We start from the raw sequence: 560,952 nt of genomic DNA, 5'->3' as shown, positions 1-560,952 counted from the left end.
GTTTAATGGTTGAATAATTTTAAAAAATTGTCGAATTTTCTTGTGTCTCTCGTTTATTAACTTATTCATTTATTTGAAGTTAAACTCCTATAGCTACTGTTTTAATAATATTATTGCTGTCTAGTGCTTCACAATTATGAATATATTTTTATGCCTATTGTTCATGCTTCTCATTTATCAATTGCAGATTGGCTAGCTGCTTTGCTCGGTGATGAATGTGAATTGTGAATGCGAATGTGAATGTGAATACAATTGAACTTTTCATAGTTGGAAATGTTAAATAAAATTGCATGCATCAAGATTTAAAAAGTTAATTGCACTGCTCAACGCCCGAATACAATACTCAGTGCAATACACACGGATATATAACTGTGTATTTGCACTATTCACTGACCACATACACACACACACACATATATATATAACCACACACACACACACAGCTCAGCAATTTCTTTCATCACAGGAAAAAACGTAGCAACCGCATTGATACTCTTTGTATAGTGGCTCGACTGATGTTGAACAATTTTCTGCCATAATTTATTAACGATGCTTATTATTGCTGCTTAATTGCAGTTATTTGCATTCATATGCACACACACACACCATCACATACACACAGTGAGAGTAAAAGAAATCATCGCTCTCATTTCATTCGGAACTTGGCATGTGAAATGCACATTTTCTATAATTAATTAAATTTAAATGCATGCACGTTATAATCGAAGCTTAAATTCCATGCACACATGCATAGCGTCAGCCAAAAATTAATCAAGTTTCAAGGCATGCGATTTGAGGTTTCGAGGTTTCCTTTATTGCATTTTAATTGTTTTGAAAATTTAATTAATTCGATTAAGTCGCAAAATGCAATCGAAATTTAAAGCTTATGCTCATTTTTATTTTAAATTCAATTTTTATTATAATGAAAAAATGACGAGAGAAAAGCAGAGCAATCTTTGGTATGAGAAAAATTAACTTTGCCATGGCAAAGAGTGGGAAGTTGAATGAGCGAGTAGTGGAAAAACTACTCAATCAAATGGATATTAAATTATTATTATTTTCATATTAAGTGGGAAACGCATTTCAGCAATATCAGACTAATAGGAATTGACTTCAAATCAAACTATATAATATCGAGAAACTAAATCAATTCTTTTCTTAGGCAAACAAAAATTAATTATTTAATTTGATATATTTCAAAAGTAATATCGCATTTATTATCTCACAGTTGAGCACATTTAGATTTCTTACCTTTTATTATTAAAAGTGTATAAAGAAGACAATAACAACTAAATAAAAAACATGAAATCTAAAAAGACCTCAGTTGCTTTTATTGCACTTGTTAGACCAAAATTCAATTCCCAGTCGCAAAGAATTTTAAATTTATAAATATTTAAACACGTTTAGATTTAAATACTAAAACTTGATTTTAATTATTTTCGATAATATTCAAAATAAATTTCTTATTTATTTTTATTACTTTTTCAGGATTTACCTTTTATTGGTTGAAATTCTCTTTAAATGTAACTACAATATTAAATATTGCAACTGCAGATTTATTTTGTGGAACTAATAAATTCGCAATTATACAAATGATTTTCAGCTCTGGAATCTGATTATACTTTAACATTCGAAATACTTAATGTTCGTTCAATAATTAGTATTAAAACTGTGCAATTATTTTCGAAGCAATTTTAAAGAGCGTGCTTAATGTGCGCATTAAGCGTAAGCCGGGCTTTAAAATCAAAGTCCGCATTGAATAATTCCAATTAAATGACAGTTGCTGCTGTTTCTCTGCTCTTTCTGCTGTTGCTCGGGGATAAAAAGAGAATCTCTTTGGAGTCGAGGCGGCGTTAATCAACCCACTCAACCTGCTGTCTGCCTCTCTGTGACTGTCCCCAGACTGAATGCATACGAGGAGAACTGTGGGCATTGTTGGCGCATTGTCTCGCTTGATTATGCCCGACAGATTTTGATTCTGGGACCGTTTTTTTATGTGTGCCTGTGTGCTGCCTTCCCCCTCCCTCAGCCCACGAGAACGCAGACACATAAATTTCAGCAGAGTCAACTCCAACTTCATGGAGCATGAATACGCAACAATTTTGCATTTAACACTGCGAAAACAATGAACAGGAGAGAGAGAGAGAGGAACTTTTGCTTGCTGCAGTCACTTTCAACTCTCAAGTTGTTTGAGGTTTTTATCAACTGGTTCCGATCACTTGAGTAACTTTGAGTAAAATTTGACAAAAATTTTCAGAAATTTGCCGTTTGCTTTCAATGAAAACTCGACCTGAAAATGCAGAGAAATGGTCAAGTGGACATTAAAGCAAAGCAAATGAGCAGCCAAAAGTTGAACGACACACAAAGTAAATACACAAAATGAAAGAGAAAATGCCGCAATAAGTGTATGAGTGTATGTGTGTGTTTGTGTGTGTGTGCGTTAACCAACCCCAATAATTTAAGCACAATTTATGGCATTAAGCTAAAGATACGCAGCCTCTCTCACTCTCAATCCCTTTTCCCTCAATTGCCCATTGGTCAATGGCCCAGACAAAAAGCGCCAGGCAAATGTTGTGTTTGGTTTGTTGTTTTCTGTTTTTTTTGTGCTATGTTGTTCTGCTGTCTGCTTCTAATCCTTACAGAACACACACACACACACACACACAGAGATCGAAAGTCTCAGCATTCATTCAGCATAAATCAAATACCTCGCACTCTTGTTGTTTTTTGGCCTTTGCTGTTTGCGTAGTGTTAATTAGTATTTAATCTATGAACCATAAATAAATCCCCTCTTTTCGCAAAAGGACACTTAATTTCCTCTCTATGTGCTGTGTGTGTGTGTGTGGCGCCTTAATAAATTTCCAATTGTGTGTCAAACTCTCTCGTATGCGTAGCACAAGTTAAGTCAACTAATTGCAAATATTTACAGACGCAGCCCCTGCGGCAAAATCACAACTAAAATGCGTACAGCTTTTTCTTGGCTTAAACGTGTGTGTTACTCTTAGTATTAATTTGGCATTTTATTTAGCGCAAAACTAGTCGAAATTTCCGATTGGGTTTTTGTGCTTTGGCGGTGCAAAAAGTGTCAATAAACCACTTTAATTGATTGCGCGCTAAGCTGTTGCCAAACACACTTTTGCGAAAGCCAGCCGACAAACCCCCTTTCCCCCCTTTTATTCCCTATCTCTTTAGAGGGAGATAAAGAGCAGCCATGTTACAGGGCGAGCATTTTTGCGGATCTGGCGCCATCTGTCGTCGGGTGGCTGCTGTTAGCTGTTGCCACTAAAACTAATGCGTACATTTGCATTGCAAATTGCGATTTTAAAGAGCGACAATTACAGTGACAACGCAAGCTCGTATTCCACTTTCCCCATTTTCCCTTTCCAACTTCAGCTTCCTTTCCAGCATCGCCTGAACCACCCTGTGACCCACCAAAAACTGTCTTTCAAAGCAATTAGCGATTAGCGTGCAAAACTTTTAAGCGTCAACTTTACACAGACTGCCTCACACACATACATATGTACATATGTATTTGTAGTTGTGTCTGTGGGTGTTAAAGCTAAAGGGTGCCTTTTGTTGACGAATGCACATTAGTTTGATTCGTTGCAACTTCTTTTGTTAGCATTTTCTACAAAAATTACAGCTGATATTGTTTTTATTGCAATCGCTTCTGTTGCATAGCTTTACTTAATATATTAAACAACAAACAAACTGCAAACAACAAACTCGAGAAATTCGCACAAAGTATTGGGAACAGAGTTTGATTTATATTTTGTTAAGCATTTGAACAAGGTGGCAACGCTGCTCTTACGTTAAGTTAGAGATGGAAAACTATTGATTGGGGCACTTTCGATACTGTTGATACTGTCATCGATAGTTATATTTTTTTTAAGTATACAAGCAAATTATAGTTTTAATCTATAAATAAGAGAATATTAACATTTTGCTAATTCTCTATTTTATTATAGAGAACTTATAAATAGTTCTTTAGGCTTACGTTCATCCAGGGTATCAACCATTTCAGTTAAGGCTTTTAATGTAGGTTTTTCGCTTAGAATGCGACTTGTACAAGACGGCTCTTTTGAAGAAGAACGTTACAGAGTTCACAGTCGATGTACAACTGCTTCTTGTTGACAGTTGACAGTTGCTAAAGGCAGAAGCCAGGATGAAATCTTTTCAAGGGGTCGTGCAAGCTTGATTCTTTGGCGTAGTCCTTTTAAAATACTTCAAGACATGTGAAATTTAACTCTTTTTTGTAGTACTCTGCCTATCTGGTACAGAATCCTTTTCAGAGTATGTGCTGGTGCAATCGCAGTCCTGCTTGTCTGTACTTGACTTACTAAGTGTGGCTGATATTTGGCGTTTATCTTAAATTCTGCTTATTATCGATCAAAATAATTTTTTCCAATACACAAAACAAACCTTTCCTTAAAAGCGATTCATATCAATTTGTTTTATACCCGCTACCCATAGGGTAGAAGGGTATTATAACTTTGTGCCGGCAGGAAATGTATGTAACAGGTAGAAGGAGGCATCTCCGACCCTATAAAGTATATATATTCTTGATCAGCGTCAACAGCCGAGACGATATAGCCATGTCCGTCTGTCCGTCTGTGTGTCTGTGTGTCTGTGTGTCCGTCCGTCTGTCCGTATGAACACCTAGATCTCAGAGACTACGAGAGATAGAGCTATAATTTTTTCGACAGCATTTGTTATGTTTGCACGCAGATCAAGTTTGTTTCAAATTTTGCCACGCCCACTTCCGCCCCCGCAAATCAAAAAATCGAATAACAAGCGTAATTTTAAAGCTAGAGTTGCGAATTTTGGTATATATAATAATAACTATAGTAGTTATGATTCCTGAAAATTTGGTTGCGATCAGATAAAATTGTGGAAGTTATAAAAGAAATACTTTTGTATGGGCAAAACGCCTACTTATAAGGGTCTTAGTTACTTTGGCTGACAATCTGGTATATTGAGCCGTCTATGGTATATTTTGAATGTGGTACTATATTGATATACCAAACATACCATTTGGTATATTTTAGTATTTTTAAGTATTTTCGGTATATTTTCAAAATGATACCGCAATATTTTGCCTTTATTAAAATGGGTAGCTATCTCACAGTCGAGCACACTCGACTGTAACTTTCTTACTTGTTCTTAATTGCTAACGATTTTACACAGAACAAGAGCGAATTAAATTGTTTTAACGGTGTGAGACCCCAGCTATCGATAGCATCATCTGCTACTATCGATTGTGGCTCGAAAGCGCTCAACCATCGGTAGCGTCGATAGTGTCATTGATTGTTCTCCACCTCTATGTTAAATTGTGGCGGCGGCGCAATTGCGTCGTACTTAAATGAAATTCTCGAAATGTCTAATATTCTGAATTCACAAAGCATTACCGATGAGCTAAATGAATGCACAAGTCCAACAAAAAGCATATTGGTAAGTTTTACTAATTGTGTGGTAATAAAAAAAAATAAGCAATTGTAACACACGAAAGCGGCATCAACAGCAACAACAACAACAAGATGCGGCAAATGGCAACAACAGCAACGACATCAACTCCAACATCGAAGTTGACACTCACGACAATCTCACGTGCAGAATGCCCCAAAGAGCGGCAGATGATGCGGACAATGGTGACGATTCTGAATCGGATGTTATTATCGTTTCGGATACATCAGAAACTTCGTCAATTGTCAGCTACATTAATCCATCGGATTTGGATACAGATAGCGACGACAACAACGACATTTGTAAGGCTTCGACAATACCCGAAACCGAAAGCGAGAACGATTCTTACATTGATGATGATGAGGAGCTAAGTAAATTGCATACATATAAAAACAGCATAAAAACAAATGATCATTAGTCCAATCTTGTTCAGGTGATGACAGCAGTATGGAAAACTTTGTAAATGCATTTAAACTCAAATTCGAATCATTCTTGAGCAAGGCAAAGGAGACGTCGACACTCATGACAATCTTACGTGCCGAATGCACCAAAGAGCGGCAGATGATGGCAACAATGGTGACGTCTTCGACTCAGAAGCTATTATCGTTGCGGATACATCAGACAACCCCAAGGCTTCGGCAATACCCGAATCCGAAAGAGAGAACGATTCTTACATAGATGTTGAGAAGCTAAGTAAATTGCATACATATGAAAATAACATAAAAACAAATGATCATTAGTTCGATATTTTTTTAGGTGATGACAGCATGATGGAAAATTTGGAGAGTGCAGCAATTAAACTCAAAATCGAATTATTCTCCAACGGTAGCGAGAAGCCCAAGGCAACGGAGTCAGGTGACCAAGGCAAAGGAGACATTGACAGCAACATCGATGACGACACTCACGAAAATCTCACGGGCAGAATGCCCCAAAGAGCGGCAGATGATGCGGACAATGGTGACGATTCTGAATCAGATGTTATTATCGTTTCGGATACATCGGAAACTTCGTCAATTGTCAGCTACATTAATCCACCGGATTTGGATACAGATAGCGACGACAACAACGACATTTGTAAGGCTTCGACAATACCCGAAATCGAAAGCGAAAACGATTCTTATATTGATGATGATGAGGAGCAAAGTAAATTGCATACATATGAAAATAACATAAAAACAAATGATCATTAGTCCAATCTTGTTCAGGTGACGACAGCACGATGGAAAAGTTTGTGAGTGCATTTAAACTCAAATTCGAATCATTCTTGAGCGGTGGCGAGCCATGTGATCAAGGCAAAGGAGACGTCGACACTCATGACAATCTTACGTGCCGAATGCACCAAAGAGCGGCAGATGATGGCGACAATGGTGACGTCTTCGACTCAGAAGATATTATCGTTGCGGATACATCAGACATTTTCAAGGCTTCGACAATACCCGAAGCTGAAAGAGAGAACGACTCTTACATTGATGTTGAGAAGCTAAGTAAATTGCATACATATGAAAATAACATAAAAAACAAATGATCATTAGTTCGATCTTTTTTTAGGTGATGACAGCATGATGGAAAAGCTTGTGAGCGCACCAATTAGTCGCAAAATCGAAACCTTTTCCAGCGGTAGCGAGAAAACCAACGCAAGGAAGCCATGTGAGTAATCAGTCGACATACTAAACAAACTCCTTTAAATTGCTGTTTGCCCGCAGCGCTAGAACTGAGTCTTCTAAAAGAGACGCCGTTAGATGCACGCAAAGTAATAAACACGCGCAGTGGACGCGTATTGCGTCAACGCATCGATCACAAGATCGAGGTTGATGATGATGACACCGACGATGAGGATTATGTGGTAAAAGTCCGTAAGAAGCCCACACGCAAACGTCGCATCTCCGCACTGCTGAGTAGCGACTCCAACAGCAGCAGCAGCAGCATTGCCAGCTCCTGCATGAAGGACAATGCTAATGCCGTACTCATCTATGTGGATCTGCAGCAACCGGTGGCCATTGTCAGCAGCGAGCCAACTGCTGATGGTTCTGCCGTTGAATGCGATAGCGAATTGAAGATGCGTTTGGACAAGTTTTTGGGTTTACGACCGGCACAGCGGCGTCTCTTCAATCCCATGGCCAATTATGAGTTCGAGGACAATCGCATGGATGAAGATTCACCTCCAAGCTCACGCCTCTGGGCAGTACACAATGCGCCCACTGCTGTCAAAGAACCAAGAGCCCGAGTGGCGACGGCAACATCGACGCCGATAGTAAAATCCCTGGATGCGAAACTATCCAATGAGATGAAAATGCTGATTCTCGATGATATTGTGAAGCGCACGAACGCCAATTACTTTGAGAGCCAAACACCGCAGCACATCAAGGAGCCTATTGATCTGAGTGGTCTACCCAGCGAGGAGGTGCGTGCGGTCAATTGTCAGCAGCACAAGGAGATCACCAATTATCTGGAACGTTATGAGGGCTACAGCTTTGTGGATTCACTACGACGTGAGTTGACTTTTCAACCGTTTTTTTAGTCTGGAACATTTTGCAGTCTCTTAAACCTAATGTAATTCCTCTTTTCTATTTTGCAGCTGAGACGCCTTTTAACATGTGTCACCCACTCGCTGTCTACTATCGCACGCGTGACTTTGAATCGACGAAAGCAGGGCTGGCCAAGACACTGTTCAATGTGCTCAATCACAGCATCTTCCATTGCGGTCTGCGTCGCATAATCACATGGAAGAGTTGCATGAACACACCGAGCGCAATTGTGCATTCCATTAAAGCTGATGGCCAGCGCACTTCACGCATCGTTCTTTGGAAGCAGATGAAGCAGCCGATTATGCTGGTGAAGGTGCTGCTACACGAGATGTGTCATGCTGCTGCCTTTGTATATCACGGCGAGACAGGTCATGGCGATCACTGTCGCAAGTGGTAAGTGGGAGGCATTAAACAATCCTAAGCAGTATTTAGCACGCTTTAATTTTACTGCAGGGCTTATCGTGCCAAATCGGTGATTCCGGAGCTGCCACAGATTGATGATTGCAATGCCAAGTTCAAGTACACCTGTCTTCTGTGCCGTCGACGCTCGCATGGCATCATCAAATTCGAAGATGAAGAGCAACAGCTGCGTTGCCACTATTGTCAATTCGAGGTGAATGTGGAGAAGTTTAATGCGGAGGAGGTGCATGCTTTATCCTTTATCGATCATCTGGTTACGCCCTACAAGCAGTTTGTGCGTGAGAATTACTTAAAGTGTGCCGAGAGCACGCACAGCTTGAAGATGCAGTCGCTGAATAGCCAGTATAAGGATCAACTGCAACAGTACTAGCAAGCCAGCTAAAGCAACGTTTTACAAGTTGAAAAAAAATATATTCAAAATAATATATATCATACAAATATTGAACATAATATACAAAATTAATATTTTTGAAAATAAGCATCGCATGTTGTTTGCTGCGCTTTGAATGGCGCTTGTAAAATAACCGATGTAATCGGTTTGTTATCGATGATTGCCATCGAGCTGGCGCCATCTGTCGTCGGGTGTCTGCTGTTAGTTGTTGCTACTCGAACTAATGCGTACATTTGCATTGCAAATTGTGATTTTAAAGAGGGACAATTACAGTGACAACGCAAGCTGGCACTCCTCCTCTCCCCCTTTTCCCCTTCTCCATCAGCTTCCTTTCCAGCATCGCCTGAACCACCCTGTGACCCACCAAACACTGTCTTTCAAAGCAATTAGCGATTAGCGTGCAAAACTTTTAAGCGTCAACTTTACACAGACTCCCGCACACACATATGTAGTTAGTTGTGTGTGTGTGGGTGTCAAGGGGGAAGCCGAAGGGTGTCTTGTTGACAAATGCACATTAGTTTGATTCGTTGCAACTTCTTTTATTTGCATTTTCTACAACATTTACAGCTGATGTTTTATTGCTGTCGGTTCTGTTTGTAGCCGTTGTTGCCGTTGTTGTTGTTGTTGTCACCGCAATTTGCAATTTGCCATTGCTCATTGATTTCGCTCATTCGCTTTTCTGATTTTCTCGGCGAATTTTAAATGCATTGAATGCAATTTCCTGACTTGCTTTTTTAATTGCGTGCATTAAACTCGGCTTAGTGATGCATTTTTAATTCAAATTAAAATAAAATAAGGAGAAGCGCTAAAGTCGAAACTACTCGACTGTAACATACTGTTTGAGTCATTATATGGTATTGATTAAACTTCTTCTCATAAAATTATTATTCTTTATAATATGATTGATTAAAATGTGATTATAATTATTGCCAGACAAAAAGAACAGTCTGATGAAACTTATGAATCTAAATAGAATGATTTTACTACTAACACCGTTAATAAAAATCCAATATGTTATTTTCAAATTATTTTTCTTACTTTGTATACATTACTTTATACTATGTGTATGCCTTCTTTTCCAATCCGAACTGGGTATAAAAATTGCGCTTATGGCAAGTGGTAAGTACGCCAGACGGACAGCAAGTTGATCATCATGGCAAATGAGGCAGCTAAAGAGATAAAGGGTTAATCGACGGCTTATTAAATAGGTTTGTTTGCAATTCGCTTCCATTTAACGTTAAGTGTTCAAGACAACTTGAAACAACTGTCAAAAACAAGTTCTTTCTTTTAACATGAAATACTTCACATAATGAAACTACAACAAAAACAATACATAACAACATAAACACAATAAAAATAAAATAAAACATAAACTTAAAATACAAACATTTACACAAGACAATGGAAGACTTTAATCACCCGGAATCCAATGAAAATTTCCTCAAGGAACCCTCAAAAATTGTGGATCTGTTGCAATTTATGGACTTGATGGTCAATGCCAATAAAATGGAGGAGTAAGTGCTTAAAAAAGTAATTACTATGCTATTAATTATGATTCATTAGCAAACGCGAAGGCAAAAAGATTGTGCAGCAACCTGTTGTTGATCCTAGCGACAATGTCACCGATGATAACTTTTATATCTCATCACGTGGTGGACAAAGGATGGGACGCAGATCGACCAGAAAAACTAGATCAAAAATACAGTCAGCCACAAACACAAATCAATTCACGTTCATGCGGCAAATTGAACAAACCCAAGAGCAGCGAGTCGTGGCACGAAAGGAACGCGAACGTGTTGCAATGAATTTTCGGAGGTGAAATTATTTAAAAATATAAATTATAATATATCAATTGATTTTCTTTAAGATTGGGCAACGTTTCTTATCGCAAGGATCAGTTTAATCATGCCATCGAGATGTATACCAGAGGTCTGGAATATATTAAAGATACGCCAGTTCTCTACATCAATCGGGCTTGCTGCTATATCAAGTGAGTGGGAAATTAAATGAAATTAAGAATTCAATTCAATCAACATATTGTCTGCAGACTACGCAACTTTAAAATGGCAATCATCGAATGCAATCATATTCTAACTAAACTAGATCCGAGGTATCTGCGCGCTTTTCTTTACAGAGCTCTCGCTTATAAGCGCATGGGTGATGAAAATAACTTTGAGCAAAGCATCAACGAAGCAAAACAAGTCAATACTCGCAGTTTAGAATTCATTGACAGCTTTTTGGATAAGATGCGCACAGCATACTAAGTTAGTGTGCAGCTAAATCATTATAATGTAATAAGAAATTTCAGATGTATTCAACTCTTAGACTTTAACTGAATGGTCATTTTAACAAACGCTTAGTAAACAAACAGACATAATTTTATTGGATATAAACTGAAAGAACATATCAATAAAACCTTACAAAACAATTCTAATGATTTTTGTTTAATCATGAGTGATAAATGAAATAAGTAAGAAAGCTTAAGTCGACTGTTCTCGATTGTGAGATACCCGTTACACACTTTCAATAAAATCATTGTATTCATTTTAAAATACTAATTAAATGTTCCAACAGCTATATTTGGTATATTAATATAGTTCTATATTCTATACAAATTCAAAATCTCTAGGCATTATCCAATTTCCTAATATCAACTTATATTTCATATTTTTTATATATTGAATTATTATTGTGTTTATTATACTATAAACTTAGTACAATTAACTAATATGCACAAACTTTTTATTATTTTTACTGCATCATTCAAATATGTTAGTATTCAATGAATTTAAATACCACACATCTTTAAAATAATATTTAAATTTTTACCTTCAGGCTCTGTCATACGTTATGCGTATACTTGATTTAACTGCGAGAGCTTTAAGCAGACTCCCATTAGTTTGGCTGCTCACGCTTTAACACTCGGTTTAATCTATTATTGGGCGGATGTGGAGTCTAGTTAACCCTTTTTGGCCATACACAAAAGCCATCATCGAGGCAATCATTTAAGATTAACCCCCATCCCCCTTCTCCCTTTCTGCTTCCCATTCTATTCCACTGCGATGTCTGTCTACGCCTGAGTTTTCTTTTCTTTTCTTCACGCTTTTTTCTTTTTCTCATTTCCGTTACAATATGGTGTAGCTGGCTTATCGACGCCGCCATCGTCAGCTACTTGACAGCCAGACAACACCTTTGCTCTGGCAATTGGACGCTGAAGTTTGGAGTTTGAGGCGGTTGAGCAACTTTCAGTTGATTAGCCGAGGCACTTTCAATCTCTAATTAACTGCAAGTAACTCGCTCATAAAAGTCCAAGGGAAAAGAAACGAAGGCAATTGATTTTTATGGCTTGCAAGTTCTGTCAAAAACGAAAAAAAAAAAACGATGGGAGACAAGAAAAGCGCAATTGAAAAATTAATTGAAAAGCATTTTGGGCACTTCCGCTTTGAGGCTTAAAACGTGAGTTTCCAATTTCTAACCAGCAGGTCATTGGGGAGAATCTCAGTATGTAATATACTTCATGTATGTGTGTGTTATATATTTGTGCAATTGCAGCCGAGTCTCAAGTTGTGTGTCGTCTCGCCGTTTGGCCTCTTTTAGTCTATTTGAAATTTTTAATTAAATTTATTATTGCAAACGGCATAAAATTTTATGTGGTTTAGTTCATTTCTGGGTCACATTGCTAATGACTCTCTCCCGAGATTGTCGAAGGAAATTGCAGACCAACTGGGCAGCCCAGCTGGGCCTGCTGTGTCCTCAATCCTGAATCCTGAATCCTTCAGAGTCTGACAGTAATCTGTTGCTAATGCCTTTTACTTCCAGTCTCTTCGGCCTCTTGTTGTTGTCGTTGTTGTTGTTGTTGTTGTTGTTGTTGTTGTTGCTGCTGCTGATGTTATTTGCAGAGTGCGGTTGTTTATTCAATTATTTTTTATGAAAATTGTGTTTTTCATTTGGTTGCCTTTCGGTTTTCATGCAATTTGTACGCACAAGAGAGAAGAGCTGAGTGTGTGCAGCCTGTAATACATATAATATAATATATTTTCACTTGTCTTTTTCGTAAACTTTTCGGCTGTGATTTACAATTTAATATTCAATTTTGACCTGTGGTTGGCCTCAAATAAAATAAAGAGCTTAGCATTAGCATTGGTAAACAATGGAAAAACATGTTTTCATATTACATTACATTAAACTTTAATTCACTCATCGATTTTATTAAAGCAAGTCAAAGTCTGGATATTGCAATTTAATTATTGTTGTGCTTAATTTGTGCATTTAATTTCTTTAATCAACATCTCGTTTAATGACGAAACATTTTCAAGCCACAAAATTAATTTCAACTTGACCACAAAGCTGCTCGCATAAAATCGCGATGCGAGTCGCGAGTATTTTCGCAAAGTTATATTGTGCTTTTAATAAATTTCCAATATGTGCGGCACACCTGATCCACGCAGAAATACATTCAGCTCTAAGAGCTCTAAAGCTTTGCTCCCAAATGGACATGAAATAAAATGAAAATGTAATTTATTGTTCAGCATTGGATCGGTGGAGGAGGAGGGAGACGGGTCAAAAAGGGCAAGGCATGGTGAAGAGGGACAGTTTGTTAATACCCAGGGTCATATCTCGCTTAAACAGTGTAAAGAATACACGGATTCACCGAATAGTCGCCATTTGTGAGACTCACGACGAGTTTAGCACATTGCGTATACGCAGCATGTGCCGGCCGTAAACATTTTGGAGCACTCGCATCGCTCTCGCATAAAATGTGTTTAATTGCAAAAAATGTAATTTATATACGTGAGTGCTGCCCCAGATGGAAATGCCAAGGGTGTTAAGAATATGAGAAGATGATGCAAGCAGGAAGTGGGAGGAGGAAGGAGAACGAAGGAGGGGTAATTGAAGTCCACAAGTTGAGTTTGGACTGCAGGAGACAGACACGTAGCAAAAGTAGCAGCTTTCCATTGTTAGTTCAATCGCATGGAATAATTTATTAATTAACTACAATTCGAATGAATGAATGAACGATTACTCAAGCCAGCAGCCAGCAGCGAAGAAGAGGCTGCCACAGTCGAGTCGAATCGAGGCGAGTCGAGTGGCAGCCACAAGGACGACAATTTGCCCATTGCACGTAACACACAAAAATCAATTAAAAGCGCTTTATGTACGCGACAGTCTTTGGGGTTGGCGGCGACTGCTGGAACAAGTTTAGCGCCTTGCCAAGTGGAACTTTGTTAGTTTCTAATTAATTGTAACAGTTACACAGACCAAGCAGACAAAGACAGTGAGAAACAGAGAGGAAGAGAGAGAATGAGAAAGAGAGTTTTTCCCCCCTCAGTTGTAGCAGCAGCTGTGTCAAGCAGCTGGAGCATAGCTCGTTCAGCCATCGTTAGTTATTTATGTCGAACGCTCAACATTATTTATGTTGCATATTTGGCGCATTGTAGTCGCAGTAAATTAACCACAAATGTCCCCGTCCAAAAACTTCAATATCTGAACGTAGGTAAAAGCACACAGCACACAGCACAGCTGCCAATTTTGCTATTTTCTTCTTTATTGCAAATGCCACAATAAGTTTGCAGTTATGACATTTTCATGGACTCTTTGCGCAACTAATGAAAACGTGCGCCGCTCTAATGTTATTTTATTTGGTTTATTTGGCTTAATCAATTTGTTTGCTTTCAAATGGCTATCAGCAGAATCAATCAGGAATTAGAGTCATAAAATGTTAGCTTTATGGCAGACAGATAATAGCAGAAGATTATTTCTCTTTCTTTGAAAATTCAAGTTTAATAAACTAGTTTATAATTCAAGAATAAAGCATGATATTTAAGGTTATCTAAGTTCCAACCTAAAGGCAAAGTATTCGAGAGTCGTCTAACATTTCTGTTGCATACTTCTGGGCTGAGCGTCATATTGAGTGCCTCTAACATAAAGCACTCGAAACTTAGGTTTGAATAGTAAACTAAAATGTAAACACATGCTTCAACTTCAAACTGACGCTTACTTCTGCTCCATTAAATATTTACAAAAAGGGGGCGACAAATCAAAGTGTGACATTCACACACAGCATGAAGCATGACTATAACTGAGGCCCCTCGAGGCACTTTTACTGATTTTCGCTTTTCACAATATTTGCATACCATTGACTCAATGACAGCGAGTTCGAGAGAATCGACTGCGATGTTGTGGGTGAAGATGACAAAACAGCTCTTCACGTGAAAGAGTTTCTCTCATTCCCTCTGCCAAGTTGGCACTTAGGCACGATTTGCATTACTTATGGCCATCGATAAAACGGCGAGATTCTCCCGAATAGAACCAGAAATCCATTTCATTTTCATCACTCTCGCTCTCGCTCTCGCTCTTTCTCTCTTTTTTTTATGTTGGCCAAGTAGCTACAGTAAAGTGTCTCCAGTTGGACGCCCATCCATTATTTCGTAATTATTTAAGTGCCTTTAGGGAGGAAAGCAAAAAAAAAAAAAAACCGAAAGAAAAGTCGGCCTCAATGCCTCGTCATTCTCCAACCCTCGTCGGTCGTGGCCAATAAGTGAAAAAATCAAAAAGCCATAAAAACTTTACACAATCGAAACGTGCAAAAGTTGCTTTTTGCCAACGCCAGCAGCACCAACAATAACAACTACAACAATAACAACAACAACACGAGTAACAACACAAAAAAAATGTCAGACAACAAAATCAAAGTGCGGCCGGCATGTGAACTTTTCTTTTTCCATTTTTCCCTTTTCCTCTTTCATTTCTTCTCGTTCTTTTTTTTTTTGGCAAGATTCTTTGAGGCGGGACACTAAGCGAAAATCGAGTCTCATAAAAAAAAGGGAACGTTGCAAATAAAAAGAGCAAAAAATCGCAAGAAAATTACTTTCCGCTCTACAAATTTTTGCAGAGCCGCTCGCTCACTCGCTCCTACTCGAGTCAAGCGTGTAAAGTAAGTAAAGTTGCGAATAAAAACCTTTTCCGCCTTTTCGGCTTCGATGAGGTCCTTTGAGGCATTATGTACTGACAATTTTCATGATTATGCCGCTTATGCTCGTACAGCGATTGTCCAGCTAACTTTGCTCCCTTGGATCTCTTCCCACTTTTATTCTGCCTCCATCTTGGCCTTACTTCAGTCACTCTTTCCCCTCGGGGCGGCCATCTAAGCGCAGCTGTTAAGCCTTTTTCCGTTTCCTGTTGGCCATTTTTATGTGTGCAGCTTACTTGGACTTGGCGCCTAGAGGGTCGCCTTCAATTGATAGCATTGACAGCACAGTTCAAAATCCACACACAATGTGGCTGGCTGAGGGAAATGAACATTAAGGATTTTCCATTCAATGCTTTCTATGTATGTGTGTGTGTGTATGTGTACTTTTCAAAGGTGTGTGTTGCTGTTGACTATTTTGCTGGCAGCTCGGCAATTTTCTGGTAATTACAGATAACCGAATGGTGTCTATGCAGACATTTGTCTAAGTATGTGTGAGAGTATCTGTCTCTTTATGTTATTTGCTGAAAGGGCCGCCAATAAAAATAAATATACTTTTAGACCCTCTGAATGAGGTTAAAAACCGATTAAAATGAGGAAATCAACTGAGCTTAACACTAGAACCTTCCCAAAATTCGACTTTAAGCATATGAAGCCAAACCTTGAGTATATTAAAGTTGTTAAATATGAAATTGTACTTTCTAATAAGTTTAAAACCTAATTAAAATGAATAAACCAAATATGCCTAATCCTTAAACTCCAAATCGACTTTAAGACGCATTAAATATTACAAATATTCCAAAAATAAAATTTCGTTATTAAACTTATTTCAATTCTAATTGGTTTAAGAGCGGAGTTAACAGTAGAAGTTATTAAGGCAATACTTTGAATGGGAAAAACTATGCTTTCAATGACAATGTGGTATATTTTGTACTCTATTGCATATCAATATACCAAATATAGTTATAGGGTTATTTTAGTATTTCTTATATATTATATTATAAAAATAATATCGCACTGCTTTGTCTTTATTGAAAATGGGTAGCTGGTATTTTACAGTCGATCGCAGCTTTCCTACTTGTTATGTTATAAAAAATAATTTATTTTGATTCGAATGAGATTCAAATATATTAAATTAACTAAATCAACTTCAATGCTAATATTGATTACAGTGAACATATGTACGTATATGAAATAAAAGTTAAGTTGTTTAATAAATTAAAACCATATGAAATCCTTGAAATTATTTACAAATTGAAATCAATAAAAAACCTCCTTTGATTTTGTGTAAAAACTTTAAATTTTCTTTTCAAGCAATTAAACTCAATTTGAATTAATTAAAAAACTGTATAAAAGAGCTGTCAGTTTCACAAATGGATTTATGCACGCATTGGATAAGCTTACTAATTGAGTTTTAGTTAATAATCAGAATGTGTCTATATTTTTTTGTCGAAAAAAGCAACGTTGATAACTCAAAAGCTTGATTATCATTTTTTGTGAACATGTGTTTAATAAAAATCAAATTTTTTATTCTAACAATTTGTTTGTCGCTTGCACTTTTCGTGGCAAAATAAATTGAAACTTGCAATATTATAATATTTTTGTTGGTATCAATCGCAATCGCAATCGAAAGCGCATTTCCCTCGAGCTGTATCCAACAAGTTTACATAACACACAAATAACATTTATTGATAACGAATTTTCAAGTGTTGCAAACAGCCGCTGCCACGCCCACTGCCGCCCATTCAACTGTTATCTGAGCGAACGATGAAAAAGTTCATCAATGCAAATGCGCGTAATGAAAAATATTGAGAGAGAGAGAGAAAAAAAGCAAGAAATATATTTAAAATTTATTGCAAACGCCTCCGTTGTGCTGGTAAAGTTTTTGTTTTGTAACGTAACGCGTAATAAATAAAATTAAATTATTTGCCGAATGCATAAAAAACAATGATCAATTTAAAAAATAAACACGTTTGTAAGCATTTTGCACAAACATGAATAAAAAGTTGCATATAAACAAATAAAAAATGGAAATAAATACATTTTGTAGATTGCAATGCGATTGAAATAAAGTCGGATTCTCATTCCCAATACCCTGTAAATTTCAAAATTACTAATCTAAGCAATTTATGCTAACTTTCTAATTCGTCAAAGTGAAACAATTTTTTTGTAATCAATCATTGGGCATAAAAGTTTTATTGTTAAAGGGTATCAACTAGTTGCACCTTTAGTTTATTTAGCCTTTTTTTATTTACTGATATGAGAAATGTTTTACATTTTCCACAATAAAGGACAGTAAATATTTTAAGTGTTGCTGCTTTTTTGCGCTATCATTTATATATTTCAATTTTAATTTATATGCTCCGGAATACTTGTATTTTGTATCGAGTGCGGCCTCAACTTCCTCCACATCTCTCCTCCCACTCAGATTGATTAAAAAAGTGAATAAGTTAAATGTGTGCCGCTTTGGGGCATGTGCCTGACGGCGTCTACAGACAAAAGTGAATTTGTGTTAAATGAAAATTCGATTGTTTATCGTCATTCACTTGCAAAAAACCAACTCGCTTTTTGGTCTATTAGAGTTTTACTGAAATATAAAGGCAAGCGAAAGGAAATAAATAAATATATGTATACTGATTATATAGAAACTAAAAATTTAATTTAAAGAATTCCCTTTTATATGGAACAGATTAAATAAGAATATAAAATGGGATGGAGCTTGGGATTGTTGCATTTTCAATAATTACTTTTTATTCAGCCAAAAATCAAAGAACTTGTTGAAGTCATTGTGTCTTTCTTTATTTGCTCATGATTATAATGTTGTCTCTCCATCCTCATCTATTTATCTGTTTCTCCAACTTTCTATCTACATCTCCATTGCCAACGCATTTGCTCCCTTCCCTGTTTTTTAGTCTGTTTTGTGGTTAACAAAAGTCTTGTGGTCGCTGCGCTTTGATTTAGCGATTGCGAATGCGGCCAGCAATATTTTAGCATATTAAATTAAAGCAAATGGCGGCAAATGGAAATGGGAATCTGAGAACCAAAGTCGGAGGGTTGAGCTCAGAACTCAGAACTGCGAACTGAGATTGTTGGTTGAGTGACAAATTTAAGTGCGACATCTAAATAAGTAATGGACGAACAAGTCTCCCGCTCTCGACCCTAGAGCCTGCTGAAGCCTCTTGCCTCTTGCCCCTTTGCACTCTGAACATTTTCATTCTTAAAAGGAAAGAATAATGCTAAAGTCCAAGCCGCGACTTAGCTGTTGAATAAACAACTTTTGCATTTGCTTTCATGAACTCAACTGGAAATCGGCTTAGACGTCCAACAGCAGCAGCAGCAGCAGCGACATTGTCGCTGTCATTATACTTACACTAACAAATGGCATATTCGCTTTTTTATTTAATGGAAGCAAATGGCAAGTGCACAAATAAGTTCTCATTCTTGTTGCGACTTTTGTGTAAGTCTGTGGTATTTGCTTAAAAATTAAACTTTAATTCACTGAAATATTCTTTTATGGATTTGGAAAATGGTGATTATCACTTAATGACTTTTTGCTAAATAAATCAATTGGCTTATCCCACAGATAATCAGTCACATCCACAAAGCTCAAAATTAAAAACTTGGAAATTATTTAAGCAATAACCAGCTCTAGCTTAATCACTTGTATTGGCCATCTGGTATATTTTGTATTCTACGGTATATTTTGAATATAGTAGTATATCAATACATTGAATATGTATAGCAAAAATTTAAGTATTTTTGTATATTAATTTGGTATATTTAAACGATAATACCATACTGTTTATTGAATTGTTTTTATTAAAAAAATGTATATTAATAAATGAATTTTGTATGTAACTGGGTTTCCAAACCAATTTAACTTTACAGACTTAAAGAGCATAGACACTTCGCTGCCGAACTATTTGACAAGAAATGTGAACTTTATTCATTGATATCCGATTTCCCAGCTGCTAAAAGCCACATGAACATCTGCAAGAAACAGAGCTTTAAGTTTGATAGAAAATATCTATAAATAGTTGGTCAAGTCGGGAATATGGTTAGTACTGAAAATTAACATGAATCAGTTGCTACACTGGCTAATTGACTTACTTTGCCTGCTTTATGTGTTGGATGGAAGCGAATTGAATTCAAGTGTGTACTGTGAAGTGGGTCCTTGTTATAGTTTCAACCTGGCCTGCGATAATACAGGAGTGAGTATGAATACTGACCGATATAGTACTATATAAATAGATAAATCACATTGCAGAAAGTCAAGAAATGCTTTAAAAGAGCCAAGCTGCTGAGAGAGCATGAATATAGAAGTATTGTGGATGATGTCCTTAATGAGCTGCGTCACAACGTTGCAGGGGGAGAAATTTATAGAAATTTTCCAGCTGCAGCACGCATGGGAAAAATGTATTGGAACAAGGAGTTGGCCTACTTTGCCCGACTGGACGTGAGCCGATGTGCAGTTGTACCCAGACCTTGTATGAGTTCAAAGAACTTTTATCAGATTGGCCATTTAGCTGGACTAACGAATTTTGTAAATAGTAACTCCACAACTTATATGATAAATGCCATAAAGAGCATTGCTCAAGATTGGTCCAAGGATATTAGTAGAATAACAAGATTTGACACGCTCAGATTGAAAGTGGGGGAAAAAGAAAGGTAATTAAATAATAGAAAATATCCTACGATTAGCTATAATTATTATATTTCAGTGGTGTTTTGAATACTGCTTTGCTGCTATTGGAGAATAATACAAAGTTTGGCTGCGCCGTCTTGCATTACAGAGACGATATATTCAATTACGTTATACTCAGTTGTGCCTTTAACAGAGCTATTCAGGAGGATGAAAGGATCTACGAATGGGGCAGAAAGCCGGGAGTAAAATGCCGTAGAAAAGACATGGAATACACAAATCTATGCAACAGTGATGAAAAGTACGTTTACCATAAACCCAAACTACACTTGGCTCGAATGTGGCAAGAATAGTCATAAAATAGGATGAAAGTCCTGCACATACCTTTAAAGCTTATGAATAACGAATTGATTTGACAGACAATAAATTTAAGTATCTTTCGCTTGGACTGTCATCACTTTTTGGAGGCAAGAAATTGCGAAATTGTGCGATAGCCAAAGTTAAATATAACCAACTATTCAAGCACTTATTTAGTGCTTCGTGCCTTCGCCTTGTCGCTGATCCTTTAACAGGAACTCAGCCAGGCTCGTGGTTGCCTTAAATATTTCATGAAATAACGAATCGCCAATGAGACGAGCAGAGAAACACACAGAAAGGAGATAGAGTGGGAGAGATAAAGTAGCGAGGCAAAGTGTATGGCTTATAAATAATGTAAAAAGTGTGAAATGCGCCTAATGGTGTGCCAAAAGGACGAAAAGGATGACAGTTTCTTTTTTTTTGGTGTCGTCTTCCCGTTTTCGTTTGCCTTCTCGCTGACAGGCGTTGCATGAAATGGCGCATAAAATGACAATTGGCAGCTGATGCTTTGCGACTTTTCCATACATTTTGATTGCAACCGAGAACTGAGACTGAGAGCTGTATCTATGTAACATTTCGTTTACTGTTCGTCTAGAAAAACTATGAAAAATGGAGATATATAGTAACCGTTTTTCCCGACAAACAAACAATACGCCCAAAATTTCTCACGCCTAAAGCAAAGTTCAATTCGTATTCGCATCTAGTTTTATCGATTGCACTGCAGTCGCAGAAAGAGTTCTTCACTTGGTTTACATTTTGCAAGGCATGTCCTGTAATTCTTGTCCACCATTTGGTGGCTATAAGTTCCCTTCCTGCTTTGAACGCTATGGCGGCATATCGAACACCAAGAATCCTGGGAATGTCCAATCGCTGCATAGTCTGGCCCACAATGTGATGCCCAAGTTCTACGATGGCATCGAGCTGGACTATTATCATCGATTGGCACCGAACAAGTTCATCTCAGCCGAATGGGTTCTCAGCCATGTGCGAGCTGCTGGCTTTCGTTTTGGCGGCGTCTACACATTTCGAGTGGAGGACGATTTCATGGCAAGTCTGCAATTAAAACTTTCATTATTAATTATGCTACATTAAATTGTATTTTCATTCAGCTTACTCCAACTATTATTGGCAACGTGCATCCCACAACTTTGGCGGCCAATTTGAGAATGATTTACTATCCCTTCAAGCCTCTTCGCATGGAGGCCGTGCTGCAAAAGCATGCCGAGGATGTGCCAGTCGAGACACAGTATACAATTGAGTGGACGCGACCCAGCGACACGTGGACTGCAAATTTCTACAATGTTCGCAATGAGAATGGACGTTGCACGCTCTCGGCCATGCGCTCGATCAGTCCACATTGGGCTATTGGCGGTGAACTGCTTCTGGAATGGAACGAGCCCAAAAGACTAATGACAGACTTGGCTTTTGCAGCGCGGTGAGTAATCAGGATTTTACAGTCAATTGCTGCTATCAGTTTTATCAATCATGGTGTAAACAGATGCGTTGACTACAGAACATCAACACAGTTTAGTGTGTTAAACATCCTTCAATCTATTGAATAAGTTCGTTCGTTCATTTTTGATCATCGAACTAGATGGTTCCATTTGTTCTTTCGATTTTATCCAACATTATTAATCGATTATTGATTATCCGTTAGATTTCCTTAAGGGTTTTATTTCGTCTGTCGTTTCATTACCTTTATCGTTTGATATACATATGTATATAAATTTTTCAATATTGAGCAATTACCAAAGTTCAGAACATTTGTTATCTTAATGTGTCGGAATTTTGTGATTGCCATATAAGTTCAATAGACTTATTTGAATATTTAAACATTAACGAACTAAAGATCAAATTCAACTACTACAAACTAAATATAAAGTGTGATCCGCTCAAAAGAAGGACGATGATTATGAACTTATTCATTTCGTTCTCTTTGCTGAATGTCTTATTATTTTTGTTCTTTCGTTCGTGAAGGACTCAGTACGGATTTGAATGTAAGAATTTCCTAACAAATCCTTTTCCCTATCTTCAGCTACTCGCATCACAATTATTCGTTTGCGGCAACAGCTTCACGCCAGGGCTTGGATGTAAGCTATTGGCAGCGTGTTCATCCTCAGATTCAGATGGCCAACTTACTAGCCTGGAATCGCAGCACAAGAAAAACTATTGCCACGATATGCTATCAATGGAACTTCTGGAATTGTGCTGTTCACGGCATGATCGATTCGGATGCTCTTGTGGGCTTCATGTGGACTCGGTTTGTCCCCATTTCACTTGTGATAAATATGTTTTATATACATTCATTTTCCTTGCAGATATTTGACATATTTACCACTCCAAATGGGATTTAGTGTGGTCATGAGTTTGCCCACAAATCGCTTTGCCTTTGGAATGCGATTTACACTAGATCCTAGTGGCTTGAGACGCGGCGATTGAGAGACGCTGAGAGATGTTCTTGTGATGTTTGAATTATATTTTTTTACCAAATTATCAGATAGATGTAGAAGGGTTAAAACAATTTTTGGTTTTACAGCATAACTAGTAGTTTATTAATTAATAAGATTGAGTAGCGATAATGAAATGAAGTCAGATTAAAGGTGTGAGTGGAATAATCCAATGATGCGTTCTTCTATAAATATGTTCGACGGCTCGAATTACACTTAATGTTAAACCCATGACTAAACTAATTGCCATTTCCTGTTTTGCTTTGCACTCACTTATAAATTCATTTGCGATACTTTGCAGTATAAATCCAACTAAAACTTGACACAAAAACATATAAATTAAATTCTCAAAAATCCAACAAACACTAGCACACAAGGTCTTTGCACATTTTGCCACTTTCGTAGAACTTGACGCCACATACGCTTCACATTAAGTATACGCAATCCAGGGACACACTCATGCAACTACATTATGGCTACCATTTTATTTATTTTTGTATTTGGATACCCTGTTGTGAATGTAATGAAGATAGTATTTAAAAGTGAGAATTTATTATATCATATAAAACATAGTTGATTTTATTTCTATGGTTATTTCACTTCTTTTATTTCATCTGAGTAACAAAACTTGATTATCTTAAAACTCAGTTTTTTATTGCAGGATATTTTCAAGTGCAGCATAATAAACCTTTAGCAACACTCTTGTTTTCCTTGCTTCAGTTTTTTTTATGACCGAAAACTGCAGTAGCCGAGTCTTTGGCCGTTGCATTTGATTTATGCGGAACAAAGTCTAGACACAGTAAATATTTTTTTAATGCCGCACGCTTGAAACCGAACAGAGATTTCGTATAAGAGCAAAAATATAAATCTAAAAATAAATGAAATTTACACAATACGCATTGCAAAATATGCGTTGCGAGCGAACTCAGATGCATAATTTACAACATAATGGATGTTAATCCTCTTACATATACTATAAACTATATGTTATATATGTATATACATGCGACCGCATTCTGAGACCCAGATGCTTCATCAATTGAGGAGGCGGAGCCCATTGCGTTGACCCACTGAAAAAAGGAGCACAAAATAGTGGCAGAAACTTTGAATTGATTTTGTTTCTGATTTTAGACTGTGCTAACTTTTTTGGTCCATTGAATTCCTTGGGCAAACATTTGTGTCATGCGTTGGTGGGACATGAAAACTTAAGGGTGCCGCCAAAAAAGCAGCCTAACATGCTCGACGTAACAGGAGGGAAAACTTTGGATGCAAAAGTTTTCAATAATTCCAAAAGCACACGCAATCGCATTTCCAATCGCAATCGCAATCATATGGATGGGCTGGGATAAAAAGCAAATATTAATATTTGAATAAATGCGGAAAATCCTTTCACACTTTTCCCGACACAAACAACGCAACAGAAAACAACAACAACAACAGTTTTTGTTGCTGCTTATTCTTGGCGCCAGAGGGCGCTCTGCGCTTATCGGCGACTTTACAAATCATTAGATTTTCATATCCGATGAATTTTACAACAATTTTTAAAACATTTACCAAACAGTAGCAAAAAGATCCCACTTCGCTTCCGCACACATTCTGTTTGCATTTTCGGCATCGGCATGTCAATTTGTTTGTTTTTCATATGGCAACTGTGCGTGTATGAGAGTGTATCTGTGTATGTATGTGTGTGAGGGAGTGGAAGCGTGTCAAAGTGTGTGTAAGGTATAAATTTTATATATGCTGCATATGCAGACGTCGTAGCTGTTGCCTTATTCATGCGCGTGTCGTCATTTTATGTTTATTTAAACTTCCTTGTAGGCAAACAAAATGAACGAGACAACGAACGAGAACTGTGAATTGAGAGTGCGAGAGTGGGAGAGATTGAGTGAGAAGGAGAGCCGGAGGAGAAGCGTTGAGAAGTGCGAAAAGCAACCCAACAATGGCTACTGTGAATCGAAGCTGGCGACACCGAAAAATAATAAAGAAATTCATAATAAATTATTATCAATGGAGACAGAACACAGTGCAGAGTTGCGATGTGCTGAAAGCCTTTCAGCACATTTTCAGACCCAGACAGAGCCACTGAATACAATGTATTAAAATGGAATAAAAGCAAAATATATATGTATTTAATAATCAAATTAATAATGAAGATTGTATGCAGCTGATAATGGAAATGAAGCGTTGAAAATTAAATTAAAAAAAGTAACATGCAAATGATTTTCACATTGAGAGGATTCACCATCCACAATCTATGGCCAGTTATAATTAAAAATTATTTTATTTGTTTTGAAAGGCAGCCTTTAACGTATCAAAAAAGATTTAGTCATCAGCACAAAGGTCACTAATTAAAATCTCCTCTTTTCTGCTCTTAGCTATTTAAGAAATAGTTTAGAAACAACAACGTTCCTCCAGCATTTAGTTCACTAGGCAAAAGCACCTCGGAAAGCAGCAAAACAAATTGTTTGTTTGCCACACCAGACCGACATAAATGTTTATGTAAAACAAAAGGAAAACCAAAATACAAACACTCTCTACATCTCTGAGCACAACACACACAAAGCTACGCCCACAGTTTTGTTATTTTTGCTTTTGCTGTTTATATTCTCCATTTTTTTTGTTGCTTTCTTTTCGTTTCGTTTTGGGTTCGCCAAGTGGAAAACATATTTAATTAAAGCTATCCGCATATTAAAAACTTTTTTTTTAGCTTGTTTTGTTTGCTGTGTGCTTAAATTTTACACTCGGCTAGAGGATTTCGTTGCATACTTTTCGGGGGCAGCAGACTTAAGCTGCCACATTACGTGGCATAAACAAGAGAATTTGCTGCTGCTGCTGTTGATTTTGCTGTTGCTGTTGCTGTTCTTGTTGTTATTGTGAGAACAGGCGAACTTTAAAGGCCGAAATTGCCCCAAGGCGCGTCGCGGGTCACTCAAGTTTTAAAAATATGCAAAATTTTAATGAATTTTTGTTTGTGCCACACCCTCAAACTTCCACAATACAAATACCCCAGCGCCCCTCTTTAGCCTCTCTGATTGCTCTCACATACAGACAGAGAAAGAGAGAGGGAGCAGAGAACATTCCATTGCCTTTTCTCCGGAGGGTTGGCGACCACTTAAGCAGCTTTAAATGCAGGTCAACTTTCCGAGCAGCTTTTCATTTGCGATAAGAGGTTGGAAGTAAACAAAAGCTTCAAGAAACGGTAAATGAATGTTTATTAAGCTCTTGATGCTGCTGCTAAGCTGAGCTTCTTACCTGGAATTTTATATCTATTACTACAATTATTAACTCTCGCTGAAAAGTCGTACTTAAGACTGGAGTCTAGATTAAAATTTATTCATGTTCCTGTAGCCATCCAAACACCCAAAAATAAATTTCAGAAATAATTCATAATACTCAGAAATACTTTATTTCTATAATTAAGAATTAATGCCAAACAGGATTTTTGTAAAAAACCAACCAAATAAAAAGTAAGTTAGTGTTTTTAGTCATAGCCTAATTCAAATTATATTTCTAAAAAACAGTTTGTTATTCAGATAGAAGCTAACGATGTACAAGTTACAAATTTTAAACTTAAAAGAGAAGGCAATACATAAATGAATGTCAAATTAAATCGACTCTACCTTTTTTTATAAAAACATATATATTTTTACACATATCCTTTAGACCCTTCTACATAATGTAGTTAATCCATTTAGCAGCAAAAATAATCTCCTAATTGTTTTACCATTGGGTTAAAAATAACATTTGATACAAATAATCCTATTACGAACTTATTCTCTCTCTCTCTCTTTGAAATGATTTGTTGAACTAACACCTCACCTTTTCTCTGATTGCGAGTCATAAAATTGAAATAAAATTGCAAAGTTTTAATTTAATTGCCAGTTCGCTTTTCACTTGAACTTTTTAATTTAATTTGAAGAGCGCGCGCCCGCAAAAGCTGTTTGACTTGGCAACGCATTAAATGGGCCACGGCATTAACATAATCAGCTCGCACATGTGTTGGCCAGCGGGTTGGTGGCAAGCCAGCAAAGAGGGAACTTAAGCCGCTTCTGGTGGGTGGAAGCAACAAGTGGCAACCAGTAGCAGCAGCAGCAGCTGCTGACCGGCAATTTCTGAACTGAATTTCAAGTAAGTAGCTGAAGCAAAGTGAAGCAAAGTAAATGCTCTTAAACGCATTAAAAGGTAGCAAAGCGTTTTGACCAACTGACCGGTAAGAAATGGCTACGTCCAAGAGGGAGATAGATGAACGGAGAGAGATGGAGAGGGTTATGTGGTACTAATACCCTCAGCTAAGTGCTCGACTAATGTGCTGCTTAGCTTTGGCTTTTGCCAGTGATATGTGTTCACGTAAAAAGCTTGGCGATTAGATTGAAGTTAGCAGCAGGTGCAAAGTGTTTGCATATTAAGTTCATTTCAATTGCACCCAAAAGTGTTCAAAAATTGATCATCTAATAGAAAGCACAAACAATAGAGAGAGAGAAAGTAAATCGAAGTTCAGAATTTCAAGGATAGCTAAAGATACTCCCAATGGGCTGACCACAATTGTCTGCCTTTTTTATGATAGCGCCTATCACCAGCAGCAGCAGCAACAGCTACAACAGCTGTTCACATAACAACAGGAAACGGAAATTGTCCATAGAGGTCGGAGCAAAGTGCGTTTCATGTCCGTTTCACTCGCGCGCAAAGCAAAGGAAAAAAGTTTTCTTTTATTTTTTCTTGAATTGGCCAGTGAGTGCCTCAAGAGGCATACAGTTGGACAGTTTAAGTGACGACTGTATAGGTCGCTTGTCTTATTATTATTATTTGAGAGGGCAAGTAGACAGAGAACAAAATAAATAGAAAGAGAAACAAAGAAGAACTTACTAGACAGGTCGGCGTACGATTCAATCAATTCAAGAAATATTTTAATGCTCGTTTTCATCTTGTTCTTGCTTTTTACTTATATACATATGTATGTGATACAATATTATGATGACTATCGATATTTCTCCGCCTCGACTGCTTTATTTCTTATCTGCTTCATATGACATACACTCTTTTCGGTAACATCTAAATATCGATAGATCGATAAAGTTCTAGACTAAATACAAATTTATATATAATTTTATTACTGACTTATTTTCATAATTTTGAGTCTCTCATACAGTTTCATTTTAATGAAAAGGATTTATTAATCAACAGGTTTTGGTTAATATCATTTCTATGCATATATGTTACTTTTTTTTTGTTGATATTATTAATTTAATTTTACAACACGTATATAAAAAGGGAAATATCAATATCAGACTTTATATTCTATTTCTGCAGTTCACTGTCAAGTGCATTCAATTTAGTTTTGATTTACCGCAGAAATCACTTTTATAAAATAATTAAACTGTCATGAAAGCTGTCAATAGCACACGCAACTGCAGTCTAGCAAGTCCTGGCAGGATCTCACACTCAACTGAAAAGTGCATTGAAATGCATTCAATATATATTTTTTTATTTGAATGCAAATTTCACAGTCATACACGAGTTGCGTTCGCTCTCTTTATTATTTAAATTTACGTTACATCTCTCGCTTTTTTCCATCTAAAATCGCAAATTAAACCGCATGCAAATTTCTAGTTGGATTTATTGGTAGCACAGAGTGTTTAGTAGCCGAGCATTCTCATCTCAGGTGCACTCAATTGATTCGTTTCGCATAGATACGATATGACATTCCGATTCAATTTGGATTTGACAGTCTATACGACGTTAAAGATTTGTATATTTCCAATATGTATTTCAGCATTTTAGTTTATCGACATAAATTATATTATATATTTTTTATCTATTATCTATCATTTGACCCACGCCCCATAGGTTAAAGGGGTATTATAAGGCTAAAGGAGACATTGACCGTATGAAGTATATATGGATATTTTTGATCAACGCTCTTCACCTGTCTGTCTATCTGTTCGTATGAACAGATCTCTTTTCTATAAGATAATGATTATAATTTTAAAGAAAGTGTAGATTTTCGGTATAACAAATAATATTCTTAGAAGTTATTCACGAAATTATTTATTATGCCAAAAATAAAACGTCCGTTGCTGCAATTTGGTACATAAAATATATTTTGTGTGTTGTAGTATATAGATATAACAAATATATATGTATAATAAATAATAAGGTATATTAATTTGGTATATTTTAACGATAATACCTTGTTATTTTGCTGTTATTGAATTTGGGTAGCGAATATCTCACAGAAGAGCACACTTAACTTTAGCTTTCTTAGTTGTTAAACTTAACAGTAAATAACGTACTAAAGCCAAAATGTAGGGTATCGAACTTTTGAGACTTCTCAAGACCGCTAATAAGTGGAACCTGAATCGAATTTGATGCTAACAAAGCTAGCAACAAATTTTAAGAGTAATTTCAGTATGTGATTGAACTATAGAAGATGAACGCTCGACTCACGGTGCTATTATTCATATTTTCACACTTAGATGAACTCTATGGAATTCCCCGATGGGATAACGTAATGTTCAAGACGAAAGTGTTATTTTACAAAATGCGAGGAGAACTTCGTACGCCAATGCCACCTACTGATTATTGCCAAAAAGGACTTTGCCCGCCGAAGGTAACCCACATTGCATGTGATAAACCATTTGTAAGTATTGCAATCCGTACCAATCTAAATCAATCATTTGACACAATTCCCACCCAAGTGGGGACCCCAATGCACCAAACCCCGTGAAGGCGTCAACATGGAAAAGTTCAAAATGAAATTAGAGGATCTTCATAATAATGCCCGGGGAAGATTGTCAAGCACGAAATGGAAGAATTTACCCCTGGCCAAGCCATTGCCCGATATTCATTGGGATGACGAGCTCTCGATTCTGGCGATGCGAATCACAAATTTCTGCAACGATAAAGTTGCCAGTGAGTGTGTGAATACGCCACGTTTCTTAAATGTGGCCAAATCGAGCTCAACATCTCGAAGGGCTAGAAGCTATCCGGAAGGAGTAATGGTGCATGAATTCAGAAATAATTGGAGTTACGCAGAAAACAAGTACGATGAGTCGTTTGTCACGAGTTTCCCAGCAAATGCAACGCAAAAAGAAAATGCTTTTGCCAACATAGTTAATAAGCGAGTTCATCGCTTCGGCTGCGGCATGTTAATAAAACAAGATGGCAATGAAAAGATACATTATTTTACGTGTCTCTATAATGAGAAAGCAAAGGCTGGACAAGCGCTGTACGATTTACAATAGTGTGAGAAAATATTCTATATTTCAAAATCAAATGGAGAAAATGTGTAATACGTGTATGTATGTAAATACAGCTTGACATTGATATGCATTACTTGCAATTTAAATTATTACATTCATGAGTTTCTATTATGTATGTCATATGCAATTAGAAACAAGTAAGAAATTTACAGTCGAATGTGCTCGACTGTGAGATACCCGCTACCCATTTTAAATAAAAGCAAAATATTGCGGTTTTTTTTTCGAAATATACCGAAAATACAAATATACTAAAAATATATCAAACGGTATATTTGTTATATCGATGTAGTACCACATTCAAAATATACCACAGACGGTACAATATACCAGATTGTCGGACAAAGCAACTAAGACTCCTAGTAAGTAGGCGTTTTTGCCCATACAAAAGTATTTCTTTAATAACTTTCACAATTTTATCTGGTCGCAATCAAATTTTCAGAAATCATAAATACTATAGTTATTATTGTATACACCAAAATTCGCAGCTGTAGCTTTAAAATTACGCTGGTTATTCGATTTTATTGATTTGCGGGGGCGGAAGTGGGCGTGGCAAAAATTTGAAACAAACTTGATCTGCTCTATCTCTTATAGTCTCTGAGTTCTAGGTGTTCATACGGACAGACACACAGACACACAGACTCACATGGCCAGATCGTTTCGGCTGTTGATGCTGATCAAGAATATACATATTTTATAGGGTCGGAGATGCCTCCTTCTACCTGTTACATACATTTCCTGCCGGCACAAAGTTATAATACCCTTCTACCCTATGGGTTACGGGTATAAAAATGTGTAAGACATCGTCAAACGTTGCCTGAAAACAAATTTGACTTGCACAATCGAGCTAGAGACAATTTCATATTTATAACTTTAACTAGGCAAAAAATACAGGAATTAAATTTAAAAATTATACATTTTTATAATTCGTATAATACCTTTTAAAAATAACGTTCGTATTTCTATCGTTTTTTGTTAAATAATAATAAATTTACTTATTTAACAAATTCTCTCTCAAAGTGATGTAATCTTTATGGTTCTACTTAAATCTGCGAAATGTATTTTACCTTTTGCGTATACGCAATATGACTTAGAGGTATCAAAACTTTGAGCACTCGACGCAAGTTTTCAATTGCCCAAATGAAACCGAAGCTGAACTAAGATGAACTGAACTCTCGAAGCTGCAGCAGCTCCACCCAGTTAACTTTTGAGCACTTAACCACTTGTTTATTTAACGCTCCGCTTCGTTGCTCTCAGCGCTCAGCGCTCAAGTCTCCGTTTGCAGTTTGCAGTTCTTCGCTCTTAGCTCTCCTCTCTTCACGCTCTCTGTTCTACGCTATTCAGCTCTCAGCTGGCATCTCGCTCACCCAGCATCTCTCATCATCAGATGCGGTTGCAGCTCATAAACGTTTCGCACTACATTAAATTTTATTTAGCGCAATGTTCCTCCTCTCTTTTTTTCCTCTCGCCGTCTCCTCTTTGCGTGCCCTCTGCTGTCTCTTGCGCCCGCATTCATATTCATTTGTGTTAAACGCAGCGTATCACACACAGATACACACACTCGCACACACACACACACGTACACACCCATTTAATATCCTGTTCCCTCTGTGCTGATGTTGCTTCTGATGCTGTTGCTGCTGCTGCTGCATGAGCCTTGAACTTTTTATATAGCCAAAGCACTGCAAAGTTTGGCTTTTGGGCTTTGAAGCCTAGCACAACAAAAAAACTTAAAGTTTAACCTAACTTTAATATTCTTCAGTTACAGAAGTAACGTTGCATCAAATCTGACTTTGATTACAGTTGCCACTAAGTATGATGCTTGCTTTCAGTTTGCTTCTATTGTCAATTTGAGTTCACTGCAAAACTTAAAGTTTCCTTTCTCTGATGTTGATATGAATTCATGTGTGTTTAACATACAAATTTCACGCAGACGAAATTACTTTTTTGAAACTTTTCGAAACACTTTGTAAAAAATAAAACATTTCGTATTACGATTGAGCACCAAATAAATTAACAATTAAACTAATTGAGATATAATTCAAATCAAAACAAGTATGAAACAACTAAAAAAGCTACAGTCGAGTGTGCGCGATTGTGAAATGCCCTCTATCCATTGAGAATAAGATCAAAATAGTGCGGTATTAATTTTAAAACAAACAAACATAATATAGCACAAAAAATATTTTGTATATTTATATAGTACTACATTCAAAATATACCATTTAGTGCAAAATATACCAGATTGTCAGTTAAAGCAATCAAGACCCCATAGAAAAATTCAAAATATACAATTTAGTGCAAAATATACCAGATTGTCAGTTAAAGCAATCAAGACCCCATAGCAAAATTCAAAATATACCATTTAGTGCAAAATATACCAGATTGTCAGCTATTGTAGTCTCCAACCCCATTGTAGTAGCAGTTTCAATTTTCTTCAATTCAATTTCAATCTGATCGCAATCAAATTTTCAGGAATCCTTATTACTATAGTTATTATTTGTCAAAAAATCATCGATCTAGGCGGACGGATGTTGATGCTGATCGAAAATATATACCTCATGGGGTCAGAGATTACTCCTTCTTTCTTCTTTATCCTACTGGTACCGGGTATAATAATAAACAATTTGGTACTACATTTCTACACATAAATTTAATAGTTCATAAATGAATATTGAACTATAACTAAATTAACAATTAAATTAATTTGAATATAAGCTTAACAAAGGAATATTTGTAGGCTTTAATATTAGTTTGTATCTAATTCATCAAGTTGCCATAACTTGCTGCCTTGCTGAACTAAGGTCTTTGCTCAAGAAGTCGCAACATAAAGGCAGCTTATGTGCGCATAAAATATCAATAGAAATGAACGATACATACTTGATATGTTGCTTAAATAAACGCCCCATCAGTTGTGCTTCTTCAAGCACGCACATCAAATGAACATTACGCATACGCCATGTCGCATTTTCGCCACGACATAGCGCAATAACAGCAACAATAACAACAACAACAACAATAACAAGAGTTGGCGCAGCAGCCAAACGAAACACAATAAGCACACATGCAACAAAGGTTGCCATTTAAGTCAATTGCCAAAAGCTAACGATCAACACACACACTCTCTTCTACATATATACACATTCGTATTTATCTATATATTGTGTGCGTGTCTGAGTGTGTGTGTGTGTGTATCTGGATATGGTTTACCCATGTGCCCACTCATTCTATAGATATAGTCAACAACTCATGCAATTGCGTGCAAATTACCGAATTAGCCAACGCTCACCTCAACGCCCAACGCTTTCGCTCTGCTATTTTGCTTTCAATTAAAGCTCTCTTCTCGACCCTCGTCCCTAGCGCCCGCCTCCTCACTCTCTCTTTCAGTCACATATCGTATCGTATATCCTCGAATTCCTCCTATCCATCTGCTTGTGCTCCCTCAATAAAAGCAGCGAATGACAACAACGTGCGACTCTATAGAAAATTAACTTGACCAGACCTGAAATAGCAGCCATCATTTTTCCCGCACGTACTTGACGTCAACTGTTTCATTGCTTAGTCGAGTGTCATATTCTAGGCGACAATTTCGCCACAATTTCACCAAGTTCATGAGTGTTTGGTATTTGGTATTCATGGTGGAAATTACACTGCTGAAATGTGTGAATCTTCTTCTTAAGAAAGAGTACTTATTTTTCGTCTTCTGCTATTTAGTTAATTTCCAACAATGAAAACGTAACAATTAATAAATCAAATTTAAATATAATGTAGAATAAATTAAATTAAAAAACATTTCAATAAAATGTGGATTAAAAAATAATTTAAAATGATAAAAATACTCCGAAATAATAAACCATGAAATCATCTGAATTAATTAGTTTAACTCTTGACTTAATTGCAAGTAGCATACTCAGCTAATATACATAAATGCAATATTTTTATCAGTCAAAGTGTCGACTATAAAACCTGTAGCAGCCATACATTATTATATTAAATTCATGAAAATTGTTTTATTTTGAATATTAATTTTTATTCAATTCAAATAAAACTCACAAATATTTGTATAATAACTCTATGTTTAATTTAAATAAAACTCAAAAATCGATTTCAAATTTTGCATTTTTAAAGCAATTTCGTTTCGCTCAAAATTTAAAATTTGACACTACATTTTTTAGGATTTCTTGTGCCTTACAAATTGTTCAAATATTGAAATTGTAATTCAAAAGCTAAAGCTAATGAATATATTAACAATTTATATGCTTATATTTAAATATTTAAATAACACATCACGAAGAGTATTCCAAAATATGATATTCTTTCCGGTTATCGTTTTTCTATTGCTTGTGACTGTGAACCTTATGCGACATGTCGCGCACGTTTCAGGTGAAATGTCATTAAAAGCATGCTTGGTTCGCAGTGCGACCATTTGGCATTAAGTTGTCTTTTCAGCTTTCCCATTTAGCAATATCAATTTTCATAAATTTTGCAATGCGCCAGTTGCATATGACTGCTGCTCCATCGTTCTACATGGGCTATATAGCTATAGTTAAAGTCCAAGTCCAGGTCCAATCACCTCTTCTCTGAATGTCGTGCTGCTCTTTTCACCTTTGTCACGAAGTTTTCTGATTTCTTTTTTTTTGTGCACTGCTTCTCTCGATGCTCTTTTTTTGGTTGTAGAAAAGTTCGAGGCATTGGCAAAGTTTTTGGCAAACGTGGCGCATTTTTAAATGGTCACGTTTTGCAGTTTAAGCGCGAGGCATGAAGGCAGCAGGTTGGCAACTCGAACTCAAACGCGAACGCGAACGCCAGCAAATACATCAAAGCAGCGAAAGCAATGCGAAAGTGTAAACAGGCGCGTGAGCTCTGCTGCAGAAGGGGCGTGGCATGGCAGCCACACAAAGTTGCACGCGGTGTGAAAAAATGAATTTGCAGCATAGCAAAGCTAGCGAGAAAAAAAAGAAAGGAAACAAAATGAAAACATACCCAAAACTTGGCAAAGTTTGTAAACTTTTTAAACGCGTATTACACGCGCTAAGCTTGTTGAAGTCTTATGGCTTAGCAACACCTCGAAGGGGGAAAGAGCTGGAAAAACTGCAGAAATTGTAACTGAAATTGGCAAACGCAATACGACGCTGCGTATACTTGATATATTGGCAACTAAGATGACAAATGGCAAACCTTAAACTATATTTAAAACTATAATAAATGTGCTGTGAGTTCAATGTACAATTTTAATACTAACGACAAACTTTAGCATTCATAAAAGATCTACACAAAGCCACAGCAAAGCGCCCGCTTTATACATCCAGTTTGCCATAACTTGGCCAACGTGTCACCTGTTCAACATTTACCCAGAGACTGTAAAGATGAAAAATAAAATAAAAATGAAGGGAAAACACCCGATGGCAGCGTCATTTGGTGCAACCACTTAAATGGCAACAGTAATTAGCATCATGGCCGCATGGCAGATGCTATTAAACAGTCCACACACACACACACAGAGTGACTCACACACCGAGAGAGGGGAACGTAAACTGCTGTGGGCAACACGGCGCATACGCAACGCCATCGCCTGTTGTCGTAAACTCTGCTAAACTGTTTGCCACTTTGTCGCGCAAAATGGTAAACTTTGTCGACAGCGATGAACTCAAACTGGAAACTCAAATTCTGCAAACTCTCTACGCTCTACTCTCTACTCTACTCTGCAGCGGGCCAGCGACCACAAGTTACGTCGAATGGTGGCACGAACTCACAGTGTTCCACCATCAGCACCATCAGACGCAGCCATCATCAAAAGGCTTAAGCAGCTTCGTTCGCTGGTTCTGGCCACGACCAACAAAAATAATAAAAAGTGGGCGCTGGCGCAACGCAAACTTTACGAAATAATTTTGCATAAATTTTTGGGGAAAATTTGCTCTTGGCTTTTCTGGTTTTTCCACCCCTTTTCCCCCATTTACCGCTGCTCACCAACGAAACTCGCAACTTGCCTGACCCGCTGTTGACGTTACTGCATTGGAGACACCGGCAGCTGCGGCTTATTTACAAGTTGCCATAATATTTTGCGTGTCTCGTGCCGTGTCCATAACCCTTTCACTGCCCCTCAGCCCCTTTCCCGCTGTGCCGCCTGTTGTCGACAGCATTTTCACGCTTGAACAAATCACAAGCTGCTTAGTTTCATAATTAGAAGCGTCACATTTTCGGTACGCTGCAGACATAAAACTCCTTGTGCATTACACCAAACAGCAGCAGCAGCAATGGAAGCAACAGCAACATCAGCGGCAACGACATCAGGAGTTCAAAGAAGTTGCTCGCCTTCTGTGCAATGCATAAAGTTAACTTTGATAATGCGCAGAGCAGTAGCAATATATTAATGACGACATATTCTTCAGGGGGTGATGCGCCAAAGCAACTCAGCAACTCAATCTAATTAATATATTCTACTGGCTTTTGCTTAAAAAGATTTCAGACAACATGTTTTCAATGTCAAGTAAGTCACATAAAAATTTTACGATTTTAGATATTGTTTGCAATAAATTACTTTTAATATAATAAAATAAAATAGGGGTTTTCCTGTAGAGTTGTGAAATTAAAAATAAAACAATTTCTTCTTTTTACCTTTTGTTAAAAAATAATCAATTATTTCTAAATAAACTTCGATAGAGCTATAATATCATTGCGACAGCACTTGTAATGTTTACAAGCATATTAACTTTGTTTTAAAATGGCGTCACGTTCTGACCCCGAAAATCGAAAAAATTTGCAATAACAATCTGGTATATTTTGTCCTCTATGGTATATTTCGAAAGTACTTCATCTATGTACCATAAATTATGTATATGTGGTCTATAGTATATTTGAGTATTTTATGCTAAGAATAGTTCCGCACTGTTCTACTTTTACTCAAAATAGGTAGCGGGTATCTCACATTCGAGCATACTCGACTGCTTTCATAGTTATTACTATATATATAATTTAGTTATCTCTAATGTAATAAAGGTTAAATTGGTATGTAATATTAATCATTTTTTTAGTTGCACTTTTTTAAACTAAGAATAACATATTTCATCTCTATTTGTATAAAATTATACTTAAATATTTTTGAAGCATTATAAATTGGACTTAATCATCTACATCTCTCATTGTGTTTCTTTGCATTCGATCTATGAATAATATTTAAAATGCAATTTGATTAAAGTGCGTTGTTCTATAGTACACAAATTGTTCGTAATTATAAAATTATGTAAACTCTGTTTAGAATTAAACATGTATTTTTTATATGCATCGTAAAATCGGTTGTTTAACTGACATTTAAATTTAAAATAATTACTTAATTAACCTATTGCTGGTTTTAAATTTAACTACGCCCCTGAAGTTCAACAGAATGTCATCTACAGAACAACCACAGCAACAGGAACATGAAAATATAGACGTAAGAGCAGCTGGCTGGCAGTTTGTCAAAGTTGCCGCTGCTCGCACAAAACCAGTTGCCAGTGAGCCAGTGAAACAGCCAGACAGCCAGTCAGGCAGGCTGGCAGGCAGTGGCTTGTCATTATTTTAATAAAGTTATTTACCTGAAAGTATGCAACAACATTTGTTTGCCAGCCAAAGTAAAGCATGAAATTAGGCGCAATTGTAACAGAGTTGCCAACTTGCCATAAACACAACAGCCACACACACACACACCCTTACACATACACAATGACACAAGACAAACTTGGTCCTTGGTGGCTACAAAATGAAAGAAAAAATATTATAGAGTCTATAGAGAGATGAAGAGAAAGAGAGAGAGAATCTGAGGCTCAGTGTAACTTTTACTTATTTATGTTGATTTTCTAGGCAGCAACAGCAGTTGGAGCTGGAGTTGGACTTGGACTCGGTCTCGGTCTCGGAAATGGCAAACATAAATTAAAAGACTTTTTTGACAACCCCTTGAAATTATGATACTTATTATTATTAAGCAAAAAGCCTTCCAAGGAGCTGGGCACAAAAGTTTTCAATGCAAACTTTGTGGATTCCTCTTTGCAGGTTGAATAGCATTTCTTTTGGTCAAAATGCAAGTGCATAAATTGCCAGCACCAAAGCTGGCGACAAAAAAGATTCTCAGCTCGAGCCACAGTTGGCCCACATTTACAGTTGGCTTTATGCTTCCCTGTCCCAGTTTCTCCCTTCATTTCCCCTCCTACCCCAGCTTTATCTCTATCCCCGCACATTTGCATGTCATCCACCTAATCACAAACGGATAATGTCGAATTCGTTGCGAGAGTTGAATTTGGCTTCCCTCGCTCGTTTCCCTCGCTCTGCGCTGGCAAAATGCATTTTCTTAGCTTTGTGCCAAAATTCTTGGGCTCAACGCGCTGGCTGCAGTCGGTAAATCTTAAAGTAAAATTAGCTCTTGGCTTTAAGGCTTAACTTTGGCAAGGCAAACGAAATCCTTTTCAGCTGTCAGCACACCACTTGCCAAACAAGAGACCAAGGCAGCCCCCAACTAAGACACCCATTACCCGCCTTGCCTCTCTCTCTCTCTCTGTCTCTTTCTCTCTCTGTCTCTGTCTCTCTCTGTGCTTCTAAGCATCCAGTTCCCAGCTGCAGTAAGTAAAAGTGGTTGCCTGGCGTGTGAATCCCTTTCAAAACCCATTCCCCTCTCTCTCTCTCTCTCTCTTTCTCACTCTTCTTTCCTCTCGCCAACAAGCCTCTAAGTCAGCATAATGCGCTAACAAACACTTGCTATGTTACTATCTCTGTGCGAGCTTCTACACTGAGCGAAATGTTAGTAGACTCCTAAACTATTGTGTTTAAAATTTTGTTGTCAACATCATCAACTATTTAATGCCTAAATAAGTCATTTATGGTATATTGTTCGCCAACCGAAAAACTAAAAGGCAAAGCTTTTTTTGTTATTTAATTATTTATCATATTAAATCACGAATTGTATCATGATCCCGACGACTGAAAATGTGTCTATAACTATCACATATTCAATTTACTTATATTCAAAAATTATATATTTTTAATATATTTTCCTCAACGGATATTTGTGATAATGAAAACATTTTGCAATAGTTAAAAAAAGCTTCGTTTATGGGTAATATAAATATGTATTAATAAATAATTAATAATACAAATTTTCTAAATTGTTATTATGCCACAGTATTAATTGAAAATAAATTATATATTCATTTTAAAAATGAAATATATAATTGTTTGCACTTATTGACATTAAATCAAAATTTAGTTATAAGCGCTTAAGACGCGATGGAAAGTTAGCTTAAAAAAAAAAAACAGGAAACTAATTTTCTAATTTTTTTCTTGGCTTTTATTCGAAGATGCCAAACAAAAGCAAACTAAATGCGCCAAAAAATCCTCCTAAAATTGTCAAAAAAAAAAAAGTTTATGGTTTTGGCATTTGTCCAAAAGGTGTGCAGGAAATCGCGAATGTTAGCTGAATTGTAAAATTGCCATCAGCTAAGCGACATAATGTAATTGGGTCAATTCTTGTTTTTGTAAGAGTTGTTTTATATACCCGCTACCCATAGGTTAGTGGGGTATTATAGCTTTGTGTTTGCAAGAAATGCATGTAAAAAAATATATATGTATGTATATTCTTAATCAGCGTCAACAGCTGAGACGATATAACTGTCTGTCCGTCCGTCCATATAAACACCTAGATCTCAGAGGCTATATAAGATAGAGATATAATTTTTGTTCGACAATACTTGTTATGCTTGAACGCAAGTCAAGTTTCAATAATAGCTACAGTATTTATTATTATTATTTGGCTTGGTTGCGTTTGAAGTGTGATTGTAAAAGTTATTTAAGAAACACTTTTGTTTGGTAAAAAAACCCCCTACCACAATCGGTTCTTAGTTACTTTGGCTGACAATCTGGTATATTTTATAATCTATGGTATATTTTTTAAACAGTACGGTATTGATGTAACAAATAACCAAGGCTTTATTTGTATTTTTCCGGTATAGTTTTGGTATAATTTCAGAATATGGTTTTATTGAAACTGCAAAGCGGGTATCTAATTGTCGAGCACACTCGACTGTAGCTTTCTTGGTTTTTTATGTAAATATGCATACGCCAATGTGCAGTAGATCGTCACGTGTGTGCATGTGTGGGAATGTCTGAGTGTGATGACCACAAGGCGTATACAATTATTTTGCCAACAATTTTGAGCAACAGCAGCGCCAGCCAAAGAGCCAAACAACCAACCAACCAACGAGCCAACGAAGCAGACAAAGTTGCCAACCGCCAGCAGCCACAGACCCAAAGACTTCGGTCTTGAGCCAAAGTTTTGGTTCAGTTTGCATGGAAGTTAGCGGTGGTCTTTCATGCAGCTGCGCCCTGCGACAGCCGAAAACATAGATACACGCACACACACTTACACACTTGTGCACACACACACAAACGGCTGCAGTCATAAGCAGGCTAAGATGTTGAGACTTCGACGAGGCATTAGAAATCTATAAAGTTTACTTTGTGTTGCCCTCTCAACGGGCCAAAACGAAAACTGTCTAAGGATCTCTCCACAAGTTGTACAATGGGCAAAACTACCGATTTACTTAGCATAACATGAAATGATAAATCAGGAAACTGAAAATCGCTCTAAGCAGAGACTGAGCGAGGCTTTTGATTAAAATTATTTATATTAAAAATGTAAACAAATTTTTCATAATAAAGCATAATAAAGATAATGTTTATTTTTTTATATTTTTTGAAAATTGTTTCCTGAAGCTACAAATACTCTTGCTCGTAATACGATAAATAAATAAATATTATTAAATAATATATATATACAAATATATTTTTAATATTCCAGATATACGGGTATATGTATATGTAGGTTTATCTGATATTTGGAATATCATAATATCGTATGTAATAACAAACATATGCGTCGTTAATAGGATTAACTAATAATGTTATAAATACTCTATTTTATTAAAATAAAATTATCAGTGGTTTAGTGATAAAAGGGTTGCTTTTTCCATTTTTGATCAATTCAACTTTAAATATTATATAACTTATTTACAAGTTATTTGCAAAAAAAGATAAAGTTTATGAATAATTGGAAAACAAGTTATAATCTAAACATAGTAAATTTCAAAAATCTGTGAAAAATATATTCCATTTATCAATTCTGTATTGTTCTGTTCTGTTCTGTACTGACACAAATTGCTCAATTTTTTGATATTTTATTCTACAGTAATCTAACTAGGCGTATAGCTTAGTTGCCAATAGTTTCCTTGCAGTTGATGCCCCTAAAGGCAGCCCAAGCCCGAATACGGTATAATAGAGGCATCCTTCTGCACCTTTCGAGTTGTGGTAGCTGCAGACAAAGTTCGCTGTCGTTGACACTGACAGCAGCTGATTTTACTTGCATTTCGCCCAAAAGGCATTTTACTTGTTGCCTCGTCTGCTATTTCATGACTGTTTGCTGATTAGTTTGGTTTATAGCTATTTGAGTTTAAGGTTGTTGTAATAAGTCTAATTAAATAATTGATTGCTGCAAGTGATTTATCAATAAATTGGCTGTCAATTTAATATAACACGTGACTAAATCGTTTTTTCCCACTTTAAGCAATTTTACACTTTTTTGTCGTATTAAATTGCTTAGCACTTTTTTTTAACCACAAACAAATCTCATACATGACTGCATACATTTCAACAAAGATCAGAGGGTTGAATTCTTTTTTTGTTATCTTTTTTAATAACAACTCTTATGAAAAATGCATTGCGAGAGGCCTCATAGACAAATGCACAAATGAATGCTACAAAATTTATAACTCAATGCACATAGAAAATGGAAAATAGAATAGAATTGCGGCAGAAGAATATACGGACAAAGAGATGCAGTCAAAAATCATTTTATTTTTGCACCCTATACTTCTAAGACCTGACAAATGGGGTGTGATAATCAATAAATAAGGTTCAAATAAGAATCAGTTTATCTTAAAAATAAGATTAACAATTTAATGAAACTATTACTAAACATTAAGTAAAAAAAAGTAGCAGTAATAAAAACGTTTATTCGAAAGCTTGAAGATCATTTTAATAAAGTGTATTTACTGATTACTTACATATTACATAGATTTAGGTTAAATATTACATAGTAAGCACTTAATTTTATTTACAGGGTATTTAACGAATGGGTCTACTTTTACTTTAGTAGCTCTTGCAGTTAAGTCGCCACAAAAAAGCAAAAATACAAAAAATAAAAAGCCAAAGGAAAATGTGTTCAAGTGAAATAAATTACTTCACACAACGGCAACAAAAAGTAACAACAAAAAATGTGCTGTGAAAAAAATGCGCCACAAAGCAAAAACCCTGAGAAGAAAAAAAACAATAAACAAATATAAATAAACAAACAAACGGCGCTTGGCAAATGAAAAACGCGTAAAATAAATAAATAAAAATGCAAACTGATTATGCATGGCGGAAAAATCCGATTTTTACAATACGAACACAGCAACGGAAAAAAGGCTGCAGTCCCCGCCCAGTATGTATGCCGACAACATGCCACGCCCACAACTAAACTGTGAAAACGATGGCACAGCGCAAGCACAATCCGCACACAAATCACAATACAAAAAAAAAAACATAAAGCAAAACGAAAATGAGAAAAAAAAAGAAAAAGCAGCAACAGAAATTTGCATTTTAATGCGCTTCACTTGTTTTGCCGAACCCAGACCAAAAACCCAACCCGACAACTTCTCCACTTTTACTTCTCTAAATGTAAAGAAAGCAGCGAGACACACAATGCACAGCGTATGGAGATATATACACATACATACACAAGTGTGTGTGTGTTTGGGAACAATACATGCGTGTTAGAATATTTTACTTACAGTTTAAATCTATGATGAAGCTTAAGGCGACAGCCACAGATGCTGCCCACAAAAGTATGCAACATAAAAATTCAGTCATTTCTCATCGCTTCGAACATAATACCTAACACAATTGTGAAGTAGCGAGATCTTCTGAAACTGTCTGCCGACAATTTAATTCTCTTTACGATTCAGTCGAGTCAAAATTTTCTATAGAGTTGCACATTGAAATACTTCTAAGGTATCTTCAAAAAGATATCATTCGCTGCTCTACAAGAAGTCATTTAGAAACCTTCAAAGAGAAACTCTGCTCAGTTCTACAATACCAAAACAAAAACACCAACCATCTTTTAATTAATTGCATTTTATACCTCAAATTTAACTAACTATAACGCAAAGGTATGAAAACTTTTCAAATCTATGCAAAACTTTTCGCAGTTGCATCGCTCTATTATATTCAAATTTTACATTCCACTTCTGTTCTTTTTTTTTGCTACTTTTTCTAACAAATATTATTTGGAACTTATTTATAATATGCCGCATACATTTCACAAATGAAAATGACCATCAATTTGTATAATATTATGTTGAAGTGCAAAACTTTGCTTATACTCGTTTTATGCACAAAAAACTTTTCACATACTCCCATAAAAAATCGACAACAACAAAAAAACGAAGAAAATTATATGAATCGGAGTGAAAAAGTTGCGGTCCGTTGGCTTTCAGGTGGTTGCCATTGAGACCAAAACCCAACTCGTTGCTCCTTTCAAGCCAATTGCTGACCATTGTGCGGGAAGGGGAGAATCATCAAATGGAGGCAGAGGGTTCATTTCGAGTATACAATAATCAAAAATCATGGCAACAGACATTGAAATGACACCTGTCTCACCGCCCTCAGGCATTCGTCTGTCTCTCTGTCTGTCTGTCTGCCTGTCTGTCTGTGCCGCCTCGGTTGATTTGCCATGAAAAGTTTTTGGCCATGCTATTGAATTTACATATTTCAGCAGCGAGAACTTTACACCTCCCAATGTTCTCCGACACTCTCGCCGCAACAGTTTCGTGTTGCCATTGTTTGAAATTTGAGCGACGGCAAAATAGAAAGACGTTTCCTTATATTATTTACAGCTGAAGCAAAAGGAATGTGTCACATTGCTGCAATCGAAGCAAGGTAAATCTACTTTACAGTCATCTGTGGAAATTATTTGCTGCATTCAAATGAATTTATTGATTGGCTTTTAAGGATAAAAGTTAACATGCATTCACACAAAACTGCTTTTTGATTGAACACTGCAAGAAATATAGAGCTGAAAGAAATAGATTGAAATATTTTAAAAATATTAGATTGAGTTGGTAATTTTTTTTTTAGAATTGATTTTTAATTCCAAAAAAAGAAGAAGAGACAAATTTATTATTCGAAGTTATGGGAAGTATTTCAGGGAATTGATTTGCAAACTTAAAAATCAATGTTAGTTTAGAGAAAAATTGAATATGATCTAATTATTTCGAGTGCTGATTTCGAAGTCCTGCATGTTCCAATCGATTGTGTTGAGATTTTCGCTTGCGAATAATAAACTTTTTAACAGTCAAATGAAAAGCTCATTGAATAATCTCACAGCAAAAGTCAGAAACAGCAGCAGCAGCAGCAATAACAACAACGACAATGGAAACTATAACGATAACAAGAGCAACAACAACAACAACAACGACAACATCGAGTCATATGCAACACTGGCTATGTGTGTAGTATTGTCAGCCAGAGTTGCCAGGGGTCGCAAACGATGAACGAAATGGAAGCTATTGACGTTTAACAAATGGTATGAGGCAAATTTCCTTTCATTCTTTCTTCTAGTTGTTTTTTATTTATTTCTTTTTTTGGGATGGGATTCGGGCGGTAAAAGACTGAAACAATGCGAATGCATTGCTGAAAAGTTGAACATTTCTTTTTGTGCTCTATGTGGCTTTATCAGCGCCAAACGCTGCTGTCATAAAAGTGTGGAAAATTTTCCAAGCTACGTCATCATCAACAGAGCAAGAGTAAGAGGGAGAGAGAGAGAGCTATGGCAACCCACACGGCCCTCATATCTTGTCAGTTTTTGCTTTTGTCTTTGGCGAGGTGATGTGAAGGAAGGAGCATGTTTAGAGTCTATAATCTTCAAATAATGGAAAAACTTTTGCTGTTAAGCAAGAGGAATGCCAAAGCTTAGATTCTTTTTTGCAACCACACTTTCGAGTTCGACTCGTTATATTCTTCTTACAGTATTTTTTTCTCCCTCTCTCGCTCTCTCTCTCACTCTCTCTCTCTCTTCATGCAGTTGACAACCCATGCCACTGTTTCTTGTTGCTTGCTGCTCACTCGATTTTCAATTTATTTCGTTTTGTGTGAGGTTTTTCTCGTTCCCCCGTTTGCTTTGAAAAACTTCATCAACTGTTCGTTGGCGTTCTACCTGTGGCTTAAAGTCCGCCTCAGTCCCAACTGCGCAATCAAGCAACAGTTTTTTTTTCCTCCCAACATATTTGTACCCTTTTAAATTATAAGTTAAATGTGATTGCTTGACTTTACCCCAAAACAGGTTTTAAAGCTTAATTCACAAACTTGTTAAAATAAATTAAGTCTACTTCTCTGCATAGTGTTTGATACCTCAATTTAAATTTAATCTTACAACTGAAAAATTGAAATTATTATTATAATGGAAATATGTTTTAACAATATATATATTTTCTTTACTATATAGTACAATAATATTTAGTTATTTAGTATGAATCTTTTTTCGCAGAGGGTATCTTTGACTTTTATATTCCCCACTGAAGTATCCTCACTTGTTTTTTGTGGCCGTTTTGCTTCAAATTAAGTTTGTGTCAGAAGGAGAAAAAGCTGAAGCTGAGACAGCAACAGCATCAGCATCAGCAACGTTTATGCTTTTTATGACGCCTTTGTGCAAAGTTAATTTCGATTTTATTGCCAAGTGATTGAGATTTGAATGGAGCTCGAAGCGTTCGCAACGCCACTTGAAATTAATTCACAAGGCACAAAAAAAAAATAAGAAAAACGAGAAAATTGTATAAAAAAGTAAAAAGTGTCGCCAATAAGCCATTGACATTGCCATAAGCTGTGGCTTATTAATTTCTCGACGTTTTTCTGACTTCCAATTGAAAAGCCGTCCATACAAATGTCGGCGACAAATACAAATTACTCGCACACAGTTCTCTCTTTTTTTTGTGCAATAATAAAAAGTAAAAGGCACAACGAGCAGAGCTTAGAGATGGCAGAAAGTAGAGCACGACTTGGCAGAAATAATTTATTTTTAGAATACAAATTTAATAAAGTCAGAATTGAAGTTGCTTTAAACTTCTGCTATAAAGTGCAAAGCAACAAAATATTTGTAAGCAGATTCACTCACAGTCACATCTCTAGCAGAAAATGCGATATAAAATCAAAAATCAACTTGGACACAATTGAAAATGGTCGACACAACCACAACAAAAACAGCAAACAGCAACATCAACAGCAACAAAAAACTTTGCCGCACAATAAAATGTCAACGAGGCGCAACGCCCTTAGGCTAACAACCCCGCTGCCCCCGATGCCCCCGATGCCGCCCTCGCCATGCGATTAAAAATAGAATTATAAAGTAAAAAATGAAATGCGAATGAAAATGAAAATGAAAAATATCCATTCGGCGTGGCAAAATATATTTTATGTCATTCTCATTTTGGAGGTCACACTGTGCACAGTGAGTTCGCAGGCGTCGCCGTTGCAGTCAAAGGTCAACAAGCGGCCAATTGAGTGCAGCCTTCAAGGCAAGCTCAAAAATTTGCAAATGCGAGTGCAAATGAATAAACTGAAAAACTGTGATCTTAAATCTATAACCAAACAAACAGCTTAATTGTGTTAACATAAGAAAATACCACATAAATTTCGCATAACAATTTGTTTTTTCGGGTTTTTGTTTGGCATTGGCCCAAAACCGAGCACAAAGCCAAAAAACCAAAACCACAACAATTATAAAAGGCAACCAAACAATTTGGCAACTTTTCGCATTTTGGCGCATTAATTTCGCATTACAAGAGTGTCAATAAGCCAACAAAAATAATGCACTCATCTATTTATTAGCATGATATTTTTTCCAATACTCTCTAGATATTGAAAGTAATTAATAAAAAAATGTATTCCTTTTTATATATCAGATTTCATAATAGCAGTATAAGACAATTTTCCAAAGCTATTAGAAAAATAATAATAATATTTATTTTTAGCATTCTACTTTCTTTGATTATTTGTAATCTAGGAATTTAAATTATTGATATTATTTTATGTGAAACTTATTTATTTTATTTGTCAATACAAAAACTAAGAAAATGTATATTTCAAAATAACATTTTTCTTACCACTTTCGAATTTTTTATAAAGTATTTTATTCTTATTACTTCATTCATTTTTCTTAGCAATTACAACAAAATTTAATAATGTATACAAAAGTTAATAAAGTCATTATTTCTAAATATAATTTTTTCTTACTACTTTTCTATTATTGAACTTTAATATTATTTTGTTTTTCTTAAAGATTTTTTTTTATTTTCCCTTTATAGAAATTGTACTATATTAATGATGCCATTATCGACATTATTATTTGAGTTACGTACTCAAGCCCAAAAATATTTTCTATCAACTAAAAGAGTATCTTAAAGTCAGCATTCAATCTAGTTTTTTTAAACATTTTTTCAAACCTGAAATTAAATAAACCGAGGAGAGGAAAGAGCGATGAGGGAAGAGAAGCAAGAAATGGTCACAGGGGAAAGAGGATAGGGCGATAAAAACTGCAAATGCAATTTGTGTGTGATGGCGTGGGTCACCAAATCATTCCCAGCTGCACTTGGCTGCAATTTTATTGGCCTGACCGCGACGCTGGCCAAGCCACATGTCCGGGCCAAACTGGCATGTGGAAATGGCAAACGTTGACACAGAGATGCGACTGCTGAATCGGTGAATCGTCGAGTCTGCTGCAGATTGCACCTGCATATGCATATCCATTGCAGCAGCAGCACCTCCTCCACTTCGACGTGGTCATCATCGACGTGGTGGCATTGCATCGTTGCATATTCATATGGCACCAGGCACAACAAACGCATTGTTGCAGCTGATGTGAAGATGTGGGTGCTGCTGCTGCTGCTGCTGCCACAGGGCCACAGGAGAGCTGATTTTATGTGGCTGCGACCATGTCAGATCGGTCGGTTCGTTTGGCCATTTGCAGTGTTTTTGGTTTTTATGGCTGCAGCTTGGGCTAACAAAGAAAAGGAAATAAACCAAGCATCAACACTTCGAAGCAAATCAATTGACTATTCAAATGCCCTCACGGCAAAGCACTCTCAAATATTATCTGACACTTGTGTATCACACAAAATCTATACAACGCACGTCATATCGCAGCTCAGCCTTTTGAATATTCATAGCAAGGTTGCAACTATATGGACGTTAAAGCCTCTGAGGAATAGTTGGGACTATGGTGCAAATCTTTTTAAGACAAAAAAAAACAATTTTTAAACAATTTTTAAATATATATTTTCGGGAATAAAGTTAATTTTAGTTACATATTTTGTCATATGAAGATAACAATATTCAATCTTATTATCTTTTCATTTGTATTTACAATCTTAAAACAACAAATAATTTTATACCCACATCTTGTGATATTCAAACCAAAATATTTTAGTAAGTAAGAAAATGGTTTGAACTGTAATAAGGATATACTTAAAATATGTGAATGTTATGGTAATATGAAGCAAGTAAGTCGTGTCTGCTCGACTGTATGATACCCGCTAAAAGCAAACCAGTATGGTATTATTCTTAAAATATACCACAAAAATACTATAACGTACCGAGTGCTATATTTGGTATATCAATAAATAACTACAATAAAAATATACCATAGAGTGCAAAATATGCCATATTGTCAGCCAAAACAGCTTAGATCCGATTGCGAAATTTGTCATCAAAAAGTATTTCCTAAATAACTTCTACAATTTTTATCCGATCGCAAATAAGTTTTTTACGAATAAAAAATTTCTATAGTTATCATTGTCTGTACTAAGTTGGCGAGTATAATTTTGAACTTTATTTTAATTAAAATCGTGTTAATATACAACTATGAAATATTGATGTGACTATAGTTTTATTCTTATATTGGTTTGATTATTACAATAATTAAAAAATGCAGATTGTTAATAAAACTTCTCTCAGGAAAGTTTCACAAAAATGTTTGCAAAATTTTCGTAGTAAGTTTTGTAAGATATCAAGTATAAGATGAAATTCATTTTCAATGATGAACTTTTCTCGCCTTATGATGCATTTCCAGTGAGAACTTCAATATACCTTTGCTAGTCGCTTACCCTTTCAGAGGACATAAAAAGTGCGCTCCATTTGCGAGATATCATAGCGAGCCCGTTGGTTTTGGCCAACACGTTGAGTGGTTTGATGGAGGGGAGGAGCCTGGGTGTGTTGGGTGGTTCTCATGGTCGAACGGTCTGTTGTATGTCAGGTTTAAAATATGCGCATTTTTGCAAATGACATTTCAGTCGCACCGCACTATCACTAATTGATATCATATGATGGAACTTATGCACAGACGACAACGATGACGACGACGACGACCAGTAAAAGGCAATGGCCAGGCCTTAACTGTATTGGTAATCGGCACTTTTCGTGTTTGAGCCCAGTTCTCTTTTGTAGTTGTTATCGCAGTCGTTGTCGTTATTCGCTGCTGCTGCCGTTGTTGTTGTTTTTATTGCGGGGCGCATTGTGCGGTTTGTCGACGCGTCATGGCCATCGTGTTTGTCGAGTGTCCTCTGTTGTCTGTTGCTATCCGAGGTTGCCCACTTTGCGGTATCCAACTGTGCTTCGATCATTCATTTGTCAAGTTGTCAAGTTTCGTTGTGCGCCGACGGCAGAGGGCAAAGGGTAAAGGGCAAAGGGTTGACGACTCGTATTTCAGGCTGGCCTTGCAAAACCAATTCCTATAAATTTCACAGTTTTAAGCATGAATTTCTTAAATTTGTTGCCTGACCTGTGCGATTGATGACAGGCATTTCAGATAGCTTTACTTCATAAACCAACAGTAAGCCTATAGCAACCATAGCCATAGTCTAACTTGCCAACACTTCATTACAAAACACAAAGTTTAAGAAAATGTTAAATACATTTAACAGATAACAAGAGACAGCATTTCAGAAAAGTTATTTAAAAATCGTTTCACAAATTTTGTTAATTTGCACTTAGCAAAAATAGACAAAGATGCCTAGCACATTATATCTTCATTAAAGTTATCATATAACTTGCATTTCTAGATTTTTTACTGAATTTTTTTAGCGGAAAATTTTTGAAATTTTTGAAAGGTGTTAAGCCTTTAAAATTTGTAGGAATTACAAATAAGCATTTATTTTATTTAATTTTCATTTCCCAAGTTTTGAATTCATAACAAGAACTTATGATTTATTAAATTACACCTTTTTGCAAATCAAATTGATTTCACAATAAAACTTAATAATGATTTTACCATTACTACACACTTTATATGAGAACTTTAATCTCTCTATGTGTCGTCTGATTCATATTCATCATATTCTTTTTAAAACTACTCAACGATATCTATCGATAAGCTGTGGTAAGCAGAGGACAATAGAAATAGACCGGCTTTTGCAATAGTTGATACCTTTCGGTAATCAAGGGTACCTTACCCTTTTCTAATATCCTTAATCCTACCTGTATATTTTAAAACCCATATAGGTCACAATTCTGTTTTATATATTTTTTTAATCCTACCGAAAGTCAGCTGTCGTGCATATAAAATTAATTCTTTTTCCCGTGTTCAATTTATTTGTTTTCGAAAAAGATATCTCATTTTTATTTTGAATGATGTTTTTCTGACTTAAAATTTATTAACTATTATTTATTTAATTCTTTTATAGCTAAGATTGTTAATTGAACGTTATTTATAAGCAACAAATTGTAGCCTTAGTTGTATAATTCTGAGAAATATAATCAGAAAATAACAAGTGAAACTGTTAAGTTTAGTGCTCAACCAAAAAACAATAATGCAAGAGAAGTTGCAAATCGAAATTGCAAATAATCTTTATTTGTCTGTCAGTTTTAATCGTATTGGTCATGTTATTGAATCAGTAGCATATCTTTTGGCAATCAGTCTGCTAAACTGCATGCTGTTGATCGAATTATCATGTTTGTCGAATCATTTATTGTCACATACTTTGCACATTTCGATAAGAATGTCGCATATCGTACTCACCCACACCCCTTAACCAAAACACACACGCACACACACAACGGCCCGCATGAACATTGTTGAAAGCCATTTAAGGCCTAAACGAGCTCACACACACAGAGGCAGAGATGGGAGAATAGCCATGTTTATGTTCTGACAGCAGCAGCAACAAAAATGGCAACTGTAACATGGCTGGCTTTAACCTCTCTCTCTCACTCTTTCAGTCGCTCTCTCTCTCTTCTCTTTCGCACCTTCGTTCTTTCAGCATGTTGTTGCTTGTCCGCTGACCGTGACGTTTCGTTTCGCTGTCGCGAATGCGGACTTTTGCTGCAGGTTTGCCGGTTGCACGTTGCCAGTTGCCAGTTGCGAGTTGCTAGTTGCCGCCAGCCGGTTGCTAGCTGCTGGTTTGCTGCTTGCTGCACGTTGAACGTTGCTGTTTGTGTTGCCCCAATGGCATTTTGGGGTACGTGCCACAGCCGGCGTCGTCTGCTGCTGCTGCTGCTGCTACCTGACGCTTGACTTTCTTTCTCTAATGAAATGCGGTTACAAATGCAATTTTACATTTTTCAAAAAAGCATTTTATCTGTCGACGACAGGCACAGCCGAGCACAGCCGCAGACACTGACACAGACACAAACATAGACACAGACACAGACCAGACCCGGCAGCACGTGACATGCAACCGTGTGTGTGTGAGTGTGTGTGTATGCTAGTATGTGTGCGTGCCCCATTGTATGCTCCATTCTCTTGCACATCCCCAGACTCGGAACGACAGCTTGTTTGCACCTTGTCGAAATTAGTGTTTGTACCCAAAATGAACACGATTTGTTTGACCAGCAGGTGTTGAAAATACACTGTGCACCATGGCTGAGACCACATGCGAGTCCTCATTGCCACCTCCTCGACGGGCCTTTCTTTTGGTTTTTGTGTATATCTTTGCTGCCATGTTTTCTATGTCGCACACATGGCGTATGGGTAATGTTTTTCAAATTGTTGTCCTCGTTTGCGGTCAATCGCATTGTTTTGTATTGTATGTGGCCAGCGGTTTTGAATGGATTGCTTGTTCTATGAGCAGTTGGTTTTCGGAATCATTCAGCATGTTTTCATGTTGCCAGCAAACATCTATTCTGCCACAAAATTTGCAAAGGGGCACAAGTTTTGCTCCCATTGCCAAGTCCATTGTCGAATCATAACTAAATTAATAAAAACTTAAACGGCTGTTGAAGTAGCGCACTAAGCTATCAGTAATCTAACGAAGGTGTCGAAGATTTACAGAAATTAAGTAAATATATATAAATTAAATATATTTTTTTCAATATTATTCTAAATGAATTTAAAGCAAATACAATGTCTAGCTCTTTTGAAAAGCATTTACATTATTTTCTTTTTAGATACTCGACAACGTACGTTAAGTACGTAGCAAGGTTTGTTTACAGAAATACAAAAAATTTCAACAACAAAACAAACACTGCAAAGCACATCGAAAATACATTTATTTTTTGTCACTCGTACGCTACTTAATATTTAATTTTTTATTTCTTATTTAAGTCTACAGTCTAAGTTATTATGTATGAAAATGCTATAAAATAATGAAAACATTTTAAATAGATCATAGATCTAGCGCAGCGTATAAAGGCTAAAAATAATATATTTAATAATACCGATGTCGTACCTTTACTATGATTTACAAATGATTTATTTATTTACTATATAAAAAAATAAATAAAATAAACATGTAAGAAAGCTAGAGTCAAGCTTACTCGACTGTGAGATACCCGCTGCCCATTTTCAACAAACACCCATATTCCAAAAAAATATATCAGAAAAATACTAAAATATACCGAAGGCTAGATTGATGTAGTACTACAATCAAATATATAATATAGAGTACAAAATAAACTAGATTGTCGTACTTCAGAAGTACGTTTGCTATTCGATTAGCGAAGGTGGAAGTGGGCGTGGCAAAAACTTTTAACTAACTTGAGCTACGTGCTAACAGAACAAGTGCTACTGAAAAAATTAGTGCTCTATCTCTTATAATCTCTGGCATCCAGTAATTCATAGGGCCAGACGGCCATACATGGCTCATTATACCCGCTACCCATAGGGTAGAAGGGTATTATAACTTTGTGCCGGCAGGAAATGTATGTAACAGGTAGAAGGAGGCATCTCCGACCCTATAAAGTATATATATTCTTGATCAGCGTCAACAGACGAGACGATCTAGCCATGTCCGTCTGTCTGTCTGTCCGTCTGTCTGTCTGTCCGTCTGTCCGTCTGTCCGTCTGTGTGTCTGTCCGTCTGTCCGTATGAACACCTAGATCTCAGAGACTACAAGAGATAGAGCTTTATTTTTTTTCGACAGCATTTGTAATGTTTGCACGCAGATCAAGTTTGTTTCAAATTTTTGCCACGCCCACTTCCGCCCCCGCAAATCAAAAAAGTCTAATAACAACCGTAATTTTACAGATAGAGCTGTTTTGGTATATACAATAACAACTATAGTAGTTGTGATTCCTGAAAATTTGATTGCGATCAGATAAAAATTGTGGAAGGTATTAAATAAATACTTTTGTATGGGCAAAAACGCTTTCTTACTGGGGGTCTTAGTTGCTTTGGCCGACAATCTGGTATATTGTGCCGTCTATGGTATATTTTGAATGTGGTACCATATCGATATACCAAATATATCACTCGGTATATTTGTAGAATTAATGTAGTATTTTCGGTATATTTTAAAAATAATACCGCAATATTTTGCTTTCATTCAAAATGGGTAGTGGGTATCTCACAGTCAAGCACACTCGACTGTAACTTTCTTACTTGTTTTTTTTGTCACTCGTACTTTACTTAATATTTAATTTTTGTATTTCTTAAGTCTCCATTATTATGTATATGCTATAAAATAATGAAAGCATTATAAATAGATCATCGATATTCGAAAGCGCAGCGTATAAATATAGGCTAAAAATAATATATTTATTTTACTTTATTAAACCAATTTAATAATACCGATGTCGTACCTTTACTTCGATTTACAAATGATTTATTTGTTTACTATATAAAAAAATAAATAAAATAAACATGTATGAAAGCTAGAGTCAAGCCTACTCGACTGCGAGATACCCGCTGCTCATTTTCAACACACACCCATATTCCACAAAAATATATCAGAAAAATACTAAAATGTACCGAAGGCTAGATTGACGTAGTACTACAATCAAATATATAATATAGAGTACAAAATAAACTAGATTGTCGTACTTCAGATGTACGTTTGCTATTCGATTAGCGAAGGCGGAAGTGGGCGTGGCAAAAACTTTCAACTAACGTGCTAACAGAACAAGTGCTACTGAAAAAATTAGTGCTCTATCTCTTATAATCTCTGGGATCCAGTAATTCATAGGGCCAGACGGCCAGACGTGGCTCATTATACCCGATACCCATAGGGTAGAAGGGTATTATAACTTTGTGCCGGCAGGAAATGTATGTAACAGGTAGAAGGAGGCATCTCCGACCCTATAAAATATATATATTCTTGATCAGCGTCAACAGCCGAGACGATATAGCCATGTCCGTCTGTCCGTCCGTCCGTCTGTCCGTATGAACACCTAGATCTCAGAGACTATAAGAGATAGAGCTATAATTTTTTTTCGACAGCATTTGTTATGTTTGCACGCAGATCAAGTATTTCATTTTTTGCAGCCCACTCCCGCTCCCACAAATCAAAAAAATCGAATCACAAGCGTAATTTTAAGGCTAGAGTTGCGAATTCTAGTGTATACTACAATTACTATAGTAGTTATGATTTCTGAAAATTTGGTTGCGATCAGATAAAAATTGTGGAAGTTATTAAAGAAATACTTTTGTATGTGCAAAAACGCCTACTTACTAGGGCTCTTAGTTGCTTTGGCCGACAATCTGGTACATTGTGCCGTCTATGGTATATTTTGAATGGTGTGCTGTATCGATATACCAAACATACCATTTGGTATATTTTTTTAGTATTTTCGGTATATTTTGAAAACAATACCGCAATATTTTGCCCTTATTAAAAATGGGTAGCGGGTATCTCACAGTCGAGCACACTCGACTGTAACTTTCTTACTTGTTTTTCTATTTTGACGAATCTTTATAGGCGTCATCAGCCTTATTTTGTAGAGATTACATTGTCTAGCATACGTTATATTTATTTTAATTTATATTTATTTAGATTAAATGCCATTAATAACAGTCATTAACAGTCATAACTTACTTAAAGCTATTTCACTTCATTTCTAACTAAAACCAGCTAACACGCGTTTTTAACTTTTACTAAAACCCAAAAGCAATGTTTAAAACTTGCAGCAACATCGATAAAGTGTTTTATGAATGGCCAAAGGCGATGTGCGAGTCGAGTAGATTATTCATATTAAGCTGAACCTAGACTCTATTACGTTTACGCTCAGCAAGTAATGCCGCATTTTAGCAGTAGCAACAACAACAAGAGGAACAACTAGAACAGTAATGGACACCACATACATCAAGTGCTTGCAACAACAGCGTCGGCAGCTGACAAGTGTCCGTTGCGGTTGATGTTGTGCCTTCTTCCCTTTGGCCCACAACTGGCAACTGGCAACTGGCAGCTGGCAAACTGGCAGACATAAATGCTGCTCGAGGCCTGCTGCCTGCTGCCAGCTTCGACCAGACTCTGCTGACAAGTGACGTCACATTTGAAAAGTATCTGTGAACAGGAACAGAAAAAAAGCAAACAAAACGAAACAAGAGGAAAATCTGCGGCATCGACTGAACCGCGACACTGTCGAAAATTTCAAGTTTGGCAGCTTAATAGAATGACAGCCGCAGGCCAATGGGCAAAAATTGAGGGCGTGGCAATATGGGCAATGCCAATGCCAATGCCAAAGCCAGACATAAATAACAATTTATGACAAATGCCAGACGACCAGGCAAACAAATAAACATCTCCACTAAGCTTTTTTTCCACGCAACACACAGACATCAAATATTTAATATCAGATGTTTTCAAAAATGCTTTCGCCATAATTCCATGATATTCACAAACATAACAACATAAAAGATTTTCATCAGCAAGCTTAAGTTCATAATTTAATATACGTTCTATTTTAAACATTTGAGTATGCTTTGCCCTTTTTGGAAGACTGTCTGCTGAAAGCAGTCAAAATCTGTCAAACAGCAATCACAAATTGCAGACAGAACTGACAAATGTGAATAAGCAGTCAGTTAGTTATCCAACAGACAGTCTGAGTGTCAGCTGTCAGGCATTGCAGCAACAACATTAGGCCTTCATGACAGAGCATGAAGAGCAGTTACGAATTGGTTATGGCTTGCCAAGGAGCTTCCACCAGGTTCGACGCCAAGCAAACTCATTAACAAGTTGGCACATAAAAGCCCAAAAACTCAACTGTCGCTGTTGCTCTTGTACTTGTTATTGCTGTCGATGCCTGGCGACAACTTGCTGCCGCAGCATCAACAGCATCAGCAACAGCAACAGCAGCAGCCGCAACTAATGGCTGGCTGCCAGTTTAATAGTTGGCCTCGGCAAAAGCAGCTCAATTCCTGTTGCGAATCAGACCCTTCTACGATTACTTCGCGTGGAAGCTGCGCAAAGTTTTATTAAAAAACCAACAGTCTGCGACATAAGTTCGTGTACTCGCACTCTACTCGTCGTAGTCTTAGTCGACTGACAGTCGAGACTGTCAAAGCGGAAGCGCCAGACACGGGCTGATAAATGCAGACAAATTATTGTGGCTAAGGCCAAGTACAGTCATAACTCGCTAACCAAGAAGTGAGCATTAGAATCTATGAAATTAATTGCGAATAAAAATTTAATTCACTTGAAAAAAAGACATACGATAAAAATAAAAAAGATATGCGAATTCAATATAAGTGTCTTAAATAACTAATAAAGAGGAACCAGAACGAATGACTAAAAATCAGAGATAAATAACAAAATGTTCATAGAGTGATAACAAAAATTTAAATTGAATGGTCTTTAAAATTTAAATAAAAAAAAAGCAGAAAAAAAATTGTATTTTTATATACAACAAATTTAGGCCGATCAAGCTATTCAAAAAATAAAACAGATAAAAACTAACAGTTATGTAAAGAATGTTGGCAGATATATTTAGTATATCTACAGATATGCAAAAATTTCAATTTTTTTTAACTTTTTCAAGGAACGGACAAGTTTGTATTTATTTACTTATTATAATTGCATCTTAGAATTAAATTCTATATTATAAAAATATACAAATATAACAATAATTATGTTACTATTCGACAATGACTTTCATCTGCTGTTACAAGTCGAAATTTTCGACGTCGATTACCGATATCTTCTTTTCTTATATGTATCGATAAAGCAGCTTTAAGGAACTATATTGTCCCTGTTTACATGTCGCTAGAGCAACTTTGGTCACACTATTTGAGTTCATACTAAACATTATACTTTTGAATTGTTGATTATTATTTTACAGATTACTTTCGATTTAATCGATTCATTTTAATGAATATCACGCCGAATAATAAATCCTAACTAATTACAACTAATCTTAAAAAAAATTAATTTCAAATGGCTTCTAGTTTCTACTGTAGATGCAATTCAAACGCAACTACCGCGAAAATTATGGGGCCACATGTGCCATGGCAGTCGAAATGGCAACTGGAAGTGGGAAATTTCTTAGTAGTTCTTTGATAGTAGCACCAGCTGAAGCCAGACATCGCAGTCAGTCAGGAAGTTAAAGTTTGTGTAACATATTTTTCGCTTAACGCTAGTTTAATTTTTCTAGCGACTCCTCGGCCTCGTCTATTTGAAGAATATTCTGAATCTGCGTCTGCTTCTTTCCACTGACATCGCAAGATTTATCCTTAGATGAACAAGTACATTCACCCTTTACACAATCACATTGACGCACCAGAGTTGTTGTATAGGGGAACGTAATGATCTTCCATACACCGCCAATTTCCAAAGTCTCCATGTGATAGCCATCATGGAGCAGAGCTCGACTCTGCCGCATGCCATAGTATGGTAAAATGGGCATCGTACAAACATCAAAACAATTCACATAGAACTGCACACAATTGACGATTGCGGCCAGAGCATAGACACTCGTGATGCTCTCATCAAAGATGTGCACGGCACTAAAGGGCGGCGTCTCGGCGCCGAATATGCCCTGAGCCTCTCTAATCGTATTGAAACCTTTCAGTGTGACCACACCCGAGGGACTGCTGCTGAAGAACAAATGCGTCACATTGTCCGTCACGAGTATGGGACTGGCGAATGGCGGAGCATTCTCCTCGTCGGCAACCACATATTTCACTCCGCCCAGCTTTAGTTCGTTGAGGCTGCGCTCAAAATTTGGATGCAACGCCACATGCGGTTTCACCTGATGAAAGCGACTTCGCAGACGCTCAATGAAATCATCCTTTACCGAATTATGCACGGCCACACTGGCAAAGGGAAACGGCTGAAAGGGTTCGTGCATTCGCTCAGCCAAATAGTGTGCAGCCAAATTGAGATCGCCTCGCTCAAAGATGAACATGAAACGTGAATGCGTCCATATCTTGCTCACCGTATGATGTATGCTCTAAGCAACAATGTTGCTCTTAACTGTATTATTTTTATTGTATTAACCACATGCTTACCAGATCAAATTTTGGCTTATTGCATCGCGGATGACGCACGAGATCGGCCGTTAAAAAGTTGTCAGGTATTTGACACATTCTAATATGAATTAAACGATTTCCAAATAAATAATTTAGACAAGAACTAAATGCATATATATCAAGTTCATAAAACTACATTCAGCTATAAATATAACAAAAGCTTACTAGATAACAAAAATAAATGTAAAATATACATATTTATGATGAAATACAATAAACAGATACAATATAAACAGATTTAATTTGATGACATGAATTCAATACACTATTTGATCTCTTATTTCATAAAGTTTATCAATAATTCTTTTTCAATTAAGTGCAATAACTAGAAGAAAATGTAAGTCTTAGAACTCTTCTAATAAAATAAATTCTTTTTCTTAAAAATTCTTGAAACAAGGTTTTATCGGTGGCAGAAAATTTATTTTATTGCAGTGTTCTAGTTCTATAAACTAGAATAAAAATCTTGACTTGGAAAACTTAAAACAAGATTTTAATTTTTTAAAACATTTCTTGAAACAAAATTTCAATCAGTATTTTGAGGTTAAAAAATCTTGCTTCAATTTTAAATCCTTTAGTATTAAAATGTTCTTACCAAATAAAAATCGATGAATTATATAAAAAACAGCAAAAAATTAATTTAAAAAAAATCATGATAGCAAAGTATATTTAAAAATAATAATCACGAATTAATAATCAATGATATTTATAATTTAAGTTCTGAATAATAAAACAAACATTATTTTGTAGCCAAGTGTTATATTAGTATTTTAAAAATGTAATTTTTGCTTTAACAATAATTAATTAGTTGTGTTATTATTACCATGGATTCTCAACTGCTATCAACAATGAATAAATATATGTAAATGTCACCTTTCAAGAGCTAGTCATCAAAAAAATCACATATTAATACAATAAAATGCCGCACAACATTATTATTATTCGCCATATCGTCTTAAGACACATTATGGACTCTCGCTTGCAATAGATTAAAGATATATGCCGTTGGTTTTTGGGGACAAAGTTGGGCCACAATGTTGTTTTCATAGACAATAAGAAAACAAGCAACTACATGAGACAGATATGTAATTTCCACTGTGTACTCAGAGGCGCATAAACAAGACACAAGAGCCGAGGATCTAGGAAGCAGGACACAAAGCACACAAATCAAGCGCAGCGGCCGCTCGCCTAGTGAAAAGGCAAGGAAAACATTTCGTCTCTCCCGGCTGTGTTCTGATAAGAATGAGTCTCAGGCTTACAAGGGAGCAGCAAAAGCAGAAGCAGCAACAACAACAAAGCAACTACAAGAAAAATAAGTATCCTGGCAAGAAGGAGACAAGACAATGCTAATGCCATTTGCTCAAGTGCCATCAACTGGAGTGTTATATAAAGTCTAAACAAAGGTAATAAATAAGTTTTTTTAGGGCGCCCCGGTGGAGCGAGTTTCCAAGGTGCTGGTGATGGTGGAGGTGGGCGTAAAGTGTCTAAAGTGGGTGTGGCACTGCTTAGCTCTTAAGCCCATAAAGCGGCTAGACTTGATGACCTCGGGCAGGCAGGCATGTGGCATGTGGCATCATCTGGCGCTGTGCCACATTTGCGACCACACATTAAAAATAAGAATGAAATTCCGTTGAAATTGCGGCCACAAAACGTATACAAATTAATATAAATAAATTATTGTTACCTGTTTGAAATCACAATCATTTCGGTAACCGTTTGCGGTCGTTTTGTTTTTCGCAATGCAAAAAAAAGCCATTTAAAATTATAAATCAACTAATTTGATTGTAGCGACAAAAATACCTATCAAATGTATTTTTCACCTTGATGTTAAGGCACTGAAAATTCTTAACATTTAAACTTAAATTGGATGTGAAAGGGAATTATCTGGTTGAATCGAAATTCATGTCAGTATGTTGTGAGCACTATTTCAAACAGTTAGCCAGAATTGTCAGCTCGTGTCCTGAAACATTTCAATTTGATAACAGACATTGACAAAAATGAACTAAAAGAGCAGTCAAACTGTTTGCAACTATTGCATTCAATTATTCATTTTGCATGCAATTTGAAATTAGAATTTGAAATTTCACTCTGGCAACATTTTAATTAAATTTTTCGACCACACACATACACTGACACAGCCTTACACACACATACACGCACGCATGAGGAGAGTCTGTCGCAGTGAAACCGCAAAAATTACGTATACGCAATGTATTTGATATTAAATTAAAAAAAGTTGACGGCGCGAAAAGTTTGACTTAGTTCGTTTCGGTCAGTTAGTTTTCCACCATTTAGCCATAGTATATAGTTTATACACTTTTGTGTTGTTAGTAAATTGAATTTTGAAGTGTAAATGTAATTTGCTAAGCTGCTACTGCTGATAAAAGTGACAAACTGCTCGCCGTGATTTCGATTTCACCACATTTGCGTCAAATGTAATTCGTATTTAAACGCATTGTAACTCTTTCATGCCACTTGGGTCAACTGTAATAACACGCTGTAAGCATTAACTGAGCAGCACCAGCAATCGACCCCCTCTCTCTCTCTCTCTCTGGGCACTTGAAAGATATGCCATGGCACTTATCGTGCGAATTGTGTTCGTATTTGACTGGGGCGAAAGGCAAATAAAATATGAAAATGGCTGGTGCCAAGCGTTAAACGCAATGAAAATGCTAGCCAAATGTATGGTGCGTTCGTCTGTGAAAATGTGTGTATGTGTTGTGTGTGTGTGTGGAGGCAATGGGCGTGGCAAGCGCCGGAAGTGCAAATAACTGTTGCCAAACATTTTCGAGTCGAAAAATGTGCGCGTTGCATACAACATTTGAGCAGCAGCAGCGGGAGAGCGGCAGCATAAAACGGAGGAATGCCAATGGGAATGGCTAGAAGAGGAGTTTGGTAGGAGAAGGGGGAATGGCAGGGGAGATAGTGTACTCCATGACTATCGGCTGCTCGGTGCCTCTCAAGCTCTGTCGTTGTCGTCGTCGTCGTTGTCGGTGGGTTCAACATGCCGCTTGTTGCAATGCATGCAAACAAGATTTAACGATAAAATTTTAATTAGTGCATAAATGGGCGCTTGATTGTGTGGGCGTGGCATAGCATAGCGCAAGACACATATACCAACACACCAACATCAACACTCACACACGCAAACACACACACATGCACATTGCGGCTTTGGCGCATTTTGCTTTTATTTGTTTTCGCCTGCAGGCTACGCCAACTCAGTGGCAAAAGGGGAAGGTGAATGGGGGGATGTGCATGAAATTAAGCAATTTTGAGTGGCACAGCGCATACCCAATGTGTGCATGTATGTATGTATGTGTGTGTGTGCGAATGAGTGTATGAGATTGCACAATATTTGGCAGCAAAAGCATTTGGATTCGATGCGTGCTTTGTTTAAGACTCCCCCGATCAGCGATTCATGGAATGCGAGTGCGATTCCAAGAGTATAAATTGTGCTGAGTGCTGTGCATTTTACCGCCTTCCTTTCGCTTTACAGGTGTTGATGACTATTATCGGAAATATACGAATTATTCAATTTCAACATCAAACATTCTTGCGGGCCTTTTTTGATTTGGCCGCTGGATATTCGAGTACACTTCACAAAAGTTAAATTTCAGTTTTGAGTTTTAGTTTGGAAGATATTGTTTGAAATGACAAATTTAGATTTTTTAAAATTTTTTTTGTTTGACATTATTGCCTCAAAAAGTTTACATATTATTAATAAAATGCGAAGTTTTATCGTCACGCATCACAAAATTAAATTTTGTATTTTAACAAATTGGAGAATATCGATCACTTTATTATTCGGATTTTATAGCACAGATGAGTCGAATAGCATGTTATTGTACACAGATAAACAAAAAGCAAGTAAGAAAGCTACAGTAGAGTTTGCTCAACTTCGAGATACCTTTTACTTATTTTGAATAAGAGCAAAACAGTGCGGTAATATTCTTTAAATATACAACATAAAATATATCAATGGCTTTATTTGGGAATATGTAAGCATACGCTCTGTTGTTGTTTTTGTGTGTGCAGAAAGCTTATTCGAAGAGAGCGATACCCATATCGTCATCCTTAGACTCGGATTCCTCCTTCTTCTCCTCCTTCTTGGCTTCCCTTGGCACACAGTTATAATACCCTTCATTCCTATGTGTACCTGTATCTTTTATATCACCATCCCAGTAATATTACCCAATAAACATTAGCCAATGGATGTAGTTATTTCAACACAGAATAAATTAATAATAATTCAATCATATCATTAATAGAATGCACAAATTACAATTGTTAAACAAATTCAATTTAAAAACTTAATTCGCCAAAACTGCCAATTTTAAAAAGTTAATCAATATTAATTAATTTACAAATATTAATTAAAATAATGTGAATAATAATTCCAATTAGCTTAAATTTTACTACCGACGAGTAATTCATTGCATACATTACAATCTGCTGTTATTATTTATCACAGCTATTATAGCATAAATTTATCAGACGAAGAGAAAGATTATAAAATTTTTCGTCGGAAAATATCTCACTAATTTATTAGTTGATTTATTTACCATTATTCGTTAAAATAATTAATAATAAATTGATTTATAAAATTATTGTTAAAAATAATTAAAATATTCAGCTTTTCTATATTACGTAACGAGTGATTCACTGTCGAGCACACTTCACTGCAGTCTTTACTTGATTTCAATCCAGTATAAAATACATTGTTGCATTCAACTCTGACTATTCAGTTGTAACACACATATGTACGTACATATGTATTTCAATAGATTTTTTACTTTACAGCCAGAAGCCAGAAAAAGACGTGGCGAAATGTTCGCAGCAAAATGTTTGCATATTTGCGTTTATATTAGAAATCACACTCATACACACACACACACACACACACACACATCGTTCGCACACAAATACAAACACTGTGTAGTTGGTTACTATTTCATGCATGATTCTATGGGTGCTTTGGGTGTGAATACCGTTGACTGCTTTGCACCGTCGGGCCTGGCAAAATACCCGTAGTAAAAGTATCTTCAACTACGAGGATAGACTATGTAGAGAAATGTGCGATGCATGCAGTAAGCATACGATGGAACACAACAGCTCGACAGGTACTAACTTTATTCAATATTGCTACATTTCTTTTTTTTTGCCAACCTTCTGAGTATACCCTGTTATCAGCAAGCTATATAGAGGGTATAACGAATCAATGAATATTTAAATAAGAAGCAAATGGCTTTTACAAATTGTTCTTTAATTCAATCTAAAATTAAATGATTAAATTATATTTTCAGCGTTTCTTTACAGGGTATCTACTGAATGAATACCCTTGTCACTGTTACATTTTCTTGGTTTCCGCCTTTTGCTGGATGTCTACTTTTATTTATTTTAATTCTCCAGCTCGGGTTCTCGTCTCGGTTTTTTTACAGCTCGCCTCGATTGCTGCTCGACATGCACTTTGCATACATTTTGCTTTTACGATCTTGATGCTGCGTTTAAATATTTAGTAGATAGTAAACTATGTCTGTCTACTTCTCCGAGGCGTGTGTGTTGCGTGTCTGTTAAAATATTTATTAAAATAACCAAAGGTCCGCAAGCATGTGGCAAAGGTTACCATCGAAACTCAGCTTAAGCAGCAAGTCAAATATGATGGAATTTTCTTATATAAAATGCCTAATGCCTACAATTCAATTTGCAATAAAAAAACAAAGCAATTACAATACAATTTAATAATATTTATTAATCTATAAATCATCAACTAAATGCCGCGTAAATCTCAACAATACACAAACTCCTGCAATTGAATATTTTAAACATTTTGCGCTTGATTTTGTTTAGCAATTTTGGATTTTGCTTTTGATTCCGATTCTGATTCTGATTTTAATTTTAAGCCTGGGCTTAAAATGCTAAATTTGTGTTTTAATTAAAATATGCAAATACGGCAAATCGTACAAAATACACAAATTAGAGGGCTTGCTGCGAAAACCATTCGAAATATTTCACACATTTGCCAAAAACATTTTACCAATAAATGCAATTGCCCAAAATCTACACAACGTCAGCGTGTGAGTGTTTTACCGAGTGTGTGTGCGTATGTAGTTGTGTGTGTGCTCGTTTATTACACAATTTTGAAAATGGCTCGCATTAGACCAACGCGAACGCACCGCGCAACAATTTAGTTTATTTGCGTCTAATTGCAAACAACAGGCTCAAATTTACTGACCTCAGGCCCTCAACCCCTTTTGCTGCCCCATTCCATTAGCTCCCTTTTGGCCCAAAAGCTGTTGCGGCACCACTCGTAGTGAAAGTGCTGAACAGTGTTTTTTCCAGGTAGGTGGTTTAAATGCGTTTAAAACTTAACTGAGATTCGAATTTATTAAATAACACTTTTCATTTAAACACGTTAAAGCTTCTGATGATTCACACGCTTTGAAAGCACATTTAAGCTCATGCTGATTTTTATCTTTATAATCCTTAATCATATATTATTGTATAACACTTACTTTTAAAGCTTTTAAAGCATATTAAAGCTTATGTGATTCTGTATCTTTATAACCCTTAATTTGAGCTGGTTTAAAAGAGTTTATGACTCAACAAGATTCCTTCTCTTGAAGCACGCTAAAGCGTCAAAGCGCAAGATTTGAAACACATTTAAGCTCATGTTATTCTTCTTCTTTAAACCCCTTGATAACACATGAGAAAATCTGATTCAAGACTAATTAATGTGCTTCAAATTCTTTTAAAACTTAAGTTAGTTTTAAAACTATTGAGCTTTAGAATGACAATAAAATTTATTAAACCTTTGATAACACATTAAAAAAATGACTAATTGATGTGTTTTAAATTCATTACAAACTAAGTCAGTTTTTATAACTATTGAGCTTTATAATGACAATAAAATTCATGTTATTTTGTATTTTTATAATCCATAATAATACAATAGAAAAACTCATGGGATCTATTTTAGCTGGTTTAATGAGAGTCAACTCAGATCAGATTTTGTTGGTAACCTTTTTGTTTAACCGCTAATGCTTCTGCAATTTATGAGATTTGAGAATAAGATCTCAAGACTAATTTAAGTGCTTTACATTCTATTAAAACTAAAATTAGTTTTTATATAATAAATCATATTCAAGCTGTTGCAAACAATTGAGCTTTGAAATTACATTAAATCCTATGCTATCCTATATCTTTAAAGTTTGATATACAGAACCATTTAAAGACCATTGAAAGACCAATCTTATCGTTGAATTATTGTTAGTTTGAAAAATATAAATCTTACTATACTCACATCTTTTTGAAAGTCTTTTAAATCAAGCTTATTCAGTGGAAGCATAAGCAAATATTTGTCTTGGGTTTATTTTTGTTTCTTTTATGTGCACAAAAATATTATGTTCGTTTAACCCGATAGTTTCAGCAAGTTTTGCAGTATTTTGATATACATTTTATTTCCTTCACTGTCCAGTTATTATGCATGCTTCAGTGGCATGCAACATTCGAGCTTAACGTCGTACAGTGCCTACAATGCAACAACATCATCATCATCATCATCGTCATCGTCATGTACAATAAATCGCCAAGATGTCCATTCTTATTTATTTTCGCATTTCAAGTGTTTAGTTTTCGCTTGAGAAAATCGCCATTTTCTTCAACTTTATTTGGAGAATGATACGAGAAGAAAAGGCAACTAAAAAATAAGAAAAGATACGATAGTATGATAGTATGAAAGTGCAGGGCAAGTGGGTTAAGCAGAACATGTGCACAAGATGGCCGAGTTGAACTGAACTGAACTAAACTGAAGGCAGGCAGGAAAGGCACTAAGTTAAGGCCAAATACAAAGTGAGTGTCAGAAGTGGATGAAGAAGGGAATTCAACTCTGTCATTGCCATTTCAATTTCCGTTTGAATTTTGCACTTCATTTCGCAAGTTCGCAATTTTCATGTGATTTTTTCTTCTCAAAAATAAAAGAAAACGTAAACCGGCAAAGCAAAAATTCAAAGAAATGGCAACAAAATGTAAGAACTAAAGCAAAGCAAAACAAGTTGGCCCAAGTGCCAGATGAAAACAGAATGAGGCAATGCAAATACTCAAATATAGAAACAACAGTACACAAAACAAAAGCAAGCATTGTCGTATATAGAATACTCTAACAATAATTTAATCATTATTATTTTTATTTAAAATGTCTGAAAGCTAATATTTCAAATATCAAAAAAAAAGAAAACTCCAACTTAAAATCGTCACTAATTAATAAAATTCCGCTTTCAATATGGAAAAGATAAATAAAAATGTTTTTATTGCTTTGTTGCTGAAATAAAATTAAAAGTTTCAATTCAGTTTATATATTTATAGCGAAGAAAGTAAATAAATCTCTTAAAGTAATTTCAAAATTATAAAAATTTAAATGTAATACTTCTTTTATTTTTAAATTTTGAATAAATAAAAAATAAGAATTAAAATAACTATTCTTCACTATTCAATAAAATCCCTCATATTTATTATGAAAAAAGTTAAAGAATCTTTCTATATCTGATTTTATTAATAATAAGAGTTTAAAATTCCAACCTAATTTAAATATATTTCAATCGAAGAACATAAAAAATCTCTTACAGTAAATTTAATACACATATGTATGTAAATATTAAAAAAAAAAAAACAAAAATTTCCCAACTCTCAAATCTATGAAAAATTAGTTTATAGATTGGCGCACAATTCATGGCAAAATTATGATGCCCAGAGGAGGGAAGGAAGTAACAGCAAAACAAGCGTGAATTGAAACGAAAGCAAAGAAGAGATGACAATAAATTGTCACTTGGTGCCTGCTTGAAGTCCTACTATAGAACTTGCTCTGCTCTTGTCTCCTCTCCAGTTCAGTTTCGCCAGCTTCTTCACCTTCTTCTTATGCTTTTCCCTTTTGGCCTTTCCCTTCGCTTCAGTATCGGGGAATCTGTATATGGAAGCAGCTCTAAAAAAAACAGCAGAGAAAAAAATGTAAACACGAGCGCAATGATAATGATAGAAAATCATGGCCGAGTCGAGACAATTGCACGTAGCATTCGGCTGTCACGCCTCCAAAGAGCGCAGCATCACAGCACGTGCCACCGCCTGCCCCCTGCGAAGCAGCAACCCCCCTTTCGGGCTTGCTCCCTTTGCTTGCTTGCTGTTTATTTGTTTGACAAATAACGAGCACCATAATGAAGGAGGTGCAAATGATGTTGGCATTGTTTATTCGACTGCGAAATGTAATAGGCGCGCGGTGTCACGGGCCCGACTTGCTTTTTATGGCTGATTTGACAGGAAACGGAAACGCGAAATTGCAAAAGCGCAATAAAGTGTAGCATAAACAAAGGCGCGCCCTGAATACACAACAACAACACACACTCACCGTCTTAAGAGAGAGAGAGAGAGAGAGAGAGAGAGAGAGAGTGAGAGAGGGAGATACTTTCCTCGACAGTAAGACAGACAACTAAAATGATTCAAGTACTCGTTACCGTTGCACAGCACTTGAAAATAAATTTGTTTCCACAATACCCGCATTTTGTATTATATCCAATATGATTCTTATTCTTATTCTTGCTGTTGTTTTTGTTGTATCTTGTAGGCAGCAAACAGATTGTTTTTTTTATTTTTATCTAGACTTTTATATTCACTTCACTGGATGGCATTCTTGTTTTTTATATCTTTGCGGTTTTCGAAAGTTTTACCTTAAAATGCTTTTGCTCTAATGAGAATAAATTAGTGTTAGATAACAATTTTAAATCATTATGCTGTTTAAACTTTAAAGTAATTTATTGATAGAATTTATAAACTTGCAATCATTTTAATAATTTCAAAATAATTGATTACAATTATTGTACCCTTAATTAATTAACATACAAATAATAGAATGACTTCAATTTTATTAGCGTCAAGAAAGATGCGAAATAATTTAAATAATAATTCCGTCCCAATTTTATTAATTTTTGACTTACTACATGTAATCGTAAAAATAATTATGCATTGTTCGATTTTCGATCATTTTATATATATTAAAAGTAAATCTTAACATATAGTTCTTTAAAATACGAATGTTATTATTATATTATTGAATATTAACTTTCAATATCTGGTAACCCTAGAAATTGATTTCCGAAAACCACATATACCATTTGGTATATTTAAGTTTTGAAAATAGGTAATTTAAACTGTTTTCTTTATTTTACCAAAATAATTTATTTTATGAGTTATTCAAAGGTAGTTCTTATGATAAAAATATGTAACTTAAATTTATAATGTACAAAAATTTGCAGATTTTAATATTTGCTATTAAATAAAATAAATTTTTTTAATTGACTAATAATAATTGCTTGATTGAAACATACACAATTTAATATTTTTATATTTAATTCGTTAAATAATAAAGCCAAGTTTAACTAAGTATTTTAAGCCAAAAGTGCGTAAAATAATTTTTGTTTTCTAGTTTAGAAGCATCTCTTTCTTAACACCGCATAAACGAGTATTTCAAGGTACTGCGAACACTCACATTGTTATTCGATTTTACACCTGTTTTGCAAGCTGAAAGTGATCAGAGCTCACAAACGTGTCTATCAACAAATGTATGCGAATCGCATTAAGCACGCTGCGATGTCAGCAGGATAAAACACAGCACAAAAATGCAAGAAAAAGAGAATTATTGTGTGTATGAAAATTGTAACAGCTTTGCAAAAGCTTAGTCGGATAGCTCAGAAAATAAAATAGTAAGAGAAAGTCGGGGAAGGAAGGGGGGAAGGCATTGTGTCGAGTGATGCACGCATTTTTCTTGTAGCCCGACTGCATATTTATGAGTTTTGTGCTACGCCTTATAAATAAGGCAAGTGTGTCAACAATGCATTCCACCACCTGCACTTTAGGTGGCTGATGTCACCTTAAGTGGAATCCAAGTAAAATCTCATAATGGAATGTGAAAACTAGAGAAATCCATTTACTTTAGTAGCACTTATTTTGTACCCTCAATATTGTTTGATTGTATTTTAAAACTAAAGTTAATATTGAATAAATAATACAACAAATACAAATGTATAATAATAATCAATATAATTAAAGGGTTCTATGTTAATCAAATGTTAGCTGTTTATTCTGTAATAAAATAACATACAAAATTTAACATTTATTTTACTAGCATGTTGTTATGTATAGTTAATGTTATCTATAAATAATGTTAATATCGCTGTTGAGCTTACTTTGTTGTTGAAATGTGAATTAGATTTACTACTAACAATAGTTTTACAAATCAAATGACATTTGATGAATCTGTTAAGTATAATAATGTATGAAATTTGTGTAATATTACAAACTAAAAACAATTCTCATTGCACATACGTTACAAGTAAGGTTAGACTTGTAATATGACTTTATCGCACCCATTACTAATATGCCTGCTTTTCTATTGAGTTACAAAGAAAATATAATAGTGAACTGCTTTATACGTTTACAGAGTATGCACATAACGCATTTGACGCATCAGCAGAAATATGTAGAATACAAGATGGAAAAAATAACAAAAACTAGAGAAGAGAAGCAGAAGCAGAAGTTGAATGTAACATTTGCATGGGGTGTTTCACATGAAGGAGCAACAGTTGGTTTGGCTCTGGGGTGCAGTCAGCCATGGGAACTGCTTTATCGACGCTATGTTAGTTGCCAAGCAACCATAACCGTAATCGTAACGGTAACCAAGCGCCTGAAGAAGGCACAACACAACACAACGCAAGACGGAGAAAAAAGACAAACGGCAAAAGGCGAAAGAAAACAAAGTTTACAAACGCAAAAAGCGAAAGGAAAATGGTAAGAATTGCAGCACAGATACTTGAGATACTTCGGATAGTTGTGCTTAAGCTTGGGCTACATGCTTCGCATTTTAGATACTTTCACGTGGCAAGACAGATTCGGCCAGCTCGCGGCATGTGGCCAGCGGTGGTAGCATGCAACAGCAGCGTAAGCCAGCGGCGCCCGCAACTCTCGAGGATTTCATCATCAAACGGGACTACACTGGAGCTCGGGCATTTCTCGAGGCAAGCACACAAAATTCTTGCAGCATTTGCATAAATTAATCCTCCCACTCTCTGCCCCAAACTAGTATGCACACGATGAGCCCGAGGACGAAGAGGAGGGCAAGAAGCAGGACAATGAACAGCAGCAACGACAAATCGATCAATGGATTGCCTATTGCAATTTCCATTTGGGAGACTATCAACAGGCACTCACCCAATACCAGGACATCAAACAGCATCAGGAGCCGCATGTGGAGTCGCATCTGCAGCTCAACGTCGCCGTCTGCATGTTCTACTTGGGCTTGTACGAGGAGGCCAAACAACTCATCGAGAGCACACCGAATACGCCGCTAAAGCAACGACTGCTCTTTCATCTCGCCCACAAGCTGGGCGACGATCAACAATGGGCCCAACTGCTGGAGGAGCTGCTCAGTGCGCCCAGCGTGGAGCAGCAGTTGAGTTTGGCCTCGATGCATTATATGCGTGCCCACTACCAGGAGGCCATCGATGTGTATAAGCGTGTGCTGGTCGACAACAAGGACTTCATGGCCATCAATGTGTATCTGGCGTTGTGCTTCTACAAACTCGACTACTACGACATGTCACAGGAGGTGCTCGAGGTGTATTTGAGTCAGCATGGCGACAGCACCATTGCCATCAATCTGAAGGCCTGTAATCGCTTTCGGCTCTTTAGCGGACGCGTCGCTGAGCAGGAGATTAAGAACATATCCGACAACGATACTTTTGGTGCGGATCTAATACGACACAATCTGGTTGTGTTTCGCAATGGCGAGGGGAGCGCTGCGTGTGCTGCCTGGCCTGCTCAATATTGTGCCCGAGGCGCGTCTAAATCTGGCCATTTACCATCTGAAGCAGGGCGACATTCAAGAGGCGCACGCCCTGATGAAGGAACTGCAACCCACATCGCCACACGAGTACATACTCAAGGGTGTGGTGCATGCAGCGCTGGGGCAACAGCTTGGATCGGTAAGCGAAACAAAAACTATATAAACTATTAAGAACGGTAGTATTATAGAAGTACACGAAAATTACATACCAAAAAATTTTAGAATATACTAATAACTATATTTGGTATATATAAATACTACCCCATTCAAAATATGTCAAAAGCTAGATTTGGTATATCTAAATACTACCACATTCAAAATATACCGTATACTACAAAAGATACCAGATCGACAAGCAAAGCTATTTAGATCCGTTTTTCGTCAGTATACGAAATTAATATAACAAAAAATAGTAAAATATACTAAAATATACTAAGAACTTTATTTGGTATATCGATATAATACTACATTCAAAATATACAGAAAGATATATTTGGTATATATAAATTCTACCACATTCAAAATATACCATATACTACAAAACATACCAGATTGACAAGCAAAAGCAATTTAGATCCGTTTTTCATTAGTATACGAAATTAATATAACAAAAAAATGCTAAAATACACTAAGAACTTTATTTGGTATATCAATACACTACTACATTTAAAATATACCAAATGCTATATTTGGGTTATATAAATACTACCACATTCAAAATTCAAAAAGCAATTTAAACCCGATTTTCGTCAAATATAAATATTATCTTATCATAACGTAATTTTCTCGAATCTACCCGTAATTGTTTTTGTATGACTCAAGCTTTGATGGTAGTCGGATGTTGTAGAAATTCTTAAACAAGCTTGTCAAAAGAAATTGTAGCTCTACATATGTGTCTCTTAGAGTCTCATAGATCTATGTGTTCAGACAGATAAACAGAAAAGCTTAGTTATATCGTATATATTTATACTTTACGGGATCGAAAATGCCTTCTTTAGCCTGTTTAATATGTACATATACTATAATAATGAGACCTTACTCTTTTTCATCACTTACAGAAAGAGCACATCAAGACAGCTCAACAAAATCTGCATTTGGTTGGCAGCTCAGCCACCGAATGCGACACGATCCCAGGACGTCAGAGCATGGCCTCCGCTTTCTTTCTCTACGAACAGTTCGAGGAGGTGCTCGTCTATATGAATTCCATACGCAGCTATTTCGTCAACGACGATGTCTTTAACTACAACTTCGCCCAGGCCAAATGCGCCACAGGCTATTACAAGGAGGCCGAAGAGCTGCTGATGCAGATTAGCGATATGGACATTAAGAATCAGCACACTTACTGCATGATACTGGCCAAGTGTCACATTCATTGCGCGCATCCGGAGTTGGCCTGGAACGTGTTCATCACCAGGGACACGAATGCGGAGGCTTTTCTGCTGCTGCAGCTGATTGCGAACGAATGCTACAGGTGTGAGGAATTCTGGGTGGCAGCAAAGGCATTCGATATGCTCGAGAAGTGAGTAGAATTCATTTGCAATCATCGTTGCGAATCTCACGGTATATTTACCCAACAGACTTGATCCCAGTCCCGAGAACTGGGAGGGCAAACGTGGCGCCTGTGCCGGAGTCCTGTTTGCCTTGGCTACGAAGGCGCATCGAGGACGTCCTGGAGGTGGCATCTCCGAGGTCATTGGACTATTGCGTGAATCGTCGAATTCACAGGCAGAGTCGATGATTAAGACTGTTAGAAAGCACATAAGCAGTTTCAAGTAGAAGCACACGAAGTGTCTATAGTATAATTAATCTAAATAAATTCAAGCAGTACTTATTTATCTTGCGGGCAATAACAAATCGACATTTTCGACTAATTAATTCAATGGGAATTTGTCAAAACTTCGTCCGAGTCGATGGCACTTACTAATAAAGCTGGCATAATAATTTTCAAAAACTAATTGATAATTAATGAAATAAAATGCCATCTTGTGTTAATTTTGCTGCTGCGTTCAATTTAATTCCCCAGTGAGGCAATTATGCTTGCTAAAATGTTGCTCTCCATTTTCCGCTCTCTCTGTCTCTGTCTCTCTTTTCACTCTGTGTTTAGCTGTCCTTATCTTTGCCTGCAGTTTGCCTTTGTTCAATTTGTTGGCCATTTGCCTGCAGCACAACCAAGGCCCAGCAGCAACTAAAAGCGTCGCATAATTAATGCGATTAGCAAATGCGAAAGTGTGTCGGTAATAACAACAAGGACAATGCTTGAATGTCCAACAATCAAAAACGCTACACAGACTTTTGAATACCCCTCGGTAACACATGGTATTTTATTTAATTTGAATTTCGATTCGTTGAGCTTGGAACGATTAAATATCGAATTAAGAAATTAATAAAAATTGAAATAATATAAGACTAAATTTATTAATGTAACAAAATAAAATAAACCAAAATAAAGTAAACTAAAATTAAATATATAAATAATTAAAAATAAATAAATAAAAAATATAACATAATTAAAATATCAAAAAAAGGTAAGTAGACTAATTTAATAACACGAAGAGAAATATAACTTTCTCAACATTAATGAAGTAGTATATAATTTTGTTTACTTTATAAAATAATCATTAAATTTTCTTTTAATAAATATTTAACATAATTTATTTGTAAGAAAACGTGTATAAATAAAACTACAGACGACTTTGACATTTTTTACTTAATGAGTCGAAAAACTATGATAGGAACCTAATATGATTGATTTTTTGTTGACTTATCAAAACAAGCTATAGTACACCTTAATTCAAATGAATTTAAATGTATTGATAACTCTATTTTTTTTAATTTTTAAGTCAACTACATATCTATCTAACGCTCTACTCAATTTTATACAATTGAATTTCTTATTATTCCCATATAAAATTCTACCTTTAACGGTTTTTTAGAAATATTTCAAATATTGATAATGCGAAATATTGTCTTTTCATCTGGCCATTTAAATATTAGCATCTATTTAAGTTCGTGCCACAAAATGAACATCTGCTCAATTGTCTTTTACTCGACAACCTTTGCAGAGTTGTTGTGATGCCCCGCATCCAAAAGGCATCCAAGGACCCACTTGTAGGCAACGCATGAGGCTCAGTCAGAGAGAGACTTAGTTGGGTCCAACCAGCGGAAATGTGTCGCAGCCATTTTGTCTAATTGGCTTTGCTACAAAAGAGAGATAAACCGGAAATAGCGCAGCATTTTGCCAGTACTCGCATTACTTTGTGCTTGCTTACAGCCGCTTCCTCTTCTTGGCCATCGTTTTTGGCAACACTTTTGCTAATTAGTTGAACAAATATTTAAACAGCACTTGCATTAAACTTAAAGGCAGCTGTGGCTCTTTGATCATATTCTTTATTTTACTTTGTGCACTTTTTTTTCGCTTTTAAACTTTGGCCTGGCTATAAATCAGCTTTCTTCAAGTGCTCTTAACAATTCCATTACAGTATAAAAACTCAAAGAACACTTTTTGCACCCAAAAAAAAAAGGAGTACCATTAAAAATAGTTATTAGTTATTTCTTTGGCTCAATTGCTTGGCCAACTCTTTGGCTGCACCTACAAAACCAGCACCAACACTAACTTAACAGAACAGACAGAAAGTTGGAGAAATTTTCTTTTTCCATGGAAAAGTTTTGTATATTTTTCTGCTCGATGCGTGTGCAAAGTCCTTGTGCAACTATTAATTTGCATGATTATCGTTTAAGCATAAATTCATTTAAACTCCAGACATAGGGACACACACACACACTTACACAGTCATGCAACGGGATGGCAAAATGGCGGCATTCAAGTTGCCTAAGTAAACAAACTTTTAAATTCCATTAAGTGCAATAAATTTTGCAACTGATACAAGGCAAAAAAGGCAACGGCAGCGACAATGCCGTAAAGGCTAACGGCATTTAGCAGCGCACTCTGTCGGCCGTTATCGGTAACTTTTCTTCTTTTCTTTTTTTGGCTAGACAACATCTTGGCGCACCTGGTAGAGTTTGAACAGTGTGCCCAAAGTTTAATTAGGCACAGCATCTCATTAGGGTGCTTAAAATGCTTATTTCCTCTCAAGAAAATGGCGCACAAGCTTAGCTAAAGATTGAGATCATTATGTACGAAGTTTTCAATGGATTTTAGATATTAAATTTGAATTTAAAATTTCATAAAATATGTTTACTTAAGAAACATAGACTTACTATATAAACGTATTGAGACGCCAATAAACACAGAACAGTACAAAAATTGCTGGATCGTTAAAATATACCAAAGAAATATACCAAAGATAAACTAAATAATATCAAATTAGTATAATTATGTACCACTACACTATTTAAAAATATACAATAGTGTAGACTTACTATATGAATTTCTTGAGATGCAAGGTAAATCAACTCAGACTCATTTCCAATAAACACAAAACAATGCAAAAACAACTTGATCGTTAAAATAAACCAAATAAATATACAAACGATAAACTAAATAATATCAAAATGGTATAATTATATACCATTTCATTCAAAATGTACAAAAGTGTAGACATAATGAAATGCAAGGTAATTTAGCTCATTTTCAATAAACACAAATCAAAAACGGCTTGATCGTTAAATTATACCAAATAAATATACCAAGCTTAAACTAAACAAAATAACAAAATGTATATTTGATATGTCGGTATACTTTGAAAATATACAATAATATATAAAATATATCAGATAATCAATAAAAGAAAGAATAATTAAAATAATTTTATAAATAATTCTCAAATTTTTCAACTGATTGCAACGATATTAAATAGATAAAATCAATTTTATTAAACAGTAGAATGACAAAGTAAAAACCGACTCTTTAAACTTTTATCTTAAATATTCAATCGATCTTTTCACTCAATTTTCATAGCCATCTTTGATGCACTTGCCTCACCCACTTGACACTTTAAAAAGTTGGCAACGGCGTGAAAACTTGAGCTAATGGCTAATATATGCAGGCACCAACTCAAGGTTATCTACATGATTAACGAGCGGCTGGGAATGTGAGTTCGACCAAAAAAATAAAAAACTTTCTAGACACTGGAAAAAGAATAAAAACAAAAAGTAACAAGAACTGAGTAAACATTTTTTTAAAAGTAGCATAAGTGAACTAAAAAATCATTAGCAAACAGATTCAACCCGTAAACACACTCAAATTCATTGTAGTTTTTCATTTCAAATTTAAATTACAAACTAATCTTATTGAAAATGGAAGATAACTCGTACTTGCAGCTAGTTGAAGAGGGCATCAAGTTGCACTTTGAGCGGAATGGAACATTGGACGAGATGCGAAGCGGACTGCATGCGAAGGTCCTAAGAATGCTGCATGGTGAGAAGAATCTTCGCAAGGATGAACCACTCTGTGGTGGAGAATTGGAGCAACGAGGTTTGTCGCATTTGCTCAACCAGTTAATTGTCGACTACTTTGAGTGGTACGGCTACAAACATACCCTGGAAACATTTGCCCTCGAAACGGGGAATAAATCGAACAAATCGCGTGAAAAACTTCGACGGGAACTAAATGGAACTTTCACTCACACAGAATTGCCCATTCTCTTGGAAATGGTGATGAAACACACCAATATTGATAACAACCAACAAAAAGTAAAAGATTCAGTTCCACAAAATCAAATAAAAGTCGAGAAAGCATCGAGTAAATTTAAGAAAGTGCCAACTAAAGAATTGCGAAAACCTGAATGGAATAACTCTCCAATTATTGATGCATCTAACAAGGTAGACAAGTTTCTTGCTCCCAGAAATTTCAGCAAGGCGCCACAAGCTAAGGTGAATATCCGCCAACGTATGATAGATCCTGAAAGCAGAGCCCCGAAACAACCCAAGAGAGAAATAACGAAGACAATTTACAAACCAAAGAAAACCAAGAACTTCGATACGGAACGTTCAACAGAATCGCCAAAGACTTCCTCAGAGAATAACGATGACGATAGTTCTAGTGAAACTTTTGCCGATATTCCCAATAGATACTACTATCGCGAGCAGGAACCAGCTGAGCAATCCTATCCATGTGGCTATGGCGAAGAAGGTCCTTACGAAGGTCAGCATCTACAAAAGTCAATTAAACCATTACCTTCGAATAAATCCAACAACAAAGATAAAATGCCAAAAGCTAGCGGGAAGTTCACACTGAAAGCAACGAATGCCAAAGTTAAGTCTTTAGATCAAAGCACTACGAAACGTGGCAAATTTGCATATCAATCGAATCGAAGAATTCATTCGTCCGATGACGATCGAAATATGCCAGTTTGTAAACCAAGGTGTCCAGACACAATGATCAGTTCCATTGAAATGGACAGTGCTGAGGACACTGATGAGAATGAGGGCAGCGGTTCCTATATATGAGAAGTGCATTCAAATTCCAGTTGCCCATCTTGGAATCGAACACAACACTTGACTATTTTAATGTTTGTCTAGGTAATTTTTGGGTGCTATTTAAAGTGTTAATAAAAGTAAATATTATATATTGACAAATGTATTTGGTGGCAAAAGTTTCATTTATTTTAAAGCGTATTAGAAATAAATTTCATAGTAATATAAAATATATAAAAATAAAATTTCGAATCAAAGCAATTCCAAATAATCTCAAAGCGCAATTTAAGAAAATCTCTTTTTTGAAAATAACTAAATAAGAAAAATAAATATCCTAACATTATGTTTGATACTATAATAAATTTGACACTATTGTAAAATATTTTTTTATTTTTTAATTTCTAAAATTCAAATTAAATTAATTAATTTAAAATAACCAATTAAGAAAAATAAATATCCTAACATTATTTTTGATACTATAATAAATTTGACACAAATATGTTTTTTATTTTTTAATTTCTAAAATTCTACAATTCTGTTCGATAAATTCAATAACTTTTTGCTTCTGCTCTTCACTAGCAACTTAAAAGCCATGGGTTAAGTATTAACTTGTTCTGATGATCTGAAATCTGCAGAAAATCAATTAAATATCTGTGAAATGTGCAACGTAAGCTGCTCTAATTAATTGATTGAGGATGGATGAGGATGTTGAATGTTGAATGTTGAATGTTGTCCAAGCTGTGCTGTGTTGTGGCATCAAGGCTCAGGTCAGGCTCAGTTGCAAGTTGCAAGAGGCAGTTCACTGTCATAATATTGACTCATTGGCCATGTAATTAATGGTGTTAAGACTCGCACGCCATATTAATGCCATTCAATTGACAGACAACATCCGTTTGACATTTGCCGCATTTTCCGTTCAGACAGTTCTACGCATTCGCATTCGAATATTGATTTCAATCATAATGAAACTTCATTAAACCCTCCTCCCAGAACGAAGGACATCTCCTAATTGCTGGCACATTGGTTGAGTTTTGTGTTGCGCATATTAAAAAGTTATGAATGGACAGCAAATAAATAAAAGGAAATGTATCAAAGAAATCAAATTGAAAAAATACGTTATTATCACTGTAAAATGAAATACATTTCAATAATTTATACTTGCCATCTTAACTTAAATTTTAAATATTTAAAAGTTACTTTGGATTCGTATATTTAAAGAGCTTTGTAATATTATTAATTAGTATCTCAGCTAATCTTGCAATCATTCAGCTTTTTACACAGGCATGCGAATGGCTTTGACTTGAATATACGAATGTTTAATGGAACAAATGCATTCGAAATGCATTTCTCCAAGTTTATCGGTAAAAAAATACATTTTTACATTTTGACCTACCAATTTCCCGTTTTATTGAATCCTTGAATAGCTAAATTGTTTAAACAACTACATTATGTTCGTATATTCGGAAGGTTTCTCAACACTCTTCATTAGCATCATACACGAATCAGTTAGCTTCTTACACAGATCTCCGGCCTGCATGACAAAAGCTAATGCTCAGTAGACTGAATGCCAATGCATTGGCAATGTAGTAGATTACATATATTATTAAAGCAGGCCATCCACAGGCGAGCATGTTTGCGAATATGCTCGCCAACTTGTATTTCATTTGCCCACCAACTAGGGCCAACATGTTCGCGAACATCATTTGTCGCAAATTTTCAAGCAGTCAACATGTCAACGGATAACGACATATATGAAAAACTGTTAAATTTAGTAATGGCCAAAGTTATGAAGACCTGAAATTCTTAACAGGAATTTTCTCCCCAGGGCGCATAATAATTGAAATATAATAATATAATAATTGATTTTGCAGACAAAAAATGAATTTTGCTCATTTTGCGCTGCGCAAATACATGCTCTCTCTACAAAACGATTGCGCAAATGATGTTCGTGCAAACGTTGCCATCCATTGGCGAACATGTTCGTGCAAACACAGACAAAATAGAATAATCTCATGCGAACATTTTGACGAACACGAAATTTGACGACGAACGCGAACGAGAAAAATTTCGTCGAGCACAACATATTCGCGAACATGCTCGCCCGTGGATGGCCTGCTTAACACAAATGCAATTTAATTGAGAATTTAAATCCAAAAAAAAATATTCAATTTAATTGCAAACTTTTTAATAACCAATTTATATTTTTAGAGTGTACAATTTACAAACAGAATTAAATTCTCATTATTAAATGTTCTTGTTTTGATATAAATAACTTTTTAAGATAAAATTGTTGAAAAATCCATTTCATCTAGTATATGAACTTCAAATATTTAGTGCACCAGAGATGAGGTAAATTAACAAACAATTTCTCTCTTTATTATTTATATACAGTTTTAATTTTTCTATATCTTATCTACACACAATGTTTGACGCAACCCTTTAAGCTTTATGAACTGAAAACTGAGAAATGAGAACTGAGAACTGTGGCAAACTGTTGCAATAATCTTTGGCTGTGGCCACTCGTGGTAATCATCATTTGTGGAATCCCAATAAGAAATCACGTTCGGCGGTGCTGAAATGTCAACTGGTTGACTCCGCTGAACATCACCCATCATATCCGCTGTGTTTCGTTTCATTCTGCTCACCATCGCAGTCGAATATTGCCACATTGCCACGCATGCCACTAATGAGGCTCGTTAGCGTGGTCGGTTTGTCCAGAGAAAGGAGAGAGCAGAGAGGAGAGAGTGTATGGATGGGTTCGTAATGTATGCAATACGCCAAATTGTACAAACGTACTGGGCAAATCGATAAAGTAATTTGGGCAATGCAAAACAAACGACTGCCAGCAGCCATTCAGCTGAGTTGAGCTGAGCTCAGTCTCTGTGCTCTGGTCTCTGTGCTCTGGTCTCGGGTCTCTTGCTGCCCTCTGCACCTGCCCCACAGCAGTTGGCCGCGAAATGCGCCAACAGCAAAATGTTGGCCACATAATTTTGTTTGGCTGAAGCTGCACGTAACACGTGCATTGACTGACTGACAGACAGACTGAATGAGTGACTGACTGACTGACTGACAGATTGACAATCAGACTGAGCGTGTTGGCTGGAACTGTTGCGAGTTGCGAGTTGCCTAATTGCAGCACCATCTTGCGGTTATGCGTTCTACGTGCGTTTGTCGCACGTTTGGCTAATTAAAATTGCATTTCCCGTCTGTCCATCGGTTATTGATATCCCAGCTGCGGCACCATATGATATCATCTACGTGGACGACAGCTTCAGACCAGAGTCATGACCCTGGTCAACAGTTCTCCTAGCTGCTGCTGTGGCCAATTACAGGCACTCTTAAACAATAAAAAATATTGATACTGAAATTGTCTCTTGTAATGCATTTAAAACGTTTTAAATTAAATTTTCCTATTTTCCTAAACCAAAAAAAAACAACAGAGATCGAATTTAAATAAATGAATATTGAACAGACTGACGCATATTAGAGAATAAACTTTAAATAAGAAAGTGCAAGAGCAACAGCAAAATAAATTTGTACTTGATCCACATGAAGCCCACATGGCGTATGCTTGACATTTTGTGGGTTGCCTTTTTGGCCAACACACAAAAACAGCACAGTATGATGTAGATGGCCAATGATTTGCGGTTTTGTCGATTGTACAGGAAGCTTATAAAATTATTGCTGAGTTTTCATATTGTTTACAGCAATTGTGTTGTGGTCAAGTTTTGTTTGAAGTGTTCTACACTCGAGTTTGCCTGGATTTTATAAGATGTGGATCGGACAGTGGCTTTAATCGAATCAACTGCTTAGCCTACTTGATGAATACCCTAATGCAAATGCAATCAACTAGTTTATTTGTGGATAAGATGTGGAAAGTAGTTACGTTTACTTATTTTTAGTTTATATTTGTATACTATAACCATTATAATTCTGTTGTTAACAATAGAGCAGGCGTAAGTAAAAAGAAATCTACCTAACCAAACGCAAACTAAAGAAAAAACATTACAAATAAAAATTAAAATTAAAACCTCTTTCTCTAGGAAAGTAAAAAGAAATCTACATAATCAAACGCATAATCAAGAAAAAACATTACAAATAAAAATTAAAACTAAAACCTCTTTCTCTCCAAATTTTTATTGTTCGCATCAATTAACACAGTCTATAATTGATGAAAATTAAAAAAAAAATACACATATGCTCCAGCAAAAACATTAAAAATTACAATTAAAAACTGTATTTCTATTATTTCTTTATTTGTTTTTAAAATGTTCGAAATCGTTTTTATAAACTAACAGAGTAAAAATAAATTCACAATAACAAAGAACAAAAGTATACAAACCAAAAATTGATTGATTAAAAATTTTTACAATTATGTTTTTCTTTTAATACTTTACAATTTATTTTATTCAATTTCATCATTGAATCCTTGTGTTAACTTGTTGCTAATCTCTTTTGAATAAAGAAATGCAGTAAATATTTTATGTATATATTCAAACATCTGAGAATAAAATTTGACAATGAATCTTAATGGTTTATTTTTTCAAAGCTAAAGAGAATCAGTAAATATTTTTAAGTGAACAATAATTCAATTTAATATGATTATTACAATTACAATGGATTACATTATATACACTATTTAAAAGCCTTTAATAAACAATTTAGCATTGTTAATCACATTACTATAATTTTACATTAATATTTACTATTTATAAGCATAAATATTTAAACATTTGAGAAATAAATAAATCAAAAAACGTCGACAAAGAATTTCAATTGTTATTTTTGGCAAACCAAAATAAAATCAATATATTTTTAAAGTAAATAATAATTCAATTTAAGGTGAACATTAAAATTAAAATGGATTACATTATAAAGACTATTTTAAGGCTCTTAACTAACAATTTAGCATTGTTAATCAAATTACTTACAGGGTATTGCGCAGTTGAGCTGCAGAGTTCAAAGCTATTGTCATTTAACTGGTTAAATTTATGTTTTTGATATGTCTAACTTTTAGCAAACAGCAAAGCTGTTGCAGGCAGCGCTGATGAGTTGACAAAAGCTTAATGACACTTAACGTAAACAAACAGGCAACACACACACACACACAAACACACACACACTCACTAATACGCAGACGCGATTTTTGGTAAGCTGCGATGCGAAAAACGTATTTTAGTGATTTTTAATGCGAAAGCAATTTGAAAAGTTTGTTTTCCGAAAGTTGTAATGATAGAGACATGTTCGGGGTGCTGTTCGATGCCAGCAACTCTCGTCTTGTGGGTGGCTGATTAGGCATCTAATGCACACACACCCACACACAAAAACACACACACATTTTTGAGGCTGTGTGCGACACTTGCGACACACTTGATTGAAATAATTGCTTATGTGTTTGCTCTTGTTGTTGTTGTATTTGCTTTGCTTTTGCTGCTCGAGTGTTTTGTACGCATTCCATGGATGGCAGCCTCTAAGTAGTCGTGTAAATTTCCGAATGTGTAAATTAGTTACGCCTCGGTATGGGAAAGCACAAGTTTTTGACAGGTTAAAGAAAAAAAGAATGCCATCAACAGCAGTTAATTGCAGAAGTTGGCAGCGAAACGACACTGAAATTCAAATAGAAGACAAAAAAAAACAAATACTTTAGTACCTTATAGTAAACAAGATAATTACAACACCTCTGAAATTGTCAGCCGCGACCATAAAAATTAATTAAATTGGTTAACACACATGCTTGGTACTCAATTTACGCAAAACCTACTCTAAGAAAATATAAAACAAGTAAGAAAGCTACTGAGAAGCTAAATACCCGCTACACATTCTGAATAAAAGCAAGAGAGTGCGTTAGTTTTCTTAAAATATACCAAATAAATATATTCAAAAATGCTGAAAAATATCGAGAGATGTATATGGTATAGCACAAAATTCAACATATACTATAAAAAATATTTTAGATTGTCAGCTAAAGCAAATAAGATCCGAATGCGTTGGGTGTTTTGCCAAACACTGCAGTGTCCGTAATATTCCATTTTTCCGATTTTTGTTGGCGGTAGAGGTGTTGACACGCCTACTTTTCTATGAAACGTTCCTTGGGCATATAGTAACATAATACCGAAAACCGCAGTAAATAATCTCTTATGGTTTACTCGTAATCTTAAATGCCAGCTAAAATGGAAAATGCCCCATAGTGCACTGTTTAACATTTTGTGTTATTTAATTTCATTTTGTTTTTATTCTTTAATAATCCAAATGCAAAGTACGATATGAACAATAGAAAACTTTGCGATATTCATTCGGCATTATGGAGATCATTGAAAAGTGTACAAATGATGGTAAAGCGAAAATCTGACTAGATCAACAATGCATCAGCGCAGCAAAGAAACTTAAGCCGACGAATTATATTGTTTTCTTATTTACAATACTTTCAACACTTATATGTTACATAAGCAATGCAATTATAACTTTATAATTGTAGTTAACTCACAGGCTCAATCCTAAATGCATTGTCTATAACTGATGAAAGAAATATTAAAACCGAACAATAAATATTACCAATTTTGAATTCAGCAAACTAAATCTATTACATTTCAATAAAATTTCCTACTTCTCAAAACTAAAGAAATTTTCGAACTGAGAATCGTTGTTTTTTTATTTTAATATCTTTACAGTCGCTTAGCTGCGATTAATTACCGACTCGACCGTAGGCTAAACTAAAGTCTAAGCAGATATTATCGCTACTCGCTACTCGCATGCTACTTATTGCAGGATTTTAATGGAAACTTAACCTAACTGGCTTAAAGAAAATTAACTGCTTTGCTGGATACTTGCGATTATCGAAGAAACACTTGAAGCAAATTTCATGTTTGGTATTTTTTTCCGACTTTTTTGTTGTCGTTGTTGTTGGTGGAGGAACAAAGTGCTGTCTAGTCTATTAAGTTTTCCATTATAGATGATAGCGATCAATGCTTTGCACTAAACTCAAGAAAACTGTTACGCCCCAAATACACAGCACACACACATGCATGCACACACAGGAACGTACACACACACATACTCATACACATACTAAACAAATTTGCGCAACTTGAAACGTAAATCGAATAAAAGGCCCAAAGTAAAAGCAGTTACCAATATGGAAGAAGACTTCGCATCTCTTCGGAGCGAGCATCTCGAGCATCCTGCAGATGATTCTATTTTTGGTGTCGACAACGAAGAACAACAGCAACAGCAACAGCGACAGCCAACAGCAAGTGGGCGGAGAGGCGTGGCACTGCAATGTGGGAGAGAGCGTCATGACAACAATGGCATTTTGATACTTTTGTATGAGATTTAATGAAATTTGAATCCTTTTGTTGAGTGGAATGACGCCAGTGACTGAGCAAGAGTGGGGAGAGGAAGTGTGTGTGGAAGGCGTAAGGGGAAAGCTGCAGGCAAGTTTCCTTGTCTGCCAATGCGATGTCATGTAGTTAAGGTATTTTCACTGTATGCGTGTATGTGTGTGTGTGTGTATTATAACAATAGTAAAACAATCTTCTTAATGCACACTTTGGCCTAAAGGAATTTTTCACTTGTAAGATGAAACTTGTAAACACAGACGCAGTCCAAGGAGCGCCAAATAGAGAGAGAGAGAGAGAAGGAGAGATTGAGAGAGATGGAGAGTGGCTTCCACTTGCCTATCAGCGCCAGTTAAGCATAATGTAAATGTCCTTATATGTGCGGGTGTGTGTGTGTGTGTGTGTATCTTTACTATATATATATTGACAAAGAAACATGTTAATAAACAGCTGGAAGTTTGCTTTATTGTCATCAGAACACACTCACACACAGCAACAAGGCAGGCTCAACAGCAGGCAGCAGACACTCTCGACATCAGGGAATTGCCAAAAAGGGTTCCCTTGTCTGTCCCAAAAAGCGTTTCTATGTGTGTGTGTGTGTGTGTGTGTGTGTGTGTGTGTGAGTGTGCTTGTGCTTCAACGGAAGCTGAGGTATCAATAACATTGTATAGCAGACAACAACAAGATGCTGGAGAACAAGAAGAACGAGCTCCTTTATTAGTTGCTTGTGGGAAAAGGCAAAAAAGATGTCCTTTGCCACACACACACCCACACACTCACATACACACACACATTTAGGCCATTCTAGATAAACTCCATGACCTATAAGGCTTGTCTGTGTGTGCTCGTATCTTTGTTAAAGCTGCCTTTGACCCCAAACGCATCGTGCGGTTCGCCTTGCCAACCTTTTTTGTGCACAGTTAAAACAATTTTGACTGTGAATAAGTTGCTTCTCAAGTGTGAGTGTAACACATGCTGTGAATACATTCAGAGCGTATTCATTTTTGCCAAATCAAACTACTTGCTCAATTTCAATGCTAAAGCCACTTCTATACATTTTTATTGCATACTTTTGGGCTGCATAAAGATGAAATCTGCAAGTAGAGAATAAAATTATTGAATGTGTAAGAGGAAGCCTAAGTAATGTGGGTAGCTGAAGTAAATTATAGTACAACAAATAGAAAATAATCTTTTGCTTTGTATTCTGTGCATATTTGTATGACGCATTGAATTTAAAGCAACTTTCTTTTCAAAACTCATAAATTTTGTTATTCGATTTTTTGATTTGCGCCTGCGCTATTTATAAATAATGTAGCTAAGATATAAATAAATATAGAATACATACATTTCCTGCCGCCAACAAAAATATTTCTTAAATAAATAACTAAATTCTTGAATTATTTTGCTTCTAATAATAATAAATAAAAGTAATAATAATAATAATATTTTAATTTTATTATAGTTCTTACACCGCTTTCCTTTAAGCTTCACTTGCTCGTTAATTATTATGCATTAAATAATTATTAAATATGATTGCTTTCCCTTACGTTCTTGGAATAATATTTGTTGTTGTAATTACCAATGTATTGAATGCAATTTGAGCATATTTTAGCAGAAATTCGATGATGTAATTCATCGTTAACAATTGAACTTTGCACAAAGATTTGAGCCCAAAACAACTCAACTAACTAAATTGATGATAAAATTGCATTTCAGTTGAATGCAAGTGAGAGAATATTGTTGTGTGACTGCTGCTGGCAATATTGCATTTAATTTTTGCCACCAGACACTGAACATGCAATTATTTGCCCTAAGTGAAGTGGGCGTATCTCTAAATCTAGCCACACCTAAGTGTATAGATATTTGTATGTGTGTGTGACTTTCTCTATGCTTCTCTCGACTGAGTCAAATTTGCATTTAAGGAAATTGCATCAAGTGCTTTAAATTGATATTGCCACAGCAAGTGGCAGCGGATGCCCAAAATTACCACATCATTTCTTGCATAGTTCTCAGTGACAGAATACTTGCCACTCACACACATGGCGTATACTTAATTTTTGTCTTGCGTCCCCTTTATATATTGGCGGTGAATGTTGAACGCAGCAATGTAAATGTTTCTATTTGCTTCAGCTACCTCTCTCTCTCTCTCTACCTCTCACCTGTCACTCGATGCTATGCTATTACAAATTTTAATTAAAAAATTAATCATACGACGTGGTGGCCGTAAAGAATGAATACCAGCAGCAGCAGCAAATATCCGACTAGTTGCGTTGCTCGTTTTTTTTTGTTGGCTCAAAGATAAATTTTGGCTATACGCATTTTATGGCAGCCTTCTTGACGAAATATGCGTGTGGTTGTCTTCCTCTTCCACTCGCTCTCTGTTTTGCCTAAAAGTATGCAGCAAGTTTATGAAAATTCTTTGTTCATCCCAAGGTGAGTGTGTGTGTGTGTGTGTGTGTGTGTGTGCTAGGTAAATTGTCTTGGTTTGTTAATTTTGCGTTTGCTTGTCAAATTTATATGCTGGTTGTTAGCAGTGAACAAACTTTTGTCTTACGACCGAATTCAGTTTTGTGTTTGTTTCTAATTTATGAACACACACACACACACACACATCATTTTTAGACACATTCCTCTATAAAATCCGATTATTTATTGTGTCTGAAAGAGTTTTGTTTTGTGCATTTCAACACCTTCTAAATGTTTTGAAATTCAAGTATTTTTTTTCATTAAATTTAATACACACAAATTCTAAATTGCATTTCTATGTTAAACCATTTATTGCTTCAAACACAAAATCAAATGTAATTGCAAAAATGTTTGTAAAATATGAAATTTATGGAATTATTTCGCTATGAAAACTAAAATATACATATAGCACAATAATTTATTTTCGAGTTTATTATAGATTATTACAAACTTGAAATTAGTCCTATATATACTCTTATAGTATTGTAGTTGATTTCAAAAAAAAATGTTTATTCTGTAATCTCAAAATCTTAATACTCAAATTAAACTTACATACTTTGTCTCCTTATATTTATATTATTTTGTTTTAGTTATAATAAAAAGAGAACTATTTAAAGCAAATTTCTTTTATTTTCTTTTAATTAAGCCCATACCTGCATTTTTGTAATTTTAATTTGCTAAAGTCTGGTAAATTGAAAATGCAGAAATTTTTATATAGAGTGGCAAAAACATAAATGTTAATCAACCCATAAACCACACCAAACAACACTGTGACATTCTTTGAGTAATTTTTTTTTTCCACATTCTACTTGCATACATATATTTTCAATTCAAACAAATTAGAAAACAATTGCTATCTCGTTTGCACACACGCACACGAACACGCACACTCTAGTATGAAGACAGGTCCATAACAAAAATGAAGATTTGCATAGAAAACATTTGCACAAGGCAGACACAAAGCAACGAGGGCAGAACAACACGCACACAAGCATCATCAACACACGCACACACAAACACACATAAGTGCCTATGTCTGTATGAGTGTACACATGCATATGCTATTCTAATGCCTAAATATTTCACAAACTAATATCAATTCAATTTGTATGCATTGGGCATCAAATTGTCTCTCTTTCTCTGTGTGTGTGTGTGTAGATAGGTGTGTGGGTGAAAATGCCAAGGCATCGAAGTGGAAGCCCAACTAGAGCATTCCGACGCACAGGTGACACAAGTTTCTCCAATAATTTATGTATTTCTAATAACAGCAACAGTCGTCCTACCTTGAAACTGCTGTTCGTCTTGTTGTTGTTGTGGGTGTTGCTGCTCTAGTTATTTGGTGACAACTCAATTTGGGGTTTGGTCGTCGCAGCCTACAATGTGGCTTGTAATTGCGCCTGGCTAAGTTACATTCGAACATTTCATTAAGGACTGTCAAAATTTAACTCAAATTTACTGAGTCACAAATTTCAAATTTTCGCGCCAGACGTGTTAAAAGCGCAAACAGCTCTGTTAACTTACAGTGGTATTTTATCTAAGCTTGGCACTAATTTTTGCCGCACTTAAGCTTCTCATAATATACTCATGAGTAAATAAACGTAAAACGCAATATTAGTTTTAATGAAATCTTTAAATATTTAAGCTAGTTAGTATCTCATTAAAATCATTATAAATTATCTACAAAATGAGATATGGACAAAAGGAAAAACAAAATAGTTTCAGGGCTGCACAAAATAAAACAGCTGTTGTGTGTACTGTATGTGTATGGGACCACAACAGCTGTGTACGTGAATACATTTTATTTTAGTGTGTTAAAATTGTGTAGCGTGACACGTCACGGACAAAACTCGAAATAATGGCAACAAAACCCGATAAAAAGGATGAAGACGCCAATGATTGGCAGCAGAGCGATGAGGACGATAACTGGGATGACTGGGGAGATGGCGACGACGACGATGAGAAGTTTGTGCATGTGGAGCAACAGCAGCAGCAACCACAACAACAACAGCAGCTAAGCAACAAAAACAACAACGCAAAAGCAACAGAAACCGTGTCGCAAACTGCGGCGCCACCAAAAGCATCTCCACCAGAAACAGCTCCAACGCCATCCTCCTCATCCTCTGGCTGGGGCTTATGGGGCGGCAAATTGAGCTCAGTGCTGAGCACGGCCAGCGAGGGATTGGGCAACATAACGACACATGTGAATCAGGGCCTGAATCAAATTATTGGCGTGCCAGATCCCGAGGAAATGGCACGCATCAATGCAGCGGAGGAGGCAGCTAAGCCAGCTTCAACGCCGACAGAAGAGCAGCATACGAGCGATGGAGGAGAAGAACAAAAACAGGATGCAGCTGCGCCAGCATTTAATTTGGGCATTGTGACCACATTGGGCACCAAAGTGCTCAACACTGGGCTCGATACGCTGGAGGGGATTGGCAAGAAGACGATGACTATACTGCAGGACAATGATCCTAAGCTGATGAACAAACGCAAGCTGCTTGGCCTCGAGGCCAACAAACCCAACCTGAGCGCTGTGCTGCTTGAGGCCAAAAAGGATGCGGATCAAATGGAACAATCGCTGCAGCAGCTGCAGTTGGAGAAGCGCAAGGCGCAGTTGCGTTTCGATGTCCTCTTCGAGAACTATTGTGGCCTGGTGCACTACGAAGCCCTCGAAATTCTGTCCAAGGAATCACGTCTCAAGCTGGACACGCTGCTCGATGCGGTCAGTGGCAATGCTTTGAGCGAATTGCAGGTGAGAAGCGTAATAATTTAATGATTCCTTTCGAGTTTAGACATTTTTAGCATTTTTTTTTTCATTCTATTAAACACTTATTTTTATTATTTTCGACTTTCATAATTTTTTTGATTTGACGATATTTTCTTGACTTTCGTAATTTGATCAATTTTAATTGAATTCCTTCTCAGGAAACTATCAGCGAGGTGCAGGAGCTTCTGGAGCTAGAGGACTTGGAATGCGATAGCGAGGGCGACTACGAAGCTGTTGAGCTAAACGAGCGTCTTTTGGCCACAATTGCCGATGCGGACATTGGCATTAAATTCGACGATGTAGCTAGGTGAGAGCTAAATATATAAATCAATAAAAAATTGCCACTAATTTGACACTTTTTCCAGCCACTGGACACAGTGTCTAAGTTGGCTAAACTCAATCGAAGCCATTGAAGCGGACCTCGAAGTGTCCTACGAAAAGAGCATTAATGCGTTGAGTGAAGCCTGCGCCTTGGAAATGTGCAAACTGCACAAAATTGCCGAATTGCTGCTGGTGAAGCAGCATCATAGCACAGCTAACGAAGTCGATGGCATTGTGCAGCTCAGCAAGCAATTCAACGCACATCTTCAGGGTCTAACCCAACGCTATGCAGCGCTGTTGAGCAGCAAGAAGTCTGCTGATCAGGAAGAGGAATGCAAGAAACAAGTCAACACACTCTTCGCCGAAATGTTGTCGGGTGTTAAATACATCGAACAGGCCTACAAACTCTTTACGCCTATTTTGCAAATGGGCGCAGTTTAGCAGCAGATTACATATACATATATTAGTTTTATCCTTATTATATATCCGTGTATTTATCTGGCTTGTATAAATATATGAAATGAATTCTTTGCGATATTTGAAATGTGATACACAAGAAAAAGAAAGTAAACCATTCCCAGTTAATTACGCGTTCTCACGACACAACTTTTGTCTCGTCTTATAACTTTTGTTGTTGTTTATTATCACTAATTATACAATGTATATCTGCTTAACTCTCTTGTCTCATAGTTTATATTGTACATATTGAACAAACTGTTTAGCTTTGACTTGTGGTTCGTCCGCCCTGCATGATGTTCTAGGATGCCCTCAAACTGTAAACTCTCGGGATATATATATATATAAACAATGCTGATGTGTGCAGCCAACTCAGAACCTCAAATCGGGTTTATACTTCAACATATATCTAGAAGATGGAAAGAGAAACAATTTGTTATTCAACTGTATACGATTTGGTAAAGTGTATTGCTCACTTGTCAAGTGTCTCCCAGAATTTGCTCAGCACAGCGCGATCCAAATGCCGCTTGTTTTGTGACAGACGCAACAGCGTTACCGACCAACGTTCCACATTCGCATCCAGTTTCAGTTCGCTAAAGCACAAATGAAACGCGCAAACTGCCAAAAAGAAAAGGATTTTAATATATAACAACTTCATTGAAATTTAAACTTACTCTTTGAGAATATTTCAACGGGATTTCCATCCCAGGGCCAGCCTTTAAATTGCCACTGTGGACCCATGACAAAAACGGCAACAACTCGCTGCCAATCCTGCTGGGTTAGCTTAATGGGATTGTCCACAACGCGATATGAGACCGTCTGATTATTTCGCTTGCGCTACAAATGCAAATTTCAATTATTAACTTCAACTAAAGTGCAAGTTAATAAATTTTTACCTGTAGCAGCACTTCGCTTTCTCGCTGACACCCGCTTTGCTTCTTTTCCGTCGTCGACATGAAGCGCAACTCTTGCAATATATCCTTGACGTTAAGCATCGTGATAAGGCTTGTATTGGCAGACGGTATGATGATAATAGGCGTGCGCGAAGGTCGCTTCTGTGGTCCATTTGCACCTGATACTTGACGCGCCTGTGCCGCAGGCAGCAGCTCCTTTTGGACAGCCGCCGCTGCAGCGCGTGCTCCTCCAGCTGTGGCTCCCGTAACCCCAGCACCATGTGGCATATTCGCCTGTGCCTTGCGCTGGGCCAACGAACCCTCAGTCACCGATTTGAGGGACATGCCGTGATACGTACCAAGCGTATCAATTTTGAAGCCCTCGGTCTCCTCTTTCTGGCGATTGAAACGCTCCTGATCGTAACGATTGTACTGCGACAACTGTGGCTGCGGTTTTGCAATGCGTTGCGGTTCCGGCATCTTGATGGGATTGGGCACCAGCGGCCTTTGGCGTCCCTCCTCGCGCGCCTTTATGCCCTGTAGCATGGCGAAGATGTTCTTCGCAAAGATTTTGCCGGTACTTTGCAGCACCGAGGTGCGTGTGCGCCACTGGCGCTCGCGACTAATAATATCCTTGGTGGAGTCCACATCGTAGTCAAGAATGGCACGCAAATCGGTGCCCATGGCTTCCTCATTGTCGGTGCGCTTGATTGTGGTACGTTTGTTGGCCAAACGTTTCGCTTTGATGGCCGCAATCTTCTCTACCGACATCGTCTCGGACAGTGACTTGATGTTGTCCATGTTGACAGCCGTCTCTTTTTGATTCACATCCCAACGTGCCGCTAGTTGTTCGCGCACCTTCTGCACCTGTGTCTCCTCGAAGCGTGCCTTTTTGGCCGCCGTCTCTCCACTTGCCGCATCTCCGTCCGCTGTACGCTTCACTTGTGTTGGAATCTCCAGCGGAGCACTTTTGTCAATGCTGGCGCACGTTGGCGTCTCACCATTGAGATAGGCGAGCAATTCCTTACGATCAGGACGATTGACGGCAGGTATATCCTCGGCAGCACACTGACGCACATACACTGAGTGCTGCAGCATAACATTCTTGAGCAGGTACAGCAGGCACTCCAGCGTGTAGTATTCACGTGGAGCGCCCTTTTTTGCCAGAACTGCAAAAAGTGAATGTATGTTGGCAAATTTAGTTGCAAATCGTTACAACTATATAACCAACAACTGTACTTACCCATATTTGAGATAGTTGGTCTTCACATTTTTCGGCCAGGAGAATTCGCCGAATATAATTTGATTATCACGCTCGATGATCTCCTTTTTGTTTATATTGTATTGCCGCAAAAGACTTAGTGGATCCGCCATTTTTGCGTTGCGTTTGTTTTACGGCCCACGCGTTGTTATCCTTGAATAGTTTGGCCCGCTGGTGTACACTGCGTGATTTTAACAATATGTTTAGCAACTTGAAACCACTTATAAACTATAAAATACGAGTCGAAATCAGCTTATGCGCATATTTTTCTTTTCTCACATCGCGTATTATGTTTGCCGCTTCTTCTTACACCACGAAGCTGTCAGGCAAAAGTACTCGATGCCTGCCGCGCGTTACCAGACTACACAATATGGATATCGTTATCGATGTCCTTGTTATCTGTGTAGTATCGAATTGGCCCAGTGTTACCATTTATTACACAAAGACTGAACTGTTTGTTTTGAAAATCTACAGATACAATTGTCAATGAATTTGTTTCTACTTTAATTATTTTTACATTAAACTTTTTCACGAAATGCTTATTTTTTTTGTAAATAGGTGTAACCGTTTTAGTATTTTCTAGGCATAAAATAGTCCATTGTGAAGTGCAACTCGCGGTCACGCTGCTGCCGGCAGTCAACTAAATAAGAAATGTGGACATAAATGAAAAAACAACAAACAACAACAAGAGGTGGAGCTTGGCAATGTTTTAATATTCATACAAAATGTGCCACATTACACCTGCATATATTGTCAATTTAAATATTTGGAAATCGAGTGTCTTTTGGGGTGCGAGAGAAGGAATCTAATATTGATGGTGAAAGTGAATAATAAGTATGCCAAATAATCGAAAATAAGTGTATTAAATAAAGCTCCACCATGGGTCAGTCGGCGGGTAAAATCGGTAAGTTAAAGTCTAAAAATCAAAAGAACAATTTTCTTTGTTCGTTTTAAATTTACGCAGTGGGGATTGGTCATTTGTTAGCCTTCTATCGGCGATCAGCGATCAAATGATTATGCTTCAACTGGCCCACCAAGCAGTATTGAATATAAATAAATGAAATGTGCATTATATATGTATGTATGTTTGCATGTGTGTGCCTCTAAGGCACATTTGGCAATATAAAGGCTGCCGCATTCCAATAAGGTTTGTGACCTTCCCCCGACACGCGTATTGAATCAGCTGTTTGCGTTAGAGATGTCCGGGATGGCCGTATTTTCGAATGCCAAATATACCAATTTTCAAATACCATGTATGTTTTTCCATTTAAGATGTTTCAAAACTTTTGTCTTTAAAAGATTCAGACATTGCATTTTGCTTTTCATATTTTATATAATTAAAAATGTTTTTAAAATGCTTAACAACAATCATGCAGAAAAACTTTTTAAATATACCACAAGAATACAGTATATACTAAATTCAATCCCCCTGGCGGATGAATTTCGAAGCTGCGCCATTACGATAGTTTTGAAAAGTAGTCGAAGGAAAAAGCCGTTACATTTTTAAACAATTTAACAATGAAAGTGTCTGTAAACCAAATAAGCTGTCATTTTAAAAATTCTTATTTGAGTGTTAGGAATTTATGTAAGCAAACTGAATGTTATGGATTTTATCTAATATATATTAATGGTATGAAACAATGAGATTCTTGCAATTACTTAATAGATCATGTGCATCTTTTATCAAAGGAGTGTCCGAATACAATAAAATCAGGCCCCTTTTTATTGTTTTCAATGCAGAGACTTCAAGTGTCACTGTCACATATTATAGTTCAATATTATACTCTTTAAATATAATTTATAGTCCGCATTTTGGAAAATTTAAGTCGACATGAGGTGAAAATTTATGAGGTTAAGAATTATATTTAAATCTTCTAAGTAAAGATTTTCAAAACTTAATGCAGAAAATATGACTTTAGTATATCTTAGATTCTTACCTAACAAGCCCTTCGTTTCTATCCGTATTCAGACAATTCTGATCCTTTCAATGAGGACATCAAACCCGTAAGCAGCTTAGATCTTCAGAAAGTCAAATACTGAAGTGCTTGGCAAAGGAGTGGAAAAACTCTCACACAACTATGAAAACAGCTCAAGCATGGGATTTAATCAATAGATGGGCGCGAACTTTGACGTAATCTCTTTGGGTTACAGGTGCTACAAAGAGACTAAGTCCAGTAACCTTTTACCTGTTACAATTTTATAAAGATTCTTAATTTCAATGCAGCTGGAAAACAATAAATTATACAGTTTATAGCAATGATTTCTTATAAAACCGAGGAATCCAAGGAAAAAAGAAGAACTACGAAGGATAATGGAAAACCCAATAAGTGAAAATGCGGAGCACACATTTGGCAGGTCACAGGTAGAAATAACGTACAGCACACTGACCATGACCGAAACAAAGGACCAAGACAAAGGACGAACGCAGCAGGACCAGGACAAGGACAATACCAGTTAACATTCCCTTGCCAAATCCTCGAAACTCAATGCCAGACGCAGTTTTTCCAATATTTACCCATGTTGGCGAGGGGAAAAAACTGCGATCAGTTTTTCAATAACTAACGGGGCATATATCTACTACTAGATACTGTTTGCGATCCCACATATGTTGATTTCATTTGAGTTTTTGGCGGGTATTTCGGAAATGCGCAGGACGCGCATGATATTTGATTAGCGTATGCGGATGTGAAAGGAAGTGGCAGCATGCAAGCCCCGAAAAACGCTAGATTTCGATCGGTTTCACCCTCAACGATCGAACGGCAACAACTGCTGCTCGCAGGTATCCAGGAACCAAAGGATCTCGTCTCTATATATAGACAGACTGTTTCCACACACAAGTAAGTACACACACACACACATAGAGAACTGCCTGCTGGTGTCCTGTCTCAAGTGCTTGCATAATTTCTTTCATTTCTGTTTCTTTCTTAAGTCTTGGGATTAGTTTTTCTATATTTATATACAATCCATACATAGAGACACACACCGTTCAGTTTCCAGTTTGCATATGTCGTTTTCTAATTAAACAAGCCACGAAGAAGAAAGCATTTCATGCACATTTGTTACAGTTTGGTTTTTGTGTTAATTTTATTGATCAGTTCGCATCGATAGCCGAAAGAATTCCAACCTGGAGCAGCTGAAGTCCTCCTGTCCTCCTGTCAATATGTTAACTCAGCTGCCAGCGATAAGAGTATCATATATGAATGTATATTTGAATTTCCACAATGAGTCGTATTTATAAACAATATTTGTCAGTTCTTAAATTCATATAATTAGTTAAATTAAAAGAACCTCATACATAGCATATCTATTGTCATTCACTTATCGCGAACCCCAAACCTTTGCCTATAATAAATATTCAATTAAAATTGATTCTCAGTCTGGCAATTTGTTGATAATTGATTTAATTTAGTCTTCAAACCTGGCCATCATCAAGGTTAAGTCATAAACCATTTCCCACATTCTGATAACGCGACTTGATATCTAGTTAATAGTGATTTGTGGATCGTTTGATATGACGACACCTAATGCTTCTGATAAAATACCTCTGTTATGGCGCATAATTTAACAATTTAATAGGGTGCAGTCGAAAGACTTTTTTGATAAGAAAGTATTATGGAATAAAACTGAATGAATGAAAGAATACAAAAAAACAGCTTATATTTTATAATAATTACATTTTATTAAATTCAGAATATACAAGGTTAAATGTGTATTGAGTGGAACTGGAATTGAATGAAAGCAAAACTCATATTTTATAGTAAATCTGTTGAAATCTGATAAACCAAGAAATTAAAAATATTCGAGAAATAACGTATTTATTCAGGTTTGCATGAATAAATTATAGAAAAACTCATATTTTATTATAACTTAGTTATGTTCCTAAATAATTTGAAATATTTAACTTACTGATTTCCAAATACATATCATTCTTAAAGTCAAGTAAAATATGTTTTAATTGTATTGTTTATTTACTAGAAAAGCAAATTTTCAAATCATTACAAACGTTGCTTCTCAAAAAAAGAGGCTTTCAAAGTTTCCCAAACCTTTTGCAAATAAGAATTAATGAGCTTTTGTATTAAGACAGGATGATCTGATCTGCTGATCATGGGGACACGTGATCTTGTGGCTTTTTGTTGATTGCGTGGACAACTGTTGTCGTTGTCTGAGTCTGAGTCTGAGCCAACCAAGAAGAGGCTCTATGATGAAGGACAATAATTGCTTTGGCCATCGGTATGTCTGTCTTTGCGATGCTTTTGCTCTTGCTTATGGTTGATAGCAGATGCAACTGCCAACCAGCCAGAGGACCAGATCGGAAGGGATCAACTCGACACGAAGACGGACAGACTGAAAAAGCATTTAAATTTTGATATTAAAGTGGAAATGCATATTCAGCATCCTGGCAGCAGGCGCGCGTCCGTCTAAATGTGAGGAAATACAGCTGCTGTCGCTGATCCTGGCGAAAAAAAGAAAGGAACAAAAAAAATACAGAATGTGCAGCAACAACAAATACAAGTAAAAAGGACGTTGGCAAAAACAGGAACCAACGCAGTGTAGTAGATGTAGTGCAAAAACTCGAAACCTACCCCCAGAAAGTAAAGTAAAGTCGCATCTGTGGTTGCATTTATATGACTGAAAGGGTTTTCAGGTTAGTTCGCTGGCTGGGCCCTGGCTTGGACTATTCACTGTTTGTTTGCTTTTTGCCATTTCCAGGTGTAAATTTTTGCTTGTATTTCATTCACTCTTTTGTGCTCATATACATATCGTATATCGACGGGTTCGGGCTCGGGATCGGGATTGTGAAGTTGGGATAGGATTGTGTATTGTGGCAAATAGTTAAACACGTGGCGAACGTGCGCCAGTTGTCTGCTGATAAGACACCGCCATCCCTCCATAAATACTCGATATTTATATACCAGACCTTACTTTACATTCATATTTTGTTTTTGCCAGCTCCTTCTTTAGGGTCTCTGAGGCGCCCCCCAAATGCAGCTGTCGCACTTTTGTCTGCCTGGGGGAGATAATTCTGTCGTCTTTGCGCTTCTGTTTGTCTTGTCTTTGCCATATTTCTTAAATTTTGTTGTATATTTAAATTTAGAATTCGTATGTGGCCCCATTTGCGAAATAAAATCGCTCTCCATAGGAGTTGCCCCGACTCTCCCACGAGCATTGCAAACATCTGCTGGCTGTATAAAGTTCCGTTCCCTTACCTCTCATCTTCTTCAGGCTCGGTTGCCTCGGTCTTTGGCTATTCCATTGCCTTTGCCTGTTCTTCTTCTATTGCCCATTTGTCTTGGCCCTGACAATTGTCATTGGGTTGAAGCGAACCGTTTTGGGTTCAAGGCTCTATTGTCTTCAAATGTCACATAGGCCAAGATCAACATTTTCTATACTCCCTAAGCGTAGCAATCCATGGGCATTTAAATCAATGCCTGTAGCAAATGGTATTGGCCAAGCGTTTAATGAAAATGCCAAGCGAAAATATTTTCTTTGCTTTGACGATGTTGATGATCTTATAACAAAATATTTTCTGATGTCTACTCTGAAGCCTAGCCTATTATGATATAGGGAAGATTTCGTATCAACTTTGGTAATACAGTTGTAGGTATTCCCTATAAATATGTCGGAGTCTGTTCTACCGAAGTCTGAATGATGCAATGTAACATGCACACTCTTAATTACGCAGTGTCAATGTGCCGAAACGCACAAACAACTACGCAAAGCCAAAGTGCACCTACAACTACGCAGCAATGTCCTGAGACGCACGCACAGCTGCGCAGTGACGTCAGTGTGTCGAATCTGCATTACTTACTCCGACATATATATATAATATATTAAAATTTAAAAATTTGAAGTACTGAAAGTGTATGAATAAAAACCAATTCCATGAATCACACACAAATCGAGTGCTTTATCAAATGAATTTATGGTTTATTCCCTAATTGACTTCCACTTCATAAATTACTGTGGCGATAAGAACTCGTAACTAGCGATTTTTACAATGATTCGAATAGAGAATTTGTTTTCATTTTATCATCGGGGATTTTAAGTAAAAAATCCCTTTTCAACTTGTAGAAAGTTGCGAAATTCAGAAGGGCAAAATACTTGTAAAACAGATAAAATCTATGCCGAACTTTATGCCAGCATCATCTATCGTTACATATAGTATTATAGCTAAACTTTCCCCCCAGTTTTCATGTGAGTTGCCTGACGAGTTCATAGCCCAAAGCCATTAAAACAATTTACATAGTTTCCCAGTTAATTTTCGCGTATTAACACTCAACTTCAGCCGGCCCCTTTAAAAAAACCAAAAAGCAAGCTCAAAAAATGTCTTGAACTTTGCTGAACTGTGGCCAAAAGTGCCGCAAAACAGTTAGCAGAGAGAATCTAAGTGCAAAGAGCAGCAGCTTGGTCAAAAAGCAAACCTGGCCTAGAACAGCCGAAAAACGCCAGCAGCAGTTGCCAACAACAATAACAAGAAAAAGCAGCGGTGTTCAAGGTGCACACCATGATCAACAACAACAACTTTGAAAAATTATAAGGGAGGCTCAATGCACGCGAAAAGTGAGCACAAAAGGAAACCATAGTAAATAAGAAACAGCTGCAAGCTGTGCTGCGTTGGTGTTGCCTGCTGGTCTTTCGCTCTCTCCGTCTCTGTAGTCTCTCTCTCCCTCTCGAACATCCTCTCGACCAGAGATGTGAGCTGCACTCACGCGGCGTCAAGCAAGTTAAAATACGAACACAGATAACACGAACACTGACTGCGCGATACGAAAGCGTTTCGTGGCTGTTCGTGTCACGAACTCACCACCACTCAGCTGCTCTGCCTGCTGCTGGCGCTGGGCAAAGTCAGTGAGGGAGCGTTTTTCTTTGCCGTTGCCGCTGCAAAGAAGTTTCAGTTATAAAATTGACGCTGAAGTGTTTGGTTCGCAGCTCGCTCGCTCGTCCGTTCGTTTGTTTGTTCGTTTCGCTTCCCCGTTCGCGTTGTGGGCACCAAAAATAAAACACATTGAAAATAGCCAAAATGTATTAATATCAAACACTTATTTAATGCCAACATTTGTTTGTTTGCAACGTTTTTAAGTTACGCTCTCGGTAAGGCGTGTGTGTGTTAAATTTGTTCGTCCGTTAAATTTGAAATTGCACAAGTGTTAGAAAACGTATCATGGGTCTATCGGATATACCAGCCAACTACATGCAACAACAGCCCAGCCAAATGCTGCAGCATCATCTACAGCAGCAGCAACATCATCACAATGCTGCCGCCGCGGCAGCTGCAGCAGCGGCTCATGTTCTGGCCATGGAGAATAATGAGCTGATGATGAGTCCCAAGGACAAAATGTCCAGCAAAAAGAAAATGCATTTGCTGAAAAAGATCAAGAAACGCTTTGGACTCGGTTAGTACAACAAACAATCAAACAACAATTTCCCAGCCCCTAAATTACAGCGTGCGAAAATTCAACTTGAACTACATAAATAATTCATGTAAAAAAAAACACAAAAAAGCTACTTGAATTAATTTTGCATTTCTTGAAAGCAATTCCCACATATTATTAACATACGCTCGAACCACCGTTTTTCATTCATTCTCAGTTGGCTTAATTAATGCGGCGAAGATAAATAAATACATTAAAGCGTTAAACAACAACAATAACAATAGCAACAGCTGCGACTTTATGAATACATTAGCGTTTTGCTGACTACAAATGAAAGATCAGCCGTAAATACGCAACAAAAAAACCACTTGAGATTGTTTAAACAAAAAGTGTGTGTGTTTTTGTTTGTTGGGCGAGGTTAAAATGATTTCAACTTGGCTGGAAAGCAATAGAGGGATTTGCAAACGTAATATGCCAATCAAACATTTCTTCCAACAAATGAAATCAGAAATAAAGCAAGTCAACAACCCTTTAATATGTTGTAAAAATGCTGTGAACTTAGAAAACAAAGGTTAATTGCAATTAAACTAAAGATAAAACAACCTCTTTAAAATACTGACAACTCTGGAAGTGGTAGTTATTCCAAATACAAACATTCCAGAGAGACCTTCCAACAGACAAAAGATCACATAAAAAAAAAAGAAATTGTTGAAAAATAATCGCAAGTCGGGAAGCGATAGTTATTTGCAATCCAAACATTCCAGTCAAACATTCTTTCCAGCAGATGTTTTTCAGTAATTCCAACGAATTGACCGGAAGTCGCTGTTGATCTTTTTTGGCTGTGAAAACACCGAGATTACAATTTGCCAAAACATTCATAAGAAACGTACAAATTGACCAAACCAACTTCCAGATATGAGAATGTGTAGTATGTGTTTATTTTCGATGCATACCACAAACAAAACTTCCAACAGAAGACAAGACAAGCGGCGCGATCGAGCGAGCGATTATGTTTATCATAGCGATTACTTTTTGGCTTCGACTCTTTCGCTTTTTTTGGTTTTTGTTTTGATTGCATTCAGCTGGAAAAGCTTCTCTCGCATTCTCGCCCAGAAGGTAAAAACAGAGAGAAAAAATGTACCCAGCCCAAAGCCAAGTCAAGTCAATGACGCATACATTACTCCGCATGGCTTGATCGCACTGTAGCCCCTCCTCCTCTTGCTGCGCCCCCGCAACAGTCCCGCCAAGTCTAGCCAAATGCCCCATTCAGCAGTTGATGTTGTTCACGATGCTGTTGTTGTTGTTGTTTGGATTTGTACGCGAAGCGCCGTTGCCGCCGTCGGCAAAGCAAAGCAAAGAAGAGAATAACAACAAAAAAAGTAGGCAGAAGACAAGCTTGAAAAGTCACGTCTATTGGAGTGAAAGAGAGACAGAGCGAGACAGGGAGTCTAACTGAAGTTGTTGTGTGCACTGTGCTTTGGGCTTCACCTTCCAATGGCCATTCTCCTTCCAATCCCCGCTCTTGCCATCACTAACCATACCATTCCCAATTCCATTCCATTTGACTTTGTACGTGCGGCATTTGTGCTGCGTATCGGTAATCAATGAAATTACATTGTTTTTGTTATTGTTGCAGTTGCCTGGAATCAGCTGCTTTAGCTTTTGTTTTTTCTCTATTACATTTCGAGTTGTTGTTGTTGTTGTTGTGACGTCGTCTTCCTCTTCTTCGTCTTCGCCTGCTGGCATGCAGACATTGCTTTGGCTTTGGCTAAAGTTTATCTGCTTTTACTTGAGCGCTTCTCACGGTTTACTTTTGGTGAAGACGACGCTGCCAACTTCTCTCAAATTTCAAATGCATTGTGCGGGCTTCACAGTTGAGCTCAGTTTTGTGGACTCTTTCGATTGTTGTTACGCGCGGGCAAATATTTGCTCAGTGCAAATAAGCGACACAAACAGAGCTTCACAACACTCCCCCACTGCACACACATACACTTGCATCATGAGTTCTTGTATGTGTGCGTGTGCGATAAACGAAACCGCACAACTTTCTGTTGATGGTTCGTTTTATTCGTTCATTCGCTCGTTTATAGTTTGCCTATGAGCTCATGAGAGCGAGCGAATATGCGTCATCCTTGAGAGCTTTCAGTCAAAGTATTCTATAGTATAGTATATATAGATATTTGTATATACACAATTGTTATTTCTAATTGTGGTCAAGCTGATAGCGTTACTTAGTTAGTCTTTCTTTTTCCTTTCCTTTGATAAGTGTCTAGGGCACAAATATCAAAAGCTAGTTAAACTGCTTTCTGCGTCTAACTTTTCGACCGCATCTCGAACACTCGATCATTCAGATGCGACATGCGATATCTATTTTATCATAGTTTATCATAACGACCTACATTTTGTTACATGTTTTTTTTCTCGTTTCCCTGTTTATCAGTTAATGAACCAGCTGAGCACGTGTAGAAAAAAACGAAAAATAATATTAATAGTTTGCCAAGCGAATAGATAATACTCGTTGCACTGTTGCACCCCATAGTTGGGAGATAAAATAGTTTTGTGCGCCTTGCTGCGACTTGGGTGTCGCAAGAACAGCTGTAAAACAAAGGCAGGTAGCAACAGGTAAGACAAGGCTTAGATGCGGGTCAAGACAGCTGCCTTTGGGCAAAGATACTCGGCAATTAAGCAACTCTCTGGTATTCGAAGGCATCTCGGGCCAATTATATACGCCCAGAGTCAGAGAGCCGATAAATTGTTTCTACTACCTACGGGTCTACAACAAAATACATATGTATGTACATAACACAAGAATAAACCAAGTCCCAAAAAAAGAATCAGAACAAACTTCAGCTGTTCATCGATCGGGTTTCTTGTTCTTGTTTCACAGTCTTCTGGAGGTCGGCATTTAAATAAAGCTTAGCTATACATTTAACACATATGCACCTATATATCTTTTATGGGCTAAACTAGATTTTTTGTGTATTATTTTTGCGTATGCCGCAAAAGCGACGAAATTTTGACGCAGCTGTGCGTTTAAATTATGCAAAAAAAGAATGTCAAACGCTTGTCCAAAAATATATGCAAAGTTTTACAAGCTCGTTGGACTCTATTCATTATTTGAACGATATTAATTTGGACTTCAAATGGAATGCGAAAATGAGAAGGAAAAAAAGATTTGGAGAGCAGCTTCTAACAAGAGGGGAAACAATTTCGTAGCAATAAATACGCGATAAAACAATAAAACATGCCACTTGAATTATCGACTTAAATGCATTGTAATAATGTTATAATGATGTGTAAGCTCTTCAGCTTGTTTTCCTCCCTCAGCCCACTCGTCTATTATACACGTGCTTCTTCTTCATAAGTGCAATTCAACTCAAGCAGCAAGCCGCTCAACGCTCGAGTGATTTAATTACACAAAGCCGCCATGAACAAGAAGTAGATGAAAAGCAAAATGAGGAGCAGAAGGTGGAAGGTGGAAGGGGAGCCAAAGATGTGCAGTCAAGTGCGCCGACTTCTCTCGCTGCTCTTATGTGTGTGAGGAAATGCAATACATACACAATAGTTTATGCAGCTGTATTGTTGTAACTCTTCTCACTAGCCCTTTTAATATAGCAACAATTGCAACGCTTCGATAAACACACGCACACAACAATAACGGAAGAAAGCCAAGTCGCCATCTTATCTTTATTTATAAGTGTATGATGCTATATGTATATATACAATATGCTACATCAAAATAGGTTTATGTTTATGTACCTTAGGCTGCCGTTCGCTATTTTGAGGCCTCTTCGCTTCTCTTGGCTGGGGTCGCATGCTTCAGCGCGCATATGGGCCTCCCTCTCTCTCAACACTCCTACATCGCGAGTGATGGGAAGCGAGATGGCGGAGGAGGTGGGGGTGTCGTAAACAACGATGGAACTTGTAAAAAATAACCATGTAAATTTGATTTGGCCACCCTAGCGTCAGCTAATTATATGAGCTCTACACAATTTGTGCGTTTGACGGGAAAAGCTGAAAATTGATAGATGAGCAGGGAAATATTATGACTTTAAGAGTCATTGAACCTCCGCGCTAAAGGTGCGATCAATAATTATTAGGCGAGAGCTTCAAGGGCTGCCACCCTAACTAACTGTACAGTGCTGTTACTTAACAGTGACTCATACTCGTTGTATGTAATGCATCCCTGGCAATGTCATCAGATTACGCTTAATCGCATGAAAAGTGCAATGTACGAAAGTAGCAGTAGCAGCAGCAACTATGAACAGTCATAGTCGACAACTACAACATTCAATATATTTGACCTCTCGCCGGCCCTCGATGATAGTCGGCCGTTTGTTTGTTGTGCAATTATTTCTCTCGTTTGTCAGTATTTTATTTGCGCATTTCTTTCGCTGCCATCATTTCTGTTATTGTCGTTGTGCTTTTACTCGTTTAGCTAACTGCTTCTAAAGTTGGATTGTCAAAGTGTTGGACAGCGTGAGAGTGAGGTTGCATATGCATGTATATATGTATGTATTTGAGTAATTGGTTGATGCTTTTGCGGTTTCCGCTGCTGCTGAGCGGAAGCGGTTTTGCATGCATTGAAAGTAAGTAGAAGAACAGCAACAAGTTGCGGAGTTCAGTCAGCCTTGTGCTGCCCTCTCGCTCACTCACATGCACTTTTCATAGAAAGTTTAACAATTTTAAGGTTGACGTCAGCTTCTTGCCTACGCATCGTACCGGTTTGAGGTTATAGGTCACGTGCCGCTTTAGCAATACGTTATTGTTGCCCACGTGCAACACGACGAGTGTTGTTTGAACCGAACGTGTGGCAACAATTAAAGCGAAGGCCTCTTAATTATGCCGGAAATGCTTGATAATTAAAAAAATGGTGGGGGAGAGAAAAAAGACAGCGCGTGTGCATAGATCGATTACAACGTGTATCAATTGGTCGGCCCACGTTGCCACTGCGGTCAAAAATTGACAGTTGAGTTGAGTGGGTGCATCGATCTCTCTCCTTCTCACTCGGTCACTTACTAACATGCGCTTGAGCTTTCGATTAGCTTCGTAAGCTTAGGCTTTAAGTTTGAGGCTTGTCCAAAGCAAAAATCAAAAGCCCACATATTAACTCTCATTTTAGTCACCAGCGGCAACCTACACACAATTTATTAGTGGGAAATTAGTTAGTTGACATACTATGACAACAACAACAACAACAACGACGACACAAGAGAGGCGTGGGCCGTGGGGCATAACTCAATTTGTGGGCAGACTTGTCTGGCGTTGCCACTTGTCACAAAACGATTCTCACACCCATAAAGCGAGAAAGACACTTGCACAATGCAACTCACTCGTATGTTAAATTCTTGGGAACGTGACAATCAAGCGTTAATCAATGCTAATTAATTGCCCACAATGGCGCCAATTAACCTGTAATAAATATGCGTAATAGCTGAAAATTGTGACAAAGCAAAAAAGCCTTGAATATTGAACTACATATATATATTGTAAACATTTCAACTCTCTTTTAAGGAAGCTTTTCTTTCTTCTCACTTTTATGACATCTTTTCCTTGATTTCCGTTGCTTTTAACATTTGACATGCCATTAAAAATGTCCCAAATTATTCCCAACGATCAGTTTACGCTCTTCGCTTTATGTGAACTGAACGTTAGCCCAGTTAACAATGGACCAAATGACCAATTTCGATAGCTTCTTCGGACATTTTTATGACACCTGCATGATTTTCACATCTTCTCCACTTGCATCGTTTTTTATTTGGTTTTGTTTGCCACCCGCAACTGATGCAGCTGCCTCATCGTTGTCGTTGTTGTTATTGCTGCAGTTGCAATTGCAATTATTGTTGCTTGTTACAGGTTTTTGTGTTGTTGTTTTTTGCCATCCACTTTATATAGTATAACTCACTGTATATATACAAATTTGGAGTCGTGGGAATAATGTTGTTGTTGCATTTGATTTTTTTTGCTCACGGCCAGCGTGGGAAATGTTTGCTTGCCGCACAGACGCGTCTTTGCAACAAAACGGTAAATCAGGTTTTTCCTTCAGCCCCAAAAAAAAAAAAACCAAAAAAAATCTACGAAAATTTGCCTGCTGATCGTTTGGCAGATCGTTGCTCGTTTGGCGGTTCGCTTCGGCCCTCAATGCGGGACACGTTTGTCGATGATGTTCGTGTTGATGTTGCTGCTTGTCGGCGAAACTCCAAAAAGCGTGAACTCCAATTTTACAGTCCAAAACTTATGTGCAACTGCAAACGCAACATGTAGTTTGGGCCAATTTGCGTCTTAACAATGATAATAACCGATCTTCGAAGCGGACAAGCTAATTGAAATTAAGCGAAATTTGTTAATAAAATTTGAGATGTTTCTTCTTCATGGAAAAAAAGATAAATATATCTTATAACTTCACTATTTTTAATGTCAACAAATCCCAATCAATTTACTATAAATTAAATTAGTTTGCAGTTCTCCTCAATTTGCTTTCTCTATGCACTTATCAACGATCATTTCTCAACCCTCCTTGAAATTACAACTCTCCCCCATTGGAGCTCATTAGATGAGTTAACCCTGCTGCTATTGGCCAGGCTAATTAATTGTGGCTGTGCTTGTCAACAGCTAATTGAAATGATGGTCGCGTCGCGCGTTAACCGTTTGATTTAAGCGTTGGGAAAGAAAACAAAACACGCGCATGATATTACGAGTATTTCATTCATGTCGAAGTCGATGCCGATGGCGATGTCTTTTGTAATTCATTGACAACGTCGTCTGGACTATTGAGGTCTGCGTCTCTGTCTCTGTCTGCGTCTGGGGCAAAAAGTAGGCGTCGCCAGTCGCAGTCAGGCGACAACATCCTGCAGCTAATAAGCCCAATACACGTACAACACAACACAGCAGCAGCAGATGGAGAGGAGGAGGAGAAGGAAAAGTGGAGCCGCGAAAAACGTGATTTCCGACTTCCTCGTTCCTCGTTCGTTGCGGGGCATTTCATAAATATTGATGGCTCCGCTTGATGTTGGCATTCTACAGGCCACAATATGTATTTGAGTTTGAGTTGACCATCTTCTCGCTCTTTGTCGCTTTCTTGCCTGATCTCTAATGGGAGCTACCGGAAGCAGAGCTGCTGCTTCTCCTGTCGCTGCTCCGCTTCCTTTTTGGGAAGACTCGCAGACTTCCTGGATGGGCCGGAAGCGCACTTAGCATATGAGTTTGATTTTGCTTCTTGAATTGCAATCGCACAGAGATTTTCTTATGCAGACCTCTCTTCTTACACTTCTTTCGGTTGTCTGGCTATGCTATCTCCTTATATCACTGGGGCATTGAACGCATTGAATTTCAACCCCTAAGCCAAGCCTGAGTCTCGAGTCTCGAGTCTTTGCAGTGCTAAAGATACTTTTGTGCCTCGACCTCGTCCCTTTTTCTTGTAACGTCATCTATGTATCTCGGTTCCAAATTTTCTTTTTCGAAATTTAAACATCTGCCGCTTTTTTTTTGTGCTGTGTTTTGTTTGCCTTCCCTTTGCTATACATATTGTTTCGCTTGCAACAACCCCTGTTGATCGGCGTTGCAACAACCCTCGCTTAGTTTTGTTTTAAGGGTTGTTTTACCTGTCGCTGCTCTTGTTCTCTCTCTTTCTCTTTCGCTGCGCAGCTGCCTCAAAAAAGCAAAAGCAACGCCTCGCAAGAGGCAAAGGCAGCTGCCACATGCTGCATGCCGCATGCCGCCTGACCAAATAATGAGCAGAGACCGATCTTAAAGACGTTGCGACCGCCTGTTGCGAGACGCCTGCCACGCGCCGCATATCAACATGGTAATCAACCTTGTCTGTCTGTCTGTCTGTCCTCTGTGTCTTATTCGTCCTGCTGTCGCAAGTTTTCTGTTTGATCGTCTGCCACATTTTGCAACTGTTGGCATGCCGCCTCAGTCTTCGATCTTCACATCTCAACATTCTCCATATGCCCCGGAAAAAACAAAAAACTGAGAAAAAACCTGTCGCCAGATCGTAATTATAATCGAAGGAAGCCACCTCAAAAGTAATTGTTGGACAGCTGCTACTATTTTATAGGGGCTGCGAACGCTCAAGGTGCAATAATCATTATAATAAAAACATTCAACTTATTCGATTTCCCATTTAAATAAATGCAAACTTCTTGCTGGCATTCCGTAGAAAGAAAGAAACTGAAAAAAAAACAACTGTTGAATAGCTAGAGTTACACATGGTTGAGTCAAGCCATCGCTCTTTAAGCAGGTAGAGAAATCCAAGACTCCGCCTAACCATGTGCTAGATCTCAAATTACAACAGAAGCCCCAGCCCAAGTCCCCGACCCAAGTCCATTAACCCCCCAAAAAAAAAAACCCTATTTGAACAGCACGTGACTTTGATGCGCAGATTATTGAACTCTTCCAAAGATTTTTGATGTGAGGAATTGATTCAAAGGCGTTCGATATGCTTGAAAAAATGTATTACAGCTGTTGGTCACTTAATTCCTGGAACAATTCAAGTGCTAAGGACAAAGTTCCAAGGAAAGCAGAGAGTTTAAAAGAAATGCGAGCAAGCGCTTAAGGGAGAGTTTACGGGAAAGGGAGAAAGCAAAGAATGATGAGCTAAAGTAATATTTGAGGTTATGCTAAGTGCTTAAGGAACTTTTAGACAAAGCTTTAAAAGCAATGGTAGCTTAATCTTGATTTAAAGAACTTTTAAGTGTAACTTAGCTAATTCTTTTATATTGTTTTCTTATCTTCTTTCGTATTACTATTGAATGTTGCTTTCCCCTTAGCTCGGCAATCAGTTCTCCAATGAAGCTCTATAATCGTAGCTTTATGTTGATGTGAAATAAATCATAGAATACCATTTACTAAGTTCAATCTCTTCTTCAATTGCAGTTCGCCGCTCGCCCTCCTCCTGCCCGGGTCCCAACAATCTGCCGCCTCTGCAATTCCATCAGGTGCATGGCGACAACATCCGGATCTCGAGGGATGGCACGCTGGCACGTCGCTTCGAGAGCTTCTGTCGGGCCATCACATTCTCAGCTCGTCCGGTGCGGATCAATGAGCGCATCTGCGTGAAGTTCGCGGAGATCTCGAACAATTGGAATGGCGGCATACGCTTCGGTTTCACCAGCAACGATCCCGCAACGCTGGAGGGTGCACTGCCCAAATATGCCTGCCCCGATCTGACGAATCGTCCCGGCTTCTGGGCCAAGGCGCTGCACGAACAGTACTGCGAGAAGGACAACATTTTGTACTACTTTGTGAACAGTGCTGGCGATGTCATCTATGGCATCAACAACGAGGAGAAGGGCGTCATTCTCTCAGGCATCGATACGCGTGCTCTGCTCTGGACTGTGATCGACATCTATGGCAATTGCACCGGCATCGAGTTTCTCGACTCACGCATTTACATGTACCAACAGCAGCAGCAACAGTTGCCCGCTCCTCAGCAGCAGCAGTTGGCATTGCAGCAGATGCCATTGCAACAGTTGCCTCCCCAGCAGCAGCAACAACAGCAGCAGCATCTGCCACAGCAACCACTGTCGGCTCATCATCCGCTGCAGCAATCGCGTCGCTCGCTGCCCGGTGGTGTTGTTGTCGACCACGAGCTGGAGCGTCATGTGATGCCATCACTGCAGTCGCTGCACTTGGCGGGCACAGCAGCCGGAGCAGGCGCAGCGGGAATTGCCGAGCATGATCTGGCTAACGGTTTACCGCCTTTGCGCTACAATGCCAATGGCCGCCTCATCCCCGTGCCCTTCCACATTACCAAGGGACGCAATGTGCGTCTGTCGCACGATCGCTTTGTGGCCTCGCGCACCGAGTCGGACTTCTGCCAGGGTTACGTGTTCACGGCGCGTCCCATTCGCATTGGCGAGAAGCTGATTGTCCAGGTGCTGAAGACGGAACAGATGTATGTGGGCGCCTTGGCGCTGGGTTTGACGTCATGCAATCCGGCTGTGCTGCAGCCGAATGATTTGCCCAACGATTCGGACTTTCTGCTCGATCGCCCGGAGTATTGGGTGGTCAGCAAGGATATTGCTGCGGCGCCGCAGCGTGGCGACGAGATTGCCTTCTTTGTGGCCCCCAACGGTGAGGTGAGCATCAGCAAGAACAATGGACCCGCTGTCGTTGTGATGCATGTGGATCAATCGCTGCAATTATGGGCATTCCTCGATGTCTATGGCTCGACGCAATCGCTGCGCATGTTCCGCCAGCAATTGCCCAACATGGTCGCCTATCCCTCGCAGCCGCAGATTAACGCTGGCGCCGCAGCAGCTGGCGTTGGAGTTGCTTCAGCAGCTGGTCCGTCCGCAAGTGGTTCACGTATGCTGCCCATGGCCGAGTCGCTGAACAGCTTGAATGCCGCCCAGCTGGGCAAAATGCAGCTGAATGTGACGCAATCGAATGGCACCTTGGCCTCGGCAGCTGGCAACGGCAGCCGCATGATCAGCATGCCCTCCAATGGCGACATCCTGCAGATACAGCCTAATGGCGGCGGCACCGTTCTCGTCGTCAATCTGCCGCCAGCGAGCAGCTCGCATGATCTCAATGGCCAGCTGAATGGCAGGCAGACAAACTCGACGGCCGCAGCGACGGTGACGAGCAGTGGAATCCTGGCAGGAGCCTGTTCCAGCGGCACCTTGATCAGCACCACCAGCAGTCAGCAATACATTGAGGTGAGTCCTGGAATATATACAACTGAAATGCAAGGCAAAAACTAACTCGTAATTCTCTTTTCCTAACAGCCCATTGCACAGAGCACGAGCACGTTGAACGGCAGCAAGTGGAAGGACAGCTTGAGCGATCAGCAGAGCACTGACTCGAGTGCCGAGTGCACCATTTGCTACGAGAATCCCATTGATTCGGTGCTCTACATGTGCGGACACATGTGCATGTGCTACGACTGTGCCATCGAGCAGTGGCGTGGTGTTGGCGGTGGTCAGTGTCCGCTTTGCCGAGCCGTTATCCGCGATGTCATTCGCACCTACACCACATAAATGTGGCAAACCTAAAACCGGGAACAAATCAAAACTCCCACTAACTCGTACTCCCAACTTCGCAATCGAATTAAGCAATGGAATTAACACAGGAGGAGAGAAGAGAAGCGCGCAAAGAAAAACATCACAAGAGTACTCGTAGTATTAGCAACTATGTGTAGTTGAACCTGAAGACAATTAACTGATAGTTGATATCAATATTTTTGCAAAGAAAGAATGAAAGACACACACACAAGAATACACACACAGACACACACTATGACTTGATTTTAAGCATTTAGCTCATAGTAATACTATATAGTATATAGATATATATTTAATTTTTTTGTGATTTTATTGCTAAGTGCTGCGGCGACAAAGCCAAAACAAAAACAAAAGGAAATTATCAACAAATTTTATTCAAAAATATTTGACATTTTTTTGATCAATGCAGTTAATCGAACTTTATGTAGTTAGAAACCAAAGTATTTGTTTAGCTTGTAATTTGCATTTACATTTTTTCATTTTTCAAGAAAGTTGTTGCAATTTTGCTTAGTTTTTCGTTAAAATTATGTCCAAAAAGATTTCAAATGAACTCAATCAACCATTATCATTATTATTATTATTATTGTGAAGATTTTTTATTATATTCTTGATTTTTTTGGCGTATTTAAATCATTTTGGTGCTAAATGTTTTATCCAAAATACACTAATTGAAATTGTTACAAAGATATATGGAAAAATTTTGTTTAAGCTTGCAGCAACTATGTGACTTGCACTATGAATAAAATATGTGAATGCTTGAATGATCAATTATAACTGTAAGCATTGGAATAGAGTTATTTATTAGCATGTAGATAAAACCAAAACTCTGCCGATTCAACTATTCACACCAAACAAAACAAATAACTAATTAATGTATAAGCACAAACAAACAACAAATGGAAATTGTTCAGCTATTTACTTTTGCACCAAAACCAGATAAACATGTATTTAAATATAAGTATCATTTGTAACTATTTAAGTTAATTTCTAGTCAACGAACTACACTGAAGTTTATAGAAAATTTCACTCAAAGCCTAAACTAAACTAAAACCCTAAACAACAACAAAAAAAAAAACAAACGAAAAAAAACAAAACTATAATATAATTAACGCACGCTATGCAATTTTAAAGAAAACGCATTTTACAATATTTAAGAACTAAGTAGTGCACAGTTTTAAACAAAATAGAACAAAAGACTTTGCTTGAAAAACAAATATTGAAAATGGAAATGGAAAACCATCAAAAACACACAAAAGACAACATGCAGTTAGAGAATTGCCAATAATTAATTAACAAACAAATAACACACAACCAGAACAAATAAAAACTTTACCTAAGATTGTATTAAAACACAGACAACTTATTGATGTATAACAAAGGAATGCAATCGCATAATTATTTTTGTTAACGTAAATGGAAGCGAGATATGAAGTCAGAAGAAAACGGACACATACACAATACTAATGTATTTGTTATTGCCACTATGAATAACTAATTTTATTTTTTTTAAATGAAGACTAGCTCTTATCAAAACAAAAATAAAACGAAAACAAAAAACAAAAAGAAACAAATGCCTAGTTATGAATAAAAATGTAAATGTATTTATGGATATTATATACGATATATATATAAGACAACGCAATGCTGTAATACCATTTAATACTAAACCAGAACATCAAAATTATATTGCATTTTTCAATTGGGTTTGGGGTAGATATTTCTGAAGAACTATAGGATCTATGATGACGATTGACATTCTATTTACAAAAATTAAGCCTTTCATTTTGTGCGATTACTGTGGTGATAGCGATTCAAAACTCTATGGGTTTCCTATATCTTTTTTTCATAAAGCTCAATAAGATCTCCGCAATTGTACGCGGAAAACAAAAAATTTTTAAAAACCCCCCTTATAACGTATTTTTTAAAGCCCAAAAGGTTGGCAACGCTTGATAGTTTGCTTAGGTATCGACGCCTAAAATGGTACTCGAAGATTTGGCATTGCACAAGTGTGTTTGGTTACATACATACATATATAAAAATCCCAAGCCCACTTTACCATTCACTAAACTGCACTAAATAAATTTAAACATGTAACTCCGGAAGAAATTATTACCTATTCCACAATTAATGAAGAATAGCATTTCTCAATTAAATGTTTATCTATTCAAATCATAAAACTTAAATAAAATAAGATAGTGTAATTGTTGTCCATGCACGTTAGACTATTTTTTATTGTTGTTTGAGAACAGCATAGTTTATACAATGTACAATTGCATTTTCAAATGCTTAGCTTAAATTAGGCACTGGATAATTAACATTTTTCTATATACATCATTTAAAAAAAATAAAAATCCCGCACAATATAGTGCAGCCAGGCTAGAATTGGACGCAATGGTATATTTTGGTATAATTTTCAGTGTAAGCAAGAGTGTTTTGAAAATTGGAAGCTGTGGTCACACTGCTGTGCACACAGTAAACAGTTTCAGATTTTTATCGTGTGTGTGCGCAATTCGTGGAAGAAAATTTGGTAAAATTACGAGAAAAATTGTTGAAAACTCGAATGAAAAGCGCTTATATGTGGTGAAAAAAACAAAAACAATATGGCAAACTTGTGGTTCATAAACGACGATATAAAAACGATTGTGTAGAATTGTATACAGTTTCTGTACGAGTTCTTCAAAAAGGCTCTCTTCAACACTTGTGTGTGTGTGTGTACACACGCACACAGAGACAAACACAACGTAGACAAAATACTAAAACCTCCCTCACACACACAATAGTCGACGTTTTTTCAGAGCAGCAGCAGCGCAGCGAGCGACCCAAATAAAGAAAGCGAACAGCAAAGCAAAGCAGAATTAGAGAAGTGCTCGCAACACATACACACTCTCACATACATAACGAGTCTTTCTCCGAAGAAGCAGCAGCAAGTTCATTAAGTATTCCGATCATGGACGAGGCCAACATACAGGACAAGGAACGCTTTGCGAGCCGCGAGAATCACTGTGAAATCGAGCGACGTCGCCGCAACAAAATGACCGCCTACATTACCGAGCTCTCTGACATGGTCCCCACTTGCAGCGCCTTGGCGCGCAAACCCGACAAACTCACCATACTACGTATGGCCGTTGCCCACATGAAGAATCTGCGTGGCACCGGCAACACAAGCAGTGATGGCACCTATAAACCTTCATTCTTGACCGATCAAGAGCTAAAACACTTGATACTGGAGGCAGCCGATGGCTTCTTGTTTGTGGTCAGCTGCGATACTGGGAGAGTGATATACGTTTCGGATTCAGTGACTCCCGTGCTGAATTACACCCAAAGCGATTGGTATGGCACCAGTTTGTATGAGCACATTCATCCCGACGATAGAGACAAGATACGGGAACAGCTGTCGACGCAGGAATCACAGAATGCCGGACGCATACTCGACCTCAAGTCCGGCACCGTCAAGAAGGAGGGACATCAGTCGAGCATGCGCCTCAGTATGGGCGCCCGGCGTGGTTTCATCTGTCGCATGCGTGTAGGCAACGTCAATCCCGATGCCATGGTCTCGGGTCACCTGAATCGCCTCAAGCAACGCAATTCCCTCGGTCCGTCTCGAGATGGTTCTAACTATGCTGTGGTGCATTGCACCGGTTACATTAAGAACTGGCCACCCACCGACATGTTTCCCAATGTGCACATGGAACGTGATGTGGATGACATGGCCTCGCATTGCTGCCTGGTGGCCATTGGGCGACTGCAGGTGACTTCGACGGCGGCCAACGATATGACGGGCAGCAATAATCAGAGCGAGTTCATCACACGTCATGCTCTCGATGGCAAGTTCACCTTTGTGGATCAGCGTGTGCTACACATTTTGGGCTATACGCCTACCGAGCTACTGGGAAAAATCTGCTATGATTTCTTTCATCCGGAGGATCAGAGTCACATGAAAGAGAGTTTCGATCAGGTGCTCAAGCAGAAGGGACAAATGTTTTCGTTGCTGTATCGAGCTAGAGCCAAGAGTTCGGAATTTGTTTGGCTGCGTACTCAAGCGTACGCTTTCCTCAATCCCTACACCGATGAGGTGGAGTACATTGTGTGCACCAATAGCTCTGGCAAGACGTTGCACGGCGCCACGCCTGAGCAGCAGCAGCAACAGGCAGATCAGCAACAACAGCAGCAGCAGCAACAACAACAGCAGCAGCAACATGTCTATGTGCAAGCTCCGGGCGTGGATTACACGCTGCAGCCGCCGCGTCGCGAGATTACGCCAACGGGCAGCGATCCTGCCGGCATCTATCAGATGCATATGCAGGCGCCTCATCCACCACGTCCAGGTTCGGCGCAGAATACGCCGGTGGCATACAGTTATGATGCAACCCATTCACCATATGGCGCCACAGCAGCTGGAGGCGGTCCATCGCCGCTAGCCAAGATACCCAAATCGGGCACATCACCCACGCCTAATGCTTGGGGTGCACTGCGTCCCGCTTCACAACAGCAGCCACAAGCAACAGCTAGCGAGGCTTATCCGGCATATCAACAGAGCAGCCCGGCACGTTCGCCCAGCGGTCCAACTTACACCCAACTAAGTGCTGGAAACGGACAACAGCAGCAACAACAACAGCGTCAGCAGCAGCAACAACAGCAGGCGAGCGCTTATCAGGCGGCACCAGCTGCAGCGCAGTGGGGAGATTGGCAGAATGCTGCAGCCGCACATCCTGCGGCTCATCCGCATCCACATCCGCATCCTCATGCCCATCACCCACACCCGCATCCCGTGGTGGCAGCGGGCGGACAACAACCGCAGGGTCACGAGTTCTCCGATGTGCTGCAGATGCTCGACCACAGCGGCACGACAACATTTGAGGATCTAAACATCAACATGTTTACCACACCATTTGAGTAATGCAATCTCTCTCCCACTCCCACTATTTCCGTCTACTTGACTCTCTATTTGCATCTTGCTCTCACTCTTTGAGACGTTATTCGAGATGAGCGCTTGCTTATCGATTACAGCATTCCTGAACTATCGCGTATCACGCGCTCATCTCACTCGCTACTATTCTCAGTTTTATAATTTACATTTTCAAGTGCAATCCATAAAAACAAAACAATACAAAATTGTTGAAATATTCGAACAAGCGAAATACTGTGTATGCAGTCAGATATAAAGTATAAATTGCAATCTCAATAAATAGGCACTTAAAGTACATAATGGTAGTCACGTACCATGCACGTTCTCGATATCGATATCAATTCTTCACATATGCAAGAAAGCCGCTAATCCACACACACTCAGAGAGACCAGACTTTGGTCTCCCCATCCCCCTCTCTCTGCCAAGCAGAGCTGCGCAAAACGCAAAGTATTTTTTCAAATTATAATTCGTCCCTCAAAATTGATCATAATGCTAATTTCAAAGTTCATAAACGAACAAAAGAACACAAATTTTATATACATATGTATGTATACATAATTTAAAATACTTTTACATGTGTAATTCCTAGACTAATAAACAACAATTGTATTTCTAAGCACTTGCAAACACAAACGCATACAGATACATACACCCACAACAATTCATTGGCCGCGTGCTCAATCACCCTTCCCACCCACCACGCCTTTCTCTTCCCTCTTCCATTCATATTCGCTCTCTGTCAGCTAGCGCAACATTGACACCATTTTGTTTGTTATTGTTGCATTTTGCATGCGGAAAAAGCAGTTCAAGTGCAAATACTGAAAAAAAAACAATTATTGCTTAATATTATTTTCTACAAAAAAAAAACCGCAACGAGAAACCAACAACTAAAAGCTTCATTTTAACGGGCTGCTTACAATTTACTGTCGCGGCTTAAATAACGTTGGCAGCTACAAACGTCGTATTATAAACACACATACACACACATCGAGAACATTGCTAGTTGTAACATCGAGTTTAGTAAATTAAGCGAATAGCAAAGAAACAAATCTTTTTACACTAACTGAAAAAAAAAAAACAATTTAAATCAATTTTTTATATGCTAAGCCTTTGTAATTAAGCAAATTCAACGCTATATATACATACATGCTATAATATCATAGAATTTTGGGTAATGAGAAACAATACTTTTGGTTTTAAATGCAAAATAAACTTTAAATACTATAAAACAACTGTTTTAATTCGAAAATCAACTTTCGGTGGGCTCCAACTTAATCTGAGGTTCGCTTTTAAGCGCTGGAGGCGCTATTTCGATTGGTGCGCAACGCGTCCGCTTGGCGGCGCTTTCAGCTGCAGTTGGAGAAATCTCATCGACACTGCGTTTAGCGGTCTCTTCCTTAATAACTACTTCATCGTTTGTTGGTTTGTTTTGATGCAGCTTCTGCTTATTGCCTGTTAACCAAGCCAACATCCCTTTGGGTTTTTCAGGCTTGGAAGCTGCCTCAAAAGGCTTGTTGCACTCGTCGCTTTTGTTGCGCGAATTATTCACTAATTTGCCAACACGATGCCATTGTAAGCCAGTCGCCGGACGAAGTGCTGCCAAAGCTTTCGAATCGCTTACATGCTTAAAGTGCAGCCAATCCTAAATGAAAGTTGAGGAGCAAACATAAAATAATAATATATTTAATAAATTGGTCTAAATTGAATGAAAAGTAATATGAATAATGAAGTAAATTGATCTGGATTACTCACATTCATTTGCTGTTCCGTTTCGAGTATAGCCGGCATACGATAATGCATCCAGGACATTATTTTGGTGGATTCAAAGGTTATGATGCTATAGCTATACATTTTGTCGCCATTCTCGTCCTGCCATACATCAAACAAGGCTGCCATTCGCAGAAGTTTTACATTTGATGGCGACCAAGTGCTTTTGTCGTGAATTTTTACATCTGCCTCCTGTGGCACATAGAGCAAGTAAGCCTCCCGATCGGATGGTTTTGCCTGCTTTGTAGTCTGCCACTCGTAGAAACCCTCGCAAACAACGACACAACGTTGGCCACGTTTAAAGGGTCCGCGATACAGTTTGGAGTCCATTAAATGCTCCAGCCGACAATTGTTCGTGGTTAGTCCATGCTTGCGGTAGTCTCCTTTGTGCCACGGTGGAATCATGCCCCACATCATGGGCATAACAATGCGATGTGTACCTTCTTGATCCTCTGCGCCTTCTGCGAAGTGCGCAGCTGACACGCTGGAAATACATTGTTAGTTTAATTGTAATAATACTAAGAGCTATCTACATACATCACCGGTGTTATGTCGGTGGGCGCAATATTATAGGAGGCTTGATATCGGCGGCCCAAATTGAACTCTGCGCGCCATTCTGGAGTTGCGTATTCCTGCTGCTTGGCGTCATCTTGGAGCTTCTCATTTGGATACTTGCACGCACACAGCACTTGTTCAGGATCGAGTGTTCTAAACCAATACACGATATACGTTAATCTAAATAAAAAACAATTAGAATAACTCACAGGCAAGTGCGTCCACACATTTTAAGCGGTTTTAATAGCTATTGTTACAACCCTGGTATGTAAACGGTTAATCAGCTGATCTTGTTATCCAGGGTAAGGAATTAAAATAAAGTATTTCTAACAATTTATATTACGGTCACATTGATAGTCACCACCAAAACATAAACTCGCTTTATCAATCCACTGTGAAATAAAAAAATATATTTTTAACTAAAATGGGTGAACGCTATAACATACACAGTCAATTGGAGCATCTGCAGAGCAAGTACATTGGCACAGGACACGCAGATACTACAAAATTCGAGTGGTTAACCAATCAACACCGCGACTCATTGGCCAGCTACATGGGGCACTACGACATGTTGAATTACTTCGCCATAGCTGAGAATGAATCGAAGGCTCGAGTGCGATTTAATCTAATGGAACGCATGCTGCAACCTTGTGGACCGCCACCAGAAAAACTAGAAGATTAATAACGAAAAATATTAAAAAAAATTTACATACAAAATGCTGTTTATTTTCTTAGAGATGGGATGACAGAGTTCGGCTTTTACGATGATTTTGGTATTTTTTTATTATTGGCGTATATATTGCGACCTAAACTAGTTGTTTTTAAAACTCGATTAGTGGTCACATTGCTTGTGGCTCTGCCGAGTGCAGTCGGGGAAAGCTTTTAAACTCGATATAACTTATTTTCGTTTTAATTATATATTAATTTGAGCACTAGTGATTTATTTAAATATTAAATAATAAATCAAATGCTGAAGCACAACCAATAACATGTACGTGTTCCAAGAATTCCGCTGTGTGGTAATAAAAAGTTTTATCGGAACTTGCCTGTAAAATAACGTGCAAAGAAAAAGTACATATGTACATACATGCGTCAATATGTATTGCGATTTTGCTATAAAAAGTGCAATAAGAGGAACAAAAAAAAAACTAAGCATCTTATTTTTATTTGGTCATGAAGAAAATTGATGGCGAACAAAGATTTCAGCTGAAATCGCTTTCAAATGCGTAGATTGTGTATATATATGTATGTACATTCTACATACAACTGTGATACATACACTCATTTACATATAAAGATGAATGTGCCATAATTACGCGCCGATGAATGCAGCACAAAACTCAAAAAGCTTCAAAATAGTGTCATGTAATTAACAATGATTTTCCCCACGGCCTAAACAATTAAACCAAAAACCTAATGCGTGTTTGTAAACTACATTGTTGTTCAATAAACCATTTCAGCAAAAATAAAAATTGCACATGCACCAATAATGCATTAGAGCCCACCACCCCCTGCCATAAATGTAAATGTGGTGCACACACATTGCAAGTCATCCGAATAGGTGAAGTGCTTTTATCAGCTGCAAATCAGCTTGTCAGCCCTATCCGCCTTTAGTTCACAATACCTATTTTAGTGACCAGCACTGTGTGCGAGAGCAATTGCAAAAAAAGCTTTGGCCATTTAGATTTAGCGTTGCCATCTGATAGTAATATGTGTGGCAACGCCGGAATGAAAGGCTGATTCCATAGCACACATATTTCGCATCGAATCAAATAAATACGTATAAAAAAAAGTGAAGTGTGAAGTGTACAAATTGTTTATAAACATTTAGTTTATATAAGCCGCATGGTAGCATCTGGTGTATAACAAGTATGTGCATTTATATTTTATTATTGCAAATCTTTTTGGCAAGTATGGCAGCACTTCGCATCGAATTGGTTATTGAGTAAGACGAGGATGGTGGGGAACGGAGACAGACATACAAAAGCACACGACGACGACAGCGACGACGACGGACGGGTCGAATGAGTTGAAAATTTTCGCGAAACGAAAAAGTTAAAAATAAATGGTTACTGTGCTTGCATAAAATATGTAATATATTGTGCTATTATAATATTGTTGTGCACTGTGTTTATGCATTTTGCATTTAATACTCACCATTTTCCCATTGCATTGCATTGAAAAAAAATATTCTTTGCTCTGCTTCTGCTCTCAAAATCAAGCTTGTGTTGGTGTGTGCGCTGTCAATAAAAGGCGCAAGCATAAGGAGGAGGTGGTGGGGAAGTGTGTGTGTGTGTGTGCGATTTATACCTTTTGCCTGTTTCTATTCATTTCACATTTTCGGACGACAAACGCGAAAGGTAACACCAAAGAGAAAGAACCGTAATCGTTTCGTTGTCTTCTGTGGTGAGCTTTGGCAAAGAAAGAAAAGCGAAAAGAAAAAGACAATAAAAAAAACGTTGCATCTGCGAGGGCGGGCTGCGCTTGGGAGTGTGTGTGTAGATTTATAAATTTGTGTGTTTGTGTGTATGTGTGTTAGGTTTGTTACTTAATTTCGCCGTTTTCTTCTTTGTTGTCATCTGTTTACACTCGTTGACAGTGAATATCTTTCTTATTTTTTTTTTTTAACCCAGCTCTCGTTTTGGATTATACAAATGTGTACATAAAAAAGTAATTCTCTCAACTATACAAATCGAATAAATACCGTGAAAAGCTCAGCCCCGAAAGTTTATTGAAAATCAACAATAAAAATCCAAAAGGAAAAAAACGAAGAAAAAGAAATCATCATCAACCAACAGCAGCGTCGTCGACGGCAGATAGATTGCTCCTGAAGAAGAAGAAGAAGAGGGGAAACGGAGCCTATCGAGTGGACGTGAAGACGTAGCTGCTGCCTCTGCTGCTGCTTCTGCCGCTGCCGCTGTCGCTGCTGCTAAATAATGAGTCGTCATGAAGGTAATTAACAATTTCCAATTACATATCTGCCCTATATATACATTTATATATATATATTTATATAATAAGGTGTGAGCTGCGATTCATGTCTAAAAAAGCAACTTCAATGGACGGCGATACAAGTGCTTAATCTGCTATGATTATGATCTATGCGCCGATTGCTATGAGGATGGCGTCACATCCACTCGACATCTGGTCGAGCATCCCATGCAATGCATTCTCACCCGTTCCGATATCGAATTGTATTTTGGCGGCGAAATGCTAACAACGGATCAGCCGCAATCCTTTACGTGTCCTTATTGCAAAAAGATGGGCTTCAGCGATGCCACATTGCTGGAGCATGTGTCCGCTGAGCACACGGAGACCAGTCTTGAGGTCGTCTGTCCTGTGTGCGCCGGTTTGCCAGGCGGGGAGCCGAATCTAGTCACAGATGACTTTGCCGGTCATCTCACATTGGAGCATCGGCAACCACGCGAGTTAATATCCTTTTTGATATCCTTTCTGAAACACATCGATCAAACGAACATTTAATTTCTATTTCATTTTAATTTTAATACCAAGAATTCGTAATTCATTCATCATTAACATTCATTAGGGAAAAAAATAATTATTTCTCGAATTGAATTTGAATAGTAATTTGACAACCGAAATCGAACTGTTTTACACAGAATTGAGTTTTTAAACAGAGTTCATAAAAATATTTATTAAGAATTCATGTCGATTAAGAATATGAATAATGCTTTCTAAATTCATGACAAATCAAACTGAATCTAAATATTATGAATTTCTGTTGACTATATCTAGAATTCGACTGATCAACAGATTGTAAATTATTTCAGTAAGCTTGGAAAAGCTTTTACAAAATGCTCTGCTCTTTTTACCTTATATTATTAGTGAAGTTTTCTTTAAAATTATCTGAAATTGATTTTTTAATTATTTTCAATTTTCGTATTTTTGCATAATTTGTAATTGATTTCAGAGAATATTTATTTCGTTTGATTTGATCATTTAATCATTTATTTACTTGGTATTTGATGCACAAATTACCTTAATCTTTCTCTCTCGAGTACTTGCAATTATTTTCGTTACTGTGAAGCTTTGCAAGCACAGAGAGAGTAGATCAAGCTTTTTGACGATTGAGAGCGTGTTGCACGTTAACAAAAACAAAATGCCTATTTCGGGTGTATGGATTGCCTTAACCTTTAGACAATACGATGAGCCGTCGGCTATACGACATGGCGGTGGAGTGCGTCGCATTCCAGGACGCACATTGGGCGGACCGCGGACACGGCGATCCAATATGCACTTTAGCTCATCGAGCGGACTGTCGGCCTTGTCGCCGTCGGGTCGCGAATCTGTCGATCCCATTGCGGAGCTGCTCTCACAGCTGTCCGGCGTCAGACGTGGCGGACCCCCAACATCGCAATTGCAACAATTGCAGATGCAAATGCAAATGGATCGACAGCAGGCAACGGTAAGCAAAGCGATAATTGTTTGTTTTTATGATCTTGTCTATATATATCTACACGTGTATGCATATGTGTGTTGCGCTCTGTGTATATAAGGGAACGATTTTACAATTTGTATTTAACGCTTTCATTATTTTAGGCATCGCGCCAAATTGATCGGCTGCCAAGACGCACGCATCCCATAGTCTCAACATCGAATTCTAATGCCACCATGGCCGAGGTGATCAGCGGAAGCGGCAGCGGTGCAGTTGGCAATGGCGCAGGTAGCGGTGCCAGTGGTGTGAGCGGACATCCCAACCTGCGCACCAGCGAATGGCCGGTGGGCACAAGCTTTGCATCGACCAGCAGCCATCAGCAGACGCAGTCGAGCAGCCTGGCCGCCAATACACTCAACGCCAGAGAAGTAGCTTATACAAATTTCCAACCTATTTTAGAATTTATTAATCATCATGCATTTCACATTGTACAGGCGGTGGGCAACAGTTGCATCAGCAGTGGCAGCGGTGGCAGCAGCAATGCTTTGGGCATTAGTGTCGGCACTGGCGGCACCTCAACGGTCAATGGCAGCGGCAACAGCGGTGCCATGGCTAGCCAAGCTGTTGGCCAAGCTGCAGCTGGCGAGTCATCGCAGTCCCAGTACTTGCTGGCCAAATTTATGCAGCCCACGCTGACAGATGCCGAGTGGGCGGATGTTGAGCGCAAACGCGCCGATCGGTAGGAAACAGAATTTACCTTCTCATTGATTGATCTAATATCTAATTGATGTACTTTGTGTTGTTCGATAGCTCCACGTTTGTGCAGTCGCTGCTTCTATCGCTGCTTTGCACGGAGGAGTTGGACTTGAATGCGGTCAGCGATGATGGCGATTGTTTGGCCAAGAGTGATAATGTAAATAAGGAGCAAAATAATGGCGACAGCCAAAAGCAACATCAGCAGCAGCAGGAGGAACAGGATACGCTGCTCAATAACAATGCTGACGAACAGCAGCAACAGCAACAACAGCCGCAGCAGCAGCAGCAACGTGCTGTGGTACGACAGGTGAATCAAATGCAACAGACCTCGCCGGAGGATTTCGTATGCGACGAATATCGCTACAAAAACAAAAAGGCCAACAATACAGCAGCAACAACACAAACGAGCGCTGGCACAGCAGCAACTGGCGGTGGCGGTGGCGTCGGAGGAGGGGGAGGTGTTGGTGGAGGCATTGCAGCGGCAGCAGCCAGTGCAGCTGGTGCTGGCGGCAGGCCAACAGCAGCTGATCGAGGTGGCATCGAAAGACGAGGCCGAGCACAGCCAGCAGAGACTGCCACGGGTTCACAGCAGCAGCAACTGCAGCAGCAGCAGCAGCAACAAAAATACAAACAAAATGCAAATGCGGCGTCAAACACAAATCAAATACCCGATACTAGGTAGTGTCTCTGTGACTATACAGCGGCAACATTAATCACAGCAACCACATCAACAATAACAAGAACAACAGCAAGACGTAGATGCTGCAAACTAAAGAGCGAAGCAGAAATATGTCGAACACAATCAACAACAGCAAAAGGAACACAACACCAACCACGACAACAACAACAACAACTACAATATCATATTATCCACCAATGTCAGAATAGCAGCATCAACAACAACAACCAACAACAACACAGCCGTAAGAATAACAACAAGAACCACAACATCAACAAAAGTAGCAGCAGCCGCCAATCGCAGCAGCAGCAGCAGCCGCAATTTCGTCAAAAACTATATTATATGTATCGTTTATTAAATATATTAAAATTTATATAATTATAAAAAAACAAAACAAAAAAAAAACATGAACAGAGAAATGTGCAGAAAGCAAAATTTATTGTAATCATTGAATTAATTATAATTTAAACAAACAAAAAATGATAAATAATCGCTAGTGTTCAATTGATGTAGCTCAAGCAATTCGAATCCAATTAATTTATTTCTGTCCGCACACACGCATACAGATCGGCATGAATTATTAAACTATATATATTTTAATTCTACTTAATGTGAGAGCAACTCTTAAGAGATCATAATCTTTGAATCGTTAGTCGATTCTTTGATATACTTAAATAGTGTATTGCTTTTTCATTATCATTCATTTCAATACTTTTCAATAAGGTACACAAGATAATTGAATATTTTGTAGGGGTTAAAAAAAATCTGCAAAAGTTTTATGTGCTTTTCAACTCTCGAATCGTTCCACGAACACTGACGGCAATAACTCCAAGTCCATCTCGCATTGAACTCCTCTGGGCTGAATGCAAAACAATTGTTCAACGGCCTGCTTCACTTGACGCTCACTGCTATAAGGATTGATCAGGACAATATTATTGGCCAGCATTTTAGCCAACTTCTTGAACAGAAATCTATTGGCTATTAGACCCTCTTGCAGTGGACGCATTAAATGATGCACGATCCATGGGCGTATTCGCAATATACAGCTGGCCAGCAGGACTTCATCGACCAGATCAATGCTTGGACTAGATATCTCGGTGGCAAACTCATCATCGCTATCCTCGCCAAACAACATATGAAACTTGTAGCGCAATGCATCCTCGCAGCGCCAATCCGCGTCCAGCAGTCGCACCAAGCACGCATTGAGGCGACGTCGTTGTGCATACAATTCACATGGCCAGCGACTGTGCCGCAAGTCCACTTGCTGGTTATTGATGTGTGCTGGCAGTGGCAACGTATAATCCGGCGATGTTGTTGGCTTCTCTTGGGGTGTTGCCGCCTCCTTGAACTCCTTGAGTTCATCTGTATTCGCTTCTATTTCAATGCCAAACAAAGCATTCAAATCCGTTGGTTCGTCATCAAAGAGTTTGGCTAGCTCCTGAGAAACTGTATCCTCGATGCTGGACGCTGGCGATGCCATCGGTTGCTGTCCATTGACTTGCAACTCTGATTGCTGCTGCTGTTGTTTTGTTTCGTGCTCGGCAAGTCGACTCTGAAACAAATCGATTTTTTGGCACAGCGTGTAGCTTGTATAAATGTCATCTTCATTGTGCTCGCCATCGCCATTTGGCATGCCCTCGATTAATGCTGCTGTCTGCGTTGATTTGTCCACAAACTGTTCACGACTCTTCATTGCCGCATCCTTCACATCTTCGTCGTTGTCTTGCTCAATTTGTTGTCGCTGCATGTGCTCGAAGAGCGCATCCGCCAAGCGACATTCCTGTGTATTGCGCCGCACAGCGGCTATCTGAAAATAAAGTATGCTGATTAGACTTGCCTCTGCCATTAGTTCAACTTTTCTTACCATCTTGACCATGGCGCGTTGATAGAGTTGCGCTGCTTGACAGGCTTTAATGGCGCGAGTTTCCAGTGTCTTTAGGCTGTGTTCGATGCAGGACCAAGCAGAGGACTTGTGATGATTCCTGGAGGCGGAGGACCACACACACACATTCTCTTCCAACTGACGCTCCAGATATCGCACATATTGATCGCGCACCTGGGCCAAAATTATAATTTATTTAAATTCGCATTTTTTTTTTTGAGTGCCTTACCACATCGGTGAGCAAAACAATGTCGCTGTTGTTGCTGCCGATTGCCGTTGTCATTCTCTTAGCTTTTTATTTTACTAATCGCTTTGCTAGAGCATTTTATTAGAGTTTTTAAACAATTAAGTTAACTTAAAAGTTGCGCCTTTTGCACAAAACAACAACGCTACGCGCTGTCAATGAAAAAAGTGTTATTGCGGCGTTGCCACACAGTTGCAATTGCTCACATTCGTCGTTGTACGATTTACATACCATAAAGTCACCCTTTTGTACCATTTCTTACTTCAAAATATTTTGTACATCTGCTAAACTTGAATTAAAAGCAAAACTAATTATTGATTTGATTTATTAAATAATGTTGATAATAGTATTGTTTTTTTTTTATGTTTCAATGCCACGAAACCGTGTTTTATAAAATAGTTTTATAACTAGCATCTAGTTGCAAATTTGTTTCATATGTTAGTTTATAATTATTTGCATACAAAACAATTTGTTGTTTTTCAATTAAGCGCAATTACAATACATGTTTCCCTATTTCAAATTTGTAGTACAATAAATAGAATTGAAGTTATTTTATACAGACATACTTTTTATAATATCATATAATCGTATTATTACGCTTACAAAAGTTTCTTTTGTTTTTTTTTTTATTGAAGAGCAAAATGAAATTGCAACAATTTATAAATATTGTTTACCAGCCCTTTGGGTGTGAAGAACAACAACAAAAGAAAAGCGTGACTACATTTTATAGTATTTTTTTTTTTTTTGTGTTATGTTAAATTTGATAAATATTTTCGCGTTCGCTTATAATTTTGAATATCAGAAGAAGCGATCAAATGATACGCTTCAAGTCCATCCGTTTGTCCAATGTCCTCAATTAGTCCAAAAACATATTGTCATCATCAAAGGTGAACACGTTGTTGCGAGAAGTGTTTGCTGTTGTTGAATCTGACGATTGTTGTGTCGACGACTGTGTTGTCTGTGCTGTTTGACTAGATGCATTATTGGCTGTTGCCGTTCGCGGTGTGTTGCCAGCGCCTCCAGCTCCAGAGGCATTTTCGTTAACAAAACGATTGAGCAGCACAAAATCCTCGTCGACATCAACATCGTCGTTGTCATCGTCGTTGGCCAAAGATTTGCGGCAGATGGGGCAAGTGCTGTGTAGATTCAGCCATGGCACAATACAATTCTCATGATACAGATGCGAGCATGGCAGTTTGCGCACAGTCTCATCCAGCTTGAAATCATCCCAGCACACGGAGCATTGCATTTTGCGTTCCACTTCCTCTGCGCTTATCTTAACATTCGGTATTTCGTTGATGCGCTGCGATGAGAGCGGAGGCGGTCCCGATGTCTCCATTTGATTGAGCATCTGTGTCACGATCGTATCGAGTCCCTCGCGTCCCCACGCATAATCCCCCGGATTGCCCATGAAGAACATGTGCGAATTGCCACCGCCGCCAACGCTAACACCACCACCGCCTCCCGGACCAGTCACTATCTCTGCTGTGGCGCCGGCCAGTGGCAAACTCTGCAGAAAGTCGAACAGCACATTGTCTAAACGATCCAAATTCGCTGGCCGCACACGTCCTCCTGCAATGTTGCCGCCAGCTATATTTGGGGCGCCGCCCATACTGCCAACGCCTCCGGCGCCCGGGCCACCCAAGTGCATGACACTGGTGTGACGACGATTTGGCTCAATGGTTATTTCCAAATTAGGCACATTTCGCATGCTTAGCAGCGATACAATATCATTCCGCAACGACTCCACATTAATCAAGCCGCTGCCACCGGCGCCGCCACTGTTGTTGCCCGAAGAACTGGAGCCGGTCTCGTTACTGGTTGACGCATTGCTGCTAGACGCTGTCAACTCGGGTGCATTTGCGGGCAACTCCTCTACGAAACCATTGGAGCACAAGGGACAAGTGAAGTCGGTGTTGGGAATGTTGATCTCCACATTACACATGTGACAGAAGAAACGTTTGGGCGCTGTGGGGCGCTCTTCAACAACCATTGCCTCGGCCATTTTGTCACAGTTGTTGTTGTGTGTCACTTGGATCTGCGGTTCTTTATGCACTTTGCAAATTTCACAAATTCTTATTTGTTGTTGTGCAAGCTTTTTATTTTGAGTAATGAGTCGGCTTACCTATCGCTCGCTCAAATAATGTTCTGTTGTTGTCCAAGTTGTAAGTGTTTGTTTGCAGCTCGACTATTGGGATTTAGTTGTGCACATCAATGGTTTATTCGAACATTGGGTAGTGTTTTTAATGTAGAATTTTAGCAATTTTAAGAGGACATCGTGCTGCTTGCTGCTGCTGCTATTGATACTCGATTGACAGTCGCCGATATATTTCGATAACAGTTCGTCACGATAACAGCAGTTCCAAAACGAACATTTTATTTTAAAAATTTTCAAATTATTTATATTAAATTAAACTAAGTCTAATATTTTGTAGAATACTACTGTTACACGTAATTTAAATAATTAGGGTGAAAGTATTGTAAAATACAAAAATTTCAAATGAAATATTTAGAGCACTTAACAGAATAAAATTGAAAAACTATTGTTTGTTTCGATGTGTGGCTTAATTTTCAGTTCTACTGTTGTCAAAAATTAGAAAAATTGAACAATATCAAAAAATATACATTTCTCGATAGCTTTTGCACTGTGTGACCGTTTGGTTATAAAATTATTCGTTTAGCATACTTTGTCAACGAGCTATCTGGCAACTCTGACTGATTCTGGCAGAAACAAAAAGTCATCATCGCAGCGGCGTTTAGCATTTATTTTTGCAACTCTCATTCACTTAAAAGTAAACTTAATAAAACAATTTCAGAATGTCGATTTTGGCATATAACGGTGGTTGCGTCGTCGCCATGCGCGGCAAGGACTGTGTGGCTATTGCAACGGATCATCGCTTCGGTGTTCAAGCACAAACCATCTCCACAGACTTCAAGAAAGTGTTTCACATTGCACCTCGTATGTTTTTGGGATTAACTGGACTGCAGACCGATATATTGACAGTACGCGATCGACTGATGTTCCGAAAGAACATCTATGAGACCAAGGAAAACCGCGAGATGGCACCCAAACCCTTCTCCGCGATGTTGTCCAATTTCCTCTACGAGCATCGCTTTGGTCCGTACTTCATTGAGCCGGTTGTGGCGGGTTTGGATCCCAAGACCCTGAAGCCGTTCATCTGCAACATGGATCTGATTGGCTGCCCCAATGAGCCTGATGATTTTGTGGTCGCTGGCACCTGTGCCGAGCAGTTGTATGGAATGTGCGAGACTCTGTGGCGCCCAGATCTGGAGCCGGATCAGCTGTTCGAAGTCATAGCTCAGTCGATGGTCAATGCCTTTGATAGGGATGCCATGAGCGGTTGGGGAGCTACTGTTTACATTATTGAGGCGGATAAGATTACGGAGCGTGCGCTTAAAACACGCATGGATTAAGCAGTTTTTGTAATTAACTAATTAGAAGGCAAATAAAATTTGTAAACGAGGGATTTATTTGCATTTTTATATTTTAATTCTCGACGAACTCTATGCTTTTGGTGGCCATGGCCAAGGCAGCCTCTTGGGTCTTGGCACCGCCAATGAAGCCTGTGTGATGCACAAATACCAGATCTTTAATTCCCGCCAGCTCAGACAATTCGTCGTCGCGAAGACCACGCCATGGTGTGGGCAAAAACTTGCGACCCACAAAGCTGCTGGGTGTCAGAGGCACCCCCGCAACACGCCAACTTGAGCCATCATTGAATACAACCAACTTGGGCACGCCTTCAACTTGATATTCCTTCTCCAGATCGACCAAATGCGCCTTCCAGGGGCAGAACTTATCCAGCAATAGAATTTCACCGCTGGGATACACAGTTTTTGCCTGTTCCAGTGCAGCTCGCACATGATCGCGTGCTGCAATCCAGGAGCAGGCCACTTCTAGCACATTCTCCACCAGCTCCTTACCCGCCACGGCCATTGCTTGGTGGAAACGTTGATCTTGATCGGCGCTGCGATTTGATTCCTGCCACGATGGATTCAGTTTACCAACGCGGGCCGAGAGGTGAGTGGAGATCTTGTAGCGTGGTTCACCGCCCTCAAACATGGGGACACCATTGTCAATGGCATCCAGTTCGCTGATGAAATTGCGATAGATTTGCAGAAAGGCGAGTTTCAGATTTTGTGGCGATAACTGCAGGTTACGCTCACGTTGCAAAATGCTTTGAATCACACGCTCGCCATAGTAGCAATAAACGAGACCAGCGCTGCTCAGTCTGTAAGTCATTAAATTAGTATTAGCAACCATTCATTAAAGACCATAAAAATGTGCTTACCTAATATCGAATTTCTCTTCGAACTCGGGTCGCAATGTGCTGAATGTATCCTTGAATGTTAGCTGGTGATGATCGTACCATTTCTTGCCGTGATCGAATTCACTGCCTACATCCACAATGATCTCACATTTCTCTCGCAATGCTTTGTCGTCACGACTACGAAAGATCTCAGAGTTCTCATATTCCGGCAATTGTTTCAGCATAAAACAGGCAACCACCTCGTCGCAGTGAAATGTGCCGTTGTGAGTGCCAATTGTGGGTGGTGTGCTGCGTTTTGCGGGCGTTGATTCTTCACTTACTTCACTCATATTGCTCTGATATTGTCTAAGTTGATTAACTCTTAGGAACTCTTTGTGTAGTTTTGGTAAAAAACGCGGCAAAAACCGTGTTACCATTTCTCAGTGCTTACACACTTGTAACGTGCAGTGTGTTCAGTGTGACCACATGGAATACGTTTTAAATTTAATTAATTAATTTATCAAAGAAACTTGGGTTACAAAAAGTTTAAAAACAATGCAAAAATTCTATTTTAAAACAAAAACTATGTTACCAGTGTTTATACTCCTTCAACGTGCAGTAGGATTCAGGGTTACCACATACATAAGTTGCGTGTAGGCGCGAACGTTTAAAAATTTGGTGTATATTGTTGTGTATTAAGTTGTTATAGTTTGGTTATCTAAATTAAAAAAAAAAATAAAATGTTGCGAGTCCGAAAAAGGCAAGGCACATGAATGTTGTGTTGGTATGTGTGTGTTGGTATAAATTCTAGTTTATCTTTTTGAAAAATCATCAATTATATTGAAGTTAAATTGGACTTCAAAACTGTACAGTTGGATGTGTACACGAGCCTTCGTCTCTTTTGCAACACTGCAAGCTGTGTGTACATACGCGTTAAAACAATATTGTATGTTTTTTAATAAGGAGACACTGTATGGCGCCAAATATAAAACCGCATTCAAATATTGAACTGTCTTTGTATTTAGATTTAAAATAGCATGATCTATGAACATGCTTTTGTAAATTACCTCTAAGAAAATGTGTCACGCTAAACGACGTCACAAAACACCCTCTCGACGACGCAATACGTGCGTTTGTATTGGCCAGTGTAATTAACAGTTTGTGTCTAATTGGTTATACACAAACTTTATTGGTTCGCTTAATGCGATTTTTGGACTGATCAATGCCTTGGTGCAGAAAGTCGGCTATTCAGTGCGCCGGTGTAGTTCAAGAGTAACGCATGGATTTTCATTATTTCTAACGGATGAACATATTCTAATCCAAAAAATAAAATGGCGGAAGCTCGTTTACGCAGAAATATAAGTCGACAAGCACCTACGATGTACGTAAATTAGTACGGATATATACAAAGGTTACATCACTGCATGAATAAACTGAAAGTCATGCCAAAATTGTTTATTGGCAATTAAGTACTTACCTACATCGCATCAAGCTGCGTGTACTTGCTTACATAAGCGACTGTGATGCCTTAAATTATTTAAATTTCGCATTTCCGTTAATTGTCCAGTGGGAAAATTGATCACTTTCAGAGTGCCTAACAATTAAAAAATCCCCACCAGACACTTGTTGCTAATGCATAAACATAAATCACTGCAAATAATCACGTGTGCGGCGCATCACAAACAAAAAAAACCGTTTATTTGGAATTACATAGACCGATTTTTTATTTTTGTGTCTCCCATGACCTTCGCTTCGCATGCCAGTTTTGGAAATTGACAGCGAAACGATATTTTGTATTGAAAATGTGCTTGAATGTTTGTAAGTTGCAACCGAAATAATAACATGATGCATCTGGCTTGCAACAGAAACCCGTTTCGAACACTTTTTCTAATTGCAAACGAAACGCGATGTCAAATTATAGTAAACATCTTTCTGAGTTTCGAATGTAACGATGCGGTGCAATTATAATGACGTTACGTACTTTAAATAGGGCTCCGTCCGATCGATAATCGGTGTGATTTCCTCATTCGATTTGCCAACCATGTGTCAAAACCAATAATTGTACTAGGCACATTAAACTATTTAAAGCTATGCCTACATTTGTATATTTATCACAACTTGGCTAATGGGCTACGAAAAACAAAAAGTGCTTGAGATAATTAGTCAAAGTAAATGTGTCAATAATGTAGATGGGCTTTAGCTATTTACAACTGAAATGTTAATCACCCCTAATAAAAGTTGAAAATGAAGTTAAGAGTTAACTGCAGCTTTTAAAAATTAGTTTAAATCCGGTTTTAATTTCGCACGTTCACGCTCTCTTTCTCTCTCCCTCACTCTCACTTTGACACAATTGAATTCTTAAAATGACGTTTTTTTTTTGTACTGTGGATAATTGGACATTTTGCTGTATGCTAGTTTTACGTCAGTCTGGCAGCATTGTCGGCGGTTCCGTTGCTTTGTTCCACTACAACAATATGTACTTATGTGCATGTGGCTGTGTCTGAATGTCTGAATATTGTGTTGTAATCGCAGCTTTAATTGATTTTATTTTTTGTTTCTATGTTCAAATAGGATAACTATGTTATATAGTAGATACCGGTTTCTGTCTATGCATTGACATTTTGCACTTTGTGTGCAAGTTTTCCGTACTTTTATGTGCATAGCTTGTTCTTTTATACACAGATGAACAACAAGTTGCTTTAACTAGCGTAGTCTGTCTTACTAGCGATCAAGGTGAATTAAATCAGAGTCTTTTGTCGTTAATGCACAATTCACAACAAAAGCTTTTCCAGTGATAGCATTCACAATCAGGCATTTAATACAAGTGAATTGAATGTGATGTGTAGACTCAGCTCTTCTTCTCTCCACTGTATGATAATATTTATAAAGTGTATAACTGAACTTGTTTGCTGCACGAGTTTCGTTAAGCCGTTCGTTCACTTCGGCAGCTGGACGACTGCACTCGGCGGCAGAGCAGAGTGAACGAAACTGTGGAATTGTTTTTGTTTTGTAAGCTGCGTTTCTAACAAACATATTTGTTTTGATTTTTGTTGTTGTTGCTGCTGCTACTGCTGCTGCTGTCTTTCATTAATTGTATTTTGCCATTTCGTTTTCGCGGCAACTGACGAGCCGAGCTTGGGGCTCGTTTTTTTGGTTTTAGGTTTCCGTTTTCAGTTTGTTTTAACCGCGCGACGCGCAAAGATGTTGGCCTAAAGCGAAGCGCACAATATACCGACGAAAATACACATACATACATATGTACATAGCGTAAAATCAAGAATTTAGCGGCATATTAATAGCAAGTGCAAAATCAGTGCAGTGTGTTACACCAATTGGAAAAGCTAATAATCAATTAAAAATCAACGTGTAACAGTAAACCAAAATAAATAATTATTGTAGTTGTACAATATCAAATCTGAGGTGTCAGATTTCGCGATGTTTATAGTAGCAATCTTCTTAAATTTGCCATAATAAATAAACTGACCGTTAATACGATATTTTATTTTTATTTACAAAACTTGAAAATAAAACAAATTTTCGCTTTATAAAATATAGTCAACAAATTGCTTACAAAATCTACAAAAATTTACGCGGAATTCTTCAATGCATAGGAGTTTGTACTTTTACTGATTGCTAAAATGTACCCACAAACAGTAATTGTACCTGGATTGCAAGAAATGTACCAAATGTGGCAACTGTGTTCGTTGTGTTTGCGCGTTGTGGGCCAAAGTTAGAGACCTCTAGGTTTCTTTCTTGTTGTTCAGGTTGCGGTTTATGACATTTGCATTAACAATTCACACTGCATTCTCGATTGCTTACATACAAATATGTATAATTGTACATATATAAAAGTGGGCACATACCTGAGTGTGTGCTTATTATGTCCCGATTGTGTTGTGTACTTTTTTTCATTGGCCTTCACTTCAAAGTGGAAGTTAAAAAAATTACCGACTTTTCCTTCATGCGTTATTCATGCAAATTTTAGTAAACAAATTCTGATTAGTTACAAACCAGTTTGAATGTTATGCAAAAGTGATATTTATTTTTATAAATAAAACTCTTCATTCGATCACTTGTGATATTGCCAACACCTGAGAGAGTTCGTCGTGCCAGCTGGTGCAAAGTACCACAAATAGCTATCAAAATAACCAACAGCAAAGCTAACACAGACCTTTCCAAGAAAAACAAACTAACTGTTGTGGCACGACGACGATTACATACGCTTTGAATACTCACAGAGTAAACATTAATATTGGACTGATTGTTTTTAGTACAGCTAAAGGGTGATAATAAGAATTATATTAACTGAAAACTTTAATAATGCTCGAATTTACACTACACATAATGAATGGAATGAGTAAAATGTATAGCCAAAACATGTCTTTAAAAATATGGTATAACCCGAAGCTAGCGTATGGAAGAAACAACAAGCACAACTTCAATTATAGCCGGCGGGTTAAATGAAAGAAGACGACACAACAGCAATAAATGCAAAATACTTTGTACGCGTGAGATACTCGTAATAGGTGAAGGGTTCCCCATTCCAGGTATAATAATAAAGCTTGAATAGGTGCGGCGGGGAAAGATGAGTACTACTAAATGTTGTCTTTACTATGAGATGCTTTCTCGTTGACCCACAAAATACTCGTATGAGATGGAAAGGATAGAAAAGTTCCGTTACAGGTGCAGCTTGTTTACGAACCTGAAATTTGTGTGTCTTCAGTGCGTCGAACTTTTTTGTAACTCGGAACTGGTTTGGTGTAATTAACAAAAACTTAATCCCCTGGGGTTTGTTCACATATTTTGTTTATATGCAAATAACTTTCGTCTTCATAAACAAGTTGGCGGAGCTTAATGATGAGCAGTTTGAACTTCCAGAGTATATAAAGTTTCCATAAATTTATTTCAACCGTTTGTTAATTAATTAATACACAACAATCATTAACGCCTACAAGTCGAAAGATCATCAAATTTTGTGGAAATAATTCAAGACAATTTGCGCATATTAACACGTACTCGATGCAATATTTTTTTTGTGTCAAACAATTTGACAGTCTCCCCACGCATGCCAAACCTACGAACACTATGAAAAAGAAAGCCAACAACAATAATAAAAGTAACGAAGCTTATTGAATGTTGAGTAATTAACTGTTAAAAAAGTGGTCGATTCGGTAATTCGTAATGAACATCGGCAGTCGGTATAAAAAGTCTCGTTAGGTCTCTCGATAAAAGCTGATCTTGAAAAATGTTTAAAATAAAGATGAACTTACATTTAATATCGTTTTTTAGTTCGCCGCATTCATTACAAAAAAGCACAAACATAAAGTAGAAATATTAAGCAATTAAGAATAATAATCAAGTATACGCCACGATGATCAATGGCAAGGCTGCTGCGTCGCCTGAGAAAAATGGGTAAAACAAAGCAAAGCTTAACAAACAATACCGAATCATTATACTTACAAGCAGCTGATAGATTAAATACAAAACAAAAAAATGTTTTAATTCACTTTGTTTGCTTGTTTTTTTTCTCTGTTTGATAGCGCGCTCAACGATCGTCCATTATTTATGCAAAATGGCGGCAATCGACGCATTTCCGGGGTGAACGATGTGGAAGTGAGCAACTTTCGACGGGCCCTGCCACAGTTTCTAGCTGTTAGTATTAAGAACATATTGCTATTCGGTAAATAACATGTAATACTCGAACTTTTCAATCTAATACAATTTTCTATATGCTAAATTATATAAGCCAGGAATGAAGTTGATGATGATGACTTAACGAACTGTGAATTATTCAAATTTTAATTTGTCTAGCGGCTGCTTCATTCCTTGGCTCGATTAACTCAAAACTCTATTTACAAGTTACGAAACATATGGTAATATTTTGTTAATTTCAGGCTATGGCATGACATTGGGTTTTCCCACAATTGTAATACCCGCCATACAAGGTGGCGAGGGACGCAGCGACGGTCGCAACGGCGAAATTATACTTAACAAAGATGAAATCTCGTGGTTTAGTGAGTGTCAATCGATCAAGGAAATGCATCAGAGCATATGCTAAAAATAACTATTGCAGGTTCTATCAATTTGATCTGTGTGCCCCTCGGTTGTCTCTTCTCGGGCATGTTAACCCAACCGCTGGGCAAACGTCGAGCAATGCAGGTGCGTATCCACTTGGATCATCATCCATCCGAGTATCACATAGCAAACCACAGCGACACTAACATTGACACACTGAACCAGAAATCGAAATAAAACCACGTGACTCGCGTTGAGTTGCGCAACAATTATGCTGATGCGCTAAACCGCGTGATCTCACGCAAATCTCTTGTTTTTATACCCGCTACCCATAGGGTAGAAGGGTATTATAGCTTTGTGACAGCAGGAAATTTATGTAACAGGCATCTCCGACCCCATAAAGTATATGTTTTCTTGATCAGCGTCAACAGGCGAGAAGATCTAGCCATGTCCGTCTGTCTGTCTGTCCGTATGTCTATCTGTCCGTCTGTCTGTATGAACACCTAGATCTCAGAGACTATAAGTGATAGAGCTATAAATTTTTTTCAACAGCATTTATTATGTTTCCACTCAGATCAAGTTTGTTTCAAATTCTTGCCACGCCCATTTCCGCCCCCATAAAGCGACAAAACTCAAATAGCCAGCGTAATTTGAAAGCTAGTGAATTCTGGTATATACAATAATTACTTTAGTCTTTGTGATTCCCTAAAATTTTGGTTGCAATCAGATAAAATTGTCGAAATTATTAAAGAAATACTTTTGTATGGGCTAAAACGCCTACTTACTAGGGGTCTTAGTTGCTGTGGCTGATAATCTAGTATATTTTGCACTCTATAGTATATCTTGAATGTAGTACCATATCATTTGATATATTTTTTAAATGTATTTTTGTGTATTTTTGGAATAATATTGAAATATTTTGCTTTTAAAATGGGTAGCGGGTATCTCATAGTCGAGCACACTCGACTGTATTTTTCTTACCTTTTCATTATGTATCTGCAAATGTAAATGTAAACGTTAATGTATCTGTATCGTTTTTGTATCGCTTTCAGTTTGTCAACCTGCCCATACTGGCTGCCTGGCTAATGTTTCACTTTTCAACGCGTACCGAGCATCTGTATGCAGCTTTATGCTTGGCTGGCCTCGGTGGCGGTTTGATGGAAGCACCTGTAAGTACAGATCACGAACCAACTAACAACAAATAATTGCATTTTTGTAGTGGCATCTTCGAGTGTCGACCTTGCCGAGTGCAATGTATCCGATTTGTCACTCTTCCCCCTCTCTCAGTTTGCCTATTTCAAATTCACTCGTCTAATGGTTACATAGTTGCAATTATTCAGTTGAGCTGATAAGCAATAATTCAAGTAATAAAGTTTCCTAGCTAGCTTTTTGGGAATTTACGGGAACAGTCTTCAGATTCATATTATAAAGCTTGCTAAATCCTTACAAGAAATTTTCGTATAGCATTTTAATTAACTGTAAGCCCATCCATATTTTTCATCAAAATATTACATTTATTTATATGAAATATGTGGTATTGGTATCACGAAATTCTCTATTCATTGATCGATTTCAATCATTAAAGAATTGTTTCTTATTTTTAAATACTTTGGTTAGAATAACTGTTCCTTCCACCGCCTCATTTCACAATTATTTCAAATGAATTTAATAACGTTCGATGATTTGCAATTCTTTAAAACAAAGCAAATTAATGAAGGAAAAAACGGGAAATGAAAAGACACTTTATAAAATGTTTGACGCAAAGCACTGAGGGAATTAAATTGATCACTTGGTACAGGAATATGATCGTTTCAGAACAAGTTTCTTAATAAAAATAAGTATACTGAATTAATGAGAAATAAATTAAATGTATACGAACATATACTTTTTAGAACCGCATTATTAGTTAAATTGCTCAATTTCGGCTGATTTGTTTTTATTACCTTTGATAAACATTTCATCTTAAATAGTTTTGTGCTGACTAAGTTTGTTTAATTTTGCACTTCAAGTAGCTTTCTGAATGATGTATTATGAAAACGCCCACTTCCGCCCTCAAATAAAAATTGAATAACAAGCTGTATTATGAAATATAGTTCATCTCCTAAATAGTTTTGTGCAAACACAGATCGATTTACTGAATAAGATTGATCGTTAATTTTTATCTGGATCGCTAATTTTACTTGATCGACTAATTTTACTTGATCGAAAACACAGCAGAAAACTTATATTTATTTGAGATAACAAACATTTTATTTCTGTCGTGAAATATGTAATCAAATTAAACTTTAAAAATCATACAATTTTTGGCCAGGCTTTACATCCGTGTCATATAAACAGGTGATATAGTACCAAGGTAATCTACCGGGTTTTCGTGTCATCATGCCGCATCCCACTTCGTTCGCTCTTTGATTAATTATATTTGCGAATGCATAATCCCAATTCGAGGCATCCGATGGAAAACTCTCAACAAAACTTGCATTTACCCTAAGGAAGTTGCCACCTATATATTTAATTGCCAAAATTAGAAAATCCTCTGGTTTCATATTACTGTTCTGAGGAGGAATTTGCCAATCCGTTGAAGACCGACCTACATGCAGGAAACGTGGTGTATTTACACAGTCCATGCCAGTTGCATTGTTGCAATAGTTTGTGATCCTCATGGCCAGAACGGAAAGATCTTGGTTCCATTTCAACTTAGGCAAGCCCTTAGCTATGGGCAGATTTTGCCAACTGACTTTCGACATATTCTCACGTATGTTATTATGAACGTCGATGATGTCTGTCTCGATTTTTTCCACGTTGACACCTGATCGGGGCTTTTCACAATGTGATCCCCACTTTAAAGTTTTGGTTTAGCTTATCGGACTGATCACTGATATTGATTGAAACACTTACAAATGGATTGCCGCAGGCGATGTGTTTCACATTCTCTGGACATAGACCTTTGCGGCAATAGTTTTCTGGAGGAGTTGGGGAAACCAGTTTACCACGCAACTTGTATTTGTTTACTTTGGTCTTAAAGATTGGGGGTTCAAAAAAGCGAATCGAATATAGCTGATCTATGACAGCAGTGCAAAGGATAAACATTGCTAACTGAATGTGCATTCTAAATAGTTCACTCAATGACTGAAGTTTTGAGAACTTGGACAGTGTTTAGATATATTGAATATGATGCAATTCGTTTCATATTCTATAAATTAGCAACAGTAATTACATTATTGTGAGACTTGCAGCAACTTAAGTGTTACTTTGTTGTGCACTTTATTTTCTACACACTATTGAAGACGTTCACTAACGATAAAATTTAAAGTCATATATTTATATTTTTAAGCTTATTTATTTGCAGATATCTTCTTAACTAAACTTAGACTGATCGTTGATCAGACATATTAAATAAAACCATTGTTTTGAGCCCTATTTTATTTTTCAATATCATTATTATTGCGCGATGTATTTGATGGGGATTTTAAAACAAATATATAAATTAATCACATAAAGCATTACTCTTGTCTTCATTTCGAAACAATTTTCTACCATGTGATACATTAAACAGTAGTTTATTTTCCAATAACCTTTGCTAAAATCAATACTTCCTAATAACTTAAATGATATCTTAATATTTTGTTTAAACCAAAAAAAATAAAAAATTTTCTTGACAACATTTTTTTAAGTTTAACCGGTTTTTGAGAGAAACATGTTTGCTTTTAGTACTTTTGTTTAATATTTCCCAAATCTGGTAAATAAGAATTTTAAAAGTGTGCAAAAATTAAACAACTGATATTGTTAGGTATATTTAATAAAAAGATATCTAAAATGTAATTCGTTCCATGGGAAAATCAATAGGTAACGTCAATTAATAGTATCCTCCATCCATTTAGGGAAAAGTAACGGAAGGTTCAGGATTCTGTAAAATTTTCTCTAAGTATACCGTTTATAACAAAAAATATATTTCATACGTCTCATGAAATTTTCCTGCATTTTTTTGAACTGATAAATAAAGAAAGATTACAAATAATATGTTCGTTGATATGCTAAAATTAATATTGCATTCATTTAGTATTTTGTATATACTGTATATACAATATGTATATAAATTGTGCTACTTTCCATGTCACATTATCACGAATTTTTTGCTCCGTTTATTTATTTGTTTTACATTTTATTATATGGTACCAGAGCTTAAATAAATGTATAAACAAGAAATTAATCGTACAATTTTTGCCCAGGCTTAACCTTATCGTTATAAAGACAAGTGACATAGTAAAATGGAGATAAACCAGGATTTCGTATCAACATGCCACAACCCACAAAGCGAACCTTTTGATTAATAATGTTTGCAAATTCAAGTTCATCCTCCAAAGCATCAGGGGGAAACTTTTCAACATGGTTCGGGTCGAAACATTTATAATAGTCCCCCCAATATTTAATCGTTTCAAGAATAAAGTTCTCTGGAGATATATTCTTAGAACTGTTTGTAGTTTCGTGGTAAAAGGAATTCCGGGCCACATGAAGAAAATGTGGCGTATTCACGCACTTACTAGCCTCTTCATCATTGCAAAAGTTTGTGATCCTCATCGCCAGTATGGAGAGCTCTTCATTCCAATGGATTTTCGGCAAACCTTTAGCCAGGGGTAATTTACCCAAACCTGATACCGATAATTTTGCCCGGTAATTATTATGAAGGTCTTCGATTTTTGTCTTTATTTTGTCCATGTTGACTCCTGCCCGAGGTTTTGTACACTCTGGTCCCCACTTTAATGTATATTGTTAAATGTTCGATCTGATATTTACATTGAGTGAAACACTTACAAACGGATTGTCACAAGCGATGTGTTGCACATTCGGCGGACATAGATCTTTGCGGCAATAGTTCTCGGGTGGAGTTGGCGAAGATAGTTTCCTTCGCGTCCTATAAACTGACACTTTCGTTTTAAACAATGGGACGCTCCAAAAATGAGGCGAACTTAGCAGCTGATCTACGAACGAAGTGCAAAACACTAAAACTGCTAACCTAATGTGCATCTTTAATAATTCACTCACTGACTGTTGTTCTTACAAATACTTTATATACCTAAAACGATATGTGATCTGTACTCAATCAATTATCAACGCCAGTAACATTCCAAGATATAAATATGAAGGAATGCTACAGTCGACTCGACCGTGAGATACCTGTTAAACATTTTCAATATGAAAGAAATTTAAAGTCGACTCGATCGTGCGATACCTGTTAAACATTTTCAATAAAAACGAAATAGTAATATAACCATTACATTCAAAATATACCATAGAGTACAAAATATACTAGATTGTCTAAGAAAGCATTGAAGCTCATGTACGTGCAAGCTTTTGTTTGTCATTTTAATTTATTTTCTTAAGTTGATTAGTATTTTTACTTTTTAGAATTAAATTAATTGTTGTATCGTGACTCAAAACGGTTTACAAAATAGGTTTTTAATCTTTGTACATAAATATACAAAAGTTTTGAATATCAATTGATCTTTAGCCATTCCTTTAAAGTGTTCACAATATGTCATATAATTTTTCTCCAGGCTTGGGTTTATCGTTATATAGACATGTAATATGATAAGTTGGATATAAGGTTGCTCCTTGAATCAACATACCGCATCCCACGTGGCGAACTCTTTGATTAAATAAGTTTGCTAATTCACATTCAAAAGTCTCTGGATTTTGTGGAAAGTGTGTAACAACCTCCGGTTTGATATAAGCACAATGACTACTCCAAAATTTGATCACATTAATTATAAAGTCATAAGCAGTAAAATTTGGAAAGTGTCGTATAGCTGTAACCGAACTCCGGGCCACATTCGGGAAATCTGGCGTATTAAAACAATCGTTGCCAGTCGCATTATTGCAATAATTTGTGATCCTCATCGCCAGGACGGAGAGTTCTTGGCTCCAATGCACTTTTGGCAATTTTTTAGCAACGGGCAAATTACCCAAGGGTTTTAGGCTTAATTGTGTGCGCATATTGTTATGAAGATCAACGATCTCTGCCCGGTATTTTTCCATGTTGACACCTGCACGAGGTTTTGGGCAATGTGGTCCCCACTTTAATGTAAAGTAATGGAGTGAATCTTGACTAATTTCGTTTTGTTAATTTTAATGAAAACACTTACAAATTGATAGTTGCAGGCGATGTGTTTCTCATTTGCTGGGCACAGATCGTTACGACACAAGTCTTGTGGAGGAGTTGGTAAAATTATTTGACCACGCGTCTTGTATTGTGATATTTTGGTTTTAAATATTGGATGATCAAAAAAGCGAGCGGAGCTCAACCTATCTGTGATAAAAGTGCACAAGAATAACAGTGCTAACTGAATGTGCATCGTTAAAAAAAACTCACTTACTAAAATGCTTTAACATTAACATTTGTAGATATTTAAAATGCAATTCAATCCATTTAAAATTAATTGGCAATACTAATTTCATCTACCGTTAAGAGTAGAAGCGAGTTGAGACTTCTTTAGACCATATACATAGCTGTCTAAAACCTGCATGCAATACCTTGTAATATAATAATAGTCAAAATATTTCTGGTAACGAAGATACCAAATACTTTAACACAACAAGTCAATAAATAGTTGGGGTGAACAAAGCTGATTACGTAATAGAATATTTATTATTGTGTCACAACCACTTTTTACAATTTTCTGATAATAATTTTAATTGTTCTACATAGCTGTAGAATGTTGTCACGTTTGGTATTTGGTGCTGTTTTGCTTAGACTACAATAAAAATTGGCATTTGACTTGTTTCGATTTATCTAGCTATGAGAAATATATGTAGTACTATTTAAGTAGTTATAACTTCGCCAATTTATGCCTAACTGTGAGATATCCACTACCCGTAAAAATAAAAATCAATTCTAAAAACATACCAATTTAATCTACTAAAAATACTGAAAATATACATCGATATAGTACTATCTTCAAAACATACCATACACTACAAAATATACTAGATTGTCAGTCTAATCAACTAAGATCCTTTTGCAGTAGACGCTTTTTGCCATACAAAAGTATTTTCTGAATAACTTCTACAAATTTCTCTGGTCACAATATAATTTTCAGGAATCTTAAATTCTGTAGTTATTATTACGACTTTTGCTTCAGAATTGCGATTGGCGAAAGTGGGAGTGTTTTGAGCTAAACTTGAACAAGTGTTGTCGAAAAGTTCTATCACTTTTATGTTTTTATACCCGCTACCCATAGGGTAGAAGGGTATTATAACTTTGTGCCGACAGGAAATGTATGTAACAGGTAGAAGGAGGCATCTCCGACCCTATAAAGTATATATATTCTGATCAGCGTCAACAGCCGAGACGATATAGCCATGTCCGTCTGTCCGTCTGTGTGTCTGTCCGTCTGTGTGTCTGTCCGTCTGTGTGTCTGTCCGTCTGTCCGTATGAACACCTAGATCTCAGAGACTATAAGAGATAGAGCTATAATTTTTTCGACAGCATTTGTTATGTTTGCACGCAGATCAAGTTTGTTTCAAATTTTTGTCACGCCCACTTCCGCCCCCGCAAATCAAATGGTATATACAACAATAACTGTAGTAGTTATGATTCCTGAAAATTTGAATCAGATAAAAATTGTGTTTTAAAGAAATACTTTTGTATGGGCAAAAACGCCTACTTACTAGGGGTATGAGTTGCTTTGGCTGACAATCTGGTATATTGCGCCGACTATGGTATATTTTGAATGCGGTACTACTCCGATATACCACATATACCAGTTGGTATATTTTTAGTATTTTGCAATATATTTGGTATATTTTGAGAATAATACCGCAAAATATATTGCTTTTATTTAAAATGGGTAGTGGGTAACTCACAGTCGAGTACACTCGACTGTAGCTTTTACTGTTTTTTAGGTTTTTCAATAATTTTATAAAAAAATCCTGCGTTTAAATAAATGTGATACCTCTTCTAGTTTAGCCAGTATACTGATTTAAAGTTGTTTGGTGGTGGTTAAAAAATAAGCTGTGATTCACTGTAGGCCAGACAGACAGACGGACATACAATGCTATGATCAATACGTTAAACCTTTGCGAAGCACTGGAACAATTTTTCCGATAGAAAATACCTATTGGGTTTATAGAATATATCGCAAGCTAAAAGACGCCGATTTTCGAAGTACATAATTTACATAGCAACACTTCAAGATATGCAAACACTTGTGGCATAATTCTCTTGGACTAAAAAAAGAATTCAGTAACTTGCTATTGTATGATTAATTCAAATATCTACTAAATTCAACATAAATTTATCATTATTGAGATATTTTACTATAGAAAGTATTTAATAAAAACAAAGTCGAAATATTATGTTATAGCATACATATGTACATATATACAAAAAATGTTAAAATATAGATGATAAGAATGTTGTACTATTTAGTCAAGTAAGCTTGCAATTATGTTTGAATTGTTCCATTTTTGGAAGCACTTCATGAAGTCAGCGATGTAATTTGCGTTGTCATTGTCACATGGCCACATGATCAATGTTGAGCTTGGTAGTTAGTTGCCTTGGCATGCCACTTAATGTGGCAAGTGTTGCAAATAGCAAACATAAACTGTAGTAAATGTCAGAGTGCTAAAACAATGTTCTTCACCTTTTGTTTGTTTTTTGCAGGTGCTAACATATGTGGCCGAGATCACAGAGCCAAAGTATCGCGGTATACTGTCCGCCTTGGGCACCACCTGTGTGATCACCGGCGTCTTTGTGCAATTCATACTTGGCTCGCTGATGGACTGGCGCAGTGTGGCAGCTGTGAGTGCCGCTTTTCCCGTGATCACCATTGTGATGCTCTGCTTTGTGCCCGAGAGTCCCATTTGGCTGATACGCGAGCATCGCTTCCTGGAGGCCGTCAAGTCGCTGCAATGGCTGCGCGGTTGGGTGCCGGAGCACATGATTGAGGCGGAGTTCAATCAGCTGTACGACGAGCTGATCACCCAAAAGGCCATCGAGGAGGCAGCCGAGGGAGGAGCTGCATCGCCGGGACAACGACGCACGCTGAAAATGCGTCTGCGCATGTGGCGCAAGCGAACTTTCCTGGTGCCTTTCCTACTCGTCTCCTTCACCTTCTTCACGGGTCACTTTTCCGGCAAGACACCGCTGCAGACGTATGCGGTGCAAATCTTCCACACTCTGAAGGCACCCATGAACAAATACCATGCCACCATTCTGTTGGGCGTGGCCGAGATGATCTCTACCATACTGGGCGTCATTCTCATACATTTCACGGGCAAACGTCCGCTGGTCTTGGTCTCGACGGTGGGCACCGGACTGTGCTTTTTGGGCACCGCGACCTACGCTCATTTCCTAAACGAAGTTCCCGGTTTTGGAGTGAACAATGTGGTCATCAATGCATCTGCCATCGTGCCCAAGGATAGCATTATCTCGCAGGCGAATATATCCAAAATATTTGAGAGTCAACGGCAGGATGAGCTGCAGGAGCAACAGGAGCTGACTACTCTATTGCCAGATCTGGAAATGTATACAACCGAGTCAGGAAATCGCAGCAGGCGAGAGTTGGACACCACAATGCAGCCGGAGGAGGATCTAGAGACTACTACGCTGCTGCCGGAAGATTCGAGTGTCATGCCGAGCTCCACTGAGCGCAGTGAATTGACTTCTTCGAAGCCACCCATTGCCGAGGATCTATTGCTGACTGTTCCCAAACAGAAGACCAACTATTTGGTTTGGGTGCCGCTGATTCTGTTACTGCTCTCCGCCTTCTTCTCACATCTGGGCATACGTATGATACCCTGGATTCTCATTGGCGAAGTCTTTCCCGCGGACATTCGTAACAGCGCCTCGGGATTTGCCGGTGGCGTTGGTTATGTTTTTGGCTTTTTAGCCAATAAACTGTTTCTCTTCATGTTGGCTACATTGACGCTACCAGGCACATTTGCTTTCTATGCCACAGTTGCGTTTGTTGGCACCATTGTCCTCTACTTTACACTTCCCGAGACAGAGGGTCGCACTCTGGGCGTGAGTTGAAACTAGCCGTAAAATGAATGCTTGGATTAACAACTTTATATATTTGTTATTGCAGGAAATCGAGGCACATTTCTCGAAGAAATCCGATATGAATCTGTTGCGCAAACAGCCATCGCCGAAGGAGCTTGAGAAACAACAACAGACGCAACCGTCCAATGCTATACACTTGGACAATCTGCAGAATCTACATGTGCCAATCAGTTCGCAGCAGCAGGCGAAGATTATCCACCTGCAACAAAGTGATTTTGCGCCGCAAGCAAACAGTAATCCTCTCAGAGGTGCCACCAATCACGCCTTCGAGGAGAGCAGCAATACAACACACTTGTAATTCCATAGACACATTTGTAATATTTTCCTCCTTTCACTTTCACATAAATACTTGATAATCCAGTGATATTTATAAGTAACAAAGCAATACAATACCAAAAGCTGATGTTTGATTTCATTTTGATGGCCAACTTTTCCCTATAACCCAATTTCCAGTATAAATATAATAATGTGTAGAAAGATCAGCGTTCTAGCTCTTACTATTTAGATTTAGCGTTGATAGTATCTTCAGTAAGTTTTGTATTTGCCCATCGAATTCAATTATAACATAATTGAGAGGAACTCTTTAAACTTTTCCGCATTGTCTAGATTCCAAACTACTTCAAGTTGTTCCGCTTAAAGCGTAAGCTTACAATTTGACAGCTTACATACTTAGCTTAGCGTGCGATCAATTCTGGTGTGTGTTGGATTCTCATTTAAATGACAACTTTGATTTGTTAACTAGATTTTTATGTGAACTTCCGACTTGTAACGTTTGTTTAAAGCATGCTTAAGTATAATTTTGTATAACACATTTTTCTTTTATGTATATATGTATGTATGTATATGTAGATATTAATATGCAGTTAGAGGACAGGCGTCAGAGAGTAAAATTGTTCAACTTTAAGTTTCGTCATCCTGGAGCTCCAGGAACTGCGTGCAAACATCCCGACTGCATTCGCCCTTGCTATTGAATAGGAATTTATAGTAATGTCCATCGGCACAAATTGCTAAAAATTGAATTAATAAATATAAATTATTTTATAATCATATTAAAATTGTGCATTGTGCATTGTTCTGTCGCTTACCCACAACCGAATTGGAATCGGCGCCAAAGGCACATATACAGCGAGGTCCTTGTGGTATGGAGAATTTCACAAAGCTCCATTGACTTGAGAAATACTTGGGTAAAATGGGAAGTGACGATTGCTGCGGCTTGTTGCCCTCCAAGTTAAAGACATGAATGGTGCCATGATCAGAGGCAACCACAATCATAGTGGATTGATGATTAAAATTAATGCAAAATATATTAGCATGATTGCTGCCACGCCGCAGTTCCGACACCTTTTTGCCATTCTCCGTATCAAAGATGCGAATTAGCGTGCCCTTCTCACCAGCGGTGGCCAGCCGTGTGCCCTGCAAATTGAGAGCAATACAACTTATTGCTGCCTCGTGAGCGATCACTTCCAAGGGGGCACGCTCTGTGTTGGCAAGATCAACGATCTGTACATGGCCGGTTCGTCGACCCGGGAATGCTAGTAGGCTTTTATTGCTATGCGGACAGAGCACACACAAGCCATTCGGGTTGGCGCTCGTCTCAAACACATGCAACTGTTGTGGCTGCTGTGTGAATGTGTACACCTTGATCACGCCCTCCAGCACAACAACGATGCGATCACGTCGCAGACGTACCGCACGCACCGGCTGATTAAAGTCCAATGAAATGGCCGGCGATTTCTTCAGGTCATCCCAGACGATCACTTTATTGGGTGGATATAGAGGCCTAATGCCCCCACCAACCAGTGCCAGATAATTGCAACGAAAGAGCATTTCAACATGACTAAGGCCACCTGCATGAAATGAAAACAATACAATGATTAGGGCATGGAAAGTCATACTTTCAAAGTAAAAATATTTATTTATAAAAATATTTTTTTTATTTATTTATATATTTAAGTCACTTTCTCACAACTTGCAAAGTGTATTAGTATGTGGGAAAAGTTCACATACAAATATTGTATATTTGAATATATCAGCAGTTACTTTAAAAATCGATAATTATTTGATAAACTTGATAGCAAATCCTAAGTAAATGATAAAAATAAGTTCTTAATTCCAAAGATAACAATTATCGTTTTTATTTTTATCATAACTATTAGTTTTGATAAAAATATTAAGTTATGATTACTATCGGGTTATAGGATGCGTATATATTAGTATGTATTTATTTAGTTTGTCATTTCGATAAAAGATTTTGATTGCACGAATTTTGTTATCAGCAGACAGATTTTCACACACCTCCAAACTGCTGTCTTTGTTGCAAAATAGGGCTCACTTACATTCATATATACACATACTAAATTTTTCAAAAAATATTTTATGGCAAGGCGCCATCAAAGATGCTTTGTGTCCGTTTTCAGACGTTTATTCGATCAGCAGCACGTAAATAGCGCCACACATACACACACCAACACCAACATACACTTACCTTCGGGAAAGTATTGACGTTCCTTTTCCTTCAGTGGATCACAATTGTATACCCGAAATCCGGTATCAGTGGCACAAGCAAAGCATCCTGCGGCGCAATTACAAAATTAATCATGTCAGACACATTTATAGGTGCATACATATAGTATACTTAAGCACGTTGGATTTTCATGTTCAATGAATATGTAAACAACAAACAAAGTGCATTATGATGATGTTTTTTACTCACCTTGGTCCTGGTTAAAGCCAGCATAAAGTAGGCCGTTGCCGTACGGATTCTGATCCGTCAAATTCATTGCAAATTGTTTGTATTTTCACACCCAATTCTTAGCAAGTTTTTTATATGTAAAACCTTAAATTTGTATCTGCGTGATGGGATGATTATTTATTTTTTGTACATTTGTACAGGGAACCGGTGTGACCACAAGATAAGTTTTAATGAATACTATTTCACATGGAATAATATACTAAAATATACCGATTTGTGATGAAAATTACCAGGGCTACATTAATGATGGCTGATCAGTATTGTAGGGCACTTGAATTCCAATATAATTACAAAAATCAAATATTCAATTAATTCAAAAGTGATTAATAAATAGATTTATTTTCCTAAACCTCTTTTGTGACTTTAGTATTTTTTTATATTTTTTAAAATTGAACCCAAGAATTTTAGTTATTTTCGAAGTGTTCTGAAAACTGCCACACTAAAGACAACAAACGAAAGCGTTTTGAACCTATTTGTATTACAAGACTTTTCAAATTTCTTTTGATGTATTTGGTGCGCTTGATTGTCCGCAATTTAACTGCATTAATATGGACTGTGCGGATCTGATGGCCTTCGAAGATGGCGACGAAATCGAGCCGTGTCGTGCATGCGGCATTTATTTCCTATTAAATCATTCTATTATCCAGCCCATTTTTACAAAACCTGATGCCGGTGACAACTTCAATAGCCAAATGTCTGACATTGTTCAGCAAATGAGTGATTGGAATCTACAGGTATTTGCTTACTTAGTTTATACTACGTAGTGCACATAACGAAGTCATTCTCCCACTCGTCAGGTGCTGCAGAACGATGGACGTCCTCAGTATATGTGCAAGTCGTGTATTTTGGAATTTCAAAAGGTTCTGAAGTTCAAGCGCAGCTGTCTGGAGACACAGCAGCAATTTGATACACTGGAGTATACGCGAGCGCACAATGGTGTAATCATCAAAAAGGAAATCGAAATGGAACAGACTTTCTGCGGTTTTGTTTACCTCGATACTGATGACGAAGAAGGCAGCGAAGAGGATGGCAGCACACGCGTCTGTGCCCCGTTAGATATCCCCCATGTACCCATTAAAATGGAGCATGCAGCTCGAGTGCCACTGGAAGCGCCACCCATTCAGCCACCTGCATCTAATGTTGCGAGCGATCTGCCAGAGGAGGCCACGTTCGCAAAGATTGAGCCCAAAGAACTGGCTGTTGCAAATGGCGTAAGTTCTATAATATTCGAAGCTGATGCTGCAGAGGATAACAGCCAGGAGAGTGATGATGAAATCATTAAATTCACATACGACGATCACTCCGATGAGGAAGAGTTAACAACGCTTCCAGCGCCCATCCAGGAGCCGGGAGTCTTCTGTAAACTGTGTGGACACGAGTCGCACTCACAGGCCGGGCACACAGAACACATGAGTCGCATACATATGCTCAAAGATTGCGAGTGTCACATATGTGGCAAGAGGTTTGTTAATGCCCCCCGAATCTCGCCTCAGATTTCATATGAAATGGCATAAGCTGCAGAAACATCTGAAATGTCCAATTTGTGGCTTCTTTTGTAACTCAAAGGACACTTTGAAGCAGCATAAATTGGCTGTGCATACGCGAACGAAATGTGAATACTGTGGCAAAGGTAAGGACTTTAAGGCTTCAAGTCAGCGGATTAATCAGTTATTTTCTTTTATATTTTGCAGTACTGAAGCACCAGCAACTACAAGCGCATTTAAACCGGCATATTGAAGGTAAATACTAATCAAATATATATTTCTAGATAGATACATATAAAATTCTTTTTACTGACTCATTGGCGGGATCGCACAGTCGGAACGCTAAAAGCTTTAAACTTGTAAACAATAGATTGGGCCACTCGATGGTGATTTCTTAAAATTGCAACTCTATTTAAAATTATAAATTAGAATTCTTCCCAGACAGAAGCATTCATATCATTAGCATGTATTTCAACCAGTGCTTATCGAGATTTGTTGTTTCATTGCAGCACACGAAGAGGAATTGGCCCTCAAATTGCGAGCAATGCAAGCAATAGAAACGCCAGTAAAACCTAGCCAAGAGACATGTTTGATTGGCTGCGCCTTTTGTGAAAACACATTCAGCGATGCCGAGGAACTGGAAGCGCACGTGATGAACATGCATAGAGCACCGACCACACCTGAAGAACTGGATCCTGGCGATACATCCTCAACTTATTCTCAAGAGGATACAAGCCAAGATACCGCGGCAGATGACAGTACGAATGTCAGTCAGCATTCCGACACAACTGTGGGATCAAACAAATCAATGTTCGAATGTCATATTTGTAACAAATCGTTCAACTTGACAATTAAATTAAACCGTCATCTCAAGAAACATGCAATGGCGTCCGACTGAAGTAAACGAAGAATCAATTCAACAGAAGTTCAACAACAAGCAAACGCACGCCATACCAAGAATCAACGATCATTTTCGTTCCTCTTCTCCACATAAAAATAACTTGCACATTACCCATAAATTAAATCTCGACTCATACTTAATTGTAAGCAAGGAAATTTTTTTATGTTAAACTTTTTTGCTTAGACTACTTTATATATATGTGTGTATATATATAAATGATAATGATAATGTAAAATCCAAACAAATGATAAAGTAAACAACGTAGTTAACAAGCCTCTGCCTCTGTCTCTTCTATCCTCTGTCATCAATTCACACCTAATTCGCGTGGCCTCCGCTCGCTGTTTTAATCACAGCTGTTGGCAGCAGTTTGGTGTTTAATGTTTTGCCAACCACCGCATCAACGGTTCCCGCAACATTGCTTAACTTTACACCGCTGTTGGCACTGACAACACCTCCAGCCGTCGACATGGGTATCACTTTCATGTTGGACAACGGTTTTAGATTGACACCTTGCAGTCCGGGGGAGAAGAACAATTGGCCGCCATTGCCTTGCACGGCAAATACAAGATTGTTGGCAGGTGTTGCAGTTGCTGCTGTTGTTGTCGTCGTGGTCGCAACGCTGCCGCTGCCACTACTCGCAGCCAACAACACATTCTTGCCCAGACGCAACGTTTGCGCTGCTCCAGCGCCAATGAGCAGAGTCTTGGGTGTACTCGCAATGCCGCTGGATGTGCTCGGCATGCTGTTGCTGTTGGTTGTTGTGCTGCTGCTGCCGCTGTTGCTGCTCGTAGCCAACCGCACGAGTTGGTTGCCCATGATTACCGTCTGCAGTGGCGCACCGGACGCATTGCGCGCTGGAATGGTCTGCAATGCAAATATTGAGCTATTTAATAAAGTTCACAGTATAAATATTTCAATTGAATACTTACCGCTCCCTGTATCTTCATTGTTTGACCGCCAATCACAATGCTCTGCGGCGTCGTTTTCATTGTCGTCGTTGGCGTCGCCGCCTGTGTTGTGCTCACCGCATTTGTGGTGCCCAGCTTAAGTGTCTTGGCATGCAGCAGCAGCGGCTTGCCAGGCACAACCGTTGTCTTGCCAATGATCTTGGGCACTATTCCCCCAGGGCCAGCAGTCACAATTCGCGCCGTTGCCGGCAACTGCTTGGCCGTCGTTCCCGCTATCGATTGCAACGGCGCTTGGCCACTGGGTGACATTGTGATGATGTTGCCTGGCGCTGTTGAGGTGGCCAGTTGTATGATATTGCTGCCAGCGGTCAACAGCTTGCCGGGCACTGATTTCTGCAGTAAACTATCCAGCGTAATGATGTGACCACTCTGTGTCGTTGCTGTGTTGCTGGATGTAGCACTAGAGCTTGCTGCCGACACTGGAGTTGTTCGTATAATACGCGTCGTTGTTGTTCCTGCCGCTGTTGAAGTTGCTGATGATGTTGACGACGGTGTCGATGCGGCTGCTGTTGCCAGCGGCTGCTTGAAGCTCTGAAGCACAATTCGCTGCTGCTGCGGCGAGAGATTCGCAGTGGTCAACGTTTTTGTCGTCTGACCGGGCACAGTGCTGAGTATTTTGGGCGCCGCTTTCGGTGGCGCCTGGAACACAATGTTTTTGTTTGATGAAATTGCTGTGTTGCCTGCAAAAGAAAAAGAGAATTTAATTTTAATATTTAATGGCAGTAGAATGCGTTAATCTAAATACAAGTTTTATGAATTAAAAGAATAAGTTAAAAGTTTTCTTTTGTATGATTTCCAAACCATTTGAATTACCTTATTCAATTATTTATAATTCAGTTTTGTGTTTACTGATGTTGAATAAACAATTCATATGTTGATTTAATCCGTTGTAAATTATATGTATAAATGTAATGTATAAATAGATGATGTATCCATGTTCGACTTACCGACAAGTATTCGCTGCTGTTGCTGCTGCTGGAGTTGCTGTTGTGGTTGCTGCTGCTGGCTCTGAATAGCATTGGCAGCCTTCTGCTTGAGCTGATGCTGTTGGAGTGTTGCAAATGCTTGAGGCGACATCTTCACAATGGTGCTCGTGCCTGTTGTTGCAGCATTGGTGGCAATCGAGGGTGCCGCTGGCTATGACCGACTTGTTGCTCACAATGGAGACGGCGCCAATCTTTTGCTGCAACGGACGCACTGTGGTCTGGGCGAGCATACGTGGTCCTAGGATTTGCACAGAGCCCGCGGGTTTGGTGGCCAACGTTTGAGGCTGCAGCTGGACAACAGAAGGTTTCGTTAATGCACCACTTGTTGCACCAGCTGGCAGCAGTCGTATGATGTTCTTGGGCATTGTCTGTCGCACTGGAGTCGTTGCTTTGTTGTTGCTCACGGTCAACAACTGCGGTTGCTGTTGAGATTGTTGCTGCTCGAGCGGCACGATAAAACTGCCAGTTGTGCTTGCGCCGGCTGTCGTCGCTGCTTGTGCGGGGGAATTGATAACAATGGGCTTCTTAATGGCCAGCTTCTTGCTGGGCGTGGCAGCCACATGCACCGTCTGCAACCCGGTAGGCGTGGATACCAGAATGGGCGTGGTATTGCGGGCCAATTGTTGCGGCTGCTGCTGTTGCGGTTTTGGCGACGTCTTCAGCAGTTGCACGGTTGCTGTGCCCGCAACTTGCGCCGTATTATTGGTGGTTGATCTATCTACAATGGTGACAACGCCGCTGCGTTGCGTCGTCGTCTTCAACAGCGACTTTTGTGCCGTATGTGGACTGACTGCAGCTGTTGCTGTTGCACTCACTGCTGTTGCTGTCACAGCTGCTGCTGTTGCTGGCGGCGTCGTGTTGATATTTGTGGGAGGTATGTGATACTTGAGTGGCGGCACAGGTGGACACTTGACCTGCAACGCTGCAACGGGATGCTTTTTGATCAGCGTTGTAGTTGCTGTCACATGATTCGGCATCGTTGTGGTGGCTGCCACTAGAGCAGGCAGCTCTTGGCCTTGTGCCTGTGCTTGCGTCGCCTCAAAGGGCTCGTCTCTCTTTGGCTTGTTGTTGTTGTGCTGCTTGCGTTGCTGTTGCTTCTGCTTGACCAACGTTTGATTCTGTCGATGCATGCGCTCAAAGTCCGCCTCGTTGCGATTGCGATGCAAATAGATCCAGATCTTGCGACGCGCATCGTAGCGCACACAAGGATCGACACCGCCATGCATGCGATCCAAGGCGCCACTCACAATCGTCTGCAGCACATTCTCCGCCGCCTGGCGATTGATGAACTGCGAGCACTTCAACAGCTCGGAGATTTCCGAGCGTGTTCCCTCGCCATTCGGCAGTCGAGCGGTGGCATCGCGCACCAGCGTCAGGATGGTCACAAAGGGCGGTCGATCGTCCACCATGACGGCATGGCCACGCGCTTTGTTCAGCGCCAGACTCTGCGTATAGATGCCCTTCACAGGACCAACGACGCTCTCGTAGCCGTGCATGCGATAGGTGAATGGTCGATGCGGTTGCTCGAAACGCAATCGCTCCTGCCGCTGAAATTCCAGCATCTCTGCTTGCGTGGCCACACGCACTGTCCAACTGGTGGGGCAACGAGGAGCTGGCGTTGGTGTTGCATCCACGCCAGCAGCGGGACTTAGCTGCTGGTGTTGTGGCGTTAGCTGCGCTGTTTGTGGCAACTGCTGTACCAATGCATCCTCTTTGCGTCGCTGCAGCCAGAATTGACACAACGTTTGCAGCCGTGCATCCGAATCCCGACCAGCGCCAATCCATTGGTAAATGCCCAGCTGTGTTTTGTGCTCAATGTATGGCACATATTCCGCCGGCAGTGTCACAAAGTCTCCGGCCAAGAAGTTGACGGCCGACTGCAGCATTTGCGTCCAATCGTTGGGCAGACTGCGCACCCAGTCGGGCAACCCGGTGACACAGCTCTCTGTCCGCCATTTGAGAAGCAGCGTCTGCAATTCTGTGTAGTTCAAACGATGCTGTGGTGTTGATACAAACAGATCACGAAGCAGCGAGAAATAGCAGGCAAGTGGCGCAGTCGTTGAGGACGACGATGTTGTCAGCTCCCTGGTCGGACTGCCTGTGATGTGGGCACCAGCCTTGACCATAGCTTTAGGTGAACTGCTAATTACTGAGCGAGGCGTGAACGGTTCCAGTTTAGGCAGCTCAACGTGACCAGCTGCAGGCGACGCCATTCCTGCTGTTGGTGGCGCAATGATTTGCTGCATCGCCTCTGCCTGCTGCTGCAACTCCTGCTCCAGCTCGTCCTCGTCGGGCTCGATGGCCGCTCGTCCGTACAGCTGCTGCGGCTCATCCGTGAGCAGTTCCGTTGGGGGCTCCACTTTCGATGCGTTTGCTGACGAATTGCCTCCGATGGGCACGAGCGCTGGGGGTTCATTCACATTGTGATTGAGACGCGCTGTCAACGCCTTTGGTTTGCGTCCCGGCTTGAAATTGCCCACAAACTGGGCACGGGTGCAAATATCACGCAATCGAATGTCCGCCGTCTCAAAGTCCGGCAATTGCTGCGAAAGAAAGTCAACAAATTAGTACAGTTATCAATGTTAATATACAAATAATCAAGTATTGATACTAGAAAGTTTTAATTGGAAATCAAGGTTGCCATTTGATTTAGGTCTTAAAACCAATGGGTATCAATATTAATTTTAAGTTAAAAAAATAACTGGCTTTATAATATACTTAGCAGACCTCAAATTGTACCATTCAACAAAAAATATACCCAGCTTGGTACTGTACCAAAGCGTCAACATTCGAAAATAACGATGCCGTCTCAAAAATATTGTTTGCACCCATGATTGTATCAAATCGTTTTAAATAGTTAAATACATATAACCGATACATTTCGAATCAGATGTAAAATATAGTAAAAACTATTAAATTGAACCGAAGAAGAAAAAAAGTACCAATTACACTTGGGTGCAAATGTACCAAAATATTGTGCAACAATCGAAAATCGATAATCGCAGCACTGAACTTCAAAATAACAATCAACACTCAATAACAGGCTTTGAAACAATTATAGGCTGCTCCAAAGGAAAAGTTTCATTAATATTATTTATAATCGGCCTACTCACCGGCTGCTGCTGTTTTCGTCGCTTATAGTCGCGCAAGTATTTCTTGAAGTTCTTCTCGGTGAGCGGCTGCATCTTGTCTGCCTGCATGCTACGCAATACCAGTTCATCCTCCAATTCCGGACGACGCTTGAAGAAGCTGCTGTAAATACATTTCTTATCTGCCGCATTCGAGGGTCGCGTACTCGTCTCCATCTTCAGTTGACGCTCCTCGGCAAGGATAGCCAGCTGTGTTGCCTGCTCATCCTGCTCGTCGGCACTCAACTCCCCAGGTTGCAGCTGTAGATCACGCGTCAGTTCTACAAGCTCTTGGCAATATCGTTTTCTCGCACGCTCCACACAAAACTTGTTCTCCCCTGTGCAGCGTGGGGGGTCTTTCGCTTGCGTGGACGTGACTGCAGCTTGAACGGACCATTACCTAGCCCCAGGTTACCATCAGCATCGGGTGGCGGAGCCATTACGTAGATCTGCTGCAGCATTTGCTCGCGGGAGAGAAACAGTTCCTTGGCCAAGCGGCTGAGCCGCTCGGACTGTTGGAAACGACGCTCCCGTCGCTGTGAACGTTCGATGCTGAGACGCAGCTGCAGCACATCAGGCCGTAGACTGCCTTCCTCCAGCTGCTGTTGCAGGCGTAGTAGTGGCGATTGCCCAAACCGCTGTAATCCTCCATTGAAGAGCTGCAATAACGTGCGCTGCTGCTCGGCTGCAGCCTGCGAAGGCGTTAGGATCGAGGCATAGCTTGGTAGCAGTGGCTGGAGCTGAGCCTGCATGTTGTTAGGCAACATTTGCCAGGTCTCCACGCTGAAGAACTCGTGGAATATGGCCGCACTCTCGCAGAGACCACGAGGCAAACGAAATGTGTGAGTTTTGCTTAGCTGCGCCAGCTCCAATTCATCCGATTGCGTGGTGGTGGCATCATCGGAGTCGCTGTCGCTGTGCATGTCCTGATCGGAGGCACCGTCGTCCTCATCCACATCGTCGTCGTCTTCGTCGTCGCTTGAGTTGCTGCTGCTGGAACTACTCGCCGTTTTACCGCTGTTGCTGCTGGCAGCGCTGCTGTTGCTATTGCTGCAGTCACTCAACTGGCCATGATTGTCGTTGTCGTTGATGTTGTAAGACCCGCTGAGCTCCTCCTCCTCCTCCTCGGATTCCGGGTATGGCATGCTGCTGTTGTTATTATTGCTGTTGCTGCTGCTGTTGTTGTTATTGCTCATTGCTAGTCGAGTTTTTCGTCGTTTTTACTCAATTAGTGAATGCAGCGCTGCTTCTCTTCGCACACTGGGCAAATTTTTTCTCTACACTAATTTATAATTTTTGTCTCTTCCGCTGCCTCGTTATATCAAACATATTCGCTGCTTGTTTTCCTCTTTTTATTGCTTTTTTTTAGAGGTGAAGAAGAAACATCGATGGCACCATCGACCTATCGATGTTTTTAAAATAAAATTGCTATCGATTTTCTTATCAATCAAATTAATATACATTTCTGGATATAATTCATGTATTAATAAATAAATAAAAAGTTGTATCTTTAATCTTTTCATGAAAAATACATTTCTTAACGTAACCCGCAGTGCGCTCGTAAGCAGAATCGCCGATGAAATATACCAAAACATAAAATCCGATAGTTGCCGACTCTATTGTTTTTTGCCATCGATGGTAATGAAATCGATGTTTCGATGGTTCAGTTGCATGCTTCCTCTCCATTATTACTTTTTATTTTCGGTTCGCGTTGGCAGCACCTGTCGCATAAATCAAAAACTGGCAACGCCATTCCAACAGCTGGGGGTATAGTCTACAATTTACTGATTTTGTAATATAATGTAACACATTTCACAATTCATAAAATCACTTCAAAAAAAAAACTTCAATCCTATGAAAATACGTAAATACAACAACTTCCTGACCATTGCAACAATTTCAATTTAAAAGATATAGTTAACAATTGCACTATTATTTTGCTCATCTCTAATGTCGGCACTAGAGTTGCCCTGGCCATTAACAACATCTGTGTGCTTGTGTGCTGTGTATACCAGCAAATAAATTTTTTTAGCGGCGGCGTAGGCAGCGCACTGCTTCTCGTTTTCTTAATCTACATAAATCATTTTGTCGTTAGTAATTATATTTGTTTAAACATATATTTAATGGATGCAAGGTGCAAGATCTATGCGAAATCAGAACGCAAATGAAAAATTGCAATCGGTGAGTGCCACCTCTGCCTGTGTATGTATAATACATGCGTGTGTGCGTGTGAGTATAGTGCATGTGTGTGTGGTACGCGTCTGTGCCAAAAAGCGCGGCGGCGGAATGTTGAAAATTTAATAAAATTAAGATGTTTTTTGTGTTGTTTTGTTGAATTATGAATAGCGCATAAATTAGAATTTTCTTTATGCAAGTAAATAAGCTCGGATAATTCAGTCTTAAATAATAAGCTAATAGCATTAGCTTAGAAAAAAGCCGATGAGTTTTGCAAAAAAAAAAATAAGAAAAAACTCCAAGAAAAAAGAAGAAGCAGAGCGCAACAAAAACGCCGAAAGCGGACGCTCAATAAATATGCAGCTGGAATAAACACTTTGTTGCATTGCAGATTTCAATTATATGCATATACATATATAGATGTGCAAATGTGTTAGTATCTTAATTTTCTTCGTTGTACAAATTTGTCTTTTTATAGTTTTGTTTAAAATTGGGACGCGTAGCAAGGAAGCACGAATACACCGTTACCTATGGGAGAGGAAAAGACAGATTCTCGGGAGACAATTGCTGGAACTTCTTTGATCAATCAAGCGGACGGTGACGCTGACTGCGACGGCAACAGCGACGTCAAGAGCTCGAAGAAGAAGAGCAGCAGCGGCAGCAAAAGTACAAAAAGAAGACAACCAACTGAGCAATCTGAAAAAATAGACAACAATGTCAAAGAGAATTCAAGAACAAAAACAAATGAAACAAAATCTGGTAGCAAAAAAAGTAACAGCACAATTGGTAACGGAGATGCATTAAACGAAGTTGGCAACTCTGCTGACGAACAACAAGAACAGCAAAGTACTGTAGAAGAGAAAGAAGAGAAGCCAGCATTTAAAATAAGCATTGTGCCGCTAGAGAAACTCTTGGCCCAGCCGGACAGCAGCAGCAACAACGCTCGATCAACACGCAACTCGGCGAACGTCAGAACGCCAAAAGCAAACTCAGACTCAAAGATTCTCAGTGTTCGATCGTCACGTCGCAGCCGGAACAATAACGTTTCCATTGTAGAGCTGAGCGACAGTGAAGACGACACGGACGAAGAAGACATCATAGTGCGAAATCCAATACGAGCTCGTCAAACACGCATCAATTCAACATCCTCCAGCACCAGCTCCAATAACAAGATAAAGAGCAAAGTGAGTGGAAAGAAGCCGCCGGTGAATAAGAAGAGTTTGCTCAGCAAACTGCTGATCGATAGCGACAGCAGCACTCTCAACGAGGAGCCAATTAAAAGGACGCTGCGTCGTTGTGTTGTGCGCATCCAGCGCACGAAGCTGCCTACGAAGCCGCCAGCAACATTAGCCGAAGTCGAAGGCGAACCAGAAGTCAAAGCATCCGAAAAAACAACAAACAAAGCAGCTGCAAAATCAAAGACAGTCGAAACAACAACAAGCAAGGCAGCAGCAAAAGCAAAATCAGCCGAAAAAGTAACAACAAAAGCACCGGAAGCAAAAGTCCAAGTCTCCAACGACATCGACAACGGAAAGAAATCGGATTCGAAGCGAAGGATGAGCACAGATACAGAGATGGAAAAAGCGAGCACTTCAAAACGCAATCGACGTGAGAAAAGCGCCAGTGATAGCGACAACGATTCTGATTACAAAGATGCACTAGATGATCAGGCGGAATCGGATCAAGATAGCGACGATAAACAAAACAAATCCGATGTCGAAGCTGAGGCTGAAGAGGAGGCTGCTCATAGCAGCGGCAGCGAGGTGATGCCGCAACGAAAACGTCGCACGTTTGCGGGCAAAAAGGATGCGGGTGGCTCTGCAAATGATTCATCTGATTTCGAACCCGAGGACAAGAAAAATAAAAAGAAACGGAGACGAATTAAAAAGAATTCCAGCGGCGAAAGCGATGACGATGAGAAGAACAAGAACAAGCGCAAGCACATTCGTAAAATTATCAAAACTAAAGACTTGGATCTGAGCACCAAGGAGGCGGCCAAAGAGGAGGATGATCGACGCAAACGCATCGAGGAGCGCCAAAAGCTCTATAATCGAATTTTTGAGAAATCTGAGAGTGTAGAAATCAACGAGCTAGTGCTCGATTTCGACGAGGACTCCAAGAAGGCGCTACTGCAAGTGGACAAGGGTCTGCTGAAGAAGCTGAAACCCCATCAGGTGGATGGCGTGAAGTTCATGTGGGATGCTTGCTTCGAGACGCTAAAGGAGAGCGAGAAAAACTCCGGCTCCGGTTGCATTCTGGCCCATTGCATGGGTCTGGGCAAGACCTTGCAGGTGGTTACCTTGTCGCACACGCTACTCATCAATACGCGACGCACGGGAGTGGAACGTGTGTTGGTCATCTCACCACTAAGCACTGTGAACAATTGGGCACGAGAGTTTGTGCATTGGATGGGATTTGCTCATCGACGTGACATTGAGGTCTATGACATTTCCAAATACAAGGATAAACCGACGCGCATCTTCAAGTTGCACGAATGGTTCGAGGAGGGCGGCGTCTGCATTCTGGGCTATGATATGTATCGCATTCTGGCCAACGAGAAGGCCAAAGGATTGCGCAAAAAAGCAACGCGAGCAGCTGCAGCAAGCACTCGTTGATCCGGGGCCAGATCTAGTTGTTTGTGACGAGGGGACATTTGCTGAAGAACGAGAAGACTTCGATTAGCAAAGCGGTCACCCGGATGCGCAGCAAACGGCGCATTGTTCTCACTGGCACGCCGCTCCAAAACAATCTCAAAGAATGTAAGTTGGCAACTGAATTGCTTGTTTTCCATTGAATCTAACAAATATTTTATTCTGTTCACAGACTATTGCATGATTCAGTTCGTGAAGCCCAATCTGCTGGGCACCTACAAGGAGTATATGAATCGGTTTGTCAATCCCATTAGCAATGGCCAGTACACTGATTCCACAGACCGCGATCTGCGTCTGATGAAGCATCGGTCGCATATTCTGCACAAGCTGCTCGAGGGTTGCATTCAACGGCGCGATTACTCAGTGCTGGCTCCTTATTTGCCACCCAAGCACGAATATGTGGTGTACACCACGTTGTCAGAGTTGCAGCAGCAGTTGTATGGCTACTATATGACCACGCATCGGGATCAGGCCAGCTCCGATATCTGCGGCAAGGGAGCGCGACTGTTTCAAGATTTTCAAGACTTGCGACGCATCTGGACGCATCCGATGAATTTGCGCGTGAATAGCGACAATGTTATTGCCAAGCGTCTGCTCAGCAACGATGACTCTGATGAAATGGAAGGTTTCATATGCGACGAGTCCGAGGAGGAAGACGCCGCTTCGAATTCATCGGACAGCGCCGAGTCCTTCAAGTCGGATGCTAGCTTAACGCTTGTTTCAAACGATGCCGCTGGCGGCAGCAAAGTCAAGAGTCGTAAGACCCGCAATGGTGTACGCTCTGGTATGGTGGATAGCGATTCGGATGTGGAGCTGCTGAGCGGACCAGCTGTGCAGAAGGATGATCCATCCGAGTGGTGGAAGCCATTTGTCGAGGAGAAGGAGTTGAACAACGTTAATCATTCCCCCAAGCTACTCATCCTATTGCGATTGTTGCAACAGTGCGAGGCCATTGGTGACAAGCTGTTGGTCTTCTCGCAGTCCCTGCAATCTCTCGATGTCATCGAGCATTTTCTCTCTCTGGTGGATAGCAACACCAAAAACTACGAGTTTGAGGGTGAGTTTCAAATTACGAAATTGAATCTTCACATTTGATTTCATGTTATTCTTGATGTAGGCGATGTGGGTAACTTCAAGGGCTGCTGGTCACCTGGCGAGGATTACTTTCGTCTGGACGGATCATGCAGCGTGGAACAGCGTGAAGCCATGTGTAAGAAGTTCAACAATGCAACCAACTTACGTGCACGTCTCTTTCTCATTTCGACACGTGCTGGCGGATTGGGTATTAATCTAGTGGCTGCCAATCGTGTGGTCATCTTTGATGTCTCCTGGAATCCCTCACATGACACTCAGAGCATCTTTCGTGTGTATCGCTTTGGTCAGGTGAAGCCCTGTTACATCTATCGTTTGATTGCCATGGGCACTATGGAACAGAAGGTCTACGAGCGTCAGGTGGCCAAGCAGGCAACGGCTAAGCGTGTGATCGATGAGCAGCAAATCTCTAGGCATTACAATCAAACGGATCTAATGGAATTGTACACGTATGAGCTGAAGCCAAGCGTTGAACGAGAAATGCCTCTGCTGCCCAAAGATCGTTTGTTTGCCGAACTGCTGACAGAGCATGAGAATCTGATATTTAAGTACCACGAGCACGACTCGTTGCTGGAACAGGAGGAGCACGAGAATCTGACCGAAGAGGAGCGCAAGTCCGCTTGGGCTGAGTACGAGGCAGAGAAGACGCGTGCCGTCCAAGCATCCCAGTACATGAGTTACGATCGTAATGCCTTTGGAGCGACGGTAGCCAGTCAGTTTGGTAATGCCTCTGGCAGTGTGACCTCCAATAAGATCTTTGGCTTCCGCTCCGATATTCTGCTGCAGTTGCTGAACATGAAGATATCCAAAGATCATCCGGAATTAACTCAGAATCAGGTTATACAGCTAGTGCCTAGCTATCTGCAGCAACTGTACAATGAGATGAACAATGGAGATCCGACCATGTACAAGGACCTGCTGCAGCTGCACACGCACATCGTGCATCCCAGCGGCATGTACATGAATCCATTGCTTTATGCCAATCAGCATCCATCGGCGGCGGGTTACAATCAAGGCACTGGACAAGCAGTTGATGGAGCTGCTGTTGCGCCAAACGCAGCCAATGCAACGGGCTTTGAGGCGGACAAGGTATACGAAATTGATTAGATGTCGGAAATCAGAGGAATATACAATGATGATGCGCACACTGATTGAGTTTGGATGGATAGCAAAAGCGATTACTTCATTTACACACATGTGTGGTTTTTTTTTTCGATTTCGATTTAATGTTAGTTAATGGATATCTTTTCATTGGAAACCTAAATCGAGTCGCGCGAACTCGCTTTGTTTTCTCACACAACTATACATAAATATAGCCCATATATATAATTATATATATAGTTTGTATGCCTGACTTTAAGTTAAAAACTGTCCTAATACGTTTAGAATTATATTAGATACCGATACCAATACCCAACATCAGACAAACCACAAAAGTAAACAAAAACAAAACAGACGAACATTATTATATGTATGAGTAATAATACCTAGAAATATTAGCTATTATATACGGATCTTTCATCAAAGGTCGAATCAAAATTTAACTACACACGCAGAAGAATAACAATAAATGGCACAGAATACGATAAACATAATGCTCATTTTTAATTCAAATATTAACTAAACAATTGTTTTTTATAGGTTTATTAAAATTTGACTTAGGATTAAAGTTACTAACTAATTTACTTGGGCGGCAGTTTGCCCATCATACGCAGCTGCTGCATTGCTGCGCCTGCAACAGATGCTGCTGTCCTGGCTGCATCTGCCCCACCGGCGGCATTCCACCTGGCGGCATGCCACCCATCATGCCAGGACGTGGTCCAGGACCTCCCATTGGTGGCATGCCGGTGGGACAAGGCCCTGCCATCATAGGTTGTGTGGGACGATTGTGCACGCCCTGCTGGATGTCGGATAAGCATGCCTTCCACTCCTCCAGACGATTGTAGTGCTTCTGCAGCAAGGCTTCTTTACGTTGAATTTCAATGCTGAGGTCTTGATTCTCGTCCTTGATGAGCATGTACGGCTTTAGTGTGGAAACGAGAAATCGTTTTTGCAGAAAGAAAGCTTCCATTTGGCGTGCCACATCGATGAAGCGATTTGTTGTCTTTTGCACTTCCAATTCGATCTCCTCCTTGTTGGTGCCGGAGTTTGGTTCTTGTTTTGTTAGCGAGAGCAGGCAGGCTTGAAAGGCTTCCTCGAATTCGTCCATTAAGTTCCCGCCACCGGCTTCGTTATTCGGCGTGGACATATTGCTATTTTTTTTATTGCTCTGTTTTTGAAGTATAAACACAAAAAACAATTTAAGTAATTCGCGAAATACGGCGTCCAACTAAATATTAGGGAAGGGAGACCATAAGCAAGGTGTATCGATGTTTTAAAATTATACCAATTTAGTATTTTATATCGTTGCTTATAAACATCGCCTTGCATATTTTTAAGTTATCGATTAATTGCTGTATGGAATATCATTACTGTCTCTCTATTCCGCTAAACGCAATAATTAAATAACAAGCTAAAAAATATATTTATAATGAGTGCGCGACTCATTGTTCGGAATTTCTGCACAGCTCACTGGGCGCTTCAAGCTCGAGTACCGCGTCGCGCCAATCCCGGCATAAGCTACCAGCTGCAGGAATCACAACAAAATCACGAAGCTAGCGAGGATTATGCGGACATGGAATCGGATTTTATGTCCGCCGGTCGCACATATCGACAACACGAGGCGGAACGCCATCAAAACCGCGATCGGGTGCGTCAGTTCATGATCAAGCACAAATACTTTCGAGCTGCCAAATTACCTAACTTGCTCCTCTACGCGGAAAAGGAGCAAATGCGACTCCTACATGAACGTGATTCTGAGGAATGGAATATTGCGCGCTTAGCTGAGAGTTTTCCCGCAACACCGGAAGTTGTGCAAAAGTTGCTGCGCTCCAAATGGCGACCACTAAATGTGGAACGCATTCGTTCACACGACGCCGGCGTAATGCGCAACTGGGCGCAATTGCGAGCTGGCAAATGTCCTGACGTGCCGCCAGAGCTGTTGCAGCATCTGCAGAAGTTTGCGCAACGTCGCCAGCAGGATCTAAAGCAGTTGTCACCAGAACAGTGGCCAGCACGTCCTGAACTGCCAGTGCCCCAAACAAATGAATTTCGTGCGCTGCTGGGAAATGGACAGAACACACCAAAGCAAGTGGCATTGAACAATCCTGGTCAGAGAGTCGAAAGTCCAAAGCGACCCGAAGGCGATGAGGAAACATATTTGCTAGACAAGGTGACGAACAAGCGTAAAATGCGCCTGCAAGAGCTTAAGGAACTCCAGTTGTTGCCCCAACAAAATCCCGACCTAGACAGGCCATTGCCCAATCCCAGCGGCACTGGCATCCTGCCGAACTTTGTGCAGAAGTTCGAGCCCAGTGAGGTAGTTGTAAGCGTGGCAGACCAGCGCAAGTACGAGATGAGCAGGATAAAGGACCGCATTGTAATACCACGCAAGTTATATCGCGAGGGTGCCACATATCGTGTGGAGGACGCCTACTACGATGACGATGGCGAGTTCTTGTACCGTGTGCCTGGCATGACTGGCGGAAAATCGAGATGATTTATTAAAAGAAATATTCAACATTTTTTCATTGTGTAGATAATATTTTTGTGAATAAGTTGAGGCTCAAAACACAGTATGTTTTTTAACTTAATAAACCAGTTGTTATACATTAAATTATTAAATGGATAAATTCGAAATAAAGCACAACATTTTATTATAAAAATACAAATAGTTAACCATTTCTCATATAATATTATATATTTATAATTCTTTCTCCTGACTTATTGATAAAAGTCAGTCAGTTTGTCTTGTGAATGACATGAACCAGTTTGCCGTTTCAAAGCAAGCTGGCTTGATATTATATAGATTCAATTAATCATCTATTAAATACATGATTTATGATTTCAAAATACCACATTTTATTTTTAGAATAGTTAAATAGTTGTCATGTCAGTAATAGTAGTAGATTCATGTATTCAGTGATTGAAAGCCGCTGCGATTAAATCGCTGCCAGCTAAAAGTTTATCAGATGCAACAGTTATTTGGGCATTCGTCAGCTTGGCCACCAAGTCACAGGCGGCAATTTCTGCATAGCTTGCACCGCCTACCACAAACACAAACAAGTTTCGCAGCCGCAGAGGGAACACATCATTGGCTTCGCCTGTTGCTGTCTTGACTTGCGCCGCATAGGCTTTAGGAGTAGTTGTCTGACCACCAGGTACACACATTTGCAGGCCCTCGATCATGGCCAGTTTGGTGGCCAATTGATCGGCGTTGCTGGCATTGAGCAGAATGGAACACAGTTGTGCTATTAGAGGTACATAAGTGCCGTTGAATACAAAGCTGGGACAGGTTTTGGAAGCAGCTCGGGCTGCGGCGTCTACGCCAGCGGCAGCTGACTGCTCGGCATCTGCAGAGGAGGCTAACAGCTTAAGACGATTGGCGTTGGCCTGGAATTCCGTTTGCTGGAACTTAGGCAACGGCAAGTTCGACAGCAGTTTCGTTGAGCTCTTGCGTTCCGGCTGCAAGGCAGGCAAAAGTCCGGCCTGCGATAATTGCTGAAAGACGCAGAGCTCGCGATGCCCAAACATATTGCAATAGTTGCGGGCGAAGTGTTGCAGTTCATCGGGTGCAACTCCAACACACAAATGCAGTAGGCACAGCAGACGCAACGTGTTGTACCGTTGTCCATCTGTGGTCAGCAGCATATCAATCTCGGACAGCAGACGTTTGCGTGAAACATTGTTCAAGATGTCCTCCTCTAGTGTCTGCAGATGCCGAAAGTTGCCCAGCATTTTTATGACAACCTCGGACGCATTCAGATGCCGCAACACTTTGGCTTTTAGCTCGGTTAACTTGGGCAACTTGCGTGCCACATAATCGTGCATTTCCTCCAGCTTCAAGTCGTTTAGTTTCTGCACTTCAAGACTCAAGGCCTTGACCTGTGCTCGTACAGAGCTGCTTGCCTGGGCAAAGTGCTTGTAACGATTCTCGCCATAGAACTCATCACAGGCGCTATGAAGGCGAATGCTGCTTGGCTTGCTGCTGGACTTGGGTGGATATTCGGACTTTCCCTGGAGTAGCTGCACCTTCTGGCTGCTTATTTTATTGTTGGCATTGTCAATGCTGATTTCTCCAGCGCGCAATTGAAATACCTCGAGCAACAGGCCAGCATAAATAGCTGGCGTAAGCAGCGTCGATGCATAATCCTTATCACGATCGATGATGAGGCAAGCGCCAAAGTCTGGTGGGTTTATTGCCTGGGGCACTGGACCCAGGGCTTGCAGCTCGTGCAGCAGCTGCGCCGAGTGGCTGCCAAATGTGAGCGTTAGCGCAGGCTGTCCACAAATCATTTGCAGCAGCCTCAAACTCTGAGCCACAGCAGGCAAGGCTGAACTATTCCCTTGGAGGTAAAGGCATTCGTATAGCTGCAATTAAAAAGACACCAAGTGGATATTATAATACAATATATAGTATATCTGTTCCATAGCTTCGTCATATTCAATCATGTAAGTTTTGCACAAGTAAGATCTTGTGCCTCTCAGCTTTTACCATTTGGGGTCGTTGATTATTCAATTAGTCGCGACAATTACCTTAACAAATCCAAAGAGACTTGGCAAATAACACTAATACACTACTAAGTACCGCTAAGGAATGTCTTTAGATTATCCAAAACCTTAGTAAGTTGATGTTAAACCTCAGCCTAAATCAGACAATAATTAACCCTATATATCTTTTTACTATGTTGAATACATTTTTAAAACCTAATCCACAAAGTATTCTTAACTGAGGTCCTTATTAATTACATAAACCTAAATTATAATTTGTTTTTTAGTATAAAATGTATTTCCCCGAAGACTTATCTGAAATTGAATATTACTAACAATTCGTCACTAATTACTCACATTGGGCAACTCCAGACTCAGCACTCCATGATCCAGATAGATGAAATCCCAGTTGTAATGATGCAGCTGCACCAGACCCCAGAGGCCCGCCTGTTCAAGCAGCGCATGGAAATAGGCATAGCAGCTGGGCACACAGATTATGTGAAACATGCGCAACGCCAGATCGGGTGACTCACTGGACGACATCGATGACATGGCCAGCGGCTGTAATTGGCGTAGCAGCGTTTGATACGTGTCCAGCATGCTGCGTATCATGTAGATGTGCACTTGGTCAGCATCACGCGGCACACGTTGCTTGGCATCGAGCTTGTAAATGCGCTGAATGCCTTTCAGCCTGCAAATTGAAGACTTCGTAGCCAGTGTCCAGAATGTGTAGATCGTATTGCAAGACTTACTTTAGCCAGGAGGCGGTGCAAACATGTTCCAGCGGCTTGATAAGCTCAGGCTCCAAGATTAGTTCCTTTTTGCCCGGTATTGAGCATAGTATGGCCTGCAACTGCACAGCCACACCATCATTTTTTTTATTTGATTGATATTACTTAAATGGATGCAAACGCACCTTTTCCTGGGCAACCAGTTGAAATCCTTGCAGCTTCTTATCCAGCGTCACATCCATTTGTGGGCATCAACAAATTGTTGATTGTTGTCAACAACTGTTTTGGCAAAATGTATCGATTAGTATCTTGCACCATTTATCGTTATCGCTTACAGTAAAACGATTGTTTGATTTGTAAATGGGATTATTTAATTTGCACTATTCCAATTAAGTTGAAAAATAATAGTTAGCATAATACTTGTATTATGATGTAATTTTAATTTAAATAAATTAATTTAATTTTATATATATATATATATATATATTATAATGTATAATCATGAATCATGAATAATCATTAAACATATCATTCAACATATTTGCAAAATATTTGTTAATTTTACATAAATTACAATTATTATATTATTCCGATTAATTTTCTAACAAGATTTGTGACCTATTGCAATGTGAAATTCAGTGCTTGCAGTGTATTCAATAAAGCTTTTTTGTTTGCAAGCTTTCGAATTGTTTTGTTTGGTGAAATAACTTCATTGTGTGAAAAGCTTTGAACCATGATACAATCATGATACAATTATACAAGGTAGTCTCGTCGGAAAAAGCTGTCCGACTTTAAACATAACAATGAGTGCGAGTGAAAGAGTCTCAGCACAGCAGTGTGAGCGAGACGACAATGAAATGCGCATTAACCCTTATACGATGATATTAATATTTACATATTTTGAAGCTAATATTAATGTCTTTTTGACATATTTCTAAAATGTAAATTGTTTATGAACAATATTAATAATATATATGAGAATTCTCTAATTCTCGAAATGTTTTAATTCTATCCGTGTCTACGGCATACATTGCAAAATGTCGTTTTCCACAAGGGTTAATTGCAGAAAAATTCGTCCGCAGACAACCTCTTGCGTCGAAAAACGAATGCGTACTGACGAAAGCTTTTCCGACGAGACTACCTTGTATAATTGTATCATGGATACCATCATGATACAATTATAGAAGGTAGTCTCGTCGGCAAAAGCTTTCGTCAGTACGCATTCGTTTTTGACGCAAGAGGTTGTCTGCGGACGAATTTTTTCTGCAATTAACCCTTGTGCAAAATGACATTTTGCAATGAATGCCGTAGACACGGATAGAATTAAAACATTTAGAGAATTAGAGAATTCTCATATATATTATTAATATTGTTCATTACCAATTTATATTTTAAAAATATGTCAAGGAGACATTAATATCAGCTTCAAAATATGTAAATATTGATATCATCGTCTAAGGGTTAATGCGCATTTCATTGTCGTCTCGCTTACACTGCTGTGCTGAGACTCTTTCACTCGCACTCATTTGTATGATTATAGAGGTTGTGCTTTTTCCGACGAGACTACCTTGTATTATTGTATCATGGATACCATGATACAATTATACAAGGTAGTCTCGTCCATGATACAATTATACAAGGTAGTCTCGTCGGAAAAAGCTTTCGTCAGTACGCATTCGTTTTTCGACGCAAGAGGTTGTCTGCGGACGAATTTTTAGCGCAATTAACCCTTATGCAAAATGACTTTTTGCCATGTATGCCGTAAACACGGATAGAATAAAAACATTTAGAGAATTAGAGAATTCTCATATATATTATTAATATTGTTCATTACCAATTTATATTTTAAAAATATGTCAAGGAGACATTAATATCAGCTTCAAAATATGTAAATATTGATATCATCGTCTAAGGGTTAATGCGCATTTCATTGTCGTCTCGCTCACACTGCTGTGCTGAGACTCTTTCACTCGCACTCATTGGTATGATTATAGAGGTTGTGCTTTTTCCGACGAGACTACCTTGTATTATTGTATCATGGTCTCGTCGTGTGCCTTTTCGTTCGGCTTCGAGCCGTTATCGCTCAGTGCGCTCGTGCTTGTTGAAGGGAAAGGTTGTATGCGGACGATCTTTTCTCTAAATATTAACCCTTGCGCAAGGCAAAATGTCAGATTGCAATTATATTTTATATATATTTGAACTTTATGATAGAATTAAAAACCTGAACAAAATAATTAGTAATCAAAAACAAAAATAACGATTACTATCAATTTCTAAACTGTAAAAAATTAAATTATAAAAACATTTCAACTCTTTTTAATACAGTGGAACAATTAAACCATATGCGCCATTTAAGGGTTAATCACAAAGCTCTACTGTCGATTCTTTCGCACTCACTAGGCGCAGTCGTTTCACTCGCACTTATGTATGGGATAGATAACGGATAGCTTTTGCCGACGAGACTACCTTGTGTTATTGTATCATGATGGATACAATCATGAACAATTAAACCATATGCGCCATTTAAGGGTTAATCACAAAGCTCTACTGTGTTATTGTATCATGCTTTGAACCATGCAATTTGTGAAATTACAAGAAAAGCTTTGGCCACAATCGATAAAATGCTTTGTTTTGATCATTGTAGCACCAGTTGACTGAAAAGTTTCCATTAGTTTACATTGCTGAGAAGTCTCTTGTACATACATACTCGTAATTGTTAACACTATCTTATCAATGGCGGATCAAAACAATGAATTCACTACGGATGAGTTGGAGGCGCCTTCCTGGTTAAATACGCAGTTTTTGGAGCAGGTGCTGAGCAAACATGAGGGAGATGAACAACTGGCGGTAAAAACTATAAAAGTCTCACCGGCGACTTTGAAGGGCGATCACTATGCAAGCATAATGTTTCGAGTCGTTGTGGAATACACAAACAAGCAGGGAAATGCATCTAAGTCGCTGATCGTTAAGACGATGCCACAAGTGGAGGGCTTCAAGAAGGAGCAACTTAACGAGTCGCACATCTTTCGCACGGAGATTGGCATGTACACGGAAGTTCTTCCGAAATTCGAAGCTGTACTTCGGGAAGCTGGCGATAACACATCATTGTGTGTTCCCTGCATTTATCACAGCTTGGAACCACAACAAGTGATGATTTTTGACGATTTGGTTCCCTTGGGCTATATTGTCGTGCGTGATCGGGAGCCCACCATGGATGAAGTGCGTCTAGCTTTTTCGAAGCTGGCCAAATGGCATGCTGTGAGCTTCAAGATGATCAAGGATCAACCAGAAGTATTTCAAAAATTTAAATACAGTTTAATGGAGTTGCCAAAAATTACGGAAGATCCCTTTATGTACGGTATTGATTTTTTCATCAGAATGCTGGATGAAGTACCTGATTTAAAGGGCTATAAGCCGAGCCTTGAAAGGATCCGAGAAAATTTGGTAGAAAATTTTCGGGCGCCATTTGTCGAGCATCGTGAGAATCGTCAAGATGATGCCTATTATGTACTTTGCCATGGAGATCTTTACATCAGGAACATGATGTTCAAGCATGATAAAGTTACAAATGTTGCGGAAGATTGTATGCTTATCGATTTCCAAATGAGCAATGTGGGTCCAATGCCAAATGATATCATTTATGCAACCTATCAGATGCTGTCTCCTGATCAGAGGCAAAACCATCTTGAGGAATTGATTCGCTTTTATTTTTCTATTTTTACTGATACCTTGAAAAAAATTAATTACAAGGGAGAATCACCGCTCTTGGAAACATTCCAACAACAATATTTCCGGCAGAAGCATTTGGGTAAGATAATAGTGCGATTGAACGAAAATTTGGTATAAGTAATAATATTTACCTTTATTACAGAAATATTTCTGCTGACCACTTTCCTGCCATTAAGGTATTACATTAAGTCGGGAAAACAAAAATTCGACGACGTTACTCAATGGCGAGAAAATGATGAGTTAAGGCAAAACTTTTACCGGATTGAAGGTTACGTTGAAGAGACTAGAAATTTGTTAAAACGCTTTGCTCAACGCGGATACTTTGACTAATTGACTATGAAAAAATGCTATAAATATTATTTTTACCCCCATTGAAATTTTGCCAATAAATTTTGACTTCTACTAGGTCAGTTACTTGCTATCTTATCATCAAAGATATTTGCGATGTTCCTTATCAGAACCACATTTGATAAAATTAACATTTGGTAGATTAACAAAGTTAAGAAAATAGAAATTATGCATTACAAAGCATATTTTAAAGTAATCAATGAATAAAACACAAAATGTGGATGCTAGACGGTAAGATACCCAATGTCATGAGTTCAATATATTATTTTATCTACAGAATATCATTTGGGACTAATTTCTAAATGACAACAATCTCTTCTTAAATTTTCGTAGATCTCGGAGTTATATGCATGGCTATATTATATCGATTCTTGACGTTGATCAAGTATGTAGAATGGTGTCTAAGTTAGATGCCTTCATTTGTTTGTTATCAACAATTATTGTTGTCATAAAGAAATAACAATCTATGGGTAACTTAACTCCAAGTCATTATTAGATTGCAAAAAAAAAAAAATGTTTCGTATTATTTCACAATAATCTGAATAGTTTCTTCACATAATAAGTATTTGATAAAAGCGGCAAACATCTTATACAAATCGTATAAAACGTAGCCTCCCACAGAGCTTTGTTCACTTCTTATCACAATACCGTATTGACCACTTCGGGAAGTCCATTTCTTTCGTTAAAAAAGACGTAACTAAAATGGCATCGAAAACAAATAATAATGACTTCAATGCCGATGAACTGGTAGCGCCAGAGTGGCTAAATGCAGAGTTCTTACGGGAAGTATTAATGAAGCATTTAAAGGAACCAGAATTGAAAGTTTTGGATATTGTGATGTCTCCAGCAAGTGCTAAAGGAGATCACTATGCAAGTGTGATGTTCCGTTCAAAAGTTGTGTATGAAACCCAAAAAGGAAAATTCTCGAAATCGTTAATTATCAAGACCATGCCCGAACAGGAGGGTCATAAAAAAAGAAATGCTAAGTAATTCTCATATCTTTGAAACTGAGATTGGCATGTACACCAAAGCATTGCCCAAGTTTGAGGAGATTTTACGGCAGTCTGGAGATGAGACTAAGTTATGCACGCCTTGTTTGTATCACAGCTTGGAGCCACGACAAGTTATGATTTTCGACGATCTTGTAGAGGAGGGTTACACGGTCATAAGAGATCGAGGAGCGACTATCGAGGAGTTAAACGCAGCTTATACCAAATTGGCTAAAATCCATGCAGTAAGCTTTAAGATTCTAAATGAGGTAAGTCATGCAAAAGATCACATTTGATTGAAACATTATATAATTACTTATATATAAATGTATATCTTTCAGAATCCTGAATACCTTAAAGAATTTAAATATTCAATATCTTCTTTGCCTAATTTTTTGACTGATCCTTTCGTAACATCGGGAATTACAAATTTTCTGGGACTCATTGAATCGGTGCCAGAGTTTGCCAAATATAAGCAATTTTTTTAAAAGTATCGAGACAACATTTGTACCTCTACTTGTTGACATACTAGAAGAGTATCGATCAAATCGTCAAACCGATGGATATTACATCTTAAGTCATGGGGACTTCCATTTACGTAATATGATGTTTAAGCATAACTCATCTGGTGGCTTGGAAGATTGTATGTTGCTCGATTTTCAAATGAGTAATGTGTGTCCGCCATCTGTCGATATTCTCTATTCCGTTTATTTGCTAATGGGTCCTGATGAACGTCGAAATCATCACAAGGAACTTATTAACTTTTACTTCAACACGTTCGTCGAGACTTTAGAAAAAATTGGCTACAAAGCTGAACTTCCAAATTATGTGGACTTTTGGCGACAATTACATCGTCATAAAATTTTTGGTAAGTGATAAATGGAAATCCTTAAGTGTATAATTTTAATCCTTAATTTGTAATTTCAGATTTGTTTTATATGACACTATTACCCATGGGTTTTGCAGGCGAGAGAAACGATATCGATTTAACTGATATGATGACCAATAATGAAGTTCGCAAAAAGCTATTTTTCATAGAAAAATTTATCGATGAAGTGAAGTATTTGCTACCCAGATTCGAAAAACTGGGTTACTTTAAGTGACATGTAGAAATGTAGAATATTTAAAATAATTATCGAAATACATATGTATATTATAGATAAATCACTATTTTCTTATCAGAAAACATGTTTTGCTTATCGTCCTTTCTATCTTTACAATATTAAGCTAAGATAATGATAAAGTTGAATTGCTTTCTAAAAGATAAGATATCGCGAAAATAACGCATACTGAGCTTGTAGCTCACACAAGTTATACAAGTATGCAAATTTTATTTAATTATTTTAAAAGTGTTTATGCAAATTTTGTAATATTTTCTATATGATTTATTTTTAGAGCTGATCAAAGTAACCTAGATGAAGCATTCTTGGCAATAGATATTCCAATTCAGCTTGAAAATCTTTTTGATAGAGTAATTTGCTTCTCTGATCCTCACCCTCTAGTAACACTGCTGCATCTTCTCCTTTTCGCATAAACATTACGGTGGGCATCAGAGTGGTCATTAAAAGAAAGTCTAAGGGAAGGGAAATCAATTATTTTGTTTACTTATTATGAGAGTTCATATACCATTGTATCTTTTATCAAAGATCTGTTGTCGGAATTCGATCAAACTTGGGAGCTTTCCTTTAAAGGCAATAATTTTGAGGGTATCGACGAAGGTTTTAAAGTAATGGTAGATGAGTTCATTGCATTGGTTTCCAAGTTTATCCGTGCCGAATAGCATATAAATGGCATAAATAATATCATTAGCCATAGATCCCACATAGGACATTTGAAAGTCTAGAAGCATGCAGTCAGGGCCCTTGAACATCATGTTCCTTAGATGAAAATCGCCGTGGCAGAGCACATAGTATCCATTTTCTTGGCGATTTTCTCGATATTCTCGAATAACGTCTACCCAGCGATTAACTAATTTTCCCTCCATTAATTCAAAGTATTTTTTATAAGGTCTTAAACTTTGCACATTCTCCAGCATGTTTATGAAGACCGACAGAGCTGACGTCATGAAATCTTCTTTCAATATATTCGGCAATGTGGTCACATCGTATTGCAGCTTTTCAAATAATTCGGGCTGATCCTTTATTATCTTATGACTGACAGCATGCCACTTGCCAAGTTTTTCCAGAGCATATTTTAACTCCTCTATGGTCGCTGGTCTGTTTCTGACAACGGCGTAACCCTTTGCGACCAGATCCTCAAACACGATCACTTGACGCGGTTCCAAGCTGTGATAAACGCAGGGCGCGTAGAGTGTTGTTTTATCGCCTGCGTCTCGAAGTATCTTCTCAAACTTTGGCAGTATTTCCGTGTACATAGCAATCTCAGTTGGAAAGACATGGGAATTGTCCAACAAGTCTTTTTTGTGACCCTGCTCTTCAGGAATTGTCTTGATGATTAGATTTACAGTAGATTTTTCTGTAGTTTGCGTTGTGTAGACAATTTCAGCTCGAAACATGATACTGGCATAGTGATCGCCCTTGGCACTGGCCGGAGACAACTTGAGGTCGAGCACTTTTAACTCTGGTTTCTTTAAATAACTATTTAATATTTTCGTGAAGAATTGCACGTCTAGCCATTGCGGAGCTTCTAGCTCATCAGAGTTGCAGTTCTCGTGATTTGTTGACATATTTGCTGCTTTCGAATAGTTACTTCGTAATAAACTAAAAACATTCTGTAGGAGCTTCCCATTTATATACATTTCTATAGGTCTGAAAGCTTTTAGAATTCTCTATTTTAAAGAGCGATAGAAAAAGAGAACATCAGGCAACTTGGGATACAAGTTTTTTTTTTATCTTTATTTCACATTTACATTGACAAATCGTAAATATAAGCGAGGCATTTAATTAACAAGTAATATAGTTAGACAAGTTTTGCTAATGACATAGTAGAACAGACGATCAGACGAAAAGAGTGTCATTAATATAAAATAGACTTTAATAAAATTAACTTCTCTCTAACGCCTCTCTGAACCAAATAATCTGAGCTTTTGAATTATTTAGTCAGTGATGTTGATAACGTAAGATACTCGTTTGGAGATAATTTGACATCAAGCACATTAAACGCAGATTTAATTAAATAACCATCTAAATAACCATACAAGTTATTATTCTCTGATGATAAGATAAGAAGAGAAAAAACAAAGAGAACATAAAAACGGAGTATGTAGTCATCTCTTTATATCTCTTAATATGTTACAGTAGTCTCAAAGCCTCTTCGAAAATAAAAATCGAAGAGCGAATATTGTTTTATACCCGCTACCCATAGGTAGAAGGGTATTATAACTTTGTGCCGGCAGGAAATGTATGTAACAGGTAGAAGGAGGCATCTCCGACCCTATAAAGTATATATATTCTTGATCAGCGTCAACAGCCGAGTCGATCTAACCATGTCCGTCTGTCCGTCTGTGTGTCTGTGTGTCTGTCCGTCTGTCCGTCCGTCCGTATGAACACCTAGATCTCAGAGACTATAAGAGATAGAGCTATAATTTTTTTTCGACAACATTTGTTATGTTTGCACGCAGATCAAGTTTGTTTCAAATTTTTGCCACGCCCCCTTCCGCCCACGCAAATCAAAAAAATCGAATAACAAGCGTAATTTTAAAGCTAGAGTTACGAATTTTGGTATATACAATAAATACTATAGTAGTTATGATTCCTGAAAATTTTGTAGCGATCAGATAAAAATTGTCGATGTTATTAAAGAAATACTTTTGTATGGGCAAAAACTCCTACCTACTAGGGCTCTTAGTTAGTTTGTCTGACAATCTGGTATATTGTGCCGTCTATGGTATATTTTGAATGCGGCACTATATCGATATACCACATATACCATTTGGTATATTTTTAGTATTTTGTAGTATATTTGGTATATTTTGAGAAATATAACGCAAAATATATTGCTTTTATTCAAAATGGGTAGCGGGTATCTCACAGTCGAGTACACTCGACTGTAGCTTTCTTACTTGTTTTACTACTGGTCGAAAGCATTTTCGTATTTGAAAAGTTTTAATTGGTATTGCGCGGTATTCTGGCCAATAGTTTACATGAGTTTTTTGGTTTTACGAATCTATAAATTGGAAAACGAGACATAATGAACATAAGATTAACCCGACTGGATGGATGCAGAGACTTTCCTGGATGTGATTATTATTTTTAAGAAGGAACAAAGCTAAGGATTTTAAATTCAAAGCTCCCTAACAAATAGCATGGGGGTAATCCCCGCGATTATTTAATTATGTTTTTAATACAACAACAGCTTTTCTCTTCTACTAGGTCAGGTATTAGGAATCTTATCTCTAGAGACATTTGCGGGGTTATCAGAAACCACATTTGATATGAGGAACATGTGACAAAAAAAAACCTTTTGCAAAATAGCAGTCAAGCATTACAAGGCATATTCGAAAGTAATCAATATATAAAACAATTAAGAAAGCTGCAATCGAAAGTGTGCTAGGCTGTGCAATATCAAGTTATTTTTGAAGAATACACAAAATTGTTTGCATCAATAAAATTAGTAGATAACAACTTTAAAATATGTACTTAAGTATAGCATTTAAAGGAAGAACTTCATCCGAGTCCAAACCAATAAATACAGAAGAATTATCTACAGATTTAAATCTCGCTTTGGAGATCATTTAAACTTATTATTATTATTACATTCCCATTATATCAGCGTTATTCTTTGAATTTAGTTAGGTCCAATTTATATGAGAAATTTGCAATATTTGCTTTAAGTCTCTAAGAACATGGTGTTTCAATCGTTTGTTTATCTGCTTGTTATCTACATTTTCTATGGGTGCTAAGTAACTTAGCTAAACAGCTGGGCTATGTAATTTCACAATAATCTAAATAGTTCCCTCAGTTCAATGGTCTGTGATAAAGGTGTCACGCTTCCTATTCAATTCGTATAAAAATCAGTCTCCCACAGAGCGCTGCTCACTTCTTATCGAAGCGACGTATTGATCACTTCGTAAAATCGATTTGTTTGATTGCAACTAAAATGGCATCGACGAACAATAATAATGACTATAATGCCGATGAACTGATAGCGCCAAAGTGGCTAAGTGCAGAATTCTTCCGGGATGTGTTAAGTCAGCATTTAAAGGAACCAGAATTGAAAGTTTTGGATGTTGTGATGTCTCCAGCGAGTGCTAAAGGAGATCACTATGCAAGTGTGATGTTCCGATCGAAAGTTGTGTATGAAACCCAAAAAGGAAAATTCTCGAAATCGTTGATTATTAAAACTATGCCGGAAGAAGAAGGCCATAAGAAAGAGTTGCTGAACAATTCCAAAATCTTTGAAACAGAAATTGGCATGTACACCAAAGCGTTGCCTAAGTTTGAAGAGATTTTGCGGCAATCTGGAGATGAGACTAAGTTATGCACGCCTTGTTTGTATCACAGTTTGGAGCCACGACAAGTTATGATTTTCGACGATCTTGTAGTGGAGGGTTACACGGTCATAAGAGATCGAGGAGCGACTATCGAGGAGTTAAAGGCTGCTTATACAAAATTGGCTAAAATCCATGCAGTAAGCTTTAAGATTCTTAATGAGGTAAGACAATCAAAAGAGCATATTGATTGAATATCTATTAATGGTAATATTATATTCCAGAATCCCGATTACCTTAAAGAATTTAAAAATTCAATAACTTCCATGCCTAATATATTGACTGACCCTTTTATGACATCGGGAATTACTAATTTCCTGGGACTAATTGATTCGGTTCCGGAGTTTGCCAAGTATAAGCCCTATTTTAAAAGCATTGAGAAAGATATTGTTCAAAAATTTATTGATATAATAGAAGAATATAGATCAAATCGTCAATCAGATGGTTATTATATTTTGTGCCATGGGGACTTCCATTTACGTAATATGATGTTTAAGCATAACTCAACTGGTGGCTTGGAAGATTGTATGCTTCTGGATTATCAAATGAGTAATGTTTGTCTCCCATCCGTCGATATCCTTTACTCTATTTATTTGCTAATGGGTCCGGATGAACGTCGAAATCATCACAAGGAACTTATTAACTTTTACTTCAACACTTTCGTCGAGACTTTAGAAAAAATTGGTTTTAAGGGTGAGCTCCCGAATTATGTGGACTTTTGGCGACAATTATACCGTCATAAAATTTTTGGTAAGTATGAATAGGAAATCCCCAAATGTACAACTATATTAATTTTTATATAATTTCAGAAATGTTTTACCTTACATTGTTGCCAATGCCATTTGCAGCTGAGGCAGGAGACATCGATCTTTCTGAGATGATGACGAGCAATGAAGTTCGTAAAAAAGCTTTTTTACATCGAGAAATATGTTGAAGAAGTGAAGTATTTGCTTCCCAGATTTGAAAAGTTGGGTTACTTTAAATAGTGTTTACCAAATTTGTAAATTACTTAATAAATTACTATTTAAAAATTAATAAATACACTTATGATAAATTCTTTCTTTTTCATCTGAATATAAGTTTTGCTTATCGTTCCATTTTTCTTTCCAATGTTTAGATAGGGGAACTGAATACTTAAAGATATGTTATCTTCAAACCAACAGCTCTATGAAAAACCTTTGAATACTTAAATCGATTACAAGATACGCCTTGCCAATTGGCTTGCAATCACAATACTTATCACACACCGAAGCAGAACACTAATCTGTACACACACATATTTATTTAGAAAGACAGTTACTTAACACAAGTAAGAAAACTACTGTCGAGTGGGATTTCCGATTCCCCATTTTAAATAAAACCGTATTTGAAAAATAATAATTATATAACAAAATGTCAGGAATTACAGATACTGTTTATAAATATTATTGTATGTACCAGAAATCACGGCTTTAGCTTTAAAATTTCGGTTGCTATTTGATCATAACTCTATCTCATGTAGTCTTTGAGATCTACGGACGGACGGACGGACAGTCAGATAGACGGCTGATCAAAAATAAATTTTTTATGGGATTTGAGATGTCTCCTTTTGCCTGTTATAAAGCTATAAAAATTCGACTAATTGTGGATTATCCTAATGATCGAGGCAAAATAAAATTGATCTGCCAATTAAATGATGAAACTTTTTGTTTTTTAGTCTTTAAGAAGAAATTAGTATTTTAACACTTTAAATTTTATAAAGCTATAAATTTAAATGACGTTTCAGTTTTATATATTATATATTGTTTTAGAAACTTATTATTTTCTATATTTATTTATATATATTTTCATCAACTTAATTTTAATTTTTAATACATTGTTCCCTTTTCTATCTGTATGAGGGTGTAGCAACTGATAATAATAAGAAGACAGATCACTTTTCATTTGAAAGCGTTGTTAGTTTTCACCAACAATGATTTAATATTGAGTTAAATTTTGCAATCATAAATACATTTAGAGAACGAGCTTTCAAAAGCTTGAAAGCTTCACTGCCAAACCACTTACTATGTATATATAGCGGCCAGTGAAAGAGAGCTAATTCAGTAACCTGCCATCGGTTGAATTGTTGACCTGGCACTTCTATTAGCGAAATTGTTCTTATTGTACAACTAAAAGAAATGGATTCGTCGACGAATAATGATAATTACAATGCTGACGAGTTGGAGGCACCCGAGTGGCTTAATACGCAGTACTTCGAAGAAGTGATCAAGCAATATGAGAATGCGCCTGAAGTCAAAGTAACTGAACTAAAGATCTCACCAGCAAGTGCCAAAGGAGATCACTATGCCAGCGTTATGTTCAGAGGTAACATTTCGTATACCACTCAAAAAGGCGAGTTCTCCAAATCTCTTATCATCAAGACGATGCCTGAAGTGGAGGGCCACAAAAAAGACATGCTCGGTGACTCACACCTCTTTAAAACGGAGATAGGAATGTACACCAAAGTATTGCCGAAGTTTGAAAAGATACTTCGTGAAGTGGGCGATGAGACGAGGCTGTGTGCCCCATGCGTGTATTACAGCCTGGAACCTCGCCAAGTTATGATCTTTGAAGATCTAGTGCCACAAGGCTACACTGTCATGCGAGATCGAGATCCGACTGTAGAGGAGCTGAAGGCAGTCTTTACGAAGCTAGCTAAACTGCATGCAATTAGCTTTCACATTTTACATGAGGTACTCATAAATTATTATTCTCTTTAGCACAAATCAAGTAAGAGATATTTCTTTTTCAGAATCCTGAATATCTTCAAGAATTTAAGTATGGTCTTTTTGAAATGCCAAATATCGTAGAAGACCCCTTCATGACAGCAGGAATTTCCAATTTTATTGAAATGTTAAAAAAATTCCCTGAGTACTCAAAATATGTACCAATTTTCGAGCGTTTGAATAATGACCATTTGGATCGCTTAAAGTTAGTAATGCAAGAATATCGAGTAAACAAAAAACCTAATGGATACTATGTTCTCTGCCATGGGGACTTTCACCTGCGTAACATGATGTTTAAGCATAACCCGACTAATGGATCCTTTGAAGATATCATGCTACTGGACTACCAAATAAGCAATTTGTGCCCTATAACTGTTGATTTAATCTACTCCATTTATATGCTAATGGGAGCTGAATGTCGTAAAAATAACTACAAGGATCTGTTAAACTTTTACTTTAAAACTTTTGTCGAAACTCTACAGAAAATTGGATTTAAAGGAGAATTACCGAATTCCGCAGAGTTTTGGAAACAAATGGCACAACACAAAGCTTACGGTAAGATCCAACAATTTATTGGAAAAATTAAGTAATAACTATTTCTTTTTATGTTTTTCTAGATATTTTTCTATTTACAACATTTTTCCCAATGATATGTGCTGTTAAAAACAATACATTCGACCCCAATGAGATGATGCAAAGTAATGATTTCCGACAAAAGATGTACTTCTTAGATTTATTCTTAGGCGAGGTTAAATATTTAATAACCTAGATTTGAGGAATTAGGCTACTTGGTTTAAACAATATAGAGTTTATAATACATCAAATATATTGAACTATAAACTTTATAAGCGTTTTTTTGTGGATCTGTTATTAATAATATGAGCACAGTAAGAGCAAATGTTTTCTGAATCAATTAAAAATATGCATACACGAGATACAAGAGAGCTGTGAGAAACGAACTTTTTGAAGCTTTTTCGCCTATAAATATTGCAAAGGGGCTAGAGAACATTTTGTCAATCTAGATGTTTACATACCACTCTAATATAATATGTTATATCTATTGTCAATTTCAAATACGTGCTTGATAGCAACAACACATATGTATGTATGTATGAGCTTAAGCTACTCAAGTAGTAAAATAGCGAACGAGCTTTTGACTAGAAAGCTTATTGCTAAATCACATATATAGTGTCTGCTGGAGTAGAGGAAAGTTAGTTGAAAGTGGTTACTTCGATTGTTGACACGGAACTTTCATTAGAAGATTTGCTTGATAGTAGTAGAATATAATGGATTCCACGACAAATAATGATAATTTCAATGCTGACGAGCTGGAGGCACCTGAGTGGTTAAATACGCAGTACTTTGAGGAAGTGATCAGGCAATATGAAAAGATGCCAGAAGTCAAAGTGACCGAACTAAAGATCTCACCAGCAAGTGCCAAAGGAGATCACTATGCCAGCGTTATGTTTAGAGGTAAAATAACATATACGACCCAAAAAGGAAAGTTCTTCAAGTCGCTGATCATCAAGACAATGCCGGAAATGGAGGGTCACAAGAAAGAAGTTCTCGGTAACTCGAAAGTCTTTGAAACGGAAATTGGAATGTATACGAAAGTATTGCCTGAATTTGAGAAAGTGCTGCGTAAATTGGGTGATGAGACCAGATTATGTGTACCTTGCTTGTATTATAGTTTAGTACCTCGGAAAATTATGATCTTTGAAGATCTAGTTCCACAAGGTTACTCTGTCATACGAGATAGAGATGCAACTATACAGGAACTGAAGGCGGTGTTTACAAAACTAGCTAAGATACATGCAATTAGCTTCAAAATTTTACATGAGGTAAATAAATCATAGTTGCGTGGTTGCTTATTGCTAAGAAAAATATTTTGTATTTCAGAACCCTGAATATCTCGAGGAATTTAAGCATGGTGTATTTGAAGTGCCCAATTTTGTGAATGACCCCTTTATGTCATCTGGAATGAATAATTTTATTACAATGCTCAAAGAAACACCTGAGTTCTCAAAATATTTGACACGATTTGAGAAGTTGAGAAATGATTATATGGATCAAACGAAAGTGATATTTCAAGAATATCGAGTAAACAGAAAAAGTAATGGATACTATGTTCTCTGCCATGGCGACTTTCACCTGCGTAACATGATGTTTAAGCACAATCCGACAAATGGATCCTTTGAAGATATCATGTTACTGGACTTTCAAATGAGCAACCTGTGTCCAATTTCGATCGATTTAATCTATTCGATTTATATGTTAATGGGCCCCGAGTGTCGGAAAAACAGCTACAAGGATCTGTTAAATTTTTACTTTAAAACGTTTGTCGAAATCCTACAGAAAATTGGATTTAAAGGCGAGTTGCCGAATTCTGCAGAGTTTTGGATGCAAATGACCCAACACAAATCTTACGGTGAGCTTGAAAATGAATTGAAAGTTAAGAAATAATTTTGAAAAAATGTTTTTTCTAGATATTTTCTTATTAACAACATTTTTCCCCATGATGTGTGCTATAAAAGAAAATAAATTTGATCCCGCTGAGATAATACAAAATAACGATTTTCGCCTGAAGACGTACTTTACAGATGCTTTCCAGAATGAGATGAAATACTTGTTACCCAGACTTGATGATCTAGGTTATTTTAACTGAACAATGTACATATACAAGAATATATTCTTATCAACCGAAATTTTTTTTACGTTGTGATTTCAATAAGTGTAAATTGTAGAAATGATGAATTAGCTTTTAAAAGCTTTACGGTCGAAGCTAAGCAAAAGTTCTCCAAGCTGTTGCCTAAAAGGGAGCGTCGATAAAAACAAACGCTCTGTTACTTATGTCTCCCTATCGTAATGTCGCAAATTGACAGAATTTAAGAGAACATTTATAAGAGTGAATGCTGTGATAATAGAGACCGTAACATATTATAATATTTAAAGATGTGGAATCACCGGATTATACTTTTATATGGGATCAAGAGACAACAGTAAATAGAATTTTGTTGTACGGAAGTTGATGCATTTGCTTGAAAATATTGGTACATATATTGATGTGATTTTGCAACTACAACAATATATAATAGTACATAAATAAAAAATATATCAATGTTTTTCAAATGGAAAATGTTAGAAAATGTTATTGCCAAGATGGACTCGATGTAATTAAAATAAAAATATTGGTCCATAATGTATGTATGTGTATATATAGTATATAAAAGCTAAATATACCATAAAAATGCTTTTGGGTAGTAACATTCGATAATGTATATTTTCCAGATTCCACAAAATCATGTTTAATACATGTGGTATCTGTTAACACACAGAATGGTCATTTATAGCGGTAAACACATAAGATATTTTATAATCTGTAATACTAATTTGTATGTTTTGTTTATGGAAGCCCTCGCATTTGTTCAAATGTAGCTCAACAATTTAAGAAATCATTTACGTATCCAAAAAGCCAGACAGTTCAAACTCCTTGACAGTTCGTTGTAAAAATGCTCGATACTTGGGATTCTCAACATTTTCACGTCGGAAACGATCGCCATTCTCGGTGCGAGAATTCAAATCCTCAAGATTGTCGAAGCCAGCTTCTTCCCTGAATATGAGAGGCGTAAGGCAAGTGGCTCCAATGACACCTAGTGATTAAGTGGAAGGTTTAATAAGATAATCTCATAGTGCTTTTAGAGAAACTCACTAATTAGGCTGTTATTGATCACATCGATGTGGATCTCTTTAAGCGTTGGAATGTGTCCCTCGTATTTCAACTTTTCAAGAGTTTTCTGGAGCACTTGATGATACTCTCGAATAATATACTTGTAGTGAACCTTGCGCACATTTTCGTTGAGGGAGCCAAAGAGGAAATAGTTAAGATCGACAGCTGGCGAACCCACATATGCCAACTGGAAGTCCAACTGTAAATAATTCATCGATTAATTAATAGGAATATATGTGCAATATGCTGGGACTTACAGCAACAACATTATCGGGTTCCTTGGTCTCGTTGTTAATGTGAAACATCAGATTGTTGATCCAAATGTCTGCCATGTTAAAGACCTTGAAGCCCTTCTGCTGTTCCTCATACATGGTGACGGCACTCTGGAGCACATTTTCGGCCAGCTTAAACATCTTTTCGGTGATCTCCTCAAAGCCCTTCCAGTGGGCAATTTCCTCGGCCACACAACGAATGTTGACGGGGAAGAAGCTGAGGAAGTCACGTCGATCGGGATTGCGGGAAATTGGTGCCTCATTGAAGAACTCCAGTACTTCAGGATTCTGTTGAGCAATCACAGCACTGCAGGCATGCAACTTGGCCAACTTTTCGATGGTGGGCAACACATAGTCCAAATTGAGCAGACGTCCACGTTCAAAGTTCTCGAAGCCGCTCAGCTGCATGTCTTCCAAAATGAGGAACGGTTCCGGACTCTCCGTCGTGTAATAGCACGTGGGCGCAATTTGGGTCTTATCGCCAATGGACTCGAGCAGCGCTTGCACACGGGGCAACACCTCTTTATAGGCCAAAATTTCACGCTTGAACAGCTTGCTACGCAATGCAATGGCACCCGTCTGTCCCTTGGGATGGTCCTTGACAAACACCGAGAACTTACTCTTCACTGTGCCACGGGTGAGATTGAAGCACGCCCGATGCATTTCACTGGCAAATCCAACGACTACATCGCCCACATTGGCGCTCTTAACCAGCAAGTCACTTACTGTCAGCTGCTCCTCCTTGAAGTGTTCTTTTAGAACATCCTGTAGAAATTCCACAGTCAACCACTCGGGTGCTACATAGTTCTTTTTACCGGTGCCCATGTTTATTTCTCAATTATTTTAATATTTTTTCTCAAGTCACCTGACTTGTGTGAAATATGAACAACAACAAAGTACTCTTTGAAAATTATAGCCGAGCAGCTGAGCGTTTGCGGCTGTTGTGTTAAACAGCTAAACGGAGAGTGAGCTGAATCACTAGGCGCAGACTCGCACTTATGTATGGTATAGATAACGAGCTTTTGCCGACGAGACTACCTTGTGTTATTGTATCATGATTGTATCATGGCATGATACAATTATAGAAGGTAGTCTCGTCGGCAAAAGCTTTCGTCAGTACGCATTCGTTTTTCGACGCAAGAGGTTGTCTGCGGACGAATTTTTTTCTGCAATTAACCCTTGTGGAAAACGACATTTTGCAATGTATGCCGTAGACACGGATAGAATTAAAACATTTCGAGAATTAGAGAATTCTCATATATATTATTAATATTGTTCGTAAACAATTTACATTTTAGAAATATGTCAAAAAGACATTAATATTAGCTTCAAAATATGTAAATATTAATATCATCGTATAAGGGTTAATGCATTTCAGCGTCTCGCTCACGTGCTCTCTTTCAAGCGGACAGCTTTTTCCGTTGCATGAAAGCTCTCTCTGTTTATAGCTTTTGAGTGTAAAGCGTAACCAGCTTATCAGCTGACGGCCAGTGGATTTCAATGAGAAATGCGACAAGTTTGTTTTTTTTTGATAATAATAGAAAACTATTTAGTCGAATGATGACTATGAAATACCCTCGATTCATTCACGTGTGATTTATTTACTACTATGTATATTGGAGTCTATTCATTTTTATAGGAGTATATTTATTTAAAATCAGACCAAAGTGAGTACGTATGCTGAAGTTAACATGTAAGTACAAATATTATCAATTCCGAACATGCTTATAGAATATCTATTGGTCGAGTATCTACGACTAGAGCATGACGACTTTGCCGCAGCTAAACAAAAGATAAACATCAAGATAAACAAAGTGACTTTGCTTACTGTGGTAGGTAAGTCAACATTTTAAAATTCTAGAAGACCACGCCTATGCAGAAATGGTAATATACTAAGGGCTGCCCGAACATAAAGAGGATTCGTATATGCCTTGGCGCGAACTCGATCTCCCTCCTCGCCGGGCAGCATTAATTTCGGTAGATTAATTTCCTTGTCGACTGGCAAAAGTATGAACACCAGATGCGTGAAGGTCGTATAATAACCTATCAGATAAAAATCTAGTTCAGTTTTTTCAAATCTGATTTATGATATATGGATAGACTTACCCCAGAAACCATGTTTGATCATGCTCATATGTAGTTCCTTGAGCAGGGGCAGAGGTTTGCTGTAATTCAGCAGTTTTAGACACTGCACAAGATGTGTGTGATAGATTCGGACAAAATAATCGAATTGTTTGATTCGCAAACTGTGATGTGCGGAACAGATGATTAGTTCCCAAAGATCCTGAGCTGGACTGCCCCAGCGACAGCGTTGAAAGTCCACGAAACGCAGATCCTTGATATCACAGGCTAAGGTGGTATTCAAAAGTATATTGCCAGACCACAGATCACCATGATTAAGTACTTTAAATTCCTGTGGTTCACAGTTAAAGCAACGTGCTGCTGATTGCACAAACTGCTCCGCTGTGGGCTAAAAAAAAGAAAAGTATTCATATAATTTCAGGAAGCATTCAAATTTCTTATTTACTTACAATACGACTCGCATATTGGTCGGGATTCGTAAACCCCCACGTAGCCATTGCTTTCTTGTAGCTCTGCACTCGCACCTGATACGACATGGATCTCTGATAGTTGGCCGGCAGATAGATGCGTTGAAAGTCCTCCGGATAGGGACCATTGTGTTGATACCACACTGCGCTGGCGGCATGAAACTCAGCCAACTTCTGTAGCACGCGTTGCATTTGCTTCTGATTGAAGCCCTTAAGTCGATTGATATTGCAAAACTTTTTAGGTCGCAAATCTTCCAGCACCATCGAGATGCGGCCATTCACATTCTCCGCCAGGTGACATTTGGGTGCGAATGACACCGCTTTGCCATGCTGATGATAAAGCTGTTCCAACTGGGGTATGATTAGCTCATACATCTGTTTCTCCTTAGGGAAGATGTTCAGGGTGTTAATGAACCCAATGCCCTCGGCATTGGCCACCATTGTCTTCATAATGTATGACTTTTGTTGTGTGAATCCATCTATATATATTGAATCAGTAGCGAGACAGACGGAATGCATAAGCGCGGGATTAGGTCAGCTTCGTGAATATATATTGCCTGGTATTTACCTTTTGCTCACCTTTCATTTCGATGTCGATGATAATGCGCATTAGCAGAGACGTGGAAGTGGCTGAGGAGGTGGAGCAATCGCCGTCACTCTCGCCCGGAGGCGTCGCTGGTATTATGGAGAGATTCAGTATCTTGCGAAAATCGCTGAGCTCACGCTTGAGCAGCTTCTTGAAGTACGCCATATTGATCCATGCCGGTATTTTGATGCGTATATCATTTGAATTCGATTCACAGAATTTGTTACTATTATCGGGCATTGTGAATGCAATCGAGTCGCGACGAGATCATAAATTCAATTCGTGTTGTGTGTTATGTGTTCTACTCTGTTATACTCGTCTTTTTGTTCTGACTGTTGTTCGACTGCACGATTCTATTTCTGTTCACTTCGCTTTTTTTGTTTTGTTCTGTTCTGTTCCGATCTGTTCGTTACGAACAACGAGACGCAACTGTTTGCATTCTTATCAAGCATGATTTCAGGCCCCTGTTTCTTGATTTCGTTGCACGCATAATACGTATACTTAATATTCGGGTGGAGGTGTAGTTGGCAGTAGAAGTGCTCCCACTTGAATGCTTATCATGTATTTTTCACCGAACGAGTTATCATTCGTTCAGTTTCGCTTCGTCAAGTGCTTGCTGAATTGCTTTTGATAATAAAGAGAGGCAGAGAGAGAGAGGCACAACGCATGAGAGAGGGAGAGACACAGAGAGAGGATGCTCTCATCGTCAAGTTGTCAAGCAGTGTTGTTGCTCATTGTTTGCAGGGTAATCTATTGGCTGTATATGCAAATTGTTAGCATTAATAAATTGTGTAGACACAACTATTATTACTCAATAGAGCTGTCTTGAATTTCATAGTGAAGAGAAACTCATTCATCGACTCGCAAACGCAATATTATTTGTAAACTGTATTATTGGAAATCATCTTCAAAGTGCATTTCTCTTCAGTTTCAATTGCATTTCTCATTTCCTGGTTTCAGCAAGTTGAAACTGGTATCAATATGCTTCCAATCTGATTAATTTAAATGCTATTCACTTTTTATCAGATCTGTTGTTATAACATAACACATTATTTCACAACTTGCTAAAAGTGATAAGAGGACTTCAAAGCAACTTATCAGATAAACATTATCAATATAATTTTATTTTTTTTCATAGATATTTATCATCCAACTATAATTAGTTTTTGCTATAATCATCGAAGTTAAATAGTCCACGATTGTAATAAAATGGGTACAAATCCTTCATGACTTTGCCATACAAGGGATTTGAGAACAGGCGCAATCGTAAATTCTCAGCCTCCTCCGTTTCAGCCAGCATCGAGTGCAGATTGTTGTCCTTATCGGAAGGGAAAAGGATCAGAGGCAGATGATTCATCAAAGCAAAGAAAGCTATATCAAAATTTAAAAAGTTATTGCATAAGAAGCATAATTTCTTTTATATAATAAAACTTACCGTAGAATGAGTTATTCTTTTTGTAGAGGGAACTTTGAAGTTCTCTCAACTCTGGCAAAGGCTTTTTATATTTCAACAGTTTGAGGCACTCTGTTAAGCGTTCCCAATAGATGCAGATAAAGTTATCGAATTCTTTCAAGCGAATGTCGTTTGCTGCTGATAAGGTGATGAAGAACAACAGATCTATGGCTGGACTGCCCCATTTGCAGATTTGAAAGTCGACCAATATTAGTTGATCCACATCTCCATTGGTCAAATAGTTACACATCAAGTTGCTTGACCAGAAATCGCCATGGGTTAAAGTATTGAATTCCTCAGGATCAACGTCTAGAGTGCTCATGCATTGGGCCAAATATTGATCTTCAGTGGGCTAAGAGAATTACATATTATTCCCTGAATAAATTTAGTAGCTTTCAATTATTTCCCCTTACGAAATTCTTGATAAATTTCTCGGCATCTGGCATGCCCCATGTGGACATGGATTTTTTGAAAGTTTGTTCCTTGATCCTGAAGCCGTCTCTGAGGAATTTTTCGGCGTTAGTAGAAACAAAGCCCTCATCAAATTCACTAGAATAAGGACCGTTCCTCTCCTGATATACCGAACCAGCTGCATGAAACTCGGCCAGTTTACGCAGAGCGTGCTTCATCTGTGCCAAGTCCAGACCCTTGATACGATCGACGTTCTTAAACTTTTTCACTGCCAGATCCTCGAAGATGAAGTGAATGTTTCCCTCACGGGTCTCGGTATGCAGACACTGGGGCGCCAACTGGATATCCTCACCAGCCTCTTTATAGAGTGCCTCGAAGGCTGGCAGATACTTGCTATACATGATCTGTTCCTTGGGGAACAGGCCATATAAGTCGATTTCTTCGCCACCTCTATCGCTGGCCAGCACGGTCTTGAAGATGTATGTCTTTGGTTTGGTACTGCCATCTATGTAGAGGAAAATGTTTAATCAGTATTGGCCTGATAAGAACTCTTTGATTTAAACATGCCTTTCATCTCCAAGTCGATATGTATCCGCAGCATTATCGAGGTAAAATTCTCTCCTGGAGGAATCGCCGCCACAGGTGTAAACTTGAGCACTTTAACATGGTCAGGTTCGTCTTTGTCGAGCACTTCCTTGAAATACTTTTCGGTTATCCAATCGGGTATGATTAGATGTTCGTTGGGGTTCACTATCTCGTTCTTTGAGTCGGACATTCTCACAAAACACAACTGATTTTGACAGCGTCTACTTTGGCACTGGCCTCACCTATATAAACGAATCGACTCTAAAAAACTTTTTGCACAACTGATTAGGCTTTTTTTATCAACGCTTTCAATTACTCGCTTAATTGGGGAAACACATCACCACATACATACGTACATATTATATTTTCATATTCTTTATTATGAAATCAAAACGAGTCCAGTTGGGTGTTTAACTGATAGTGTTTACCATGCGCTCATGAAATATATTAATTGTATCGTAAGTTTTTCGTGATCTAGGTGTTAATCGGCTTTATAGCTGTGCTGTGCATGACATTGCTAGATTTCTAACTATCTTCCTGCAATTCTTATTTTATTTTGTTTAAAGTTAATAAACATTAAGAGTATACCCCTCGAAAGTCATCCAATTGTAAGATTTGAATCTCATTTCTTGTTAGCATTCTGAGCATTCATTCAAACAAAAATACTAATGGTGACTCTGCACTTTAAATTGTTGAATAATGCTTGATATAAAAACACAAAAACTCACTGTCTAATTGTCATTGTCATAATAAGTATAGATTAATGTAGGGTAGTTCCTCAATCGATTACGCACGACTTTGGCAGTCTTTATTGTTTCACAAGTCATCGGGTACAAAATAGCATTCGGCAATGTTGTCGTCGTGAGATTTAATTGATTAATACTGTTTACCTTTTTTCATTGATTATTCAAAGTCAGTAAACTGAAAGATACCGCGGTTGGCCAAAAAGGGGTAAAGATCCTTCATGATAGCTGCATATGCTGGGTTAGTAAACAGTCTCCACCGGAATTTCTCGCCCTCCTCAGATTCATCTCTTAAAGAATGCAGACTAGTTTGCTCATCGCTTGGAAATTGTATAACGGGCAGATGATTGAATATGGCAAAAAATGCTGCAAGTCAAAAGAAAATCATATTAGCAAAATATACAATCTAATTGAGTTTATAAATTGACTTACGATAAAAGGTGTTACTTTCATGGTACATGGATTTTTGTAATTCCCTCAAAGTTGGCAGTGGCTTTTGGTACTTTAACAGCTTCAGACAGTCAACAAGGCGTTCCCAATATATTCTGACGAAGTGATCAAATTCCTTCAGGCGAATGTCGTTGGCAGCAGATATGGTAATAATGAAGAGCAAATCTAATGCAGGACTTCCATATTTGCATAGCTGATAGTCCAGCATGATCATTTGATCGATGGATCCATCGGCTTGATATTTAAATAGCAAATTACTGCTCCACAGATCTCCATGTGTGAGAGTGTTGAAACTCTGAGTATCTAATTCCAGATTCCGTAAACACATCTTCGAAAACTGCTCAGCAGTGGGCTAAACAAATAAACTAAATCATATAATGCTTTTCAATTTCAAACTTTGATACTACTTACAAAACTCTTCGTGTATAGCTCAGAATTCTCCATACCCCAAGCCGCCATAGATTTCACAAAGGATTCACGTTTCAACTTGAAGGCAGAGTCTTGCATCTCTTGGTACTTTCGGGTCATGAAACCTTCATCGAACTCTTTGGGAAATGGTCCATTTCGCTCAACATAAACTGCAGCGACCGCATGGAACTCAGCTAATTTGTAAAGAAGCGTCTTCATATGTTCCATATCCAATCCTTTTATGCGATCGACATTCTGAAATTGCAATTCTCCCAGATCTTCAAAGATAAAGTGTATTCCATCGTCACGTTCTTCGGTTTGCAAACACTTTGGCGCCAATTGTATCTCTTCTCCCGCATCTTTATAGATCGCTTCGAATTGCGGGAGATACTTCTGGTACATTTGCAACTCCTTATCAAAAATGCCGACCTCCTTAACCTGTTTGCCTCCCCGATCTTCAGGCAGCATCGTTTTCACTACATAGGTTTTGTGCTTGGTACTTCCATCTGTTGGGAACACAATAGAATTAGAGCAATGAATATGGAAAGCTCAAAGTCTGCTTTGCTATATACCATTCATAGACAAATCCAAATGTATGCGTAACATTACAGAGGTAAAGTTCTCGCCGGGTGGTATGGCTGCAACCGGTGTAAACTTAACAATTTTCACACAGTTTGGTTCATCTTTCTGGAGCACTGCTTCGAAATATTCTTGATTTATCCATTTGGGTATCTCCAAACTTTTATTGGGATTCACAATAGAGTTATTATCTGACATTTTGGTCCGGCAGAGACGGAGTTGACGTGCTAGGCTTTAATTTAGAACTGAATGCAGAGCGAAAAGTGCAGCGCTTAATATCCAAGAGCACAAAGCTTTTGCTCAGCATGTAAGAGCACTAAAAGCACAAAGCTTACGATTGGATCAGTAAATATTTTCACAACGAAACGTAAACTTTATGTGAGCTTAAAGCTTAACATTGCCGGCTTTTAAGAGTAACCATTTTTTATTTCGTGAATGCAAAACAAATTAATTTCTCTTAACTCTACGTATGTATGTACATATGTGTATGTTGCTTACTTTATCGCGCTTTTACTAACTATTTTAACTCTCCCAAATACAGTGTATAATATTATTAAGCTACTAAGCAACAAGTTGCTGGCCTCGCTAAGTAATTACACGTCCTCGGTATATCGCAAGTGGAAATAAAATATAATTATAGAATGATAATTACATTTAATTCAGATACTTCTCAATGCTAGTCAATTTCCTTAATTACTTTCTACGTTGTTCGTTTCTTTTTGTGTCAGAAATTTGTAAAAACATCAATTAATTTGCATCAATTTGTTAGGAATAAATTATACTTAATTAAGTAACAACTTAAGAGTGATAGGCTGTAAAATACCTAGTAGTAAGATCTTTCTGACACATTTCGTTTTTGTTTGATTAATTATTGGCTTAAAGTAATACATCGAGAACATAATAATAATAGCATATGTTAACAACCGAATGAGGATTTTCTAGAGAGAGTCAGTCAAGTATTTATAACATAATTGGTTGTTACTAACGTTAGTAGTACTCTTATACCCCATTCTTATCGGGTATTTGCCAAGCAAATTCAAACCTTTTGACGTCACATTCTTGGTGTACTTGAATTTTAATCAATTTCAGTCACACGCTAGCAGAAACCCATTGATAATGAGCCTAGGCTATGCGAATTTCTATTCACTGTGACTCAAAGCATAATAATCAAGCACACTTCGGGCCACAAATTTTTTTTTGCAAGTCATTCTTATTATTGATTTTTAACAGGTTTGTTTATTTTTATTTTTATTTTTATAATCAACTGGTTTATATACATAGAGTATTTTGTTTGAAGAATTGAGGAATATAAACCGTTTCTCCCTCTCTATAGAAGGCCCTTATTCTTAAGGAACGGATAGAGTTGGACCATGGCCTTTTCATAACGAGGATTCGTAAATATCTTATAGCGGAAAGCATCTCCTTCAGGTCCTGGCATCATCATTGTATTAATACTGGCGTCTTTATCAGATGGCAAGACCACAATCACCAAGACTCCGTTCGCTGTTGACATAGCTAAAAAAAAGAATAAAGATTGTTTTATTCAAACTTATTGAGGTTGACGTACGATTAACTTACCCCAATTGCCATGTTTGATCATCATGATGTGCAATTCCCTCAAGGTTGGAATGGGCTTTGAGTATTTTAACAATTTAAGGCATTCGACCAAGCGAGTGTGATAGATTTCGATAAAATGATCAAATTCCTTAACCTTGATGTCCAACGAGGCAGATGACGTAATCAAATACCAAAGATCTTGAGCTGGACTTCCCCATTTTGCAATTTGCAAGTCCACAAATAGAGTGCGATCTCCGGAGAACATTATGTTGTTGCACCACAGATCACCATGATTAAGGACATTGAATTCACTTTCATCAACTTGGTTTAGGTTGATTCCGCTATCGAAGAACTCTCTTGGAGTGGGAATCAACTTAATATATTCCTCCACATCAGGCAAGTTCCATTGGCGCATTGCTTCAACATATTGAACCATTCGCATAGCTGACATTCCTTCGAACATTGGGCGATTTGTCTCATTGAACAAAGACTGATAGAACATATCGGCATATTGTCCATTCCGTTCATGGTTAACTACAGATGCAGCATGGAGCTCTGCAACTTTACGGAGTACTCTAGTCATGTGCTCCATATCGAATCCCTGCAGGCGATCAATATTTTCGAAATTCTGCTGTTTCAGATCCTCCATGACGAGGGTTATGCCCTCTGGAGTTTCATCAATATGCACGCATTTGGGGGCCAGTTCAATGTCCACTCCCGCCTCCTTATAGAGTTTAATGTAGTTGGGAATCTGAACCTGATACATTTCTTTTTCTTTGGGAAAAAAATTCATGCCAGCAACCAAATCTCCTCCCTTATCTGATTCCAGTGTGGTTTTCAGAATATAGCGAAGGTTCTTTTCACTGCCATCTAAGCGAAACAGGATTCAATTGAATTTTAGTTCCAGCAGGTTGAATTTCTCAACTTACCTTTGGTTTCTATATCCACGATCACACGCACCATTACCGATGTGAAGTTTTCACCTGGTGGTGTTGCTGCGATGACTGTAAACTTTTTTATGCTCACAAAGTCATCAACTTCTTTCTCGAGAATGGGACGGAAGTACTCCTCATTTATCCATTTGGGAATAACGAGGTATTCGTTGGGATTCTCGGACACATTTGAATCACTATTATTGTTGGGAGCCATTTTCTAAAGGAAACATACATTTTAGAAGGTCACAGCGTAAACTCATGAATTATTATTCTTACTTAGTTTAGATTAAATAAGTTAGCAACTCAAACGATCAATTTACCGTTCTCTTCAATTGCTCAACAAACACTAAACACTTGCGCTAAATTTCCGAGTATTATACGAACCTGTTCCACACTGCTTCGTTTATAAAGCGTGCCGATAATAGCTGAAAGTATGGGTATTACGAAGAGGCGTGTCCGAATGTCATCAGCTACAAACCTGATAGTACAAATCTTTCACGAGTAAACCTATTTCCCTAGTGTTCCTGTATAAAAAAAAAAAAAAACAATCAATTGATATGAATACTCATAACAAACTCGTAAAAAACTTTGCCATATTTAATACTCATTATGCGTTTGCAGCTATAATAACATTTGCTTTTTTTTTTTTGCAGAACAGACGCGTGTCCATAAGTTTGCCTTCAGTCGTTCCACAATATTGGGACTATCTTTATTCAATTTGTTTATATTTGATTTGATTAAAATGGATTGGATTATTGTATCATAAAAAAGTGTAGTGAAGTGAGTCTCCGATTTCGAGCAGATAAAGATTGTTTTCTAATTTCGACTCAAATCAATAAAGCAAATGGTTAATTTTAGCCGATTTATGATTTATTTAAAGACTACCGCAAACCAACCATAGGAAAGCGTCTGCATCATAAGTTTCTAAGCTGATATGATTTATACTATGAGATAAGTATAAATAAATGTATTGTGAAGAGACATACTATATGTATCTTCCGATATTACGGCATTTTAGACGACCTGATATTAGATCTTTGAAAATAGAATGGAATGTTTTCTATTTCACGTAATTATATATACACAGTATAGTTATATTAACCTCATATAGCATCAAGGGCAGGAAACCACTCGTGGGAGAGCTGTTTAGTAATTTCTGTGGTCTGCGGCTTATTTGTTCATCATCTCGAATTGTATTTGAATTGTCTACCTGCTAGTTGGAGAATTATTGAAATTGACAGATAAACACGAAATATGTAAGATAAGAATATAAATATTTAACGTCATTGCCATAGTTAAGTACTGAGGGGTCATTAGTTGGCATTCTATATTGTTCGGACTAAAGTTTACGCCATATAGATATGTCGGTTATTAATTGATTACTTCGAATGTGTGCTATTAGCAATATGAATATTATTCACAATGAATTTTAATACGACATGATACGAGTATTTCCGTCTAAAGTCGTATATAGTTTCGCGCTTCGATTGACCATATAAACTATTATTATCTTTGCAGCGACAATTATAAAAAAAATTAGACCCCAGCTTGGTCGATTTGCCATCTATTGCAAGTCATCATTACTATTGATTTCGATCGATTTGTTTGTATATAAAATTAGCCAGACGTCTTTATTTATAAAATGTTTATATTTTATTTGACTTGGATGACATAATATCACATCAATATGCACAATTTAAACTAAATGAAAACACGTTTTATGTACACACAGTTAACAATATTTAAAGACCTTTGTTCTTAAAGAAAGGTTTCAGCTGAAGCATCGCTTTGACATAGTAAGGATTTACAAACGTCTTATATCGAAAGGCGTCACCCTCAGGACCCGGAGCCATCATCATATCTATATTAGCATCCTTATCTGAAGGCATTATAACAGCCACCAATACGCCAGCTGCCGTTATTGGCCCTGAAAGTAAATATTTGTGAGTCTTTAATAAATATAAATCTTGTAGTATTCATATCTCACCCCAATCGCCGTGCTTGAGCATCAGAGTGTGCAGTTCCCTCAAGGTCGGAATGGGTTTAGAATATTTCAGCAGCTTCAGGCATTCCGCCAAGCGCGTGTGATAGATATGAATGAAATGATCGAACTCCTTAACTTTGATGTCAAGCGAGGGTGAAGTCGTTATCAAGTACCAAAGATCCTGAGCGGGAGATCCCCAACGTCCAACTTGCAAGTCAACAAATATAGTCCGATCGCCGGAGAACATTATATTGTTGCACCACAAATCACCATGATTAAGGACATTGAATTCGTTTTCGTCGACAACGTTCAGCGCTAATCCGATATCAAAGAACTCGCTTGGTGTAGGAAGCTCTGCAATATATTGCTCCACATTTGGCAGTTGCCATTCCCGCATTGCATTGATGTATGTTTGTTCGCGCATTTTGCCCATTGCCTCGAATAAAGGGCGAGACTTTTCGTTATACATGGAAGTTCTATAGATCTCATCATAGGGTCCATTTTGCTCGAAAGTAACTGCCGAAGCTGCATGGAGCTCTGCAACTTTGCGCAGCACACGAGTCATGTGCTCCATATCGAATCCTTTCAGACGATCCACATTCTCAAAATTCTGTCGTTTTAAGTCTTCCATAACCAGGGTTATGCCTTCTGGAGTTTCGTCAATGTGCACGCATTTGGGCGCAAGTTCAATGTCCACACCGGCTTCCTTATAAAGCCTTGTGAAGTTTGGAATATGGACCTGGTACATTTGTTTTTCCTTGGGGAACAAATTCATGGCAGCCACAACGCCACCGCCCTTGTCCATGGCCAACATTGTCTTCAGTATGTAGGAGATTTGCTGCTCAGTTCCATCTAAGAAACGTTTTGATTAGTTACGTATTTATTATTTTCGGTGAAAGTTGTTGGACCGACCTTTGAGCTCTATGTCAACCAGCACTCGCACCATAATCGATGTGTAGTTTTCACCAGGTTGTGTTGCTGCAATAGGCGTTAAGTTTTTTATGGCAGCAAAGTCTTTTACATCTTTTTCGATGATCGGCCGAAAGTAATCTTCATTAATCCACTTTGGAATGGGGAGAAGTTCGTTGGGATTCTTAGTTGCACTAGACTTGTTGCTATTGTTGGGAGCCATTTTCTACAGGAAACAAACTGACGTTAGATGTTAATAATTGAATTTGATTTAATTGTTTCATGAATGCGACACTTTAAGCATTATATAGTATAGATTGTTTTTCTGTCTTTCACTATTTTATTTTCGTTCACTTACAGCCAATTTGTTGTTTTTTAATTGTTTGAGACTATAATTAAAACAGTTCCGACTAATGCGCGCGATAAACAAATGTCCGGCGTTTTCGAACGCTAGACAAATACTGAGCGATCGCGGCAGTCGTCAGTTTATATGTATGGAGAATAGTACGGCCGAGACTCGCTTTATAGAGGAAACTGGTTATGTGCCTAACAAACGATGAGAATGTTACGCAGAGACTTGTATGAACAAGTGTACGGGAATGTACATATATGTATATGGGTGCATGTAGAGAAGATAACTGAACTGATAATATCAAATGCGTATATACACACATCTATTGTTAAATATCTGTCTCTTAGTAGTAGTAGTTCCCATCGTAATTCTAGCGAGAGTGCAGCTTAGTTTTGGGTGTTTGGGGGCAAGGGTGAATGTCGCCCCAGTTTATCAATTGGACGCGTGCGGAATCATTTGGGTTTGTGGTCGCGGCGTTATATTATTAATAAAATTTAATTGATGTGCACATACACATACCATATTTCATAGTTAACGTAGTTAAGCCAATATTTCTCAACTAACATATGCACTGGGCGGGTCTCAACTCAAAATTGAAGCGCACTACTATAACGATAAAGCATTTGATAGACGTACTTATATTTGGTTACATGAGCATTACGAGTAGTCTTCTGATAACTCAGTTTGGCTCAAAATTGCTTGGCAATTTGTTGAAATCACACATGATAAAATTGAAATTCGCATTCGCAACGTGATAATGAGTTGAGTGTTTGAAAAGCATATAGCAGGGTGCAAAGTGTAGCTGGCCTTAATCGTAAACGTATAGACTCTAGAGAGCAATATTGATCTGAGCTTGCTATTGCTAAGCAAGAGAAATTTCATTTTACGGAAACTTATTTCTGAATGCAATCACAAATGCTGTCATTTTAGAACATTGTTGGAGAGCATGATATTTAGTAATATAATGCACAATGGGCGATTCAACAATAGCAAATAAGTACCTATTTATTATATATAATTTAATTCAAGATTATTTATATGCTTAGAATACTTAATCAATGTCTGGCATACACAAATTGCACTTAGTTGAATGAATCAATTTATTTCCTTGATCTTGATTCTCACTGCGGCTTATGTCACAGATCAATCTGAGTTCTATTACATCAAATATAATTACAAATGTTGAGCATTGTCATTATCAAGAGCCAGACTCGTCTCACAGTGGCTCTTTTTTGAATTTTTTCCGCTAGAAAAGTAGACATTGCTTCAAATGAGATAATGAAATAAATTAGAATAAAAGACAGAGGCTTTGTAATCTTTGAAGAATTTTCTATATTCTCAAACTGAACATGCAATGATATGCAATATCGGCGCTACTGTGCATGGTTTTTATAAAAAAAAAAACTTTTCTTGTGCATATTAAGTGCACATGTCAATTTGACTAATTTGAATTTGCATTGCAACGCAAAAGTTTCCAGTGTTGTCATAATGCACTAGACAATATAAAATTATACTTGGTATTTTAAGTATTTTTTTTATTCAGTGTAGCCTATTTAAAATTCGGCAATCGTTGTTATCGATAAAGTTTTTGACTACTTTTGCCGGCACTAGCTGATAGTGATTTCCTTGTTTATTTTCTTGAAACTCGCGGTAATTTTAAGAAAGCAGCGCGAATTTTTTCTTGGCAGTTGTCGAGGACGTGATATATAATCTAACACTTATTCTATTCCACGTAGGAGCAACATTTGTGTTCCTTTTTGTTAACGTTCACTGTGTAAAACTTACAGCGTAAAAGATGGTCGGCCATCACATTGTTACCTTAACTTTCGCTGCTGCGTTCTTGTCGTTTGAAATCGTATGCTTACACATTTATTTATTTGAAGTACAGCGTTATGCTGAATTGAGTGTTCTACTAAAGTGCTAGGGAAGTGTAAATAAAGTCCGACAAAGTAATGCATAAGCTAGTCGAAGATAAAAACTTAATGGTGAAAATCATAGGAACCAGTCGGAGCATGTGCGTGTAGATCTTGTTTGTATGTATTTGTTTTTGCTATTATTTCTTCCTCTGGACCCAATTCTCAGTCGTCTAAGCTTAATATTTTATTTAAGTACATACGTACGAGAAAATCACAGAGAAACATTTTCTCAATTACAATGCAATTAATTTTTAGGTTCGTTTCAAAGTACAAAGATAATTTGTTGCCAAATGTCAAATTAGAAATGCATTAAACTCAAAATTGAAAAAAGGTAAAAGTTTCCAGTTTCCAGATTCATTCAACGGATTTGTAATTATTATATTCAACTCACGATTTACTATAAAATAATGTTGCAAGTAGAAATTTTGATAATTGATAATGGAAACAAAACATTTATTTCATAATAATACATTTGCATAGCGTGACCAGAAGCTACGTTCATTATTTAGGTCGCAATGCGTTAAAATAAACCTCATTGTCATTGTTGTTATTCGCTTTCAACGAGGGTAATTAGTAAATTACTTCCAGTCGAGTAGACCGCGATTATCCAACCATGGCAGCAATTCCGTCATCACCTGCACATATTTTGGGTTCGTGTACATGGCGGTCTTCACTTTAGAGTCGTCGTTTGGATACTTCTCGAGATCTCCGTTCTGGGTTTTGTCCAGCATCACAACTGGCAGAACCTTAGACGCAACCATGTATGCTTTAAAGAAAATTTAAATAAGTACGAAAATCATCGTGCGTGGAATATCTTAAAAACATACCTGACAAGCCATTGCGGAACAGAGCCGCATGCAGATTCTTCAATTTGGGCAATGGGCGATGATATTGCAATAGTTGAAGATTCTCAATCAGATGGTCGAAATAATAACGCACGAGATAATCAAATTGAGCCGTCTTAATATTGGGAGCAGCCGATGAAAGTATCAAATAGTAAAGATCATTGGCTGGAGAGCCATATTTTCCAACTTGAAAGTCCACAAAAAAGTGTCTCCTTGATCTTGCCAAAAGCATCGTACTGGAACATGATGTTAAAGTTCCAGCAGTCGCCATGGTTGAGCACATTGAATTCCCTCGTAGAAACCTGCTGATTTTGCAGCAGCCGATCTACCAGATATTCATCACTAGTTGCCTTCAAAATATGGTAATTAATATGGCTAACTATTAATGGTACATTTTCTGACTTACCAACTTATCATAGATCTTTTGGGCATTCTTCCACTTCTTAAGCTGCGCCAAAAATGCTCCCGAAGCATTAAATTCCTGCAACAACTGGCGATTTGCCTCACTGAAGACACCGACAGTGAAATCTTCACTGTACATGCCAAAATGCTCTACATAGCAAGCGGAGGCAGCATGGAAGGCAGCTAGTTTCTGCAGAACTTCCTGCATATGCTCCAAATCCAATCCCGCCAAGCGATTGCCGTTCTTGAAATTCTTTGGGCGCAAATCCTCCAGTAGCACATAGTCTACACCCAAATCCTGATCAATCTTATAGGCTTTGGGGGGCAAATTGAGTCGGCTTGCCAGCATCAGCAAAAAAGTTGCTCGAATTTCGGCAAAATGTTGTGGTACATTTCCTCCTCCTTCGGAAACAGTTTCAACTTGTTTAGTATCGACGCCATTACTTCATTGTTATGCTGAGCCTTCAGCACAAAAGATACGCTCTTCGTGCTGTGATCTGTGTAGAATATTTTTATGAACTATTGATAGTCACATCGATTTTTCTACTCACCGATTAGCTCAACCTCCACAATCAGGCGAATCATCAACGTGGAGTAGTTATCTTCGGCTCCAGTGCTCTGCGGCGTAACAGAGAGAATCTTCTCGAAATCCCCAATCTGCGCTCGAACTGCATTCTCCAACGAGATTCTGGGCAGCCAGGAAGGCAGTTGAGAGTCCGTAGACTCAACATTTCCATTTGTTTGCTTAGACTCGGTCATTTTAGTTCTGAAAGAAATTCACACAATTCCCAAAGCGAAATCGAAATCAAATTAATCTATTGTCGTAAATTATTGTCTTTTCAACTTGTGACTAATAGTACTCTGGAGCGATAATCAACTTCTTCAATGTATTAACTGTTGATAGTGTGACAACATCACCAAACAAGTCGATTAATTATCAGTTCGTTTGAATCGGAATATGAAGAGAAGAGATATGTTACTCAAACACCTCTCTTTCTCGGTCTTTCTCTTTTTATCTTTTACTTATCTGTATTTATTCTTCTCTAGATAACTCCGCGGCTATGCAAATATTTCACACCCTTTTTTTATGCTAATTGTATATGATATAGAATTACACCCAATTTGGTTTTGCCAATTTGCTAACGTCAAGCAGTTTACAAGCTGCAACAATTTCTTATGGCATAGAACAATACTAGATATACTATATATTCTTATCGCATAATAACTTTCTTTCTTGGAAAATATTCTTTTCTCAATGGTCAGCGTAATAAAAATCGATCAATAATTGACTAGAGCCTTTTTAATTTGTAATTATCAATACGGAACCGATAACGTCAAACATAAAGACAATACAAACAAGTTTTATTGTAAGTAGCTTTTAGTAAAGATAATATAAGTAGAGTGCCACCACATAAAGGTACAAATCACTATTCAAAGAACTATTACAAACAGAACTAATTGACGAACTGGTAAGTGGATAATGCTCAACTCTGTATACTCTTTTTACAGGGTATTTTCTTCAATTCTGTTTTTGGGAGTATTATATAACTTTTTTTTTGAGTTTTTGGGGTTTTTATCCCCTCAAATGTCGAATGTTTCAATGTCAAATGGGTATTTCTGGACTCTCGTTGGTATAAATTGTGCTCACAAATCATCGAATATTGATTAGGTTATTATCAGCGCTGCAATCGGCACATAATTATATCGGACACAAACTTATAAATCAGGTCACATGTCAATTGTTACAACATTTTCGTCGACTTCGAGTTATATTTGCAAAAATATTAATTATACCGAAATTTCTTTATTTATATGGACTCTTTTATGTGCCATATGAGATAAAGAAATGAAATGGGATTTTTTTTCTTATAAGCACAAAGTTAATATTTGGGTTGTTAATCTCAGTTCTGTCATGAAATTATAATATTATTACACTTATTGTTCCGTTTTTATAATTATTTCGATGAAACTGACACAGAAGTCAACTATTTAATATTTCTTTTCTTTTAGATGCAAAGGTATCTCAAAATCTGAACACAAATACTTTGAAGGTGAGACATACCTTTTTCCTTAATTGACAAAAAGAGACTGAACTTCGAGTTGATTGAAATTGTGAGAGCGATTGAATGCAGTTCGGCCAGCGATTAATTTCAAATGATGGCAGGTGCCCTGTTGTTGGCCCGATTTGGTATTAGCCATAGAATTCTTATCGCTTGTGTTCAATTAAAGTTTATTTTGTAATTTTATTCGCACAAAACCGGCAAAAAGCGTCACACTCACAAAAAACCAACCTCTGCGAGAATGAGTTTTAAATAAACATATGATATGAGTATGGTCGCGTAGGCAATTGTTTCACTGATAAGGAAGGCAAGGCACTGCTGGTCTCTTCTCTGGCTCCCTGCATACTCGAAATACCCATTTGTTCATTATTTTGTGCTATGTGCTCTAATTATTGTGATTCTTTATTAATTGTTTTTGCTCGTGTTGCGACTGTGAATCACTCAAACATGTGATAGACAACAATGTTCTTTACTTACTTATATAGTAAAAGTAAATAGAAGAAATCATTCAATCATTCGACACTATCAAACAGTCATAGAACTTTAACGCTAGACGCTTTTTAAAATCTATATCAGTAGACTAACAACCTTATAGGGGATTGGTATTCGTATAAGAGAATAAAGAATTATTTTATAAAGAGCAAATAAATGTATGTAGGTTTGTTATTTACATTTATTGAATCTTTGTGCAGTTGCTTGCAATCAATTGGAACCGTAAAAATATTGAAACCATCGAAAGAAACATCAAATATCATAAAAAGAATATCGTCTGCCGATATCAACACAAAAATGCAGCAATTGTAAATATAATAAAAAAATAAATGCGAGAATTGCGAAGATAAAAAAGTGCATAAACATTCACAATAAATAATATTTTAGATAATAACGTTGTCGAAACTTAACAGATTTATCTTCAGGATAATGCCATATTTTCATTTAAGTATCAATTAAAATAATGATTTGAAAATTTTTTAAGTATTTTATATTTATACTTTGTTAATACACACATTTTAGAGTAGTTTAAAGTGATTTATCTTTAGTGCTACATATAAATGCACGCAGGTGCAATAATGTTAACTTTGATAGCCATGCAGAATATTGTGCGAATTATAAAATCGTTTTTTTTTTGTTGTGTAATGATTAGAATTGAAGGGATCCGCGATTTAACATCCAAGGCAGAATAGCACTGACATGCTTGCGATATCGAGCGTTGCTAAACATTTGCATTTTCAAGCCCTCTCCGTCATCTGATTCGGTGACAAAATCATTTAAATTGGCATCATCGGTACGATCAAGAAGTAGTGGTGGGCATAGCATCAGAACAACCTGATATCCTGATTAAAATAGAAAGTACAAAAACATTTAGTGAATTATAATGAAAGAATAATAATATGAAATCATTTCTTACCAACAAATCCGTGCTTAAGCAATTGCTGATGAATAGAGCGCAACGTTGGGATCTTCTCCTCCGGATATTTCAGCAATTGAAGATGCTTTTTTCAGTTGATCATGATAATTCTTAATGAAGTAGTCGAAATGACTGATCTTGAAATCAAATTGTGTAGATGCCAGCAAGAAATACAAGAGATCATATGCCACCGAGCAGTATCTAGGCAACTGGAGATCCACAAAATAAGTTTCGATAGGTTCAGGGTTGCCTTCCTTATACTGAAAGAGTATATTATTGGTCCACAAATCCCCATGGGCAAGCGCATTGAAGTCTTCTGGATCGGGGTTATTCAATCCGTACATTAAATCCACAAATCTTGGCTGAATCGCATGCTATAAATATTAATTTGATATTGTTTTTGTTCAAGCAAAATAAATACATTAGTTTATTTTACCACTGCATCGCTGTAAGACTCGTAGTCATCATATTTGGGCAAGCACTTGAGTAAATACTTTCCCAGAGTCTCTGCGGTATCTTCGATTTGAGACCGCATGCTATCCGTATAAGTCGGTGCAAAATAATGCTGCTTATAAGCGCCTTTAAACTCAATGCGAGCTGCAGAGACTGCGTGCCACTGGGCTAATTTGGTAAGGACACTAAGAACGTGGCTTTCATCAAGTCCTTTGAGGCGGTCAGCGTTCTGGAAGCCAGCGGGTCGAAGATCTTCAAGGAGTACATAATCATCGGGGGCATTAATTTCATAGGCGGTGGCTCCAAATCTAACTTGAAGTCCAGCATCTTTATACATTTGCTCCAATTCGGGTTTCACATTTAAAAAAAAACATCTCGCTCAACATCAAACATGTTGTTCTTCTTAAGAATCTCTCGGTACATTTCAAAGTCGTGAGGAGTTTTTAACATGAAGCTAATTTCCTTAATGATGTCATCTAGGTAGGTTAAAGATTTAAATAAAAGGGGTTCAAATCGAAATTGAATATTTACCTTCCAATTGAACTTCAAAGTGCAACCGCAACATAATTGTAGAATAGTTCTCGCCAGGCTTAAGTCCTGGGACAGCCTTGAAACTCTTAATGCTACGATATTTGGGAAAGAGCTTTTTCAGCAAATCCTCAAAGAGTTCTTCCTTAAGCCAAACAGGCAATGGGGCAGCACTTTCGGCTGTCATGATTAACTTATCCTTTTATTGATTTTAGGTGTTTTCTTGCAAGTGCGTATAATAATTGAGTTTTTTGTGTGTCCAACACCTACCTGAGACTAATTGTAAGTGCGGCATGGTTTCTTGATAACACTTCGAAGTGGATTTCAAAAGCTCTTAGTTTGTATATCAGCATTGTTCCGCGTCAGTTCTGTTACCATATGGTGAACTTTCCACAGCTTTTCTAACGGCTGACGAAATATTCACAAGTCTTAGCGAAATTGGAATACGCTATATTTTCGAAGTATGTACATTTGAGAAGAATTAAAGAAGAAGAAAAAGCTCATAATTCCTCTTTGTCATGTGAGTTACTGCAGAACTCATCAGCTTACAATTAATTCATGTGATTTGCTACTTCATTTTGATCTACTTGTATAAGAAAGCTGTGTATTTCATTCATGATATACGAATGATTTGATAATCAAGAACTGGTAGTACGATATTGGTATCCAATTGAGTGGGCAAAATAAAGCAGATCAAAGTTACTGCGACTTATATATGTAAAACCTGTTTAGACTGATACTACAATGAATTATAGTGATATGCAGAGATAATAGTTGACAACAAAATACAGTAGATTCCGGTTATAGCGACTTTCAAGGGACCGACGATTTTACGTCGTTATACCCGGAAAACGCACTAACCGAAAGGAGCAAAATTAATTATACCCGCTACCCATAGGGTAGAAGGGTATTATAACTTTGTGCCGGCAGGAAATGTATGTAACAGGTAGAAGGAGGCATCTCCGAACCTATAAAGTATACATATATATTCTTGATCAGCGTCAACAGCCGAGACGATATAGCCATGTCCGACAGCATTTGTTATGTTTACACGCAGATCAAGTTTGTTTCAAATTTTTGCCACGCCCACTTCCGCCCCCCGCAAATCAAAAAAAATCGAATAACAAGCCTAATTTAAAAGCTAGAGTTGGTATATTTGGTTTGGTATATACAATAATTATTGTAGAAGTTATGATTCCTGAAAATTTGGTTGCGATCACGTAAAAATTGTGGAAGTTATTAAAGAAATACTTTTGTATGGGCAAAAACGCCTATTTACTAAGGGTCTTAGTTGCTTTGGCTGACAATCTGGTATATTGAGCCGTCTATGGTATATTTTGAATGCGGTACTATATCGATATACCACATATACCACTTGGTATATTTTTAGTATTTTTGGCAGTATATTCGGTATTTTTTTGAGAATAATACCGCAAAATATATTGCTTTTATTCAAATTTGGTAGCGGGTATCTCACAGTCAAGTACACTCGACTGTAGCTTTCTTACTTGTTATTCTTTTCTTCGGCTGATGTTGTTATTGTATCTGTTGTTAGTGTTGATCTTGTTGTTGTTGTGCCTGCATTTGTTGAAGTTTCGTCCAGCTATGGCTTTTTTTCTCACTTCTGCTGACTTTAATACTTAAGGTTTTTTTTTTGAGAGTATGAACTACTCTTTTTTTCTTAAAGTACATTTATCATTAGCTGTTGTTGGCGCATTTCATTGATATTAGTGAAGTGTCAAATGAAGTTGTAAGAATTAGGGCGAAGCGAGAGCGCAATAAAGCTTTTGTTTGTTGCTCTCTGAGCGAATTCGCCTCGCTTCGCCGCTCTAGTTATATATTATTATAGCTCTATCTCTTATAGTCTCTGAGATCTAGGTGTTCATACGGACGGACGGACAGACGGACATGGCTATATCGTCTCGGCTGTTGACGCTGATCAAGAATATATATACTTTATAGGGTCGGAGATGCCTCCTTCTACCCGTTACATACATTTCCTGCCGGCACAAAGTTATAATACCCTTCTACCCTATGGGTAGTGGGTATAAAAAGAAAAGATGATTAATTTACGCGCCCATCGGTCCATGCACTCCGTCTTCATCGAGGCTCGTCCTGCATAGGACCTTTTGTCCGCACAGTTTGTTTCACAATGGCAGCCGAAACTTAATTTGATTAACTCCGAGTAGGTCTCATTGAGCATTGTCTTTCCGGCTTTCATCAGGAATACCAACCAACTTTCGCATTACCACTCCCAGTGGATAATGTTGTGGCCGGGCTGCTCATCAGCCAACGACGACTTGCTGCCTGCCACAGATATACATACATATGTGTATGCGACTTTTAAGTGTTCCACTGAGTTGGTATTTTATTTTATTTTAGTTTATTGGTCGTGGGCAAGGAAATAAACCGGATGAGCGCTGAGTGTTTATGGCGTTCGTAAATCGACATTAGTGTGCTTAAATGATGTGCTCTGTGAGGATAAATCCGCAATGAAGACAATAACAATGCCAATTGAACGTACATTTTATTGAATTTAATTAAATCTTTGAAACTTCCGTCGGACAATTATTAAAATGAATATACCAAAAAAATACTGGATCACGAATATAAGCGGAAAGATTAAATTAAATCTGACGAAATCCGTCATATTATGGATCACCGCAGTAGAGTTGAGCTGTCGAACCGCTGATCGTTGCCACTTCTCGTTATCGTTGTGGATGTTGCGCCATGCGCTGCTGAGGCAGCGCGTTTCTGATGCCGAGACTCGTTGCTACGATTTGGTGCTATGTGTTGCTGAGCCTGCGAAACTCGTCGTCGATCTCCGTCGCTTCTTAGACTGAGACTGCGGATCTTGAATCTTATGCTGCTTCTCGTTGCTGTTTCTGTCGCCTCCGATAGTGCTACTGCACTATAGCCGAGATAGCATCAATAGCCAAAAACCCATAAATCAGTTGCTCATTGAGTCTTTTCGTAAAGAGTGTGGAAAAGACACTTATTTGCTGACAACGAGAAACGGTCAACAGTTATTTGCGAGCTTTGAATAAAAATTGATCTTAATCAGAAAGGTAATGTTAATGTTATGATGAAACAATTGTGAGAATTATACTAATTAAATTAAAGATTGATTTCAGAGCTATTCTTCGAGCTGTAATCTGTTAAATCAGATGCTTACCAAGCTTGATGCGACGCTCCCTGAAGTGTTTTGCAAAAACTTTCAGCTCTAACGGATCAATGTTGGTGTCGGGATGCAGGCCAGCGGCTGCGAAAGCCGCCCTGATGACAGGATGATGTACCGCTGAATGCCCATGGTGCCCTGCATCTAGAGTATGATTTAGTTTCTTCCGAATTATTGAGTAAATTATTCCAAAGGTATCTGAGTTATTTTATAATATTATTTAAACTTCATTTCGAGTTGTCATTGAATCTAGATCTAAATGAAAACTCGATATGAAGTTTAAATAATATTGAAAACTAACTCAGATACCTTTGCAAACATAATCTTAGTAAGGTTATCTAGCCGATTGTATATTGTAGATGTATAGCCTAGAGAGTCCACAGCTCAGAGTCAGTTCAAATAAAACTACTTAAGTAAAATGCTCCTCAATTTCTCAAGTATGTCGATTTTAAATATTTTTGTAAATATTTTTTTTTTAAATATTTTATTTTTTTATTTATAGTTCTTCCCGGACAATCATCATCCAGTTGAATCGAACCCTAGTCCTAATCCGAATCGAATGACTAAAGATAATAGTCGCCCATAAGAAGAATGAACTGAAGATGTTGCTGCTGTCATAAATGACCATGAGCATCAAGAGAACCCATAAATCAGTTGCTCATTGAGTCTTTTCGTGAAGAGTCGGGAAAAGACACTTATTTGCAGACAACGAGAAACGGTCAACAGTTATTTGCGAGCTCTGATTTTGATTCATTCTGAATAAAAATTGAGCTTAATCAGAAAGGTAATGTTAATGGTATGATGAAACAATTGTGTGAATTATACTAATTAAATTGAAGATTGATTTCAGAGCTATTCTTCGAGCTGTAATCTGTTAGATCAGATGCTTACCAAGCCTGTGCCGTCGCGCTTTTAATTCTAACGCAAGCCTCTTCAGAGCTCTGGGAGAATGGTCAACTATCGTGGTGACGTTTCGTTTGGGTCTTACAAGAGTTTTTATGTCGCGTATTAGCTGCCGTAAAATTTGAAGAACTCTAGTTGATAGACTTGTCAATGTATTGGCATGCATACAGAATTCCAAAAATCACATTCCACCTTTTGAAGAGAAATTATAACTTTTGCAATTCTTTCGAAGCCGTATATTATGTCCATAGTATTAGGGTTTTATATTTATGAATAATTTGAACAACAAATAATTTTATAAATATAATAATGTCTATGAATGTCTATGAATGTGTTTCTAGAATAAACAATCGTCTTATAACCTTACTAATTATGTTTGCAAAGGTATCGGATTATTTTACAATATTATTTAAACTTCATTTCGAGTTGTTTATTGAATTTGATAGATCCAGGTGTGTATTATACCCGCTCCGACAGGATAAAGTATGTATATTCTAGATCAGCGTCAACGAGCCGAGAAAGATATATATTCATGATCCGTCTGTGAGACTGTCCGTCTGTCCGTCCGTCGGTATGAACACCTAGATCTCACAGACTATAAGAGATAGAGCTATAATTTTTTTCGAAAGCATTTGTTATGTTTGCACGCAGATCAAGTTTGTTTCAAATTTGTGCCACGCCCACTTCCACCCCAGCAAATCAAAAAAATCGAATAACAAGCGTAATTTAAAAGCTAGAGTTGCGGATTTCGGTATATAGAATAATAACTATAGTAGTTATGATTCCTGAGAATTTGATTGCGATCAGATAAAAATTTTGGAAGTTATTAAAGAAATACTTTTGGTATGGGCAAAAACGCCTATTTACTAAGGGTCTTAGTTGCTTTGGCTGACAATCTGGTATATTGAGCCGTCTATGGTATATTTTGAATGCGGTACTATATCGATATACAAAACAGCATTTGGTATATTTTTAGTATTTTTTTTAGTATTTTCGGTATATTTTGGAAATGATACCGCAATATTTTGCCTTTATTAAAATGGGTAGCATCACTCGAGCACACTCGACTGTAACTTTCTTACTTGTTTTTTTTTATGGTTGCTATGTTCGTAATAGGTTTTTAAGATAAAACAAATTAATTTTTAAACAAAACAAAAAATTTATAAAATTAATTTAATAACATGGTTTTTCCATAATAAATCGTATACCTGCATATTCCTTAGCATAAGCTAAGGCGTCAGCTAAAACTAACAGAGATTAGTGAGAATGTAAGAACCTTCCTGTCGCTTCTATGCACACAAGCAAGAGTGCCAAATTGGCACTGCCAATCACTGATAAATGCATACATTTTTGGCAGCGTCATTTAATACTTAAATTTGTTGGCATTATTTCGCTGTATTTTTTTTTTTCGTCGCAATATCCGGTTGAATTCTGAAAATTTCGTCGGTATAAGCGGTTAGTCGCTAAAAGCGGAGACGTACTAAGCGGAGGCCCTTTCATATAAGTTTGTATGGGGACCAATCAAGCCACCGAGTTTTCGTCGTAATAACCGGTCGGACACTATAAGCGTTATAACCGGATTCTACTGTATTTCAAATACAGTATAAAATTCATTTATTTTTAGTACGTCTATTAAATGCAGCGTAAGTAAAATTATTTTATTATTTCAATCTTTTAGAATGCAACCTTTAAGGTTTAATATTGCAGAGCTCCACGATTGAACAACCATGGCAGAATAGCACTGACATGTTTGCGATAACGAGCATTGCTAAACATTTGCATTTTCAAGATGTCTCCATCACCTGTTTCGGTTACAAAGTCAGTCAGATTGGCGTCATCGGTGCGGTCGAGAAGTTGTGGTGGGCATAGCATTAGAACAACCTGATATCCTGATTAAAATGGAAAGTACAAAACACATTTCCAGACTTTTAAAGAAAGAATAATAATATGAGAACTATTTCTTACCAACAAATCCGTGCTTAAGCAATTGCTGATGAATAGAGCGCAACGTTGGGATGTTCTCCTCCGGGTATTTCAGCAATTGTAGATGCTTTTTCAGTTGATCATGATAATTCTTGATGAAGTAGTCGAAATGACTGATCTTCAGATCAAATTGTGTAGAAGCCAGCAAGAAATACATGAGATCATATGCCACCGAGCAGTATCTAGGCAACTGGAGATCCACAAAATAAGTTTCGCTAGGTTCAGATTTGCCTTCCTTATATTGAAAGAGTATATTATTGGTCCACAAATCACCATGGGCAAGGGCATTAAAGTCTTCTGGATCCGGGTTATTCAAACCGTACATTAAATCCACAAATTTCGGTTGAATCGCATACTAGAAATATTAATTTAAAATAGTTTTTGTTCTAGCAGAATAATTAATTGAGTTTATTTTACCACTGCACATTGGGATGAAAGGCCTTTATTTTGGCAAAAACCTAAAAAGTTCATGTTAATATATCAATAATGTTGCAATTATTTCAAGCTTAGAAATGTCCCTAGACATCGAAAATATTTAATTTGAATTTTATTGCGCAGCCTTCGTCTTGCACCAGCTGATTAAAGTCAGCTGTTCTTGCCACGTTGTGCGTGCAAGCTTGCTGACTAGTAAAATTTCTTAATTTTGGCGTTGTCGTATTTTTAAACAGTTTGACTTATTAAAATACCTTAAATTGGAAAATGTTCTTCATGGTATGTAGAAAATATTTATATAAGTTTTTAATTATATTTGTTTTTGTGTTGTCATGTTTTTAATGAAATACGTAAGCATTAGTTTTGTTGGTTCTAACCTTAAAATATGTGTGTTTCGTGGAGCATATCTAGCAAGAAACAACAGATAACAAATAACAACTTATGTGGTAGTATGAGTTATTATGTGTATATTCAGGTAGCATTTAATTAAATTGCGGGAATTTGCGGGGGGTTAAATATTTCAATAGATACAAGCAAGGTTTCTCTTCGTCGGGGTGACTAACTAAAAATTTGGCTGGATTCAAATCGCAATGGCCTCTTTTGACTGGGTAATTCCAAATGATTTTCCGGAAAACGATTTAGAGGTGATTAAAACAAAAAAAAATAAAAATAAAACTAAAAAAAAAAATAAAAAGCGCATAAAAATAAAAAATCCGAAATTCACAAATAATATAAGCAGCAAATTCTCCAAGTTTCAACTTTCTAGCTTTAAAATTACGGTTATGGCCAAAATAAAGGCATTTCATCCCAATGTGCACTGCATCGCTGTAAGACTCGTAGTTATAATATTTGGGCAAGCACTTGAGTAAATATTTTCCCAGAGTCTCTGCTGTTTCCTCGATTTGAGGCCGCATGCTATCCATATAAGTCGGTGCAAAATAATGCTGCTTATAAGCGCCTTTAAACTCAATGCGAGCTACAGAGACTGCGTGCCACTGGGCTAATTTGGTAAGGACACTAAGAACGTGGCTTTCATCAAGTCCTTTGAGGCGGTCAGCGTTCTGGAAGCCAGCGGGTCGAAGATCTTCAAGGAGTACATAATCATCGGGGGCATTAATTTCATAGGCGGTGGCTCCAAATCTAACTTGAAGTCCAGCATCTTTATACATTTGCTCCAATTCGGGTTTCACATTTAAAAAAACATCTCGCTCAACATCAAACATGTTGTTCTTCTTAAGAATCTCTCGGTACATTTCAAAGTCGTGAGGAGTTTTTAACATGAAGCTAATTTCCTTAGTGATGTCATCTATTTAGGTTAAAGATTTAAATAAATGGGGTTCAAATCGAAATTGAGTATTTACCTTCCAATTGAACTTCAAAGTGCAACCGCAACATAATTGTAGAATAGTTCTCGCCAGGCTTAAGTCCTGGGACAGCCTTGAAACTCTTAATGCTACGATATTTGGGAAAGAGCTTTTTCAGCAAATCCTCAAAGAGTTCTTCTTTAAGCCAAACAGGCAACGGGGCAGCACTTTCGTCTATCATGATTATTGTATCCTTTTATTGATTTTGAGTCTTTCCTTGCAAGGGCGTATAATAATTGAGTTTTTTGTGTGCCCAACACCTACCTGAGACTAATTGTAAGTGCGACATGCTCTCTTGACAACACTTCGAAGTGGATTTCAAAAGCTCTCAGTTTGTATATCAGCATTGTTCCGCGTCAGTTCTGTTACCATATGGTGAACTTTCCACAGCTTTTCTAAAGGCTGACGAAATATTCACAAGTCTTAGCGAAATTGGAATACGCTATATTTTCGAAGTATGTACATTTGAAAAGAATTCAAGAAGAAGAAAAAGCTCATAATTCCTCGTTGTCATGTGAGTTACGGCAGAACTCATCAGCGTAAAATTAATTCATGTATTTTGTTCTGTAATTTTGATCTATAAAAGAGCTGTGTATTTCATTAATGATACACGAATGATTGTAATACGATATTGGTATCCAATTGACTAGCTAAAATAAAGCAGATCAAAGCTACTGCGACTTATCTAAAACCTCTTTAGATATATACTACAATGATTTATAGAGATATGCAAAGATAATAGTTGACAAAAAAAATATTTCAAATACACTATAAAATTCATTTATTGATATGTATTTGTTATTTGTATGTCTGTGAAATGTCAGTGTGAGTAAAATTATATAAGCAATAGTGTTAAATATTAAAGTTTTTTTGTCATATCGAAGTATTTCCATCTCTTAGAATACAAGCATTAAGGTTTAATATTGCAGAGCTCCACGATTGTACAACCAGGGCAGAATAGCACTGACATGTTTGCGATAACGAGCGTTGCTAAACATTTGCATTTTCAAGATGTCTCCATCATCTGTTTCGGTGACAAAGTCAGTCAGATTGGCATCATCGGTGCGGTCGAGAAGAACTGGGGGGGCACAGAATTAGGGCAACATGGTATCCTAAAGACAATAAGAAAATCTCTCGATAAATAACATTTTTAAAGAAGAAAAGACAGGGAAAAGATATCATACCAACATATCCATGCTTCAGCAACTGTTGATGTAGAGAGCGAAGAGTTGGAATCTTCTCTGCTGGGTATTTGAGCAATTTTAAGTGTTCCGCCAGTTGATCATGATAATACTTAATAAAATAATCGAAATGACTCAACTTGAGCTTAAATTGTGTGGAAGCCAACAAGAAATACATGAGATCATATGCCACCGAGCAGTATTTAGGTAATTGAAAATCTACAAAATAAGTTTCGTTTGGTTCATCGCTCTCTTCTTTGCTCTGGAACAGAATATTGTTGGTCCACAAATCACCATGGGCAAGCGCATTGAAATCTTCGGGATCGAGTTTATTTAATCCATACATTAAATCCACAATTTTTGGTTGAATTTTGTGCTGGAATAATGTAATAAAATGGATATGTCCACTTTTGTAGGGAACTTTTATTTTATAAACTTACCACAGCCTCACTGTAGGTTTCGTAGTCATCGTATTTGGGCAAACACTTTAGAAAATATTTTCCTAGAGTTTCTGCTACCTGAGCAATTTCTGGCTTCATACTATCTGCATAGGTGGGCTGAAGATAATTCTGCGTATATGCGCCTTTAAATAAGATACGTGCTGCTGAGACCGCGTGCCATTGAGCAAGCTTTTTAAGTACACCAAAAACTTGAGCTTTATTTAAACCCTCGAGACGATCGATGTTCTGGAAGCCGGCAGGTCGAAGATCTTCGAGGAGTACATATTCATCGGGTGCATTTATTGTATAGCCAGTCGCTCCAAATCTAACTTCTAGTCCAACATCTTTATACATCTGTTCCAACTCGGGTTTTACATTTAGAAAAACATCTCGTTCAATGGCAAACATGTTGTTCTTCTTAAGTATCTCTCGATACAGCTCAAAGTCGTGCGGTGTTTTCAGCATAAAGCTGATTTTCTCGATCGAATTATCTAGTTGAGTTAAGAAAATTAGATTAATTCCTACAAATGTATGTGTAAACTCACCTTCCAATTCAACTTCAAAGTGCAATCGCAACATAATTGTTGAGTAGTTCTCTCCTGGTTTGAGTCCAGCCTCTGGCTTGTAGCTCTTAATGCTGCGATATTTAGGAGAGAGTTTCTGCAGCAAATTTTCAAAGAGTTCTTGCTTCAGCCACGCAGGCACTTGGACATTGTTATCTTCAGTCATGATGAATTTCTTTGTTGCAATTTAATATTGCTGATCTAACATATAATTATTTTGAGAAGAAATATGATTTGCTTTTGCCGGCACTTTCAGCAGACTAAATTGAACATGCTATTTGTTTCTCTTCTCAAGCTTTATAGTCTGAGGGCATCACAATGCTTCACTCACGCTGAGCTTTTGAAAGCTTTTAGTTAATTTACTCTCTCTGTCTGTCTCTGCTGATATTCAATGTACATATATACAAAAGAAAGAGGCCCACGATCTCTTTTTACGCTCTGCATGTGGGAATCACCAAAGGTCTGAATGAAAACCGGCACATAAGTTAAATATTATTTTATTGCCTTTTAAGCCGAAAGAGAAAATCTTACTTCGCTGTGGGTGTCGATTACTTGTTTGCCCAGCATTATTGTTGTATTCAAAGCAAATAATTATACACTTTGTAAACTCTACAAGCATTGCTGCAAAAGCATAGAAAAAAGTTTGTGTATACAGAAGTTCAAGGCTGCGACAACAAATTAGTGTTTGTAATTTGTTTGTTTCTCATTTGGATTCGGGGAATAACAAGTTTTAATGGTTTGTGCGCTTGTGGGAAACTCAGTGAGTGGCTTTGTTAGAGAATGAATTCTTAATGATATTCAATCAGAAATTGTGCTTGTCATAATCAGCTGTAAAACTTTTAGTAGTTAATTTTAACGTGAGTTCTGATCAACAGAATATTTAAAATTTATTCAACAATAGTCAACACTGTTTAATGACAATTTTCTATTTAACTAGTCTATCTTCTTATGAATTTACTTGCTTCTTTTGCTCAGTTGTAAAGCTCCTCTATTGTGAAGAAAGGGCAAGACAATCTTCAGATGCTCTTTATATTGTTTGCCACTAAATAACAATGTTCTGAAGGCATCTCCCTCTGGCGTATCGTCAAATATATTCTCAAAGGTTGCGTTTTCCGTTGGTTCCAGGTTAGCGCCCGTCATAACACCGCCCGCCGTCGCATACCCTGTAAATGAGTAACAGATGTAAATTTTCTATTTTTATCTTGACTTTTTATGTAATCATACTCACCCCAAATGCCGTATTTCAAGAGCTGTGTGTGTATATCAATAAGCGTTGGCAGCTTTTCAGTATAATTGAGTAACTTGAGATGCTTTATCAGCTGATCGTAATAGTGCTTTACAAAATAATCAAACTTGTTGATTTTCAGTTCCAGCTTGGGCGATGATATCAGGAAATAAAGCAAGTCCACTGCGACATTGCCATATTTGCACATTTGATAGTCGACTAGATAAGCGTCCAACAATTTGTCCGTTGTCTGATCATATTGGAACATTAAATTGCTGATCCAGCAATCGCCATGGTTCAACGCATTGAACTCATTGGGATCGATAACACCCACGTCTATCACGCTTTCAAAAATGTGTCCCTCCATAGCTTTTAGATCATCGAAGTACTCCTCATGTCCTTCAAATGTTGACGCGGTCTTTTGCATGTACTTGGCCATGCCATCTGTCATTTTACTCATCATTAACTTGCTATCCTCTCCAAAAAGTCCCTGCAACAGACGTTGGGGATAAGGACCAATTGTGGCAACTCGAACTGCCGAGGCCGCGTGCCATTGCGCTAGTTTCTTGAGCAGAGAAAGACAATGTTCCTCATCGAGGCCTGAAAGTCTGTTGGTTGGTCGAACTCCTTTTGCCTTGAGATCCTCTAGCAGAACGTGATCGTATGGGACGTCTAATTTATAGCATTTGGCTCCAAACTCTACATCCAAGCCAACGTCGCTGTAAAGTTTCTTGAATTCTTGCACATATTTCGTGAACATTTCGCGTTCCAAGTCAAATATGTTGTTCTTGTTTTGACCCAATGTCTCTTGGTATGCCTCTGAGTTGTGAGCCAACTTTAACATGTATGAAATGGATTTTGTGGTGTTATCTATAAATAAAAACAACAAATTAGAAAAGTTTTCCACTGTCAATACCTAACTTTCACTTACCATTCAATTCGATCTCCAGCTCAATTCGCAGCATTAAAGTGGCGTAGTTATCACCAGGTTTTGTACCTCGACCAGCGTTGAATTTGTTTATTTTCTTGAAATTCTTAAAGGAGTCTTTAAGAACCGGTTCAAAGATTTCGGCTTTTAGCCAACTGGGCAGTGACGAGTTCGACATTTTTGCTGAAATTATCTTAAGCAAATATAAATTAAGTGTTGGCTGTGTGATAGGCGTCGCACAACTGTTAAGAGCTGAGCGTTTTTCCGATTTATATACAGATTTGCCAAAGCTTTTGTTATCAGAAAGCTTTTTCAACAAAAGGTATTTCATAAAAAGATTAAATAGGCGAAAAGGAAGGTTGTAGAAGGCACTTAAACACATTTAAATTTCAAATTATTGTTTGGGAATACTATCATTTTACTAGATCCATATGTCAATCCATTATCGCAGTATCAGCGAGTCAATCATACTCTCAATGTTTGTTTTTCGGTTTTTGTTTTGATACGTTGATTCGTGCTTTGAGAGAGAATAATTGACAAGGTTCCTTCCTCCATTTCGATACTCTCAATTTTGTTGTGCTTCTCAGAGATAAGATACACTATCATTGTGAATAGGAGAGAAAATTTCGATTATTGGACGAGAGAGTTTCTATTCTAGGAAACCAAACAGGGAAGAAAGAAGTCTGATTTTTGGACATGCAATCGATATTTTATTTTTTTATTTCCTCAATTACAAGTGTTAAATTCGTTATCACACACAACATTGACTTATCTTGAAGTGATAGCAAACAGTTTACTTCAAGGCTAAAATTGCAGTATACAAATTTAAGAAGAGAAAAGAAAGTTGCTTAGGGGTCTAGAGCACCGCGGTTCAGAAGCCAAGGAAGAACAGCTTGGATGTGCTTACGATAGCGAGGATTGGAATAGAGTAAGTTCTTGAAGTCGTTTCCCTCAGTGGTATCACTAAGAAAGTTTTCAACACTGGCAGCTTCGGTGGGATCCAATAAAATACCGCTCATCACACTCGTTGTGGTTATGTAACCTGCGATTAATGAGTTAACATGGTATAAAATATATTAGGATATTTTTTCAACTAACCCCATAGACCATTCTTGAAGAGCGATAAGTGAATATCGCGCAGAGATGGGATAGCCTTCGAATACTTGAGTAGTTTCAGATGTTCAACGAGACTTTCGTGGTAAAACTTGATATAATAATAAAATTTAGTCAGCTTGTCCTCAAATTTGGTGGAGGATAGTAAGAAATAATACAAATCCTGAGCTATAGATCCAAGTTTGGGCAATTGAAAGTCAACTAAATAGATCTCTTTGATTTTGCCAAACGAATCGTGGGATTCATTCAATCATATTATTGCTCCAGAAGTCGCCATGGTTCACATTCACGCCCAATTTCATATAAGGATAATTGTTGTTTCTTTAATTATGCAATGGCGCCATGTGAGATAAATAATATTTTAGATAACAACGTTGTCGAAACTTAACAGATTTATTTTCGAAATAATGTCATATTTTCATGTAAGTATCAATTAAAATAATGATCCGAAAATCCTTGAAGTATTTTATATTTATACTTTGTTAATACACACATTTTAGAGTAGTTTAAAGTGATTTATCTTTAGTGCTACATATAAATGCACCCATGTGCAATATTGTTAACTTTGATAGCCATGCAGAATATTGTGCGAATTATAAAATCGTTTTTATACCCGCTACCCATAGGGTAGAAGGGTATTATAACTTTGTGCCGGCAGGAAATGTATGTAACAGGTAGAAGGAGGCATCTCCGACCCTATAAAGTATATATATTCTTGATCAGCGTCAACAGCCGAGACGATATAGCCATGTCCGTCTGTCTTTCCGTCCGTATGAACACTTGATTTTAGATAGAGCTATAAGAGATAGAGCTATAATTTTTTTTTAGACAGCATTTGTTATATTTGCACGCAGATAAAGCATTAAAACAACCTGATATCCTGATTAAAATATAAAGTACAAAAAACATTTCGAAAATTATAAAGAAGAATAATAATAGGTAAACTATTTCTTACCAACAAACCCGTGTTTCAGCAATTGCTAAAGAATAGAGCGCAACGTTGGGACCTTCTCCTCCGGGTATTTCAGCAATTGAAAATGCTTTTTCAGTTGATCATGATAATTCTTGATGAAGTAGTCGAAATGACTGATCTTCAGATCAAATTGTGTAGAAGCCAGCAAGAAATACATGAGATCATATGCCACCGAGAAGTATCTAGGCAACTGGAGATCCACAAAATAAGTTTCGCTAGGTTCAGATTTGCCTTCCTTATATTGAAAGAGTATATTATTGGTCCACAAATCACCATGGGCAAGCGCATTAAAGTCTTCTGGTTCCGGGTTATTCAAACCGTACATTAAATCCACAAATTTCGTTTGAATCGCATGCTAGAAATATTAATTTGACATTGTTTTTGTTCAAGCACAATAAATAAATTAGTTGATTTTACCACTGCATCGCTGTAAAACTCGTAGTCATCGTATTTGGGCAAGCACTTGAATAAATACTTTCCCAACGTCTCTGCGGTTTCTTCGATTTGAGGCCGCATGCTATCCATATAAGTCGGTGCAAAATAATGCTGCTTATAAGCGCCTTTAAACTCAATGCGAGCTGCAGAGACTGCGTGCCACTGGGCTAATTTGGTAAGGACACTAAGAACGTGGCTTTCATCAAGTCTTTCGAGGCGGTCAAACGTTCTGAAAGCCAGCGGGTCGAAGACCTTCAAGGAGTACATAATCATCGGGTGCATTAATTTCATAGGCTGTGGCTCCAAATCTTACTTGAACTCCAGCATCTTTATACATTTGCTCCAATTAGGGTTTCACATTTAGAAAAACATCTCGTTCAACGGCAAACATGTTGTTCTTCTTAAGTATTTCTCGATACAGCTCAAAGTCGTGCGGCGTTTTCAGCATAAAGCTGATTTTCTCGATCGAATTATCTAGTTGACCTAAGAAAACAAGTAATAATAAAGGAAAAATATTGCGGTATTATTTACAAATTATACCGTAAATACTAAAAAAATACTAAAACAAGTAAGAAAGTTATAGTCGAGTGTGCTCGACTGTGAGATACCCGCAACCCATTTTGAATAAAAGCAAAATATTGCGGTATTATTTTCAAAATTTACCGAAAATACTAAAAAAAAAATACTAAAAATTACCAACTTGTACGTTTGGTATATCGATATAGTACCACATTCAAAATATACCATAGACGGCACAATGTACCAGATTGTCGGCCAAAGCAACTAAGAGCCCTAGTAAGTAGGAGTTTTTGCCCATACAAAAGTATTTCTTTAATAACTTCCACAATTTTTATCTGATCGCAACCAAATTTTCAGAAATCACAGCTACTATAGTAATTATTGTATTTATAAAAATTCGCATTTTCGAAATTCGATTTTTTTGATTTGCGGGGGCGGAAGTGGGCGTGGCAAAATTTTTAAACAAACTTGATCTGCGTGCAAACATAACAAATGTTGTCGAAAAACAATTATAGCTCTATCTCTTACAGTCTCTGAGATCCAGTGTTTTATACGGACGGACGAACAGACGGACATGTCTCGGCTGTTGACGCTGATCAAGAATATATATACTTTATAGGGTCGGAGATGCCTCCTTCTACCTGTTACATACATTTCCTGCCGGCACAAAGTTATAATACCCTTCTACCCTATGGGTAGCGGGTATAATTAGATTAATTCCTACAAATGCATGTGTAAACTCACCTTCCAATTCAACTTCAAAGTGCAATTGCAATATAATAGTAGAGTAGTTATCTCCCGATTTGAGCCCAGCCTCTGGCTTGTAGCTCTTAATGCTGCGATATTTAGGGAAGAGTTTCTTCAGTCATGATGAATTTCTTTGTTGCAATTTAATATTGCTGATCTATAATTATTTTGAGAAGAAATATGATTTGCTTTTGCCGGCACTTTCAGCAGACTAAATTGAACATGCTATTTGTTTCTCTTCTCAAGCTTTATAGTCTGAGGGCATCACAATGCTTCACTCACGCTGAGCTTTTGAAAGCTTTTAGTTAATTTACTCTCTCTGTCTGCCTCTGCTGATATTCAATGTACATATTATATATACAAAAGAAAGAGGCCCACGATCTCTTTTTACGCTCTGCATGTGGGATTCACCAAAGGTCTGAATGTAAACCGGCACATAAGTTAAATATTATTTTATTGACTTTTAAACCGAAAGAGAAAATCTTACTTTGCTGTGGGCGTCGATTACTTGTTTGCCCAGCATTATTGTTGTATTCAAAGCAAATAATTATACTCTTTGTAAACTCTACAAGCATTTCTGAAAAAGCATACAAAAAAGTTTGTGTATACAGAAGTTCAAGGCTGCGACATCAAATTAGTGTTTGTAATTTGTTTGTTTCTCATTTGGATTCGGGGAATAACAAGTTTGAATGGTTTGTGCGCTTTTGGGAAGCTCAGTAGGTGCCTTTGTTAGAGAGTGAATTCTTAATGATAATCAAACACAAATTGTGCTTATCATAATGAGTTGCAACAATTTTTAGTTAATTTTAACGTGAGTTCTGATCAACAGATTCCTTACAATTTATTTAATAATAGTCAACACTATAATGTCAATTTTCTATTTTACTAGTCTATCTTCTTATGAATTTACTTGCTTCTTTTGCTCAGTTGTAAAGCTCCTCGATTGTGAAGAAAGGGCAAGACAATCTTCAGATGCTCTTTGTATTGTTTGCCACTAAATAACAATGTTCTGAAGGCATCTCCCTCTGGCGTATCGTCAAATAAATTCTCAAAGGATGCGGTTTGCGTTGACTCCAGGTTAGCGCCCGTCATAACACCGCTCGCCGTTACATACCCTGTAAGTGAACAACAGATGTAAATTTTCTATTTTTATCTTGACTTTTTATGTAATCATACTCACCCCAAATGCCGTATTTAAAGAGCTGTGTGTGTATATCAATAAGCGTTGGCAGCTTTTCAGTATAATTGAGTAACTTGAGATGCTTTATCAGCTGATCGTGATAGTGCTTTATGAAATAATCAAACTTGTTGATTTTCAGTTCCAACTTGGGCGATGATATAAGGAAATAAAGCAAGTCCAATGCAACATTGCCATATTTGCACATTTGATAGTCGACTAGATAAGTGTCCAACAATTTGTCCGTCGTCTGATCATATTGGAACATTAAATTACTGAGCCAGCAATCGCCATGGTTCAACGCATTGAACTCATTGGGATCGATAACACCCACGTCCATCACGTTTTCACAAATGTGTCCTTCCATAGCTTTTAGATCATCGAAGTACTCCTCATGTCCTTCAAATGTTGACGCGCTCTTTTGCATGTACTTGGCCAAGCCATCTGTCATTTTAGTCATCATTAACTTGTTATCCTCTCCAAAAAGTCCCTGCAACAGACGTTGGGGATAAGGACCAATTGTGGCAACTCGAACTGCCGAGGCCGCGTGCCATTGCGCTAGTTTCTTGAGCAGAGAAAGACAATGTTCCTCATCGAGGCCTGAAAGTCTGTTGGTTGGTCGAACTCCTTTTGCCTTGAGATCCTCTAGCAGAACGTGATCGTATGGGACGTCTAATTTATAGCATTTGGCTCCAAACTCTACATCCAAGCCAACGTCGCTGTAAAGTTTCTTGAATTCTTGCACATATTTCGTGAACATTTCGCGTTCCAAGTCAAATATGTTGTTCTTGTTTTGACCCAATGTCTCTTGGTATGCCTCTGAGTTGTGAGCCAACTTTAACATGTATGAAATGGATTTTGTGGTGTTATCTATAAATAAAAACAACAAATTAGAAAAGTTTTCCACTGTCAATACCTAACTTTCACTTACCATTCAATTCGATCTCCAGCTCAATTCGCAGCATTAAAGTGGCGTAGTTATCACCAGGTTTTGTACCTCGACCAGCGTTGAATTTGTTTATTTTCTTGAAATTCTTAAAGGAGTCTTTAAGAACCGGTTCAAAGATTTCGGCTTTTAGCCAACTGGGCAGTGACGAGTTCGACATTTTTGCTGAAATTATCTTAAGCAAATATAAATTAAGTGTTGGCTGTGTGATAGGCGTCGCACAACTGTTAAGAGCTGAGCGTTTTTCCGATTTATATACAGATTTGCCAAAGCTTTTGTTATCAGAAAGCTTTTTCAACAAAAGGTATTTCATAAAAAGATTAAATAGGCGAAAAGGAAGGTTGTAGAAGGCACTTAAACACATTTAAATTTCAAATTATTGTTTGGGAATACTATCATTTTACTAGATCCATATGTCAATCCATTATCGCAGTATCAGCGAGTCAATCATACTCTCAATGTTTGTTTTTCGGTTCTTGTTTTGATACGTTGATTCGTGCTTTGAGAGAGAATAATTGACAAGGTTCCTCCTCCATTTCGATACTCTCAATTTTGTTGTGCTTCTCAGAGATAAGATACACTATCATTGTGAATAGGAGAGAAAATTTCGATTATTGGACGAGAGAGTTCTATTCTAGGAAACCAAACAGGGAAGAAAGAAGTCTGATTTTTGGACATGCAATCGATATTTTATTTTTTTATTTCCTCAATTATGAGTGTTAAATTCGTTATCACACACAACATTGACTTATCTTGAAGTGATAGCAAACAGTTTACTTCAAGGCTAAAATTGCAGTATACAAATTTAAGAAGAGAAAAGAAAGTTGCTTAGGGGTCTAGAGCACCGCGGTTCAGAAGCCAAGGAAGAACAGCTTGGATGTGCTTACGATAGCGAGGATTGGAATAGAGTAAGTTCTTGAAGTCGTTTCCCTCAGTGGTATCACTAAGAAAGTTTTCAACACTGGCAGCTTCGGTGGGATCCAATAAAATGCCGCTCATCACGCTCGTTGCGGTTATGTAACCTACGATTAATGAGTTAACATGGTATAAAATATATTAGGATATTTTTTCAACTAACCCCATAGACCATTCTTGAAGAGCGATAAGTGAATATCGCGCAGAGATGGGATAGCCTTCGAATACTTGAGTAGTTTCAGATGTTCAACGAGACTCTCGTGGTAAAACTTGATATAATAATCAAATTTAGTCAGCTTGTCTTCAAATTTGGTGGAGGATAGTAGGAAATAATACAGATCCTGAGCAATAGATCCAAATTTGGGCAATTGAAAGTCTACTAAATAAATCTCTTTGATTTTGCCAAACGAATCGTGGGAGTACATCATATTATTGCTCCAGAAGTCGCCATGGTTTAATGCATTGAACTCATTTGGATCAATTTTAACCATTTTATAAACTTCATCATGAATCCTGGGTTGCAGGGCTTTCTAATAGTAAAATTATTGTTATTATAGTTATGAAGTCGATTGAGTTTCGATCATTATATTTACCACTTGCTCGAAGTACTCCTCATTGCCATCGTATGTGGCACAGCATTGAAGAAAGTTCTGTGATAAATTCTTATTCATCTCGATCATCATGGCACGATTTTGTTCCGTGTAGAATCCAACCATTAGGTTCTCTGGATAGGCTCCTTTCGTGGCCACACGCACCGCAGAGGCTGCATGCCACTGAGACAACTTTCGCAGTGCACATTCAGTATGAACCTGATCGAGACCCTCTAGTCGATTGGTGTTCTTAAAGCCTCGGGGAGCGAGATCTTCTAGAAGTATGTAGTCAGTCTTTGCACCCTTGACTTCATAAGACTTGGCGCCGAATTTCACCTCCAAGCCAACATCACGGTACAATTGTTCCATCTCTGGAACAACCTTCTGATACATGGCTCTCTCTGCCTCGAACATATTTCTTTGCATCACCATCATAGGTATGATATCGATCTTATGCGGCACTTTTAGCATGTACGATACCGTCTTCTCTTTGCCATCTACAAGCAAAACAGAATGATTATGAATTGATCATGAAGGTGTAATAATTCAATTTACCATCTAACACGACTTCTATAATCACTCGCAGCATTACAGTCGCATAGTTCTCGCCAGCCGCCGATCCGCTGATTGCTTTGAAGCTCATTTTGGAGAATCCCCCTACGGATTCTTTTAGCACGTCAACAAAGTTTTCGGCTTGCACCCAATCGGGAATTTTGCTGGCAGTTGGATCTATTTTTGCCTCGGACGCCATAATTTTTATTTAATAATTCCTCAATTGAAATGAATTGCACTTGCGATTGCGATTGTATTAATACTTGATTGGTCGGTGCTTGATGTGGCTCTCCTGCTCACCAACTGGCTTCTCATGCGTCTATAGCTTTCGCAGTTATTTATAAAATGGAAAAAAGCTTTGCCAGTTCTCTTCGGTCATACACAATCGAGCAGTGCTCTTCCTTTATCTCTTGCATCTATCTCTTCTACCAATCTTCACGCTCTCTAATTCCATTCAAAATGGAATTAGCTACATTGGTTAAAACTAAACAAATTAAAAATGTGTATGTAGGTTGCAACTGCTGATATTAAACATTTCTGAATTTAGAAGTTTAACAAGTCTTAAAAGCTTTAATCCAATAGCACTTCAAGCTATTGATGCAAGCATACCTCAAGTGTATACTAATTAGTTTATAGTAAATCTGTTCACAATTTGGTTTCTATAGTTCCAGTGTGTGTATAATGCAATCATCGAGAAATAATTTAAGTCCCAAACCAAAGCATAACATTGATAACACTTGTAAAATGTATTCTTATCGTTTTTGTGCGCTAAAAGTCACGTTATCGACTCCAAACTTGAATACATCAGCTATGACACATCCAAATTGATAATACAAAAAAATCACTTATCGAACATTTATTCACCTTCATCAGACATACAAATATTTCTTGCGTTTAGAGATCCTCAAACACACCGCGATTTAATAGCCAAGGTAGAATAACTTTCATATGCTTCCGGTAACGAGCATTCGAATAGAGCAAAGACTTAAAGTCGGCACCCTCGCCGTCATCACTAAGAAAGTTATCAAAACTTGCTTTTTCTGTGGGATCGACCAAAACGGCTCCCATAACACCGGTCGCTGTAAAATAACCTAAAAACATTTACGAAATATTATCAAATTGTAAAAATCAAAATGAAAGTAGTCAATTTACCCCAGAAACCATTTTTGAAGAGCGTCATGTGAATTTCACGTAGAGTCGGCAGTGGCTTTGAGTACTTAAGAATTTTTAGATTTTCCACAAGATTATCATGATAAAATTTGATATAATAATCGAATTTAGACAACTTATCCTCAAACTTAGTCGACGAAATAAGGAAATAGTACAAATCCTGCGATACAGAACCATATTTTGGCATCTGGAAATCTACCAGGTATGTCTCCTTAATTTGATCAAATGAATCATGGGAAAACATCATATTGTTACTCCAAAAGTCGCCATGATTTAATACGTTCAGTCCATTGGTATCTGGTTTGGCCAGTTTAAAGCAAATATCAGTTAACTTAGGCACCAATGATTTCTACATGTAACAAACAAATTAATGAAAGTATTTTAAAATATTATATTGACTTTTATATTTACCACGATCGTTAAGTATTCCTCGCTGTCCTCGTACGTTGCAAGAGACTTCAGAAAGCTCTTTGTCAAACTGCTGTTCATTTCCTCTATAACTGGGCGACTTTCTTCCGTGAAAAATCCAGTGCTATACTTTTCGGGATATGGTCCTATATGGGCAACACGTACAACGGAGGCAGCATGCCATTGGGACAACTTCCGTAGGGCTGATTCAGTATGTGCCTGGTCCAAGCCTTCTAGACGATTCATGTTCTTGAACCCCTGAGGAGCAAGATCCTCGAGAAGGACATAGTCTGACTTGGCGTCTTTCAGATCATACGATTTCGCACCGAATTTTACTTCTACGCCCGCATCACGGTACAATTGCTCCATCTCGGGAACAATTGTTTTATACACAGTACGTTCTGCTTCGAAAATATTGTTACGTTTCATCATCGCTTGAAATATTTCCGACTGATGAGGAAGTTTCAGCATGTAGGAAACGGATTTTTCTTTGCCGTCTAAATACAAATTACATATGTATATAGTGATAAGAAAACGAATGTTAATATTATTAATTACCTTTTAGTTCCACTTCAATATTCACTCGCAGCATGATAGTTGCATAGTTTTCACCTGCTGCTGATCCGCCAGCAGCTTTAAAGCTTTTAATTTTCAAGAAGCCCTCAACAGATTCTTTTAATACATCAGTGAAGATTTCAGCCTGCACCCAATCTGGCACTTTGCTATCAGATACTCCAGTCGCCATTTTTAATGTGTTATTTTAATTGAATATTCAATTATTTACGTCGTAATAACAGATGATATGCCTATGATTGTTCACACGATTCTAATAGTTGTTTTGAGTTTACACATTTATTAATACTCAGTTAGGGGGCCCTCAAACATATCTAAAGAGCATTCAAAAGCTCTGATGGGGTTTCTCTTTAAATTGTGAAATATCGAAGCTTAACAAGCTTTTCAACTGATAAAACTTATTCGCAGAATACTATTACTGATATTAAATTAAAAAAAGTACTATTAGTCTCCTATAGATACTCTTTCACGGTAAATTTAGAAGAAAATAAAAAAAAATGACAAGCTAAATAATAACAAGATGGGTAAAATAAACGAATTTTTAAATATTTCCAATTGCGACTAACACTTTCGGTCGGATTGCTTCATATGAAAATATTTTTCTTATTTGCAGCAATTCTGTTTGAACTTATAGGACAATATCAAACGTGGATCTGTTAAAAAGAAGAAAGAGCTATGTATGATATGCTGATATTAAGAAAAAAACAACATTTTTGAATTCGCAAAAAGTAATCAAAATATAAATTTATTTATCTTAAAAAAATAAATATCTTAGTTCAATTTAACATTCCTCGAAAACACCACGATTTAATAGCCAAGGCAGAATAATTTTCATATGCTTCCGGTAACGAGGATTAGTATAGAGCAATGATTTAAAGTTTACACCCTCCTTGGTATCGCTAAGGAAGTTATCCAAACTTGCATTTTCTGTGGGATCGACTAGAACTGCACCCATAACACCCGTTGCTGTAAAATAACCTAAAAGTAAAAAAGAAAATATAACTAAACTTGTAAACAATTAAATTAAATATTCAAATTACCCCAGAAACCATTTTTGATGAGTGCGATATGAATTTCACGTAGGGTTGGCAGCGGCTTTGAATACTTGAGAATTTTCAGACTTTCCACAAGATTTTCGTGATAAAATTTGATATAATAATCAAATTTAGTCAGCTTATCCTCAAACTTAGTTGAGGAAATCAGAAAATACAAAAGATCGTGAGCTACACTTCCATACTTCGGCATCTGGAAATCTACCAGATAGGTTTCTTCAATTTTACCAGACGAATCATGGGAAAACATCATATTGTTACTCCAAAAGTCGCCATGATTTAATACATTCAGTCCACTGGTATCTGGTTTGGCCAGCTTGTAGTATATATCAGTTAACTTAGGTTGTAATGATTTCTAAATAAAAGAAACCCAAATTATTAAAATTGTTAATATTTGGGTAACGACTTACTAACTTACCACGATGTTTACATATTCTTCGTTGTCCTCGTAGGTTGCAAAGGACTCCAGAAAGCCTTTTGCCATACTGGCATTCATTTCCGTTACAATGGGGCGATTTTGTTCTGTAAAAAATCCAGTGTTATATTTTTCAGGGTATGGTCCTATTTGGGCAACACGTGCAACGGAGGCAGCATGCCATTGGGACAACTTCCGTAGGGCTGATTCAGTATGTGCCTGGTCCAAGCCTTCTAGACGATTCATGTTCTTGAACCCCTGAGGAGCAAGATCCTCGAGAAGGACATAATCAGTCTTAGCATCTTTCAGGTCGTAAGATTTGGCACCGAATTTAACTTCTACGCCCGCATCACGATACAATTGCTCCATCTCTGGAACAATTGTATTATATGCAGCACGCTCTGCTTCAAAAATATTGTTAATTTTCATCATCGCTTGGAACATTTCCGACTGATGAGGGAGTTTCAGCATGTAAGAAACGGATTTTTCTTTGCCGTCTAGTAAGTAGATTGAGTATTAGAATATTTTTGTAATGCCAGTTGACGTCATTAATTACCTATTAGTTCCACTTCTATATTCACGCGCAGCATGATAGTTGCATAGTTTTCGCCTGCTGCCGATCCTCCAGTAGCCTTGAAACTCTTGATTTTCGAAAAACCCGCAACAGATTCTTTTAATACATCAGTGAATATTTCAGCCTTCACCCAATCGGGCACTTGGCTAACAGGTGCTTCAGTCGCCATCTTATTATTGTATTGTATACACCGTAACTATAGATGTTATAGTTGTGACTGCTCACACGATTCTAATAGTAATTTAAAATTTTCACATGTATTCATACTCAATTGGTAAACCAATACCATACAAATATCACTCAAAAGCTCTGACGGTCTCTCTCATTAAATTGCGAAATATCTCAGCTCAGCAACCTTATCAATTGATAAGCCCCATTCCTAAAACACTATTGCTGATAATACTTTTAAAAAATACTGGATACTCACGATGAATTTTGAAAAAAACTGTTTCTTTTGCTTCTGTATCGATTTAGTTTGATATAAAAATGTTTTGATTTTGCAAATTTAAAAGATGTTGTGTGGATATATGATTAGGGATTAGCCCGGCGGCGTAAGAAAATGTACTAGTAACGTTTGTTTTATTAAAAAAACTTTAATTATTTAAAATGAACTTTTTTAAACCTAGTACCACAAATACTGCTTTAGACATTTAGTAGGTGACTGCAGTTTGCATGTAATCACATATACATATGTACATGTAACAACACTTTATTTATAAATAAAAACCAAATTATTAATGTATAACCATTTTTATTGAATGGGGTTTCAGAACTAAAATTTAAGGTTTAGATATACATTCGAGAGACCTTCCCTTTTGTTGTTTATATATGTATGTTTTCTTATTTTCTAACATTCTGTTATAAGTATGTTAGTTTAATAGTATTTACTATCTCTATTTTGTTTATGTTAGTTTTGGCGATTTTACCAGCTTGCTAAAAAAAGAGGTTCGAGTATGTGCTAAGTGTATTCAGACTTAAGCTTTTCGAAGTTTTCTGATAATGTGAAATGATATTTGTGCCAAATTACAACGGAAATTTAAACATAAATTTGAAATATGTCAATAAAAGTCAAATGTGATTCTTCTAAATTATGCCAAGATTTAGTAATCAAGGCCAAATTATTGTAATGTGCAGTTGATATCAGGGATACTATTAAATCAAGTCTTTATATCCTCGGAGGAATCGTTCGGTTGATGATAGCGATATATATACATATATGTATATGTTATGACTTCTCATTCTAATAAACATTTGCCACGCGTTTTTATATGTTACTACCCTTTAAGTAGCTGTTTGATCAATTCAATAAATTATGAAGTGATGAAGCTTTATAAAGCTCGGCTAACCTTTCACTAGGTTGTGAAATATTTTAGCTTAATTTGTATCTTGCAGGGTGTATAATATATAAAAGAAAATATTGGTTTGAAAATTCGAAGTAGTTATAAATAAAATATATATTTTAATTTTCAATTATTTTTTTTATTTTCAAATACTTTGTGATAGGCAAATACCTTAAGTAATGATATTAATATTCTTCAAACACCCCACGATTCAGTAGCCATGGCAATACCAATTTAACGTGCTTCTGATATCGAGGATTCGAATAGAGCGATTTTTTGAACTCGTTGCTATTGTCCGTATCGTTCAGCAAATCATCAAAGTTTGCTTTTTCTGAGGGATCTGCAAGAACAGCATTCATTATACGGGTCGCAGTAAGGTAGCCTAAAATGATAAAATATAAATTAATAACTTATAAATAAAAATTCAATCCATTCTTACCCCAGAAACCGTATTTCAAAAGCGAAATGTGAATATCACGTAGAGTTGGCAATGATTTTGTGTATTTCAGAAGTTTCAGATTTTCCACGAGATTCTCATGATAAAACTTAATGTAATAATCAAATTTAGTCAACTTATCCTCATATTTTGTTGATGACAATAGCAAATAGTATATATCTTGCGCTACTGTTCCATACTTTGGCATTTGAAAGTCTATCAGATATGTCTCTTTTACGTTACCAATAGAATCATGAGAAAACATTATATTGTTACTCCAAAAGTCGCCATGGTTAAGTACATTAAGACCTTCGCTATCTGGCTCAGATAATTTGAAAGATATATCAGTATATTTAGGACCAAAGATTTTCTGATTGAATGATAAAGAAGGTTAATAAAACGAAAATGTGATTTATTGTATAGTCTTACCACATGTTCTATGTATTCTTCGTTATCCTCAAATGTTAGCAATCCATTTAAGATGTCTTGTGATGTATTGCTATTGATGTGAGTCATAATTGCACGATTTTCTTCCCTGAAAAATCCAATACTATACTTTTCTGGATAAGGTCCAATATTAGCAACTCGGGCAGCTGAGGCTGCATGCCATTGAGAGAGCTTTCGTAGTGCTGATTCGGTGTGAACCTGGTCCAGGCCCTCTATTCTGTTCATGTTTTTAAAACCATGTGGAGCGAGATCTTCAAGCAGGACATAGTATGAGTCAACACCTCTTAGATCATATGATTTGGCACCGAATTTTACTTCTACACCCGCTTCACGATACAATTCTTCCATTTCTGGAATAATTGTGTTATACATTGTACGTTCTGCTTCGAAAAAAATTGTTTTTCTTTAATATTTCCAGATACATTTCTGACTGATGAGGAAGTTTCAACATAAAGGAAACTGATTTTTCTGAACCATCTGCAATAAAGTGTGTTTTTTGAATTATAAAAATTAAAATTACTTGCACTCAATTACCTTTCAGTTCGACTTGAATATTCACTCGCAGCATGAGAGTGGCATAATTTTCACCTGGTGCCGATCCGCTATCGGCTTTGAAGTTTGTGATTCTCACGAAACCTTCTACAGATTCATTTAGTACGTCAATGAAGATATCAGGCTTTACCCAAACGGGTACTATAGTCTTGGATGCTTCAGATGTCATAGTAAATGTTGTTATTTATTGCAAATTTGAATAAGAGATAAATGTGTACAGTAACTGTAGTTATTAGTGTCGGTTTGCTAACGCGATTCTACTGGTTGTTCTGTATATGAGCAAACGCATTTATAAGCATCAACAAACAAATTGTGAAACTCTATTTCACAAATACAAAAAGCTCGAAAAGCTCTGCTGATATCTCTTTAAATATGTAAGTTGAGCTTTTAAGATAGGTCGCATGTTAAAATTCCCTAAGAGATATTAATTTCTCTTACATTGAAACTTTAATAATGTGAATTCAAATTAGAAAGCTATTGGCGAGTAAGCTCGACTGTTAGTTGCGATACACCAAGTAATAATAACAAACAAATTTTCAGTCGTATTAAAGATTGTTTTACCAAAAAGTTATATATAAATATCAATTAAATCACAAAGTTGAATTAGGTTTATTGAAAAATTTTGTAGCTTATATAAACATGATATTTTAAATTATCGATAGCATAAGACCTAACCAATCACTTTTAACACGCCACACACCTGAATTTGAACAATTAAAACTCACTAGTTAATTACTTCTTTCGATTAAACAATTCTTTATTCTGTGAGGTCAACAACCTTTGAAAACTTTTCTCTTATCATTATTTGAAAGTAATAATCACATTAATACTGTTAAAATTGCATTACTCATCAGAATTGATAGTGCCAAGAACACTTATAAAAACTTTATTAAGGTACTTCAAAATATGAAAGTATCAACACACATATAACATACATATGTTTGATTTAATATTCTTCAAACGCTCCACGATTTAATAACCATGGCAAAACCATTTTAATGTGCTTCCGATATCGAGGATTAGTGTAGATCAATGCCTTAAAATCAGCTCCCGCATCTGAATCGCTGACAATGTTGTCAATACTCGCACTTTCTGTGGAGTCTACCAAAACAGAGCCCATAACACCAGTTGCGGTATAAAAACCTAAGTTCAATCCGAGAAATAATTTCAATCATAGGTATATATAAATTTGAGTAAGATGAAATGTTTGTTTTCTTACCCCAGAAACCATATTTGAAAAGCAAGATGTGAATTTCACGTAGAGATGGCAAGGGTTTTGCGTACTTTAGCTTTTTCAGATTTTCCACAAGATTGTCATGATAATATTTGATATAATAATCAAATTTAGTTAATTTATCCTCGTATGGAGTTGAGGACAAAAGAAAGTAGTACAGATCTCGTGCAACACTTCCGTATTTGGACAACTGAAAATCTACCATAAATGTTTCCTTAATTTTTCCAAACGAATCATGAGAAAACATAATATTGTTGCTCCAGTAGTCTCCATGATTTAAGGCATTGAAGCCAGGCAAATCGGGTTCAGCCATTTTATAGCAGTTATCAGTGAACTTGAGTCCAACAGCTTTCTGTATTGATAGTGGAGAATTGGAAAAGTTTTAAGGGCAACTCATTGAACAAACTTACCACTTGTTCTATGTATTCCTCATTGTCCTCGTATTTGACGCAGCTCTTTAGGAAGCTATTAAATATATTATTGTTGACTTCCGTCATAAGGGGACGAACATCTTCTCTGAAGAACCCTATAGTATACTTATCTGTATAAGGTCCCAAATTGGCTACCCGAGTAGCTGATGCAGCATGCCATTGGGACAATTTTTCAAGAGCTGATTCAGTATGTGCTTGATCCAAACCTTCTAGTCGATTCATGTTCTTAAAACCACGAGGAGATAGATCCTCGAGTAGAACGTAGTCCGTCTTGGCATTCTTCAAATCGTATGATTTCGGTCCGAATTTCACTTCCATACCAACATCCCGATACAATTGCTCCATCTCGGGAATAATTGTATTGTATATTGTGCGCTCTGCCTCAAAGATATTGTTAGCTTCTAACATCTTTTGGTATATTTCCGATTGATGAGGTAGTTTCAGCATATAGGAAACCGATTTCTCGGAACCGTCTACAATATATTTCGATGCATCACACAATACAAATAACTTGTTTACGCTCGGGTCAATTACCTTCCAACCCGATTTCAATATTCACTCGCAGCATGATAGTCGTGTAGTTTTCGCCAGCCGCAAGTCCGCTTTCGGCCTTGAAACTTTTGACTTTCGAGAACCCCTTAAAAGATTCTTTTAACACATCAGTGAAGATTTCGGGTTGCAGCCAAGCAGGCACTTTATTGTCAGAAACTTCAGTTGCCATTATTGTGTTCGGAATTGCGAATACGACTCTAATGGTTTTTCTGCATTTAAGCAAGGGTATTTATACCCATAGCTTCATATGCTAGAAATTCTCTTTTAACATAATATAGAAGCTCTAAAAAGCTTTGCAAAAATCTCTTTTAAATGTGCATGCGATAAGCTTCCCAACTGATATTTATTTATTGAGATTTTTAAAATTGTAACAAAGTGGTGTTGCTTGGAACATTTTTTTTATGTTAATTCTTTTTAATATGTATAATTTATAAGTAACACAGTTCCAAATTTTCCATCATTCTATATATTTGATTTTGCACCAAAAACATCAAACCTCTAAGTACCTTTAATTGGCGTCGCATCGAATTTATTTTGTTCACTAATATTGGCTTACAATTGTTTGCCTTTTGAAACAATAGTCTGATGCAATCTGTTTGGCGATGTTTCTCTTCAAATCACTAAACAAATTTGATATTGTAAATTATAAGCATATATTTCATTACTGAATACATGCGATGCAAACCTGCTACACATTTATTGATGCATTGAATACTTATCTAGCTTTTGCAGTTTGTGAAAGCTTTATAGTTCTCTCGCTATAAGCACTATTGTAGTTCTCTCTTACTGTATCTCTTTATTTACGTGCTTAATTCAAAGAGAAATTAGAAAAATACTCTAAACAAATGTTGATTTCTGCTTAAAAAAGTAGCATAAATACATTGATCCCACACGTGTGGGAATTTTTAGGGGGTTTTTGAAATCTTTACTTTTGGCAAGTCTAGTCAACTTAAAATTGATAGCATCATGTTGATGCGGGAACAAGTCGGATGGTACTTATTAATAAATCTGTTTATTACTCATATCACATTTGCGGTAGTTTGAAAGAGAATAATCGTAGTGCGCAGTTAGAAATGTGCTTTTTCAAATGCTCGAGTTCATTGGCCCCATGCAATTCATTTTCGTATTCCAAAACAAAGTAAGGTTCAATGACCCTTCAACAATTTTCCCCTATCATCATAATAAAACTTATAGTTACCTTGAAATTGTCTACGACAAATTCACTGTTTTGAAATATATTTTCACACTCCATTGCAGGTACCATTATTTTATTATTTCACAAAGTATTCATGTGTTAATATATATGGGCAATTCTTGAAAATGGTAAACCACGACCGAAAAAAAAATCTTCACATTCATCGTATTTTTTTGTATAATGTCATAAAGAAATATCCAAATTTTCATAATACAATGGATCCGTATCATATCTCCGTTGTTTTTATAAAAAATTTTCCTGCAAACTGAAAAAATTTAATTTTTCACATTTAGCTACTTTTATATGCATTTTTGATTAATTATTTCACAAGAAAAACATAAGATATGTTTGCATTTTTCTACCAAATCTCTTAATAGCAATCCAATAATAAGATAAAAATGCAAAGTGAGCGAAAAAATGTTTAATTAACTGTTAATTTTTATTTTGCTTCTTATCTATGTTCAAATCGTACGTTCGCGACCGAAAACATCATTTTATTGTAATTGCTTCGCATTAAGGGCAAGTAGGTGGATGAAATTTCGCGTGTTAAGTTATTTTGGTATATATTAAATATTTTAAATAGAAAAAATCGTAAGGGTTACTCTAACCAATCTTTTTTTATTAATTGTCAAAGTAGCGTACGTTCGCGACCTTACCTATAAGCCTATGTCGATTTTTACTAGCATGGATTTAAAAAAAAAAAAATTTTTTTTGTTTTTGTTTTTGAACTAACTATGTCGTTTGCAGTTACTTATTACTTGTTAGTTATTACTTATTACTTATTACATATTTTTCTTGCTATTAATAAATTTCAGTACATATTTCATATTTAATAAAATTTTATTTTTTTGCTTTAAATGTTATTAGACACATTAAATTGAGTTAAATCCGTTTGTTTTTATGAAATATGAAGTTATTAATCAAAAAAGGATTGGTAAAAATAAAAATTTAATAAATAACGTTCGCGACCGGAACTTAATTAAATTAAAAAGAAGTAAATGGAGATATTTTCTTGAGAATAGACTTAATAGAAAGCTATATGAATCTATTTTAAAACTAAAGTTATTTCTTTAAAATATTCCGTCTTAATTCGCAGAGTTTTGCATTTTACTGTATTAAGCCAAAGTCGACTTCCATTTTGCGTACGTTCGCGACCGCATGTTTTTTGACAATATTATGAAAATTAAAAATCGATAAGCACCATAATTTACACTAACCAAAGAGATAAACAAATGCTATCGAAGAGTAAAAAAAAAGTTTCAGGAAACGTTTGTTTTCGATTTTATTTTTTTAATTTATCTCGTACGAACGTACGTTCGCGACCCTGAGAAATGTCCATATTTAATTTAAAGATCATCAAATACACCACGATTTAATAACCAAGGTAATATAGATTTCATATGCTTCTGATATCGAGGATTGGTATAGATCATTGTTTTGAAGGCATCGCCTTCGGCTGAATCACTGAGAAAGTTATCAAAACTAGCATTTTCCGTGGGATCAACGAGAATAGCACTCATAACACCCGTCGCAGTAAGATAACCTAAAAATAATTAGAAGTGGTAATAAAATCAACCATAAAACTATTAAGATAAAGTGTCATTGGCTTACCCCAGAAACCATATTTCAAGAGGGAAATGTGGATTTCACGTAAAGTTGGCAAAGGCTTTGTGTATTTCAGTAGCTTGAGATTCTCCACGAGATTCTGGTGATAAAACTTGATATAATAATCAAATTTAGACAACTTATCCTCAAATTTAGTCGATGAGAATAGAAAATAGTACAGATCCTGAGCCACACTCCCATACTTGGGCATCTGAAAATCAACAAGATATATCTGCTCTATTTGGCCATTCGAATCGTGAGAGAACATCATGTTGTTATTCCAAAAATCTCCATGATTTAATACATTAAGCCCAGTTGTATCTGGTTCAGACATTTTGAAGCACATATCGGTGATCATCGGCTGTGCTGCTCTCTAAACGGAAGATAGAGAAAGACGATATAAGAAGGCCATTTAAAGGATTAAGGAAGTATATTAGGCACTTACCACATGCTCAATGTATTCTTCGTTATTCTCGTATGTCTCACAGCTTTTGAGGAAGTTCGTTGATAGATTATGATTCATTTCCTTAATCATTTCGAGGTTTTCTTCTTTGAAAAATCCAACAATATACTGTTTTGGATAGGGACCTTTTAAGGCAACTCGAGCAACGGAGGCAGCATGCCATTGCGATAACTTCCGCAAGGCTGATTCAGTATGAGCTTGATCCAGTCCTTGAATTCGGTTCATGTTCTTAAACCCTTGAGGAGCAAGATCCTCTAGTAAGACATACTCTGACTTTGCATTCTTCAGATCATAGGATTTCGCACCAAATTTTACATCTACACCAACATCACGATACAATTGCTCCATCTCGGGAATAATTGTTTTATACACAGTACGCTCATACTCAAAGATATTGTTGCATTCCAGCATCTTAAGGAACATTTCCGACTGATGAGGGAGCTTTAACATATAGGAAACCGATTTCTCAGAACCATCTACAATAGATTGCGATATTGTGCATCTCAATAGACAAACAATTTGTTTATTTTCAGGTCAATTACCTTCCAGCTCGACTTGAAAAGTCACTCGAAGCATGACAGTCGCGTAGTTTTCTCCAGGTGCCAAGCCGCCGTTGGCCTTGAAGCTGATGATTTTAGAAAAACCTTTGACAGATTCTCTTAACACGTCAACGAAGATGTCGGGTTGCACCCAATCGGGCACTATACTTGATGGTTTTTCAGCCGACATAGTTAATTTGTAAGTACTATAACTGTGTAAGTAATTCGAACTATCGACACAGAAATTGGAGTTGTTGTTTCCGTAATAGTCGACACAATTCTAATGAAGGTTGTGCTCTTTCAGCACATTTATATACATAACAAACAACTCTCTCCAGACAACATTTAAAAGCTTTCCAAAGCTTTGTGGGTTTCTCTTTGAATCGTGACATATTTACTGGGAACGTGATTTTCAGCTGACAAACAGAAATTTTAGAATTCTCTCAATGATCTTATGAATACATGTTAGTGTGTTAGTAATATATAAAGCTTGTTTTCATACCCTTTTGTTTTGAAGAAAAGAGTGTGCTCCCTTGACCATAGAAATACAAAAGAAAAGAAACGAACCATTTTGGATAAATATAGTAATCACACTATTCGAAGGGTAACTTCAAGTCGACTAAAGACTACGATGATTTTTACGCTACGAATTTTTACTCGCGCTCATTCACTTTCATATCGAATTTTGTTTTTTGTTTTGATAAGTAAATTCTAGTTTTGACTTTCCACTTTGTTCGTAAATACATTATTTCTCAGTATCCAAAGCTTTATTTTAGAGGGAGAGTACCATCACATGATAAACATGAATATGCTTTATTCATTCATTTAATATGGAAAGCGATTCAATAGTAACTAACTGATGTGGAATTTTGTATTTGAGTAGTTTTAGAGTTTTCGTTTAGTAGTAATACTATTTAAAAAACCTAACTAGACTTTATAAAATTTTGTGAGTACTCTTCTTTTTAATATTCATGTCAATTTTAGCTAATTATTTAACCGCCTTTCACCGTAGTTCATTCTAAACTAATTGACAAGTTCTTCGCTCTGTTGGCGATATTTGCAAAATCAACAAAATTTATGGGACGAATTCACTTGAATATATAAATGATGTGTATGGTTTTCTGGGAAATAGATTAAACAGGTTTCATTGATTATACTTGAACAATTTTCCGTTATTGATATCGACGCTAAGAGTCACGTTATCGACTCTAAAATACCTGTACTCATCGAAGTTTGTTGTGCAAAAACACCTATAACCAATTCATTTACCTTCATAGAATAATACAAATATAAGTTCAATTTAATGATCCTCAAACACACCGCGATTTAAAAGCCAAGGCAAAAGTAGTTTCATATGCTTCTGGTAACGAGGATTAGAGTGGAGCATTGACTTGAAACTGGCACCCTCTTCGGAATCGTTAAAGAAATTATCAAAACTGGCAGTTTCTATGGGATCGACCAAAACTGCACTCATGATTCCCATCGCTGTAATATAACCTAAAAATATATGGGAAATATAGTTAATTTAAAAAAAATGTATTATAAACATTAAAATTACCCCAGAATCCGTATTTGAAGAGTGCTTGGTGAATTTCACGTAATGTTGGCAGTGGTTTTGTATACTTAAGAATCTTCAAATTTTTCACAAGATTGTCGTGATAAAATTTGATATAATAATCAAATTTAGTCAACTTATCCTCAAACTTTGTTGACGAAAGCAGAAAATAATACAGATCCTGCGCTACAGTTCCATACTTAGGCATCTGGAAGTCTACCAGGTATATCTCCTTAATTTTTTCAAATGAATCATGGGTAAACATCATATTGTTACTCCAAAAGTCTCCATGATTTAATACATTAAGTCCATTGGTGTCTGGTTTGGAAATTTTAAAGCCCAAGTCAGTGATCTTTGGTTGCAATGATTTCTGAACAAAACGTGATCAAACTAATAAAAGTCTTTAATAATAGTAATTTTACTTATAAACTTACCATTAGCTTTACGTACTCATGGTTGTCCTCAAAAGTTTCACAGTACTTTATAAAACCCTTCGCCATGCTTTCATCCATTTGTGTGATCAGCGGACGATTTTCTTCCTTGTAAAATCCAGTGCTATACTTTTCGGGATATGGTCCTATATTGACAACACGTACAACGGAGGCAGCATGCCATTGGGACAACTTCCGTAGGGCTGCTTCAGTATGTGCTTGGTCCAAACCTTCACGACGGTCCATATTCTTAAAGCCCTGAGGAGCTAGATCCTCGAGTAAGACGTAATCAGTCTTCGCATCTTTCAGGTCATATGATTTTGCACCGAATTTCACTTCAACGCCAGCATCCCGATATAATTGCTCCATCTCGGGAACAATTGTGTTATATATTGTACGCTCTGCTTCAAATATATTGTTAGCTTCTAACATCTTTTGGAACATTTCTGACTGATGAGGCAGCTTTAACATATAGGAAACCGCTTTCTCAGAACCATCTACAATAGTTTATGGTGAGATCACATTAGAAAAGTCTCTTTTTTATCTTTCGGATCAATTACCTTCCAGCTCCACTTGAATATTCACTCGAAGCATGATAGTCGCGTAATTTTCGCCAGGCGCCAACGCGGCGCTGGCCTTGAAGCTCTTGGATTTGGAGAAACCTTTGACAGATTCTTTTAGCACGTCAAGGAAGATTTCTGGTTGTACCCAATCCGGCACTAAACTCTGTGGGTTCTCAGTAGACATGTTCTTTTTTGGTAGTTACACTTTAAAAAGATCTCTTCAAATTATTAACACAGAAGCTAGAGCTGTTGTTTTGGCAATTGTCGACTCAATCCTAATGCAGATTGTGTTTTTTTAGCACATTTATATACATAACAAACAACTCTCGCCAAAAGCATTTAAAAGCTTTCCAAAGCTCTCTGGGTCTCTCTTTAAATCATGTTACTGGGAACGTGATTTCCAGCTGATAAACAGAAATTTAAGAACTCTTAATGATCTGTTTAATGGTTGATGGAGTTGTTGTATCAATGGAAAATACACCACAACGGTAACCTAAAGTCGAATACAAAATTTTCACGATCATTAACTTTTATATCGAATTTGGTTTTATTTTTATAAACAAATTCTAGCTTCATGTTTTAATTGTTTGTAAATAAATACTTTATTTTTTTTTATGTATACATATAAAGGAAAGCTTTTGTTTTGAGGGGAAGTGCCATCACATGATTCCAAATACACTTTGTGCAATTAATTAATCTCCAATGCGCCACGATTCAACAGCCAGGGTAAAAGTATCTCAAGGTGCATACGATAGCGATCATTTGTTGTAATTGAGGACTTAAACTCATCAGTGCCCTTGTCATCGTTGAGAATGTTCTCAAGATTAGCATCCTCAGTAGCACAACGGACATGACGCCAACTGCAGTCAAGTACCCTAAATGAAAATGGAAAAATATGAATTTCAAAATTTGTTCATTGATTAGCATTACTTACCTTGGAAGCCGTATCTGAAGAGTGACATGTGAATTTCCCTCAAAGTTGGAATGGATTTGCTGTACTTTAGCAACTTTAAATTTTTCACAAGATTTTCGTGATAGAACTTGATATAGTAGTCGAATTTAGTCAACTTGTCTTCAAGCTTTGTGGATGAAAGTAGAAAATAGTACAGATCCTTTGCAACAGGTCCATATTGCGACATTTGAAAGTCAACTAAACAAGTGTCTCTAATTTTACCAAAAGCATCATATGAAAACATCATATTGTTGCTCCAAAAGTCGCCGTGGTTCAGCACGTTAAATCCCAATGGATCCACCTTCCCCATATTAAACATACCTTCGATTACCCTTGGCTGCAAATCTTTCTAATATGAACAGTAAACAACGTTAGTAGCTGGAGAATTAATAACGAATATTAATTGTAATTACCACTTGCTCAATGTACTCTTCGTTGCCTTTATAGGTCTTACATCCCGCTATGAACTTTTCTGACATTGACTTCTGCATTTCTACCATCATTGCACGATTCTCTTCCTTAAGGATCCCAACAATCAACTCCTTGGGGTAGTCCCCCTTTGTGGCCACACGAACGACAGAGGCGGCATGCCATTGTGCCAATCTTCGTAGAGCTGACTCGCAATGAGCCTTGTCCAGTCCCTCTAGTCGATTTGCATTTTTAAAACCCCTGGGTGTGAGATCCTCCAGAAGTATGTAATCGGTTTCAGCACCTTTCAGTACATACGATTTTGCACCGAATTTCACTTCAATGCCTACATCCCGATACAATTGCTCCATTTCGGGAACGTATATTTTATACATTTTGGACTCCGACTCAAAAATATTATTGTTCTCCAACATCTTTTTAAAGAAATCCGTCAAATGAGGCAACTTGAGCATATAAGAAACCAATTTCTCTGTGCCATCTTTAACGAATTGCATATTTGTTATATTGGGTTAATTATATAATGGAAACTATGACAATTACCTTCCAGTTCGACATCTATAAATACTCGCAGCATAATAGTTGCATAGTTTTCACCGGCCGCCGATCCATTCTTTACTCGAAAACTTTTGATTTTAGCGAATCCCTTAACAGATTCCTTCAGAACATCTTTAAAGAGTTCAGCACGCACCCAGTCAGGCACATTATTTTCAGATTTTGTTGACATTTTTCCATTTATTGCAATTTAAAAACACTTCTCTCCTTTAACTATGGATTTCTGTTGACTGTTTGCAGAATGCCGCTTTATTTATACGATTCCAGCTGAAGACGCCTCTCTATAAGTCTCTGTGATGTAGCTTTCTTGACCAAACAGCTTTCCCTTTCTCGCAAACGTGTTTCAATTATAGTTTATGACACAAAATGAGAAGTTTTCCTTCTCACTCTTTATGCTCTCTTAACACCTTATATGGCATCTGCGTTTTGTCAACAAACTGACGTATTTGCAGCTCTTCTGATCTCTTTTGTAAACAAATTTGTAAAGCTCTTCTTTTGTGCTCTCTTAACGCTTATTATCATTTTGTTGCTGTCGCTACAGTCGAAAAAACCAAAAAAAACCGATTGTGTTTCTATTTCTTTTTATCGGTTTCTCAATCATTTAATGGTAACTTATAGTATATACAATGTTTTCGCAATAGAGAAACAAACCAATGAAAATAGCTTGAACCTTATTTGGCAATCAAAGGTACACATTAGATAGTCCGGGACAAATTCATAGATTCGATATTCTAAACATTTCATTATTTATTCGCTTATTTCATTGCAATTTTGTATTTATCGTTAATTTAAGTATTGGTCAATTGTAAATAAAAAATATATTTTAAGGAGTTGTAGGTAACAGATTTCTGTAGCTCTTCAAATATGATTTTAGGTAAACTGTAAATAAATAAGATATTTTTTAAAAAGTTTTGGCAGCACATTTCTGTGTGACTTTCCCACATTATAAATTATTCATACTGTTGTTGAAAAGGACTTTAATTGTTTTTTATTACTCAACTTTTATTGTGAAATAATAAAGTATTAAATAAGATTTTCAAGATGATTGAATCTAAAAGCATAAATTTACTGGGTTTTGTCTTTTGTTCTGATTCATAATATTATTTATTTCATTGTTCTTTATCTACGACTAGACAGAAAAGGAAAGTCACTCAAGGATATGTCATGACTTTAATAAATGTTTAACACGTTTTTGAATAAAAATATATATTGTTGGCTCTCTTAATTATTATTTTGAGCGATTAATATGCAAGGTGCATGAAAAATCAAAAAAAGAACTACATTTTTTATATGATAGAGAAAAAGCTACGATTAAGTAATTCATAGATTAACAATCAAGGATTTCGGTTGTATATTATTAATTTGAAATGGTTTTTTATCCTCAGTTGGTATCACACGTAATTTTAAAAATCTTCAAGTGCGCCACGATTCAACAGCCAGGGCAGAACAGCTTGGATATGTTTGCGATAACGGGGATTAGAAAAAAGCAACATCTTGAAATCGTTTCCCTCTTTAGAGTCGCTGAGGAAGTTCTCAAACTTTGAAATTTCTGTAGCATCCAGCAACACACCGCTCATAACACCGGTTGCAGAAATGTAACCTGAAATAAAGGTAAATATAGTCACCAATAATAATATAAATAGTATTATTTCAACTTACCAAAGAATCCATACTTCAAGAGTGAAATATGAAATTCGCTTAATGTTGGTACATGCTTCGTGAATTTGAGAAGTTTTAAATTTTCTACCAAATGCTGATGATAAAAATTGATATAGTGATCAAATTTGCTGACTTTATCCTCGAACTTCGTTGATGACATCAAAAAGTAATACAAATCCTGGGCTACAGATCCATATTTGGGTAATTGAAAATCCACAAAATAAGTTTCTTTGATATTCCCAAATGAATCATGCGAAAACATCATGTTATTGCTCCAAAGGTCACCATGATTGAGGGCATTAAATTCAGTAGGATCTGGCTTTGACATCTTATAACATTGCTCAGTTACCTTAGGCACAGCCGATTTCTACAGAAAGAAAAAAATAACAGATAGTTCATAAAGCTTTGTATTAAAGATCTCAAGATTCACATTTACCACTTGCTCTATATATTCCTGGTTTCCCTCGTATGTTCCACAGCACTTAAGGAAAGCCTGTCCTAGACCATTATTCATCTCAGTAACGACAGCACGGTTCTCCTCCTTAAAAAATCCAAAAATAAACTCTTTTGGATAATCCCCTTTAGTCGCCACACGCACGGCTGAGGCAGCATGCCACTGTGATAACTTTCGTAGAGCTGCTTCTGTATGTGCCTGGTCCAATCCTTCTAGACGATTTATGTTTTTAAAGCCCCTAGGAGCCAAATCTTCAAGCAATATGTACAAGGATTTCGCACCCTTCACTTCATATGACTTTGCACCGAAATTCACTTCTACACCAGCATCACGATACAATTGCTCCATCTCGGGAACAAATGTTTTATACATATTTTGCTCAATGCCAAAGATATTATTATTTCCCAGCATCCTTTCGTGCGCTTCCTGCTGATGAGGCAGTTTTATCATGTAGCTAACAGACTTTTCCTTGCCGTCTTCGAGCTCGACTACAATATTCACTCGTACCATGATTGTTGCATAGTTTTCACCTATGGCAGATCCTGAATTGGTTTTGAAACTCTTAATTTTGGAAAATCCCTTAACTGTCTCTTTGAGAAGATCCACAAATAGTTCTTTCTGCACCCAATCGGCAGGTTTGTTTACTGCTGATTCGATTACTACTTCTGTTGTCATCATGTTTGTTTTGTTAATATTATTAATTTTTTTTTTAATATTTTACACTGATCTATTTGTGCTTGCCAATAGGTTTGAAATAATTCTGTCACTTTTTCTGCACTATTTATATACCTTTGTATGCCGGTATTTACTTGATAAAGCGTTGTTCAGTTATTCGCATTAAATATTATTTTATCAACAACCACTTTCCTTCTCTCTTTGCAAATATTCTCTGACCATATATGGTATCTGATAAGAGTATTTTGTGAACCAAAACAAAACGAGGTAACTCTTTCCGTAAGTTTTTTCAGTTATTCTCTTTTGACTCTCTCTCTCTCTATTAGTTTTCTCCACGAATCAGCAGACCAAAACAAAACAGTGTGAACCTTATATGGTGTTTGATAATAATACGTATATTGTTACTTTTATAACGTTTTCACAAACTTGCCATAATTTTAAATATATACATCATTTAATTTCTATGTATACTTTTATACTATATTTTGATTAATAGATTGTGCGAATAATATTGTCTATGTATGTATAATTGTAGTTTGTGACGCTTGTTCAGTTAATGTAGCCTCTTTCAATGAGCCAAGGTAATATTAGTTTCATCTGTTTAACATAACTGGGATTGAGAAGTATATTGCGCTGAAATTGCATCGCAGCATCCGAGTCGCCCATGAAGTTTTCTATATTGGAATCGGAGCTAGCTGGGTAAAGCGACAAGGGCAGCATTCTCTGGGCCCATACAAATGCTATAATTGTTAGAATAAGAAATTTCCATTAAAATTCAAATATATACAACAAATATGTATATAAATAAATACGTACCCCAGAGACCATTTTTGTGAAGATTTGTGTGCAGTTCTGATAGTGTTGGTATTTTGCACTCATATTTGAGTAATTTTAAATGATTGACGAGTTCTTTGTGATAATACTCTATAAAATTATCGAATTGCTCCAGTTTGATATATATGTTTGGTGCTGTCATTAGCAAACTGAATAAATCTTGAGCCGGAGTTCCATACTTGGGAAGTTGGAAGTCCACAAAACACACATCTTCAATCTCTCCGTCATTCACTTTCAAAAGAAAATTGTTACACCAAAAATCTCCGTGATTGAGTACAGAAAAATCTGTTGGAGATATACGACCAAAATCCATATACAACTCTGTCATGCGAGAGGTGTAGTTGCTCTGAAAATATATAATTTACATTTATTAAGTGTCTACATATTTAGGTTAGTTACTCTCACAATTAATAGCTGCTGGCCCGGATCGAGTTCATAGTGCTGCAAACATTCTAAGAAGGGCACGTTAGACTTGATATTCGATTGTTCGATCCATTTGAAGTGCTCCGGGTAGATGTAACTCTTCTGATAGTCTCCCTTATCTGAAACTCTGCGAGCAGAGGCAGCATGCCATTGAGCCAGTTTTTTGAGTACGGCTTTCATTTCTGTTTGTCCCAGACCAAACATACGCTCCAAATTCCTATAACCCTTGTCCTCCATCAATATGTAATCGCAACTGGGTGGATTCTCTGGGAACTTGAGGTGTCTGGGCTTAAATTTCACCGGGATCGAGGCGTGTTTCTCATATAGTTTCTCCAGCTCGGGCACTAGACGATCGTACATATCAGCTTCCGTGACAAACAGATCGTGAAAATCGTGCTCATCTCCACGATCGTTTACCAGTGGAATTTTCAATATGTAACTAATCTCTTTGTTACTCTTATCTGTTGAATTAAGCTCAAGTTATTCTCTCTCTCATAAAATGTCACTGTGTCGGACGCACCTTTCATTTGCATTTCAATTTCAATGCGCAGCACAATAGTCAGATAATTTTCGCCTCCACTGATCGCTGCAGTACATACAAATTCTTTAATTGTTTCAAAATCATTATAATTATGATTGAGTAAGCCCGTAAAGAGCTGTTTATTAACCCATTCCGGTGTGTTTGTCAACTTCATTTCGAATATCTTCGTACAATCCGTAACAAGAGACTGTGTGCGGCGTCTCCGAAGTTGTAAATGCAACTGAATGCACGCAACGACGCGAGGAATCCTGTTTGAGGACTGACCTTTTTTTTCTTAGAATCCTATATATATAGCTAACAATAGTTTCATATCTCTAGAGAGTCCTAGCGTGGAGGAACCTTATTTTATTTTTACATTTATGGGATGTAACGCATGAGCTGTCGACATCCTCGAGAACATTTTCTAGTAATTATCATGCCACAACGCAGAGTGTGTAGGATACATTTTTAGCATATTATCTTGGCTGTCTAGGGTTTTTAAGCAGCATAAACAAATGGAGGTTTTTGTGGCTGGCATGCCATGTGCGGCATGTTTTGAAGAAGTGTGACACATGCATGAAAATACAAGCAGAAAATCAGAAAACTGGGTACGAAAGGACACAAAATTCTCTGCAAAGAGCAAAGCGAAGACAACAGCAACAAGTGCATTTAGGTGAAACAAAACTAAATTAAAACGAAAAGCAAAACATAACAAGGCTGTACTTCGTAGATACAACATTCGGATGCATAATAACATAATAACGCTGTATGCAACCGGCACAAGGATATACCGCGAAAGGACAAAACAAAACGCAACGGATAATGGAATGAAGAGTGATAAAGGAGAGTTTTAAGAACTGATCACAAGGTCAGACTCACTTTAAGGTAGGTAGGTCAGTGGCAGGTAGCACAGTTGCACAGTTTCTGAATCTCTGTCTGATAAAATGTGTTAGGGGATTAAAGGAATCTTCGTTTGAATAATTATTTTTACCTACCGACCTTATAAAGTATATATATTCTTGATCAGCATCAACAGTCGAGACAATCTAGCCATGTCCGTCTGTCTGTTCCTCAAATCAATAAAATCGAACAATAAGCGTAATTTTAAATCTAGAGTGTATGCAATAATAACAATAGTAATTATGATTCCTGAGCGACCTGGTTGCGATCAGAAAAAAAATTTTTGGAAGGTTTTAAAGAAATACTTTCGTATGAGCAAAAGCGCCTACTTACTAGGGGTCTTAGTTGCTTTGGCCGACAATCCGGTATATTGTCTGTTCGTATGAAATACAGAAAAGTAGATACTATAAGATATAGACCGATAATTTGTATTCACTTGTCATGATTGGCATGCCCACTTCTGCCCTAAATACACAAAAATCGTAAATAATAATTCATCTTAAATAAGTGCGTAATTTATTTTGTTGCTATATCTTAGTAATTTTTCTGAGTTTAAAAAAATGTTGCAAGTAATACAAGTTTGTCTATGAATGATTGTAGTTTGTGACACTATTTCAGTTAATGTAGCCTCTTTCAATGAGCCAAGGTAATATTAGTTTCATCTGTTTAACATAACTGGGATTGAGAAGAATATTACGCTTGAATTGGATTGCCGCATCCGAGTCTCCCATAAAGTTCTCTATATTCGAATCGGAGCTAGCTGGGTAAAGCGACACGGGCAGCATTCGCTGAGCGCATACAAATGCTGTAGTTGTTGGAATAGGAATGATCAATCAAAATGCAAATATATACAATAAATATGTCAAACATACCCCAGAGACCATGTTTGTGAAGATTTGTGTGTTGGTATTTTACGCTCATATTTGAGTAATTTTAAATGATTGACGAGTTCTTTGTGATAATACTCTATAAAATGATCAAATTGCTCCAATTTGATGTGTATGTTTGGTGTTGTCATAAGCAAACTGAATAAATCATGGGCTGGAGTTCCATACTTAGGAAGTTGAAAGTCCACAAAACAGACGTCTTCAATCTCTCCGTCGTTCACTTTAAAAAGAAAATTGTTACACCAAAAATCTCCGTGATTTAGTACAGAAAAATCTGTTGGAGATATACGACCAAAATCCATATACAATTCTGTCATGCGAGAGGTGTAGTTGCTCTGAAAATAAATAATTTACTCTTATAATTAAGTCTCTACATATGCACGTTAGTTATTCTCACAATCAAAACCTGCTGGCCAGGGTCGAGTTCATAGTGCTGCATGCATTCCAAGAAGGGTACGTTGAATGTGATATTCGATTGCTCGATCCATTTGTAGTGCTCGGGGCAAATGTAACTCTTCTGGTAGTGCTCCTCGTAGTCTCCCTCATCTGCTACCCTGCGAGCAGAGGCAGCATGCCATTGAGCCAGTTTTTTGAGTACGGCTTTCATTTCTGTTTGTCCCAGACCAAACATACGCTCCAAATTCCTATAACCCTTGGAGCGGAGATCCTCCATCAATATGTAATCGCAACTGGGTGGATTCTCTGGGAACTTTAGATGTTTGGGCTTAAATTTCACCGGGATCGAGGCATGTTTCTCATATAGTTTCTCCAGCTCGGGCACTAGACGATCGTACATATCAGCTTCCGTGACAAACAGATCGTGAAAATCGTGCTCAACTCCACGATCGTTTACCAGTGGAATTTTCAATATGTAACTAATCTCTTTGTTACTCTTATCTGTTGAATTAAGCTCAAGTTATTCTCTCTCTCATAAAATGACACTGTGTCGGACGCACCTTTCATTTGCATTCCAATTTCAATGCGCAGCACAACAGTCAGGTAGTTTTCGCCTCCACTGATCGCCGCAGTACATACAAATTTTTTTGATTGTTTCAAAATCATTATAATTATGATTAAGTAAGCCCGTAAAGAGCTGTTGATTAACCCATTCCGGTGTGTTTGTCGACGTCATTTTGAATCTATACGTGTGTGGCGTCTCCGAGGTGGTAAATGCAACTGAGCAAAAGCTCCCTCTCGATGAGTCTGCTGCTCACAAAAGCTCATTCTGCTTGCGATACTTTTGTATTCGAATTAAGCATAAACCAACTAGTCATCTTAGAGTGTTCACGGAGTTACAGGCAAGTTATCGCTTAATGAGAGATCAAGTTGAGCTAATGAAGTACTCCAACTATCAGTTAAATAAATGCTATTTGCATGAAGATCTATCAAATGTTCAACCTTGAGCTAGTACTAAGAAAAGCCAGACGGTTATTGACCCAAGTCTACCTACATTCAAGTAACATACAATGATTTTATTCGTAGTGCTGTTAAATGAAGTTAAATCTTAGTCTAACGCCGTACGCTGTGCATGTAAACATGTCGTCTGAGCTTATCCGGGCGTGCGAAATCCTTGGCACAAAATGTACATTGATAGGGACGCTCGCCCGTATGCTTTCGACGATGAACTTTTAGCTCGTAGAAGACTGTAAAGGACATCTCGCACAGATCGCATTTATGTGGTTTTTCGCCATTGTGGCGTTGCATGTGGATTGCCAGCTTGTTGGGCGTAAGCGCCTCCAGGCCGCACAATGAGCAGAGATACTTCTTGCCAGGATTCTTTTTGGCCACGTGCATGTCGCGTATGTGTTTATCCAGGCTCGGTTGTACAACAAAAGATCGCCAGCAATGCGGACACTGGTATCTGAAGCGGCGACTTCGCTTGTTTTGAACTGGGGCCTGACTTGAGACATGAGTATGCTGGCTGTTCATATGCTGATCTAGATTTTCCTTCCACATGAATTTAAAGCCACAGCGGGAACATCTGAATTTCTTCTGCTCGTTGAGACACTGCGTTCTCAAATGATGTTGCATCATGTACTGAAATTGGGACTAGTTTAATACGATAATTTGTATAATGATTCTTCAATCGTCTAACCTTGTCGACCGTCTTGTAAATACAATGCTCACAGGAATGTGGTAGTTTGTCAAAGGTATGCAAGGAATACTGATGTTCGCTCATGTCACGACGCCGCTGGAACGTTGCTTCGCAAAGATCACACGTGTAGGTTCTGCCAGCAGAAGGGGTGGCGTTAGTAGTAGTAGTCTCATCATCGCTGTCGTCCGTCTCATCCAGATGCAACTCAAATCCTTCCTCGGTGCTAATCAAATAGTTGGATGGGTCTTCACTGTGCCCCTGCATGGAAATGTGTCGCCGCAAATCAGCTATGCTAATGAACTGCATATCACAAAGTTTACAAATGATCGACTTAGGTCCGGATGACTTTGCGGCATAGGCCAGCAATGTCTCCGCCAAGGGCAAATCCTCTCCGGTGAAGCCATGTCGTTTAACATGTTTATGCAGCAAAGCTGGACGATAAAAAGTGCGAGTGCACCAACGACAAGGAATAAGTTCGTGGCTGCCATCGTGATGCATCAGCTTATGCTTTGTCACCGCGCTTTTATCCTGAAAACTGCGTGAACACTGATCACAGGGGTAAATTTCTTGCTGAAATAATAGAAAATATAGAGTTAATCGCAAATTGCGTGTATTTTCGAAGACAAAATAAGAAAGTCGCACCTTGTTTTTGTGCTCGACGAGATGAGCACGCAAATTGCGACGCCAGAAGAAGCGTTGTGGACACTTGTCGCACATGAAACGCTTGAGGGTATTCTGGCATAATTTATTCGTATGATGATCGAGCAATTGGGCGCTGAGGAAACGCGAATCACAACGTGAACAAATGTATGGCGCCTCTAGCCAAGTGTGTTGTTGTCGATGATGTTCATGTAGCTGAAACTTGCGCGGGTAAATGGTAGCATGTGAATCGCACAGTTCGCAGGCGTAACTACGTCGCTCAACAACTCCACATTCGCCATCGCTGTCAGTGTCTGAACTGTCCAAATTCATCTCATAACGCGCCTCATTGGTAATAGAATAGTATCGGCCATACATGCCAACCTTGAGATCATTAAGAATACGCGTCTTCAAACCATCCGCAGTTGACTCCACAGCTGTGCGATAGAAGCCCTCAGCAATGCGTTCAATGGGTTCTCCGTGAGCCTCGAATGTAATGTCTTTGGGATGCGCTCTAAGGTGATTACGAAGCTCTCTCAGTTTACCAAATCTTCGCAAACAGATCATGCACTGAATCTCCTTGATTCCATTTGGTTTACAGCGATGCAAATCGAAGCCTTTCACCCGACGATCGATGCGTGTGGGTTTTGAGTTTGCAGCTGCCGTTGGATATTTGGATAATGATGCTTCGTCCTCATCATCATCGGAATCTTTGTATTCACTATGCTCCTTGTGCTTGTGCTTGATGAGACTCACAATGTATTTATAGGATTTCTCGCATTGATCGCATTTGTAATAATTATCTGAGGTGGTGCCTTCTAAGTCTTCCTCTTCAGGTGTTCTACGCAAAGACAGCAATTAATTAATTGTCAAGGATGGACTTGCGACTTTGTTAACTTACTTAACCTCCTTGATTAAGCTGTGCACCAAGGAATCAGTGCTCGGAGGCTTCAAACGCTTTCGTTGTGTGGGTCTTGTTTTGGTTGATTCCTCAGAACTAGATTTGGGTCCTGAAATTGGCATTGGTACCGCTGGTAACTGGTTGACGCCATGTACCTTGTGTTTGTGCTTAATGAGCAGCATAATGTACTTGTAGGATTTATCGCATTGATCACATTTGTAGTAGTTATCATCGTCATTGTCTAAGCTAAAAGTGAATAAGATAGAATTTAAGTATAACACTGATGAAGATTGCATTCCACTTACTCTGAGTTGGCATTACTTCGAGATACCGCAGGTCTTTTTGATACATTGTGTAGGAATTGCTGTGAATGATTTGATTTCGTTATTAACTTGTCCTGATTTTCACTCTGGTGGTCTCGCTGTTTATGTTTAAAGAGATTTGTCGCGTACTTAAAGGCTTTTCCGCATATATTGCATTTGCGGTTTATGGGCACCTTTGCTTGATTCACTTTACGCTGTTTCAATGGCACATCGTCATCATCATCTTCGCTTTCATCGTCCACAATACTCTTCTTAATAAGCGGGTCAACAGAAATGTTGGGATCGGATTGAGGCGTGTTTGCAGGTTCGGCGGGTTCTTCCATTTTAATTATCACGCCTTCAATGTCCAGCAATTGTATTGGAGTCTCACGCAGACATTCAAAAGTTGCCTTCTCCGTGTCATCGGTTGACAGCTTCTGTATCCACAGTTCGTGGGATTCGCGTGCTTGTAGTACGAAATCATAGGCATTTTCCAGGTTTTTTGCACAGACACGACACAGCCAGGGCGGAAGCTTGTCAACATGATCCAAGGCGACCTAAGAACGTTTGTCTCTTATCATTTTTGCTTTATTTCTGTTGTTTGCGGAGAAGGGGGAAGGAGAGTTAACGCACCTCAAGTCTTGTTAATTCCAATAACAGTTGATTGAATGTTTTTTCAGCGTACTTATTCACTGGCGTCTCAATCCAATAGCGCCCATCTGCCCCGCCGCAGATTCGGCATGTTCTCGTCATTATTTAATTCGATTTAATTGTAGAAAATTAAACTTTATTTGAAAATCTTATTTACCGAAAAAAATAATAGAGACTCTACTTCGACTAGAGCTTTTAAAAACATCGATATTTTTTTGCATCAATCAAGAGTATACAAAACAGTGTTTGATGTGTACACACTGTTTACATATCAGCTGTTAAACGCAGCTGTTAATACGATTATCGATAAACAAACAAACGTTATTGCGGCTGAAGATTTGTAAAACATTATTAAAAGTGGGATGCTGTGATGAAATACATATTTAACAAGTGTTCAGTAGATTTTGTAATTTAAACAATTGTTACATGCAAAGTGCACAAACGGTGCTGCCAGGGCTGCAAAATATCAATCAGCTGTTCAGTGTTTACATATATCTGCCCTTGTCGCAGCCACAACAACAGCTGTTGTTTATAGCTATACATATTTTATTTTTACCGTGCATAATATAATGTTTTTATACTGAATAAGAAAATAAAACAACATGTTGCCGACTGATATATGCCGCACATGTGCGCTGCACAATGTTAAATTGTTGGCGCTTTCAACACGCAACGCGAAATATGCGAATAAAAGTTGGTGCGACATTTTGCATGAATTAACACAAAATGATGTACGTAAAATGTCAATTTCAAAGTGCACTTGCTAACTGTGAATATTATTTTAGCCCTTAATGGAACAGCTGGATGACAATCTACCACAGTATCTATGTGACGACTGTCTACGTAAGCTGGAAGATGCTTACGCATTTGTGTTACAAGCTCGCCAGGTACACGAGCAGCTATTGCATAAACTACACAAAGAATTGCAGTGCCTCGATGAGGCTCCAATCGACATTGCAACGAATGAGATTAAGAGCGAAACAGATCTTGCTTTGGAGCAGATAGATAATGCAGCAGCAGCATTGGATGTTGCTAGTGGGGAAGCGATTGGTGCAGCTCTTAAAAAACAGCCAGAAAGCGACAGCGACTGCAATGTTGGCGAAACTGAATCAGTTGAGTAAGTATACATATATATATATACACACAACTATATATTAACTATGCCTTCTAAGTTTATTTGAAGATTGTACTATTAGGATTTCTTCGACCCTATAAAAATTATAGTATAAGTTATCTACTGTATCACAGCTATACATTAAGTTTTCCCACTAATTTATATTAATAATGCAATTGCCTTGAACTCATATTAAGCTCTTTTGAATGCAGCTTCTTGTTTACTAATTTATTTTTTGTCACTATCTGTCGACTTTCCAGAGCCAGAGGCAACGTGCTAGACTTGAAGACAACGCAGCTGAGACGCAGCAATCGTAAACCAAAACTTGCTACTGACAGCGAGAATGAAGAGACGTAAGTGGATGATAATAAAAGATTTAATAAACTAACTTATCGCCTCTCTTTAATGCAGTTCAGATTTTAAAGCAATGCCGCTAAAGCGTCGTCGCGGGCGTCCAGCGCGTGTTTCGAAAAAGGAAGCCATCAACAAAGACGGACGACACGTCTGCGATGTGTGTGGCAAGACCTTCTCGTGGCACCGCGATATGCAACGACACGCACGCGTTCATTACGAGCAGGCTGCCTACGAGTGCGATTCATGTGGCAAGCGTTTTCTACGCAAGGATAAATATACTTTCCATCTGCGATCGCATGAGAAACGCCAGGCCAAGGATGCACCAACAACTTTACCGCAGGGCGACGAGTGGCGGTTTGCAGAGCGCCTTTATAGCTCGGCGCGTTTGAAGCGAATCGAGTGCAAGTTATGCGACTTGAAGTGCCATCGAATTCAGGAGCTTCGCGAGCACCTCACGAATCACCATGTCAACATCGAGTCACTGTGCAATCTGAACAATAATAGCGATGTTATTAGGGAACATTTTGATAACCAAATGTCGAATTTGGAACAGATAAAGCAACAGGTGTGCTCAGAGATTGCCACCGGAAGCGATCAACTTGACAAGTACTGTGTGATAATAAATGCGCATGGCTACGAACTCAGTTTAAATGACTCTGATGAAGAGTTAGCTGATACAACTCCGGCATATCAATGCTTGCCCTGCAATATTTCCTTTACACGCAAACATCACCTTATTCGGCACACGCTAGAGGAGCACACTCAGACTCCTTTGCATCGTTGCAACACTTGTCAAATTGGGTTTGTGTGCGAGATTCTGCTGGAACAGCATCAACGCACCCAGTGCCAGAATCAATTGAAACGTCACAGCTGTCCAAACTGTCCAGGCAAATTCATCTGGCTGCAGAATCTAAAGCAACACGCGTGCTTAAAGAAGACGGATCAAGAACGCCAATTCCAATGTTGTCTGTGTGATGACCAACTACACAGCATGTCCGCTCTCCGGTCGCATCTACTTCAGCATGGCGATGGAGCAAGCGGCATTGACGCTAATCAAACTGCTGCCTACTTTCGTTCTAATTATCCGGATGGTGTGACTTGTAGTCAGGAGGAGCTCAGCACACGCATTGCAAGCGATTTCAAGGTACAGGATTATGGGCAATACTTTAATGCGTGCTCAGGCAGCGGTCGCGAGTTGGATTTCTTTGCATCGGACACAGAACTAAGTGATGTTGAGCAGCTAACCACATCGACGTCTACTCTACATTCATGTACGTTGTGTGGTGTAGCCACAGCTCGACTCGGTCAACTGCTGAGGCATCAAGAGGATCATCACAGCGAAGTCACGAACTATTTACCTCATGTTTGTAATAAATGTGGTTTGGGATTCGTGGCAGAGTCTTTACTGCAACAACATCTGCGACGGATTTGCGACAAACGACATGCAAACTTTCATTGTGAGCCATGTAATCTGCATTTCATCTGGCAAACGAATTATGAGCGGCATATGGCGATCAAGCACGAGGTGGACACAGAGGAGGATCAAGAGCAGACCCACAATACTAGATTGAGAAGCAAACGACAACAAGCTGCTAAACTGCAGTGCAACCAATGTGAAAAGGTTAATGAAATTATAACTGAAATATTTTATATAATAATTGTACTAATATTATTCTATAGGTCTTTATATGGCCAAAGGATCTAACGCGTCACAAGCGCATTCATCAGCCGCAGGCATCGGCACAGTTCGAGTGCAGTTTTTGTGAGCGCAAGTTTCATCGCAAGGATGGCCTAAAGTCTCATCTTCGTGTACACGGCGAACAGCAGCTAGAGGCGCCGCTCGCTCCTGTGGAGCAAATGGATGCAAGTGTGCTACAGCGAATGCCAGCAGTGTTGACCCAGCTGTGTCGTCCAAATGGCTGCAAGCAGATTCAGTGTATGATCTGTCTATCGCAACACACAAAGATCTCTGATTTGCGAGCGCATTTGATGAAGCATCAGATAAGCGTGGAGTTCGTAGGGGAGCGAGGCAAACCGGAGAGCATTTCAAGCATTAGCCGCGGTCTGTATCCGGAGCTGGCGACACCACTGGATAAGCAGCAATTGATTGAGCGCATACAGCGTGATCTGGGCAAAGGTATTGAGTTGGAGAGATTCGTTTCGATCACGAACGAGGCAGCGATTGAGCTCAGTCTTGACAGCAGTGAAACTGAAACGGATTCAGACTCTATCGAATCGCAACAAACTGATACTGGACGTCAATACAATTGTGACCTATGTCAACTGCAATTGACGCGCAAACATCAACTCTATGCCCATCAGCTGCAACAGCACACTTGGCAAGAGGCGACGCTCGTCTGTTCACATTGCCAGGCCAAGTTTGTCAATGAGCAGCTGCTGGAGCATCATTATCGCACTCTCTGTCGCAATGGTCAAAAGCGTTTTCTATGCCGCAAGTGTCCACTGCGCTTTCGCTGGCGAGACAATCTCAAGTTGCACATCGACGTGGCACATCAAGAAGTGGCTGGAGCACAGTCAAGCATTCAAGGCATTCAATTGAATACGACAAGTCTTTTGCCAATTGTGAGCTACGATTGTCAAGAGTGCAACCGCAGCTTCAAAATGCAAAAGGATCTCACTCGCCACACTCTAATGCATGCCCAGGACTCCAGCATTTATCGATGTCGGTGGTGTGCTCGCCGTTTCTATCGCGAAACCAATCTGCTGCAGCACATCGAACGCCATGGCATCAATGCCGCTCAGCTGCCTTATGCCGAAGCCCTCCTCAATGCCAGTCGCCATCCGCATGGTCAAAAGTGCATCCAATGCAAGGTGTGCGATATGCGCTTTCCAACAATTGCCTTATTGCGTACACACTTGATGTCCACGCCCAATGGTAGTCATCATGATATCGGCTCGATGCTCAACTATTCCATCACTAATCAGCTGGGCTATGAGTTGCATTTGGAAGACTCGGAAACGGATGAGGAGGCCAAGCCTCCGGGCGTACCTACGCACTACACTTGCGGCATGTGCCAGCTGCGTTGTGTGCGCAAATATGAGCTCTACCAGCACCAGCAGGCAATGCATCGACTGGAACGCATTGCCGATGGATGTGATAAATGCATCTACAAGAGTGTTTCCTCCGATCTGATTGCCTATCATCGTCGCGTGCTGTGTGATAACACAGAAAAGAAATTTAAGTGCGTTAAATGTGGCTACAAGTTCATGTGGGAGACGAACTTGTTGCAACACATCCAGCTGCAACATCCCAGCAACGACAGTCAGCAGGTGGAGGAGATACCACAATCACTGGAGTTGACTGCAGCTGAAAGTCAGGTCTTTCAGTGTGGCCAGTGTCCACGAAAATACAATCGCAAGGATCGGCTAACAGCACATGTTAAGAAGTGCCATGCACCAGGAGCCGTGAGCCAAACGGGAGGAAATGTACCCAAAGCAGCAAAGGCTGCAGCAAATGTGGCTAAACAGCACAAAAGTTTCCTCTGTGCCTTTTGCGGCAAGGCGGTCAGCTCCTCTTCGAATCTCATCATACACATACGTCGGCATACCGGCGAGAAGCCATTCAAGTGTGACTTCTGCGACATGGCGTTTCCTCGCTCCTCCGATCTGCAGTGCCATCGCCGCACTCACACTGGAGAACGGCCTCATGTTTGCACTGTGTGCCAAAAGGGATTCGCCCGCTCCTACAAGCTGCAGCAGCACATGCGTATTCACAATGGCGAACGTCCCTACAAATGTACCTATTGTGACAAGAGTTTCACTCAGTCCAATGATCTAACGTTGCATATACGACGGCACACGGGTGAGCGACCTTATCAATGTGAGACGTGCGGGGAACGCTTCATTCAGGGCACAGCACTCAAGAATCATAGATTACAGAACGGACATTTCGAAACCTCAGATTCCTTGGCTAAAAATAATTAGCTGTCACTCTAAATGTTATTAAAAAAAAATATGTAACAGACATAAAAATGAAAATATAAAAAATGATATATGAATTTAAATTATTACCGCTTTTTTATTAAAGTGTAACTCCCGATTTATTACAATGCAACCCTTGATCGATAACCATTAGTGAAAAATTATCGTTTTGTTGAATATAACCGTTGTCATGGCGACAGTTGAAAGTGCCGAACAAAGTTTGCCGGGTGTTTGTTGTCCTTGTGTGACAATTAAGCAGCAGCAAAATAAGAAAAACCATAAAAGCAAACTTAAGTTATATTAGAAATTATAGATCATCAGCAAACACCAAATACCAGTTAAATTCTAATCAGTTGAGTGCATTGTTACAAGTTTTGTTTTTAGATTTGTTTTAAATTACTGAGTTCAAATGTACAGTGCAGATAAAACAATTCAGTCCGCCATGGTTAATAAGTCCAATAACAAGCAGCAACAACAGCAGCGGCCATTGGCTGCAACAGATCGAAGCAGCATGAATCCTAGCGGCAGCTTTGTAGACAACACATTTTGTGTTGTCCTCCATGTGGTTGAAGGTGAGTCCCGACCTCTGCATTGTTATAATACCCGCTATCCATCACAGCTCTGTTACTTAGCATTTTATGTTAATTTAAGTCTTGCCACCGTCTCTTGGCTGCAATGTAAATGTTAAGAGCGATATAAATTACAGTTTTAGAGGCACTGAAGATGGGTGTCGGGTATTTTGTAGCACTTGTACATCCTATTAAATTTAGAATTCGGTTAACAGCAATAAATTTCTATGGGCGTGAGATGCGTGAAGGCGAACGAGATCAGATTGTTATGAATGCTGCACTTAATTCGGTGGACTTTGAGGTTGAGGGTACACCTTCGGTCACCACGGAAACAATCATATTCAACAGCAACTGCATTTGGGAATGCGACATGGCGGGAATCAAACGGATCAAGACCGATCATCGACCTGTAAAGGTCACTTTCTTTGCCTCCAATTCCGCCAGTTCATCCCGCAAGACAATTGGATCGCTGTTGCTTCCGGTGCGGGGAATTCCTGTGCTGGGCCTGGGTGGCAACAACAGCCCATTGCAGCTGAAAATGTTCTGGCACAAATTGATCTGCATCAGCAGCGAGTTTCGATCTCACAAGCCGGAAGTCTTGCTTATGCTGGCCATCATCAAAAAGTCATTGCTGCACACCAAAGACTTTAAGCATTTGATGGTCTTCAATAACGCAGTGAGTGGCTATCATTAACTGGCTTATGTATATCTTTAGCTTTCTAAGAATTTTCCTTTTAACAGGAGAAACAACCGCGTGGTCCACCGCTGCAGTCGCCAGGACACTCAATCACAGCTAACATGTTGCAGTCGCAGGTATATAATTGAAGCCCAGTTAACAACAAAGTAATTTATTTACATATGAAACTTTCTGCAGGCTAATGTGTATGTTCAGTCATTGGTGCAATTGGGTTTGCTGCAGGTGGGAAACAATCCTCTTGTTGACTGTGACATCATTGAAGTTGTGCTGCAATTTAAGCAACTCAAAAACCTCAACAGGTTTGTTAAATCAATATTTCAAGGCAAGGATGTGGACACAGTTCTCCTCATGTTCGACTTTGTTGGCAACGTCACCAATATTGAGTTGAAGCTAAATGAATCGGATTGCTATACACTGGACGATGTGTTGGGCTTGCGTTTTAAGTCGTCGCTAAACAGCATTCGGCTCTATTTTCAGCGTATTTTCTACTTACCTATTAACATGTATATAAAGGGAACTTCAATAGGTAAGCTAACGTTCCTTATTCCCGAATTGTATCGTTAAAATTAATTTGCTTGTAGCTAACTATCGTATGGACTTTGGTAAAATGCTGCCATCCGATTTGTACTTTTCCGATCAACGAAAGTATATGCAAAGCGGTAGCTTTGCCTTTGAGCGCTTTGGTCGGATGGGCAGCGCACGCGAGCTGAAGCCTATCATGGACTACACATTCTCAGTGGACATCCAGGAAGTGTGCTGGCGTCAGCAAGGCGGTCAATCCAATGTGCCACAGCAAGAACAGCAACAGTCCGATCAGCTTAGTTTGCATTGCGCCACCAGCAAAGCTGTCATACATGAAGTGCCCAAAGATCGGGTCATTGACAATGCTGGGGATTGGCAATCACAGGATCCGGATGGTCATTGCAAGCCCGACACTGTATCTATCAATAGCTTAAATGTTGGTGCTGAATTGTCCGACTCCGATGAACGAGAAAGCCCCGTTGAACCTGCTTTGAGTGATGCCCACGACTCAGATGATGGGGGCGGACACAAGATTCATGGGCGTCGTAAGAAGTTTACAAGACTCGTGGATGCCTTGGAAATCGAGCAACAAGATGCTGGTATACTTGATATGGCTGAGGACATTGATTCCGAAGCTGAGCTTTTAGGGCTTTATAATAATAGCAAGTTCTGTCACCAGATTACAACCGTTGAATATGAGGAGAACGTTCTTCAGAAAACGAAGGAGTGCGTGGAAGTGTCAACAAAAGTTAAACTTCAAGAGACTTCTTCTCAACAGACTAAAAGTAAAAATGAAAACAGAAAAATGCAAATGGACGAAAGTGCATGTCATAAGGAAAATAATAGGTCGGAACGAGTTAAAATTGTTGGAAACAATCCGTGGTTACAATTAGAGAAGGAATACGATCAGAAATCACAAGATACTCCCAAAGATAACCCCAATGAACAGAATATTAAAATGGTGCACAAGTTACGCAGATCTAAAATTATACCAAATGATAAGATGCACTTGGACTTTCCCGAGTCCGACGTGAAAAGTAAAGTGGCAGTCCGAAAGAATATATCAAATGATAAAGCATTAAATGTGGAACCAAATATACTCAGTCAGAGGAAAGGTCTTTTGAAAACCGATGACGAATTGGAGCAATTAGAAGTCGCTGAGATGGCCAAAATTATACATAAATCGTCTAATACGTCGAAGCCATTGTCACAGAATAGATATTTGATGTCTGACGATAGTTTTCTTAAAGCTGAGAATGATATCGAATTGGAATGCGAGTCGCAGAAATCGCAAAACTTAAGGAAGTCTAGGAAAAGATTTGTTGACGGAGACACGGTGGAGGCGGACACCACAACCGACACGGAGATTAAAGAAAAAAGTGGCACGCGAAAGACTAAATCAAAGGTATTCGTTCAAGTAGAGTCCGAAGTTTGTGAGACAGTCATAGATAGGCAACCACAGAAAATGAAACAAATGTCGACATCAAAGGCTGAGCTCAGTTTAAGAGCACGGTGGGTTGAGGTTAATAAGAATCAACGTACTATGTTAGAAGAGACTGAAAGGTTTATTGGAGAAACTATTAAAGGAGCTAACTATCTAACTGAAGAACCATTTTCAGGGAGCTCTACAAGGTCCTCACCTAAGAAATTAGATCGAAACCATGTAAAACCTCGTTCAAAAATAGATATTAAAATGCCGTTAAATGAAGAACAGAATTTAGAACATAAAACAATGAAGAAAAAAGCACCTGATAATATATGTGAGAACTCACAAGAAATGCCACCTCCCACAAATAAACTATTCCCAAAGGCCAGAAGAGGAAATGAAGCTAGAGATTTTGAAAAACTTGGCAGTACTCAAAGTTCCGCACAAAAATCAAGTCGAATTGTTAAGCAATCATTAGCCCATGCACCAGAAGAGTCAACCAGTAAGCAACCTGTCACAAATAGATACACCAAGGAATTGCCAGAGACAGAGTCTAGTGAACTTGAAATGGTTACAACCCAACGAAAGAAAATGCTGAAAAAGAAATCATCAAGAACTGCCAAGTCAGGGGACGAATGCTGCGGCAGTGCTACTTCGAAATCACAATTGGAAGTGGATACACAGTTGTCACGATTTGAGGTTACTGTTCATATGTACGATCAAACGAAGGGAGCTGAGACTACAAAGCAAGTTGTTGACGGGGATGTGAACAACATGAATGAGAGTTTACAACAGATATTGTCTGTCTCTATGGGTCTTCAACGAGAAATGCAACTAAAGGCGTTGGAGTATCTGCGGAGTCTTAGCCAACAACCGTCACAGGTTCGATTAGACAAACATTCACAGTCAACGCCTGTTAATGAGTCGAATAACATGGATGCAAACTATAATGTTAAATTCAAAGAACTAGAAGAGCACATTATCGTGCTTGAGGATCACTTGCGTCAATTTGAAAGTCGTACCTTCAAAATGCAAGAGGAAAACTCAAAATTAGCACAAGAGAAAATGCAGCTTAAGCAACGCATTTGTCACATGGAGCAGCAGATTGAAGCGCTGCGTCACGGGGCAACTAACGGTAATGATCTGAGTCAAATGCTCAACGAGTTGCGCCACCAGAATGTACGTTATAATGATCTTGCCAAGGCAAGGGATCACTACAAAAAGCAATGGAGACATGCGGCCAAGCGAATTCATGTACTTAAACTAGCCATGCATGAGAAGAATGTGCAGCACCAGTACGAGACGCTAGAATCCAAGTAAGTTATATTTTTACTCAACCCTTATTATATTCAATTACAATTTCCAACTTTTTTCATTTAAGCGTTATTAATCTAAAGAGTATTTTGACCCAGGATGCCGATGAGTTTGAGCGAGAATTTGGACGCTTTCGTAACACTACAGTTAGTTTTCCTGGTTCAAACGATTCTTCAGAGCCCTTGCTCAAAGATTATCTGCGCGGATTGTCCCCACAGACACTTGATAAACACATACCTGCAAATAGTGTTGACAGCACTCGAATGCATTAGGCAGTTTCTATCCATCGAAATTAGCGGTGTATCTGGTTATTGGGACATTTTTATCTAATTTAATTTTAACGTTTTTGTTTTGATCAGTTTTAGTTTGTAATTAAAATTGCGATAGATGCTTATTTTGTATTTCTGCTAGAGTCTGTAGTAATATTGCAATTATTATTTATTTCTGATATAACTATAATATAGATGTTATAAATGAATAAATCTTCTGTAACTCGTACCCTTTATAATTTGTTACAAATTAATATACGTGTGCTCTACATAATACTCTTAAAATCTTTAAGATATCAAATGCCATTGTCATTTATTATTAAGCTTGTAACTTATTATAGTTTAAGAATGTTTAAAATAATACTAAGCCTGTAAATTAAACCAAGGTAAAGCCCACTCGCACAAAGTAAGGCAATGTGTTTAGAGGTGCTTCATATTCCATAAGCCAAACGGGACCAGTGTAAACGAGACTGCTGTTGTTGCCGTCAGTCCATTGTCCTTCGGGAAGGTAAATGTCACGATTCGTTGCACCTTCAGTCACCACAGGCGCAGCAATAATGTCATCGCCCAGTAAAAATTCTGTAAGGTAAGGAATCGTTAAAGATTGCGACGTTTATGATTTAGATTGTTAAACATGATATTACCATCGTAGATACCCTGGGCAACTGCATCGGTTGGAGAAATCCACCAGAGCGGCGCATTAACTGGTTCGCCGGTTTCGGTGGCCCGTTTGAAGAGCGTCATGATGTATGGTGTGTAGTCAGAATGCATTTGCGTGAAGGTCTTGCTGATCTCGATGGTTTCGTTGTCAAAATTCCAAGGCACAAAAGAAAACTGCAAGCTGGGCATGAAGACATTGGCCTGCAGCCAGCGCAGGAAGAGTTCTTTGGTGGGCGGCTTCTCGTTGTAACCGTTGCCGCCGATCATGTCTGGCAGCACAAATGGATAACCATTCATATTCATCTGCAGCAGCGATGTGATCAGCGTGACCAGACCATTGTTCCAGCCCCACTCGGAATCCTTATCGACAATGCGCACAAAAATGGGCAAATCCTGAGTATTCTGTCCAGAGCGTACCTCAACCATACTTCCAAATTTAGCCACAGTCCGCACATAGTCGGTAGTGATTTGAAGTGGCGTCAGATATTCATCACCCTGAAGAACCGGATCCGTGGGCACCCAACTGGTCTCGCCCGCATCAAACTTGAAGCTATCAATGCCATCTTCCGTCTGCAGACGCGTCAATCGAGTGGCAAACCAGTCCTGCACTGCCGTCTTTGTAAAGTCGAGATAAGCTGCATCCTTTGGCTGGCTGTTCCACCACTGAGTATCCGCACTACCATCATGATCCAGGACGAGGTAACCAAGTTCCTTGGCTGTCTCATAGATGGCCGTGCAGTTGTTGTTAATGAATGGATGTATCCAAAGAGTAACTCGGAAGCCCAAGGCCTTGAGATCATCGGTTAGCTTTTTAGTGTCTGGGAATTTGTTTGCCCGGAACGTGAGAGCTCCATAGCAATCCTCCCAATCATCGTCAATCTCCAGCTGACTGTTCTCGAAGCCATTGTCGATGATCTGTTGGGCAAAATCACGTACAACCTCATCAGTCACCTCAGCCTTGTACAGCGCCCACGTAGACCAGACGGGATATTGAACCATTCTTTCGTCAGGGTAGCCAGTTGGCTTACCTAGCAGCGTCTGCACGGCGTACATATGCGCCACCTTGGCATTCTTAGCGAAGGCCAATTCGTAACTAAACTTGGCCGATGTCACACGCGTATTGTAAGGAAGCTCGCTGAGAGCGCTCATGCAGAGTTTACCCTCGTATCCAACTGAATTTTGATCAATGAAAAGTGGTGTGGTGTTGTTTACGTAGAGGAAAAAGCCGTCACTGCTCAGCCAATAGCGCTCAGCTACACCCATGTTGCCCAGCTCCTTGGGTACATATGAGAAGTTGCTATACTTCTGCCGTTCCACTGGCCAATAATGTTCCTTCTGCTCTGCGCCCCCATACCAATGTGTGCGACCTATATTGAGAGAAATGCAGTCCTTGGGTTGTGTGCCCTTGACCACTTGGTCACGGGTCACTCTGATATGGCTGATGGTAGAGTTACACTTGACCAACGAGAACTCGATGCTCGTTGTGCCATCGGTTAGCTTGTAGCTGCCAGTTGTGGTTGCCTCTAGATTACTGCTGGTCACAAAGTTGTCCAATGTGACAGTCTGCAGAGTTGTACTGCTTTTCATTACCTCATACTGAAGTTTCTCACCACGGCGCAACCTGACATAGATGTCACTGTTGTTGAACTTAAACCGCTGCTCGATGGTTGAACACGATAGTCCAATCTGTCCGAGGCAGCAAAAGGCGACTCCAGCCAGAATCAGCGCGGTACATGTGACACCCGGTTGCATTTTGAAAAGACTATTCCAGGAGCTAACCTATTGCTGCACTTATATAGGCTCTCAGTTCACAAATAAAGCCCTTGGCCATTGTCAATAATTTCCACTATAGATGTACTTAGAAACCTAACTGATAAGCAACTGATAATTCTCGACTCATCTAAGCTTACTGTTTATGTGGTCAATAGAATGTATTGACGTGCCGATGAGAGCTACTCGATTAAAGTACATTCTTCAAGTATACGCAATCGTAATTGAATAAATAACATCTAATAACATTGTTTTCAAAATGATTCAACTTACTTAATTTGCGGAAGAGATTGCCATTTTTTGGCATTAAAAAATAAAATAAATTAGCATAATGCACGATAGTAGTTCATATTTATGTAAGAGGAGAATATAAAACAAATTGCAAACAAACGGCATTTGTTTTGACCCCCGCAACGACCAAAAAGAGTTGCTTTTGTAGTTGAAATACCAATCCACTACGGGGCATTTTCCATTTTAGCTGGCATTTACAGTGGCGCCAAATGTAAAATTTGAAAGCAAACGAGAAATAGCGTGTTTTGAAAATAACGAACCAAACTGGTTTTCAAAGCAACCGCTTGCTGCTAATTAATGTTCGCCTGGTATTTCAAATATTGATTTGCCACTTTTTAGACTTTCGTGGCGGTTGCTAGAAGCCAACACCAGCAACAACAACAACTATAACATCAATAATTACAACAACAACAACTACTAATTATGATAGTGTTGTTGTTGTCTACTCGATACTGCCACAAACTGCAGAAAAGTTCCAACCCACCAGGAGAAATACCAGGCGAACATAAACCAATAGCGATCAGAAATACAGCAAGTCACTTGTTTGGCGTCTTCATAGGTGTGAGAGATTTGATGAAAACGCCGTTGTATTTTAACTTAACTTTATTGATTATATTAAAAGTATGACTGGTGAAATTGAAAGCACAAATTCAAGTGGCTTCGCCATGAAGTTGGCTGCGATCGATTAACGGGTTGCCCAACTAAACGTTTGGTGTTGCCAGCATATGGGCAATAGGTGGATGACAGAGTTGCCACAGTACTCCCCCTCTAGACACGTCTTTCATAAGTTTTTGTGCACCGAGTCTTTGTGGTTAAGGAATCCTCCGTCTCGTTGCTAGAGTCGTTGCTCTCTAAGTATGCTGGTTTCAGTCTGTCCACTGAAATAGATGTGTCCTTGTCATTCATTCGAATCACAAAAACTCGATCTGAAAGCTTGTCGATCACTTGGTATGGCCCAGAGTATGGTGGCTGCAGCGGTTGCTTCACGGCATCGGTTCTCACAAACACATGGGAACATTCGTGGATGTGCTTGTGAATGAATAGTTTAGGCTTGCTGTGATGTGCTGCCGAGATGGGCTTTAGCGCTTGCATGCTTGTTCGAAATTCACTCACAAATTCAGCTGGTCTTGGCGGCGAATTTAAATCTGCAAAATAATCATTAGGCAGATGAAGTGTACATCCATAAAGCATCTCAGCAGCTGAAGCTTGTAAGTCCTCCTTGATGCAAGTACGGAGGCCAAGGAGGGCGGTAGGAAGCACTTTTAGCCACGGTGTCTCGGAGTCGCACATCAACGCAGCCTTCAGGACCTATGCCAGCGCTCGATCATACCATTTGACTGTGGATGGTACGGAGTTGTATGGATATGATTGCTTCCAACGAGATTCGCTAATGATTTGAAAAGTGCGGATTCAAATTGCGTTCCTTGGTCTGTCGTTATGATCCTTGGACAGCCAAATCGCGCTATCCAGCAGTTCCAAAAAAGCTCTGCAGACAGTTTCCGCAGTCATGTCTCGAAGAGGGACCGCCTCCGGCCAGCGAGAGAATCTGTCAATCATTGTGAGGCAGTACCTGTATCCGTCGACCAGTGGCATAATGATAATGTCCAGATGGACATGCTCGAATCGATGATCTGGAATCGCAATCTTTTCAGGCAGCAATGAATTGTGTTTGTGGATTTTCGCCTTTTTGACATGATAAACAATTCCTTGACCATGACAGGACATCTTTACACATAGAAGGCCACACGTACTTGTGCCGGATTTGTTTAAGCGTTGCTCTGCCGCTAGGGTGTGACAATCCATGTACGTGGGAGAAAATGCGGTGTCGCAATGACTGAGGAATGTATGGACGGACGGATCCGGTCGAAACATCGCAGTACACAAAAACTTCTTTGGTGAGCTCCACAGGTTGCAGCTGCAGCGAAGTTGTTCCATTTAGAAGTGCAGATAACTCGCCGTCTGATGCTTGCGCCTCTTGAATGCTTTTGGCGTCGAGTGATGACGGCATGGATATTGCCGAACCGACATCGCGTTTAAACGCGATAATGCATCTGCAACCACGTTTTCGTCGCCACTCAAATGACAAATTGAGGTTGAAAATTGGGAAATAAAACTAAGATGACGCAATTGGCGAGGTGACGCCTTCTCCGGTCGCTGTGAAAAGGCATAAATTAGGGGCTTATGATCGGTTTTGATCACAAACACTCTTGCTTCCCAACACATGCTTGAAATGTTTTATCGCCTCGTAGATTGCCAGCAATTCGCGGTCGTAGGTGCTGTAGTTGCGTTCTGTACTATTGAGCTTTTTGGAATAAAATCCAAGAGGTTGCCAACCATGTTCAGAGCTCTGCTCCAAAATAGCTCCAATTGCTGTGTCCGATGCGTCACACACCAGGCAGAGATCAGCGCGTGGATTGGGGTAGACGAGCGTGGTTGCGTTTGCCAAGCTTTTTTTGCATTCCAGAAAAGTGTTTATAGTTTCAGGATTCCAATCAATGGGACGCCTGTCATTCTTTTTCATGTTGCGTGTTAAGTCGTTGAGGGGAGCCTGTATTCGCGAAGCGTGAGGGATGCAGCGTCGATAATAATTCAAAATTCCCAGGAATCGGCCCAATTCACAGATTGTGGCTGTGGGAAGTTCAACATCGCGCTTATTCGGTCCTGTGGTGGTTTTATGCCTTTGCTGCTAACCACATAGCCAAGGAACTGTACCTCTGCCTGGGCAAAATTGCATTTGTCTCGGTTGATGACCAATCCATGTGTCTTAAGAATGTTAAGAACATTTTGCACGTGTTGCTTATGCTGTTCTTCCGAGCTCGACATGATGAGAATGTCATCAACATAACAAAACACGTAGTCAATTTCACGGAAGATCTGGTCAATGAACCGCTGGAAGGTTTGCGTTGCATTTTTTAGTCCAAATGGCATAAAAAACAAATTCAATCAAGCCAAATGGAGTGCAAATAGCCGTCTTCTCTATGTCCTCCTGCGCCATGGGAATTTGGTAGTAAGCCTTTTCGAGATCAAGCGTTGTGAAAATTTTCTTATTGTGAAGGCGATCAGCAAAATCCTGAATGTGGAATCGGATAACGGTCTGGAACCGTTATTCCATTCAGCTTGCGGTAATCGCCACAGGCGCGCCAAGATCCATCCTTTTTAGCCACCATGTGCAAGGGACTGGCCCATGGGCTTTTGGAGTAGCGGCAAATTCCCTTATTGAGCGTATTGATTTGCGATTTGGCTTAAGCAAGTTTCTCGCCAGATAATCGTCTAGGTCGCTCAGCTACAGGTGCGCCGCTTGTTTTAATGAAGTGACAAACGTTGTGTGCATGGACTCGCTCGAGAGAAACCATTTTGTCGATCTTTTGCACATCAGCTGACAAATTCGATGACTTGAGTTCCTGCGATTTTTGTAAGTCGTGTGACGGATCAGTGGTGCCATGGTGAGTTGACTTTGAGTTGTCAAGCAATCGTTGTCCACTGACGTCGACGAGGAGATGATGAGCTGCAAGGAAGTCGGCGCCGATTATAGGTGTTTGTACATCAGCGATGATGAATGGCCATGTGAACGAGCGATACAGGGCCAGGTCGAGCTGAAGAGTACAATTTCCGTAGGTTTTGATTGTAGATTGATTAGCGGCATACAGATAAAGTCTGCCGTTGATGCGTGTGTGCGGTGCCATGCTGCGTGGGATCACTGACACCACGGATCCGGAATCAATGAGGAATGATTGGTTTGACAAGCGATCTTTGATGTGAAGACGCCGGTCCAGGCCAATTTGTTGAATGTCGTTTGGAGCTTTGCGGCTGCTGGTGGTTATTGTGCTACCGTTTACCAGCTGAGTCAACGGTAGCATCTCTAGTTTGACGACTGGTAACGTGGACATGCTGGTTGGCACTTGCGTGCATTCTCACCGAATCTAGTGTGGTAGAAACATAGTTTCGAACCGACATCATTAGAGCTATCATGTGGATGCCGTGACAATTGGGCATGTTTTGATTGGCGTAGCTCGCCCTGAAGCTTGTCGACTTTTGTAGTGAGCGCTCGTAATGCCGATGTTACTTCTGACATGCCGGTTTGCTTGCCGCTCAGAACATCAACTTGGTGCTGCTGCTCTGGTAGTGCCGTCGACTCAACAAATGCAGAACCTGGCGCGCTAGCTTCAAGCATTTTATCTGCAATCTCCGCCAATTTGTCAAGGTTGTTCTCGTCCCATACCGAAATGAGCGGTCGGATCGAGTTTGGAAGCTCCGCCAGAAACAACGATCGAATAACTGCCTCGCAGCCCGTGGTTGGTGCTAAGCGCCGCATGTGGTCAAGGATGTCTGACGGTTTCTTGCCAACAGTTTCGCCGCCACGCAAAAGTCTTTTCAGCTTTGAATCAGGTGATTCTGCGAACTTGTCGAGCACGCGCTGCTTTAAAGTGGCATATTTGTTTGTCAGCGGTGGCGATGCGATCAGATCCTCCAGTTTGGCAATGACATCCTCCTCCAAATTCACAAATATAATGTCGAATTTGTTATCGTCAGTGACATTGTTTTGTCGCATTGCGATGACAATCCAGCTGGTTGGCCATGTGACTGCAGTTGCTCGAGTTGCTGTTTCACATCCCGCAGTTGTTCTGCGAGGTTTTGATCGTGTGCCTGCATGTTTGCGTGAAAAAAATTCGTCTTCAGTGTCTTGAGCTTGGAATTGTACTGAACGTAAATTGTAGTTGTGTTTTTGCATTCGGGGTCACCACTTTGGCGTCTTCATAGGTGTGAGAGATTTGATGAAAACGCCGTTGTATTTTAACTTAACTTTATTGATTATATTAAAAGTATGACTGGTGAAATTGAAAGCACAAATTCAAGTGGCTTCGCCATGAAGTTGGCTGCGATCGATTAACGGGTTGCCCAACTAAACGTTTGGTGTTGCCAGCATATGGGCAATAGGTGGATGACAGAGTTGCCACACTTGCTTAATTAGTGGAGCCATCTATCGCAATGTAGATGTAAGCTGCTGCAACCTCAAAGTATACTGCAGAAAATTTTATATTTTTGCAAGACAGACAGACAGACCGAACAGAGTGGACAGAGCGCACTATGTTGAATTTGACCCGTTTTTGTGGCCAAAATTAAAATTTTTGAAATTAACAAGATTTTTGAATGCAGGTTTCTTGTATAATGAAGGTTATTACTATAGAAAGGTATTTTAAAAAAGTGGGCGTGTCAACGCCCACAGAAATCGAAAAAAAAAGCGAATATTTAAAGCAAAAGTTAGAGACCCCAATTTTGGAACACAGGATGAATGTCCTGTTCAAATGCGTCCTGCAAATTTGGTCCAGATCGGATAGAAAATATGGAAGTTATTCAAGAAAAAAAAATCGCAAAGGCTTGACTAAGGGCTTGTTTATCATTTTGCGAAAAGTGACGGTTTTTTCAGGGTTTAACGCAAGTAATCTTAATAGGACAGCAAGATCAACAAATTATGAAAGTGTATATGGCATTTTGTTTCTCGCAAAAGCTGCTTGCTTACGCCACACTTCTAGCAGTTCTGCAATTCTGATCAAAATGTTGCTCCCTAATAATTCAAATTATGCAAAAAGCCGCAAAAAACGCATAATGAGCTTACATATTATGAATTCAGAATTGACAGATCTACAACATGTATATGGACACTCACTGAACAAATTTGAACATTTTAGTTAAAACCTTTTGGAAAGTTCAACTTTCTTTCGAAAAGTGACAAGGGGAGAACACTTGCTAAATATACAAATTGTTAGAAAAATACGAACAAAACCCGCAACATATTAGTATCAACACATAGTAATAACTTGAAGAAGTAATATTCCTTTTGAATTTTATTATTTAATGATTTTTTGTGGAAGATATGCCAATTTGAAATTGCACTGCAAATTTAACATTTAACACTACATGTGGTGTCTGCTTGCAACAGCTTACTTTAACAGCTGTTATTTTAATATTAAACTGTTAAGTTAACATTTTAGGTATACAATATCGCGATTTGATCATTTCTTAACATGCTAACATTAAAAAAAAACGGAATTTTGAATACTTGCGAAAAATGAGTTTTGGCCACGAAAACGGGTCAAATTCAACATAGTGGAGCGGTCAGAGCGGACAGAGCGGATTTTGTTATTCACTTATTTATGTTGAAAGCTATTAATAAAAAAAGAAGTCGTGGATAATAATTTCGCATGTTTGTACTATATGTTAAATGTAAATAATTAATCAAATTGTGTGTGTTTATACTAATATTTTGTAATTTTTTAAAAGCTTTTTAAGCTGGATTTTGAAGAACAATTTTCAACTTTGGAAAGGATTTTGAAAATGAAGTTAGCATAAGTTAGCAATAACTACAACTGTATGTTGTAGTGTTATCAATTCCTAATCCATCAATAGTTGTGTTTTTCTGCATTTTTCCGCACAATTGGCGCAATTCCCATTTTTTTCAGAGAACCTCACGTTTTCCAACACCTGTTTGTGCTCTGTGGGAAATAAAGAGAAGGGCCGTCTAAAGCAATGTTTTGTGAATAACTTCCATGTTTTTGAGTCGATCGGCACAAAATTTGCATTGCACATCCGGGGTAGGATTTATATTATGTCTACCAAGAATAGGGTCTTTTTCTCTAAAATTGCTCAAAATATACAATTTTTTTCAAAACTTTGTGGGTGGAAGGGGCGGGGAAAAATTGTAATGGGCGTGTCGAATTCTGAAACGTAAGTACATATTGGTGTAAAAATTGTATAATACTAACTCCACAGATTTTTGTGAGCGGTAGAGGTGTTGCCACGCCTACTTTTCTATGATACATTTCTTGGGAATATAGTAACATAATACCAAAAACTGCAGCAAAATATCTCTTATGGTTTACTCGTAATATTAAATGCCAGCTAAAATGGAAAGTGTTCCATAATGCAAGCGAACAGAAATGAGCAGCTGGCGGAATAAGCATAAAAATCCAAAATTGTATGCCACACTTTTTCAAAATTTAACTTTTTAAGCTCTGATTGTAATAAGTTTTAATACCCTCGCCTTAAAGTATGCTGTAAGAATTTTTTTTTTTTTTTTTAAGAACTAAGAGGCCTGCTGAGTGAGCAATGCTTTTTACTTGCGGAAGGGGTGAATCCACCTGCTAATCGATCATGTTCGCCTGCTTCAAGTATCAGTTTCCAAGAGTTGTCCCAGAAATATCGACATACCTTGCTGAAGATCAAATGTAATGTTGCCTCTCTTCATATTTATATTTTTTTTTTTCATCATTGATAACTTTGGTATTTAAAAGTACAAAAATTTGGCTCCCTGTTCTCTACCCATAGGGTAGAAGGGTATTATAACTTTGTGCCGGCAGGAAATGTATGTAACAGATAGAAGGAGGCCTCTCCGACCCTATAAAGTATATATACTCTTGATCAGGGTCAACAGCCAAGTCGATCTAGCCATGTCCGTCTGTTGCGAACAGATAAAAATTGTGGAAGTTATTAAAGAAATACTTTTGTATGGGCAAAAACGCCTACTTACGAGGGCTCTTAGTTGCTTTGGCCGACAATCTGGTACATTCTGCCGTCTATGGTATATTTTGAATAGTGTACTATATCGATATACCAAACATACCGTTTGGTGTATTTTTAGTATTTCCGGTATATTTTGAAAATAATACCGCAGTATTTTGCCTTTATTAAAAATGGGTAGCGGGTATCTCACAGTCGAGCTCACTCGACTGTAACTTTCTTACTTGTTTTTTTTTGACACATTTGTGTATTTATTGGTAAGTGATTTTATTTATAATGCGAGCTAACTTACTTCTTTTGAAGCCAAAGAAAACTACAAGTAAATATTAAAAGATATAATTTTTGTAATTCTTGTTGGCTTATTACTATGATAAATATATTTAAATAATAATTTTATACATTTTAAGAAAAGCGGAATAATTTAAATGCATATCGCAAATAGATCGCAGCGAATGTTATGAAATGTCTAACGATTTTTAAATAAAAAACAAGCAATTGCAACTAATAAAAATTGAGTTGTAGCTAAATACAAAAATTGCCTATGACTAATTGTGTTATAAGGATGTTCGCATTTAAGGCACTAGGTGTGTGCTCTCTTCCTCTTCCGCCGGTTCCTCTTCCTCCTCCTCGGCCGCTTCAATTGCATCACTGGGCAGCTTCTGTGGCCACAGTTCATCGTGATATTCAATCACATCGCTTGGAAGATGTGATTTAGCTTTATATATTTCCTCGTCCTCATCGCTGTCGTCTGCAGCCATGAGCGCCACTCGTGTGTATACTTCTTCCTTGGTGGTGCGTCGATAATAAACCATAGCACCGGCCACTGTGACGCCAACTAAGGAGACGATCATGGCAATCATGAGCAATGCTGTACTCCACTGCATGAACTGAATCTTGACAGCGTGCCCTGACTGCTCATCAGCCTGTTCGATGGTGCTGCGTACAACGTAGGCGTAGCAATACGTCTCGTTGGTCTGTGGCAACTTGCGAAGTTGGCTACCCGGAGGACAGGTGCTGCACTGGGAATTGTTTGGTCCGTAGCATCGCAGGCAGCTGGCATCACAGCTGGCGCAGATTTGACTGTGACGTGGTGTCAGAGTCAAAGTGGTGGACTCACGTCGTCGTCGACGCTCCGCTGCCTGCAGAGGATCGTCCTTATCGACAAGACCATTATTATTGATATCCGCGATAGAAGATTCTGTAGAGTTCACATCGCTGTCTGCATCGATGTCATCAAATACGTTATAGTTTAGCTTGGCATACGTATGCAGTGGGCACTCATCGTAGCAGAGATCCTCATAGAAGTAACTGGAATCACGGCACTCTGTGGAGGGCGTCAGATAAGAAACAATTTTAGTTCATATGTCAAATTATATTGGGAACGAAGATAAACACTACATAGAGGAATACCCAATTACCTCCGAAAACAGTGTTGAGAATGGAGAAAAGAACATGAAATATTAATGATCAGTTAGTAGAGTAAAAAAACGATTGAAAATGAAAATTTTGACGAAAATAGAAAGAGAATTAAACAGTGTAACAAAACAAAGGCAACATACGAAATTCAGTGGGTTTGTTTACTCATATTTTCATTCATATTTTCTTTTGTTTTATGTGGTCGGAATAAAATGAAAATCTTGGATCAATAGTCAAGTCTCAACTGAAACTGAAACCGATCTATTAACAACAAAAAGTTCAAAGTATTTATGTATATTTAGGCAAAAGGCAAGCGCAGTAGTCCAAAAAACATGCTCGAATACGAAAATCAGAAAGAAAAAAAATAATTGTAATAAAATAAAATAGTCGGTGAATGTGCGTTTACTGTGCCGAAACCAGTGTTGGAAAGCAGACGATGAGCAGTGCGATGTGAGCGACATATTGAAATCGAGTGTGTGTGTGTTTTGTTAAATAAAAGATGTTACGAGAAGACCAATCAAAATGTGTTAATATCACACAGCAACCAAAATAGAGAAAAAACAAAACTAATTATGTAAGTAAGAGTATTATTTGAGACGTACGAAAAGTACTTTTGGGTTATTAAAAAGCATAATAGCAAATAATACACAAGACAATAGTAAATATTTTACTTAGAAGTTGCATAATTTGTTCAACTAAACTCACCTTTTATTTAAGATACTTATGCGAGAGATATGCTAATACTTAAGATCGTGTTCGAAATCAGATTTGGAGTTGCTTAAAATGTTTTTGGACCACATTCGACTTGCTGCTTAACTAGTTGTTGTTGCATAATAAAGTTTCAGTTCAATTTGAAAATACGTTTCCAATGCATTTATTTATTACTCATAGATAGTTTATATTGATAGATATAGATATATTATATATATATAGATATATATATAAGTATATATACACAAAACATACATAAAAAATTGCTGATTTGAAATAGCGGCCATCGAATCTCATTTACAGTTCTAAATACTTTAATTCAATTTCTTGTTCATTTTCATTTCATTTTTACATTTAAAAAGTTGTTTCGCACAAATTTAGTTCCTTGTCTCGAAATTGGTTTAATTGTTATAGTTTAATGTGTTGTTTAATTGTAATTTTTTTTAATAGCTACCCCAGGCCCTAGTACCACTTGTTCGTTTTATTGTATATATTTATATATCATTATTGTTTAGACTTAAATATTAATTTGGCTTTATTTTTAATTGTTTGTTTTTATTTATTTCGTTTAATAAAGGTTTTGAAAAATATTTAAGCATAAGTACCGCAGCCAGCACTGATAGAGTGTTAGTTTGGAAATTATAAAGATTATAGATCAGATTCAATTGAAATATTTCGATTTATTTGCCTGACTTGGAAAAAGTAGTTATTGAAATTGTTAGTTTTATCTTTTGCTGCTAATTATTGTATGGTAGTTATATGCTTGAAGATTTTTTTTTGTTTGTGGCTAAGTTGTAATTATTGTATTTATTCATTTTTGTTTAGCTTTATTTAATTGAATTTCATTTCGTTTCTTTAAACTTTTGATGTGAGTTTGCTAAGTCCAACAACAACAAATAAACAAACTAAAATATGAATAGTTCTATATGTGATTTCACATTTTACTTATGTTTTGGTTAGTTTATTGTTCGGTTACGATATGATTATTCATTTCAACAAAACAACAACAAACATTTGACCAATTCAAAATTTGTACCAAGTGAAAGCGAAATTTAAAATATAGACAAATCTATACAAAATGATATGTCACTTATTTAAAATTGGAAATTATACAATACTTGTGATTCATTATTGTTGTTGCTTATGTTGTAGTATGAGAGAATTAGAATTAATTATTGCACTCGAGTTGCCATTTGATTTCTTTTATTTAGATTTAGGTTTATTTCCACTTCACAACAGACAAATTAAAACCATATTTTTGCCATGAGTTCAATTTGATTCGGTTTTGCAAACAAGTTTCATTATTTATGCATTGTGGAAAATTGATGAACAACAAATATTTTAACAAAGATATGTGTGTGCATGAGAGTTTTCATTTATTCTGTCGTTCAATTTGAAAAGGTTCGATTTTCTCTGATATGGAAATCAATTAAAATTTATTTTGTTTGGTTTCAGTTTTTATTTATCATATATTATTTATATTTACTCATGTTATGTAAAGCGCACAAAATATGACTATGACTAGAAGCTTTTTGCTCACTTCTGGCATTTCTTTGTTCAAACCTTGTTAATATTTTGTGCACTGATTATTTATTTATAATTATTTAGTTATTGCCTAAGCTCACTAGAAAATTAGCTAATTTCACGTTCTTTATGGTTTTTTTGTTTGTTTTTTTTTTTTCTTTTATGTATCTTTGAAATGTTTATTTCGTTATTATATTGCAACTTTGTTCAAAACTGCAGGAACTTTTTCTATATAAATTGTTACATTTATTTAATTGTTAAATTAATTATATTTTTTTTTGTTTTTGTTGCTTGCCTACGTTAATACTACTCGTACTTGTACCCTACACCCTAGAATTTCATTTTCGTTTACTTTTGCTTTTATTGTTGTTGTTATTATTAATAATAATTGTTTTGTTTTTTTTGTTCAGTTACAGTTACAGTTACAGTTTAAAGTTTAAAGTTTAAAATACAAAAATTTGTTTGCTTTGCTTTGACGCCTTAACACTATGAATTTAATGCAAGTTTCTGCTCGCTAAATTTTAAATCTTTAAATTTTTGTTTTCAGTTACTCATTAAGATTTACGTTTAAATTTACGAAACAGTCTTTTACTATGAATTCTAAACTGTTGTGTTATCATCCATTTGCGAGTGTGGCATTTTAAACAAGAGATATACAATAAGAAAAAACAAATTTAACAAAAATGTAGAAAAAAGTTGCATTTAAGCAGGCAGTGCTGCTCTAACTGTGGCTACTTGGCTGGCCTGGCAAGGTAATCTGAAATGCATATAGTTTATAACATAGCAAATAAGTTTTGTGGGCACTGGGAATGTGCGTAAAGAAGCACTCAGTCAACAGAGCGCATTTCAAACCAATGCATGCAAAACTTGCAGAATAGCAATGCTATTAAAACTTTAGACGATTGATTGATTTGTCGAATTAGCAAATGTATTAACACAAGTGTGTTGAGGGCACTGCAAATGGTGCATTTCAAACTGTGCTGTGACAGTCTCCTTGCAACTGTATGCCAAGACGCAATGCATGCGAAACTAACGAAATGACTTTGGCACGGGGAATATGTAATGAAAATTCAAAGGTACTAAACAAAAAAATAAAAGAAAAACAAACGAAAACAATGAATTACACATAATAATTACAAACAAATTCAACTAAATCCTTAACAATTAAAATATACATGGATATACTAAATTATTGTTTGTTGCTTGTGCGAATCAAAAAGATGAAAATGTGCAAACATTTTCGTTAAACAACCATCATTTTGTTTTTGTATTTGATTTTGTTTTTTTTTTCTTCAGATTTGTTCGTTCTTTTCTCAGCCACGCCTATTTCTTTTGAGTGTGTGTGGGTTTTTGTGTGTATATAGCTACACTTAATACTAAATTTAACTACAAAAAGTTTTAGTATATATTTTTTGGACTTGCAGTGTTTTGTTGTTTCTTTTTTTGTTCTATTTGTTTTTATTACTTTTTTTTTGCATTTTACTTTTGTTTGCTATTGTTGTTTTTGTTGCTTACTTTGCTATTGTTCAATTGTTTTTGTTGCCAGCTTATGAAATGCTTAAGTTAAGCATTAAAATGCTTTTGTTATGTTTGTCATCAAACTTTAAATTGGAATTGAAATTTTTTTGTTTTTGCATCAGTTTAAAAAATTTTTACAGTTGTTTTCTTTATGTTGTTGACTTTTCAAAATTCGTTTTTGAATTATCTAATGATTTGGTTGTTGTTGCCATTGTTGTTGTTGTTGTTGGCGATGGCGTGTTTAAAGTTTAGATAGAAGATTTGTGTTATGAGTAGAAAGATTAAAGACAAACCTAAACATTTCTGATCATTCCACTTGAGGCATGCAGCAGCATTGCTACGATCCTGGGCAACGCCCACTTCGCCCACCTGAAACGAGATACAAAGTTTGTTAATGATTAATATGGATACCACTCGGCGTATGCGTAATATTATCATAAAAATTGTCCGGGGGCTAAAACAAGAAAAAGTTTAGTTCTTAATCGAAATCAATACTTAAATATAGTTTCACAACTAACTTCCAACAGAGATTAAGTCATTTTTGCGCTGGAAACATGCAGACATTCACAGGGAATCATTTATGTAGTGAAATGTACGATTTGCTATGCTTTAAGCATGCCTATTGCATGGCCATTTCATTGAGTCTTAGCGCCATTTTTTGTCAGTCTCTTCGCTCTCGCTCTCACTCTTTCGTAGTCTATCTTCCTCTTGCACTGAGTTTGTCTGACATCCGCTGTGGTTCATTGCATGTTGCCGCGCTGTCTGGCATTTTGGGCATAAGTACTTAAGTATGTATGGCAAGTTATCTGTGTGTCTGTGTGTGTATGTGAGAGTTTATTTATAGCTGTTCTAACCAAAAAGTGTCTGTCTATAACTTGCTGATGTGATGTTTCTCTTACCCCAACCTTATTTGCAACTCGTGTGTATCTTTCGCTCTCTTTCTAGCTTGCTCTAACAGTTGTTTCACATGCGATGACGTCGCGTGTTGCGAGTCAAGCGGCAACAGCAAAAAAAAAGATGCAGAAAAAAAATGGGGAAATGTTTGTTATGCAAAAAGTTTGCTGCCTGCCAAACGGCAAGGCGGACTAAAAAACTAAGGTCACTGCACTTTTAGTTTATTACAGAGATAGCGACGCAAAGATAGAGAGGGAAAGGGTTTGCTAGCAGAGTGGAAAAAAATCAGAGGGGCGATAAAGTGTTGCAGGCCATGCAGAGACTTTAGAGCAACAATAGGTGCCAAAAGGCGAAAGGTCGGACCATTTTAGAGCGAGCGGAAAAAAACTGTTGCCTGCCAACAGGCGCAAAAGTGCACTTGAAAAATGCCCTGGCAGCAGTTACAGCACCACTGGCTCTCAAACTGTGCGTGAATGCAAAATTAAATGGGTGCATTTAAGTAATGCACCACTCTGCCGCTGACAAGCGCAGCCAGCGAAAAAAACACGCACAAAGAGAACTCGGCAGTCTGGTCTAACCAGAGTTTGGCACATTGCCCAGTCCCAGGCCAGTCAGCGAGCTCGTTGAGTGCCAAAAATTGAATTCGGCTGCAGCAGAGTAAAGTGCAAATCGGACATTGTGTATGCTAAGTATGGGGGAAATTTATGAACAGCTTGCTGGCTGCATTAAAGCTGACTTAGTTAGTTGAACGAAATAAGAGGCAAAAAATATATAGTACATACATATAACTAAACCGAAGGAAGCATGCCAAAAACAATAACTCAACGTTCTTGCAACTCTACCTACGCCCAGCTAACAGTTTGCAAAGCACTGCCTGTTAAAGCCTCTAAGCTGCTTTGCTTGCTTGTCGTACGACTCAAGTTAGGAGGTCAATGCTCAATATATGTAGTACACAAGTAGCATATCATACAACTCAAGCCAGCCACATGCAAGCATTCGACGATGCGCCGCTATTGTGACGAAGTCCCATTTGGACACGGACACGGACACTGCTAATGTCCTCGTCATCGTCATTATCGACTTCGACTTCGCTCTCTGGCAAGCCGCTTGCGAAGCACTGCAACACCCGAAAATTACCAAAAAAAAACAAAAAGAACAAATAATAATACTAAAAGTGAAAGCACACAGTTAAGTTGTATTACTTATTAATAAAGTTGTGATCAAGCGATTGTGGTAAGCAGCATTATTCCGCAAACTTATTATGTGGCATAAGATTTCTTTCTAACCAAAGTGCTAATACTTTATAGAAATAAAGATTACATTGCTTGTTTTTGAGACATAACTTCTAACAATTTGTGAATATAATTTATTTTATTCACGGTTGGAAAGATTTGTGGGACTTCTTTCTATAATATGTTATGTCTACGTCTGCAATTGTCTCATGTCAAACTAATCTTCTTCTACACCACTTTATATTTATATTATATTTATATTTTTCTAATCGTGTAAAAAGATTCTTAAAAAAAAAAGATTGTTGAATGCCAATATTTACATTTATCAATGTACTTTTTGGTAATCTTTTCGATATCCTTATTGAAGCTTGTACTTCTTCTTAATTTGCTTAATTATTTTTCAAATTTTGTTTATCTCCCTTGAGTTGTCAATTCTCTGGAATTTATCATTATATACGTTACACATTTTGTTGCACTTTTCAGACTTACTTGTTGCATGTTGCGCCATTGACCGCTGGCGTCGTGTTCGATATCGTTGTGAGCCATCTCGTCGCCATACGAATGAAACTGTGATGGCTGCTTGGGATGTGGAGCGTCCTGTGGCTGGGCGGGTGTCTCAGTGCCATATAGAATCATGTCCCATTGTGTCACTTGCACTGCAAAAGGCACCAAAATGAGGTTAATGAAGAGTGCAAACATTTAACAATGAGCAACAAAAATGCAAAATCAAAATCAAACTGAACATTTTAAAAGGCAAAAATAAAGACAAACACAACCAAAAATGTTAACAATTTGATTTATGGTACGAGGCTAAACAAGCCAAGTGCAGAGCCAATAAATCTGCCAAAGCAGAGGCGAGACGTGAAGAGACGCGAGAAGAGAAGAGCAGAAATGAAACAAATGATGTGACAAAGAGCTAAACAAAATTTTCTACTTGAGGCACCAAACAACAAAATATAAAGAGAAAAATAACCAAAAAAAAAAAAAAAAAACAAAATTGCAGCAAGAAAATGAAAAATGTGCTGCAATATTTTTGGCTGCTGACAAACAAAAACAAGAGCAACAAGAATTTTGTGTTGCACTTTGCACTCTACATTTTGCTACAACAGTTTGCCGGTTGATTGATGAAAGACGAGCTCAGTGGCTGTCAAACTTTGCAAGGAAAATCATAAGCAAAAATGTAAAGGCCACAACACTGCACTGAATTGAATGAGTTGCGCTAATGCAATTGCTTCAATGTTGCAGTGCAGTGTTGCTGTCAGCGATGTTGCACAAATAAGCTACCATTTGGTCTGTAGCCCTGACGAAAACTGCCCGCAGCCACAAGTTCCACCTGCGCTTCCTCCTCCTCATCGTCATCAATAGCATCTGAAGCGGCAGCAGCAACATTATCGTTGTCATTATCATCAGCAAAGACATCAACTGGGGTGATGACGCCGGCGGCTGCCATTAGCAGCTGCTGTTTCTTCAGTATCCGCTGATCGGGCAGAAAGCTGCTGCCACCCGCTGGCAACACCGGCAACAATGTGGCAAGATGCGATGAAGGCGGCGGCGGCGCTGATGGTGACTTCTTGGTGTTGCCCGCTTTGCTGTTGCCAGAGCCGGAACCGGAGTTGCTGCTCGAGACGGGTTTGAAGAGTTCCACTTCAAATTGTTTTCCCTGCTTGCGCGATTGTTGCACGTTTCCGCCCGGCTTTGACTTGGGCGAGTTGCTGCTCTCGTATGGCTCCAGTTCCGGGAAGATGGCTTGAATCTTCTCGTAGCGTTCGAATAGTTTCGGAATACGTGAGTCGGAGCTGCTGCCGTTGCTTTCTTTGACCTGCTTGGCTGCCTTAATCGGAAGACGTGTCGCGTTGTTTTGGTTGTTGCCACGATTGTTGCTGTTGTTGTTGCTGTTGCTGGCGATTTCGCCAATCACTTTGCGCGTCTTCTCCTCAAAGAACTTCTCCCCCGAGCTGGCCTTAGGACGTTGCGTTTGCAAGCCATTTCCCTTCCCTTTGCCACCTCCTCCGCCTCCACCCTGCTGCGAGATGCGATAGTACTTATTCTTGTTCGTCGTCGTGCTGCTGCTGCTCGTGGTACTCTGCGTCGTTTGCTCCTTCTTGTTGGCCCTGCCATTGCCATTGCCGTTCTTATTGCCATTTTCGCCCGCCTTGTTCGACTTGTTGGCCTTGTTGTTGCCTTTGTTATTGCCCTTGCTGTTGCCATTGCCATTGCCATTGCCGTTGTTATTGTTATGGTTGCTGTTATTGCTGCTCTTGCCTAGTATGACACCGTATGTGGCCGAGATCTGTTGATATCCCTGCTTGCCAGCTGGTGCCGGGACAACAGACAGCAGCGGGTTGTTCGTCACCAGACTCGACGACTTATTCGGCTGTGTTTTGCCCAGCGGCAACTTGGCTCCACCCGATGGGGTATTGGCAAAGTTGTTTGGCGATATGCGTGGATATTGTGGTGAATAGATCTGATGCAGATTGCTGGTCGTGCTGCCCATGTTGCTGCTACTCGAGTTGGGCGTGGTTGCCTCGGCGCTGCTTGAACGCGGCACCGAAATGGGATCATTGGGATCGATGGTCAGCGTAGTGCCGTAGAATATCAACGACCACTCACGCAACAGTGCATGGCCTGTGACCCGCAGTATTCAGTATTTGGATTGAGTGATTAGTATTCAAAGGTATTCAAAGTGTGGTTTGCAACAAGGTGAATTGAATGAGTCGGAAAGTTCCACAAAAGCGCAGCATGTAAAACGTTTGATTTGTTGTTGAGTTGAAATTGCAGTAACTAGTGTGCTTAGCTTGTGATGGGCTCAGCTTAAAGAAGAGTTCAACTTACCCATGTAACGACCTTCGTTGTGTATCTCCAGCTGCCAGTTGCCGTGCGGCGACTCTCCCCAGGTGTGCACTGACATGAAGGGCCATTGATTGAATCCAGAGCGAGAGTTATCATGCACACTATGGGGAAAAGGGAGATTTAAAAGTGAAAGCGTGCCATCAATATGGTTGTTTGCTGTATAGGTTCTTATTAGAATACTTCTACAATAATTAATTCTATCTTAGCATTAGCTAAGTGTCTATTGAATTGAATTGACTATTGAATGTGCAGCGCATCGAAGCAGACACTAGGAGAGAAAACGGAGAGAAAACGCTTGAGCCCAATACTACCTTAAGCTTTGTATTTCCAAGAAGTAAATTTGCTAAGAAGTAGACCTGAGATTAGCATATTCATATAGATGTATGTAACATATTACGATGAATTTCGTTTCATTAAAACGTTGGTTGAAAAATTTAATGCGCAAATACTTTCATTTACATACAAAGTTTAGTACCAATTGTTGAAATGAAAATATGAAATATTATATTTAAGGTCAATTAATAAGCATAAAATAAAATATCAGATTTAAGATATATATAGTAAAATGTAAAAGTAAATAAGAAACGATCACATATTGTAAATTTGTGAATTGATCTGGACCTACATATACAAAAAATCTTTCAATCTTAACATTTAAAGCTTCAATGAAACTGTTTAAACGGTTATATGGTTATAGTTGTAAGAGCGCTAATTTCCATAAATAAATTATTTTGTTTAGTATTCCATTTACAAAACAATTAAATATGTATCTACCATATATTTGAGGTGAATTTAAAATCTATTTACATAAAGAAACTGGAATGTTGGAATGGTCTTCTATTTTAAAAATGTTCTCGCAAACTAAGACATCTTTGACCTTTGATAATCTTTGGCTTTCGCGAAAGTGATAGGAAATAGGATTTTGCAATATTCTTGAGCTTTGTTATTTAAAAATTGAATATAAATTTGATATGAATTGAACATGAGTTGGATGTTCTCAAGTGATTGTTTTTATTTTCCATCCATATCAACATTTTTGAGACTAAACATGAGTTGAATACACTGAAGTAATCGATATTTCATCCATGATAAATCTATTACGAATTGAGTCACTTCATCAGTTATTTCCTTAGAATGTCTTTACTTACCGCGTGGTCAGCAGGGTGACTTTGGTGTTGGCTGGTGACTTCAAGTAGAGCTGAATGTCGCCGCGACGCTGCGAGGTGAGCGTGATCTTGGCCTGCACATGCTCCAGATAGTTCACCGATAGGCAATGATTGACTGATAGCTGGAGTGTGATGTGAGTGCGAGGCGGAATGACTCTAAGGATGGCAATGATAAAGTAGTAAGTCAGATGATCAGTTGCACAGTAAAAGACAGTATAGAATGGAAGATAGGAAGGGAAGAGGAATCGCTTAGCCACACTCACTTGTCGACATGCGGGGCATTGATCTCGCATCGCTGCTGCTCGGGAACCGTCTTCCAGTTGCGGGCAACGCGCACCATCTCGGCGGCATCCATGAGACCATAGCCAAAGGAATGGCTCACACGTCGGCCCACACCGTTGCGCGACCAAGTGGAATCTTTGAGATTCGCTGGCTTTGCGGTGCGCACCACAATGTGCTGCAGGTCGCGCCAGGTGAGATTCTGATTCGACTGCAGCACCAGGGCTGCAATGCCTGCGGCGAGCGGTGCCGAGGCCGAGGTGCCCGTATGCGATGCTGTGCATGAATGATGCAAGTCTGTGGTGACCACCTGCTTCTCGCTCTGCCCGCCGCTGCTGTAGGTGGTGGCCAGCGTGGAGCTGCATTTCTCCGAATACCACGGCACATGACCCTCCTCGGTGGCACTCGATATGGACAGTGTCCATATCGAATTCGTGTAGCCATCGCAATTGCAATTGTCCATCTCGCGACCCCCGTTGCCCGATGCCCAAATGAAGATGCTCCCCTTGCCGCCACGCCCCTTCGTTGTGCCCTCGATGAAGGCGCGGGATGCCAACTCGCCGGGTCCATCAACCGTTTTACCATCGTCGTCGGGTCCCCACGACGCACTGTAGATGTCAATGTGCTGCGGATTGAGCGAGAGCGAACGCGCCTCCACAGCATCAGTCACATCCCCGTCCAGCATCCGCACCCCGCCCACACTCGCCCCGTACGCAATGCCCACCGCACAGAAGGAATTGTTCGCCGTGGCCGCCACTTCGCCGGCACAGCGAGTGCCATGTCTGTTGGAGTCGGTCATGTCGTAGTGCGGCATCGGATCATCGTCATGGCTGTTGACATCGTACGACGCTTTTGGATCCTGAGTGCAATAAAAAATGTATTGGCAATTCGGTTCTTAAAACTCATCCTTAGTCGACTTACGTAATTGTTCACTATGTCCGGGTGATCGGACTCAAGACCATCGTCCAGTATGGTCACCACGACGCCCTTGCCAGTTATGCCTTCCTTCCAAGCGGGTATCACATTCATGTCCAGGCCACCGCCGCGATTCTGTGCAACAACATTATGAATTAAGTCGTTATTAAGATGGATTTTCATAAAAGAAGAGGGTTTTCTAACAAATTCAGTATTCTTTTTTTTCTGCAGTTGTGTTGCTGAGACAAAAAAGTAAAGTGTGTTTTTTTTTAGCGACTAAATAATAAAGAACCTACATATAAAGAGATTATTTTAGTCGAATAATTTAATACTATTTAACAGCAAAATAACTTACGTTAAAAATAAATAAAGTAAAAAAGAGCAATAGTATTTATATCTTCTCTTTGTGATTATTCCTTTGTAAAAATTATATTTTGTATAAAGAATGATCATAGAGTTTTAATTTTGCTTATATTCCTAAAACTCTTTTAAGAACTTGCACCTCCTTTCCCATAGTTTATTCCACTTACCAGATACCACATCTGTGCCCATTTAGGATCGTCAAAGGATACGGCATCCACCAAGGACAAGGCACGCGATGAGGTGCGAGATGGTCGCATGCGAATAAAGTCACGCTTCGAACGCGACTTGGCTCTTTGCTGCTTGGCCCAATGGACTCGGTCGTCCAAGTCGAGGCGGGTCTGATGATGTGATGCGGGCTGCAGGGAACGCTTCGACACCTTATGATGCGCAAAGTGATAATGATCATCAAAGATCTGCAATGAAACAGAGAGGAATGGATTTTATAAATATGGTGAAACTTGTTTCGAAAAAGAAAGTCAATTTGTTAACCTTAAATTAATATTAAGGTGCATTGAACATGTTTGGCTGAAATAGTAATTCCAAGTCTTCTGATAAAGTAAAAATACGATATACATATTAACATAATTTAGTTAATCTAAAACTTAGATGATGTCTTTTTCAATTTAAAAGTAACACTTGGAAATCCCGAAAAACTCATGACTTAGAACCGTTTTGGAAAACTATAAAACTATAATAAATGTAATTTCATACTTAATCGATTTATATTACAAATTCGTTTGTGTTCAGAAAAGAAGTAATTAAACTATTGAATGCTAAAAGTATAATGTCAAGAACATGAGTAAAATACTTAAAACATTCACAAATTCCATGCCAATCAATTTACCCTGGAGAAAGCCTTTGATTACACTTAATATATCATAGATTTGAAACCCCAAAACAATTTCAAAGTTTTAGCTAGTTGAGTCAAGGAATTTAATTTGCAGAATGTCGCGGCATATGGAAAAAGTTCGTCAATTGGCCGGCAAATTGTTCACCGAATCCGAAATAAGGCGATTCAATGCGTATCGCAATAACTTTCGCAATAAGTATTTAAAATTGGATGCATACAACTTTAAGCTATCGTTAAAGAAACCCACATTGTCCAAGTGGCCGAACATGCGTTTCTTTTCTTCAGGCGATGCTCCAAGTGAGTAACTCATCTAGCACATATTCTCCCTTATACTTTCTACCAAATTCTTTAGAAACTCCCGAGGAATGTTGTCAAGAGATTCCTGATCATATGCAGCAGAAATGTGAAATTGATTGGGATGCCATTCGACCGCCGGGAGAACCTTACAAGTGGCGAGACACTCACTATTGGAATCCCGATCCAGAATTCTATCAGAACTTCGAACATGTGGTCATGTATCCTCCGGGAGATAAGTGGAAGAAGCGACCCGATGCTACTGATCGCTGCTATCCACCAGTGGATCGCACATTCCGCACAAAGTTCATCAACTTTGGACCCGCTCATCCAGCGGCTCATGGTGTGCTTCGGATGATTCTCGAGCTGGACAACGAGACTGTGCTGTCCGCGGATCCGCACATTGGACTGCTGCATCGTGGCACCGAAAAGCTGATCGAGTACAAGACCTATTTGCAGGCGTTGCCCTACTTTGATCGCCTCGACTATGTGTCGTGCATGGTCTGTGAGCAGGCCTATTGTCTGGCCGTAGAGAAGCTGCTGAATATTGAGGTGCCACCGCGTGGCAAATACATACGCACTCTCTGCTCCGAGCTGATGCGTCTGACCAATCACACCATGGCCATCTCCTCAGCGGTCCTCGATTGCGGTGCCATCACACCGCTCTTCTGGCTCTTCGAGGAGCGGGAGAAGCTCTACGAGTTCTCAGAGCGTTTGTCGGGTGCACGACTGCATGCTGCGTATATACGACCCGGTGGCGTTTCATTGGACATGCCACTCGGCTTCAGCGACGATCTGTACAATTTTCTAGTGCAGTTCAAGGAGCGCCTCGATGAAGTCGAAGATGTTGTCACCGAAAATCGCATTTGGCGCATGCGCAACATTGGCATTGGCAAGATCTCGGCCTCTGAGGCCCTCAACTGGGGTTGCACGGGTCCCGTGCTGCGTGCCACAGGCATCAAGTGGGATCTACGTAAGCAACAACCCTATGAGGCATATGCAGACATGGATTTCGATGTGGTTATTGGCTCTCAAGGCGATTGCTACGATCGATATCTGGTTCGTATGGGCGAAATGCGTCAATCGATTCGCATCATGCAGCAGTGCATCGATCGCATGCCACCTGGTCCAGTGAAGGTCGATGATCGCAAGATCTGCCCACCACGACGTGCCAAGATGAAGACCGATATGGAAGATCTGATACATCACTTCAAGCTCTATTCCCAGGGCTTCACTGTACCGCCCGGACAAACCTACACCTCAATTGAGGGGCCAAAAGGCGAGTTCGGTGTCTATTTGGTGTCCGATGGCACCTCGCGACCTTATCGCTGCAAGATTCGGCCTGCTTCCTATATCCATCTGGCACTCATGTCCAAGTTGGCGCCACAATTCCTGCTGGCCGATATTGTGGCCATCGTTGGCTCCCTTGACATTGTATTCGGAGAAATCGATCGTTAAATCTTGAAATTGTAATCGCAATTCCAATAAAAGCAGAATTACGAATGAAGTGGTTTAAAATATATACATATGTATGTACATATTTCTCTTATATGTCAAAAGATTTATTCAGTGTTGCGAAAGTTTTAAACATTGAGAACTAGGGAACTTGACTAAGAACAATTAAACAAAGAACGATATAAAGAATTGAAGAATTGCTCAATAAAGACAGAAGGAGAATTTATTTAGTTAGAAAAGCTAATATTTATTCGTTCATTTGTGAACGCAACTCAAGTAGCGAGTACTATTTTTATTATAAAGAGGTTTGGTATTTAATATTAACTTTAGTAATAAATAACAAAAATAAACAATGCAAGTGACTCTAAAGCTGTTAAACATATTCCCTCAATCACCAACTGGAATTATTTTCAAGCTGTCAGCACTTGTGCGATGTATGACTTGTCAAATGTTTAAAATGCTCTTTGACACTTGATATGCCACATTATCAACAAAAAGCGAAGCCTTAAATACAAACAATATAAGCCATAAATAATAGTAGCACAGCAGCCGAAAACAAGAACAACCGCCGCAGTCAAATCCCATAATTACAATAATGGCAACGTCATTTCAATTAAGTAAACAGGCTGAAAGCAAACGTTGGTCAACAGTATTAAATACCAAACACACACACTCACTCACTCACACACCCACACACTGACACATACGCATACAAACACGCACGCGTTTGAGTTTATAATTATATTTTGTATTTGTTTGTAATTTATGTAAAACTATTGTGATTTATTTACGCACGTGTGCATGTGTGACTCCCAAACTGTAAAACTGTGCATGTTTGTGTGTGCATGTATGCGTGTGTGTGTTGATGACTTGCTCATAATTAAATTTTATTGTGTGAAATTCTTTGGTAAATTACAATTTAAATGCTGAACTGCAACTATTTTGCAATTACTTTTCGTTATGCTCCAAGAATTTCTTGGCCTTTTGTCAACAGGAATGTCTGTGGTCAAATCATTTGTTTGCTGCGGTCTATGAGGGCAACAATAACATTGTAAATTTACAAAATACTCCATCGCCATTGCATATAACATAGAATATAGAATGTACACACATTCATGTGCATTTTTGAAGCAGTAAACTTTTAATTGCGGTTGCCAAGGGTTTTACTACATACACAATTCGACTTGGCACATTTGTTTAATATTCTATTAAAACTTTTGCTTTGCCATTACTTTTAAATTTCCATTTACTTCAGATACTATCTTTGGCTACCTTGCTGAGTTTTGTTATTGTGTGTTGACATTTTTCAAAGGCTCGCTTTGTTCGCTTGCCAAAAACGCACATGACCACCGCTTTATTGTTAGCAACAGCGAATGAAACACACACACGGACACACAGGCTGGTGAGTACACGCATCATTAGACGAGTGACCGAAAGCTCTGGCAGCGAAGCAGCAGCAGCAGGTTGAACGCATAAAAGTATGCAACACAATTTATTTATGCCCACAGCAGGATGTCGCTTTCGATTTGCAGCTCTGGCGGAAGTGGTTCCTTCACCTGTGTGCGTGTGCTTGGGTGTGTGTATTTAGCTGACAGTTGTGTTCGTGTGTGTGTTTGCAGTGAAATTTGAGCACTCGAAAAACGGACGTACGTGTCACCAACGTTACGCCTACTACAACAACTACTCTCGCTTTCCCTTATGGGTCTTGTTTGGCCTCCACTCCGCTACACTCCTCTCCTCTCTCCTTCCTTTTTCTCTCCCCAGGATGAGCACTAAAATTTTAATTGCAGCCACTCTCTGCGTACGTGTCGCCCAGTGCTGAAAGCTCGTTTAGTTTTTATGCATATGTATGTATGTAATACAACCTGCCGCTGTCGCTGTTGCTGCCCGGGCTCGGCTGCTCTATCAAGTTTATTAATTTATGCAGCACAGCATGAGGAATACAGACAACAGGATATACATACTAGTTAAAGATAGTCCCTGGCCGCATACAGTAAACAGCATATAGCATACGGTATGCGGCGTACGTTATACATATGCAATTTTTATTCAACATTTTAATTGAGTTTGGTGTCAAAGTTAAGTTTATACCCGGTCCTAAAAACCAGCTCGAGCGTGTGCCTTTCCGAAGCCATGCGAGAACCGGGCTTAGTTTTAATTGTTTTGTTGCGGTTTCAATTAAAATTGACTTACTGCCAGCCATCAAGTGGAGCTCCACTTTCTTTCTTTTCTCTCTCTCTCCCTCTCTCTTTTTCGCTGTTGCCATTTCGCTCGGCCATAAAATTTAAGTGCTAATGCGCCGGACGTTGATGGATTAATGGGTATTTCGTGTTCTGCGTATGTGTGTGTGTGCCAGGGTATACAAGCCATTTAATACTCGGGCACTCGTAAATGTAAACGAGACTTTCGAATGGCCAGAACCAAAACAATACACTTATGCAGATGCGAGTCTTTTAATCCCTTGCAATATTAGCTAAAGTATCGATAGTAATTAGTTGATTGCAACAATGGGGAGCAATTTGCTGTTTCATCATGCAAATGCTCCATCTAATTTAAGCAGCTCAAGTGTTATTATTATTACATATCATGCAGAGGAAGTGAGTGAGATAACTGTGTCGATTTGTAGTCAATACACTTGAGCAAAGGTATTTCTCGATTGCTACTTTTGTTTGCCACATTGAAACCACAAAAATGTAATTTTTCTCCCTACACCTGTTTCGAATGATTTCATTTGCTTTTATAGATGGATATTTTTTCCACACATTTTGCGGTGCTCTTTTTCATACGCAAAAGGAGCCAATTTTCTAGTGCATTTGTCACAGACAAACGAAATGGACGATACAAAAGCGAGAGAGTGGCAATAAAAACCGCAACAAATTACAACAACTTGAAGTGCGAGTGAGCAAGTAGGAGAGTAGAAACAGAGACAGGGAGAGAGAGAGAGTAATATGTTAAGCTGTGAATAATGCGAAACGTAGGAGTGCAGGAGCTGCTGTTGGCAACACGAGGAAAGCTTTTAAAATTGTCAACAATTTAATTAATCAATTCGAATGTAAGCAAGTGAGGAGAAGGAGGAGGAGAGACGAGAAGAGAGCGAGGGATTGCGGCAGCAGTTGATAAATGCCCAAGAGGCAGGGAGGTGACAGATTAGCCACTGGCTGACTCTGAATGTGGTTTTCAATAGCTCACTTGCCACTCTCAATTGCGACCACGAATGGTTAATTTTGAAGCACGCGCTGCTAGACTTGCAGACTTGACACATTGATAAACTGACAAACTGACAGACGAGGTGGCGGAGAAGTCCAATATAAATATGTGCATCGTTTAATTAGCTGCTAATTAATTTAGCTGTAAAGTAGACGCTTAGCAGCAGCAGCGTCTGATTAGTTGAGGCTGAGATGTTGCATGCAGCTTTGATTTTCAATTAAGTGGGTGGCTCAAATGCACGATTCTATGCCATTGTATAGAAGATGAGAGAACCTGCAGGGGAATGATTACTTGCGAGTCTATTCAACGCAGGCTTATTTATGCATCAATTGGTTTAGTTAATTATGATTTTCAATTTATCCGTTTCAGTTAGGGATTGTCTATTGTGCTTGCCCATAATTAATAAAGTATTTTCATTTTAATTGTTTGCTTTTAATAGAGATTATGCACCGACTATATTCATCGTTTGTTTTACAAAATACCAGCCATCCATGAGGTTGAAGGGTATTATAATATTAAGTTTACACGAAATATGTGTAAGGGACAAAAGGAGTCATCTCTGATCCCATAAAGTGTATGCATAAATGACCAGAGGGTACATTCAACGATATATCAATGTCCGGCTGTCTGTCTGTCGTTGACAATCTGGTATATTTAGTACTCTATGGTATATTTTCAATAATGTAGTATACCGATATACCAAATATAGGATTAACATTTTTTTGGTATAACTTTGTGGTTACAGGAAATATAGTAATATATTTATCTACCTAATATAGCATTTGATATTCTGTCTGTGTAGGATAATGTTGGTATATTTAAGTTATAATACAACACTTCCACTAAATATTGGTAGGTGTATTTCACAGGTGAGCACACTTGACTGTAAGTCTTCTTATTTGTTTTTATATGCTTCTAAATAAATTCCCAAACATCTGTTAACCCAAGCGTACTTCGCTTGACCTGCGACAACTTGCACAGAGAACGAAACTCGCATAGGAAAATTTTACCTTTTGGAGCAAAATTGTGTGACAGCTGCAAGGCTCCTGACGTTGGAAGAGCTGTGAAAAGTGACACAAAAGCTGCGTAAGATGTCAACTGCAGTTGACAGTTTGTAATGTTGTTGCAAATTTTATGACAGAATTCGTAAAGCGCTTTACTTTTTACGCTTTTTACACCCCAGCAAAAGCGACAAAAATACCAAAAACAAATTACGAGAACGCAACATGTTGTTATTCGGTTTTTTAAGAATTTAAATTTCCACTCTTTAACATTAATTCTCATCTATTACATGATCATGATTACATGATCTAAAAACATTCGCTTCTGTTTCATCATTTATGCCTCGCAGTGCTGCCATTTCTATAGATGTCTCCCAAAACACCAAAAATTCTCGTATTTCAATTGTGTTTTTCTTTCTTTTTTTTTAAGTCGCCTGTTGCTTTTTATGCCAATGCTATAAAACTGAAAATTGTTTGCTCTTATTGCACATTTTGCTTCTCTTTTGTGGCTATTGAAATATTTATAAAAACTGGAGACGATTTGAGGCGAACAATTGGTAGCCAGAGTTGCCAGGGTTGTCAGGGTTGCCACAGCACTCACACAATCGACCACAAGGCACAAAAAGGCGCAAAGACTTCGCTTGCATATTTATGACTTCTGGCTCTTTATTTGTTAAAAGCAAACAATAAATTGAGTTTATTTATGCCACGCCCACGCCCACGCCCACTCCTATTCCCATTTGTTTTGGTTTTTTCTTGTGTGTTGCAAATTTTCGTTTAGGATCAAATCTAGAGGCGAGTAATAAACTAATTTCTAGACCCAACTAGGACATCGTCTGGCTGGGCATAGCCTTAAGCTAGTTTTATGAAAGATAAATAAGACTTGAGTGCCAGAGCTGCGCATATGCCAGCTTTCGACATGGCAACTCCTCAGCTCAGTTCGGCTCAGCCCGAGGGGTTAGTCAGTTAGTTAGAGTAAGGAAGTAGAGGAAAATCTACCCTTAGCCCGAGTCTCAGTCTCGGTCTCAGTCTGAGTAACTTGGATACAACATAATTGTTTATATGCTGCCACGTTGGGATTGGGAATTTTTTTTGCTTTTGGTTTTGCTTTTGCTTTTTTGCAATCAGGTAGGCTGGCTGAATGGCTTACCCTCAAGACACACACGCACAGTACAACCCTTGGCACAAATGCATGTCAAACTGTCCCCTGTGGGTAGAAAGTGGAGAGCATCGCATCACGAGGGTTACACAAAGGCAAAAATTTAATAAACCAAAAGATCAGCTGCTGTAAATTTGACTTGCTTCGTTCCTTGGTTCGTTCCTTGGTCTTGGTCTGAGGTTCTGTTTTATGGCAATTGGGGAGCAATATCTTAGCAAACGTGTCTTGCATCTCTGCTGAGGGTTGCTTAGGGTTCGTTCGTTTTTGCCAAATAACGAAGCTATCTTAGAGCTTAACCTTTTTTCCTAATGCTAAGTGTGGGTTACTACGCAGCATAAAATCACGTCTCTAGCCAGAAATAACCTCTCAAACCACACACGTATCAAAGTTGGGTTTAAACAGCAACCATTTGCCTAAATTATCGGCTACAATTTGAACTTGAACGTGTATTCCATAATTTACATTTATAGTCATTATTTAGTAGTCATAATCTAAAAGCAAACACAAAGTGCAAAAATCAATTTGAACTTCAAATAGTTTGCTGTGTTTTTTTGGTTAATTTTTACCAAAAATACTAATTAAAATCCATATGCAAAATTCAATTTATAAATAGAGCGCTCCAAGCAAGCGCTGCAATTGTACAACATTATAATTGAAAATTTGTAAAAAATTAAAATTGCGTTTTAAATGTATGCAGAGAAATATGAAAAGCACGTCGAACATCGCACAACAAAGAGCAGGTGTAACTGCTTGGGTATGCTGTCCTAAAAATTACCCTGCACCCTTTTAATCGATATATAAAATTTCACAAATCAAATATTTTGCAAAACGTGTTTGCGATTTGCTTTAGTGTATAGGGTATAAAACGTGGACAATGGAGGGAAATTACTTGCCACATGTGTTGCATTTCAATTGATAACATTGAATGCGGCGACATTACCTTCAATTGCAACCACATCAATTTACAATTAACGAGCCAGCGAGGCTTCTGTGTGCATTTAAATCATTTATACCGGCCCTCAATTATGGCCCTGAATGAATTTACACATTATATATTTAATTTTTGCATGGAAATTAATATACAAAATAACACAATTGCATTTCCATGCACAATTAATTGCATTGCATTAAAATTTTCCATTATCAGCATGCAAGAAAGGTAAAGGCGCCTTTTATTGTCATATCAAATGGCTCACGAGGGAGCCATTAGTAAGTGCGACATCGTCGCATACAACTATTCAACACCAACCCTCGACTCACACAGTTCAGGTTACAGCAAATGGAAACAATTTAATGGCAAATCATTTGAATTGGGCTCAGAGCCTTGGCCCTTGGGTCGCAGTCAGAGTCAACAACTTTGACACTATTTGGACTACCAGTCGAATGTTGATGATCCTACGCCTGAAGGGGTGAGGGGCGAGGCTTTGAATCATCAAACTTACATCAGTCACTCGTCCACTGAGCAGTTGTCAAAATTGTCTAAGCCAAAGAGTCCCCAGTCTCTCGCCTTCGGTCTCTCAGCTCTCTGTCCAGAGTAGAGCGACAGCTGCGCAAAAATGATTTACGAGCACAATTTTGACAATCATTTTTTGGTAAAGCATCCTCTCAATTCATTTTAAAGTGAATTTTCATACGGCAAGCTGAGTACTGGAAGCAAATAGACTCGATCGAAAGGTTCCATATGCATACTTTATAGGCTCAAAGAGGTAGTGTTTTTTTAAGGCATAAAAATAGTTAAAAATACGACAGTTTTTTATGTTTGTTTTCTGTGGAGTGAACTGCGGGTATTTGCGAGCGTTGGTCACTCCTGGGTCAGAGCTCTTGCAATGGATTGCTCTTTGCTGCTCTTTTAAGCAGCCTGCTGGCATTCAGCTCACACACACACACACTTTGTGTGTGGCGACACCGCACGGAATGCAATTTATTGACTTTTGAAATGGCTGCACCTTTGCACAGGTTGTTTTATTATTTGACCTGAGAGTCACTGCGATTGCAAATGTCGCGGTGGTTGCGTAAAGTTCCAGCTCTTTTAAAGAGTTGCTTGAAAAAATCTTTTTTGTGCTAACCAAAATACTAATTTCTCGTATATGTAATTAAAATTTAAATTAAATTTTTTACCCATACAGCAAGTTATGTTGATTCTCTGAATAGTTTGCTGCGGAAATTTGCACAAATATTACGCATACGCAGCGTGCGGATTGCCAAGTTGCAGATTTATTGAAATTGCCAAAAGCATTTGAGCGAAAACAAAAGCTACAAAGCCAACTGAGTTAACCAAATCGAACCATGTTGCGGCACACAGAACTCTACCCAAGGGGAAGGCTCGGTTGCCACTTCACCAACAGCTGCAGCAGCTGCAAGAAAACCACTTAACAAAATACTTGCATGCGAGCTGAAAAGTATCTCGACTAGCTTTATGCATGCTTATCGATCGTGCGTATATTACGTACTTATAATAGCAATCGAGTTGTCGGATACTTCCTTTGTATAACTCGCCTCATCGTCATCAGCAGCAGCAGCAGCAGCAGCAGCATCATCATCTTCATCAGATGCATCGTTAACCGCAAGTGTATAAAGTTTGCTCTTCATTATCATCGGGATGCTCGTCATCATCATCGTTATCGGCATGAATAGTGTTGGCTTCGTTCGTCGACCATCCGAATCGGGTTGTGTTGTGCTTTGTTAAATGCCAACGCATCGTATCGCATCGCATCGCATCGGCTGCATTTTGGTGCATGCCCCTGATGCTCGGTAACTTCCATGCAAATTTCCAAATATTTTTGCATTTCAATTACCAGCATCAGCATCAGGCACGTAATTTGCACCCACAATGCAGTTGCACTTGTAGTTGCACCCAGCTATCTCTGAGGGGTCAAAGCGAAATGTGGAATGAGGTTTGGGGAATGGGGGCAGGCAGTCGAGTCGTTTGCTTCATTTTGTTGCTGGCCAAATTGATTGCACTTGTTGTCTGCCTCGAGTTGGCAAAGGCTCTGCTCTGCTCTGCTTTGCTCTGCTCTGCTCCTTCGTCCTCTTTAGTCCCGACTGGGTTTTGGGTCCTTTTGGGCCATGGGCTATGGTTCATCTCATCGATGCTGTTGTTATTGCTGCTGATGCTGCCCGCTGCTGATGATGACCCCATTTGCTTGAGTAATGATGCCACTTGCTTTTGGCTGCGAACGAAGAGAGCAGGAGAGCATAGGGGGGCTGCTCTCCTTCCTTCCTGTCTAGTCTAGTCTATGGACTTAAGTCGCTTTTCTGGGCGTTTAATGCTTGCAAGCTCAAATCGATTTCCTTTCATCACCCTCCAAAAACATTGCACTCAAATTATCTGGCATCTTTAGCTGATTTTTGGTTTTGTAATCAAATGTAAAATTTGTTGCCTGGCTTGTCGTCTCGTCTCGTCTCGTCTCGTTGTTGTCGCTTCGCTGCTTGCATTGCAATTGCAACTGGAAATTGTTGTGTTCTGCGAATTCAGCAGACAGTTCTCAGTAGTACAACGTTTTATCAGCTCTCGAGTTTCGATCTATTGTCTAACGTTCTTCGCTTTTCCATTTCTCTCTCTCTCTGTCTGTGTCTCTAGGTCTTTTGGGCACAGAGACGAAACTGATTCGTTAGGTTTGGCAATCTGTCGCTTGTTAGTCCAAATTGATTGAAATTGGGTTTAGTTTCCTTTGTTGCCGCATTTGATTTTCGTCTTGTAATTGAAGGTTGTATGCGGGTTAAGCTCATTAGAGACGCCCCCCGAAAGTAGTACTCGCTGCTGTGTTGCACTTTAAATACGAATTAGCTGCTAATTCGAGTACACTGCTGATTAGGCATACAGTATAACGATGCATAAACATGCGAAAAGCCTTTACGGCATTAAAGTTCAGCCAAGTCTTTCGCAGCTTATGTATTGCTAAGCAACGCCAGATGCGGATGGAACAGCTACAGTCTCAAAGCTCGAGTTGCTCTCAAACGTCTTAAGTTATGCAATAAAATACGCACTTGCGATGGCATCCCAGAAATGTTGCATACCTCACGGCGCACACACATGACAGCGCACACAACACATATACGATGCGATGGGAAATAGCGCACAGCGTGGAACGCGAAACACGCAACAAACAACGAGAAAGAAAACGGGAAATGTTAGCTATTATTGCACCTCAAAGTCAAAAATGCCGGAGAGAAAGCAAGAAATGGCAAGGAATATGAGAGCAGGCAGGCAGCATTGAGTAGAAGGGGTAGAGGAGGGGCAGCTGATGTATCGGGGGGCATGTCATCCATAATAGAAAAGTGTGCAAATGAAAAGCTGCCATGTCAGCACGAAAAAATTTCCAAATAATTTTCACAAAAAGTTTGCGAAACATGGATGGAGATGGCGATGATGTTGCTGTTGTTATGGCAGGCAAGCGCGGGAAATGCTCACTTCGAATATGTATGTGTGTGTTTGGGTTGCCTCAAGCAACGGAAACTTGACTCGGAAGCTGCCTATGCCGCAACTCAATGCATTTTCAATTTCCGTTTGTGGCGTTGGCCGTGTAATTGTCAGCACGTGCGAACCGAACCGAACCGAACCCCCAAGCGCGATAAGGCAACTCCCCTTTCATGTCGAATTGCCACTGGTAACTGCCACACACACCACACACGCACACACTCGGACGTACCCGCACACACGCATATGAACCTGCATTTCCTGTCGTGCTTTTAAATGGCGTCTCCAAGAAGACGACGACAACAACAACAACAGCACGCAGCTGCCATGGAAGCCATTTGATGACCCGAATGCGAATTGGCTGCAACCAGAGCAAAGAGTCAAGGAGTGTGTGCAAGTGTGTGTGTGTGGCAGTGTGTAATTTATATGTACGTGCAATAACAATAATCATAAATAAACAAAGTTTATATGAAAATGGGGACAGACGGATTACATCAGCACTTGCCCTAGTTCTTCACACGATTTGAATACTCATTTATAACGTGTTTATACCTTTTTTATTTGCTTCTAAATTCAGTATGCAAGTAAAGTCCAATCTTATACCAGCTACTCACAAATCTTCTATAGTATATTTTCAATGTAGTTGAAGTAATACCATATAATATATTTTATATTTTTGGAGTATTAATTTGGTACATTTTTATGAAAATGATGCACTGAGCTTTCTTTCTTATTTAGAGTTTTTTTAGGCAATATAAAAGAGACTTGAAAATCCAATTTAAAATATATCCAAATTTAAAATGTATTTAATTAGTTGATCTAAGATATTATCCTCATATTCATTCATTTTCATAGACATATTTATTCAACAATAATTTATCACCTAAGAGCTTAGTCTATTTTCCATCTGCTCTGAAAATTCACTTCAATTTAAGCTTATAATAATTTTCGGCACAACTTCACTACTGAAATATGAAACAAGGCTGCAGTGTTTCATTTTAATTTTACTCAAATTTTGAACAAACTTTAATGAGATTTTAAAATGTTTTCTCTACGTATTTCCTATCAGATTTCAGATTCATGTTGGAAAAAACAGCTTTGATTAAAATCTTTATACTTGCAGTGAGCGTATTGAAGCCATAATTTTGAACAATTAATTTACACTTCATTGCGTTTCATTGGATTTTTTTTATAGTGATTACAAAATTGTGAGCATTTCAATTTATGTTTTTTCCCCTGCTCAAATATTCTACATTACGAAGTTGGTAAGTTTTTAATTTGCAACACACTTTAGTCGAGCTAAAAAGAATGAAAACTCGTCAAAAGTTAAATTACTTGAAACTTATTCACGTCGAAACCAAGGCCAAAAAAAATTATATAAAGTAAACTTTTAAACAAAAGGAAATGCTCAAAGAAGGAAAATGTGAATGGCCAGAAGAGAAGCTGCTGAAATGAAATTGTTATAGTTACATAATACAAAAATTAACCTATTTTCCTTTGAGCAGATATTCCTTTTAGCAATCATGAGGTTAAATGCAATTTGGCATCGTGATTTGCGCAAAAATCAAACGTGATGCCCATGACAAATTTCGGGGTATAGTTTGAGTATTTGTTTTAATACATCGCCCGGCATATTGCAACTCATGTGGCACAGTCAACCCCGCATCACAATGGGTGCAACATTTTGCACCCCTCGACTTGTCGACCCTGAATGTTGCTCGTGGCAACATCAGCAAAAACATCAAATGAAACCATTAAAGTGCAAATGTGAAACGAATTGTGAATTGGCAGCGGAAAGATGAAAGATGCCCGAAAAGGGAGAAAGTGGAAAAGGAGGCAAGAAGTGATTTGCCACATGAAAAGGAAAAATCCAGGAATAACAACAACAACATTATTGAAATGCATTAATCAAGCATTTTCTAGGTGTGTTGTTTTTCTTTCCCTTCTCCAGGGGTAGTTTTGTGAAACCCAAAATAAAGCAATTTGGTTTTGGATTGCAATCAAAATATTACTGAGCGTAGCTGACAGTTGTGGGTGGTTGGTAAAGTTGCACTTAGGGGCTGCTGATGCTACATTTTATTTCTTAATTGCAAAATATGAAACGCAACAAATCAGCTGTAAGTTTCGGCAATTTATGTGCACTATTCGCATTTCCTTAAGACCAGCTGGAAATAACGCTTCGCTGCTATTTGCATACTCACAATTTCAATTGCCATTTCTCTAGTGAACTTTATGGGGCTCGGAGCCACATTACATAAATTCTGGCTAAATTTACAACCCACGCGGCAATCGCTTAATGCCACACAACGTGCGATAGCAAATGCTGTAGAGCAGTCGAAACAGTTAATCATGTTGCCGTGTATTAATTTGAGGCCGACTACAACGAAAATACTCGTTAGAGGCTACAAAAGGTAGCTCGAGATTTATGGGATACAAATGTATCTAATCTATGAGTATGTGTCTGGAGTGAGAGAGCTAAAAGAGGCTCACGCACACCTGAAGCTAGATTAAGGTAGATGCATGGAAAGGGACACTCAGGTTCTATATAAAGGTGTGCACACATATCACGCATATCAAATGAACTAATTTCGCGACGGGTTTTTGTCTGTCTCGGTCTCGGTTTCGGTCTCGAGCTCACGCTCGAAGCCTGCGGCGATGACAGGCGACGGGTGAGAGAGCGACAGCGACGTCTTCTGTTTTAATTTCCTAAAATAATAAAAAATTAAAATGCTGGGAAATTCAATTTGTAAAATGAAAATGGCATGCTCGTGTCAGGGGGCCAAGAAGAAACAAGGCAAGAACCATGTGCTGCTGCTGTTACTGCTGCTGTGAGTGATGGATTCGTTCCGCTTCTCGATGGCGGAAATTTAAACACAAATATCCGGCAAAGCGGAAAACTTAAAAAGCGCTTAAACGTTGCCAAACGATATGCACACAACGAATAAGAGATACCCTTTAGCCTCTACTGCAATAAATTTCAACTCTGCCTCCGAAAGGTTTCAAGATAAACTAATGACAACATGCAAATGCCAGCTAAAGTTAAAGACTTTCGACTTTGCGTTGTTGCAGCAACTACTTACAAGACCACAAGCCTTGCCCCTAGTTTCAAACTCGGCGAGTGCAAGTAAGGCAACAAATATGACACTCATGGGACTTGAAATAAAAGAAAAAGTTGAAAAAGAAAAGGGGGAGGAAAAAACAAAATTGTTGCATACTTACAGACTGTGATGCTAGACTAAACACAAGTGAAAGTTGTGCGTGCCTTGCCAGACTGCGGCAGGTTGCATGTTGCACGTTGCACATTGCTGCAAGTGTGGGCCAGAGTGTGATGTAGTTGAGAGCAACTCAGTCAGTGGGTTACTTTTGGAGGGCGTTGATAAAAGACGCAAGAGGGTGACAGAAACAGACTCGAATGGTCGGCTTAAAGCTCGAGAATGGGATTGAAGATGGCTGCTTAAATTTTGTTGTTGTCGTTACATGTCTGAGTGGAAAGGAAAGTAAAGAAGTTGCTGCCAGCCGCAAGGCACTTTCAAGAGTCATCGCACAAAGTGAGTGCGAGAGAACTGAGACCAACACTTGCGGAATTCACGTATCAAGCTCTTGGCAAATGCCAATTGAAACGAGGTTAATGCAGTTGCTTAGTTAGCAAAGAGTGAATTTTATATTCCTTAAAGACAAATGTAAGTTGTTTACTCACTTTGACATGCACTAGTCTTATGCAAAAAGTCCTTCCAGCAGTGAGATCATCAACACTCACTCTCTCTTGAGGAGCATTTGCAATTGCGATTGTCTGTGCATTGCATAGCTAAACGCTTTTCATTCACTCAAGGCTCATTTGGCCTTCCTCATTTTCCGTTTCATGAAGGTGCGAAAAACGTGAGCTGTTTAATTCAAAAGCACCTTCTCTCGCTCCCTCAACCAACACCAAAAACAACAACACGAAAAATAGTAGAAAAACAGCAGCCAAAAGCATTGGGTGAAAATATGCAACGAATATGCAATGTCAGGCAACAGCTCGACTATTGTGTGAAACGCACACTCGAATATATATCCCATATCTCTATATATATATCTAGTATATATATCCATTTATGTATAAACAGTCACGCAGTTGGTTGCACAAATTTTAGCGTTGCATATTTTGTGGCGCTTGAAATTTTTATGGCAATTTGCCAGGCGAGCGACGACTGAGCGGCAAAGGCAACGGCAACGGCAACGGCAAAGAGCGTTGTGCAGAATGTGTGGCAACGGAATTGTTGCGCTTAAATGCGGTCACAAACGCACTAAAAAGCTTCTGGGGAAGTGGAATAAGAGGAGAGCAAAGAGGGTGCTCTGGTAGCGTGTTGGGTTGCAGTCTTTTACCTGTTTCTACGAGCAGCGTGCTTGACGCTGACTTTTTGTTGCGGCTTTCGCCTTGGACACACAATTCTCACACATGAGAAGGAGCTTTTCTCCCTCTCTCTGTCTATGTTGGACCTTCTTTATTCTAAAAGCACTCACGAAAAGCCATTTCACTTGTCCCCGCCCCCTTTTTGTTGTTCAATAAATAGCTGGCTAACAGCTTGGTCTCATCTTCCTTTTCTTGGCACTCTTTCCATTTCGTTGCGTCCATAAAGATGCCTCAAAATGTTGCATAGATGTTGCGGTTACCGCTTCTTCTTCTACTTCTGTTACAGCAACTACTTTTTGGTCAAATTTGGAACGTATCAAAAATTTCATGTCGTTTTTTACGACACTTTTCACTCAGCCCTCTGACTCTCCCCATACACTGGCATAATTTGATAGCAAATCAAGTTGTGGAGCATGGCGGAGGAAGCAAGAGGGAAGGGGGGCCAAGGACAGCAGCCATGCAAAATGTTGCACATACTTTGTTGCACACATGAAGCATACTTCAACAGCCGCAGCAGACTTTTCCCCCCGCCGGCAACTCTTAGTCACTTTGCTTGGAAGTCACTGTAAAAACATGACTGAAAATAATACTACAAAGTTTATGGTTAGTGGTCAAGTGGAGAGCACATACATCACCCTCTCACTCTATCTTCCTCTCTCTCCCTATCTCAGTATTCTCTCTATCTCCCTCTCTATGTTTGGCTGGCTAAAATGAGCTCAGTGTTTTGTAGCATCAAATCTTTTAATTCACACAAATTTTTGAGCAAGACTTTAGCTGTTGCCATGAAAACTAGTCGAGCAAATGAATGCCATGATGCCATTAGATTTTAGTGGTTATTAAGTTTACACGTGGTCAAGTTTTGTGGTTTGCCCAATTACGGTTTTTGCTCTGGGATTACGCAATATAATTCTGCTTTGTGCACAAAGTTTGATTGCTACTTTTTAGTGGTCCTTAAGCCAGCAATTTGCAGTCTTGTTTTTTTAGGACTCCCTTTTGTGTGCCTTTCTTAAACGTTGTCTGTCGTATAAGTTTTCCTCTTTACAAATGTTAAGCTCTTTCTTTCTCAACTCCTTATCTTTTTATCCTTATTTTCTATATGTTGTTGCATGGCGTATAAACGTCACAAATGATTTAGTCTGCTTGTGAGCTAATACATTATTTGCTGTAAAATTCATAAACTGAACAAATATTCCATCTAACTGGCTTATATTTCCGTGCAACGTTTTAAAGTAGCTTACATGGCTTTAAGCTTCGTCCACTCTTGCCACTTGCAACCATTTCCACCATTGACATGTCCAAGTATAAAGTGCACTTTTCTCTCCATGTATTTGTATCTGCATCCTGCACCTGCAGTTCGAATGCCCAAAAGGACTTTCAGATAATTTCAACTAACTCAACAACTCTCGTCACAGTGTTTGGGGTTCGGTTGCCGCCTCTGGGGAGCAGCATTGAGTGGGTCAGCCAGCTGCAGGCCTTCTTCCTCTCCGCTCCGCATTCTCCTCTGTGATCCGCCTCCTTCCGCTCCATTCAGATTACAACGTGCAGCGGCATTTCGGTTAACCAAAAGTTACGTGTTTTTCACTTTACTTTTTCTCTGCTTTTCATTTTTGTTGTACATTTTCATTTTCATATTCTGTTGTACAATATTTTGTATTTTTTTTTCTCCTTTTTTGTTTTTGCTGCTGGCCATGAAACAATTTTGAGTGGCGCCTCGTGGGTCGCGGACGCCACAAAGTATGCAACACACATTATTTGCTTTGTATTAGCGCATGTCCTTGCGCTCCTTGCTGCCTGCCTGCCTGCCGGCCTGTCCCCGCTACGTCATATAAATTAGCGGCAATGAAGAAATTGCAAAATTTATGAGTCTCTCAGGAACAGCACGACAGCCAGAAAGAGATCGAGAGAGGTGGAGCGAGAGAGCGAGAGAGCAAGACAGATAGAGCGCAGCAGCAGACTTTTAAAGAGGCGAAGGAGGTGGAGGAAAATTGCGTGAGTTTCGTCCTTTTTGCGTTGAATGTGTTTTTTAAAAATGTCTGGCGGGCATTCAGCAAAAACTGAACTTTCTGTCTATATACATATACATATATCTATATATACATTTTTGAGTGTGTGTGTGCAGTATGGGGAAGTGAGGGGAAAGGACGAGGCCAATGTGTACCATTTTTCGCCTGTGGCCTGGCTCGTTATGGCCTGTTAAGCTTCACTGAATTGAGTTGTGTGTGTGTGCGAGAACTTGTTTACTTGTATACCTAAGAGGTGTGTGCGTACGTGTGTGTGTGTGTGTGTGTGTGTCAAGTGTTGTTGTTGCTTCTAGGTTGCGTTGCGTTGCGTGTCCGGCTACGTGTGCAAATCTCATCTTTGAGTTTGGTCTTAATTGAAAGTCAGTTTTTAACAGCTGTCACTGCTTTTTGGGCCAACGGCGGGACTTTTGAGATGAGCGGTAATCAAGAACTCACCTCTTGCCAGAGTGTTGACTAGAACATCAGCTTGGGGACACGGTTTACTTATGTATCCTTCACCACTTTTGTAAGCACACATTCTCTTTATGCGATTTATCTCCTGGGAGAGCACAACTAATTGTCGTAATAATATTAAATGTTTTATTGAAATTTCTTTGGTATTTATTACTTTCGTTGAGAGGACGACACGGTGCCGCTGTCTCTTAGTAATTTTGTCTAATGGCATTAATTTGGTTGTACTTAGTTCGGTGCTTAACTTCACATGAAAGTCAATTAAGCGACTTACAACCATGCCTAGTTACCTGAACAGTAGTCCACAAGCATTTCCCACTCCCATTTACACTACATATAAATATATTAATTTCCATTAACGCATCCCCATACTAGACGCCCTTCCGCTGAAAAAGGTTTATGATGTGAAGGTTTCGTAGCGAAGTAGCTTCTACTTCTGCATCGCAGTCTCTTTCTCTCTCTATCTCTCTCACTCTCTTTCCGAATCTCTTCATAAAACTTGACAGACACGGAGAGAAAGTTGGGCCAAGTGACCGAATAGCCGAGTGGCGAATGGCAAATCTAATTAAGCAGCCTTGTAGCTTTCTACGAAATGCTCGAGCATTAACGCCAAGGGCCATAAAATGGCGCCCAACGTACGTCGCAATGACAGCGGCGTCTGGAATGAGTTCAATTGGCTTTTTCATTAGGCTTAGACGAAAGCGAAGTTTTTATGGGCTCTCCCAACAATATGCACTTAAATGTTTCTAAATTTATGTCGACAAAGTTGCAAGCAGGCATATTAAGTATACCACATGTTGTGCTCAGCAATGTTCTCGCTCTCTCTATCTCTCTCTGTCTCTCAACAATGCAATAAAACTCACAACGCTCAGCATTTCTTTCACTTTTCTCTGTGGTGTTTTGCTTAGGTTGTGCTGTTGCTGTGTTTGTTGTGAAGCTTTGTTTGCTAGCAACCCGCTAAATGCAAAACGGAAGCAGCACAAATTTTAATTGGATTTCCGCTTTTTCCTTTATGTATTTGCTGAGTGCCGTTCTAACAATTTTTCATCTCATTATGAGTTATGAGCTGCACTGCATGTGTTTTTATATTTTCCTATTCTCAGCAGAATAAAACAGAAAAGCGTTGGCTAAATGTTTCATTCTTTACATGATTTCGATGTGGGTGCGAGGCAACAAAAAAGTTCAAATTGCTTTGGGTTCATTGCTGGTTTCATATTCAAAAATATCTCGACGAAACACGACGGGTAATTCTGATGTTAAATGAGGAACAATGCGAAAAACAGAATGAATTTTATTGCTTACAGGGAAACTTCTAGTCGTTTCCCTCATTTTGAGCTGACTAATTGTTTTTTTTTTTGTGTTTGCTCTCAGAATGTATAATTTGTAAGATTAGATTTTATGGTTTTCTCGCTCAGTTTTATTCCCTTTAGCTTCTTCCGGTTGCACATAATGAAAATGAGAATGAAAATTTCGACTATACTCTGCGTGTTATGTTTCGTGAATACATTTTGGGTTAGCATATTGTGCGTTGGTAATTAAACTCCCTCAACTGGAATTATTGTCACTCTCTCATAATGCCATTAAAAGTGGCCATCAATGTTGGCATATGTGAAGTAATTTGATTAGCTTTTTGCCAGCCAGAAAATCTACTCCCCAAAGGTTAGTGCAACAATTTTGTGGGGCTAAAACTATGTAGCCAGAACAAAAAGCAAAAGAACGTAACATAATTCAATTTATTTGGGACAAATTGACTGTCAGAGAGAGCCGGAGCAGGCCAGAAAGTTGAGTCCCCAAGTGGACTTCCAAAAAAAACGCACACACACCAAAAAATAAATGAGAAGGAGTGTGTGGGAATTCTGTGTGTAACATATGCAAATTGAGAAATCGCTTAGGAAAGTACTTTTTATGCTGGGCGCCAGAAACTGGCTTTTGAATAATATCTGCGACATGCGGGAATTGGTTGAATGCAAAGTGTCTGAATCATAAGGAAATTTGCAATATGTATGAAACATTTTACACTACATAGTCGTGTAGTGCACCAACTTAAAGATAGCAAATGAATAGTTAAAACCCCTGCTAACAGTTGACTTTACGATCCGGCAAAGTTGTGACGTGGAAATGTGGCAACAGACCGCAATCGAGGTGGAGTGCAAATGCCCACAAATCAGTTGACCTCGCACAACAATCGTGCTTAGAAGTAGGCTTGCAAAAAAAAAGCTAACAACAAAGCCAAATGCTTGCGTGTCTGTGTGCTGAATTATTTATGCGCGCACGACAACAACAACAACAGTAACAACAATAATAACAAGAAACAATAGAATCGCAACAACTCCAGCCATGATAGCAGCAGCAATATGTGGCCAAAGGGAGGAAAAGGTTAAACATGGAAATGTGCAAAGGGACAAATAAAAGCAGTAAAGCAAATTGTATGTATGAAGTGACAGATACTGCGCAATTAAAATATATGTGAATATATGTTTTTAAAGATGCACCACTCCAATGTAATTAATGAAACAATGAAAATCAAAATTAGAAATTCTTGACTATTCGCTAAATATTTTGTTGGTTATCTAAAGTGCTCTTGAAGCCAACACATTTAATTTAAGTCTATGTATAATGTATATAATTCAAACTTATGATATTCAAAGTAAAATAAATGGAAATGCTAATCCAATAAATAAATTAAATGTTTTGTTCGTCATAAAAATTCCCATTTAAAGAAAACACATTTCAGTTCAATCTGACATCATTCCATAAAGTTTGAAATAGAATATTCAAAAAAAGGATTGAAAATCTAATAAATCTAAAAGTTTTGCTCCATATAAACTGCAATTATCAGCCAAGACATTTCAGTCTAGCCAATTAATTGTTCTGTTTGGCATCTTAAATACTATTTGAAGCCAACACATTTTTTTTTTAGTCTATCACGATTTATCACACAGAAATATATGTTTTTTAAAATAAAATAATAAATAAACTATCCCACACAATTTTGTTTATCATTATAAATTCAATGTGAAGCTTGAACTGTGTAGCTGAGTCTCTCATAATTATTTAAAACAGAATCATACTGCAAATGATATACTCATCATATTGCTAGAATTAATTGCTTCATTGCCATTTCATTATTTATGTAATGAAATGTAAAATTGTTACCAAAGTTTTCTATTCTAATTCTTACCAAAAATGCCTTGGCTCTTTAATGTTTTTACAGGGTATGACCAGAGACTGAGCTCCACACACACATACGTTTGTACCACACACTTACACTTCGGTCGTTACACCCACTCACACACACACACACACACACACACACACACACACACACACGGGAACTTAGGCCTCCTGTTCACCACCAGCAGCAGCAGCAGTTAACAGGAGGCCTAAGTTCCCGTGTTAGAAGAAAATGCATGTCATAACCAAACGGGCGACAACAGGAGCAGGAGCGAGGAACCAGCAAGCAGCTCGTCGGCGGCGGTCGTTGTGTTGCCGGATCCCGATATGGCGGCCACACGTACTGTGCCTGTTGCTGGCCCAGCCAGCGAGAAGAGGTCGCTTAAAGACCTGTTGGAGCGCTTGGGCACGGAGCTGGACGGCCTTTCTGAGCAGTTTGCTCGCAGAGGCACATCAACGAAAAGATGAGGAGCAAGTTGGCAAGAATGCAGAAATTGCATCGAGCCGCAACAGAGCTGTGTAAAGAGGCAAGCGTCACAGTCACCACAGACACAGCCACTGAAGGAGCATTGGATAAAGCGGCCCCAAGAGCAGTCGTGTCAGCGGCAATCGGCATCAAGCCGTCGGCAACACCCAAGAGGCAGAGGGATACCGAGGCGGAGCCGAGAAGACTCCACCCAAGCGAAATAAAACAGTAACTCACGCCGAGTGGACTACTGTGGAGTCGAAAAGCACGGGGAGGAAGAGGACCACTACCAAGCCACGGCCTGACGCACTGGTGGTCAGTGCAAAAGGAGAGATGAGCTATAGTGACGTGCTTTCTATGGTTTCCAGACGGCAGGATGGGAAGCTGCAAAATGTCGCTGATAGCGTGATCACAGCTCGAAGAACTGCCAAGGAGATCTTCTGTTGAGCTCGGCGGCTCTGGGCTGGACAGTACTTCCAAACTGAAGGACGCAATCGAGAACGTGCTAGGGGATTGCGCAGAGGTGCGCAGCATTACCCAGCGAACTACAATTGCTATTCGTGACTTGGACGAACTCACGCGACAGGAGGAAGTGTTGGCAGCAGTGCATGCGCAAGCGGGCGTCCCTATCGATGTGTGCCAGCTGAAGAGCCTGAGAGCGGGATACGCAGGCACGCAGGTAGCAATTCTTCAGGTGCCACCACTATGGGCTCCAAAAATCCTTGAGTTGGGCAAACTCAAGGTTGGGTGGTCTCGCTGCAGAATTGTGGAGCAAGAGCAGAGGACGAGGTGCTTCAAATGCCTTGAGATCGGGCACATAGCCAGCAGATGCAAGAATCTCATTGACAGGAGTAACTGCTGTATAAGATGTGGAGTACCTGGTCACAAAGTGGCATCGTGCACCAACGCAGCGAATTGTACATTTGCAGCGCAAATGGAGGCAAACAGCTAAACCACCAGGCTGGTAGTCGCAATTGTCCATTGGCAGCAAAGAGCGCAACGAAAGCACACTCATGCAATTAGTCCAGCTCAACCTAAATCACTGTGCAGCTGCGCATGACCTTCTTCAGCAAGCAGTGCGAGATGATAGCGCTGACGTAGCTATCCTAAGCGAACCGTACAGAGCGGTAACAGGCTCAGTCTGGGCAGCGGATACTACGGGTAAGGCAGCAATCTGGGTGTGCGGCAAATCACCGTTGCAGTTCGGACACGAGCATGCTGCACGTGGATTTGTGCGAGCAAAAATCGGCGGTACATGGGTCTATAGCGTGTATCTGGCCCCCAGTCTGTCTCTGGAGGAGTACGGGCGCATTCTGGATGAACTCGCAGCAGATGCTATAGGCCGCTCCCCATTAATTGTCGGCGGCGACTTCAATGCATGGGCAATGGAATGGGGTAGTCCCTGCACAAATGCGAGAGGCTCGATTGTGACGGAAACGTTCCAAATGCTGGATCTAATCCTCTTGAACGAGGGCACGCAACAGACTTTCTGTAGAGCTGGCGTGGGGTCCATAGTCGACCTGACTTATGTGTGCAGCGCGCTGTCGCCTTCGGCACGTTGGCGCTTGAGCGACGGCTACACAGCTAGCGACCACCGTGCTATTCTGTGCGAAGTTGGCGGGCGGCGCCCCAGCAATACAGGTGACCCATCAAGATGGGTTAACTTCAACGCGGATAAGATGGACGTGCTGCGCTTCAGCGCTCGCATCCAGTGTATGGAAGCGGCAGGAAGCGCCGAGCAGATGGCTACGATAGCATTGCATGCGTTAGCGCAAGCATGCAAAGACTCGATGCCCCCCAGAAGATCTTCCACCCACCACCATCTGCCAGTGTACTGGTGGAATGAGGATATCGCCACCGCCAGGCGGGAATGCAACCGCGTGAGAAGATGCTATCAGCGATCGCGAGGCAGACCGTCCTACACATCATGGCAGCGCGAATACAAAGAGAGGCGGAAAGCTCTGAAACATGCCATCAAGGCGAGCAAACGCAAATGCTTCATCGAGCTTTGTGAGACTTTGGAGAGCGACCCATGGGGAAGGCGTACCAACTGGTCACTAAAAGATCTCGGCACACAAAGCGTCTATGCCACCGGATGATGTGATGCACTGCGTTGTCCGTGAGCTGTTTCCGACTACAGCTGGTGAGACGGTGCGAAATCTTGATGTCGCCACACCCAATAACAGCGCGGCAATTGAGTTGGTTACCAGTGCCGAGATAAGTACTATCGCTGGAAGCATGAAGCTGGGAAAGGCGCCTGGGCCGGATGGCATTCCACTGAGAGCTCTTCGGCTCGCCTGTGCTCTGAGGCCGGAAATCTTCGTTGATATGTTCAACAGGTGTCTACAGGAGGCTGTCTTTCCAGATATCTGGAAATCGCAGAGACTGGTTCTGCTCCCCAAACCAGGCAAGAATCCGGGCGAACCTGCTGCATATCGGCCAATCTGCCTCATTGACAATGCGGGAAAAATGCTGGAGAAAATCGTATGCACCCGGCTGGAGCGCGCTATTGCCGCAGGAGGTGACCTATCGCCAAATCAATTTGGCTTTCGCAAGGCCAGATCGACAGTCGACGCAGCGACTAGAGTTGTGGAGATCGCCTCGCACGCCATAGCGGGCAGCAGATGGAAGGGAGGAGCCAAGGAGTATTGCTTGATGGTCACGCTGGACATCAAGAATGCCTTTAACTCGGCTCGTTGGGACTGCATTCTCAAGGCTCTGGCAGCGTTCCAAGTGCCGAGATATCTTCTGGAAATCGTGCGTAGCTACCTATCCTGCAGGCGGCTATTGTACGAGACAAGCGCTGGTACAGAGGAGTACGTCGTGACGGCAGGTGTCCCACAAGGCTCGGTCTTGGGCCTCTTCTGTGGAATGCCATGTATGATGGCATCCTGAGACTAACCCTCCCCCCGGGCACGCACATGGTTGGCTTCGCAGACGACATCGCTGTCCTTGTCGTGAGGAAGGAGCTGATGCAGGCCGAGAGTGTGTGCAACCAAGCAATTGCGACCATCCAGCAGTGGCTTGGCTCAGTTGGGCTGGCACTTGCGCCGCATAAAACTGAAGCCGTGCTGATAAGCAGCAGAAAACATGTAGAGGTAGCGCAAATTTCGGTTGGCTGTACAACTATTTCGTCCAAAAGAGCGATCAAGTATCTGGGAGTTTGGATCGATACAAGGCTCAGCTTTCGAGAGCACCTGGAAGCGACGAGCAATAAAGCTGCAGGCATGAACCGGCTACTGTCAAGGCTCATGGCGAATGTTGGAGGCCCAAAACAATTGCGACGATCGCTAATCGCGGGTGCCATGCGATCCATCGCACTGTTCGCGGCACCAGTATGGGTTCGAGCATTGACACCAGAAGCTACTGCCAAGGGCTGGAGGCAGTGTTCAGGAAGAGTGCCATCCGCATCATTAGTGGATTCCGCACAATCTCTGAGGACGCAGCGTTCGTCATCGCTGGTGTACCTCCGTTTGTGGAAATGGCCAGAGAGCGAGCTGCTACCTATCGGCAGCTGCGATCCCGGCACCACAGCAACGCCGAAACGCGAACCGTTCGGACAGCAGGACGGCAAGAATGCCTAGAGAGGTGGCAGCGACGTTGGGATATGTCTCCAAAAGGCCGTTGGACGCATCGGCTTATCCCGAACATCGGGGAATGGACCAGCAGGAAGCACGGCCAAGTCAACTTCCACTTGACTCAGGTTCTAAGTGGCCATGGATGCTTCAGAAGCTATCTGCACCGATTTGGTCATGAAGCTTCTGGCAACTGCTCTGAGTGTGGAACACTGGAGGATGCTGAGCATACCATCTTCGCCTGCAAGCTATATGGATCACTACGCAACGACTTGGAAAGGGCACTGGGCGTATCGATTGCGGTGGGAAACTTGGTCCCGCTTATGCTGCAATCAGTGGACAACTGGGTTGCGATTTGTGAGTTTGTGTCAACTGTGATGCAGACCCAAAGAAGCATGGAGAGAGCCAGGAGAGAGTCGATGGAATAGGTGGCGCTATGTCTCTTGTGAAGCAATGCTTTACGGCCGTACCACAGGAGATCGCACTGCCCTTTACCCATCATAATTTATTTATATCATGTACCTCGTTATCATATTAACATTAGTAATAGTAGAGCAAAGTCGAAATAAAAAAAACACACACACACACACACACACACACACACAGAGAGACACGCGCACATACGCAGACATCCGTAATGGCCACATGGCGCGACTCTAACAAAAGCGAGTTTAGTTTTTGACTTTTGCCTGCCACATTTCGTTGTTGTTGCTGTTGCTTTATATACTTTCTTGCTTTTTGGATTTTCCTTGGTCCTGTGTTACCCCTTTTTTTCGCCCTGTTGGCTGCACATGTGGAGGGCGGTGGGGGGAAGGGGGTAGGCGTCAAAGGGGCGTGTCGCCGACAACGCCACGCTGTCTGGCTCGAGCTTTGCGTTTGTTACTTTTTTCGTTTTCTTTTTTCCCCACTTTTGTCTCCGGCTTGGCATTTGGGCGGCTTATAAATTATGGAACAAAATGTCGGCTTGAGCTCTCCCCCTGCTGCCCTGAGTCGAAAGTTTCACAACATAATTGCTTGTCTGAGTGTGTGTGTGAGTTTGAGTGAATGAGTAAGAGCGTGCGTGGTTGTAAATGTTAAATGTAATATCCGTGTGGAGCTGCTGCCTCTGTTGTTGTAGTTGCTTGTGGCTGCCTTGAGTGGCAAATACTTAATGTAAGCGAACATGAAGACTTCTCGATTGTCATGCCGCAGGTTAAACTCAAGTTACTGCAACTCACCTGAAACGAAAACGAAAAAAGGAAAATCACGTTAATATCAATTCAATATTCGCAACTGCCGATAAGTGTTCGACTTATTTTCTAAACTGTCAGTCGAATGTGAAACCATTGACCAACACAATCAATGTCAATTGCAGACTATCACTAGTTGAAGTAGATGAAGAAAAGCATCAATAAGTGGAATAGCCCAGCAGTGGGCAGTATAATTTCAATATTGGAATTGCATTTGTCGGCTTGCGCACTGAGCGAAATAATTTGATTTAGAATTAACATAATTGATTGAATATTACACAATTTTAAATTATATATTTACCATAGAAAATATAACTAAAATTTATAAAAAATATACCTAACATATTTTTTCAATTAGCTTTCAGCAATTAATATAAAAGAATGAGAAAAATGCAGTAAACTAATGCCTTTTTTCATAAGTATGTTTCTTTTTCCTTACTTATCAATTGTGGACGATAAATATTTGAATTTACTTAATTTCATTATTTCACAATCTTTTACAATTTACGCTCCTACTTTATAAAGTTTGTCTATCATCTATCACACACAAGTGAAGCTTTATTATTGATTACTTTTTTGAAAATGTTGTGAAGTGCATAATGATTACTTTATTTAAGTTGAGTACTGCGTAACTGTTATTTCTTTGTAGTGTTTACATTAATGTATATTAAATGAATACAATAGTATATTATTAATGTTTGAACAGCAAATCGAGTGTTTCTCTCAGTGTGTGGACACTTTTAATGCTCGATGTAGTCGATGTATGTACTGTCTGTGCGCCTCGATGTTTATCGCTAAATTCAATTTGCAATTTATAAGATTTCATGCAACAACAGAAGGCAACGCTTGTTATCGCACATATATACAAACATACATGCATATATAGAAAGATATACACACACCCACTCACATACACTTACACGCAGAGAGAACACGCACTCTTTAGTTGGCCCCTATAGATATGCTATAAATTGTGCAAGGCAAATGGGCAAATGGCAGCTGCGCGCATTCCGTCTGAGTGCAGCACAATGCGGGAATACTACAAGCTGCTGGGTTTTGGCTACCAACGGGCATCGAGGCCTGAGGATGGAGATGGGGATACGACTTTATAGCAAGCATTGTTCATTCAAATGGAAGCCATACACTTGTGTGTGTGTCTGTGTATATACTTGTGTCATGTGCTGGTTTCATGGCTTGGTCAGATGCCAAAGTCATGTCGACATGCCCACATGTCCCTTGCAAAAGGTAAGCGAATAATCAGAGCAGAAATTCAACTAACCAAACAAAATAAAAAGAGAGAAGAATATTATCTAATCTATGTGTACAAAAAATTTGCTTTTTTAGAACTAGTATAATAAGTAAATGATTTGTCATGTCAGCTGCTTTAGCGATAGTTTATGTGCAGATTTTCAATACCCAAAAGGACTGCAGACAAATAGAATTCGAATTGCAGATACTCATATGCAAAGCAAGCGGCAAAGCCAAAGGCAAAGCAAAAGCCAATACCAATACCAATGCCAATGCTAATGCATTGTGTTCACTTTTTATACTACTGTCAAGGGAAGCAAACCGAATGCCAATTTGAATACTCATACGAGAGCATTCATAGAATATTCCCATCTATAATGTAGCTCGTTTCCGTCATCCGTTTTCCGGTTGCTGCTGCTTACATTCTTTCTGACTTCTTTACATCCTTGCTTGTTATGTACTCAGCTCTATTTGCGGCAACTTTTCATTTGTTTAGATATTTTGCCTGAATTTCGGCTACGTTAGCTTTAATTTCTGAGACGCAATTGATATTGAAGAAGTTTCTATAACTCGCAATTACAACTTACGGAAAACGTTTAACTCATTTTAAATTACAGCTGTCTTGTTAAATAAATTTAATTAATAAATCTATTTTTGAAGGAGTATAAAGAGTACTTAATTTTGATATAAAGTTTAGTTTACTATTATAAAATTATTTAATAAAAGGAAATATTAAAATCTAAAATACATAAGATCATTTGAAAAAAGGTTTTTTGTTTGTAAAAATATTTTCTATAAAAAGTAATATATCAAATTGACATAATCAGGAAATTAAATGCAGTTGAACAATTAATAAAGATTCATAATGAATATAGTACATACTAGAAACTAATAAAGATTTTTTATTTAACAAATTAAAGGATATACAAAATTTTATGATTTTTAATTACAATGTTTGAAATAGAAATTGAAAAAAGTGAAGTTTTTCTAGCGCAAGTAACAAAGTAGTTTTAGTGCTAGAAATGTTCCATGTTGTGGCAGCAAAATTGCGTGTGTTGCACATGCTTGCATGCTGCATGCCGCAAACCATGAGAGTGTGTGTGTGTGTGTGTGCATTGTGCTGCGTGCTTAAGCGCTTTTACTACTTAGTTAAACAATTTGGTTAAAAGTTGAAAAACACACACCAAGACACAACACTCACTCCTCTCTGTTGCTTGCTGCTGTTGCCAGCGTGAAACGTGCGTGCAACACAAGCAGCAAAGCGAGAGAGAGGGAGAAGAACACGATGATTCCCATGGAAGCGGCAGAGACACGTACGCGAAATGTGATGCAAACTGGGCGTGGTTACCTGGTGGCAGTTGGATGTTGTGGCAACATAATTGCGTCAAAAAGCCAGTTAATAAGGTAGTGGGAAAAAACAAGCGCGAAGCGTGGCTTAAATTTAATTTGTGCAAAGAAGTTGAAAGTAATTTTCATTTTGTTGTTGGCCGAATGTTCTTTTCTCTGGCAATTAGCTGCCAAAGAGTAAATGCTACCTGTCGACACACACAAAAACACACACATACACAGGGGCAGACACATACATTAAATAACACATTTAAGCGAGTCGCCTGCTAACACTAATTAGGCACCACGCCCCCGCTTCGGAGGGGTGTGCTGCTAATTAAGCGTGAATTTATGCATACACATGTTGCGCATACGCCTCGTTTGCCCTAAACTACAGCTACAGCTACAGTTGGGAAGGCATTCGAATGCATAACTCAGCCACAACAGTCGAATTTCTATTCAGACACAGACACCGACACATACACATCTACATTTATTATTCATGCTGCCCAATTATGGGGCCTTCAACTGCAGAGAAACATTCAATTTTAATGTTGAGCGCACATTTTTAGTAACATTCTGTTACAAGCATTCACAGGAAGTGGTTGTTTCCACTCTTTCTATTCTATCTATCTTGGGATAGATACTCTTTATATATTCCACATTTCAACTTTAGGGATTTGGCATAAAATGGCAACAATTGTAGTCACAGGATATCCTAAAGTCGTGTCTTCCTAATTTAAACTTTTCCTATTTACAGCTGGGCAGTTAAGCAGATGTTTTTTTGGTCATTAAGTTTTATTTATGTGCTCGAACACAAAGCGCCTAAAAGACACCAGCGAAAAGAAGAAAAAGATTCAGATTAGCTAGAGTAAAAGAGAAAAAGATACGCTAATGCACACATAATTGCAGGCGCCATGCAACTGAGTGTGAAATGTCATATAATTTATGATCTGATTAAAAGCTTCGTTCTTCGGTCTGCTTTAAATAAACAATCCAATTATTCAAACAACAAATTTATTTGTTGCCTTCTGTCTCTGTTTTCTTTCTCATGCTGTGAGTGTCGAAATGAGCTTATTTAAGCACCAATTGCTTTCACATTTCGAACGCCATAAAAACATAATGCGTGTTTGTTTATTTGCCAAAGAGCACATTTCAACAAATAAATAAACACTTGTTTCATTTCTGAAGTTGCTTTGGGATGAAGACAATTACAAAATGAAATTAAAAGAAAAATAGTTAGATAAATTAAAAGCAAATGTTGCAAGACATTTTTTGTCTGTGCTTTTAGTATTATTTCGCAGTCAGGACAAGACAAGCCGGCTAACTAAGTAAGTAGTTCAAGTTGTGCTCTCGTTTAGCCATTGACTTTGAAGTGGATTAGGGCAAGAAAAAGTGGCATCAAATTTCATTTATAAGCTCCAGCAATTGATGCTGTTAAATCTGCAAACAATTTCCCTTCCCCCCTCCCACTCCCAACTGAAGAGCACATTTATGAAATCTGATCTTTGGCCCTGGAAACATAAAAACAACTTTAACTCTTTAAGCCAGCTGCAGCAACGCCAGGACGACGAAGGAAAGCCACAATAGAAGCCAGCTTGAAATGTGGCCAACAGCTGTTGCAAAGAGAACCAAGGCGACTTGTAAAACAATATAATTAATAATTCAAAAGCACAAAAGTTCAATAAATGTTGAACAGGACCAGACCAAAATCCTTAAAGAGCAGAAAGAGAGAGAGAGAAGGGGCAACTAAGCGCTCTTGTAAAATTTCGGGCAATAAAATCAACTTAATTATAACAATGGTTATAAACAGCAGCAGCAACGACAGCAACAACGACGAGCCAAGCATGCTACACTCAAGAGTACTCGATGATGAGAATACCCTGACTCGAGTGTCGACAGCCCATCAGCGGTTCATATAGCAACCAAATCATTAAACAACTTGTATATACCCTCTACTCATATTATTCTGATGTATTGATAAGTTGATTATACCTTTTCATAATTCATTTGGTTAGGGTATAGAAGATGCGAAGTGGTTACGAAAAACTGAAACTTTTGTGTACAGCTTTTGTTTTTCTAATGAGCTGAGGCAGCAGCCGAGAACAGCAACAAGAAGAAGCATAATAATAACAACAATAACAACATTTTCATAAACTTGCCAAAATGAATTTAGTTGAAGACACAAGAAGACACAGCACCAGAAGAAGAAGAAGAAAAGCGCCACGAGATGAGGATGAGGATGAGGATGCTGCTTCTGGGGTTAAATTGTTGCGCATATGTTGCATAACGAACGTAACGCACGTTAGCGTTTCTGCTTTTTCGGGGGCAACGTTGAAGTTAACTCGGTAAGCAGCTGCCACAGTTGCCACGGCACGACACAGCACAGCACAGCGTTGTTGCAACAATGCCAAAACAAACGACGTCGTCGCGTCGGATAACGAAACGGAAACGGAAGTTGCTTACAAGCGTTCAACTAAAATTCTAACACAGTCAGAGAGCATATATAGACAGGCGCACTCACAAACATTTATACAGTCAGATAAGAACGAACAATGCGAGAGAGAAAGAGAGAGAGAGAGAGAGCGAACGTCTTAATGGTATAAGCTTTAAAATCTGCTGCATACTTTATGGCGCTGTTAGTTGGAAATTTCTTTTGCATTTAAATAGTTGCAAGTGGAGTGGAGGAGGTCGAGTAATGCTGTGGGAGACGCCGCTTTGATTAAAACAAATAAATGCCATTTTATTCGAGCTCAAGAAATGCAAATGTAGCTGTTCAAGAATAAAATATTTAGCATATCATAGAGCTAGCTTTGAGCTGTGAGTGCTGCCTTAAGGGTGTTTACCTAATAACACGATAAAATGAAATAAATCAAATTCTATTACAGTTAAATGCTACACTTAAATATTATTACAAATATTCTTTAAAGAGTTGCTAACAATGCGCAACTTGCAATTCTTTAAATATCGATTTAAGTCTCTAGCAACTTGATTACCTTTTATCACTTGCAAATTTAAGCCTTTTTAAAGCACGACAACAAATATTTATATATGTATGTATGTATTTATTATCAGAGCAGTGTCGTCATCGCCGCCAGCTGATAAAAAATATGTGATGTTGATATTTTTTGTTTACATTTGAAAGCAGGAATTCGTGTGTATGTGTGTGTGCTTTGTGTGTGTGTCTGCATTTAATTAAGTTTCTCAACATCAAACTCACCCTCGCTGAATTTCTCTCTGTCGCTCTGCGATTATCTCTGCCTGTGTTGTCCTGGTTCATGTGCGATTACGCTGATAACTTTCATTAAACCATTTTTTTGCTGGGTTGTGCTTTATGGCCAAGTATTTTGTTGTTGTTCTGTTTTTAATGCTCGTAAAATATTTATGGCATATTCAATTGAGCGTCTGCGAATTTCTACACTCTTAAACTGGATACTTGAACTTAGAAATAAAATGTGGAACACTCTCCCATATTTACATTTCCATTATGATAACATTTGTGGGTTTGTTTAGCTTAGTACTCTATTTCAAAACCTTCTATTTATCTTCTTTTTCTCATTTCTCTATATTAACATGTTAGGGTATTCCACCTTCTGCCATGTGGAAATGCTTTATTTACAACACATTTTTTATTTTATACAATTTTTGCGTAAAAATGATAAGCTTTAAAGTATTTGGCGTTTATATGGGCGTGTATATTCACAATAAATACTGTGCAAATATTTGTTTATACACAAAAAATGCTTAAAATATGTATGAAATGTTTTTCCAAAGGACATTAAGTCCTTATAGTATTTACAAAACACACACGACGAGTATAAAATGGCTCAGCTTGTATTAACAAATTTAAAATGATGTGCATAGAAAAAAATAAATATGTCAAGATAATGCCACAAAATTCTGTATTTGTTAAATGATGCGACATAATTTATAAAAAGTTGTGGTAGTTATACACAATAATAAAACAATACGAATTGCAGCTTAGCGTCCGATTTATTCTGCTGCTCGATCAAGACTGACCGCGTAGCTTAATTATGTATAATACGAATGTGAAAAGAGAGAAATGATAAAGAGAGCCAATATCGAGAGAGAGTTCGGATAGCCGAGAGAGCATCGAGTTAAAGTATATGTATGTATGTGTGTGTAGGCACACGTCCTACTACAACTCGGCCATCCTGCGAACCAGATCTCCTGATCTTGACTTTACAAAGAATAAAAATAAATCTTAACTAATACTTTTACTATTATTTCGTACAGTAAAACATTTTTATACATTTTTACTTATTATTTAATTCTTGCCTGATTAAATCATCGAAAAGTTTCTTCCACGTAAACATGGAAGTAGCCATTTTCAAATCAAATTTTGTGAATGTTGCTGAGTTCACTAATTTGATAAATCTTTGTTGTTCTTAACTATTTTCTTCTAATAATTCCATAAAAGTTTTTTTTTTCATTTAATCTATCGCCCTTAATAAATTGATCCTCTAATAGTTGTGATTTAGCATAACAATCTCGTAACAGTTGTGAGTTAGCATGACAATCTCGTAACAGTTGTGGTTTAGCATAACAATCTCGTAACAGTTGTGGTTTAGCAAAAATATTTCCTAACAGTTTGTTTTCATTATTCGTTCTGTTATCGTTAACAGTCTGTGCCCCTAACAATTGTTACCTAACAGTTGATGTCCCTAACAGTTGTTGCCTAACAGTTGATGTCCCTAACAGTTGTTGCCCAACAATCTGTGTTCCTAACAGATGTTGCCTAATAATCTATGTTCCTAACAGTTGTTGCCTAACAGTCTGTGTTCCTAACAGATGTTGCCTTGTGATGACGCGATCTTCTCCCAAATGCGTGCACATGATTTTCCGTCGAACTCTAGCGTAGCTTCCTTTCCGAGTGCGAGCGAGACCGCTGATCCACATTTTACTTCGTTTAGCTCAATTCTTCTCTTCTCCAGTACTGCCCGTTACATTTCCAGTGCTGCCCATAGCTTGACATACAGAACTGCTGACGTTGTTGTTGTCGTTGTTGCCATCGCCCAAATTCGCGACTTCTGGCGCCGAACGCTGTGCACAAATCGAGTAAGTGTGTGTGGCGCCGTTGTTGTTTGTGTCGATCCGTTGCTGTCGTTGTTGTTGTCGCCCAAATTCGCGACTTCTGGCGCCGAACGCTTGCGCGTAAAAACTGTGTGGCGCCGTTGTTGTTGTCTATTTCTGTTGTAGACATCTGATGTGCAGCTGCGTTGTACTGAGAATTTCGCAATTCCTCTTTGCTTAAACGTAATTCTTCTTGCGACTTTTCAATGGTGTTTAGCAAATCCTGGTGAACACCCTCTCCTCTGTCAGAATTTTCGCGAACATTTTGAGTCTGATCATGACGCTCGTTGTTGTTGTGCAATTCCTTTTCTTGGCCAAACAAAATATTAGCCAAACTTAATAAATCGTTGCTTCCTGCTGGTACTCTTTTAAACTTCTCTGGTGAAACATCGAGCCACCGTTTTATTAATTTCGCTTTTCTGCCTGTCGTTAGCTCTGTTAGCCACTTTTTAACTGGGCCGTAGCGTATTTGTCAAATGTAGACGTGTTCATAATTTTTTTTTTCTTCATGCCGATCCCACTTCTGAATTTGTGGTAGTTATACACACACGTAATAAAACAATACGAATTGCAGCTTAGCGTCCGATTTATTCTGCTGCTCGATCAAGACTGACCGCGTAGCTTAATTATGTATAATACGAATGTGAAAAGAGAGAAATGATAAAGAGAGCCAATATCGAGAGAGTTCGGATAGCCGAGAGAGCATCGAGTTAAAGTATATGTATGTATGTGTGTGTAGGCACACGTCCTACTACAAAGTGAACAAATTGAAGTCCTGTATGAGGTAAATGTTAAAGGCAGCCCAAAAATAATATAGAAGATATTAATATGTTAAAGCTATGTATTAAAGGTGTGTAAAGAAATTAAGTATAGGTAGCGGGTATAAAAATTATGCTTAAATCGTGCAAGGGAAACTAAAGGGAGAAATGAATATCTTATAGTTGTTTTTATAAAATGTACATGAGGTGTAGTTCAAAGAAAGCCACAAATCTCAGTGCGCCAATAAGGAATTAGAAATAAAGATGTTTACCTAGAAGCAAAGACTTGTTTTTATACTTTTAAGTTACTTAGAGAAGAGTTTAAAATAAGCCCACAAATATCAATGGATAGTATTTCGATTTAAAATTGTCTTAAAATCTGAGATGATAGCAAAGGGGCAAAAGATTTGTTTTCTGTAAAATGGTATTACATGAGATAAAGTTTAAAGGCGACCCACAAATATAAGAAAGCAAATTCAAAATAGGAAGCAAAGAAGCTAACATAAAAGCGAAGGCATTTTAACTATACTTTAAGTGTCTCTATGAAATGTATTCAAAAGAGTTAGGAACATCTCAATCACAATAATACCAAGCGATTCCTTGTTTCCAAAGGGTGCATTGCGCTTTATTATACGTCGTAACAATAAGTAAATTAAATTATCGGTTGCTTGCTTGTGTCAATTAATCTTATTTCTTAATGCAAAATATATGTATAGGACGCCCATTATGCGGTGCATCCAATAGATATAGTTTGATTAAATATGGTTTGAGTAAATATGTTTGGATAATAGTTAGATAAATTGGTGCTCATAGTTTGAGCTTCATTTCGTCCAGCATGCGATAGACTTTGATAAACTTCTTCTCGACCAGCTCCGTGAAGGCTTTGATCTCGTTGCGCACTATGGACAGCTCGAGAGCAGCGTCTGAGCTTCCTGAGCCACCGCCATCGCACTTCTTGGAGGCCTTGTTGCTGTCGTACCAACAGGCAATCCCATCAACATAGTCATCGACCAGTTCCGGTGCAGTTACATCCTCCATGAACGAGATATCGCGCCTCTTCACAAACGAACTCATCAGCAGTTGGAGGAAATCGCAGTTCCAGTTGTTCAGCTGAAAGTAGAAATACTGCAGCGCCTTGAGGCTATCGAAGATCGTGATCTTCATCGAGTAGATGCCGTTGCCCGAGATGTCCAGCATTTGCAGCTGCGCCTGCTTCTTGAAGAGACCCTCGGCAAACTCGGGAGCATTGATCGTCGACAGATTGAGACGCAGCAGCGAAGTGAAGCGCCTGAAGGGATTCCCCTGTAAATTGCCCAAGGGATTCTGCGATAAATCCAAGCCAGTCACATTGCTGGCATGTGTGATCAGTGGAATATCCGTCAGCGAATTATTGTGCACATCCAAGTCCCAGACAAAGCCGTGAACTGTCACACGACGCAGATCGCAGCCATGGGCGACGGCCTGCTCCAACATTGAGAAATTCAACGTCAGCTCTGGCATAATGTTGCCAGAGATATCCAACAGCTGCAGATGGGGCTGAAGTTTCAACAACTCCGATTCAAAGGCCACAAATCGATTGTCCGCCAGATTAAGGCGTGTCAAATTCAAATTCCTATCGAATATGCCACGCGGCATCGCCTGCAATCGATTGCCAGCCAAATTGAGGTCCAACAATTTGCGCAGACCCGCAAAGACGCTCAGCGGCAACTGCTCCAGTTGGTTGCCGGCCAGCGAGAGTTCCTTCAGCTCCTTGAGCGCATGGAAGCTGTGATTGTGCAACCCCTTGAGCAGATTGTGCTGCAGTTGCAACGTGGCCAGATTGTCGGCACCGAGGAATATGTTCTTCGGTATGTCTTTCAAGCGATTGTAGCCCAAGTGAAGCTGCATCAGGTTGCTGGCGCCCTCGAACTGCGGCTTCTCGAACGACTCCAGCGAGCAGTTCTCCATGCGCAGCTGCTGCAGATCCGGAAAGGTGTCGAACATCAGATGCGGTATCTTGGCAATGCTCGAGTTGAGGAACGTGAGCGCCAGCTGCTTGGCAATCGGTGCCTGTGAAAAGATCACGTAATCGCTGCGAGCAATGTGCACATCGGTGCAGATGCCCGCGCTGCAGTGATCCTGCAGCCAAATGCGACGCAGCTGGCCCGCACTGGGACCCACAGAGCCGCCACTAGAGCTGCCACTGCTGTGGCAGACAATCAACGCACATGTTGCCAGCAGCGAGAGTAGCAGTCGTCGCGACTGCCACATCCCGACCCGAGGACACCAAAGCAAAAGCGGCGCGAACAACAATGCGAGGAGACGACGTTTCGAGGAGGCGACGAGCGCCCAACGACGCGCACGCCACGGCGCAACTTGCTCAACTGTTTGGAACTGGAAACTCGTCTCGTTTTAGTTGACACAAGCAAGCGAATCCAGATGCGGGCTGGCAATCATGCCACACACACAGCAGCAACAGCAGCAAAAAAAAGGGGGTGCAACCCCAACAAGCTGCAACTCATTCACCGCGTTGTTAATTCAATTCAATTATATGCTTGACATTTTTTCACTCGATTTCTTTCGGATTTTCTGCCCAGTTTCCAGTTTCTATTATTTACATATACTCGCTTATATACACTCGCATATCATTTATGCTGCTCTAAGTAGCACGAAATATTTCATCTATGCTGAACTTTCAGTTTCATAGACTCATTGACTATTTCTATTTACTATTTACTATATTCGTAATTTTGTTTATTTCTATTTCGTGTCTATCTGTCTTTTTTGTTATTTTCATTTACTTTTTGTTCATTCTTTGTTTAGTTGTCGGCTTGATGAAAATGAATGTTTTTTAAAGTAGGAAATGCCAAAATGCCGAAGGGGTGACCACTGCGGCTGTTTGATAGAATAAATATTACGAAATTCCAGCAGAAATTAAGCTGCGTAGTTATTTTTAAGTACTCAGAACTCTGCTTGGGATTTAATTAGACTAAAATTACATCCGCGGAGTTGAACTTATCTTGGGAGTATAACAAAAGCTCTTAAGGAATTTATTTTTAAATAATTTACAAGTTCGTTCTTATATCATTCGCTATTATTTATGTTTGTTTTTTTGCAGAAGTGCTTTGTAAGATGTCGTCACTGTCCCGACCTTTATTATCTTTGGATCTCTATCAACGACATAAAAAATCGATTACAAGCTCAACAGCTTCTAGTTAAGCACCACACCCGAAGATCATTAAAAAGATAAGCCAATTGCTAGTTACAGCCTTAAGTGGAACCTGTTTTTGTGGTGCTGTGTTCTGACCCAGTTAGATTAGTTAGATTTTCTGAACAGAGTTGATTGAACTTAAGACTAAACCGTTAGATTAATGGGAGCGCAAAAGCACCTTCCAGGAATCAATCAATGATTGCGATTATTATCGTTGGGGTATAAAAGTGAAGAACCTTCACACTATTGGCACAGTTAACCAAGATGATTGTCAGTGTGAAGACGCTGGGTAAGAAAACCAACTTTAAAGATAATAAACAAAGCTAACCATTTAAATTTCTAGCCTTTTTCCTGGGCATTTTTAGCCTTTCTCAGGCACAAGCGCTTCTGCCAGGACTGCGGGTGGCGGCCTTAGCTCGCAGCGCTGCATCCGATGCAGAGGTAGACAATCCCCAAATTGTTCTATATACAGCAAGTGATCAGCTCAAACGCAGTGATGAAGATGATGGGATCAATGGGCCGCAAATTGTGGAGTCAGAGTCCGAAAAGGACAGTCGTCGAGTGCCCGACTATCTTTATTCAAACACGATTCCCATGCTGAACGAACAGAATGTCAAGTACCAGGTGCCTCAACTAACAGCCCTGCCCATTGCGTATGGCCCACCGATCATCACCGGCTCCAACCGACCATCCGGCAACATTATCAGCAACAACAACAATAACAACAATGTGCCTTATGTGGTAGTTCCTCGGGTGCAATTGGGGTTCAATGTCCAAGGACAATCGAACGTCAATTGGCCGAGTTTCAATATTCTGCCCGAGAACTCCGCCACACAAAAGGAGGATACTTCGGGGGGTGCAATATGTGTACGTGGCTGGACCACCAGGAGAACCTGGACCACCTGGACAACAAGGTCTACCTGGACCTCCAGGGCCGCAAGGACCTCGCGGCTATACCGGCGCAACTGGAGCACGAGGCAGGGATGGACCTCGTGGTCCACCTGGCTACTCGTCGAGCAGTGCTCAGAGCTCGGTTCAGAGTCCCCAGGGTCTTTGGTATACGCAGAGCAACAGCAACAATAAGCCACAATATGAACATTTCACGAATGGTTATCACAACTGAGCACATTAAACACTGAACTGAAAATTGTTTGGGGGTTTATTTTTAGAAACGCGAAGGGGGCTTTGGGGAATTGAGCATTGCTTTGCCAGCAGTGTAATAGAATTCTGCGGACATTTGCACTCGTGATTCCCCAACAGTAGGTGGAAATTGTGCCCGTTGTTTAGCGCTTAATTTTTACGTCACTAGAATATCAGACAATATATGTAAGTACATTTGGATCTCCATTGAAAAACTAGCAAAACAAGGCACTTTTACAATAATGTACGAGATATATTAATCAAAGGGCGCATACATCAGATAATTCTAATTAGCAATCATGGTATCTTCACACTACGTTTCACTGCATTGCATTCAGCAGGAAATTAAATAAATTTCATACCAACAGGTATACTCTGATTACTGGTACTTATTGCTAAACATATTTAATTATGAATTTGCATCAATTAGTATTTATCATCTGATTTTCATTAGAGTTGCCAATATTTTGAAAAATTTTTGGATAAGATTAAATCAAAAGGTATAATAACATCAAAGGTTCGGAAAGTATTCTTTGATTGCTTATTTAATATAGATAGACAAGTCTAAATTATTTATTTTACAGGCAGATTATTAAAGTTCAGATTCTCATGTAATAAAGCGACAATAAAGATTAGGAAAAGCCCGGAAACGAAAGTTTAAAATGATCCTTAAAAATAAACACAGACTGATTATTATACTTAAAACCTTCCTACGAACAATCTCAGCTATTTCTTTGTTATAAGTTTATGACTTATGAATAATATTCAGAATACGACCATTTTTATTGTTTTTATAATTCTTAAGATTTCTTTTGTAATTATTAAGAATTATGATGAGATTGCAGCTGACGATTGAGAGTAAAAAAAATACTTATTTTTATTCCAAAAGCTCTTTAGCCAGATAATTCTGTAGAAACGCTATTCAATAAAGTAATACAAAAATTTATTACTAAGTCCGATTAAGCGCTGAAAAAGAAACTTGCTGCCATTCAACATAAGTAGTACTCAAGTATGCCTGACTTTTTGAATTGCCCATTCACTTATTGTCCCGCATTCTGTTCCCTGTTATATTCCCCCGCATAATTCCACAGAATCGCACTTCAATATAGCAAACGCAACACGTCTTTTTTTTGGGGGGCACGTTATGTGCATACGTGAGATTATTTAGTATAGTGCTTATTATATGAAATGTCGTACTATATGTCAAAGCGTAAAGTGTCGTCTGCAGAATGAACACTCGTGCTTGGTGTCATTTTATGGCACACACACACACAGACTCATATACAGATTCACACACGTAGACACACTAACATACTCATATTATGATGATTGTGTGTAATTTACATAGATTTTGATACCCCGCTTGACAGGAGAAGCTTTGCCTTTTTTATTGTTTTTTTCTCATTTTTTTTTTTTGTTGGCTTTGGTTTTGGTTTTTGGGGTGCCCCATTGACGGCCATTCAATTGGCGACAGTTTACGGTTCTTGTTGTTGCTATCTGAGCAGCACCTGACAACGACAGCGACAACGTTGTGTTCTCCCTCCAATCTTACCCTCTCTCTGAGCTAAACTCTGTCCTGTGTGCCACACACACGTAAATGATATCATATTTACACACTACTATACAAAATCACTAACACACACACATACACACCTACAGCAACTACACCTACACAGCGACACTCTTAGTGAGCTGTTTCTCATGTTTCAGTCGTTTGGCATTTTGGGGTCTGCGAGTGTCGCCTCGTTGATGGCAACAATCTGTGGCATAGTCTCTGATCTTATTGTTGTAGTCGTTAGTTTTTATTGCTCTTCACTACACAGCATTTACAATAGTATCACACAATGTTGCTGTTGTATTGTTGTCACTACTATTGCTAATGCTTTTGGTGTGTTGCTGCTGCTGTTGCTGCTGCTGCAGTTGTTTGTCCCGCTTTACTTAAATTGATACGCAGCACGCATTTGTTTCAATTAAATGAAAATGTTTTATGTGCTTCGTGTCGCTTTTACAACTGTAAAACACAGGAAGGGCACTTTAGACTGTGTGTGTGTGTGTATGCTGCGGGTGTGCAGGAATTATGTGTATTTAATTGTATGAAATAGTTTAAGAGTCGCAGCAAATACAGCAAACATTTTTCTTCCATTCGACATTTTCAAATCATCGCAGTACGAAAAGGCCAATCCGGTTATTTAGCTAACAGTAAGTACGATTTATTGCATTTCGTACAAAAAATCTCTGTTCAAGTTATTTATATTTTAACTTTGAATTTTTTTCGCAGAGCTTTAACCAAATAATGAACAAAAACCCATTTCGTTTAAAGTATATTTAAGACTGTTATCTACTTTATATTTTTCCCAATTTATTTTGTGTTTTAAGCATTAAGCTTATGTTACATATTATTTTCCACTGTTTCATAAAAATGTTTGTATATTCAAATATATTTGTACAGCAAAATATATTGAACAAAGTACTTTATATGAACTTATGTGTAACGCTCAATATAAAATTGTTTGCGTTTCCTAAAGAAACATTTTTATAAATGCTCTTTCATTCTAGCCACCCCAACCACAAGACCAAGGCACATATTTCTTGCCCGTTAATGTGATTCAAATACAGATAAGAATACAAGAACATATGTGAAGAGAGGCGAACATGATAAACAAAATGTGTAAACAGGCAGAAAATGGAATAAATTTATTACGAAGAAAAACTAAGCAAAATACTCAGAATTTGGAAAAAAAAAGTGCGTATAGGTGAGGCAAAAGTGAATACGAACACGAAGTGAGTTGGCAAAATATTTGAAAAGTAAATTAAAAGAATAAAGTTTGATTAATGCTTCGATTTTCAAAGATTAAATGTGAATAATATTCATCAGATACATTTTATTTATTGTCTTATTTATTGTGAATGTTAATCGACTTTCTAAATTATATTATTCACGGAGAAAAACACCAACAAACGCCACGCAAACAAATACCTAACTTGACATAAATAAATATCTTCTGACTTTGATGACAGCCAAAGAAAATGACTGTTGAGGACATTTTCTGATTGCAGTTCCAACATCAAAGAAAATCTCGACATTTCTTGTTCTTGTTGTTTTCCGTGTTTTTGTGTGCTGTATGTGTGTGTGTGTTTGTGCGACTAAGTTAAAATGTTAATAAATATGATTAACATGCCGCTTTTCTTGCTGTTGCCTTCTTGCCGTTAACATGATTATGGCAATAAATAATAAAGTGTTGCCGTTGCTTGTCCTCCTTCCCTTTGTTTTTTTGCCACATGCCATTTACACGAGCTCAGTGTTTCATTTTCGTTTTCATGGAAATTCAAGAACATCTCCAAATGCTCGCTGTACAACTTTGAAGTTAGTCTCACGCCACGTGGCGTATGCGTAATAAGAGAATCACTTAGAAGTATTCTGCGTTCGGTGTAATCAAATGTCTTCATCTTTATGCACCCTTTAAAGTCTTCGAAGTGAATAAATCATCGAGTTTACAGTTGAATAACTCATATGGTTAATTTACAAAAGTTGTTTTCCACAGCATTCGCAAAAACATTCTTAGTTAAAGAACTTGCATTAAAACGGGCGGTAAATTATTTTGTTACAAAATACAAGCAGCAGAAAATAATAACTCTGTCAGTTCGTGTTGGGCGGAGGCGAAAACAGCAACGGCATTAGAACAAAAAGTTGTCCGTAATTTGCAAGCAAGCAAGGGGCCGGCCAGCCAACAACAAGTTAGCCAAGTCAGCGAAATGAACATTGGCCGGAACTGTGCCGTTTTGCGTGGGAGCAAAAAAAAAAAAAAAAATAAAGAAAAAAGAATTTCACAAAAGGGAAAAGATGAAAAAAACAGAAAAAAAAGATAAATAATGCAGAGAAATGCTGGTGAAAGATAATAGGATAAGGCAGGCGAGAGCAGGCAACAGCCGGAGTGGACATTGCAACAGGAAACGTCGCCATTTTCATGCCAGCTTTTCTCTTCAACTTGCATATTTCATGAGGCGTTCAAACAGAGCGCGAGAAATGCTTAAAATGAGCAAACCATTGCCATTTGCCATCTGCCATTCTCCAGTTACAGCTCAGAATATGAATCAACTGCAAACTCAATACCCCTCGCATTCAATTCGTATCGAATGCAACTCAAACTACAAAAAGCACTTGGCGTTTTAATATTACTTATTCATACCACACTCTCTGTCATGCCATGTAATCCAACTTGGCACACTTTTGCCATCACATTGTAATGAGTTGAGCGCCTATTTATTAATTTTTGATGACAACAAGTTCTCTCCCAAAAAAGCATTCTCGCTCACATTTCAGGCAGCTTAAATGTTGAATGAAACTTGTTTGCTAAAGTGAGCCAAAGAACTATAGCATACTTTTTTGAGTGCACTTCTCGCAGTTCATTAACGTGATTTATGAGTCTGATGCTCGGATTACGACAGTCACTTGAAAATCTTTAAATACGATACTTACGTAGTACACTTGCAAACAAATTTGAAGGAGTGGTTGCTTACCTATAAAGAAAGGAAACATTTTGTATACATTATTAATAAATTCTTGCGCTTTAAGTGATTTTTATTGCAGTTTAAAAGCTCTGTGTCTAACCCAGTCTAATCTCACTTTATTCAGGCATACCCCTATTATATTTCGAATTATGTCCATTTAACTTATTTGTTGTCTGTTAACCAGGTTTTTTTTACCTGCTATCCTTAAGGTAGAGGGGTATTTTAACTGACTCCATAACGTTTATCAATTCTTGGATAAAGTACAAGCATAATAATTACAGTCTTAATGTTTTCTGATCACATAAAAAAACGTCGTTGTTTCATATGTCAGATGTTATACACATGTTGAATCTGGTATATTTTGTACTATACGGTATATTTGCAATGTAATAGTATTTCGATATACCAAATATAATTATATATAGCATAAATTTCAATATCTCCTAGGTTTATTATTTTTGGTATATTTCTTAAGTGGTACATTTTGAATGTAATAGTATATCGATGTATCAGTTATAGTAATCGGTATATTTTAGTATTTCATAAGTATATTATTTCGGTATATTTATATAATAGTACCGCACTGTTTTTTTTAGAATTAGGTAGCGAGTATCTTGCAGTCGAGCTTGCTCAACTGTAGCTTTCTCTCTTAATTTTCTTCTACGCCTGCCTTTCGTGGACTTAACGTTTCGCTTAGCTGCAATTATACCGTACACTAATGACTTTTAATTAACTCTCCAGATTTGTATGCCGAACGAACGCACATGCGGTATAATGCCTTCTGCTGTTCTCTTATCTCGAGCCTTGTTCATGGCTCAGGCTAATGCCTAGTTACCTTTCTATGTGCGTAAGCGTGTGTGTTTGTGTGTGTGTGTGTGATTGTGTGGGGAAAGCAGACGCTTCTGCTGCTCCATTGGACATAAAAATAGCCCAAAGCGGTGCCATTTCAAATGCAGCTACACCGTTTGCCTTAGCCAAAGCCAAAAGCTTAATTACAATACACAGACACACCGAGCATTCACACGTGTACTCACACACACACACCTCGAGAGAAGAATAGAGAGAGTGAACTGCTGTTGTTGTTGTCATGATTATTCATAACTTGGCAGACATTCGCTTTTATTTATGTGGCCATTTACACAACTGCCTCGTTGACTTTTCCTGCTTTTCCTGCCATTTCCTACCATTCTTTTCTGTTTGCATGTCTGCATGTATGTGTGTGTGTGTTGGACGCTCCTAATAGGTGTTAATGTGTTGAATTGTCTGTAAGTGTGCCACACGTAACTTGTCCACAACTCGGACTCTGGCCATGGCTAACTAACCAACGTCTAACGTCTAAGCCAGAAGACACATTTCGTTTAGCCCCCAACGTGTATAAATGAACTCGGTTTCTGCCCCGTGTTGGAAGTGTTAATGAAATTTTGTTGCTTTTCTGCCATGTGGGACTTGGCCAATTACCACAAAATGGTCAATGATAGCGATATCGATGTGAGCAGTTGTCTGCTAATTGTGTGAATGGAAATCTAATTGCGGCTACCTATAGATATTCATTTTTCTGATGTAACGAAATTAAAAAGCTTTTGTTTCGTTTGCAAAATATTGTAATAGTTGCGAAAGTAGTAAATTGTATTGAATTTAAAGACATGTTTGTAATGTAATATACAAAAGAGTCTGTATTTTTTCTGTACATTTGTACATAATAATAACAATGTTACACAGAGATATCAATAGAAATATTGGTTGAGCCTTCAGGCCATCAAATACATGTAACATAGCAACACACTTTTCATGTTTCAATAAGTCTTCATTTGAAACATATTTTGAGTTTACAAAAGTATTATTTAAACTTGGTCAATCTACTTTGAATGCGTTAATATTAAGCTTCTGTACACAAGTAAGATATATACGAAATTTGAAAGTACAGCAAGAAGAAATACATTCAACTTTATTTAAAAGAATTATATTTATTTAAAATATATGGTATACACATACTATATAGTATACAAATATATTTTATATTATATAGTTAAAAATTGTTAAATCTGACATCTGTTTAAAAAACTAAAGTAACTGGACACATCTTTTAAATTACGTATACGTGCACTTTTTGCCAAGTTGTAGATAATCTTAAATTCATACATACATACATATGTGCGTGCATTCTTGTTGTTGTCCGAAATGCGGAATATAAAACTACAGATAAGTGTCAGATGTCGCACACACTAAAACTAACCAAGTGCACTGCAATCTCTCTCTCTCTCTCTCTCTCTCTGTCTTTTGCTCGTTCTCTTGGCTATCTTTATGCATGTGTTTGTGCTTGTGGCAGCAAATGCTTTCATTACGGTTCAAGTGCAACACCGAGTGGGCCACTTGATGTTGACGTTGAACGGCTGACTTTGCTCTGATCTCACAACGACCCTGAACGAGATGCACCCGAGTGACGCAGCGCAGCGCAGCGGCTGCGGCTGTGGCAGCCGCCTAAAAATATGCAGCACTACTTTTTTCTTTCTGCTCTTTGCTCTTCTCATTTCTCCTGTAGTGCCACTAACAAGTAAATGACAAAATGACTAAGTGTCTGTGTGTGTGTATGCGAGCGTGTGTGCAAAGCAGGCTAAGGTCAACGGCTAAGTTCAATACACACACACAGACAGACAGATAGACACATACAGTCACATAATTGCAACGGTGATTGGCATCCGTTATGTGCGTCCTTTTACAGCTTTGCAGCTGTCAGGCAACTTTTCAATGTCATGCCAAACGAACAGCACGAAAAGCTTTTGTGTCGTCAACTTTTTTGAATGCCTGCCAAATCCCAAGCCTGCTTTTAGTGCCCCTCTGTGTGTGTATGTCTAAAACAATCAAATAATTCTCTGGCTGATTTATGGACACGTTTCAAGTTGATTAAAAATTGAAAAGCCATGCAGCATTGACATTTCCATCCTTTCCCGATGTAAATGAAAATTGGTAATTAAAGTTGTCAGCATTGAACTAATGTCGTGACAATCTGCCGAGGGCCGAGAGTAAATGAATTAGATTTGTTTGCACTTGCCTCGTTATTGCTTTGGATATTGGAGAAAGGGTATTGATAATGCATCATCTGGCCAAAAAAATTGACACCCAATTTGAATATCGATTTGAGTGTGCCAGCTGCAAGGGTTCATAAATCAATTTTATTGCTCAGAATGCAGTTGATGTTATTTCAATGTAATTGCAAACGTAACATTCACATTCATTTCTGCCAGCAAGCTGCGTTTCACAAGGATACTGCATATCAATCTAAAATCAGATTACAATTCAATGCTCCTGAGCGAAGCAGCAGAATGATGGATAAAATGATTTATTAGTTGTTACTGTGCTGTGCTGTTGATTGCTGGCAATGAATTTTCTTGCTTATAATTTGTGGCTTGTTGCTTGCAATTGACTGATTTATATTTTTGTGAAAGCTACATTACAAAGCAATCGATTTGAAGAATATTCAGTTTCAAGATATTCAGCTTAAATGCACAATGAAATCACATTACATTAATAATAATAATTTAAAATACATTATTGCAAACAACAGCTTGTTAGTATTCGGAATTAAGTGAGTGTTTTGTGAATGTTGCCATTTGATTTCCAGTGGCAGTTGAAATGCCAATCGAAGCTCCAAATGCCATGATATATGAATGTGCGTCTAATAATTCACTCAAATATTCCCATTCGTTGTACTTTGTGAGGAATTTCACTTGCTGAAGGTATTCAATGATTTAATGCCACATTATGCGCCTCGCTTTCAAGCCAGTTAAAGTGCTTGCTGACCAAAAAAAAAAAAACATTTTAATGGCCAGCGGACTCGCAGCTGCATCTGCTGAGCAAGTTGTGGTCAATTTATTGCAATTTAATTACGCAACAGCTTCAGTGCAAGACGAAGAACACGCACTCGGATGGAGGAAACAATAAAACAAACGGGAAACGAGAATGAGCAAAAGAGCGATCAATGTTATGGCATACACGGCGTATGCGTGCTATTATCGACACAATGTCAAGCATACGCCGCGTGTGTCCACCTTATTGGGAAATTAATGTGTGGACTCGCAACGAATGGCCATCTGCTAAGACAAATATTATCATTTCATTGAGTATCGAGCACTTTCAACTGAAGAAAATTGTGGTAACATTTAAATGGAACTGAGTGGAAATTAAGCTGAGTTGAATCATTTATTACGATTAATCAAACGAATGGTGTAAGCTGTCAGCGCTTGCACATTTATTACTAATATATTTCACAATTTTATTATTTGGTTCATCAACTTTAATTGTTTTGACTGCTTGCACATTTTGTTGGCCATCGAACAAATTTGATTCGAAATTCGACAAATATTAAACGAGTATGCACATAATTGCTAACGGTAGGTTGCGGCAAACATAACATTCCGTTAATCAAGCGTAAAGCGATGATTTGATTGCGCAATCATCGTTTCCCCTTGCTCAAACAAAAAAGAAATATATATACATACATATATATGCAATTGCTAACGATTTGTTTGGCTATGCGCAAAAAATACAATAATAAAATGGCAAACAAGTGGAAATGCTTGCACTACTGTTTGAGAATACCCTGGAATGTATTTCGGTAAAACTATTCTGTCGAAAAGCTTACCATGAAATTCAAACAAGAAGTGAAGTGTCTTTGAAGTAAATGTTTAATAACCAAAAGAGTCAGACATCCAGCAAATCTTCCTTCATTAGCTTAACAACTTAAACTACCCTTTCTACATTTATATACAGGGTATAAAAATATGCCTGGCGGCAAAAAGATGTCCAATATTTATGCAGTCAAAATATTTGCCACAAATTTCAAATTTTCACTTTGGCTTGTTGTGTGCAATAAAGCTGTCACGCTTGATTGAGCACTGCATAAATTTTCTCTTTTAGCTCGACTTTTCCCTCCATTCTTTCTTGTTTTGTTTCCTTTTTCTCACCCAGTCCAACCGGAGGGAGGGTTGGGGTTGGCTGGCAATTAAAATGGCCCTAAAATCAACTCAACTTTGACTTTGGCAAATGGTGCGATATTTTGTGCATTCACTGTAACTGTGACTCGACTGGACTTTGGGCCTTTTAATTAAAATCACAGCGCGGCAATTTACTGGCGGCGCTACTGTGACAGTACTTTTTTTTAACGGCTGAGAAAGCCTGTGGCTGGAGGGGGGATGAGAGCGGCGCGTTGGGTGAAATTGCCGTCGATTGGCAAGGCTTTGTATAAGGCTGCCTGTTGACCATTAGCAATTTTTCACTTCAATAGAGCCGACGGACGGCCTACAGCGAAAGGGAGGAGATTACCCAAAAGAGTCAACAGCAAAGCCAGGGGGCGTGGCCCAAAAGAAGAGCAAAGGAAAATTAAAAAAGAGCAAGAATGTTAAAACAACATTTGAAGAAACAACAAAACAGCCTAAATGAAGCGAGTTAAAGGAAGTTTTGCTGCAACAAATTTGCTTTGTGTGTGTGTGTGGCAAACAAATCTTAAATTAATCTTGCAACGCATCTCCGTTAAGACTCCCATTTGCTTGGCTTACACTCTGAGGCGTGTAGTAGCCATTTTATTATTTTGCCATTTTCCGTAGCAAGGCAAGAGAATGCGCAGAACATTTCCAAGAATATTAAAAAAGAAGATAAGCCAACATGATGCGATTGGGCGTTAACAAAAATGGCCATAAATAAGGTAGATATTAAGGGCAAAATGTTCTAATATACACAGCATGCAACTAGAAGAGGTTTTGTAAACAGATCTCAGCTATAAGATACACTTTTAGAGGAAACTAAATAGGCGAGCCAATATATTCCACGAGCAACTTATAATTTGTAGAAAATATTGCCTGCATTCTGTTCTCGAGCTAATGCCAACAATGCAACGTTGGAAAAATATCGGAGAAGCGCATAATTTTGCTTATGCGCATATTTTCATTTTCGCTGTCAAGTTGAGTTTCAGCTTATCAATGTCAGCACTTGCATTTTGAATTTCGCAGGAACAAAATATCTTTTCAATTCCTCGCCGGCACTTAAAAACGCTTGTTTTAGATCATCTGTCCAACATAAATAATATCTGCTCTTTACCAAAATGTTCCCCCAACAACATATTCACGAAACATAATTGGCCTCCGTTTGCCATTAAATTTGGTAAAAGGACTATTACATCCCGTTGTTGGAAATTGTGTCATCATGCTGGGAAAATTCATTTACCTTACGCGTTTTGATGGAAATGTTTTTGGGGGAATGGCAAAGAGGCAATCAAATGAATTGGATATGTTAATTGAGCACTTTTGCCCAGTGGATGTCAAACTGTAACAGTTTTTGATGTTTGCCTGCAAAGCAATTTGAAGTAAATTCTTACACCACAAAACCATTGGCAAAAGTTGAAATGAATTTTTTGAAATATTTATTAGGCAGCTGCAACTTTTGCCAATTGGTTCATGCAAAAAGTTAACCCACACACACATATCCACATAGACTCACACAGTGAAACATATTCGAAAGTATTTGTAATATATTCGACCCGCCTTGGGGGCACATTCGCTCATTCATTGATTCAGTCATTCATTTGTGCCACAAAAGTAGTAAACTTAATTTTCCAGTAAAGTAAAAAATTTCTTAGCTCTTCGATTGAATTTCATTTGTAGAAAACTTTTCCCCAGTGCAAAAATTCAGTTCAGCTTCAAACTTTCTATAATGCGTGTGTGAGTGCGAGTGTGTGTGATTCACTCATTTCACACTCAATCGCATTCCGGGTTTACATATTCAATTAGGTACAAGGCCCAACGGAACTTGCCAGCAAATTGCATTGCAAAACTTCTACTTTTGCCCCAAGTCAGGGATCAATGACAAACCAAAAAAAAAGCATACTTTTATATATACCTACTATATGTGTGATATTTCTTTGCATGACATGTGATTAAAGTTTTACAAGCTTCTACGCATTCCCAACAGCGTTTGGTAAAAGGCAGTGTAAGCAAAAATCCTTTTTGCTAGTATTTGCATAAGCAAAAGATCCAAAGTTCTCTGACAATTCTGAATGCCAGTTTACACAGCACAAAAGCCGCTCCAGACTCGGCGAAATATAAATGCCTCTCTCTGCATTTGACTAGTTTGCTGAGTGTGAGTGTGCGCTTGTCAGTTGGCGCGCGTGTTGCTTTGTTACTAAACAAAAGTTAAGTCATAAATATTTTCCGAGTTTTTGACTTGAAATTTATCAACGATATCCGCCATGAGCCCCACACGAGAGAAGCACACACACACACACACACAAGTACACAGACAGTAAGCCAGCACGCAAGGATGCTCATATGCAACTACAGCTACTAATGGCATATCTACATATATATGTATGTACATACATATATAAGTATATACATCTCTATCTATATGCTCTTAACTTTTGTTAAACTTCTCCGGCTGCGAGAAAAAAAATAGCATAGAACTGAAACAAAAGGAACTCGAAGTGATATGAAAATTGTGGCAATTTGTCGGCTCTGAATGTGACCCAAGGTAAGGGAGCTCAGTGCTGCTCAAACTGTAAAGGTCTCCAATTGATTGTAATCGTGTCTGCAGCTCGTTGTTATATTTTATACAAATGCGTACTATTATTTCAAACTTCTTTGAATTACGTAGATAGCAAATTTGTTAAAGTTTTTCACTCTCAATGTTCTGTCTCTTTAAGCATAACTAACAAAGTATTTTATAGCTTTAATTTACAATGAAATATTTTTATTTTTACTTTGATGTAGAAAATGTAGAATTTAATATTACATATAATACTTAGTTTGCTTAAGATATATCTAATATCGTAATATTATAAGTTTGACACCTTTCAAGACATTATAAACTCGTAGTACAGTTTCAAACATTTTACTTTTTTGTTGATGTTTGGCGATTATTACATACTAAATTACTGTTTTAAAATATTAAGAAATAAATTTCTCATTTTTAGTTAGCTAAAAATAAATGCAATTTTGTAATTCTGTGTAATATAGAGTACAAGTTCAACCCGTTTTTAAATAACTTGAGAAATTATTAAACCTTTCCGCTATCGGTATTTTGTCTCTTTAGGTATTTAAAAGAATTAAATTAGATTCAAATATTTTACTTTTTCTTTAATGTCTGACGATTATCACTTACTAAATTACTTTTCTGCACTTTTCTCAGTTCAATAGACATATTCATTTAGCTGTATCCAATATCTTAATATTGTTGTCAAACTGTTTAGCTTCCGCCAACACATTATAAGCTCTATTAACAAGGGTAGTTGTCGTCTTTACCTAACTCAGAAAGCAGGTGCTGCTTAAGATGTTACTTCTTTGATGCCTTCACATGCAATCCTCGTCGTTAATGAGCTGTTGACCTTTATCAACGAACCAAAAAAAGAAAAGGTAAAAGAGAGAAAAGAGAAAAGCACAGTCCTTTGCCAGGCGTAACGTAATTTATCAGGCAGCCAGCGGCAAAAGAGGGCAGAGAAAAGATGTTAAAGGCCTTTCGGTTTGTGCTTTACACATCATTGGCCGTGATTTTAATTATGCGAAATGCAATAAAAGTGAGCGAAAGGGTGCGATGACTGCAAGTTGCAGTCGTGTGGCTTGTGAGGAAAATGCCCATCAAGGACAGTAATCAATAATCGAAGAAGCGGCAAAGTTAAACCGGACGATAAGTTTAAGGACGCGACAAAGGCATAAAAAAATAATAATAAAAATGAGGAAAATTAATTAAAAAGTGAATAAAACCGAAAGAAAATTAAGAAGCAGTCGAAGTCGTCGGCAGCAGAAAAGCCAAAAGGCAAATAACAAAGAGAAAGCATCCACGACGACGACGACGGGTCCAAGAGGCTTTTCAATTAAATTGATGAGTACCGCTGAAGGTTGGTGGATGGGTGGATGGATCCAAGCAGACGACGAGGACGACGACGACTACGACAGACAACGATAACATTTATCACAACACGAACAATAGACGAGAGCGAATGGTGAGCAGAAAAGAAATGGCGGCTGTGTTATGTAAATACGTCCATACACACAAAAGCCGAGTCCAGGCAACATCCATCCACAGCAAGCGGCAGCAGGAACACAATGGCCGCCTAAAAGGAAGTTGCCGGCTTGCAGACCCTGATAAGCAATGACAAACAGCAGCTGGCTGACTAAACTCAAACTCAAGGAGCTCAGAGAGCTGAGCTGAACCTGCCTGCCTGCCTGCCTGGCTGCTTGCTTGTTGCAACTGACAGGCAATAGAAGCTCACACACAACAAGGAGGTGAATACACGCCGTTTGTATCCTGTCGGCTGTGGGGCAAATTAATGCAGCGCATAAATTGCCATTCTCTTATCGCACCGTACTCCAAAAGTTTTGCGCCAAAAATGCATTTATCAGAAGTTAGTTAAAAGCGCGGCAACAGTCTTCTTCCATGGGAGTTTCGCTTTTAATTGGCAACACAAATAATGGCATGATGACACTAGTCGATAGTGCCAGCAGATTAATCGCATTGAGAGTGTTAAGGTGCATAAATTTGAAGCAATTAATTGCTGCTCAAGCTGTAATTGTTAATTATTCAAGGGGTATTTAGATATGTCAGAGTTGCAACAATGAAATTAATTTACTTGAGATACTTTCTTCATTTATTTAAATTAGGTAATAATGTATTAGAATTTAGTATATTTTGTATGTTCTGTCTGCTTACTTTCAGTAATTTTAGTAATTAGGGTATTATGTATAATATTTTATAGTATTATATCATCTAATGCTAGTGTTGCAAACTTGATAGTGCAAGTTTAACTACTTTCCTCACTTCAATATAACTTTTAATTTTCAGTTTAGGTATCTCACAGTCAATCACAGCCAACTCACTCATGTTCTATATTTCAACTCAACTTGCAACTCTGAAAAGCCTCTAATGGTTTGCAAGTGAGTTTTGTTTATTTTCAGTATTTTTATGAATATTACTGACAAGCGGACTATAAAGTTCTGATGCCTTGTGTTATCATCATAATTGCAGCGCGAAAACTGCAAGTTGAATGTGAGTTGTGCCAACACAAGCTACATAGATAAACAGACTGCATAGTTTTCATTAAAACTTGGCGCATAACATCAGTTGACAGCAACGTGCATCCGAACGTGAGGGCGAAAGAAGAGAGTATTAATGTTGGAAAGCACCACAAGTTGCAAGTCTTATGTCACGCCCAGTGCTAAATAAGTATAACAAAAAGCAAACAAAACAAATACATATAGTATATAGCATATATATATTCGCAATGGGGAGTCGCAAATGGCAAAAAGTCGCGCTTGCAGCATGTTTATTAATTTAGTTTTGTTGTTGTTCGCTTTTGTTTTTGTTGTTGCTGTTGTTACTAGTGTTTCACTTGTAACTTGTTTGCACAGTTAGTTGGATTTTTGTTATACACAGTTTGTCAAAAGGACTTTATAGCAAAATGAAGGAAACAAGAGCAACAGAAATCGCAGCAGAAATACGAGAAATATTAGCACAACTTTTTTTTGCCTTTTTCCCTTTTCTCTTTTTATTTGTTCCTTTTCTTTTTCTTTTTATTTTATAGCTCTTGAATAGAGAAATGCGAGATTGCGCAGTCTATGGAAATTTAATATAAACGAGCTGCCATTTTGCACCTCATAAAACACTAAATTTGTCAATTTTACAGCATTATGATCAAGGAAAAGCATAACATTATCGGAACAGAAACTGCGTCTGTTAACATAACTATCACTGTTATTGTATATGTTAAACTCATGTTTGAGAGTCACTGTAAATTATTAACATTAACATTTATAACATGGAAATAACATTGTTACTTTAAAAGGTGTCTCTTAACATAACTCTGTTAATACCCTAAATAAGAAAGGTACAATTGAGTTTGCTCGATTTTCTGTTGAAAAAAAAACATATACCCAAATCTTTATTTGGTATATCGACATACTACTACTTTCAAAGAGTACAATATAAACAAAATTGTAACACAAACCAATTTAGAACCGATTAAGTAAATTGTAAGTAACAGCGTTATGTTAACGTGTACTGTAAGTAATTAGCATTAACATTAATTGCATAACATCCTTTTTTGGTAACAGAACCATGTAAATACCCAAGGAACCCAGCTCACAGTGGTTCCGCCCATAGGCCAAAAATAAAAAAAGTCATAACAACAAAAATTTACAAAAAGTAAACAAATCGTTACTAAAATGTCCAAGCTTCTTCATTGCAAACTAGATTTTTCTGTCTAACGGGACATTCTAAAATAGAATGCAAAGTGTGAACACGTCTTCAATTTTGCTGCTGCAACTGCGTTTAGTGGGCTTTTTGTCAAAACAAAAGTGAAGTTCAAAGTGGTCGGACGTTCGCAAAAATTCACCAAATTGAAATATTTAAAAAGGGTATTAAAGTTGAAGATATTTACTTTTACAAGATCTTTTACTGAAATTAATTTGAATTATTAATTATTTGTTATTATTTAATTTTAATTAATTCTAATTTTCAGTGAATTGTGATCGTCATTATCTCTGTTTAAGTAGATTTTTAGGTATGTTCCCCCCGATTCCCCCTTTATGAGTGATATCAGTGCATTTGCCAATGTTTTCAGGTAATAAAAATGTTAAGTTCAGCTGAAGATTTTGGCAGATGTGTATATACTCATTAATAAACTCAAGCTATCTTACTGTTTTCAAGGTCAAATTTGCGACGCAATCTGCTGCTCCTTCTTTGCCTTTGTGAAGTTTTTTTGTGTTTGTGGACAATTTTACATATTCTTTTTTTCGTTTATTTTTATATTATCATTTTTTATTGGCGCTTCTTATAACTACGAGCTTTTACGCATGTACATCTTTGATCTTTGGTGCACAGAAGAGGGCACGAATGCAGAAAAAACTCGATAAGTAATTAGTTTAGTAGAAGAAAGCAGAAAGGTAATTTAAATAGTCTTATACGTATCTTGGATGCTAATAATCAAATTTTAGCACTGTAACTCCACCGGAAGTATTTTGGCGCACTATCGGCATATAAGCCATACTAAGGTTGTATGGGAGCTATAGGATATAGTATTCCGATCTAGACAATTTTTTTACTATATATACAAAATATTTTTATAGAATTTTGGGCAAAATTTCGTAGCAATATAACAACTAGAAGTATTTTTGGCCGCAACTCCCATACTGGCGGAACCACTGTGCAGCCGTTACTCAACTAAAGTGTTAAAGCAACAGCATTAGAACATTGCGAACCCATTTGAAGTTAAGGTCAAGTGCTAATACATGTAGCTGAAATGTCCCATTTCCGTCGCCAGGGCAAATCGCTACAATTTTACAGCCATTTGACGTTGTCTAATTATGTAAATGTGCCATTTATTTTAGCATCCTCTCCACGTGGCGTACGAAAACGGAGGGATACACTTGAACAATGCCATTTAAAATTAATTTTCAATTAACTTGCTGCCCAGCTCAGCTGTTACAGACGCGAAAGCAACTTCAATAGTAATTCCGGTGCCCCAAAAGTAAAAAGACGTTAAATGAGTTGACCAAGCAAAAGAAAATGAATGAAAGAGAAACGACGAAAAGTTTTATCAAGTCTCACAATAAATTGAGTTTCAAGCTTAAGGTATCCAGCCAATTAATACAATGGTTCGCTCAATGGGCCTATTGTGAATGATACTAATTTCATTTTGAGTAGCCGACTTAAGCTCAACTTCCGCCCACAGTGACAATTTCGCCACCTGAGTTTCGGTTTCAATTGAAAACTCAATTGCCAACTAAGAAATGCCGCAAAACTAACTGTCACAGCGTATTTAAGTTTGAAATGGACAACTCTTTAGATCCATATAAATCTATATAAGTACAATTAGATATATCTATAGCTGTGGACGATTTGTGTGCAACTTGAAAGCTCACTTAGTGACATCGCGTCAGTGTTTCAATTGTCTGCACACAAAATGTGTATCAATTGCAGGTGGGGAGAATATGCTGAGGTTTGAAGCAAATCACTGCGCTATCGCTTGACTGAAATCAGATTAAAGTTTGTCCAAGCAGTTTGAGGCAGTCGCAACATCTGCGGCTTTCCCATCGATCTACTCTGACTTGGCCAGCATTGATAGACAAGCAGCCAAGAAATAGAAACAGCCAAGTTGCGTTTGGCAGCAGTTTCAGATACCACTTGCAAATAGTCCAACTTTGTGTGTGCTCAAACTTATGCTACCCAACATTTAACATGGTACAGGGCATGCAGAAAAAATTAAACTTTGTCCTGGTTACTTGCACATCCATATACACACAACTGCCAGACAGCCTTCGTGTGTGTTGCAGTTGGATTCCCATAACGTCAAAGTTACTCAAAATGTGCTCTGAATAGATTTGCATTCGTGTGCGTGTGCATATCTGCGTGTGTGTAACAAACTTTTAATAGTCTCGCATTTGAGTGTCCTAATGATATGCTAAACTAGCAAACGAGAGAGGTTCTGTATATGACCCCCGCTCTGCTTTCCTCCTCCACCATTCCCTCGCCGGATATGCGGGCCAAATTGTTTCGATTTCAAAAGTTTGCCCCTTCCCCCTGAATCGCTGCTGCAGCCCAAAAGCTTAACTAGTGGCAGCTGCCTGATGGCATGGTGGCCAAACTCTAAAATGACTCGGCTGAAAAGAGCTTCATTTGCCCAACTACACGTGAACGTTGGCAACGTGGCCCAACGTGTGCAGGTGTTAAATCTATCAAAAGCGTGACGCTCTTTGAGTTAGCTCTCTGCGTTGAACTCAATTTGAAACCACTTTTTTTGTTCACTTTAAGAGCTGTGGCACTTTGGCAATGTTGTTGCCAAATGTGAACCATCTATTAAATAATGTTTGCTGAATCAGAAGCTGTCAAAGCACTGCCACTTTGAGTGCTTCTTGCACTTAATAATGATGTCAATCTAAACGTATATAACTTAACACTTCAACTAAAGGAGATTCATCTGGTTTATCATGCAATTAAATGCAGTTCAGAGTAATCGGATTGGTTTAGAGTTAAAACTAACAAAGCATAAATTGAACTGAAAAGTTCTTTGTACAAAATATTAAATTAAAATTCTAAAATTAAATTATGAATATTAAAATAGTTAGTTAGTTCTAAGAACACTTTGAGAGGATGTATTAAATTTGAAAATCAATTTAAAATTATGTAAAATAATCTTAGCCAGAATATAATCGGATGACCAATTATTCTCCAATAAAAAGTTATAACAATGGGATGCAGATAGACACTTATTTGTCTTTTAAATTAATAATATTGAGCTTGGTGCAATTTTCTAAGCAATTTAATTAAAGTGCTTGTAAGAAATGACATCATATTAAAATAAAAAGAATAAGTACTGTCAATAAAGAAAGCTGCTTCTGTGTTTATAGCCAATGAAAACAGTAATTTAATTTCTGTTGATAGTTTGCAGTTAGTTAAGCTGCTTAAAGGACTTCTTAGGACTTCTTAAATCAATAACGAATGGTAGTAAATTTACAAGACATTATTTTATACTTTATATTGTTTAATTTTCCTGAACTCATTTTCTTGAACTCATTTTCCTACTTTTTATACCCGCTACCCATAGGGTAGAAGGGTATTATAACTTTGTGCCGGCAGGAAATGTATGTAACAGGTAGAAGGAGGCATCTCCGACCCTATAAAGTATATATATTCTTGATCAGCGTCAACAGCCGAGACGATATAGCCATGTCCGTCTGTCCGTCTGTGTGTCTGTCCGTCTGTCCGTCTGTCCGTCTGTCCGTATGAACACCTAGATCTCAGAGACTATAAGAGATAGAGCTATAATTTTTTTTCGACAGCATTTGTTATGTTTGCACGCAGATCAAGTTTGTTTCAAATTTTGCCACGCCCACTTCCGCCCCCGCAAATCAAAAATCGAATAACAAGCGTAATTTTAAAGCTAGAATTGCGAATTTTGGTATATACAATAACTACTATAGTAGTTATGATTCCTGAAAATTTGGTTGCGATCAGATAAAAATTGTCGAAGTTATTAAAGAAAGACTTTCTGAGTTGCTTTGGGTGACAATCTGGTATATTGTGCCGTCTATGGTATATTTTGAATGCGGTACTATGTCGATATACCAAATATACCATTTGGTATATTTTAGTATTTTGCAGTATATTCGGTATATTTTGAGAAAATACCGCAAAATATGTTTTTTTATTCAAAATGGGTAGCGGGTATCTCACAGTCGAGTACACTCGACTGTAGCTTTCTTGCTTGTTTTTTTTAATTTTCAAATTTCCATTCATATTATTTTCATAAAGGTTGTTAATTTCTGTTTTCACTCACCTTTCCCAAATTGACGAAACCATGTTCCTTGGCAACGGCATCGGCGATGCCATTGTTATCACCGTTCGGTATGTGGACCGCCCAGGTGTGCGTGTAGTGTCCAGCATCGCCGCCAGCGCCAGATGGGCGACCACCGCTGTTGGCGGTTAGCTGGGCGCCATCGCTGTTGCTGTTGCTAGCACCGCTGCCACCGCTGGATGTCTCGTAGTCGAGGACGTAGGGTGGCAGTAGGGGCGACTGGGCGTGGCCGCTTTCCACTTTGGGTGCAACACTGGCGGCCGCGAAACCGACATTAATATTACATAAAAAAACTGCGATACTAAATTGCAAAATAAGCAGCAACAATGCGCGCGTTGTCGCTGTCGATGCTCTTAAATGTCTGCTGCGATTGCACTTTGTTTTGCTTGGTTGCGTTAAAAAACTAGTTTTCAATAAATTGCAATCGAAATTGTAATTTCTTGTTATATCACATTCAATGATTGTTTGTTGCTGTTGATGCTGTTGTTGCCAGGCGCACTTTGTTGCTGCAACATTTGCGTTTGCATTTGGTTGACAAGTTCTTTTGCTGGCAACATGTTGCCTCAGTTGTGTGTTGCCCGCCGTCAACAAATTGTTCTTGTTGCTCTCGCTTTGGCTGTGATTGTGGCGGTTGTTGTTGTTGCTGTTTCTGTTGCTGTTGCTATTTGGCTGCCTGCTCCATCGCACGACGTCGTTTTTCATTGTGCGTTCGATTTGTGTGTGTTATTGTATTGAAGGCGTGGCAGTGCTGCTTCTATCTCTCTATCTATATATGTATATATGTGTGTGTGTGTTTGTGTCTGTGTAAATATTGTTGTTGAGTTGACTCCTCTCTAACTGCTGCTCTGCTGCCGTTGCCAACTTTGATCCTGACGTTGAGTAGCTGCTGTAATCGCTTTAGTGTCGCATGGGAGCTGCAAGTAGGACACATGATTGAGATTTACATTAGCATTTGACGTAATTGAATTAATGGTAATGTTAAATGCTCAACAGTTTATTTTAAAAAATATATGCAAAATATTCAATGTTTTTCCATATTTGCATATGTATAATAACTCATGAAGTAAGAGAAATATTTTATCGCCTAAAAGAATGCAATGATAAATCGTAACATTTTTTCACCATTTATTATAATCTATGGGGTTAGGTTCATTAATATGCATTTTAAATTGTGATGTTATGCTTTTATTCTCTTTCACTTAATAAAAAAAGACGAACATTAAATTTTAACGGCATGGAATTAACTTTAATTCAACATTTAGTTACTTTTTATATTTAATTTGCTTTTTCTTGTTTATATATATTTAAAAATAAATAGTTATTACACCAATAAAACATAATATTAAAAATATGGAAATAAGGCTTATGTTGCAGTAAGGCGAAAATAAAATTAATTGAAAAAAATAAGGTATAGGCAGATTAAAAATAGTAGTTATAAGTATTACTATAAGTATTCTTTAAAAGGAAAATACATAATACTTTAGCGACATAATCCTATTAAGGAACATAAATCATCAATCCGAAGCTACAATTATTATACCTTACTGTCACATTTTTTGCATATAGGGTACACAAAGTTAATTGCCTGCAAATGACACAATCAATTTGTTTGCAAATGTTCCAAAAAGAAACTCAAAGGCACCAAAACCTAAATAGCCAGCAAACAGAACAGTTTGCGCAAAACTCTCCTCATTAGCAGCTGCTGTCGCAGGGGGACGGAAAAAAATGTGAAGAAGATTGAAAAAAAAGGAGCAAACAACTTATGAAGAGTCTCGATTATATGGAATGTCAGGCATTTCAAATGACGGTGTCCGAGTGAAGCTGATGGCAAATGTTGTCAGGGGCGCTTCCGACAGATTTTTGGCATTGGCAACCATTTAGCTGGCGGGGCAAATCGCATTGATTGTCACCCGAGCAAACAAGTTGGCTTTGCAAATGAGGCAAAGAGATTGGCTAACTGGACCTACTACAGCCTGGCTTTTGACTAATGCCATTGTCAAAATATGCCCATGACTGATAATGCCCAGGGGCCAACGAGAACGACCAGCAGCAGCGCAACAACAACAACAGCAATCATCAGTGACAGCCATAGTTCCATGGTATTGATTGAGCATTTCAGGATTTGCAGTAGGCGCGTAATTAATGCCCCAAATGGAAGTCAACGGAAATGCCCAACAGCAGTCACAGTCACAGCAGCCATCAGTCTGCATAGCATTCAAAGTAGTGGGAGCAAGGGCAGAACGGAAGTTCTGGCTGTCGGTGCTGGCAGTATTGGGACAGAGTAATCAATAGCCAAGTGGATAGGAAATTGAATTTTCATACGACAATAGCTGCATACTGAGCTTAATAACAGCCTTTGACATGCAGATCTACTTAAAATATCAAATACCAGCTAAAGCCAAAGCGTTTATTGAAATCGAAGTTGAACAAGTTGCATTATTCCATGATTAAAATGAACAATGTTGTAAGTTTCTGGAATCAAGTGCTGATATAGCTTCAACAATTGGGTAGAGAACAACTTGCCAAATATTATTCAAATTACTAAATTTATACTTTGCATAGTCAAAAAGACAGAAATAAATAGATCATGTCTGAATTAATGATATTTTAATTATTAAAAACAATTATAAACTATAATACGATTAATACTTAAAAACAGTTTTAGAATTTCGTTCTAAGAGTAAAAACTTTTCTAATTTTGTTAATGCAAAATCCAATAAATATTTTTTCGAGCTTCAAGACAAAGACTTTTTAGAGTAATATTTTGTACTCGGTCTGTCTCCATTCCCAATTAAAAAAGACTATTTAGAGCAATGTGTCTGCAGTCTGTGTGATTGACTCCATTCCCAATTAAGCAATCCAGAAAGGCGACAAATCAGACTAAAATTGGTTATGTGCCCATGGGCAATAAATAAAGTTTCGTCTCTTAAAGAAGTCATTAAAAACTTGAGCTGCAAAGTTTTTTGGGGGACGCAGTCAGAGCCCAATTTCCAATGCCCTCTTATCGGCTACAGTGCACATGGATGCACATACACACACATACACTCACACACACGTTTTTAGTACGCACACATGCTCTCTTATAGAAAGGAGGGGGAACAAGTGAGACTTACGTGCTGATTGCATCTTATGCGCCTTTTGTGCGCGACTTCCGCATTGAACTCGTCGTCGTCGTCGTCATGGGCACAAAACACTAGACCAACCCACATAGAGATAGACTACCCGCTGACACAGCGACTGCGACAGAGAGAGCGACAGCGACAGGACTTTTGCTTTTGCTTCCTTCTGCAGTTGGTAAACTTTCGACTTTGACTGACGGCATTTGTCAGCGCCAGACACAAAGTAATCATTACTTGGCGAGCGCATTTCGTCTGCACTGCACATTGACAGCGCACAGTGCGCAGTGTGCGGGGGGCCAACTAAGCGTATACTTAATAATAAGAAAATAAGTGCCTGTCAAAGAGGGTGGTGCCAAACGTGCTGGAACAAGCTGCATCTCCACCTCTCTATCACCCTCTCTCTCTCTTTCTCTCTTTCACTCAGTCTCTCTCTCTCTCACATGCCAACGAAAAGTGCAAAACGGTGTCAAAGTCAACGACAAAGACACCAACAACTGCAACGGCAACAATAACAAAGCCGACAACTACAAAATTTCAGCTTCTTTGGGCTTGAGGGGGAAAGAGGAAATTGCAACTGGCGATGACGTCGTGCCGTCTGCAACACTCCAAGTGTAAAGTGTTGCAACGTTAACTTGACAACTTGAGACAAATTGAGACGTTGTTTTCCTTTTTTTGCATGAGAAGGACGCGCACTGAATTGATGTGGTGAGCTTGTATAAAGCGGAGAGACCTTCAACCACTAACCGAAAGTGGGTTGCGTCTATTTCTTCACAGCTTATCAATGGCCTTGGCTATTTTAAAATAAACTTTATCCGACTACAAGCCGAATGATGTACGACCAGTTTTAAATTCAATTTCGAAAAACAAATCATAATCAAAAATTCATTTCAATTTCTTGGAATTTAGTCGAGTGACCTTTAAAGTCAGATAACTATTGCGTGTAGCATCAATTACTCAACTATCAAGTGCAAAAGAGAAACATATCAATCAACCCAAATCCCAATTATGCCAAGAGCACTAGCCACAAGCGAGAATAAAACGCAAAAAAAGGAAAACTGCATAGAAAAAAGTGGTTAAAAGATGACAAGAAATGGAGACAGTTAGAAAAGAGTAACATGCCAGAGATGACGACGATGTAAACTAAGAGAATGCAGCACGAAGAAGAAGACTGCAGGCTGCTTTTGGTTAACACTGCCTGACACTTGGTTGCCTTTGTGGTTGCCAAGGGCCAAGAGAGCAGAGCAGCTTGTACATAGTTGTGTACTGTAGTCTTGTAAGCCAACAACAAAACACACACAACTCGGTGATGTCAAATCCAGAATGAAAAGACTTCGGTTAGTGCCTCGAGAAGATGCACTTTGAAAACCGATGCCAAAACACATTAAGCTTATGCCTTTTGAAGACGCCTCCAGCGGCAGTTAGCAGCTTAAAATGGCAACAACAGGAGTCAAAAGCCAGCAGTTGCAGAGGCTAAGAGCTTAAATGCGAACAAAGAGTACGAGAGCGGGGTTTTGCAACGCCTTTTGTTGACTTCCTCCTCCTTCATCTTGTTGTTCATGTGGTGAGTGTGTATGTAAAACTCTGTGTGGCTGCTCTTAGACGTCAGCTTCCTCCTCCTGTGGTCGTTTTACTTGTTTAATGATAGTTTCCAGTAAGCCAAATATGCAGTTTTTTTAACGCGAAAGGCGGCCGTTTTTTTGTCGGTTTGTGCCAAGCCGCAATCGCGGCTGCGGTTGCTGCTGCTTCTGCTGTTGCTGCTGCTGCTGCAACTGGAGCACAAAGTCAACAACAAACGAGCTCGGTTAACGCCCGCAGAGCAGCAGCTACCTCTTTGTTGCCACACTCTCTTTCTCTCTGGCATTCTCGCATTCCCAATGAAAAGGCAGGAAAAAACATTAAGAAGAAAAGTGCCGCTGAGGTGCAGAGTCTGGGGAAACCATCAGCATTCACACAAAGTGTCAGCACAGCAACGAAAAAACACAGAAAAAGAGAGAGAGAGAGCGAGAGAGGCAGATGCAAAAAACGGCAAACAAAACGACATTTTCTAGGCATACCCTGTGCCACATGTCGTATGCGGAATGTAGTTTTCTCTCTACGAGAATTTGTCTCTATGCTTTGCTTATGCTGGGTATATTAAAGTCGTGTTTTCTTTCTACTCTCAAACGAAAAAACAAAAGCTGTTGCATACTTTTGTGCGTGACTCTAAAAAGGCTGCAGAAAATGCCTTTTGCAAATCAGCTAATGGCAATGTTAAAGACAAGTCAAGGGTTTGAGTGAATTATTACTCAGAATTTTTAAAGAAATGTCATTTATTTACTTTATGCGCATAAAGCATAAAGCACCACAATTTTTTTAATAATTGCGCTCGTGTTAATGAATCCTTTCAATATGAAACTGCGTTAAGAATTTCATCTTTTCCAACCGAATGGGCCGCAGGAATGTAATTATTTGGTCAGGAACTTCAATCCGTTGAAATTTCGAATGAACTGCTCTGAGTATTACACCATCCCGAATAATTTCATTAAAATGGATATTTTTGCCTTCAACGCGGACCTCGTTCTTAATGTGCAAACTGGAAAAATGAATGCCAGGCAAAAAAAATGGAGAGAACTGCAACTGAAGGGTAAAAAAAAAGGGAAAAATGTAAAATCCAGCTTTCGTTGCACGCAAGAGAACTTAATTGATTTTCCATGGCCAGGCATAAAATAAATGAAAAACAACGCGCCATGTTCTACATGTGTCATAAGCGTCGGAGCGAGATCGGGGAATAATATCTGCTTTCATTTGCGAAATTAACTCAAAAGATGGCCGACTCTGGCATTCAGTAGCGCCTTGAAAAAAAGAACGCTTAATTCTTAATGCAGGCTTCTCTCTCTTTCTCTATTTGGGCTCAACAAAGACGTGCGCCTAAAAGTCTTTCCAAGTCTTTACAAAATTTATGCAAAACAAAGGCAGCTTCGGTAACAATAAGCACAATAACAGTAGCAGCAACAACAACAAGAACTGCTCCTCTTTGCCTCAAGTGCTACCTGTAAAGAGCCTCTCATCATCCATAACCCAACTTCACTTCAACTCTCGTTGCTCACATGCTCCTTCTTCTTCAACAACGGCAGCATAATTATTCCTCAAACTCCATTTTTCTCTTGTTGCAGTATTTAATACTGAAATGCAAGGATAAAAGTATCTTTTCGAGGTAAGCAGTTCCACAAATACTCTATTATTAGCATACATATTTTTGAAGATTACTTTTGAGTAGAAGATAGAAGTTCAAGTACATAAAAATATATCAATTATTGAAAGAGAAGAAATGTATCCATGAAACTCAATTGTTGGGAGCCATTGCTTTAATTTGAGGCTCTGCAAAATGTAAATTTTAAGCTTGTGCATTACTTCATACATTAATGAAACTTAATTTCAATTTTTAACAGATTAACTATGTTGAAAACTCACAAAGAATAGGTCTAAACATATTGTTAAAACATATGTAAAATTAATTAAATTTATGTTACGAAAGATACAAATTAATGCTAATTACAATCTGTTATATATTGTACTTTACAGTATATTTTAAATGTAGTCATATATTAATATACCAAATATATATTTTCGTATATTTCAGTAATTTGTCGTATATTAATTTAAATATAGTTTATTACTGATAATACAAAAAAAGAAACTGAGTGGCAGGTATTGGATCTATGTTTTTAATTGAAGTAAGTACTGAACATTAAGCAGCTGAAACTCCATTGCTTTATAGAGTAAATCTGTCGCACGAAGAAGTCACAGATAAGTACGCGATGCAAGTTGCTGGCATGGTAACGTAGATAGGAAGCAGTCACTTGCCACTTGCCACTTGATGCAGGTGACGCGTTATGGCACTTTGGGTGCATAGAGCCAATGGGGCCAAGGGGAAGCTTTCCTTCTTTTTGGTTTTTTTTGTGACATTGACGTGCCACATTAAGCGTGAGCATACACATTAAAATGTTGACAATTTCTGTTGCCATTGCTGTGGCAACAATCAAGGTTGGCACTAAAAATCTAAAACGCTGATTTTCACTCTCTACTATGCCGCACAAATCCGAACTGTTGCGGCGCTCATTTGTGGCATTATTTTTGTGAACGAAATGTAAATCAACAAATCAACAGCCGTAATATGCGCAGCAGCAACAATGGCATTAGAGAACATCAGTTGTGGGGACTAAAACCCAAACAGATGGCAGCGAAAAATAGGATATACGACGCTATTATATCCTGCAATTAGTGTCAGGAAAACTGGCTTGAATTTTGGGCTACACTCGTATTTATAGCCTTTCTAGGGTATACTACGTTTGGCAATATTGGACGTGGGACACAAAAAGTGGCATGGTTATTAGTATGCACAGCATGCTGCAAGCTAGTGGGGCAAAGAATTCGGGCCATGAGCATGGGCATGGACATGGGATGCTGCCAGTTGTTTGTATGAAATTTATGCGTGTCTATTCATTGCTTGCTCTATCCGCCATCTCCCCCACTCTCTCTCTCACTCTTTCTCTTTCTCTCGCTCTTGCGCTGCCTTTTTTCCTGGCAATTTACACCTCACACAGTTTTTGTGGCGCCGCATGTTGCCATTTCAATTAAACTTGGCGCCAAAAAGTATGCAATGCACCGTGTTCTTCGTTTCGTTTCGCCTCGTCTCGTCTCGTTCCGTTTGGATTGGTTTCATTTTGCCAGCAGTTGCGTTGCTGATTTCGCGGCGATTAATTTTTTATTATGCTGCCAAGTGGCAAATATGCTGCCAAATGGCACTAACATCACAAGAATTGTACGCAGTTCCGCTTTATGCTCTAAAAACTATAGTTAGCTTGCATTAAAACCAAATTCATGACTTCATTTAAGTTGTGATAAAGCATTTGCAAAAATTTGATTTGTTAAAATTGCTGCAAAGTTTTGATTGGTTCGGCGGTTTTCTAGTGGTACATTTTTTCCTTTTTTTGTTGTTGCAGCTCACCACAATCAAATTGTCATAAAGTTTATTTCGTTGGCTTTTCGAGTTTGGAACGTCAATAAAATTGAAACCGAAAAGCCAAAAAGCCCCGTGTAAGGCTGTGCCACAACAATATCAACACACACACACACACAGACACTGCACACAGATAGTTTAAGGTGCGGGTTTGTGTGTGAAATTTAAACAATTAGAAAGTTGACGCTGGGTCTGCTGTTTGCTTTATACTAGTTCAGATTGTTGCACAAACTTTTCGTGTTGCCTGTTGTTATATTTGCATGACAAATTGTTGTTGCTGCTGCTTTTGCTGGCACGGTTGCAACCTGTTTAGCGATGGCAACAACAACTATCGAGAAAGTTCCTCCTGTTGACATTTTGACAACGAACTCTGCCGCTCTCGCGTTTACCCTTCGCCCCGAGACTATTTGTATGCATGTGTGTGTGTTTGTGCAATGTTTAGCTGTTAATGAGTTGCATGCCCCCACACACAAACAAGCACACACACACACACACACACACACACTATACAACATATAGGCAACTCCACTTATTCAACGGCTCTTCAGTCACATATTTACACAAAGCTTCATAAGCAGCTACATTCTGCTGCTGATGCAGCACAAAGTACAACTTCTGCCCCTTCTGGGCGTTGCCATAACCCTTAAGCTCGTTCGAGTGGCAAGCTTAGCGACGCATCGCCATGTTGCAGACTCTTTCTCTGACATATCCTGTCATGCACACACAGACGCAAGCATACAACATGCGATACAGTGAATCCTCATGCATATGCAAAAAAAAATCTCAATGTTGTTTTGCTTTAAGTAACTGAAATTACACCAGTTCAGCACTTCTTTATTTGCAATTGCACTACAATCAAGTGACAGCATCACTGAGTTGAGAAAATACAAAATACCTCTACCAAATACCCTAACTAAAACTTCAATTATTCACTTCTGAATTTCAATTATAGTTTATCCAAATTGCAAACTTTTTTATTTGATTTAACTACTCAGCTTACAGGGTATCCATATTTCACACGACTTTATATCTAAACAGCTTATAGAGTATCTGAAGTTCTCACTCTCTGTCCGATTTTAAGTGCTTTTTTCTGCACTCACCAACACAATTCAAATTCTCCTTCGATTCTCCGTTTTTTTATGCATCTCTAACACATTCATTTTTTTGGTTGTCGTGCAATTTCCTGCTGACAGCAGGAAATACTAATTTTCAGTTATTAGCGGAATGTCAAAACAAATGACAATGCAGATTTTTTTACGCTATCTCTCTTTCTCTCTGTCTACTTTTTTTATGTGCTTTTTTTAATCTGCATGTTTGAGTGGCAAAGCACTTTCAAATTTACATATATGCACAATAGATTGCCTGGCAAATTTATTTACATGAGTTTGTGTAACTAACAGCAATCTGCTTTTTATAGTTTCAGCGACGAAAAAGCGAAATTAATTTAATTGTTTACACTCGACATAAAACCAATTAGCGATCATTGAGATTGTCAAATAAAATGTGAATATGTAAATTAAATATTTATCTCAGTAAATCAATTCTCAAAATAAGCTGAGCTTCTCTTACATCATTCTCTGAAATGAAATTTGCGTAGCCAGAATATTTGTGTAATTTATGGTACTGTCATAAATTCTAGATATTCAAGCAATTTGCCAAGATCCAATAACTTGCGCCTTCTTTTGCCATTTGTCAACGCGTTAAGCACAAGAATAAGGAAAAAGAAAAAAAAACAATAGCCAATAAACAAGTCAGCAAAATATTTGAAAATATATGTATACAAAAATGGGAGATGCTTCTCGTTCTTGTGCGATTATATGCAATGCGAGAAGCCACACGATACAATAACAAAATAACAGAGCAAATTACACACAATGTGCAAAGCACTCAGCGCCAAAAAGTATGCAACGACATTTGAAAGGAGCTGCAAATGCAGCAGAGCTTTAAATGAAACGAATGAAACAAATTGATATGCAAATGTGTACGCGAGTGCTGCACAAGAAAAAGAAACCCTACTAATAAAATAGTCTAAGCGACAGCCAAGGCAACACAGCCAAGTGAACCAAGACAAGAATAGCGGCATTGGGAAAGCTGCTTGGATAAGCGACTTCCACTTCCGTTCGCCATTGTGTGCGGCTCTCTCTCTCTCTCTCGTTCTTTGTGCTTCGCTCATGTTTCTTCCTTTGCGGACTGACAGCTGCAACTGGCAGACAGCAAGCAGGCAGTCAGGCAAAACAGTCGACTGCAAATCAGGTTCATAATGTTTCCGGTACAGTTGTTGCAAAAATAATATTACGTATACGCCTACAACGCTCTATCAATAATTTTACAGCAGTTTATGACTGGTCTCAATAAGATCAAAGCCAGGCGATCGACTAGCAAATACCCCTTAGTACATAAAGTATATAAAGTTCTTTACTTAATGATGTGCTTTTTTGTTAGCTAAAGTATTTAGTATTTTAGTTCATCATACGTAGCTTCTACTATGCACTTTTTTACAAGCAAAAAATGTTGAAAGCAAAGCGAACGCAAAAAGGTTCTGGCGAGAACAAAACGCGTAAAACTTTTGCACGGAATTCAATTTGGCGTAACTTTTTTTTGCCATCTTTTTATTCCATCATCAGCTGGTGGACTTCTTAGTATGCGGTACAAAGTTTTCACATTGATTGAAATGTGCAGGCAGCAGCGTTACAAACACCAACATATTTATCTAATATACTTGAGAGTGCAAATTCAGTTGTTGAACTAATGAGCAGTTGCCCTCGAGTTCAAAATGCTGGAATAAAATCATGTTTGTTCGCCTGGCAAAAAAGTCGTGACGGCGTCGCTATAAAGAAAACTTTAAATGATTTTCCGGGGTCTTCCACTCGTCAAATGTTGTGGAAGTTTTCACAAAGCATTATGCTTCAACTTTCAACTGTCCCCTGCCCTTCTTCGTTGTGCATAATGAGCCGTATCAAATGTCAGCCCGATGAGACATGAAAAAGAGAAGTTCAGTGATGTCCAGACAAAAAAGGCATTATTCGAGTTAAACTATTGCTATAAAACGTTGTCGTACTTCCACTTTTACTTAATCAAGTCAGGGCACAAATCACTATCGTAGCCACAACAGAATGATTTGTTAACTTGTCGGCACTTCGATGATTGTGGCTCAAAAAAAACGACGTCAATGAGGCGTAAATGACATCAAATGCGAGAAATTGAACTCCAAACGATTTTGTACACTCAAAAATGCACAAAAGCAATCAATGAATGCGAAGCAAAATCCAGAAGTCGAAGCGTAGCAAAGTGTAAAAGGAACAATAAGGTAAACAAGAACAGCACCTCCAAAACCAGAAGGACAGCTATAACCTTGATGATAATGATGATACCCAACTGGATGATGACGTTTAAGATATGAATGGAATGCTCTGTTTGCTCTGTGCGAAGGATCAAGCGTTGTATGCTTTAGCTCAAGCTTGTATCTTTCTTTTCTTTTTTTTGTTCTTTCTGAATGGCCTGCCATTCAGCGTCATGACTTAATAAATACGTGGCCATGTTGGACAGGTAAGCTGACGCTGGCGATGAAGATGGCAATGGAGATGGAGTGGAGCAAACGCCTGCCTCGGCTGAAACAGAGAAGCATTTGCGCTTGATTGCTCACGAAATCGACAAAAATGAAGTTGAAAATCCGCTGAAGCCTTTTGTTCCTCCACTCGAACTCGAACCCACCATCAAAAACCTTTCACACAACGAACTGATTGATGCTTCTGATTGAATGAGACGTCCAACTCGGACGTAGACAAAGGAGACACGAGCAAGCACCATCTGATTGGACTCGCACGGTTGCCTTACACCGGCGGCTGTGTTCAACAATCTTTTATCCGCACAAAAATGGGTTCGATATTTTACAGAAATACGCATAGATATCCTTCAGTCGAGCAATGTCAACTCTGCTTTTATTATAACTCATACACACACATGAAATAATAACAATGAAAGCCTTTTCCATCCTTTGTCTGGCGATTTCCGGTGCCTGTTGTCTGTCTGGCTTATTGTTGCCCCTTCCATTGGCTTGCTGCTTGTGCCATTTTAAACAGTTTGCCGCCATGCACAAACATGTCTGCGGCGACGCCATTTTTATTTGCCATTAAAACATGTCTGTGGCAACAATGGTGAAATATGTTTCTAATTGCCATCGCATCGAAAAACTCGCGCGCGCACAAAACTTTTGCACACTTTTAACATTTCCCTTTTTCATTCCACTTTTCGGAAAAGACGTGCCATGATTTTTACTGCCTGTTTGCCGACATACAGTTCTTTGTTTCTTTCCTTTTTTTCTGTTAACTTTTTGAATGGGTATAAAATATGAGTGGTAATCAAATTCGGCTGTATCTCTCATGCTATGCATATTGATAAGCTCGTGTCAGACAGATGTTGAAATTGATATGTGCATAAGGGAATTGAATTAGATGATGTTAGGTCTGGAATGATTTCTTGTTTTTAGCTTACCAATTTCATATAGAATAAGAAAAACTTTTCTTATAATTAGTAATATTTTAAAGCACCCTCTGCTTACCTAAAAAGACAAGAAGAAATTCATTAAATTAATAGAATGCCAAAACAAAATTTAAATAAAACTTTCTCAAACAATAAAAGCAACCAATTTACTCTGTAGACATTATTGCTTTGTAGTGCTCTTTGTTGACTCCGAAGACGCAATGCACAAATTGAAAATCAAGCCAAAAGTTTATGGAATTCCAATGCAAAGCGGTATTTGCATAGCAAATGACAAGACAGAAAACGGGGAGGGAATACATAAAATTATACAAATAAACCAATAAGCGAGTGGCATAAATAAAGTGAATGGCAATATATTTGCATTGGAAAGACTTACGACTATGCTAAACAGTTGTGAATGCCAAAGGACAAGCTACTAGCAGACATTGCGTATACGCCGTGTGGTGTACATTCAATTACAAGATAGCTGAAAAAGCTTCCGCAACGCCCCTTGCACAGCACACAGAACACAAAGTGAATGAGAAGCTTTATAAGTAAAAGAATGAAAATGAAAATGAGAATGAGAAAAACACTGTGAAGACGCCCTCGGCATTAGGAGGCGCAACTTTTGTCGCTCCAAAAAGATAAGTATTGATTTAGCCAGGGTTTTCGGTTCTCCTGCTGCTGCTGCTGCTACTGATGTTGTCCCTTTGCCAATGGATTTCATTTCTTAGCTAATGCTTTGTCATTGCATTGGATTTTGGCCGACCAGCCGACGCTTATTGAAATGTCAAATGTCACTGTTCCTTCTGATTTCGCTTTTTGCTTTTTTTGGGGGCGTCGTCGTATTGCCATATCATCTACATTTAGATAATGTGGAAACTCGCATGCCAAACTCGTTTGCATCACAAAGTGCTGAGCTGTCAGGCTTGAAGTCTTACAGTTCTTTCAACTTCTTCTTCTCCTTCCAAATACCCTAAGCAAAGACAGTTTGTTGAATGGGTCGATGTAATCAAGTATCATTTGCTTTCATTAAATTCTACAGGGTATTACATAGTCGGGCATGTAAAACATTCATTTGTATCGAAGCTTAGAGTGTAGAGGGTAGGAACTAGCAGCCCAATCTGGTGCACATCATTCTTATTTGTTTTCCTTTGTCTTTGCTTTGTGATGCTTTTACTCTGCCCCGAGGCCCTTTTTGAGTTTCAACTCTGTCTCCCCCCCCCACACTCTTTGCCTCTTTTCCTTTTTCTCTTTCGCTTGCTGTGTCTGTGTGTTTTCATATTGATGTTTGTCTTTTGCCGTTTGCCACTAATTCAACTGAACTTGTATGTTCTTTCCACTCCATTAATTAAACGTCCATCGTCCAATTCGTTTGAGTTCTCCTCTTCAGCCATATTGCTGCTGTTGCTGATGCTGCTGTGGTTCAGGTTGAGTTTTAATTTAGTGTTGTGTTTGTGTGTGTGTGTGTGTGTTTTTAACTCCTGCGGCATGGCATTCGGTTTTGTTTAACGTTTATTTATTTGCTGTCTTTGCAAATTGAAATTTATGAATATTTTCTCACAGTGAATAAAAGTGAATATGTGAGTTCACTTGTGGCCTGCCTTTATAATATCGCACTTAATTGAGCTGAAAAATTACCGCAACCGCACAATGATTAACTGTAGCATTACCCATGGCAGGCCTCGTCCTGTCGATCCTGGGTTGTCTCTGATGCTTCCGTTGCGAACGCAATAAATGAAAATAATTTCCTGCGAGGCAAACCGAAAATCATTTTAAATAAGGCATGAAAATGCATTAAAGCCGACACCTTTTGCCAGAAACAATAAAAAATCAGTCATCATCCACCCCCGTAAATACTCTCTCTCTCTCTCCCTCTTTCTCTCCACTTTCCGAGTTTATAATACGCACACAGCCCCAACAATAATGTCACCTCGCATTATTTACTTTGCCCCCTGCAAACTTGTTTATTTTATGTCTGAGCAAAAATTATACGAAAAAAGCAGAAAGAGAAATTATCATACAGACACTTCTGTTAAACAGGAAAAGAACAAAATTATAGACGTAATATCGCAAAGTAGAAACGAGAAAGCTTTTTACCTCCGCAACACAGATAATTAGAGGACTAATGTAGTTCGAGTACATTTCTCATTTGAATGCGACCCAATTTGTGCTGTGTCACTACTTAACTCTCTTCTAATTACAGGTCGAAATTGCGGCGAAAATATATTGCGGAACACGCAACACATCGGCAACATCGGCTGCCACACAAAGTGCTACAACAGCAGGGACACGAGACCCAATTTCAAACACACACAGACAGAGAGAGAGAGAGAGAGAGAGAGAGAGAGAGAGACATATATAAAGTGATAAGCAGCCGCAGGGTGGACGGCAATGTCGTTGTCTGTCTGGCATGCAAATAAAATTGCGTATACGCCATGTGTGCTGCCAGAGGTCTACGTTTATTTGCAGCTTTGTGTGTGTGTGTGTGTGTTTGTGGCTGTCGTCGTTTGCTTAAGTGTGCGTGCGCACGCTTCTGTATATATGTGTGTGTTTGGGCTTGTGTTTGCATACTTTTCGGCGATAATACACAAGAAATTGTATCTGGCAAAATTGTTTTTTAAAATGTTGCGTGCCTGGCGGCAGCAAAACCATGCGAAAACCAAAGTAAAAATTTATACGCGATGGTAATAAAAATGCAATATAATTCCGATATAAACGTTTCAATGCGCGACACGCTGCGGGGTCGAGCTGAGCGGAGAGATGAAGGTAATCGCAAAGTTTGGATTGCAGTAAGCCGTGCCGCAAGGGTTCGGGTTAGAAAGGAAATAAGCGTATCGCAACAAATTTCTACTGAAAACGGATGCTTTGATGCTAACGAATCTGAAACACATTTGATTCTGGCCAATATTTGTTATGAAATAGCTACAAAAAAAAATGTATGCCATTTATATTGATGTGCACAAAAGCAGCATGTAAATTTGTGCAAATGAAATATTTGGTTAATCTAATCAAAATAATAAGGATAGATATTCTGCTGTTCCCTGTTTTTCTGTCTCTTTTATACAAATTCAAAATCAATTTGAATAAATTGGAAACTCCCACATTGGAAGCACTTATTTATAAGCAAATTCTAATTTATAAATAATTCAAATTTATGCAAATAAAGAAAGCGTTCACTAAAAAATACAACATATTTATTGTTCTACATTATTTTATCCTTCTACATATTTTTACGAGTTGTTGCTTGTGTGTTCCTACTAAATAATGCAGCAAAATAAAAAGATTCTCTCCACTCAAAAACTTCAATTCAAATTTTGGGTATTGCGAACTTCAGATTAATCTAATTTGTCAGCTTCTTCTTTAATTTGAGACTTTCTGAAGTGCAGTGTATTTTAATGCGCTATCTTATTGCCCTTTCCCCTATTCTCTATATAAAACGTTTACGAGTCAAGCTGCATATGCTCGATGCTGATAAACTTGAACGACCTCTGAAGTTTCAGAGTTCTTTTCATATTTTGCGGCAGTAAAAAGCCACGCAAAACTTCGCATCGACATCGTTAAAATATTTGCGTTAAGAATATTAACTGACTGCCTCTTAATGCAGGCAGCACAAACACCCACGCACACACCCAAAACACACAGACAGAGAGTGCGTGTGTGATGACAAGCTGTTATTAATTTATTTTTATGCTTAATAACAAGCGACTCGACTCGACTCGACACAACGCGTTCAGCTGGCGCCAATGTGATAACCATAACAATATCGTCAATGGGGTTGTAAGTTATGAAAAATAACTTCGTTTTTTTGAGGCATCGCACCCACACAGTAAAGTAAATATTCCACAAATTCAAACAACGCCTGAACTTTACTCGATATTAAAGAAAACGCCGTAAACAGCAATTAAAGCTCATTGGCCCAATGCGGTTGACGTGTGTGTGCCAAATAAAGATGGTGTGGAAAGCGGATTAATGATTAACCGATCCGCATTTTCCCACAGACATTTTGCACATTTTCCTCAGCTCGAATTGTGCGCTCATTTACGAATTGCGGTTGTTTAATTAATAGCAAGCTGATTAATTAGTATTTGTGGCAAGAAATCCTCTGACGTCTGCCTTCATACAAATGTGCAGTAATCCATTAAATTATTGCGGACACTGTTCAAAGGGTTCCATTACAAATTTGCTATTGATTGAATTAGTCAAATGACAACAGCAACATTTAGCCTTTACGTTTACCAACAAACCACAAGCGCAATATTCCCGCATGTGTTGATATTTTGCGAATAGCACTTCAACGTCAATATTGATATTAAAGCCACAATACTCAAGAGACTAGAACTGCAAGAACTAGGTTATCTAATACCCATCTAAAGCAGTTAATATAAAAGTGATACTCAATATATATCAAGTAAATAATTACGAAAGATGAAGTCGCACGACTGCGAGATACCCGCTACCTATTATCAATAAAAGCAATGCGATAATATTTCTAAAATATTCAGAAACAAAATACTAAATTATACCATTTGCTGTGTAATGCGATGATATATAAATATAAATAAATAAATAAATATAAATATTTTGTAAATATATACTTATATTCATATATTAATACGGTAATATACAAAATTGCCGAAGTATACCAAAAGTCATATTTGGTATATCGATATACTACACTCGAAATATTTCATTCGGTACAAAAATTTTGCCAGTCAAAAGCAGCTAATGAAAACACTGAAATATACCAAATACTATATTTAGTATATACATATGCTATTTCACTCAAAATCTTTAATTAAGTACAAAATATAGCAACCAAAAGCAGCTAACACTCGGTTTTTGTCATATAAAATTATTTATTTCTTCAAAAACTTCAATCTCTTATAGTCGCTGAGGTCTAGTGAACTCAGACGAAGAGAGAAATAGATGGACACGGCTATATAACATAGTCTCGACTGTCGACGCTGACCAAGAATCTATGGTTTCCTTCTGCCTGTTACATTCATTTGGTGCGGGCACAAAGATAAAACACCTTTTTACCGTGTATCAAAATATTTTCCAACTTATCGTAAAGGCTTTCTTTCCACATTTATTAAATTGCTACTTATTGTGCAATAAGTTGAAAGGCATTCGCTGTAATTAAGTAATTGGTAGCATGAAATATTTGCTAAATAACTTATATTTTACTTCGACTTAGAAATTGTATCTCAATACACGTTTGTGGTGGCTAAAAAGGAAAATAATTTCGTTTATGGGAGTGCCATGCACAAGTAAACAAATTTCTCATTTATTTTAATTAATTTATCGCAGCCGAGCAGCACCAAAAAATCAATAAACGGACATCAGACGAGCCCAACAACTACCCTCAAACTACGGCAACTACCACTAAACCATAACTAGCATCGGTGCCATCACTTAATTAGACTGATACGGACCTGCAGAGGAATTGCCTTAAAATTCGAAATATTTGCCAGTAACTGTCTGGCATTCAGAAATGCCAAGCTGCAAATAACGAGGAATTTTTGAGAAATAATGCTGATTCAAAAATATACCCTTTTCTTATCATCAGAATATTTCTGGCATATGCAGACTTTGTTCTTTCATGAAAGAGGGTATTGAAATATTTTGGCAATAAGCAAAGTAGGAAAAAAATATATTAAAACAATTTCATTGTATTCATTCCATCTATTCATAACCATATTTGTGAGGTGCGCACTTGTGGAAATTGTTTTTGGAGTCCCAAACTGAACCCAACCGCATCCTCAACCTCTGTATGTCTGAAATTTACGAAAAATGTCAACGATGCAAATTGGAAAAGTGTTGGATAACCTCTGAGCTACATTCGAGTCCAGGCATATATATTTTCTCGTATGTGTATCGGGCAGAATGGTAGCATTTGAATGAAATGCAAATGAAATGTGAAACTGATAAATTTTCAATTAAATTGCTGCTTGTTACACAAAAGCCAAGTCAAGTGGCAAGTCCGAAAAGACAGACAGAAGGGTTCAGCTGGCGTGCCGAGTCAAATACGGACATCCGTTCATATTGATCATTCAATTACGAAATTAAATTCCTCAGTTGGCAAAATCCAGTAACATAACGTTAAAAAAAAAGTAGAAACTTCATATTCAAAAGCTAATTCAAAAGATGATTTGATGAATGCTAATCTAAAGAAGTTTGAAAACCTGCATCCAATAAAATGAATTTAAGACAATGTCATCAGAGTAGGTAATGTTTCTTTATTGAACCTTCACAGAAAAGCCATAAAGTTTATGCCAGAAGACAAATTCGTAAATTTGGTTTTAAATTCTTCAGCCATTCTACATTGAAATTCAAGGAAATATTCTTATTTAAAGGATGCACACCAAAATAATTGTGTTGCCAAAATAATTATCTATAAATGTACATCAGTTTTAGATAGTTTCTTCAATTAAAATGAAGCACACACAAACTAAATCATATATCAATTCAATTATTTTGCTTCTAATAAATGTTCAATATTCTTATGAAATTTCAGACAACAAATTGCAGTTCTCAACATTTATGGTTTCTTATATAAATTATAAATTATTGCGTACTTAGTTTATGCCTCTTGATAAACATAAACATAACTACGAACATTCTAACGAGCAGCCTAAAAGTAGGCCATATAAATTGTACCCTAAGCGTAGCCAAAAACCGTATTTGTGTTTCATGTTTGGATTCATTTTGTGAATCGAATTCGAAATGAATTCTAATTTATCGCACGGTTGACAGCGTTTAATTAGCAACCTGCCCGATAACTAACCGCTTTACCCTTTGCACCTTTTCGACTTTCCCGCAGGCTATCAATTTTGATTGGAAACTATAAAGCGCACAAATTTGAAAAGTCAATCATGCAACCAGAGAGTGAGAGAAAGTGAAACACAAGGTGCGAATAGGAGAAGGGAATGAGAAAGATTCCGAAACTAATTTATGATAAATTCAGTTACCTTTCGTTTCCCTTTTACAGATTCTCCGGCTCCTCCCTTCCACGTTCCACGCGTCGCTCAATTGTGCGTACAAATTATAAAATTTAATCAACGCATGGAAATTGAACCGCAAAAAGGGGTTGCACAGCAACAGGTTGAATGAGTGAAGGTGTGGGAGAGACATCGACTGCGGACTGCTGTTGGTTACCTTTTTATGTAAATTGAATCGCAACACCTTTAAAGTGTCGGAGGAGAAAGAACGAGAGAGGGAGAGAAAGAAAGAGAGCAGCTACTGCGGCAGGTGCCAGTTGACAACGTGCAACCCAACGGCAACAATTTAATTGACAATTGTGACCAGTACTTAAATGGGTATCTATCCATAAAGCACCCTTGATTGAGGGCCGTACCACAGCCATGTCATCTCCCTCCCCCCTTCCACCATCATTCACCACACAAACAAAGCTCACTCCCCGCCAAAGCAAATCACATCAATTTATGCATGGTTGCGTCAAAATTTCAAGTCACACATACGACATGGGGGGCGTGAAACATGTTAGCAATGATTATAGGCGTGTGTGGAGAGAGTAATGTACACAAAGTTTAAATCAATTGAATTAACAGCAGCACACACTGAGCATGAAGAAGAGGGCCATCAAAAGAAGGAATATCAAAAGAAGGCCCATCAGAATTAGGCAAAAGATTTACATCAAATGGTGATTATCTTTCCTAAGGTGGAAACATTGTGCGTAATGAGAAGGTAACTTGAAAATGACAGCTGGTCACTACTTTATGAACGCAGCTTGAATAATCAGAAACGTAAAAATGTTTTGGTATCAGGAAGAAAATATTTTACAAATATTGTGAATACTAACACTTATAGACGAACATCGGTTTGTGTGTTTGCAATTCTTCGTTTAAGTTTCTTAAATTGAATTCACAAAATCTATTCAAGGCTGTGTTTCATATATTTGCATAGACGTATTACAACTTTTATATTAAATATCAATGCTTATACATAATTGTATACCTTAATTGCATAAACTCACAACCTTGTTAAGAGTGAGCCAATACGTAAAAAAATCGGTATTTATTAGCTGGTTTTATACTAAATTTAATGAAAAGTATCATGTTATATACCACAAAGTGAATTTTGCTGATCCGTATTACTTGCTGAATACATTCATTACTTACCTACCTCAAGTAAACTCTATCTATCTAACTATTGATTAAGCTAACAGCATTCACAGTTAGTCGGTTGTTAATAAAAGCGCAGATGTAGGCAAGCAAAGTCTTCTTAAACCCTGTTCGCAATCAAGAATGTGAATCAGCAAAAAAGCGTTCATGTTCATCGTCTAATCGAATAAGCAAATACCTAAACGTTGCATTCGAAACTCAGAATTTACCATGCTACGCAGTTCAAACGCACACACACACACTCCCGCGTACATCGAAGAGGGGGATCTACATATCAATGTTATCGTGCACACAAACGCATTAATTACTTGCTTCAATGCGAAACACAAACTGTGCACCTCTATACACAGCACTTAAATTGCTGGTTGCTGGTAAGCGTGAGTGTGGGTGTGTGTGCAAAAGTGCTTGTAAGAGCTGTTCGATTGCAGCGAGGGGGGAACTGGGGAGGTGAGGTATGAGAATTAACGCTGACAGAGCTGCCACTTGCAACGCTGTTGGTGGCAAACAAGTGACGCAGCTATCGAGTGTCTCTTACGTTCACCGGCTGCTATTGCCAAGCCACTCACCTACAAAGCCAACACCAACACCCAACGCATCCCCCTCCCCTCCTCACCCCGCCGCACCCTTTGCATAATTGCCGCAAAACAAAGGCGGAATTTGATGGGGCCCGCAAAAGTATGCTATGAAATATGCTCGTTACGCGATTCAACGTGCAGCAGGTAAATCCAATCTCATTCCCTCTTTCTATGCTTTTTTGTTGCTATTTACTGGTGCTTAATTGAGAGCTGTGACCAGCTATTAGAGCAGTTAATTAAGCTTGGCGAAATGACATTACCTCTTAAACAACCCAAAATTGATTAATCGATTTAGTTTTTTCATAGGAAACCAAAAATCCAATCAAATTGCATCAAAAATTGGTTGCTAATTCAATTAGCAAAATTCACGGTGTTTAATAAACGAACAGGCAAATGAGCTGCGATCCAAAGCAAAGCAATCAATCATGTTTAAATAGCGTTGATTCGTTTTCCCCAAATATCTAATATTAAATGAATTTTTAATACTGCTTTAAAGATACTCGTACTAGTACATGCTCTATGAATTTTACTTTCAACTGTCTATGAAAACTGTTTAAGTTTTTTAATGAGCATTGAATTGCATTAAGAAATGAAAATGTCTGTAATAAGGGTATTCGGTAAAAAAAGATGTAGAACATTTTCTGCCAGCATGGCAGAAAAATTCCATATTATACTTCGCATTGCACTTGATACAGCGTTTTCTTCGCCTGCGGTTGCTGCAGCAAGCAGACGCAGGCTTCAAGCAAGGTTAGGCATGCTGTGGCATGCTTCATTGGGCAGCCAAATTTAGTGGCAGGCGGCTGCAATTAGACGGAAAAACGTTGCATATTCGTTGGCATTAAATTTCGTGTGCAATTAAAACAGTTGGACCAAGAAATAGTTGGCGCTGCCTCCACACGAGAAGTGAAAGGCATGGAGAGATGGCGCGATTTGAGGCACGTTAATGAGTTTGGGACTTGCTTAATGGCACAAAAAGTTTTCGCCATTTTCCATGACATTTTCTTAGTCTAAGCATAAAAATCACGTCGCTTTATGGGGCATAAAATGCAGGCAAAAAAAAGAAGAGTTGAAAATCTCAATAAAAATTAATTACCTAAAGCGAAATGAAATGAATTAAATAAAAACAATTTGTCACAGAACAGAAACACTTTCAATTAGTCAGTCACACGTTCTTAAGACTAAATTGATGAACAAATTTGTCGCACTTACCCAAAACAATTTTAATTAATTCGGTTCTGAAATGCATAAAGAGAAAGAGAAAAGTTCATTAAAAATTTACTCGTCATGTTAAAAATGCATAATGTGAACAATTTTCACGCACACACACACACACGCAAAGAAAACATATTTGTCTCAGTCATTAAATTCTGCACTCTCTGCTGCTGCCTCAACAAAGTGAAAAACAACTTAACATTTTAAGTACATTTTTTATGAATTTTTTAAGAGCATAATTACGAAACTGTTTTGCAGGGGAAGAGCAAGTAAAACCAACAGACAACTGGGTAAATGGTAAATGGTCGACCCCCAAAAATGGGCAACCATTTTATGGCTAATGGCAGTCGAATGGCACGTAAAACGGGACAGCCTCCCCTCCTCCCCTGTCCATGCTCCACGGTGAAATATGCCGCCCCTCATAAAGTAACAAAAAGTATCCCAATATCCGCGTATCTATGGCAAATGGCGTACATATTAAAAATGACAACAAGACAAAGCCAAAGGACACGAACCAGCTGAAACAAAAAGAAGGATATATTGGTTCTGTCCTGTGACGAACTTAAGATACTCTTTCAAAAACAGTTCAATTTTGAGTCATAGAAAAAAAAAGAAAAAAAAAAGGAGACAAGCAATTTATTCATTGCAAAACCATTAAACCAAAATAAATAAATAAAAAGTATGCGTTAATTCAAATTCAAAATTCAATTATAATTCATTCTATTCGAGAGTTTTGTTTTATCCCGAACTCACTTCACTTTTCTCTTCTCTTTGATTAAAAACCAATATTCCAAAAATAGATCGTAAAAGTGTCGTAGCCAATAACATTGGCTTTAGAGTATTTAAATAGGACACTCGAAAAAGCGCTGACAATCAAAGTGAAATTCATCAATGACAACGTGAAGGATGCATTGGATATGATGCTGATCTGCCATGTAGTCTCCATCGACACAACAGCGCGATGGTTGAATGATGTCAAAGTGAGAGCGAGAAAAAAAACTGAAAAGTGTCGCTACCTTTTTGTTATTGACAGATTATCCATTAATGCGAAAAAAGAGGATGAGGATGAGGAAGGATGAGAGAATGTAAGCGCAAGTACAGGATATGGCAACTGTCGTAATCGATGCTATTCATAGTCAGCTTCAGGTACAATTTTTTGTTGTTGAATATAATTGATTATACATGTTTGTGTGAAACATTACTTGTTCTTTTTTTCGAGGCTTCATTCAAATGAATATTTTTAAATATATCAGAAATAGTGGAGGCTGACAATTCTCTCAATTCATCAACTCAAGTTGAATAATCAATGTATGATTTATGTAATTAAATGGAAACCCATTCGAGCTAATTAATTATGCAAAGAACACAAATCATGTGACGCTCAAAATGCATTTAACTCGCGGGCAGCTTAATTGAAAGTCAAAGATAATTTGAAATCGGGAACTAAATGCAATAATGCAGACCCAAATATATCTATTCGCCTTTTATTAACAAACGCAGCCCACAACCCCAAATTGCTGCCCTGGTCAAAAGGGCTTTCAGAGTTGTTCTCAAAGTGCTTGTGGCGAGTTGCCGCTTTGAATTGTTATTGGCAAGGTGATGCAGCCAGCAAGCGGATAGCTAATCGGGCGGGCAATGCTCCTTTTTTTTGTGCAGCATGGAAAGATGGGGAAAAGTTAATTGGCCCTCGGCCAAAATGAGCTCAATTTAAAGTTGGCCAACTGCATAGTGCAAATCATAAATTCCAAAGGCTTTAGCTCGACGCGAACAAAAGGATTGCGGGCAATGCTACCTCTAAAAAGGTTATTCACTTGCAGCTGATGCTGCAGATGAGCAGGTGGAAGGCGCTCTTGTCTTGAGATAAACCAACAGACTTAAAATAGGCCTATTTATATTCCACCCACTACTCCGCCACCGCCCATTCATTGCGCTCAATTTGAATTGCCTTAATTTCATTAAAGCCAATTCCATTTCCATATTTCGTATTCCGTATTTCGTACCGTGCCACCCACTGGGTTAAGCAATTTGGTCTGATATTTGCGTTAATGTCACACATGCATCATAACCGCGGGGTGTATGTCACTCACCACAATTTCACTCCCTCCGGGGGGCAGGCTTTCAAATTGATGGGGCGGAGCGAGTGAGAGAGTTGTGCAGGTCGGCGGCTAAGCGCTGGCTAATTATGCATGCAAATTCATTTAAATGCCATTGTTAAAATGATATTTGCCTCAAGGTTTTGTCATGCTGATAGCACAAATGCGTGCAAGCAGGTGGCAACTAAGCAAAGGAGAGATAAATATGTACATACAAGTGTCTGTGGTTTGTTCGCAAATGATAAAACTTAATGGATTGAGTAGAGAACATAAGCACATTTAGCAAAGTGTTTTGATTAGCTGCAAGGCAACTTGCTGAGGAATACCCTAAAACATTTTTCCAATTTTCCTATTCCTTGAACACTTTGGGCAATTATTTATAATTTAATTTCTCATTATCACATTTCGGTGTTTCAAAAAACTTTCTCCTTTTTGTTCATTTTCTATTTATCTACCGGGAGGTACATAAATTGACGAAAATTTGAACCCAAGGAGAAGCTTTCGCATTTTATTCCCTTTTGTGGTACTTCTCAGAATCCTTAGACACGCGCTCACTTTCGCGAAATCCTTGGCTCATATTATTAATAAATTTTACAAAAAAAGCAAACAGAATAAAAAGGTATTCATGCAATAAATCTTCTAGTTATTGTTTCATGGCCAGCTTTCAGCCGAAATCCTTGACAATAAAAGGCTCAGTTTTGTGTTTCGTTTTTGGGAGAAATGCTCGGGGGGAGCTCAATTTCTTTCGTATGCCTTGCTTGTGAGCACACTTTAAACTTGCTCCTCAAGTACTTGGCCACTTGAAAATGTTTCAACATTTGCTCCAAAAAAGGTAACGAAGCATTAAATTGAAACCTCGAATGCCTAAAAACCCCGCTCTCCCTCCCTCTGACCTACTCTATAAGGTTCTTTCCACCAACAAAACCCAAAAAAAATGTTACCTTAGCTTAAGCTTCGCTTGTTTTTGCTGTATTATTTGCTTAAACTTTTGCTAAAGCATTATTATTATTTATTTTTGTTGGCATTGTTGTTGCCCCTCTGTTAGGGAGCTGCAGCCTTTAAATATGGCACAGGTAAAACCGGTGCGAACAACTTTAGTGAAATATACCACTTATAAAAATAAATACCATTATGACGGTCATAAAAATGTCCTTTATGCTTTACAGTACGCTTATTACAAAACACTGTTGAAATTTTAGTCTGTGTTGCCCTCTGACTGGGCGTAATTATTACAGGATATTCCCCATGAAATAAGTTACAATTTGCCAAAGTTGAAACTTGATTTTTCCGAGTCAAAAGAACTTTTTGCCAGAGTAGGAGTATTATTTTCCAAAATCCTGCTGACAGACAGCATCTCTTTCTCATATTTAAATAAATATTTATGCTTTAATTGAGCACTTGAAATGCAACACCAGAGGCTGTAAGGCTGCTCCGAAAACCAAAGGATGGCCCGTGTCTTGTGGTCCAGAGAGCAACCAATGACAAAATCGACAGCGGCAAAGCCACAAGCAATTATGCTGGGTTTTCTAGCTTCGCATCACATCGCATCGCATCTCGACCAGCACAAATAGGTTGTATAAATAATTATTTACTGTTGCCTAATTTCCAGAGGAAAAGCGCAAAAGCCACAACAAACCATTTGCCTACAACTTGATTTTGAATCCCTTCCAACCCAACCAACTGAACAAATCCGCCTTAGACCGAGTTTCAGTTTGAGTTTGAGTTTGAGGCAACGAAGAGCTTTATTAAATCTGTTTACAGTGCTTAGTTTCGACAGTGAACGACCACATTGACCAACGAACCCGAAACTGCAGCTGCCACTGCCGTCCTCCAAAAAAATAATAATAATAGTTATAATTAACTATCACAGACAGGGAGTGGGAGCGAGATGCCACTATGAAGCGAGCTAGAGAGAGACAACAATATCCAATGCCACAAAATAGTTGCAGACCAAGGCAAAAGTTGGTTGAGCGAAAGGTTTCATTGTAGCTCGTGGGTGTGTACAGATCCTACAACCAAATAGGACTAGGGTGCCACTGACTAGGAAATACCCTGGCACATTATCAATACCTAATATCAAAAATTCTGCGACAGAAGTAGAATTTATTATCTATTTTCTTCAAATTCAATTCAATTAATTTCTCTTCGATCGTATAATGGCGTGCTGACAATTTAATCTTGACGAACAGGGCTGCCAACTAAATTAAACTATCAAATGAATGTTCAAACTATCGAAATGGGTTATTTAGAATTCCTTAAACACTAAATAACTATTTTATACAACGCTACCCAACTTATTAATGGGTATCAGCTACCAACTCGAGCGTGTTTCTTAAATGTGACTTAATTAGCTGCTGTCGTTGAGGTTTTTGCAAGACAGATGAGCAAATTTGATGTTGTTTGTTTAGACAAGTACTTGAGCAACTATTTAGCATTTACAATATTAAATTAAATCTTAAAGCAGTTCTCTTGAATTGAAATCCTTATTGAATATTATTTGTTACCATTAATTTGGCATCATCTTTCTCAAAATCGAAAATCTCTAATAGAAGCACCGTTATCGAAGAAGTTGACTAAACAACTTGTTCATTAGTCTAAGACAGTGCCGGACACGTAATCCTCTCTGTAACAGACTCGGTGAGAACTGTTTGCAAAGTTCAATTAAATGCAACCTAGCAAGCGATATGTGTGGCAACTTGCATATGCCATATGGTATGTGGCATGTGGCATGCAGCAAATGCAGAGCAGAGCAGAGAAGCCAAGAGGCGAATCATAGACAGGCATAACTACTCGCAGTCAACTTAAATTTGATTATGTGCGCAGCAAACGCAACCTCAAAACGAGACGATGTGACATCAAACGTGTGCACTCACACATACAATCACACACACATACCGACACACACAAGCATGGAAATATGTTGACGGCAAGCTCAAATTGATGCTGCATAGTTACAGGCGCAGCCACAGCAGCTGCCAAGGCAATTTTCTTGCATTTTATGCAAACAAACCAACTAAACGAAGAGTTGCGTCCAACGTCCTGCGTTCTGCATCCTGCATTGCCCCCTTAACCCTTTAACGTAACCGAGAGTTAAATGTTTTCATTTTCATGCCTTCGTGGCTTCTTCTACTGCAGTAGCTCGACGCCTCTCCTCGGCTCGTCTCCTCTGCCTTCGTGTTTATGACAGGCAGCGCAAACATACAAAATTTATTTAATTAAAATGCGTGTGTGTGAGTGTGGTTGTGCCAGTGCGTGTGTGGTGCACTCGTTTTGGGGGCTATAATTGAATTGCAGGCAGTGTCGGAATGAGTAGACTAATGTGTGTCGTCTCTCCTTGTGGCATGCAGCAGCAAATGTCAGGTACTCGCGCCACAAATTATGCAATGCAAATTCCTTGCCATTTTTTAATTAAAAACTTTCGTTTTTGTTATCATGCAAACAACTGACAGCGTCTACAGTGAGCAAAAACAAAACAAGTAAGAAAGCACAGTCAAGTGTAATGACTGTGGGATACCCGCACCCATTTTAAATAAAGAGCAATATATTTTGCGGTATTATTCTCAAAATTTACCGAATGTACTGCAAAAATACTATAAAAAAATGTACCAAATGGTATATGTGGTATATCAGTGTAGTACCGCATTCAAAATTATACAATAGACGGCACAATATAATGCAATTGTCGGCCAAAACAACTAAGACACATTTAAGTAGGTGTTTTTGCCTATACAAAAGTATTTCTGTAATAACTTCGAAATTTCTATCTGATCGCAACCAAATTTTGGAATGCATAACTACTATAGTTATAGTAGCTCCATCTCTTATATCTCTGAGATCAGGTGTTCATACGGACAGACAATTACACATTTACATGGCTAGATCGTCTCGGCTGTTGACGCTGATCAAAGTGATATATATACTTTATAGGGTCGGAGATGCTTCCTTTTACCTGTTACATATATTTCCTGTCGGCAACAAAGTTATAATACCCTTCTACCCTGGGTAGCGGGTATAAAACACTTCACATAGTAATGATATGCAGTAAAATAGAAGAGTAAAAACGGAAGCAGTTAAACGCAATTTAAGAACTCACCCACAAACACAATGCAGACAATTTTATGTTATGCTGCTAGCTGTCAATTAAAAATTGTTATTGCTGCATTTAAATGCAAACGATAACACAAATGACACATTTCAATGGCAATGCAATGACAATATCAATTACAAGCATACACACTCTTTGCATGCATAACATTAATATGATATGTTTATATATTCATGCGGCGGCGCTTGGAATTTAATTAGTATTTACATGGAAACAAATACGAGCGACTAGTCAAAGTGATTGACAATTGAAAGCTATGCAGCGCAAGGTAAAGAGTGCTAAGCCAACAGTTATGTGCTCATGTCTGCAATGAAACACTTCAGATGTTTACAACCAAAAGTTATGCGCATCTAAAGAAAATTGCGTATTTTGACCAATGCTTCAGGGAAGCAAATTGCTTAAGTAAACTAAAGACCTGCACTTAAACAATACGAGGAAAATACAAATTAAATATGTAAATAATCGTATATGTCGTGGAGCAGACTATTAATATGATAAGTTCAAATTCATACGTTCATTAAATTAACAAGATATTTATATTAGAAGTTACAAATATTGCTAGTGTTGAGAAGCGATCAAATAAAGAAAACCAAACGAACGTAGTGTTGAATTTTTACAGACTGAGCGTGCCATGATTGTTTCGAAGGAATCAGTAAAATAGTAGAAGGGAACTTACTATAAAATCAATTAAGTATGGAAAACTATAATAACCATTTCCCTCCTATATACATACTAACATATACATATGTGTTTATAAGATTAAATTAATGCATTTACATATTACTAAATATATGAGCACTTAGAATTAATTAAAAACAACTGTTATGTTAACTTAAATTGTTAATATATTCTATGCAAAATAATACAAGAGAAGAACTGCCAAAAATTTCACATTTTTAAAGATGCAATATTCGTTTAACAAGTTTTTATTTTAAATACAAAAGTTATACAATTAATTCAGATCTTTTAATTGAATTGCATTGTTGTCTGCACATTTCCAAGCATGCTAAAACAATAATAAAGAAAAATCCATTCCTTGAATCACATATAAGACTATCAGGTATAAAATTCAGAAATATACAAATCCTCAGCATTTATTAAAGCTTCTCCATGTTTTGCTATACATGCAGTCCAAAAGCCTGGGCAGCCTAACCAAATAAAGGCGAACTGGTCAAAAGAGCAAAGTGGGGGGGCAGGCAGCTGTGGGCGTGGTCCAGCCGTTTAGGCAAACAAAACACTAGAGCCGCTTGTATAAAGAATTTCAATTTGTGCGGCATTCCATTGTCTGGCTTGCTTGCTTGCCATGCTCCAGCCCAACTCTTAATGCTTTCTTTCTCTGGCGTTGCATGTGCAAAAATATTGTTGCATACATTTAGGTGTTGCAAGCACGTACGCATGCACTATAGGAAATTTGACCACTTTCTCTGGCCAAAATTAATATCTCAAGAACGGAGCAAGATAATTCAAATCGGTTTTTTGCATTCGGTTAAGACAACCATTATCTATTGAAATTAAAAAAAAAATGGGTGTGGCACCGCCCTCTTTTTTTAAATTTAAGTAATTTTGCGAAAATGTTTAAAATACTATTTTAATATACAAGAAATGTTTCTATATTAATTATTTTATATATTTAGTAACATTAGTGGGCGTGGCACGCCGTAATTTAATAAAAATTACAAAAAAAAAAATTTCATGCAATTTGTTGTTTGATATTTTTCATTGTTTTTTGTGGTAAAATCGCTTTTTTCCTACTTATATGACATACTACATATAAGAGTTAACAAAAAAAATCAATTTTGTTTTTTTTTTCTCGACATTAATTTTCATTTAACCTAAAACTCTAAATTTTTGCAGTTAGATTACCTTCTAAAAATTAAAATTTAAGGGGTTTGTGATTATTTGTGATCTTTTTAACTACTCTCATTTGAACAAGAATGAAATACTCTACAACATAGAAAACATTTCATCGAAGCAATCTGGTGCAGTCACTTTTCGCAGCTTTCGAAAAATGAGACTCCATCAAAAATATCCATTTTTTAGGTTATTAACAATTTTAATCTATTCAGGGGACAACACGAATTTTTTACACATTTGACAAGCACAAACACATAATACAAACCACTGTGGATACAACTCAAAAAATTTGAACAATGTGCTTTAATTTTTAATTATTGACAATTGCATACATTTTCAGCTGTGTTTATCAGCTGATATTTCTTGAGTGGCGCCATCGTACGCATGCAGCAACGCCCTCGCCTCTAACACAGAAAACAGAAAACAGCAAATGAGAGAGAAAGACAAGGAAGTGCAACTGCAGCTGAAGTCCTGCAGATTAATGTCGAGTCACGCAGACTGCTGGCCAAACTGGCAAACCAGAGAGAAAAGCATCACACACACAGCTCGACGCATGATGTGTATTTTTATTTAATTTGCAGTCAGGCGGCTGCTCAAATGGCTTCGTTGAATTCACATTTTTCAGCAGAACTATAAGTCTTTGTTAAGTTCGCATATTAAAAGAACAGATTGCATTTCAACAGTTTCTCATTCATTTTGAAAATCAGGGTATTTGCGTGTCCTACATATTTCTCAATTTTTCCACTACTTATCTTCTCTTCTCTCTTCTTTCGCTATGTTTTATGTGCAACACGCGTGACGTCGCTGTCACGATAAAAGACACCGAGAGTAAGACAAATTGCTACAGGATAAGAATGAAATCATTAATTGCTCTGCGATTTGCTCATTACGTGCCGGGCCTTATGGAGCATGAATGTTAATAATTGCAAAGAACCAGAAGCCAACTCAACTCCCTATGAAGGATACATAAATATTGATGTAGTCAATGCGAGGAGCAAGAAAATGGTCATCACTTGCTCGTTAGCTTAGTGTGAAAATTTCAAATATAAGTGTGTTTTTTCGTGCGTGTGTGTGTGTGTGTGTGAATAATAGTGTGTTTAAAGCTTTGCAGGTGAGTGCAGCATGTTTTCAAACTGCGCCAGCAGGTGAAGCTATTTGTGAGCGAACGAGTCTGCAGTATAAAACCAGTTTTACGATGATTGTCCAGTTGGAAATAGGGTGTCCTAAAAGCAGTAACATTTTAAAGATTTTAGCTAAGCCATAACTCTTGATCAGCACATTTAGTAGACCACAGAAAATAAAATATGTGAAATTGTTTAAAGTCAAACCTATGGTGAAATATGCAAGTCTTAAAAAGAGTAATAAATAAATGTGCAAATTAGAAGATGTATCTGAATTTAGTATTTTATATTTAACTTTTACCATGTTTTTATACACTTGTTAATACCTCTGAAACTTCTTTTATAGCGAAGCTGTCAATTAGTTAAATGCTTTACGATTCCCGACCTTTTCAAAAATTAAAAGCCAAGCACCCGGTATGCCCGACAATTTCATCACGCAGATAATACGAGAGCAAGGCAGAAGGGATAAACAAAATTAAGTTCAAAGAAATAAGGTCAAAACTGATTCGCGCGCACTGACGGTAACGCGAGATGGGCTATGCAAGATAAAGGTAAATGTAAAAATATGACTAAGAGATAAGCATAAATCAGTGCACAGCGAAATTACGTGAACCGAGCAGCGTCCGTTGGCCAAGTTAACTGAGGCACGGCAAGCGAGAGCGAGAACGAACATTAATGAGACTACTCAGCAGCATATTATGATCGATAAACGGAACGAGGGGCAAAAAACAAATTGCAGCAACATTCGCTTTAATAAAATTGTGACAAATTTAAGAACAGGAGAAATGAGAACATAATGTGCATGTCAACGTTAGATAAGAGAAAGGGAGACGACGTTGCCACGAAATGGCATTAGCTTCAACATCAGAAAGACAGAAAAAACGAGGGAATGCGGTAAGTGGAATGGAATTGTTTGTTGCCTCGGGGCGACATGTCCAACAGAGAAATGAGTAAGTTATTCAATTATTTATGATTCTGCAGAGCGCAAAATGCTCGACTTACTCATTTTAATGCCACATCGCTGAGGCCTAATTGGAAATTATGGTCGGCGGCAAGGCAAGTTAAAGACAGGCGACACAACAATTCAACAATGGGCAACAAATTGTGCCGAGTTCTTAAATAAATAATCGCCTGCAAATGCGACATTAACCGGTATAAAACGTCTAAGAGTTGGCCTTTCAAAAATACATTTTAATAATATACCCACAGCACATACTCAGTATATTTTTTTTTTTGGTATATACCTATTATTGTTTACTAGGCTTTAAATGAAGTTTTTTCAATCATACTCCAATAATAAATTATATTATCAGTATATTAACATTTAGTATATTTATTTTAGTATTTAACTAATTCATTTTCATATGGGGTAAATAACATAAACGTCTGCACATTAACCGGTATAGAGCTAGCCTATCAATGGAAACTCAGTATATTATATTCAGTATTTTTAATTTATTATTTAATTACAAATTTTAATTCGCCCTTAAAAAGTACTTTTACAAATATTTCAAAAATATATACTCAGTATATATATTTGGTTTATTTATTTTAGTAATAAACTAATGTATTTTTTCTTCGACTACCCTTTCCTTGTAAATTGCTGGGTATTAATGTGCATTAATGTGCGCATAAAAAATATCTTCATTAAATGTCGCATGCAGGCTAATTGAGTGCAAAATTTACAAGTTAATTGGTTTGAAAGTTCATAAATTTATTGTTGCCCATCATCTTCATACAGTGGACACTTGCTAAATATCTCTTCGTCTCCCCCTTTTCTTCCCCCTCTTTTTGGACAAAACCACCATTGCTTCTTGTGGTTCCTTATGCCATTTACGATAGCTTTACTTAACATTTTCAGCTTGTCATGCGGTCAAGGTTCGCAGAGCAATAAAGGCTGTTCATAATTTAGCAGCTGAGTAAAGTCGAGACGAGTTGTGTGTGTGGATGGAAGCTGCTTGAGAGGATGCTTTGTTAGTTTGCTTGGGTGGGTGGATGGATGGCTTGGAGTGAAGTGGTTCAGCTGTCAAGTGTAGCGTAAAGTGCTTGCTAAGACCGCAGAGTGTTGAAGTGGGTTTGGGGTCAGCTGTGTGACATGTTATTGAAAAGGCAAATGCTTATGAATTATGCCATCGACTGAACTGTTCGAAGGACCCGTGTTTCAACTTAAGATAAAATGCAGTAAAAATAGAAAAACAAACAAAATTCTGCCGAACGAGAAACACAAAAAGGTTTTCTATTTTCAGTCTGTTTATAGACATTTCCGATATCGGAAAAACAATTCAATTCAATTTGTTGACTGAACAGAATAACGGGAAATATGCTCGCAAACGACGCCTCCCAAAAACCTGTGCAAATTGTGTTAATTTTTTCGCTCACCTCGCAAAACAAAGCACGACCATAAAAATATAATCCATCGTGGTCGGAATAAAAATGCTTCCAATAACTGAAAGTGGAGCGTGGAAGCCAGAGCAAAATATCATCGAACACATCACTGAATGACGAAGAAGATAAACAATGAATTTTTTTTTATATTGTGCCTGTGAACAGTAATAGAAATTGCGTTGAGAGATGACCAAGCTGAAGTCGAGGGCCCGAAACGCAATTTGTTAATGGAAATTCAATTGAATTGAAAAACTAAATAAATACCCGCACATTTTCCAGCTGCCACGCACACAGGTAAATAAATAAACGCCGAATGAGTCCATCAAATGAATAATGAAATATTGGATATTCTCGATATATATGTTGTAGGGTGTGGCACAAAAAAATCACTCTCTTCCTGCTTACTCTATTTTAATTGGTACACGGTGTAGCGAAATAAATAAAACAATAACTCTATCTGTATTACAGTAACTCACATAGTCGACATTTATCAATTAAGTTTTTTTTTTTTAAACCAAATATTCAAACAGCTGCGAATAGTTGCTATTTATTTTATTCATAATTGCTTGTGACACTAAAGGTGTTTCAAATGGATAACCACGGTTCGAATAACTTTAAAATAATATTACAAAAATGGGATTTTAGTTTATGCATCGGCAATCACTTGAATATTATCAACATATACAATATAGATTTTTGTTACACTGCAGAGAATTTGAATTTTTTTTTATGAATTTTTGTCAGCAAAAAATATTCAAGATTGGTATCTCGTTTCATAGTTTAAAAACTGTGTTAAATAATTTGATAATCTACATATAAATAAAAACAAATAATAGATATCCACTACCCATTTTGAAAGAGAACAAAACAGTGGGAAATTATTATTAAAATATATCAAATTAATATAACGAAAAATACTGAAATATATTTTTGGCATATCCAATTTTTATGGGTAGCGTGTAAAGGAATTGCCTGTTTGATACTTTCCATCCATTGAAGAATCAGTTGAAGCATTTATTACACCAATGTCAATTCAACATTCAATGATTCAACACATAAAACCTCTTAGGACATTGTGCACATAATGTAAACCTCTAACGCACATTCGTTAATATTCTAAAGTAAATAAATATACTTTTCACCACGAAAGACAAATAACAATAACATCCTCAACGGGAAATTTTGTGGTTGCCACTCAGTCAGTCGGGGAGTCAGTCAATCAATATAAAGAAAATATAAGGTGAAAGTAAAGAACACTGCACAATTTGGAGTGCGACTTATTGATATTGTTGTTGCCACTATTGGACCAATACTTTTCAATAAGTTTTACTACAAAACATGATGTATACACCCATACAAAATCCACAGATGTGAACATGGCAAAAACAACTACAAAAAAAACACACACTCAATCGCATAAACCTCTTTCATTCTGTATTTCGTGTTTTTTCCAACTGAAATGTTCATTGTTATTGTTATAGTTGGGGCACATAAATTGTTGTTGCGGTGCAGCACGTAGTCGTCAAAAGCGATGCTCTTAGCCACATGCGATAAGAAAAATAAGGCAATCAGTAAGCCAAGCCAAATTGTTAATACCCTTATCAATAAAATAGACAGTAAAAAAAACCTTTTCTGAATGTATTAGATAGGCGAAGATTTTAAAATTGTTTTGTTGATTAAAAGCTTTAATATTATGTTATTAGCAAGTGAACTCGATTCCGTTTTTATTGTTCAATTGATTGCCTTAAGTTGGCCTATTGCCATAGTTGGTACTTCATTTTATTTGTATATCGTTTATAGAGCCGCAACCTTCCTCGCATACTGCAATATTTTATTTATTTGCCAGCACGTTTGAACTATGAAATAACCACGAGAATGTTTGCCGTTTTCGTGGTCAATATATGGCTGACCCACATGGCAAGCGCAACAAGGTCGTCCCTCGAGGCCAGACAAAAGGAGTCGGAGGCAGTACATGTCAGTCTGCCAGGTAGTTACTACAGATATTGATTAATATATTGCACAACAAAATAGCAGCCAGAATTTGTGCTTGTTTTATCTCCGGCTTAAGCTGAGAATGTTAAATTTAAAGCACACTCATCAGAGTTATTTCAGCACCACAGGATATCAATCATATGTTAGAATCCTTAATTATTTGTGAAGCTGCACTTGCATTCCTCGCAAAATATGAAATTCCATATAAGTGATGCGCAGCAGGAGAAAATCAATCATACGATAGGCGAGTGTCAAACAAACGTCAACAAAAATGAATAACGACAGATGCAAATACAGAGGCAAGAAAATATTTTGCTTCACAATAAACCTCACTAGCTCACTGATTGACCGACTGATTGACTGAGTGACGGACTGACTGGTTGGCTGCTTGACTGGTTGACTGTGTGACAGCAGCAGAGCAGCAACGGTGAGCAACTCCATATGTCCTGCAGTATCCACGTTTTATATTTGCTGAGAAAACATTTATGTAAACTTTATTTTATTATAAAAATTGCATTGGCAAGAAGAGGATTGTTCCATGCAGTGCACCGTGCAGTCTCCATATCCTTATGTCTGAGTTTGTTTTATAACCATTTGCCAACAGACGACGACGACGACGACAACGACAACGACAACGACATTTGCCAGAGTCGTTGAGTTCTTTTTCTCAACTCAAGTTGGCCGCAAACAGTTTGCAGCAGTGCAGTCAGTCGATTGAGTTGCCTTCTCAGTCGCCAGCTGTGTCCTTTGTCATGTATAGTTCTATTTATATTTCCCCTATCATCCCATATCAAATGGTGTTTTCTTTTCATTCTGCATGGAACCTATTCTAAACTAAATAAATTTAAATAAAACTAAACCTTTGATTGCACTAAAAACACATAAAATATACGAGTCGATTAAAATTGAAGCTTAAAAACATGACTAATTATTGTTGTTGCCCTAATAAGTATGCTCTAGCTTTAGCCCATTTTATCTGTCGGCAATTATTTTCATTTTCAATTCCCATTGCTCTTCTACGTGTATTGAGTACCACACACACACAGAGAGAGACTACAAATCTCTTCTGAGCTCATTTCCATAACAGCCCACATCCGACAGCCCTTTTGCAGCTATCCAGAAAATTATTGGTCTGCTCTGTGCAAGGATTTCCATAACAAACATCAACGTGGGACACTTTTTAGCATAGGTTTGCCATTTTCATGTGCCCAAAAACTCCTGGACTGTCTAAAATATATTGATAAGCCTGATGTGCCCCAGTTGGCAATATGCAAGGCACACCACCGACACCAACCACACTCACACTTAAACACACACACACATACCACATGCCACACTGCGAACCAACAACAAATCCCCACTGCCTGATGCCAAGTTTACTTTTTTGGCCATTCCACCTGGCGGCCCTGGCTTCAACCTACAAAATATGTGGCCAATTATAGCAAAAACAGACGTTTTTACGTGCAGTTTGTTTCGCTTCGGTTCGGTTCGGTTTGGTTTGGTTTTGGTTTGGATGGCTGCTGTAAGCACGAGGTTGGGGAGAGGGGAACAAACCTACTAACCAACTAATTTATGGCTACAAACTGCTGCGGGCTCTCTTTTTGGCTAGGCTATTGTTGTTTTGTCTAATCATCTGCCATTATTCAGTTGCGATTCGCTTAATCGCCGTCGGGTTTGCCTTCTTGAAATATTACGTATACGTAACATTTGCTTTGTAAATTGTGTTTCAACTGCCACTCGTAAATAGCATAAGAACGATCTACAGCCGCGCTCTGTCGTAAAAGTTTCCTTCTTCCAGTTGCAAGGTTATCGCAAAATTATCACACATATTTTCAATTTTTTAGGTCGCGCGATAAAGTCGCTTGACACTGCATAAAATCGCAAGTTTTATTGGCATAATTGAATCCCTATAAATTTATTGGCATTCCGATAAACGAATTCGAAAAGGAGAATAATGCATTTATAATGTGACAAAGGGGATTTACACACAACGCGAATAGAGCGCGCAGAGCTTTAAAATCACCAAATAAAAGAGGAAACAAGAGCAAAAGTGACACGTGCGTGACGCTAAAAGGAAAAAGCAAAACCAAAGCCCCTAAACGACAAATACTTTAACATAGCAGTATGGTGGCTATCCATGGTTAAAAAGTGAAAAGTACTTGACTGACAGATACCCTGTAATTATTTGAACTTCAAATGAATTCCATGAATCACTTAAAACGCTAAATTTATAAGATATTGAAATTATGTATCTACATTTATGAAGTTTAATTAATATTATATTCTTAAAAATTATTCTTCATCTAGTTTGTTTTTCTATGTATTATTATTTTCCTAAGTAGAAAATACCAATGAGGCTGCACTCTTTTTGTATCTCTGACTATTATTATAATAAAGTGTTTTAATTTCGATTATAGACTGCAATTTTTAAAATCAGAATTTCATACTCATAGCTTAAAAGTGCCTTCCGATCTATTTTTACGGGGTATACAAAGACAATAACAACCGCAGTTAGAACGTTCGTGGCAAGAGAAAAACTAAAAATCGCATTTTCATGTTTTTTGTCAAACAAACGAACATCACAGACAGCTGAAAAGTGAGGAGGAGGAGGATAAAAGGGGATACAGAGGCAGAGAAACAACAAAATGTCAAATGTTGGCGTTGCTTGTCGCTGTTCGTTTCTTGGCCTTCTTGTCAACGGCATCGTTACTGTTATTGTTTCTGCTGTTGTTGCCCGTTGAAGGCAAATATTTGTGCAGCCAAAAAATAAGTATAAGCAAAATAAATTGTTGGAAAAGGGAATTTGATTTGAAATTGAAGCTGGAGCGGGAGCTGAAGCCGAAGCTGAAGCTGGTTGGCAACAGACATCCTACTCTGACATGGCCAAAATATGTACCAACTACAAAGCAGTTATAAACATATTTCGTTTGCATCTATACTGAATACATATTTAAATGTATATATAGTATATATGTATTTTTGATGATGTGTTTATCAACTGTCAGGCGACTAACAATAAGCCAAATGGCTTTGAGGCTGGCCATCGTAATACTGAAAATAGTTTACTTTATTTGCATTTTTATGTAAATATCAAGCACAAATAAGTTGATGGAGTCCCGTGCAAATCCCCCTCACACAAAAAATATAGAACACACAGAGGGAGAAAGAGAGATGGAAATGCTTGGCGTAAAAAATGTGCACATTATGCATAATGAAATGGATTTCTAAGGGCTGAAGTGATAAGGACACTTTACATTCCTCATTTTTTTATATTTGCCTCAACAAAATATATTTTCCCTTGATTCGACTACGGTTGACAGATATTCAAAGCCTCGACTCTGACAGCGTTCTAATAAAATGCAAATCAGCGTTTCGAAGATATGTTTTTGTCTGCCAGAATGTATTCTGTTAACAAAAATTAAACTAATATTACAAATAGCATATCGTTATCGTTTTTAATTTTTTTTATTTATCAGAGTCAATAAACTACTTAAGTATTTATTAATTATTTTACTATATCATTATTAAATTAGCGAATTCAGTTATTCAGTTTAATGTCAATAACTCCACTTAACTGAGTTAAAAACAAAACCAATCAAATCTGTATAAAAACTTTGAAGGAATTTCGATAGATTACATTTTATTTTATTTTAAGAATTCCGCATTTATAACGTTCATAGTTCTAAGATTTTGCTGTTAAAGTCCTTTAAGTCTTGAAATATGTATGAGAGATAATATTTGACTCCTTTTTAAACTTAAATTTAAAAGCAAAGTAAATATACAAATATATTTACCATAGAGTGAGAAATTCCTATCGAATTCCAAATCATTCAATTAAAGCCAGTTCAGAGAAAAGCGCCTGATTTAGTAATAGAAACTTTGTTGTCTACTTTGGCCTCAAACATGGTCATTAATCTCTAGTCAGCTATTTGTTTCGAGATGTCAATCAAAAGGTTTCCCCCACAAATGAACATAATTCGGCATTGGCGAATGGACAAATGCTCATTGAATAAGAAGCTGGCAAGCAGCTTTTGGCCTCATTAACACTACATATATAATATATATATATACATTTATTTGTCTGTTTATGTGTTGGGCAACGCCAAAAAGTATGCTAGGGCATAAATTAACACTCACATTTGATGTGCACACAAGCAAGAAGTTTGCAGACTCCAGAGCTCAAGAATCCAGACGCCAGACACTCGACTGACATTAACTGTAAAGATAATGGATACACATAGAAAATAAGTAAGTATATAAAAGTGTAGCGAGGAGGCTCAATTAGTTTTATTTGCTCTCTCTCTCTCTCTCTATCTGCTCTGCTCTGAGTTAGTTAGACCAAAAGGCGGCGCCAATGAGGCAATTGAGTGGGTCGAGTCGGGTCGTGTCCCTCACCCCCGCAAGAAGTTAATGTTTATTTTCATTGAGATTTGCTGAGATATTCAAGATATTTCCAGCCCAGCCAAAATTAACGCACACATTTCCAGGATCCGATTGAGTCTGAGCTGCTTGTTTGTTTGTTGGATTGTTTGCTTGCCTGTTTATTTGTTTATTGGTTTACTATCGCCTCAAAAGTCGTTTAGCACTTAATTTGTGTGCCGATTTTGGGCAAATCACAAATGTATTTGCGCCAACGGTATTCTAGTTTTATTTTCTTTTTTAAGTAAAAATCTTTTGAGCAAACTTTTAAGCGAAATGCAGCAAAGACGTGACAGAGCTCTAAGAGCATTTCGAATTTCGAGGACATGGTCTTAAAGCTGCTCCAAAAGTTCCATTCCCAAAGCAAAGCCGTTACACTCAATAAGCTGCAGTCGCTTAGAATTTAAATGCCAAACATAAACAAGCACAAATAAGAATGCTTTCTGGCGGACAGACTTCGATTTTCATATACTCTTTTCTTCAGTTACTCGAACTTTTAAAACCACTTTTCAAAATTAATAGTAACTTCAAGCAACTCTATTAAAAACGGGAAAATTTATAATTATTTAATTTCTTATTTTACATAATTTGTTTATAAATTATTAAAAACAAATTATAATTATTTTGTATTTTATTCAGTCTTCAATATTCAATAATTTTATTTCATTGAAGAACTAACAAGAATATTGATTTCAAAATCGTATTAGGGCAAAATGATTCTACGACAATATGAAAATATAATGTTTCTATTTCAGATATTTCGTAACCTATTCATCTGACTTCTCCATCAAGCTATAGAGTATACAAAAGAGCGGAAAACCAAGGCGAATTTGCGGGTAAACAACACAAAAAAATGCACAAGTTTTGCGGTGAACGATTTTATCTGCAGCATGGCAAATCCTTTTGCTCGGCAAAAAGGTGTTGCCCGCAACCGGAACGCGACAGACGAACGCCAAGAGCAGCACAGACCAGCTCACACTCTACCTCAAGTCCTCCTCCTCCATCTTCTCCTCCACCCCCACCAAGTTGAAACCCTTGCGCATTGTTGACTTGCCGTCTTCAGGCGAGGAGGGGAAAGAGGACAGCAAGTAAAGGGGATGGGAAAGGGGACAGCCTTACGATTATGTGTGTCAAGTGGACGCCGCTTGGTTGCACCCGCCCCAAAGCACTCTCGGGTTCGGTTTCCTACTTGGCAACGAGTTGCTCCTTCGTCACTCTGTCTGTGTGTCTCTCTGTCCCTCTGCCTGTCATTCATTTGGCTCAGCTTGTGGCAGGTCAAAAGCAAATCGTTAAAGTTTACGCTGTGCGTGGTTAAGTCCTCAGTGACGGTTTTAAATAAATACACACAGCCAAAGGTAGGATAGAGGGCAGACGAATTGAAAGACACACAGATAGACAGTGAAACACAGAGGAGGCATGTTTTGAATATGATTTAATTACTGCTAATTGCTGCCTATACTAATTAGTTAAACTCCAACTGCTACGCTCTTGTGTTTCCTTGTCCCCCTTTCATCGTCATTATTCATTGCTACAAATGAAATTGGGCGTGAATTGAATAGCTGATGAGGCCTGAAACCTAAGACTGAGACTGGCTTGCAATTGAAATTGAAGCAGACACAAAATCTATATGTTTGCAACTCTGATTCATGCACACGATTTCACATTTAATATATTCAATTTGAGTCAATTAGATGATATCGCTTAAATTGCTTGACTACACTTGGAAATTTATTTCAATTTTGTTCATTTATGATTTTCGTTATAAGTATTTTGAATGGAAAAACCATCTTTAGCTTGGGCCTCATTATTAGCTATTTCACATATCATTTGTGATTTCAAATGGTGCCAACTAGTCGGATGATTGATAAACTTGAAAAAAAAAAAAAGACAGGTTTGTGGCCTGATCTCTCACGCTTTTGATATTAAGCAGACAATGTCACGCAATCCAACACATATTTTGGTTAATTTACAATCCCAACAATATTCACAGAACCGACACAATACCTTATCAAAACCCTCGCGGCAATTTTGGCCAACGGTTCATAAATCACTCGTGTTGGGCTTGGCACATTAACGATAAAAATAACTATGTATATGTGGTAGATATTGTATAAGTATGATACAGGAAACCCAACGACACATGATGACAGGAAGATTGTCACCGAATGAAAATTTATCCAGGTGACAGCAACAACAATCAAATAACAAGAATAACACCAGCAACAACAACACTTTATGGCTGAACACGTGGAAAACAATAAATCTCCATTAAGTTGAGCGCCTTTCATTAACGGTTTTAGGCACTATAACGCTTCATGCATAAAAAACTACTCCGCATACGTATACGTTATATTACGTATACGTACGGCAACTGGATGTGACGAGTTGACACTAATACACATTCTCACTCATACACACACACACACATTTTCAGCGTTTCGTGCACCTGTCATAAAAATATTTGCGCAAAATATTTTAAGCCGCATTTTGATAAAGGACTTGGTCTAGTTTAACTAACAACTACCGCCCTCGCTTATCCCAGCCCTAGCAACAGCCTGTTCACAGGACATCGGGAACCTGCACATATACTCGTATACATATATATATGTACATATATGTATATATGACAACCATTGTTATTTTGGCCCCTGGAGCAGAGCTTATCTCAGTTCCAGCCGCCGACGTCTATGCTCTCTGCTGTTGTCTAAACAAATAAGTAAAGCTCGCTGCCAAAATGGATTATGCAAAAATGTTGCAACAAATGTGCCACAAACTAGTGGCGAAATATCAAAATTGTGTGTGGTTGGCTTTTAGGCACAACAACAACAGTACAAAATAGTTACAGCAACAACTACAATAGAGAAATCATAAAACTCGCAACAGCAATTGCAACAGGCGTTGTCGGCAATTTTCAATCAATTGTGTTAAATATTTATAAAGTTAAGTATGATTGGTCTAGCTTAAAAAATTGGTCATAATAATAACTAAATCATATAATTTCCGACTGGAAACTAATTGCATTTGTTGCGAGCAAAAATTGCGGATTTAATATTTTCACATATTGCAATTTATTAAAATTACTTAAAATAAACAACACTAAAAATACTCTTTAAAAATAAGTTCGAAAATGATAATGAAAATGATTTTTATTTAAAACTGCGAGACAATTTTTGATTTAACTTCATTTCACATTAAAATATAATACAGTAAATTTAAAGAAACCCACATTAAAAATAAGATTTAAAATCAAGTTTAAGATTTATATTGATGCACTAAGTATTTTTATTTTAGGGTAATCAAAATATATGTAAGTTTACAATGCCAATTGCATTTGCTGAGAGAAAAAGTTCAAGGATTTCATATTTTACAACATAACACTATAAATAAATAAATAGTAAATAGAAACTAAAGACAAGTTAAAAACAAATCATTAGATATTATTATTAGGGTAGCGTTAGTCTACAGGCCAATGTCAAAGAGTAATTATTAACGGAGTAGCGAATTGAATTTAAATCCCGAAACGAATTGAGCGTCAAGTGATGAGAGAGACGTCTCACACAAGATGAAACATATTAAACATTTGTGGTGATTATGCGAAATGGGGTATTTACTTATCTCCTCCTCCTCTCGCCTTCTCGCTCTCTATCTCTAGCTGATTCTCACGGAATAAACACACATGTCGGCGCAAAGCAATTGAGAAGCCAATTGACAATGCACTTAAATGTGACATTAACCGCAAAACATTTCAGCATTAAACTGCAGGAGCTGCGGCTATGCACAAAAAAGGGTTGCAGCCCTCGACTTTCACACATATGTAAATGTCGATTAAGGGACAGTTTTGAAAAAGGGAAAGAGCAATGCAAACAAGAGAAACGTGTCTTGAAGGGGTTGCAATTGGGGCTTAAATAGCCCGAGGCATAATTATATGGCTTATGCATGTATGTTGATTGACAAACAATTGAATTTGGCTTTAAGCCATGCAACAGATACAAATGCGCACACATCGGCTCAAGTTATGGCCACTTGATCTCGCTCAGCCAATTGCACGAAATGCAATTTCGACTCTGATTACACCAAACGGTTTGGGGTACATCGCTCTCTCACTCCCATTCTCTCTCTCTCTCTCCCTCTTTGTGTTTTCGCCCGTTTTGGGAGTGAGGTTTGTTTTGTGTTTTGGTAATTGCTTCACACAATGGAGCATATATGCTAATTTCCCAGTCTGGTGAATGAAATTTTGTGGGCTTATTCACCAGTTATCCGCTGCCCAACCGAAAGGGGTGCACTTCTTTTTTTTGGTTGGTGGGGGTTGTTGTGTTTAGGTTAAGGGTGTCAGTTAGGGGTCAGTTGACCATTGTGTAACTGCGTTGAAAATTTGCCACGCATTATTTTCATATGTCTGTCATTGGGAATGAATCTGCGGCTATTTTGTGCGCCATTTTTGGGGCTCCTCTGGTTATGTCTGTTGTGGCTTTTATGCGAAATTGCTTTTTTTTAGCCTCTCCCTCTCTCATGAGTTTATTGTGTGCGACAGTGGTTCGTATGTATGCGTGTGTGTGCGTGTGGCCTGTATGACAGCACAACAAATGGATGTGTGCACGCTGTCTGCGGCCTGAGAGCAGAGTGTGTGTAGTAACTGCTGTAACCTTATCCACAGGCAGCTATAACTCCATTTTAACCACACATAATCGCTGGGCAAGAGATGAAGTTCCATTTTGTGGTGCGTATCTTATTTACACAGACTTAATAAAGCAACACAAAAGATGCACAAAAATCCCATTTCAATTTATCTCCTTACCATAATATTGCACAATATTCCACATATGAGTTTGGAGAGTAATTCGCTTAATATCAACAAAGAATGAGAAATTGCTCTTACCATATTTGGATAATGCAACATATACTTTGCATGTCGATTTGATAAGCAACTTCGTAACATAAATTAAAAATATTTATATGGAAATTTTGGAAATAATTTGGAACATTGTTTACTTAGAATTAATTAGAGAATATGCATATATATAATTTGTTAGCGTGTATAAAACGTGCTTGTCAAGTATAGAAAAGTTTATCTTTGGAAAAAATAAGAAAAATAATTTAGTTAATAAATTAACACAAAAGGCATAAAAATGTGCTTGTTTAGAAGTTTATTTTTATAAAAATAAGGAAAATGATTTGCTAAGATCACATTTCAATAATATTGCACTATATTCCAATTATGAGTTAAAAAATTGCTGTTGCATTAATTTGGAATTATGATATACAATTTATACTAAAATAAACTAAATTCAAAATAAATTGCAAAATTTATCATCATTCGCTTCAATCACTTGCTCAACATATGAACACATATCATTTGTTAATAGTGCAAGCAAGGAATACCAGTAATTCAGGTTCGACAAAGTCTGACAACACTTCATTGACAGATGACACTCCCAAGGCTCCAATTGAACATGCTACTCGATTTCCTGCTTTAGATCGACAATTGGGAACAAGTCAAAGAGGCTGATGCTGCTGTTGCTGTTGCAGCTGCAGTGTGTGTAGTTCATTTGATTAAAAGAGTGGCAAAACTCGGACAGTATTGAACCTGGACGACTTCAAATGTGGCCACATATCATGCAAGAGAAAAGGTGAAGTAGAGATAGAGAGACAGCAAAAAAAAAATGGAAAAAAGAAAGAGAACAAGGTGAGGGCTGGCTGATGAGGGATTGTGTAAGCCAAATGTGCAAAAATCGAATTGAAATGAAAGCATCAAAGGCAAATGAAATTGAAATCAGGCACAGAATGTGCAGCAAATTGCACAAACTAACCTAAGCGTTTCTCTGTTGGCCGCATTTCCAACATGCCACATCCTCTGTCCACAAAATCTATGTGTGTGTGTGTGTGTGTGTGTGTATGGTATGCCTGATGCCACAGGCCTTGCACCCTGTGCTAAGGTGTTCATAAACTCATCTGTTATATGCATGTACTATATGCATGTGTGTCTGCCAGCCTCTTCACTCGATTGAACATCGCTGAGAACATCGGGGTACAAAGTAAAGCAGGTCATATGGAAATATCTACGATTGCTGACTCTTCGTTTGCCTCGCTTTTTTTCTATGTCGAATTCCTTTTTGCATATTTCTTGCTTAATATTTATTTTTATTACTTGTTTTAATGCATTGCTAACAGCATGATCCAGAAATTCCAATACCAATCAGCTGCATTTCCTGTGCTCAACTCACGCTGTATATTTTTAGAAGCCAACAGCTTGGGGCTTTTAATAATTTTTGGGTATAGTTAATATTTTTGGGAGTTCACATAAATTCAATATTAATTGTGACATCAATCGTCAGGTTTAGATCCGCTAAATGTAATTTCCCCTTCGAAGACCTCGAATTAATTTGAAAGTTCTGTTGTTAGTCAAATAGTCAAAGATCAAAAGCTATAAGTCGACTTTTGCTACTTAGACGCACAACTCAAAAGAGATACCGACAAGACACAATTATAATGTGCCCCAGAAACAGACACAGACAACTTCAAAAGCCAGCAAACATCTTGAGTAGCTTCAACATGCCATGAGGTTTGCTTTAATTATTTTTAAACATTTTCAAGTTACACACAATTCAATCGAGAGACAGACAAACGCGACTCTCTCAATAGCTGACCTTTCATCAAGCTCATAAAAGAGTTTCTGATACACATAAATATATACATATCTACACACTTCTGTGCTCTATAACTAGCCAAGTGGCATCAGTTTTCAGTGAGTTGTGACGTTGGCATTTGCCACTTGAGTTTTATCTACAGTTTCATTTGCATGTTCATTGACATTGAAATGCGTTTCATGGTCCGTTCACTTCATCTTCAGTGAGTTTAATTATCCATCAGTTTTCTGAGTCAGCGCTCAAATTTAATTTAAAAGTGTAGAAAAAAAAGTGAAGAGACGTACAAGAAATAACAACTATTATTTGCCAAAAATAAACTCAACAATAAGTATTTGGAGTGACAACCTTGAATTGTTCAACATTTTGCGTGGTACAAGTATTATTCATTAAAGTTTTCAATTGAATGTCAAGTGGCTCGTGTTTATAAGCGGAAGTTGTGTCTTATCTGAATCTTTGCTCTTTTCCTTCTCTGTACCAAAAATTGATTTTTGTTCATCTATTTTTGTATTTGGAATTATGACAAGTTGTTATGAAGCGGCCACTCATCAGTGTTTAAAATATTGTTGTGTATTTTTTAAATTATTTGAAATCTGTGCAAAACTTTGTCAAGGTTTTTGCTTAGTCAATAAACCAATTAAGTGAAACTTTATAATTAACAAATCTGATTTCGTCCATCAACTATTCCTTTGAAGTAATATTAAAAAAGTTCCATCATCAATTGCATTTTTTGTTTATAAAATCAGTTTATGTCGTTTTATCGCATTTAGGTCATTGAAACGGAAATGGTTCTAGGCTTTCCGAGCAAAAAATGTTCATTAACATTAAACAAAAAAAGATTATTTATATCTTCTTGATTTTTTTTTTGCTGAGCTTTGTATCGCGTTTTTTACGCATTTCTCACGTGTGTTCGGTTGTAAAATAAAATGTTCACGTAAATTAAAGTCAGCAATTTGCACATATATTTTTATTTTTATTGCATTTCTCTCCCCGCCTTAAGCGCTAATGACAGGCTTAATATACGAGTATACGAGTTAAAAATAAATACCTTTGCTATATAGCCAACCGTCTGATCGTAGAGTCAACACTCGACTGCATTTGTACATTTAATCTCTCGCTTTTTTCCCGAGCATGGGAATACCCTAATATAATAATAACAACAGCAGCTGATTTGAAATTCCTGATAATTAATGAGTATTTTAATACGATTGCCAGCACGATTGCAATTAATCCAATGTAGGGTTTTCACATAATCAGACAAAAATGAATTTAATTATATACAATAAAAATGTACGAGATTGTAGATATATAATTCGAGCAACTATAAATTATACAATAAACTTTTACAGCAACAGCTTTGCCATTTATTTATATGTTTATCTTAACTTATCTAGATAAGATAAGAAAGAAAGTAATCTCTATATCTAATACTTTTGTATTATACAATATTAAAGAAAAAACACAAATTTATTCCATTTTCATGCCCTCAACACTTAAAATCAAAATGTCAATAAATACGATTACAAATATAGCTCAATTAAGAGCAGTGTCTTGATTTTACCCTACATTTTGTAGATCATAACAAATTGTTTACACACTCTTTGGGTTGCTGAACTTTCTGTTATCGTGCAGTGAATGTTGTAATCAGTGCAATTAACAGCACAGACTGAGACGCTCGCAAAGAAGCAGAGAAAATACGTGAAATATTTACAAAGCGTTCCGGTGACCAAACACATTAGACCGATGCTAATGAAAAACACAAATTAGCGCACTGAGTCGTCGACGGGATGACTTTTGAGAAGTGCCAGGCGCAAAAAGTATCTCAGAGATACGTAAAGATTCGACGAATAGCAACATTCAATTTGCTAAATAATTTTCAATTTACGCACAAATGCCATGCTAATGAGCCATATTATGTTCAAGATTTATGGATGATTCCCATAAAAAAAAAAGCGCGTCAACTGCAGAAAGAAACAAGCTAATGAAGCTGGAAGTGTCGCGTTTTTTTTTACATTTTCAAAAACTAGAGCATTTCAATTAACAGGTGCCACGCTCATCAACAGTTAGATGCACTCAATTGAACGCTAATAGAAACTGTATTTTCCACACCCATTGAGGGCTTAATACATTTGTCATGAAATGTGTTACACACGAAAGCCCGAGACAGACTTTATTATGCATTATGTATTTTGTTAGGAGAAACAAATTGACTCTGAAAAGCGCAGAGTTCACAAACGATAAAAATATATATTCCGTGGAAAGGGCATTTAGAATTCTGTAATTATATAATCTTGACGTATCGATATTGCGCATTCATTTGTTGAATACGCCGGCAATTGATGTGCGACTCAAATATTTTGTGTGTGTGTGTGTAATTACCACTGGGGAAATTATCACCGAGTAGCTAAGTTGTTTTGCGCGTGACTTCAAAATAGTTCACTCCTAGTTGTAATCGAACACGAAGCCCTCTATAATTTCGAATTACGAAACGAACATGAAAAATGTAATATTTTAAGCGGAACATTGATTGAGTTAACGATAAAATACAAACATACATACATATTATTACTTTTGATAAGCCGAAAATGTACCATTATTTATCGAAAGCAATAAAAAAATTAAATAATGTATGAGCTTATTATTCTTGTGGAATTACGCTGTAATAGCAATAATTTCTTGAGAAATGCTATTATTAGATTTTTTTATCGACAGTACCCATTATCGTCAAAAAAAAGGAATTAGCGCGCAGAGTTTAATTTAAATATTTTCCGCCACACTTATAGCCCTTTTTTGTACCCACTAACCATACAGTAGAGGGGTATTATAACTTTGTGGCTGCAAGAAATTTATTCTTTTTTTTATATATTCATTATCAGCGTCAACAACCCAGACAATATATATAGCTAAGTCCGTCTGTCAGTCCGTATGAACACATAGAACTTAAAGACTAAAAGAGATAGAAATATATTTGTTTTCGACAATTTCCACGCTGATCAAGTTTGCTTCAAATTTTTGTAACGCCCACTTCTGCCCCCGAAAATCAAAAACAATTTAATAACAAGCGCAATTTTTAGGCTAGTCTCGTTTTTTGGCATATAAATAAAAACTACAGTTTTTATGATTTCTGAAAATTTAGTTGGGAAAAACGACTTCAAAGTTGCCTTAGTTGCCAATCTGGTATATTTTGTAATCTATAGTATATTTTGAATGTCGAATTAAAACAATATACCAAATATATACTTTTGTATATTTTAGTATTTTTGTGGTATGTTGATTGAGTATATTACGAGAAAAATACTGAACTGTTTTGCCCCTATTCAAAAGCCTTCTTAATTGCTATTATTTTCCTTTGTGTGTTGCTCTAAGTTTTACAACGCCACACATTATTTAACCTATCTAATTCTTTTTATCTTTCTTCTTGCTTATGTCTCCACTCTGAGTAATAAACACTTCCACAAATTGCAAGTAAATTATTAAAACTTCACATTACCATTTGAGCTGCAGCTGAGCAAAATTCAATTTGGCTTACCTGTAAATAAAATAAAGGTAAAATATAATTACTAATCATAGATGCAAAAATAAGAACTTAATCTCATAGAACTAAGCATTCGAGGATTTTCATTTGCACACTCGTACGTATAAATGCAATAAGTATTTTGTTGATAACTACTTCACTTCAATTATGAGCGAAATAATTCAGAATTTGCAGACAAAGACAGTGTCTTATTGAGAGATTTACATTTTCGATTCAACAATAAATATTATTAGTTACGGAAAATGCACAATTTTGCAGCGTATTGAATGAGAAAACATTGATAAGCTCGGCTAATAATGAATGCGACTGGAAGCCAAGCACTTACTTAGTGGGTTCTCTTAATTACATGCGAACCACACTCAACTGTTGTTGCGCAGTAGAAATGGAGTCAAGTCGAGGGCACAGACAGTCTGTTCTGTGTCGTTTCCAATCTCAAAATGGCAACTGCAAATGCTAATGACATGCAGCATCATCTCATGGCGCATTAGTAAAACTAAATTAGGTCTTAACATAATAATGAAAGCCGACTGCAGAATGCTCCTACATACATGCTGCAGACCTTCATATAACATAAATGCTCTATGAAAATGCAGCAATGAATTCATGCATTACCATACAAATTTTTCATCTTTCACCTTACTTTTGAGTTAGGGTATGATTATGAGTTACATTCGTAAGCAAGTTACAGCAGAAGCGAGCAGAGAGTGAGGGTTAAGTTTAGTTTGAGCTACAAGTTGGGCATGTTTTCATTTCGAAGATTTTGATGCTTGCCTTTAGACTAATTTCAATTAGTTTGAGTGCGGGCCTAGAGATGGGATTATTCTCCTCTGATAGCTGGATCTGCTTGCCGAATACTAATTACGCAATTGACTTAACGAGCCATGTCATAACGACAACGACAACAGCAATTGTGATAGTCGTTATTCACAATGCCGTTAGCCTTTTTGCCAACCAAATTTGACTGCAACCAGACCGAGGACGAGCATAGAGCACAGCCTCGTATACGTAATATCTGTGCGTTATTACGAGTACTCGCATGTTTGACATTATTATGCAGATTTCAACTACAATTTTATATATTTGATTAGATTTTTAGGCCAGGCGGCCACAACCATTTTGTATAATTGCCAAAACCTGTCGGCCTGGCCAGCCATCAATCAGACTAATTAAAAAGTCACATACAAATTAGCCAGCAAACTGTTTTTATGCTCAATGTGGGAGGCTCGCTTCGCCTTCCTTCAGTTGTCTGCATTGTTTTTAATTTTGTGCTCATTTACATTTAAATTAAATTCTTTTGTCTGCATTTATTTCTTAAATTTTTCGCTGTCGTACTTTACTTTCATGTTTCTATTAATTTATTTGCTTGGAATTTAATTACGCTTAATGTTTGTTTTCTTGCATACTATTTTTTTTTCTGCTGCCATTCTTGTATCACATTCTCTCTCTCCTTTTGCCTTTGCACTGTCTTCAATCTTTGTCAGTCGGTGCCTCAGTTGCTGTCTCAGTATCTTATTACAATTCTTGCAATTTACGCAATTTATAATACATAGTTACATTTTTGCTGCTATTGTTTTGCAAGTTGTGTTCATGTTATTTGGTTTGCGAAGTGCCTTTCATCGTTATATTTTGTTTTAAATTGCAAATTCGATTGCAAAAAAACAAGTTTCTTGAATCAATAATACTTACGACACATTTCAAGGGAATCAAAACGATAATTCAAATCACACAAATGCAAATACTATATAAACAGTAACAAGTCCACTCATATAAATTCTAGGAATAATGAATAATTAAATGTTATATATATGAGATGTTTTACTTCATCGCATGAAATCGCTTATCAAATTCGTTATAGTTTCTCTATTGCGGTTTTGTGTGTTGGTCACTGATTTGTCTTATCAACTGAACTTAGTGTCTATTCATACTAGCAAATGCCTTGACTATTAGTAAAAGTTGATTAGACCTGTGTCGACCGGTTTGTCTAAAAATAAACCTATCGATAGATAGCTAATACTTATTCATGCTTCGCGAGGAGATGAGCAACAAAGCATCGGTGGTTCAGTGGTAGAATGCTCGCCTGCCACGCGGGCGGCCCGGGTTCGATTCCCGGCCGATGCAAATTAATTTTTTTTATTTTATTTTTATATATTCTTTTATTATTTATTCTTTCATTTCTTTAATTTTTTTTATTCTTTCATTTCTTTTATTTTTTATTCCTTCATTTCTTTTATTATTTTGTATACCTTCATTTCTTTTATTATTTTTTATTCCTTCATGTCTTTTATTATTTTTTATTCCTTCATTTTTTTTATTATTTTTTTATTCCTTCATTTCTTTTATTATTTTTTATTCCTTCATTTCTTTTATTATTTTTTTTATTCATTTCTTTTATTATTTTTTTATTCATTATTTTACTTAATTTTAATCTTTCGTTTCATTTACTTTATTTAATTCTTTCATTTTTTTACTTTACTTAATCCTTTCATTTTTTTACTTTATTTAATTCTTTAATTTGTTTACTTTATTATTTTCTTTCATTTCTATTATTTTTATTATTTTATTTGTTATTCCTTTATTTTTGTTCTTTTATTTGTTCATTCTTTTATTTTTTGTATTATTTTATTTATTATCCCTTAATTTTTTTAATCCTTTATTTTGTATTCTTTAAGTTTTTTATTCTTTATTTCTTTTTATGAATATATTTTCCTTTACTCTTTTATTTATTTTTTATTTCTTTTTCTTTTCTTTAAATACTCAAACCTTTAATCTCAAGCCTATTATTTATATTTATTATTTTATAAAGCATATATCTAGAAAGACTTAAGCTAATGAAAATAAATTGCACAAATTGGATTGAGGTCTGGTTTATATTTTATGAACAGGCCCAGCTGACGCACGTCAACACATGAAAAGCGGTCACATCAAAAGTAGTTCAAGAGTTTATTACAGTTTCCAAAAAGTGGTCATAGAAGTACTAAACTTTTTGACTAAATGGGTTCTGCTAAATGGTCATAACTAATGAATGGTATGCGTTTAGCTTGCAGATGATAAAAACGGTTTGCAATTTGTTTGCAGCAAAACTGGAAAGCAGTCAAGAATCTGCCACATGAATGCAAATCATACCAACTACTAAAAAGTAGAAAGTCAAGTGGATTTGTTGTTTTTTGCTGCTGCTGCTGCTGTTGCTGATGCTGATGTCGTGGCTTATCGCTAGCCAGACTCTAATTGCTTTTGCTTCGCTGACTTGTTGTTTTCCTGTCCTTCCTCCTCCCCCGCAAACATGTTACGCAAAATACCCCAGACAAGCCCCCAGACGAATGTACCTTATACCACTGGACCCCAACAATGCGAATGAATACAGTGTAGTCCCCAGAGCAGTAGCCAGTTATGAATTCCAACGCATGTGTGAATTTTACCCCTATTACTCATTCACAAAAAAAAAAAACCCCCAAGCAAAAGGAACTCTCAAGGGTAAAATTAATTTCATGTTGTCAACAATATTTTTGCATACTCCGAAAATACCCCCAAAATGGAGCAAGGGGAAAAGGAAATGGACATGAACCTGACTCCATGTGAGGGGTTGTAACTTTTAATTAGAAACCTCTGGTTGAGTTCTGCTCTCTTTCTCTCTTTCTGTCTGTCCCTCTCTCTTATTCGTTTTTCTGTACGTGTTGTTAATTTGTGTAATCGGTATTTATACCGTTTGTATGTCTGTCTGTTTGTTTGTTTGTGGTCATTATATCATTTAAACTGATAGTTTTATGTCAGTTGTGTCGCTTAGTTGTGGGTTAAGTGTGTGTTTAAGTGCTTTTAGCGAGTCTCCAAAGGTTTTGTCAAAGTTCAAAGTTTCCAAGCAACAAAAGTTCAACTTACAATGAAAGCAGATACTTTCATATGTGTGTGTGTGTGTGTTTAGAAAATTATCATAGGGAAAGAGGTGAGAGAATTTTCGGTGTCCCTTTTCAAGAATAAACACGCAAAGAATAAGTTTGTAAAGTTTTTGAAAGGTTGCCAACTTGTTTACCTATTAAGATGGATCAATGAAACTTTGATGTCATGAAGGGTTCAAGCGATTCAGGCACTCTGGCCCCTAATGTCATTTAATTCGCGAATTTAAAAACTAAATGAAATAAAATAAAGTTTAAAAGTCGCAACTACTCTAAATCTATGCTAACAACTTCCACTTTTGGGGTGCGGGCAAAAAAAAATAGTTGGGAAAAAATAAATGTTTGATTTAGAGTGCGGCACAGAATCTATCTCCAGCCTGGCAGCCGACGGCTTTTAAAATTGGCACTGGCCGCGTTTTAATTACGAAACTTTTGTCATGGAACTTGCATATCCTCCGCAGCAGGACACACCAAAAAGGACAGTCCCAGAGGGACAGCGACCAGAAGCACAACGATGACCAAATTTACAGTGCAAGTTGTTTCGGCAGTTTGTCGTCGTATTTATTTAAGCTTCAATGCTTCGATGCTTCTTCGCCATCTCCATCTCCTTCTCCTTCTTTTGCTTGCGCGTCAGCACTCACTTTTTTATACGTTTGCACAGCCCCATTTTTCCTGACCCCTTCACCATTCATTTCCTTCTCGTTGAAGTCTACTTTGGCGCTGGGGGCACATCAAACAATCATTAGCATCAAGAGCAGACGAGAAAGTTTTCGCCATTTTCCCTTATACCCTCAAAAAATGGGTTTAGCGTATTTTTGGCATTCGCCAAGGGGTAAGTAAAGTCGAGAAGGAAGAGAGTGTTGTGTTACACTTTACGGAAGAGAAATAAAAATAAAATGACATTAAAAAAGTACACCGAACAGCGACTATAACATACTCAGTGAAATATTTTGTACTTTAAATTTTGTGATGGCAACTGAAAGCTTTTAATCACTTTGATTATCTCTATCTACAATACACCCCTTTACTTTCTCAGCTAGGGTATTCAAGTCCTTCGAAGCTTTTAAAAACTAAACTAAATATATAACTGGATGCAGCTCAAAGACTTTGTGACAATTAATTATTTTTTATTTTATTTTGATTTTCGGACACTTTTAATGAGGCACTCTCAATTAATCTTAAGTCTCAGTTGCCAGCTAAAATAAGTTTATGCTAAACTTTTAGCTAACCTCATTTTCCATTCCCATTTGTGTCCAGCTAATCAGTGAGTCGCCAGACAGCTCTGACCTTCATTCTCTAAAAATTTGCACATTTATTTTTAGACGACTCTACAGAACATATAATATGGTATATTGTATGTATGTAGATTACTGGAATCTATTGATAACCCTGACAACACCTCCGCCCGCCGCCTGTTTTCTATTGTTTATCACACTAATGACAATTAAATTTGCATTTCTGGATTTTATTGCATTCATTAGCAGCAATTAGATTCGCCATTCGTAATTCAAATAAATGAAATACGGCGCAATAATTTCTCTATGCTATTTGGACGCATTTCCAATTGTTGTAATTGTTTGCTCTGTGTCTCTGTATGATATGATATCATAGAATGTTTGCACATTCGCAGTACTATAAATAAGTTTATGGTGTTTGCAAAATGCCTGCAACTAATTGTAATTTAATATGCAAATAATTATGCCTGCAATTGCATGTTATTTATTTAACACAAATTAATTTAATATTTAAATTCAACAGTTTATTGGTCAAATCACACGAAACTAAAAGTGCGAGGTAATTTAAAATATTCATTTTTGTAATGCCAACTGCCGAAAATGTCGACAAATTTCATGAGTATCATGCTAATTTAATAGCAATTTAAATGCTAACAAATGCTTTATTACATATAATTGCCCCCAAATTAGTTGATAATAATACGAAAACATTTTACAAAGGCTGCCTAAAATAAGTTTGCAACATTCTTTTGACAATCCCTTTCTGTATCCTTTTCCTTTTCAATTGCAGGACACTTTACAGAAAGGGCAACAGGCCCATCTTTCAGGCAATTTAACAAAACGAAACTGAAACCCCGAAATGAAAACCCCGCCTTTTCATAAATCCTTATGAGCATTAATAATCATTAGTTCATACATATCACTCGCTTGTATTTTCATTCTCTACATACATATAAACACGGACATGTGTTCAAAAATAAAAAAAAAGAACGACAAAAAAAGAAGAAAATTGTCCCAAATGTTATTTCTCTCTTTGTTTGTCCGTTTGCCTTTGGCTTGTGCCATTTTACAATTTGTCAAATTCACTCAACTGTATGACCAAAACTCTCCGACTCCGCCCACAAACGCACATAAGTAAAAGGGAAGCAGCTGAAATATGAAGCCGAAAACAGAAACAGAATCCGAAACAGAAACAGAAAAGCCCAAGATGAAGGCTAAGGCTTAAACCTAGTCCAGATCCAGATCCCCGACTAGAGCTTCAGTTACAAGAGCCGTAAACCCAAATAAACACAAAAAGTAAACATGAAATTGCACATTTTTCACATTTCGCACATCATTTTTGTTATTTTTCTGTGTTTCCCAATACCCTACAATCCATTCAAATGATGGAGCATTATGAGCTATAACTTTTAAGTTATTAAATATGCAATAATCATCCTTTTTTTCTAATCTATTTAAGAACTGCTTAGCTTAGGGTATCTACTAGTTGAGTTCACTTCTTATACATACATAAATACATTCCTAGCCAGCACTAAACAACAAAATTAGGGTCATTTTTGAGGCTGTTTTCGAAGTGTGGGGTGTGTGTGAAATATGCGTATTGTGGCTTCCTATTGCTCTCGCTTTTTTTCTGTTTGGGGGGTCGGACGTTTTGCTTGTTGTTCTTAACCCTTATCAAATACATTTTTTTGCTCAACTGATTACAATATTATTTTACGTTTTTGCCCGAGTCTGAGTGTGATTTATGTTTATCAGTGTGTGTGCGCGTGTGTGTGTGTCGAGCTTTAATCTTAGCTATTTCTGCTTTTGTTCTATCATCATGTGTGAATTTATTCTATTCCTTTTTTGTCACGATTTGCAATCAATCGTAGTATATTCTTTTTTTTTGCAAATTTGCATAAAAATTTGTTTGTTATTTTCTAATTTTTTTTGAAGCAAAAACTACAAAATAAATTCCCATTTAAATACAATTTGAATGCATCTCCTTTTCTTTTTTATTGAATTTGCCTTTCTTTTGTGTGTGTGTCAAGCGAATGCTCAACAAACATTTCCTTTTGGCTCGTGGTTTATCTGCTACTCCAAAGTCACGAGTGCACTTATTTATGTCAAACTTAAAGCAAAAGTTTTTTTGCTTTCCCGTGGAGCACCTGGCGCAAAAGGATTTCTCCAACTCGTTCAACTCGACAGTTTAGCCCGCCAACTCCCACCACTCGGTTCGTTTGGTTAATTAATACCAAACCCAAAAGAAAAGGAGGATAAAACAAGCGAGATTCACGATCACTCACATTCACATTCAGTTATATCAATGCACTTTGCTGTGAACTTGCAATTGAACTGGTTAAAACTTTTAAGTTGCACTTTATCTTTATCTTTGCATAGGCTGCGCTCTGATTTACAGTCTGCAATTTGTAGAGCGCAATTATAAAGCACAACCGAAACCTTAAATTGCTTTTGAATCTATAAAAAAGTAGACTTTATTTTTATCTATATAATATTCCTACAATTTATAAGCAATCTTCCAAATCAATCTTAATATTGTCAAAAGATTTCTATATTATTCTATTTATTTTTTAATCAATAAAAAATTAAACTCATTACTATTCAAGTGTCATTAATTAATCCTCTCTCAGAAAAAAAAGCATTTTCTGATTTATTCTATCTATATATTTCAATCAATAAAATAATTAAACTTTTTACTATCTTTTTTTATATTTCTATTTAAAAAAAAGTGATCTTTAAGCCATTTCATTGCATATTTATGCCTACAATTAAATTTTATTAGACAATCTCGCTCTCATTTGTCTGACAAACGATTTTAAAAATAAGTTTCCCATATTTCTATGGTGCAATATTATGTCTGGATGTACTTCAACACTGCGTGCTCATTACAAACTAATTTCAAGTGTTAATCTATATGTTTATTGTGCATAACCTACTAAATGCAGGCTGCTAATTGAGAGAAGCTACCATAAATGTCACATGATAATGATTCTATTGAATTTGCTATCCCCCAGGCCACTAACCCAGCGCCTTCACCAAAACACAAACACAAACAACAACAGAAACAGAAACTCTGAAATCATAAGAATAAACAAACATTTCAATACGGAATGCAAACACGTACACACAACGCAACTCAACGCATTACGTATAAAGTTCACCCTATCCCAATGGAAATCCCAAGAAATACAGCAACAACATGAACAGCGTTGAGAATGAACAATAAAAAAAAAAAACGTAAAGTAAATAAATGCACAAAAGAAAATTACCGCTTTCCATTTGTGGGACAGGCAGCATTTAAAAATCTCACAATCAGTGCAACAATTTAATAAATAACGCAAGCCATGTCCAGACAGTAAGAGAGTGAGACAGAGACAGAGAAGGAGAGAGTGAGGGACAACAGAGAAACTACTGTCTGTCTGTTTATTAAGGGCGTGGGAGGTACGAACAGTTGCTGAGGCTGAATCTGAATCTGAATCTGAAGCTGAGGCTGCTACTGAAAATGACAAGTCTATGTACACAGTGTTGGCATGTGATCAACATTAATGTTGCATGGAAAGGAAGGGCATGTCATTGCGTTGCATACACACAAAGTGCTGGCAATTGCCACAACAGTTGGGCCAGGCAAATGAATGAGTTTGTAGCTCAGCAGCAACTTCCAGACTCATGTGCAACAGCTGAGAAGCCAATGACTTTAAAGCTATAAGTAATTAGAAACGATAATTTTTAATAATAAGTAAAACTAACAAAAGTACAGTTACAGTAAATATTATTAGATTGAATATGAAATAAAAATCACGATAAAAATTAATAAGGCAAAAAATCATAATATTAGAAAAGTAAATAAATAAATAATATACTAATCTATTCAGATATAATATAATTTATTTAAGAAATTATCACAACAATTATACATAACAAGTACGAATTAATAATAAGAATTATCAAAAGAAGGATTTATAACAGAGCTACGAATTATTAATTCTACCAAAAAATTATAATATTTTTGTTAAGCGAGGAATAATATGAATTGGCATAAAAATTGCCACAACAAAACTTAAAAGCTAAAAAATAATCATCACTATCAAATATATATAGAAAATAAAGAATATAAATAATAAAACAAATAAATATTATACAGATCATATAAGAAATAATTAAAATGACCATAAAAATGATCACACCACATATTTATAACATCAACTGGAACTAATAATCATAATAAAAATTAATATTAATGTGTACAATGAATGTAATTATAAAATCGAGCATATTTGGAGTCTTGAGGACTATTAACAAGTAAGAAAGTTACAGTCGAGTGTGCTCGGCTGTGAGATACCACTACCCATTTTTAATAAAAGGCAAAATATTGCGGTATCATTTTGAAAATATACCGAAAATACTTTAAAAATACTAAAAATATACCAAATGGTATGTTTGGTATATCAATATAGTACAATTCAAAATATACCATAGACGGCTCAATATACCAGATTGTCAGCCAAAGTAACTAAGACCCTCATAAGTAGGCGTTTTTGCCCATACAAAAGTATTTCTTTATAACTTCCACAATTTTTATCTGATCGCAACCAAATTTTCAGGAATCATAACTACTATAGCTATTATTATATATACCAACTCTAGCAACTCTAGCTTTAAAATTACGCTTGTTATTCGATTTTTTGATTTGCGGGGCGGAAGTGGGCGTGGCAAAATTTGAAACAAACTTGATCTGCGTGCAAACATAACAAATGCTGTCGAAAAAAAATTATAGCTCTATCTCTCGTAGTCTCTGAGATCTAGGTGTTCATACGGACAGACGGACGGACACACAGACACACAGACGGACAGACGGACATGGCTATATCGTCTCGGCTGTTGACGCTGATCAAGAATATATATATACTTTATAGGGTCGGAGATGCCTCCTTCTACCTGTTACATACATTTCCTGCCGGCACAAAGTTATAATACCCTTCTACCCTATGGGTAGCGGGTATAAAAAGGTCGATCTTCCTCCCTTTTTCACTTCCGTTTAGTATATACCTTGGAATAATGTCGAACTTACTATATGAAGTGCCTTGAAGTCATAGCTGCCATTTGATTTTATGCGCCTTTGAGTTGCATCGCAGCGGCAATCATTGAAATCACAGACAGCTCACTGCAGGGCTTATGAGAGATGCAAGCGCACACATGGATATATATGATGACTATATAGTATGTGTGCAGAGACATAAACACTAGCATCCACACTCGCACAGGCAAGGATGTTGGGCAAACAGCTGCAGCCAGCGTCAACGTCGCAACCACAGCAACAGGAGCACCAGCAGCACAAGCAGCATCAACAGCAGCATCAACAACGGCAGCAACAGCATCATTATCATCAGCTGCAACAGCAGTTGCAACATGAGCTGCATGCCCCCATCACTAGCAACATGATTACAAACATGCGCTTGGCATTATGGCTGAGGCTATGCACCCAATAGCTGATACTCCCTCCCTCCATTCCAGTGTGCCCTCCCCTGGCGTCACTACGACGCCACAGCTCCGCCACTTGTCCGACTGACATTAATAAATCGCTTTTATAGCATCAACTCAGACTCTTGTCGGTGTCTGCGAGCCGAGTAAACTGCAGCTTCAACTGGCAATAATACTCTCCTCTCTCTCTCTCTTTCGCTATCTGTGTGTGTCTATGGGAATGTGCGCATGTGTATGTGTGTGCGTGTGTGTGTTTGTATTTGTTGTTGTCACTTGTTTGTTCCTAAGGCCGAGCTCCACTCGGACTATGCTTTATTAATTCCACATCATTGCTGACGCTTGAACGCACAGTTCAATGAGTTCATCTCCCTCTTCCTCTCTTCCTCTCTATCTCTCTCGCCGACACTCTTCCGCCTTTTCTCAATGTGTCTGCTCTACTATCTTCCTCTGTCTCGCTCTCTTGTATATTTTGCTGGTGTGACCCATAAAAAAAAACACACACACACGAATGCTGCAACCGTTTCTTTGTTTACACTCACACCCACACACACATAAACAAAAGAGGTTTCTTTTTTTGGGGAGGGGTCCGTCGTAATCGCAGCAAATGTCAAATTTAAAAGTGATGACAGCACAACGGCAAATGATCATGATCTTCAGTTAATGCCCGACACGAGAGATGAAGACATTATGGATTAGGTTGCGTTATGGGTGGCCTAGCATATGACTTTAAAATAAGAATGAGATTATGAAACTTAGCAACAGCTCCAGAGCTCGAATCATCAGAGTGTAATTATATTCCATATAGAAATTGTGAAGAACACGCAATCTGACAACGATATAATGACTGCTTCAGTGGAAACTATTTAATGTCTCTTATATAGCTAGGAATGTCAAATGCAATTATCAAATGACATGAGTGAATTTAGATGAATTAATCGGAAACACGATACTTATAAAGTAGATAAATCAAATAAAACGAAAACAGTTCCAAAAAAAAAAATATAAGTCAGAAACTTAAACAAACGACATTCTATATATCACATAATATTCTAAAGAGAATACAAAAATATTAGAATTCAAGAACAAATTTAACTATATAGAATTGCAACGAAACTAATCAATGAAAGACTTGAAATACAGATGTACTCACAAATACAAAATAAATAAAAAAAGAAGTTGAACAAAAAATAATACAAATATAAAAAGAATTTAACAAATTAATATCTAATTATATGTACTATAGAGTCAGATCTTAGTATTAAGATGAACATATTTTTAATGAAAGTTACGAGTATGGATTTAATGCAAATGCAAAGTAATAATAATGGTTTTATTCCATATTTTAAAGTATATCAACGTGTAACATTAATCAATAAAGAGTACATTAAGAAACCTCAAATCAAACTAAAAAGTAAAATAATAGAAATAAGCATCAATAAAGAGAATTTAACAAATTAAGATCGAATTACAATAACAAACAAGATCTTTTTAGTGATGTTAAGAAAAACTGATTTTCAAAACCAATAAAAAGTAACGAGCTGTCTACTAAACTAAAATGTTTGACTTATATTAACAATTACCATAAATCAATACATATTTTATACGATTCGAATAATCACAATATGTTTGTGTGAAATTTATTTATGTGCATATAGAAAGGTTAACTAAGAGCAACCAGTATTTTTTGCTGTTTGAAAAACTCAGCAATAATTTAGAAATAATATCTCAACATTCCGTAGAATACGAATACGAATTTGCAAACTCACATTCGAGTTTTATTTCCAATGCAAATCGAATATTCAATTAATAAGATTAAATTTTATCTCTGCCCGATAGTGCAAACAAACCACACGATGTCATCTATCAAATAACTTCAACACGCTTATTAACATTTTATTATAATGATATGTAAATGGCATGCAACAGTCACATGCTCACTGCTTAGCCATGCTGAGCCACAACCTCAAGCTGACAAAATGCACAACACGATGATGACAACGATGATGATGATGATGATGATCACACAAGGCCGACCTCTCGAAGACACACTTGGGAGTTTTTTGGTTTTCATTAATCTGTGAGGCGACGCCGCAATGTGGAATATATTAAATTTGTGAACTCGCATTAACATTTAAATTTGTTTTCAATTTTGTCAACCAGGAATGATTATGCAGATACTAGATAGAGAGATGGCCCAACAGCATTCGACTCGTTTCAACTAAATTTGTCACCTCTAGAGACAACAAACCCATCCATGTTTCCATGTTTCCATGTTTATTATGTAAATTGGCCAAATGCCGTCAGTTCAACAGCCACCGTTTTCTTCTTCTCATCAATCTGCTGTTAACAAATTGTCAATAGACAAAGGTATTATTGTTTTGGTAGTTGGCGCCTAAACTGCGCTAAGAAGTTTTGATTGTCAAATATTATTAATATGTATAGAATTTGCTTTCTCTAAATGGGTTTATTCACACTCGAAGCGATTTCGGGGGAATTGCTTCTCATTATTAAAAAGGGCAGTTGCAGCGATTTTACATTCCATTTGGTCGACAGCTGGTGCCAATTTCCAGCACAGCTGACTCACCGCATTTTTGTTGTTGAGTTGATGAGTTGTTGAGGGTTTTTTTGTTTTCACACGTTTTTTGTTTGAAGAAGAATTGAAATTCGAACATCGCACTTATGTTAATGAAACGAACCGAATGACACACACAAATATGCAAACAAACAAATACGAAATTGACGAGTTCGGTTCTCGCTTTTGAAACTGTGTCAAGTTCATTTTGCAATTTTCTTTCTTTCTGGCGTTATCAAAATTCAAACAAGAGACCCAACATTTCTCCTCTACCCCGCTGAACGTTTGAGAATATTTTAACATCGAGCACATGTGTTGCATTTTTAATAGGAGGAAGCAATACTCGACAATCGAATTATAAAATACAAACACAACCTCGAAATTTACTTCTGTGAAAATTCTTCGAAATATTCTACATTTTACAGGGTAACGCTGAGTCGTTGACACTCGCTTAAAGTAATTGTATTTGTTTTTATTAATCAGAACAAACAACAAATTTCGTTATTTATTCAACTTGCAGTCAACGAAATTGTCATATTTGCACAATTCTTTTGCTCTTCACGTATTTGTGACGAAAATAAAAATATCACTATTTATTTGCTCAAACGGTTGAGGGGGAGGCGTGTACCCCTTGGCCCACAAAATAAAAATAAGAATGTGCTTTTAGACTTACGCATTGACAAATTGTGAATGAAGCAGAATCAACAGAACAGCGTACGTACCTGCAAATATAAAATGACAACAAATTTAGTAAATAAATTGTAATTGTTTAACAAATATTTGCTTGGAATGGGTTCAGCACAAAGAGAGGTTGAATATAATTTGAGTGTCTAAGTGATGATTATTGAAATGGAAATAGAAAATATGAATTCAATTCATATTGTTCAGTATTATTCTTTTTTCAGATTTAGCATTCCGTATTATATCTAAATGGATAACTTTAATGCTATTTACAGTCACACAGCGCCTTTACTGGTAACTGAAATAGGAATATAAAATATACGAATCATCTTTTCAAATAAATAAATAAAAAATAAAATAAAATAAAAATAAATAAAAATAAAATAAAATAAAATAAATAAAAAATAAAATAAAATAAAAAATAAATAAACAATTATACATATTAAAGCAAACAACGCTGCAGACTACTTTTAGTTCCTTATTCTTCTAATGGATCTGAGTTGTAAAAGAGATTATAATTTAAATAGAAATAGAATATAATATACATTCTAATTCACATTCTTTCAATACCCCGATTTGCAATATTTCTAAATAAGTAAATTCAATTCTCTTAACAATCAAACATTTCCATGCTATGCATATTTGAGACTTATTTAAAATTATAGAAGCGATGATAATTGAAAAGGAAATATAAAATATGCATTAAATTTATATTTCTAAATAACTTAATTTAATGCTCTGAATAATCAAACATTTTATGGCAGCCGAATTTGAGTAGTATTTAACTATTTATTCTCCAATTTAAATAGTCAAAGGCGTATAGAAAATTAAAATTGAAATAGCTATAGAATAGATTGAAATTTTATCTCCCATTACTTAGATACAGCGATTTGCAATATTTCTAAATAAAGGAAATTTAATTCATATAACAATTAAACATTTCTTGTCGAATATAGTTGAGTTAATATAAAATATGCATTAAATTCAGTACTAAAATATAAATTTAATTCATATTTTAAAACAAGGAAATGTAATTCTCTAAATAATCCAACATTACATGGCATTTTATTATTATTTTTCCATTTTAAATAATTATTGAAATGGATTTCCAAAATATTAATTTAACTCATATTTCTAAATAAGTAAATTTTATTCTCTGAATAATCAAACATTTTACGGTATTTTATTATTATTTTCCCATTTTACTAGTCCGATTTAAAGAAGAAATGATAATTGAAATGGAAGTGGAATTTAATTCTCTTAGCAATCGCACATTTCAAAACAATTAAATTTTGAATCAAAGTTATAGAAAAGATCATTATGGAAATACAATTACAAAATATTCATTTCTTAATAAGAACATATAATTTTCATTATACATTTTATAGCAAGCAAAAACAAGTAATTGTTTAAAGATTTATCACCTTATTCTCTCAGTTAATTAGCGAGAGTTGTTATTTACTTTCTGCTCTCCACTTTCGCTATTGATCAGGAATTGAAAACGCAATTAACGATTGCACAATAGACCCAGAAATTTTTAGGCAATTACAAAATGGGAAAATGCGATTTAAAGTCAAATGCAGAAAACTAATCAGCAAGTTTTGCAGCAACTGCATTGTTGTGGTGATGGCAAATCCAAGAGGTGTTGGATTTGCGATACGCTGAGCTAACGCAAAAAATCAATTAAAATGGCCAAAAAGGTGCTAGTTGGCAGCTGGCATCTGGCTGCGTGGCAAGCTGGTTAGCTGGTTGTGGCAAGTGACATAGCCACTACCTGCAATTGGCAGCCGACAAACGTGAGGCAATAAGCTTAGTGCAACAGCAGCATGAAATTGTTGAAAGGCCACTGCAGCAACAGCAGCAATAGCAGACGGGAGTGTGATGAAGGGCAAGGCTCGCAATTTGTGAATGTGCGGACTGTGGCAGTCTGTTGCAATGTCATGGATGTGTTGCTGCCGCACGTGCGTCAATGCAACTGACCAGATATCAACTTAGTGCAAGTACGAATATAAACACAAAGAAAAGGCAGCAGCATCAGCAGCGCCATTAAAACGTTGCAACAACATTTCGCGCGCAACAGTGGCAACAGTTATTAGTGCCACATGTTGCAGATGCCGCTGTTGTTGATGTTGCCGTTGCCGTTGCCGTTGCCGTTGCGCATTGTTGCCTTAAATGGCAGCTCGCAGTCAACACAGTCTGCATGCTATAAGCCGAAACATAACTGTAAAGAACCCAAGCAACAATTAAGGATTGCTGTTGCACATGCCACAACAAGTACACTGCGAACAATTTCAAGATTGGAAATTTTTATTTTACAGATGACACTTAGTCAAAGCATGATTTATTGCTAATTATCTCAAAGCAATTTAAAAAATAATTTAAAATATTTAAAAAAAATTTCCATCAATGTTTTTTTTCTTCAGTGCAACATCAAAAAGTGTCAATACACAAAGGGGAAAACCTTTTTTAAACGCTGCCAAACTGTTTTTAATTACCCATAAATGTAGCACTTGCCTCTTGAGCATGTTCAGCTTAATAACACATAAAACGTTCAACACCATAAAAACAAAAAAAATACAACGAGAATAAAAAGTGTATCTTATGCAAAGGCATTTGATTTTAGTTGATTCTGCAGCCCATTATCTTGTCGAGCAATGAAAAATCACTTAATTAAGCTTCTGAAGTGACGAGTGAAACGTAAATCTTCACATTTAGTGAGCTGTCAAATTCAACAGGGTTGATATGATAATTTCATGGCATTGCCTTAAAGCCAAATTAAATTGCTGATGTGGCACTTGGAATATATATTATAAATACCACGAGAGAGAGAGAGAGAGAGATAGGGAGAGAGCCCGCATAGCACACACATTTCGCATACATTATGCAATTAAGTAAATACTCGTACTTTAAAAGCAACCTTGCTCTGCCTACTGAAAAAAGTTAGAAACTAAGTACTTAAAATACGGGCGTTAACAAAAAATAAAACAAAAAAAGAGGAAAGGGAAAGGGAAAAAAGCTGGCTAAAAAACAAACCCGCAATGTAAACTGGGAAGGGCTGTTGTCCAACAAAGGCGCTTGGCCCAGTCTAAAACCTAGCCGAGTTACGCTCTACTAATTCTCAGTTTAATTATTTTCAATTTTGCACAAAGTAACCGCGACAGCGACAGCGACAACAGCAACAACAACAGCAAAAGCAACATCAACGTCAACAAACATGCACTTGACAAGTAGAGAAGCAAATGTGCAATTCAAGTGCAGGCAAACACGGCTACGTGACGACGTCAATGGAAGAGACAGAGAGAGAGAGAGAGCGAGAACGAGCAAAAGAGAAGGCAAATTGCATGAAATTACTAATTACGCTTTAAGTAATCACATGCAGGCTAAATAATAATAGAGTAGTTGAGTAAATGCGGCAGGAAATAATAACAGTAGCTAAAATACGGAAAACTTAATTAAATAATATGTGCGGCTGTGCATGTGTATTAGTGAGCTTTTGAAAGCTCTAGGTCGCACGTACCAAAGCTCATTACACAAGCGCATAGGTGTGATCTTTGCGTGTGAAAGCTTAAGATATTTTTAATGAAGGAATTAACAGTTGTGCTTAGAAGTATTGTAAACTAGGTTTAAATTTCCCTAGTATGATTTATAGACATAAAATAACATACTGTGCATAAGTTAACAATTGCATTAAACATGTTTAAAGAAGATTGCATTTTTAATTTTAGTGTCGCATTAAGCTTGAATAAAATTTGATTCGGAGATTCAAACAAATTTACTGTGGTTATAATTATTTTAAATTACAAATATTTTTATGCTTTATTAGTATACAATTTTATAATTTTGATTTGCCTTTAAACTTTTATTAGGCTATAGCTGCCCTTTGAATAAGTGCTATATTCGTTTGTAAATAAATATGTTTTATTGATGATGATTATTCGTAATACAAATAATTATATAGGTAAGACAATTTCAGTCTAAAATTATATTTATGGCATTGTTAGTCTAATGATAACTTCAACTATCAGGACAATAAACGCTCACCGCCTGCAACATATATGTTCTGAGCGAGTGGGGCGAGTGTGGCATGTGGCACATACACTGTTGCAGTAACAATCCAATTAGGTTTCACTGCAATGTACGCGACATTTACAAGAGGGCGCCATCAGGTGTGCGCATACACACGCCACACACACACACACACACTCAAACGAACAACAATTTGTCTGTGTGTGGCATATCGTATGTAAGCGGCGCAATAAAAACAATTTATGTAATTGTATTTGCTTTGCAACTTAAATTAATTAAAAGCAGACACGAGAAATGACCGAAAAACAATACGAGAAAAACCTACCGATAATAATAATAATAACATTTAATAATAATAAATAGAAAACGCTCATAAAATGAAGAGCTGGCAAGTGGTACAACTAGCCAATTAGCTGACAATTATCAATTCGTGTTAAATAATTAATAATGTTTAATAAACTTTACTATGGCTCTATGGCAACATCACCACGCAAACTGCAGTCTTATCAATTGGATTTTTTTGTTGTGCGTGGTGTGGTGTAGTGTGGAATCGATATAATCTTATCTTATCACTGCCAATGGCAACACAACATGTGCAATCAATTGAACAACAATGTACCTGACAGCGGCTAACTGAATGTTCTGATGACGATGATGACGATGACGATGATGACGATGATGACGATGATGACTCAGTGACGCAGACACACATAATTTCAGTTGGCGTGTCAGAAGACGCCGACAGGAACCACTTGGAAACCACTCGAGACATGCTAGACTATAAACATTGAATGGGAGGTAGGTTCGCTGTGGTTGGGTGTTTTCTTCCAAATCAACCCCTTGCCAGACATCAAGTTAATTAAGCATATGCGGGTGTGGTCAGCAGAGGGAGGGGGAGCCTACAGGTTGTTTCACTTAGCGGCAAGTGCAACTCATAAAAATCCGTTTGTTAAAAGTCGCCCTCGAAATGACAATGAATATAATGAAAATGCCAAAGAAACAACAATGGCAACAACAGTCAGCTAGCAAACACGCCAGACACGTAAGCATCATTAATCAAATGTCCAGACAAGTGTAAAGTATAAACAGCCGCACGACAACTCCCGGCGAAAAGGACCGCGACAGAGAGAGAGAGAGAGAGAGAGAGAGGACCCTCGGCTGAGAATGAAGTGCCACCTCGCAAAGAACTGCCCAGGTGGATTGTTGTTGTTGCCGGTTGCTGCACACGCAGTTTAAACGCTCAACTGGCTGGGCTGGGTTGGGATGTGGCGCCTAGGCAAGGAAACACGTACAATCTTGAAGTGGTTTGTGCCCCTAAGCTGCTCCATGGCCCACTCGACAAGCACTTGAGGCAACCACCTTTGCCTGTTGACAATAAACATTGCGATTGCCGTGAGACGTCTCCGAACACACACACACAGAGGACATTCACAGGACACGCAGAGCGCGGACTCGCCCTCTCTCTCTCTCTACATCTATCTCTCTTTAATTTTCGCTCTCGTTCTTAGACTCTCTCGTGTATGGTCCAAATCTAATATTAAGCGTCTGAAGTAACCGCATTGTTGACATGGATGACAGTGCTGACATTTTAGTTCCCAGGTGTGATTAATTTCAACCATTGTTGGCAAACGCCGCCACATGCTGTTTGCTTCTACGTTTAACGTTTTCTGCTCTGCTTTTTTTCTGTCATCTTTTGGTTTGCCACAGCAAATTGGTAATGGAATTTGTGGAGTGACTATGCACTAAAACACATGTGCTCGATTGTGATGGGAAATTAAAGTGTAGTTTAAATATACTTGAAAGTCAGCAAAACCTAAATTAGATTTCGAATGAGTAAACCAATTTCTATTTAAACTAAATTCTGACCAAAAGCTGTCAAATCAAAGAACCTCAAACCACAAATTTTTCCTTGAGCTGCATTTGATTTGCTAAAAATTTGATTATCAATCAACATAATTGAGCTGATTAAGCTGAACATTTAAAAAGAAAGAATTAATTTGTATTTTCAAGGTAAATGTTTTCGAACAAAATGAACGAAAATAAGAATTTAAATAATTCAGAATTTAAGCCAAATTTGTTTTAAACTAAACTTCAAAAAAGATCTATGAAACTAAAAGAAAAAAACACTTGGGAAATGATTAATTATTTCTTTGAGTTGCATTTAATTTGCTAAATTTTTATTTAATTGTCAATCAACAAAATTGAACTGATTTGAGCTGATTAAACTTTTTGCCTTATATAAAATGAAAGAATTAATTTTTGTTTTCTTGTTAAATCTCTTCGAGTTGACGCTAAGATAAACATAAAAACGAATTTGAATGGGTAAGGTTTCAAACCAATTTCTTTTTAAACTTAACTGTGACCAACAGCTGGCAAATCAAAAAACTCAAAGAAAATTGCCCTTTTTAATGATTCATTTAAATTAAAATTTGCTTACCCATCAACAGACTTTTGAAAGATTTCAAACTCTCAGCTTAAAATGCAATGCACAAAAATGAAATCCAATTTTCCAGTTAAAGCCAAGGTAAACGATTTTATCGCATCTGATTATAAAAGCATTCCATATTTGGACGCACCAAAATAAAACGCAAAGAAAACAAACAACAAGTGGCGCCCATAAAAACTGATAGGCACAAGTGTTAGATCAACAATGAAACTCCATTGAAAAACGCAACAAACGAAAATGTTTTTAAATATCTTATTGTGTATACATACATACATAGACAATGAAATCTATCTGTGATGTGTGGTTTATATGCAACTATTTACGGGGCAACAATCATGTCAAGGTTTCACAGACAGAGAGAAAGAGAAAGAGAAAGAGAAAGAGAGAGGGATCCAATGAATTGGTCGAAATGAATTTTGATTCACTTATCGAGTTCGAGTTCCATTCGTGTTTACACTGATAAGCAAGGCCTTCGCTTATCACTCAGAGACCCACCACATTGGGTAATTAATTCAATATTAGATAAGCAATGCTTCACTTTTCTCTCACACTCTCTTCAAATATTATATCATGTATGTGCATCTCTCTTTCAATTTTACCTGAAATGCTCAACAACGATTTAATATTATAAATAATGAATGAACGTAGTTTCAATCAAAAGAAATATGAAATACAACTTAACAAGTCAAGTGCAATTGCTGCACCTGCTGTCTGTGTATTTGTTGCGCGTAGTGCAGATAAAAATGAAAAGTCCATTTCGTTGAAAGCAGGCAACAAAAACAACAAATAAAAAAGAATACGAGATTTTGTGTAATAAGTGGAGGAAATGCGTCGAGTGCAACCAAAAAAAAAGATTAAAGTGCTCGTGCCAGTGCTGAAGAAGATTTAATTTCATAAATGCACTCGCACGTTGGGCGCCACTTTACAATTTCCTACATTTCCTACAGCACGCAGCAGCAGCAAGTAATAAAAATGTTTTGCTCCACTCAAATTAATAAGCTTTCAGCATTGGGCGGCAACTTACGTTGAGTTGAGTTGAATTCAGTTCAATAAAATCAAAGAGATTTTCACACAATTTGCTTTATTCGAGTATTGCTTTAAAAACAATCGAAGCATGTTTCCAGGCGCCTCATGCTAATACCCAATAACCAGATCCACATCCAGATCCATATCCATAAAACTTTCACTCGACAAAAAAACAAGAACACAGAGCAAAAAAAATCAAAAAGAAAATGCTGCTCATTACGCACGTCAGAATCCAATTTGTTGTCACATTTTGACGACCATAAAAACGACGAAATGAAACGCACAACTCGAAGAAATCAGAGCTCGTCGTGGGACACGCAATTTCAAAGATTAAATCCCGCACATTACATCAAATAGCTGGGGCTATCCTTATCCTTTTTATTATACCCAAACTGACGCTACTTCTTTTTTCTTTCCTTCCTTTTTTTTTTACTGAGGATATCCTCTGACCAGTTCATCTTTATCACATAACAAAATAACATGAGCTGACTTTGTTGTTGTTGCTGTTGTTGGCCAGCCAAAAACTTTCGACATAATAATAAAAATTTCATGCCTTGCAAGGCGAAGTAGCATCGAGAACAACCTCACCACTCAGCCGCCCACTAAACGACGCAGGCGAAGAAATTGGGGGAAAGAAGCAGTTGATAACATATATGTACATATATATAACATTAAAGCTGCTTAAATTCATGATAACATTATATAATATGAACTGACAATGTCAATACCAGCGGCTGCCATCTCATAAGTAAACCTTGTTGCAACCACAACAATGGTAACAGCAAGTAACCGCTGAAGACAAACCAAACAATAATAACAACAATATATAATAAGCGCGTGCCAGATGATGTGCGAAATGTTGTCAAAATAACAATGAAATTCACATACTCTAACCCCAAAATGACAAAAAAACAAAACAAGTAAAAAGGCTACACTCGAGCGTGCTCGACTCTGAGATACCCGATACCCATTTTGAATAAAAGCAAAATATTGCGGTATTATTCTTAAAATATACTGAAAGAATATTCCTCAAAAATAATAAATATGTAGAAAATGGTATATTTGGTATACTGATATAGTACTACATTAAATCAAGTAAGAAGGCTATACTCGAGTGTGCTCAACTCTGAGGTACCCGCTACCCATTTGAAATAAAAGCTAAATATACTAGAATAATATAACGCAAAAATACTAAATATATACTCGGTAGTTACTTAAGAAATACTTTTGTATGGGCGGAAACGGTCTTAGTTCTTTTAGATGACAATTTGGTATATTTTGCGCTCTATGGCAAATTTAGAATGTAGTTCTATCGATATACCATAAATAGCCCTCGTTCAGTATATTTTCGGTATATTACTTTTAATCCTATACCACACTATTTTGCTTTTATTAAAGTTAGGTAGCAGGTATCTCATAGTCGAGCAAACTCAACTGTAGCTTTCTCACTTATTTTACTTTGTTTCGGTAAACGGTTTGAGAGTCACGCGTACTTTTTGTGTTCGACAAAATGATAAACAAAATTCCGCGAATATTCCCAAAAATATTGTGAATCAGTCAATTGAGCTTGTCAGGTTTATGTGAATGCATAAATACCAGTATTATTATTAGCGGCTTTTCCGATAGCTACCCAAAAAAAATCAAAATCATTTACCCAATCAAGTTGATTATGCGTATTTCCGACTGCTAATTGAATTGATCACTTTACTATGCTCCCTACACTAATCTGCCACATGCGCAAGCAATTCCATATAAAGATAATAATCCTTTTGCAAGGCATCGGCAGCTGTTCCACGTTTAAAAATAAATGTGTAAAAAGAAAAGGAAAATAAGTAAACGAAAAACATACGATTATGAATTTAGGGACAACACAAATATTGGTTGAATATTGTCAAAGTCGCGACGTATATTAGATGGCATATATAACATGGAATACATATATAAATACAACGGGTGTATTTATTTATACGAACTGCTTTAGATCCAGTTTTTTGTATACCGCTTTTTGTTTGCCCGGTTATCGCATTTATTATGGCCTTTCAGATATTTGTTGTTATTGTCGTTGGTTGCTGCCGTTGTTTCAGTATATTTATTCACATATGAGAAAGTTAAATTGCGTAGAAATTCAAGTCGCGTCGTCATCTCCGATTCGCCCCTGACTACGACTTCGGCTACGACTACTGACAGCTAATCTTAAGTCTATATAGTTATTTTATGATTCGCATGTTGTTGATTTTTATTTTTATTATACAATACAGATACAGCTACTCGTGCCAGTCTTTCTCCTCCCAGCCACTTGGGGATAACAAGGCTGGAGTTTCTCCTTCTGTCCGTCTGTCCCCAAAGTCGTCGTCTTTGTGTCTGCTGTGAATAAATTTCATGTTTTTCCCATAAATTACGATATTCCACAGTAGTGGCCTGTTTCTTCCTCATTTTGTTTGTCGAAATTAGCCGAGATCTTTAAAAAACCAGAGTCCAAACAAATCAAAAACCAAAGTCAAGCACACTGATGAGATTGCATATCAAACAGTCTCCTCTTCGGCAAAATCTTCTTTGTTGCTTAAAGGATTTTGCAGTTGCCTTTTTCTTTATGGGTTTACAAATTAATTTTAAGCGTGATTTTGTGATTTTGCTGGGGGGTTCAAGTTATATGCTTGGAATCTTTAATGAGCAGCTCACACTAATGAAGAGTGAATCATTCTCATGCCAAGATGATTCAAGATTAAAGTAAAAGTTGAGCCTTGAGCGTTGAATAGTTTATTTTCAAGTGAATTTGAACTGTTTCCAATTATGGCAAAGGATTTGTTCCACCAACATTTTGATTCACAACCACGCATAATTAACCACAATTGGCTTCAACTACAACTGTGCATGTAATTAGCATGACAAGCAAATCACACGTTTCCTGCATGCGTGACTCAGCAATCCCTTTCCCCACAGGGATTTTCCTCCTCCCCGCCTTGACTCGAAGACTACTTTGTTCATTTGTTTCGGTTTGTTCTCAGTACTCATGACGAACTAATCAAACGGACAAGCGATTAGTAGAAGTGTCCATCAGAAGACAAAAGACAAACCCTAGCAATATCAATCCAAAAATCCACACACACACACACACACACACACACACATACCCTGATAACTGTCTGAGAGTCGCAAGTTCCGCTCTCAGTCGCCTGACAACAATTGTAGTGGCAAATTGTACGGGACTTTTCTTTTTGGCACGCAAAATCCTTAATTACATCCGTTTGCAGTCAGCGCGTGTATCCGGCATTCTTGCTGCCGCTGTCGCTGCTGCTGGTTGGAAAAGCGTTTGGAAAAACGTTGCGGGATAACCGCAGCGAACAACACGTGGACGTGGATGTGGATGTGAATGTGGATAGGCGAACCGCAGTTGGCATCTCTAGTCACGTTGCCTGCCAGACGCAGTCAGCAACCCTCACACTGTCTCATCATCATCTCCTTCCACCTTCCACCTTCCACCTCTCTCCACTCTCTATTCTCTCGACAACAATTGCGCTTGTCACCAGCTGTCCACAGTTTTTCCACATTTTCTTCTACTACATTTTTCGCACGTATTGTCCGGACTTTGAGTGGCTGCTGCTCCTCTCACGAACAGGAGAAGAGCAGAGAATCATCCACTAACGCACCCCCGCCGTCTCATCCCCCTATGCTATACATACATATAAGGCTTTTGTCACCTTGTGCACATCGTACTTGCATCGCATGGTCAGCGTTATGACTCTTGCTCCGCGTTTCAAGGGATGGGAATGTAATAAAAGCGACTAGTGGAAAGAAAGGTTAGTGCACTCTATCCCATCTATCCATCTATCCCATCCATCCGTCCATCCACATCCACTAGGGCCGTGGCCCGCTGACTTCATATGATTAAATTGCTTAATTAGAATGCATGTCCGGGACTGTGGAACTCCGGAGTCCGGACGGACATGGGGAAATTGTTTTATAGGGTTTTGCGTTCATGGCATATGCCACGCCTTTCATTAGTTTCATAAATTTCACTTTATTGTTATCAAAATCGATAGCTAATTGAATTCGCTGATAACTAAATGACATTTTGATGTATACTTCGTGTAGTTGTGTGTGTGTGTGTGTGGCGGGGGAGGAGTATTGCCTGTGTAAATGTCACAAACACGACACGTGACATCATGATCGAAAATATATCATATATATTTGCTATATCATAGCATACATAAGTAATGGTCAAATCATAGCAATTTTTACAATTACAATTAATTATTAACATTAATCTGAAATGTGTTAAGTGCACATTAATTTGCAATATGCAAATTTTGTGTCAATTATGGTTAAATTGTTTACTGTCACTGAGATTTATCCACATGCGGCCTACAAAAACAAACAATTCCAAACAAATAATAGCCACAAATAATAAATAAATATGCATATAAGTCTGTGCATCAAATCTAAATCTGTTTCGCTTTTACAATCAGAAATTCAAGTATTTCATTTGTGAAATACCCTTTACCAACTGTTTTAGGCTTAAAATTAATTAAAATTGTAGAATAAATTGTTGTCTAACGCATTGGATAGTTGATCAAACGTCACATATACCCAGTGTAATAATTTAAAAAAGCGAAATTAATTATGCAAATACAATCGATAGCACGACAATGTTCAAAACGCATTCAATTTAACAACATTTTTTAAGGCAATAAATTTGCATACCAAATTAATTGATTAATGAATAACTCTAAACAAAAACTTATAAACAGAACTTAGTGAATGGCAACCAAAAAAAAAAAAAAAAACTAGTTTTATACTTATTGTCGGCGGTCGTGTGCATGTATTTTTCAGTTGAAAATTGGCAGTTCATTAATTAAATTTAAGCAGAGGAAAAACTTTTGCAGCAAACCGAATAAAACAAACAAATAAACCAGAGAAACAAAACAGACAAACAAACAAGAAAAGCAACACAGAGAGAAACAACAACAACAAGAACAGAGAAAAAACTAACCCAAAGCCACATAAATTAAGCGACGACCCGCAATGAACCCGCTAAGCGACCCCAACGACGACCCCGTTGATATGATTTACAGGCGAGCCTGACAAGTCTGGCTGACCTCCCCCACCTCCTCTTCTATCGCTGTCTCTCTCTCTCTCTTTCTAAAACCCCAACCCTTAACCCTGAGAAATGGGTTGTTTCTGATACAGAGAACTGGCTGGTCTTCAAATGCGTTGCCAGTTTTCCAGCCGACGGCTGTTGATGTTTTCATAAAACCTAATAAAGCTTTCATTAACATTTTTGCGGCTAACTTTATTTTGACTTGTGCATATTAATAATGTGGCAAGGAAATGCGCCAGACAACCCGACGCGCTGTTGCCCCTAGATGTTGATTATAATTTATACCCTCTGATACATTATGTGCACTAATCGGGTATGCCCAACAAATTGCCAGTCAATTTGCATTTCACACTACAAATTGCATTGCATTTCAATAATAAACTTCACTTCAATTTGACAAACACTTTTTAGAATGCACTTGCGAAGAAGTATCTTAAAGTTGAGTCGAAATTTCCTGCTTCTTATGATACTAATGCTAATGATAACGATAATGATAATGATGATGCTTGCCGTTGCCGTTGCCGCTGTTGATTATGAGCGAACATCTAAAGTCCAAAACAGGAAGCAGAGTCACGTTATTCACTTTGTCTATTTGATTTTCGTGTGGCCTTTGAATACTTTTGCAACTGCCAACAAATCGCTGGCAATTAATAGCAAGCGGAAACACTAACTACACATTTTCCCTGACCAGAGTTGTCATTTTTTTTTTTTGTTGCTTTTTTTCTCATTTTAGTATTTGCTAATTTCGCTGCTTTTGGAGGCTGATAATTGCAATTGTCAAGTGCAAAAATCTTCCCATATCATTAATTTTAATGAACTGGAAAATTTGACATGCAAATTATTTTATATGTCGCACAATTTGCGTTTGCGCTTAACTAATAGTTACAATGGCCATTCAGATTTGTGGGAAATTATTAGAAATTTGTCAAAAGCGTTGATTTTAATACGAAAGAGTTTTTTTGAATGATCTTTTTAATGAGCAACTCAAAAACTAAAAAGGAAAGTACTTAAAAAATAAAAGAAAACCAAATTGTTATGTATTAATCCATATCAGATTGATTGTAGCATCTCCATCAAAATTTCCTCTATATGCAAATTGAATGGAAAGTTTTTCCCTTTTCATAATCCGCTAGAGGTTGAGCAAGTTTCCATTCATCATAACATTAATATATTATTAAGTTTCCCTTTAGTTGCAAAGCCACAAATTATGCAGACTATTTTCAGCTTTTCAGATTACCAGCAACTTTTCAAATCGCTCAAGCTTATCGCATATGCTTGTCTTATCTTCGGAGTTGATTCATTTTTTGACCTTCGCCTTGCCAAGCGTTTAGCTAAAGAGTACAAATTATTAAAACCAGCAAGTTGCCAAGTTTCAGCTACTAAATTATATGGTTCAAAATAAAGAAAAAACAGGTATTTTCGTAGCGCATTCAACTATGTCTGTGTAAAAATAAACATTATACAAAAGTCGTTTGTATTTCGCGTGATATGTTATTACTTAGCAGCCATATGCTAATTGCTACTGCCCGATCTCAAGTTGACTGGCGGCGCATATTACAAACTGACAGCCGGTAAACGTTTCGGCAAGACGATTTTAGCGTTAACAGATTGCATTATTATCTGGCCATAAGGGAGTTCAATGGCATCATTTATTTTTGACATGGGACAACAAATCAAGTGCGATATTTGACACAATCTCGCGCTCTTCTTCACACTGTCCACCTTACCTCTCGCCGCCTCTCGTGTTAATGACTCGACCAGCTCTGAGGGAAGCTCTTGATGATTATGCAGTTTCACAGATTTCTTTGCAGTTTTGCAGCGGCAAACAAATTGCTTCATTTTTTTCTTTTTTTTTTTTTGTTTGTGTTGCATAAAACATAAAGGAGAGGAAGTTGAAGTGGGTGTGCGTGTATGTGGACACACATACACACATACACAACATCTTAAACCAAGTAGAACAAATATCATTTACAGCTTTTGACCCACTTTTATTTTGCAGGCCGCCTTTCATAGGAGACCAACACAGCCAGCGGCGACGACTCTTCGCGACGTGTGCAACATTTTTGCCTATGAATATAATAGTAAAAGTGAATGAGGTTTTCTCTTCTTCACGCTCCTGCTCCTGTTGCTGATGTGTCCTCCTGCCTCCTTCCTCCTTCTACTGCTCCTTCTCCTGCTCCACCCACTGTTGTCTTTGCTGCAGGCAAAGCAGAGACTATGCCTCAGCATGAACCTCAGCCGCGAGGCTTTCTGCAACTATTTCTTTTATGACGTTCGCCTTTTGCGGCACGGCAACTGCGGCTGTCGTCGTGGCTATTAAATTTCAATTATTGTTACATTTTTCACACACTTGCAACACGACTGGCGACGACAACCATCGCGATGTGAAATGGCAATGGGAAACGCAAAAATGGTGAAAATTGTGGAAATTGTGCAAATGGGAAGTGGAGCAAGTGTCGTTTGGTTAACGCAAAGTTTAAATTCATTGATGGCTATTGCACATGATGTTGTTGTTGTTGCTCTTGCTGCTGCTCGCTGTTGTCACCATTTGACATTTGCATCTCGTTGTCGCGACATTTGTTGCATTTATTTCGCGTATGCCAACAGCGGAAAAAGAGGAAATTCCGGATGAGAGCAACTCGACTGCGTTGTATCACATTTAACAAGCCGCTAATAAAGAAAGCGGCGCGAATTTGTGAAATCGTCATGCCATGCAATTATCAATAGCGTGCAATAATCGATAATCGGGTAATTATCGAATGTGATTATCGCTTTGACTCAAGTTTCAATAACTAAACTTTGAATTGAAGAATAACTAAGATAACCATAACCTATACAAAGCGAATATGTATATATTAATCGATACTTAAGAGTACTTAAGGTGGTCAACTATCGATATCGCTATAGGTGAATTAAATGTGTGTTACAGTTGCACAAGTATTTAATTATTACTCAATATTAATGGTGGGAAACTATCGATGAATATCAGTAATTTCATTTGTAAAAAAAGATCTTTATAGTATTTCTGCTTTTCTTGTACTATTGTGTTCGTAATTAAATTTACTATCGACGACTATCGATCATTATTCATATAGCCGATGGTGCATGGTTAACAGTTTTTATTTAAACCTTACTATCGATGACTATCTTTAGATAGTTAGTGGTTAGCTATCAAGGACTATCGAAAGCGTTCGCAGCCTCTACTCAAGTTACTTATGGTGTAAACATTTCCTACCACATATTGTTATTGTTGTTATTTGTTATTATACTTATACATAACCTTTAATTACAAATAGTATCTAACAGCGTAAAAAGAAGTTAATGATTCTTAAAGCTTTACAGAAACTCGTGAGCCAACTTGGTTTTGAACACATTTAAATTATGTAGCAGAAAATGAATAATGCGCAACATTTTAAAATCAGGCAAAGACTATTACAAATTTAAATGCAGAACAGTTAAATCATTGGACTTTCTAATACAATTTGATAGATCATCGCCAGCCAAACAATGAACGGTCAAAATAAAAAAACAAAAACAAAGTTGTTCAAGCAACTTTTGTGGCTCACTGTGTCTTTGAAAGCAACATGGCCCAGACCATTAGCTCATTAAAGCCAGCTGCCAAGCAACATAGCAAAACAAAACAAAAAGCAAAACGGCAACAACAACAACAAACAGAACACCTCAATGGCATTTTAATTGCAAAACTTTAACGACAACAATAGAAACAACAACAACAACAGCAGCAACAGTTCAGTGAGCCAAGCTGACCACCAGTTTCCGTTTTGGCCAACTATTGTCTAGCTGGCTTCTGCCTCAAGTTGTGCGCCTTCTTATGCTTTTGGTCTTATTGTTGTGCTTGAAATTGATTTGCTGTGTAAAGATAAGTCAATATTTTATTGTTTTATTTGATGTAGCTGAAGTACGAAAAAGCAGAGCTTATTTCACATTTATTGTTTCGCCACTGCCTCACCTAAAGTTCTTTGTTGTTTTCCGTGTTGTTGTAAACCGATCGAGCGTAAGAAGGTGAAGTCAGCCAAAGCCAAAGCAGTTAACCTATAAAACGACATTTATACTCGTATATGTACATATCTCGTATGTATATATCTCTATATATAATAGAGTTGTTACAAAAAAGAAGCACAAGCTGCAGTCGCCTCGAAATGCGACTAAAAAGTTGCTGACATTTGGCTTAACCAATTGACGACGATGCAGTTGCCGGTTTAGCATGGATTTTCCCTCTTTATCTCTTCATTTTTTTTAGGTTTTTATTGTTTCTCCATATGGCCAGAAAATGAACACTAAAGAAGTGCAAAATTTTACGGAAACTCAAAATAAATTCATTGATTTCAGGTTTTTATATCTGACTTCTAGCAGTCATAGCTATAAAATTAAATTAACTTTACTACTCTAGGCGTTTTTTATACCTTTGTTTAAATTAAAAATCTTCAAGTTCTTTTCGAAATTAAAATATATCGAAGAAGAAAATCAAATACAATAAGCAAGCGTAAATTTTACGTAAATATTTATCCTCCAACTTTCATTCCTGATAAATCAATCAGTTTTGCAAACAATTTGTTGTTTATCATGGTCCATAATAACTCTTGTCATTGTCCCATTCAGCCAACTCTTTGATCATTATGAAAATGTACAAGAGGATAGCCACATTCATCGAGGGATGCGTTAACATTAAAGCTCAAGTTAAAGTTAAATCTGAAGTTGGAGGAACTGGCAAAAGAACCCAATAATTTGCAAGAAAAACACTTGCAAACTTCTTAGAAAGGCAAATATTTACCCAGTTAAAAAAGATGTTGCAGCTGTCCAACGAAAATTGTTTGCTCACCTGCAAAGAAAGAAAAAAAAAACGAGAATGAAAAATTTGAAAATAATGCCAGTCGTACAATTTAATAATGTGATAGAATATTGAAGTGTGGGCAAAGCCGTGATTGCCTAATAATATGTACGTAAACATGCAAGAAAACTGTGAAGGGATTTTATTCCTGGAAAACAAGAACCACAAAACCATACACAGACACTCAACTAATTAGTTTAAACAGGCAAGTCCAACTGAAAGTTGAAGTTGAAGTTGGATTGGATTGGATTGAATTGGATTCGAGTGTTCGCCGTCTGCCTGAGCTTATCGCGAACGTGTAATTTAACTAAATATGGTTGCATGAATAAATTCAATGGCATAATGAAGATAAACGCACAAATCCAGGACCACAAGACGACGCCAAAGAAGCAGCAACAAAGCGAAACCACAACCGAAAATGCTGTCAATGCCAGACTACTAAATACCCTTTAACAGCTAAAGCTTTTAGAGTTATGTCAACAAAATTGAAGCTTGTTATGATTTACAAAATTCATTTAATTCAAGATTTTGATCATTTAAAAGTAATTCATTTAACAATTCAAGTTTCAGCCACTTCAAATGGTTGTGAAGTGCGTGCATACCCATTGTTGGCTTTGGCTATTGGCAGGATAGCGAGAAGAACAATAAAGTGGCAGGCCAAAAGATTATCATGGAACGCAGACGATGAGCGTCTGAACTGGCGGCAACTTTTGGACCACGACAAGCTCATTTGAGCTGAAAATCCAAACAAAGGCATATTTAAATGTTTGGCAACATTTTGAGCGAAGGACAAGACAAGACACGCAACGCAGCAGCATGAGTCGAGGAAGAATAAGAACATCGCTAGCAGAAGCTGGCAACAGCAGGAGCAACACAACAACATCGAAAAGCGATGTGTGTGCGTATGCGTATACGTGTGTGTGTGTGTGTGTGTGTGGTTGCAGTTGCAAACTCCTTTTCGCTGTTAATTTGCCAAACAATTGGCAGATAGCCAAGGCAAGCAGGACGACCCCAAACCATAAAAAGCAAAAAGCCAAAAACAACAACTAACAAGTCAACCAAAACATTGCTAGACGGAATGACGACGCGCCCCAAGGCGCTCTCTGCTGCCTGCTGCCCCATTGTTGCAAGTTATTGTTGCCGTTTTTCTTCTTGTTGTTGCTCGTTGTGCTGTTGCTGTTGCTGCTGCTGCTGCTGCTGCTGCTGTTGCGGTTCTTGTTGCAGTTGCATATTTTGGCGTGCACGTTTTGCTTGTTGACTGTTTTTGTTGCTGTTTTTGTTGCTGTTGCAGTTGTTGGCCAACAAATATGCCAAGCAGCAGCCAAAGACAGCCTCAAGACCAAAAACGAGTTGCGCCACGTCCCGCTGAATAACAAACATAGCAGCGCCAACAACTTCCCAAAGCTGCAAACTTGATTTACAAAAACAAGAAAATTCCTCCCCAAAAACTATGCCCAAGTCGAACTTTTAATGCTCTGCTGCAAAAGTTTCTAGTTAATAATATTTAATAATCTTGGCAAAAAAGTTGACTTTCCTAGAGCATGGAGCTCGTTTAGTTTATTTTAAAATTTATATTTGCATTAGACTTTAATATAAAGCACTATCCGAATACCCTTACAATTCATTAAATGCCATCAAAGATATCACTACGATTTATTATTGTTACCCAATAGTTAAAACTTGATCCAACGATTAGACAACATTTGGCTGGCTAGAGAATTATAAGCCAAGCTTTCGACTGCATTCAGTTGTCGGTTTTTAGTCCATTGTCGGCTAATGAATTAGCTTGTCAGAGTCCTTTGTCAAGGGTATCAAGAAAAACAAACGACAGTCAAGTATTCCATTTGCCGGCGCTGTAAAAGAAACTGGTTCCCCCTGGTTTTATTTTTTTTCGTGCTTAATCCCGGCATTCTTTTTTGGCCAGTTCGTGATTAACTGTGGACAGTTAAAGGCACGAGACGCAGATCGAGAACTTCGACCACTTGAAGGAGTTGAAGCCGTTCAAGCTGTTCAATGTGGCGACTGCGTCGATCGCCACAGATTTGCTACATGTAACTCAATCGCTGGCGCTGATCATTAGGCTTTTATGTTGCGGTTGCCTCGCCTTGCCTCCTCGCCTCGCTCTCTGGCCAAGTTAACTGCCTGTCTTCAAGTCTGTCTCTTACCGTTTCGTTCTGTGTTCTGTTCTGGCCGCGTTGCCTGTTTAAAAGTCGATTTCAAGTTCAGACAATGGCTGCGCTGATTGATGCGACTCATCAGGCACAGACAGAGCCAAGAGCCTGAGTCAGAGTCAGAGCACAGAATTGTGGCGCTATTGCAGTTTAAACAATGCCACATTCATGTCTCAACTCAACTTGGCAACTCAAATGCGAACCGCACTAACTTGGCTAAGTAGTTTGATTCGTGGTCATGAACTTTACTCCACACACGTACATAAATTCGTTGTTTCTTTTTTTGTTGGCTCTTGTTCTCTTGCATTTTGTTTTCGCCTTTTTGCCAAAACTAATGACTACAATTTTTGGGGCGTTTTCCGTTTTTGATGGGTCGAAGAGAGCGAAGATTGATTTTTCGGGTTTTTATGGAGTAGCAAATCAAGCCTTTTTGCTTGGCGCCGCCGCTCCTATATTATATATTGTACATACATACATACAAACATACAAACGAAACGATGAATGGCCAAGATGATTTGATTATTTACTCGACGTTCTGTTTGCCACAAAAATCAATTTGACGACGAGAGTATTTTTATACCCGCTACCCATAGGGTAGAAGGGTATTATAACTTTGTGCCGGCAGGAAATGTATGTAACAGGTAGAACGAGGCATCTCCGACCCTATAAAGTATATATATTCTTGATCAGCGTCAACAGCCGAGACGATATAGCCATGTCCGTCTGTCCGTCTGTGTGTCTGTGTGTCTGTCCGTCTGTCCGTCTGTCCGTATGAACACCTAGATCTCAGAGACTATAAGAGATAGAGCTATAATTTTTTTTCGACAGCATTTGTTATGTTTGCACGCAGATCAAGTTTGTTTCAAATTTTGGCCACGCCCACCTCCGCCCCCGTAAATCAAAAAAATCTAATAACAAGCGTAAATTTCAAGCTAGAGTTGCGAATTTTGGTATATACAATAATTACTATAGTAGTTATGATTCCTGAAAATTTGGTTGCGATCAGATAAAAATTGTGGAAGTTATTAAAGAAATACTTTGTATGGGTAAAAACGCCTACTTACTAGGGGTCTGAGTTGCTTTGGCCGACAATCTGGCACATTGTGCTGTCTATGGTATATTTTGAATGGTGTGCTGTATTGATATACCAAACATACCATTTAGTATATTTTTAGTATTTTGTTTTAGTATTTTCGGTATATTTTGAAAATGATACCGCAATATTTTGCCTTTATTAAAAATGGGTAGCGGGTATCTCACAGTCGAGCACACTCGACTGTAACTTTCTTACTTGTTTTTTTTTAATTTTGTACGTGACTCCGAAGCTAAACAGAGGATAAGTTAGTTAAGACAAAAAACTACAACCAAGGAAAGAGGGGCAAATGAGAAGGATGTTAACAATTTTAGTTTTCATGAGAAAAACTTTGGTTCCCAACTGCAATGAAACGAGGAGAATCATAACTTATAATCACTTTGCTAAGTGAGATTTATAGGAAAATGCATGTTCTAATATGTTTCTTTATTATTCTCTGATTAATCTATAGTACCTCAAGTTCAAGTTTCCTAATAATTTTGTTCTCATTGAATTTCTGATAATTTCGAATATTAAAATAGATTATAACGCATCAAATTAATGGCTACATGAGCACTAACAATGACAAATTACAGGAAGTTCAACAAACCTCGACAAAATTTAAATAAATTAAATGTACTCTATACACCGAAAAAAGCCAAAAGATTAATCCAAAAATAAAAAAAAAACAGTATGGAAATGAAAATAATGCACATGAGAAGATACTGTAATAGAGGCTGTTCACTGATATGTATACCCGGTATCTATAGGGAAGAGGGGTATTATAACATTCTGGCAGGAAAAGTATGTAAAACGCATAAAGAATATATTTGTATGTATAAATTCGTATAAATACGTAGATCTATGCTATATACCTATTTTTGTGGTACTTTTTATATCAATACCATAACCATAATATATAACCATAACCATACATATATACGAATTAGAATACTTTAGTATTTTGTAGTATTTTTAACAGTATATTAATTTGGTATATTTAAACAATAATACCATAATATTTGATATACTTTAGTATTTTTTAATAATGTTAGTATATTAATTTGGTTTGGTATATTTCAGTATTCTATTCTTCAGTACAATAATTTGGTATATTTAAATAATAATTTCGTACTATTTGGTATACTTTAGTATTTTATAATACTTTTTAGTATATTAATATAGTATATTTACATAATAATACCACACTATTTGGCTCTTATTGAGTGCGGATAGCGGGTATCTCACAGCCGAGCACACTCGACTGTCGATTTCTTGCTTGTTTTGTTTGCGCGAAGCACGTGGAAATTGCGCTGACCAGAGACCATAAAGAGAGCCACCAAAATGATACTCGTACTCGCATCTGGGATGGGCTCTGCTCATGCTTCGCATAAAGCATGTAAATCACTGACGCGCAACCAGCGAACAAGCAACGCAACAAATTTAACACATGAAAACGAAGCCCCCCAAAAACACAAAACAAAAAAAAAGTAAAAAACATAGTAAAAAACAATGTGTAAGTGGGGTCAACAGAGCGGGTCACAGTCTGTGGCAACTACTTGAAACATTTTGTTTGGTTGAAGTTTATTCTTGTTGCTGTTGTTATCGTAGTTGTTACTCACCACTTCCGTCAAGCGAGACAGACGAGGGAGAAGGAGTGAGGAGTGAGGATTATAAGAGAGAATGCAACGCAACGAACCCGAAACTCTTTCGGAATTAACTAAAATTGCTTATGACTTATTCATAATTATGCGTAATTATGTTGATGCATACAAATTAATGACACTTCAATTAGGCAGCAGCAACAATAATAATAGTGGCCACTGGCCACCGCACAATGCAATTTTATAAAGCTTCAGCAACAACAATGAAACCAACATCAACTCGATTAACACTTATTAAATACTGCAAAGAGAGAGAGTGAGAGAGAGAGAGAGTGCAAAAACAATGAGTTGATTGAACACTTGAGACTAGTCGAAACTTTAACACCCTTTCGTACTTGAAAAATTGTTCATTCGCACATCAATGAACATCGATTAAACATTTTGTAAACTTTAACAACATGTAAACTATATTAAACACAAAAAAAATGATAAATAGAATGGCGTACTCTTTAATTGTATATCATAGAACTAACTACCAAATAATATAAAAATATAAAATATTTTGTACATATTTCAATATAACATTATGAACACATAGTTCTTATTGATAATTAAACTAATTTGTAAAGATATTTAATAACATATTTGTATAAAATTTATACATTCTTATGGTTATTAAAACTGTCACTGATTCATATTTTCAACATTTATTTCAATCTAAAAATGCTGCTGCTATTATTATATACTTAGTAGAAGAACTCCTTAGACGACATCAACGGCGACATTATTATGAAAGCTATAAGAAAATTGCATTTTCCTTTTCATCGCTATTTCGCAAGTGTTTTTATTGGTTTGATTTCTTTTACTGCTCGCATTTAGTGTTCTCAAGTAGTAGTAGTAAATTATAGAAACACATTATCATTATTTATAATCGATATGCTAAAAGTTAAAAATTGATTGCTTGTTTTCATTGCGAAAAAAACGCTATTTGAAATATTTAAATTGCGAAAGAAGCTTTACAGTTCATTAACTTTACAATAAACGTTCTATAACTAACAAAAATTGCAAAAGTCGACTGAAAACTTGACCTTAACGATATTAACTTTGCAAAGAGTGATAAAAATAATCTCTCGCTTAGAAGTAGAAAGAACAGAAGGGACTGAATCTAGATATAATCTTTCGTCTTTCAAGACTGATTTTAATATTTATTCATTAAGAGCGCATTTAGAGCTGAACTGAAGAGACTTAGTTTAATCTACAGCAATTAAAAAGGTTGCTTAATTGGGTTAAATAGCGTTGCCATATTTAAGAGCAGTGAAACAGGCAATATATATTCTTTATTCTAGGTTTTAATACCAAAAGCCAATTTAATTTCAAAAGTAAAATAAAATCCAACAATTAATCATAATTTTAAATGCGCTGAAAACTTTCTTAAATTGAGTTGATTTCAAGTGATTCAAGAATACACAAGTTATTTTCAGCTCAGAGAAGCTGGGTCAAGTGATTTGAGATATTCAAAAAAAAATTGGTGCCCATTGCTTTAAATCGTTTGCCCATGTTTGCCCAGGAAAAATTTTTTTTTGCCCACCCTTAGTTTCGAAATTATGAAAATTTTTTTTTTCGAAAATTCAAAAATTTTTTTTTTCAAAATTTTTTTGCGGAAATCGCTTTAAAATCGTTTGCCCATGTTTGCCCATCTTTTAGTTTTTCGAAAAAAATTTCGTTTTCGAAATTTTGAATTTTGAAAAATTTTGACATTTTTTCGGCATGAATGACTCAAACTCGATCGCCCACACCTCGAAATTATGAAAACTAAAGCTCTACAACGGTAGCCTCAAGTGTTTTCAAGTCTGCCCATATCTCAGAATTTCAAAATTTTGAAAAATTTGAAGGTTTTCAACTTTTTTGATTGCTCATACAAATTCATCGTTTACCCAATTTTCAAAGTCTCAAATTTTTGCCAAATTTCAAAATTTTTCAAATTTTTTGACTTTTCAGACTGCCCATTCGCTATTTTTGTTTGCCCACCCTTTAGAATTTCAAAATTTTGCTTAATTTAAAAAATTTTCATACTTTTTTGATTTCAGCCTATGGCCCATACAAATTCATCGTTTGCCCAACTTTCAAAGTCTCAAATTTTAGCCAAATTTCAAAATTTTTCAAATTTTTTGACTTTTCAGACTGCCCATTCGCTATTTTCGTTTGCCCACCCTTTAGAATTTCGAAATTTTGCCGAATTTCAAAAATTTTCATACTTTTTTGATTTCAGCCTATGGCCCATACAAATTCATCGTTTGCCCAACTTTCAAAGTCTCAAATTTTAGCCAAATTTCAAAATTTTTCAAATTTTTTTGACTTTTTCAGACTGCCCATTCGCTATTTTCGTTTGCCCACCCTTTAAATTTCGAAATTTTGCCGAATTCCAAAATTTTCATACTTTTTGATTTCAGTCTATGGCCCATACAAATTCATCGTTTACCCAATTTTCAAAGTCTCAAATTTTTGCCAAATTTCAAAATTTTTCAAATTTTTTGACTTTTCAGACTGCCCATTCGCTATTTTTGTTTGCCCACCCTTTAAATTTCAAAATTTTGCTTAATTTAAAAATTTTCATACTTTTTGATTTCAGCCTATGGCCCATACAAATTCATCGTTTGCCCAACTTTCAAAGTTCAAATTTTTGCCAAATTTCAAAATTTTCAAATTTTTTGACTTTTCAGACTGCCCATTCGCTATTTTCGTTTGCCCACCCTTTAGATTTCGAAATTTTGCCGAATTTCAAAAATTTTCATACTTTTTGATTTCAGCCTAATACAAATTCATCGTTTACCCAATTTTCAAAGTCTCAAATTTTTGCCAAATTTCAAAATTTTTCAAATTTTTTTGACTTTTTCAGACTGCCCATTCGCTATTTTTGTTTGCCCACCCTTTAGAATTTCAAAATTTTGCTTAATTTAAAAATTTTCATACTTTTTTTTCAGCCTATGGCCCATACAAATTCATCGTTTGCCCAACTTTCAAAGTCTCAAATTTTAGCCAAATTTCAAAATTTTTCAAATTTTTTGACTTTTCAGACTGCCCATTCGCTATTTTCGTTTGCCCACCCTTTAGAATTTCGAAATTTTGCCGAATTTCAAAAATTTTCATACTTTTTTGATTTCAGCCTATGGCCCATACAAATTCATCGTTTACCCAATTTTCAAAGTCTCAAATTTTTGCCAAATTTCAAAATTTTTCAAATTTTTTTGACTTTAGACTGAAATTTTTGTTTGCCCACCCTTTAGAATTTCAAAATTTTGCTTAATTTAAAAATTTTCATACTTTCTATGATTTCAGCCTATACAAATTCAAAAAGTTTGCCCAAGTCTCAAATTTTTTTGCCCAAATTTCAAAATTTTGAAATTTTTTGACTTTTAGTCTGCCCATTCGCGCCCACTTTAGTTTGAGAATTTGAAAATTTTCATAAGATGAATTTGTATGGTAAAAATCATATGAAAATTTTTGAAATTCGGCAAAATTTCGAAATTTAAAGGGTAAACGAAAATAGCGAATGGGCAGTCTGAAAAAGTCAAAAAAAAATTTGAAAAATTTTGAAATTTGGCAAAAATTTGAGACTTTGAAAAATTAAACGATTTTGTATTTAGACTGAAATCAAAAAGTAAAAATTTTTTGAAATTCGCTAAAATTTGAAATATAGCGAATGGGCAGTCTGAAAAGTCAAAAAATTTGAAAAATTTTGAAATTTGGCAAAAATTTGAGACTTTGAAAGTTGGGCAAACGATGAATTTGTATGGGCCAGTGAAATCAAAAAGTATGAAAATTTTTAAATTAAGCAAAATTTTGAAATTCTAAAGGGTGGGCAAACGAAAATAGCGAATGGGCAGTCTGAAAAGTCAAAAAATTTGAAAAATTTTGAAATTTGGCAAAAATTCTTTGAAAATTGGGTAAACGATGAATTTGTATGACCATTGAAATCAAAAAGTATGAAAATTTTTAAATTAAGCAAAATTTTGAAATTCTAAAGAGTGATAAAAAATAAATGGGCAGTCTGAAAAGTCAAAAAATTTGAAAAATTTTGAAATTTGAAAATTTGAGACTTTGAAAATTGGGTAAACGATGAATTTGTATGATAGGCTGAAATCTTGAAAATTTTGAAATTCGGCAAAATTTCGTTCTTTCGAATGACTGAAAAGTTTTAAAATTTAAATTCAAAATTTGAAGAAAGCGGGCAAACGATGAATTTGTATGGGCCATAGGCTGAAATCAAAAAGTATGAAAATTTTTAAATTAAGCAAAATTTTGAAATTCTAAAGGGTGGGCAAACAAAAATAGCGAATGGGCAGTCTGAAAAGTCAAAAAATTTGAAAAATTTTGAAATTTGGCAAAAATTTGAGACTTTGAAAATTGGTAAACGATGAATTTGTATGAGCAATCAAAAAAGTTGAAAACCTTCAAATTTTTCAAAATTTTGAAATTCTGAGATATGGGCAGACTTGAAAACACTTGAGGCTACCGTTGTAGAGCTTTAGTTTTCATAATTTCGAGGTGTGGGCGATCGAGTTTGAGTCATTCATGCCGAAAAAATGTCAAAATTTTTCAAAATTCAAAATTTCGAAAACGAAATTTTTTTTCGAAAAACTAAAAGATGGGCAAACATGGGCAAACGATTTTAAAGCGATTTCCGCAAAAAAATTTTGAAAAAAAAAATTTTTGAATTTTCGAAAAAAAAAAAATTTTCATAATTTCGAAACTAAGGGTGGGCAAAAAAAAATTTTTCCTGGGCAAACATGGGCAAACGATTTAAAGCAATGGGCACCAATTTTTTTTTGAATATCTCAAATCACTGGACCCAGCTTCTCTGAGCTGTTATTTTCGACTAATTTTAAAAGTAATTACACCAAGCACTCAGAATAATAATGTCAAGTTTAGTTGTAAGTGGAAAAACAGTTCGATAAATTGAACAATCTGCCATATTTCAACTTGGTTGGTCTTAAAATACTGACACATGCAGTGAAAACTATTTGTCTTAGTCATCAGCTCACACAGCAATCGCGCTTTTTCGTTCCCCAATCGTTAGCCTAAATACGTGAAGGAAAAACTCATCAGAGATTTTCAACACTTGAGGGTCGCCCCGCACTCACCTCAAATGCGCCATACAATGGGCATTTTTCAAGTTTATTACTTGAACATTTATCATTGCATAGCCCAAACAAAATGGGAAACGAAATGAATTGAAATGCACTCAAGTATTTCAGGAAAAAAGAACATATAAGAAGAACAACAAGGTAAGAAAAAGTCTGCTGAGCAACAAAATACCCAGTATTAAAACATGAATATCTATTTAATAAAATGTTTATTTTTCAATTAAGTTTGCTTTCGAATTATCTTTATAATTATGTTGTATGTATTCCTTAGTCCTATCAACCATATCCCCGTTTTTCAGGGTATTCCTAGATATAAATATATGCTGGAGTGTATGGAGTACCACAAACAGAATAGAAGTCAAAGTTCAATAAGAGCAAAAAGAGCAAACCAAGTGGTTTTTCAATAATATTGCAAATGGTCGGAAGAGCTTTTGCTGGGCGGGGTCTTGTGATTGTAAACTACAACAAAATCAATGTAAACAAATCGCAGCCCACAACTAAGGTGTGTGCAAGTCTGTGAGCAAAGGGTATGAGGACTTTTTGGGGTGGGGGGTCCGGAGTACACCAAACAACTACGATATGTAAGCGAAAACTAAGAACAATGTCATGCAATCAACTTTAGGCCAAGTGCAGTCAGCCAAGCAACACTAACAAAAACAGCAGCAACAACAACAACAATACCACAGCCAACAATCAGAAACTAAAGCTGAGCAGAAATAAAAATCAAAACAATGAAAAAAAACGCAAAAAGTATTGTGAAATGGGGAAAAAGAATAATCCCAAAAGTGAGAAAAAAAACCCCGTATAATGAAAAATGTTCGTCGAGAGCTTTTGTATTTTGTACAACGTCATAAGGTGCACAATTTATTGTTGCACATTGCACGTTGCACTTTTTTCTTTCCTTTTTTTTTTTGTGTGCGCCCCGCTTGAGATATATTTATTCTTGTTGCCTTACACCCGCCATCGATTTAGGTCTGGAGATTAATATGTATTAAGCGATTGTTTTTGCCCCAAGTTTCGAATTGCAATATGTCGATTGTTGACTGGATTTCCCGCTGTGGTTTTTCATGTCGAACTTGTCTCGTGTACTCGCTTTAGTCAAGGTTACTTTCCGATTGCGATAAGTTGGCGTAATTCTATAGGCTCAGCTGTAGATGAGTAAAGTAAATATGCCATCGATACGCTGTTTTCTATATATGGCATTGAAATGTATTTGTAATATTCAATTGTCTATGAATTGCTATGAAGGCAAAGATTAGTTGAATAATTATACCCACTACCCATTGGGTAGAAGGGTATTATAACTTTGTGCCTGCAAAAAATATATGTAACAGGCAAAAGGCATTTTCGACCCTATAAAGAAAATATATAACCGATAAAAATTGAATACTTATTTCAGAAATACTTTTGAATGGCAAGTTACGCCTACTTATTACGGATTTTATCAGCTTTGGCTGACAACCCGGTTTTTGTTTACCTCTATGGTTAAATTAAAATACTATGTACTACATAGATAGATAGATAGATATACCAAATGTAGCATTTGGTATATTTTTGTACTTACAGTATATTTTTAGTATATTTGTATTTGTGATTTTTTAGAATTTAGTTGGGATCGCATAAAAAATGGTATAACTTATTTAAGAAATTCTTTTGAATGAAAAATTATGCCTACTTACTACGGATTTCTGCTGCTTTGGCTGACAATCTGGTATATTTTGACGATGAGTTTAAAATTTAGTACTGTATCGATATATCAAATATAGTTTGGTATACTTTAGTAGTTTTGTGGTATATTTTTTGTATATATTCAGTATCGTTTTATTGAAAATGGATATCGAGTATATCACAGTCGAGCATACTCAACTGTAGCTTTCTTACTAGTTGTGGTTTTTTGCGGTATATTATTTTGGTATATTTTTAGAATAATAACGCAATATTTTGCTTTTATTCAAAATGGGTAGCGGGTATCTCAGAGTCGAACACACTCGACTGTAGCTTTCTTACTTTGTTTTCTTTTTGTCCTTAACACATATTAACTATCGATGGAATCAAGAGTCATTTTATATGTATCTCTCTTTAGATCAATTTTCATATTTCTCTTAACTCAAGCATATGCAATTAGAAATGCATAATATGTAATACATTATGTATATGCAAAAGTGATTCGATTACATTTTCCATGCCAGTAGGCCAAATTCTGATTAATTACGTCGGATAAGATGCTCATAGATATATGGGTAAAGAAAAAGATACGTTGTAGCTGATGGATACAATTTCAATGTTGTGCATTTCGCTTTTGCTTTGCGCTATTTTTTTCGTTTTTGTTACTTTCCCTGCTGTTGTCAATCGAGTTTACAGTTTTTCATACGAAGCACAGATTGCACAGAAATATGCTTGTTATGTTTTTTGCTGTTGTTTTTTGTAATTCTGGTTTTTCTTTTGTACTCCATACTCGTAACTTTGACTGGGCATTCATCTAATTTAAGGTATGTGTACTCAGATGCTTGTAGCTTTTGTGGTTTATTGGTTATGGATTGACAGACATACACAGACACAGACAAAAGGTACACACACACACACGCACACAATATACAAGCAAATACTCAATCCATAAATGCGATGCCATGCAATTTTTCAGCAATATTTTTTTTTTGGGTTGGTTTCTTTTGTCGAACAACTGAAATTGACTAACGGGTCAAGGTTGACAGAGCGTGCAATGCTTTTATTTATGAAACCCATATACGAGGCACACGAAGTAATACTTCGTATAGACGATATGCTCCCTCACGTTGCACTTGCATGGCATTTTTAAGCCAGTTGCCAAAAAAACAAAAACGAAATAGAGTAAAATTACGTACTGAACAGCAAATATTAACTATGACATTTATGACACACTTTTCTCTCTACTTGGCTGCAAAATTACATAGAACTTGCAAGCAAGTTTCGGCAAAAGAAGTAGAGACAACAACAAAAACAACAACAGCAGCAATAGTGCAAACAACAACAATTTATTGTCACGTGCCAAAAAGTACACACAGCATATAAAACACAGTGTATAACTTTGCCAAACAAGCAAAGTAAGTGTAAAGCGAGAAAGCAAGAGAAGCTATGCTGCTTGTAGATTATGAATTTAAGAATCGAAGCCTGGATACCCTGCAAAATTTATAAAACGTGCACGTAAGTCTTAAGAATACAATATTTGAGTACTCTAAATGAAGATTGAATTTATTAAAAGCTAAAAACTTATATGTTGAATTTAAATTTTGACATGTATCTTTAATTTATTATCTAGATTATCCACCACTCAATAGCAAACATAAATAAAGAAATATATGCAAATAATTTTAATATTTTTAATGAATTGCTATCGGCATTTATGGCGCTATATTATTTCACACCTCCGAAATTTATTTTCCTGCACACAGATATGAAAAAAATGTGCATCTATGCTATAAAAAGAGTATTTATTATCTTAGATACAAAAATAAACTTTTTGGCAGTGCTCACAAAAGTTATTCACCCAAAATGAGAAAAAACGCAAAATAAGAAAATACTCGTAAAGAACAAGGCGAAGACGTCACAGCGGCAAATGCCATAAATTTTGTGATTTCACATAAATTTCCACACACACTCAGACATTTGTGCCTTTACACTTCACCTTACGTTTGCATTGTTCATATTTGCATATCAAATCAAGTGTTAAAATGCAGAAGCTTTCGTATTTCACATTTTGTGCAACATTTCTTTGAATCATCCAAGTATTGAGTGAAAGGGAACGTAATGCAAAAGCGTGGCAAAAGGGAAAGGAAAGGAAGGGCAATCACTTGTTTGTCGAGTTTGTGCAAATAAACAAACAAACAGTGGCAAACAAACATTACGTGCATTATAGCTTTTCCCCATAGATGATGTATATTTAGTAACAAAATGTGTGAGCATGTCTTGGGTGATCTTATTTTTACATCCCTTTGCTTCAGCTTTTATTTATTTTTTCTACCCTGTTCATTACAGAATTGACAAACTTGGCTTGTTATAATATCGTTTATTTCTCTCAATTATTTTCTATATAATTTATCTTTTAAAATTTATAAAAAAAAAAAAAAAAACAATAAACAATTGCAAAGCAACATTTTGTATAATGTATGTAGTTTCTTAATGTTAATTAAAAACAAAAACATTCTTTTTCTTTTTGTATGTTAAATACAAAAAAAAATATATATTATTTTTTAAAGATCTTTTCTAATTCTTCATGACTTGTTTAAAGGGTATCTCTTAGTCAGTTAACGCATTGCAACTGAATTTTGATGTTAATATTTATTTTTTCCGGGTCAGTTGTTTGCCAGTCAACTTTTGTGTTTGGCAACTGAATTGAAGATATTTCCATGTTGTGGGTAATGCACTTTTAAAGTTCCTTTTATGGTAGAGATTGTCAAAACTGATTGTCAATTTGTTGAGAGGCTAAAGAGAGATACATCAAAAATAGATGACCCGAAGAAGCTGTGAAACAAGTGTGATAAATTATACTTTAAAGCCAGTTGAATGTCAATATAATCATTTCATTTTTAATTATATAATAATTGAACAATTTCGATTGAAGAACGATTACCAAAATAAATATGTAGCTGTGTAATTTCCCTTCCTAACCCTTTAACATCGTTCTTCCTTTTCACATCATTGCAAAGTGTGTGGAACTTCAAAGAAAATTTGAAAAACATTGCAAGCTCTCACAATTGAACGGAGAGAAGCGCAAAATCTGCAATATCCGGTAATTTGGAGGAACAGTTTTCATGACTGTTTTTTCTTTTTTTTAGTTTTTCAACTTTTGTAGCAAAAAAAAGACAAAAGAAATAGCTGTGTCATCGTTGCGTCTTTCGCGTTTCGTTTCGCGTTGCTTTCTCAAGACTCACAAGACTAGAAACTAGACTAACTAACTAAATATAATGTATGCAAGTATGTTTGTTGGGTGCCTATTGTCTATGAGAACATATGTATGTGTATATGATATGTACATAGAGCTCTGTTCCGTTTTGGGAACTGCCAAAGACAAACAATGGCAATGTCAGACAGTTTTCCGGCTTTTCCATGCGCCGCTTTTGCTATGCATCGCACGTCTAGGGCAGCTCAAAGAAAAGCCGCCAAACGTTAGCAAAAAAAATACAAAAAAATAACAAATATATGTATATAGAAATAAAACGAGATGCTGAGAAGGTGAGTTTTAAAAGGGAGGGTCGTGTGTTTTGTAAGAAAGATTGGAAAAAAAATGTTATAATTTGCCGTCTGGCTGAGAAGAGAACGTGAAAAGACGCCGAGACTTTGCCTGCGTTTGTTTGTTTGTTTGTTTGTTTGTTTGTCAATGTCGCGTGCGTGCCGCATTCCAGCCAGAAAGTTGTTCAAATGAATTGGCCTCAGTTTAAAGAGAACACCAAAAAAAAAAAAAAAAACATAAGAAACAGGCCAACTAAATAGATGAAACATATACATCTAGTATACTAGATTAGTTGCAAGCATTGGCGAGGCTTTTCATTAAAAATGTTCATGTAACAATTGCTTATTTACATTTACTTTATTTGCTCGTTGCCTTTGCCTTTGCCGTTGCTGTTGCCGTTTTGCTATTTAGTTGGCCACGTGCCAAAACTGTGCGCCTCTTCCCCTCTGGACACGCCTAAATTCTCCAGACCGCTTTCAGTTAAAAGCAAACAGCACAAACTGCCTAATGCCTTCCACATCCCGTCGTTTCACTTTCTTTTTTTTTTGTCGTTGGTCAAGTCAACAGACAAATGCAAAGGAAACGACAAAAGGCAAAGATGTGGCACGCTGATGTGGCAACCGAATCGATGACTCTTATAACGCACCCAAGAGCATCTTATCAATGCTTCTGTAATTTTGAAAATGATTATTTCATCGCATTACGAATGAGACACAATGAAAGAATAATGGCACTCAACACTTCAGAAAATAATTAAGAGAGATCAGATAATTTCTAAGAAACTATTTATATGCTTTACTCAAATATTAAGGAAATAGTTAACAAAAAAGATTATTTTCATAAAGCTCTCTTATTAATAGTTTGAGAGCAATTGTCTCTTGAGCAAACTATTAACAATAACTAAATAATTTATAAAAGTCTAATTTTAAGACTCTCAATTACTAAGAAGCATTTCATATTTTTGTTTTATCTTATTTGAAATTAACAAGCAACAAGGTCTGGAAAGTTCATAATTAAATACAATAATTTTCTTTATTCAGTAAATAATCAAAGCTAAATAGGCTTTTTCAATTAAAACAGTACGATATAATCCTTAAAATTTACCAAATTAGCATACCGAATATACTAAAATATTCAGAAAGGTATTAATGGTATATCAATACACTTTTATACATTTAAAATATACCAAAGAATACATATTATACCAGATTGTCAAGCAAAACAACTAAGATTTAATTATTTCTTAAATAACTTTTACAATTTTAATCTGATAGCAAGCATCAGGAATCATAAAGACCATAACTAATTTTATTAGTATAAATAATCCAGATTTAGGCGTCACAAAAATCTAAATGAATAAATGATTACATTATTTTGTGTATGATGAAAATATTTGTCCAACAATGCAGTAAAAATTTAAATTACTAAAATCAAATTAATTACATTAACATAATTATTATCATTGCTATTTTCTTTAATTATAAGAGATCAAAAGGCAACCGTAAATTTGCTGCATAGAACTGTTAACCTTCCATAAAATTGTGGATAAATTAATCAATTAAGTGACGGCCTTAACTTCATTTCCAAATGATTCAATTCCAACATATGTTCGTGTAAATATTGTATGTATAGTAAGTATATACCATATATGTTATGTATATATTTCTTTCCCCACTTAACTCCTCTTCAAAGAGCGCTGAGAAAACGCAGCTGGCCAATAAGATATACTATTAAATACGCTTCAGCTGGCCAGCAAAAAACACACATAACATTTGTAACGATTTATTAGAAATTTTTGAAGAGTGTGTTTGCGCTATAAACACTGCAATTTTAAATCAGAATGATTTTGCAAATTTGCGCTAAACCTCTTATTAAGACATTTTTTTAAGGAGGTATAATGTCGTATTATGAAATATAATCAATCGCTTACGTTTATTACAAGGTATTTCTATGTCAAGAATTCACTAATACGCTGAGAATTTATGTGAAAGAACTAAACAAAAGTTTAGACAAAAATCAAATAAACATAAATTCTTGAACAAATTTCCAGCTTGTCAAAACGTGCGAAAAACGTTGACGTCTTCTTTTTTGCTCTGCGGAGGCGTGCGAAATTTGCTGTTGTTGGCCTTAAGTCAATTTTCTTTTTGCATACATACATATGTATATAGAAAATTGTATATACGAATTTAAGTATGTGTTAGATAATAAAAGTTTTTGGTTTTGTACATTCTAATGTAGTTGCATTTAATGATTGTGTTTCTAAGTACATATAAATATATCTAAATTTATTTTTCGAATTTGCTCATTTTTTTAATGGTGGATGCTTTCTAAAGAATGATACAAATTCAATATACATTTTATGTATTCACTCGATAAGTCAATCTTGTTATAGATAGTTATTTGATTGATTTTAGCGCCAAATTATTTATAGAATAATTCTGTTTTACTTTTATTTTTTCGCACATCTTGGAGCTATTTTGGGACGTTTCTGCTTCTCATCATCAGAGCTCACAAGAGCCACACAATGTGTTTAATATGCTTATAATTGGACATGATTTATGCTCCCCAGGCCTCGATGGTGATGGAGGCCTCAAGAGTCGACATGCGGTGGATTCACGTCAAAGTACTCAATGCAAATAATAAATAATTCTTCTGTAATGTTCGCCTTCACTGCCTACAGAGTATTAGACGTCTCTCTCTCTCTCTCTCTCTCACTATTATTTACCCAATATTGCCGTACTTTTTCTATTGGGTTGCCCACAAGTCACGTTCTTTATTATTATATTTTTGATGGGGCCTTTAAGTTCTCAGAAGACTGGGATATTAAATGATCATATGATTCATGCATTCATTAACCTTACATTAATTCGTTGTAATCGCAAGAACAACCGATAAAGATACGTACATAAGTATTTTATGAATTTTCCTTGCTAAGCATATTTCATCAGAGATCCGTGAAGAAAATTTAGTATTTGAAAAACAAAGAAAAACACTGGAAGAATGTATCTTCCATTTGATTTTCTCGCAGCTTCTTTGAATGATGGTTTCCAGAAACAAAAAGAATAAAGAGACGCACAATCGAAACAAAAGAAAAGATTGAACACAAAACGAAAAAAAAAACATAAATGTTAAAATTTGCACAAGATTTAAAATTGAATCAACAAACCGATGTGTGCAAAAAAAATCTTCTAAAAGCTTTAAAAATCCATTAACAAAGTTTAACAGCCTTGGCAACAAAATATCAAGAAATAAAATACGCATTTTAAAATATACAAAACACAAGAATAAATAAAAAGAAACCACAAATCGCTTTAGATGCCCGAACAAGAAATGAAAATGAACTTTTAATAGGCGGGCAGAGGTAAAAGGCAAAGGCAAAGGCAAAAGCAAACGCAGAAATCAGAAATCAGATTAATAATTGCTGAGAGCAAATAAAACATAATTAAGACAATACAAAACCAGAGAAAACCAACAAAAACAAAAACGGAACAACAACAGTAACACGCACAGAAGCAGAGAAAAGAAATCTAAAAGTAAACTATAAGCACCAACTACCTGTAAAGCAACAACAACATTGCAGAGAGCGTGTGTTTTGGCTGAGCGTAAGGTGAGAGCAGAGGAGCAGCAAAGAGCAAAACCGGTATCACAAACAAACAAACAAAGCAAAGAAGACAACCAAATACCCAAGCAAGCATGCATGTACACACTCACATTCACACAATTTATAAATATATGTACACGGAATATACTGGTATATGTGCGTATAAGAAAATGATGTACAATAAAACGATGACGACGACGTAGACGTCTACGTCGCGTTGCCGCATGCAAAAGCAATAACAACAGTACGGAATGGAGGGGGGAGCAAGAAAATGCAACAATAAGACACAAAAAAAAAGCAAAAGCAACAGAAAATGTGCACGCTGACAGGTTCAAAAGCAAAACGGGCAAAACGCAAATGAAACGAAAACGGGAGCTAAATTGTCGCCGACGCCGACGGCAGACAACGACACTAGGATGCGACGCGTTGCGATACGTTGCGTTGTTGCATTCAACAAGCTGCAATTGCAGATGTAGCAGCAACATCAACGTATTTTTACCCATTAGCGCAAATATTTGAATGATTTTGCCTACTGTGGACGACCGCATTTCGAGTTATTTAGCAAAAGTAAAAGCAAAACAAAAACAAACGCAGCGCGCGCGCTCTCTTACACCCACACAAACGCACACACAAGTCGCACGCATAAAACGGTACTTTCATCACTTTGTGATTTCTCAACATTTCCATTTTTTTGCAATACTCACCTTATGTGTATTTCTGTAGACAACGACGACTCTTTTGCTTAGTTCCTTTTTTTGTTTTCTGCACTATAGTTTACTTGCATTTGTTTATGTTAACAAAATATTTTATTACAATATTTGTATGTTTATGTTGTGGAATGGGAGGGGAGTGGAGAAGCGACAATAACATCAAATCACAAGCACATGCTTACTCGCATGCACACATACACGCACACACTTTCATATACACTAACTAATACACACACGCCTACACTATAGCGGCAATAAAGCACTTGTGTGTGTTGTGCACTTTGTGCTTTTTCAACTTTTTTGAAACGGTGCTTCGATTTAGATATTGTGTTGTTGCTACGGCTGATGTTGTTGATGTCGACTATTGCACGCAAATAAACACAAGCAATTGTTGTTTTGCTATATATTTTCAAAAATCATGCAGTACCGCTTGCACGTTTAATTGCTGCTGCTTTTTGCGGGCTCATAACAAAATTTGCTGCTTACTTCGAAATTGTTTGACACTCTTTATTATTTACGAACACACTTCAAAGAACGAAACGAAATAACACACTGGCAGCGATCAAACCGGCGCAGAGACGCGACCACACGCACGGACAAGAGAAATAGTACTGGCCAGAAAAGCTGTTACATTTTCTTATAAGAGCGCAGAGTTAACATAGCAGAGATGAGCGCGTGTGCCAAGTGGCACGCCAGCCTAACAATCACTAGACCGATAGCCAAATAATCGATACATAAGTATAATTTTCTTTAATACTTATGGCTACAAAACTAACAAGCAATGTTAAGCAATTAGTTTTAGTTTTTTAATTCATATTGTTGCACCACATTTCTCGTGTCAGGCACGAAATTTAGACACGACGGCATCCCCTTAACAGCGCCTGTTATTTAACACACTTCTACATACTTTAAACTGTCAACTAGAGATGGACTCCAGCTTGTTTAATGTTATTAATGCATTTATTTGATGCAATATAAAAATTCTTAAGCCCAAGATGTTAATAATTAAGAAACAAATGAATAGTGGTGAAAAGGTTGATAAAATTTGAGTGATGCATCAGGCGGGAACTAGGTTGGCATACACAACAAATGTTAAATTAACATTTATGCTTAAACTAAAGTATAGCAGCAGAAAAAGAGTAACAATACGCTCTTCTCATGTTAACTAATCAAAAGAGAATAACATTCAAGAGCAAAAGCGCGCCATTTCGAATCTCTAAAATACTTTATTTGTAAATAAATGCAATTCCTATTGACGTCGAGTGAATGCATAAAGCCGCATCTTCATTTTCAGCTTTTCCTCGGGCGAGGCAAACGAATGCTGCACTGCCTCCATGGTCAGATCGATGCACTGACTCCGCGTCAATCCAAAAGTTTCACTCGCTAACACAAATTCTTCGGACAATGTGGAATCGAAGACCCCGCAATCATCGGTGCACAACACTTTGGGGGCATCGGCCAAGAAAAGTTGCTTGAGATGATGCGAACCAAAGCTAGACACGGTCCCAGCCTTGACATTGCTGCTAAGGCAACATTCGATGGGTATATTCTGTTCCTTCATATGTGCAAAGCCGGAGTTACCCAAGAAAGTCCCATGGCCGCAACGGGACATGCCAAACATGAGCATCTCACGAATCTCTGAAGGATTGTCAATTTCCGCACAGTGTATAGCCAATTTAAGACCATGTTGTCGAGCCTTCTCCAGCACCGGAGCAAAATCGGAAAACTTGCCCTGATTAGGGTCGCCGCTAAAGTCAATGCCAACAATAAGTTCAGGCTCTTTTTGACCAAGTTCGATGGCCAAAGCGACTGTTTCCTCGGCCACCTCCAACGGTTCGCCACGATTTATCGATGGCAATAACTTAACGGTAATCGCATGTTCAGTAGTAGCTTTTTCGATGGCTGCCATGACAACTTCCAGATAAGCGCGCCGAGTCATGTTGTCATTGGATTTTGGTGTGGTTCGCAGCTCCAGATACATTACATTATCCTTGGCAAAATCACGTATTGTCAGCTCTGTGGCGCGTTCTAATCCTTTGCGTGTTGAAGTCAACTCGTGCACAAATGCAAACTTTTGAAAGCAATCGCTTAAATTGCACCCCTTCTTGAAGGTTATGAAACGCTCGCACATCGATGCAAACTCGTCGCTCTGCTGGCCATAAACATTCTCGGCCAGCTCCTTAATGCTGTCGATATTCAAGCTGCCGTTGAGGTGAGCGTGCAGCTCAACCTTAGGCAATCCATGTAGAAACTTTATCATTTTGTATAAAATTATATTTATTTTTGTTTATATGTCAGCTGCTACTCGAAACAAATTGTAAGCAAAAATATTAATCCATTCATCAGTCGGTTTCAAACAGCTGGAACAATTAGAGGTGGATAAGCATCGATACTTTATTGTTCATGTCATCGATATTTAACAGCTTCCTGAAACAAATTTATTATTGTAAATTATTTAACCAAATTTGCCATTTTTAATAAAAAAAAAAATAATGATTTGTTTTAAATAACAATTATATAAACCACATAAATAATTGTCACTTGGGAAATTGTCGCGCCACTTAAAACAAAGTGTTGTCTGTTTAAACGTATCACTAATCAGATTATCTTTCATTAATAAAATAATACATAATTGATAATAATACATAAAAAATAAGGATCACTTATTTTACCAATCTAATGTCTTATTAAATATATAAGAATTTACTAACAAGTACAACTATGAACAATATTTTCCTTAAAATTATGGAGACTGTTTTTTTGTACTGTTATTAACAGCTGCCAGCAGGGCTGCAATAGTTTTTTTCCACTCCGATAACAAGTAATCGATAACACCACTACGACAAGTTGAGATTATTGCATTGAGAAAAACAAAATATACACAAAAAGTGTAAATATTGATAAGTTGCCGTAATGTCGGAAACACACTTGGAGGCGCCTCCATCGGTGCGTCTAACAAACGATGATTTTCGCAAGCTGCTGGCCACACCGCGTGCTCCGCCACCAGGATCGTCCACAAGCAGTGGAGGAGGCAGCGGTTACCTTGCCACTGCCCAGTTTGCAACGCCTGCTGCGGCCAGTGGAGAAAAGAAGAAAAGCCAGAGCAGCAGCGAGCGCAACGATTTGCGACGCAAAAAGAAGAATTTCTATGCAGCTCTCAAAAAGCAGGAGGATGTGAAGCTGCAGGAGCTCTCTGAGAAATACAGAGATCGGGCACGTGAGCGTCGCGACAATGCGAATCCCGATTACCAGAATGCCAGCACACCGGGTCACGGTAGCAGCACCAACGCGTATCGCGCTGTGGCACCTGATGTCAAGAGCGGCGTGGATGCGGCGGAGCGACGTAGGCGTATTATTCAGGAGTCGAAGTTCTTGGGTGGTGACATGAAGCACACTCACTTGGTGAAGGGTCTCGATTATGCGCTGCTGCAAAAAGTGCGCTCCGAGCTACACACCAAGGAAGCCGAAGAGGAGGAGCTCGCTGCTGCTTTGGCGCGCGAGAAACTCGCTGAAGCTGCAGCGGCTGCGGAGCAACTGGAGGCAGAACGTCGCGAAGCCGAAGATATCAATGCCATCAATGGTCAGATGGCACGCAACATTTACAATCTCATCCAGGCACGTCGCTCCAAGGAGGTGCCACGCAACGAACTCTTTGCACCCGGTCGCATGGCCTATGTCATCGATATGGAGGATGAAATGGATATGGATATACCCACAACCCTGAAGCGTTCCAAGTACGAGGTTCCCGTGGCACGCGAAGACATTGCCACGCTGACTACCAACGACATTGTCATCAATAAACTCTCGCAGATTTTGAGCTATTTGCGCGCCGGAGGACGCAACAAGAAGAACAAGAAACGCGACAAGGATAAACCATTGTTTTACGAGAAGGAAGTGGAGCATGTGCGTGGCCAGCAGCATGTTGGCAGCGGCAGCAGCAGTGCGGTAGGCGGAGGAGGAGCAGGAAGCAGCTCTACAAGTGGCGGCAAAACAAACAAACCACTCGGCGATAGCATCTACGATGATGTGGGCGACTATCAACCAAGTGCATCGCGTAGCGACCGACATCATCAATCCAAAGCCAACTCTCAATCCTACTTTGGCGATGCGCCGCCCGAGGCAGCCGAGCCGGTGATAACCAGTATACCGCCACCGCCAAAGATATCCAAGGCAATGGCATCGCGATTTGCCAATGAACCGGAAGGCTATGCCGAGTGCTATCCGGGTTTGGAGGAGATGAACGATGCCATTGATGATTCCGACGATGAAGTTGATTATACCAAAATGGATTTGGGCAATAAGAAGGGACCGATTGGTCGCTGGGACTTTGACACACAGGAGGAATACTCGGACTACATGAGCACCAAGGAGGCGCTGCCAAAAGCTGCCTTCCAGTACGGTGTTAAGATGCAGGATGGCCGCAAGACGCGCAAAAATAAAACCGAAAAAAATGAAAAGGCCGAACTCGATCGCGAGTGGCAAAAGATTCAGGTAACGTCGAAATACAAGCGATGAATACTTGCTTCTGTAATATAATTGTCTTTCTGCTTTCAGGGTATTATACAGAAGCGAAAATTACCCAAGGACGGCGGCGGTGGAGGAGGTGGATCAGGAGGCGGTGGGGGTGATGAGCCTGACTATAAATCTGCAAAATATTGAATGTTTGACAAGTCCGTCAGAAGTGATGACGGTTATTCTATTGAATATGTTGAAATTGACTTAAATATCTGCTATCGAAGGGATGACGAAATGATCTTTAGGATGCGCTATAATCTTTTAAATTTCATTGTAGACGCTCTAATTTATAACCTTTTTGTTTATCAATAAATAAATTAATTGAGATCAGAAAAGAATGCTTGTAAAATTCTATTGCAATTCATCTGGTATGTATAGAAAAGTCTTCAAATTTAATTATAATATATATAAGAAATACAATATCGCCTATAAACTGAATAATTTATAATTAAAAAAATATAATACCCACATGAAAACGATTAATCAAACACTGCGCCTTGAACATTTACAAAATTGATAGCAATTTGTTTATTTTGTGAAAGGGCAAGTTTATGGATGGATGGATTATGGATTTAATAATAACAAGAAAACTACAAAGTATGCTCGACTGTTAGATACCCGCAACCCATTTGCAATAAAACCAGATTCTAAAAATGTTACAAAATTATAGCGTGATATATTCGAATATATTCCGAAGCCTATACTCGGTAAATTGATATTGTACTAGTTTCAAATTGTACCATAGAGTAAAATAATAATAAAAATATACCAGATATTCTAAGTGCTATTCGATTTTTGCCGATTATACGTCGTGGGGAAATTGGAAACAAATGTCAAAAAAAATAATAGCTCTATCTCTTATAGGCTCTGAGATCTAGGTGTTCTTCGGAAAGACAAACATGGCTAGATCGTCTCGGCTGTTGATGCTGGGGTCTTAGATGCCTCCTACTGCCTGCTACATACATTTCCTGCTGGCACGAAGTTATAATACCCTTCTACCCTATGGGTAGCGGGCATGAAGAAGCTGCTATGTGTTTCCTAAAAAATCAATCAACGAAACTGGTCGAAGTCAATAGAGAAGAGCAAAAGACTTCAAATAATTTAATTATTTTATTCTGGCAAAAGAATTCTTTTTATACATATGTAGATATTGCAGGAACGATTAACATTTTCAATACATTGTGACTATATTTATACATACTATACATATTTAAGGGAATTATAAATTGAGATTCCCAATTTGAAAATTAAACAAATGTGAAAAGGAAACATGATTTTAGATTCAAATACAATTGTTTCAAAGACAAAATAAGCAAGCAAGTTATACAGTTGTAACCATTGTTTGTCTTCTCTGCTTATGGGGCATAGCATAGGCGAGTTTCCTCCAGAAGTGTGGATCATCGCGTTGTAGATACGTGTGATATTTCAAAAAAGGTCCTTAGCTCCGAGTCGAGGCTATCAATTTCCACTTCAGGATACAAGATGGCAATCAGTCGTTTGTGGCTATCACCCGATGTCGCTTGAATTGCGGTTCGTAGCTCAAATCGACTCCAAGGGGACTTCGTAAACTCTTTGGTCAACAAGATGATGATTCTTTTGCTCTCGTCTATTGACTCCAAAATGCACTGAGAAATCGATGCTCCTACCATCCAATTGCGTTGATAGAAACACAGCTTAAATTCCAGAGCTCCATTCTCCAGTTTCTCAACGTACTCCTCAACCATGTCCAAGTTCCTATGTGAAAATGCAAGAAATGCGTCAAATTTCTTATTTTTGTTTGCTTCAGGTTCTAATTGAGTTATCCAATTAACGAGAAGATTGCGTTCATAAAGAAACATCATAATGGACTTCTTGTAACACAGATATACATTTATCATGACAGCGATGCTTATAATAGATCCAACACCGACAATATAAATGTAATTATTTGGTATTCCACAAATATCTGTTTTTTGTGAGTTGAGCTATCAGACCAAGATTACATTTTACACTTCTGCGGTCTTCAATTAAATTATTCAAGTTATGGGAAACGAATGAAACAAAAGCGTCATTATTGCATTCACAGATCCAAGGATTCCCAGCTAGCTTAAGTCGCAGTCCTGGTCGATTCGATAGAAAATCCAGCACACTTTTGTCCAGGGATTGAAGACTATTGTTGCTGATATCCAAATATGTTAAATTGGGTGGCAGTTGAGCAACATGTAATTCCGTGAGGTTATTATTAGCCAGATGCAGTTCCGATAGATTGTAATATCCATACAAGGTTGAGTTTGGCAATTTGGTTAAGTTCTGATTATTTAAATAAAGAGCCGTCTTTCCAATTATTGGGTTCACCAACTCTGGTACTTTCGTTAGTTGTTTCGTAGTTAGTTTATCGTATTCAATTATAAATCTCTGTGTTACTTTCTCTAGCTTACAATTGAAGTGTTCAGGACAACTTTTTTTATTAACGTCCGCGTTGAAGCAACAATCACTTGAATGTTGTGAACATACGAGGAATGTAATGGGTTTATACGATATAGTGGGAGATAGTGTAAAATTGTTATCTTTAAAGAATTCGATAATGCGTAATTTTGTGTAATCTCTAAACATCCAGGTAAAGTCTTGATTTAATTGGATATGAAGAAGAAAGATATCAGGTCTGTAATACCAGTGAAGTTCTAAGAATTCCAAATTATTTTGTAATTCCGGGGAAAGCGACCATTGCAAGTTCAGATTTCTAACAGTTATACTTAAATTCTTTAGATTTAATGTTTGAAAATGTGTGGGATATAAGGTAAATTTCTCCTTTGATTTAATTGTGAGACTCAATAATTTGTTTAGTCCATGGAAAAGATTTTGTGGAACAGCCATATCTATATAGTCGTCAGATGTGTATATAAATTCGATGTATAAGTCTTTCAAATAAGCCGCGTTAGTAAAGTTTATGTTTTTACTTTGTGTGAAGCTCATTGTAATGCGAAGTTTTTCAAGATTTGGATAAAGACATAAAATGTCCTCTAGAACACTAACGTCATCTGGATAGCTTTCAAAGCTGACATCTAAATAGCCTTCATAATATTCGAAATCCTCATACGTGATGAAAAATACAAAGGGGTCAGAAGGATTACAATCACAATTTATATTTCCGATTGCAAGAATTATGAAAAATATTTGAAATACTTTTGTCCTCATTTTAAAATGTTCTGTTGTATTAAAAGGCGAATTTGCAACTGAGGAAACGTTCGCAATGGTCTTATAAATATCATGGAAATTTTCTTAAAATATATGTTTCTATAATAGTTCCTTTGGGATTAATCTGCAGTTATAAGTACATTAATTACCATATACAAACCTTCATGAATATTTACAATGAAAATATAAATATGTAATGCAAGTCATATACCCGCATTTTGTAAAATGCATTTTGCAAAATAGTTGCAAAGTGAAACTGCACCCCTCTATTACACTTCTTTCGCTTGTGAGATTTATTTAGATTAAATTATAAAGATTAAAAAATAAAATAAGAAAAAAAGTTCTAAATTTTCAAATAATAATATAAATAAGATTTAAATTATTTTTGATTTTTTAAAACAAAAAAATTAAAAATGACCAAAAAACTAAAAGTAAAGAAGTGAAATTTGTTTAAATATATAATCAAATAATCTTTTCTTTTTATAGTTTTAGTTACAATATTCATTAACTAACATTTAATTTAAACATTTAACTAACAATTAATATGTGAAATATTTAACTAAGCTGCTCAAATTAATTGAAAACCTTTAAAATACAGGTACGCAGTATGTAGTCGAGCATTCTTTGCAGACGAAAAGTTGAAATACAGTACAATACAATAGGAAATACACTTCAAGATACGGATATATATAATATTTTTGTTTTAACTTATATGGATTGCTCCACAAGGATTAATTAAAAGCTGAATATGTAATCTATATTATATAAAGGAATGTTCAAATCAATTCCCCAGCTGTAACTTCCTAAGATAACTGAACATTACTAAATGTAAATAAGCGATGTATTTTTTATGGGAATTTCATGGAAATGAATTTCCACTCTAGCAATAACTTAATACGATAATTCTTTTTGGTAAAACCCTATTTTAATTACAATGTCGATTGCATTTTATAATTATTATTTACATGTTAATTATTATACAAAATAATATAATAACTAAAAGAAGGGAGTGCTAGCAACTAAGACCATCGACTCGGATTGCATTTTAAACATCAGGATTAATATAAAATACTCATTGAGCCAATATTTAAAAATGATAATGGAAAATTATTATTATTATTAGGTGGCACTACAACCCATTTCGGGTTTTGGCCGACCTCAGCGTCTCCCTCCAGGCGCCTCTGCTCTTCGCGCGCCTCCTCCAATTAGAAATTCCCAGCAGATTAAGGTCCTGCTCTACTTGGTCCTTCCATCGAAGATTTGGTCGTCCCCTTCGTCGTCGCCCGTAGTCGACTCTCGCTTCGAATACCTTCTGAGCTGGAGATTCTTCATCCATACGCACAACGTGGCCAAGCCAGCGCAGACGTTGTATCGTGATGCGCCGGACCACGTCCACGTCGTCGTACAACTTGTACAGCTCGTGGTTCGTCCGAATGCGAAAGTCGTCCCCAATCCGAACGGGACCGAAGATCTTGCGAAGAATTTTCCTCTCGAACACTCCAAGCGCTGCTGCATCTGTCATTGACACTACCCATGCTTCTGCGCCATATAAGAGCACGGGTAGGATGAGTGTCTTGTAGAGTGCTAATTTTGTTCGGCGAGAGAGGTCCCTATTGCACATTTGCCTACTCAGACCAAAGTAGCACCTATTGGCAAGTGTGATTCTTCGCTTGATCTCCAGGCTGACGTCATTTTGGTATTAATGGCAGTGCCAAGGTATGTGAACTCCTTGACCACTTCGAACGTATAGTTGTCTGCTACCACCTGGGAGTCTAGACGCCGCGTCTCCCTGCTTGTAGACAGCATATACTTCGTCTTGCCCTCGTTTACCGCCAAACCCACTTTTGCTGACTTTTTTAGATAGCGGAAAATGCAGCAGTGACATCACGCTTGCTGCGGCCAATGATGTCAATATCAACAGCGTAAGCAAGGAGCTGGACACTTTTATAAAAATAGTGCCAGCTCGATGCACACCGGCTTTCCGCAAGACCCTTCCATCACAAAGTTGAAGAGGTTGCACGACAGGGGTCGCCTTGTCTGAAACCTCGAACGGTATTGAAAGGTTCGGAGAGGTTCATTCCTACCTTGACAGAGCTGATGGTGCTGCTCAATGTCATCCTGCAAAGACGTATCAGCTTTGCAGGAATACCGAACTCAGACATGGTGGCATATAGGCATTCTCGTGTCGGACTATCGAATGCAGCTTTGTAATCGACAAAGAGATGGTGTGTGTCAATTCCATTTTCGTGGGTTTTCTCCAGGATTTGGCGCAATGTGAAGATCTGGTCTATAGTGGATTTGCCAGGTCTGAAGCCGCACTGATAAGGTCCGATCAGTGTGCTGCTATACGGCTTCAGTCGTTCACATATTACGCTCGATAGGACCTTATATGAGATGGCAATCAGGCTAATTCCCCGGTAGTTGGTGCATATCGTCGGGTCGCCTTTCTTCAGCACAGGACAAAGGACGCTGAGATTCCAATCGTTGGGCATGCTTTCTTCTAGCCATATTTTGCAGAAGAGCTGATGCATGCACCTTATCAGCTCTTCGCCGCCGGCCTTAAACAACTCTGCAGGCAGTCCATCAGCACCGGCTGCTTTGTTGTTTTGAGTCGCATAATAGCAACTCGGACCTCGTCATGGCTAGGTAGTGGTATATCCACATTGTCGTCGATTGGTGGTATCGGGCTGCTTCCTCCAATGGCGGGATTGGTGCCGTCATCGCCTGCTAGCAGCGGAGAAATGCGCCCTCCATAACCTCAGCGTGCACTGCGTATCTGTAACCAGATTCCCGTTTTCATCTCGACAGTTAGATGCTCCGGTCTTGAAACCATGTGTCAGACGGTTGACTTGTTGGTAAAATTTTCGAGCATCATTTCTGTCCTGCAACACCTCGAGTTCCTCGCACTCTCGCTTTTCTTGCTCCCGTTTTTCCGTCTAAAAGCCGCCTCTCTCCTTCCTTTTCTCCCTGTAACGTTCACACGTAGCTCGCGTTGCGCCAGACTGCAGCGTTCTTCTGTAGGCGGCGTTTTTTGCCGCAGCTGCGACGCGACACTCCTCGTCATACCATTGGTTCCGTGTGGGTGGGCGCTTGAACCCAATGGCTGTTTTAGCGGCAGCTCGCATGGAGTGGGATATGTGCGCCCAGAGTCCGCCGGCGTCAACAGGAAGAGGGGTTGGTTGGTAGAGCAGTTCCGAGAGGTGAGTGGAGTAGGCTGTTGCTGTCCGTTGTGATCGCAGCCTAGTGACGTCAAGCTTTCGTTGCGTGATGGGGCGTACGTTTTTCGCTCGGCATAGCCGCATGCGTATCTTGGCTGCGACAAGATAGTGGTCCGAGTCTATGTTGACTCCACGAAACGTACGCACGTCCATCACGCTTGAGGCATGCCTTCCGTCTATCACAACATGATCAATCTGGTTGCGCGTTTTTTGATCAGGGGACAGCCATGTGGCCTTGTGGATGTCGAGGTGCCGAAATCTGGTGCTACTCACTACCATGTTTCGCGCCGCGGCGAAGTCAATCAGCCTGAAACCGTTGTTCGAGGTGGTCTCGTGGAGGCTGAATTGACCGACGGTGCGGTCAAAGATGCGTTCGCGCCCAACCTTGCGTTGAAGTCCCCGAGGATGATCTTCACGTCGTGGTTTGGGCAGCGGTCGTATGTGTCCTCGAGTCTCGCGTAGAATGCATCCTTAGCGGCATCGTCCTTCTCCTCCGTCGGGGCGTGCGCGCAAATTATGCTAAGATTGAAAAATCTAGCTTTGACGCGGATTGTAGCCAGCCGTTCACTCACTGGGGTGAAATTGGAGACGTGGTGGCGAAGTCTCCGGCTTACTACAAATCCGCATCCAAATTCGCGCCTCTCCGCATGGCAGCTGTAGTAAATATCGCAGTTTGCTCGCTTGGAGCAACCTTGTCCTGTCCATCTCATTTCCTGGATGGCGGTAATGTCAGCCTTTAATTTCTCGAGGGCATCCGCCAGTTGGATAGAGGCACCTTCCCAATTAAGGGTTCGGACATTCCAGGTGCATATCCTTAAATCGTAGCCCTTTTTCATTTTGCGGTGGTCGTCAACATAAGGGGGGATCCTTTCCGAGGCTTTCGCTTTGGTTTTCCTTGGGCTTTTTTTCCGAGGCGGGTTCCAAGCCCTGCGCTCAACCATTTACCGTCCGGATGACTCGCTGCACACATTAGCTCACTATCTAGCGGATGCTAGGATAGCTACCAGGAGGTGCCACGAGGAGGCTGTGTGTCAACTTGCAATCATTCGTAGACAGAGATCGCACTGGCGGCCACCAAGTTGACCGCAATCAGAAACTTTACTCTGTACGAATGAAAGCCATCCCATCCCCATAATGGAAAATAGAAATTTATTTTTGTATGCATCATTATTGATTAGGTAAAAGGAGTAAGATCTTTTAAAGGTGGCCTCTAACTACTTCATAAAAGTGCCAATTCTTTTAAGATTTATTTCCCAAGACTGACTAAATCTTTAAATAACAATCTTCCAAGTAAAAGCAGAGGAGTCACAGAGAAGATAGTTAATAGGACAGCAATTGTACGGATTATCCAACATTCAGATAAGTGGTCTGATATGGTAATATGTAGGTCATTACTTAAGCCAGTCTGTTTAGTTTTTTTTGGTTTGACCTTGCAGATACATCTATACCGTTTTTTTTTTTTTTAATATTTTTGAGTATTTTCGCAGTTTATCATTTTGGTATATTTTAAAATTAATACCGCAATATTTTGCTTTTATTCAAAATGAGTCGCGGGTATCTCACAGTCGAGCACACTCGACTGTAGCTTTCTTACTAGTTCAAATAAGAATTTGATCTTAAGAGATTAAAATGTGAATTGAAATATAATGAGAGGAAAGGTGAAATTGGTGAACTGCTCCAGAAAATATATTATTTAGCTCACTAAAGTTATTTCGTGTTCATTTAGACCCCGTATGTATAATTCTATATCCGCTATCCATAGCGCAGAATGATATTATAACTTTGTGCCTCCAGGAAATGTAACAGGCAGTAGGAGGCATCTCCGATCCCAATATAGTGTATCATATATTGATATATCAAATATAGCCTTCTGTAAAATGTAATATATTTTCGGTTTATAAATTTGGTGTAAGAATAATAACCACACGGTTATTATGGGTAGAAAGTATCTCACAGTTCTTACACTAAATAAAAACAATTTGCAGTGTATATATTTTTAACATTATGCGCTATTTATTATAATTTTTGTAAAACATTAAATATAATTATGTATGTATGTATTGTAGGTGTACCACGTATAATTCTTATGTTGCTCATATATTTATGAATATATGTATATGTAGTATGTTATATATATATATTTTAGCCACATTATCACTATGCTTAAATCTTCTTTATCCTTTGCTTAACATGAATGCGCCCGATCTTTGAGCTTCTACTAGGGATTCTAGGGATTGGAGGGGCGTTGCGTATCATGATGGAACGGAGTCGGAGGGCGGACTTATTGACAGATTCCAAAGAGTGATTTGAATACAATAAATAAATACACACACATGTTGTCATTAAATAAAACTGAAGAATCATTGAGTTAACAGAATGATCTAACACTAAGCTAAGATTAATTCCCTGCTCTAATTAACTCTAGGTGCTACGACACGTTGATGCCCGGGGGAGAATACTAAATGCCTAATCTCATCTATCTTCTACATAAACATATGTATGTATGTGCATGCATTGCATATATATTTATCTGATTTTGTGAGTTTATCAACTATCACTACATATCGAGAATATGCATAAGAAACGACAAAAATATTAATGAATTTATATAGATCTATTTGTTATCAGAATTCAATAATCGGCTCTCAATGCCCTTCGCATCATTTCTTTTATACATATGTAGTATTTTGGATATTCAATGAAATCAATATAATAATGGTGGCTGGTCAGATATGTAGCTACGTATTTCGGATGCTGCCAAACAACCTCATCAGTGACCTTCGAAAGCACACAAAGTTGATAACTTAGCAGCTCAGTTGTGGCTTACTTCGTGAAATGATAGCTTGACCAGCAATGTTCTCCTTATGAGAAGCATTATTTCTCCACAAAACTGTAAGCAAGTGTTCTAGTTATTTTTGTTAGTTAAAAAAAAAACTGTTCTGCCTGTGAAAACGGGATGTGTATAAAAGTTCTCTTGTATAAAAAGGCTCTTAGATAAATAACTAAAAAAAAGTTACAAGCCATAAAGTAAACTGTAGAATTGCAGACAAACGAAATATTTAATTTCGCCTAATTACGATTAAATATCGTATAAACATATGAGATGCTTACTAGCTCAAGCTGTGTATGAAATTGGATGCGAAGGGCTGATCAAAACGAAATATTCTTTGGTTTGGCATATGGGCTATTATCTGATTGGAAGTGTGTACTTCAAAGGGAGCCTTTTAATTTCCGACTACCAATTCCGACTGGGGTTTGTGGTGGGGAAATTGAATCAAAAGTGCATCTGTGAATTATGAACTAACCGAGACAAATTCATGTGTGTATGTGTCTAGGATTGCCGCTGCCATCGTCATCGTCACCCTCGCTCTCCTCGCGCAGTCGTCGTTACTCAGTCATGCCAGTTATTGGTGAGCGAGAGACGACGTCGCTCCACCAGCTTGATATCCTTGACGCACAAATCGTGCTTCGAATTGCTGGCAAATCGTATCACGGACTGTGTGCTTACCTGCGGCACATGCCGCAGATCGAGCCACACCAGACTCTCGCACTTGGATAGATGCTCCAGCGAATTCTCAGAGACCAGACGACACGCGCTCAAATTGAGCTCAGCTAAGCGATTGATTGCTGTCGCCGATGTGCCAATTTGTGCAACACCCGCATCGGTAATGCGCTGGCACGATGACAGATCCAAGTGCTTGAGATGCGGCAGCGATTGCATAATGTAACGCACCGCAACATCCGAGATATCTGTGCCAGCGAGCTTGAGCATCTTGAGATCGCGCAGTCGTGTCTTTGAATCACTGAGACCGGGCCGTGAATCCTTTGGCGGCGACAAAATGTCCCGGATGGCAGCATCGTTGAGGCCGCGCACAAAACTCAAATCGAGTATCTGCAGTGGGGGACAGAGGCATGTGTGCAGCGCCAGCACCGCTTGGATGGGACAATTCTGGAGCGAGAGATTCTTGAGCGCCGGCAGACGGGCCACCAGCCAGGCCAATTGCCGCTTCGCCAGCTGCGTCCAGTCCAAGATCAAATGCTCGGGCTGTCGCCGCATAATTTCCGTCAGCAGGGATGCGGATAATACGCTTCTACCCTATGAGTTGCGGGCATGAAAAAGTTTCTATGTGTTTCCTAAAAAATCAATCAACGGAACTGGTCGAAGTCAATAGAGAAGAGCAAAAGAATCATACGGACTCCAAGTAATTTAATTATTTTATTCCGGCAAAAGAATTCTTTTAATACATATGTAGATATTGCAGGAACGAAAAACATTTTTAATACATTGTGATTATATTTATACATACAATATATATTTACTGGAATTATAAATTGAGATTCCCAATTTGAAAATTAAACAAATGTGAAAAGGAAACATGATTTTAGATTCAAATACAATTGTTTCAAAGACAAAATAAGCAAGCAAGTTATACAGTTGTAACCATTGTTTGTCTTCTCTGCTTATGGGGCATAGCATAGGCGAGTTTCCTCCAGAAGTGTGGATCATCGCGTTGTAGATACGTGTGATATTTCAAAAAAGGTCCTTAGCTCCGAGTCGAGGCTATCAATTTCCACTTCAGGATACAAGATGGCAATCAGTCGTTTGTGGCTATCACCCGATGTCGCTTGAATTGCGGTTCGTAGCTCAAATCGACTCCAAGGGGACTTCGTAAACTCTTTGGTCAACAAGATGATGATTCTTTTGCTCTCGTCTATTGACTCCAAAATGCACTGAGAAATCGATGCTCCTACCATCCAATTGCGTTGATAGAAACACAGCTTAAATTCCAGAGCTCCATTCTCCAGTTTCTCAACGTACTCCTCAACCATGTCCAAGTTCCTATGTGAAAATGCAAGAAATGCGTCAAATTTCTTATTTTTGTTTGCTTCAGGTTCTAATTGAGTTATCCCAATTAACGAGAAGATTGCGTTCATAAAGAAACATCATAATGGACTTCTTGTAACACAGATATACATTTATCATGACAGCGATGCTTATAATAGATCCAACACCGACAATATAAATGTAATTATTTGGTATTCCACAAATATCTGTTTTTGTGAGTTGAGCTATCAGACCAAGATTACATTTTACACTTCTGCGGTCTTCAATTAAATTATTCAAGTGATGGGAAACGAATAAAACAAAAGCGTCATTATTGCAATCACAGATCCAAGGATTCCCAGCTAGCTTAAGTCGCAGTCCTGGTCGATTCGATAGAAAATCCAGCACACTTTTGTCCAGGGATTGAAGACTATTGTTGCTGATATCCAAATATGTTAAATTGGGTGGCAGTTGAGCAACATGTAATTCCGTGAGGTTATTATTAGCCAGATGCAGTTCCGATAGATTGTAATATCCATACAAGGTTGAGTTTGGCAATTTGGTTAAGTTCTGATTATTTAAATAAAGAGCCGTCTTTCCAATTATTGGGTTCACCAACTCTGGTACTTTCGTTAGTTGTTTCGTAGTTAGTTTATCGTATTCAATTATAAATCTCTGTGTTACTTTCTCTAGCTTACAATTGAAGTGTTCAGGACAACTTTTTTTATTAACGTCCGCGTTGAAGCAACAATCACTTGAATGTTGTGAACATACGAGGAATGTAATGGGTTTATACGATATAGTGGCATGCTTGCATTGTGTAAAATTGTTTTCTTTAGAGAATTCGATAAAGCGTAATTTTGTGTAATCTTTAAAAAAGTGAAGAAGAAAAGGTTCGTAACTGAAGTGAAGTTCTAAGAATTCCAAATTATTTTGTAATTCCAGTGAAAGTGCCCAGTCAAATGTCCAATGTCTAGTAGATACGAATATACTTAAATTCTTTAGATTTAATGTTTGAAAATGTTCGGCAAATAAGATAACTTTATCCTTTGATTTAATTGTGAGACTCAATAATTTGTTTAGTCCATGGAAAAGATTTTTTGGAACCATTTCGAGGGCTGGGTGTAATATGCGATTTTTTTCAGTAGATTTAAATTCTATGCATAAGTCTTTCAACTGAGCTGCTTTAGTAAAATTTATGTATTTACTTTGTCTGAAGCTCACTGTAATGCGAAGTTTATCAAGACTTGGAAAACAACTTAAAAATCCGTTTACGATATCATGTTCTACTGTGTCTTTTAATTGTTGTATAAGGAATTTAAAACTTTGAAAGTTGATATCTAAATAGCCTTCATAATAGTCGTAATCCACATAAAACAAGTTGAATAATTCACAGAAGTCAGAAGGTCTAAAATCACAATTTATATTTCCGATTGCAAGAATTATGAAAAATATTTGAAATACTTTTGTCCTCATTTTAAAATGTTCTGTTGTATTAAAAGGCGAATTTGCAACTGAGGAAACGTTCGAAATGGTCTTTTATATATAAGTAATATTACATGGAAATTTGCTTAAAATATATGTTTCTATAATAGTTCCTTAGGGATCAATCTGCAGTTATAAGTACATAAATTAACATACACAAACCTTCGCGAATATTTTCAATGCAAATTGCATTGCAAAGTAGTTGCAAAGTGAAACTGCACCCCTCTATTACACTTCTTTCGCTTGTGACATTTATTTAGATTATTATAAAGATTAAAAAAATAAAATAAAGAAAAAATCTTCTAAATTTTAAATTAATAATATAAATAAGATTTAAATAATTTTCGAGTCTTTAAAACAAAACAATAAAAAATGACCAAATATAAAGATGTGATATCTAATTTTACTATATAAGCACATGCTTCTTCATCTTCAGATCCATTAAAAAATGTGCTTCAATGTAAGTACGAAGAAACTATGAAAACTATGCACAACAAATTTGCTGTAAAGTTTTTTGTTTATCCATTCTGAGTGACCGTTTTATGTAGTAGAACTCTAAATAAAAAGGGTATTATATTATATTTAGCAACAAAGTTCTTGTTGAACGTGCTCGACTTCAAGTAACTTTTGCTTAGAGTTTGTTTAAATATATAATCTAATAATCTTTTCTTTTTACAGTATTAGTTACAATATTCTTTAACCAAAATTTAATTTAAACATTTAACTAACAAATAATATGTGAAATATTTAACTAAGCTGCTCAAATTAATTGAAAACCTTTCAAATACAGGTACGCAGTATGTAGTCGAGCATTCTTTTCGGACGAAAAGTTTAAATACAATACAATACAATAGGAAATACACTTCAAGATACGGATATATAAAAGATTTTTGTTTTAACTTATATGGATTGCTCCCCAAGGATCAATATTAAATTGTATATATTCAATTAATAGCTGAATATGTAATATATATTATTTAAAGGAATGTTCCAATCAATTCCCCAGTTGTAACTTCTTAAGATAACTGAACATTACTGAATGTAAATAAGTGATGTAATTTTTTATTGGAATTTCATAGAAATGAATTTCCACTCTAGCAATAACTTAATACGATAATTCTTTTTTGGTAAAAACCCTATTTCGATTACATTTTAAACATCAGGATTAATATGAAATAGTTATAGATGTGAACCAATATTTAAAAATGATCATGGAAAATAGCAATTTATTTTTGAATGCATCTTCAAGAAAACTTAATGGGAATTCCCATCATTATTGATTAGGTTAGGTGGAAGGGGTAAAATCTTTTTTAGGTGGCCTCTAACTACTTCGTAAAAAAGTGTCAAGTCTTTTAAGTTTTCTTAACCGAGACTGACTAAATCTTTAAATAACAATCTTCGAAGTAAAATCAGAGCAGTCACAGAGAAGGTGGTTAATAAGACAGAAATTGATGAAAGTTTACATTTGAATTTCTCGAACAAAAACCCTGGGTTAACTTCAACATTCCAGATTCCAGTTTGTTTTTTTTTGGGTTTGAAGACGCATTCAGTGGGTTGTGTGGGGGGCTCCCCTCCGTCCACTTTCTAGCATTTGCTGGATGCTAGAATTAATTTGCATTTATGCGGAGAAGTTTACCCATACTGTTTTTAAAATTAATTTTTGGTAATGCAACAATTTGAAACAATTTGTCAAAATGGCAATTCTGAATTTTCACCGGTTATTAGGTATCGGTTTTTATACCCGCTACCCATAGGGTAGAAGGGTATTACAACTTTGTGTCCCTCAGGAAATGTATGTAACAGGCATAAGAAACAGGCATATATATATATATAAAGTATATATATATATTCTTTATCAGCGTCGACAGACGAGACGGTCTAGCCGTCCGTCTGTCTGTCTGTCCGTATGAGCACCTAGATCTCAGAGACTATAAGGAGATAGAGCTATAATTTATTTCATCAGCATTTGTTATGTTTGCACGCAAAACATGTTTGTGTAAAATTTTCGGGACGCCCACTTCCGCCCCCGCAAGTCGAATAAACTTGAATAACAAGCGTAATTTTAACGCTAGAGTCGCGTTATATACAATAGTAAATATAGTCTTTTGTGATTCCCGAAAATTAGGTTGCGACAGATAAAAATGGTCAAAGTTATTAAATAAATACTTTTGTATGGGCAAACACGCCCACTTACTAGGGGTCTTAGTTGCTTAAGCTGACAATCTGGCATATTTTGCACTCTTTAGTATATATTGAGTGTAGTATCATGGCAATATACCAAGAATACAATTTTTCGAATATTTTTGAGTATTTTTTCAGTTTATCATTTTTGTATATTTTAAAATTAATACCGCAATATTTTGCTTTTATTCAAAATGAGTCGCGGGTATCTCACAGTCGAGCACACTCGACTGTAGCTTTCTTACTAGTTCAAATAAGAATTTGATCTTAAGAGATTAAAATGTGAATTGAAATATAACTGCTCCAGAAAATATATTATTTAGCTCAGTAAATGATTTCGTGTTCATTTAGTCCCCGTATGAATAATTTTATATCCGCAATCCATAGCGCAGAATGAGAGGAAAGGTGAAATTGGTGAACTGCTCCAGAAAATATATTATTTAGCTCACTAAAGTGATTTCGTGTTCATTTAGTCCCCGTATGAATAATTTTATATCCGCAATCCATAGCGCAGAATGGTATTATAACTTCGTGCCTCCAGGAAATGTAACACGCAGTAGGAGGCATCTCCGATCCCAATATAGTGTATCATATATTGATATATCAAATATAGCCTTCTGTAAAATGTAATATATTTTCGGTTTATAAATTTGGTGTAAGAATAATAACCACACGGTTATTATGGGTAGAGAGTATCTCACAGTTCTTACACTAAATAAAAACAATTTGCAGTGTATATATTTTTAACATTATGCGCTATTTATTATAATTTTTGTAAAACATTAAATATAATTATGTATGTATGTATTGTAGGTGTACCACGTATAATTCTTATGTTGCTCATATATTTATGAATATATGTATATGTAGTATGTTATATATATATTTTAGCCACATTATCACTATGCTTAAATCTTCTTTATCCTTTGCTTAACATGAATGCGCCCGATCTTTGAGCTTCTACTAGGGATTCTAGGGATTGGAGGGGCGTTGCGTATCATGATGGAACGGAGTCGGAGGGCGGACTTATTGACAGATTCCAAAGAGTGATTTGAATACAATAAATAAATACACACACATGTTGTCATTAAATAAAACTGAAGAATCATTGAGTTAACAGAATGATCTAACACTAAGCTAAGATTAATTCCCTGCTCTAATTAACTCTAGGTGCTACGACACGTTGATGCCCGGGGGAGAATACTAAATGCCTAATCTCATCTATCTTCTACATAAACATATGTATGTATGTGCATGCATTGCATATATATTTATCTGATTTTGTGAGTTTATCAACTATCACTACATATCGAGAATATGCATAAGAAACGACAAAAATATTAATGAATTTATATAGATCTATTTGTTATCAGAATTCAATAATCGGCTCTGAATGCCCTTCGCATCATTTCTTTTATACATATGTAGTATTTTGGATATTCAATGAAATCAATATAATAATGGTGGCTGGTCAGATATGTAGCTACGTATTTCGGATGCTGCCAAACAACCTCATCAGTGACCTTCGAAAGCACACAAAGTTGATAACTTAGCAGCTCAGTTGTGGCTTACTTCGTGAAATGATAGCTTGACCAGCAATGTTCTCCTTATGAGAAGCATTATTTCTCCACAAAACTGTAAGCAAGTGTTCAGTTAGTTTCGAAATTCAGTTAACAAAAACTGTTTGTGAAGACGGGATGTGTATAAAAGTTCTCTTGTATAAAAAGGCTCTTAGATAAATAACTAAAAAAAAGTTACAAGCCATAAAGTAAACTGTAGAATTGCAGACAAACGAAATATTTAATTTCGCCTAATTACGATTAAATATCGTATAAACATATGAGATGCTTACTAGCTCAAGCTGTGTATGAAATTGGATGCGAAGGGCTGATAGAAACAAAATATTCTTTGGTTTGGCATATGGGCTATTATCTGATTGGAAGTGTGTACTTCAAAGGGAGCCTTTTAATTTCCGACTACCAATTCCGACTGGGGTTTGTGGTGGGGAAATTGAATCAAAAGTGCATCTGTGAATTATGAACTAACCGAGACAAATTCATGTGTGTATGTGTCTAGGATTGCCGCTGCCATCGTCATCGTCACCCTCGCTCTCCTCGCGCAGTCGTCGTTACTCAGTCATGCCAGTTATTGGTGAGCGAGAGACGACGTCGCTCCACCAGCTTGATATCCTTGACGCACAAATCGTGCTTCGAATTGCTGGCAAATCGTATCACGGACTGTGTGCTTACCTGCGGCACATGCCGCAGATCGAGCCACACCAGACTCTCGCACTTGGATAGATGCTCCAGCGAATTCTCAGAGACCAGACGACACGCGCTCAAATTGAGCTCAGCTAAGCGATTGATTGCTGTCGCCGATGTGCCAATTTGTGCAACACCCGCATCGGTAATGCGCTGGCACGATGACAGATCCAAGTGCTTGAGATGCGGCAGCGATTGCATAATGTAACGCACCGCAACATCCGAGATATCTGTGCCAGCGAGCTTGAGCATCTTGAGATCGCGCAGTCGTGTCTTTGAATCACTGAGACCGGGCCGTGAATCCTTTGGCGGCGACAAAATGTCCCGGATGGCAGCATCGTTGAGGCCGCGCACAAAACTCAAATCGAGTATCTGCAGTGGGGGACAGAGGCATGTGTGCAGCGCCAGCACCGCTTGGATGGGACAATTCTGGAGCGAGAGATTCTTGAGCGCCGGCAGACGGGCCACCAGCCAGGCCAATTGCCGCTTCGCCAGCTGCGTCCAGTCCAAGATCAAGTGCTCGGGCTGTCGCCGCACAATTGCCGTCAGCAGGGATGCGGATATTTTCAGTTCGGCGCAATTCATGCGCTTCCAGAGATCAGGATCGACGGCCGCATTCGACCACACCTTGCACACGGAGCAGCACGTGACGAGCGTCTCGTGGGGCAAATACCGAAAGATGATCTTCAAAAGCGTTGCATCCAATGCCAGATTCTGTGAACTGCTGTTTCCGCTGCTGCTGCTATTATTGTGATGATGATGATGATGATGGTGGTGATGATGCTGCTGCTGATGATGATGATGATTGTGGTGTCCATTGGCGCCATTGCTGGACACTGCAGCTGCACCACCGCCGCCGCCAGTTCCCGCTGTGCCTGTCGCATTGCTGCCAGCGCTATTGTTGAGGCCATTGCTGGCGCCGTTGCTGACACCCGACGAGTTGCCCAGCGAGGAGGAGCCCGATGACGGTGTCGGACGCACCACGTACTGCGGCTTCTTCAGCACACGCGTCGATGAGTTGAGCATCTGTTGCGCCAACTGGGAACGTATCGAGTTCTTCTTGCGTGACCCACCGCCTCCACCGCCTCCACCGCCACCGCCAGTTCCACCTCCGCCACCATGGCCAGTGGCTGCTGCATTTGCTGATGCCGTGCCACCCGCACCACATTCCATGGAACTGGAGCAGGGTGCATCGTTGCTCTCGTGCATGCTGCTGCTGACACTGGTGCCATCATCACTCTTGCGTCGCTTCACCTTGTCGCCAACAGACGCATTCGGCGATATGCCCGGCGAGGGCGTATCACAGCTGTTAATGCGCTCCGTCTTCACCTCCAGCTGATGGTGACGCTTCAGGCCATGCTTCCAGTGGGTCGTGTGCATGCCACTACTGCCCGATTCCATCTCCGACTCGCTGGTAAACACAAAGTCATTGTATTGTCCCACTGGCGGTGGCAATAGATTACCACCAGGTGCGCCACCCGCTCCACCTCCACCGCCAGTCTCGTGAGCCTCGCCAGCATTATTGCCATGCGAAACGGACACGCGTCGCACTTCGGATGATTTTTTGCCGTGCACGGAAATGTCGTGGCTGCAATTGGAAAGAGCAAAATTAGTTTGAAATTAAAATTGATTACAAGATTTTACATTTAATGTTAACCAGAGAGAAACGTTAAAACCACCTACTGAAAGTGTCACTAATTTCCCATTTTACCCGATTCTAGTTGAATTTCGGAAAATTGCATTCACTAATAAAAACGTAGATGGATTAACAACTTCAGAAAATAATACAAAATTCATTACGTAATCGAATGAAATAGATTCTAGGAGGAACTAGTTGAAATATTCCAAACAATAAAATCATTAAATTTTTTAATTATATATAATATATAATATAAACTATTATAACAATATAATTGATTAATTAAAAAATGTTGAAAAATATTGCAGAGCAAGATTATTACAAGAGTTCGACTTTTATTTTTTGTTTTGCCAGAATAGTTGTCTCCAAAGTTTTATCGTCTTCTTGTTATATTATATTTTATACAAATACCAAGACTTTCAATATCACTGCTTGCATATTTTGGAAACAATTTAGTAACGTCAAGCCCAAAGCAAAATACAAATTCGCAAAAATATGGTTAGATTAAATAAATCGGAAAGGTAACAAAAAGAAATTAGCTTCATAAAAAAAAAAAAAAATAAATGTCATATTCAACAAACAAGAAAGAAATATCCGCTACCCATTTTCAGTAAAATAAAATATAATATACCAAATAAATATACCGCAAAATTAATAAAATTAAACCGAAGGCTATACTTGGCATATTTCAAAGTATACCATATATTACAAAGTATACCAAATTGTTAGCCAAAAGCGATGGCACTTTTGCCATACTTTTGTAAATAACTTCTACAATTTTTCTCTGATCGCATCCAAATTTTCAGGAATTATTAAGATTAAATTACGCTTGCTTTTCGATTTGCGGAAGCGGAAGTGGGCAAGGCAAAAATGTTAAGCAAACTTGATCTGCATGCTCACATAATAAGTACTGTCGAAAATAGTTCTTTCTCTTATAGTCTCTGAAATCCAGGGCCTTATGCATACAGACGAACATGACCATATCATCTCGGATGTTGTCGTTGAGCAAGCATATTTATACTTCATAGGAACGGATATGCCTCTACAGGCTTAAAGTTATAATACCTTCTATGGGTATCGGGTATAAGAATTGTTACAAATTTATGAGACAGCACAAAAAAATACTTCCTAACTTGTAACCTAACTTGAAAATATTCATTACAATTTCTTTTGGCATATTTGCAGACAAAGTAATAGAAACGTTTCTTATAATATTTGAAATAACTTTATCTCTTCTTTTGCTGCTACTAAAGATGATATTTAGTCAAAACTAGATACTATTAAGGGAAAACAGTATCACTTCCAGGCTGTTAACATTCCAGTGCGCTTTCAACGCATCTACTCACTTTGTAGTCGTAGTTCTTGCCCGAGCGACAGCAGCTGGGACACTCCCAGCTATTGGGCAGATCCTCGTTGACAAAGCCCTTGGCATCGGCCGCATCCTCAGTGCCATCGAGCTGCGACAGCGCACAATCCGGATGGGCAATCTCATAGCAAACGGAGCACTCCATCAAAGCCGACGGACCCTCAAGGGAGGCGAGCTGTTTCGTCTGCGGCGACACTGGCGTCTGCCGCCAGCCATCCAGATGGCAGTAGACACACTGCGCTGTCACCGGCAACATGGGCGATAGACATTGTCGCATCATGCACGTCTGTTTGGCTCTGCCCGGGCCACCAAACTTGACCATGTCCATGCAAAAGGGGCAAGTGCCGCAGTCCGATCGCTGACAGGCGGCACAGTTCTTGCAACGCGTTCTTCGTCGTCGCGGCTGCCCAGTTCCCGTTAGATGCGGCGACAATTTGGCGCCCGCTTCACCTGGCGACGGACAATTGTCCAGGCTACCGCCAGCACCTCCTCCTCCTCCTCCAGCCCCTCCTCCAACTGTCGCGGCGCCATCCACATAACCAGAGCTGGTGGCAATTACGCTGACTGCATTGCTGTGACCAGCGATATTTGTGGGACTGTTGCTGTTGTTATTGTTGTTGTTATTGCTGCTGCTGCTGCTATTGCTGTTGCTGCTACTAGCGGCAGCTGCCACAGCATTCGCAAGATGCATCTTCTTCGGCGGTCGATACTTGAGCGTATCCGTGGGCAGCACAAAGGTGGCTTCTGTAAAATAATTCAAATTTAATTACAAAGGAGAACTTCTTAGGGGCATGTCATAAAAGCATTTTGAATATGGCTTGGAAATACAACATAAAACTGCAGTGGAATATTACAAAAGAAGTTGTTCAATTTTTTCAATAATATAAAATTTGTTCTACATCTCTATTACAAAAAAACTTAAGCATCCGCGTGAGATTATTTTTTGATTTAAAAAGACCTCAAATTCAGAATTATCAAAATTAAATTATCATATTTCGTGTTTTTGCAAATTGACCATCCGCGTGAGATTATTCATTGATTTTATAAATCAAGCATGTTTAAATGCAAAATAATCAGAATTATCAAAATTAAATCATATTTCGTGTTATATGTATATTATATAATGTCGATAACTGCATAACTACATTTTACATAAAAAAGTGCCACGAATTGCAATATTAAATTAAATGTAGAATAAAAACTACTTCTTATGCAATTATCTTCGATAAACAGTTAATATTAATTCTCTAACGGAATTTATCGCATCTTACACTATTTACAGTGAAAAAACATAAACTGAAAGAATTTTAATATTAAGTAAAGGTTATTCTTAAGATTGATTGATAGGAACTTTTTCTGTTTTACAACAAAATATATAAATTCGTTCATTTTTCCGAATTTGTTCATTTTTGCAATTATGTATCTTAAAACATAAAATCAATTTCAAAATCTGTCTTATCTCTAATTAAAGTGCTAACCGAGAGCAAAATAAAAAAAATGTTTTGGTATGTTTTTTTTACTTTAGGTAATATTATTATAACTCGCATTGCCATGAAATACTAACTCGCATTAAAATCTGACGATATTCTACATATAACTATATACTCGTAATTTAGCGTAACTAATGCTTTCTACCAAGTTTTAAATTCATCACAGCAATAAATATACTTTCTGGAATGTCGAATTTTCCAACTACAGATCGCATTCGTATTTACAATATATGCAAATCATATAACGAACCTGGCTGCGCATTGGAGCTTCCATTCTCCAACTGCTCCTTCTTGAGCACTCCATTGCTGTACTCGACTCCTGCTCCGCTGTTGCTGTAACTGTTGTTGTTGTTGCTGCTGGCGATGTTATTGCTGTTGCTGTTGCTGCCGCTGCCACTGCCACTGCTGTTGGTGCTCGAGGGATTGTTGGTGGGATTGCTGACAGCCTCCGACTCGGCCTCCCTGGCCGCTTCCAGCTGCTGTTGCTCGCGTATAACCTCCGCATTCTTGCGAGCGATCTCCTGCTTGATCTCTTGCTTGACCCGCGTCCGATCGTACAGTTGAAAGTGTGGCTGTTGCTCGGCAGCGGGACGTAGCACAGACATGCCTGTTACGGCCATATCCTGCTGATCCTTGCAGTGTCGTTCCACCAATGTGCGCACATCTTTGATCAGCGCCACCGGATCCAGCACCAAGCTGGGCACATTCTTCTTCTGTGGCTGCAAATCGTACAAATACATGACAATCTCCTTGAGCCCAAAGAGCTCATAGTGTGTCAAATGTGTGTGTGGACGAGCGGCCATCTCCGTCTCACTGGCCGACGGCTCCCCATCCAAATGCGAGTGGCCGAGCAGCGTGTAGACATAGCGTGCCAGGACATACCACAGCATCTCGGTGAAGAAGGGATATCGAAACTTTTGTGGCACCTTCGTGTTATCCTCAACGCTGGCCGTCTTCAGTTGCTTCACAATGCCAAAGGAGTGCAGAAAGTTGCCGCCAAAGACCAGGGATTGCGTGGGCGTATAGACGGCATGTATCCAGCCGGTGGGAATGAAGAATGTGTTGCCCGCTGTGAGATAAACGCGAGCACACTTCTCCACCATGTCGCCAAAGAAGACGTCCGCCTGTTTGCCGGACAACACCCACTTCTCGTAGAGCTGCAGATTGCGATCGGTGGGTGGAATGAGCCAAAATACTTTGCTACCCTTGAGGATGTGATACCAGACCGAGGTGCCACCAAAATCAATATGGAAATCGGTGTAACAATTCTTCACCGACATGAGGCAATATTTTTGCACTTTGGGATACATCATGCCGCCGAGCAGATTGGTACTCTCTTTCTGTGCATCCTTCAACTGCTTGGGCCAGACGACATCGACCCAGTCGATTTGTCGCACAATCTCCGGACTCTGCACAAAGTGATCGAGTCGTGTGTGCGAGAACTCCAACGATATGACATTAAGCAATCGATCCTTTTGCGGATTATCATAGTACTGTTGCCATTCCTTCATTGTCATCTGCAGATTCTTTTGCGTGTTGACGTCCATGACATCCAGCAGGCGACGCGATCCCACACACAATCGCACATCGTTCACTGTGAACTCTTGAGGATCTGGCATGCGCAGCCCCAAGCCGCTTTTCTCCCTGAACAACAAGGGTATGTTGAATCCATGTTGCTGTAGAAAACTGCAATGCAACGATAGTTAGCCATCGATATTCATTGAATAATCTTGTTGCTACTTACGCGACTGTTAGATCGCTGCCGCGCATTTCCCGTACCATGCCGGCCTGTGCAAACTTGGAGGACTCGAGCTTTTCGGCCACACTGAAGCCGCGCGTCCCCTCCCCATCATCGTCACCCAGTGTCCATTCCTCAAGGTAAAGTTTACGTTGTTTGCGCTCGCGCTGTAACACAGAAAGAGAGTGAGTGAGTGCGATGGTAAGAGAGTAAAACGGAACACATTAGTAAATGGCTAGCCGGGAGACGGAACGCCGGATAAATGCCTAAAAATATACATAGAGGGCGGCGTCAACGTTGCTGCTAAAAGTCGCAGTCTCGCAGTCGCTGCCACTGCCACTGCTATTGCTGATGCCATCAAATGAATCACAGTGTAATGTCGGCTGCTGGCAAGTTCGTATTCACCATGACAGCAAGCTATCGCTCGTATTCACCACAACTGTGGGCACTCTCTAGCTATCGCTATCCTGCTCTCTCGCACACCTTGTGCCCACTCAATTGGGGCTTGCCCTCACTCGTTTAAAGTTCGTCGTTTATGTGATTTCGTTTTCATTCGCTCGCTCGCCTTTGATGGCGTCGCATGCTGTTTTTGGGCAGCGTCACTGCTACTGTTACTGCCTATATTCTCATGGTCGTATTTTTTCTGGCTATTTCGGCGGCAAAGCTTGAGCAAGCAACCACCACCCGGTCGCAATTGATGAGGGCGACTTCAGGGCAGCAGCAGCAGCAGCTTTTGCATGCACTTTGTAAAGGGCAATTGGATTCGCGTTGTCGTCAGTCTCAGCTCCTGTTGCTGTCTCCTTTCTGTGCGCATGCACCGGCCTTGCACTTTGAATATATTTTTACATACATACATATGTTTTTGCATGATTATGTGCGTGCCTGTGTGCGTGTGTTTGTGAGCGCAAGTGCTTATATGATGTGTTGCAGCGCCGGCTGGCGGGTGGTAGCCGAAACGACTGTTGCGTTTTATGCCTCACTCCATCATCTTAACATCATCAGCAAGAACAACAACAAATACACATGCAGATTTCTATGAATGTGTGCTTGTGTGTGTTTGTCTCCTGCTTTGAGTTATTTTTGCATTTCTGGTCGCGGCTGTAAATCTCAGTTGTGGTGGACTTGTATCGAAAAAATCTATAAACGTTCTCTGTGCATGTGCATGAGTTTCGGTTAGTGTGTGTGTGACTCTTTTTGTGGGCTGTCCTCATTTGCTTGCATGTGGTTTGTGTGTTTGTCTTATATCCTTTTTAAGCTTACTGCCTTTTGCTGCCTCCCTATGATCGCGTTCCACAAATGCACAAAACTTGTTTGGCGTGTTCTAAATGATTTCTTTCAATATTGTTGCTGTTGTTGTCAGGCAAGCAGCAAAAAAAAGCTTGTTTTGGCTGTCAAATGTCTGGCAACGCTAGCACACCACAATCGACAGGTAGAAGAAATAACAGAAACAAAAAGAAAAAACAAAAACAAAAATTCAACGACAACGCAGCATAAAAGTGCGTGTCGTTGTATTTGTATATGAGTGTATGAGTTTGTGTTGGTTAGCAAAGACGCCAGTCGAGCGATTCGATCTGTTGCTGTGCGTGTCTCTGTATGTGTGAGAGAGATAGAGAGAGGAGGCGTAGTGTAGTGTGGCGTCACCGGCAACCAGATTGCCGTTCGGTTAAGCCTAATGTATTCTATTAAGGTGCTAATTGCGGACGGCTGTCGCTGCTTCACTAGAAACATGCGGGGTCCCCTTTAAAGCGGGGCAATGTACACATACTGATAACTTTACACACACACACACACACACACGCTCATGTAGAGTAAAGCTCACGCACACATATACAGCGTAATAGTAACAATCTGCGATAATTGTGCGTTAGCAGCGAATGCTCTGTGGACTCTGTTAGTCATTCAGTTATAAATTTTTCATAAGCTACACATAAGTCGAAACTAAAATTCGACTTGGAGATGGACAAGTGAAATATCGCACTATCGTGTGTCTATCATTATGGAAAGATACTTTTATTTATGTAAAGTACATATTTCAAGCGAAAAAAGTAACAAGTATTTCTACATTCGTGTATCTAAAAATTTTCGTTTATATTATTGAAATACAGTAAAATTCAAAAATAATGGCATCAATTTACAAAATGCGCATTTATTTGCATTTCTAAAAGTATCGCTAGATTTATTTATTTATTTATATAATGAAAAAAAATATCGATATAAATCTATTTATTATTGCACTAGCCCAAATTAAATACTAATCCCACATTATCATAATTGATACGATAATACGAACCCCACACGAAAATAATTACGTGTAATAAAATCAAATAAGTAGCAAGCACACTTGATATTAAGTATACGACTGACAGCGATGTCCTTAAACCGATTAAAATCCGGAAGTGTGGCGGCGATTTAAGCGGCCCAGCAATCTGCTCTCATCTCTGAAATCCAAGCACACAAAATGTGCGCTTCCTGCCCAAATGAGGAGATAGAGAGTGAGAGCGAGAGCGAAGGAGGGACGTAACGCGACGCAAGCAGTGTAGATTTTAGATATGCGCGACTGAAATATTCATGAATATTTTGCGTGTGTGTGGATGTAGATGACATTGCCAACGGACACAACAAGAACAACAAAACATACACAGCAGGCCATTCAATTGTTGTTGGCCAGGCCAACAACAACAGCGAAGACGACGACGACGAGCAGCAACAGCTGCTGTCCCAATTTGGTGCTAATCAAATGCACAAGCCAAGTGAATGTGCGATACTCAAAAGCACACAAAGAAGTACTCGAATAATCACTAGAAATGTAGTGTGACCATCAGTCAGCACACACACGAACACACAATACATATGTATGTACATACAAGCATACATGTAAATATGCTACGGCTGTTATCTGCGACGATACCAGCTCTACATACACATATGCACAGAGAAACACACATGCACGTACACAAAAACCAAATTGAAAACGAAATGCGAACACCAGAAACAACAAACAAAATGGCAAGAAACTGCTTTTGGTCATGCGGCGGCATCAGTTGAGCTTCAATGCTCAACGGGCGCAGTGCCGTCGTTTTCGTTGCCGTTGTTGTCGCTAGTGCTGCTGCTGCAACACGTTCTGTCTCGTTCTCTTTCTGCTTTGGCGTACTTATGAGTGAGCTTACATATGCAAGAGAGTACGACAGTATATGAGTGTGGTGGAGGTGAGGTAGAACTTGAGCTTGGCGCACTCAGAGTGAGTGAATATGAGTGAGTGAGAGTGTGAGCGAGCTAGTGAGCGTGCATTTTTATTTATATAGATTGCTAATGATGATTTACGCTTGCCAATCACAATGACAACGACAATAAACGACTGTTGGCAGTTAAATTCTTCCCCTTCCCTATCAATTCAATCGCTCTTTTAAGGGCTTATCAATTTTACTTAATATTCTATGTTGCTTTTGTTTTTGTTCATTTTAATATCTATGAATGTGTGCGTGAACGATTTACTCACCAATTGTCGACGCTGCACACCTTTCGGATTCACATTGCCGCTTGTAGTGACGCTATTGCCATTGCTGCTGCTATTGTTGTTGTTATTGCTAGTGTTGGTGTTGCTGTTGCTTTTGCCAGGCGACGACCCCGTTTCGGCGGTGGACATCGCCACAAAATCTGTTTTATTTGCACTTGTACTTGGTGTAAATCAGAGAGCTCTAATCAGTGTTCGTTCTCAATTCTTTTACTCACTTTTCACTTTTTCTGTGTTTAATTATTTGCTGTAATCAGAGAGAGAGAAACATAAACTTAAAGATGCATGAAGCTAAAAACGTTGCACTTGTTTGTTGTTGTTTATTTATTTTTCTGTCCCTTTCACACTTAAATACTAATTGCAGAGACACAGACGTTGTCGTCGACGTTTATTACTTCATATAAATTCGAGGAGCCAGCGAAAATGTACACACACATATACAGTCACAAATACACAAGCGCACGCAAAGTTTACGGGGCGCTACTAGAGCGCTCTGCAGAGCACACACGCGTTCAATAGTTGTTCACTCCCACACACGACGATGAAGACTAAAAGAGCGAGCGAGCAGCGCGACAGAGCCGCATCGCGTCGCGGCCAAAGGCAAGCCGACTGAAACTCAACACAGCTGGTGGGCCGCTTGCTTGTTATTGTGTGCAAAATTCACCACGATTCTGCCAGCCAGCCTGTGACTTGCCTGTGTGCCTGCGACTGGCTACGTCAGGGGCTCGGCTTCTATGTCGTTTGGGGGTTTTCGTCTTCTGTTGCCCACGTGTGTGCGTGTGTGTACCAGAAGCTACGCCACTGCGCTGCTTCTGCCGCTACTGCGGCTGTATTATTTCACAGGTCAACGAAAAGAAAAAGCCTGTGGTGTATTCAGTCGCAGCGGAACGTTGGGCTCGTTTACCTGCCTGCGTGTCGCTGGCATAAATTTAATGCGGATGTGGGTTGCATCTATTTGACGTATTATTTTTGTCATACGACCACAGCGATGCACAACACACCAACAAAAAGCTTACTTATCACATTTCCCCTCCAGACACGGACACAAACAATTACACATACACCCACACATATCGCGTATTTGTCATTTCGCATTACTTTCCCATGAACTTGTAAAAAATATTCTAAAATTGCACTTGAGCGTTTTCGTACGCGTTTATCTCAGATTCGTTTATTTTTTGTTTGCGGTTGTGTGTTTGTTGTTATTGCCACTATTGTTGTTGTTGTGGTGACTCTGCCTCTGGTATTTTATTGTGTTCTTTGTAAGCGTCACCACGCGACTCTCGAGATCCGCGAAGCCGACACTATCTTTTTGGTTGCGCCTTCATTATACATATATTTTTCGCGTTTCCAAATTACATTCATTTTGCTTACGCGTTCAAATGTATTTTAATTATAATTAATACACAAATATATTGCCAGCTACACGTTCATACATATGTACATGTCTTATACACATATATATGTTTGTATGTGTGTATATACTCAACGACCCGGCCATACAAAAACACATACATATGCTCCGAGCTGTCCACACACACATGCATTCAAGTATATGTGAATGCGTGTGTACGTATGTGGCTTTTTAATTAATTAAATCTGTAAACAGAATCACACACAATTTGTGTATGAACATTTTGCAATTGCTGCTTCGATGTTTAGTTCAAACACTTGTCAAAACTGAATGTGAGACAACAGCTTGCTTATATTTTTACCCATTTTTAGCACTTATCGAAGTTTTAATACGTCGTCGTCGTTGTATCACAACACGTCCGCAAAACGCACCCGCACCTGATGAAAAATGAACTATGACTGAACAGTGTGCCCGTTGGCAGGCATGTGGAAAAATACGCTTCATGTGATAGCGAATATTACGGCTGCAAATAACAGCAAATGCTCCCTATGTGCTCCTCATAACATAAAAGAAGCGTTAAAAAATGTAATATAATTAAATAGCTTATCAATATTTAAAAATCTGTGTTTTTTTATTATATAATATACATAAAATGTAATAATTGTATTTCTAAGTAAACAAATTAAATATTCAAAGAGCATTGCCATGGCATCTGTTAAAGAGCTGCACAGCTCTGCAAGACACAATCAGCTGTTGCAGCTCTTCAAACCAGGGCTACACAGACTTATCAGCTGTTACATGTGGCAAAGCATTTTGAATCTTTCTACAGTGTGCTTAATAAATACAAATTAATGAATTCCATGAATGATATAAAAATAACAAACAAAACTAGTTACAATAACATTGTTTTTAATATGCATCGATTGAAAAACACATACAAGAGAGTACATCTGAATATTCGTTTCGTTTTGTTTTTTTTTTTTGTTTCTAAAATTAGTTGATTAGTAAATCGACAGGCGGCTGCTAACTCTATTCTTGCTTATGCGAAAAACACACACACACGCTTCTTATCCCCTATAAGCTTAAATTAAAGAGCTACAGATCTTCGTCCATTTGTTCATCAGACTTGTTTAAATTCACATTGCATGTATTGTTATTCTCAAAGAACTGCAGCTCATCATCATAATCATCGAGGTCCACAACAGCTGCAGCATTCCGTGCCACATTAGATGAAGCATGCTGCGCTCCTCGAGAGGATCGCGTTGCTTGTTCTTTATTGTGAAGCGGGATGTGGAGTGTTGTGGGTGGCTGCCATGGCACCAGAGCGGTGCATGGCCTGGGTATCGATTTGATAAGCCACTCGGGTGGCATGGCACCTGCACCTGTTACGGCGGCCACCACCGGACTGACGACCCCCTGCTTCACTTCATCACAGATCACGATTCGATTGGCATTGCGCAGCTTCTGCTCCAATTCCATAGCAGCCATTTGATATGCTGGATTCGGATGATGCGTTTTACCCGTGCTCGTCGACGGTATGTCATCGGTGGCCAGTCCACCATTCACATTTTGTCCGCTGCTGTTATTGTTGTGGGGACCAGAGACGACGCCGCCGTTGGCATCTCCAGAGATTTGCAGGCCACTGAAATGTGCCGTTATGCGCTCCTCGGTTATAAGCTGTTTTGGTGGGCTGCAATTAATAATCATACATTTATTACATGTATATGCTGGAAATAATAATTGTTTTCCTCACAGTCCAGAAGCTTGTTGCTCGAGTGATTTGCGCTTTTGTTGCCACTTGCCGCATTGTGTTTCAATGTCGACAGCATTGTGATTGGTATTCGCCCCAAATTGCATCACGCCACCCGGCTGTGGGGCATTTGTGGTGGCCAGCATCCAAGGCATTCCGTCCAAGAGCCAAGGATGTGTAGCAGGATGCGCAAAAACCGCTCGTTGTTCCGACTTATGTAGATGGCTCTGGTCGGGGCCGCCGTAAGACCTGTAAATGCTTTGCAATGAATGCTCAATTAATGCAAATAGTATTTACTTACTGCATTTCACGTCTAGCCACTAATTAGGTGCCAATTTTTCAGTATTTTGCGTTTAAACTTATTGTTTTCACGTATTTGTTTTCTTATATTTTGCGTTGTGCTATTCAGTGTGACCGCTTTTCCAATTTATATAAACACTGAGTTTTTGCGTAGATTATACCACCTGTCATGATGAGTACAATTGAGAAAATATTTTTAAAAAACTCAACTTTTTAATTTGATTGATTTTACATTACAGTCATGTATTTTATAATTGAATTTGTTTAATTTTGTCATATATTTATTTTAAAGTTTCCTATAAATTGCGATCTGCTATAAGCGATCACACCATCGTTTTTTTTTCACATGTGCCTGATAAAGCTATCGATAAATACCACGTTCATAGAAAGTACTAAAAAATGGCAAAGCTCGCATTATAAAAAGCGCGCAGACAATGCACTTTTAAAATATTTTACAACAAAAGCGACGGTGATCAAGTGAATTTATTGTGCACAAATCAGCAAACCCCAATAACCAAATAAATAATCAATTTTATATTGTCGAGAATACAAGTCAATCAACTTTATTTACAAAATGCGTTTCACAAGGTATGTTTAACAATTTTATTTCAAAACGTAATTCAATTAGTATCTAGATACTATTTGCATTGAAATTTTAAAAATACACAATTTAATAATTATATTAAATATAATTGATGCGAAATGTAATATTTGTTTCTATTAATAATATTAAAGTAATAATTAATGGCTATTTACCTTATAATTATTATCCGCAATTTTATACGAAAACCATTTTTTTATTTATATTCAATATTTATTTTTTAAGTTTAAAGCAAAAACCAGAAAAATTCGTAAAAAAAAAATACATAATTATTTATTGTTTTCTTTTTAACCTTACAATATTGTTCCATTTAATTCAATGATTTTCCATTAATCGACATTATTGTTTCAACACATATTCCACTCACACTTTCCTTTCTTGCTTATCAGACCACTTTTTGAAAATAACATGTTTTTCAAGCCAATCTGAGCATCAATTTTGATGACGCTTGCGGTGTCAGTTTAGGAATAAAAAACAACAGTTACTAAGGCTCTCCACATATAGCATACGAGAGAGGTTGGAGTGCATCTCTAAAGGCTTATCAGCTCAAGACAACCGATCGATTGAACGATCGATCTCTTGGCGATTTATTTACGTCACAAGCTAGACTGCGTTGCAATGCAATTAGTAATCGCACTTTCTTATTTCGTCATCTCCACGCCCAGCAAAACAAGATGCTGGAAAAACACTCAAAAGATATACGCAGTATACTATACAGTGACGTACTGAATTATTTGTACAACCAAGATCATTTCTACCATAAAAATCAGCTAGGAAAATTTATTTAAAACTTAATTGTCTTTTTTATATTTATTTTTAATATTACATTTTAAAAAATTGTTAAAAAAATTTACAACGCCTCACTTCACTTTTCTTTTAATTGATGTCAGAAAACAGTTAGAACCACGTGTAAAAGCTTTGGCTGCCTAAAACTTTTAAGTCGCGCTCTCTCCCTCTAATTCGCTATCGTTCTTACTCGCTTTGGATAAAAAAAAACAAAAAAACTTCCGCAACATGTCGCGGTTAAATTTTGGAGAGCAACATTTGCGCACGTGTGGGGCGATCCTCAATATCGTGCAGTTCATTAAGAACGTACGACGAGAGCGGTTTACATTTTCCACAAGTGGAAAATCAGTGCACAAATTTGACGTCACAACAAGGTAGAATACATTTAGTGTAAACTGATAAGAAAGTGGTATTATTGTGGGATGTAAGAGACGCACAGACAAAACAACTTTATTACTCGTGTTACGCTATGCTAATTGTAAATGAAAATAAACAAAAATAAACTCAATTGATAAGAGGCAGGTATCGCCCCCGCAATCCCCGCACAGCAACAGACACGGTTAAGGGGTCAATAGGCAAGCCTCGTGCTAATCACTGTTAATCAATTTTATTAAAAATTTTTAATTAATTTATATCATTTTCAATATCTTGAATTTTAACTCTTAGGCAAGATCAAAGCCCACTCAGTATGCCTTTGCATGAAAGTGTGTTTGCATACATACATATGTATGTATGTCATGTATGTTTGTGGGTATCCGTGGCTTTGTCTGGGAGCCTATGTATGTATGTGTGCATATTTCTGTGTATTCTATTCAGTTACCTTTTCTGCTTACTTCAACACGACACATGTATGTAGATATGTGTATAATTACATTTAATAAATTTGCAGTATTTCTTGTGCATTGTGTTTTCCTTTATCTGCGTGTGTGTGAGTGTAAATAATATGTACATATGTTTGTGCAATAACTATCGCAAACTTTGCAATCAGTTGATGAAAACTTTATCCAAGTTCGGCAGCTTAGAATTTGCCTGCTGTGCAAAAGAAAACAAAAAATAATGTGGAACCGTTTGTTCAGCAGATTTGGCAGGCATTGCATACCGTTATATACAATTACCAAAAAATTAAGTATCCACCAAATAAGGCCAAGTTGTGCGTAAGTTAATATCTAATATTTATACGGCATTTATTGATTGCATTTCTTAAAAAAAAAGATTCATACGTTAAAGAGTAATAAATACGCTCAGATTTGCTTTAAAATATCAATTATTCTAGTTATTTTGCATTTCACCAATTTGTTTTGACTGCTTTTACTTTTTATGGCAAATGCAAAACAAAAGCAATTGGCATTAGCACGTGTGTCAAGCATAGAAAACAGCTGTTAGTGTTAAGCGTTGAGCGTTGCCATCGCGTTGGAACTTTTTGCTGTAAAGGTGGCAAGGTGAAGTGCACTTCAGTTATTTATCGTGGTGAAAAACTCCTACAACGTTCTCACACAAAATATGTAGATAGGAAAAATCGGGTTTTGTGTGCGGCTACTTTTGAAAAAGCTTTGCGCAGAGAGCTTAAAACCTGTTATCAGTCGCGTCTAAACTAAAGCCCAGTGTACGTTAGTGTGTGTCCGTCATAAGGTAATTTAGAAGTTCTACGAGTGCCTCGTTTAGCTATTTTTATATATAACGCCAGTGTGCTACAAAATGTGTTCGCAGAGTTTTATTTGTTTGCGTGCCGTTCGTTGTATAAACAATTCATTCGCATCGAAGAGAATTCAGTGGAATAAAGCATTCGCCGCTGCAAGCAAGTGAAAAATAAAAAATCACACTACGATCGGAATAACCCATGAGTCAGTAAATTCGTTGGTTGTGCGCATCAAGAGAGCTGATAAATGGCATAGTATATAACAACACACATCGGGGAAGTACCTCTAACGCCCGACGCTTAGTTCAGCTCGACACGAACAGAAGCCGATTGGATTCATTGTCGTTTTGAGTGCGCAACGAAACGGTTCGTCGAGTCTTCGCTCGGTGTTAATTGCGACGTTATTAATCCGAAAACGCAGTGAACAAGCAAAATAAAAAACAATAAAAAACAATTATACAAATATAAAAGTGAAAGAGATACAAATCGCTCACGTGGAGCTTTGGAAAAAGTGCGAGCGAGATAATGAATCAATATTTTGATTTGGATCAGGGCAAGAATGTCGTTGCCTACGTCAATAATAATGATTGTTCCAGCACAAGCGGTTACAGCAGTGCGAATTCACCAACATCGATGACACATTCGCCCGCGCACTCCCCCGAAACAATGGTGCTGCAAAATGAGTTTGCCAACCTCAATTTGCCCGCGATATCATCGAATTCACCTTCACCACAGCACCAACTACAGCACCACATGCAAAACTCACCTTACCACACAACGCAAGCAAGTCAGCTGCTAACAAATGGCAACCTCGGCATGGATATCGATGTCAGCAATCCAAACAACAACAGTAATCTAACCTTTGGCAATATGTACATGCCAGTGGATCATTTCTATGCAACGCCCAGTCCACAATCTGTGGGCTTCCCCACCCCCACCAACGTGGTGGACAATGTGACAAATATGGGCATCAAAAATGAATACACCGCTGTGCTTCACATTGCCGAGCAACCGGTGGAAAAGTTTCGCTTTCGCTATAAGTCCGAAATGCATGGCACACATGGCTCGCTCAATGGTATAAACTCGAAACGCACTCCAAAAACATTTCCCGAGGTAATATTGCGCAACTACAAGGGACCGGCGGTAATACGTTGTAGTCTGTTCCAAACCAATCTGGATAGTCCTCATTCGCATCAACTGGTCGTGAGGAAGGATGAGCACGATGTCTGCGATCCGCACGATTTGCACGTGTCACAGGATCGTGGCTATGTGGCGCAGTTCATCAACATGGGCATCATACACACGGCCAAGAAGTACATCTTCGACGAGCTGCTTAAGAAGAAAAAGGATCGATTGGTCTTCCAGTTGGGACGCCGAGAGTTATCCACCAAGCAGATACAAGAGCTGCATCAGGAAACAGAGCGCGAGGCGAAGGACATGAATCTGAATCAGGTTTGTACAGTAGTGTGACACTCTGCTTTGCTTATTTCATTAATTTTCTTTAAATACTTTAGGTGCGCCTCTGTTTTGAGGCCTTTAAGATTGAGGAGAACAACACATGGACACCGATTGCGGCGCCTGTTTTCAGCAATGCCATCAACAATCGCAAATCCGCTCAAACTGGCGAGCTGCGCATTGTGCGCCTGAGCAAACCAACGGGCAGCGTCATGGGCAACGACGAACTTATCCTTCTAGTGGAGAAGGTCAGCAAGAAAAATATTAAGGTGCGCTTCTTTGAGGAGAACGAAGATGGCGAAACGGTTTGGGAACAATATGCCAAATTCCGTGAATCCGATGTGCATCATCAGTATGCAATTGTTTGTCAAACGCCCGCCTACAGCGACAAGGATGTGGAGAAGGAGGTGGCCGTCTCCATTGAGCTGATACGTCCCTCGGACGATGAGCGATCCTTTCCGCCGCTGCCCTTCCGTTACAAGCCACGCGATGCGATTGTTTCGCGCAAACGTCGGCGCACTTGCTCCTCGTTCAACAGCAGCAGCAGCAGCGGCGGCGGAAGTGGACATAACTCATTTGAGTTACCTAAAACTGTGCCGCAACAGGGTTTGCCGAGCGTCTCGTTTCATGATCAGACCATTAGCCAAGAGTTTGGTCGCGAGATTCACGTCGATGACTTGTTGCCGGAGTCGTGTCGCAACATTTTGAAAGTGAACACCTCAGAGTTGGAGAAACTATGTGTGCCCATGTTGGGCATGCTGGAGAACGATGGTCACTCACAGGCGGATTCATCAGCAGCACTTGCCGGCACATCATCATCGGGACAGAATCGTACAAGCAACTATTTGAGTGAAATATTCAAGATCTTTGATGCAACGCGACGCACAAGCGATGATGAGCAGCTGTTTAAGGTGACGCGAAAACGTGTCAAGGATCTGTTCACCGAGCACGCGCTGAGCAACACCGAGAGCAACGATACGCTGCTCCACGAGGTCATCAGCCAGCGCAAGGATAACCTGAAGCTGGCATTTAAAATGTTCCAGGTGATGAACTACTTCAAGCTGCACGAGCTGGCCAACAATGTGTCCAATGCGGAGGGCGACAATGGCTTGCATGTAGCCTGCCAACAGAATCGTCCCCACTACATACGGCCATTGTTGGCCTTGGATTGCAGTCCCAATCAACAGAATCACATAGGCAACACGGCGTTGCATGTGGCCGTCAAGGAGGAGCATCTCAATTGCATTGAGAGCTTCCTCAATGGCGGGCAGAACATCAAACTGGATTTGACGCTGAAAAACGATGATGGTCTGACGCCACTACACATGGCCATCACCCAGAATCGTTATGATGTGGCAAAGAAGTTGATTGATCATGATCGCAGCTCTATCAATGTGACAAACACCAAGGATGGCAACAATGCCTTGCATATGGCAGTGTTGGAGCAGAACTTAGAGTTGCTTATGCTGATACTGGATGCACAGGATGTCACCGACGTACTGGTGGCGAAAAATGCAGCCGGGCTGACGCCATTGGAATTGTCCCGCGGCCGTGATAACGATAAATGCAGGCGGGTACTCGAGCAGGTTTATGCCGATAAACTAAATTTGCCCATGACCTGGATACCGGTCAATGTGAAGGAAGAAATGGAATCGTCGTCGGCCGAAGATGATGAGGAGAGCAACCCTGAAGCGCCGACTATGGAGATTAAAACAGAAGAGCCTGAGTTGGTTGTTAAAACCGAGGAGATGGCTATGGAGTTGGATGAGATAAATGCAAACCGACAACTGGAAAAGTTGCTCAATAATAAAACGCGTTTCGACAAACTGGTCGCGTTACTCAATGAGCCAAGCAGTCGGAATGCCAAGTTGCCCAAGTGGAAGGAACTGGCAGAGAAATCCTCAATGAATCAACTCGTATTCCTCTGGTCGAATTCCGAGGGCATGCTCAACTACATACACTACAAGTCTAGTAAAGCCGAGTACAAATCATTTGCATTAACGCTTCAGGCAATGGGACTTCTCACCATCCACGATTAGCCTTAAAGCACACATATCTATTGTATACATTTGTTTAGCTAAGTTGATGACAAAATTACAGAATCACTCATTTCCCATTAATAACTTGTCTCGTTCAATTCAAAAAGGGGAATCACAACTTTATGTGACAAGGGGAATTACATGAGCAAACTGGGTGAATCACCGTGACCGTGTCGATTATTGTTTTTGCATAGGGGAATTACCAGCGCAATCATGCGGTTCTTCCCCACTTCGTCGTTTGGGTTGAGTACTTATCAATTTCATAACAACACAGAAAATTCCCCTTTTTTATGTACTTTTACCAGGGATTGCAAATAAATATATTTTATTTTTGTATTAAATAAAAACACTGGGAAATATTCCAAATGAATTACTTATATATAAGCACAAGATGAGATTTTGTAAAGAACTGATGTTGAACGTTATGATATTTCACATTCAGGGTATTCGTTTAAATTTTCAGATCGTTATTTTATAAATAGAGACACTTTTGAAAATTGTGTTATGATATTGATTTTGATCCCCCAATTTACGATTTTTGGTTTTACACTTTTTGATTTTTAAATAGAAAAAGTATTTTTTAAATTCAAATAACTATTACTATGTAATTAAATAAATTTAAAACTGTTTGAAAAATGATAGAAATAAAAATGAGCAGTTCCTAAAAAACCAGCATAGAAATATTCTATTAAAATTTGGGTTTAGCTCAAATATTTTAGGTGATATCTAATCCGCTTTTATGCAATGTATGTTTTTTTTTACAGTAACATGGCTCAAATCATCGATGGCAGCGGCCTCGCCAAGGACATACGCTGTGAGCTTCGCAAGGAGCTGGAACAATTCATGGCCGCTGGTCATCGGGCGCCTCATTTAACCGCCATCATTGTGGGTGAGGATCCAGCTAGCCAAAAGTACGTGACGAATAAGATGAATGCCTGCAAAGAGATTGGGATCAGCAGCGAGACGAAAGTGCTGCCAGCATCCACCACCCAGGATGAGTTGCTGCAGCTGATCAGCGAGCAGAACTCCAATCCCAATGTGAATGGCATTCTTGTACAGCTGCCAGTTCCTGATCACATGGATGAGCGCACCATTTGCAATGCTGTATGCGCAGAAAAGGATGTCGATGGCTTCAATGAGATCAATGTGGGTCGTCTGGCCCTTGACATGGAGGGCTTAATTCCAGCGACGCCCCAAGGCATTAAGGCAATGCTGGAGCTGAGCAACATTGAGACATTTGGCCGCAATGCTGTCGTCGTGGGTCGCTCCAAGAATGTCAGCCTACCCATGGCCATATTGCTGAGTTCCGATGGCAAGAATGCAACAAACGCGCTGGACGCTACCGTTACCATTTGTCATCGCTATACGCCGCCAAAGGAGCTGGCCAAGTTCTGTCGCCAGGCCGATATTATTGTGGTGGCCGTGGGCAAGCCGGGTTTGATTACTAAGGACATGGTGAAGCCAGGTGCTTGTGTCATTGATGTGGGCATCAATCGCATCAAGGATGAGCAGACAGGCAATTTCCGGCTCGTCGGGGATGTGGACTTTGACGGTAAGTTGCCATTCCCTCTTATTTATTTTAATATATGGGAATCTTTTCAAGAAAAATAGAGTTAATTTGTTTTTTTTTTTTCATTACAGAGGTACGTCAGGTAGCTGGACACATTAGCCCTGTTCCTGGTGGCGTTGGTCCCATGACGGTGGCCATGCTCATGAAGAACACCATCAAGGCGGCCAAAAGTCAGGTTGCCTATAGATCCGATTAAATAATGGTTTCAATTGCCGGCAATATTTCCACAGAATTTACACTTGATTTGTGTCCATAGTATTTTGTTATTTAAACTAACCATTAGTTAACTAGTTTAAGCTACAACTCAAATTGACAACCACGTAAATTGTTACAAATAAATTAACAACATTTGACTACTACAGCAAGTAAACTAATTAAACAAACCTGTTGTTTTCGATTCTGATATGTACACATACATTTGTTTGTATTTGCAATATATTCGTCAAAGCAAAATTGACTTGTGTTGCCAGATCGCTAAAGTTTTGCCCAAGGCCAGTTGATGGAAATTAGTGCAAGTGATGTTCGCATATTTCTATTTGAATGGCACTTTTGTAGCGCGATAATGCATATATTAAGGTGAGTAATTGGATTGTAAGTAGGATTGGAGTATATGTATGCTTCTTAAATCTGTACAGAATTCATCTGTAGGAAATACTTAAAACAAATAACCAACAAAAAAAATATAATTGTCGAAATCGAATACATATATATATTTTCAAACATAATTCATTGTAAATAAATTTTTGTATATGAGAAAAAAAAACCATCTTAATATGTTTTAACCTATTGCATTAATTAATAACCATTACATCGAATTAATTATATCATCATATGCCCAATATCTTAATAGTGTTAATCTACCTTTTAAATTACATTCTATTTCATTTTGAATAATTGTTATAAAGTTTAATATTGAAGAATTATATTAATTAAATTTAACACATCTTTGTAAGGGCATATAAAGCTAAAGAAAATTAAATAATATCATTCTGTTAATCTTTACTATCAAATTCTTACTCGTTCATCTTGGTAGTAAGTAAAGAAGTATATAAATAATTTCCATCATTATTGGCCCGTAAAGAGGCTGGAATTGATTAAAATCTTACCACAAATCAAAATCAAAATCGTAAAACGCTCAAATATCCATGTAAAAATAATGAATACTTACTCGACATTATTGATAGTATAATACTAAAGAAAATTCATAATAAATGAACCCCGCACAACCCTACGTCTCTGATATAATAAATAAATAGGCAAACCGGCTGGCAACTCTGCCAGTCGGTCGTTATGGTGTTTTCATATAAATCAGATTTATTTGTCAAAATACAAATAATATTTATTGCAATCGCACTGATATCTTCGCCAGCAACGGGAAATAAAATGTCGTCGACAGCATTATATACGTGTTGCTTTGAAGTATTTGGAAAAGTCCAAGGTATTATAATAATGATCCCGTCTGTTGATCCCATATCGTTTCTTTTACCTTTGTAAATTTACAATTTCACTTTCCTACTTTGCAGGTGTCTTCTTTCGCAAGGTAAGAGCGTAAAATTATTTAACTAGGACTTAAAATTATAAGGGTCATGGACATTCCATTTGGTTCATATGTGATTATAGTACACGGAGAGGAAGGCAAACACCTTAGGAGTACGAGGCTGGTGCGTTAATACCATCAATGGAACAGTTAAGGGCGAATTGGAAGCACCTCTTATTCCTCTGAACCAAATGTAAATTGGAAAATTGCTTTATTCGGTGCCTTCTTAATTGAAAGTCGTTTGCAGGAAACATTGGCTTGAGACCAAAGGCAGTCCCGCCAGTGTGATTGAAAGAGTAGAGTTTACACCCACGAAGCAGATCGAACAGTATTCGTTCAATGGGTTTGTCATAAAAAGTTAGTTTACAAAATCAGTGGAACGCCAAAGTCGAATGTGTTAAATACCCGCTGCCCGCTGTCATTAAAATGGATCAAGCTGCGATTAATTTTCTGAAATTCCAAAAAATCATTAGGTTTTTTTTTATCTATTTCAAAATTTGACACAATATTAATCCACCTAGGAGTTTTATTACAATCTCCGAGATCAGACACTCATAATGATATCAAACGGCTCAGTTTCTTAGACTTCCCGTTGGCCCTACAAAAATAATAATTATAACATCCTTGTAGCGGGTAGCGGGTATAATGCATTTCCTAAATTACAACTGTATAATTAAAAACAATTTTTCTTTATTTCAGAATAATTACACTGTAGTGTTACGATTACTGCAAACCAAATGAATTTATGCCTGACGTTACCCCGTTAAGCATCTATTTAGCTGAGTGCTCTAAAATGAAATAGAAATACATAAATTAATTCATAATACATTACTGTTTAGCAGTTAACCAATTAGCAATTATTATTTTCGTTTTCAGCATTTTACTTATTAGCCATTAGCATTGTATTTTGTACGTACATATGTCATCAACACTGCTGGGCAAGAATAAAAACAAAAATAAAGTACTAGACGCAGAGTTGTATTTTAAGTAGTAACGTTTATTCACGGATGGGTGTTGCCATTTGTGCCTGAGTAACGATTAAAAGTAACCATTTGTAACGACATCTCACTTACACACATTGCAACACTGATGCGGAATTGCCTATGCTGTTTCATAAGTGAGAGCGGGACAGCCGTATAACCCATGTGCGTACTTTGGTCTGGCAGCACAGAAACGAGTACAGCTCCGAATACACGTCGTTTTGCCAAAAGCGTAGCAGGGCAGCAAATGAAAAATATAAATGAGGAAAAAAATTTCGTGAAACAAGAACGATAAATATACGAAGCGCGGGCCACGCCGCTATTGTAGTAAAAATCGACAGATTTAAAATAATTGCGTGCGTTGTGTAAGCGACGGAAATTGTGCGTATTAAATTTATAGTAATAAGATTTATAAAATAAAAAAAATTACAAATTCTTGCGTGCTATTGCTTCTGCATGTCGGGATCTATGTGTGTGTGTGTGTGTTTGTATGAATGTGTAGTGCACAGTTTGGTTACTTTCGCGCTGAAAACGTTTTCTACTACTTTTTTTTCGTATTGTCGAAACGAAAAATACATATGCGTGCATGTGTATGTGTATATACTCTGTGATTTGCGATAAAAGCGAAACTGTTTTAATATATTCAGTAATTTTGAGGCGTTTCTGTAGGTGCCCAATGAACAAAAAGTACTGTAAATATTGTGTAAATAACTGAAAATAGTGCTAGACATGTACATAACACGCATACATACAAACATCGAATAGTCAGTCTGGCATACAGTGCTCTGTATCCATATGTATGAGTATATACATATGTATGTATGCATGTACTTAGTACATATTGCGTGCGTGTTTGTGTGCGTTTTTATTTGTTTGTGTGCGCATATTGTAAAGGCGCGAGGCACTTAATTGCCAACGGTGAAAAATTCAATAAACCAAATTACATAAAAAAACATGGAAAACAAGGCGACCGCGCACTGTAATGATTACACATAGAACGTGCACGATTGCACACACAAGAAATGCAAATTAAATGTGGCACTTTTGATTTTCAAACGCAGTGCTAGAGATTTCGTCAGTAACTTTTCTCCACATTTGCATCGCCGCCGCATCGCCCATCGTCGCGACAGTATTCTATAGTTTTTTTTTTTTTTTTGCGCATCATTGTGAATGAGCAATAGCAATAGCGCGCGCTCCCGTTCTCTGCGCTGCTCTCGCAAACGGCACGCATATATGCCTATAGGCGCGCTTGGCTGTCTGTGTGTGTGTTTGTCTTTGCCAGCGTTGTGTGTGTTTATGCGCGCGACACACACATATACACACAAGCACGCGGTGCCGGAAAGAAGACTTCCTAATAGGCGGTATAAAAGGGACAGCAAAAAAAAGCGCAGTATAAGCGGTTAATTTATCGTGCTTACTAGTGTTTGCTGCAATTATCGTTATCGGTCAATGGGATAAACTCACCTCCCTCCCTCCCTCTACTCCCTAAAAGAGCCTTGTGAATTCCAAATCGAAAACAAACGCAAAGCAGGCGGAGAATGACATGCTAAGCTGTAACGTGATTTGTGCCAAAAGTTTTTTGTATGCGACGAGTAGAATGCGAAAGCAAAACAGGGAAATAGAAGTAGAAAAACAAAGTGTGCATCTCTTGCGTGTCAATTTTCAAAATAAATTTATGAAAATAATTTCGTTTCTCTTTCGTGCATTTAAGCGATTTGAGTCCCCCAGGATTTCGCAACCATCAGCGGCAAGAGCAGTCTTAAGAGTGAGCGAGCGAGTGATGAGGCAGCTGGCGTGGGAGTAACATTCACCATAAGTATGGCACCAGCGTTAACCGCGGAGCCACTGAGTAGCAAGGAGAAATTAACCAGCACCGCCTCCCCCGCAACAGGGACACGACAGTCTGTGCGCAAACTGGAGTCGCCTAGCGGTGGCGGCGGCAGTGGCAGTGCCACAAGCGATACTACAAAGAAGCCAACTGTTGCAGGAGCAACAACACCTGGATCTGGATCGACGACAACGCGTGTTACACGCTCCAAGGACGCAGCAAAGCGCACTGTGTCGCCGTCCGTGCAAACAACAGTGGCAACAACCAATAATCATAATAATAAACGTAAATCCAACAATAACAACAACCTACACAACAATAACAACAGCAGGAGCTACAGCGAAGTCCTCCCAGCGAGTAATGATCAAATGGGCCTAAGCGCCGCAACAACACACACGAGCAGCAGCAGCAACGACGGCAGCGCAGCAGCAGCTACCAACAGCAGCAGCAGCGGCGGCGGCAACGTTGCCAGCGACGCCACTGTAGTTGCAGCCGAGCACAACAACAACTGCAAGGAGCTGCTGGCAAATTTGACGAGCGACTTTGAGGAAGCAATCTCAGCAGAGATTTGTCTACGCAAAACGCTGCCAGAGGTTAGTCTAAGCAAGGAGCAACCTGCCACAACAGCTGCAGTCACAGCATCAGACTCCATGTCCGTGTCCATGGCAGCTGAGGAAACTCAAGCCCAGTCATCGAGTGGCACAGTGGCAGCAGCAGCTCCAGTAACAGAAGCGTCAACACTACCTCCTCCATCACCATCAACATCCACAAATCAAACTCCAACAGCAGATGCAACAGTTGCCGAGGCGCCACAGCAGCAAGTAGCATTCGATTCCGTAGATAACACATCGTTGCGACTGGAAGATGCTGCCGATGCTCCCGACAACATTGAGGGTAAGCTACTCACTCTACACTCCTCCAAGGAATTCCACAATGTCTACGCGTATTCTCTTCTATTGTTTTTCTGGAAAAAATAGTCTAGTTTTTGTGCTCTTGACATTTTTTGTGGGAAATTTGTAGTGAAGATTTATTTAGAGACCAAAATGAGACTAATGTTGGTTAATTTTGATTTTTGTTTTTGTAATCAAGTTACATTGAGCTGCTAACAGTTTGAAGTTTACAGTTCAATGTTAATAAATAACGGTAAATAGTAACATTCAGCTGTTAACAGAGTTCTATTCGTAACATTAAGTTGTTTGCAGTGTGAAGTTTTCAGTTTACTGTTATATTTTTTGAGAGATTTGTTAAATTAGTAACAACTACTTTGAAGGATAACGTAACATTGGACAGTTAACAGCGTACTTTGCATTTTGATAGATTTCTTAAACTATAAATGATATATTAATATGGATTTTCTTATTTCGATTACACAGCTCGCCTGAGTCAATTGGATGGATCGCCAATTGTGGACATAACCGCTTCATCGTTGGAAGCCAGCGTAGCATTGCCACCGCAACAGCAACTGCAGCAGGAGCCAGTGCAGCAGGAGTCAGTGCAACAGGAGTCACTGCAACAGCAGCCACTGCAACAGCAAACAGTCCAACAGCCACCACTACAGCAGCCTGATCTACTCGCCTCACCACAACATTCAGTTGCCCGCCAGACTGGCGCCTTATTGACGCCGCAGAGCACTTCCAGTTCAATAAATTTCCTTAAGGATGGCGCCGCTGGCGCTGTGCTCGAGGATCAGGATATCGAGGAGGTGCTGAAGGCGCTCAAAACCCTCGACGGCACACATGTGAATCCGGATACAATCTGTGATTTTAACTTCTTCAATGAAGTGTGTTTCCTCAACAACGAAGAGGAGGCGGCGGCAGCAGCTGCGGCTGTTGCTGGCGTTGCGACAGCAGCAGCGTCTGGCGTAGTGGGAGGAGACTGCAACCTGCCTGTGCCCAGCATGGAGGTGGAGGAGAAGCCCAGTTGCAGTAACAGCGGCAACATAAATGCGTCACTCAAGCGACCCTGGCAAGAGAGTCATGCCGAGCTTGAAGAGCAACAGCATGTGTTGGAACGTAAAATGGACTTCATGCTGCGACGCATTCGCAAGTTTCAAACGCGCCAGATGTGCCATCATGCCAGCGCCGAGGTCGCTGGGATTCTGGAGTGGTCGGCGCGTAGTTCGCATAAAGCGGCGCCATCGGCACCGGTGCGAAGTGCTAAGCTAACCGAACAGGAGGACACTGTGCTGTCGATAGTATCGGGAAGGCCGGGCGTTAGTTTCTGGGAAGATCTAATCAAGCATCCGCTGCCTGCCAGCCAGATGAGCAATGTTATGCGACACATTGAGACGGCAGCGCGTAAGCAACAAATCTGTCATACAATTGGCGGCGGCTCAGCGTCGTTGGCATCCTCCTCATCCTGGTACAGCAATGCCGCACAGCCGGGCAAGCGTTCGCGTAAATTGCAGCAGGCGAACGATGCCATTGTCAGCAGCAGCTCTTCGGGAGCAGTCGGAGGAGCAGTTAATGCCGACGGAATTGTGATGCCACGTGCCGATGAAATCGTGCCCAACTTTGATAACTATGTGACCAGTGAGCTGACCCATGTGGCGGGCCTTTTGTACACAGAAATGCGTGAGGTGCAGCATGCCATCGACTCAGATGCGACCGAGTCGAGCTCTGGTGGCGAATCCGCCGATGAGATGGTCAATTACAATAATACCCAGCAATTGTCCTTACCAATGTGAGTGTTATTTGCTTCATTGATAAATGATGTTAACTTTAGTAATAGGGCTGAATGTGATAGTTGTTTATGCCCGTAAATCTTCTAAAGATTGTACAAATGAAATGCTTGAAGAACAAAATGGAGCTTGCTTTTAGTAAATTAAATATTAGAGAGAATTACTAATAGCACATCGATTAGATCTAGTTTGGCTTTAATTAAACAGCCAATATACCATTACATTTAATTATTGCACGTACATCGAATGCAATTAATAGTATAGACCAAGTAACCCACTATGATCATTTACTTGAATCAAATGAAAGTGGGAAAACTAAATGAATCCGATGCAGTAAGCTGCAGACATATGTCAGTTGATTGGCATATGTATGACTAATTTACAACCGATGTAATTTGAATGTCTAATTCATACAATTTATTTCACAGATCACGACGAGCAGTCTGGCGCTACACAAGGGATCGTGCTGCTATTGCGCTGCGCTGGACCTGGCTGTGCGCCCAAGTTGCCGATCTGGAGATGAAGATACGCCAGCACAACGATGTGTACAACGATCTGTATCGCTCCAAGGGCGATGTGCTGCTCGAGTCAACGTCAGCGCCCAAAAATGGATTTGAGGAGCTGCAATCGACGACGGAGGATTTAGCCGAGCAGTCAGCGACGGAACAGCAGCCAGATTGGCTTTGCAGTCGCACGCGTCCATTGATGTTGTCAGAGTTTCGCAAACGGAAGCTCTTCCAGACCATCAACATGCACACAATATCAAAGAAGGCCGCACGCCCCAGCAACATCAAATGTGGCTGCCAATGGCCGCAAGTGCCGTGCACTTTGTGCACTGGTCGACCGGATCCGACGGCACCGCGAGATCTGCCCGAAACGCTAATGCCCCAGAATCGTGTGGCGCTGCTTGATGCCAGCTATCATCCAGTGCTAAGCTTTCCCGATGGTAAGTGAAGTGTTTTCCCTCGCTTCCCAGTTGAGAAAACGGAATGCCTAAAAACGTCTCGTTCTCTTTTTGTAGATGTGTGTCAGTCCGTGCATCTGGAGGCGATTAGTCGACAGCCGGATTGGCAGTATCGTGTGATGCGCAGCCAGGCCAAGGCCGTGGTGAAGAGTATGATGAAGGCGGAACGTGAGGCGCTCGCTCTGAGCGGCGGCGGTGGCGGAGCTGCTGGCTCTGGACGACGAACGGGCGATGCAACAGTCAAGCGTCGTTATGTGCGACGCAAGGAGCGCAATAATAATAACAATAGCAGCCGAAACAACACCAATAACAGTAATAACAACAACAACAACAGCAACATCAATAATAATAACAACAGCAGCAGCAGCAGTAAAGAAACAGCAACAACAACGACAACAGCAGCAGCTGCAATAGCACAACAAAGTGGAGGAGGAGGAAGCATCGTGGGATTGGATAGTGGAAACGGTACTGGTACTGCAACTACTTCTTCTTCTTCTACGCCTACTACAACGCCACTTGTGGCCAACAGTAAATTATTGTAAACATTTGACAAATTCGATAATTGTTTATTAACATAAAACAACAACAATTTTGCATCTTTCTCCTTTTTTCTTTTCTTTTTTTATCTTTTCCTTTCGCATTTCTTTTCCTTTCACCACACTCATTCAATATCATCATCACCGTCATCATCATTTTACACAACAACAACAACAACTACTACAAAACAACCACAACGTAACAACGACATGAACAAACGAAACATTTTGTTTTATTTTCGCAAATTTGTTTTTCGTTTCTTCAAAAACTTCCTTGTGGACTGTGCAGCAGCAGCAGCAGCGAACAAAAGGCAGCATCGTCAGTTGGCCAGGACAAGTGGGAACGGCAGCTTAAATTCGCCGTTGCCTGATCCAAAGCAGCAGCAGCAAAATCATCAATACAACAACCAGCAACAGCAACACAATCCCTCACTGATCTCCAGCGGCAATGGCGCTAAAAAGTCGCGTAAATCTGTCTCAAAGCGGCAACAGCAGCGGCAGCGGCAGCAACAACAATCAGCAAATAACATTAACAACAGACACAACAACTGCAGCGGTGATGATTCCCATTGGGATCAGCAGCAACATAGTCGCCGTAATTCCGCCGAAATTCACGGCCATCGCAATGAACGGTGAGTCGACTCGTATATAAATATAATATACAATTGATTAATCTAATTATTAACCCCACACACAGCACTTCAGAGAGACGTCGTCTCGTCTATGATATTGACAACATCGTGATACCATATAGCATGGCCGCCCAGACGCGTGTGGAGATCCTGCCCTACAAGGAGATACCCACACCAAAGTAAGCAAAAGAACCGGAAGAAACATACTTCGAGTCGATGAAAAGTTAAATACTTGGTAGAAATACCTCAAGTCACAGTTTAATGAGTGTACATTTCTTTTTTTTATTTGTATTGTTGCCCAATCAAATAGTTAGGATGAGTGGCTATAGCTGAGTCTGTCTTCATTGCATTACATTGTGTAAGAAGATGTAAGAATTGCAGCCTAATAGCTTTTAAAGTTTGGACGCATGATCAGCTAGTCAATAATTTATTCAGGGGAACACATTTTAAATCGTTTTGAACCTTAATATTAAACTCTTCAGTACAAAGTACTAGGGTAACTTAAGACTGTATCTTACTAAATATGTTATTTCTAGATTTAAAAGGAATTTTTCTTAACCGTTTTGAACTGCTTCATGAACCACATAATATGCTAGCCTAACAATATCGCTTCTAAGTGTTGGTTATGTGCAATAAATTTGCAGAATAAAGTAATTTAAATTTTGTTAAAAATTTTATACCCGCTGTATAAAACTATTATAACTTTGTACCTCCAATTAATTCGTCCTTTTTGTTTTTGCATATTTTGGTATATTTTCCACTCTATGGTATATTTTAAATGTAGTACTACTATGTATATAGCAAATATGCTATATTAATATAGCAAATATTATATAATTTGATATATTTTTAGTATTTTTGCGGTATATTAATTTGGTATATCCTTAAAATTTGCTTTTTACAATGGATAGCGGGTATCTCAAAGTCAAGGACACCCGACTGTAGCTTTCTTACTTGTTTTAAGACATTCTACTCATAATACTACATATTCTTGAATGTATATTAATTGATTTCTTTTTATCTGCAGGTGGCGCATTGTGGATAAATATAATAAGAGTAATCAACAAAACGCCGCCGGTGAGACACTTAGCAATGGTTGTATCGAAGGGCAAAAAGAGCAAACGAAAACATTGCCGGAAACATCAACTGAATCAGCAACATCCATAATCAATTCACCTGCAGCTACAACAACAACAACTTCATCAACAATCTCACCCACAACATCAGCATCGACAACAACAAGCTCGGATACAAAGGAGCAGAATGAAGCTATTGACAAAGCAGTTGCCGTCAAAGTAAATGGCTTGAAACAGGCGAGCAAGAAGAATTCGCTAACATCAACCAGTGAGAAGCCATTGGAGCAACCACTAAGCAATGGTCTGGTCAATGGCAATGCTTCAAAGCCAACAGAGGATGCAATGCTGAAGCCAGCCACGCCAGTCAATGGCAAAATCAAAAAACATGGACACAAGTCATCAAAAAAGGATACAAAAGAGCCACCGAGCAAGCGTCCTAAGCTGCAGTTAAAGGAGAAAAACAAAACAGAGGCGGTGGCAAAGTTGCCATCAGCAGCCGCCGCCACAAACGCTAATGATGAGGAGGAGATCGAAGACACTTCAGATGATGCGTACATTGTGCGTCATCAGCTTGCGATGCTCGAGGAGAAACGTCTCTACGAGGCCTACCTCAATTTCCCTGGCAACAGTCGCTCGCGTGCCAATCGTCGGGCCGACAGTCGAGCCGAATCGAGTGGCGCCAACACACCAGATCCAGCATCACCGGCCGCTTCATTGCTGGCTGGTGTTTCTGCTGCTGCTGGTGCTGATAACGAGAGTGTTCCCTCGCCGTTGGCACAAACGATGCTATACAATCCGCTCGATTCGCTCAATGCTGATGGACAAACGGGTACGGGAACAAAGCTAACGAAACGTCAAGAACGCCGTCGCACCACATCCCATAAGCTAAAGGAACCAGATCGACGCAGCGCCACACCAGATACTAGAGAGGCAAGTACCACTTTGAATTGATTTTCTTGCATTACTTAATAACTTGTATTTCTTGCAATAGTTTCCACGCGAGCCGCCACCGTTTGAGCCACTTGTATTTCCACTATCGGAGGAGACTTATCAGCGCCTACTAACTGAGTTGCGAGCAGAGCCAAAGGAACAAAAGTTGTCGACATCTTTCAGCACCACAACAACTTCAAAGCGTGCAAAAAGCAAGTCGGTGTCTTCAAATGGCGGAGATGGCAACTCATCGACAGCATCCGGCAGTCGACGCAGTAGTAAGGCCAAGGCCAGCAAGTTGTCCAAGACAACGACAAGGTCTCTGATGACACAGCGTCTGAATGGTGTGAAAAATGCAAAACGCCAGAATGCGGCACGTTTGAATGGAGGCAAGGAACAGCTGCAGCAACATGGTGAATATGACGACGCCAGGGATGATTTTGATCCAGAGGATGACGATGAAGAGGAAGAGGAGGAAGATGAGCTGTTGCTCGAGGAGGATGATGATTACCATTATCTGGCGCCGCCGCCAGAAGATGAACCATTACCGAAAAGCGTTAATGATGACAGCAATCTGTATGATGCGAGCATCGATGCCTATCTCGGCGAACACGATGTGCTCGACGATGAGTTGGCCGATGATCCGTTTATGGATGATGATCCCAATGATCCGGAATGGAAGCGCAGCATTGGTGCGAGGCACGAGCGTATGCGCAAGCGAGTGTGAGATGGCGAGATAGCGAGAGAGAGAGAAGCTTAGCGAATGGCGAGTAGAAAGTACGAGTAGCGAGAGACGTAAGCAGCAAGTGAAACCAGTAAACCAATCCAAAGTTATTAAGATCATATATACAAAATGAATATCATTCGTTCTTATTTTTGTTTTATCAATATTTCGTCAATTTTTTAAGTCGCAGCAAGCAACATACACAAATTTTAACTTGTTTTAAACGATTTCGTTTCGTTTAATGTTCAGAACGCATCGAGTTTCATACAAAATACAAAAATCAAAGCTAAGCTCGGGAACGCATCAAAAATAGCTAAGTTACTAAGTTATTTAGTTATAAAATATATACAAGTGAAGAAGAACACGGCAACCTACACAAAACAAACACTCACACCCATGCAACACAAACAAACACACAAAACAAAAAAAAACTCGTGAAAATATTCAATGTAAATACACAAAATAAAAACGATAGAGATAAATATAAGAGAAGATATGTATGTATGAAATTTATGAATAATCCTAATAATAACTCTATTTGCTAATGATAATAATATTAACTTAGTTTAACACACACACACACATACATCCACACTTATATATAAACAAAATACACGCTTGTTAAAAGAAGGAAGGAGAGAAATAAACAAAACCCACTTGGACTACAAGTCGAAAAGTGTGCTACGTTTTAAATATATAAATATATATATATATAGCTCTACACTTAAGTATAATTTCTAAAGATAGTTATTATATAGATCGAGCGATCTTTAATATGTTAATGTTGATTTCGATATATACATATATATAATTGCGCACCTACAAACAAAACCACAACAACAACAACAGCTGTAAATTTATGCCGTTTTTTTAAAAAGTACTTTCCCCGAAAAATTTATTAATAATTAATCTATATATTAAAATTTGAATATCTTTAAACAAATATGAAGGATGAACAGCGTCAAATGGATTCATGTATTTAGTTATTTTAGGCGCTTTAATTTGTACTTTTACTTTTTAAACAAACAAAAATAGTTGATAATAGCTATAGACACTTACATTTAAATATATTTCAAGTTTGCTACACTCTCAACACACACACACACACACACATACACATCTACAGGATAATTTTGTAATCCTTTCGAAACTTTAACTACTTTTTTTGTTTACTTCAAATTTATGTATTGCTCTTACGTTTCTTTTATTATTATGATCGTAATTATAACAACCTCACAACATTATGTAGCATTCGTTAATTTTTGGAAAAGTGAAAAATGTGTATATGCAAGAAAACTAAGGACATTAAAAAGCAACAAACACAAAATACAAAACTCTATATTCGTAAAAAGTAATTAAAAATCAACAAAAAAAAAACAAAGCATAAAAAATGCAAAATTGTTTTCTTTTAATCTACAACACATGGTGCTAATAAAAATTCCATAGGGCTGGGATGCGATGCTTTAGTTTCAATTTGCACGCCGACAACGTCGCATCAAAATGCTGGTAAATGCGCCGCATTTTCATTCAACGCAATTCATCCTCCCTTTTACTACGCAATTTCTGCATTTCTAGCTATCAACTGTTGTTCTGCTCAACTCCATTTTGTGCCAAGTGCATGTGGAAGCTAAGACGGACAGCAACTTGACACCCAATATGCAGTGGGCGTCTGTGGAACGTAAGCTGCAATCGATCAAGCGAGCACAGGAAGACCAACGACGCAAACTACTCCACATCGATCTAAAGCTTAATCAAATGCTCGGCAAGATGATTCACCACATTTATGTGGAGCAACCTGCCAACGTGGAGAATTACCACAATGCTCTCGGGGCTTGGCAAAATAATTCGTTTAAATTGCTAGAGAATATCAACAAACTGCAGCAGAGTTTAGAACAGAGGGGGGATCATGACCAGAAACTCTCCGAAATACGTGAATTGCTGACGCAGCAAGCGACGTGCACTGCCCAACTACAACAGCAACAGAAAGTAGCTACAGAGGAAACGTCCAAAAAGGAATCAAGTACGAACTTGAAATTGAAAACAACAAATAAAACACTCACCTGCTCTTTTCGTAGTTTATTTCCAGCCTGCCAAGTCCGATTGCTATGAATTGGATGAGCAGCAACGCATCGATGGTGTCTACAAGTTTCTAGAGCCGGAACTAAATGAAGTGCAACGCGACTTCAATGAACGTTACTGCGCCTTTACCGTAGACGGTGGTCCAGCTTGGACGGTGATCCAAAGACGCAGCAAGAACATCAACAATTGGGTGCACTTCAATCGCAGTTGGGACGAGTATCGCGCTGGTTTTGGCCACCTGGACAAGGATTTTTGGTTTGGCAATGCGTTCATACATCGCATTGTCTATCGCGATGACTATGTGCTGCGCATTGAACTGGAAGATCACAATGGAGTTGAGACCTGGGCCGAATATGGGTTATTTCGCTTGGACAGCGAAAGTTATAACTATCAGTTGGAGATTGACGAACTGCATGTGAATAGCACGACTCGTGATGCACTCTCATCTCACAATCATTTGGACTTTCAAGCCAATGAAGGCAACACCATTTGTAATGGTTGGTGGTTTGATGATCAGTGTTTGGCGAAGGAGGAAAATAAAGCCAATTTAAATGGCCATCACATCACTTGGGGCAACTGGCACAACGAATTCACACTGGATGCATCTCGGATGATGATACGACCGCGTAACATTATTGAAAAACTTAACACCGATGATGAGTTCTACACGGAGGACTAATTCTGAAGTTTAAAACTGTCTAAACGATAAACGAATAAGAGTATTCGCAGTATTCCACGTATGGGGAGATTGAGAATTTTTGGTACCGAAATGAACGTTACCGCCGTGGATTTGATACCAAAGTATTACTGCTGAACTCAGCCAGAGTCGAGTAAAGTATCGGTATATGTAGTAGGTTTTTGATAAATAACAAATAATTTTCATTTTATTGCAGGTAATAACATAATTTGTTATCTTACACAGTTTTTTAACTTAATTTAATTTAGCAAAATTGATAATAAATTTAAAAATGTTAGTAAACTGAGTAGTATTGTTTAAATATCATTTAAATCTAAATCTATAGCAAAGCAAACCTGTTTAGTATTTTATGCATTTAATGCGGCGCATTTTTACTCTTTCGACAATCGGTCACACATTCATTCCGACGTTGTTCGTGTGTGCGTGCGAGTGCGACAGCAGTACACGGCCTAGTGCAGCGCGACTTGCAGCAAAGGAGAAAAATTAAAAGAAGTTGTATAGTTTTTTACAAAGAAAGAAAAGTATCTGTCGCAGCGAAAATCATATAAAAAGATATATCGCTTGTGTGTGTAGAAAACTAAAAATGGCACAAAGCAATGGCATCGAATAAAAGTGAAGTTTTTGCGGCCAGGCAACAAAATAATTGAAACAACAACATCTAACCAGCCATACAAAAGGGAAAGAACAAGACGCTACCGCGGCCACTCCTTTTGTGCCCGTCGTTCGTTGTCTCGTTCCAGAAAAATGTGTGTGTGTGTGCGTGCGTGCGTGTGAGTGAGTATTTCGTGCTACGTCCGTGCGTGTGTGTATGTTTGTGTGTGGTAATTGAAAAATTGTGATTAGGAGTGCATAAATTAAAAAGTAGTAGAATTAATTGCATTCATTAGACAAGTGAGTAGGCAATAAAAAGTGAAAATTCTACGCTGCGCACACGAAACAATACAAGAAAAATGGCAAATATGATGTTTTATTGTGTCTGCAAAAGCTCAAGCGAAGTTAACTAAAGAGAGAGATAAGCGAACGAACGTTAAACATAGACACGCATACACACAAATACATATACACAGAGTGACACACACATATAAAGACATACAGCAGCGGAGTACAGCGTGCGTGTGTGTTTATGACTCACAGCTGGCCCTGTGAGCAGTTAGCAAGTGCAAGCAAGACAGCATAAGCGTGAGCAACGAGTGTGCAAACGAGATACGAGATACGTTGCTACCTACGCCAACAACAACGACAACAAAATCGCTGCCGTTTCTGCTGCCGCGCTTCAATAGAATTTCCCAAAGCAGTTGTTGAGCGCGACTAATCGCATTTGAAGAAAATTCCAACGTAGCAAGCAGAAGCAACAGACAGAGGACAAACCCGTAAATAGAAAAGAGAAAAGGAAAACATCACGATCATGAGTTTCACGAAGTGGTTCAAGAAGAAGGAGCAAATCTCCGAGATCGGCGCACCAACAAACTTCCAAAGGCACTTCCATGTCTCCCGCAACCAGGAGACGGGCGATCTCGAAGGTCTGCCCACACCATGGGTGCGTCTGATGAATACACAGATCACCCGCGATGAGCAGGACAAGAATCCGGATGCAGCGTATCACGCGGTCAAATACTACAATTACTCAATCAAGAAGAAGGAGCAAGAGGTGTTTAAGCCCTTCATCACGGAGGATGTGATACACGAGGAGTCCAAAGAGATTGACAATTATGTCAACTACAAGAACAAACACAAGTCCCAGGACATTGATAAGTCCTCCGATGACGATGGCAGTGGTAACTCCACGACCACTGAGACGAGCAGCAGCGGCTGCGGCAGCTCGGCGGCGCACAGCAACAGCAGCAGTCTGAACGATAGCAGTCAACAGTCATTGATACCGTTGGATGCTTTAAACGACGTGATCAAGGAACTGGAATCCAATTTGGGCCGTGATACGCTTAAGCCAGTACCGAGGTCGACGTCGACAGCGGGAAGCAACAGCAGCGGCTTAGAGCCGCCACCGGTGCCGCCCAAGAAGTCATCGCAGCACATGCAGCCACAGTTGAAGCCACAGATTAAGCCAAAGCCACACAGTGTGACACAGCAAAAGTTCCAGCGCATATCCGATCTGCGTGCCATCGATGGCCACGATGATGCAACACAACAGCATAAGATCAACACGGACACGATCATTATAAAGCCAGCGCCCGCTGGCGGCACCAACAATGACACATCGGAGGATGCGCCTGAGGAGACGATATTGCGCCGCTCGAAGGAGAAACGGGCGCATAAAACCGATTCAGAGATCTATGAAGAGCTGCGCGCCATCTGTAATCCCGAGGATCCCCGCGAACGTTACAAAACCACCCAGGAGGTGGGCAAGGGTGCCTCGGGCATTGTATTTATTGCCGGCGATCTGCAGTCCGAATCCCAAGTGGCGGTCAAAACGATCGAGATGAAGAATCAATCGTCCAAGGATCTCATACTCACAGAAATTCGTGTGCTCAAGGATTTTAATCACAAGAACTTGGTCAATTTCCTTGACGCCTATCTGCTAGAGCCCGAGGATCAGCTCTGGGTGGTCATGGAATACATGGATGGTGGTCCACTCACTGATGTTGTCACCGAGACGGTGATGAAGGAGCGTCAAATCGCCTGCGTCTGTCGGGAGGTGTTATATGCCATCAGTTTTCTGCATGCCAAGGGCATCATACATCGCGACATCAAGTCTGATAATGTGTTGCTAGGCATGGATGGTTCCGTCAAGGTAACGGACTTTGGTTTCTGCGCCAACATCGAGGGAGATGAGAAGCGTCAGACGATGGTTGGGACGCCGTATTGGATGGCACCAGAGGTGGTGACGCGAAAGAAATATGGCAAGAAGGTAGACATTTGGTCCATCGGCATTATGGCCATAGAAATGATCGAAGGTCAGCCGCCATATCTGTATGAGACGCCTCTGCGTGCTCTCTACCTGATTGCCGCCAATGGCCGGCCCGACATTAAGAGCTGGGACAAATTGAGTCCAAGTTTGCAGGATTTCCTCGATCGTTGTCTGCAGGTCGAGGTGGATCGAAGGGCCACAGCCGATGAGCTGCTGAAGCATCCGTTCCTCGATGATTGCAGCGAGGTGAAGGCGCTGGTGCCCAACATCAAGGCGGCCAAGAAGGTGTTGCGTCGCAACGTATAGTTAATGTGCAATCAACATCATCGAGCGGCCAGGCTGCTCTATGCGTGATGTGATCCATGAATGGATGGACAACTCCTCTTCTCCTTCCCAAACTAAAACTTCATCACTCCGCTTTTTCCTTGGATATTTTGGAGAAGAATGTGTGTAAATTAAAACTGGAACAAAATGCTGACAAAAGTCTTTCACAATTACAATAAACAACAACAACAAAAGGAGAAAAAAACCAATTTTACCAACCAAAACAATAATTCTTGTACATCGCGGGCCGATAACACCGTTAATTGGTAAGTTTAATCGAAATTGAGAGTATTTTGTAAGAAGAAATATATTGGAAAACATCATGAGTTTTCGAATTGTAAAACTCAAAAAAATGTTTTGACAAAAGAACAAAATATCATTAAGTAATCCCATAAAATGTGCTTTTGTTTTATTTCATTTAATGATCAATTTATCATCCCTAATCGTAGTTTATACTAACTATACTGCTAGCGCAGTGTTTTGTTATCTTAACATGTCATAATCATAAAGTACCTGGAGAAGAAAACCCCCAAAGCAACTTAAATGCATTTTAGCCAATCAGAAACTAATGAAGTTGTGAAATTTCTTGTCGATCTTGACAATTGTCTAACATTTACATGAATGCAAATATAATGTTTGCTCCTTTTGTAAATGATATTCTAGCTTTGTCTGGAAGTTTGATTAATTTGTATTAGTTTATTTCTGCTGGTACATTTGTTGTTTAATGAAACACTGTACACTGTATCAAGGCACATTTTCCTAAGTCTAAAATCAGAAATTTTAAATAGTACAACCCTGAAATATTTGACACAACAAAAAATGTCGACGAATTTTTCATACGTTTTAATTTTTTCAACTCATTTTTAAATAAAAATAAATCTAGGTAGTTGTTCATTTCAAGTTTTTATTTAAAAATTTGACCGTAACTATTTTTTCCGATCTTTAGAAAACCAAGAGGAAATCTATAAAAATGAATAATCTTAAATTATTTTTATACAAACCACTTAATCTGATATGATATGGTTTCCAATATTAAACAAAGTGGTTTCTTTATGTGGAAAGAAAATAAACTATAAAAAAAGAAGAACCCTCAATATAGATTTGTTAAGATATGAAATTGCTAATCAAGATTCCTTTGTACAAAACAATTGACAAAAGAAATGTGGGAATAAGTACAATATTTTATTCCTGTGAAAAGAACTTTTGTTAAAACAACTGAGAAGCAACAACTAATCACCTTTAAGTATAAAACTGCTAATCAAATCGAGAGTCGAGTCGAGTGTGTGCAATCTTGTCGCATATCGATTGTGAACCAACGCAAAACGTTGACAAGAAACCGAAACTGGTTTAGTGGTTCAATGGAAATTGACAATTCAAATCTTTCTCATCTAGCGATGAATGAATGCTGCTTGTTTTTGTGTAAAGTGGAAGGGAATTTTGGAGACACGTTGTACAAATTTAATGACCTGCTCTAAAATCAACTGAAAATTGTGAAACAGAAAAAGAGTTTAAATTTCGATCAAGGTCTCATGAGTGTATTTGCTTTTGTTTACGACGATCATACGCAATTTGCATGTGAATCATCTTTGTACATCATATATGTATTTGTATTTAAAATAATTTGCTTACTAATTCAGTATTTAAATGTGTGTTTGCTGCTCCTTTGATGCTATCGATACTCGATAATAAAACGATTACAGCACTTATACTCCAGTAAGAGCATTAAAGTTTCGACTTGAGCTTTTGAGTTCAAGAGCAACAACAACACTAACACTTGGTTGTTTTTTGTTGCTGAACTAGCAAAGACCCATTGAAAAGTAGTACATACACAAGCACACACAAACATGCAAAATGTGAAGCAACAACAATTACGTATGTGAGTGAAGCCAACGCCATTTCATACGCTTGTTCGCATTTCCTGTTGGACAGCGAAGAAAAGACTTGGAATATTGCTTTGTCTGCCAAAAAGCGTAAAAAATACTCATAATACAAAAAAAAACTTCAATTCACACAGCAGCAGCGTAGCTCAGCAACACCTACACACTCATACGCTTGTAATCAAGCTCAGTATTTTTGCCTTATCAACAACACTTCACTTGCACATACATCTAAACATATACTAACTAAGCTGTCATGAAACCCCGCAATGGACGTCGCTTTTTTTATGTTTTCTATTCTTTTTATTTTATCAAATTGTTAGAACATTTTTTATAAGAATTTAAGTTGATTCTGATAAGATGGCAAAAACTTGCGACGCGATCGCAGTCTGTTTTTCTGCCTGCCTGCCTGCCAGTGTTGCTGTGCAGCTAATTGTAGTTGCAGTAGTAAATTTCGCTGCTATTGTCTCTTTTCATTTTGTTCATTCTTTCCGTTTGTTGTCTGCATTTTTTCTTCACTCACCGCCTTCCACTTATTGAATTTAATTGCTTGTGCAGTGGCGACGACGACGACGACGCCGCTACTGACTGCTATGAGCGACGGGGACGGACGACAGACGTCACATTGCGCTATTTATACGCTCTCACTTACACTTACACTGTTGTTACTGTGTAACGCTATCTCTCTCTCTCTTTCAAGCTGTCTGTCCCGCTCCTTTTTTTACTCACTCCCCCACTCTCAGTGTGAGTGTGCGTGCACTTTTCTACCGGATCTCTGGCTGTTTATTTGTTTATATTAGCAGCGGCAAATACTTTTGCTTTCCGTCGTACTCCCAAAGAGGGGAGAAAAGACAGAGCGGCAGTTGTTTGTGTATGTGTGTTTGGTGAGTGTCACTTTCTGATCGGCAAAGTTTCATTTTGTTGCTTTTTATGCGGATACATTTTGAGCTTTTGTGTGCCAAATGTCTTAACAGAGGCGATAACAAACAACAACAATAACAATAGCTGACAGTGACACCAGCAGCAGCAACAGCGCAGCGGCAATACAATGAATAATCATTTTGCAAATATTTAACTCAGGAAATCAATATGGGCTTTTAAATTGCATGTGCCCTACACAAGTACATATGTACATACATACATACAAACAGAGAAATGTCATTTGTATGTGTGCGTTTCCAGTTTTCTTGCGGCGGCTGCTGCTGCTGCAGTTGCATGCTGCCTTTCTGCCGGCTGCTGCTGCTGGGAGTGGCACTGTTGGGGCCAAAGTACAATTTCAATTTCATGCGTGTGCCTTGTGAAAGGCCCTAAGGCACTCATACAAATGTGCAAATAAAAAGAATACATGTACACAGGCTTTCGTATATATGTGCTTGTGTGTTTATGCAGATAGTTTGCGCCTGTTTCGCCACCGACATTGAACGGACGCCATTCGTGTCTGTAAATGTATGTGCTGTATTACACATGGATACAAGCAACTACATAAGTATTTGTGTCTGTTGTATGTATTTGCCTAGACGAACGCCCAAAACAAAAACAACGAAAAAAGCACACGCAAAACTGAGCAATGTCTAAACCCATTTCTTTGGTGCGTTTCGTTCGATTTGGAACTTTTAGCGTCCAATCCCACCGCAATGATAATTTCACCTTGCGCGCAAAAGGTTTTACGTTTTGGTTTTTCTGTTTCTGTTTTGGCTTTGTTTCGTTTATTGAACCACATGAGTCTCATGCCTTTGGCTCGGTTTGCTTGTTGTTGTTTTTGCTGATACGCGGAATTGAGTGTAGATGGATGATTCACTCGTTATATATTTTTGGGGTGGGGAGGGAGAATTTCGTGTGGCGAGCTCGTTTTTCATAACAAACATGGCAGCGGTCGACCTCCATTCCCACCACCCTCGCCTGTAGTTCGTTTGTTGTTACATTTTGTGCGACATTTTGCATATGCATCACGCAAAAGCCCAACAATATAATAATTATATGTAATACACAAATTTCGTAGGCATTACGTACATCCATCTGATATTATAGAGTGGAGTGGAGTGCTTTGAATTTTGCAAAGAAAAAAACACTCATCCAACAATTGCACATTGTTTTATTGCAGTGACTTGTTCAACATGTTCCACATGCACTCCACATGACACAATACACAACGCGACAGCTATACAGTCAATGAGCTTTCATAGCGGTTTTCATATTTGCAATGATATTTTTGCTGTGGATCTTGGGCACACTTGGTACTCAAAAGTGGAGCATGGCGCTGTTTTCGAGGCATAAATCAGATGCCGCTGCCTTTTGTTCCCATTTGCATAAATATAAAAAAAAAACTACAGATAATTGCCGACATAACTGTGTTTATACCGCGCACTTAAAATGTGTAATGAGAGTGTATAGTCGACTATATCAAATGTGTTGAGAAATTCTTTCCTTATAAACAGAGAGAGAGAGAGAAATGCGTTTGCTTTCGTTTGAAAAGCTCTGTGGACTCTGTTGATTGTTGGTGATCAAAGCCGAGCTTACGAGTGTGTATGGTACGTGAGTACATTTAAGAATGAGTATTTCGTGACGTTAAATCGATATTAGTTTTTTTTCCTAAATTGAATTGAGGATATGTAAATCACGTAAAGAAATTAGAATGGGAATAATACGGCAAATGCACTTCCGTAATGTTTTTTTTTGTCAATGGAAAAATGTTGTTGTTATGAAGTGTGCGAGAGCGAGAAGTGCGATTCGAGTCTTATCTGAGGAACCATAAATAAAAATACAAAAAACTACTTGTGTAACAAACAATGGGAGACGAGCTTCGAGAGTGGCACGGCCAGAAATGTCGCTGGGATTTTTCATTGAAATTTAAGCGTGACTTTAGCGCGGGCGCTTCACATGCCGATAAATACGCATACACATGAATGCAAGCATATGTACAATCCCTCACACACACATAAATATATCGTATACATAAATTCATACATACATATAAACAATTATTGCGCTGATAATTGACTGTGGGCATTGTGACGCGCGCTCTCATCGCCAACAACAAAAACAACAAGACGGTCAAATAAAGAAAAATAATAACAAGGCGACTTTTGTGTTTTGTATGCCACATACCGTGCACTTGCTAATAAAACGACCTGTTGCGCTTAGCGGCCTGTAAAAATTATTAATAATAAATAATAATACAACAACTAACATACCTCTACATATATAATATATGTACATAAATAGATTCAACTAAATATGAGGAAAATATGATTTTAATTATGCAGAAAGCGGGCAAGCAAAGCCGTGAAATCGCATAACTCGCCGTAACGCCGCTGCCCACAATTGAAATGCACTCGAGCTCTTCTTCTTCCACGTCCCCATCAATGCCATTCGCCCAGAATGTCTAACATGATACTTTGTTGTTCAATTTTATACATATGTACGTTTTCTTTCTGTTGTTTTTTTTTGTTGTTCACTCTGGTAACCTAATCAGCTGCGTCGATATCTTAATCGCACTGATAAAGAGCGGCAATTGATAAGACAAGCGAAATGAGTACTTGATTGGCGAGTCGAATAGTTGCTTGGCTATTTTCAACAATATCTGCTACACAATACTTGCATGCGAGTGTGTGCGTGTCTTTGGTCAGGGCTCATTGAAATTATGCAATGCTTATCGTAATTAATAAAGGTCGAAATGTTAATTGAAACAAAGTTCAAGAGTACTCGCATACATCTCTATAAATATGTATATGTGTATGTCTCCTCCCTCTGTATTTGCTTAAGCTGTTCAATAGCTACATGAAAGCGATTGTGTTTGTGCAGACATTGATGCAAATATTTACCCTTAATGCAAAAAATCAGTAGTGTGTTTGAATTGCCGTATATGAATCGGACTTTAAATTCAGTAAAGGAAAAAGATTGAAATATTAAGGTGTCTTAATATAAACTTAAACAGGTAGAGAATATGCTGACTCAAAGATAAAAATATAATGTCTGATAAGCAACACGTTTATTTGCCTTTGATATAAAAATACTATAAAATGACTCATAGACTTTTTGTAATCGATACACGCAAATTAGCGTCAGCTCACACTGAAATGCACATCACTAATGTTAAACTCTTTCGTTTTGATTTTTCGTTTACAGCAACTGCAGCAGGTGACGGACAAATGTAACCAGAGCTTCTAACATCAGCAACAACAAAAATGCAAGGTGGATTGCAGCGACGTCGCAGCGGGAGCATCGTCATAAGCAACAACAAAAGCTCGCATGAAGTTTTGTTTTGGTATAGATTAGAAGGAAGCCGGCCTAAAGTTGTGCAGTTGTTTGACTGTGTTTTGCTTACTATTTTTGTGTTTATTTTGCCTGAGACATACGATATACATATGCATATACACATACATACATCTATAGATACTTATATATTAAGTATATATGACTGGCTGAGTGTGCCCACAGTGTATACCCTCTAACGGTATATGCTAAGAATACGATTTAAATTACAATTATGATAACGATACAATAGATTAATTATGTTTCATTGTATGCGTACACACACACGTATTGTTAAGTGGACAGTAGATGGATAAATGTTTACATAGTATATACATATACATAAATGTGATTTAAGCGATTTTATCAAAGCTGCATAATGCAATTCTACATAAAATTCGTCGTAGTCTCTAAGTGCAACAACTAAAAAACACAACAAACAAATTAAACATGCAATACTTGTTGTAAATTACCAAAAAAAAAAGATAAAGAAGATAAGATGATAAAATGGAAACTATATTAAAATGTAACAAGTGGAAATGAGTGTGTAACAAGTGCCATTAGGACTTAGCTAGCAGCAGTGAGTGACACAACAAGAAAAACAAAAACAAATAAGAACAAACAACGATAAACAATTCCGTAGAAATTCGTATTACCAATCTTAATAATTAGCAGCATTCATTACCTACTAATGAAGTATTACAGATCAAAACTATACCCCAAAAGTTCTTTTTTAAATGTTGACAAAAGAGTTATATATTCCATTTAAACTAGTACAAAACACAAAAATACTAAGACTAACATAACCGGAAAAACAGTTGTCGAAATTGAAGTTTGCTAAGAATTGCCCAAACATAAGAAAAAATTGACTGCCATAAAAAGAAATGCGCACAAATTATGAATACAAATACAATATCAATTAGAGAATTGAGTAACGACAAAAAAAGAACGGTAATGTGTGTGTCAAAAACTGAATGATAATTCTATGTAGAGTTTATATTGTATACAAAACAATATTGTAGAATTGAGGCACATAACTAAGTAGTTCCCATGGAAAATTTTTGTGCAGATGCCAAATACAAAAACAAACGTGAAATGAATAAACATAGCAACAGCGGAAGCATAGAAGTGAAAGGAATTGTGAAAAGTTAAAGCATAAAACCTTGGCCAAAATCGAGTCTTCGTCGAGTTTACGTTTCGGCCTTTTCGATTTAGTTGAAATATATTATGCTCTTTCCAATCAAAGTCCGATTTTTTCTCCAATTGCAAAACTAGTCTCTTAAATAATCAGTGTTTTGGAAAGAGTATTGATATCTTCGGTGCGCCGATGCTTAGCTTTGTTTACTTGTTAATATACAAATCAAATGATATACAATTATTTTTTATGTCGTAGCTTATTAGTAGAGAGGTTTTTAACTCGTTTCCACACAAATCCGACCGTCACAGATTTCTTATTGCGATATTAGTAGCTATCGACTGCTGCTGCAAAACGGTCATAGTTAAATTTTTAAAATCCTATTTTAATGTAATTGAAGGTATGCAAATAAATAGTTAATTCAAGCATAGCAAGGGAAACAGTGAAAATCAATTTCATTTCGATAACACTTCCAAAATGTCTGCCATTTCTAACGATAACTTTTTCTATCGTCCTTTTAGTATTTTTAACCGATTAAAACACGTTTCTCTTGCAACACATTTGAACATCATACCAGAGATCTTATCAGATACAGATTAATAAATATGCAACACATTCAGCAAAATATTAAGTACGTAATGCGTTTTTGCATAATTTAGAGCTTATATTAAAGGAAATTTGGTTATTGGCTTATGGACAGTGTATTAATTATTATTAGGAAAAGGCAAAACAACGAACGCAAAAGTATTTTCGGATATATTTGCAGTTAGGAAAAGTATTCTGAGCCAGTTTTGCTGGCATCAAAACGGAGACATACCCGAACATACATAATCGCAAGCGCATTTAAAACAAAATTATTAACGAACTTGTAAGTTTAAACACACAACAAAAAGGCAATGATTACAATTAACGAAAAGAAACGAAACTTAAGTCTTTATATGGTAGAATAAATTTTTATACGCAATTTTTATTGCAAATTGTAAAAAAACACGATAAACAAAAGAGAAATATGAAGGAAAAGGAACTATGAACTATGCAAAAAAAAAACTGTATGTCATCCAAGAAATTTTTATAAATCCTTAATCCGTTGTATTCGTAACTTATGCAAATTATAAATAGTATATATACAATATATTAAAAATACATACGACAATTGGCGCTATTTCAATTAAATGTAGTTAAAATACCTAAATATTATGCATATACATACAAATACTTCAAAACGGAAATAACGAACACATGTGTAAAATATGCTTTATCCAAAATTGTTAATTTGTTTTTTTTTGCTCATCATGCTTGGTTCACTTTCGTTTTGCACAGAAATTCCACAAACACACACACAAAAAGTTGAATGCATTTTTTTGCAATTTACTTTGCATAACTAAGTCGTAATCGTACATTACATTTATCTATATACTTATTTTAATTGTAATAATTCAAATTATTTTTGCAATTTATTATTAAACATTTATTTTACAGAACACTGATGAGCTGATAGTATGAGAAATTGAGTATACATATATAAATACAATATATATATTTAGTTATAATCTATTATATAGACTCTATACGCACACCCACTACGATTATTATTAAATTAACCGCTGTCAGAAGATCGTTTCCGTACAGTGATTTACAATTTTATACGCACAATTGTATGTATTACTTTAGTTTGCACTGTCATTTTTATTTTGTGTTGTTAAATATATCGTTATTTACTTATTCGACCAAAGCACTTTATTCTTTTATTACACCCCCAAGTGTGTTGTTACATTAAGCAATTGGATGCTTTTAAATTTTTAAAAGATTAACGTTAAGGTTTGGTACATTTGAAGTTGTTGGGTAATTAGAAGGGTACATGTTACACCATCTGGTTTTATTGGTATAAAAAAGTGGTACATTTGCACCGTGGTAGGTATATTTATACCAAAAGTGGTACATTTGAAAGTATAAGATAGGAATACCACCAAACCGGTGAATTTTGATTTCTTTGAAGACAACATTTTGTACAACGTAGAAAATATGTTTATCTACAATATGGTAAGCAATTTGTCAGTGTCTATAGCCAAATATCTTCGCGATATTTGCCCAGCGAACGCAGCTCCTTTATCTTTTCCAACGCCGTCCTCTCATCCAGTTGCAGGACACGTTGCAGACAGCCTCGCACAGTCTCCTCGATGGACTTGGATATTTTCGCGCCATCCGCACAAATGTACATCACGGTCGATGGTTGCTGTAGCAGATCAACAAGTTCCGATGCATCTTTTTCGAGCAAATCCTGTACATATTTTGGTTCATCACCCGTTGAAGTTCGAGAATAACAAACACGTAAACGTTGCAACACTGAAGTTGTTTCCCAGTGGCTTAGTTGCTGTTGCTTTAGAACAGCTTGCAGTGTTTTAGCTCCAACATAAAGCCAAGTTTGTCCAGTGCTCTTTGACTCACTAAGCTCCTTGTGAGCCAAAAATCCAAGGAATGGAGCAAGCGCTGTGCCAACTGCTATCAGAATTTGATTGCCTGGTAGCTCGGCAGCTGTGAATCGAAAGCTGTTCTGTGTGCGTGGATACACAAACAACTTGGCCACTTGCTGCTCCTTGACTAGAGACAGTTTTGCGTCCAGCATGCTAGTTGTTACACCTGGTTTCTTGTCAAGAATTGAGTAAATGATCCTCAGTTGCTTTGTGTATTCCAGAGGACTGTTGGCTATAGAATAAGGACGTGGCAGCAGGCGCGGCAAATGCTCCACTAGCAACGCTAGTGTTGGCATGCAGCTCCCGCAAATGTCGAGCAGCTGCATCAAGCACAGGCCGCGCTCAAATATGAGCGATTGGTAGTGAGCGACGCCTTGTTTGGCGGAGAGACTTTCCAAAAAAGCACGTTCCTTGACATCGCTGGTACAATTGCCCAACGCACTGAGGAGCTGCTTGTGCGGCACTCCATGGAGATTAAGATAGAAGGTGAAGATCTCACGAGGAGTCGCTGATGTTGGTACATAAACGGGCACTTTAGCAGTCTTCTTAGTACAGTTGGGAACTAATCGAACATAACAAGTGGTGTCCGCTTGCTCAGTCAAGTTGAGGCGCTGCAGTAGCTTCGCTACCACATTGGAATTATTACAGGGCAACACGGCCAGTGTATCTCCGGGATCGTAGATCAGCTCAGCCAGCGGTGTCAGGTCCAGTGTTAACTCCACTACACGTTTGGTTTCTGTAGCTGCATCGGCGGACACCAGTTCTTGGGCATCGATTATGTGCACAGCTGTGGGTTTGTAATTTTCACGTACGAATGGAAACTTTAACTTCTCATCGTAGTCTGGTTGAGCACATGGCTTAGACTGCAACATATGAAGCTTTATGATAGGTATTTTAAAGTACATGACAACACTTACCTGTTTTGCATCGGTAAAGACCACTTCAAGATTACTTTCCAGTGGCTTGGCTGCAACATACTCAGTCAACGTATAGGCGGCAATATCCAAAACAATTGGATTATCCATTTGATCGGTGTCGCCCATCGTCAGAATTGTGTGACCATAACAACATTTCTACAATATACGTTAGAGGATATACCAAACAAAATACAGAAAATACAAGAATTACCACTTGATTTCACTTCAGAAAAATACGGAATTGAAAAAGTAACGGTTGTTTTGCATACGAATTGAAGTATAAAATTAAATACAATAAAAATACTATGAAACAGTCCTTCAATAGCTATGACAACGTATTGGACTCTTATAAATAGTGTTTGTTTTTAATAAATAATATTTATTTTCCCCCGACGCCTTGGCAACTCTGTTGCGGTGTGACTGCATTTTAGGCAGCACGACAATCAGCGCCAGCTTTTAGGGTGACCTGACTGCCAAAATTAAAGAAAGAAGAGTTAACCTGCACTGCAGACGCACAATAAATAATACGAATCATCACAGACAGCCGATTAAACATTTCGGAGAAAACATTGTGAAATTGTATAAAGTCTACACAGCATGACAGAAAAAACAAGTAGCGAAGACGAGTTCCATGATGCGCTCAGCGAACCAAATCCATCCGTAAAAAAAGTTTCAACAACAGCGCCAGAAAATGAGAAATTAATCGAGGACATCATAAAGAAGAACAGCGATTTACGACTAGACGCGGATGACGATGATGAGGAGGGTGCTGCTGGTGGCAAAAGTGACGTCGACGACGATGATAAAAAGGAAATTTTACAACCCGATGGCGAGTTAAGCATTGAAGAATTACAGGAGCAAGAAAAAGGTTTGAGTTCCGAGGCGTTGGATGCGAATAAAGAAAAGGCAGCGAAACTAAAACTGGAGGGAAATGAATTCTTTAAGAATGAGGAGGCGTTGCGCGCTGTGGAAGTTTATACGGAAGCACTCAACATTTGTCCTTCAGCAAACAGCAAAGAACGTGCCGTGTTATTTGGCAATCGGGCTGCAGCCAAAATGAAGCTATCATCGAATAAATCGGCCATTGACGATTGCACCAAAGCCATTGAACTCTATCCTGAATATGTGCGGGCGTTATTAAGGTATGTGTATTTACTAATTTTATAATTAAAAGTAATAACCGTAATCTTTGAAATAGGCGCGCAAAGCTTTATGAAGGTGAAGATAGACTGGACGAAGCTTTGACGGATTACAAGAGCGTCTATGAAATTGATCCAGGACAGCGGGAAGCTCGTGAAGCAAAAATGCGACTACCACCTCTGATCAATGAGCGCAATGAGAAGCTCAAAACCGAAATGATGTCCAGCCTAAAGGATTTGGGCAACATGATATTGAAACCATTTGGTTTGTCCACTGCGAATTTTCAAATGCAACAGGATCCCAATTCCGGTTCATATTCCATTAATTTTAATCAGAAGAATAATAGTTAGTATGGAATGCAGTAACGTCGTGATGTTTGTTAAACGCTGAGCAATTTTGGAGATGAAAGAAAACATTTAAAATGCTTGTTGAATGTGTTTTTGTTGAGTGGGACGAAACAGCTGATTGGGTTGGAGTTGCTGTAGTGTGACCGACTATTGTGTGTGAACCTGCAGTCAGTGTGACCTGATACGCGCAGAAAACAGCTGTCTTTGACACCTGCTGTCTTCGCTGTGACGAAAACTTAAAAAAGAAGAAGCAGAGTTCGTTTATAGAAAATTGGGATAATTATTTTACTTTTTTTGCAAAATTACAAAATTCACATCGTTGCAGCTTACAAAACACTTGCAACTTTGGGGCTGCTCATTGTGAGTTGTGCGCTGAAAATCTGCCGAACTCCTCAAGTGCCAATGACAACGTCGTATTGGAAAGTCTTTTGTGTTGTGTTATGACGCTGTGAAATAATAAATTAGTAAATCAATTGCATAGCTATTATTAGCACATTGAATGCGTCCCAGTTGCATTTGACAGTTAATGTGTAGCATAGCACCCGACACATAATTATGTTTCGCAGTCGAAGCTGGTTCGGCGGCCCTTGGGGTGGACGCCCCAAAAATCGTCTGTCGTTGGAGCACCTGAAGTACCTGTATAGCATTTTGGAGAAGAACACCACGGTGTCGGAAAGCAATCGTGGGCTGCTGGTTGAATCACTGCGCTGCATTGCCGAGATACTCATCTGGGGCGATCAACATGATTCGCTGGTCTTTGAGTAAGTATTTTGTTCGCATAATTACAATGATCAAATGATGTCATTCTGCTTTGTTTTCTAGTTTCTTCTTGGAGAAGAATATGCTTTCGTATTTCCTGCACATTATGCGTCAGAAGAGCGGCGGTTCCAGTTTTGTTTGCGTTCAGCTACTGCAGACTCTTAACATACTCTTCGAGAACATACGCAATGAGACTTCCTTATGTAGGCTTAAAGGATTTGTTTATAATGTTGTAGTATAATAGTGCCTCTTATTTTATAGATTACTTGCTGAGCAATAACCATGTCAACTCCATTATGGTGCACAAGTTCGATTTCTCAGACGAGGATGTTATGGGCTATTACATACTCTTTCTAAAGACATTGAGTCTTAAGCTCAACACACACACTATACACTTTTTCTACAATGAGGTGCGTTCTTATTGTTGTTGCAAAAAAAGTTGAAATAATGTTAGAATATTTTTTAATGCTACAATTGGTTCGTGTCATTAATGATCTTAAGTAGCAAGAACCTTTTTATACATATACATTTACTTATTAATAACGTATTTATTTAATTTTCTTGTGCAGCACACGAATGACTTTCCACTCTACACGGAGGCAATAAAATTCTTCAATCATCCTGAGTCCATGGTGCGAATTGCGGTGCGCACAATATCCTTAAACGTCTACAAGGTGCAAAATGATAGCATGTTGCGTTTTATTCGCGATAAGTGAGTAGAATAGTTAGATCTTTATATATTTAATTTACAATCGCATCTCTTCTTGCAGAACTGCTGCGCCGTATTTTAGCAACTTGGTCTGGTTTATCGGCAAACACATCCTGGAGCTGGATACCTGTGTGCGCACTGATATCGAGTCAGTAGTGATCATCCTGCTTAATGTACATCTTAACATATTTTCCTGTACTTTTTGCAGTCACCAGTCGAACCAAAAACTCTCCAATTTGGTGGCCGAACATCTCGATCATTTGCATTATTTGAGTGATATATTACTGCTGGACATCAAGGATCTGAATGCTGTGCTCACCGAACATCTACTGCATAAGCTTTTTGTACCTTTGTATATATTTTCGCTTACACCAGCGCCTCCTCCGCCCTCGCTCGCCGTCGTCACACAGAATTTAGCTGCTGTGTTGAATCGCAATGTGGATATTGATATCCAGGAGATGCACAATCCACGAGTGAGTTCTATTGTCGCACTCTACCTTCTATCGCTAGTTTTTCTGGTCGTAACACATGCGCCGCTGGTTCATGCTTTGGCCTGGGTGATACTCAATGGAGATCACAGCGTTTTCAAGGAGGGTGCGGCCGAGATACTCAACTCGTATGTCGAACATCGCGAGGTGGTTGTGCCTGGCTTTGGGGAGCCACACGAGAGTCTTGAACAGGCGCTGGACACCGTAATTGGCCACACGCAAAGCACAAGCGCAAGTTCTGGTACTGATGCGGTTAGCGAAGATAGCGGCGTTGAATCAACGCCAGCCACATCAGCATCGCCGATCAACAGGCACATTGAAACCGTTGCTGAGGCGGCAGCCACAAGACTGCGCAACATTACCGACGAGGAGAAGCAGCGACTTCAGCAGACGACCTCAACAACAGCGCAGCAGGGCTACGCAGAGTTGGCCAAACCGTTTCTGGACACTGTGCTCCAAGCGCTCGATTGCACAGAGAATGATTACTTGGCGTTGTTATCGCTGTGCCTCATCTATGCCATGTCGCACAATCGAGGTGAGTTCTTGGGATCGTGTGCTAACTAACATTAAAGATTCATCGCCATGCGCCAGATTCAGCTCGATTATCCAAGCTAACTCTGCTCTCCTCTGTCTCTCTCACATTTCACGCTCTCATTTTAACGCTTGGTCTTTTGTCCATATTAATAAATGTGTGTGTACATTATAATCAGATGGTATGTAACTACGTAACCTTTCCATACTAATCTAAAACAAGTCTCTGCAAAGACTCTACTCACATTTATTCATTTATTCCGCAGGCATGAAGAACGAGTGGTTCGAGCAAGTACTGTCCAAGTCGATGCATGGCTCGTTTAGCTATCGCACAGCGCTCATTGAGCATCTTCTCAATATCATTACGATGTCGAGTCAACCAGGTAAGAGACGCTAATCGCTCATAAGATAACTTTTCTTAAATATCGATTTGTTTTTGCAGCTTGTCGCATTCGTTTGATCACTGTGGAGATTGCTCTGGAGCTGTTGCTCACCTTTACCAAATCTGCGGCGGATGAGGCGCCCTGCATAACGTCTACACAGCAAGGATTACTCTTTGGAGCACGGAATCAGTCGATGGTTGTACTGCGCAACTTTTACAAGTCGGAAGATATATTTCTCGATCTGTTTGAGGACGAATACAACGAGATGCGCAAGGCGCAGCTCAACGTTGAGTTTCTCTGCATGGACTCGACCATTTTGCTGCCGCCAACAGGGACGCCGTTGACGGGCATCGGTTTCACGCGTCGTCTGCCGTGTGGAGAGGTGGAGAAAGCGCGTCGCGCCATACGCGTCTATTTCCTGTTGCGGCGCACATGCCAAAAGTTCTTGAACGAAAAAGAGTCGCTACTGCCGCTGACGAATGTTGTGAATCTGGTGCAGGTGGACAATGTCCTTGATTTGAGTGAGTAGACCACAGCATTGCAATTGCAAACTAAACTCAACATGTTGCTTAAACTTTTGCAGATAATAGCGACCTGATTGCTTGCACTGTGGTGTCGAAGGACAATGCAAAGCAGCGACGCTTTCTGGTCATCGATGCGCTGCAGCTGATACTGGTGGAGCCCGATGCCAAGCTGCTGGGTTGGGGCGTTGCCAAGTTCGTTGGTTTCCTGCAGGACGTAGAAGTGCAAGGCGATAAAGACGATTCACGTTGTCTGCATATCACTGTACATCGTGGCGGTGTCACACACAATCGCACGCCTTTGCTCTCGGCCAAATTTCTATTTGATGATCACATACGTTGCATGGCAGCCAAGCAGCGGCTGACAAAGGGACGCAGCAAGGCGCGACAAAAGAAAATGTATCAAATAGCCCAGTTAATAGAAATTCCCGGCCAACTGGATTCGCCTTTATATCCAGTCGGTGGCACAAGCTCACACAGTGGCGGCAACACGCGGCTCGTGCAGAGGGGAGGCTTGACGGCAAATCGCGTGCCAGGATTTGCTGCAGTGTTGCGCAGCAATAATAGCGCTGGTGTAAGCCGCACCCAGATGGCACAGAATCGATCCTTGGAGGGGTAATATCATAATTATTAATCAGCAAATTAAGAATCTAACTTTTGTTAATATTTGTAGCCTACGCAACGAGGGAGGAGGACGCTCACGACGTCGTAGTCCCATCACTGGAGCTAGTTCCCCATCAAGTCTGCGCCCAGAAAACTTGGATCGCGATCGTTCGCCAAGCATGAGTGGCGGCAGTCACAGCTCTTCGCAGTCGCGTGAGAACTCACAGGCGCGCAGTTCCGGCAATCGGTCCCGCGAGGGTAGCCCAAGGATGCCGAGACCACGGTAATTTATAACACTTCACGTTACGAAATACCTTTTTCATTACTAACTCTTCGTTTTGCAGCTCGGAGGAAATTCCGCTGGAAGATTTTCAGCATTCGCGCAACAACAGTCCGCATTCACGCAGCAGCGTTTTAGGCAATCCTTCGCCTTCCTCCCGTTCTCACACGCCCTCTCGCATGCTGCACTACGATCAGATATCAGTGCACAGTGCCTCACCCCGTGAGCCCTCATTGCTGATTGGCGGTACGAATGCTTTATTGAGCCCCTTGAATGGAGGCGTAGCTATTGCCAGAGAAGTGCTGCCAGTGCAGAGTTCCGAGGAGACTTCGTTTATAGGTAATGATGGTGATGGAGCTACGGATAATAGACGAAAAGGCAGGGGCACAATTGAAACTGTTTAAACTATAATTAACTGAACTTAGTATTGCGATGACGTTGTAACTATATGTGCATAATTTTAAAGTTTAATTGTCGCTAAAATTGTGTTATTCCAACTAATGTTACTTTTAGTTTTCATTTAGCAATAAACGTTGATTTGACGAATTTAAAAATAACATTTTCGTAGAAACCTTTTTTATTTAATTGAATAGTATAATAACGGTCAAAAATTAAAGTAAGCCTGATTAATTATCATTTTGGAATTGCTGAGGAGCAAGTTTAAAATTTGTTTGTTAATTGGGAATTAAAAAAGTAAAAATTAAAATCTGTTGAGTTTGACGTTCAAATTGAAAGAAGCTGAGTATTTACTACATTAAAACCCAATTTTGAAATTTGAGTTATGACGATTTGTCGATTATTTCAACAGCCGATTTGAACAGATTTCCATTATAAGACACGAATCGACACCGACTGAACAAATTATCGATAACACATTGTTGGTAGTGCACAGCTGATTTTTGTGTTGCGGCTGCAGTGACATAACCCCAACATTTTGCTTAAAACTATATTTTAAGCATTTAATTTTACTGACTGAAAATGTCATCGTATAAATACAGCGAGCTCATTAAGCTCGGTACACAATATGCACGGCGTATGAATTATCTGTCGAATCGGATATTTGGCGAAGTGGCGCGCACAACAAACGACAAGTCAATGAAGGTAAAGTTGCAAATGTTGCACTGAATTAAACCACAATATTAATGAAATGGCATTGGCGTCAGGTTGTTCGCATGTTCTCTGAGGAGCCCATACAGAAGCGTGATTATGTTGTCAACTGGTATCCGCGTCACGTGGAGACGCATCTACTCATGAAGAATCTACGCGATTATGGATTGTTCCGTGATGAGCACCAGGACTTCAAGGAGGAGATGAAGCGACTGCGCAAGCTGCGCGGCAAGGCGCCGCCCAAGAAGGGCGAAGGCAAACGTGCTTCCAAGAAATAGACATAATAAACAAAATTATATAATATAAACGTAACTATATTTTCGTTAATAATTTGGCAGTGCCTGCAAACACAACATCATCGTGTTGTCGACACTCGTACTCCACGCTGGATATCTTGCGGGCCTTCAGTAGACGCACTGTAATCACGGTGTCCGTTTCAAGGCGGCACGGTTTGAGGAATTTGAAATGTTGTTCTAGCACAACAGTTCCAGGTCCCGGAAGTTTTGTGCCAATTATTCCAGCTACTACAGCGTTTAATAAAGCGCCGTGCACTCGACGTTCCGACACGGGCAACTGGGTGGTGTGAATGTGGTTAAAGTCACCGGTAAATTGAGAAAATGTCTCAAGATCCTGCTGCGTAAACCGTTTTATCACTTCGACCTTCTGTAGTTTCGCTTGACTGCTCAGCTGACGGCGCAGTTGTTGGAGCAGCATTTTCTAGCTGTGTCACCTCAATGCGAGTGCCAAAATCTTCCAGAAATACTTGACAGAGTTTCACAATGCGTCCGTCTTTTGATTCCTGACGCCAATGCTGCACGCGCTGCAGCAAGTCTGGAGTAATGAGCTGTTGTTTTGTGGTCAAGTCAGCACTGAGTAGTTGATAGTGAAGTGCCAAGGAATGCAGCACGATTTCCGTGTGCTCGGTTCGTAGAAATAAGCTTCTGATTATAGCGATATTTTCTAGTATAAAGCGAGCAGCTTGTGTATCTACCAAGATGGTGGGAAACGTTACGCAAATCCTTTAGATTTATTTGCAAAACTTACCTAAGCAGAAATTACACAATGCCGCCACTGCGTGCAACTGCAAATTTGGGTTTTGGGTGTCCAAAGATGCAACAAAGACATCTAATGCATCGGCGGCATGCAAATGTGGCCAATTAATAGGATCGTAGGCAAAGTTGGCCAAATTAGCGGTGACTTGTTCCAAGGCCTCTATTGAAAGTTGTGATTGTTTACATTTAGCTGTGTCAGCTGTTTACTGATTTATTTGCTTACCAACGTTGGTTGATGTGTAATACTCGTCAACCAGATGCCCAATAAAGGCACGCCTATCAATACCGCCTTCCGGTGTTTTGCGTTTTAAATGTTTATGGCTGGAAAACATGAAGAGTTTAATAAATTGACGCTTAAATGCAACAGGTATCTGATAATTGTCATTCAGCTGTTTACGCATGCATTGCGAACAATGCAGCCATGATAAACAGGGTTGCTCAACAAAGCATCAAATGGTTTGGCGCCCATTTTAACCACTTTTAAAAATGTTGAAATAAAATAATTTTCTTTTAATTTGTATTGAAAAAATTTAGTGTCGAATAGTGTACAAATTTTCAAAAAGAAATAAAGTTTTATTTACAACTATGCATGTGTATCTATCATCCATCCTGTGCTCTGTTGGTGGAAATATTTGCAAAATAACTTAATGCTGCCGCCACAGACTTCGGTGGAATATTGAACAGCGGATGTGTGGGCATTAGTTCGTTGATCATGTCGCCAAGCACCTGAGGATTCTGTGCCGACTGTGAGTGTTGAGCAATTGAGACACCACTCAAAGTATAGCAGGTGTGATACAGATCTTGAGGTCTAAAATGGAGAAGTAAAAATTATTTAAAGCAAAGGTAAGCATAGGATTTGCTGCACTCACTTGCCGGGTTTGTCAATAAGGCCACCGTTCGCTTTCTGACAACATAACAAAATGTATTCCTGAAGTGCTTCGATGTCAAAGAATGTCTGCTCCATGCTCTTGTCGGCACCTACTAAGGTTGCTTGTGTGATGGGAATTGTGGCGCCAACCCAAAACGAGTAGCAGCCATCCACTAGTTTATTGGTGCGTCCCTGAAAGCCGCCCTCGTAGCTCATTTGTCGACGCAGTATCCACTGAAGCAGCGCCTTCTTGTCACATTTATCCGCTTCGTTGAGCAAAGCCAAACTGGCGATGCCACAAAACGTATAGCCGCCATGGGCTTCTAAATCGGGAGCACCTCCAAAGCCGCCTTCGTACGTCTGACAGCCGGCGATCCAATCACCGGTGCCGGTAAACAGTTCATTCAGCACGCGCTCAGGTACATTTACTAACTTGGCCACGGCAATGGCACAGTAGGCTCCACGCACATCTGTTTCGCCATCCACATGGAGGCGAAACGAACCGTCTGCATCACGCACACTGAATAGGAATTTAACAAGTGAATCTCTGTCGATAGCTTGATAAGCTTCCTCGGTGCCAATAATGCAAAGACTATTAACGGCCGCATAAGTGGGCGCCAGATGAGCATATTGTCCTGGTCCGCCTCCAAATCCCCCCGTTGGTGCCCGACAGCTGCAAGGGAAGTTATTCAGCTAAATGCTAGATCGATGTTCACTTCACTTACTTGCTGAGGAACTGCACCACACCGCGCAGTGTTTCGTCGTCGAACGTAAAGCTAAGCAACTGCGCCGACTGTAGAATCCAATAGACACACCAGGGGCGACTGCTGTCCAGGCACTGATAGTGAGATGGCATTGTGCGCAACATGGAATCCAAATACTGGTGGTGTTCGATTCGATTCAGTTGCGTTAGACGCGGATTTAGAAATTGTTGTCGCTCGAAACGCTCAAAGCATTTCTCAACCGAATCTTCAGTTTTTTGCTGCAACCGTAAAAGTGATTTTTTGGTTATTGACTCTTATTGAGATTGCCACCAATTGGATTACTCACCTGTTCTCTGGAGGTCGTTGTGGATATTTTCTCATCGTCGAACTTCAGGTTCTGTATCTGTTGGAAGTTTCGAAAGAGCAGCTCATCCGGTGACCACATGATTTTTGTATGATTATTCTATATTTGGAATTTCTACTAATTTTAATTAAAACAAAATTTATCCCTCTTTTATGGAGGACCTATGTAGTTGGCAGCGTGACCACAGAAAAAAAATTAGAAAAATACTAAACAAAAGGTGTAAAGCTTATTGGGCTCAACAAAATACATATACATTTAAATAATACCAAAAAATGTGTGAACTAATGTGGCGTGAATATGTGGTGAATGGGATTTTTACATACTTTTTTGTGTTTTTGCTAAATTAAATTATTACATGTATAAAAATCTAATCCCTTATATTGAATAAATGCATTACACTTTCTCCGTTATTATCACATCAGCTGCTACGTTGGATTTCCAGGGCGCCAATGCAGACGATGCCAGGGCTTCCAAATAAAAAGCTTTTGGAGGGTTGAATTCAACTTGGAATTTAATTAAAAAAAGTAATAATTTGTAAATTATTATGCTGCAAAATTTGCAGAAAAAAACATTCAATAACAGATTTTTTCGTTGTTCATTTCTCATTGTTCATTTTTCATTGTCAATTGTAAAAGATAATATAAAAAAAAAAAATATTTAAATTGGAGATTTCATCTTGTCTGGGACATCAAGCTTGCTGAGGTCATAACTTCTAGTTCTTCTCGTTTCTTTCGAGGCGTCAACTTTTTACCAATATGGACACTGCTCACTTCGTATGGTTTCATCATTGCAATAAGTTCCATGAGGCAATAGAGGGTAAAACACACAACTGTATATGTGAATACAGTGGCTAAAATCTGAAATACAATGACCAATGAGATCTGAAACAATTTCCGATTAAAAATTCTCTTTACAGATATTTTCTGTACCTATGTATGTGATTAACATCAACTCACAATGAGCAGCATCTCCATTATTAAACTGAGCCATCCAATTGGTCCTAGATTACTCATCTTAGCCCAGTATAGTTCTGCTGCTTCTGAATTTGTTGTTGAATTTGGGCCTATATTTTCAAGATCGCTTTCATTCTCATTGTCGTGATCATGTTCTTTATTCAATGGCGAATACCAATCGTAATAAAAGTTCTTTAATATGGAAGTCATCGTTAATTTTTTGCTTACTTTCTTTCCCGTCGTTCGATAATCATCAACTTTTATGTATTCATTTGTTTTCGGGTTATTTAAGTGCTGAAAGCAATTGTTGAAATCGATCAGGGACAGTTTTGTTTCAAAGTTGCATTCCTTTATTTCTTTTCTTCTATTTGGTGCAGTGTTTGTATTTTGTTGCTCTTGCATTTGTTTATTCTGTAAAATAATATAATGAATAATAAAAAAATCTTCAGAACACATGAAATGTTTCTAGGCCCCGGCGAGATTCGAACTCACGATCTCCTGTTTACTAGACAGGCGCTTTAACCAACTAAGCCACGGCGCCGCTTGTGTGTCACGAGAAATTATTTCAATTCAAAGCAATCATGCTGGTCTATGACACATTGTTTTCTTACGTGAAGTTGGCTGCGTTGGTATGTTGCAACATTCTACCGGTAGAAGGCGACACGGTTTGCTGCACATTGCCATAGGTGGCGCTACTTACCGCTCTGCTCGCTTCATATTCTTGCAGCTCCATATAATTATTATCAAATTTCCCCTGTTTCAACTGATCAATCTCGTCCTCAGTTATAAAATTATTGACGTCCACACACTCGTTGGCATAGAAATCATATTGGATGCCATCGCCAATACACGCTGGAACTGCTTCGCATTGCTCACTTGTGCGATTGTAAAAGCTGCGCTTGCCAAAGTAGAGTTCCTCACAGTTTAGGGGCGTGCAATTGCGAAAATAGTTTTGGTCCCAGTTCTTGCAATCGGTAAAATCCTTGCGACGCCGCAGCGAATGATTGCCAGGATCCAATGTCTCAAAGCGGGTATCAAAGTGCAGAATCTGATTCGTTCTATTCACCTCTTTCTTGTGATTCACGCTGCTCACCAAGATGGGGCAGCTGCCAACGCGATTGTATAGCGACTGAAGAACAGAGCAATCAATGAGAGGATTGAGAGGAATTGAAGTAAGCACTGACCACAGTAGGCCACATCAGGGAGACGGTTATGCTGCTGCCCGATTCGATGTAGCCAAAGTCGCCGCCAAAAATGCTGCCAGCCAACAACTGTTCACCTCTCGATGTATTCAAGGTGCAAATGCCATCGGAAGTGACGGTAAAGCCCAACATTTCGGACTTTTGCGCCTTGGGATTGGACACAGTCAGATCTGTGAAGAAATCGAGAAGTCTAAAAAGTGTTTTATAGTACTACAGAAAGCTTACCAAAGATTAGTCCAACATCACGATCGCGGGGCACACGCATGATGATCCTTGTAACGCTGCAGGATCCATAGATGCTAGCGATTTCCATTGCCAACGTGAGAAGTTGCAGCAGCAGCTGTCGTATCATTTTCAAAGTAAGTATGTAACATACGATATAAAAATAAAAGTTGACGCTATTCACTCGGCAAAGGGTTGAGTTCAGTTCTTTCAGTTTCAGTTTTAAATGAAAAAAACGCTAATGTCTTGTTGTTTAATTAAGTGTAATTTTAGTGCGACTCAAGCAACCCCTTTTTAACATTTTAACTGTGCTGCATATTCAGCATACCCGGCACATCGATAATGTATTTTATATACATGTATGTATATGACGTCTCCACGATATCATGTGTGGAATGGGGTTGGCATTGCAATTTATGTTTTAATCATCAAATGCAAGCGAGCCAATTGATCAACGTTGTTGCTCCCTCTTCCTCTTACTTAATTTATGCGGCGGAACAATGTTTTTTTGAAGTAACCAAGGACCGAGGCGACAGGTGACACTTGCAACGAGCAGCTCAGCTTGCTGCTCACTCTGGAGTCTGTTGCATATTCATATTGGCAACACAAATTTTTGAAGAAACTAATTTGACAGGAAATAATTAATTTGGCCTCGATGAAAGAATTAAAGCCATAGCGGTCCCAATTAAAATTATTTCGCTTTCATTACCCAATGAACCAGGCGTAATAATAAAAGAAATCCAAGCAGCAGCAGCAGTTTCAACCACAACAACAACTTCAAAATCAAGTAACAACAGCCTCTGCTCCATGGCTTGAATCCAAGACAGAGCGACAATAACAACAACAGCAACAACAACAGCAACAAGAGAAGTTTAAATAATGAAATCACTTCGCACCATCTCGAAATTGCTCATTAACATTTTGTGTTTGCGATATCAACTTGTGAAAATCGCAGAACAGACCAGCCTCCGGCCAACACTCGCTAACTTGGCCAACACTCGCTGCAGCCAACTTGGCCAACTACCAACTTGCATTCGTAGGCAGACTCAAAGCAAGTTCGTTTACACGACACTTGCAATTGATATATTTTTTACTCTCGCTTGTAGAAAAGTTTATAAGAATTTCATATTTCATAAATTTGGCATATTTACTAAGAAAATACTTGCACTAAAATGTATTCAAATCATGAAACGAAGTTATAAAATGGATTTATTTAATAGTTTAATAAGAATTGTTTAACTAAAGATATTAAATTATTTTTGCAATACTTTACCATCCTTTTTAAAAGCAAATTTATATATTTTTGTCATCATTTAATAAAGTAAGTAAGATCATGATTTGTGATCACTTTTAGTAATCAAATTTGAGTAAGTAAGAACTTGATTTGTGATCATTTTTAGTAATTAAATTTTTGTAAGTAAGAACTTGATTTGTGATCAATTTTAGTAATCAAACTTTTGTAAGTAAGAACTTGATTTGTGATCATTTTTAGTAATTAAATTTTCGTAAATTCAATTATTGTGTAAAGTGTTCACGTGTAAACATGGCTGAGTGAGAGCAGCCCAACTTTTTGCCAGATTCAGAGGCAGACTCTAAGGCAGCTACTTGGCTTTTATTTATTATGCCATGTTGTTGTTGCTCTTGTCATCGACGACGACATCGTTGTTGTTGTTGTTGTCGTGGTCTCTTCACTGTTAGCTGCAGTTGCTTGGCTTATTAGTTGGGTCAGCTCTGGCTTTTGAGGTGTGAAACTGTCACCCCCGCTCCCGCTCCCCTCTCGCCACTCAGCTGAGTTGTCCAGCATTGGTTTTGCACTCTGCTTGGCAAATGACAGTTGCCCTCAGCCTGTTCTTTTTTTTCGGGTCGTGATTTGTCTGGGCTGTCTCCAACTTGGCTCTGCCTGCCATATTGTAAAGGTCGTTTGGTCTTCGCTTTACTCAATGAAAATTGCCCGAAGAACAGTCTGTGGAGGAGACTCTGGACGAATGGACCGCAGGGACCTGGAACCTGGAACTTGGGAAGATAAGCTAACACCAGAGTGTTTGTTGGACGTGTATTTCAGTAGCCCATTCGATTTATGTTAAATAAGCTGGACGCAAGCGCTGTTTGTTGTAAAATACCAATTGCTGAGGGGGACCTCGTGTGATTCACGTTTTCGTCTTGCCAAAAGAGGAGACACAACAAACAATGAAATAGAATCTTTGAAAACACTACGATTAAATACTCTTGTTTGCTAATAAGGATAATGGAATGGAAAACTAATATGAAGTGTTTTTTATATATTTGAGATGACAATATATATTATAGTATATATATCACAACTTGTGAGATTAGCTATAACTTACATAGAAAAAATAAACGTACTGCAATCAAGAATAAAATATTCAATCAAGATTCTATGATGTCTCAATTGATCCAAGAAGGTTTGTTCTTAAATCAATATCAAAATTCTACAAAAATTCTACATGGCACAATCTTGAAATTCAAGATTTAAATCTTTAAAACTGAATCTAAGAATGGAAAAATTTCAAAAAAGATCCAAGAAGGCGAGATCTTAGATCCATGTCAAACATGTTAAACATCATCAAACATTCTAAAATGTTGATTACTTAAAATGAAACAAAAAAATTGATTTATGTGTATTGTTTTATTGTTTATAAAATTTAAATATATAAAAGTCAAACTGATAAGTTTATAATATAATAAAAATGTCTATTTTAGGTACCAAATATCATCAAAATTGTTTTATTCTTCAGTGCCTAATTTCAATATAAGCCTTTATAGACATTGACTTAATTTCATTTATTATGTGACATACTTTATCACAAAGTTATAATACTCTCTTAAAACAACGCAAAAAGGGAAAGAATCATTGGCACTGCATCAGATTTCTTAATTTAATTGGCTTTATGCAAGAAATTCTTTAGGCTCTTGTTGGCTCTTAACTTGGCTTTTATAGACAAGCTGTCTGGCCAGGTGCCTGAATCCTCGAGACTCGCAAAAGGGAAAACAAACCCAGCATATTTGATATCATCTTTTCTTTATTTTTTTTTGCGCGCGCGTTCTGAAACGTGGGAAATTCTACATTTATTTCTGTCTTCTGTCTTTTATCCCTTCTTAGCTGACGCTTATTCTTAACCTAATTTCTTGTTTCGTTATTTAGCTTATAAAAATAAAAATCAATAAAATGGGCCGCAAATACAAAAGTTGATTTGGAAAAACAAGCGACAAAATTATTGTAATTTCCAGTTGTGTATTCTTGCATAGAGAGTGCTCGACTAGCAAATATCCTATACTATATATATTTTTGTTTATAGGTAATTAATGCATTCATTAACACATTCTCTTGAAGTTTTCATTTATTCTTCATAGCAGGCTAAAGCTAAGCATACTCGATTGGTATCTACCCTGTATTGCATTTCGGAATGTGAATTATAATTATAATATTATTTTACTTATAACAATTCACTTATTCACTTAGATTGTAAATTTATTTTCATCAAATTTACTTTAAGATTTAGTTTTTCAGATGGCAATTTTATTTAAAGTTGTCTTTTTAAGAGTAATTTTAGAACGTGATATTATGTATTGCTAAAACTTAGACTACAGATTTATTATGCTGCATTTGTTGCAAGCTTGCAACTGTGAAGTTTGTTATACCCTCTAGCTTAGTTATAAGTAGATGGTATGGTAAAAATGAAAATCGTTGAAGTTTTCCATCATCGCGTGCAGTGGCTGCATTTTAGGAACAATTGCAGCGCATTTAAGCATAAATGCAGGCGAAAAGTTCAGACCAAGTCGACAGTGAATAAGTGAATGGGTGTTGTTATTGTAGCGAGTGTGAGTGTGAATGCAGTGTGAATGTGAGTGTGAGTGTGCGACACTTAATCATCAGCGTGAAATGAAGTACAAGGAAATGCAGCTCATCGAGCTGTTTTGGCCCTGGCCAAAAGTCTGCCAGCTCGGCTAACACACACACACATACACACATCGCATACAAATGCATACTAATACATTCTCTCATCTATATGTATATAATTAAGCCATAAATTCAGTTTTTATGATTTTCCACAAAGTTATGAATTTATGGCAAGCGCTTGCAACAACGTAAAAAGTTAAGACGCCCCTCCACACACACACACACACTCACACACACATAGACCACAAACCACACACATAAACAATAATTTGCGAAAAAAAAGAAAAGCAAAAAACGGAAGTGCATTTAAATGCGCGCGCATGCGAAATGGCAGCTACTTAGCAGGGCTGCAAATGCTGACGAGGGGTGGCGAGGCGTGCTGGTCGCCATTTTTTTATTTTGGCCATAAATGTCGAGCGTTTCTCTGCTGGCAAATTTATCGCTTTTCGGGGCGCTGCTTGGCGGCGTATTTAGGCCAGCGGGGGGAAACAAAAAAACAGAGGATTGGGATACTTTGCAAAAATGTACATATATTTTTTATACTCTATATTTTAGACCCTGCCGCTGTTTGCTGTAATTCGTTATGCAAATTTGTGTGCACTTGTCCAAAAAAAAAGAGGCAGCTAGATAATATACAAATTTGTTGTATTAATTGCAGCAAATTGCAGAGCGTCCTTCCTTCTGGGCGGTGCCCCCAAAGAAGACCCTTTTGTAGCTCTTTATTTATTTTCCAGCACTCTCTACCATTAGGGATGATTGCTTGCCCAAAATTGCAAGTTGCAAAAGAAAGTTATTTTGTTAATGAGAGCGCTGAGCTCAATGAAGAAAATATATCGATAATATAAACATAACTCAACTCAAGAAAGCTTATCGATAACATATACATAAAAGATATATCGAAACAGTGCAAACATACCTATCGAGCTAAGCTTTTATTGTCAAGAGTTCAGCTCCAGGGAGAAAGATTATCGATAAAATATACATAATAGATATATCGAAAATATGCAATCATACTTATCGAACTAAGCTAAGGTGAAATTGTGCAAGCTTTAATCGAGCTTTTTGCGTTATCGCTCGCTATTGACAGTCTGCTGAAGGCAATGAAGTCCTCTGCCCTTTCACTCGCTCTCCCTTCACTCCGATCGCTGCGTATAGCTGTCTGCTACAATTAGCATAATCGCTCTTAAAATTGCAAGTCGAGCTGGAGGCGCTGCAACTGCCGCGCATATCTGACATTGTTAATCGCTGAGCAAAATATCAAAAGGGTTGGAGGGTTGACGTTACAGCTGGGGCCAAGCACAAGGTACCAAGCACCGGAGTAACCCTTGAGCAGAGGGGGCTTTGCAGTTGGGCCTCAAAAATTGAATACTATAATTACGGCAATTAGGCAAAATGCTCATGACTGCTCGTGTCATGGCTGCTTCCTAATGCGAAAATAACGTCATTAATTTTGGGCGCCCAACGAGCTGAATTCGATCTAGGAGGGATGCATGCCACACGTCATAAAACTGCATGCTTAATGCAACGTAGACGCTACATTCGCTGCATTTCATATCCTTGCTCATCCAGGGCTAAGGACACGCGGCTGCCGCTAAATGGGGCAGGTGCAAAGCGAATTGCCGCGACGCGACGCAACGCGACGTTTTTAATAAAATTCCACAATTTTAATGCGGAAAAATCTTTTGGGGTTGCAAGCAGAAGTTAAGGAGCTAAGGACGCAAGTCTTTACTTACTTATTACATACTTTGGCATTGGATGCAATTAACATGCAGCTGCCCACAATTGCTGGCATCAACATCCCCATCAACCGCACCTATTGCCGCCTGCCTCATTTACTCCCTTCCTCCTCGCTTCTTGTGGCCATGCAATAATCCGCTAGCTGGCTCTCTGGCTTAGCCCGCGAGCCGTGGCAATTAAATGCGATTAAATCGCAAAAGCGCAAACTCTTCAACTTCAAATGAAATGCCAGAAAAGCACTCGCAATTATATTTGAAAATGCATGGAAAACAACGACAATAAAAAAATATGGCAACAACAACTGCAACAGCAACCATCAACAGCAACACCAACAGCAGCAACAGCAGCAGCAACAACGCGCAATTTGCATAAATATTTGTGGCAAAAGAACAGCTACAACAACAATAACTATGCCTGTTCGATATTAAATGAACAACTAGAAGTTATCCTATATTTATAATTCTTTAGTTTAGATTTTGCTTAATGAATGAAATCTTACACAAAAACTATTTTCATTATTGTTATTTGTTCAAAATATATAATCATGGATAAAAATATATAATTTAAAAAAGCTATGTGTCTTTATTTAGTATCTTTCTAAATCAATATACTAAAAAGACTTAAATCGAAAATTTGTACATTTTGGAAGATTGATTTTTTTTTTTAATTTTCTGATTAATGAATTTGATGATTTGTTGTTAAAATAACATAAAAGATTTTGTATACTTATTTATTTATTTTTTTTTTTCAATTTTTAAGTCTCACAAGTTATGATATTAGTTTATTCAGAGATGGATAGTAAAACTACGAAAGAAGTAGCAGTATTTATTATAATTATTTTGCTTAAATAACATTAAAGTTTAAAATTACGTAAAATTGTACAAAGTAAATTGTGTTGAAAATTTAAAAATTTTTTTTAATTTTAATTTTATAAATAGTATAATTTTATAAAGAAAATAATTAAATAATTTAAATGGTACTGAAATTGATGTAAAAAATGTAATATGGGAAAGCTTTCGAGTTATTGCCTTACTCTAATAGGCAATGTAGTCCAAAGTAAAATTTTTATTCAGCTGACTACGTAAGCTGTATGAAATTTGATATGCCCGAGTTATTAATAACTTTTGAATTTACAGGGCATACCACCAACTAACGAAAGCCAACAATGGCGAGGCATAAATTACACTCATGGCAAGGCAACGAGGTTGCTGGCTTATCTGAAAGGCGAAATTAGCTGATAATATGCAAAACATGGCGAGAAATTGCAGCCTGAGCCAAATTTTAAAAATTATTACTTTGCCCAACTGCACACACACACACACATAACATACACACACTTGCACACTTAATGTACATAAGTGTACATTTGTTGTAAACTCAAGTCTTCACTTAGGTTTAATTGCCTGAGATTGTTATGCTCAAGTATGAAAGCGAATCGTACGAAAAATCAATCAATTTAATTATTAATTAGCAGCACTATCAGAATTACTCTGTTCTATTTATGTTTCCAATAACTATATTAGGCACTCGATAAGAAGAGCGCCGATCTTGAAAAAGCGACATGAGTGAGAGCGCATCATGTGGGCGCCGTGGCTTAGTTGGTTAAAGCGCCTGTCTAGTAAACAGGAGATCGTGAGTTCGAATCTCGCCGGGGCCTAGCGCTGAATTGTAAATTTAGCGCGTTGAAGGACTTTTTTGAAATAATTATATTTTACTTTTTTAAAAATATAGTTTCGAATATTTACTTAAAAGCAATATTTATAAATTCTATAAGCAACAAAAAGCTTTACACTTTCATCACAAACTATGTGTGTGACGTCGTTTGAAAGCTTTTATATGCTTATCTGTTCGCACATTGTTCTCCAGCGTTGCCAATTTAGCTATTTCCCGCTAGATCTGACGGTTTTCAAAAGCAAAATGCGGGATAAATTGAAAACTAGCGGCTAGCAGGAAATATAGCTATTTTCAAAACAAAACTGATGGGACTTTAGTTTTTTAAAAATATCTGGTACTTTTGTATATTTTATGTCTTACTATGCCACACTTTAAAACCTTGCAGTATTTTTGCATTGCAATGGTAAAAAACATCGATATGCCAAAAGATCTTTGCATTTTTATCGATTTATAGTTTTTACTAGTTTTATACTAGATATACATGACCATCTGTGTATTTCACAATTTCCAAAACGATCGTGTGGGGCAGTTAAAATGCCCAAGACTTATAACTCCTTCTTTAATAATTGGTTAGCTCTAGATGCAGCCGATGATCTAAAATGAAAATATTGCAAATGTACCATTAATGCGAAACTTTGTGATTTGCAAGCACATGCCAAGACAAACAACTATAAGTCTTCGTCATCTGCGTTTTCACAGTCGAACAAAATAACGTTTGTTCCGACTGTCTCTAAAAAAACGACGCATTCATTGGTCAGCCCCATTGACCATTTGGGATTGTTGTGAGGGAACAATTTTCGCAGAACAAAGTGCACCAGAATAGGGCATGATTGATGAAATTTACTACTCAAAAATACTTAATAAAAATATTGTTTTACTAACGTAGCTTTATATTTTGGCTATCATCCTTATTTTCTGGCGGTTTCTAGCGTTTTTCATATGTTACTTTCGCTATTTTATGAACAGAAGAATTGGCAACACTGTTGTTCTCGCATGCTTAGTTGGTATTCATAAAGCTTTTGCTTTCGCCGCGGCGTGTTTGTTGTGCGTAACATCGTAGAAGGACTTTGAATGATCTAGTTTTAGATGGTGTGATTAATTGAAATATAAAATGCATCGAAAATATGAATACAAGAGTGCAAAAAGTGGTTATGCATATATTGAATACATTTGATGTGCGTGTAATTAAAAAAAAAGATAATCAGAGGGAATACAATTAATGCAGCTAAACTAAAAGTCATTCAGTGTTGCCGTGCTGCAGAAAATATTGGTAGCCTGTCTGCATGTATGTACTTACATATGTATGTTCATATGTATGTGCGTCGTTTAAACATAAAATCGCTTCTGAATTTCGAATTACATTGTCAATAGCAATTTGTAAAGCTGTCAGCTATAGAATTGAGAATTCTAATGGAATGATTGACTGCTGGCACAACTACTATTTGATTAGTGCGAGGCCAGTAGCAACGTTTTAAACATTTTACACAGCCAACAACAGAAACAAACAACAATGTAAATGGCTTTTACGAGTATCCACATCGTTCCCAAGCCCCCAAAACGGCAGCGGCGGCAAACGTCGATCAAATGTCACGATCGAAATGCTGCTGCTGCTGCCGCTGTTGCTGTTGCTGCTGTTGCAGTTCAAGTTGCTGCAGATCAATCGATAGACGGAATGATCGTTGGATATCGATTCGTATCGTGTGGATAATTACATAAATCACGCAACTAGCTTGGCCAGTGTTGCCGCAGTGTTGCTAGTTGCAGATCCTCCACTTTCGCTTGACCTTGCCTAAGCCTTTAAATGGCCCAAAAATAAGGCATTGTTTGTTCCCATCCGAGTTCCCAGGTTGTGCAGCTGCAGCTGTGAGTGGCGAGCTCAAGGCGCATCAATGTCAATGTCAATTGTTTGGCAATTGTCCAGAGGGCGTTGCCTCATCCGCTGCTTAGTCGGGATTAACTTCTTGCACTCGCTTCCAACACATGTTGCTGCTGCTTCTGCTGCTGCAAGTGCATCATTGTCGACAGCATCTCACCCGGATACAATAGACAACAGCAACAGGAGAACAACAACAACTATAAAAGAAGAACGAGAACAATTCGCATTGACAGGGCAAACAGCCGGCCACAAGAAATTATGTTGCCAGATCCACAGAGTGCAGGCAATTATTTATTATCCTGTTTGCGCCCGAAGCCATCGGGTGCATCGCCATCTTCTTTGCCTTGTCTTTGCGCCGTCTGCTGTTTTGCCCTGTCGTCATAACTCTCCACCTTAGCCTCCCCACCCCTCTGCTCACTCTCTTTCTCTATCACGCAAGCAATGCGGCTCCATATCGCTCTCTCTCACACTCTCTTTCCTTTGCTGAGCCACTGCAAATCACCGTCGTCGTCGCCATTGTCGACTGGGCAACATTTTAACCTCTTCTTCTTCTTGTTCTTCTTATTTTCCTCCACTTTTTTGTGTTTCATAAATTTTGTGGTTGCTTTTTCTCTCTGTTGTTCTTGGTTTTGTTTTTATTGTTGCTCTGGGCTACGCTTTGACTCTTTCCTGTTGCTGTCGTTGTAGTTGTTATAGTTGTTGTTGTTCGCCCGCCTGCTGTGGCTGAGATTCTTTCGACTACCGTCTCAGTTACGTACCGTGTGCCTGTGTGTGCGTGTATATGTGTGTGTGAATGAGCGCGAGTTTGTGTCTCCTCCCCATATTCCAGTGGCCAGTTATAGTCACTCGCTCATTTCTCACTCGCCTCCTTTTCAGTTCCATTGAGTTAAGTGCCTTTACTTTGAGCGAAAGTCAATTTGCTGCCGCTGTTGCTACTGGCTGCAGTTCCATTTCCAGTTTGTTGCTGGACTGCGGCAGTTGCCAGCTGTCGTCATATTCTCACAGTCAACTTGTAAGCGATTGTGTATGTATGTTATATTTCTCTGCTATTTACTTATTTATGAAAACACAGTTTTCCATATTATTTTATTAGTTGTATTAACTACTATATAATTAACGCTGCTAACTCGGCTAAAACGAGTTAAAGTTAAAAGTAATTGAAACTTTTAATTTGTTTGCGATAAATTATTAAAAGCGGATTGTTTATTATATTTTAATGTAGAAAATGCGTAGTTTTGTTGGGTTTTTAAACTCATTCGAAATTCTGAAATAATTTGAATTGAATACGTATGACAGACATATAATAATAATAATATTAGTTTTTTTTTTTTAGATACAAAGCTTTTCTACTTAAGATCCTCAACATAAAAGTAAGTGACAGGAATAAAAATGTATTTGTTCGTATATTGACGTTAGTCTCTTTTAAACAAGTTTTAATCTATCGAATTATATGGTTATATTGTATTGTTGCATTTTTGTAGTGATTTAAAACTGATAGAGAGAAAAACATATTATTAGTATAATAGTTGAGAAATATTTCTTAACTTTTTATATTAAGTGAACTAAGCTTCTTAAAATTTAAAATAAATTGTAAAATTTACTGATAATATTAGAAACATACATACACTCGAATTTGTTCCAATTCAAATATTGTTGTTAAAATATTAAACAAAATTATTATTTGAATATTTATTGTCAGAATATTTATTATAGTTTTTAAAATGTTTAAGAATATACCATATAAACAGTAATTATTTCACATTATGGTTTCTCAATCTTCAAATTATTTTAATTGTTCTAGCCAGTTCTTATATTGTTGTACAAAAATATAATATTATATTTGTATTGATACCTCACTTAGTTGCATTTATCTTGCACAAAGTTCTTAAAGAACAATGAAATTAAATTTATGGGTTTGCAGTGCTTAAATTATTGGTTTGTTTATAGTTGACATAGAACATTTCTGAATATAAGCAGCCAGCTTACGTTACACCTTCATTGTGTAAACCTTGTCTTGAAGTTATGTGAATCTTTTATTTTCCGCCTCTTTCCCCCCCCTCAAGAACGTTCCAAGTCGCGCCTCCATAATTTTCCTTGTCAACGATTTTCTATGTGAAGGTTGCCAAGCCGTTGTGGCCCATCGTACTCCACCCTTGATTTTGAAAATGACAACAAACTTTTATTGCTGTTGTTCTTAAAGTTCTCCCCTCTGTGTTGCTCTTGCCAATTACGCGCACTCTCACCCACACACACACAGACACACACACTCACACACACGCACTGAAACAGCAGCCTATGCATTGCATATTCATATATGCGTGCCATCTCTCCGCCCTTTTGTCTACCTTTCGTCTCGCCAATGCATCTGCATTGAATGCATTTTCAATGGCATTTTGATTGCAATTGGCCAATGTAATTGCTATATTTAGCTTAATGGCAGTCAAGAACATGGCATTAAGTATACGTAATGTTTGTAGGGACTGTCTATACATATACATACATATGTTACTAACACACACATTCATAAGTATATATGAGAGTGCACCTGAGTGAAGCCACCCACACGCACAGGGAGCATGTTTAACTTTCAGTTTCTATGTCATTAAAGCGGCAACACGCTCTGCAAACTGGGTTAAATTCCAATCGAAAACTCATCCATGGCCCATTGGCAGACGTTGAACTTTTCGTTTTGCATTGTGTGGCAGGAAGCCTTGGCATATTGTCAGATCGTAAATCACACACTCATCGACACATTTTTGCAGCAACAACAATAAATTGTTGTGTTTGTGCCTGCCAGAGAATGCTTTAACAGGGTATTCCAAATACATAGGAAGCAGAAATTGTTTATTATTCAGAATTAAATTACTAAAATATATCAAGAGATTTCTTCATATACTTTCATTATTGCAAAAAGTTCGATATCGTTAAATAATTTAGTTTTAAACAATGTTTTTAGAGAATAATTATAATATAAAACAATTACTTAATAGTAATGTTAGATATAATTGACTAATCGAAATCTTGTAGAAGAATTTCAGAGTTGTTGTTTGAGTTTTGAAAACTGAACTCTTCGCTATTATAAAATATTTTATTTATTGAATAGGTCATTGGTAATATTAAGACGCTTAAGACTGTAAGTTTATTAATTTAAAAATAAGTACGCAAATGTTATAAGAAAAACTGAAGAGGAAACTTTAATAGATACGTTATAAATGTTGTTATGTTCTCTAAGTATCTAAATTTATAATTGAGAGTGTATCATCCACAAAATATATAAACTTGATTTTTATTTTGTCTATTAGTTATGTGCTTCCAAAAAGCTGTCAAACTAGTCTGTATTGATAATCCGTAAATTTTCTTCTTCTTCGTTTTTTCCACCCGTCTGTTTAAACAATTATTAGCAGAAATGGCAGTTTTCCATTGAGCCCTGCTATTATATATAACCTCTTTTCAGTTGGTTAGATCTCTCTATCGGGGAGATCGAGTATCTTTATGATGTGTAAAATGCTGCAAAGGTATTTTCGAAGTAAAGGTTATTTTGTATGCAAATGTTATAGGAAAAGCTGTAGAGCAAACTTTCATATATACTTACGTTCTATATTTAAAAATAAACAGGAACAGAAACAATTAAAATTGTATCATCCACAAATTATTCAAATTTTAACTTTTATGTTGTGCTTCCAAAACGCTGAAGAGCTGAATAGCTGTATGTATTGATAATCCGTAAATGCTGCAAAAGTATATTCAAAGTACAGGTAGTTTTTAGTTGAGCACTCCCGGAGGTCGCATGTGTATTTGGTTTTTTTTTTTGGCAAGCCGAAACAAATTTTCACAGCATCACATTGTCGCATTGTCTTGCTTTGCCCCATGTCAAAGTTCCCGCAGCGGCGTTGCAGTGCCAACAGCTCCTGGACAACAACAGCAACAGCAACAACAACAGCAATAACAACAGCAACAATATGCAATGCCTTGGCAACAGCACGAGTTCTACACATGTCTGGTATACCCATCTCTCCATCTTCATCGGCAATCTTCAGCTGCAACAAGCGCCAGTCGTCGCCAGTCCGAGACGACGACGACGGCGACGTCGAATTCGACTTCGACTTCGACGACACTGGCGCGGCATTTTGGCTTGTTTACGCTAAGATGGCGTATTGTATAACATCATTATGTGGACTTGGTTCATGTTCATGTCATAATTTTGCAATGCAAGTCACAGTGCGGAGCCTGATCGCAGCATTCCACTGTCCACTGTAGCGCCAGCAGTCGCGCATCTCCGTCGCATCTTCGTCTCCAGCCGCGTTCTTCGCTCTGATCTCTCTTGCCACGGACATCCGGACATTGGGTACAAAACAAAGTACGAGTATCAGCATCAGCATCGGCATCAGCATCAGCATCAGCATCAGCATCAGCATCAGCATTGGCATCAGAATGTTGTGGTCGCTGTTTGTGCCATGTTTTGGGCTGCGTAATTAAAAATAAATTTTCGCGCTCTGCAGCTAACAGGAGCGGAGTTCAGAAATCATTGAGAAATAATCTAAATTATGCTTCAATTGATGTCATTAAAGTATTTTATCAAGCTTTTTTAAATTGATTAAATTCATATCTCTTGTCATCTTAAATAAACGAAGACAACAGAATGTAGATTTGGAAAAATTTTGTAAAATACAATTATTCTTCAACAAAATTTGGTAGAAAGTATGCAATATCGATTAAAGTATTCAAAAATAAGCCTTTGTTGAAAAGTGTCCTTATTAAGCATAATTGAGAACATGCGAGTTTATTTTGTTATATTTATATATATATCCTGTTAATAAATATTCAAAGAATAATCACAAGAAATTTGGGTTTATTTACTTAAGTACAGTAGAATCCGGTTACAGCGACTTTCAAGGGACCGACGATTTTACGTCGTTAGACCCAGAAGACGCACTAACCGAAAGAAGCAAAACAAATTTTTTTTTGGTTTTTTTTTTGTTGGTTGTTCGTAATAGGTTTTTAGAATAATACAAATTAATTTTTTAATCAAAATAAAAATTTTAAAAATTTAATAAGCTAAGGCGACAGCTAAACTAATTTATGATATTTGTGAAAAAATACATTTTTACTTGTGAAATATTTCCATTAGATGAAATTCCATGAATAATTATATTATTGGAAAACCTAATAAGATATTTTTATTTATAATGAGTACTAACATTAAAAAGAAGAACAGTTAATTTACCTTTTATAGAATCGAATTTTTATCAATGCACAATCTTTGTTAAACTATAGCTTTTCAATAATTGGCTATTTCAATCCACCTGTTGCAGCATCCAATGTACCCGTGAATTAGTGTGAACCGCTCCTGATGTGAAAAGGAACTTGTAGCACGTTTTTGTTACTTTTTTAATTTAATGAATATTCTGGGACAATTTATTAGCCAACATATTGATTTCAGCGTTTGCTGTGTATGTTTTTTTCCCTGGGCTGTATGTTGTCTCTCTTTTGCATGCGTTTTGTTGTAGTTGTAGTTGTCTTTGTTGTTGTTGTTGCAAAGTTTATACGGTAGTTACCGACATAAATAGCAGCAATTTGGCCAGACACCAGCCAACACAGGCTCAGGCTCAAGCTCAGGCACAATCTCAGTCCCAAAGGAGGCCAACCCAAAAGCGAGAGCTTGCTGAACAAGCTCACAATTAATATGAGCAGCCCGCCGCCCGCACCACAGGAGGTCGCTGCTGGTACGGTCAAAAGGTTCGGTCGCTGTGTCCTGATCTGCTGTGAGCTGTGGACCCGATCTGACTCTGACTCTGACTCTCAGTCTAAACTCTGTGTGGATCTGAACCCTGAGAGACTTTTGCTGCCCGATAGCTTCTGCTGTGCACTGTGTGTCGATTTATGGCTCTTAACAAATTGTTAATAAATATTTTATTTATATTGATGAGACAACACGAAATTATTCACAATTTGTGGCAAAAACTTCATTGCTTGCACACACACACACACGCACACACACACAACATTATCTCACATTTTTCCAGCTTATGAGTTGATGAAATAATTTCGAACAGCTGCGCATTTGTTTCAATTATCCAAACAACAACAAAACTGACCAAAAGCTGACCAGTACATCATACGATTATTCCCTTACATATGTACTTATGATTGATCTGTATCTGAATGTCCATCAGTCCATCTTTGTGCCTTGTGGCACCCTGTAATTAGCGCGTGAAATGTTCTGCTTAATACCCTAGCCGAATAAGCAGATGTGGGTATGCACAGCATCTTGACTTCTACGTAAATAAATGTAGGAATATATTCATATATGTATGTATGTAAATTGTATTGATTATTCAGAGTTGGATTTAGTAAATTAGTGCTGATGAAATTACACAAATTTATCAGGTTAATGTGTTTTTTTCTTTTTAAATTTAATAATTTGAGGAACATAATATGCGATTTTGTAAGGTAATCGTATTTCCAAAACCTTTGATTTAAATATCATCATAAATCGCAAAATTAAATTTTATTAACTTTACATAACATAAGAAGTCTTGCATTAAGAACGAAATCAAATTTACAAATGTAATTATATTGCAAATATTGTTTAAAATGTATGTGATTTTTATTTTACTTGCTGATGAATATTTGTTTAGTGCACAAATTATTTTAAAAAATGAATATAAATCAAACAATTTCATCAAATTTGGATGAGTCATGTAGACCTTAACTAAAGTTAGACTCTGTATAGGGTATGAGATTGTGAAGCATTCATAATTAACTGATAATTCTTGTATTTCATAAGTTTTGGACAATTGAAAGTGGAATTTAAATGAGTTTAGTTGCGGGTATTGCAGCTACCGCTCCTTGCTCTGCCTGCCTCCTTCTCCTTCTTCTTCTTCTCCACCTCCCAACGAGCTGTCAATCACAATGATTTATGTCGCCGCCAGAGAGAGATACTGCGCAAAAGAGACAAACATACAGAGAATGAGAGAAAGAGAGGGAGAGGTGGATGCTTTGCTGTTTGTATCTGTGTGCATTTGCCTACATCAACGCGTCAATTTATCTTTCCGCAGTTGCATCGAAACTCATCAACGTCGGCGGCTTCTTTCTTCCATAATGAAACCCGCGAGGCCCCCATCAACCTCCCGGCGCTTATGAATTCTTCTTATTATTATAACTTTTTGTAGCGGTTGTTGTGGTTGTTGCTTTTAATTTTCATTTGAATTTCATTTCATTTGTGTTTCATTGCTTAATTGTCGCAGCTTTTGATGAACTGTTTGTTTGGATTTGCCGCGACACTTTTCATGGCCTTTTCACTTGGATACGAATCTCCCCGCTACCCGTTCCCTGCTTGAGGTGTGGCCTGCATTTTTGCCACTTTTGCGGCTCACGGCAGCTGCATACCCTGCAATTTGCTATCAATTTTGTTTTTTCCCTCGTGACAGCGTCGCCATTTTGGGCTACCTATTGAAGCCATTTACATTCCGTCCCAATTCCAATCCCAATCCCAGACCCAAAGCCGGAGCCAGACTCGCATCCCGATCGGGGCAATTGTGTCTGTGCCCCAACCACTTGCAACTCAATTTACCAATCAAATAACAAATGCGCCGCCAAAAGCTGCTTATTAATGGCGGCCCCAGCTTCCCAAACTATATACTTATAATTTCCACGAACCTCTCCCCATTGTCGATAATAATTGATTTGATTGATGCTTCGACGGCTGCGACGGCGGCTGCTGCGGCTTTTTCCTCTGTTGATTGGTTCGCCTTCGATTCGTCGTTGACGTTGCTCTCTTTTTTTTTCTCTACAGCTATTTCTCTCTCGCTCGCTTTCAACCTGTGTCTTTTTTTTTTATCAGCTGAGCATTCCCAGCTAAGAGTCTGAGAATGTGAGGTTACACAGTCGATGTAGTGACGTCACAACTGTCAGATTTTATATAAGCGTATGTATATTGTGTGTATAGTATAATATATATAAAATATATATTGATGTTAATAAAACACTTGGAGGCAAATTTAAGAATACTATTAATATTTTATCTTTAAAAAAAAAAAGAGAAATTTCTTTAAAATTATTTTAGTACTTATTTCTTTCTGTTTGTAGAACTAAATAAATTTATGGCTGTAGATTTTTTGCCAATTTGTTCAACTCTAATATTATATTAAATACATATGCAAAAATCATTACACTTTTTTATAACATGCTCATTATTATGGTTCAAATCGTGTCATACAAATTTATATACAACTAATAAGCTTTATAAGAGTTGTAAACAATTTTATTGAATCTGTGCACCACAAACTGGTAACTTTAAGAGTTTCGCAAACTTAATAAATAAATTACATTCTAACCAATCATTTTATGACGTCACGCACAAGACGCAAGAGAAGAGTGTCAAACCTGCATAATTCTTTTTATAAACTGTTCTCCAGTCCATTGTGCAGTGTCTTTGAGGCATTAAAATGGCCACCACAACGACTAAAGACTTAAGGGAGATGCGCAGTGAACTTAGCCACGCGCTTGTTAACAAATTAGGAGGATAAATTTGCATGCTACTCAGATTACAATCGGCAAGTGGACAATGGACAATGGGCATTGGACGCATCGCTGACCTTAAACCCTGAGTACAGCTTAAGGGGGAACAACAAGAGGAACAAGTGTAAATGCTGTTGGCAAATTGAGTTCATGTTAAACGCCGCGAAGCGAAGAAGACTCGACGAATGTAGACTGTAGACCGAAGACTGTAGACTGGGGACTATGAAGTTGCCCTCGGTTTTAGGGCAGTCTTGGATCAATGCGGTATCCTTAAACCGTTGGCTTAGTTTTCGCACAACGCTGAATTCCACTTAAATTCAGCGCTATGCTTTCAAAACGAAATTAATCTTCATTGGAAGCCATCGACAGGAGAACAATAATAAGAACAACATCAACTGAACTCCAGACACCAAAGACCCGCTGGCCAAGACTGGGGCCAAAAAGAAAAATTAGCGCAAATGATTGACAGCCTAAATGAGAATTTAATGGAGAACTGTTTTTTTTTTTTGTATTTTTTTCTTTTGCTTCTCCTTGCTGGCGCTGTGGGGCCCACAGGGAGACCTACTTCTGCCTCCTCTTGCACCGCTTGCAACTCATCTTCCCATGTCCCCAGCTTCGATTCGCTATAATTTGCGCAGTCCGACAACATTCGAGTCTTTTCTGTAAAAGTAAAAGCAAATTGTTTCGCCAAAAAATAAGGCGAAATTGATACGAAATTGATGCTTGTACGAAACCAATTTCCGACTCGGCAGAGTGGAGGCTGTAGAGTAACCGTTACACAACAATTGTGCATTGACTGATCTCTTTTCTTAGTGCAGAAACCTTCAAGAGGTAGCAAAGGTTGAGGCAACCAATTTTGAATTTGGAACTGCCAACTTATGTAGCTTTGAGTTTACATTATGTTAGCTGGTATACTATATGATAAAAGTGAGTTCCTATTTTTTTTATAGCAATGATAAACCTAGCTTTTTATCTTCGGGTAAATTCTTAGTAAAACATATGAAATATGAATAGAGAATGTTGAGCAACCAATTTAGAATTTGGAACTGCCAAGTTATATAGTTTTTAGTTCACATTATGTTATTGATAAACCGATGTTGCAATGATAAGCCAAACTTATTAATATATCTTCGTATAAATTCATAGTAAAACATAAAAAAAATTCATAGAAAATGTTGAGCAACCAATTTTACTGCCAACTGCCAACTTATGTAGTTTTTAGTTCATATAGCTGGTATTTTATGTTCGGGTAAATTCTTAGTAAAACATATATAATAATATGAATAGAGAATGTTGAGCAATTCTAATTATTTTTATTTCATTATTAAATATTTTATTGGTTGATATTTTCGATAAGTAGAGTAAGGATTTTATACATATTTTAAAAGCCCTTTAACTCCCTTAGGCGCTCCCTCTTTTAGCACTTTTTTTAGGTTACCGATTTGGTTTTAATACATATTTAACTAATTTGGGAGGACACCCCTATTGGCTGGACAAAAATGAAGCAACTGATTATATCTGTGCACTGTAATTAACTTTATACTTTTTATTTTATTTTCTTTATAAATGATATATAGATATTATTTTTGGATATGAACTTCAGTTGATTTGTTCCTAGTCTATACAATTAACTAATTTATTGTATTTATTATATTTTTGTTTTTACTTTTTTCGGTATTTATTTATTTGTCAGTCTTACATTCTTATTATGAAAATTATGATTAATGGTCATTTCTAAGAAATAATCAAAGACGGTAAATATCAATTAAAAATTGTTCTCTGAAATATTTAGCAATATTCTTTTTATGTCAAATCATCCAATTATTTTGGAGGTTAAATCTAAACTCTATACAAATGTATTGTTGTCAATATGTAGTTATGCCAATAATTAGAAAATTGTTGTTTTTAATGGAGCCATTTGCGTATTCTCACTCTACATACTCTACACTCTTTGTTCCATTCGCCACAGCATATTCCATGCTGTTTCTCCTTGTTTTCATCGCTATCTGTTTGTGTTGTGCATTTGAAATGTTTTATTTGCATTCTGATGCGAATGCGACGAAAAGTTTGCTGCGTGCCTCCGCGAGACGTCAGAAGTGCATTTTTGCACGCGATCCTTTTGGGCTCCTGCAAATCCTGTCCCTCTCTCTCTATCTCTGTCTCTCTCTCTTGGTCTCTTGCTCTGTCTTTTGTTCAGCCCATGGACTGGCACTGACAGTGGCTGAGGCACTGACTGACGTCACTTGGCAGCGGACAATTTATGCGCCCAGGACCCTGGCCCCCCGCCAGACACTCAACTGTCGGGAGACTGTCCCAGCTGTCCAACTGTTATCGATACGTCGCCGTCCAGCCCAGTTCAGTTCAGTTGAGTTGAGTAGAGGTAACATACGAGTACGAGTACGAGGTGCACAGTTGGCAATGGCAAGCAAACAGGCTAGCAAGTCAGTCCAGGTACCATGTGCGTGTCATCAAGTTGGCCTAAAGTGACAGTCGCGATTTAATGGTTGTGGCCAGGGCAAAGTTACAAATTAATAAAGCAGTTCACTCACTTCAGCGTCTGCTCACTTGCAACGGCTCGGCTTTGCAGCAATGAATAATCAATCGATTTCAGTTCAATTAGCACCTTTTAGTGTGCAAAATAGCGCGCCCAATCCACGGCCCACATTCAACTAAAGAACTCGACTCACGGCTCTCACGTCTCACGTCTCTTGTCTCACGTCTCTTGCTTGGGCCCTGTCAAAACTTAAGTGGATTCGAGCTGCAACTAGTTGCGCTGCGTGGGCCTTGGGCCAGGGCTCGTTTGTCCAGTTATATATCATATCAATTGACAACCTTACAAGTTGCATTTAAGCTAGCGATGGGCGTGGGTCTGAACGTAACTCGAATGGCGCCCAACGTGTGGAAAATTTGAATTGAATTGCAATTTACTAAATGTCGAAAATATTCAATTATGACTTTGCAACTCACGCACGAAATGCAATTGCAATTGCAATTGCAAGTCACGACTCACGTTGCCAGCTCTAGGCAAAGTTACGTTTCAATGTCAGTTAGTCGCACAATTTAAACGCATAACTGCAAATTATTTGCCATTGTAATAAGAATTGACGCAGTTTTCCACAATTGCCGCAACCTTCACATAGAAAATCTCTCAACAAGAAAATTACAGACAGTCGGAGACTACGTAAAACTGACAGGCGAACAGAGTCAAAGGGGCGTGCGTCATCGAAAAAAATGGGCGTTAAGAACTTTGACAATTCCCCAGACAGAGGGTCAAGGGATTAGGACTGCGGTGTACCACAATTCCATACATAGTTTCAGTGTTTCAAAGTTCCACAGAGGAAACCAATTAAGCGTCAAAAATGATGGTTATGATGGTTCGTTCAGTTCGGGTTGAGTCGAGTCGAGTGTAATTATTGGTATTCCATCCGACGAGGAAATTGAGGTACACCGAATAATTCACAGTGCAAGAAGAAGAAGAATCCACATTTAAATGTTGCGGTTTCCGTTCGAATGATGAAAGTCGAATGTGGGTCTGACCTATGTCGAATCAGCTGTCATACTCTGGAATCGGAATCCGCTTTGAAACTCCTCCGAATAAAATATGAAGTGAAGTTAGCTAATTAATAAATATTAATATGGCCTGGTCGGGTGCTTTTGATTGCTTGTTAATTAATAATTATTTACATAACTAATTGAAATGTGCGACTATAACATGTTCATGCCCAGTTTTCATTAGCCAATAGGCGTGGCATGTTTAAGCAAAATATTGCTATTAAATATTATCTAGGAAATTATGCAAGGCTGCACCTCAGACAGTCACAGTCGCAGACTTTGGAGTCAAAAGCTCGGCAGACAAAACTTCATTAATGATTTGAATAAGCGGAGTTGCAACAAAGTCAGAAAACCAGAAAATCTATGCCGAAAATTTCGTGTGCATGATCATTGAAGTGACTGCAAATACCCTACGATTGAAAAGGTCGCAACGCCTTGTCTTGCAATATTAAAAAATACTTTAAGACGTAGTAGTAGTAGACAAATATAATATTATTAAAATACTATGAATTAATAAGATATGCATATTCTTCACATATTATTAATTTCTTTTATTAGTTTGACAAAACAAAAAATAAATTTTATATCTTCATATTTAATCATTTTTTTAAGTTTGTAATTTTATTGCTATTTAAAAAAAATTAAAAATGTATTTACATGAAAAGAATTTCTATTCATGACAAGTTTATACATATAAGGTTCATTATTATAATAAGTATATTCATAATATTGCTTTAATATTGCTTTTATATAAATGAACTTGAGTACAGTCTTTCGCAGGGTATTATCGGGGACACAAAGACCAAAGACTTATAAATATGGTTATGTCGGGCGGCGACTAATTGCAATTAATTATTAAAGTAATCCATCATAGCAGCCACAGCTTGCACTTGAAGTTGCTCCGCGACGGAATGGGAACGGGAATGGGAATAAAATTGGGAATGGGAATGGAAATGGGAATGGGGTTGGTGGGGGAACGTCTGCTGACGGCGGCTTTTTGGCAAAAACTTTGGTGCTTCCAACACGCGAATGTCGTATAAGCAATTGTTTTTTTCTTTGCCGCCGCCAACTATAATGCAAAATGCAAATTAGAGCAAAGGCAAAAAGAAGAAAGAAACAACGAAGAGAAAATAAAGAAAAGTGGGATAGGAAAGGTAAGTCATATTGAATTAGGCTTACATCATGGACGAAAGAAAAGAAAAAGAGGTTCAAATAAAGTTGGTTTATAGTATATGAGAGTAATTTAATTTTATGGATTGCTTGCTTTACTAAAACCACAGTCAAGTTTTATATAATAACCTAGTCGCGTCCACATAGTTCTCACGACGCCCTATCTCCTCCCTGTTGGCGAACCGAAAGAAAAACTAACTGAAGGAAGGAAGGAAAAGTCGGTCGTTCAATTGCGTGTTATTCGAACTACAATTAAAGACATTTCAATTAGAGCTAAACAAATTGTTAACTTTACGATTTAATTTTCAACAACAAAATTTAGTTATAGCTGCGAATGATCGCGAGTGGGGGAGCGAGACAGAGAGAATGCTTATGTTGTGACGTGTAAGCCTAAAAGCTCAAACGCGCTATTTCACATTGTTGTTCGACAATTGTCAAGGCTTAATTATTTACTAATTGTTGTTGAATTATGAAGAACTATGCCGCTTAATTACCCAGCAATTACAAATTGTTAGCTTTGCCCATTTTTTGGTCAACTTTTTACGTACGCGACAATAACAATATAAAGTATGTTACGTTACTTGCACAATGCTCCCCCCTTTGTAACTTTGCTCAGCAGTTGAAGCTTCCCAAGCTCCGCCCAGCCAGACGAATTGTTTCATTTGCTGTGTGAGTGAGTGCACGTTTGTGTGTGTATGTGTGCGTGTGAGTGAATCAACCACCTTTTGGTAACTGGGAACAACATGGCGTGGTTTCATTTCCATTTCGTTCCGAGCGTCGCGTCGCGTTTCGCTGGAAATTGAGTGAAATGCGAACAAATTTTCAACGCCTTCGAAGTGCAGACACAGACACCTCGACAACGCACAAACAAAAAAAAAGCATAGACGAAAGAACAGAGAAACAACTGAATGCATATTAATAATTCTCTCCTTTATTATTATTTTTTTTTAGTTTAGTTTACACGTTACATGTTGCCATGTTACTTGGGCTCTGGGCTCTCGTAAGTAGCTCATTTGCTTGCCTTAAAGCGGCTCACACAGCAAAATGGCATTCGAGTGCACAGCTTAGACGCACTTAAGATGCCCAACTGCAGATAACGCGACTCTCTCTTCCCTCGTGTCTGGTTAATGCGGCGCAAATTGCTCGTGTTCTCCGACAAAGACAACTTACACCTTGCCCAAACACAGTGAACAAGAGCCAAGAACCAACAACCAAGAACGAAGAACCGACAAACCAGACACGGCCATTAAATCTACATAAATGAAGTATTTTCTTTTTGCTTTGGCCAGCTCCATTGAGCGACTTCAGGTGTTGCTGGCTGGTTGGGCGCCAAAGATTGGACGCAACGATGGGACTAGAGAGTAGACTTTGTTGCCACACTGTGGTTAAAGTAATTTCAGAGTTAGTTAAACGTTGCCATTGTCTATAATTGCCACTGTTTAAATAGAATATGCACTCATATAATTAAGCATATTTATCATTAGATACCAAAAGAAATTCGAAGGGAGACTGTATCTGAGGGTAGTTCTCTTTGATTGTTTATACACTGTGCTACATTTCGATTCGGTTTCGCGGGGCATGATAAATCAGTGTGTTTAATGAATTTTGTTATCTTTTGGTCTTAATAACACAGATTTTAATGTAATTTTTTTGATCGGAAATAATTGAAAGCTAACCCAGTAAAATAAATTTTTTAACGCTCAGAAATTCTATTCACTTAATGACATGAATAGATGAATTGATTTATAAATAATATATAAATATTTGTTTGTTCAATAGAATGTATAATTGTTGTAGTTGTCAATTGTTAAGATATTAAAGAATTATTTAGTTCGCATCCCTATTAATAATTTCCAATATATCTCACGTTATTAATTATTTCATAAATTATTTAAAGTCAAAAGATGTAAATTTCGTAATTATTATTAGTTACACTTATAACATTAATTTATATATCATATTATTAACACTAAATAATATTAACTAACAATAATAACTAAATTCTTTAACTACTTTGTTATTCATTTTTTGTATGACTATTGACTATTATTATTCTTGTTATAATAAATAAATATTTATCTGATATCTCAAAGCTATTTTGTTTTATTCTATGAAGACTTTGTTTACTTATGTTTTTTTTCTTCTTTCCTTTGCATTCTACAAATATACCAAAAATATATACCACAAAAATTTTAAATTATACCGAAGACTATTTATGGTATAAAGACATTCACATTCAACATTCTAAATATACCACAGAATACAAAATATTCCAGATTGTCAGACAAAGAAACTAAGACTTCATTGCTGTAAGTGTTTTTTGCCATATTTATTGTATTTTCTTAAATAACTTTTACAATTTTAATCTTATTGCAACCATATGTTCTGGCATAAATATTATATTTAAATTGTATGTTTTAAAAAAAAACCTATATAGTCTCGGCCGTTGACGGTGATCAAAAATTTATATAT

The 560,952-nt window shown here is 38.1% G+C and overlaps 81 protein-coding genes, 3 long non-coding RNA genes, 3 other non-coding genes and 3 pseudogenes across 137 annotated transcripts; 40 read left to right on the top strand and 50 right to left on the bottom strand.

The window, feature by feature from the left end:
- Positions 1-5,167: 5,167 nt before the first annotated feature.
- On the top strand, positions 5,168-8,806 carry LOC133837872 (germ cell nuclear acidic protein-like). 5 transcript variants are annotated; one of them, XM_062268777.1, is made up of 7 exons: positions 5,168-5,451; positions 5,522-5,834; positions 6,669-6,947; positions 7,012-7,110; positions 7,167-7,952; positions 8,039-8,381; positions 8,442-8,806. In XM_062268777.1, exons 1-7 carry the CDS (start codon positions 5,323-5,325, stop codon positions 8,776-8,778), a joined length of 2,286 nt encoding a protein of 761 aa, XP_062124761.1. In that variant the 5' UTR covers positions 5,168-5,322; the 3' UTR covers positions 8,779-8,806. The 5 variants fall into 5 exon arrangements, with proteins under 5 accessions (XP_062124761.1, XP_062124760.1, XP_062124759.1 ...); XM_062268776.1 differs by having other exon boundaries at positions 5,362-5,451; positions 5,510-5,834; XM_062268775.1 differs by lacking the exons at positions 5,168-5,451; positions 5,522-5,834 and adding exons at positions 5,962-6,156; positions 6,220-6,606.
- A 1,285-nt stretch (positions 8,807-10,091) lies between these two features.
- Positions 10,092-11,227, top strand: LOC133838445 (tetratricopeptide repeat protein 12). Of its 2 annotated transcripts, none has more exons than XM_062269558.1 (4): positions 10,092-10,313; positions 10,363-10,614; positions 10,667-10,789; positions 10,847-11,227. In XM_062269558.1, the coding sequence occupies exons 1-4, from the start codon at positions 10,201-10,203 to the stop codon at positions 11,061-11,063; spliced, it is 705 nt and encodes a 234-aa protein (XP_062125542.1). In that variant the 5' UTR covers positions 10,092-10,200; the 3' UTR covers positions 11,064-11,227. The 2 variants fall into 2 exon arrangements, with proteins under 2 accessions (XP_062125542.1, XP_062125543.1); XM_062269559.1 differs by having other exon boundaries at positions 10,110-10,313; positions 10,374-10,614.
- An 8,591-nt stretch (positions 11,228-19,818) lies between these two features.
- LOC133837718 (tabinhibitin 3) lies at positions 19,819-20,893 on the top strand. Of its 2 annotated transcripts, none has more exons than XM_062268577.1 (3): positions 19,819-19,977; positions 20,034-20,434; positions 20,560-20,893. In XM_062268577.1, exons 1-3 carry the CDS (start codon positions 19,843-19,845, stop codon positions 20,759-20,761), a joined length of 738 nt encoding a protein of 245 aa, XP_062124561.1. In that variant the 5' UTR covers positions 19,819-19,842; the 3' UTR covers positions 20,762-20,893. The 2 variants fall into 2 exon arrangements, with proteins under 2 accessions (XP_062124561.1, XP_062124560.1); XM_062268576.1 differs by having other exon boundaries at positions 20,488-20,870.
- Positions 20,894-21,362: 469 nt separating this feature from the next.
- Positions 21,363-23,380, top strand: LOC133837717 (mitochondrial import receptor subunit TOM40 homolog 2). The gene is made up of 4 exons (XM_062268575.1): positions 21,363-21,812; positions 21,875-22,200; positions 22,801-23,025; positions 23,084-23,380. Exons 1-4 carry the CDS (start codon positions 21,531-21,533, stop codon positions 23,202-23,204), a joined length of 954 nt encoding a protein of 317 aa, XP_062124559.1. The 5' UTR covers positions 21,363-21,530; the 3' UTR covers positions 23,205-23,380.
- Positions 23,381-29,610: 6,230 nt separating this feature from the next.
- LOC133837193 (venom allergen 3-like) lies at positions 29,611-30,668 on the top strand. The gene is made up of 2 exons (XM_062267869.1): positions 29,611-29,849; positions 29,908-30,668. Exons 1-2 carry the CDS (start codon positions 29,640-29,642, stop codon positions 30,451-30,453), a joined length of 756 nt encoding a protein of 251 aa, XP_062123853.1. The 5' UTR covers positions 29,611-29,639; the 3' UTR covers positions 30,454-30,668.
- Positions 30,669-57,874: 27,206 nt separating this feature from the next.
- On the bottom strand, positions 57,875-59,414 carry LOC133839481 (uncharacterized). The gene is made up of 2 exons (XM_062271070.1): positions 59,234-59,414; positions 57,875-59,175 (listed from the first exon to the last, which is right to left on the bottom strand). The coding sequence occupies exons 1-2, from the start codon at positions 59,309-59,311 to the stop codon at positions 58,360-58,362; spliced, it is 894 nt and encodes a 297-aa protein (XP_062127054.1). The 5' UTR covers positions 59,312-59,414; the 3' UTR covers positions 57,875-58,359.
- An 11,348-nt stretch (positions 59,415-70,762) lies between these two features.
- LOC133838827 (intraflagellar transport protein 56) lies at positions 70,763-74,371 on the top strand. The gene is given in 6 exon segments (XM_062270053.1): positions 70,763-71,083; positions 71,161-71,310; positions 71,376-72,083; positions 72,085-72,276; positions 73,196-73,656; positions 73,715-74,371. Coding segments are annotated over 6 exon segments (1,713 nt in total). The 5' UTR covers positions 70,763-71,080; the 3' UTR covers positions 73,914-74,371.
- A 2,918-nt stretch (positions 74,372-77,289) lies between these two features.
- On the top strand, positions 77,290-78,674 carry LOC133837847 (uncharacterized). The gene has a single exon (XM_062268752.1). It carries the CDS (start codon positions 77,394-77,396, stop codon positions 78,543-78,545), a length of 1,152 nt encoding a protein of 383 aa, XP_062124736.1. The 5' UTR covers positions 77,290-77,393; the 3' UTR covers positions 78,546-78,674.
- An 11,387-nt stretch (positions 78,675-90,061) lies between these two features.
- On the top strand, positions 90,062-91,937 carry LOC133839662 (protein FAM114A2). The gene is made up of 3 exons (XM_062271298.1): positions 90,062-91,064; positions 91,238-91,386; positions 91,445-91,937. Exons 1-3 carry the CDS (start codon positions 90,168-90,170, stop codon positions 91,839-91,841), a joined length of 1,443 nt encoding a protein of 480 aa, XP_062127282.1. The 5' UTR covers positions 90,062-90,167; the 3' UTR covers positions 91,842-91,937.
- Positions 91,938-92,014: 77 nt separating this feature from the next.
- Positions 92,015-94,434, bottom strand: LOC133839661 (parafibromin). The gene is given in 7 exon segments (XM_062271296.1): positions 92,015-92,265; positions 92,333-92,474; positions 92,531-92,693; positions 92,753-93,910; positions 93,912-93,918; positions 93,993-94,191; positions 94,290-94,434. Coding segments are annotated over 6 exon segments (1,638 nt in total). The 5' UTR covers positions 94,124-94,191; positions 94,290-94,434; the 3' UTR covers positions 92,015-92,228.
- A 180-nt stretch (positions 94,435-94,614) lies between these two features.
- Positions 94,615-113,527, top strand: LOC133839660 (protein neuralized). Of its 2 annotated transcripts, none has more exons than XM_062271295.1 (3): positions 94,615-94,914; positions 110,261-112,047; positions 112,117-113,527. In XM_062271295.1, the coding sequence occupies exons 1-3, from the start codon at positions 94,890-94,892 to the stop codon at positions 112,366-112,368; spliced, it is 2,064 nt and encodes a 687-aa protein (XP_062127279.1). In that variant the 5' UTR covers positions 94,615-94,889; the 3' UTR covers positions 112,369-113,527. The 2 variants fall into 2 exon arrangements, with proteins under 2 accessions (XP_062127279.1, XP_062127278.1); XM_062271294.1 differs by lacking the exon at positions 94,615-94,914 and adding an exon at positions 100,923-101,404.
- A 1,340-nt stretch (positions 113,528-114,867) lies between these two features.
- Positions 114,868-118,531, top strand: LOC133839472 (aryl hydrocarbon receptor nuclear translocator homolog). Its single transcript, XM_062271059.1, has one exon. It carries the CDS (start codon positions 115,340-115,342, stop codon positions 117,287-117,289), a length of 1,950 nt encoding a protein of 649 aa, XP_062127043.1. The 5' UTR covers positions 114,868-115,339; the 3' UTR covers positions 117,290-118,531.
- Positions 117,830-119,941, bottom strand: LOC133839478 (abasic site processing protein HMCES). The gene is made up of 4 exons (XM_062271066.1): positions 119,831-119,941; positions 119,604-119,774; positions 119,052-119,550; positions 117,830-118,941 (listed from the first exon to the last, which is right to left on the bottom strand). Exons 1-4 carry the CDS (start codon positions 119,848-119,850, stop codon positions 118,549-118,551), a joined length of 1,083 nt encoding a protein of 360 aa, XP_062127050.1. The 5' UTR covers positions 119,851-119,941; the 3' UTR covers positions 117,830-118,548.
- A 13-nt stretch (positions 119,942-119,954) lies between these two features.
- LOC133839486 (splicing factor 3B subunit 5) lies at positions 119,955-122,546 on the top strand. The gene is made up of 2 exons (XM_062271076.1): positions 119,955-120,612; positions 122,255-122,546. Exon 1 carries the CDS (start codon positions 120,046-120,048, stop codon positions 120,301-120,303), a length of 258 nt encoding a protein of 85 aa, XP_062127060.1. The 5' UTR covers positions 119,955-120,045; the 3' UTR covers positions 120,304-120,612; positions 122,255-122,546.
- An 11-nt stretch (positions 122,547-122,557) lies between these two features.
- LOC133839473 (E3 ubiquitin-protein ligase Kcmf1) lies at positions 122,558-125,942 on the top strand. Its single transcript, XM_062271061.1, is given in 7 exon segments — positions 122,558-122,573; positions 122,643-122,665; positions 122,667-123,065; positions 123,787-124,047; positions 124,182-124,445; positions 124,512-124,756; positions 124,828-125,942. Coding segments are annotated over 7 exon segments (1,836 nt in total). The 3' UTR covers positions 125,456-125,942.
- LOC133839475 (uncharacterized) lies at positions 125,452-127,752 on the bottom strand. The gene is made up of 3 exons (XM_062271063.1): positions 127,564-127,752; positions 127,317-127,508; positions 125,452-127,259 (listed from the first exon to the last, which is right to left on the bottom strand). Exons 1-3 carry the CDS (start codon positions 127,615-127,617, stop codon positions 126,240-126,242), a joined length of 1,266 nt encoding a protein of 421 aa, XP_062127047.1. The 5' UTR covers positions 127,618-127,752; the 3' UTR covers positions 125,452-126,239.
- Positions 127,753-127,886: 134 nt separating this feature from the next.
- Positions 127,887-130,018, bottom strand: LOC133839476 (E3 ubiquitin-protein ligase Iruka). The gene is made up of 2 exons (XM_062271064.1): positions 129,704-130,018; positions 127,887-129,633 (listed from the first exon to the last, which is right to left on the bottom strand). Exon 2 carries the CDS (start codon positions 129,581-129,583, stop codon positions 128,435-128,437), a length of 1,149 nt encoding a protein of 382 aa, XP_062127048.1. The 5' UTR covers positions 129,584-129,633; positions 129,704-130,018; the 3' UTR covers positions 127,887-128,434.
- A 190-nt stretch (positions 130,019-130,208) lies between these two features.
- LOC133839484 (proteasome subunit beta type-3) lies at positions 130,209-131,066 on the top strand. The gene has a single exon (XM_062271073.1). It carries the CDS (start codon positions 130,396-130,398, stop codon positions 131,011-131,013), a length of 618 nt encoding a protein of 205 aa, XP_062127057.1. The 5' UTR covers positions 130,209-130,395; the 3' UTR covers positions 131,014-131,066.
- LOC133839477 (MYG1 protein C27H6.8) lies at positions 130,360-132,320 on the bottom strand. The gene is made up of 2 exons (XM_062271065.1): positions 131,892-132,320; positions 130,360-131,831 (listed from the first exon to the last, which is right to left on the bottom strand). Exons 1-2 carry the CDS (start codon positions 132,284-132,286, stop codon positions 131,087-131,089), a joined length of 1,140 nt encoding a protein of 379 aa, XP_062127049.1. The 5' UTR covers positions 132,287-132,320; the 3' UTR covers positions 130,360-131,086.
- Positions 132,321-133,165: 845 nt separating this feature from the next.
- LOC133839471 (facilitated trehalose transporter Tret1) lies at positions 133,166-148,327 on the top strand. Of its 4 annotated transcripts, XM_062271056.1 has the most exons (8): positions 135,040-135,215; positions 137,139-137,261; positions 137,390-137,529; positions 137,744-137,863; positions 137,923-138,008; positions 138,917-139,033; positions 146,524-147,885; positions 147,950-148,327. In XM_062271056.1, the coding sequence occupies exons 2-8, from the start codon at positions 137,221-137,223 to the stop codon at positions 148,220-148,222; spliced, it is 2,139 nt and encodes a 712-aa protein (XP_062127040.1). In that variant the 5' UTR covers positions 135,040-135,215; positions 137,139-137,220; the 3' UTR covers positions 148,223-148,327. The 4 variants fall into 4 exon arrangements, with proteins under 4 accessions (XP_062127039.1, XP_062127040.1, XP_062127041.1 ...); XM_062271055.1 differs by lacking the exons at positions 135,040-135,215; positions 137,139-137,261 and adding an exon at positions 133,166-133,230; XM_062271057.1 differs by lacking the exon at positions 135,040-135,215 and having other exon boundaries at positions 137,037-137,261.
- On the bottom strand, positions 140,080-141,022 carry LOC133839483 (tabinhibitin 3-like). The gene is made up of 2 exons (XM_062271072.1): positions 140,760-141,022; positions 140,080-140,701 (listed from the first exon to the last, which is right to left on the bottom strand). Exons 1-2 carry the CDS (start codon positions 140,967-140,969, stop codon positions 140,150-140,152), a joined length of 762 nt encoding a protein of 253 aa, XP_062127056.1. The 5' UTR covers positions 140,970-141,022; the 3' UTR covers positions 140,080-140,149.
- Positions 142,007-142,914, bottom strand: LOC133839482 (venom allergen 5-like). Its single transcript, XM_062271071.1, has 2 exons — positions 142,674-142,914; positions 142,007-142,616 (listed from the first exon to the last, which is right to left on the bottom strand). Exons 1-2 carry the CDS (start codon positions 142,884-142,886, stop codon positions 142,068-142,070), a joined length of 762 nt encoding a protein of 253 aa, XP_062127055.1. The 5' UTR covers positions 142,887-142,914; the 3' UTR covers positions 142,007-142,067.
- Positions 147,004-150,848, bottom strand: LOC133839480 (WD repeat domain phosphoinositide-interacting protein 3). The gene is made up of 4 exons (XM_062271069.1): positions 150,638-150,848; positions 150,410-150,496; positions 149,010-149,771; positions 147,004-148,931 (listed from the first exon to the last, which is right to left on the bottom strand). The coding sequence occupies exons 1-4, from the start codon at positions 150,702-150,704 to the stop codon at positions 148,825-148,827; spliced, it is 1,023 nt and encodes a 340-aa protein (XP_062127053.1). The 5' UTR covers positions 150,705-150,848; the 3' UTR covers positions 147,004-148,824.
- A 245-nt stretch (positions 150,849-151,093) lies between these two features.
- LOC133839474 (zinc finger protein 418) lies at positions 151,094-153,333 on the top strand. The gene is given in 5 exon segments (XM_062271062.1): positions 151,094-151,410; positions 151,474-152,151; positions 152,153-152,306; positions 152,368-152,415; positions 152,670-153,333. Coding segments are annotated over 5 exon segments (1,455 nt in total). The 5' UTR covers positions 151,094-151,224; the 3' UTR covers positions 153,059-153,333.
- Positions 153,125-159,521, bottom strand: LOC133839469 (nuclear factor related to kappa-B-binding protein). The gene is given in 6 exon segments (XM_062271053.1): positions 153,125-153,925; positions 153,991-154,709; positions 154,977-155,164; positions 155,166-157,558; positions 158,129-158,499; positions 158,502-159,521. Coding segments are annotated over 6 exon segments (5,058 nt in total). The 5' UTR covers positions 159,340-159,521; the 3' UTR covers positions 153,125-153,376.
- A 597-nt stretch (positions 159,522-160,118) lies between these two features.
- LOC133839470 (transcriptional regulator ATRX homolog) lies at positions 160,119-165,656 on the top strand. The gene is given in 6 exon segments (XM_062271054.1): positions 160,119-160,324; positions 160,797-162,894; positions 162,896-162,964; positions 162,966-163,077; positions 163,142-164,026; positions 164,087-165,656. Coding segments are annotated over 5 exon segments (4,194 nt in total). The 5' UTR covers positions 160,119-160,324; positions 160,797-160,848; the 3' UTR covers positions 165,169-165,656.
- LOC133839485 (mediator of RNA polymerase II transcription subunit 28) lies at positions 165,643-166,394 on the bottom strand. The gene has a single exon (XM_062271074.1). The coding sequence runs from the start codon at positions 166,307-166,309 to the stop codon at positions 165,767-165,769; it is 543 nt and encodes a 180-aa protein (XP_062127058.1). The 5' UTR covers positions 166,310-166,394; the 3' UTR covers positions 165,643-165,766.
- A 120-nt stretch (positions 166,395-166,514) lies between these two features.
- LOC133839479 (uncharacterized) lies at positions 166,515-167,811 on the top strand. Its single transcript, XM_062271068.1, has one exon. It carries the CDS (start codon positions 166,592-166,594, stop codon positions 167,657-167,659), a length of 1,068 nt encoding a protein of 355 aa, XP_062127052.1. The 5' UTR covers positions 166,515-166,591; the 3' UTR covers positions 167,660-167,811.
- A 130-nt stretch (positions 167,812-167,941) lies between these two features.
- On the bottom strand, positions 167,942-170,704 carry LOC133839468 (vacuolar protein sorting-associated protein 33B). Its single transcript, XM_062271052.1, has 4 exons — positions 170,567-170,704; positions 170,403-170,503; positions 170,008-170,341; positions 167,942-169,530 (listed from the first exon to the last, which is right to left on the bottom strand). Exons 1-4 carry the CDS (start codon positions 170,621-170,623, stop codon positions 168,079-168,081), a joined length of 1,944 nt encoding a protein of 647 aa, XP_062127036.1. The 5' UTR covers positions 170,624-170,704; the 3' UTR covers positions 167,942-168,078.
- A 2,264-nt stretch (positions 170,705-172,968) lies between these two features.
- LOC133837394 (uncharacterized) lies at positions 172,969-174,565 on the top strand. Its single transcript, XM_062268139.1, has 2 exons — positions 172,969-174,189; positions 174,253-174,565. Exons 1-2 carry the CDS (start codon positions 173,115-173,117, stop codon positions 174,438-174,440), a joined length of 1,263 nt encoding a protein of 420 aa, XP_062124123.1. The 5' UTR covers positions 172,969-173,114; the 3' UTR covers positions 174,441-174,565.
- A 261-nt stretch (positions 174,566-174,826) lies between these two features.
- On the top strand, positions 174,827-182,156 carry LOC133837396 (uncharacterized). Of its 2 annotated transcripts, none has more exons than XM_062268143.1 (3): positions 174,827-175,716; positions 181,121-181,646; positions 181,706-182,156. In XM_062268143.1, the coding sequence occupies exons 1-3, from the start codon at positions 175,438-175,440 to the stop codon at positions 181,828-181,830; spliced, it is 930 nt and encodes a 309-aa protein (XP_062124127.1). In that variant the 5' UTR covers positions 174,827-175,437; the 3' UTR covers positions 181,831-182,156. The 2 variants fall into 2 exon arrangements, with proteins under 2 accessions (XP_062124127.1, XP_062124126.1); XM_062268142.1 differs by lacking the exon at positions 174,827-175,716 and adding an exon at positions 180,283-181,060 and having other exon boundaries at positions 181,706-182,151.
- LOC133837397 (uncharacterized) lies at positions 176,051-176,647 on the top strand. Its single transcript, XM_062268144.1, has 2 exons — positions 176,051-176,315; positions 176,375-176,647. Exons 1-2 carry the CDS (start codon positions 176,051-176,053, stop codon positions 176,548-176,550), a joined length of 441 nt encoding a protein of 146 aa, XP_062124128.1. The 3' UTR covers positions 176,551-176,647.
- Positions 176,104-178,151, bottom strand: LOC133837395 (uncharacterized). The gene is made up of 2 exons (XM_062268141.1): positions 177,074-178,151; positions 176,104-177,020 (listed from the first exon to the last, which is right to left on the bottom strand). Exons 1-2 carry the CDS (start codon positions 178,131-178,133, stop codon positions 176,839-176,841), a joined length of 1,242 nt encoding a protein of 413 aa, XP_062124125.1. The 5' UTR covers positions 178,134-178,151; the 3' UTR covers positions 176,104-176,838.
- An 810-nt stretch (positions 182,157-182,966) lies between the features above and the next one.
- On the top strand, positions 182,967-184,488 carry LOC133838053 (uncharacterized). Its single transcript, XM_062269003.1, has 3 exons — positions 182,967-183,607; positions 183,667-184,195; positions 184,258-184,488. Exons 1-3 carry the CDS (start codon positions 183,053-183,055, stop codon positions 184,407-184,409), a joined length of 1,236 nt encoding a protein of 411 aa, XP_062124987.1. The 5' UTR covers positions 182,967-183,052; the 3' UTR covers positions 184,410-184,488.
- A 311-nt stretch (positions 184,489-184,799) lies between these two features.
- Positions 184,800-186,310, top strand: LOC133837216 (uncharacterized). The gene is made up of 3 exons (XM_062267888.1): positions 184,800-185,481; positions 185,540-186,068; positions 186,127-186,310. The coding sequence occupies exons 1-3, from the start codon at positions 184,927-184,929 to the stop codon at positions 186,303-186,305; spliced, it is 1,263 nt and encodes a 420-aa protein (XP_062123872.1). The 5' UTR covers positions 184,800-184,926; the 3' UTR covers positions 186,306-186,310.
- Positions 186,311-186,902: 592 nt separating this feature from the next.
- On the bottom strand, positions 186,903-188,609 carry LOC133837217 (uncharacterized). Its single transcript, XM_062267890.1, has 3 exons — positions 187,625-188,609; positions 187,350-187,566; positions 186,903-187,290 (listed from the first exon to the last, which is right to left on the bottom strand). The coding sequence occupies exons 1-3, from the start codon at positions 188,462-188,464 to the stop codon at positions 187,097-187,099; spliced, it is 1,251 nt and encodes a 416-aa protein (XP_062123874.1). The 5' UTR covers positions 188,465-188,609; the 3' UTR covers positions 186,903-187,096.
- A 473-nt stretch (positions 188,610-189,082) lies between these two features.
- On the bottom strand, positions 189,083-191,366 carry LOC133836998 (uncharacterized). 2 transcript variants are annotated; one of them, XM_062267640.1, is made up of 4 exons: positions 190,757-190,885; positions 190,171-190,667; positions 189,746-190,109; positions 189,083-189,682 (listed from the first exon to the last, which is right to left on the bottom strand). In XM_062267640.1, exons 2-4 carry the CDS (start codon positions 190,636-190,638, stop codon positions 189,489-189,491), a joined length of 1,026 nt encoding a protein of 341 aa, XP_062123624.1. In that variant the 5' UTR covers positions 190,639-190,667; positions 190,757-190,885; the 3' UTR covers positions 189,083-189,488. The 2 variants fall into 2 exon arrangements, with proteins under 2 accessions (XP_062123624.1, XP_062123623.1); XM_062267639.1 differs by having other exon boundaries at positions 189,084-189,682; positions 190,768-191,366.
- Positions 191,367-191,876: 510 nt separating this feature from the next.
- On the bottom strand, positions 191,877-193,471 carry LOC133836999 (uncharacterized). The gene is made up of 4 exons (XM_062267641.1): positions 193,206-193,471; positions 192,641-193,143; positions 192,210-192,579; positions 191,877-192,145 (listed from the first exon to the last, which is right to left on the bottom strand). Exons 1-4 carry the CDS (start codon positions 193,411-193,413, stop codon positions 191,934-191,936), a joined length of 1,293 nt encoding a protein of 430 aa, XP_062123625.1. The 5' UTR covers positions 193,414-193,471; the 3' UTR covers positions 191,877-191,933.
- Positions 193,472-193,989: 518 nt separating this feature from the next.
- LOC133837000 (uncharacterized) lies at positions 193,990-195,640 on the bottom strand. The gene is made up of 4 exons (XM_062267642.1): positions 195,397-195,640; positions 194,828-195,330; positions 194,399-194,768; positions 193,990-194,332 (listed from the first exon to the last, which is right to left on the bottom strand). Exons 1-4 carry the CDS (start codon positions 195,599-195,601, stop codon positions 194,127-194,129), a joined length of 1,284 nt encoding a protein of 427 aa, XP_062123626.1. The 5' UTR covers positions 195,602-195,640; the 3' UTR covers positions 193,990-194,126.
- A 987-nt stretch (positions 195,641-196,627) lies between these two features.
- Positions 196,628-198,281, bottom strand: LOC133838232 (uncharacterized). Of its 2 annotated transcripts, none has more exons than XM_062269269.1 (4): positions 198,172-198,281; positions 197,890-198,112; positions 196,982-197,830; positions 196,628-196,918 (listed from the first exon to the last, which is right to left on the bottom strand). In XM_062269269.1, exons 2-4 carry the CDS (start codon positions 198,107-198,109, stop codon positions 196,731-196,733), a joined length of 1,257 nt encoding a protein of 418 aa, XP_062125253.1. In that variant the 5' UTR covers positions 198,110-198,112; positions 198,172-198,281; the 3' UTR covers positions 196,628-196,730. The 2 variants fall into 2 exon arrangements, with proteins under 2 accessions (XP_062125253.1, XP_062125254.1); XM_062269270.1 differs by having other exon boundaries at positions 198,216-198,254.
- A 1,244-nt stretch (positions 198,282-199,525) lies between these two features.
- On the bottom strand, positions 199,526-201,278 carry LOC133837880 (uncharacterized). 2 transcript variants are annotated; one of them, XM_062268785.1, is made up of 4 exons: positions 201,147-201,278; positions 200,792-201,014; positions 199,883-200,731; positions 199,526-199,822 (listed from the first exon to the last, which is right to left on the bottom strand). In XM_062268785.1, exons 2-4 carry the CDS (start codon positions 201,009-201,011, stop codon positions 199,638-199,640), a joined length of 1,254 nt encoding a protein of 417 aa, XP_062124769.1. In that variant the 5' UTR covers positions 201,012-201,014; positions 201,147-201,278; the 3' UTR covers positions 199,526-199,637. The 2 variants fall into 2 exon arrangements, with proteins under 2 accessions (XP_062124769.1, XP_062124770.1); XM_062268786.1 differs by having other exon boundaries at positions 200,792-201,028; positions 201,147-201,261.
- A 2,201-nt stretch (positions 201,279-203,479) lies between these two features.
- LOC133838094 (uncharacterized) lies at positions 203,480-206,476 on the bottom strand (annotated as a pseudogene).
- A 778-nt stretch (positions 206,477-207,254) lies between these two features.
- On the bottom strand, positions 207,255-208,998 carry LOC133837208 (uncharacterized; annotated as a pseudogene).
- Positions 208,999-211,805: 2,807 nt separating this feature from the next.
- LOC133838720 (uncharacterized) lies at positions 211,806-212,908 on the top strand. 3 transcript variants are annotated; one of them, XR_009893977.1, is made up of 4 exons: positions 211,806-211,820; positions 211,887-212,367; positions 212,433-212,714; positions 212,781-212,908. It is a non-coding gene; the product is annotated as an uncharacterized LOC133838720 (long non-coding RNA). The 3 variants fall into 3 exon arrangements; XR_009893978.1 differs by having other exon boundaries at positions 211,876-212,367; XR_009893979.1 differs by lacking the exon at positions 211,806-211,820 and having other exon boundaries at positions 212,232-212,367; positions 212,770-212,784.
- Positions 212,909-214,504: 1,596 nt separating this feature from the next.
- On the bottom strand, positions 214,505-217,027 carry LOC133837322 (uncharacterized). Its single transcript, XM_062268036.1, has 4 exons — positions 216,610-217,027; positions 216,063-216,554; positions 214,799-215,170; positions 214,505-214,722 (listed from the first exon to the last, which is right to left on the bottom strand). The coding sequence occupies exons 1-4, from the start codon at positions 216,791-216,793 to the stop codon at positions 214,529-214,531; spliced, it is 1,242 nt and encodes a 413-aa protein (XP_062124020.1). The 5' UTR covers positions 216,794-217,027; the 3' UTR covers positions 214,505-214,528.
- A 398-nt stretch (positions 217,028-217,425) lies between these two features.
- Positions 217,426-219,092, bottom strand: LOC133837094 (uncharacterized). Its single transcript, XM_062267752.1, is given in 5 exon segments — positions 217,426-217,697; positions 217,699-217,724; positions 217,797-218,169; positions 218,234-218,724; positions 218,779-219,092. Coding segments are annotated over 5 exon segments (1,242 nt in total). The 5' UTR covers positions 218,963-219,092; the 3' UTR covers positions 217,426-217,529.
- A 185-nt stretch (positions 219,093-219,277) lies between these two features.
- LOC133837091 (uncharacterized) lies at positions 219,278-221,207 on the bottom strand. Its single transcript, XM_062267750.1, has 3 exons — positions 220,953-221,207; positions 220,025-220,891; positions 219,278-219,959 (listed from the first exon to the last, which is right to left on the bottom strand). The coding sequence occupies exons 1-3, from the start codon at positions 221,125-221,127 to the stop codon at positions 219,751-219,753; spliced, it is 1,251 nt and encodes a 416-aa protein (XP_062123734.1). The 5' UTR covers positions 221,128-221,207; the 3' UTR covers positions 219,278-219,750.
- A 192-nt stretch (positions 221,208-221,399) lies between these two features.
- Positions 221,400-225,259, bottom strand: LOC133836688 (uncharacterized; annotated as a pseudogene).
- Positions 225,260-225,525: 266 nt separating this feature from the next.
- Positions 225,526-227,105, bottom strand: LOC133837092 (uncharacterized). Its single transcript, XM_062267751.1, has 3 exons — positions 226,845-227,105; positions 225,917-226,783; positions 225,526-225,851 (listed from the first exon to the last, which is right to left on the bottom strand). Exons 1-3 carry the CDS (start codon positions 227,017-227,019, stop codon positions 225,643-225,645), a joined length of 1,251 nt encoding a protein of 416 aa, XP_062123735.1. The 5' UTR covers positions 227,020-227,105; the 3' UTR covers positions 225,526-225,642.
- A 417-nt stretch (positions 227,106-227,522) lies between these two features.
- On the bottom strand, positions 227,523-229,233 carry LOC133837435 (uncharacterized). Its single transcript, XM_062268200.1, has 4 exons — positions 228,920-229,233; positions 228,368-228,861; positions 227,938-228,304; positions 227,523-227,881 (listed from the first exon to the last, which is right to left on the bottom strand). Exons 1-4 carry the CDS (start codon positions 229,113-229,115, stop codon positions 227,688-227,690), a joined length of 1,251 nt encoding a protein of 416 aa, XP_062124184.1. The 5' UTR covers positions 229,116-229,233; the 3' UTR covers positions 227,523-227,687.
- A 510-nt stretch (positions 229,234-229,743) lies between these two features.
- On the bottom strand, positions 229,744-231,325 carry LOC133837436 (uncharacterized). The gene is made up of 4 exons (XM_062268201.1): positions 231,053-231,325; positions 230,498-230,991; positions 230,069-230,435; positions 229,744-230,007 (listed from the first exon to the last, which is right to left on the bottom strand). Exons 1-4 carry the CDS (start codon positions 231,237-231,239, stop codon positions 229,811-229,813), a joined length of 1,245 nt encoding a protein of 414 aa, XP_062124185.1. The 5' UTR covers positions 231,240-231,325; the 3' UTR covers positions 229,744-229,810.
- A 495-nt stretch (positions 231,326-231,820) lies between these two features.
- Positions 231,821-233,362, bottom strand: LOC133837156 (uncharacterized). The gene is made up of 4 exons (XM_062267832.1): positions 233,091-233,362; positions 232,538-233,031; positions 232,108-232,474; positions 231,821-232,045 (listed from the first exon to the last, which is right to left on the bottom strand). The coding sequence occupies exons 1-4, from the start codon at positions 233,275-233,277 to the stop codon at positions 231,849-231,851; spliced, it is 1,245 nt and encodes a 414-aa protein (XP_062123816.1). The 5' UTR covers positions 233,278-233,362; the 3' UTR covers positions 231,821-231,848.
- Positions 233,363-234,571: 1,209 nt separating this feature from the next.
- Positions 234,572-236,204, bottom strand: LOC133838573 (uncharacterized). The gene is given in 5 exon segments (XM_062269723.1): positions 234,572-234,830; positions 234,888-235,254; positions 235,314-235,724; positions 235,726-235,808; positions 235,866-236,204. Coding segments are annotated over 5 exon segments (1,245 nt in total). The 5' UTR covers positions 236,053-236,204; the 3' UTR covers positions 234,572-234,633.
- A 475-nt stretch (positions 236,205-236,679) lies between these two features.
- LOC133836687 (uncharacterized) lies at positions 236,680-244,738 on the bottom strand. The gene is made up of 12 exons (XM_062267277.1): positions 244,449-244,738; positions 243,892-244,385; positions 243,461-243,827; positions 243,204-243,399; positions 241,906-242,114; positions 241,346-241,839; positions 240,907-241,273; positions 240,660-240,838; positions 238,083-238,329; positions 237,528-238,021; positions 237,103-237,469; positions 236,680-237,026 (listed from the first exon to the last, which is right to left on the bottom strand). Exons 1-12 carry the CDS (start codon positions 244,633-244,635, stop codon positions 236,830-236,832), a joined length of 3,798 nt encoding a protein of 1,265 aa, XP_062123261.1. The 5' UTR covers positions 244,636-244,738; the 3' UTR covers positions 236,680-236,829.
- Positions 240,639-242,268, bottom strand: LOC133837155 (uncharacterized). Its single transcript, XM_062267831.1, has 4 exons — positions 241,906-242,268; positions 241,346-241,839; positions 240,907-241,273; positions 240,639-240,838 (listed from the first exon to the last, which is right to left on the bottom strand). Exons 1-4 carry the CDS (start codon positions 242,090-242,092, stop codon positions 240,642-240,644), a joined length of 1,245 nt encoding a protein of 414 aa, XP_062123815.1. The 5' UTR covers positions 242,093-242,268; the 3' UTR covers positions 240,639-240,641.
- A 294-nt stretch (positions 244,739-245,032) lies between the features above and the next one.
- Positions 245,033-246,769, bottom strand: LOC133838602 (uncharacterized). The gene is given in 5 exon segments (XM_062269753.1): positions 245,033-245,291; positions 245,294-245,326; positions 245,386-245,752; positions 245,817-246,310; positions 246,373-246,769. Coding segments are annotated over 5 exon segments (1,230 nt in total). The 5' UTR covers positions 246,557-246,769; the 3' UTR covers positions 245,033-245,139.
- A 962-nt stretch (positions 246,770-247,731) lies between these two features.
- LOC133838226 (uncharacterized) lies at positions 247,732-249,557 on the bottom strand. Its single transcript, XM_062269251.1, has 3 exons — positions 248,480-249,557; positions 248,044-248,410; positions 247,732-247,984 (listed from the first exon to the last, which is right to left on the bottom strand). Exons 1-3 carry the CDS (start codon positions 249,173-249,175, stop codon positions 247,788-247,790), a joined length of 1,260 nt encoding a protein of 419 aa, XP_062125235.1. The 5' UTR covers positions 249,176-249,557; the 3' UTR covers positions 247,732-247,787.
- Positions 249,558-249,651: 94 nt separating this feature from the next.
- LOC133838228 (uncharacterized) lies at positions 249,652-251,560 on the bottom strand. The gene is made up of 4 exons (XM_062269252.1): positions 250,950-251,560; positions 250,412-250,890; positions 249,989-250,352; positions 249,652-249,912 (listed from the first exon to the last, which is right to left on the bottom strand). Exons 1-4 carry the CDS (start codon positions 251,122-251,124, stop codon positions 249,722-249,724), a joined length of 1,209 nt encoding a protein of 402 aa, XP_062125236.1. The 5' UTR covers positions 251,125-251,560; the 3' UTR covers positions 249,652-249,721.
- A 782-nt stretch (positions 251,561-252,342) lies between these two features.
- On the bottom strand, positions 252,343-253,890 carry LOC133839497 (uncharacterized). Its single transcript, XM_062271089.1, is given in 6 exon segments — positions 252,343-252,654; positions 252,722-252,753; positions 252,755-253,071; positions 253,134-253,633; positions 253,693-253,780; positions 253,782-253,890. Coding segments are annotated over 6 exon segments (1,215 nt in total). The 5' UTR covers positions 253,869-253,890; the 3' UTR covers positions 252,343-252,463.
- LOC133839496 (zinc finger protein 605) lies at positions 253,891-257,540 on the bottom strand. The gene is made up of 6 exons (XM_062271088.1): positions 257,307-257,540; positions 256,677-257,230; positions 256,372-256,617; positions 255,474-256,311; positions 254,832-255,401; positions 253,891-254,773 (listed from the first exon to the last, which is right to left on the bottom strand). The coding sequence occupies exons 1-6, from the start codon at positions 257,424-257,426 to the stop codon at positions 254,246-254,248; spliced, it is 2,856 nt and encodes a 951-aa protein (XP_062127072.1). The 5' UTR covers positions 257,427-257,540; the 3' UTR covers positions 253,891-254,245.
- Positions 257,541-257,811: 271 nt separating this feature from the next.
- Positions 257,812-263,306, top strand: LOC133839492 (zinc finger protein 91). Its single transcript, XM_062271082.1, has 5 exons — positions 257,812-258,055; positions 258,110-258,441; positions 258,699-258,791; positions 258,850-260,413; positions 260,473-263,306. Exons 1-5 carry the CDS (start codon positions 257,927-257,929, stop codon positions 262,735-262,737), a joined length of 4,383 nt encoding a protein of 1,460 aa, XP_062127066.1. The 5' UTR covers positions 257,812-257,926; the 3' UTR covers positions 262,738-263,306.
- LOC133839494 (uncharacterized) lies at positions 263,000-267,770 on the top strand. 3 transcript variants are annotated; one of them, XM_062271083.1, is made up of 6 exons: positions 263,000-263,306; positions 263,519-263,979; positions 264,045-264,116; positions 264,178-264,526; positions 264,582-267,264; positions 267,330-267,770. In XM_062271083.1, exons 1-6 carry the CDS (start codon positions 263,144-263,146, stop codon positions 267,532-267,534), a joined length of 3,933 nt encoding a protein of 1,310 aa, XP_062127067.1. In that variant the 5' UTR covers positions 263,000-263,143; the 3' UTR covers positions 267,535-267,770. The 3 variants fall into 3 exon arrangements, with proteins under 3 accessions (XP_062127067.1, XP_062127069.1, XP_062127068.1); XM_062271085.1 differs by lacking the exon at positions 267,330-267,770 and having other exon boundaries at positions 264,582-265,121; positions 265,202-265,351; XM_062271084.1 differs by lacking the exons at positions 263,000-263,306; positions 263,519-263,979; positions 264,045-264,116; positions 264,178-264,526 and having other exon boundaries at positions 264,869-265,121; positions 265,202-267,264.
- Positions 267,771-267,798: 28 nt separating this feature from the next.
- LOC133839495 (myogenesis-regulating glycosidase) lies at positions 267,799-269,962 on the bottom strand. The gene is made up of 2 exons (XM_062271086.1): positions 268,176-269,962; positions 267,799-268,110 (listed from the first exon to the last, which is right to left on the bottom strand). Exons 1-2 carry the CDS (start codon positions 269,941-269,943, stop codon positions 267,908-267,910), a joined length of 1,971 nt encoding a protein of 656 aa, XP_062127070.1. The 5' UTR covers positions 269,944-269,962; the 3' UTR covers positions 267,799-267,907.
- An 8,129-nt stretch (positions 269,963-278,091) lies between these two features.
- On the bottom strand, positions 278,092-453,021 carry LOC133838859 (furin-like protease 1). Of its 4 annotated transcripts, XM_062270088.1 has the most exons (13): positions 452,399-453,021; positions 391,141-391,219; positions 373,451-373,476; positions 350,905-351,836; positions 290,803-291,048; positions 290,279-290,407; positions 289,342-290,216; positions 289,061-289,234; positions 287,895-288,013; positions 286,347-287,687; positions 285,552-285,718; positions 283,230-283,305; positions 278,092-279,091 (listed from the first exon to the last, which is right to left on the bottom strand). In XM_062270088.1, exons 4-13 carry the CDS (start codon positions 351,622-351,624, stop codon positions 278,340-278,342), a joined length of 4,599 nt encoding a protein of 1,532 aa, XP_062126072.1. In that variant the 5' UTR covers positions 351,625-351,836; positions 373,451-373,476; positions 391,141-391,219; positions 452,399-453,021; the 3' UTR covers positions 278,092-278,339. The 4 variants fall into 4 exon arrangements, with proteins under 4 accessions (XP_062126072.1, XP_062126073.1, XP_062126075.1 ...); XM_062270089.1 differs by lacking the exon at positions 391,141-391,219; XM_062270091.1 differs by lacking the exon at positions 286,347-287,687 and having other exon boundaries at positions 452,399-453,015.
- On the top strand, positions 291,497-293,297 carry LOC133838861 (NADH-quinone oxidoreductase subunit D). The gene is made up of 2 exons (XM_062270092.1): positions 291,497-291,782; positions 291,838-293,297. The coding sequence occupies exons 1-2, from the start codon at positions 291,581-291,583 to the stop codon at positions 293,235-293,237; spliced, it is 1,602 nt and encodes a 533-aa protein (XP_062126076.1). The 5' UTR covers positions 291,497-291,580; the 3' UTR covers positions 293,238-293,297.
- Positions 327,352-329,127, bottom strand: LOC133838862 (carboxypeptidase N subunit 2). Its single transcript, XM_062270093.1, has one exon. It carries the CDS (start codon positions 328,997-328,999, stop codon positions 327,557-327,559), a length of 1,443 nt encoding a protein of 480 aa, XP_062126077.1. The 5' UTR covers positions 329,000-329,127; the 3' UTR covers positions 327,352-327,556.
- LOC133838864 (uncharacterized) lies at positions 329,868-331,072 on the top strand. Its single transcript, XM_062270096.1, has 2 exons — positions 329,868-330,228; positions 330,283-331,072. The coding sequence occupies exons 1-2, from the start codon at positions 330,204-330,206 to the stop codon at positions 331,020-331,022; spliced, it is 765 nt and encodes a 254-aa protein (XP_062126080.1). The 5' UTR covers positions 329,868-330,203; the 3' UTR covers positions 331,023-331,072.
- Positions 403,646-403,716, top strand: Trnag-gcc (transfer RNA glycine (anticodon GCC)). Its single transcript has one exon. It is a non-coding gene; the product is annotated as a tRNA-Gly (tRNA).
- LOC133838721 (uncharacterized) lies at positions 442,615-443,629 on the top strand. 2 transcript variants are annotated; one of them, XR_009893981.1, is made up of 2 exons: positions 442,615-443,028; positions 443,187-443,629. It is a non-coding gene; the product is annotated as an uncharacterized LOC133838721 (long non-coding RNA). The 2 variants fall into 2 exon arrangements; XR_009893980.1 differs by having other exon boundaries at positions 443,159-443,629.
- A 589-nt stretch (positions 453,022-453,610) lies between the features above and the next one.
- Positions 453,611-454,743, bottom strand: LOC133838863 (adenosine deaminase-like protein). Its single transcript, XM_062270094.1, has one exon. It carries the CDS (start codon positions 454,662-454,664, stop codon positions 453,654-453,656), a length of 1,011 nt encoding a protein of 336 aa, XP_062126078.1. The 5' UTR covers positions 454,665-454,743; the 3' UTR covers positions 453,611-453,653.
- A 479-nt stretch (positions 454,744-455,222) lies between these two features.
- Positions 455,223-457,244, top strand: LOC133837129 (protein Red). The gene is made up of 2 exons (XM_062267793.1): positions 455,223-456,895; positions 456,959-457,244. Exons 1-2 carry the CDS (start codon positions 455,318-455,320, stop codon positions 457,061-457,063), a joined length of 1,683 nt encoding a protein of 560 aa, XP_062123777.1. The 5' UTR covers positions 455,223-455,317; the 3' UTR covers positions 457,064-457,244.
- A 5,785-nt stretch (positions 457,245-463,029) lies between these two features.
- On the bottom strand, positions 463,030-464,147 carry LOC133836686 (craniofacial development protein 2-like). Its single transcript, XM_062267276.1, has 2 exons — positions 463,696-464,147; positions 463,030-463,618 (listed from the first exon to the last, which is right to left on the bottom strand). Exons 1-2 carry the CDS (start codon positions 464,145-464,147, stop codon positions 463,030-463,032), a joined length of 1,041 nt encoding a protein of 346 aa, XP_062123260.1.
- A 9,720-nt stretch (positions 464,148-473,867) lies between these two features.
- LOC133836288 (jmjC domain-containing histone demethylation protein 1) lies at positions 473,868-485,626 on the bottom strand. The gene is given in 7 exon segments (XM_062266684.1): positions 473,868-475,626; positions 475,628-475,651; positions 477,049-477,812; positions 478,809-480,244; positions 480,303-480,463; positions 483,793-484,054; positions 485,523-485,626. Coding segments are annotated over 6 exon segments (4,224 nt in total). The 5' UTR covers positions 483,940-484,054; positions 485,523-485,626; the 3' UTR covers positions 473,868-473,934.
- A 427-nt stretch (positions 485,627-486,053) lies between these two features.
- LOC133835594 (uncharacterized) lies at positions 486,054-487,408 on the bottom strand. The gene is made up of 3 exons (XM_062265603.1): positions 487,213-487,408; positions 486,915-487,160; positions 486,054-486,851 (listed from the first exon to the last, which is right to left on the bottom strand). The coding sequence occupies exons 1-3, from the start codon at positions 487,215-487,217 to the stop codon at positions 486,257-486,259; spliced, it is 846 nt and encodes a 281-aa protein (XP_062121587.1). The 5' UTR covers positions 487,218-487,408; the 3' UTR covers positions 486,054-486,256.
- Positions 487,409-487,647: 239 nt separating this feature from the next.
- Positions 487,648-495,681, top strand: LOC133835592 (bifunctional methylenetetrahydrofolate dehydrogenase/cyclohydrolase, mitochondrial). 3 transcript variants are annotated; one of them, XM_062265601.1, is made up of 3 exons: positions 487,648-487,799; positions 494,493-495,280; positions 495,370-495,681. In XM_062265601.1, the coding sequence occupies exons 1-3, from the start codon at positions 487,786-487,788 to the stop codon at positions 495,492-495,494; spliced, it is 927 nt and encodes a 308-aa protein (XP_062121585.1). In that variant the 5' UTR covers positions 487,648-487,785; the 3' UTR covers positions 495,495-495,681. The 3 variants fall into 3 exon arrangements, with proteins under 3 accessions (XP_062121585.1, XP_062121583.1, XP_062121584.1); XM_062265599.1 differs by lacking the exon at positions 487,648-487,799 and adding an exon at positions 488,837-488,972; XM_062265600.1 differs by lacking the exon at positions 487,648-487,799 and adding an exon at positions 489,570-489,752.
- On the top strand, positions 490,276-493,812 carry LOC133835588 (nuclear factor NF-kappa-B p110 subunit). The gene is made up of 2 exons (XM_062265582.1): positions 490,276-491,686; positions 491,749-493,812. The coding sequence occupies exons 1-2, from the start codon at positions 490,760-490,762 to the stop codon at positions 493,726-493,728; spliced, it is 2,907 nt and encodes a 968-aa protein (XP_062121566.1). The 5' UTR covers positions 490,276-490,759; the 3' UTR covers positions 493,729-493,812.
- Positions 495,682-496,541: 860 nt separating the features above from the next.
- Positions 496,542-497,822, top strand: LOC133836542 (acylphosphatase-2). 3 transcript variants are annotated; one of them, XR_009893743.1, is made up of 6 exons: positions 496,560-496,736; positions 496,822-496,838; positions 496,919-497,028; positions 497,083-497,192; positions 497,535-497,589; positions 497,620-497,822. XR_009893743.1 is itself a non-coding variant. In XM_062267103.1 (5 exons), the coding sequence occupies exons 1-5, from the start codon at positions 496,589-496,591 to the stop codon at positions 497,537-497,539; spliced, it is 390 nt and encodes a 129-aa protein (XP_062123087.1). In that variant the 5' UTR covers positions 496,561-496,588; the 3' UTR covers positions 497,540-497,822. The 3 variants fall into 3 exon arrangements, 2 of the variants coding, with proteins under 2 accessions (XP_062123088.1, XP_062123087.1); XM_062267103.1 differs by having other exon boundaries at positions 496,561-496,736; positions 497,535-497,822; XM_062267104.1 differs by lacking the exons at positions 496,919-497,028; positions 497,083-497,192 and having other exon boundaries at positions 496,542-496,736; positions 497,535-497,822.
- On the bottom strand, positions 496,609-497,536 carry LOC133836545 (uncharacterized). Its single transcript, XR_009893744.1, has 2 exons — positions 497,353-497,536; positions 496,609-497,285 (listed from the first exon to the last, which is right to left on the bottom strand). It is a non-coding gene; the product is annotated as an uncharacterized LOC133836545 (long non-coding RNA).
- A 139-nt stretch (positions 497,823-497,961) lies between the features above and the next one.
- Positions 497,962-507,655, top strand: LOC133836533 (platelet binding protein GspB). 16 transcript variants are annotated; one of them, XM_062267092.1, is made up of 9 exons: positions 497,962-498,196; positions 499,527-500,537; positions 501,017-502,325; positions 502,752-503,269; positions 503,345-503,815; positions 504,113-504,455; positions 504,521-504,634; positions 505,483-506,475; positions 506,534-507,655. In XM_062267092.1, exons 2-9 carry the CDS (start codon positions 499,634-499,636, stop codon positions 507,186-507,188), a joined length of 5,307 nt encoding a protein of 1,768 aa, XP_062123076.1. In that variant the 5' UTR covers positions 497,962-498,196; positions 499,527-499,633; the 3' UTR covers positions 507,189-507,655. The 16 variants fall into 16 exon arrangements, with proteins under 16 accessions (XP_062123076.1, XP_062123063.1, XP_062123062.1 ...); XM_062267079.1 differs by lacking the exon at positions 506,534-507,655 and having other exon boundaries at positions 497,963-498,196; positions 504,122-504,455; positions 505,483-506,497; XM_062267078.1 differs by lacking the exon at positions 506,534-507,655 and having other exon boundaries at positions 497,963-498,196; positions 504,119-504,455; positions 505,483-506,497.
- Positions 504,098-530,061, top strand: LOC133836535 (protein CLEC16A homolog). 3 transcript variants are annotated; one of them, XM_062267093.1, is made up of 11 exons: positions 525,508-526,047; positions 526,109-526,248; positions 526,307-526,455; positions 526,615-526,757; positions 526,816-526,902; positions 526,963-527,777; positions 528,040-528,156; positions 528,216-528,677; positions 528,740-529,292; positions 529,351-529,563; positions 529,625-530,061. In XM_062267093.1, the coding sequence occupies exons 1-11, from the start codon at positions 525,842-525,844 to the stop codon at positions 529,962-529,964; spliced, it is 3,225 nt and encodes a 1,074-aa protein (XP_062123077.1). In that variant the 5' UTR covers positions 525,508-525,841; the 3' UTR covers positions 529,965-530,061. The 3 variants fall into 3 exon arrangements, with proteins under 3 accessions (XP_062123078.1, XP_062123077.1, XP_062123079.1); XM_062267094.1 differs by lacking the exons at positions 525,508-526,047; positions 526,109-526,248 and adding an exon at positions 504,098-504,101; XM_062267095.1 differs by lacking the exons at positions 528,216-528,677; positions 528,740-529,292; positions 529,351-529,563; positions 529,625-530,061 and adding an exon at positions 527,834-527,955.
- On the top strand, positions 508,036-510,211 carry LOC133836540 (angiopoietin-4). The gene is made up of 3 exons (XM_062267100.1): positions 508,036-508,691; positions 508,761-509,205; positions 509,261-510,211. Exons 1-3 carry the CDS (start codon positions 508,686-508,688, stop codon positions 509,941-509,943), a joined length of 1,134 nt encoding a protein of 377 aa, XP_062123084.1. The 5' UTR covers positions 508,036-508,685; the 3' UTR covers positions 509,944-510,211.
- Positions 510,343-521,527, top strand: LOC133836536 (serine/threonine-protein kinase PAK 2). Of its 2 annotated transcripts, XM_062267097.1 has the most exons (3): positions 510,343-513,414; positions 519,151-519,175; positions 519,217-521,527. In XM_062267097.1, the coding sequence occupies exon 1, from the start codon at positions 511,367-511,369 to the stop codon at positions 513,128-513,130; it is 1,764 nt and encodes a 587-aa protein (XP_062123081.1). In that variant the 5' UTR covers positions 510,343-511,366; the 3' UTR covers positions 513,131-513,414; positions 519,151-519,175; positions 519,217-521,527. The 2 variants fall into 2 exon arrangements, with proteins under 2 accessions (XP_062123081.1, XP_062123080.1); XM_062267096.1 differs by having other exon boundaries at positions 519,151-521,527.
- Positions 521,684-523,960, bottom strand: LOC133836538 (methionine synthase reductase). Its single transcript, XM_062267098.1, has 2 exons — positions 523,800-523,960; positions 521,684-523,745 (listed from the first exon to the last, which is right to left on the bottom strand). Exons 1-2 carry the CDS (start codon positions 523,923-523,925, stop codon positions 522,471-522,473), a joined length of 1,401 nt encoding a protein of 466 aa, XP_062123082.1. The 5' UTR covers positions 523,926-523,960; the 3' UTR covers positions 521,684-522,470.
- On the top strand, positions 524,253-525,366 carry LOC133836541 (tetratricopeptide repeat protein 1). The gene is made up of 2 exons (XM_062267102.1): positions 524,253-524,941; positions 524,998-525,366. The coding sequence occupies exons 1-2, from the start codon at positions 524,397-524,399 to the stop codon at positions 525,287-525,289; spliced, it is 837 nt and encodes a 278-aa protein (XP_062123086.1). The 5' UTR covers positions 524,253-524,396; the 3' UTR covers positions 525,290-525,366.
- A 375-nt stretch (positions 530,062-530,436) lies between the features above and the next one.
- Positions 530,437-530,979, top strand: LOC133836543 (small ribosomal subunit protein mS33). Its single transcript, XM_062267105.1, has 2 exons — positions 530,437-530,661; positions 530,724-530,979. The coding sequence occupies exons 1-2, from the start codon at positions 530,539-530,541 to the stop codon at positions 530,943-530,945; spliced, it is 345 nt and encodes a 114-aa protein (XP_062123089.1). The 5' UTR covers positions 530,437-530,538; the 3' UTR covers positions 530,946-530,979.
- LOC133836544 (uncharacterized) lies at positions 530,961-532,252 on the bottom strand. Its single transcript, XM_062267106.1, has 4 exons — positions 531,943-532,252; positions 531,712-531,879; positions 531,446-531,654; positions 530,961-531,354 (listed from the first exon to the last, which is right to left on the bottom strand). Exons 1-4 carry the CDS (start codon positions 532,118-532,120, stop codon positions 530,980-530,982), a joined length of 930 nt encoding a protein of 309 aa, XP_062123090.1. The 5' UTR covers positions 532,121-532,252; the 3' UTR covers positions 530,961-530,979.
- LOC133836539 (protein farnesyltransferase subunit beta) lies at positions 532,223-533,866 on the bottom strand. Its single transcript, XM_062267099.1, has 4 exons — positions 533,638-533,866; positions 533,313-533,569; positions 532,589-533,260; positions 532,223-532,527 (listed from the first exon to the last, which is right to left on the bottom strand). Exons 1-4 carry the CDS (start codon positions 533,734-533,736, stop codon positions 532,320-532,322), a joined length of 1,236 nt encoding a protein of 411 aa, XP_062123083.1. The 5' UTR covers positions 533,737-533,866; the 3' UTR covers positions 532,223-532,319.
- A 397-nt stretch (positions 533,867-534,263) lies between these two features.
- Positions 534,264-536,202, bottom strand: LOC133836532 (uncharacterized). 7 transcript variants are annotated; one of them, XR_009893742.1, is made up of 6 exons: positions 536,036-536,201; positions 535,793-535,980; positions 535,309-535,737; positions 534,837-535,019; positions 534,612-534,763; positions 534,405-534,536 (listed from the first exon to the last, which is right to left on the bottom strand). XR_009893742.1 is itself a non-coding variant. In XM_062267070.1 (5 exons), exons 1-5 carry the CDS (start codon positions 536,160-536,162, stop codon positions 534,327-534,329), a joined length of 1,338 nt encoding a protein of 445 aa, XP_062123054.1. In that variant the 5' UTR covers positions 536,163-536,202; the 3' UTR covers positions 534,264-534,326. The 7 variants fall into 7 exon arrangements, 6 of the variants coding, with proteins under 6 accessions (XP_062123054.1, XP_062123053.1, XP_062123055.1 ...); XM_062267070.1 differs by having other exon boundaries at positions 534,264-534,512; positions 534,612-535,019; positions 536,036-536,202; XM_062267069.1 differs by having other exon boundaries at positions 534,264-534,536; positions 534,612-535,019.
- Trnat-agu (transfer RNA threonine (anticodon AGU)) lies at positions 535,076-535,149 on the bottom strand. Its single transcript has one exon. It is a non-coding gene; the product is annotated as a tRNA-Thr (tRNA).
- A 7,069-nt stretch (positions 536,203-543,271) lies between the features above and the next one.
- Trnat-agu (transfer RNA threonine (anticodon AGU)) lies at positions 543,272-543,345 on the top strand. Its single transcript has one exon. It is a non-coding gene; the product is annotated as a tRNA-Thr (tRNA).
- The last annotated feature ends 17,607 nt before the right edge of the window (positions 543,346-560,952 follow it).

The sequence above is a fragment of the Drosophila sulfurigaster genome, chromosome 2R (genome assembly GCF_023558435.1).
Source record: "Drosophila sulfurigaster albostrigata strain 15112-1811.04 chromosome 2R, ASM2355843v2, whole genome shotgun sequence".
Taxonomy (NCBI): domain Eukaryota; kingdom Metazoa; phylum Arthropoda; class Insecta; order Diptera; family Drosophilidae; genus Drosophila; species Drosophila sulfurigaster.
The sequence above is the reverse complement of the archived record's forward strand: the minus strand, read 5'-3'. Positions and strand labels throughout refer to the sequence as shown.

Coding starts and splice junctions, on each gene's coding strand:
- LOC133837872 (XM_062268775.1), top strand. CDS start 6,006: ATGCACCAAAGAGCGGCAGATGATGGCAACAATGGTGACGTCTTCGAC. Junction 6,157..6,219: donor CATAGATGTTGAGAAGCTAA/GTAAATTGCATA, acceptor ATATTTTTTTAG/GTGATGACAGCATGATGGAA. Junction 8,382..8,441: donor GGCGATCACTGTCGCAAGTG/GTAAGTGGGAGG, acceptor ATTTTACTGCAG/GGCTTATCGTGCCAAATCGG.
- LOC133838445 (XM_062269558.1), top strand. CDS start 10,201: ATGGAAGACTTTAATCACCCGGAATCCAATGAAAATTTCCTCAAGGAA. Junction 10,314..10,362: donor AATGCCAATAAAATGGAGGA/GTAAGTGCTTAA, acceptor ATGATTCATTAG/CAAACGCGAAGGCAAAAAGA. Junction 10,615..10,666: donor GTTGCAATGAATTTTCGGAG/GTGAAATTATTT, acceptor ATTTTCTTTAAG/ATTGGGCAACGTTTCTTATC.
- LOC133837718 (XM_062268576.1), top strand. CDS start 19,843: ATGAATCAGTTGCTACACTGGCTAATTGACTTACTTTGCCTGCTTTAT. Junction 19,978..20,033: donor TGGCCTGCGATAATACAGGA/GTGAGTATGAAT, acceptor ATCACATTGCAG/AAAGTCAAGAAATGCTTTAA. Junction 20,435..20,487: donor AAAGTGGGGGAAAAAGAAAG/GTAATTAAATAA, acceptor ATTATATTTCAG/TGGTGTTTTGAATACTGCTT.
- LOC133837717 (XM_062268575.1), top strand. CDS start 21,531: ATGTCCTGTAATTCTTGTCCACCATTTGGTGGCTATAAGTTCCCTTCC. Junction 21,813..21,874: donor GAGTGGAGGACGATTTCATG/GCAAGTCTGCAA, acceptor ATTTTCATTCAG/CTTACTCCAACTATTATTGG. Junction 23,026..23,083: donor GTGGGCTTCATGTGGACTCG/GTTTGTCCCCAT, acceptor TTTTCCTTGCAG/ATATTTGACATATTTACCAC.
- LOC133837193 (XM_062267869.1), top strand. CDS start 29,640: ATGAACGCTCGACTCACGGTGCTATTATTCATATTTTCACACTTAGAT. Junction 29,850..29,907: donor TTGCATGTGATAAACCATTT/GTAAGTATTGCA, acceptor TTCCCACCCAAG/TGGGGACCCCAATGCACCAA.
- LOC133839481 (XM_062271070.1), bottom strand. CDS start 59,311: ATGTGTCAAATACCTGACAACTTTTTAACGGCCGATCTCGTGCGTCAT. Junction 59,176..59,233: donor ATAAGCCAAAATTTGATCTG/GTAAGCATGTGG, acceptor ATTGTTGCTTAG/AGCATACATCATACGGTGAG.
- LOC133837847 (XM_062268752.1), top strand. CDS start 77,394: ATGGAAGATAACTCGTACTTGCAGCTAGTTGAAGAGGGCATCAAGTTG.
- LOC133839662 (XM_062271298.1), top strand. CDS start 90,168: ATGGCAACAAAACCCGATAAAAAGGATGAAGACGCCAATGATTGGCAG. Junction 91,065..91,237: donor ATGCTTTGAGCGAATTGCAG/GTGAGAAGCGTA, acceptor ATTCCTTCTCAG/GAAACTATCAGCGAGGTGCA. Junction 91,387..91,444: donor AAATTCGACGATGTAGCTAG/GTGAGAGCTAAA, acceptor CACTTTTTCCAG/CCACTGGACACAGTGTCTAA.
- LOC133839660 (XM_062271294.1), top strand. CDS start 101,173: ATGGGTCTATCGGATATACCAGCCAACTACATGCAACAACAGCCCAGC. Junction 101,405..110,260: donor CAAGAAACGCTTTGGACTCG/GTTAGTACAACA, acceptor CTTCAATTGCAG/TTCGCCGCTCGCCCTCCTCC. Junction 112,048..112,116: donor GCAGTCAGCAATACATTGAG/GTGAGTCCTGGA, acceptor TTTTCCTAACAG/CCCATTGCACAGAGCACGAG.
- LOC133839472 (XM_062271059.1), top strand. CDS start 115,340: ATGGACGAGGCCAACATACAGGACAAGGAACGCTTTGCGAGCCGCGAG.
- LOC133839478 (XM_062271066.1), bottom strand. CDS start 119,850: ATGTGTGGACGCACTTGCCT. Junction 119,775..119,830: donor ATGTGTGGACGCACTTGCCT/GTGAGTTATTCT, acceptor GTATTGGTTTAG/AACACTCGATCCTGAACAAG. Junction 118,942..119,051: donor AAACGGAACAGCAAATGAAT/GTGAGTAATCCA, acceptor ACTTTCATTTAG/GATTGGCTGCACTTTAAGCA.
- LOC133839486 (XM_062271076.1), top strand. CDS start 120,046: ATGGGTGAACGCTATAACATACACAGTCAATTGGAGCATCTGCAGAGC.
- LOC133839475 (XM_062271063.1), bottom strand. CDS start 127,617: ATGACAACGGCAATCGGCAGCAACAACAGCGACATTGTTTTGCTCACC. Junction 127,509..127,563: donor TTGTTTTGCTCACCGATGTG/GTAAGGCACTCA, acceptor ATTTTGGCCCAG/GTGCGCGATCAATATGTGCG. Junction 127,260..127,316: donor AACGCGCCATGGTCAAGATG/GTAAGAAAAGTT, acceptor CTTTATTTTCAG/ATAGCCGCTGTGCGGCGCAA.
- LOC133839476 (XM_062271064.1), bottom strand. CDS start 129,583: ATGGCCGAGGCAATGGTTGTTGAAGAGCGCCCCACAGCGCCCAAACGT.
- LOC133839484 (XM_062271073.1), top strand. CDS start 130,396: ATGTCGATTTTGGCATATAACGGTGGTTGCGTCGTCGCCATGCGCGGC.
- LOC133839477 (XM_062271065.1), bottom strand. CDS start 132,286: ATGGTAACACGGTTTTTGCCGCGTTTTTTACCAAAACTACACAAAGAG. Junction 131,832..131,891: donor GAAGAGAAATTCGATATTAG/GTAAGCACATTT, acceptor AATGACTTACAG/ACTGAGCAGCGCTGGTCTCG.
- LOC133839471 (XM_062271055.1), top strand. CDS start 133,181: ATGGCGGAAGCTCGTTTACGCAGAAATATAAGTCGACAAGCACCTACG. Junction 139,034..146,523: donor GCGGTTTGATGGAAGCACCT/GTAAGTACAGAT, acceptor TGTTTTTTGCAG/GTGCTAACATATGTGGCCGA. Junction 147,886..147,949: donor CAGAGGGTCGCACTCTGGGC/GTGAGTTGAAAC, acceptor TTGTTATTGCAG/GAAATCGAGGCACATTTCTC.
- LOC133839483 (XM_062271072.1), bottom strand. CDS start 140,969: ATGCACATTCAGTTAGCAATGTTTATCCTTTGCACTGCTGTCATAGAT. Junction 140,702..140,759: donor TCGCCTGCGGCAATCCATTT/GTAAGTGTTTCA, acceptor AAAACTTTAAAG/TGGGGATCACATTGTGAAAA.
- LOC133839482 (XM_062271071.1), bottom strand. CDS start 142,886: ATGCACATTAGGTTAGCAGTTTTAGTGTTTTGCACTTCGTTCGTAGAT. Junction 142,617..142,673: donor TCGCTTGTGACAATCCGTTT/GTAAGTGTTTCA, acceptor TATACATTAAAG/TGGGGACCAGAGTGTACAAA.
- LOC133839480 (XM_062271069.1), bottom strand. CDS start 150,704: ATGAATTTGACGGATCAGAATCCGTACGGCAACGGCCTACTTTATGCT. Junction 150,497..150,637: donor TGGCTTTAACCAGGACCAAG/GTGAGTAAAAAA, acceptor ATTGCGCCGCAG/GATGCTTTGCTTGTGCCACT. Junction 149,772..150,409: donor ACGTCAATACTTTCCCGAAG/GTAAGTGTATGT, acceptor CATTTCATGCAG/GTGGCCTTAGTCATGTTGAA.
- LOC133839485 (XM_062271074.1), bottom strand. CDS start 166,309: ATGTCCACGCCGAATAACGAAGCCGGTGGCGGGAACTTAATGGACGAA.
- LOC133839479 (XM_062271068.1), top strand. CDS start 166,592: ATGAGTGCGCGACTCATTGTTCGGAATTTCTGCACAGCTCACTGGGCG.
- LOC133839468 (XM_062271052.1), bottom strand. CDS start 170,623: ATGGATGTGACGCTGGATAAGAAGCTGCAAGGATTTCAACTGGTTGCC. Junction 170,342..170,402: donor TGCACCGCCTCCTGGCTAAA/GTAAGTCTTGCA, acceptor TTCAATTTGCAG/GCTGAAAGGCATTCAGCGCA. Junction 169,531..170,007: donor TGAGTCTGGAGTTGCCCAAT/GTGAGTAATTAG, acceptor TTTTAATTGCAG/CTATACGAATGCCTTTACCT.
- LOC133837394 (XM_062268139.1), top strand. CDS start 173,115: ATGGCGGATCAAAACAATGAATTCACTACGGATGAGTTGGAGGCGCCT. Junction 174,190..174,252: donor TTTCCGGCAGAAGCATTTGG/GTAAGATAATAG, acceptor CCTTTATTACAG/AAATATTTCTGCTGACCACT.
- LOC133837397 (XM_062268144.1), top strand. CDS start 176,051: ATGATGTTTAAGCATAACTCATCTGGTGGCTTGGAAGATTGTATGTTG. Junction 176,316..176,374: donor ACATCGTCATAAAATTTTTG/GTAAGTGATAAA, acceptor TTGTAATTTCAG/ATTTGTTTTATATGACACTA.
- LOC133837395 (XM_062268141.1), bottom strand. CDS start 178,133: ATGTCAACAAATCACGAGAACTGCAACTCTGATGAGCTAGAAGCTCCG. Junction 177,021..177,073: donor CTTTGATAAAAGATACAATG/GTATATGAACTC, acceptor CCCTTCCCTTAG/ACTTTCTTTTAATGACCACT.
- LOC133837396 (XM_062268142.1), top strand. CDS start 180,506: ATGGCATCGACGAACAATAATAATGACTATAATGCCGATGAACTGATA. Junction 181,061..181,120: donor GCTTTAAGATTCTTAATGAG/GTAAGACAATCA, acceptor ATTATATTCCAG/AATCCCGATTACCTTAAAGA. Junction 181,647..181,705: donor ATACCGTCATAAAATTTTTG/GTAAGTATGAAT, acceptor ATATAATTTCAG/AAATGTTTTACCTTACATTG.
- LOC133838053 (XM_062269003.1), top strand. CDS start 183,053: ATGGATTCGTCGACGAATAATGATAATTACAATGCTGACGAGTTGGAG. Junction 183,608..183,666: donor GCTTTCACATTTTACATGAG/GTACTCATAAAT, acceptor TTTCTTTTTCAG/AATCCTGAATATCTTCAAGA. Junction 184,196..184,257: donor GGCACAACACAAAGCTTACG/GTAAGATCCAAC, acceptor ATGTTTTTCTAG/ATATTTTTCTATTTACAACA.
- LOC133837216 (XM_062267888.1), top strand. CDS start 184,927: ATGGATTCCACGACAAATAATGATAATTTCAATGCTGACGAGCTGGAG. Junction 185,482..185,539: donor GCTTCAAAATTTTACATGAG/GTAAATAAATCA, acceptor TTTGTATTTCAG/AACCCTGAATATCTCGAGGA. Junction 186,069..186,126: donor GACCCAACACAAATCTTACG/GTGAGCTTGAAA, acceptor TGTTTTTTCTAG/ATATTTTCTTATTAACAACA.
- LOC133837217 (XM_062267890.1), bottom strand. CDS start 188,464: ATGGGCACCGGTAAAAAGAACTATGTAGCACCCGAGTGGTTGACTGTG. Junction 187,567..187,624: donor AACCCGATAATGTTGTTGCT/GTAAGTCCCAGC, acceptor AATTATTTACAG/TTGGACTTCCAGTTGGCATA. Junction 187,291..187,349: donor GATCAATAACAGCCTAATTA/GTGAGTTTCTCT, acceptor CTTAATCACTAG/GTGTCATTGGAGCCACTTGC.
- LOC133836998 (XM_062267639.1), bottom strand. CDS start 191,014: ATGCCCGATAATAGTAACAAATTCTGTGAATCGAATTCAAATGATATA. Junction 190,668..190,767: donor CATCGACATCGAAATGAAAG/GTGAGCAAAAGG, acceptor CAATATATATAG/ATGGATTCACACAACAAAAG. Junction 189,683..189,745: donor GATCAAACATGGTTTCTGGG/GTAAGTCTATCC, acceptor TTTATCTGATAG/GTTATTATACGACCTTCACG.
- LOC133836999 (XM_062267641.1), bottom strand. CDS start 193,413: ATGTCCGACTCAAAGAACGAGATAGTGAACCCCAACGAACATCTAATC. Junction 192,580..192,640: donor AGAAATTTATCAAGAATTTC/GTAAGGGGAAAT, acceptor TAATTCTCTTAG/CCCACTGAAGATCAATATTT. Junction 192,146..192,209: donor AAAGAATAACTCATTCTACG/GTAAGTTTTATT, acceptor ATTTTGATATAG/CTTTCTTTGCTTTGATGAAT.
- LOC133837000 (XM_062267642.1), bottom strand. CDS start 195,601: ATGTCAGATAATAACTCTATTGTGAATCCCAATAAAAGTTTGGAGATA. Junction 194,769..194,827: donor AGCTATACACGAAGAGTTTT/GTAAGTAGTATC, acceptor TTATTTGTTTAG/CCCACTGCTGAGCAGTTTTC. Junction 194,333..194,398: donor TGAAAGTAACACCTTTTATC/GTAAGTCAATTT, acceptor TTTGACTTGCAG/CATTTTTTGCCATATTCAAT.
- LOC133838232 (XM_062269269.1), bottom strand. CDS start 198,109: ATGGCTCCCAACAATAATAGTGATTCAAATGTGTCCGAGAATCCCAAC. Junction 197,831..197,889: donor CGTGGATATAGAAACCAAAG/GTAAGTTGAGAA, acceptor TGTTTCGCTTAG/ATGGCAGTGAAAAGAACCTT. Junction 196,919..196,981: donor GATCAAACATGGCAATTGGG/GTAAGTTAATCG, acceptor TCTTTTTTTTAG/CTATGTCAACAGCGAACGGA.
- LOC133837880 (XM_062268785.1), bottom strand. CDS start 201,011: ATGGCTCCCAACAATAGCAACAAGTCTAGTGCAACTAAGAATCCCAAC. Junction 200,732..200,791: donor GGTTGACATAGAGCTCAAAG/GTCGGTCCAACA, acceptor AACGTTTCTTAG/ATGGAACTGAGCAGCAAATC. Junction 199,823..199,882: donor GCTCAAGCACGGCGATTGGG/GTGAGATATGAA, acceptor ATTTACTTTCAG/GGCCAATAACGGCAGCTGGC.
- LOC133837322 (XM_062268036.1), bottom strand. CDS start 216,793: ATGATAGACGAAAGTGCTGCCCCGTTGCCTGTTTGGCTTAAAGAAGAA. Junction 216,555..216,609: donor CTTTGAAGTTCAATTGGAAG/GTAAATACTCAA, acceptor TAACCTAAATAG/ATGACATCACTAAGGAAATT. Junction 214,723..214,798: donor GCTTAAGCACGGATTTGTTG/GTAAGAAATAGT, acceptor CATTTTAATCAG/GATATCAGGTTGTTCTAATG.
- LOC133837091 (XM_062267750.1), bottom strand. CDS start 221,127: ATGTCGAACTCGTCACTGCCCAGTTGGCTAAAAGCCGAAATCTTTGAA. Junction 220,892..220,952: donor GCTGGAGATCGAATTGAATG/GTAAGTGAAAGT, acceptor TTTTATTTATAG/ATAACACCACAAAATCCATT. Junction 219,960..220,024: donor CTTGAAATACGGCATTTGGG/GTGAGTATGATT, acceptor ACTCATTTACAG/GGTATGCGACGGCGGGCGGT.
- LOC133837092 (XM_062267751.1), bottom strand. CDS start 227,019: ATGTCGAACTCGTCACTGCCCAGTTGGCTAAAAGCCGAAATCTTTGAA. Junction 226,784..226,844: donor GCTGGAGATCGAATTGAATG/GTAAGTGAAAGT, acceptor TTTTATTTATAG/ATAACACCACAAAATCCATT. Junction 225,852..225,916: donor CTTTAAATACGGCATTTGGG/GTGAGTATGATT, acceptor GTTCACTTACAG/GGTATGTAACGGCGAGCGGT.
- LOC133837435 (XM_062268200.1), bottom strand. CDS start 229,115: ATGGCGTCCGAGGCAAAAATAGATCCAACTGCCAGCAAAATTCCCGAT. Junction 228,862..228,919: donor TATAGAAGTCGTGTTAGATG/GTAAATTGAATT, acceptor TTTTGCTTGTAG/ATGGCAAAGAGAAGACGGTA. Junction 227,882..227,937: donor CTTCAAGAATGGTCTATGGG/GTTAGTTGAAAA, acceptor CATTAATCGTAG/GTTACATAACCGCAACGAGC.
- LOC133837436 (XM_062268201.1), bottom strand. CDS start 231,239: ATGGCGACTGGAGTATCTGATAGCAAAGTGCCAGATTGGGTGCAGGCT. Junction 230,992..231,052: donor TATTGAAGTGGAACTAAAAG/GTAATTAATAAT, acceptor ATTTGTATTTAG/ACGGCAAAGAAAAATCCGTT. Junction 230,436..230,497: donor AGGAATACTTAACGATCGTG/GTAAATATAAAA, acceptor TGTTACATGTAG/AAATCATTGGTGCCTAAGTT.
- LOC133837156 (XM_062267832.1), bottom strand. CDS start 233,277: ATGGCGACTGAAGCACCTGTTAGCCAAGTGCCCGATTGGGTGAAGGCT. Junction 233,032..233,090: donor TATAGAAGTGGAACTAATAG/GTAATTAATGAC, acceptor TCTACTTACTAG/ACGGCAAAGAAAAATCCGTT. Junction 232,046..232,107: donor CATCAAAAATGGTTTCTGGG/GTAATTTGAATA, acceptor TTTTACTTTTAG/GTTATTTTACAGCAACGGGT.
- LOC133837155 (XM_062267831.1), bottom strand. CDS start 242,092: ATGTCGGCTGAAAAACCATCAAGTATAGTGCCCGATTGGGTGCAACCC. Junction 241,840..241,905: donor TTTTCAAGTCGAGCTGGAAG/GTAATTGACCTG, acceptor AATCTATTGTAG/ATGGTTCTGAGAAATCGGTT. Junction 241,274..241,345: donor AAGAATACATTGAGCATGTG/GTAAGTGCCTAA, acceptor TCTTCCGTTTAG/AGAGCAGCACAGCCGATGAT.
- LOC133836687 (XM_062267277.1), bottom strand. CDS start 244,635: ATGTCTACTGAGAACCCACAGAGTTTAGTGCCGGATTGGGTACAACCA. Junction 243,828..243,891: donor ATGAGTACGTAAAGCTAATG/GTAAGTTTATAA, acceptor CGTTTTGTTCAG/AAATCATTGCAACCAAAGAT. Junction 241,274..241,345: donor AAGAATACATTGAGCATGTG/GTAAGTGCCTAA, acceptor TCTTCCGTTTAG/AGAGCAGCACAGCCGATGAT.
- LOC133838226 (XM_062269251.1), bottom strand. CDS start 249,175: ATGATGACAACAGAAGTAGTAATCGAATCAGCAGTAAACAAACCTGCC. Junction 248,411..248,479: donor AGGAATATATAGAGCAAGTG/GTAAATGTGAAT, acceptor TTCTTTCTGTAG/AAATCGGCTGTGCCTAAGGT. Junction 247,985..248,043: donor CTTGAAGTATGGATTCTTTG/GTAAGTTGAAAT, acceptor CCTTTATTTCAG/GTTACATTTCTGCAACCGGT.
- LOC133838228 (XM_062269252.1), bottom strand. CDS start 251,124: ATGAAGTTGACAAACACACCGGAATGGGTTAATAAACAGCTCTTTACG. Junction 250,891..250,949: donor AATTGAAATGCAAATGAAAG/GTGCGTCCGACA, acceptor TTAATTCAACAG/ATAAGAGTAACAAAGAGATT. Junction 249,913..249,988: donor TCACAAAAATGGTCTCTGGG/GTACGTATTTAT, acceptor TAACAATTATAG/CATTTGTATGGGCCCAGAGA.
- LOC133839496 (XM_062271088.1), bottom strand. CDS start 257,426: ATGACGAGAACATGCCGAATCTGCGGCGGGGCAGATGGGCGCTATTGG. Junction 257,231..257,306: donor TGGAATTAACAAGACTTGAG/GTGCGTTAACTC, acceptor AAACGTTCTTAG/GTCGCCTTGGATCATGTTGA. Junction 256,312..256,371: donor AGCTTAATCAAGGAGGTTAA/GTAAGTTAACAA, acceptor GTCTTTGCGTAG/AACACCTGAAGAGGAAGACT.
- LOC133839492 (XM_062271082.1), top strand. CDS start 257,927: ATGTTGCCGACTGATATATGCCGCACATGTGCGCTGCACAATGTTAAA. Junction 258,056..258,109: donor ATGAATTAACACAAAATGAT/GTACGTAAAATG, acceptor ATATTATTTTAG/CCCTTAATGGAACAGCTGGA. Junction 258,792..258,849: donor GACAGCGAGAATGAAGAGAC/GTAAGTGGATGA, acceptor TCTTTAATGCAG/TTCAGATTTTAAAGCAATGC.
- LOC133839494 (XM_062271083.1), top strand. CDS start 263,144: ATGTACAGTGCAGATAAAACAATTCAGTCCGCCATGGTTAATAAGTCC. Junction 263,980..264,044: donor TGATGGTCTTCAATAACGCA/GTGAGTGGCTAT, acceptor TCCTTTTAACAG/GAGAAACAACCGCGTGGTCC. Junction 267,265..267,329: donor TACGAGACGCTAGAATCCAA/GTAAGTTATATT, acceptor TTTTCATTTAAG/CGTTATTAATCTAAAGAGTA.
- LOC133839495 (XM_062271086.1), bottom strand. CDS start 269,943: ATGCAACCGGGTGTCACATGTACCGCGCTGATTCTGGCTGGAGTCGCC. Junction 268,111..268,175: donor TGCCCAGGGTATCTACGATG/GTAATATCATGT, acceptor CTTACCTTACAG/AATTTTTACTGGGCGATGAC.
- LOC133838861 (XM_062270092.1), top strand. CDS start 291,581: ATGTCGCGGCATATGGAAAAAGTTCGTCAATTGGCCGGCAAATTGTTC. Junction 291,783..291,837: donor TTCTTCAGGCGATGCTCCAA/GTGAGTAACTCA, acceptor CAAATTCTTTAG/AAACTCCCGAGGAATGTTGT.
- LOC133838862 (XM_062270093.1), bottom strand. CDS start 328,999: ATGTGGCAGTCGCGACGACTGCTACTCTCGCTGCTGGCAACATGTGCG.
- LOC133838864 (XM_062270096.1), top strand. CDS start 330,204: ATGATTGTCAGTGTGAAGACGCTGG. Junction 330,229..330,282: donor TGTCAGTGTGAAGACGCTGG/GTAAGAAAACCA, acceptor TTAAATTTCTAG/CCTTTTTCCTGGGCATTTTT.
- LOC133838859 (XM_062270088.1), bottom strand. CDS start 351,624: ATGAAAAACGACGTCGTGCGATGGAGCAGGCAGCCAAATAGCAACAGC. Junction 291,049..350,904: donor GTTTCGTCAATTTGGGAAAG/GTGAGTGAAAAC, acceptor GTTTCATTGCAG/ATCTTTGATGATCATTATCA. Junction 289,235..289,341: donor AATGCCCCGCATGTCGACAA/GTGAGTGTGGCT, acceptor TGCCATCCTTAG/AGTCATTCCGCCTCGCACTC.
- LOC133838863 (XM_062270094.1), bottom strand. CDS start 454,664: ATGATAAAGTTTCTACATGGATTGCCTAAGGTTGAGCTGCACGCTCAC.
- LOC133837129 (XM_062267793.1), top strand. CDS start 455,318: ATGTCGGAAACACACTTGGAGGCGCCTCCATCGGTGCGTCTAACAAAC. Junction 456,896..456,958: donor GCGAGTGGCAAAAGATTCAG/GTAACGTCGAAA, acceptor TTCTGCTTTCAG/GGTATTATACAGAAGCGAAA.
- LOC133836686 (XM_062267276.1), bottom strand. CDS start 464,147: ATGAAAAAGGGCTACGATTTAAGGATATGCACCTGGAATGTCCGAACC. Junction 463,619..463,695: donor CTCGGGGACTTCAACGCAAG/GTTGGGCGCGAA, acceptor CAACGGTTTCAG/GCTGATTGACTTCGCCGCGG.
- LOC133835594 (XM_062265603.1), bottom strand. Junction 486,852..486,914: donor GAGCAACAAGCTTCTGGACT/GTGAGGAAAACA, acceptor TATTAATTGCAG/CCCACCAAAACAGCTTATAA.
- LOC133835592 (XM_062265600.1), top strand. CDS start 489,655: ATGTGGAACCGTTTGTTCAGCAGATTTGGCAGGCATTGCATACCGTTA. Junction 489,753..494,492: donor CAAATAAGGCCAAGTTGTGC/GTAAGTTAATAT, acceptor TTTTTTTTACAG/TAACATGGCTCAAATCATCG. Junction 495,281..495,369: donor CGGGGATGTGGACTTTGACG/GTAAGTTGCCAT, acceptor TTTTCATTACAG/AGGTACGTCAGGTAGCTGGA.
- LOC133835588 (XM_062265582.1), top strand. CDS start 490,760: ATGAATCAATATTTTGATTTGGATCAGGGCAAGAATGTCGTTGCCTAC. Junction 491,687..491,748: donor AGGACATGAATCTGAATCAG/GTTTGTACAGTA, acceptor TAAATACTTTAG/GTGCGCCTCTGTTTTGAGGC.
- LOC133836542 (XM_062267103.1), top strand. CDS start 496,589: ATGGTGTTTTCATATAAATCAGATTTATTTGTCAAAATACAAATAATA. Junction 497,029..497,082: donor CTTATTCCTCTGAACCAAAT/GTAAATTGGAAA, acceptor AGTCGTTTGCAG/GAAACATTGGCTTGAGACCA.
- LOC133836533 (XM_062267092.1), top strand. CDS start 499,634: ATGGCACCAGCGTTAACCGCGGAGCCACTGAGTAGCAAGGAGAAATTA. Junction 504,456..504,520: donor CACGGCCATCGCAATGAACG/GTGAGTCGACTC, acceptor CCCCACACACAG/CACTTCAGAGAGACGTCGTC. Junction 504,635..505,482: donor AAGGAGATACCCACACCAAA/GTAAGCAAAAGA, acceptor TTTTATCTGCAG/GTGGCGCATTGTGGATAAAT.
- LOC133836540 (XM_062267100.1), top strand. Junction 509,206..509,260: donor AACGTCCAAAAAGGAATCAA/GTACGAACTTGA, acceptor CTCTTTTCGTAG/TTTATTTCCAGCCTGCCAAG.
- LOC133836536 (XM_062267097.1), top strand. CDS start 511,367: ATGAGTTTCACGAAGTGGTTCAAGAAGAAGGAGCAAATCTCCGAGATC.
- LOC133836538 (XM_062267098.1), bottom strand. CDS start 523,925: ATGGGCGACACCGATCAAATGGATAATCCAATTGTTTTGGATATTGCC. Junction 523,746..523,799: donor TCTTTACCGATGCAAAACAG/GTAAGTGTTGTC, acceptor CATATGTTGCAG/TCTAAGCCATGTGCTCAACC.
- LOC133836541 (XM_062267102.1), top strand. CDS start 524,397: ATGACAGAAAAAACAAGTAGCGAAGACGAGTTCCATGATGCGCTCAGC. Junction 524,942..524,997: donor TATGTGCGGGCGTTATTAAG/GTATGTGTATTT, acceptor TCTTTGAAATAG/GCGCGCAAAGCTTTATGAAG.
- LOC133836535 (XM_062267093.1), top strand. CDS start 525,842: ATGTTTCGCAGTCGAAGCTGGTTCGGCGGCCCTTGGGGTGGACGCCCC. Junction 527,778..528,039: donor TGCCATGTCGCACAATCGAG/GTGAGTTCTTGG, acceptor TTTATTCCGCAG/GCATGAAGAACGAGTGGTTC. Junction 528,157..528,215: donor TACGATGTCGAGTCAACCAG/GTAAGAGACGCT, acceptor TTGTTTTTGCAG/CTTGTCGCATTCGTTTGATC.
- LOC133836543 (XM_062267105.1), top strand. CDS start 530,539: ATGTCATCGTATAAATACAGCGAGCTCATTAAGCTCGGTACACAATAT. Junction 530,662..530,723: donor CAAACGACAAGTCAATGAAG/GTAAAGTTGCAA, acceptor CATTGGCGTCAG/GTTGTTCGCATGTTCTCTGA.
- LOC133836544 (XM_062267106.1), bottom strand. CDS start 532,120: ATGCGTAAACAGCTGAATGACAATTATCAGATACCTGTTGCATTTAAG. Junction 531,880..531,942: donor TTACACATCAACCAACGTTG/GTAAGCAAATAA, acceptor AACTTTCAATAG/AGGCCTTGGAACAAGTCACC. Junction 531,355..531,445: donor AATCAAAAGACGGACGCATT/GTGAAACTCTGT, acceptor CTGCGCCGTCAG/CTGAGCAGTCAAGCGAAACT.
- LOC133836539 (XM_062267099.1), bottom strand. CDS start 533,736: ATGTGGTCACCGGATGAGCTGCTCTTTCGAAACTTCCAACAGATACAG. Junction 533,570..533,637: donor CAACGACCTCCAGAGAACAG/GTGAGTAATCCA, acceptor TTACGGTTGCAG/CAAAAAACTGAAGATTCGGT. Junction 533,261..533,312: donor GTGGTGCAGTTCCTCAGCAA/GTAAGTGAAGTG, acceptor CTTCCCTTGCAG/CTGTCGGGCACCAACGGGGG.
- LOC133836532 (XM_062267069.1), bottom strand. CDS start 536,162: ATGATACGACAGCTGCTGCTGCAACTTCTCACGTTGGCAATGGAAATC. Junction 535,981..536,035: donor TGATGTTGGACTAATCTTTG/GTAAGCTTTCTG, acceptor ATTTCTTCACAG/ATCTGACTGTGTCCAATCCC. Junction 535,020..535,308: donor AATATGAAGCGAGCAGAGCG/GTAAGTAGCGCC, acceptor ATTATTTTACAG/AATAAACAAATGCAAGAGCA.